The sequence below is a fragment of the Carettochelys insculpta genome, chromosome 1, assembly GCF_033958435.1.
Source record: "Carettochelys insculpta isolate YL-2023 chromosome 1, ASM3395843v1, whole genome shotgun sequence".
Classification (NCBI taxonomy): Eukaryota; Metazoa; Chordata; order Testudines; family Carettochelyidae; genus Carettochelys; species Carettochelys insculpta.
This window is the reverse complement of record NC_134137.1, coordinates 372,517,157-373,093,872: the sequence shown is the minus strand read 5'-3', so window position 1 is coordinate 373,093,872 and position 576,716 is coordinate 372,517,157. Positions and strand designations below refer to the sequence as shown.

The 576,716-nt window shown below is 47.3% G+C and overlaps 2 protein-coding genes across 3 annotated transcripts; one reads left to right on the top strand and one right to left on the bottom strand.

Moving 5' to 3' along the window:
- The first annotated feature begins 177,603 nt into the window (after nt 1-177,603).
- PODXL (podocalyxin like) lies at nt 177,604-273,017 on the top strand. Its single transcript, XM_074975708.1, has 8 exons — nt 177,604-178,067; nt 232,873-233,532; nt 235,680-235,921; nt 237,463-237,534; nt 257,780-257,927; nt 261,313-261,374; nt 261,822-261,989; nt 265,302-273,017. Exons 1-8 carry the CDS (start codon nt 178,025-178,027, stop codon nt 265,494-265,496), a joined length of 1,590 nt encoding a protein of 529 aa, XP_074831809.1. The 5' UTR covers nt 177,604-178,024; the 3' UTR covers nt 265,497-273,017.
- Nucleotides 273,018-273,173: 156 nt separating this feature from the next.
- MKLN1 (muskelin 1) lies at nt 273,174-420,468 on the bottom strand. Of its 2 annotated transcripts, XM_074975684.1 has the most exons (17): nt 420,405-420,468; nt 404,261-404,403; nt 402,779-402,867; nt 394,439-394,548; nt 390,160-390,352; nt 383,350-383,427; nt 382,499-382,564; nt 371,057-371,169; nt 342,662-342,874; nt 339,228-339,449; nt 337,602-337,731; nt 313,951-314,098; nt 312,693-312,807; nt 308,722-308,861; nt 294,736-294,838; nt 288,529-288,583; nt 273,174-285,349 (listed from the first exon to the last, which is right to left on the bottom strand). In XM_074975684.1, the coding sequence occupies exons 2-17, from the start codon at nt 404,293-404,295 to the stop codon at nt 285,228-285,230; spliced, it is 1,932 nt and encodes a 643-aa protein (XP_074831785.1). In that variant the 5' UTR covers nt 404,296-404,403; nt 420,405-420,468; the 3' UTR covers nt 273,174-285,227. The 2 variants fall into 2 exon arrangements, with proteins under 2 accessions (XP_074831785.1, XP_074831795.1); XM_074975694.1 differs by lacking the exons at nt 402,779-402,867; nt 404,261-404,403; nt 420,405-420,468 and having other exon boundaries at nt 390,160-390,355; nt 394,439-394,545.
- Nucleotides 420,469-576,716: the final 156,248 nt, after the last annotated feature.

The following is a 576,716-nucleotide window of genomic DNA, read 5'->3' as shown; positions in this document are numbered from 1 at the left end:
CCCAGGAACTGTCACAAAGCAGAGAGCCCTGAAAAAACCTGCAGCCTGGCAGGGGAAAACGGGACTGGGTATTTATGAGGAAGAAAATCTGTCTCGTGCCCTATCTGGCCAAAGATGTCTGCTCTTGAGGACTCAACCCCTTCTTTGCTCTGCTCAGAGGAGCCTGTGTCAGGTCAGCATGCTCTGTGCCAAATGGATGCCTTTTATGTTGTACGTACAGATCTAGGGGTGGAGACGGATTCTCCTTACGATGTTAAGTATCAGAGAGGCAGCCGTGTTAGTCTGTAGCTTTGAGAAAAAAAAGAAGTCTTGTGGCACCTTATAGACTAACAGATATTCTGGAGCATAAGCTTTTGTGGGCAAAGACCCGCTTCATCAGATGCCTCGACTCGGCGCACGCAGACAGAATGATTTCAACACCTATACACTGATCTTCAAACACACACACCCCTGCCTCTGCCCCACCCCAGTGCTTCTTTCCTGGAGAGCAAAGACATCTGTATCGTCCAAGCAGGACAGGAAACAGGCCCGAGGTTCACAAGCGAAAAGAAGGCAACCAACACCAAGGCTGGTTGAGAAGCATTTATTTGAGGCAATCAGCACTCAGCACCCCAAAGTAAATTTCCCAGATCTATATGGCAAGAAGCATCAATCTCACATCCCTTCAATATCTGGGGACCCCAGAATGAGTGCGGATGGCCCCAAGGAAGTTGCGTGGCACTGGCGCCTGGGTCCAGTGGAGAAGTGTGGTTTTTATAGGTTCCCGAACTTGCTGAGTCATGATGATAGAACTGTTCATTCAATTACTACGCGGGATTTCCCCTGAGCTGTTCATGTGCTGCATAAGTTACATATGGGGCATTGTTCACATGCACAGGGCAGCAAGGCTGCTCTCCCTGGGTCACAACATCGTAAGGAGAACAGCAAGAAGTCTTGTGGCACCTTATAGACTAACAGATATTTTGGAGCATAAGCTTTCGTGGGCCTTTGCCCACAAAAGCTTATGCTCCAAAATATCTGTTAGTCTATAAGGTGCCACAAGACTTCTTGTTGTTCTCGAAGCTACAGACTAACATGGCTACCTCTCTGATACTTAACATCATGAGGAAACTCCGTCTCCACCCCTAGATCTGCGTGTACAATATTCTTCTGCTTTGGTCCCTTACAACATCTCCCTACCTTCATGCGCAACCTGAGGCCATTTAGCACCAGAGGAGAGAGTTGGGGCAGGGCTGCAGGGGAAGTTTTATTTTCTGGGATGGCTTAAGGACCCCAGTAACCCTCAGGTGTCATTCTCCTTTGAGGAATGGGAAGTAGAATCAGGAAGGCAAAGCGGTTGCTGGATCAGATGTGCCCTCAATAGCTTTGCTGCTGGCACAGGGGGGTTGGCGGTGTCTCCGTGGGAAGCACTCTTCCTTTTAGCCCATCCTGACCCACTGTTGTAGCACAGAACTAAGAAAGACCTCAGGGAGACAGGGAGGCAATGAGCTCTGGTGTTTTTTATGTCCAGGCATAGAACCAGAGAAGCACCAACATGATGGACACAGTCAACAGCAGTTGAACTACTGAAGTCTAGGAAATCCCCAGAGGATGCAACCAGCTACTGCCTCAACTCTCTCTTCTCAACCACCAGCCCGCTCATGGAACAGGTGCTGCTTTCCGATATTATTGAAGAGCTCCTCCCAGCAGAGCAGGCAGGGCTTTGCCTGAAGAACTGCCGAGTCCAAGTAGCTTCACTTACTGGCCACCCCGAGGCAGGATTCCAACATGCGTCGGAGGCAGGGCTCTCCCTTGCTGATCCATCCTTGGTGTTCCTCCTCCTCTAAACCTCCTGCATAACTCCCTGACGGCAAACAACCTGTCTCTTGGCAGCAATGACCGGGAACAGCTGCTTTAAAGGTACACCTTACATACACCAGCAAATCTGAACTCAAGCATCCCGCAGGGCTCCATTCCGGCCCTCGTACTTTTTAATTTGTACACCAGGGATCTGTCAACAGCAGAGTCAAGAAAATTCATGTGTGTGGACAGGGGCAACTGGTTAGGAAGGACATGGGGGGCAGGGGGTGACTCCTCCGCATGCCACTTGGGGGAGGGCAGGGAAAACACCCCTCTGCCCCCAGGCATTCCTGCTGATGTGGGGGCAAAGGAGGCAGTTGCTGTGGGAACTGGCATTTCAAAAGGCCCTGGAGCTCCAGCCACCACCACTACTACTTTGGCAGTGGAGTTCCAGGCCCCTCTGAAGTGCCGTGGCAGCACTGCTGGCCCGCTGTGTGTGGCTGTAAGGGAGTGAGGGGGCCTGAGCTGTGGTCTGGGTGGCTCTGAGGGCTGAATTCTGCCCTTGGCCCTGCCCCTTCCCTAGCTATTGGCACCGCTGCCCCAGGACCTGCTCTTGCCCTGTCTCTTTCTGCCCCCTCCACCCCTGCTGTGTAGGGGGTTGAGCGCTCCCCTCACTCACCAGCAGCACTGGGGGGGAGCAGAACAACATGGCTCCCCAGCGTTTTCCCAGCTGCCGGGCCCAGCTCTCGGGGGATGGGCAGGACCACCCCCTGCACTCACAACACAGCGAGAATCAGTGGAGCAGAGCTGCATTGCTTCACTTCCTCACACTGCACTGCTGGGTGGGGCGGGGGCTAACCATGCTGCAGGTGCCAGGTCCCCCACTAGTTCCTTGGGCCATCCACAGGCTCTGGCCCCTTACCTCTCCCACCTGCAGCATTTGGGAGGCACGGGGGCCCCTCAGATGCTCCTCTCTATGCGTCACCTCATGACCTGTCCCTACCTGTTCAACATGTAAGCCTCCATGCTATCAGCTGCACCCTAACCTGAGATCTTAGCACCATGGCTGATTAGTTACGACTCTGGAAAGTTAGGCCTAATCTGAAGAAAAAACACCTGGTAACTGCTTGCCATCTGAACCATAAAATGGCTCATTCCAAACTTGTTGCACAGCTCTGCAGTGGGAGCAGTAGCTACAAGACTAAACTACTGTAACTCAGCATTACGCTGGACTGGAGTTTGACCTTTTGACAACACCCGCAGGACACCTGCGATAAGGTCAGGTCCCGTGTTGTGCTTAGCAAAAAACTACCTCAGAACCTCATGGAGCTCCCGGTTGCAGACCCTGTGAACTTCAGTAATGGCTTTGGAACATTCTGTGGCGGAATATGGTGCACCCCTGTGGTCTCACAGCCGTCACACTAAACTCCTTAACATTCAGCTTGCTAATGCCATGCCCGTAGAATCAGGCATGCTCAAACCGACTCCAGTCAACTGGCTTCTGGTCCTATCTCACATCCAGCCTGCACCAATTAGAAGAGCTGCTTAGATATCTTGCTTTCTCAGCCACGCATATGCAAGGATCCTGCATCACCATGACCTGCAGAACCCATCAAAGATTAAATCTCACAACCCTCTATAGAACCACGTCAAGACTGTTGTGTTCAACTTCAACGCTGAGGCTCAGTGGAGAGATGAACGAGTATGTCAACAGCTCCAAACAGCTCATCATTGACCTACTGAGGAACCAGCAGGTTTTGGTTTCTGCCGGAAAGCCGGGTGCAGATTAAATCCCATCAGGACATCTCAAGGGCAGAGAGGAAGGTAAGAGGATGTGCCCTGATGCACAGCTCCAGCAAGAGCTGGTTGAGCTGCAGCAAAAGCTGGCAAGGAGCTATTTAGAGAGTCAGCAGGGACCCAGGTTGCAGTGACTTTCACCCTGCTCGTGACAAACATATGGAAAATGAGGCAAACCCCTGTATGTGACTGCGGTCACCAGGCACAAGTGATAGTGTGCATCATAACTGAATGTCCTGTCCCCTTCATTTTTTTGCCAGGGCCCTGAAAGACCTTCATCAGCTCACTCTTGTGACAATGTGCTGGCTCTCAAATCTGGACATATAGGCTATGTCTACACTAGAGAGCTTTGTCCACAAAACTGGGGTTTTCTGGACAAAACTCATGTAGCATCTACACACAAAATGCATTTTGTCAACAGTTTGTCAACAAAACTTGGCATTTCCACCGACAGTGTTCTGTCTCTCCGAGAAGAGGAATAATGCCTTTGTCTATAGCTTTTTGTCAACAAAAAAGCCGTGTAGATGCCCCGTGGGGCCCTCTGTTGACAGACAGGGCTTCCAGTTCACCGGGCAGCCCTGTTTGCTGAGCTTCCGGTTGGCCGTTCTGTCGAGAGAGGGCCAGGCAGCGTGGCTGCTATCTGTCAACAGTGCAGATTGCTCTTTCGACCCACTTTTGTGTGTGGATATGATCTGTCGACAGAAGCTTTGCTGGAAGATCTCTTCCGACAGTAACTTCTGTTGACAGATCCCTCTAGTGTAGATATAGCCATATTGTAGGTGTTGCTGCCTATCTAAGGCATAAGAAAGATGAAGAAGCAGCACAGTGCTAGGGATCCTGTCATCACATGCAGAGAAATTCCAACAGCAAAGCTTGGCGGGGGCTCTGGGTCAGCCCCTCAGAAAAAGAGGGGCATTTTACAAAATCCACATCTTGGGCAGGTTGAAGCTGGGGGCTGTTCACACCTGGGTCTTCAATGTGAGTTGCATGTTATCCTACTGAGCCAAAGATATAAACAGTGACATTCAAACTAACACTCTTCAGAGTTTATGGAAAGTTAGACTAATTCTCTTTTTCCCTCTTGGCTCATGCTGGGATGTTTAGGAGGGAAACAGCATGGGCCCTAAAGCCTAGGGTGGGTCATACGGTCCTCCTTCCAGAAGAGAGGTACCAGATGGAGACCATATATCCAGGACGTGAGCCAGAGAGGCCAAAGAAAGCAACAAAGCTGGAGACTACCCAGACTAAGGGTAGTCCACGGTGGTGAGACCCAAGCACAGAATCCAGACGAGTGTCCAGGAGGAGGCACTCAACCTGGAGTTGCGCCTTCCCTCCCTTCCCCTCCTTCCCTCCCCTACTCTTTACACAAAAGCAGAGGCACAAATGGGCCATGACTAGGGCTACATTTGGTGCGTTTCCCATGGAAGCAGTGCCAGGAAATACTAAATAATGCTGATACCTTTCCTTCTTGCAGTTCTAGCTCAGTTGTATGGGCTCATAAGGATTAATGACCAGCTTCCCTGCTGGTGCAAGTCACCACAGCACCACGGAAGTCAACAGAGTCGTGCCCATTTATACCAGACGAGGGACTGTCCCTAGAAATTCGTGGAGCTCATTCACCCACCCTATTGCCAGCCCCTCCCTCTGCCAGGCCAGTTGCGCCTGACAATATATACGCAAGTTCTGGGCCAAATACTGGTTTGGCATGGTCTGACGGCCACCATTTTAGCTGACTCTGGGATTGGACTGAGGATGTCCAGAGCTAATAAGCCAGGCTTTCTAATCTGTAATGCACTCACTGCCTTTATGAGCCAGACAGACAGAGGGCCACATAACACACCCTGGTCAGTGGATTATGATGTGCTCATTAGAAAACCCGCCGAAAGCCCAGGGAGCTTGAGTGGAATTTTTCCTTCCCTGTTCTGACTCCCTGTAGGAGACTCTTAAGGAAGGGTGTGGAAGGGGGAGGTGGGCCAGAGCGCCAGAACATGGCTTTACGCTGGCAGCAACACGTGCAGCCCTCCTACCAAGCCATGTCTGCATTCACACAGCTGAACTGTGCCTGGGCCCTGCTCCTGACAGCCCTTGGCAGGAAGGATGACTGTTTGCACCGCAGACAAAGCAAACAGCTTCAGGTGGCAGCCCTAGGGCCCCCCCTGCTATGGCCTGTGCCAGGCCTCCTTTGTGAATCCACTGTCCAGCACCGGCCTGTCTGCTGCCTTCACGCAAGCACTAAGCAGCTGCTCCAAAACCAAGTGCGCTCAGTGTCCGTTGTTCCACTGATGTCAATGGGCATTGCATCAGGTGTTAAACCTTCAAGGCAGCGAATCCGCCCTGGGGTGGGGAGTTCAGCTGGATTTCTTTTGCCCCTCCAGCTCCAATCTTGCATTCTCTTTCCCATTGCTGAGTCTCAGCCGAGACGGACCCTCTACAACCAGAAGCCACCAGGTGCGTTTGACTGTGAGCCTCCAAACTCCAGCCTTGCCCTGGCCTGCCCCAGGCAATAGCTTTAACTGCAGCCATTAGTCTCTGTTCTCCCTCTCTCCAGGTCCCTGCTCTCCCCAGAATGCGCCTTATCTAAATCTGGTGACCAAACAAATTAAAACTAATGAGGCCATTAGGGTCACATTAACATGGGATAGCTCCTGAAAACAGATTACTACCAGTCTGGACAGGCAATGTGCTGCTTACTGCTGATAGGGGCTCATTTCCAAACCATCTCTGGGAGAAATGAATCAAATGAGCCCTAACAAGGGAAGATGGTATCTAATCTATGAAGGGAAAGAGCCAGGCTTCCTCCTCTCCAGGCTTGTTTTGTTTTATTTTTTTATAAACATCGTTTTCCCCCATGAAACCAGGGCATATGGCTGGCTCTACAACGCCGAAATGGCTCAGCAACATACAAGGATGTTTTTCCGTTGGCTAATGCTTGGGAACAGACACCAGAAGACCAGGATTCAATTTCCAGCCCAGCTACCAGCGTCTTCTGTGACTTGGGGCAAACAGACAGAAGAGGTGCTTATCTACCTGGGTACTGAGAAAACAATGAGGAGACATGTAGCACCTAAGAGATGAATAATGGATTTATTCGTGAAGAAGCTTTTGAGGGTAAAACCCACTGGAGTGAAAATGAAAAGGCAGATCTGTATGTACGAAAATGACTGCCACAAAAAGTTGCTATCCATTGTACAGGAGGGCGATCGGGCGGGTGATTGTGGCCATCAGTGGAGGGCAATGAAAATGATTAAAAGGCTGGAGCACGTGACCTATGAGGAGAGGAGAGGCTGAGAGATTTGGGCTTATTTAGTTTGCAGAAGAAGAGAGTGAGTGGCAATTTAATAGCAGCCTTCAGCTTCCTGAGAGAGAACTCTGAAGCAGACAGAGAGAGACTGTTCTCAGTGGTGACAGATGGCAAAACAAGCAGCAATGGCCTGAAGTTACAGAGGGAGAGGTGTAGGATGGATATGAGAAAAACTATGTCACCAGGAGGGTGGCAAAGCACTGGAATGTGTTACCTAGAGACGTGGTGAAACCTCCATCCCTAGAGGTTTTTAAGTCCCGGCTTGACAAAGTCCTGGCTGGGATGATTTAGTTGGGGCTTATTCTGCTTTGGGCAGGGGGCTGGACTCAATGACCTCCTGAGGTCTCTTCCAGCCCTAGAAGTCTATGATTCTAGGATTTAGTGTAGTTAATTTTCTGCTGAGGCAACTTCCTCTCAATAGACTTTCATGTCTCCCCATCTGCTCCACCAAATGGCCGTAATGACCTTGACTGATCTCCCTCATTTACAATGGAGAGTCATGGACAGAAATTCAGGGTATTTCTACACTATGGGGAAGATCAACCTGGTCAGGATTGATCTCCCAGAATTCAATCTCATGCACCTGGTAGAGATGCGCTAAATCGAACTATCTGGGGTCAGCAGTCGACCCCTGTATTGCTCGATATTTCTCCCTTTGAATTCCCTCTGAGTAGGCAGCCGGGTGAGTCAATTGCAGATAAGTCTAGTCTGGCTAGAGCTGTGTATTTGCAGTTGAATTACTTTCCCTAATGCACACCAAGCCTTGGCCTCAGGCTCTGGTGAGACGGGGCTTGCGTCCAGGGAGAGGAGAGAAGATGGAATGCTAGCCCTCCCGACAACGGGTCCACACTGGGCCAGCTGGAGTTAGTATGAGCCCTCCTGAGCCTTTCCCCGTGGTCTCAGGGCTTACATTCTCCTAGAGCATTTCCCCGAGCCCTCTAGGCCTCTCCCCCAGTGCTAGAGCCACTCCGGATAGTTGGAAATATTTCCCGGTGCTCTGCTCCAGACAGCTCCGGCCGCAGTGAAGCCCTGGATGTATCATCCTGGTTCCATTAGCAAAGGCGGAAGTAAGCCGGCGAGCCCCACTGTGGCACCCTGGCAAGAGAGTGGCTGGCTGGAGCCGCACGGTGGCTGCACTCCCAGCCCCACGCTCTTCCCACACCCACAATCCCCTTCCTGAGCGCCCCCCCACGGCTCCCTCCCTGCCCTGAGCCCTCCCTACTTCTCAACCCCCTGCCTGAGTCCTGCACAGCTCCCCCACAGCCCCACCTCCTGCCCGGAGCTCCCCCACCCCAACCCCTCCCCCATGCCACACTTCCATTTCTTGCAGGTACTGCTGTACCACAGCGCCCACCAGGCCCTGGCCTGAAGCCCCTCTCACACCCCCATCCCTAGGGTGGGTTGCAATATGGCAGCACCTGCCAGAAATTGAGGCAAATGTCAGCTACTTTCACCCCTGCTTCACTGGGCTGTTTTTTCTGGAGCAGCTCTGTGCTCGCTCCTCTCTTCGCAAGCTGCTTGCTTCCCTTCCCCCCTTCAGCTTGGTTGTTGCCTCACTGCTCCTTCTTGGCTGCACACAAACTCTGCGGCTGCTGCATCACCGGCTCAGCGCTCAGCATTCTGCTCATGCCCTGCCGGAGCCGATCCCTTGCTGAGGCAGCAGGAGGAGAGAGGAACAAATCTCCCTGCATATTCAGGGTCCCGACCTGAGCAAAGCAGTGCCCTGGGTTCAGCTCCTTCTGCCAGTACAATCCCCGCCCTTGTAACCCCCAGTAAGAGTGCTGGACCCGTCAGGAGATACAACCTCTAGCAACAGTGCCCCCCAGTTCTCACAGCCTAGGCCGGGGGTTCCCAACCTTTCCAGGAGCACGGCACACTTCAGCCAGACCAACAACTTCCTGGCACACCCCCTTTTTTCAGCTCAGTCGGTTGCTCCTGAACCTCACACCTACTTACCTTTACTACGGTTCCGATCTCACCTGGGAGGTTTGTACAACAAGCGAAACAAGGCTCAAATGCACAAACGTTTCAAAGCCGCCGCAGAAAACACCGACTTCAGCCAGTCGAAAACAGGCGGCCAAGGGAACGCGCGCCGTGCTAGAGGTGTTCAGCAGTTACTCGATTACTCATGGGGAGAGGAGAGGCCGCTCCAGAGAACAGGCTCCCCTCCGCGCCAGCCTCTTGGAACCAGGATGCAGCACTTGAACCACACTTGGGCAGGTCTCCCAGAACAAGTGTGCTGCCATATTCTGGTTGTAAATCACTGGCCTGGGCACTTACCTTCCTTTGGCCCTGGTTTGCTGCCTTTGCTTGGCTCTGCCTGTGCTGGGTACCAGGGTGTTTCCCTGCCCCCCCGCCCCCCGCCGACAAGGGAGGCTGACTGGGGCATAGCTCAGTGCTGCTCCCTGGGTGTTAGTGAGCTGACACTAGAACACAGGTCATTTCCTACGCTGCCGCCTGCCTCAGCACCATCAGCTGTGGCATGAGTTCCCTGCTTAACCTCTGCTTGCTGGCACCTGCGCATGACTCACACGCAGGGTGCAAGGGTCCAGCTGTTGTGCATAGGACAGAGAAGTGCCTGGCCTGGACCCTTGATTAACCTCCCCTTGCAAGACAGAGGAGCTAGTGTCTTGGGTAGGCCCAAGGGGAGAGACATGGGATCCCAGAGAGCCTCATCAGGACCCTGGAGTCGGTCAGGAAGTCTGGGGCTGGCAAGGCACCCAAGAGAGGCTGAAGCCGGGAGAGGAAGAGAATTGATACCCAGCGATGTGATATCTGCCTGGGACTTTGTCGCCCAGTGAAACTAAGGAACAGTTGCAGGGCTACTGTAGGAAGCAATGGCCCTTTTCTGGTGGAAGGTGTCCCCTTTGTTCTCATCCTGCCCCGCTGTGTGCCTGGGACAAAGCCACAAGCAGGAAAGTAGGGTGCTGGGGGAGCTGGGATCAGGGGACATGGCCATGGGAGTCTGGAGCAGAGAAGGGTGTCATGGGGCAGGTGGTGCTGGGGGGTGCCCTAGAGAAGGAAAGTAGCTGGAGAACAACAGGGGTGAAGATGGAAGATATAGAAGAGAGTCCGGGAGCTAAACCACTGGAGATGCCCCCACAACATCCTCCACGGTCAAGTGCATCTGCACCCAGGGTAAATCAGCCCTCCCCCGGGGATCCTTGGTAGGCCTTAGTGCCGAAGCACAAACAGGCATAGGGAAACCCCCCCACCTCTGACCAGTTCCACTGGTCAGAACATCACACCCATCCTGTCAGACATGGACCCGCCCACAGCAACCCCTCATTCCTGGCCTCCAGGTTTGGTTACTGCAGCTCATTGTGCCTTGGATTGAAGCCACTGAAAATGCTTCCAGTGGGACAGGATGGAGCAGCTGGGCTGCTTCACAACACAGGCCTTTGCAAACATAGCACCCCAGGGCTCTGTTCTCTTCACCAGCTCCCCAGGTACAAAAATCCCTGTTCAGGTCTCTCTGGTATTCAAAGGCCTGTATGGGACTAGCTCTGTCTACCTGAGAAATCACCTCCCATGACAACTATATTCCAGTGGAACAACAAGACTAATCTGTGGGGGAAGGCTGGCAAGAGCAGGAGACAGAACCTTCACGTCGGCTGGGTGTAGGTGTGGAACTCACTGCCACAGGAGATAAGAATCACCCAGCAGAGCAATTCTCTGATTTTTGCTTTGCCTTGGTAAGTCCTTTATGCAGACGCACCACAGCTAAACAGATAGGAGCTGTCCAAAAGATTGTCTTCAGCCACAGCTTAAGTTACAGTAAAGCGTGCTCATTGTTCTGCTTATCCAGAGAACAGCGTCAAGCTCGACAGATTACCAAAGCGAGCATGGCAAGGCCTTGCCTAGACTGTAGATTTGCCCCATTCTCAACCACTGGTGCCCAAATATTGGCTTTGCCTGTTGTCAAGGCTGACCCCTAATCTAACACTCTGAGTACAGAAGGTGGGAGCCAGGAAAAGACCTTAAAAACTCCTTGCCTCCAGAAGGCTTCTACTTAAAAGCGTCCTAAAGTTACGCATACCCTGATCTTGGGGGGTAGCAGCCACCACCCAAGTGAGAAACCCCCACATTTAAAGCCAAAGAAGACATACTTGGGATGTCTCCCTGTGGGATAATCCCAGGCTCTCAACCCCTCTTTAGGAGAGAGCTTGAAACCAAGGAGAAGAAATTAAGCTGCAGTCTGAGAGCTGACCTTTCAGTCGTAGGCCTGCATAGACACAGACCCTTCTCTAGGACACAGGAATGCAATCATTGCTTTGAAAATGTTTTATTAACAAAACAAAAGATAAAGTATATACATAAAGGGATAAAGCACACTTGGTTGCTGGGTGTTACAAAGCAACTTTAAAAAAAGGCAGATAAAAGCACAGAGAATTACTTCCTTGGGATTCAGTTTAGAAGCTACAGTATGCGGGAGGAGGTGGGTTGTAATACTTAAAGAAAAGATCCAAACCGAAAATACATTTAAAACCATTTTTATCTCATATGCCAGATGAGACAGAGGTGAGTCGCAGAGGATGCTGGGAGGCTGCGCTACTTTTCCATTTTCTAAATGATGTAACAACTTAAGCGGGAGAAATTTTTACATCGTGTTCCTCAACGTTTCAACTGTGTAAGTGTGAAACAATTTATATCAGAGCAACTTCTGTGGAGAACTGACTGCGTATGGTAGAGCAGGGTTTTTTCAGCCAGCATGCATATAATTAGCAGTCTAGAGCTGAAACATACTAGGCATCTCGGAGAGAAATTCTGCATGCTCTTTCCTCAGCAGCCTCTCCCCGGTGGAATAAGGAGATAGACTCACAAGCTATCGTAGTGTTGCATTCTCCCTTGAGACTGGCCTGAACCGCAGCAACAACTTCCTACTTGTTCCCAGGGAATGGCGTTCTCCTGCAGCTGAGCTGAATAAATAACTGCGCTTTGGGATCCTGTTTCATCCCTACCCCTTGCTTTCCACACTGTATGAAAAGCAAATGATAGACTCACGCTTTGTCCCTCCACCTGCGAATCTCAAGGCCCCGCGCCAGGAATGTGTCTGACGAGGCAGGACCTATTGGACGGGTAGGTTGGCAGCAGGAGAGGGGCCAGAAGATCAAGGCTCCCATCTTGCCCCACTAACGCAGAATGTCATGTAAGGAACAATGAGGCTCTTCCAGCCATCGGACTGCAGCAGTCTCAGTGGTGGGAAAAATTTCGCCCATCCCTCCCCAACCTCGTCCAACATCCTTCCCACTGGTGGGGTCTGTGTGTCGTTCATAAGCTCTGAGGAGCTAGGGAACCTCCGAATTCTGGGCCTGCACTGCCCCAGGGCAGCAGCTCTGAGCAGGGTGCAGAGAAAGGTTGGGCACATGAAGGGGGCGTTTAGATTGCTGGACTTAAGAACCAGAGAGGGAGAGGACACTGCCCAAAAAGCAGGGCTGACAGCTACTGCCGGCTCTGGGGCAAGGTAGGAGGGGACCCAGCTCTGTGCCTCCAGAAGAGGTGGGGCCAAGGGTGGAAGGGGCAGGGTCTAGGGCAGTTAGCCCCTTGCTCCCACACACACCAGAGCCTCACAAAGCACCAGAATAGCACTTCCGTGACACCTCAAATGGTGAGCCACTGGCAGCAGCCGCTTTGAAAGGCCAGAGCCCAGGGCACATGCCTCCTTTGCCCCTTTCCCACAGCAGCAGAGCTGTACCTAACCCTCTTGGCATGGGACTTTTAGCCAGGGTTTGTTTATGAACCCCATTTGGGGTGTCTTCCCAAATTAATGCCAAGTTACTTCCCTCCCTTTTATTAAAAGCTAATGTGTGGAGATATGCATCTTAGAGGAGCAGAAGGGACCTTGGGAGGTCATTGAGTCCACTCCCCTACCCTCTTGGCAGGGCAAAGCACCCTTTCCCCATTTTTTTTCCATTTGCACCAGATCCCTAAATGGCCCCCTTAAGGGACTGAATGCACAATGCTGGGTTTAAGCGGCCAATACTCAAACCACTGAGCTACCCCCTCCCCCACCAAGCCTTCTTTTCTAGGCTCAGGCTCTGCTGCCAAGCAAGGAACCATTGCCTTTCCAACATACCCAGGAGTGAGGTGTGAACTTCCCATGTTACTGGGTGGGAGCAGGAGCCAATTCTCTGTTGGATGGATGAAGAGGAACCCCCAGGTATTGAAGCAGCCCTGGCTACGGCTCACTCCCCCAGCAGAAGGGTTACATCTGCACATCCCTCACTAGTCAGGGTGATGGCGCAGAAAAAGACCAGAAAAACCATGCGTTACATTTACAAAAATTCAAATGACGTCTCACTCGTTTTGTGGCGCCTTATGTTGTTTTCATGTGTTGCCATTTTTTATGTTTATTACAGTGAGGGGTCTCCGAAGCTGGAAGGAGCCTGGGCTCCCTGGCCCTCTGAGAGAGTCTGGGCGTATTGCACACTTGGCCTCCTGTATCTCAAAGCTACTTTGCTGGGGCTGTCTAACACCTGTGCAGGGCTGGTGCCAAGTTTGCCTGGGAGCTCCCCAAGACACCCTCACCTCCTCGTCCTTCCCCTTCCATGCAGCTACCGTCGAGCGAGCTGCCACCGCACCTGTATTTGCTAATCAGTTTGCAGAGAGCTCAGTAATTGCCCACAAGAAAACACGGGTGCAGATGTGACAGCGCGCCCGGCAAAAGCACTAAATGAGATTCTTGTTTTCCAAACAGAACCCGAGCTTTAATTACAGCCTCGCCGAGTGCTTATTAAAACCTGATTTCTCCCATTGTTTTCCAGCCCTGTGCCAAATGACGCTGCATGGTTTGCTGCCTAGCTCTATAGTGTTCATAAGAAGAACCAATGTGGGAAATTACAAACGTGGCTTGTACCCAACCAGTATCTGGTCCCCTTATTTTAATTCCTCCCATGAATAGCGGCATTGGAGGTTTATTCCTCTGCTCCTCTTGCCCGTTTTGATTAATCCTCCAACACTGAGGGAAGGCAACGCAAAAGGGTGGGTGGTTTGCAGTGGGGCCGACAGGCACTGCAGACCCTGGGGAAAAGTGGGAGTGGTGCATGGGCATCATTTGGGGGCAAGGAGAGCAGTGGCCCCCTTCCCCCCCAAGAGCCCTGCCACTGCAGGACATTGGCTCCTGGCTCCCCTGTACACAGGAGTATGAGGAATACTCTTCTTTATGCATCTCTGGCTCTGCTGTTTTTGTGAGGCTCCTCCCACCCCACCTGCCCCCAGCCACACTGATTGAAAGGCTGATGCATTCTTCTGTCTCCTCCCCTCTCCGCTTTCTTTCCCCCTCCCCCGGTCTTTGCCCTATCACCCAGGAACGCTTCCCTCTAAGAGCCACACAGCTAAAGGAGGGCCACCTGCTGGGATTTTTCCCTGCTGTCGTGAAATGAACCAACTGTTGCACCACAAACATTGCTTAAATCACACTTAAAAGTTTCCTATTTTTCCCAAATCTCCAATTTTGGGGGGAATGAGAGTACCCCCAGCTGAGGCATCTATTCTTCCAGTTAGTTCCACTTTGCATATCTCTGGGAGATTCTTTCCTTTATAGTGGGCTGGGTCAGATTGCCAGGTAGGGCCCAGACTGTTACACACAAATGATTCCTCAGCAGGACAGCATAGGCCCTTCTGAATTCTAAGGACTTTTGCCAGAACACTTGCTCCTGGTTACTGTGCAGAAACAATGAATCCTTGCCCTGAGCAGCCGGCCATTTTATATCTGTGTCTGTCCTGCACTACCAACAGCAGCACAGAGGCGTATCTGGCAGATGTCACAGCAGGGCTGGGAGCTTCTGCAGCACTTTTTCCCAATTCCTTGAGACAAGCCGTGGAGTGATGGGAAGAGAAGGAGTCTCAGAAGATGACTGTTGCTGATTTCACCGTGATCTGCCCTCATCCTCAGAGGTTGCTATATTGCAAAGACAGGGAGGAGCAAGCCCCCCTTGTGATACCCATCGACCCTGGGCTGCTCAGGCAGGGAAAGAGGCTGCTGCCCCATGCCCATTCACATTAGCCCAGCTTCAGATGTTTCACCGCTTCACTACAAGAACATCAGAGCTAGATCCCCAGGGATCTTCCCCTGCTGTCAAGAAACAAACATGAGCTGTCACACTGCACACATGGCTTAAATTAGACTGAAAACGTTCCCTTTTCCCCCGACTCTCCAATTTCTGGAAGGGTGGCCATCTATTCTTCCGGATAGTTCCTCCTGTCTGTGAGAATCTTTCCTTTCACTACAATGGTCTTTGGCCAGGTTCCCAGGTAGGGTCCATACAGACAAATGTTGATTCCACAGCGAAGTTGCTAATGCATATTTTAAGTCTAGGACTTTTCCCCAGAACATCTTTTAAGGGGCTGCTGGTCTTTTGCATGTGCAAATAAAAGCAGCCAGCTGTTTTACAGCCCTGTCTGCTATGCTGTATGCCTTCTTTTGCTTCCAACTGGTAAGTAATCCTAGCTCCTGTTTACTGACGCTTTAATATTTCTGAGGGTGGCAGAATCACACAAACTTGAGTGCCTTCAGCGTATTTCATGGAGTTCATGTTTATACTCTCAAATCCTTGGAGCAACACATTTGGAATCTCCTTCCAATCCTTGGTATTTATTCATAATTATTTGCATAAACCACTCACTCGCTGCACATAAATAAACCCAAGCCAAGATCTGGCTGACAAAATTTGTTTGCTGTAGAGCTATGCTGCTAACATCCATCGTTTAATTATACTCTTGATAGTGGTTCTTTTAAACAGGAAGGGGCAATAAAGAAATTGTTTACATACATAGATTGGGATACTGTGAAGCGATTTTTTTTAAGGTGACTGTGGACTGTTGATTCAGTAGAAATCTGGAGATTCTATTTTTGCTGGGTTTGCTTTCTCTCCTCTCTGGTATTTTCTTTTTTCAGAATCATGTAGCATTTGTCCTCTTTTTTTTAACTAAGCCAGAGTAGAAGGAAGTCCAGTAATTTCTAAGCTTTCTGATGTAATTGAAAAAAAAGAAGAAGAAGAAGAAAATAAAGCAAAATCAGTTACCCACTGTTTTATTTTTCTTTATGGTGGCTTGATGGTTTTGTTTCATTAATGGCACAAGTACTCACTGTCTCATTGAAAGGTACTGCAGTGCTGACTTAAAAATTTAATGCAAATATAGCAATGAAATACCATCCACATTCTTCTTATTATCTTGTTTTAATTGGTATTTATTAACTTTTTTCTTTATAGAAGAATAAAGCACACTGTTCCCGCCAGTTGATTTCAAAGTTATCAGCTGCAAAAACACGAGGCGATTTCAGGTTCCTCAGTAGCCCCGAGAATGGAATCATGGGTAAACCTGCCCCCCCACCACAAAAAAATCTGACGTGGCATCCCTTCCCCTCTGGTGGGATCCAGTGTGTCTCCTCAGGCACTGACTGAGCAGAGCAGTGCAGAGAGGCCAGGCTGGCAGCGTATGGCACGGCAGGCTCCGGTGAGCGAGAGCTTCGAGAGAAGTAAAGGGGTACTGGAGAAGACAGTGCTTCTCCCAGCAATTCAGCCTGAAAATTAATCAGGCCCCAGTGGGGCCAACAGCCATCATGGGGCAAGGCGGGAGGTGACCCAGCTCTGTGCCCCCCAGAAGGAGCAAGGCCAAGGGCAGAGGGGGCTGGGCCTAGGGCAGTCAGCCCTTGGCACTGCCCCCCACCCCGGTAGAGCCATTCAGAGCAGCACAGCCACAGCATTTCAAACGGGCCCAGAGTTCCAGCCACTAGCCAAGTAGCAGCATTACTGGCCAAAGCTCCAGACCTCTTTAAAATGCCGGCCCTGGGGCAACTGCCAGGCCCTGGGGCAACTCCTTGCCCCCTGCCCCCACCATCAGCGGGCCTACCGGCCCCCCTCCCACCAGCTAAAAACAAAGGGATATTGAGTGAAATCTCTGGTTTCCTCCCAGTGACCATTGAGAGTGAGCTGGGAAGGGAACGTCCTCTGCCAACGTGCAGCACAGAGAGGGTTCCCAGCCTGGCTTGAATCAGCACGAATAGGAGCAACCCTTCGATGCCTTTTCTTCGAGCATTTGTGAATCTCTTTTCTGATGGAAGAGACCAGGCTATGTGATAATAGTGTCTCACTTTTAGATAGCACCGTACACCACGAGAGCTCAAAGCACCCTACAGAGGAGGCCAGTATCATTAACACCAGCTGACAGGTGGGGAAACTGAGGCAGGGAGCATTGGTGTGACTTGCCCAAGGTTACCCAGGAGGAGCACAATGCTGGGGATAAAACCCACCACTGCAGCGTCCCAGTCAAGTACCCTGCCTCCCATGTTGCTCTGCCTCTAAAATCCTCCCCCCCATTGCTAGGACCAGGACAGGGAGCCAGCTGCTGAGCCAGCATCCCATCTGGTTCTTGCGAGGATGACCTCTGAAGATTGAAACACCTTTTTCTCCTTGACCTACCCCACCTATGGGCTCTCTGCTGAGACTCTGGCCAGAGGTCCCAATGAGTGCTGGCTGCCCAGGTGGCTTTGTGAAGATGATACCTGGCGCATTACTAACCAAGCCAACAACCCTATTCACAGGGGTCTTCAAACTGATGCCAGCTTCTCCTTCAGCTACGCCCCACAGGGACTGTGTTTGAAACAGGAGCACGGCCTTACAAGCCCCTGAGGCCCCTCGCCAGGCCCCCTCGGCCATCTCCTCAAACAGAAACTCAGGGCTCAAAAGCGGAGCGTTCACTGGAGCTTCCAGAGACTGGAGGCCTGAGGCGCTGAGGGGTTAGGAAGAGTTCAGTTGAAGCTGTGATGGTCCAGAGGCTCCAAAGGTTACAGTGCTTTCCGGAAGCCCTGGATTCAGTTCTCTGCTGCTCCATCGACTTCTTGGGTGGCCTTGGACCTGTCATTTACCTTTCTGGGGCTTCAGCTCCCCTCTGTAAGTGCGGACACTGGCCTTGCCCTCGCCTGGTGTTCTGAGAATAAAGCCATCGTGCAATGCTGGCTTCTATGGGGACAGGGACACATAAGTACCCTCGATAGAAAGATTCTTTCCCCTCCTAAGGTGGCCTCCAGAATCCACTCAAGGGAGGCGCTTTGCTCATGCAAAGGCAGTCAGAGCTCACCTTCGTTTCCAGGCCCTGACCCCACCTCTCCGTGGAAAGAGAACGTCCTCCGTGCCGTGGAGAGTTCGCCAGCACTCGGCAACCAGGAAGAGGGTTGGAAAAATGCGGATTTTTGCTCACATGTGAACTGTGAACCCATCTGGCCACTGTCGTGTCAGCGAGGCGTTCCAGTGGCTGGGGACCCCTTGCTGGGCCTCACAACAATGCTGCTGAAGTCACACTCCAATGAGCAGTGCTCCAAGTTCCTATGTACCAACAGAGGGCACTGTTTATAGCCCATCCCTGCCTACGCAGATACGCAGTTGCAAATATTTTTAATTCGGACTCTCCTGACAAATGCCTTCCAAGGAATATTGGGTTTGTTTGTGGTTCCCACCTCTGGCACGCCATGAGCTCTTTGGGGCAGGCATCATCTTGTTGTTCTGTGTTTGTACAGCACCTAGCACCAGGAAGTCCTGCACCACCTTCCCAGGACCCTCTCTGGGTTCTACCCCATTCTGTGCTATTACCTTGCTGTACCATCTTCTCCCCCCAGCCCCCGCTGCCAAGTTGCCACTCTGCTCTGCACCAATGCAACACGGCCAGACTGCTGTGGGGGTCTAAACTCTTCTATGTGTCTCTTGCTCACGACACTAGCTTGTAACGAGGGCACTGGGCAGGCTCCCCATGCTCAGCGAGGTTCATTTCAGAACTGTGTTTGCTTTCCACCAGCAGTTAAGCAGTAGCGTGTTAATCAGATGTTTTCCCCCCAGTTTAAATCCTGCTATCAAGATCCCCATAGGTTTCACAAACACTGGGCATGCACACATATATTAGGCCTATCTCTGCCTCCATCTCGGAGGAAGCAGACTGCTTCTAAGCTCCCCTGAAGCCCGCTGGGGTTTCAGTGCCGATTCCATCTACCTCCAGCATAATCCCTGCTTGTAATTACAAATATCCTGTGCACAGGAGCTGGGACTTGAGCACGGAGCTCTTCACACAGCGCACTGCCCCGCAAGCGCTCCGTTGGCTGCACTTCACTGCCAGCTCAGTTTCACCTGCCTGTTTGGCCAAGGAACAGTGCATTGAGATTCCTGCTTGGCAACCTCCCCGTACACAGCGGTTTTGGGGTTTTTTTTCTTCCCTGTCAGATGTACAGAGTGCTGGTTGCACTGAGCACATTACCGGTGAGCAAGAGCTGGAAAAGTGAATCTTTGCAGGTATGTCCAGAGCTCCGGCCACCTGTAGACGAGTGTTTCTTCAACTGTATTTGTTATAATCATGAGGGTTAGCCAGCAGCCTGGGAGTAAAAGGATTAACCCCACCTTAGCCAGGTGGGGTTGGCCTCTAGGAACGTAGGTAAGAATTGAATTTTGGCTTCTCCCTCTTTTGTTCTCTGTTGTTTCTTCTTCTTTCCAGCCATGAGGGAGAGAGACACAGAATATCTCCCTCCAAGAACAGGCCCTCCAATCTTCTGTAAGTAGGGTAAAGTTTAGATAAGTCGGGGCTTTATTGTTTTATGGTTTGGGAAGTGGGGTCTGATGTCTGTGCACTTTTTAGAAATGTTCTTTTACTCTCCTTGGAACTAAGTTCTAGGCCCATGGTGGAGACTCCCCATGTGTTTTACTTTGTGACTCTTCCATCTAGTCGTGAGGCTTGCAACACAAATATTGTTGTAATAATAAAAGTTCTCTCTTTTTCTATTTATTAACCTGGTATCGGTTAATGTTTGTGTCCTGGTTTTTACTTTTGGGGCTAAAATTTCCCAGGTCGTCTCTCCCTGGTTTCCTTATTATTACTTGGGTGGTGGCAGCGAATTTTATCCCCAAAATCTAAGGTATTTAGGATTTTGGGGGGGAAGTTTATACCAAAACCTGGTAAATAAGGTTTTGGAGGTACTTTTGCTGGCCCCCACTTCTGCATTTATCTTGCTAAAGTAGGGAAGGAGCCATGACATGGTGGCCGTGGTGTTCCATGAACAATTTGCAGGTGTGCGGTGCGCGTTCTGAAAAATACACTGATAGTGTGCATTTTCTGTTATTAAACGCAGATACAATGCTACTTCTCCATTGCTCCGATACCTGATTAAATTCCTTCATTTTGGTTTTGCGGTATATGTTGCTGTTTGTTTGTTTGCTTGTTCGTTAGGTTTGGTTTTGTTTTGTTTTTTTTAAGTCTGACAACCATTTTATTTTCTGAAGAAAATTTTCACAGATGTTCTTCATAAACAAGTATTATTCTTTGGTGTTCCGTGGTCTCAAAAAGTTTCAGAAATGCTGGTCTAGAGTATGCAGAAGATTGACCCAGTCATGGTTGATCTGTAGCTTAACTTTGTGCACCTGGTAGGGACACACAAAATGAAACTGTCTGGGGTTGGCAGTTGATCCCTCTGCTCCTCGCACTCATGAAGAGTCAGGAAGGTCAATGGGAGGACAGCCAGGAAATCTATTGCTGTAGATAGAATTGAGTATCTACAATCAACTTACCGGCCTAGTGTAGGCCCGCCCTCCACGAACCCACCAAAAGGTGGGGAAGGCAGCCCTGGCTGAGCCTCAGTCTGAAATCACAGTGCCTCATCCACACTCTGGCTCAGTCCTCCAGTGGCAGAGAACAAGGCTGCTCTTCAGTCTGCCTGGGCCTTGGAGCAGTTCAACAGGAAAACTGCTGCCTTGACTTTGCGTTGCCAGTGGGAGGGGATCTAAGCTCAGGGAGAACACACAGAGAAGGAGCCACCTTCCATCCACAATATCCCCTCTTCCATTCTATGGCTCCTTCTTGTCCTCCTGGTGCCAGCTGCCCCACATCAGAGATGGGATTGGGATTTGTAGCTGAACCTCCTGCCTCAGCACCAGCAGCAGCCTGGACCCAGTGTCAGATCTGGCTGCTGAACTGCAAGGGGAGGGCACGAAGTTTAAACTGGTGTGGTGGAGAAGGACAGTGCCGTGATGGTGCCCAGATGGAGGACTTGGCTATACGGTGAGTGTGTAGCAGGGATCAGAATCCATCTTACACTCAGGCCCACCAATGGGCACCCTGATGCCTGGTGATTCTAAAGGACTTGGGGTCCCCAGCTGCTGTGGCAGTACCTGGAGCCCCAGACTATATCGCCACTGTGGGCTGCTCGTTAGGGAGGATGGCATGCTCCAGGCAGTACTGAGGGCTGGCTCCTCTGGCCCCGTCCCTTCCAGCTGAGGCTCCACCCCTTCCAGGAGTGCGCAGCAAGCCTTCCCTACCTTGCTTAGAGGCCTGGCATGGCTTCCAGCTCCCCTGCTTGCGCTAGCTTTTCACATGGCCTCTGCTGCTGTGCGTTAAGGTCCCCTAAGATGCTTTGCGCACTAGAGACCTTCCAGTTCACAGCAGTAGGCCCACATGGACATGTGTCACATGGCAGACTAGTGCCAGGTTGATTTAAACCCCAGTTTGCTGTAGGCTGTCTGTACAACTAAAACTCCTGCCCTCTGAGCTTCAGCTCCCATCGCTGCCCGGGGGCTAATGCATTGCCTCACCTGACAGAGGCGCTATGCGTATAACACCATTAAAAACTGTGCAGTGCTACCATGCAGGGGGCCATGTAGTTACCATACACAAGCAGCAGGTGGGACAGTGGGAGCTTTCAAGGTGTGGAGATGCCAGAATCACCAGGCTGCTGGGGTCAAGTGCGTGGATTTCTTCCTCGCCTACCACTGATAGTCAACTCACAGAGCAAACTGGTGTGTGCGGTGATGCTGGCAGAGCAGGTGGCATCTCAGGCCAAAGTCCCACTGTGCCACCTGAACATGGAAAAACACACAGCTGGAACCTGTCTGGTTCTCCTGTGCATTAGCAGAGGTGTTAGGACAATAGGAATATGTTAAGTGCTTAGACTGCATTGAATGCTTGTGAGTTGCTGACCCCATTAATCTCATTTACAACTTCTCCATCCTGTCTTGTAAGGAATATTTCGGCATTTGTATTGCAGGCTCCTGTGACTCTACCTCACCAGACAGGAGACGGAGAATAGGTCATGTGAAATGCTGGTCTTCAACAGATGGTGTTATGTTCTATCCAACAAGGAAGGCCAGAGGATAGTAGACAAATTAAAGTGTGGAACATTAAAGAGAACAAAAGACTGTTATTCTGCTGTCCACCACCCACAAAGGTTAGTCATGCAACTGAATTCTTACCAATTGCTGAATTTGCAGCTCAGAGCACACAGAGTGGGGGATATGGGGGAAGGAATAAATCCCTCTAACAAAAGGAAAGTATCTCTGTGCTGCTGGGATTCTGATGTGGGGGGGGGCAAGATTTCTAGGCATAAGCAAGGGATCCCCAGCGGCTTAGCCTGGGTTAGCCCCAAAGGACATATTGAGTTTGCTTATCATAGAAGCACCCATTACCTTTTGAAATTTCTGAGTGTAATTAATTTGGGTGCACAGCAGGGTCTCAGCATTCGTGAGGGTTCTGTCTTCACAAAAGCTGATTTTTCGCAAATATGGGGAGGGTGCCCCAGGCCCTGGGGGAAGCAGCGGATGCTGGAGTTCCTGCCTGGGGCCCTGGGGGAAGTGGTGGCTGGCAGGCCTTAAGTTTGTGAATCCTGAGACCCTACTGTATATGTTTATCTCATTTCATCTTAACTACATTTACACGACAGTGATCTGTTGGCAGAAGATTTCCCAACAAAACTTCTGTTGACAGAGTGCGGCCACACACAAAAGCCAATGGGAAGAGCGCTCTGATCTGTTGAGAGAGCGGCCGGACTGCCCAACCGCTCTCTCAACAAAACAGGCACCTGGAAGCACGGCAGACAGGGCTGCCCATTGTCCGAGATTCCCTGTCTGTTGAGAGGAGGCCACGCAGAGTGTTCACACATCCTTTTTGTCGACAGAACCTGTCAACAGCAGCATTATGCCTCATGACTGACAGGCAGAACGCTGCTGGCGAAAGCGCCGAATTTTGTCGACAAATTTGACAAAATGCCATTTGTGTGTGGACATTCCACCAGTTTTGTTGACAAAACCAGAGTTTTGTCAGCAACAATTGCTCATGTAACTGTAGCCCTTGTAAATATCTCTCGTTTCTTTGTCCTATATAATAAATCTGTATTTAGTTTATTACAGGCTTGCCTTCAAGCTTTGTCTTTGGCAAGAGATCTAAGGTGCAATTGACCTGGGGTAAGTAACTAGTCCTTCGGGTTTGGGAGAAACCTGAATATTGCTGTGAATATTATGGTGTGAGGGATCATAGATCAGTCTCACCAAAGTACCCCAGGGGACTGTCTGTGACCCCATGTTTAGGCAGTTACAGGGCCAGAAGAGTTTACACTTGATAATTGGTTGGTGGAATTGAAGGATAAGACTAACAGCCAATTTGCAGATTGTGTCCTGGTGGTGGAATCTCCATCCGTAGAAGTTTTTAAGTCCTGGCTTGACACATTCCTGGCTGGGATGATTTAGTTGGGGCCGATCCTGCTTTAGGCAGGGAGCTGGACTCAATGACCTCCTGAGGTCCCTTCCAGCCCTAGGATTCTATGATTCTTGTCTGCACTCACATTGGCACTCATGCTCTTGAGCCACTGCCAAAGAGATTGACAAGTGTTTGCAGGGGAGATCTCTTTCCCTGGGTAAGGGAACTGGATGCATGATCAGCATGGACCTGGGTAATCCAGGGAGGGGATCAGTGCCCCTGAAATCCTAGACCAGACAGGACAATCTAACTACCACTTGGTTGAGCTCTCATCCCACAGCGGACCCTCCATAGTGCTCCCCAGCAGCCAGCACCACTGCAGACCTTTACCACCACCCTCTAAACACAGCCTCACCCCACAGCACCTATGATTCTCTGCGGGTGGGTGGGTGGGTGGGTGTGTGCACCACGGCCTCATAGAATCCTAGGGCTGGAAGGGACCTCAGGAGGTCATCTAGTCCAGCCCTCTGCTTCAAGCAGGGTCAATCCCAAGTAAGTCATCCCAGCCAGGACCTTGTCAAGCCAGGAATTAAAAATCTCGAGGGATGGAGAATCCACCACCTCTCTAGGCAACGCATTCCAGTGCTTCACCACCCTCCTGGTGAAGTAGTTTTTCCTAATATCCAACCTACTCCTCTCCTTCTGTAACTTCAGACCTTTTCTCCTTGTTCTGCCATCTGACACCACTGAGAACACTTTCTCTCCTTCCTCTTTAGAGCTCCCCTTCAGGAAGTTGAAGACTGCTAGTAAATCACTCCTAAGTCTTTTCTTCTGTAAACTAAACAAGGCCAAATCCCTCAGCTTCTCCTCATAGGTCATGTGCTCCAGTCCCTCAATCATTTTTATTGCCCTCTGCTGAACCTGCTCCAGCACATGCACTTCCTTTTTATACTGGGGGACCCAAAACTGGACACAATATTCCAGATGTAGCCTCACCAGTACCGAATAGAGGGGAACAACCACTTCTCTCTATCTGCTCAAAATGCTCCTCCTAATGCACCCTAGTATGCCATTAGCCTTCTTGGCCACAAGGGCACACTGTTTACTCATATCCAGCCTTTCATTCACCATAACCCCTAGGTCCCTTTCCGTCGTACTGCTGTTGAACCAGTTGGTCCCCAGCCTATAACAATGTTTGGGATTCTTCCATCCCCAGTGCAGGACTCTACACTTCTCCTTGTTGAATTCCTCCTGCAGGAAATGAGGGGATCTGCTGATGTTACAGAAGCAGGACCCTTCCCTTCTTGAGCAGCAGGTAGAGGGCAGGAGCACACTAAGTAATCTGCGTGAAAGCTTCCCTGAGCAGCCAGTAACCCCTTCTTCCTTCCCTGCTCCCCAGTTCTCCATCCACCCTTCCTCACACCCCTTCCTTCACACTTGTCATTGCACAGTAACTTACTAACATCCCTCCTAGGACCCATTTTAAAAAGATATGTAGGAAGAAAGTGCACAATTGCATATTAAGTGTATAAGCTGTATCATCTCTTGAATTAAGTTGAATTTCATCTTGAGGTCTAAATCAGAAGGAAGCCTGGGGGGCTGGAGGGTAGAGAATTTGCAAGCTGCCATACAGTTTATAACGCCCATTAATTTCATGGCCTGCTGAGGACAGGCTGACTACAGATCTCCCTGACCACATCTACACTAGAGAATTCGTCAACAAAACCCCCATTTGGTTGACAAAACTCACGGAGAGTCCACACTACAAATGAGTCCTGGTGACATACTGTTGATACAACTTGTGATTTTTGTCAACAATATTCTGCCTCTCACCCAGGAGGCAGAACGCCTTTCTTGACAGACTGTCGACAAAAAAGCCATGGGGACCCTCTGGGGGGCCCCTCTGTCAACAGACAGGGCTTCCAGGTCACCAGGCGGCCCAGTCTGCTGTGCTTCCAGTCGATCATTCTGTCGAGAGTGCAGCTGGGCAGTCCAGCCGCTCTCTGTCAACAGAGCGAATTGACAGAGCAACCCACTTTCACATGTGGCCGCAATCTGTTGCCAGAAATTTGGTGGGAGATCTCTTCTGACAGCAACTTCTGTCAACAGATCGCTCTAGTGTAGACGTAGCCCCTCTGCACTCAGGGATCACCAGCAACGCCCTTTCCTTTGATGGAGCCTTTCACTGCTGTTACAATGCTAGAGATAGGGAGGCTCCAAAGAAGTGCTGGAAGATGTTCTAATGGTTAGGCTGCTACCTTGGGCTGCGACAGAACCGAATTCAGCTCCTGTGTTCCTACAACCATCTTGTGTGACCCTAGGTAAGTAGCTTCTCCTGCCCATTTGGAAGACGAGATTATGACAGTAAAGCTTCTCCGGCTGTGTCTGCATGGCAGGGTTTTTTGGGAATAATTTATTTCAATGTTCCAATGTCAAAATAAGTAATTTCTGAAAGAGCGTCCACACAGGAAGAGCATTTCAAACCTGAATGTTCACGCTAGAGAGCCCAGCTTTGAAATAAGACCAGTGATGGGCTGACAATGAAGTCAGAATTACCTCTGCTTACCACACACTGAGTCAATTTCGAAACTGAAAGGTGGGGAGGGGCTGGCGGCAGTTGTTGGTTTTGGTGGAGTTACTATTTGGGGGTAAATGCCCTGTTATTCCAGAGTGACAAACTTTGCAATGTGGATGCAAGGAGGTTTCTTTTCTGGAAAAAAAGGGATTTTTTCACAAATGAAAAAAACAAACAAACAAAAAAAAACCACGGTGTAGACAAGCCCTTCCTCAGCAAGGTGCTGATGTTGGGTACGAACTGGAGCTAGAAGAACACTTACAAGGCCATAATGTGCACTTATCTTACGCTACGCAAGGGGGAAAGCTGCAGTCTCTGCATTTTCATAGCCACTTTCCATGGGAAAAAACTTTGCAATTTAACCACGGGGTGCTGCTGAGCTCAGTGGTGCCGTCTATCAGCTTCCTAAAAATCCCTTTTCATTTGGCCAAGTTACCCTGTCAAAAATCACTGCTTCTTACCTGCCATTTGCACACCCCAGCTCCACTTTGGCAGCCTGCTAAAGACCCCCAGCTAGCCCCGGCTCTGCATGTTTCTCACATTCCACTACCTGTTTTGGCACATCCCCTAGAGTTCAGCTGGAGGCCCTAACCCAGCTGGGGCTCTCTCAGCACTGCTGTGATATAGACAGTGCTCACTGCGGTCTCCCAGGCATATGCTTCACCCCAGTGTAACCCCTTTCACTCAGATCTAGTTACTCCTGATTTACACAGGCACACACATCAGAACAGAAGCAGCCTCACACCCTTATTTCCCCAAAACCAGTTTCCGGTGCGGCCAAGTCATTGAAGTTTAGGGACTTAAGGAATTTCTGTGGTCTTCACAGTGCCTGAAAAGTGTCTTGCATGCATCAGTGACTTAAGTCTCCATGCACCCTTGTGGATGAGTGAATATTATTGTGCCCAGGGGGTAATAAGACATGCTCAGATTAAGGGCCTGATTTGCAGAGCTGAGGAGCATATGCAGCTGCCAGGGTATTCAGCGCCTCAGAAGACAAAACCTTGCACAACCTGTCAGAATCCACACTGCCCTTCTGTGCTGAGAACCCTCATGTCCTGGCGCCACCTTGAGACCATGTGTCTACCATTAGACAGAGCAAGGGTAGCTCCCACCAGGCATCTCTCCCAGGGGTTTAAGATGAAGGAAATCTGCGGAAGAAGTTCAGAACCTCGCAATTCACCTTCCTGGAGCCCTTCCACTCTGGTTTTGGCTGCATTTTCTGAGCCTTGAGCCTCAGACAAGCAGCCTGGGGCATTGAGTTACAGCTGGGATGCTTTGCTAAGCCAGATGCACACACACCAAGACAGGAGAAAGCATGTCGGCTCAGTGGTTTGAGCATTGGCCCTATGGTTGTGAGTTCAGTCCTGGAGGGGCCATTTAGGGATCTGGGGCATATAGATTAAAAAAATTCTGCCAGGGATGGTGATACGTCCTCCTGTGAGTGCAGGGGGCCGGACTTACTGACCTCTGAAGACCACTTACAGCTCTGTGAGATAGGTGTCACACACCTGAATGGTCAGGCTGTTACTGCAGCTCAGGATGCTGCAGGAAAAAAAGATCCTGACAGGGGCACTAACCTCTGCCCTCGGGAGGGTAAATTCAGCCTGAACTCACAAGTGCAAATACAGGCTGTGCTCTCAGCCTAGCAGCTATCTGTATCCACACCACACAGCAAGCCATGAGCTGATGAGTGTGCCAGGGGAGTGGTGCTGCAGGCTTAGAAGGGTGTTGGCTTCTGTTTTTGTTCCTGAAGGAGGCCACATGGTCTGGTGGCTAAACCACCCACTGAGGAGCTGGGTTCTAGAATCATAGAACACTAGAACTGGAAGGGATCTTGAGAGGTCATCAGGTCCAGTCCCCTGCCCTCACTGCAGGACCAAGCACCATCCAGACCATCCCTGACAGATGTCTATCTAACCCGCTCTTAAATATCTTTGGTGATGGAGATTCCACAATCTCCCCAGGCAATTTATTCCAGTGTTTAATCACCCTGACAATTAGGAAGTTTTTCTTGATGTCCTACCTAAACCTCCCTTGCTGCAGTTTAAGCCCATTGCTCCTTGTCCTATCCTCAGCGGCCAAGAAGAACAAATTTTCTCCCTCCTCCTTGTCACCCTCTTTGAGGTACTTGAGCACTGCTATCATGTCCCCCTTCAGTCTTCTCTCTTCTAAACTAAACAAGCCCAGTTCTTTCAGTCTTCCCTCATAGCTCATGTTCTCTCGACTTTTAATCCTTCTTGTTCTTCTCTGGCCCTTCTCCAATTTCTCCGCATCTTGCTTGAAATATGGTGCCCAGAACTGGACACAATATTCCAAGTGAGGCCTAATCAGTGCAGAGTAGAGAGGAAGAATGACTTCTCTTGTCTTGCTCACAACACACCTGTTAATGCATCCCAGAATCATGTTCACTTTTTTTGCAAGAGCATCACACTGTTCACTCACATTTAGCTTGTGGGTCACTAGGAACTCTAGAACCCTTTCTGCAGTACTCCTTCCTAGACAGTCACTTTCCGTTCTGTATGTGCAAAACTTATTGGTCCTTCCTAGGTGGAGTACTTTGCATTTGTCCTTATTAAAGTCCTTATTCTAGCCCCATCTGTGCTGCACAACCTTGGCCAAATCAATGTCTCATGCTGCAGCTCAGTTTATCTACTCACACTTTGTCTGGCTCATCTGCCTTGATTGGAACCTCTCCTGAGCTGGGACTTTCTTCCACTACATGGCTATGGAGTGCCCATGGCAGTGGGTTCCTGATCTCAGTGGAGGTCTCTACATGGGACCACAGTACAGATAATAAGTGGCTGAGCAGAGGGTGGGAAAGAATAGAACTGCAGGGCATAGGATCATAAGGCTGGAAGGGACCTCAGGAGGTCATCGAGTCCAGCCCCCTGCTTCAAGCAGGATCAAAACCACAGTGAGCTGTCAGATCTATATTGTAAAGGAAGCTGCAACGGTAAATGATGTTGAATGTCAGTTGGTGGAGCTGCATAGTGGGGGATGAGGGACAGGCTTGGATGGCATCTGAGCCCAGGTGGAGCAGATAATCCCTCCTGTCCTTAAGTCAGGGCCATAGCCATGCACGGCTGCTGGGAAAAGTGAGCATGCCCACTACTCTGGCTTTCTGCCCAGAGGCCCCCGGACTAGCAGGACTAGCTAGACCCATGGTGTCCAGCACGCCAGCCACTAGCCACTCACAGCCTCAGAGCTGATGGATGACTTCTGCTAACCTGGCCACCAGAGAGAGAGTTTTCACCAGTTGGTGGAATATGTTACAGTCTAGAGGTTCCTGAGCCGACACCTCACAGCACCTCTGACAGGTCTGTTAGATAGTTAGAACCCTCCTTAGGACTCAGGTAAGGTGGCCATACCGGCACACTGGGGTGTCTTGATTGCATCAGCCTCTCAGCTTGTAACCCAGAAACATGCCCAGAAATTCAGCAACAGAAAGTGCACCACAGTGACCCAGGAGGCAAAACCCACCTGGGACACAAATCCATCCCAGAAGTTGGCCTCACCCACATGTAACCCTTACACCAACACATGGGCTTTCTTCTTTTAAATAACTAAAACAAAATAAAAGGGCACACCATGTTAATTTGTTGCATTTTTTCCTTATGTTACAGTAGCCCCAAAAGGCCCCAGTTTCAGTGTTGCCTGTAAGCTGAGCACTTGGGTGGCCATCCAGGAGAGATTCAGGTGCCGCCCAGCTGATTAACAGAGCACCCACAGCTGGAAGCGCATGTTTTTATTGGTTGTGCACATCCATGCATGCCTTGGTGCATGTAACAAAATTTATTACACACACGGATGGAAACAGTTAGAGGAAACCCTGAGGGCTGAGGTAAGGTGGAGATACCACATGGCTGTGCATAAGGCCCAGCAAGCTGGGGTCTTCTGATTACACCAGCCTCTCCACTTGTAACCACATGCCCAGATATTCAGCAATAGAAATTTGGTTGACTGAATGTGGCTAGTTGGCTTGAGCAATAAATATATTCTCAGAATAATGTAGCTGGTTCACTTCAGAACTAGTTAGACACCAAGGGTGTAGACCCCTAGGGGTCTGAGAAGATATCACTGGGGGTCCGTCAAAAAAAATAAAAGAGAAACAAAAATGATCATAGAAGATAAGTTTTGAATAAATTGCAAGTTAAAATTAATTACTATTTTTAAATTAAATATCTTCCAATAAAGTTATTAATTGCTGTCCAGAAATCTGTGCTGAGGTTTTCTTCTTCATGTAATGAAGTATAGCGGCTAGAATTGGCGTTGGTGGAGGTCTGTGATGGTTTGAGGCAGTACCCATGAATGGTTTGGGGGGTGACTGGGTGTCTGCACTACTGAAAAGCTTGGGAACCATCTCTTACAGGTGTTTGCCAAACCTGCTCATAAAGGTTTCCAATGGCAGAGACTCCCTGACTTCCATCTCGCAACGAGGCTGACAGCTCTCTCCACATTGATCGGAAGGTGTGTTTGCGTCTCATTTCTCTTTGTTGGAGACTCTTGCAGGGTTTGAAAAGAAACAACACACTCAGTGGCATTTTCGTCAAAGTCCAGCTTGTATTCATTGCTTTTCACAAGGAATTGGATTTTCAGATTCACAGGCGCAAAAGGTCAGGGAGAACAGGCTAACAGCATTTAATATGCATTCCAGAGGGAACCAAAACCTATAACAATTGGAAATGAATTTTCATGCCACCTTTCTTTCCAAAACCCAGATCAAAACATCTCTCTCTGCTCTCAATGAATTGGCATCTGTTCTTTGTTGTCCGATCTGAAAGGTATTAAAGGCCCCTGCTAGCATCATGACTAAGTCAACACCTGCAGCACTGACTGCTGACACACAGCACTGGAAGTGATACAAAGGGAGTGTCCTGCCTTTTGTTCTGCCTCAAAATAACAGCATCCACAGAGATCATTGTTCTAACATGCTGCCTCTTTTGCATGGAGGCTGCTGCTGCCTGTTAGGGGGTTGTGAGTGAAGAGAACTTGAGGTAACTCTCAACACAGGTACCAAACACTCTGTAGCAAAAGGGTTGCTAGCTAGTGCAGAAGACCCAGAAGAAAAAGCCCTAGTGTCCCTTATGTCCTCAGAGTATTCATCACGATCATTCCTAGTAATGACTCTCAGCTGGTGTGGGGCCTCTTGAGGCCCTAAGCAGTAGGCAGATCAAGGCTACGTCTACACGTGAAGCCAACATCGAAATAGCTTATTTCGATGTAGCAACATCGAAATAGGCTATTTTGATGAATAACGTCTACACGTCCTCCAGGGCTGGCAACATCGATGTTCAACTTCGACATTGCGTGGCACCACATCGAAATAGGCGCTGCGAGGGAACGTCTACACGCCAAAGTAGCACACATCGAAATAAGGGTGCCAGGCACAGCTGCAGACAGGGTCACAGGGCGGACTCAACAGCAAGCCGTTCCCTTAAAGGGCCCCTCCCAGACACAGTTGCACTAAACAACACAAGATACACAGAGCCGACAACTGGTTGCAGACCCTGTGCATGCAGCATGGATCCCCAGCTGCCGCAGCAGCAGCCAGAAGCCCTGGGCTAAGGGCTGCTGCCCACGGTGACCATAGAGCCCCGCAGGGGCTGGAGAGAGAGCATCTCTCAACCCCCCAGCTGATGGCCGCCATGGAGGACCCGGCAATTTCGACGTTGCGGGACGCGGATCGTCTACACGGTCCCTACTTCGACGTTGAACGTCGAAGTAGGGCGTTATTCCGATCCCCTCATGAGGTTAGTGACTTCGACGTCTCGCCGCCTAACGTCGAAGTTAACTTCGAAATAGTGCCTGACGTGTGTAGCTGCGACGGGCGCTATTTCGAAGTTAGTGCCGCTACTTCAAAGTAGCGTGCACGTGTAGACACAGCTCAAGTGGGGGAGAAAGGTGGCTCTGCCCACAAAGCCAAGTACCACCCCCAGTCTTAGAGTTTGATGGATGCCTTCTGCTAACCTGACCACCAGAGAGAGTTTTCACCAGTTGGTGGAATATGTTACAGTCTAGAGGTTCCAGAGCCAACACCTCACAGCACCTCTGGCAGATCTGTTAGATAGTTAGAACCCTCCTTAGGACTCAGGTAAGGTGGCCATACCAGCATGCTGGGGTGTCTTGATTGCATCAGCCTCTCTGCTTGTAACCCAGAAACGTGCCCAGAAATTCAGCAATAGAAATTGCACCATGGTGACCCAGAAGGCAAAACCCACCTGAGACACAAATCCGTCCCAGAAGTTGGCCGCACCCACGTGTAACCCTTACACCAGCACATGGGCTTTCTTCTTTTAAATAAGTAAACCAAAGTTGATTTGTTGCATTTTTACTTGTGTTATAGTAGTCCCCAAAAGCCCCGGTTTCAGTGTTCTCTGTAAGCTGAGTGCTTGGCTGGCTGCCCAGGAAAGATTCAGATATCGCCCAGGTGATTAGCAGAGCACCCACAGCTGGCAGCACGTGTTTTTCTTGGTGGTGCACATCCATGCATGCCTCAGAGCAGGTAACAAAATTTATTCCACACATGGATGGAAAAACATTATGGGGAACCCTGCTCACTGTTTTAGGACTTTTTGTCTCCACCCCTTGTGGGTGAATTTTCTCTGGCTGATGGAGCCATTGTTAACTATTTGTACTCTGGCAGCATGGAGAGGTGCAATAGGGGATCATTGTGTCTGGTAGTGTGTACGGAGCAGTGGGCAGATTTTTCCAGGGCAGCTGCCTCAGAAAAGAAATTATCCTGGGCAGTGTTCCCTGGAAGCTCAGAAGAGATTCCAATGCCACCCAGCTGATTAGCAGAGCGTCCGCAACTAGGCATTGCGGTGGTGCACATTCGCACATGCCTCGGTGCTCAGAACTGCATTTATTCCGCACATGGATGTGTAGCCCAAGGACCGGCACATTTCCGGCCCCGCCCAGGGAACTGCAAGTTGTGGACTACAAACTGCAACATGCTGGGAGGACTCCCTAGTTCCTGCCAGGATGTCCACCTTGCCCCCAGCAGGGTCTCAGCAGAGACTGAGCTGGGAGCAGCGTGCAGGCTGCAGGCAAAGGAGTGGGGCTGCTGAACTGTGATCCTGCTTTGTGATTTTCTACTGAATAAAGCCTGTTCCTGGTGGTTTGTCTGAGTGGGTCTGGTCTGAGGTACACACACATTAACACACAACGCAGAGCACACCAAGGAGTCTCAGGCCAGTCTCCCAAGTTATGCAAGAAATGGCAAGGCTTCCCCTATTCTGATTAACCTCACACTGGGCTAGTGGACAGGAGGGGTTACAGATGGAAAAACTGATCCTGAGAAAACCAGAACAGGTGGCAGCTCTGCGTGAGGCTGGCCCCTCAGGAGGAGACACACAAGGGACATGACTAGCTCAAGCTCATGCAGTGACAGGCCCAAAAATAGAACCCATGAGGCCCAGATCCCCACCCAATGCCCTGTCCCTGGAGCACCCCACCAGCCCTCCCTGGCAGGCAGACATTGCACCCACCATAGTCTCGAGAGACCTGAGGATGAGGTGGATTCTCATGTGCTGGATAACAAAGTGGGGTGGCTGCCTTATCTCGCATGAACAGGGCTCATGCCTCTGGGGGGATGTTTCTTGGGGCGGGTGAAGGGGGAGATTACTGGCTGTGGAGACAGATCCAAACAGGGTTGCTAAAGGAGCCCAACAGCAAAGGTAAAACAATGGACAGGAGCAGAATTCCCCTAGCAAACGCACTAGCCAGGTTCTTCGCCATGAAAAATCCCTGCCCTAGTGACATAAGTGCTTTGCCAAGGCCGAGAAGAGACAGCTACAGCATGGACTCCTTACGGGACCCCAGGACTAGGAAAAGGTGGGGTTGCCAGCGAGCGCCAGCACCAGCTAAACGGACTGGGGGGTCGGCGGGAGATGACAGAGAAAGCACGCTGCTGGCCGGAGAGTCTATTTATCCCAGCCAGGATGGGGGCTAGCAGGGCTGAGGGGAACTCCCACTTTCTGGCGAGGAAAGGGTGAGGTGTAAGGATGCCCCAAGCATGCAGGCCTATGCTTGGTTTTCCCTTTGATCGTGGGGAGGAATAAAAACAGCTGTTTGCCCTCACCTCGCTGGTCCCGGGCCTCTGGAATGAACGGGCACCTGGGCCGATCAGGTTACCACTGTAGGGAGCCTGTGGGGGGGGCTGCACCCCAGGAGTCCTGTCCCCATGTGGTTGGCCTGCAGGGCCCACCCAAGGGAGGAGTGAGAGGGGATCCACAGCTCAGTTCACCCAGTAGCTGTGACCACCAGGACATCAGCCTCTATTGCCTTTTGAACCTCACATTAACTCCTTGGTGAGTGTATGTTTACCTGCTTTAGCCTTGTAAATAACTCACCCTTTTCTTCTTAGTTAATAACTCTTTAGTTAATTTATTATAAGCTTGGCCAGAGCTGGCCTGCCCATAGGACCATGCCTCAGGCACTGTGCTGTGGGGACCCTGCAGAAACCACCTCGGTTGTCCTATGAAGGTGACCTGCAGGGCCCAAGTGACCCAGGGGATAATCTGGGGGGCCTGGCACAGAGCAGCAGCAGGGGTCAGACCCACTCCCCACAGCACACACACACTCTCACTACAGCAGCAGGAGCTAGAGAGACCCTGCAGCCTGCACCACTCCCCTGCCCATCTCCCAGTGCACTGGGCTCTGCCGCCCTGCCGTGATCAGCAGAAGGCCACCCTGGCCCCTGAGCAGCAGGCTGGTGTGGGGGTTACTTATGGGTCACCATAGTGGGGAGGGGCGGAGCAGGCTCGCGGGTGTGGGGGGGGGAGGGTCACTCTGGCTCCCGCTGCTGTAGTGAGTGCGGGGAGCTGACCCCTGCTGGCCACCGTATCAGGCCTCCCGTTAATCTCCCGGCTCGCATTGCTTGGGGGAGGGGGCTTTGGGGAAAAGGAGGAGGGAACAGACCAAGGTGGGATGGGGATGGGGCAGGACTTGGGTGAAATGGGGACAAGTGGGGGTGGGGCAGAGATAGGGCCTGCTGCGGTGGAGGGGGCGGCGTGCCCCAGTTTCCATGCCTGGAGCACTGGAGAAGGGTTCCCCCGAGCCCCACACTCCCCTAGGGACTGCTCAGGGATTGGCTACAATCATCGTATTTGATATAGGACAGTGGTTTCTCAACCTCTGATCCACTACCCCTAGGTTAGCAGTTTTCAACCAGTGTGCCATGGCGCACTGGTGTGCCGTGAGAACTATCCAAGTGTGCTGTGAAATTTTATCAATTTCCCTTTGCTGTGGCTCTTTGCAGGGCCAAGGCTGGGGGAAATTGATGACCTGGCAGGTCCCCATTCATGCCAGGAGGCAAGGAGAAGGGAGGCCCTGAGATGTGGTTTGAAAGTCACATCCTGGCTCCAAGGGGGAGGTGGATTTGAAACATGAATGTGTTTGCTCTTTGTTTAGCTTGTTGTATGCACTATTCTGTTGCAAACCTCTCTAGTAACCCTGTAACCATAGGAAACATAAGTAAATGTGATGCTTATGAGTACTTGATTCAGCTGAAAAAAGTGGGCGTGCCGTGGAATTGTTTGTCTCATTAAAGCGTGCCTGTTACTGAAAAGGGTGGGAACCACGGTCCACGGCAACAGACTGAGATTTCCAAAAGGAGCTACATCCGCATTTTAAAATTTTTAGGGTCTGCAAATGACAGAAGCTTGAAAATGATGACCGAAGGGGCAATTGACCTGGGGTCAGCAACTGGTCCTGGGGAACTAATCTGCATACTGTGATTTTTGGTGTCAGGGACCATCTCTGGCAAAGGCAGGCTTGTCTGTGTGGTCAGGTAGCTTGGAACACGCCAGGGAATGGCCGTGAGTGCAGGGAAGCTCATTTCTGTGCTTGAGAAGTTCCTGCTTGAGACTTGAGTGATGAAATCAAACCACAGAATTCACAACCCATTTGGGGTTCATGTCCTGCTTCTCCTCAGACATTCTCCTGAGTCACTGCAGACAGCTTGAGACAGCCCGGTCCTACCGGTCATCTCTTTGTCTGTAGCTCTCACGGCTAGGGTCAGTAGCATTCACCCTCAGTGCACAGAGGGGAAACTGAGGCACGGGTGGGGCTTTAGTTTGCTCAGGACCCAGGTGTCTGGAATCCCAATGCAGTGCCCTATTCACATGGCCATTGTACCTCCTTCCCTTGATGCTCTCAGCTCTCTGGGCCAGAAAAGCTCAGTAGTGGAAAACCGTGCATCACCAATACCACCCCTTTGCCAAGACCGCAACTCCTGTTCTGAGCCGGCATAAACAGACATATGAAATCACAGAGGAGCTTCCAAGACCCATTAATATTTAAAGAGCTCATGGGGAAAACAGTGATTTAAACTGCTTTGCAGCCACCCACCCTATCCAATCACGCGGCTTTGCGTCGCTTTCATCGGAGCAAAAAAATGAACAGGTGAGAACAGCTTTCCTGACGCACTAATAATAGCATGGCAGACAGCACTGGCCCCTGGGGCGTGAATAGACATGTGGAGTCAGGGCCTCGTGGGGAAATAAAGCCAAAGTATTATTTGCAAGGCTCCGCAAGGCCATCGGAATTTTAATCCTCTTTTTAAATGTTCCCCCACATGTCGGACCTGCCTCCCAAAACAGGGATCTGAAGAGGCCAGACTGAAATGGATTGGACCTGGGGTGTGCAGACCACCAGTCTTGGGAGTGGTGGTGAAATTCACAGGACTTACTCCAAGTGGCTGCCTTTCAAACTCTCTCTGAATGAAGAAGATACATTCCTCAGCGCCCATGAAGTAGTTGCTGGCTTAGCCAATACAATTATTTGTGCCTCGGTTTCCCCATCTATAATGTGGATAATCCTTACCTCCTTTGATTGGTCTGAGCCCCCAGGTAAGCTGCAGAGCTCCTTCTCTCGCCACCCATGAACAGAGTCAGAGGGGAAATTCCCACAGGTTACAATCAATTCCACCTCCACTGCTTTTACCCCCTCAAAGGCACGCTGGGAAACCTGACCAAATCAGCCTCTCTAACAGGCTCTGAGATCCTTGTCTGATCAGCGGCTAAGAGGGCAAAGTATTTGTGGAGGTGGCAGATCTCCATAGGGCAGGCTGGGACATACCTTCACCACTCCTCTGTGAGCAGGAGCACACAAAGGCCTATGTCTACACAGCAACGTTATTTTGAAATGACAGCCCTTAATGCAAATCATTTCAAACTAGCGGATGGTTTCCTTCAAAACTGGCAAACCTCACTCCATGAGGAACAGCAGTTATTTTGAACGCAAAAAGGATGCATACAAGAAATGGAAACGTAGACAGTTGAAGAAGGAGGAGTATAAAACATACGGCTGGAGAATGCTGGAGAGTAATCAGAAAAGTGAAAGCACAATTGGAACTGTAGCTGGCAAGGGATGTGAAGAGTAACAAGAAAGGTTTCTACAGGCATGTTAGCAAGAAATGGGTTATCAGAGAAGGTGTGGGGCCGTTACTGGATGAGGGAGGTAACCTAGTGACACTTGATGTAGAAAAAGCTAAGTACTCAATGCTTTTTTTGCCTCGGTCTTCACAGACAAAGTCAACTTCCACATGACGGTCCTAGACGATGCAGTATAGGAAGATGGAGGGCAGCCATCTGTGGGGAAGGAACAAGTTCTCAGCTACCTAGAAAAGCTAGATGTACACAAATCCATGGGTCTGGATTTAATGCACCCAAGAGTACTGAGGGAATTGGCAGAAGTCATTGCTGAACCTTTGGCCATTATCTTTGAAGACTCAGAGATCGTCCACGAGTTTACTTACCTTGGGTCCACCATCACCAACACCCTGTCGCTGGAGTCTGAGCTAAACAGGAGGATTGGAAAAGCAGCCACAATTCTGTTCAGACTTAGCAAGAGAGTGTGGAACAGCAACAAGCTGTACACTCACACCAAAATGCAAGTCTACAGAGCCTGCATCCTCAGCACCCTCCTCTACGGCAGTGAGTCTTGGACCTTGTACGCCCACCAGGAAAACAGGCTGAATGTCTCCCACTTGTGCTGCCTCAGGCACCCTTCTTGGGATATCATGGAAGAACAGTGTGCCCAACAACACCGTCCTCGAGCAAGCTGGAATTCCAACCATGCATACCCTCCTCAGGCAGCGGCGGCTCTGCTGGCTTGACCACATCCACAGGATGAATGATGGAAGGATCCCAAAAGACATCCTGTATGACGAGCTAGCCTCTGGCAAAAGACCTCCCAGACGCCCCCAGTTGCGCTACAAAGACATCTGTAAGAGGGACCTCAAGGAGGTAGACATCGAACCAGATAGCTGGGAGGAGCTGGCAGACGACCGCAGCAGCTGGAAGCAGGAACTACACAAGGGCCTTCAGAAGGGCGAGATGAAGATCAGACAGCTGGCAGAGGAGAAGCAAGCCCATAGAAAGGACAGCAAGGACCTGCCAGACACCCACTACTTATGCAGTAGATGTAGCAAGAACTATCACTCTCGTGTGGGCCTCCACAGTCACAGTCAACACTGCAAATGACGATCTTAAATGGAGTTACAAAGGGCGTGATCCATAGTCTGCGCAGACTGAATGATGCCTTGGAACTAGTGCCCATCTTTAAAAAAGGAAAGAAGGACAATCCAGGGAACTGTAAGCCAGTCAGCCTTACCTCAATCTCTGGGAAAATAATGGAGGGAATCCTCAAGGAATCCATTTTGGAGCACTTGGAAGAGGGGAAAGTGATCAAAAATGGCCAACATGGATTCACCAGGGGCAAGTCCTGCCTGACTAATCTGCTGAGCTTCTATGATGCGGTAACAAGCTCTGTGGACATGGGGAAGTCAGTAGGTGTGATATACCTTGACTTCAGCAAGGCTTTTGATACGGTCTCCCACAACATTCTTGTCCATAATTTAAGGAAATATGGATTGGATCCTTGGACTATAAGATGGATAGAAAGCTGGCTTGATGGTCGGGCCCAACGGGTAGTGGTCAATGGCTCAATATCTGGATGGTGGTCTGTTTCAAGTGAAGTGCCGCAAGGCTTGGTTCTGGGACCTGTGTTATTCAACATCTTTATTAATGACCTGGATGAGGGACTGGATTGCACCCTCAGCAAGTTTGCAGATGACACAAAACTAGGGGGAGAGGTAGATTCATTGGAGAGTAGAGAGAGAATCCAGAGGGACCTGGGTAAATTGGAGGACTGGGCCAAAAGAAGTCTGATGAGGTTCAACAAGGAGAAGTGTAGAGTCCTGCACCTGGGGTGGAAGAATCCCAAGCATTGTTAAAGGCTGGAGACCGACTGGCTCAGCAGCAGTACAGCGGAAAGGGACCTAGGGGTTATGGTGAATGAAAGGCTGGATATGAGTAAACGGTGTGCACTTGTAGCAAAGAAGGCTAACGGCATACTAGGGTGCATTAGGAGGAGAATTTCGAGCAGATCTAAAGAAGTAGTTATTCCCCTCTGTTCGGCACTGGTGAGGCCACATCTGGAATACTGTGTCCAGTTTTGGGCCCCCCACTATAAAAAGGATGTGGATTTGCTGGAGCAGGTTCAGCGGATGGCAACAAAAATGATTTAGGGGCTGGAGCACAAGACCAATGAGGAGAGGCTGAGGGATTTGGCCTTGTTTAGTTTATAGAAGAGAAGACTTAGGGGTGATTTAGTAGCAGCCTTCAATTTACTGAAGGGAAGCTCCAAAGAGGAGGGTAAGAAACTGTTCTCAGTGGTGTCAGATGGCAGAACAAGGAGTCATGGTCTGAAGTTGAAGAGGGAGAGGTGTACGTTAGATATTAGGAAAAACTACTTCACCAGGCAGGAGGTGAAGCATTGGAATGCATCACCTAGAGAGGTGGCAGATTCTCCATCCCTTGAGGTTTTTATGTCCTGGCTTGACAAGGTCCTGGCTGGGATGACTTGGTGGGGGTTGACCCTGCCTGAAGCAGGGGGCTGGACTAGATGACCTCCTGAGGTCCCTTCCAGCCCTAGGATTCTGTGATTCTGTGAAATAGAAGTTTCAGAATAGGGACTGTGTAGACACGGAATAGGGGTTATTTTGAACTACATTATTCGGCTGTGGCCACACAAGCCTCTCCTTTCAGTAGGGCTATGGTAATGTGACACTTTGGAATATGCAAATGAGGCTTTGCCAGGAATATGCAGTGCCTCATTAGCATAATGGAGGCCACGCACACTTTGAAACTGTGCTTTGAAATGTCCCAAAACCAGATGGGAAGAAAGGGCTTTCGAAATCTGGGCCATTTCGAAAGGTCCCCGGCTACATGGGTGGCATGCATTTGAAACCAGCAGTTTTAAAGGATATTGCATATTCATGGTAGTGCCTCATTAGCATATTCCAAAGTGCCACATTATCATAGCCCTTCCAAAAGTGCCACCCCCGACTCATGCATCTGATGAAGTGGGTCCTTGCCCACGAAAGCTTACGCTCCAAAATATCTGTTAGTCTATAAGGTGCCACAAGACTTCTTGTTCTCACTTACCATGGGAGTGGCTAAATTTCCTGTGGTCCCATAAAGTTTGTTTCCAGCCACCAGACCTGGCTTTCAGTGTCCTGTGCTGTTCTTTAGTTGTAAGAAGCATGGGGCAGAGACACCAGAAGAAGCCCTGTTCTTTTGGACAGTGCGCCAAGATCCTTAATGCCCTCGCAGTAGCTGAGCTGTGGGAGTTAATGGTAGGGAACTCAGTGTCTCTCTAAGGAAGAGGATGGGGTGAAGTGACTCAGCTGGGACCTGAGCCTTTGGATTGTAAGGAGATGAAGTGTTCCATTAAGCCCTCCACAGCATAGTAGATCCAGCATGCCCAAGCTCATGGGTGGAGGTTGCAATGGGCCAGGTGCTGGCTTCTTAATGCCCTTTTTGTCTTCATGACCAGAGAGTGCCAAACACAGGGCTGAATGTGATCTTGACAATCATCTGCCCATTTCCCTTCTGCCTAGCGGCCTGATATCGAGATCCACCCTGATACATGCAGACAGCTGGCTGGATTCAGAGCTGACATTCCCTAAAGTCCAGGGATGTTTGGTTCATGCTCCATCCTCTTGCCATATGGTTGCAGGAACAAGAGCCCAATGACTTCTAAGTGAGATGTCTTGTGGCATAAATATGTTACTAATCAGCAATGGACTGTGCCCAAGTCCTAGCAAAACCACAGCAATCAATATTGCCTAGTTGAGAGACATACATGGGGCTGTCCTAGCACCCCGCTCTGTCCTGAAATGTAAAGGCCCCACGGCAGGTTAGTGCACTAACCTGGCTTCCGCTGCGTAGTTGGCTGGGATCAAACATGGGTCTTCAGCAGCCTCACCAGCTACAGGAGAAGACTTAACTGTATGTAGTTGCTGGGACCAGCCCCAAGAAGGACGGTCACACCTCTCAGGGTCATACAGGAACCCTCCCCACTGGCATTTTAGCAGCTCCAGATAGTTGAAGGTACAGTGGTCTTATTCAAGACAACTGGCCCAGAACAAGCAGGTAGTACACTACTAGCCAGTTCCTCTCTGCAGTAGTGACTCCTCACTATTGCAGAGGGGAATATCTTATTGCCTCTGCGTAAATCTGTGGTAGGCCCACATCTTGAATACTGCATACATATGTGGTTGCCTCATCTCAAAAAAGATATATTGGCATTGGAAAAGGTTCAGAAAAGGGCAACAACACGATTAGGGGTTTGGAATGGGTGCTGTATGACGAGAGATTAAAATGAATGGGACTTTCAGCTTGGAAAAGAGGTGACTAAAGAGGGAGATGACAGAGGTCTGTAAAATAAGGACTGGTATGGAGAAAGCGAATAAGGAAAGCTACTTACTTCTTCCCATAACATAAGAACTAGAGGTCACCAAATGAAATTAATGGGTAGCAGGTTTAAAACTAACAAAAGGGAGTTTTTCTTCACATGACGCATGTTAGGCCTGTGGAACTCCTGGCCAGAGGGATGTTGTGAAGAGCAGGATTTTAACAGGGTTTGAAAAAGAACTAGATAAATTCATGGAGGTTGGGTCCATCAATGGCTATTAGCCATGATGGGTAGGAATGATGTCCCTGGACTCTTTCAGAGGTTGGAAATGGATGTCAGGAGAGGGATCACTTGATGATTACCTGTTCTGTTCTCTCCCTCTGGGGCATCTGGCACTGGCCACTGTTGGCAGACGGGATACTGGGCCAGATGGACCTTTGGTCTGACCCAATAGGGCCATTCCTATGTTCGTATGCCTGTACAGCTCAGCCAGGTTCACACCCATTACTGAGGCATTAAAGAAAGAGGGAGTCCTCTGCAGGACAGAAAGGGAGAGTTAGGTTTCCCAATCCATCCAGCTCAGCCTCTGCTGGATGTTCCCTCCAGTATGCGCCCAGTGCTCAGCCTGGCCCAGGTTTGAATTGCTCCAGTGATGGGCATTGCACAAGCCAGTCCACTTCAGCATCAGGAAATGTTTCCTGGACTCAACTTTGCTTTCCTCAGCATCACATCTCTGATCCAAGCTATGCATCCCTGAACCATCCCTCTTCCCCACTCAAAGGCTGGTCTGTGGCTAGGCTTGCAGGAGAGAAGGGCAGAGCTCAGCCCACATGACTGTACAGGGGACTCTCTCGAGGCTGCCGGAGGCAAAACTGATCCATAAAGTTCTTCCTTGCTCTTAGGCTGAGCCTACTTCAACACCTCAGGACTCCCCAGCTCCTGGGGTGGAGCCAGCCAGCAGCCTTGCATCACCAACCAGGTCCAGCCAAGTTCTTGTCACTGTTTGGGTCCCTACCATATCACAAACATGCTTCCAAATTGGGTCAACCCCTCCTCTGCCTGCTCTGTGGCCTCTGCATTCATAGGCCAGTGCTGCAGTGACTTTATGACCATGTCACACTGTAAGCTCCATGCCCCATTAGGTCCCTGCTGTTCCCCTGGGACTTTTCCAATTATTACTGGTCTCCTGGCATCTCACAGCCTTCATCAGACTGCTCTGGGGCTTACTACACTTTGGCTGCATATTTGTAGACTGAAGCTCATTTGTAGTAATTCCTGTCCCAGGAATTAATTCTCTAGTCCCACTAGATCTGGTTTGTTTTCCCCTCTGTCCTCCTGGGAGTTGGCAGCTTCCTCCAGCAATGCAATTCACTTTTAGGATCACTGTTGGACTGAAACACAGCATTCAAAACTGACACCAACAAGGACCCTTGATCACACTGGTAATTACACCCCAAGTAGTTGCGGTGACATAGATAGTTATTCTACCATTCCTACATCTCTGGCATCTTACATCATGTTACTTCAGAGGCTGGATGGTTCTGTGGTTGAGGCATTGGACTGGAAGTCAGGAGATCTGAGTTAAATTAAATCCCTATCCGTGCCACAGACTCTCCATATGACTTTGGACAAGCCCCTGAATCTCTGCATCTTTGCAGACGAGACCAAGCTGTTTGGGGTTGCAAGTGCTTTGGAGGATAGGATCAGAATTCAAAATGATCTGGACAAACTGGAGAAATGGTCTGAGGAAAATAGGATGAAGTTCAATAAGGACAAATGCAAAGTGCTGCACTTAGGGAGGAACAATCAGTTTCACACATATGAAGTGGGAAGGGACTCTGTAGGAAGGAATACTGCAGAAAAGGATCTGGGGGTCGTAATGGCCCACAAGCTAAGTCTGAGTCGACAGCATGACACTGTTGGAAAAAAGAAAAGCAAACATGATTCTGGGATGCATTAGCAGGAGTGCTGTGAGCAGGACATGAGAAGTCTTTCTTTTGCTCTACTCTGCACCGAAGAGACCTCAGTTGGAGTACTGTGTCCAGTTCCGGGCACCATATTCTAGAAAAGATGTGGAGAAATTGAAGAGGGTCAAGAGAAGAGCAACTAGAATGAGTAAATGTCTAGGAAGAAGAGAGAGGAGATGAAAGAAATTGAGTTTGTTTAGTTTGGAAAAGAGAAGGTTGGGAGGGGACGTGATGGGAGCTTTCTGGTATCTAAAACTGTGTTACAAAGAAGGAGGGATCAGAAATTATTCTCCTTGGCCTCTGATGACAGAACAAGAAGCAATGGGCTTAAACTGCAGCGTGGGAGGTTTAGGTTGGACATTAGGAAAAATTTCTTGTCGGGGTGGTTAATTTCTGGAATAAATTGCCAAGGATGATGGTAGGGAGACAGGTAAGTGCATTTAGACAGACACCTGCCAGGGATGGTCCAAAAGATGGTGCTTGGTCCTGCTGAAAGGACAAGGGACTGGACTTGGTGACCTCTTGAGGTTCCTTCCAGCTCTATTGTTCTATGATTCTGTCACTTAATGGGAGATCGCAACACCCCCTTTCTCTAAGCCTCTGCCTGTCTTATTGATTTCGACTGTAACTCTTTCGTTGGGGAATGCCTGTTACTCTCGCCTTGTGCACAGCTAGCAGAGCCAGGCTCTCTCTCGGATGGGGCCCTTAGGAAATACTCCAGTACAACTTAGTAGTAATAAACATTGAAATGTGCAGAACGTATGTTTAAGGGAATAGCTTCACCCATCATCAAAAAGCAGCCACCTCTGGAGGGGAACGTGGCAGCTCTTCAACACGTTAAAAACAATCCAACCTGACCATTCGTGACAGGAAGCGGAGAATACCGTAGCCGTTGGAAACAACAGGCAGGTAGGGAACACTATTACTCACACTGGACAATGGCCAGGGCTCGAATCCCTAAGCTCTGCCTGCCAGGAAGGTGCCTACAGAGCGCTCATACTTTTGCATGGTTCCCTAGACTTTCCATCCCCCAAGAAAATAGCCCCCTGGGGATGCCAGCTATCACTGCCACTCCCCACCCCCCACTTTTCTCTCCCCTCTCACCCTAGGTTGGCTTGCATAGGGCACACTGGGTCCAAATTGATTCCCTCTGCAGGCTTGCTGAAGAAGGAAGCCATGCAAAGCGGATGTCACCAGGCCCATCCCCCGCTCCATCCATATGCACCCTCTCTGCGCTAAAGGCCCCCTCCAGCAGCATTGGGGCCATGGTAGCTGCTTCCCCTCCTATCTCAGAGGGTGTGACACTAGTGCAGCCTTTCCAATACCACTCCGTGTAGTTCTGAGTGACTCACCCAAGCTCCTGGACCATGAACAGGGGGCTTTGAACCTCACACTCTGTTCCCTGCTACGCCGTGCAGCTGCTGTTCCCTTTGAGGAGGCATCAACACTGGTCCTTTCCCCTGCCCTCCTTCTGCAGCTTCCTGCGTCCTCTAGGGCGGGATCCTCAGACAGAGCCCTTCGCACCGCTGCTTTGGGGGGAGCATAGCCCCACCTCAGGGAGAGGGAGAGGGAGAGGCATTGCCTCTGTGGTGTAACACCAGCTAAGAGGCCAGGCTCCACAGGGAGGCTCTGATCTCATCCACTTGAGGCACAGGTGAGACCAGGGAGGATGAAATACAAGACAAGCAACAGTTTCTTTCTTGCTGGATTCTTTTCCCCGAGCCCTGAGGAGAAGCTGAGACATGGACTGAATACGAAGCATCCTGTGCCACTCTCTGTATTCTGCCAGCAAAGGCAGCTCCTGCTCTCGCCGATACTGCAGGGAACTGTTTCAAAGGGATGGATCAGGGACACAGTGCCCCTGAGGCCAGAGGATGGGGTCGAGAGGCTATGCTCCCCACTCGCCAGCCCAGGCCGGTAATGAGATCTCAGTGTGCACTGGGGGAGGCGAGAGTTGGAAAGAATGGTCTTGTGGTTAATGTGGAAAGCCAAGACTCGGAGCAGCGGTCTCTCTCATTTTTGATTCCATGGGTGGAACAAATTTTGTGATGTGCACCAATGCATATGTGAATGTGCACCACCAATAGAAACACACGCTGCTGGCTGTGGGCACTCTGCCAATCAGCTGGGCAGCCTCTGAATCTCTCCTGCGCAGCTGTCCAAGTGCTCAGCTTAAAGGGAACACTGCTTGGGAGATTCCCCAGGCACTTGTCCTGGCTCTGCCACTGACTTTCCGGGGGACCGAGGCCAAATCCCTCAACCCTCATCTCCACTTCCCCTCTCAAAAACCAACCCATCTTTCTGAGGTGTCAGCACTGAGCAGGGCCTGAGGTTTGTCGAGTGCCCTCCTGCAAAGGAGCTGGGGCCTGTGATGGGGCCTCCCTCCATGGAGAATCCCTGTTTCCTGAGGATTAATGCTCCCATATTTCATTCTCTCCCCCGAGCACGGCCTGGCTGCTGGACACATCTGTCACTGAGCTAAGCTACCAGCTGCAAGGAGAAGAACCGAAGCTCTGGGAGCGAAACTTCTGCCCATTTCAACGAGACCAATGTGGGTCAGAACAAGGCTCAGCAGTGGCTCTGTGACTCTTTCTGGGAGCTTTACCTCGCTAATGCTAGTGCCCAGTGCAGGATGGCCCTGAGTGAAATCACCCTGTGTCATTCACACCCTCCGGGGCATGGAGAATGCAGGGTTCAGAGCCCACGGGAGGCTTATGAAGTAATCCGTGATGGAGACTGACCCAGAGAAGTCCAGACAGGCTGCACGCGTCTATGCACAAGCCTGCGGATGGGAGCCACTTCTGCTCACTCTTGTCTATTACCAGCAGAGGCCAGATTGGGCTTTCCGCTATTTTGTGCCTCATTCAGTTCAGTCACCCCTGCCCTGGTTTCTAGCAACCTTGGTTTGCTTGCTTTAAGATCCTGGAGGGTCTTAGGTGTCCCAGCAGATTTCTGAGCTCCCACAGGAGAAAGGTGCAACCAACCTTCAGTCTTAGATAAAACATAACACAGCGGGTGGGGACGCCACACCATAGCCCCATTCAGGATCCCAAAGGCTTGGACCTAGAGGGGTGGATGTGGTTCTGGGTGGATTACCAGCCTCCAGTGAGACTGGACCCGTCACCCATGAGCTCCTTGAAACCAAACAGGATTCCTTGACCTTCATCGGCAGTCTCAGGAGCAAGAGGACAAGCCTGGAAAAGAATTCATAGGTTTTAAGGGCAGCAGGGACCCCTCGGAGGACCCGGTCTGAGCTCCTGCTTTACCCAGGCCAGAACCCAGAGGTGATGTTATTGGATGTTGACTGGAACAAGGGTGGATTCGAGTTCTCTAAGCCCCACCCTATTCGTGTGTGGGTGAGCCCTGCCTCACTGGAACCAACCTGCAAGTGCATGTGTACTCCCCAATTAAAAAACAAACACGATGTGTTCTGCTTCAAGGAGACAGCAGCTGCCACAGGCTGATGGCTGCCGCTCCCTTCTGGAGAGAAAGAAGGCCAGCTTCCCGCAGGGGGGTGACTCCCAGGAGTCCACTTCCTCTGAGAAGCAGTCTGGGAACAGCCCCAAGTGAGAGTCCCCTTACACGGACTCCCATCTCTTCGCAACTCCCTCCTTTTCTTTCCCACCATTTTCCTCCTCTGGGAGGAAAAAGAGCCCCACCCAACAGGGCAGATCCTATATCCAAACAAAATGGCAATGACAGCTAATTACCGTATTGATCCCCCTTTAAATGAGGTCTCAGTTTAAGCAAGGAAAGCAAGTTTATTGCAAGAGGTCTTCGCGAGCTCGGTGTATATGTAACTGCCCACAGGCAGGCTTGAAAGTGGGAGTCACTAATAGTCATGCTTACAATAGATTAGTTAATAAATAAATGAAGATGCAGAGCTTTACCGCTTGGGTGGCGGTTTGTAGCCTTAGCTGGTCTTTCGTTAACCCACAGGTGGCCTGGCGTTGAGCAAACTCCCGGCTGCAGGGGGAGGAAGGGTGGGGCTGAGCTCCTGCCTTGCAAGCCGATGAAAGTAGGCTCATGGGCCCCTCTCCAGGGTTTGCTGACCCCTGCTCTACATGTGAGCTCAAAGCCAGCTGGCTCTCAGCTCAGGCGGTGCAGGTGACTCTCTCTCCATATAAGCGGTCCAGGTGCCAGTACAGGGGAGAGTGAACCACACCTAGGCGTGTGGGTTGCATATAACTGCTCATGAGGCAGATTCCGTCATGCTCTTGGTTAGGTTGGGCCAGTGATTAGTTAACCTCACTCTCCACAAGGCAGACCTTATTGCCAGCCACTTGTTCCCAGCCGCTGGCTCTCGTGACCTTTGCTTGTTGGATTTAAGGACCTTTTCAGGGTCCATGATCCGGTTACCTTGTCTCGGGTAAGCTGCTCAGCCCAACCTCAGTGACAGCCAACGGCCCTCTGGACTCTAGCTGTGATCCCTCCCTAGCAGGGTGGGGTACCCAGGCCAGGGTTGGGGCAGAGGGAGGAAGACAGACACACTGCATCTTTTCCGTGCCTAGCAAGAGGGTTTCACGCCGCGGGGCCTGTCAGTCAGCAGCTCTTGATGTGCATCAGTGGGGAGCGAGCTGGACAAGCTTTGCCTGCAGTCTGTCCTGTCAAAGCAGTTCTGAGGGGAGGTGGGAATCTCCTCTTGCCCATCGGGGAGACTCTGGTCTATGCCCCAGAGTGGGCTTCACAGCAGCAGCAATCCAGGCTTGTCAGGTCAGCTCCTGCCTGCACGTAGGTGCCGCACGTTACTAAGCCACTCAAAAAGCCTTGGACCCACCCCCCAGCCCTAGTGTCCCTACTCTGCCATCCAGCCTCACAAAATGTGCCCAAGCTGCTCTCTGCCACTCTGCCCGTCATGGTCCATTTCAGCCAAACCAAACGTCAGGCCGATCTCATAAGAACATAAGAACATAAGAACGGCCATACTGGGTCAGACCAAAGGTCCATCAAGCCCAGCATCCCATCTGCCGACGGTGGCCAATGCCAGGTGCCCCAGAGAAGGAGAACAGAAGACAATGATCAAGTGATTTATCTCCTGCCATCCATCTCCTGCCCTTGTTATGAAGGCTAGGGCACCATACTTTATCCCTGGCTAATAGCCATTTATGGACCTAACCTGCAAAAATTTATCAAGCTCTTTTTTAAACCCTAATAGAGTCCTGGCCTTCACAGCCTCCTCAGGCAAGGAGTTCCACAGGTTGACTGTGCGCTGTGTGAAAAAAAATTTCCTTCTATTAGTTTTGAACCTACTACCCATCAATTTCATTTGGTGTCCCCTAGTTCTTGTATTATGGGAAAAGGTAAATAATTTTTCTATATTCACTTTCTCCACACCATTCATGATTTTATATACCTCTATCATATCGCCCCTCAATCGCCTTTTTTCCAAACTGAAAAGTCCCAGTCTCTCTAGCCTCTCCCCATATGGGACCCTTTCCAAGCCCCTAATCATCTTAGTTGCCCTTTTCTGAACCTTTTCTAATGCCAATATATCTTTTTTGAGGTGAGGAGACCACATCTGCACGCAGTACTCAAGATGTGGGCGTACCATAGTTTTATATAGGGGAAGTATGATATCTTTTGTCTTATTATCGATCCCTTTTTTAATAATTCCTAACATCCTATTTGCCTTACTAACTGCCGCTGCACACTGCGTGGATGTCTTCAGAGAACTATCCACTATAACTCCAAGATCCGTTTCCTGATCTGTCGTAGCTAAATTTGACCCCATCATGTAGTACGTGTAATTTGGGTTATTTTTTCCAACATGCATTACCTTACACTTACCCACATTAAATTTCATTTGCCATTTTGCTGCCCAATCACTCAGTTTGCTGAGATCTTTTTGTAGTTCTTCACAATCCCTTTTGCTTTTGACTGTCCTGAACAACTTGGTGTCATCTGCAAACTTTGCCACCTCACTGCTTACCTCATTTTCTAGATCATTGATGAACAAGTTGAACAGGATCGGTCCCAGGACTGAGCCCTGGGGAACACCACTAGTTACCCCCCTCCATTGTGAAAATTTACCATTTATTCCAACCCTTTGTTTTCTGTCTTTTAACCAATTCCCGATCCATGAAAGGACCTTTCCTCCTATCCCATGACCACCTAATTTACATAAAAGCCTTTGGTGTGGGACCGTGTCAAAGGCTTTCTGGAAATCTAGGTATATTATGTCCACTGGGTGCCCCTTGTCCGCATGTTTATTAACCCCTTCAAAGAATTCTAATAGATTAGACAGACACGACTTCCCTCTGCAGAAACCATGCTGCCTTTTGCCCAACAATTTGTGCTCTTCTATGTGCCTTGCAATTTTACTCTTTACTAGTGTTTCTACTGTATCTGGTTATCCCAGCAATAAACCCTGTGGAATCCAGGCAAGTCCTAAGGGCTTTCTCCCTTCTGACCCAACACCCAGCTCTTAGCTTCATATTTCACAGCAGATTTTTCTCCAAATGCTCTATTTCCCTTTGTACATAAAATATTGGATGCTGGTTTCTCCCCAGCCAGAGATCAAGTGATCTGTGTATGATTTGATTGAACTACTGCCCTCTTTTGCAAACTTATTTTGGGCATCGCCAGCAGGCAGAGAGCCTGCATCTGCTCTCAAACAGCTCTTTCCTCTGGCCGGCTGCAGGATCCTCACCCAGCTGCATTAGCCTTATATTCACATCTTTGTGTTCTTTTCCAGTGCAGCTGTCGGTTAATGTTCCAAAAAGGACAACTAAAATGATGCGGGGTTTGGAATGGGTCCCATATGAGGAGAGGTTAAAGAGACTGGGGCTTTTCAGTTTAGAAAAGAGGAGCCTGAGGTGGGATATGATAGAGGTATATAAAATCACGAGCGGTGTGGAGAGTAACAGAGAGGAAGCTGTGCTAGTCTATACACTATCAAAACAAAAAGCAGTCAAGTAGCGCTTTAAAGACTAGCAAAATAGTTTATTAGGCGAGCTTTCATGGGACGGACCCACTTCTTCAGACCATAGCCAGACCAGAACAGACTCAATATTTAAGGCACAGAGAACCAAAAACAGTAAGCAAGGAGGACAAATCAGAAAAAGATAATTAAGGTGAGCAAATCAGAGAGTGGAGGGGTGGGGGAAAGGTCAAGAATTAGATTGAGCCAAGTATGGTGTGGATAGGGTGAATAAAGGAAGGTTATTTACTTGTTCCCATAATACAAGAACTAGAGGACACCAAGGTCGTGTCTACACTAGCCAAAAACTTCAAAATGCCCATGCAAATGGCCATTTTGAAGTTTACTAATGAAGCACTGAAAAACATATTCAGCGCTTCATTAGCATGCGGGTGGCCGCCACACAGCTCGTCTCGACGGGGCTCCTTTTTGAAAGGACACCGGCTACTTCAAAGTCCCTTTATTGGGAATCAGGAGACTTCGAAGTAGGCGGGGTCCTTTCGAAAAGGAGCCCCGTCGGGACGAGCCGCGCGGCAGCGAGGTGCGTCAATTTCGAAGCGCCACGGTCGCCCGCATGCTAATGAAGCACTGAATATGCATTTCAGCTCTTCATTAGTAAACTTCGAAATGGCCATTTGCTTGGCCATTTCAAAGTTTGGGACTAGTGTAGACACGGCCTAAGAGAGTTCAAGGAAGGGCTAGACAAATTAATTGAGGTTAGGTCCAAAAAAGGCTGTTAGCCAGGGGGTAGGAATAGTGTTTGTCAGAGGCTGGCGGTGGATGGCAGGAGACGAGTTGCTTGATCATTGTCTTCGGTCCATGCCCCCGGGGGCATCTGGCACCAGCCAGTCGGCAGACGGGATACTGGGCTAGATGGCCCTTTGGTCTGACCCAGCAATGGCCATTCTTATGTTAACATTCTATCCCCGTTTATCTCAGTGACCCACTCCCACGCTCAAGCACTGCCTCCCGGTAGAGGAACTGCGGCTAAAAACTCGCAATCTGCTGCGGCGACCTCAGTGTGGAGCGCATTGCTCTGCATCCACAGAGCAGCGACTTGGGAAAGAAAAGGCTGTGTAGATCCAGGCCTTAAGTGTAAGAGCGAAGGAGTGGAGAAGCTCTGTTCTCATGCAGCAGAGGGCACAGGTGCTCCCACATTGTCACCCCGCTCTCTGGGGCAGCATTCCCTGTACACGAAGAACTAGAGCAGCTGCCCTGGGAGAGACTCAGGTGCTGCCCAGCTGCTTAGCATAGCACCCACGGCCACCCCCAGTGGACGGCATGTGTCTATTGGTGGTGCGCGTGCCTCGGTGCACATTACAAATTTTTTTCTGCACCTGGGTGGAAAAAATTAGAGGGAGCACTGCTCTGGGGTTGGGAAGGGTATGTCTTTCTTTGGGAGGCTGGAGGGTGCTCAGCCTCCTCTAGAAACAAGGCTGTGTACTAACATGGAGAGTTGTCGAATGCTCAGCACCTGCCCCTCCAGTGCAACCGAGTCCATGTTGCTTCCACAGTCAGTGGACAGGACTCTTAACAATAACTGCTGAGTCTGCCGCGGCATCCCACTGCCCTTTGCTGAGCTGGGAACGACACAAAATCTGTTCTCTGGAGGCCCTGAAGATGCATAACAAACCGAAATCAGGTCAGTCTCTTGCACGGTTGCAAAAATGCACGGCAGCAGGCGGGAATGCCAGGACACGTGCTCCAAGCAGCTGAGCGGAAAAGACCTTTGCCTGCAAAACGTCAGGGTAAGAAACTCTGATCTGTCCCACGGGGCGATGTAAATACCGAGTGGCACGCATGCTTCACAGGAGCAACTCTCCGGACCGAACCCTGCTGAAACTTCAGGCCTGCTGCCAGCTCCCTTTGCCAGACCTCCCCTGCCTTTGTGGGAGGAGCTCAGGGCTTCTCATCACAAGTGATGGGCTCTTGGCTCTTAGCTGTACTTCTTGGGATGCCCCCTAGCCCTCCTCCATTCCGTTCCCCTCCCGCCATGCCAGGTGCTGGGTCAACCGGCCAGCACCTCTGTCCAGCCTCTTCTTGTCCCAGGGCTCGGCACGTGCCCTGCCTTGCCCTGGTCTGGTGCAGCTCCTTCTTGGGAACTTCAGTCCCTCCCTAACATTGGCCTTTGCACACACTTACAACAAGGGTGACTTTCATGAGAGCACCAGCCCTGAATGGCAGACAGGTGTCAGTGCCCAGAGGGACATATTCAGGAGCAACAGAAACTTTCTAAAAGTGGGGGAAGCCACCAGCACCTGCACTGCGGCCCCAGCCTCCTGCCTTACTCCTTCTCTCCAAGCCCTGTCTGTTCCCCTGAGACTCCGCCTTCACACCATCCCGCTTTCCTTAGGCCACACCCCTTTCTCCAACATCTTTCTCCCATGCCACCTCTTTCCCCAAGAGTCCATCCCTGTTTGCTCCTCACAGACCCCTCCCCCTGCTCATCCCTAGGGCCAGTAAAAGTGGGAGGCCTGTGCCCTTTTAAAAAGGATAGGGCAATGGCCCTCTTCCCCCCACCCCACCCTGGCAGCCTGGTCACATGTCCCTCACAGCAGCATCCATGAGTGATGCTTGTAAAATTCTCTTGCGTGGGCTTGTTCTCTCTCCACTCCTGTCAGCAGCTGCTAAAACTGGCTCCCTTTCCACATCATGATCAATGAACAACCCCTTTTGACGGCCAGCCCCCATCTCGAGCTGTGCTTTCGACGTGCAGCTCCCTTTGAACATACGTGGGGAGCTGTGGATGGAAAGCACTTCACGTAAGTGTCACTGGCTACTTTTACAAGCAGTGGTAAATCCAAAGCTTGCCATGGTTAACCAGCCCTGGAGTGAATTACATCCATGCAACAGAAGGAAGTTGTTCTTCATGCAGCGCATGTTAGGCCTGTGGAACTCCTGGCCAGAGGGGGTTGTAAAGACCAAGAGTTTAACAGGGTTCAACAAAGAACTAGATAAATTCAAGGCAGGTAGGTCCATCAGTGGATATTAGCCAGGATGGGTAGGAATGGTGTCCCTGGCCTCTGTTTGCCAGTGGTTGGAAATGGATGTCAGGAGGGGCATCACTTGAGTGATTACCTGTTCTGTTCAGTTCCTCTGGGGCATCAGGCGTTGGCCTCTGTCAGGAGACAGGATACTGGGCTAGACGGACCTTTGATCTGACCCAGTGGAGCTGTTCTTATGAGTAGTGAGGAAGGACTTAGGGTGCACCACAGAAGGGAGCTGGCTTCTCACCTCTGGCTTCTGAACTACTCTTGTGCCCCTGTGAAGTGAGTTTGGTGGTCTCACCCTGTGTGTCTACAACAGAAGACAATGGGCTTGGCTCAGTTGAGTGTACCTGGCTGTCTCTTCCCTGGAGTGGCAGAAGCTGTCAAGTTAGACCACTGCTGTAATAGAGGAGCTGCCTGGGAGCCCAGGAATGGCATAGCAAGAAGGGTCGCAGCTCAGGATTCAGCTCCACTGAGAGAGCCAGGTGGGCAGTGAAGGACTGGGATACCCCCTGGTGCTGCAGGTTAGGAGTCAGGACATTGGCAGAGCTGTGTTTGCAGAGTACCAGGGTCTAGCCAGGTCTTTTAATTCCCAAACTCACTCAGATGTTATGTAATTGAGTAATCTCCAAAAAAAAGTCTTGTTGGAAAATTATGATTGGGTAGCACAATCCAGGAGGCCTTCAGACCTTCTTGTCTTTCACTCCTGCAGCCCCATTGGCAATAGTTAAATGGGTTTGACCCCATGGGTCCCCATGGATTGTGCTCATCTTGCAGGCCAAAGGGAGGCCTTATTGGGGTGTATCCCAGGTAAATCAGATTGGTTTTTTTTAATTTTTTGTATTATAGGGACACCCAACAGCCCCAGACAAAACCAGGGCTCTGTTGTGCAAGGGGATGTCCAGGTACATGCAATGAGAGGCAGCTGCTGCTCCAAAGAGCATACAGTCCATGCAGACAAATGGTGGGACGGAAGCAGAGGAAGAGACTTGCTCAAGGCCCTGCAGCCGGTCAGTGGCAGAACTGGAAACAGAAGCCAGATCTCCTGAGTCCCAGCCTGCAGCCTGTCGGCTGGAGTCAAGGGGCTGGACCAACCATCTGCCCCTGCATCAGCTGCAGACGCACAGGCATCAGTTCTGCTCTGGGACCATGGCCTCATGGATGAGGAGGCCCTCCAAGACGACAGCAACTGCAGCGTGGGATGCTGCCACCCCCCATCTAAACCAGTAGGCCCCCACTAATACTGTAAAAGACAACCGGGGCCTTGCACCTTCCCCTCCCCACCAAGCTCTGGTGGAGTCTGAGTCGGAGGACAGCACAGACACCGCAAGCTCACTCTCTGCCCCACACCCCCCCAGTTTCCTCCTCTCTCACATCCCTCCAGCGGCAGGGGGACGGAGAGGCCAGGCTGGCGGGCCTGGGGAGGATGGACAAGTGGCTGGCCAGAGCCGAAGCTCTTCAGGAGAAGGGCACATTTCTTGGCTGTGAGCTGCCAGGGTTGCTTGTCTCAGTGCGTCGCTGCCACCTTGAGCTCAGCAGGAGCGACCGCAGGCGGACAAGGAGGCTCCAGAGCAGTGGTGCCGAGGAATCTCCTTGGAAACACGCTGCTCAGAGCAGCTCCTCTTCTGGGCCACCCCATTGCAGGCTCTGATGCGCTCTGGGGACCAGGGCTCCCTCTCATTTCTTCCATCCACAGGCAGCATAAATTGCATTCTGAGCACTGAGGCGTGTGCGGACGTGCACCACTGTGGAAGCACCTGCCTCGGCGCACAGCAGCGGGTGGCACCTGAGTCTCACCTGGACAGCCGTCTAAGCGCTCAGCTCACGGCAAACACGGCTGGGGACCATCCCTTTCAAGCCGTTCCATTTCGAATGCAGACAGGGAGAGAACAAAGGAAGGACTGCTGCCTTCTTTTAGCCCTGAAGGCACGGAGAGAGCTGGGGAAGCTGGGTAGTGCACCAGGGCCCTGGCTCAGCTAGTGCAAGAATATGCCCAATTGTGCATTTCACACCACACCATCCTGACTAGCTTTAAATGGCCCACTTGCCTCCCTTGGGAGTCTAGTCCAGATCCTGCTAGATTTCCGGGTCAGGATGGTTTGCCTGCTGTTCAGACCACATGATACCTCTTCACACCCAGGCAGAACAATCCTGCTCCATCCTGGGGCTCAAATGCTTGCAAAGGGTTCTCCTACTCCCACCCCGTTAGTCATGGCCCTGCAGTGCTTAGCTCTTTAGCCCTCCCTTCAGCCCATTAATTGTCTCAGCATCTCTTCTCCAGCCTCCTTCCAGTTTGTCAATAGCTCTCCTGGAACGAGGTGCTCAGAAGAGAATACAGCGTGCCAGGGCCAGAAATGGGCTGATCACTCGGGACATCAATGGGAAGGGGATCCCAATGTTGGCAAACTTGGGATCAGCCCTACAGAGGAGGAATAACGATGCCCCCAGTGAGGGAATAGGAATGAGTTGGGGTCCTCTCGTTGCTTCTTTAACATATAAAAGGCTGAGAAAGGGTTTTGTTTGATTTTCATGGTGGTGTCACAGGATTGATGCACTCCCTCCCTGCTTGGCAAGGGGAGGGCAGATTTATGCTCCCCTAGGTCCTGCTGTCATGTCCTGGACACCACAGCCTTGAATCATTTTCTGCAGTCTGCCTTTATGGCAGTGCAGCCTAGTGGTTAGAGTCAGTAACAGCAACCCTTTCCTTTGGGACTGAATGGCTTAAAGGCTAGAGTCAGTAACAGTGGCTGCCCCCTTCAGAACAGCATGGCCCAATGGCCAGCATCAACCACTACAGCCATCGCCTTCAGGGCAGGATTGCCCAATAGCTAGAGGCAATCCCAGCAGCTCTCTCTCTCTCAGGGCAGCAGGGCCAAATGACCAGAGTCAATTACCCTGGCCCTCTTCCCTGGGAGCCAGCCTAACACCCTAACCCCAGAGAGCTGGCTTACCACCAGATCAGCAGGGAACCCAACCACAGCACACTGACTCCCTTGGGTGGGAAGTACAGTCCCTCACCCTCTCTGTGTCACTTCTTCTCCTGTGTCTTGAGGCTGCCATCCATGGGCCATTAAAGTCACTAAGGCTACATCTACATGTGAAGCCAACATCGAAATAGCTTATTTCGATGTAGCAACATCGAAATAGGCTATTTCGATGAATAACGTCTACACGTCCTCCAGGGCTGGCAACGTCGACGTTCAACTTCGACGTTGCGCGGCACCACATCGAAATAGGCGCTGCGAGGGTACGTCTACACGCCAAAGTAGCACACATCGAAATAAGGGTGCCAGGCACAGCTGCAGACAGGGTCACAGGGCGGACTCAACAGCAAGCCGCTCCCTTAAAGGGCCCCTCCCAGACACAGTTGCACTAAACAACACAAGATACACAGAGCCGACAACTGGTTGCAGACCCTGTGCATGCAGCATGGATCCCCAGCTGCCGCAGCAGCAGCCAGAAGCCCTGGGCTAAGGGCTGCTGCCCACGGTGACCATAGAGCCCCGCAGGGGCTGGAGAGAGAGCATCTCTCAACCCCCCAGCTGATGGCCGCCATGGAGGACCCAGCAATTTCGATGTTGCGGGACGCAGATCGTCTACACGGTCCCTACTTCGTCGTTCAACGTCGAAGTAGGGCGCTATTCCGATCCCCTCATGCGGTTAGCGACTTCGATGTCTCGCTGCCTAACGTCGAAGTTAACTTCGAAATAGCGCCCGACGCGTGTAGCCGCGACGGGCGCTATTTCAAAGTTAGTGCCGCTACTTCGAAGTAGCGTGCACGTGTAGACACAGCTTAAGTTCCCCTCTGACAGGGATTCTCCAGGTCCCCTTGGGTACAGGGTTTTGTGAGCATGCAGGGCTTCCCAGCCCAGGCATCAGCAGTTCATCTGCAGGAGTCTCTGACACAGGCTCTTCCTCTCCAGCCATCCACTCCAAATGAGCTGAGCTACTCCCTTTTATATCAGGTTCTCAGCTGGAGCATGCCCAGCAGGGTCTGTGGGCGTGGCCTCCTCAGCCCAAAGCATGGGATTAGCTCAGTACCAGTGGAGGGCTGATCTGCCCCATCCCTAAGGGTTTTGTCCTTTTTTTGTTGTTGTTTGTTTGTTTGAATCCTTAGAAATAACAGGATGGTGCAGACTGTTCTTCCCGGGTTTAGGAATGATTCCTCTAGAAGACCCACGGCTTTGAACCCAGCATTTTCCTTAATGGAAGGGGCCAGGATGTTGAATTTTTAAGAGAGGAGCTTTCCCTCCTAAGGGCTTGGCAGGCAGTTTGAATTCAATAGGTGTTAAACAAAAACAAAAAATGAAGGCTGACTGAAAATCCTTTCACTCTTCACCACAGAATGTGCACCTCTTTCCATCCTTTGGCCAAAGGGTGGATATAAACTGATGTGTTGGGAGAAGCCGGAGTCACAGCAGCAGTGTCTTATGGTGTGTTTGGGGAGGGTCACGGGGGGGCTGTATTAGGCTATAGCAAAGCAGGAAAGACCAAAACACCCTCTGAGAGCAAATTTCAGATAAACCTGAACCCAACCTGAGGAAATATTGTTTTCCTCAGCCAGCCAATTTTCACCCTCGCTCGCTCTTTAATAGAAAGCATTCCATCTGTGTCTAGGAGGAGAGGTTTTATTGCAACAATGATTATTTCTGTCTTGCTTGTGTTCTTTCCCATCCAACAAAACACTATCCACAAATGAAAGGGGTGAAAGAAAAAAAAAATAGAAAAAAGCTCTGGATGCCCACGAGCAATGAGAAGGAGGCACTGAAAAGTTTGTCAGCTTAAAGCCCACATCATCCTGAATTGCTGGCTAATTAGGACTCCCCAGTTGAGGCTACGCTAGGTGCTGTACTTTGTGTAGGGAAAGGTGGCCTTGTGACTGGCGCTATGTCTACACCAGCCCAGAAGATTGACCCGCTCAGGGTCGAGCTTCCGGGGTTTGATTTCGCGCATCTGGTAGGGACATGTGAAATCAACCAATCAGGGGTCAGCAGTCAACTCCTGTACTCCTTGTTGTTGCAAGGAGTAAGGGAGGTTAATGGAAGAAACTCTCCCGTCGACCTTCCTTAGTGAGGATGGCCAGGTAAGTCCATTGCAGATATGTTCATTCTAGCTATTGGATTGCTGTAGCAGTGTAACTGGAATTGCGTACAGTATCCGTAATTGACTTACTTTCCCTAGTGCAGACATAGCCTAAGATAACTCAGAAGAACCTGGAGGTTCTATCCCTTCCTCTGCCACAGCCTCCCTCTGCTGTGACCTTGGTCAGGTCACATAGCCTCTTTTGTTCCCCATCTGTAAAATGGGGATATTCCTCAAACGCTCTGTCTGCCTCTTCAATGTAGAGCATAAACTCTGGAATCTTTACCGAGCCCAGCCCTATGGGGCCCTGATCTTCGCTGTGGCCATTAAGGACGGCTGCAGTATAAATAATAAGAACTCTAAACAGAGAGGGTGATGCTCATGAGAGAGTTTACATCCCCCTGCTCCAGAAGCAACGTCCCTTGCTCTGTAAACTTAAAGGAGAATCTCTCATTAGTGTGAGAACTGTAAGGACAGTACAATGTGGCTGTGCAGCTCATCCGCCCCAGCAGATGTAAGTGGCACACATGCCGTCCCTGCTGGTTATGGTCTACGGCATCCTTTAGTAGCTCTTCAAAAACAGCTGCTACTGCTAACAAAATTACTAATTTATCTGCAGCGCTACAGCTCACACCATTCGTGCTGTAGGTCCCTGTTCAGTTTCAAGCAGGAGTTTGTCTTACGCATACATAACACCTGGTCCAGTCCATGTTGTACTTGATTTTGCTTCAGTACAGCTTTACAAACCGGAGGAAAGATTTAAAGAGCTAAGTACACACACATTTTGACTAAGGAAGAATCGGGGGCAGGGGCACAATTTGTCAGAATCGGCTAGGGATGAATTTCTACGAGGAACTGATAATATTTACCAAATCAGCCCTCATGCTCCTCTCCTGCAAACTAAATAAGCCCAAATCCCTCAGCTTCTCCTTGTAGGTCATGGGCTCCAGCACTCTGATAATTTTCATTGCCCTCTGCTGACCCTTTCCAGTGCATCCATGGCCTTTCTATTCTGGGAGGTCCAAAACTGGATGCAATACTCCAGATGTGGCCTCACCAGTGCCAAGGAGAAGGGAATAGTAACTTCTCTAGATCTGCTGGAAATGCTCCTCCTAATGCACCCCAATATGCCACTAACCTTCTTGGCTGCAAGGGAGGGTTCTAAAGAGGATGCAGAGAGGCTGTTCTTAGTAGTGACGGATGGCAGAATAAGGAGCAATGGTCTCAAGTTACAGCAGGGAACATCTAGATTGGATATTAGGAAAAACTATTTCACTAGGAGGGCGGTGAAGCACTGGAATGTGTTACCTAGACAGGTGGTGGAATCTCCATCCCTAGAGGTCTGTACCTGCAAGTCCTTGCTTCTCAAGGTCCCTTCCAACCCTACATTTCCATGGGTCTCTGTATTTATACAGCACCTTTGCTTAGAGAAGCTCCCATGCCCTGGTGGTGAGTGAATTATTCCAGCCTAGCGAGACAGGCGCACACTTTTCACAACTATTAAGCAAGCCATCAAATCTCCACCAAGAGCTTCTCCAACCCAGGAGTGGGTCAAGATTGGGAAGGCACAAGGATAGCTTCATCCCCTGGGCTGCAAATTCTGTTCTGTGTCCCACTGAGGGGCAGCACTTCACCTCTCCTACCATCTAGCGGCTTGGTATTATTCCCATTTTACAAATGGGGAAAGTGAGGCATAGGCAGGCCACAAAACACCGACTCGGTGGCAGCATTCGAAAAAAGACCCTGGAGTTTCAACTAGCAGCACCCCACTCTAACCGCTAGCCAGTGCTGCTCCTACATCTGTGCCTCTGACTCCCATGATGCTACTTCTCTTGTCCTAGCTAAATAAATAAAAGTTAGGAGAGCAGCTAAAACATTTCTCTCATCATTGGCTATCTCGATGCTTCCTGAGGACTGAAAAGCCTAGAAAGAAGCAGGGCTTTTTAACTGTGTGGGGATGGCACTGACAAATTAGCTAGTTGTCTCTTGCTCTTGGTTTTGCTGCTATTTTTTCTCTGGAAGAAAAGGCGGTGCCAGAGGACAGCTTCCGAGCTACGCAACGGGGAAGTTGCTTGTAAAAGCATCAGCAGCCGGCATGCTAGAAACCTTTCTATTTGCCAAGAAGAAGGACAAAGTTAAGAGACTGGAGAGCCAGTGATGTATGCAGCCCAAGCTTCAGATCAAGCAACAGCCTAAAATGTGCAGTCAGGCAGAGGCTGCAATGAAATGTCATTGTGGGCTGCAAATGAAAAATTATCAAAGGATAAAATGAAACACCATCAAAATCAAGTGTCCTATGGTTTGTTGGTTTTATTCTAATTCCGAGCCATTTAGGTTTCACCTCCAGCGCTGTACCAGCTCCCCCGTGAGACAGCTGTCTTTGCCGTACCGCAGCTGAGTCCGCACTCTGGCTTTTGTACTCTTCTTTTCTTTAATTCAACTTTCATGCTGGCTAACTGGGGCCAGCTTAACAAAGTGAAACTTTCTCATTGCTAATGACAGTTCCTGGACCTTCTGCACCAGCTTCTGTCCAAATGCCTGAAAGTCAGTGGTGTATTTTATAATCACAAGGCATAGTGATGATTGTCTTAGAGTAACTGTACAAAAAGTCCACCCGAGAGGGAGCATAACAATGCACTTTGTGGTAATGTACTGTAACCCGTTAATACAACGTGAGTTGGTAGGTGCTGGTACAGATACACTCCCTCTCAGAGGGGTCCTCTTTTTCAAAAGGTCAGGTATGCTTACCCTAGATGATCTGGTTTGACAGTCAGTGCAGCCTGTGACATGCAATTGCATCCTTTGTCTAGCCTAGGGGTGTGCTGGCACTAGAGCAAACTTCTCTGCTGACAGACATCCGGTCTTGAGGGAAAGCTCTTGGGTGATGGAGAATCAGCCATATCCAGAGCTGTCTCATCCATAGAACAAATGGGGCAGCCTCCCTAAGCCCCCCACTTTTGGGGGCCTCACAGCAGCCACCCCCATTGTCCTACAGATAGGAGGGATGGAGACTTACCTTGGACCTAGGGTTGGGTGGCAGAGGCATTAGGAGTCACCTTCCCTCCCCATGCCGGCAATGGGAGCAGCCATGCCACACCACCCTCCCAGCTCACTGTACCGCATGTCTCTGCGGTGGCAGGAAGTTCTGTGGGCGCAGCATGCTGAGCAGGCAACATAACACAGCAGGACAGAGCAAGCTGCTACTCCCACAGCCCCATTGTGTAACTGCCCACAGCAGGCTCAAACCTGGGCCCTCTAGAACTTAGTGCAGGTGCCTCTCCAGCTTGAGCTAAGGGCCAGGTGGCTCTCAGCTTAGACTGCAGAGGACACTTATTCCTTCTCTGTGAAGTGGTCTCAGTACCACTGCATGGGAGAGTGAACCCCACGCAGGTGTGTGGGTTACATGTGCTGAGTGTGGCGGGGAGGAGGTGACCCTGGTGCCGCTGCTGCACAACCCTTGGCCCCAGGGAATTCCCGGGCCCCAATGCCTGGGGACATAGGATAAGGGGGCAGGTGTGGGATGGAGCCTGCAGTTGGGGGGAGGTTGCATTGGGCCCCACACCCGGGGCGCCGGTTGTGGGGTTGCTCCTGGCCCTGCCCCTCTTGGAACAGCCCTGATCACATCCCTTAGTAAGTTGTTCCAATGGTTAATCATTCTCGTGGTTAAAGATGGACACCTTATTTCCAGTCTGCACTTGTCTTGATTTGGATCCCAGTCCCTGGATCTTGTCAGGCCTTTGTCTGTTAGGTTACAGAGCACTGTCCTCTCAGGAATCTCTTCCCCACAGAGACAATGACCTAGCTGCCTCTGAAACATTTATGTGATAAACTAAATAGATTGAGCTGACTGGATTTCCCACTGTGTCCTGGATCATTCTTACACCACTTACAAGTATTACTAATGAATCTTCCCACCAGCCCTGCGATAGGAAGTGTGAGACATGTAATAGACAGACACTGAAGTGACATGCCTAGGTCTCTGGAGAAGTCAGCGGCAGTGAACCCAGTTCTCCAAGCTCCTGCCTCTGCTGTCTGCTTGCAATCAGAGCTGTGTTTTGCACATTAGGACTGCTAGTCCGGGTGCATGACATACCCCCCGCCCTTCTGGTGGGCTGTGAGCAGCCATTGCTGACTTTCAGATATAGAGGAAGGATAAGTACAGGGTCCCTAGAGCCTCTCTGCCACTCCCCTCCAAGTTGCACAGAGGCCCTGGCTGTACTTTGGAAGAGGAGTAGAGCCAGCACACTGCTCGCAGGGATGGAGGGGTGTGTGCGATGGGGTATGATCGTCCCCAGTGCGCTGATCATGCCACTGACACCTGTCTTATTGTTCTCTGGAGTGCTCCACCACCCTGTCCTGCTGGGCCAGATCCTCTAGCCTCCCCCAGACAAGGCACAGAATTAGGGTTACCACCCCTTCTCCAAAAAAAGCAGTGCAGACACGGACCCACTTCAGCTCTGGGAAGGTGCAGTTCTAGAGCACAGCACCCAGGAAACCTACCCCTGTGTACTTGGTGTGTGGGCATTGTTGTTACATGCTTTATATATTGAGTCTGTTCCAATAAGGCTGTGATCTGAAGAAGTGGGTCTGTACCATGAAATCTCACCACGTAATAAATCATTTTTAGTCCTTTAAGTGCTATGTACTGCTCTTTTGTTTTGATAGAATACAGACCAACACGGCTGCCTCTCTGTCACAATTATTTACACTGGGCTTGATCATAAACAAAAGAGTTTTTCATTAAGCATAAATAGTAGAATGTAAGTGGGTATAAGTGAAAACAGACTGGTCAAAGTAAGTTACTGAATTAAAATGAAAGAAAACCCATAGCTAGTCCTATCTTCACAAGGAAACATCTCACATCTGGATTCTGACCGTAAATGGCTGCTCTCATGCCAGTTAAAATCTTCAAACAAGAGCTGTTCTTTTTCTCTGATTTGGGTCAGCAGCCTTCTTTGTTTCCTCTTAGGATGTGTCAAGCAGATTCTAAGGCAGGCTGAAGACAAAAATGATAGCTTCCCATTGCTTAAACAGACTTTCCTATAGGGCAGGAAATCTTCATTCTGTAGCCACCACACCCCTTCTTCCCATGGAAAAACACTGGATCAAAACGGCTTTCCCTACCAAATGATATAGTCACGTCTTTCTAGCACCAACCACCTTTTAGAATTACAGGACAGACAAGGCTGTTTGCAAGTCACTAAGTTGATCACTTAGTCATTTGGATTCCATAGTGGGACACACCAGTACTGGCTGTCACTAGCACCTTTAAAACCACAAGCAGACTTACATTTCATATGCCTAACACCACATTGCAGAATGATACGTGCCACAACATAAAATATGTGGATCCATACGATTGAAACATTAAAATTGATAGATTACATGAGGTATATTGTCCAAACATCTCAGATTTATGCATATCTATATTCATAAGCCAATTTTCATAAAGCACAGGAGTAAATCACAGTAGGAAGGAGCTGATGCTGAGCTGCTGCTTTCTCCTTCCTCCAGCACCACAGCCTGGCTAGTTTCTGCTCCACCCCTTGAAGCAAAGGGAAAGAGTGGGCAAGTGGGGCAAAGAGCAGCTATGGACTTTCTGGACCCAGATGTGCCATGGAACAGCAGTGGAGCCTTGCAGGGTGAGCTAGCTACAGTATCTGTGAGAGTGTGGCAGAGGACCCCACTGACAGCAGCTCTGCTCTTCCCTGGCAGCTTGTCCTCTCTCCCCTCTGAGAACTGGTGGATTTAATACACAGACTCCTGAGACATGGGTGCTACAGTGAAAACTGCTGTGATTGGTCAGTTACACCCCAACATTCTACAAAACCCAGGTGTTCCACGTTGAGGCCTCGGGTCACAAGTTTGGGCGGCTGGTGCCACAGGTGATTAGGTGGGAAAGCTGAGAAGTGACAGCATCTAGCTAACAGGGAATTGATTCTTCGAGGCAGTGGGCTTCTGCTGCTCCTGTTTTCTTCCCCCACCCTCCAGCCCCACTCCATTTCCCACTCTCCAGCCTCCACACTGTGGTTTGCAAAATTCTAACATTTCCTGGCAGCAATTGCTTTACCTGTGGCCCACAGGGCCTGCTGATCTGCTACTTCAGCAATCAGGAAAGCTGCATCCCCTTGCAGGGATGATTAATAGCGAGTGAGGCTGGAGGTGGCCCCAGTCCAACACAGCAAGAATGGGATGGATACAGATGAATTCTCAGTGACTAACCCAGAAAGAAGAGCTATTATGCAGAACCGTTGGCAGAAGCCATCTGTCCCTAAGACTTGGCTACTCGGCATTACTGGCTGCCATCTTGTCTATGGAGTACCATTCTAGGTCTCTAAGTACCAAGAGGTTTTAACAAATACAGGGAATTTAAAGAGTAACAAAAAAAATGATGAGCAAGCTTGAGTTACTAGGTTAGAATGAAGGATTAAAAGAATGCCTTAATTTACTTCTGACTTGGCTACCCAATGGATAAATTTCCTCTGTCGTATGGGATGCTAACTGGACAGAGGAAATACCTTACACACTTGAGAATACGAGACGGTGGTGCTCAGAAGAGCTAAGGGTCAGCTTCAAAGACAAACAAAAGTTAATGACGGATAAAGAAGACCTCAAAGATTTGCCAAAAGACTGAGGAGAGGATTTGGGGTTCAAGCCTGGTCTACCCTGGGAAACCAGTAGCATTATATGGGATTTGGAATGGAAATACAGGATCAAGGGTTTTTCCACTGTTTTTTCCACTCCAAATCCCAACAGGTGAAGTGGAATTTACCCCCAAAAGCTCATGACACAATAAATTGGTTAGCCTCTCAAGTGCTGCAGGAATGCTTGTTGTTTGTGATGTTACAGACTAACACTGCTATGCCTCTGGGAATCAGTAGCATTATGACATCACAAATGTCCTAAATAACAAATCACAGTCCTTTTCTGTCAGGCGCTTAAGGGCAGAAATAGCTACAAGGAGAGGCAAGTAGACTTCCACACAACTGTGGTTCCAGCATTGTCACTGTTGTTCACCATAGACCATACCCTGCCTAGAAATCTGTTCTCCACCCAGAGACATCATGGCCACATCCACACAAGAATCCCTTGTCGACAGAAGTCACTGTTGGAAGGGATTTCCTGGAAAATCTCCTGTTGACAGACTGCATCTATACACAAAAGCGGATTGAAAGAGCAATCCGCTTTGTCGACAAAGAGCAGCCAGGCTGCCCAGCCCTCTCTCAATGGAACGTCTGACTGGAAGCTCTGCAAACAGGGCTGCCCAGTGAACCAGAAGTCTCCTCTGTCGACAAAACGCTGTCGACAGAGGCCCTGTACCCAAACAGGGAGCCTTGTAACTCTGCCAGGTGAAGAGCTGGGTTTTGTCAATAAAATTCCGACATCTGATGAAGCGGGTCTTTGCCCATGAAAGCTCATTCTCCAAAATATCTGTTAGTCTATAAGGTGCCACAGGACTTCTTGTTGTTCTCAAAATCCCGACAGAGTGCTTTAGCCATGTAGAGGCTCCACAGGTTTTGTTGACAAAAGCCCAGTTCTGTCGGCAGAAGGTGCCAGTGTAGACATGGCTCAAGTGGCTAAATAGCAACTGTAAGAAAACATATCATTGCAGTTGGAAGCCAGACCATGACTGCTGCAGAGCTAAGAAGGGATTTTTATGAAGACTGCTTAAAACTCTTTTGTGGTTGTTTTATGCTGTATTGGCAGGCCATGTTGGTACCTGTATATTAGAGACAAGAGGTGGTGGAGGCAATGTCTTTTTAATGAACCAGTTTCTGTTGGTGAGAGAGAAAAGCTTTTTGAGTTACACTGAGCTCTTCTTCCATTTTCTTATGTGATCTCATTGAATCTAGTTGCAACCTACAGATTATTTATTTCCATCATTCACAACAGAAAAGACATGCTCGCTTTCTCACCTTTTGTATGAATGGTGCAGATGTCAAAGAGAAATCAATGTTTACAGTGTTTCATGGGGCTTGGCTTTTCTACACACCAATAGCCGGGGCTTTGCCAAGACAAACTCTTTGTATACTATGCAGTGGTTATTCTGATGCTACTGCACGCATGAGAACCCTGGACAACATACAAGCGTCATTTGAAGGCACTTCAACAATATCATCAACGCTGCCTCAGAAGAATCCGAAATATCTCTTGGGAGATGTGGCAGGGCCTCCAGCCCCACACCTTTTCTGAGAACTTACACGTGGCCTTCAGTGGCCTAGTCCATATCCCAGTCAGGCCATAGCGGCCTCGTCAACATCACCCATCAGGCTGCAGCAGCCTTGTCAATAGCAACAGTGAAGTCTCAGCAGGCCTAATCAACAGCCCGCCGGACCCCAGTAGCCTAGTCTGTAGTAATAGTCAGGCTTTGACAGCCCAGTCTGTATCCCCTCAGTCAGGCCTCAGTGGGCTAGTCAGTACAGTAGACCCTCGACTTACACCGAGGTTTAATTCTTGCACAGCCCCACGTATGCCTGGGAGTGGTAGGCAGCCCAGAGGCGGCTGCCAGCTCCCCGCCACCCCGAGCCACGTTAAACCGAGATACGCGCAAATTGAGCTTGCGTATCTCGGGGTTCCACTGTATTCCCCCCGTCAGGCCTCAGCGGCCTAGTCAGTAATAGGAGGCCAATCAGCCTAATCGAGCATGGCAGGTCAGTACTCCCCCTTCCTTGGAGTTACATGGGTGGGGGTAAGGGAGCTCTGGCCCTCCCTCTCCACCGGGCTCCAGCCCAGGGCCCCGTCAGTGGTGGGCGTGTCTCCCCAGCCACCAGCTCAGCGGGCATTCCCGCCACAACACGCTGAGCTCTCGAGATGCCTCCCAGTTCCCTGCCCTAGTCTCCTTCCTACCCTGTTCCGGGTGAGACACGCTGTCCCAGCTCCGGCTGCTCCTCTTCAAGATGCTGCTGCTCCACCTCTGGCTGGTGCTGCTCCCAAGTTATGGCACGAGCGCCTTCTCCCCTGGTGGCCAGCCCCAACTGACTGGCTTCAATGGCCTTTATGCTCAGGCTGTGGTTGGAGAATGCCCAGCAGGGCTGCAGGGGAGGGGTCTTTTCTACTCCACAAGCCTGGCCCCCACCACCCTGCCTACTGCGGGGTTGGTACACCCTGTCAGAGGAAGATAGGCGCATCAACACGAGCATCCAGGAAGAGTCTCACATGACCAGCACTGAAGTCATTATCATTCACTAACAACTTTGGTGGACTGATCAAGTGGTTTGGATGTGTGATCAGAGCCTCCCAAAATAGATTCTGCTTTCCAAATTGAAGGAAGGACAGAGGAGAGCAGTAATCCCTGAGGAGGTGGCAAAATTTGAGGGGTCCTGCCACAGTGCAGAGGAGGAGAGGTGGAGAAGAAGAAAAGAGCATCAAAAACAGACCTGGGCCTCCTCAACAGCTACCAACACCTGCCCCTTCTGTGATAAGATCTGCGGCTCCAGAATTGGGCTGATCAGCCATCGATGGACTCACAAAATAGGAGGATGACATGAAGACGTCCTACATGTTATCAAGTAACCGCCAAGAGAAGAGACAGGCTCTTTCAGTCTAAAATTATTTTTCACTTTGGATTCAGGAAGGGAGCAAAGAAAACAAAAGAGAGGGCCCAGTGTGTGAGACAGGCTGTAGCAATTCTGAAAACAAAATCACCACCACCCTGACAGTCATATTAGATCTTTAAAGTTGGCAGTACATAGCAAATGAGAGCATCACAGCTTTATAGCTGTGCACACATGGCAACGAAAAGGATGAGGTAAACAAGGAAGAGTTTAGAAGGAATAATGGAAAGTATTTCCAAACAGTGGAACTGGTTAGACTAGGGAACAGTGTCTCAAAAGAATGGATGGACACGGAGACATATTGTCATGAGTAGATGCAGCAAGTGAAATGATGATCTAGTGCGGTGGTTCCCGACCATTTCACTAGTGTGGACTCCCAGTAATCCCCCCAAACCATTCGCGGACCCCCCCAGTTCTAGCTGCTATGTACACTTCATTGAATGAAAAAGGAAAAACATGGATTTTTGGACAGCAAATAACAATATTATGGGAAGATATTTAATTTAAAAATAATTGGTCATTGCTTGGCAATTTACTTAAAACTTATTTTCTATGATCCTTTTTATTTATCTTTTATTTTTTCACGGCCCCCCTGCAAGAACCTCCTGGACCACCAGGGGTCCACAGACCCCAGGCTGGGAACCACTGGTTTAGTGTCACTGTAGATGGGGTCTCTGCTCTGTCCTAGGTCAAATAGTCACATAATGAAGTTCTGCAGATTACACTACACCAGAGACTGGGTCAGACCATTAGTCCTTCAAGTCCTGTGACCTGCCTGTGGCACAGAATAACCCTTCCCAATTCAGAGAGAAGCAAAAAAATTCCAAGGCACATGGCAACCTGTGCAAAGCTGCTTGAGCCTGAGCCCTGCACCATTCAATTATCCTGGTCACCAGCGTAACTGGCACAGCAGCTACACTCCTGGAATCAGTGGTGAAAGCCCTGGCTCAGAAATGAAGCTCATGGGGCCATTGTCTCCCCTCTGGCCATGCCAACTGAGGCAGCTGGGAGAAGAGAGAAAGGGCTCGTGTTCCCTTCCAGCCATGGATTCCCCCTGTCCTTTGATGATCTACCAGCTGGAACTTCCTGCTGACCCTGCCAATGCTGGTGTGCGACTGCACAGCACCTACGGACGGCATCACGTTATCTATCTCTGTGGCTGTGCCCAGGAACTGAATCACGGGACGTTCTGGTTCTGTGGGGAATTGCAAAGGGGTCTTCTCAGTGCAGAGCAGAAAGCAGGCACCCAGCCTCTGGTCTGTTCCCAACAGCGCCCACGTCTCCTAGCCAGTGGTCTGGAATCCAGGACCGCAGCTCCACCAATCCTGCCGAGGGCTCCTGCTGGGAGCCCATTCCATCCTATAGCGCTGTCCTGCAGGGAACTTTCACCAGCACCACGCTAGCTCCCACTATTTGTGGGTTTCTACTGCCCTCCACTGGTTAATTGCAGCAGTGCAGAATGGACCGTACCAGTTTTTCCACTTTGGGTCTGTACCTCTGAAGTCTCTCCTGTCAGAGGCCAAGAGCTGGTCTCTACTCCTGGCCTGGAGCATCCCTGTCTGCTCCTGTCCTAGCCCCTCATACAGCTGCTCCCTGTATGGTTTCATTCGGCCATTGATCCTGCACAGGAACCATTCCTGGTGTGTCTGCTACCGTCAAACACTGTCCAGGAGCCAGGAAGAGTGGTCGAGCAGGTGATGAGCTGTGTTAGGGTGGGAATGTGACCTCAGGGGCTGTACCAGTTGCTAGCCAGAGAAAGGCACAAAACCAGAATTCTCCACTGTCACCTGGAGCCACTTCTGACCTGTCACTGTGCCTCATTTTCCCCGCATGTGAAATGAGCCTATCGCCATAACACCCAGAGGCACTAGTTGGGATCAGAGGCCCTTTTTGCTAAGCACCATATGTATAAATGCCATGCAAGCCCCACACCCAGTCTGGGAGATGCTTTGAGAGGCTGAGATAAAATGCAAAGAGCCATTCTTTAAGGCTGGCTGAGGATGGCTGTCTCCACTTGCAGCTCTCCAGCTAATGCTCCATGGCTGCTGCACACAAGACCCTTGGGTATTTATTAATACACATCCCTTACCCTGCCTCTAGCACAAGGAGAGAATAAATCCTTGATTGTAGTATCCCTGATACTGGCCTCAAATTGGCAGGTCCAGCCACGTTTTCTCTGGCCAAGCATTGAAACGCTTGGGGTTTTGATTCCCAGATGCCTTTGCACTGCAAGGTGTAGGTGGCAGGGGGTGGGGAAGGAAATTGGATGAGAAACCACAGAGGTGCTTTTTGATCCAAATGAAGGCTTCAGAGGCGGAGATAGAAGGAAAAATCATAGAATCACAGAATCCTAGGGCTGGAAGGGACCTCAGGAGGTCATCTAGTCTAGCCCCCTGCCCACCGCAGGATCAACCCCCACTAAGTCATCCCAGCCAGGACTATGTTGTTTCCCTTCTTTCTTGCATGTGAATTAAGGCCTGGGTTATACCTCTTCTGGGCAGTTCCCCTCACCTCTGCCAATGGTCTCCCAGTAACTGCAGCACCACCCGCCTAGCCCCCCACACAGCTCCATATGACTGTGGTTTCAGTGACGGGTCCCAGCTGATCTCCCTGTGTTTGTGAGACTTGCGCACGGCACTTTCCCAAGCACAGCGCATGTTTTGATTCAGATTTAATAGGGCAATTATTGAAAGTGAGTAAAACAGTGATTAGATACGATTGAGGCTCACAATGGCATTCCTGGCACTGCAGTCGACATTGGCACGGACTGTTGCTGTTGGCCCAGGGCCAAGGAGTCAGACCTGTACTGAAAGCAAAAGATGCCCTCGTCCCTATCCCAAGGAGCGTACAGTTTGGACAGGTAAAACTGTTCAGGCCCATAATGCACCTGGATGATCCATCCTCAGAGCAGAGCAGGCACTTTGCGCAGTGGTGTGTAGTGGCTTCACAGAAGGAGCGGTGTGGGCAGCTGGCCCATGACTGGCGTTGGGGGGGGCTCAGGGCATAGGAGGCAACGTGGGAGGAGATACAAGGACAACCCTGCAAGCAGGGTACGCACGGAGTTGCAAGCAGAGGAAAGGGGTGTGGAAGGAAATGGGTGCAGAGGTGAGGATGGGGTGGACTTGTCCACAGGCCTGAAGTTGAGGACCAGGAAGGCAAACTTGGGGAAGAAGAGGAGGGAGTTTTGGCCAGTGGGATGGAAGGGACAGGCTGGGTTCTGGGTTCCTGAGCAAGCTCGCCAGCAGCTGTCTCCAGAGACACTGGTGGTCTGCCTTCTTCTGGACAAAGGCAAGTACCGTGGTGTAGACCCTCCTGCCAGACTTCTCCACCTCATTCATTTTTGTCAACAGTGCCACCCAGCCACACAGATGCAGTGGAGTTAGTGGGACCTCACTGCAACAGCTTTCGCTGCCCATCTCGAAAATCACCATCAGCCCCGGCTCGGACCTCTGTGCTTTAGATATTGAGTCTGTTCTGGTAAGGCTACAATCTGAAGTGGGTCTGTCCCACGAAAGCTCATCGCCTAATAAATTATTTTGTTAGTCTTTAAAATGCTACACGACTGTTGGTGTGTTTTGACAGAATACAGACTAACACGGCCACCTCTCTGTCATTCTTCCACCCCAGAGCACTTGCCTGAGATCCTGCCTCTCCCCATCCTGTCAGCCATCTTCACAAAGCCCCTGAGAATCAGACAGGGCCCAGCCGAGGGTGAGGTACATGTGGCACCCAGCTCTGCATCCCTTCATGTCAGACGACCTGCACCAGCCGAGGCCAGCGCCTGCTTGAAGAACAGTCCAGGAATGCTGAGGCACAGAAGGATGGAAGCCGGTGAGTGAACACTGCAGCTCTCTCCTTATCGCTGGCATCACTCTCTAGGGATGCCACCCTCACTCCGATCTCTAAGACAACCTGCCGTCCCGATTGCAGTAACTCTCCATATCTAGGCTCACCCCTCATTCCGGCTCCCTCCCGCGCAACCCCTCCCTCTGTGTCCTCTATACTCACATCTGCTGCCCCCTCCCTCACTGGGCAGCGGGTTTTGCTGTTATTGTTGTTGCTTTTGGTGCTGCTCCCCTGCCCTGGTCACCAGATGGACAGCAGCAAAGAACATACAAAATGAACACAAGGGCAAACTAACCGCCAATATTAAAGGCCAGGTTACAGGTCACCTGCCCCTGGCTCGATGCTTTGCAGAGTTCCTGCCCCTCTCACCAGATCTAAATATTAGACTGGAAATATTGACTCCTTAACTGGAGGCTCCAGCTGACTTCGTAAGTGAAAACTTTGCTGGCTGGTTGAAGCACCGGAAGAGTAATGCAGCCAAGAGGTCTGCCCTACAGGAACGGGATTTTCCCCATTCTGAACGATATCTTTAGTCACATGCTAAGGCTGTGAGGGGACTCCTGATCCAGAGCTGAGGGGGCCCAGCTTCAAGAGTCAAGGGGAGAAACACCCTGACCCCATGGGCTGCGGTCCCAGTGGGGAGGGGTTGTTGCTACGCTCTGTCCCTGCCCTGACCATCCCTGAGCCCCACACCTAGGAGCTGTTTACCTGGCGCTCCAGGTAAGTGCTTCACCCTCATGATGTCCTCCCTTCCTTTCCCTCCAACCAAACACCACACACACCTGGGCCCCCTTCACTTCCCTCCACATCTGCCAGTGTCCTCCCCTCCCACCGCCAAGTCTGCACCTCCACCCCCACCCCAGAGCCTGCACCCTAGACTATCTCCTGTACCCAAACTCCCAGAGCCTGCACCCCTCCCTCACCCATACTGTCTCCCAGAACCTGAGGACTGGGAGTATTCTGGGCACCACCAACATTTCTGCAACCCCTGGCTGCGTGGTGGCTGGCAAAAGGAGCTCAGCATGAGGCCAGTAAGACATGAAGCTACCATAGCACCTGTAATGCAATGACAAACTGTACTCTACTGTTCCGCCACTAGGTGACACTGCGTGTTAAACACATTATTTCTGGCAGCCTTGGCCCCAGGGGCAGAGCATTAAAGGAATTTGAGGAACACGAGTAGCGTGTATAAGCAAGCGCTGTCACCCGGCCTCATCTAGTCCAGGAGTATGGGACGGCACTGAGCTTGCAGGCAGGTGGTCACATTCAGGGAAGGGGTGGAAAAAGACCTGAGCTTCTCCTGCTTGCATTGGTGCCTGGGGCTCGTTCTGGCCCAAAGCGGGCTTGAAATTAGTCAAGTGCTGCATCTAGTCAGGAGATTTGGGTGCTAACCTGGGCCCTATCACAATCTCCTTATGGGCTCTGGCAATGTCCCCCAACCATCCTGTGCCTTGAGAACTTGTGCTGGATAACCGTACTCAGAGAGTAGTTATTAATGGTTCTCAGTCCTGCTGGAAAGGTATAACAAGTGAGGTTCCGCAGGGGTCTGTATTGGAATCAGTTCTGTTCAATATCTTCATCAACAATTTAGATATTGGCATAGACAATACACTTATTAAGTATGCAGATGATACAAAGCTAGGAGGGGTTGCAACTGCTTTGGAGGATAGGGTCAAAATTCAAAATGATCTGGACAAATTGGAGAAATGATCTGAAGTAAACAGGATGAAGTTTAATAAAGACAAATGCAAAGTGCTCCACTTAGGAAGGAACAATCAGTTTCACACATACAGAATGGGAAGTGACTGTCTAGGACGGAGTATGGCAGAAGGGGATCTAGAGGTTATAGTGAACCACAAGTTAAATATGAGTTAACAGTGTGATGCTATTGCAAAAAAAGCAAAGATGATTCTGGGATGCAATAACAGGTGTGTAGTGAACAAGACATGAGAAGTCATTCTCCTGCTCTACTCTGCACTTGTTCGGCCTCAGTTTGGAGTATTGTGTCCAGTTCTGGGTGCCGCATTTCAAGAAAGATGGGGAGAAATTGGAAAGGATCCAGAGAAGAGCAACAAGGATGATCAAATGTCTAGAGAACATGACTTATGAAGAAAGGCTGAAAGAACTGAGCTTGTTTAGTTTGGAAAAAGGAAGATTAAGGGGGGACATGATAGCGGTTCTCAGGTATCTAAAAAGGTGTCATAAAGAGGAGGGAGAAAACTTGTTCTCCTTGGCCTCTGAGGATAGAACAAGAGGCAATGGGCTTAAACTGCAGCAAGGGAGGTTTAGGCTGCACATTAGGAAAAAGTTCCTAACTGTCAAGGTGGTCAAACACTGGAATAAATTGCCTACGGAGGTTGTGGAATCTCCATCTCTGGAGATATTTAAGAACAGGTTAGATAAATGTCTATCAGGGATGGTCTAGATAGTGCTTGGTCCTGCCATGAGGGCAGGGGGCTGGAGTCAATGACCTCTCAAGGTCCCTTCCAGTCCTAGCATTCTATGATTCTGTGATTCTTCGATTCATCAATGCCGTTTTGAAATCCTCCTGGAAATGTTTCATTTCCCTAATTCAGTTGAGTTCCAACAAGTTATAGTGTCAAATTTAGAAAACTGAATTCCTCCATGAAAGGGATTTGGATTTGGCTTCAAAGGCAAATCTGGCTGAAGACCCCATCAATTCTCCCTTCCTCATAACTTTCATCCATAATGCTCAAGCCTGCAAATTCAAAATGGCCCAGGGCAAATACCAGTGGACAATGGAAGGAGTTGTTTCACGTAATAACCATTAGAGGGTGGAACCTCCCACTGCTCTGCATTGAAGCCTTCCCCTCCAGACACACCAGGACAGGTTTCTTGTGTAATAGGCTCTTACAGGCCTGTTAGCAGTGGCATTGTTCTCATAGGTGTTCTGACCAGGAATGTTGCACACTAAAGGAACACGCTAGGCACTCCCTCTAGTTCAGCAGCTCCCAAACTGTGGATGCATCCCCCCATGGGAGGGTAGGGGAATATCTAGGTGTACACCAGGGCATAGGGCCGGCCCTGTGATGGGATCCCCAGCCAGCCCCACTCTGGCTTCAGCCCACCTCTGGCCTCGCTTCCAGCTCTTGGCCCCAGCTATGGCCCGAGCTCCCTGGATGCAGCTTGCCTCTCCCCTCCCGGCTTTCAGCCTCCAGTCCCAACCTGGGGGACAGGGACACTTTCTATTACTGGCAAGGGAGGGCACAAGGGGAAACGTTTGGGCCCCACCACTCTAGTTTCCCTGAAGCTGTAAGGCCTGTTGGATTATGAAGAGGGTGAGTAAAGTACTCCTGGAGCCATCGACTCTTGAGATGCTCTCAAGATACCAGGAAAATTTAAAATTCCAGGCACCAGCCTCTCAAAAGACCACTGATAAATACTCCTGAATGGACTGTCACACTTCTGCCATGTTACAGGTCTCAGCTGCATGTGCCCCCGTGTCTCCCCTAGGTGAATCAGCAGCAGCATCAAACCTGAGCCCTTGGGATAGTAACGCATGAGCTCTGAGCGCTGCTAGTTAAGGCTACTGTGCTATCACCACCCTCTAGAGAGGCCACCTGCTGTGAGATGCTCAGTGGGGGTGGGCTACACATCCGGCTGTTTCCAGCTTGCTCTTTGCTCACCTGTATCGACCTTCAGGTCAGAGGTGCTGGGACGAGGAGGGGTGCTGCACGCCTGGCTAGAAGGGGTTTCCATCACCTATGGCATTTACAGTTTGCTTCAGTGGTTCTCAGCAGCCCCACTGTACACACTCTTCCAGTGCCTCTGCTTCGCGGTCATTAAAAAAACAAACCGGTGAATGAAAAAGTAATAAAACAAGCTGGAAAGCGTCTCTGCGGAACCTCTACATCCAGCCCTGCCCCACCTCCAGGGCGCATCTCCCGGTTCCCATGTTTGTCAGGCTGTCCCTTCACAGGGAGCATCTTTGAATTATAAGCCGCAAACATATCTCTACCTGAACTCTCCTGTTCAGCCTGGATCCTGCAAGCTGTCCCCTGTGATGTTCAGTTGTCTTCACGGAGGCTCCGAATGGGTCCGGGGCTCAGGCAACATGGAACACTTTTCAGGATCAGTGGGCTGGAATGCACAAAGAAACAAGGCTGCTGAGGCTGTATCTACACTAAGGAAAGCAAATCAATTGCAGATATGTAATTCTAGCTCCATAAATTGCGTAGCTCGAATCAATGTATGTGCAATCGACTTACCTGGCTGTCCTCAGTGAAGTTTACCTCCCTTACTCCTTCCCTCTCACAAGCAGTTCAGGGGTCATTGTCGACCCCAATAGGTCGATTTTGCATGTCCCTACCACAGGCATGAAATTGAACCCTGTAAGATCAATCCTGAGCAGGTCAATCTTCCAGGCAAGTGTAGGCATAGCCTCAGTTTCCCTTTCAGGCCACTACACTTCATGGTTTTGGGGCATAAGACCCAGCCATGCTGGGTCAGACCATGGTCCATCTAGCCCCGTGGCCCTATCTTCTGAGAATAGCCAGTGCCAGATGCTTCAGAAGAAGTGCACAGAACAGGGCAATTATCTAACGATCCATCACATCATCCAGCCCCGGTTTCTGTTGTCCAGTCCCAGTGACGCAACCTTTGTGCTTCGGGGTTCCCAGGACTGCAGAGGAACATTTAAATTTTGAAAAATCATAAAAGCGTCCCAAGTTTTATTAGTTTTCATAAAATCCTTCCTAAGGAGAAGAAACTCAACTTTTGGGTCCAACATCTCCATGGCGTGTTTCCAGAGAGGTTGGTGGGATTGCAAGACTCAGCCCTATGAATGTGTCTAGTTGCTGAAATAACTCTTCATTTACTTACCTAGGATGGATAGGGTCAGAGTTTCAACAACTCAGCATCCACAATCCAGGCTCGATTTTCAGAAAAACATTACTGCCACTGACAGGCTTAAGCACGGGGTCTTTCAAACTGCTCAGCACCCCGCCTACGCCCTCTGGAAAATGGCCACTTAGCCTGGTACCTAAATGTGAGCTGAGCTTATATGAAAATTTAGCCTCAATATGTGGAGCTGAGCATTTCTGAGAATTCCAGGGCTTTGTGTTTGGTGTCCGCATGGGCAGCCTTGGTGTCATTTAAACATTCTTGATGCAAATTGGAAGCAATGAAGAATTAGGCTTCAGCTTTAATGTGCTAAGCAAAATAAACAGAACAAAAATGAGTGACCTGTAGATCAAAATGGGATGTGGGCATCTTCTGTACTAGGGAGAAAGGGACCTGACCACTGTCAGCACCATTGCAGGATTCAAAACCTGCAAACCCACTATATAAGCAGAAGAATGGTCCCACTATTGTGGGGAACTAGCCTCACTTCTACACAATCCCAGTGAAAAGGGCTACTGAAAAGATCTGAACCCTTACTCACACTTCCTTTAACCCATAGACCTGTCTGGCCTTGAGGGTTCCCTTTCCACTCTCCTGTGTGGCAGAGTCCTCTGGGCCCAGGATTCCTAGGGGGCTCAACCCCTAACCTTGATGTGGCCCCCTATGACAGAGGCTAGGGTGTCCCCATTCCAGGATGCTCTCCCCACACTGGATGCTCTCCTGACCCAGTGACCGTTGCATACGGTTCAAAACAAATGCAATTGATCAGACAGCAAACATTTTCTTAAAAAAAAAAAGGGGGAAAGGGGAAAGGAAACACATCACCTCACCCTGTGGCAGGGGAACTTGAAAACAACAGTTGCTATTATGTCAGGGCTAATCTGTTCCTCACACTTCCCAGGCCCTGCTGCGCTGCAGGTCTGACAGTTTTGCTGGTGGTGGCCACAAGCCTTCAGGGTCTAGGTGACAGGAGGACCTTCACAGCACCCCCTCACCCGTAACAGGGTTACAATCCCCCTCCAGGTCCCAGCCTATGACGACCCTTGGCTGGTGGCATCTCTCTACACTGGGCCCTCTGCCCAGGGTCCCAGTTTCACTTTCCTCAGCTGCTCACTGCTCCAGATTGCTCCAGCCCCAGCTCTGCTCTTTCTCAGCACTGCTGCTGTTCTGTCTCCAGCTCCCTGGGCTGCTTCTCTGGCCCCTCTGGCTCTGTGTGCTGCAGCCCTGCTCCCAGCTCTGCCCCGGCACTGATCTACTCCCTGGGCCACTTCTCCAGCTTTTGTTGCTACAGCTGTGGTCCCTGGACTACTTCTGTGGCTCTCTCTGGCTGGCTCTGTTCTGCTTCTCAGCTCAGCTCATGCACATATTGTCTCCTTCACTTGACCCCTACTCAGTCTGAGCCAGGCAATTCCAGCTCACCTGAAGGACAAGCCCTCCGCCCTCTGACCCCCTCATTAGCCCCCAGGCATTGTCAATCAGTCTGACCTGGAGCATTGGACCTTTGGTCCTGGGGACTGTCACCCTCAGGGTCCTGATTTCCCATCCACCCATCCCCTTCCTTTTGGCAAAAAGCCCCACTGAGTTTCAGTTAGGGGCCAGCAGTGCCCCTGAATATAACTGCTCTCTGGATTAAGCTACATACCCGCCCACAGAGAAAAGGCACGCAGCTAGAACCCCTGTAGATGGCTAATGGGGCAAAAGAAAAATTGGTGATTTATTTGTTTATGGGGGTAGGTCATCATTGCCAGGCACATGACATAGAAAATTAAATCTGTACTAAAAGTAAAGCATCCTCATCCTGTAGGGCCAGAGTTAGCTCTGGGAATGTCACATCAACACCAATATTCCACATGAAGATGGACTGCAAACAATCAGGAATACCATCCCTGGCATTACCACAGCAAATCTGGTGGCTGACCTAGGTAACTTTGTTCTCACCCACAATTATTTCCAATTTGGGGACAATTTACACCTCCAAATTAGCGGCACTGCTGTGGGCACTTGCATGGCCCCACAATTTGCTCACATTTTTATGGCTGAATTAGAACAATGATTCCTTAGCTCTCATCCTGTTTATGCCTCCTTTACCTATGCTACATCAATGACATCTTTATCAGTTGGACCCACAGTAAAGAGACTCCGGAAGAATTCCACAGAGATTTTAACAACTTGCACCCCACCATCAATTCAGCTTTGACTATTCCACAGGAGAAATACATTACCTGGATATCATAGTACAAGTCACTGATGTCCACAACAGCACCACTCTCTACCAGAAACCCACTGACTGCTACGTTTCCCTACATGCCTCTAGCTTCCATCCAGCACATATCACACAATCCATCGTTTATAGTCAAGCCCTTAGATACAATTGCATCTGCTCTGATCTTACTGATAGAGACTGAAAACTACAAGACCTCTACCAAGCATTCATAAAACTTAATTACCCACCAGGAGAAGAAAAAAAACAAATTGACAGAGCCAGACGAATACCCAGAAACCAGCTACTTCAATATGTGCCCTAGAAGATCAATAACAGAACACCGCTTATTATCTATAGCCCCCAACCCAAACCTCTGCAAAGCATTTTTAAAAAACTACAACCTATTCTGGATCATGATGCTACACTCCAGAAGGCCCTGTGTGACACGCTTGTCCTATCCTATAGACAACCTCCTAACCTAAGAAAGATTCTCATCAGCAGTCACAGGCTGCACCACAGTAATACTAATCTTGGAATTTTTCCTTGCAACAAACCCCACTGCCAACTTTGTCCACATATTTATTCTGGGGATACCATCACTGGACCTAACCATGTTAGTTACAAAATCAAAAGCACATTTTTGTGCACTTCCAACAACATTATATATGCTATTACGTGGCAACAATGCCCTGCCACTATGTACATTGGACAGACTGAGCAAAACCTTTGCCAAAGAATAAATGGACACAGAGCAGACAATAAGAAACTCAATACACATGAGCCAGTCAGTGAACACTTCAGTGGAGTGGTCTATTCTGTTAAAGATCTGAGAAATTTGTGTCCTGAAGCAAAAAGAACTTAAAAACAGATTAGAGGGAGAAACTTCTGAATTGGAATTCATATTCAATTTTGACACATTAACGTGTGGTGTGAACAGAGATATCAATTACCTCACGCATTGCAAAGACCGCTTCCCTTCCTTTGATGCTCCTAATTGTCTCAGGCAGGACAATCAACATCCTCATCCACTTGTGTCAATATTTATTGCATTTTTTTTTTGTCCTCTGTACTTATGGATGTCAGTCGGTACTGGAAATGAGATTGATCTCATGAAGTGGGTCTGTCCCACGAAAGCTCAGCACCGAATAAATTATTTTGTTAGTCTTCTAAAGTGCCACATTTCTGCTGTTTTGTTTTGTTGGAGTACAGACTAACATGGCTACCTCTCTTTTACTACAAGATCAAGACAATCTCTGTTATCTGTTATCTTTATTGGTCTGTCAGGAGATAGTGATGGAAGGATCTGGAGGCTGGAGTGGAAGGCACTTAACTGGAAATGTAGGTTCTTCCTTTGATTCACTATGTGACCCTGAGAGACACCTGACCTCTTGGGGCCTCTGCTTAACCATCTAGTGCGGATAAAATAAGCAGAGTTTTACATCAAGATTTATCAGCGCCAGAGGCACATGTCTGTGGCTTTTGTTTAGCGCTGCAAGAGTAAATGACACCTTTAGTCACATTGCTCCTTATATGCCTGGAAAGCACTTAAAATCCTACAGCCCTAAGTAAGAGAAGGGACCACAAGGGTCATCTAACCTAACCCCCTGCCATGATACAGGATTTGTTGTTCTAATAAACCACCCAAGCCAGATGGAAACTACCACATGGTAGGGTCTACAGCCTACAGTAATAAACGCATATGATTTTAAGAAGAGCAACATTCCATTCATTTAAAAGTGTTTGTTAAGTTTTGCTAAGTTTAAATTGCAGCAAGGGAGGTTTAGGTTGGAGATTAAGAGAAACTTCTGAATTGTCAGGGTAGTTAAGCACTGGAATAAAATGCCTAGGGAGGTTGTGGAATTTCCATCCCTGGATATTTTTAAATGCAGGTTAGACTAACCCCTGTCAGGGGTGCTTTAAGCCAAGGGTAAGCAACACCCCCCCAGCATGGGTGCCAAGAGTGACACACAAGCAATTTTTTATCCTCATAAGAGGTGGAAGCTCAGCCCTACCCTTCCTCCTTCATGTAGCCGGGAGCTTGCTCAAAGCCAGACCAGCCGTGGGTTAACTAGTGCTACCACCCACCACCTAAATAGTAAAGCTCTGCATCTTCATTTATTTGGTGATGAAGCTGTTGTAAGTAGGACTATTGGTGATTTTAAAAAGCATCACTGGCACTCGGACCATACATAGATCTCAAAAGACCAAATTTCAACACTCGGTCTCGGAAAGATTGCTGAGCCATGGTCTAGATAATATTTAATCTTGTCATGAATCCAGGAGACAGGACTAGATAACCTCTTGAGGTACCATCCAGTCCTGCAATTCTATGGAATAAAAATATTTTTCCCAAGGGACAGTAAAACCCTGACATTGTGGTGTCAGCGTATATGTTATTGGAGACAGTCTTCATCAGAAATATCTGAGTATTTTTGTCACATCCAGAAGTTTCAAAAGTTTTTCTTTTCCTTACGGAAATGAAGCGCCCTGATTTTCATTCATGCCAGCTCAGCCTCCAGGATTAGAAGTGGGACCTGGAGGCTGCAGGATCCAGCCCTATTATTCCAAAGAGAAGATAAAAATTAGAGGCACAGGAAAGATTTACTCCTCAGCCAGGCAGGCAGCAGAGATGTGTACAATCAGACCAGATGATGTTTTTCTGATCTCTTTGGGTGCATTGCACAAAATAATCACCTTGCACGATCGGCATAATAATAAGGTGGCATAAAAAGTGAGCCAGGGAGACAGAGGATCGTCTGAACCAGTCAGCCCTACTGCAAACTACACTTCTGGGGAAAAGATTTTCTCCCTGAATGAATTTGCTGGTTGCGGTGTTCAAAGCCACTTAGCAATTGGAAGTGAACAGGGACTATCCAGAGTACATTTAATATTAAACTAACTCAAGGGGGCACCAGAGCTGGTGTGAAAGGTGTGATGAGCAGGAATTTGTTTTTTAAAAAAAACTTACTTTGTGCTTTGTTTCTTTTCTTTCTTTCAGATAAAATCTGCAGCCGCCCTGCGCCTGGAATATAAAAGTACTTTATGGAATGGAATGTGACTTTATACAGTGAATGCCACATCCGAGTTGTCCCAAAACCCTTTAATTTAGTGCATTCGTGGCAGAAATTATGTGTTCTCTTCTATCCTCAAAGGCTGTGTCTACACAACAAAAATAGCTTCGAAGTTGCTTACTTCAAAGTACAACTTTCAAGTAAGCAACTTCAAAGATGAGCATCCACACACTTCCTACCTCGAAGTTAAACTTCAAAGTAGGGCACTACTCCATTCCCAGGAATGGAATAAGGACTTCAAAGTTGGGCTCCCTACTTCGAAGTAAGGGAAAAAAATGTGTGTAGACTCTCTGCTGGCTACTTTGAAGTAGTGCCTAACTTGGAAGTTAGTTCCTGGTGTAGACGAACCCAAAGGGATCACATCTCCATTAAGCCTCACAACAATGTTGTAAAGCCGGGTTGATTATATCTGTTTCCCAGGTGGACAAACAGAGGCACAGTTAAGTTGAGTGGCTTGTTCCAGGTCACGGAGCACTGGTCTAGAACTAGAACCCAGGAGTCCTGATTCGTCCAACCACCCGACTTGTCATCTCCCAACTTCTGAGCAGAGCTTGTCCTTTTTTGACGCTACTGGGTTTTTGTTTAACAGTCATTGGCATCTTTGTTCCAAAGTGCCTGAGTGTGGAGGAATCATGATGAGACCATGCTGTGTTCACGCCTGTGTTAAGCATCCTTGGGAGGGGGACATGGGAGGCTGAGGGAAAATTAGAGCAGTCCATAGGCCTTGACCACTTCCTAAAATCTCATGAGTGGTCTCTCCCTGCACTGGCCTCCCATCAGAAATTATTGTCCATCCCTCTGCTTGGTGGACTGAGGCCTCTAGGGCTGCGCCTATATGAACAGAGCTTTGCCAGGCCAACCCACACAATTCCCAGCGTGCCACACACTGACTCAGGCCTAAACTCCCTTTTGGCCCTGTCAGAGCACCTAGAGCAGCGGTGTCCAATAGGAATTGAAAGAGCGCCACACTTGTGGATGTTATCCTCCTATAGCCACCACAGGCCCCTCCCCCATAGCCAGGCTCACCCAGCCCCACCCCCCTTAATAAATGCCCTTCCCAACCCCCCCACTCTAAATTAATGCCGCAACTCACCAGAGCTGCCAGGGCTGGAGGAGCAGCTGGGGCTCCAGTCACCAGGGCCACCAGAGGGGTTAGGGCCACTAGAGCGGATGCAGCAGCCAGAGCTACTGGGGTCACTGGCCCAGGGCTGCGAGAGCTGCCATGCACTTTTCCCATCAGAGACGGGGTACAGGTGTGGGTGGGCAGCCCTTGCAGGGGAGGGGTAACTCAGCAGTTTGAGCCTTAGCCTGCTAAGCCCCAGGTTGTGAATTCAATCCTCAAGGGGGCTGCTTAAGAATCTGGGGCAAATAGATTTTTAAAAAAAACTCTCAAGGATGGTGATAGGTCCTGCCGTGAGGGCAGGAGACGAGACCCAATGACCTCCCAAAGTCTCTTCCAGCTCTATGAGATGTGTCTATCTCCACAGTATAAGCTCTACTATAGGGAGAACTGCATTTAAAGGCTCCAAGAGCCAGAACCACACCTAGAGTTTTCAGTGTTGCCAGCTGGTGATCTTTGGTGTGATATATCACACCCCAGCCTCTGGCATCATGGCAACAGTGAAGACAGAGCTTTCATTCATAAAAGTACAGTTCTAGCTCTTACAGTTGCTGACAAGATGCTGGGAGGGTTGCCCAGATGCACCCCACCAGCTCAGCAACAAAATCTAATATTTTAGGGGGATTTTTATGTAAAAATATCTTTTGGTTTTAAGCCAATCTCATGATGGTTTGAACCCCAACTCAGGAGGTTTGAATGCTCGGAACTGGTCACATTGTTAGAGGCTGCCAACCTCCACCCCAGAGGTGGCTGCATTACAGCTGCAGAGAAAATGAGTCCTGTTCCTCAAGCATGTATATAATGACTGCTCGCACCTGCTGCACCTAAAGGGGCAAGACTCCCTGTGCGGTTTGCCACTTGCTCCAGTCAGCTGGGTTCACCTCTGTCCGAGTTTTCCCCTTGCACCACCAGTCACTGTGAAATAATCATCAAGGTCAAGTGCCGCAGCTCTGCTGCTGAAGAGGAATTACATACACACACACACAAGCAGGAGAATGCAGCACAAACAGTTGTAAGTGGCCCTTCCATAAATGATCGGCATTCCCCTCTCAAAGCTCTGCAGAGGCAGGGCGGGGGGGGCAGGAAGCTCCAACCATTAGGCACTTGAGTCAGGCCTTCCTGACATCCCTTAGCGGGGGCTTGTTTCTTTGTGGGAGCCTTGCAAAGCAAGCTGCTTGGATGAGGGGAATTTGTCAACAGTCCCGGAGGTTTCATTTACCAGCCTCCAGTCAAACAGATTTTACAGGGGAAAGTCAGAGACATGGCCTGTGGGCGGCAGTGAAACAGGCATCCCTAGAGTTAACGGCAACCGGTGCCAGCGTGGTCCCCTTTGTGGTGCAGTGAGTTCTGTCAGGGCCGAATTAGCCTTGAGTCTCAACAGGCAAGGATGGGAACAGGCTGCTGGAAGTGGACAGGACAACTTTCCCCAGAGCAGATACACTATCACTCCATCGAATGGGGAGCCAGCCCCTGGGGAAGCTGCTGCTGGACTTTGTGAGACATTTGGGGAAAGTGATGCTGCTGCGGGGAAGAAAGGATCCCTGGACCACCTCTCCCTGTCCACTCGACTGTGGGAAGACCCACCAGGATGTGATCTGAAGACAAACCCCTAAAGCAACCAGTGTTCTTTTTCATAATAACCAATGTTCTAATTTTTTTCACCTGTGTGTGGAATACATTTTGTTATGTGCACCGAGGCATGTGTGAATGTGCACCAACTTTCAAAACACATGCTGCCAGCTGTGGCTATCTGCTAATCAACTGGGCAGCCCTCCATCCTCTCTTGGATGGCTGCTGTGCCAGGCTGCACTCAGGCACTGACGGTAGAGAGCTGGCACTTTTAAAAAGAAAGGAGGGGTTCAGAGCGAAGGACGGACGGACAGACATGTCCCCTGTGGAATTCACAGGGTGGAGCTCGTGTTGCATAGCTCAGCGAGATTCTTCTGAACCCTCAGCCGGAGAAGGAAATGAGCTGGTCGGATATATCCTGGGGGTAGCTTGTCTAGCAGCAGGGCTGAGGCAGATAGACTCACTGCTTTGCTGGCTGCTGGGTCCTGGTACAAGTCTGCGGCGCTGCGTAGCCAGAGACGAGGGAGCTTAGGGAAGAGTAAAGGGTTTGGCAAAAATGAAACAAAAAAAGTGCTCAGCTTGCAAGGAAACACTGATCACCCTGGCCTGCCCCCACTATGCAGTCAAGGAAGGCAGGGGACTCCTTGGCCAGTTGCTACAGCCACCTACTCTTTCTTCCCCCAGGCCTGTGGGTGGGGTTGGAAGACACAACCCCCCGCATCCTTCAGGAGCAGAGGGGTGTGTAGGTGTGGTGGGGTGTTGCCTTTCCATCAGCCCAGCAGGGGGTTCCGTGGGATGGGGGTGGGGGAGCAAAGCTCGTTGTGGAGGGGCACACTGCCACTGTTCTCGTCAGGGTGACGGCGCCCCCCACAGCCCTCTGCTCCGATGTCAAGGGCCGACGTGCCCCTCTTTCTAAACTAGACTCCAGCCCCGTGGAAGGCCAGGCCAGCTGAGCCCCAGCCGTTGTGTGTGCCTAGGCTCTGCTCTTGGGACCACAGCAGGGCCTGGGTCCCACCTCAGTCCAGCCCTGGTGCCTGTCCCAGGATGGAGGTTGAACCAGGATTTCCTGGGCCTGTCTCTTCCCCTTATGGCACTAACTGGCTGGTACACAGGGGAGCCAGTTCGTCCGTTACCGCAGCAATGACTGAACCCTGGAGAGTCAGAGAACAAGCCAAACATTAAGCTGCTTCTGGGGTACCAAAGGACTGTCAGGGGATGGAGGATGCTTGTCGGCTTACAGAACAGACAGGGAATAAGCAGATATCTTGTCAGTGATTGGCTGTCTTCTCTTATGCCCGGAAGACCTCTCTGTCACATCCACTTGGCCAGCCGACTGCTTGTGGGGAGTAAAACTGGTTCCCTGCACAACTGTGCTGGCTAGAAGAGCCCATTGTTAGTTACTCTCCCACACAGTCTGGGTCCTGGTGGAGCTGGTGCTGCCATTCTGCATTCCCCCCACACCACGAGCCACTCTCTGCGGCATTGCTTTGCTCCTGAATGGATGCGTGGAGGGAGCTCTAGTCTGTAAATACATGCCCTTCCCCTCTCTATTTATGGAGAAACCTGTCTGCAAGGACAAAATTGCACATCTTCAACACGAATGTGAAGAGTGTGCTCTTGCATGGATGTGAGACCTGGCGTACTAAAAAGTCTTCAAATCACACGATGCAGACGTTCACAAACAGATGCCTGAGGTAGGTCCTTCACATCCCATGGCAAGACTTGGTCACAAATGAGGAACAGAGCAGAGCAAGAACCACTTGATGTTCAACTCAAGAGAAGAAAGTGGGGATGGCCAGGCCACACCCTCAGAAAACCATCATCCAGCACAGTCCGTCAAGCTCGCACCTGGACCCCACAAGGTAAATGTAAAAGAGGAAAACCTCAGACAACGTGGAGAAGATCTCCTGAGATTGAAGGACAACAACTGGGGTGCTCCTGGGGTCAGCTGGAAGTTTTGGCCCAAGACAGAGTGAAGTGGAGGAGACATGAAGATCACCTATGCTCCACTCAGTGTACAAGGGGTTTTAAGTCAGGTTAAGTCTATAAGAATCTACCTACCTCCTGAAACACTTCCTCCCTGCTCCACATCCCTGCCACACACTCTTACAGGGAAGGGGCCTTGGAAATCATAGGGTAGATGACTGTGCAGACTGGGGGGTCATGGCCCCCCACTGTCACCTGAGAACTGTGCACCTGGCTTGCGACAGCCTTGTAATTCCACACGACTACAGCGGGGAAACGGGCCTGGTTGTCGGCCCTGGAAAACAAGTCCCATTTGGCTCACACAGGAGACGAGGAGATGCCCCATCACTATCAGACAGTAGGGTACCCCTCTCCAAAGGTGAAAGGGAGTGTGCACCCCGGGGTGATGCACTGGGAAGAGACTGGCCAGCTGAGGATGCTGCTGGCTGCTGCTCAGCCAGGTGACAGCTCTGGTGCTCAAGCAGCCGGGAAGGGCAGTCCCAGGTGCCCTCCATGCTCGGGCGTCTGAGCAGTGTGGTCCCCACTGCTCCAGGAATCCAGCGGCGTGGCTGGGCCAGCACAGTCCCCCATTGTCACCCAGTGTTCAGGCGGCCAGGCAAGAGCAGTTCCCTGCCGCCCCAGGAACTGGGCAGGGTGGCGACACTCCCAGCCCTGAGCTTCTCCCACACGTCCCTAGCTCCCTGCCTGCAGCCCCTGCACACATCCCAGTTCCCTGCCCTGAGCCCCACAATCCCCTGCCCTGACTCCTTCACCCAGCACTCTCCACACCCCCGCCCTGAGCCCTCCCATTCCCCACTGTTGCCTCGACTCCTGCATACCCCACACTGAGCCCCCCACAGCCCTGATCCTGCACCTCCCCCAACAACCCACAGCCCTGATCCTGCACTTCCCCGATAGCCCTGATCCTGCACCGCCCCTGATAGCCCTGATCCTGCACCTCCCCCAACAACCCACAGCCCTGATCCTGCACTTCCCCGATAGCCCTGATCCTGCACCTCCCCCAACAACCCACAGCCCTGATCCTGCTCTTCCCCCGATAGCTCCGATCCTGCATCTCCCCCAACAACCCACAGCCCTGATCCTGCACCTCCCCTGACAACCCGCAGCCCTGATCCTGCACCTCCCCCGACAACCCGCAGCCCTGATCCTGCACCTCCCCCCACAGCTGAAGTTACTTTCACTCCTGCCTCTCTGGGAGGAATCCAGGACACTCCGTGCCTTTGCCACCCTAGTCTGCTCAGACTGTGACCCCAGTGCCTGGGCTACCACCATAGGCCCTGAGAGCCACTTTTGGAAGTGGGATATGACATGGGACCCTTGCTCCTCTTGCAGGTATGTCTGGGATTCCTTTGTGAGCCCAGTAGTGTCTGAGCATGACACGACCTGATTTATCCTCATGGCACCCTTGTGAGCGAGGGCAGTGTTTTTAGTGTAAGTCACTCAGCTTCAAGCGCAGCCGGGAACTGAGGCCCAGGGGAACTAAGTGACTTGCCCAGGGTCACACAGGAAGCCTGTAGCGAAGCAGAGAATTTAACCCATGCCTTTCCAAGCCCTAGTGCCCCAATTAAAGGGGCTGCTCCGAGTCATTCTACTTCCGCAAAAACTACTCTCATGTTCGAGGCCTGAATGGAAAAAAACAAACAAACAAACAGTGAAACAGCAAAACTGTGAACTCATTAATCACTGACATACAAAACCACACCATGGCGGTCTTCATTTGCAGATAAGCACAAAGTTTGGCAGGAAAGAGATTAAGTTTTTCCAGGGCACCTCCCAGTTGATAGTCCCCTCAGCAACAGGACTCTTGAATGTAAACAACAGCGCATGCCCCTGCTTGCTCCAAAAGGGAAAGACAAACCAGAGAGGGTTTTGTAATTTGTTCTTGCTGGTGATTGAATTGTTAACCAAAAAGACTAACAAAAAACAACAGCAGCAGCAGCAGCAAAACCCCTTCCATGAAATTCCAGACAGGTGGAAAAGCTCCAGTAGGTCGCTGCAGCCGTGTCTGTTATGAGCCGGGTTGTTCCCATGTGTGTGTTTGCTAGTGCTTTGGCCAGGGCAAAGCTGCTGGAACGCCTGCGCTACCCGTGGGAAAGGAACCCGTGTGTCATCGGAGCTGACAGTTCTCACCAAAAACCAAGTATCAAGACTACGCAGTGTTACCATTGTGAGATCAGGGACATTATGCTTCCTGCTTCAGGGCTTAGCCAATCTCAAACTGTTCATACTCACAACAGACCCATATGGGAGCCGATTTCCGCACTTCTGCCTGCTGTGGGGCTCTTGCACCTTCCTCTAAAGCTGCTGGCATTGGCCACTGCCAGAGACAGGACACTGGGCTAGATGGACTGTGAGTCTGAGCCAGGCAGGCCCTGTCTATGAGCCTTCGCATCCCTCACAGATGGACTAGGACAATGCAACCCAAGGCAGACCTAATGAGAAATTCCCTTTTCCCACATACACACCCAAATACAAACAGAATCTCAGCCAAAGATGCTTTTGCCTGGTTGCGCAGCTGCTGAGCTTCCAGTCTCCAACCTGGCAAAGAGTGGATGCCAAGGGTCCCTCTCATTTTTTTCCATCCATGTGCAGAATAATTTTTATTATGGGCACCACCAATCAAAACGCACACTGTCAGCTGTGGGTGCTCTGTGAATCAGCTGGGCGGTATTTGAATCTCTCCAAGCACGCCAGCCATTCCTAATCATGGGTGACAAGTGAGGAGGCACAAAGAAGGTACATGCCCCCCATACACCATGTGGGAAGGAGCAAGAGGGAGATTTGAACCTAGGACCACTAGAACATCAGGCAGGCACCTCTCCAGCCTGAGCTAAAGTCCAGCTTCTTCTCAGCTTAGGCTGTAGAGGACACTTATTGCTTCCCTCTGACATGGTCTCAGTGCCACTACATGGGACAGTGAACCACACGCAGGTGTGTGGGTTACACTAGCAGATGGCAAGAGGGCCAGTGGGAGGCCTGGTGCCTGCAGCAGGCGTCAGACACACACAGTCCTCTGCACTCCCCGGCAGTGGGAGCTGTGTGGGTTGGGGGAGGGGCAACACATTTCTGGAGGGAGGGGCGGGACTTCCCCTGCATGCACCAGCGGGAAGCGGAGCGACGTGGCTGGGGGAGGCGGAGCCACGTTGAACCTCTTGCGCCGCCACTACTGGCGAGCAAAGGGGGACGTCCCCCTGCTACCAGTGCTGGACCCCTCAACCCCCAGTCTCCTGGGCTGCATTGTTCAAGTGGGGGACGAGTGGGGATAAAGGCAGAACAAGGGTGAAGCAGGGACGAGAAGAGGATAGAACAGAGGTGGAGGCAGGGCCCGGGACAGAGAAGGGTTGTCACAGCCCTTCCCCAGGCTGAGGGAGGATGACCTGGCCAGTGCCCCCTTTCACCCCTCTTCACCAGTCACCCCCGTTCCCAATCACCTTTCCCAGCCCTCTGGCCAAAGTTCGTTAGAGAGGCTGGGCAGCACTTGGAATGCTACAGAGGCACCGTGCTGCCAGGCAGACACGCCCTATGGGCATACACCCAGGGGAGGGGCTCTCCCACCAGCTCAGGGGATCCGCCGCCCTGGGAGGAGAATAAATGTTCCCTTCATAGAATCACAGCATCCTAGGACTGGAAGAGACCTCAGGAGGTCATCAAGTCCCAAACCCCTGCTCAAAGCTGGACCAACCCTTAACGACATCATCCCAGCTGAGCTGCTTCAAGCCGGGACTTAAAAACCACTAGGGACGGAGATTCCACCACCTCTCTCGGTAACGCATTCAAGGGCTTCACCACCCTCCTAGTGACATAGTTTTTCCTAATATCCAACCTGCACCTCCCCCTCTGTAACTAGAGACCATTGCTCCTTGTTCTGTTATCTGCCACCGCTGAGAACAGCCTCTCTCCATCCCCTTCAGAGCCCTCCTTCAGAAGGCGAAGGCTGCTATCAAATCCCCCCTCCCCCTTCTCTGCTGCAGACACGGACCTAGTGCTCTCTGTAGCAGGGGCTAGGTCAGCTTAACTGTGTCACTCAGAGGTGTGGATTTCTCACAACACAATTCACCGCCTAGCTGGTGTGTAGTTTTGTTGTGCACACCAGGCCTGAGCTCTGTTCAAGGGGGAAAAGGGAAGAGGGGGAGTTCCTGTGGTGATCTAAGACTGATGAGATTTAGAGCCTGGTTCCCTTCAAAGGACTCTTTCAGACAAGGACAGGAAGGGAGCTGAGTGCGCCAGACCAGATGCCTGGGGCAGTACATTGAAGGAGGTCTGGGCTGTGCTGGAGGCAGACTGTGGTTCACAGCACCACCTGCGGCTCATCAGCCTCAGTTGAGGGATCCCCCCAGCCCAGCAGCAGACAGATGGCTCTCTTCAGTCCTCTGACCCCGTTTAATCTGTCCTGATCGGGCGCTGTAATCTCACAGCCATTATAATCCCAAAGAGGAAGCTGGGTTGTTTCCTCAGCACCCCCCGCCCCAGCTTCCTTTCTAGGGAGGAGGGACTCGACACCCGGGACTCAGCCCTCACCTCTCCCCGACAGCAAGGCCCCATGTCTTAACCCCAGCTCTGCCCCCTTTTGGAGCTTGTGAGGGCCATGCCTAGCCCCTCCAAGAGGGGGCGCTCTTGCTCAGTACCTAGCGCCATTGGCTGCAATGGGAGAGGAAGAATTTGGTTCATAAACCGCTGTTCCACCTGAAATCCAGGTAGCCAAACAGCTACTCCACCCCAGACAATGCCCCCACTCTAACCCTTCCGCCAAGCTCCCACCGTGCTCTGCCTCTTTCCTCCCCATCCCTTCCCCTGCTCCTCCCCCTAACCAGGGAGGAGCCACTCAGCAAGGCTGCCAGCAGGAAGTGCTTGGGTGTGGTGGGGGGAGGCATTGACCTACAGAGCTTCCAGTGGGTGCTGAGCACCCGTTATTTTTTCCATTGGTGATCCAGCTCCAGCGGCCCACAGAGTTGTTGCCTATGTGCAAATTCCCTTCCTGTTGCTTTGCAATTATATTGGCTCTTCTGGTTTTCTGGGGCTGTCCCGTGGGGTGTACTTGCCCACCCCGGAGCAGAAGGGGAGGCAGCACTTTTGGCAGTAGCAGCCGCGACCTCTCAGCCCTGCTGGGCACGCTCCAATTGCTGCCACTTCACAAAAGGGAGGAACGTAGCTCGGTCTGGGGTGACCGCCGGTGTTCCCTCTAATTCGTTCCATCAGTGTGCAGGATAAATTTTCTGTGCGCCAAGGCACGTGTGGATAGGCACCACCAGTAGAAACACACGCTGCCGGCTGTGGGTGCTCTGCTAACACGCTGGGTGGCACCTAAATCTCTCCTGGTGGCCACCCAAGCATTCATCTTACAGGGAGCAATAGAGACCGCCCAAGAGAAAGGACACACCTTCTTGGTGCCAGCTGAGCAGCAGCCGTTATCCCAGACTGTGGGAAGAGGGGATGCTGAGGGCCAGACACGTACCCAGCTACCTTTGGGAAGCCCCGGGAAGATTGCTGCCTGAGGAGCCAAGAGACCGCAAGGGCACACCAGCGTCAACTACCAGAGCTGCATTACGAAGTAGCCCAGAGGGTGACGAGCCAGTGGCCCTGCTAATGGATTCCCTGTGAAGTTAGTGGCAAACTCACTCACTGCTGCTGGGACCTACTGGAGCAGAGAGGCCACAGATCCCCCTATCCTGGCCATTGCCCCCTCAGAGGGGTGGCCCTCCAAACTCCATCCTATTGACTCTAACCATTAGTTTGCTCTTCCCTGAAGCCAAGGAGAGCTCTGTAGACTCTGACCTTTAAGCCAGGCTTCCCTGAAGTCCCAGGGAGCCCTAGTCTACAAACAGAGGAATCTACAAACCAAAATGGCAGTCCCCCATGTCTGACCTCCATTTATCCCTGTTCTAGGGCTGACTCAGACGTTAGAAAGGAGGGTTCTCCATTCATGAGCAGGTACCTCATCTCTTAGTTAGTTCCAGACCCTGGAATAGTCTGTCTCCTAATTTCTTCTCTTGAGCCACCCCTTTTATTCATCCTGTCTTCTTCCTTCTCCATCACCTGGCACAAAAGGGTTCTCCTTGACCAAGGTCCTGCTTCCGTTCAACCTCCTGTATCCAAAGTCCTCTCTGACGTTTCAGTTTCATCTGTTGGCTCATTCCTCTCCCCTGAGGGACATCCACTCCTGCCATCCAAACGGCAGCAGGTGGGTCAGGGAGTGGTGGGAACGCCAATCATAGAATCATAGAACAATAGAGCTGGAAGAGACCGAAAAAAGCCATCCAGTCCAGCCCCCTGCTCTAGGCAGGACCAAACCCATCAGATCAGCCCAGCCAAGGCTTTGTCAAGGTGAGACTTAAACACCTCCAGGGATGGAGACTCCGCTGCTCCCCTGGGTAGAACATCCCAATGCTTCACCACCCTCCTTGTGAAAAAGTTTTTCCTAATGTTCAACCTGGACTTTCCCAACCGCAACTTGAGACCATTGTTCTGTGTTCTGCCATCCGTGACCACTGTGAACAGCCTCTCTCCAGCCTCTTTGCAACCTCCCTTCAGTAAGTTGAAGGCTGTTATCAAGTCCCCCTCAGTCTTCCCTTTGCAGACTAAACAGTCCCAATTCCCTCAACCTTTCTTCACAAGTCATATGCTCCAGCCCCCTAATTATTTTGGTCGCCCTCCGCTGGACCCTCTCCAGTGTATCCACATCCTTCCTATAATTGGGGGCCCAGAACTGGACACAGTACTCCAGATGCGGCTTCACCAAAGCCAAACAAAGAGGAGCAATCACTTCTTTGGGTCTACTGGCGACACTCTTGATGCAACCTAATATGCCATTAGCCTTCTTGGCTACAATGGCACATTGTTGACTCATGTCCAGCTTCTCGTTCACTACCACTCCCAGGTCCTTTTCTGCAGAACTACTGCTGAGCCAGTCGGACCCCAGCCTGTAACAATGCTTGGGATTCTTCCGGCCCAAGTGCAGGACTCTGCACTTGTCCTTATTGAACCTCATCAGATTTCTTGCAGCCCAGTCTTCCAATTTGTCTAAGTCTCTCTGGAAGACAGAGGTGGAGCAGCCCTCAGGTGTTTATTATGACTACTGCCCTCTCCAGTCCCATTTCCTCACATATTCTAGGGGTGCTTAAGATTTCCCAAGTCTTTCTTCCTTCTGTGGGAGTCTAGAGTCTCCTGAACTCAGCAAGCCCAGCAAACGTGTCCAGTACTACCTGTCTCTTGCACTCCGTCTCCCAGAACTCCTGGGAGGCACTTCCTCTTGTGATGCTGCCCCTCTCAGACTGAGTGAGATGAGCCTGCATCTTATGGCGCCCCAGCCTCCTCCCACTTCCAGCATGATTTGCGGAAAGGATATTAGGAACCAGGTGCGACAGTAAGAACCAGGGTTTCCCCCCAAGGGCTAGCAGAGTGAGAAAAATTACCAGGTGGGGACAAGGCTGTTCAGAAACAGGCCAATTTTCTAAAGCCCACTACTTGGTAAATCCCACCTCTCGAAGAACATGGGTTTTTTTTCCTTACTTTCCCTGTGTGGCGGTCCTCTCTGTCCCAGCAGACACCCCTCACTTCCAGCAAGCAGTGGGGTACCTTTAAAACTTTGTTCAGTTGGACTAAAGTTGCCATAATTGCCCTTTCAAAAAAGAGGATACCCCAGGGAGGGAGTGTATCTGTATCAGTGTCTACCAACTCACATTTATTAATGGATTATAATATAAATAGTACAGGCTGAACCTCTGTAACCTGGAACTCTCTCATCCAGCAACATGCATAATCTGGCATGACTTTAGTTAGCTGGAGGAGCATTTATCATGGATGCAAGTTTCCTGTGGTCCCGTAAAGTTTGTTTACAGCCACCAGTCCTGGCTCTGTGTCCTGTGCTGTTAGTTAGCTGCAATTTACCCTTAAATGTCTTCTAAGAGTCCAGTAAGCAGAGGAAGTGTTGGTAATGTGCTAGACTACATTAACCTACCATCGTTTGGCAAGTTCTCTCCTTCAGCAACAATCAGGTCCCCAGGGTGCCAGATCAGAGATGGTCAGCCTGTAGGTTGGTAGGTACTGCTACAGATATATTCCCACTCAAGCGTGTCCTCTCTTTTGAAAGTTCAAATATGGGAACCCTAGTTGGCCAGGATTAATGTGTCTTGATGTCACGGACTCAGGGAGATGTCCTAGCCTTGCATCCTGCCCCCCAGGGGTAAGCCCGGGTCTGTGCTCTTCCCTGCATCTGCCAGAATTACAAGGCTGCTTTATACTGCTCTCACTGCACATACAAGAGGGGTTTAACGCCCGTAGGCACGTGTTCATACCGCCCTGGGCGTCGCTGTGCTAGCAGCACTGTGGGGTGAGCAGGTGGGTAGAAGTTACTGCAGGAGGTGGTGTTGGGCTGTCACTGAGTGGGGCTCACCAGGAGGGTGCTGTGCTGCTGGAGAATTGATTAATGTCATCTGGAGTCATTCCTTTCAGCCACCCTTCATTGCCCCATGAGAGTTAGCCTAGCCGGTGTGCTTATCTTGCTCTCCTGAACTGCAGCTGTGCGGTGCGGCTGTGTGCCAGGAGCGCTGGACCCCAGAGGTGGCTGCATGGAGGTGGTAGGGGAAGTGCTTGCTGGCTCTGGGACCCATGGGGCTGTCACTGAGCACGCTCAGGAGAGACTCACGCTGCCCCTCACAGAAGGGCTTGAGCCTGTTTCTGCCCCAGGAGGTGTCCTGCCCCCACTTCCCCTCTGCCGGGCAGCCCTGTTCACAAACCCCAGAGCTCAGGCTGGGCCACTCCCCTGCACACTGCCTCTTGTCTCTGTGGGCTGCAGCCTGACGGTGCTCTCAGGAATGCAGTAAATAAAACAGGAGGAGATCGGGACCTTCTGTAACAGGCTGCACCAGGCTGGGAGCCTAAGTAATGGGCTCAGCAGCTCATACATCACGGCAGCCCCTGAAGGGTTCCAAGCGGCGCTCAGAGAGTGCAGCAGGTTTTCCTCTGGGATGAATAAAGAGGGAGCTTAAAAGGGCCTTGCAGTTGCACCAGGGCATGCCAGGGCGGCACCTCCCAGCATGGCAGTTCAGAGCCCCAGCACCTCTGGCCTCGCCACATCAGCTATGACAGAAAAAATCTCCTTGAGTCCCAGCACCAGTTTCCTTACAGGTAAAGCACCGGAGCCCTGGGATGTCGGCAGCACGCAGGTTAACATGAGGCAGGAGCGGCCGCTGCTTTCACAGATGCCTTCGCCGAAGAGCTGCAAATCCAGGTGGTCCAGAGACGAGGGCAGGGCAAACCTCGCTGCTTCACAAGTGGGTGACTTCAAAAGTCTCACTTGTTGCAGGCTGGTTTTGAACACAGACCCCTGCCGGATTTGAGTGATGTAGAGACACAGCAGCACCAGGCCCTTTGGGCAAGGACAAAGCCTCTCCCCTGCAGGCCCAGTCTTTGATGGGACACAGCAAGGGGAAACTCCCTAGAAATAGTTATTTGGTTCCTCTTCCATTGGAGTCCAGACTGATCCCTGCAACGGCACGGCATTCAGGGCCTCGGTGTTATTGGAGATGCCTTTATCTCTTTTAGGTGAAATGTGACGATCTGGATGAGAGTCCGTGGCGTTCTTCTCAAGGGGAACACCGTTAGGGCTTGTCTACACTTCACAAGAGAGTGGCGCTCCAGAGCTTGATCTCCTGAGGATCGGTTTAGCGGGTCTAGCAGGGCTGCGCTAAATCGACCTGGTACTCCACAGGGACTGAGGGAAATCGATGGGAGAGTTTATCCTGTGAACCTCCCACTGTGCGGGCACCACAGAAATTTGGCTTAAGGTGCATCAGCTCCAGCTACGTTATCAATGCAGTGGCAGCCGCATCTCTTCAGTTGACTCTCTACCTAAGTGTACCTGCCCGTACATTTCATTTCTTTTCCAAATGCCCAAAAGGGCACGGACAGATTTTCAATTAGGCATAGTAGCCACCCCACTAAAAGTGCCAGCATTCTAGGGATGCCTACAAGCTAGAAGTGGGTTAAAAGTTTCATTTTTATAGAAAACACAAAAGTCAGCTGTAAGTGGGGGGCAGAAGGGGCAGTGAAGACAATGTATGTAGGGGCACATAAGGTATAAATCTGGCCCTGCGAAAGGGCTGCAGTTACCTACCTAAAATCTCCACACAGTATCAGCTGAATTTGCTCTCCTATAAAAGAGCATGTGTGGCTTTGAACTTCTTTTTTTTAAACTGTTGTGTAGCATTGCTACATGTTAAACACTTGCTGAGTTACACCCCACAGGTTGTTGCATTTTAGTAAGTGGTGACACAATCCTCACATTTATTGGTCAAAGCTAGAACCTGTAACCTCAAGCTCCTTTGCATTTCAGGGAGAAAGGATTTGATTCCTCTCGTCTATACCTACCTTTGCAGTGTTTGTTCTTGGTTGTAGCCAAAGGGGCCTGTTTTCTGGGTCTAGCTGAGATGCAGATAAAACCTCAAAGAATGGCTGATCCTATGGGCTTTCCATTTTCTTAGGTGGTAGAAACATTACAAGGAAACTGATTTCATAAAAATCATCATCATCAACAACCGTGGGCTCAGCACCCATTGGTGTCCGATGCCTCCCTCACTATTTCCTTCCATCTTTCCCTATCCAGTGCAGAGTGGCTTAGTTTCTGTAGACTAGCTCCTCACCAATCTACTGTATCATCTATACATTCTCTTTGGGGTCTGCCTCTCCTATTCGAACCATCCATTATGCCAAATAATGACTTTTCATTTCTTGTTCATTCTGAAGATATGCCCATATAGCACTAACTTCCATTGTATAACCTTCTGCAGTAGGTTCTCTTTTGGCTGTATCTTCCTATATAATTCCTCACTGGTGACCTTCTGCATCCATCCTATTCTTAGGATCTTTCTGTAATCACTCCTCTTGAATGCCAATATCCTTCTCTTCGAATCTTTCATTCTTACTCATGTCTCACATCCGTACAACATGCTCCTGAATACACACATTTTCAAGATGCTCAGCTTCCTTCCTCAGCTAATTGCTTTGCTTTTCCAGATCTTAACTATTGCCTTCAAACTCGCTCTTGCTTTCGCTATTCTAGTAGCTATTTGTTTCTTACAGTCTAGATCATATGTCATGTTGCTCCCCAGACACGTGAACTTTCTCATGAAAATCCAGTCCTTTAAATGTGAAATCTCATGAAAACAGCTTGCAAGATTTAGGGACAGTAGAACCAATCTCATACCCAGTCCCTGAAACCTACTGTAAGCTGGATCTGAAAACCCTTCCTTTTGTCCCATCTCCAATATTCATACATATAACTTTCAATAAGTTATATTTGTTGGAAATTAGGAAAATCCCTCCCACTATCGATAAAGCATTTTGGATCCTTTAGGATTAAAAAGCTCCATCTATGTCCAATCAGTCTTAGAGACAACTCCATTCATGAAATCTGAGATGAATCTCCAATCACCACCAGCAGTGTCTTCTGTACCACACACAGGTTACCTTGTGCTGTTAAGTCGAGACTGCAGTCTTCTGTCTACAGAGCGCGCTTCCATGAGGAAGAAGGCCCATGTGGATGGGCCGAATGTCAGAAAAGTCTCTCCCAACTGAACTGTCAGCAAAAGGTACACAAGTTGAGGTACACAGTTTGCGTATCTTTTGCCAGCAGTTCCCCTCAGTCTAAACACAGCCTTTTTCTCTTTCCCAGGGAATAGGGTCTGAGCTTGCTGTGCTGAAGGTGGGCTGTAGCTGACTCACCATGGAAGCAAAAGACCATCTTTTGGATACAGGGAGCATGCTCAGACACTAGGATGATGAAGGCCATTTAAGTTGCTGACTGGCTGGATGGATAGACAGATGGAGAAGTGAACCAAATTGTCTGCCACAGCTTTCAGTGGATTGTGTTGGAGCTGTCAGTGTCTTGGAAGACCTGAGACACACATTACTGAAGGAGCCATGAGCTGGACTTTCAGACATGTCCCCATGAAAGGCAAATATTGCTGAAGAAATCAGTCCCCTGAGGTATAATGAGCTGCAGAGCTTCTCAAATCTGATACAGGTTAAACCTCTCTAATCCGGCACTCTCTCTCACTCGCTTACTCTCTTGTCCAGCAACATTGATAATCCCACATGATTTTAGTTAGCCAGACAACCAGTTATCATGGGTGTGGCCGAGTTTCCCGTGGGCCCATAACGTTTGTTTCCAGCCATCCGTCCTGGCTCTCAGTGTTCTGTGGTGTCATTTAGTTGTAATTTACCCCAAATGTCTTCTAAGAGACCAGTAAACAGTGGAAGTGTTGGTAATGCTGCTAGACAATATTGACCTCCCATGATCTGGCAAATTCTCTCATCCAGCACCATTCAGGTCCCAAGGGTGCCAGATTTGAGAGGCTGCACGTGTGCTAACAGGCAAGTGTTGAAACGGGAGCTTGGAAAACCACCCCTCTTCAGACTTGCCTGTCTCATGTGTTGACGTGCTGGCAGCAGGGGACAAACAGAATTGCTGAGCTCCTGGGCAAAGTGTGGGGGGGGACAATGCTACACTCCCAGAAGGGGTGGGACCTCGGGCAAAATGGGTGGAGCTTGGATTAGCCTCCTACCATCTGCCCTACAGCGCCGTGTGCTCCAGTGGCAATTTAAAGGGGGTGGGCCTCCTGTCTGGGAGGCCCAGGCCCTTTCAAATCACTGAGCCCCAGGGTAACTGTCCCCTCTCCCCCACCCCCACCTGCCGTCGGCAGGCCTGGCTGGAAGTGTAGGCATGTCAGGGCGTTGTTTCAGACGTGATTGATGGTTCCTCCAACCTCTGGTAGCAAAGACTTGGATCAGATTGTTCCATGTGGTTTATCAGGTCATCCTGCCCAGACCTTGCTGGCCCTCCCGGCAGGGCAGGGCCGACATGTTCCTTTCAGGATATGCTTTGTCCAGTCTTGTAAACAACTCCAGCCGTGGTGCTTCCTTCACCTTCCCTCATCAGCTACGTCAAGGTATTTATAATAGGCCTCAAACTGGCTCCGAGCCCCCTAGCCTAACCTCTCACTTGGGTATTTATATTCATCAAAGAATTGCAGCTAGTCCTCCTATCTCTGCCTTAGTCATCATTTGGCTGGGCTTTACACGCTCCGTTCTCGGACATGTTTCCTCTTCAGTCTCTCCCTTCAGGAGGGTTGTCTTTTTACCCGGCTTGTGCCTCTCTTGTTTATCTTGGATCTTAGCACAGGTTTCCGATCCCAGGGAAGAAGATTTTACACAGCCAGCTGTGAACCTGGGAGCCTCCCACCCTTTCAACAAGTGCCTGGCCAGCATACTACAAAGGGGTGACTGCTATGTTCAAAGGGGAGTGCAGTGACACAGGAGGGTATTAAGCAATTGGATTGGACAGCTCAGTGCTTGGAACATTGGCCTGCTAAACCCAGGGTTGTGAGCCCAATCCTTGAAGGGGCTACCCAGGTTCTGGGGCAAAATAGATGGGGGTGGGGGAATGGTGCTTGCTCCTGCTAAGAGTGCAGAGAGCTGGCCTAGATGACCTCCTCAGGTCCCTGCCAGCTCTAGGAGATACATATTCCCATATATTTTATTATTGTCCATCCAGATGAGCGATTTACTCAGGCCAGATTATTGCTATTCAAATTGCAGTACAGGTTGAACATCTCTCGTCTGGCGCCCTCGGGACCTGATCCGTGCTGGACGAGAGGATTTGGCAGACAAAGGGAGGTCAATATTTTCTAGCACATTACCAACAGTCCCACTGCTTACTGGGCTCTTAGAAGACATTTAGGGGCACATTACAGCTAAATAACAGTCCAGAACGTTGAGAGCCAGGACTGGTGGCTGGAAACAAACTTTATGACCGCAGCAAACTTGACCACACCCGGGGTAAGTGGTTGTCCGGCTAACTAAAATCATGCCAGAGTATGGAGTTTGCCACACAAGAGAGTTCTGGATTAGAGAGGTGCAACACAAACCTTCCTCAGTGCTTTCTAAGTGGCTGCTCCTTGGAACGGTTTGTATATTGCTCCTTGCTGTGAGCCCACACAGCAAATTCTGGCACTTTGAAAGCTGCTGTGGCAAAAAAAGGCCAATGGATCAATGAGCCTGACTTTGCTTCTCCTTTACACTGGGGTAAATCTGGAGTAACTCCCTACAAGTCAGTGGAATTATTCCAGGGAGAGGCACCTCAGTCCCACTTCATGGGCAGAGTTTGAGGGTGGTTCACGGGGGGACTGACACGGGGGCTGTGTTGGAGTCATCTGCCTTTGAAACCTCCGTACAAATCCAGCCTGTGCAGTAGTGACCAAATCTCAGCACCAGCTGGGGCTTCATGACCTCCGTGATCTCAGTCTTGTTCGTGATGGACTCGTGTCCACATCACAGTGCTAGTGCCAATGTCTCCCTGGCATTAGCATCTCAGTTGACAGGCCCAGGAGGGAGTGGTCCACGGGCTCTGAAACATGCTGAGCGGGCCTCCGGAGGGGGTACGTTCACTGCTGCTGCCCAGGCTGTACCTGTTGTGGGAAGAGACATACCACTTCCAGAGCTGGCGATCCAGAGCTTGACATGTGTTCCGGTATAGTATAAAACAAAACCATGACAACTGCTTTGAATCATCACTGTAGTAATCAGATGCACAGATGAAGGCCTGGTCTACGCCATTTGCTTAGCTAGAATCGACATATCGGGGTCAATTTTCTTCCCTGGTGTAGCTCGGACCTCTTTGGGCTAGCGTCCGTGTCCCTTACTCTAGGCGTCACTGTGGAGTACCAGGGTCGACGGCTAAGCCCAGAGAGATCGATTTTGCTGTGTCTGCACACACTCACAGCAAAGTCGATCCCCAGAAGATTGATTGCAGCACGCTGACCCCCTGGTGAGGATAGACGTACCCAAAGAGCTAGACTCTTGGGGGCAGCGGAATGCAACGGCTAGGGACATACGCTCACACGCCAGAGATCTGCAATTAACTCTTGTCTTCCACTGAACTGCTGCATGACTGGGCGTAAGCTACTTTGTCCTGCTGTCTGTGTCCCCTCCCTACCTTTTCACGTTCAGTTTATAAACACCTAAGGCTGCCTCTTATTACAGGTTAAAGACAAACAAAATAATTTATTGGGTGAGCTTTCGCGGGACAGACCCACTTCTTCAGACCACAGCCAGACCAGAACAGACCATGGCTATGGTCTGAAGAAGTGGGTCTGTCCCACGAAAGCTCATCACTTAATAAATTATTTTGTTAGTCTTTAAAGTGCTACTGGACTGCTTTTTTGTTTTGATAGTATATAGACTAGCACGGCTCCCTCTCTGTTACAATTCTTACTACACGTGTGTGTGCAATATCTAGGCCTCTAGGAATTAATGTAATATAAATAACAATGCATGTGCAATTCCTGGTGTGGTCACACAGAAACTGTTTCCTCCGTAAATGACCCCAAAAATAACCAGCTGGGAAATTAAAACAATCATTGGCTCAGTAGGGGGTTAAAATGATACATTCCCTCCAGCTAAGTCTGGGTTTCTTGCTATTCTACCGCCTTTTACAGTTGAATTGCTGTTCAGTTAATTAATTATTTTCCCTCCACAATACTGAGGAATTTTTTTTTTCATGCACACCTAAAAATTCAATTTGAAAAGCCCCATATACAACGTAATGGGACATAGTAAAATTCCAGTTATGTCAGGAATTTAACCGTAAGCTCTGGTTCCTGGCACCTAGTCTGTTCTGCTTCCCAGCTCTGATCTACCTCCCCCAGCTGATAACTGCACTTGTGATTCTGCCCAGCCATGTTCATTCAATTATTCTGACACTGTCTTTTGTCTCCGACATGCTCTAGGCAGAGCACATACCAATCAAAGCTGCCATGTACTACAGAGCCCTTGATTTGCAGTCTGACTAGCTTCTCAGGCCTATGCCGTGTCATTTGGGTTTCAAAAGGAGGATTGCATCAAGGGGCAGTTTGAAGAAGTACTTGAAAATTCAGGTGCTTCTGTAACTTTGCACCTCTTGGCTCACCCAATAACAGGCTTCAAATCTCAAGGTCAGTTATTTCTACACCACTTCACCCACTTCCACCCAGGTCCAGAAAGTGGAAGAATTTCCAGCTCAGTTGGTAGCGCACCAGACTTGTAAACCAGGGGTTTGGTCCTTGCTGGGGCTTCAACTGTATTTCATAACAGCTTTGAAGTTCCTGGCTGCAGGTTAGATAAACATCTGTCAAGGATGCTGTAGGTGGTGCTAGATTATTCTGGTAGAGGGGTCTGGGCGTCTCTTCCTGTCCTTTATATCCCACCACGAGGGTAGTGAAGCACTGGAATGGGTTACCTAGAGAGGTAGTGGAGTCTCCATCCTTAGAGGTTTTAAAAGTCCTGGCTGGGATGATTTAGTTAAGGTTGATCCTGCTTTAGGCAGGGGACTGGACTCGATGACCTCCTGAGGTCCCTTGCAGCCCTAGGAGTCTATGATTCCAAGTGTGGGAGAAATGTGAAAACCGGAGTTAAAATGAACCCGTGACTTGGAATGTAAGTTTTAAGGCCTGAAGGAACCTGTGGTAACCTCAGCCTCCATAATGAAAGCCAGTGAAGTTCACCCAGTGATCACTGGATCCAGTCTGCAACCTCTGGTGGAACTAGATTGTATCTTTGCAGGAAAACATCCCCTTGGGCTGACAGTGGCAAACAAGAATTTCAGGATTAGTGTCTAAACAGCCTTGAGTATACCGGATTCTTTGGCTACGTTTTCTCGTTGTCAGTCCCACTGGTGCAGCTCCACCTTTGGTATCTTTGGGGCAGCATTCCCTGTAAGCTGAGTGCTTGGAAGGCCGCCCAGGAGAAATTTCGGTGGTGCCCAGCTGATTAGGCAGAGCACCCACAGGGGGTAGCATGTATCTCTATTGGTGGTGCGCATCCACACCTGCCTTGGTGCACATAACAACATTTATTCTGCCCATGGATGGGAAAAATAGAGGGAACGCTGTCCTGGTGGGAGCGTCAGTGTAGATATTCTCACATGCCCAGTAAAATGCCTACAATCGTCCCCTACTCTAGGGCAATGAGGAGAAAACTTGGCACAGGGACCCCATCATTTCCTGGTGGCTTGCTGGGGACAGTGATGTCCAAAAACAGGGCTGAGGCTGGGTTTCATCATAGCTTTCCGCAGTGAGGCTGTAGCACAGCTGGGGACGGGCCTCCCTGGCCAGGCAGACAAGGTAGCAGCATGGAAGACGCAGCATAGTGACGGAGGTTTAGGGTAACCATCCAAGCATGGACCCTGGGGTTTGGCTGGACTTACAGAGCTAGCATGAGTCCTCTACCCACACTCCCGGTCCAGCAGTAGGGTAGAGATCCTTACTATGCCTGGAGGGTACTGAGCCATTACCAACTCCTCCAGCGCACATGTGACTTGGGAGGATACCTGTGAAGTGCCGAGGGCAGCAGTTTTTGTTTTTGCAGCTGGCTATCTTTAGACGCCTTTAATAAATCAAGAGAATTAAAGTGTGCCTCCCTCCAGCCTGCTCAGAGGTGTTTAACCCCAGAAGACTATGGGAGGAGAAGGAAGCCTGTAAGCCAAACAGCCTGAAAAATGGTCTCATGAGCAACTAATGCTTTAGGGATCTCTGCGCTTCTCCTCCAGCCCCACAAAACTGACATCAGCGTTCGGCCAGAGAGAGATGTAAAGCTGCAGGCGAAGGGCTGGATGTGAGCTGGTCTTTACCCCGACTAGTTCAATTAGAAGTGCTTGAGTCTCCTAGTCTCAGGGTTGTAGGTTTAATCCTTATGCTGGATGGTTCCCTTTCAGCCTGCATGTTCTCGTCCTACACGGCAGTTCCCTCCGTTTTCACTGAGACCCTGGTCTTTGGCAGGAAACTTCTCTGCACTCCTATACCATCCTCAGCAGCACCATCGTATTTGAGCCTCTTTGTGTCATGCATTGGGCAGTGTGACTAACATCCATCACGTGTGGCTCTCTTTCTCCCTCGTCCTCTCCTTGGAGGGAGACTTGTGTGTGACAGGGAAGGTTTTGCTCTAACTGGGGTTCCTGGAGGTGGGGGAGGTTAAATGCCCACACTGCTCTGCATTTGTGGCTGGCGGGAAATGTTCCCTCCAATTTTTTTCCATCCATCTGTGCAGACGTGCACCACCAGTTGAAACACCTGTTCCCAGCAGCAGCCGTCCTGCTAAGCAGCTGGGTGGCACCTGAATCTCCCAGGTGGCTGGCCAAGCACTCAGCTTACAGGGAACACTGCTGGCAGATATCCACAGCCTGTTGAGTGTCAGAGGGGCAGCCGAGTCAGTCTGTGTCTTCAGTCAACAGGCTACGTCCCTACGGGCATCTGAGCATCTTGCCGTTCTCCCAGCACCCGTGAGAGGCAGTGTTGGACTACCCTGGTTTTCTTCTGAGGAAGAACTGAGGGAGAGGATAAATTGTGGAACTTGCCCAAGCTCCCAGGAGAAGCCAGTGGCAGAGCCAGAACTCACATCCCTCTTGCAGGGCAGCTCCCTCTCCACTGACTCAGGCTGCCCTCCATAATAAAGCTAAGTGTGGGCTGCACTGCACCTTTCTGGCTCAGGCGTGTGAAAAAGCATGTCCCCCCACAAGTTGCAGTGCTGCAAAGGGCCAGTGGAAACCAGGCTACAGTGTTGAGAGCCAGAGGAGGGCAGTGTGAGGGTTCCAGGGGGCACACTGGCTATGTACCTTTGCCCCCCACCTCCCTGCATGTGCCCTGACCCCCCCGACCCCATTGCTCTGCTTCCAGTGAGCGCCAGGGCTGTCCACCTCCCTCTCCCGGAGCAGCGCAGCCTAAGAACAGCAGGAGCTAGGAACCTCACACCGCTCTCAGGCTGCGCTGCTCTGGGGGAGAGGTGGGATCACCTCCACACTCGCCAGACACAGCTTGGCACCAATGGTAAGTGCGGGGCTGACAAGGGGGGAGTGCCTGTGAGCCCCTATGCACCCCCCGTGCATCACCTCTGCTGGGGACCACGCTCCCAGAGCTGCACTTTAAAGTGTAGACATAGCTAAAGCAAGTGCAGCCAACCCCAGAGGGGCCATTGCCAGGGACACCAGGACTTTGGCACTGGAAGCATCAGCCTCTCGAGGCAGGACGAACATAGAATCATAGAATCCTCAGGCTGGAAGGGACCTCAGGAGGTCATCTAGTCCAGCCCCCTGCCCAAAGCAGGAACAACTCCCACTAAGTCATCCCAGCCAGGGCTTTGTCAAGCCAGGATTTAAAAATCTCTAGGGATGGCGATTCCACCACCTCTCTCAGCAATGCATTCCTAGGGCGACCATACCTCCTTGTCCCAAATGTGGGATGGGGAGAAATGTGGGGTCAGCTAATTGCTCCATCAACACACGGGGAGCCAGGAAGAAAGTGGCAGCCGCTGATGCTCCCCTGGCTTCCCAAAGGTTCAGGGAAGTGGAGCACCAACCTACGCTGTCTTTGGAGGGCCACCTGCTGGCTTCCTTCCTGTGGCTGGAAAGCACATAAGCTCTCCTCGTGCTCCCCAGCCAGCAGCTGCGCCTGCACACACTACTGAGGGAAACGTCAGCCAGCGGGGGGCTAAGCAGGGAGCAATTAGCCCCTTTTAAAAAATGTCAGGATGCCTTTCTAGCACCCGAAATACCAGGCTGTCCCACCCAACACAGGACAGATGGTCACCTTAAGTACTGCAGTGCTTCACTACCTTCCTAGGGAAATAGTTTTTCCTGACATCCAACCTAGGCCTCCCATTTTGTAACTTGAGACCATTGCTCCTTGTTCTGCCATCCCTCACTACTGAGAACAGCCTCTCTGCATCCTCTTTAGAGCCCCGCTTCAGAAAGCTGAAGGCTGCTATCAAATCGCCCCACCCTCTTCTCTTCTGCAAACTGCATAACCCCAGATCCTTCAGCCTCTCCTCGTAGGTCATGTGCTCCAGCCCCCTAATCTTTTTTGTTGCCCTCCAATGGACCCCCTCCAATCATCCACATCTTTTCTGCACTGGGGGGGTCCAGAACTAGCTAGCAAATGTAACAACTCAGAGCACCTTATAACAGCCAAGCAGCAGAGGGGAACAGAAGACAAAGATTCTCCAATGCAGAAAAAAGGCAAAACAACTTCTCTTTTCCAAACCCTTTCCCAGCCCTGGGTTTTCCTTTGCAAGTCTCCTTTGAAGGCCAGCTATTGGTCATGCTTCCATCAGCAGACAATAGGCCGTTAGAAGAAGGAAATTGGCCAGGCTTAGAAGTACATTTCAAAGGGATCTGTGGCGACAGAAGCCAAGCGCCTGAGCAGATAAGACCAGGTCTATCCTTTCAGAGGCAGAACTGTGTCAAGGGGTGTGACCTGTTTACCAGTCAAAGCTCCAGGCTGGACACAGTTTTAGCAGTACAGGCACATTCATAGCAGGGTCGTTTATTCCCCTGCCCAGAAAGGAAGGAGCTGTACCTCCACAAGCATTTTTATGGCAACAGAACATCATCCAGACTGGTGAGGTTATGTGTGGCCAATCTCAGAGTCCGCACATTAGCTGGACTTTTAATTCGATGATCAACCCTAAATGGATACGTAGCAGGACAATGGGTATTACAGAAAACCGTAAGACAGACAGTGTGCCTGGGCAACTGGGCAGAGCCTTTTCACAGAGCCGCAGAAAATGGAATGCTTTCTCTGGCTGGGACCCTACTGAAGTGACTCAGCAATCACAAGACTGAGGCATCTGTTATTTGCAAAGGGTACCAACAGTGTCGCCTGTAAGCTGAGTGCTTGAGCGGCAGCCCAGGAGAGAGTCAGGTGCCACCCAGCTGATTAGCAGAGTGCCCACAGCGGGCAGCATGTGGTTATCTGGGTGGTGCCCATCTGCACTTGCCTTGACACATGTAACAAAATTTATTCTTACCCTGGATTAAAAAAAAAGAGAGGGCGCACGGGGTGTCAGACCTGGAGGCAGGAGAGCACTTACCCAGGAGAAGGAGAACGTCTGTGTTGCATTCCAAATGTTATCATTTGCAGCTCGTCAGACACATTATGTCTCTCAAAGCACTGGAAGAGAGGCTGACTCTGCACTGTAGGCATGCCCCACGCTGTGCTCGCTAAACTCCGAGGCTACGGTTACAAGACAGCGCTCTGTCCATGGAAGTCACTGTCGGAAGAGATTTCCTGACAACACTTCTCTCAACAGAGTGCAGTCAGCCACAAAAGCCAATTGGGAGCACGCTCTGCTCTGTCAACAGGGCGGCCAGACTGCCCAGCTGCTCTCTCAACAAAACAGGCACCCAGAAGCACAGCAGACAGGGCTGCCTATTGTTCTGGATGCCCTGTCTGAGGAGAGAAGACCTCCCCAGATCATCCACACAGCTTTCTGTTGACAGAAACTGTTGACGGCAGCGTTACGCCTCATGGCGGAGAGGCAGAACGCAGCTGGCAAGAGTGCTGAGGTTTGACAACAAACTGTCGACAAAACACATTTTGTATGAACGTTCCACCAGTTTTGTCAACAAAACCAGGGCTTTATTGGCAAAACTCACTGGTGTCACCATAGCCCCAGAGTCCTGTGTCGTCAGGAACTGGAGAAAACCTCCCCTGTGGTCCTTCCAGAGCCATGGTCAGGAACACTCTTGGTTTCTGATGGGAAACTCGAGACCACAGCTTTGAACCTGGATTTTGAACACCCAGAATTTGGCACCAGTCAGATCCAGGCTGTTAGTTGAGGCCCCACTCTGTGAGGAATAAAGCAGTGGCTGTGTCTGCACTGCAGCGACCTGTCGATGGAAGTCACTGTCGGAAGAGATCTGCCGACCAAACTTCTATTGACAGATCACGGCCACACACAAAAGCGGACAGCTCTGTCAACGGAGAGTGGTCAGACTGCCTGGCTGCTCTCTCAACAGAATGGCCAACCGGAAGCACAGCAGATAGGGCTGCCCGGTGACCCAGAAGTGCTGTCTATCAGAGCATCCACCACACTTTGGTCGACAGCTTCTCTTGAGAAAGGTGTTCTACCCCACAAGCTACATCTACTCTAGAGAGTTTTGTCGACACAACTCCCGGCACGCCCACGCTGATGACACATTCTGTCTATATACTGTCAACAGAACTTGGCATTTTTGTCAACAGCCTTCTGCCTCACCCCCTACCCTGAGGCAGAAATCCTTTCTCAACAGAATCTGTTGACAAAAAAGCCCTGCAAATTCTCCCCGGGGGCCTCTGTCAACAGACAGGGCTTCCAGGACTCTGGGCAGTCCTGTCTGCTGTGTTTGCAGTTGGCTGTTCTGTTGAGGGAGCATCTTGACAGTCCAGCCGCACTCCATCGACAGAGTGATCTGCTTCTGTGTGTGGCCATGATCTGTCAACAGAAGTTTTGTTGGGAGACTTCTTCCGACTGTAACTTCTGTCAACAGATCACTGCAGTGTAGACGTAGCTATGGGGGAGAGGCAGAAGGCTGTCAAAAAGAGCACCCAGGATCTCCAGTAACAGATATCATCTTTCTCTCCAAACGCAAGAAAATGGACATTGGATCCAAGGAACAGCCAGTATCTCTAGTGCAGATGTAGCTTGTATGAATAGATATTATTGCCCCATGTATTTATGCTGATGATGTGCATAAATAAAATCCTTTAGAAAACTGCTATGGGACTAGTGAGTATTTCTGTCTTTAATCCTGCTGGGTATGTGTACTGCAGAGTTCCTGGAAAACTTCGCTGTGAACCAAGTAGGGTTGGTCTCATCCTTGTCCCGTGATTCCTTGGTACAGATTCTAATGTGACTTTTGATGTCTTTTTGACTTGAAGCTTCAAACCTAATTAAATGAAAGAATTTTTAAACAACAGCTGGCTTCCTTTCAGCCTTTACAGCGGACTCTCTAATGAATCTTCTGTTAACAGGAGGTGAACAAAGTCCACAACAGCTGCTTGAAATCACCATAATTAAAAAAAAAAAAATCTTCCCTGTAAGCAGATAGCTGTGGTCATTCAAAAGGTTAATTTCAACCTAAACTCCCAGAAACCTTCCTGAGAGCAAAGATTAAAGATGAAGTCGTAATGTACACATATGCCAGCTAAGCTAGGATTTCTATTTGCCTTTCTTTTGTTAAAGGTTATGCAAACAATGCCACTTTACCGCAAAGTTGTGCCCCAATAAACTGTTCTGTCTGCAGCATAACACACGTTTACAATAGCAAACTCCCACTTCCCTTCCAACCAGCTGCAAAGAATGATGGAGTTAAAGGAAAATGGTAAATATTGGGAACTGAAAGTGTCCCTCATGGGACAGGCTACTGTGCTAGCTACTCAAGGACTAGCCCAGTGGTTCCCAAACTTTTTGGCATCATGCCCCCCTTTTTGATTTTTCAGAAACCCTCACACCCCCCACCTTTTCTTTACCATCATCCAACCCCTCTATTAACAAAAAATTCAATTCGTAATTTAAAAGAAACACAAAAACTTGATATTAAAATGTTATTTAAAATTAAAAACGAGCACAAGCAGTTTTTCTTGGTCCCTTGCGTGTCCCTGGTGCAGCCCCAGTTGGCCAGCTGCCTGAGCCCCGTGCCAGCCGCCAGAGCTGCCCGTGCCAGCCACCCACCCTCCTCAGACCTGCACTTCCAGAGGCACCCACCTGAGTCCCGCACCACTGGGAACAGCCACCTGCCTGCCCACCAGACGCTAGAGCCAGCTGTCTCTCCCAGCCGTGGGCCAGCCACCCGAGCCGTCCACCCAAGCCCCACACTGCCCAGGCCAGATGCCAGCCCTAGCCACCCAAGGCCCATGTTTCTGGGGCCAGCTGCCAGCCCGAGCCACCTAACCCTTCGATGCCAGGGCGCGCCACCCAAGCCCTGTGAGTCCTGCAAGCTAGCCAGCAGCCTGAGCCCCTCATGCCACTCACCCAAGCCCCTACCATCCCACAAAGCCAGACACCACCAGCCCCCCACTCTTGCCCCATCCTTATCCCTCTTACCTGTCTCAGGCACCCCCAGCCCCACATCTAACCCCATCCTCCTCCTCCCATCCCAGCCCATACTCACTCACCTTTACATGTGTGTCTTCGTGAGCTGCCTGCTTTTTATAGCGGCTTCACCACGTCACCCACATAAAATGGCAGGGGCTGAGAGCCAGAACCAAAAGGTGGGGGGAATAATGGGGTGGCTGGGTTGCCTCATGCCCCCTCCCGGAACTTCTTCATGCCCCCCTAGTTTGGGAAACTGTGGACTGGAGGGATGAATGTGATATCACAACATATAGAGAAGAGGAGACTGTAGTCTTACAATGGAAATGCTGGAAAATGTGTGGATTGAGTTCTTTGAAAGACTGAACACAACAGGAATTGTTAGAACTACTTGAAGCGGAGTGGATTCGCTTCCCCAAAGTTTGGATGACTATTGTTCGACATGATTTTCGAATGGGGTTTACTTCCTCTGCCGTTTTACTAAGAGTTTTGGCTAGAGCAGGCTGGAAAATGATTCGGTGATTCCTCATGAAAAATGCAGCAAAACCCAATGTTTGTAGGTTTTTCCCAGAGTCCAAAAAGTTTCTCTTTCTGTAATTTTTTCAACAAAAACCTCACACATTTTGCAGGAAAACAGGTTTGTTTTTTTCATGTAAATGTTAATTTCTTCCAGAAATAGCCTTTTCCCATTCATGGGAAATTTGCATAGAAAATTTTTGAGCAGCGTGTGGTATGAGTGAGAGTGCTCAAGAGCCTCATGCACGCACCTGTCGCTTTCCTCCCTGAGGATGTGAGATCCATGCAAATGTCAACAAAACACATGATGAGTCCTAACACCACTGTGGCCAGCAGAGATTCTCCAAGTGGCAAGCCTTCCGCTTTTGCAGCAGAGAAGGCCTTGAATCCTACCTTTGTTCATGGTCACCCAGCCCGAAGCAGGCAGTGTGAAGTACACCCTGTAGAACTCAGCTGGACCAACTGAGCTTCAACTGGATTTGAACCCATGAATCCCCTATGGTTTTCTAATTGCAATTTAGCTCACCACTGCCTCTTCGGTAAAGAAAACCTATTGGTTATACACCAAGTGATTCAGGCTGGCAGAAAACTTTTTACAAAGAGCTGCTAAATCTTCCTGGATTGCAAAAACAAAAGACTTGGGTCAAAGAACTCTCTAGAGTCAGTTGCAGCCAGACAAAGGAGGTGTGTGGTCATGCATAGAAATGTCTAATAGCCGGCAGCAAGGAATGCTCCGTTCCTGGCTTCTGGCTCTACAGAAACTGTGCAGACTCCACTGGTGAGTTACCCACCCTGGACAGTAACAGAGAGCTGGCCATGTTAGTCTGTACTCCAGCAAAACAGAGCAGCAGAAACGGAGCACTTTAATGTCTAACAAAATGATTATCTAAGCTCCCTCTACCAACGCTTTCAGTGTCTACGCTGCAAAGTTATTTTGGAATAATGGCCGCGATTGCGAGATAACTTTGCGAGCGTCTACACGACGCCACTGCTATGTCGACATAGCAGGCGGCTTATTTCGAATTTGGTAAATGTCATTCTATGAGGAACAGCGCCTGTTTCAAAATAGGCGCCGTGTAGTCGGGGTATAGATGCTATTTCGAAATAAGCTATTGCAGAATAGTTTATTCCAAGATGATTCTGCTGTGCAGACACAGGATTTCAGATTCCAGCCCCTGGGAGCAGTGTTTTTTGTTATGCACCAAGGCAGGTGCAGATGTGCCCCACCAACAAAAATCCACGCTGCTGGCCATGGGCACTCTGCTAAGCAGCACCTGACTCTCTCCTGGGCGGCCGCCCAAGTGCTCAGCTGACAGAGAACACTGGTCTGCACTCATCTGGGAAAACCCACACCGTCTATGGCAAGACAGATGAAGTTGGTGGGCATTGGCTGTCTCCCTTCCACTGCTTTAGGGGATATGTGATGACGGGTGTCGCCCGTCTGTTGGAGTTCATGGCAGTCAGTTTCTGATCCCCCTTTAAGGCCTTGGTCCTAATTTTGAAACCCATGAATGGATCCACCCAGCCACAGAAACCTCTTGGACAGGTGTACAGGACCGAGTGAGATCTAAACTGGGGTCTGATTATTTCTCCTTTAAGAAATCTTCACCCTTTAACAGCAGTGTAAAGGGGACGGGGGGCAGTGTTCCCTGTCAGCTGAGCACTTGGGCATCTGCCCGGGAGAGATTCAGGTGCTGCCCAGCTGATAAGCAGAGCACCCACAGCCAGCAGTGTGTGTTTCTACTGGCGGTGCACATCAGCACAGGCCTGGGATCACAGAACAAAGTTTATTCCACCCGAGGCTGGGAGAAAAATTAAGGAGAACATTGCTGGTGGATAGGGTTCAGCACAGAGGAAACATGCTGCATACACAGTATGGAAGCAGGGGAAGGAACCCGCTATAGTAGGGAACTTCCCCGGCTTCTCTGTTGCCCTGCTGGAATCGCTAGTGAAAGGATCTGAGTGCCCACCCCAGCTCCCTGTACCTGGAAACTTGTCTGAGCTAGAGTGCTCCACTTCCATTCTTCCATGGGCCAGAAATCCTCAGAACCCTAACAAAGCTGGGCCCAGGATTCCTGGGAGACTCAACCCGCAGTCTTGTTGTAATCACATAGGAGGAGGTAGATGGGATCCCCCCCTCTGGAGCTCTCTCTTGCTCTCAGACGCTTCCCTCACGCACTGACCACTGCATTAAACCAGAGACTGTTTATTAAGTAGCAACTCTAGGAACACAAAGGACAAATGGAAGTGCTAAAGGAGCAAGGAGCTCTGCCCTGTGGGCACAGGGGCATAACAAACAGCTGTCTCTGGGATGTAAAGAAAGTTCACAGCCTGATCCTCCAGCCTCCCAGGCGTCTTTCCCAGGACCTGGCTGCCCTGTGGTGATACTGCTGGTAAGACGCCTGCTCTGGTAGTGACCAAACACCCTCATGGGGTGAGCTGAAGGTGTGAAGTCTGCCTCATTCTGCAAACAGTATGGGCTCCCAGAGAGGTGTGAGCTGCTGACGTTCATCCCTGCGGAGTGTTAACTCTGAGGCCTAAAAGGCAGTAGTTTAAACATCAGTGATTTTGCTTCGGAAATGCACCCGCGAGAGGGACAACTGAATTCTAAAGCTTTGCACAAATCTCCTGTGAATGGCATCTTATGTTGGCCCCTTGGTACATAAGCTTTGATGACTGATCTGCATGGGCTGATCTCACCGTTACACTTGGCCACTGCACTCAGAACAGGATGGGAAAAGATTAGAGGGAAGACTGGATACTAGGGGTCCATATCTCATCAAAGCCTCTGTGATGTGACCATCGCCTTTTGGTCGCTCTGCTACCATGGAGCGGGTGTTCCAGAAAACCCCTGTGTCTGTTCTTCTGGGCTTTGTTGTCCGTGCAGCAAACCCCAGCATTTCCCAGCAAGGGAATAGCCCAGGATGCTGTACAGAACGTTTGTCCTCTCGCGAGCAATAAATGTGAGCGCTAGTATGTGTCTGTTCTGCCAGAGACACCGCCGGACAGGGGGGCAAAACAGCAAAGAGCCCATCGAGGAGGTAATTTGGCATCTCCATGAAAGTAAATTATCTACCCAGCGCTTGGCTCTGTCTGTTATCTGACCGCAGACCAGACAGAGCAGTATCTGTTGCCCTCTAAGGTCACTCCGCTCCACAGCGGGGGTGGGGGGGCAGCATTCGCACCATCAGTTCTGCACAGCCAGACCCATGTGATGCCAGGAGCATGGACTACCAGACGTCCCTGTAGCTATCACAGCCTCTGGAGAGAAGTGATGGCTCCCTGTGCCCTGCTCTACTCTGGAGCGTAGACAAGGACAGTCAAAGCCAAGAGTCAGAGCAACCTCCACTTGGCTACAGAACACAGCCAGAAGCATGAGTTTCTATGGCGGTGCATATCTGCACACGCCTAGGGGCACATAATAAAATGTATTCCACTCAGGGATGGAGAAAATGAGAGGAACACTGGTCTGGGCAGCAGATTCTGTCCTGAGAGCAGCTGCAGAAGAAAGTGGGGCGGGAGGAGGGGAGAAGCTGTTCAGAGTCTGGCATAGCCCTGACTACCTGTTAATCTTGTGAAGCCGCTTTCAGCTTGCTCTGGGGATTAGTTCAGGGTGGCTGTTTTACAGAGCACAGGGCTCTGATAAGTAGTTTAAAAATTATATGGAAAAGGGGAAGAGCAAGCCTGCTGATGGGGGGAAGGTAGAACTGCCCTGGGGCCCAGAGGTCCCCACCACCACTTCAGCTACTGTAGCCAGAGCCCCAGGCCCTTTAAATTGCCACTGGAGCAGCACGTGGCACACTTGAGGTGACGCTAGGACTGGGAGAGTGCCGCACAGCGCAGCCCAGGAGCCGCTGAAGCTGGCTGTCTAGCTCCGCCCCTTTCTGCCAGAGGCCACGCCCCTTCCAGGAGCGCAGGGTCGGTGCAACAGCCACACCTTGTCCAGGGGCCTGGTGAGTCTGTCAGCTCTCCTGGGGGGAAGAAAGATGGGAGAGGGAGAGAGGGCGGAAGGAAAGATGGGGTAGGGGCGGTCTCCCGGTTCAGGGTTTGGACAGAATCCAGCCCAGAGGTCTCCTGGGCAGGACTGGAGCTGCAGATAATCACAGCAGGATCTAATTTCCCAGCTGTACTGAGCTGTAGTCCAGATCACAAAAAAGCTGAGCTCCTACAGGTACTCAGCCCCTTCCAGGCCCCTGGCCGAACTCAAAGCAGAATGTGCCTTTCTTTTCTCCACCACTACTTCCCGGGGCCCCAGCCCGCCCCGACCCTGTAATTTATGCTCCTCCCTCCCATTGACATGGGCGAGATTCCACCTCTCAACATGGTTCCACCATGTACCAGCTCCCCTGATAAGTGAGGGGCAGGCGGAGCTTGCCTCAGCTCACTGGCATGCAGGTAATTTGCTGCCCTTCCCCACCCCCCCCGGGCACATTCCTTCCTCAGGCCTGATCTCACAAGCTCAAGGCGGAAGTGCGCTTGCCTATGCGTATGGAAGAGCCACATGGACAACAGATGGAAGAGCCACGCGGACAGACCGATGACACTGTGTGTATATACAGATCTAGAACACTGTTCTATATAGTCAGTGGGAGCCTGAACCCTTAAAATCTCCCATTGCCTGCACGTAGAGTTGTGTGTCCCTACCAGGTATCACTGGCTATTGATTGATATTATATAGTGCCGGAAGGCTCCATTCCAGCCTCAGGGCCCCACCGAGTAGTCCCCATACACACACGCTCGCAGCAAAAAGACCATTCTCTTTGTCCGTGCGCTGTATGTACTAGGTCACTTTCAATAAGATCTTTGCCCTTTTCTCCAAATGACTCCTTTGTTGGCTGGTCCATTCAGCCAGATGAGGGCTCTGTTGTAATTTAAAACACAATAGGCCTCCAAGAGTGATTCACAAACTAAGGGAGATGAGGCCCAATTTCCTGATCTCAATTACACTGTGAGTCAAATTCTCTGCTGGCAGAACGACACTGACTTCAGCAAGGGTTGCATCAGCAGAGTCTGTGGACTCCTGTGGAGTCTCTGGTCTCCAATCTTTACAATAATCTAAAAGTACATTTATACTTTACCGTTCTTGGAGATTGCTTTAGTCTGTCTTCAAACCAGCACAGCCCAGACAGGAGCAGCTTAAATGGATTTCACCTGAGTAGTAAGAAGCACCACCTGGATAGATAGGTATAGTGACAAAAAGCAAAATTTCACTATTTCACTTCTCAGGGACACTATTCTTAATATAACTCCCATGTTCTGATTTTGCGACAAGTCCAGAACTCCCGCTGCCCTAACTGGGAAAGCCACCTGTGCAGCGAAAGCAAACGATCAGTGCCAAGATTCTCAGAATAATTCACGCTGAGGATCTGAAGGTGGGATTTTTCTTTGCATCTTAATTTCTAAAAGAAGCCCAAGTCAGTTAAGAGTCCACAAAATATTTTATATTGATGGCTAAAGAAAGTGGTGAAAGATTTAGATGGGTCAGGGTGGGTCAACATAAATAAATACATTACATCCCTTATTCAGCAAGGGGTGTGAGCCTGGGTTTAAGTTTATTCACTTCAGTGGAATTAGTGCACATGCTTGAGTGTTTCCTGAATTTGGGGAGACTTAACCTCCTCAAGCCTCCTCTCCCCAACACCTGTGATCCATCCCAGGTCATCCGCCGAAGCCCATGAAAGTTTATGCTCCAAAATATCTGTTAGTCTATACGGTGCCACAGGACTTCCTGCTGTTTTTAAAGATACAGACTCACACGGCTACCTCTCTGATAACTAGAACGGTGTTTCCCAAACTTCAAACAGTTGCATACCCCCTTCGGGACTTCGGCTTTCTCAGTGTCCTCTCTCTCCCAGTGCTGTCTCAGTGTTTATCTCCTAATTTTAAGTTATTTACTGCCTCATATCCCTTGAAATCCTTTCAGGTGCAACCAGTGGTACACGTACACACCACATTTTGTGAAACACTGATCTAGACCCAACTTCTGGCAGTTGGATGATTGGGGACACACAGAGCATGGGGTTGCACCCCAAAACATCTACGCTAATAGCCTTCGATGGACCTGTCCTTCACAAACTCATCAAATTCTTTTTTTTAACCCAGTTGTACCACTGGCCTTCACCATATCCCTTAACAACAAGGTGTCTCAAAACAAACCAGCAGCCATGTAGCACTTTAAAGACTAACAAAATAATTTATTAGGGGATGAACTTTCGTGGGACAGACCCACTTCTTCAGTACTTCCTTTTGTTTGTGTTACTCCTGTTGCCTGTTAATGTCACAGCTGGCCCCTAGTTCTCCTGTTGTGTGATGAGATAAATAACACTTCTCCATTCACTTTCTCCACACCAGTCATTATTTTATAGACCTCTTGCTTATCCACCCTCCATTATCTCTTCTAAGCAGGACAGTCCCTGCCTTTTGAATCTCTCCTCAGAGGGAAGTTGTTCCATACCCCACATCATTCTTGTTGCCTTTTGCCGGACCTTTTCCAAGGTTATTACATCTTTTTCTATGGTGCAACCAGAACTGCACATGAGATGTGGGTGTATCATGGATCTATAAGGTGGCATCACAATATTTCCTGTTTTATTAACTATGGTTCCTAACATTCTGTTTGCTTTTTCTGAGTGGATGTTTTCAGAGAATTATCGACAATGACTCCAAGATCACTTTCTTTAATGGCAAGTAGCCAATTTGAATTCTATCATTTTGTATGTACACTTGGGGGCATTTTTCCAACGTGCATTATTTTGGTCCCAGTACAGACTCCTGGGGGACACCACCAGTTACTTGTCTCCATTTATTTCTGCCCTTTGTTCGCTGTCTTTTAACCAAAATCAGAGAGGGATATCAGAGTTAGTCTGTATCTTCAAAAACAACAAGAAGTCCTGTGACACTTGATAGACTAACAGATATTTTGGAGCTTAAGCTTTCGTGGGCAAAGAGCCACTTCGTCTTTTAACCAGTGACTGATCCGTGAAAGGATCTTCCCTCTTATCCCATGGCAGCCTAATTTGTATAACAGCCGTTGGTGTAGGACTTTATCTAGCGCTTTCTAAAAGTTCAAGTACACAGTATCCACCCTTTGCCCCACCCCCAGTCCATATACTCATGGACATGTTCAAACAGTTCTAATGGCTCAGTGAGGTATGGCTTCCCTTTCCAAAAGCCGTGTCAAGAGGACATATAGGCTACGTCTACACGTGCAGCCAACATCGAAATAGTCTATTTCGATGAATAACGTCTACACGTCCTCCAGGGCCAGCAACGTCGATGTTCAACTTCGACGTTGCTCAGCCCAACATCGAAATAGGCGCAGCGAGGGAACGTCTACACATCAAAGTAGCACACATCGAAATAGGGATGCCAGGCACAGCTGCAGACAGGGTCACAGGGCGGACTCAACAGCCAGCCGCTCCCTTAAAGGGCCCCTCCCAGACACAGTTGCACTAAACAACACAAGATAAACAGAGCTGACAACTGGTTGCAGACCCTGTGCCTGCAGCATAGATCCCCAGCTGCCGCAGAAGCAGCCAGAAGCCCTGGGCTAAGGGCTGCTGCCCACGGTGACCATAGAGCCCCGCACGGGCTGGAGAGAGAGCATCTCTCAACCCCCCAGCTGATGGCCGCCATGGAGGACCCAGCAATTTCGACGTTGCGGGACACGGATCGTCTACACGGTCCCTACTTCGACGTTGAACGTCGAAGTAGGGCACTATTCCTATCTCCTCATGAGGTTAGCGACTTCGACGTCTCGCCACCTAACGTCGAAGTTGGTGCCGCTACTTCGAAGTAGCGTGCACGTGTAGACGCAGCTATAGGTGGCCCCAAAAAGCAAGCAGTCCTGGAGCACCTTAAAGACTAACAAACTTATTTCTTAGGTCAGTGTTTCCCAACCAGGGGTATGTGTGCCCTGGGTAGTACACTGAGGTCTTCCAGAGGGTGCATCAACTCATCTAGATATTGGCCTAGTTTTGCAACAGGCTACACAAAAACACTGGTAAAGTCAGTACAATCTAAAAGTTCATTCAGACACTGACTTGTTTCTACTGCTTCATATGCCTTATGCTGAAATGTAAATATGATATTTCTATTCCAATTCGTTTATTTGATAATAAGATGGTAGAAAATCAGCAAGTTTTCAGTAGTCGTCACCTGTGATATTTTGGCATGTTGTTGTAAGTAGTTTTTATGTGAGGGGTAACTTGGTGGTATGCAAAAGAACTCTGACTCCTGAGAAGGATGCTGTAATCTGGACAGGCTGAATGGCGCTTGTTTCAAGACCACAGATTACCTTAGGACCCGGTTTCTCAACTGGTGGTATGTGTTCCCTGAGGGGTATGCGAGAGCAGTCTGGGGCGACTTATAATTTTCGAAAGGGTACTTTGTAAAACAAGCTGAGAAACACTGCATTAGGTAGTGCACTTACATCAGTAAGACCCACTTCTTCAGATTTCCAGACATCTCATCACCTAGTAAACAAACCTGCTAGTCTTTAAGGGGCTACGTTAGAGGACTGCTTGCTTTTTGTGATGCTACAGACTAACACAGCTGCCCCTATAGGCAGCCATTGACAAGAAGTAAAAGAACCGATATTACAGAAGTAGTGTGTGCTCTGCAATGAATAATCCTCCCAAGGTTCTGTGGGAAAGCAGCAGGGTTATGATTGGTTGGTCATTTGGAGATTAGCTTTCACGCTGTCCAGTTATGTCCCCTTGGCCTGCAATCTTGCATGGTCCTCTAAGTGAAGCAGGGCAGGCCATCGCCCTGAGAATGATTTAATAGCAGTGCTCTTCCAGTGAGACCTGTTTCCCAGCATGCGATTAGGTGCTGCAGGGAGGATTATCAGAGACACTGAAACAGTGAGGACCTATTTCTGGTGCACGACAGCATCCAGATGCTTAATCCAAGTAATTCGGAAGTTCCCCTGTTCTCCGTGGAGAAGTCGTAGAAGACACAATGGGGCTTTTCACAGGAGCAGGTTGTTAATTCAATATCCCACTCAGACTCAACGGTGGGTCCCCTCGATTCAGAGAAGCATTTCAGCACATGCCTGACATTAAGCATGTCCTTGAGTCCCACTGAAGCCAATAGAACTTAGCCACTTTTCTCAAATATTTTCCTGAACTGAGCCCCAGAAGAGTCCATCCTGCCACCCGAAACATCCTTCTGCAATTTCATTTGGCTACAGGAGTCCTCTCCACTAACATATTGGGGTGCATTAGGAGAAGCATTTCCAGCAGATCTAGAGAAGTTATTATTCCCCTCCACTCAGCACTGGTAAGGCCACATGTGGAGTATTGCATCCAGTTCTGACCTCCTCCTACCCACCAGTATAGAAAGGATGTAGACACATTGCAGCAGGTTCAGCAGAGGGAACAAAAATGTTTATAGGGCTGGAGCACATGACCTGTGAGGAGAGGCTGAGGGATTTGGGGTTATTTAGTTTACAGAAGAGAAGAGTGAGGAGCAATTTGATAGCAGCCTTCAACTTCCTGAAAGGAGGCTCCAAAGAGGATGGAGAGAGGCTGTTCTTAGTGGTGATGGATGGCAGAACAAGAAGCAATGGTCTCTAGTTACAGAGGGAGAGGTGTAGGTTGGATATTAGGAAAAACTATTTCACCAGGAGGGTGGTGAAGCACTGGAATGCATTGCCTAGAAAGGTGGTGGAATCTCCATCCCTAGAGGTTTTTAAGTCCCAGCTTGACAAAGCCCTGGCTGGGATGATTTAATTGGGGTTGGCCCTGCTTTGGGCCCGGGGCTGGACTAGATGACCTCTTGAGGTCCCTGCGAGCCCTAGGATTCTATGTTTTGCTTTTTGTCCTAAGCTCTCAACTTAATGCCACTGTGCATTCCAGCTTAGGAGCTTCTGCTTCTGTGTTTCCTGTATGTCCCACAGCCACAGGCTTGGGACCGAAAGGCACTGAGTAGATACAGGTGGTGCACTTTTTAGTAACTCTTATCCAGAAAGGCGGGATGAATAAATACATTCTGCAAATGGCCGCTGTGCTCCATGTTCCCCATTTGCTGGCTGGCAATCAGAGCTGCTGCTGCAGCTTTCAGCAAAAAGCCTTTGCAGTGGAATGCAATAACCTGCTCATAGTGCCGGCTCACACGCTGTGCTGCTGGCGGCTGGCCCTGGCACAAGGCAGGCTGGGTAGTGCCAGGCAATCAGCACAGCAAGGAGGCTCCATTAGCCAATAAGTAAGACTTCAAGCTCTGCTGTCAAGCCCTATGTCCCCCAGCTAGAGTGACTATTCCCAGCCATACCTAGGCAGGAGAGCAGGTTCTGCCCTCCCCAGCACAACCCCTCTCTCTCTCCACCCAGGAGGGAAGCTGCCACAGATTGTAGGATTAGTCTTAGCAATCACTTGCTCTGCACATGCCGACTCTGTGCAGTTGCAGTCCTTTGGGGAGAGGGACTTCCCAGCAGGCAGCCTGACTGCCCCCTCCATCCAGTGGCCCCATGTGTTCCCCCACAGCTTGAAAAATGAACTTCACGGGCCAAGCGCCTTCCATTTGTACAACCGTAAGCTGAGCCTGATGAAACCCTCCTGAACACCTGCCACAGAGCAGCATCCCCTCCCTATTCCTCCATCGCCCACATGACCACAACACGTGGCTGATCTGTAACACCTCTCAGTTCTAGAGCGCCAAACTGTGCACCCTTATCACCTTTGCTGAGAGTTTTCTAAACATGGTTTATAACCCAGCGGCAGCTGAGACCCAGCCTCAAGGGTCAGCCTTTATACATTTAAACGTTGCTTATGCATCCGCAGAGAAACCTGCGGTAATTAGCTTTAAAAACTTTTTCGACCTGAAGACACTTTCCAAGTCACTTGTTTCGATTCATTTCCGCTCGACCCAAGATTTTGTCTGCAAAGTGTTTCATTATCTTCTCTATTACTTTCTCAGTGTCCAGCTGCTCTTGAAAGGGGACATGAGCGTCTGATGAAAAGTGCTGCGAAATGAAATCTTGGTTTTAGCTGAGATTAATCTCTGGAAGTTACTTGCAACAAGAGCTCTGCACAACATGACCCCTCCTGCCAGAAACGGACGGGAGCTGAGTGTTCTTAAATACTCCCTAATTATGCAGAAAGCTCTGTCAGGGAGAGAGGAATGCATTTTGCTGCTCTACCATATTGAAATTATGCCCCAGCACTGTGTGGGATGCATTTTAGCTGCCTTTTAAATGAGAGGTGAAACCAAGATGTGACCAAGGAACATTTGAGGACCCCTAGCCAGGCACTGCAAGAGTAAAAATTTCAACCCCCCTGGGCTTTTGTTGCATCTACTTGTCTATAGCTGTATACTCAGATCCAAAGTGCTTTGGGGAAGGGATCAGTTACTATATGTTTGTACAGCACCGGGCGCAATGGGGCCGAGGCCTGTAGGTCTTACCATCAAACAAAGAAACAGAGTCTCAGACTAATTCTAAAAAGGACAAGGCCTTTCTGCCTGCCTGATCCGCCACTGCTGTGCAGTGTTGCTAGACATGTTTAAACAGCCAACGTCTTCCACCCCAGAAGTAGCTATATGGTGGTGATGGTGGTGGTGGTTAGGACTGGATAAACCATTTGCAACAGATGAGTTCATCCATGAAATCCACCTCTTTTTCTCTTTGCAGCTGGTCCAATTGGCTGCAATTTTTCTTGAACAGGTTGTTTGACCAGGCCTGGGACTCCTACATGCTCCTATGGTTCAGGCAAATAAGACTACAGGTATTTGCTGGAATAGTTTCTTTGACTCATTTCCTGCCCTGTCACATTCTTGTGCCCATCCGCTTGCAGCTAGTCAGTATCCAGCCCTGGACACTTCGGCTTGTTTGCCAGGGCCTGCACATCACAGCGTACCCTTTCGGCTACTTCAGTCGGCTGAAAGTGGTTCTCGCAGTCAGGAGTCCCGTGCAAATACCACAGACTGTGAATCTGAAATGTGCTTTCCATGAATAGTGTCTAACAACCCTTTCCACCAATATTTACGCCCGTTTGCAACCATAACCGAGGAAATTAAGCTGCGCCCAGCAACGGTGAACAAGTGTTACAAGACATCCTGGACAATGTTTCATAGCCTTTGCCCAGTGCTGCTGTCACACCTCCCTGTCTGCTGGTCTTTCTAAGGCCCTCTGGGCTGCATCGAGCCCAAAGGCGCTGTTATGAATGTGAGAGGTTATCCTGTTTACCGCAGGGAGACTGGAAAAACAATCCTCTTTGCAATAATTCACCTCCTCAGCCCAAGGTGACCTGCAGTTCATAGATGCTCTGAGACTAGAGCTCCTGATGTGTATTAGGCTCATTATACATTACAATCAGAGCCGACAAAGAGAGCTGTAACGGCAGGATGAGTCACCAAAGCAAAGGCAGATGATTAAAGCACAGGTGCATGGATCTCACCCTTTGGCTCTTCGGCCTGTTTGATATGGTTGTGATCTCCTACAAGGATCTGCCTCTCTTAGGTTGCAAACACCCTGGGGTCACCCTCCAGGGACAATATTTTCCTCCTTCTCTGTGTACTACCCAGAGGTACTGAGACCTCATCTGGGGTGAGTGAAGTCTCTGCTCTACAGCCCTGGCTTGCAGCTAGTTGGTCTTTACCTCCTGTGGTAGAGTGCAGGGGCTTTAGTTCCTATGCTTGTAGGTTCTACCCCTGGGGCTGGCAACCCAGGCCTGTTGGTGTTACATGTGCTTAGAGTTAGGCCCTGCCAAAAGCCAGCACTGAGTGGCTTGGCTGCTCCATGGAGCTCAGTGTCTCTCTTAGACTTGCTGACAAGTGTTGGGGATTCACCAATGTTTTCTCAAAGGCCAGAGCAAGCTAAGCCACCCCTGACCCAACCCATATTCTGCCCCCAGACCTGGTGTAACCCACACACCTACTGGATGTGGGTCACTGTTCCATGTAGTAACACCTAGACCACTTAGGCAGAGAAAGAATGAGTCTCCACTGCAGCTGTGTCTGGACATCAGCTGGCTTTCAGATCAGACTGTAACAGCTAGTGCACTAAGCTCCTGAGGTCCCAGGTTCAAGTCTGCCTCTGGGTGGTTACGGGTTGGGGGGTTGTCTGGGATTTCAGTTGGGTCTCTGAAGCTCAGGCTGTACTTCTTAGCTAGCTACCACACCTAGGTGTGATGCATTGGCACCTAGACCACCCGCCTAGAGAAAGAATGAATCCCCCCTGCCATCTGAGCTGAGAGCTGTCAAACTGTAGAGGCTCCTGCACTGAGCTCCAGAGGTTTCAGGTTCCCAGTCCCCCTCTGGGTGGTTACACCTCCACCCTGAAGCTGCTGGGGACTCAGGCCCACAGGCAGTGACAGTGGCCAAGGGTGGTGCTCAGGACAGCAAAGGGTGAGAGGAAGTTTCCAGCTTTCAGGACAGCTTCGGTGGGGAGGTGGTTGACCCTGCAGCTCTGCTCTGCTGTGGGAGAGGTGACTGGGGCAGGCCACCAGGTAGGGAGGAGCAACCAGCACAGCTGGGGCTTCTCCAGCTGGGGTGGGATAGGACCTCAGGACTGAAGAGGAGGTTCACCTGATGGCCTGCACCCAGCCTCAGTTAAAGGTGGATGAATCATCTTGTCCGTATCGTCTGGTTCTTTCTTTCCCACTTCCTGGAGTATCCCTGATTGCAGCTCAGCCAGCGAGCACTTACTTGCTGCTCAGGTGTGCTTCAGGCACAGGGTGGACAGATGGTCATCAGCTGTGTCTGCAGGTTCCTCTGCCCGGGGACATTCAGGAGAGTTAAAATAAATCAACCTGCAGTGTGAGGCAAAATGCATTATGTAAACCCTGTGGGGATGCTCTCATTCACAGCTTGTCTACACGGGGGTTTGGTATGGTTTGGTTTTTTGCAGAAAACCCCCTTTTTTCTGCGAAAAAAATAACCTTGTGTCCACACTGGAAAGTTTGTCATTCTGGAATAACAGGGCATTTACCTCAAAATAGTGACTCTACCAAAACAAATGACTTTCACCGACCTCCCACACCCCCGCCCTTTTCAAGTCCAAAATTGACTCAATGTGTAATAAGCAGCAGTAACTCTGATTTAACTGGCCTCCAGGGAGGCATCCTGCCACGGCTCTTATTTTGAAATTGGGCTCACAAGTGTGAATGCTCCATTTCGAACTGCTCATGCTGTGTGAACGCTCTTTTCAGAAACAACTTATGGAGAAGTTAGAGCATCAAAATAAGTTATTTCTGGAAAAACTCTGCGGCCTAGACATAGCCTGAAACATGAAGCAGCTTCATTTGCTTCCACCGGTGCAGGAACTAGGGGTGCGGGGGGATGGGGGGACTACAGAACCCCCTGGTGTGAAGGAGTTTCTGTTATATGCAAGGTTTACAGTGAGGTTCAATGGCTGTGAGTAGCCCCTGCTGTGCTCATTGTTCTAGTGCCTTTGTTTGCTTCAGCTTAATTCCCTGTAACTTCCTCCCTTCAGCTAACTTTCTGGAGTATCCCTTGAGCCAAGACTGAGGCTATGTCTACACCAAGCACAGTAAGTCAAGTGCAGACATGCAGTGCTAGCTCTGGCAGTTGCATAGCCAGAACCGACCTATCTGTGCTCAGCCACCTAGCTGTCCATACAGAGCAAGGTCAATGGGAGAGTTTCTACCATCGACCTCCCTTACTCTAGGCATCTCGCGAGGAGTACAGGGGTTGTCTGTCCCCTGAAAGGTCGATCATGTGCATCACCACTAGATGCATGAAATCAGGGTTGATCTGGGTTCGCAGAGACGTAGCTTGAGAGAGGTGAAGCTCTGAATGTCTGTAGCACAGCACTAACAAGCTGCTAGATGCATTGACCTGGACGGAAGGTAAGGTGGATCCCTGGGGAGCACCATGTTGCATTGTAAGGAGCAATCTCCCCATATCACCTTCAGGAATGCTCAGCCAGGAGAGGGGACTGTCTCAAAAGGCAGCGCCGTCTCCGTCTGGTTCTTTATACCCCTCCCTGCCCTATTACCCAAGCACCTCTGGCGCATTCATATATTTACCCACCATCCCGGGGTTTCCCATGTTGCAGGTGGAGAACTCAGGGTAAGTGGCATGAGGTGACTGGGGCAAGCAACCAGGTGGGGAGGGGCAACCAGCACAGCTGGGGCTCCTCCAGCTGGGGTGGGGTGGCATGGGGAGGGGTGGAATTGGACCTCAGGACTGAAGGGAAGGTTCACCCACTGCCCAGGATGGCCCATACCCAGCCTCAGTTAAAGGTGGACAAACCGTCTTGACCATATCTTCTGAGCACCAGGCCAGCCCCGTAGCCATTAGACCTGCCTCCTGTTGCCATCATAACCACCGTGGGAGCAGAGGGCTGGACACCTCCTGAAAGGTCTCTAACTATATCATGTGATGAAACGGGTCTTTGCCCACGAAAGCTTATGCTCCAAAATATCTGTTAGTCTATAAGGTGCGGCAGGACTTCTCGTTTTTGAAGACGCCGACTAACTTGGTTACCCCTCTGATACATATCATCACAGACTAGGATGAACTCATCTACATGCTCCCACTGCCATTTCTGTCCCATCACCAGTTCTGTGACCACATTAATAGGATCCAATAAACCTGAGGCAGGCAGGTACTTGGAGCAGAATCGCTCCAGTCTGGTCTGTGATCATCCCCAGACATAGGAAGCTGTTGGAAGGGTTCCCTGTAAGCTGAGGATTTGGGTGGCCTCCCAAGAGAAGTTCAGGCGTTGCCCAGCTGAACAGCAGAGCACCCACAACTGCCCACAATGGTCATCGTTTGTTTCTATTGGTTGTGCACACCCGCACATGCATTGGTGTACCTAACAAAATTTATTCCACGCATGGGTGGAAAAAATTAGTGTGGTGAGCAAAGTGTTGGGGGTGGGGTCCTCTCAAAGGGACATGAAATTTCTTAAGTTGGGGTGCAGCACGGTCATCTGCTGAGTCTCAGGCTCATCCATTGCATTAAAAAGGTTGAAATACATTACTGGTTTTATGTCTGTGTGGTCACATTTATATGCAATTAATGAAGTTTTTACATTCTACAGATTTATTTTCTAACATGCTGAAAGGCTTTCTTTTCCCTTTTTTTAATTTTTCATTTTTTTTTCTGAACATAACCGACGTTTCTGTCGGTTTGGATTACACTAAACTGTTGTGGGGTTTGGTGGCTGCTAATTGCCGGCACCCAAAGCGGAGCCGGATATAAAGAGTTTGCTCACCCATGAATTAGAGCAAACGCTGGCTGTCAGTACCTAGGTGATTATTTGAGCATAGGACACCTCATGCTGCATATACATCTCTGCATTAATCATTTAGTCTCTCCTTATAGAGCCTTCATTTTCACATAACTTTGTTTTAAGTCCTTTTATACATGGAGATAGACCTCTCAGAGGCGGTGTCTACACGATCCAAAAACTTTGAAATGGCCATGCAAATGGCCATTTCGAAGTTTACTAAAGAAGCACTGAAATGCATATTCAGCGCCTCATTAGCATGCGGGCGGCCGCAGCACTTCGAAATTGACGCAGCTCACCACCGCGCGGCTCGTCCAGACGCGGCTCCTTTTCAAAAGGACCCCGCCTACTTCGAAGTTCCCTCATTCCTATCTGCTCAAAGGAATAAGGGGACTTTGAAGTAGGCAGGTCCTTTCAAAAAGGAGCCCTGTCTGGATGAGCCGAGTGGCGGCGAGCTGTGTCAATTTCAAAGTGCTACAGCGCCCGCATGCTAATGAAGCGCTGAATACGTATTTCAGTGCTTCATTAGTAAACTTCAAAATGCATGTTTTGAAGTTTTTGGCTAGTGTAGACATAGCTGTAGAGCTAGAAAGGATGTCAGGAGGTCATTGAGTCTAGTCCCCTGCCCTATCTCAAGGAGGGCTTTTTTTTTTTTTAATTAAAATTTGCCCTTGACTCGTAAATGGCCTCCTTGAGGATTGAATTAACAACCTTAGAGCTAATAGGCCAAGGATCAAACCACTGAGCTATCCCTCCCCAAAAAACAGCGAGCAAGCCCTCTTTTACATGGAAACTTTTTATAACTTTGTGTGAAGTCTTTTGTATGAAGTAAGGTAAAGAAAATATCTTTATACCAGACTAGATGTCTCTCCTTTGACTTAATTGATTGCCCTGTTGAGTGACTGAGGTGTGACTGGATAGTGCATGGAAGGCAACCATCACAAGTAACCCTTGCAATGGTTGGAGAGAGGATGGAAGCCAGATCCAAGAACAATAAGACCTGTGAAGTGGGCTCATGAAAAGAAGACTGGACATATGGAGGGCTTGGAGTCAGCAGCAAGTGCCTGTTTTGGTGGCCCCCTCTTTGAAGTGGTGACAGGTATCAGAGAACAACAAGAAGTCTTGTGGCACCTTATCGAAAGCTTATGCTCCAAAACAGCTGTTAGTCTATAAGGTGCCACAAGACTTCTTGTTCTCGAAGTATCGGAGGGGCGGCCGAGTTAGTCTGTATCTGCAAACCAACAAGAAGTCCTGTGGCACCTAAGAGACTAACAGCTATTTTGGAGCATAAGCTTTCCTGGTGACAAGACCCGCTTTGCCCACGAAAGCTTATGCTCCAAAAAATCTGTTAGGCTCTAAGGTGCCGCAGGACTTCTTGTGGTCTTCAAAGTGGAGCAGCATTAAGCCAACACCCAGAAGAAGGCGCCACAGATTCTGCATGTTGGTGAACTAATGCATGACTAATTCCTGTAGATCTGCATGAGAGAGAAGCTGCTATAAAACTCATGCATCTGATGAAGCGGGTCTTTGCCCACGAAAGCTTATGCTCCAAAATATCTGTTAGTCTATAAGGTGCTGCAGGACTTCTTGTTGTTCTCGAAGATACAGACTAACACGGCTGCCTCTCTGATACTATAAAACTATGGCATCTTTCAGGGGGCCCTAGGTCTCATCTTGTCAACATTGGAGTACTGATCCAGACAGCAGCAACCCTGCTCCCCTCTCTCCCCATCAAACTCACCTGAACAATGAAGTTAAGGGGAACAACTAGTTGGTAGCAACCATGAGACTGAGTCTGCTCATGTGTGTGAGTGAGTGCATGAGTGTAATATAGGCATATGATAAAGTTGTGATTGATATATGTATTACCCATAACGGTGGCATTTTGCCCGATCCCCCTGCATTAGATCCTGCATTATTCTTTTCAGTACAACAACCCCTTCTTCAAGAGAAGTCAGCATCACCCTCACTCCCCAGAGGAGAAGTGAGCCAGATCTGTACCTCCAGTTCGCCCTCCCAGGCAAGTAGGACATGGATCCAGAGAACAAGTGTTCCAATGGGCTCCCTTCCCCTTTCCCTGGGGCTCTCCCCATTACATGTAAGCTGCTCCAGGGCCAGAGGCTCTTGGCAAGTGTTTGGTGGTGACTTGCCTGCTGTTTGTCCAGCCTCGGCAGCCCCCCGCCAACAGCAATGGAAACTGCAAATAACTGGCTGGAGCGTGTGGATTTCGTTATCGGGAGCAGAATAGGAAACACCTTGAGCTATGGGAATTGAATTCAGCCTGTTGGTTTGACACCACGCCAGCCCCAGAGGCATTGATTCCCATCCCACACTCGAAACAAATACAAACAGATGCTGTTTTCCACCCTAACGGCACAGCCCATTAGAACGCCTATGCAGATAAACCTGTAGCACAGCTGGCAGGGCTGGCTCACCTTCCCCGAGCTGCTAGAAACACGCTTAGCACTTCTGCAGCCTTTTGAAACCCACAGCTCGGAACGTTTTGCAAGCGGGAGGTTTATACCTGTTTTACAGGCAGGGAAACTGAGGCACCAGCCAGTGACTTGGGCAAAGTGAATCAGAGCCCACCTGATTCCCAGCACTGTGTTCAGTTTATGGCAGTCCTGGGGACTGCAAAGCATGACCATGGCTGCCAAAGCACCGCTCCCATTGGAGTGTGACAGCCAATCCCATGTGTGCGCTCCCCACCAGGGGGTTTCAAGACACTGGTTTTGTTGGTGGCAGTGAGGGAATGACTAGGTCAGTCTCCGATTAGCCTGATCCTTTTTCTCCCATTCTCAGCTTAGGTTCCCCTCTTCAAAGGGTAGGTCTACGCCAGGGGTGAAAGTCACTTAACGTTTCTAACAGGTACGGTCCTATTGCTACGCCGGTCCTTGCCGGCTCTTTAAATAGCTCCCTGATGGTTTTTGCTGCAGCTCAGACAGCTCTTGCCCCCTAACTTTCACCTCTGATCTACATTTGTGCTTGGTCTACAACACTTTTGTTGTTCCTGGGCGCTCAAGCCCCGACCTCCTGCCTCCCCGACGAAGTGTTGCCGCAGCCAGCATCAGTGTGAACGCATGCTTCCTGCCAACAAGCGAAGCCCCGCCCCAGAATCAGGGGTGGAAGTATTTTGTGCACAAAGCTGCTGACAACTAACGTTCACGCCAGCTGGTTTCTAGCAGCAAGGCTGTGCTGAGGTATCCTTGCCGCTAAAGGCCACCTAGCATAGACACAACCCTAAGGCTATGTTTATAGAGCACCATTATTTCTGCATAAACTCTTCCGGAAGACATTTTGTGGAATAGCTTATTGCAAAATAGCGCAGCTACCCACAAAATGCGTTTCAAAATAGTGCTCACTTATTTCACAATAGAGCATCCCCAGAGGCACTGAGACCTCATTTGAGGTGAGTGAAGTCTCTGCTCTACAGCCTCCCCTGAAAACTAGCTGGCCTCTAGCTCATGTGGTAGAGTGCAGGGCTTTAGACCCTCTGATTGCAGGTTCTGTACCTGTTGCTGACAACCTGGGTCTGTTGGTGTTACACACACAACAGAGCATATTTTGGGTTGGAGCCCTGGAAGCACTGTAACTTATTTCACAATGGCTGCGTCTACACGTGCACGCTACTTCGAAGTAGCGGCAGTAACTTCGAAATAGCGCCCGTCACGTCTACACGTGTTGGGCGCTATTTCGAAGTTGAAATCGACGTTAGGCGGCGAGACGTCGAAGTCGCTAACCCCATGAGCGGATGGGAATAGCGCCCTACTTCGACGTTCAACATCGAAGTAGGGACGTGTAGACGATCCGCGTCCCGCAACATCGAAATAGCGGGGTCCTCCATGGCGGCCATCAGCTGGGGGGTTAAGAGATACTCTCTCTCCAGCCCTTGCGGGGCTCTGTGGTCACCGTGGGCAGCAGCCCTTAGCCCAGGGCTTCTGGCTGCTGCTGCTGCAGCTGGGGGTCCGTGCTGCATATACAGGGTCTGCAACTAGTTGTTGGCTGTGTGTATCTTGCACTGTTTAATGAAAGTGTGTCTGGGAGGGGCCCTTTAAGGGAGCGACTTGCTGTTGAGTCCGCCCCGTGACCCTGTCTGCAGCTGTGCCTGGCTCCCTTATTTCGATGTGTGCTACTTTGGCGTGTAGACGTTCCCTCGCTGTGCCTATTTCGATGTTGGGCTGAGCAACGTCGAAGTTGAACATCGACGTTGCCAGCCCTGGAGGACGTGTAGACGTTATTCATCGAAATAGCCTATTTCGATGTCGCAACATCGAAATAAACTATTTCGAAGTTGGGTGCACGTGTAGACGTAGCCAATAGCCCCTATTCCCTATCTACACAGCCCCTATTCTGAAATAGCTATATCAGCCTAGAACAACAAGAAGCCCTGTGGCACCTTATAGACTAACAGATATCGGAGCACAAGCTTTCGTGGGCGAAGACCCGTGTTGCATCTGATGAAGTGGGTCTTCGCCCACGAAAGCTTATGCTCCAAAATATCTGTTAGGCTATAAGGTGCCACAGGACTTCTTGTTGTGCTTGAAGATACAGACAACATACCTATGGCTACGTCTACACATGCACCCAACTTCGAAATAGCTTATTTCGATGTTGCGACATCGAAATAGGCTATTTCAATGAATAACGTCTACACGTCCTCCAGGGCTGGCAACGTCGATGTTCAACTTCGACGTTGCTCAGCCCAACATCGAAATAGGCACAGCGAGGGAACGTCTACACGGCAAAGTAGCACACATCGAAATAAGGGAGCCAGGCACAGCTGCAGACAGGGTCACGGGGCGGACTCAACAGCAAGTCGCTCCCTTAAAGGGCCCCTCCCAGACACACTTTCATTAAACAGTGCAAGATACACAGAGCCAACAACTAGTTGCAGACCCTGTATATGCAGCACGGACCCCCAGCTGCAGCAGCAGCAGCCAGAAGCCCTGGGCTAAGGGCTGCTGCCCACGGTGACCACAGAGCCCCGCAAGGGCTGGAGAGAGAGTATCTCTCAACCCCCCAGCTGATGGCCGCCATGGAGGACCCCGCTATTTCGATGTTGCGGGACGCGGATCGTCTACACGTCCCTACTTCGATGTTGAACGTCGAAGTAGGGCGTTATTCCCATCCCCTCATGGGGTTAGCGACTTCGACGTCTCGCCGCCTAACGTCGATTTCAACTTCGAAATAGCGCCCGACGCGTGTAGACGTGACGGGCGCTATTTCGAAGTTAGTGCCGCTACTTCGAAGTAGCGTGCACGTGTAGACGCAGCTTCTGTGATATATACCAGACTAGGCACTATTCCTTCTAGAATGAGGTTTGCCAAAGTCAAGATAAACTGCCCACTATTTTGAAATATTAGTTGCATTGTGGAGACGCTCGCAAAGTTATTTCAGTAGAGCAGACTTTATTCCGAAATGCCTTTGCTGTGTAGACATTACCCTGAGAGCCCTGGGCTGTGTCTCTGAGCTCTACTGCGATCTGCATTACAAATTATCCTTTCATCCAAGCCCTGTCCTTCTCTGGAGAACTGGCCACTTGCCTCAAGCTCCGAAGCAAGGGGGAGAATGGATTTTTCCATCCAAAACACTCCGCCTGCGATTGCTTTGATTTCCACTCAGCCTCTGTGTCCCATTTCCCTCCCCAGTGTTTTCATATTCTCGCAGGAAAACATTTATAATGGAGCAGAGTAACAGCCCAGAGAATAACACGCATGCCAATGAGCCTGCAGTCAGCAGCTTCTCTTCCACAAGTGGCCAATAATCACGGAGGAGAAGGTCTGAGTGGTGGACTGACTCCAATTAGGGAGTGGAATGAAAGGCTGAAGGACTTTTCATGCTAAGCAACAGGCAGAAATTCAGGAACAAACTGACTGCAGCTGAAAGGAACAAAAGGCCCTGAAGGAGTCTTAGATCTGAGCTATGCTCACTCCTTTCATCAGGACTCAGTGCTCGGCCAATGTGTCCATCAGAGGTAGCTGCCTCCACATTAGTATTCTGCTCCCCCAGTGCTAACAGCGGGCGTGGGCCGGTTGGTGAGAGGGAAGCTGGATTGAAGAAGCCACTTGGAAATTCTTTGGATTTTTCTGCCTTTGTTTCTGGGCACTGAACTGAACAGAGATGCAAGCTGCTGAGATTTCACGAGACAAAGGTTCCCTCTGCCCTACCAGCACAGAAAGGGAATTAATCGGGACTTCTAGCAACGGGGCCTTTTCACTCCCTTCGTTCAATTGTTTTGAAAATGAGCTGGAATTGCTCTTTCTGATGAGGAGACAGACACTCGGCTCTGTCTGGCCTATGCAGTTTTTAAAACTTGACTTCCCATTAATCCATGAAACACCCTAGAAGCTAGAGATGGAACAGGCCACCCAGTCTAGCTCCCTGCAACCAGCAGAGACCTGAGCTCTCTAGTTAGTACCTTGTCCAGTTTCATTTTTAAGTCCCATATGCGGGGGGCTTTTTCTGCTGCTCTTTGGAGATTATTCCACAGTTCATTCACATGCCACTTTATTTCAGTTATGTGACAAAGGGAGGAAATCGCATGACGTGGATTTTTCCATGGGAAGGGATGAAAATTTGTTACTCTTCTCTCTTACTACAATCACACTTCCAGGTGTGATCTCTGCCCCGATTCAAGAGTGCTGTGGAACAGTGAGGGCAGCCTCCAGGTTGCCAAAAGGATGTAGCTTGTAGAGCTGGGCTCTATCTCCTGCTCTGCCACTGACTCACTGACCTTGGGCAATTCACTTTGCTTCAGCCCACTTATAAAATGTGGCTCATAACATTCACCTATCCCACGTGGGACTGCGGGGTTCATGAACTGTTTCCAGAACCTTTGGATGGAAACGTGAAGTGGGATTGTCTGCCAGTGATTCCAGGCCTGTGTTAGAAAGCTGTAAATAGGGACAGATGAATCAGGAAAAGAGGGGCAGTGCAAAAAGTGGCAACTTTTCTGATAAATATAGCAACAGTTACGCTCACCCAGATGCAATCGCCATGATCAATGGCCCCATCCATGTGTGGAATAAATTTTGTCATGTACACCGAGGCATGTACACATGTGCCCCACAAACAGAAACACACGCTGCCGGCTGTGGGAGCTCTGCTGATCAGCTGGATGGCACCTAAATCTCTCCTGGGTGGCCGCCCAAGAGCTCAACTTACAGGAAACATTAGCTGTGATCTATGTGACCTTGAGTGTTCGTCTAGAGAGGAAGGGAGATAGCAGAGAAGAGCTGATGCAGAATGAAACTTGTTTTTCTCTTACTGTTTTGGTGCCCCATTTCCATCTTCCTGCCCCCACAAGTGATCTCTATCCCTGATCAAGAAAGACACAACTGCTTTCCAGGTTAATGCTCCAAAATATTACAGCAACACCATAGGGAAACGTTTTCAAAAGTTACCTAGGAGCCAAAGACCCATTTTCAAAAGTGGCTCTACCTTTTAAGGGCTAGTCTGCTTTATTCAATCCCATGAGCAATGTAAGCGAAGCCAACAAGAACTCCTGTGACACCTTTTAGACTAACAGATATTTTGGAGCATAAGCTTTCATGGGCAAAGACCCACTTCATTAGATGCATGAGTGGAGGGGGGGCAGGGTTCAGAGGAGGATTTAAAGAGTGAGTCTCAGTAAAGGGGAGGGCCAGAGTTTCTGCCCCAAAATATGTTAGTCTATAAGGTGCCACAGGACTTCTGGTTGTTTTGAAGGTACAGACTAACTCGGCTACCTCTCTGATAAGTGAAGCCAACAGCAGCTGCAGTGTAGACATAGAATCATAAAATCATAGAACAGTAGAACTAGAAGGGACCTCAAGAGGCCATTGAGTCCAGTCCCCTGCCCTCTTGGCAGGACCAAACACCACCTAGACCATCCCCAATAGGTGTCTTTCTAACCTGTTCTTAAATATCTCCAGTGGTGGAGATTCCACAGCTTCCCTAGGTAACATTCCAGTGTTTGACCACCCTGGCAGATGGGAAGTTTTTCCTAATGTCTAATCTAAACCATGCCTAGTAAGACATGGCGTAAGTCTTATTGAAAGTCCATGCAATTTAGGCTTCTAAGTAGTGTTCCCTGTAAGCTGAATGCTTGGGCGCCTGCCCAAGAGAGATTCAGCTGCTGCCCATATGATTGACAGAGCAACAACAGCCACCCACATCCAACACTGTGTGTTTCTATTGGTGGTGCACATAACAAAATTTATTCCACACGTGGATTGAAAAAAAAATAAAGGGAATAGTGATTCTAAGTGCCGGTGGTCAAGGTTTTCAAAAGTGATGTGTGAGCAGGAGTGCCTTGCATTGAGAGGGACCTCTTCAGGGCCTGACTTTCAGAGAGTGGTCACTCAGCATTTTGAAATATCAGGGCTCTTATGATGTCTGAGGCGTCAGCCTGCTACTGAAATCTCAGCCTGCCTCCCTTTTGAAAATGGCACTGCAGAGACAGGGTTTCAGAAGCACAGTGGGAAGTTAGTCTGAGGCTGCGTCTACACTACGAGATAAATTTGAATTTAATTCACTTAGCTCAACTTTATCATGTGACTGTCTTCACGGTAAAGACCATCAGCTTGATTTTGGGTGCACTAATCGCGAGATTACAGAATCGTAGTTACCTGACGGGTATAGTGTAAAGCTCGAATTCAGAAGTTCAATTAAAAGCCAGTGTGGCAGCGCCACATCTTAAAATCGAATTTATTCGCCTCCAGAGGTGTTCCAAATGGGTCCCATAATGCCCCTCTCACTGCTGCGCTCTGGCCACTGCTCTCCAGTAACAGGAAGGGCCTGATTTTCCAAGGGGGAGCAGCAAGCCTTTAGCTATGGGCCCATGTTACTCTATGACAGTCTGAGAAATGGCTTCTTTCTTTCTATGCTGTTAGCAAGTTGCATGCATCTACCCATCCAAATAGCCCCTGCAAGGAGTTTGCAACTCTCTGTACGCTTGCTATTTTTTTCTGTGCTGCGTGGCGCCAGCCCCTGCCCCGCCATACCACGTGTCAACAAGGCTGTGCTGGGGATGGTACTTGCATAACATGCCAAGAAACTTTCCAGTGGTTTGCATTTGTGTGCAAACCCCGCTTCCCTCCACCGCAGGTGCCACACAGTCTGGGTCTTTCCCGCGCTCAGGCACATCGCGTGGGTAGCCCCCAACCCAACCCAATGAAAGGATGTGCTGCCATTCAGTGCTGGCAATGCTGCTAGGCATGAGGGAAAGAGAGGGCTTTGCTGCTGCCATGGGGAAGTCTCCCCTGGTGGTTAAGATCCTGGCGGCTTGGGGGAAGGGACGGCTCAACTGGTCATCCAGCGACACCCCCTTCTTTGGCCCATACCTCACCTTGCTGCTGCTGCTGGGGAAAAGTCTCCCCCCAACGGCTAAGGGGCTTGCTGCCGAGGGGAGGAGAATATTACAACTGGTCACCCAGAGACACACCCCACCTCCACAATTGTCCATACATGTTTCTGCTGCCGCCTGGGAAAACCAATAATTTTTTTTTCTGTGATGACGGGAGGTGGGATGGATGGCCAGTTGAGAATACAGTCTTTGCACAGAAGCCTTATAGTGCGCTGGAAAGCCAAAAACCATTTCCATTCACAATAACTTTTGGGGAAACCAAAAATTAGTTCTTTCTTCCTACATTCTTCTCCCTGCATTATTTTCAGGGATCACATCTCAACAATGATGGGTGGTGGGATGGACGGCCAGTTGAGAATACAGTCGCTGCACCCACATTAGCAATGTAAAGTGTGAGAAACCAGAAATTCTTTCTTGTAATTTTTAGTGTCTTCTGCATTATTTCCAATGGAGCGACATATTTTCAGGGATCGGGAGGGGAACGATGAAAATGCAATGCGGGAAGATGATGTCAAGACCAGCGAGCATACCCAGAATGCTACAGGGTTGAGGGAACTGTAGGATAGCTTCCCACAATGCACTAATGCAACAGTCAATGTTAGCCAATGTGTGCTTGGCAGCAATGACTCAGCTTCGTGGGGAGCATGGTATAAAGTGAGGATGATCAAAATCAAACCTATAAATTCCAAAATTAGAAAATTGATACAAATAAATTTGATTTATCTCATAGTGTAGACACAGCCTCAGAGGGGTAATGGTGTTATTCTGTAACATCACAAACAGCAAGCAGTCCCGGGCTGTGTCTACACGTGCCCCAAACTTCGAAATGGCCATGCAAATGGCCATTTCGAAGTTTACTAATGAAGCGCTGAAATGCATATTCAGCGCTTCATTAGCATGCGGGCGGCAGCCGCGCTTCGAAATTGACGCTCCTTGCCACCGCGCGGCGCGTCCAGACGGGGCTCCTTTTCGAAAGGATGCTGCCTACTTCAAAGTCCCCTTATTCCCAGGAGCTCATGGGAATAAGGGGACTTCGAAGTAGGCGGCGTCCTTTCGAAAAGGAGCCCCGTCTGGACGCGCCGCGCGGCGGCAAGGAGCGTCAATTTCGAAGCGCGGCTGCCGCCCGCATGCTAATGAAGCGCTGAATATGCATTTCAGCGCTTCATTAGTAAACTTCGAAATGGCCATTTGCATGGCCATTTCGAAGTTTGGGGCACGTGTAGACACAGCCCCGTAGTACCTCAGGCTACGTCTAATACCTAAGTATTCCAAAATAGGTACTCCATGTCTTTGCAAGGCATCTGTTATTTCGAAATATTTCTCTTAAATAATGGGCATGTCATTTCAGCATCCCTGTACTCCTCATGGCTGGAATAGTGCATTGTTTTGACATTTGGAGATGTTTAGTCAGAGCCAAATGCTGAAATAGCCTATTACGACCTACACTCGATATAGGCTACGCAAATTGCATCGCTTATTTTGAGTTTAGGCTGTTGCGCAGACATAGCCTCAGAGACTACCAAATTTATTACAGCATGAGTTTTTGTGCTTTTCGGATGAAGGAAGTGGGTTTTAACATGGATTTTACCCAGGGAAGCCCATGACCTAATCAACTTGTTAGTCTCCAAGGTCTTAGAAGTTAGGTCTTTAAATTAATCTGCTTTTTGTAGGAGCTGATGCTGGGGGCTTAGTTATTGTGGTGGTGGCATGTGGCTTTAAGCCTAAAATCTTGCCAGCTGACAACCTGGTCTGTTGTTTTGGTACACGATTGTTGTTTTTTCTGGGGGAGGCTCCTGTTGTTGGCTCTGGGAGAATTATTTATTTTGGATCTGGATCACAAAATCATGGTGTGGGCTAACTGCTAGTCAGCCCAAATCTAAAATGCTGCTTTTCCTCCTACTGCTCCCAACTCTCCGCTTCCTCGTTTTCTGCTTTGCAAGTTGAATTCTTCACCCAAGAGTAACAGAGGGGTAGCTGTGTTAGTCTGTACTCCAACAACAACAACAACAAAAAGCAGAAATGTAGCACTTTAAAGACGAACAAAATGATTTATTTGGTGATGAGCTTTCATGGGACAGACCCATCTCTTCAGATCAATCTCATTTCCAGTACAGACTGACATCTGTAAGTACAAAGGACCAAAAAAACTGCAATAAAAACTGACTAATCAAATTGGACTGAAGGAGGGGGATCAGGGGATGGGGGATGTTAAGTGTCCTACCTGAGATAATTACATGCATCAAAGGAAGGGAAACAATCCTTGTAATGTGTGAGGTAATTGATGTCTCTGTTCATACCACCTGTTAATGTGCTGAATTTGAATATGAATTCCAATTCACAACTTTCTGACTGTAATCTGTTTTTAAATTCTCTTTGTCCTAGGACACAAATTCTCAGGTTTTTAGCAGCATGGCCCACTCCACTGAAGTGTTCACTGACCAGCTTATGTGTATTGAGATTCCTGATGTCCGCTCTGTGTCCATTTATTCTTTGGCACAGGTTTTGGCCACTCTGTCTAATGTGCATTGTATAGGGGCATTGTTGGCACATAATGGCATATGTAATGTTGGTCAAAATGCACGAGAATGTGCCCTTCATCTTGTAACTAACATGGTTAGATCCAGTGATGGTATCCAAGAGTTTATTCATTGTGATCGTTACTTATTATGGGGGTTAGAGCTTTTTTGCTGTTTGGCAAGTCAGCTGGGAACAAACCCCAGATTTCCTCCACAGGGATTTGTCATTCAGGAGCCTGAGAATCAATATTCCCAGACAACTTGCAGGCTACCAAGCTGATCCACAGGCAGTTTGCTTTGCCTGTTTTACAGATGTTCTTCTAAATGGACCTGAATAGGTCCCCTCACAGGATGCAACAATACAATAAGAATTTCCTTCTAGCTACAGAAATTTGAGAAAGGACTTGTAAGCAGGTGTCTTTCTCGTCCTGCTCCTGCTGCAGCACAACATGCAGGACCTGGTCCAATTTATTCCCCTTTTCCTGGAATTTCCCTGTATTGTTAACTTCAACAAGAGAAAAAACATAATCCTCATCTTGAGTGTTCTCCTGAGACAGGGCGTTCCCGGCCAGGACCTCTCTGCTACTGCTCCCAGTTCCCTTTGGCTCAGGCAGAGATTCAATACTTTTAATACTGCTGGACACACAAAAATAACTGCATTTCTGTACAATCTCCATGCACCTTGGTAGCAGGTTCAGTCAGCAAAAAGCTCTGTGTCTTTATGCCATGTGCTAGAACTTGTGCCCTTGTTACGTGTAAGAATTATTGTCCGGGTTGCATGGTAAAAAGACACATCTTTTGTATAAAAACAACAGAGACAAACATCTACAAGACCTTTACCAAGCTTTCCTCAAACTACAATACCCACCTAAGGAAGTGAAGAAACAGATTAACAGAGCCGACGGGTACCCAGAAGTCGCCTGCTACAAGACAGGTCCAACAAGGAAAACAAGAGAACACCACTGGCCATCACATACAACCCCCAGCTAAATCCTCTCCAACACATCATCAGGGATCTGCAACCCCTCCTGGACAATGATCCCTCACTCTCACAGACCTTGGGAGGTAGGCCTGTCCTCACCTACAGACAGACCCCGAGTGCGCCAACCTGCAATAAATTCTCAACAGCAACACAGTAACTCTAAACCTGGAACCAATCCCTGTAACAAACCTCGCTGCCAACTCTGCTCGCATATCTACACCAGTGATATCATCACATGACCTAACATCAACCATACCATCAGGGGCTCCTTTACCTGCACATCTACTAACATAACATATGCCATCATGTGCCAGCAATGCCCCACTGCAAGTTACATTGGCCAAACTGGACAGTCTCTGCATAAAAGAATAAATAGACACAAAACAGACATCAGGAACTGTAATATACCAAAACCTGTAGGAGAGCACTTCAGTTTCCCTGGACACTTAGTTACAGATTTAAAAGTAGCAGTCCTACAACAAAAAAATTTTCAAAAATAAAATGGAGAGAGAAATCTCTGAACTGCAATTCAGTTGCAAATTTGACTCCATCAACCAAGGATTAAACAGAGACTGGGAGTGGCTGGCCCCTTAAAAACCAGTTTCTCTGCTCTGGATGTTCACACCTCCACATTAGAATCTGACAATGGGCCACATTCCCCCTGACTGATCTGCCTTTTTTTTTATCCTCTCGTGATGTATACTACCGATAATGGGCCATTTCCACCCTGACTGAATAGACCTTGTCAGCTCTGGCCCTCCCCTTTACTGGAACCCCCCCTTTTAAATACGCCTCTGAACCCCACCCCCACTCATGCATCTGATGAAGTGGGTCTTACCTACGAAAGCTTCTGCTCCAAAATACCTGTTAGTCTATAAGGTGCCACAAGATTTCTTGTGGTTCTAGTAAATGTTGCTACAGGTTGGACCTCTCTAATCCGGAACTCTCTCATCTGGCAGCATCTGTAATCCGGCCTAATTTTAGTTAGCCAGGCAACCACTTATCGGGCGTGTGGCCAAGTTTCCCACAGTCCCGTGAAGTTTGTTTCCAGCCACCAGTCCTGGCTCTCAGTGTTCTGTGCTGTTATTTGGCTGTAGTTCACCTCTAAATGTCTTCTCGGAGACCACTAAGCAGTGGAAGTGTTGGTAATGTGCTAGACAATATTGAAGTCCCGTGCTCCAGCAAAATTCTCTCGTTCAGCACCGGTCAGGTCCCAAGGGTGCCAGATGAAAGAGGTTCAGCTTGTAGTGATGTAAACAGGTAGATGGTATGGGTAGCCTTCAGAGACAGAACATTATGTTGTAAGTCCACGTTTAGTACATGGGCACCAGTGTAATTACAGAGAACTAATTATTCAGGCACACCGTAAGTGTCATATGAGCACAGGTAATGACAACAGACATATAACTACAGTGTAGCTGCTATGCAGTCAATGTGCCTTATGTGAAATATATGGAACAGAATGAAGTTTTGGGTAACCCCCCGCCCCTTCCAAGTCCCAAGGAATAGTTTGAGGAAAACTGCAAAATCTCAGAGGGGTCATTGACCCCAGTCCTAAATCACACACAATGATCTGAAAGCTTCAGCTTTGTCTGCCTTGTCTTTGAGGCACAGACTGTCTCCTACGACGTGTCTGTAACCACATACCTATGTGTGGTTAACTCTCTCAGGGGCTGGGTCTCCATGACGCTGCCCCCAGCGCCGCTGCTGGCACAGCTATGCAAAATGAGCTTCTCAGGATTGCACATGGCGTGTCATTTGCATACTCCTGAACCTCATTACCATAGCCCCACGAGAGTTCGGTGTCGTCAGAAGAGGTTGCCGGCATTGTAGAGGCTATGTGGACGTGCCTCTGCCGGCTAAATACCCCTTCTGTCACCAGTCCCTTACGCCCCCTTCTGCTGATGCCAAACTCTCGCGGGGCTATGGTAACGAGCGTCAGGCGTATGCAAATGACACTCTGGTTGCAATCCCCAGAAGCTCATTTTGCATAGCTCTGTTGGCAGCGGCGCTGGGGGGAGCGTTGTGCAGACACAGCCTTGGAGTGGTACCTAGACCACCTCACAGAGAAAGAATAAGTGTCCTCTACAGCCTAAGCTGAGAGCCAGCTGGCCTTTAGCTCAAGCTGTAGAGGTTCCTCCACTAGGTTCCAGGTTCCAGTCTGCCTGGTGGGCAGTTACATGTCCCTGTGGCACGGTGGTTCCTTGTCTCAGCCTAGGACCTATGGAAATACCAGTAATAAATGCTCACCATTATGAGTGCTAATAATGCTTTTTCATCATTAATTAATTAAGCACTTGGTCCTTTCCATTCTAACTGGAGGAAAACAAGACTGTCTGCCCCACATTCAGGAGTCCAACGTTTCTGCTGTTTTGTTTTGTTGGAGTACAGACTAACACGGTGACCTCTCTGTTACTATTCCCCATAGTAGTCAGAATCCAGCCCTGTAAGTCTATAGCAAATGTCAAGAGAACAGGCATTCCTGCAAGACCTCCTGTTGCCAGCAGGCTGGGATTGCCTTGGAAAGAGCCTCTCTTCTGAGACTGCATCACTTCCCTTTGTGGCTTTAGTCAGAAGCAGAAAATGAGGCTGCAGCCTTGTTCCCGCCTTCCCCCCAAATGGAAAAGAGCAGAAAAATAAAATCTTCCAAACGTCATGAACCTGGAACCAGTTTGACTTAGGTTCTATTAAAGCCAGAGTTGAAGGTTTGAACCAATCTCTTATTGAACCCAATTTGTTATGAGCAACAGTCTGGAAAATCACGTCTTTTTCCCAGTTTTGGCTCCTTACAGGCTAATAGAGTTATTTGTTTATATCAAGCAGTAGAGATCTGTGAAATGGAAATTATGCTGCTTCCCCTCCTCTGCAAGCAATGTGAGATCTACCGATGAAAAGCAGAGTTTTTATTACATTTCTCTCCTCTCCAGCTCCTGATCTTTGGAACTTCTTCCCTGTGGCCCTCAGCAGTAAAGATATGTTCACTTTCAGTATATTATTCACTCACTAGATGTCTCTGGCTACGTCTACACGTGAAGCCTACATCAAAGCAGCCTATTTCGATGAATAACGTCTACACGTCCTCCAGGGCTGGCAACGTCGATGTTCAACATCGATGTTGCACAGCACCACATCAAAATAGGCGCTGCGAGGGAACGTCTACACGCCACAGTAGCACACATCGAAATAAGGGTGCCAGGCACAGCTGCAGACAGGGTCACAGGGCGGACTCAACAGCAAGCCGCTCCCTTAAAGGGCCCCTCCCAGACACACTTGCACTAAACAGCACAAGATACACAGAGCCGACAACGAGTTGCAGACCCTGTGCATGCAGCATGAATCCCCCGCTGCAGCAGCAGCAGCCAGAAGCCCTGGGCTAAGGGCTGCTGCACACGGTGACCATAGAGCCCCACACGGGCTGGAGAGACAGCGTCTCTCAACCCCCCAGCTGATGGCTGCCATGGAGGACCCCACAATTTCGACGTTGCGGGACGCGGATCGTCTACACGGTCCCTACTTCGACGTTGAACGTCGAAGTAGGGCGCTATTCCGATCCCCTCATGAGGTTAGCGACTTCGACGTCTCACCGCCTAACGTCGAAGTTAACTTCGAAATAGCGCCTGACGCGTGTAGCCGCGACGGGTACTATTTCGAAGTTAGTGCCGCTACTTCGAAGTAGCGTGCACGTGTAGACACAGCTTCTATGTGCTATATAGAGGTCCAGGCAGTATGCTGCCCCTGGTAAACAAGGGAGACAGAGTTGGAACTCACACTGTGTGGACGCTTGTTTCTTTGTTTCTGTAGATGCAGCTGATTTCTTTACTATATGCTTCTTGTTGAAGATGAGCTGTGAAGATGACATCTGCCTTCTGAGGTCTCTATCTCTTCACAAATCCTATATAAAAATCTGTCTTTTCCCCCCTGGACTCAGCCTTTTTCTATAACTTGCTCTTATTATCACCCGATAGATATCTGTCATGAACTACTCATTGTTGTAAAGTTGTCTCATGTCCAGTTTGCACATAGGCCGTCGCACAGGGTGATGCCAAGTCACAATACTTTGGCTCGTTGCTGTCCCATGAAGGGCAGATCTGAGTAAGGACACTGCAGAGCCATGCTACCCCATGTGAAAGCTGAGCAGGGATGCACCATCCGGGGAGAAGGTAGCGTCCATCTCCTTTCAAGGTCAGTCAGCTTTGCAGATGGCTGGGGGGAGAGCGGTGGAGGGAGAAAGCGCATGGTCCCAGTTCCTCCCAAGGAAATATTATCCCTGCACTGGGCACAACAAGGGTTGTATCCTGCAAGGGATCTTTGTACCTCTGTCCAACCCACCTCTGACAGCGGGAACCCTAACAGACTTCCACAGAGGGCACTCACTAAGCTTGCTTGGACCAATGTCCTAACAATGCAAAAAAGGCTGGTTCCAAAGCCATGGGCCCCAGCAGGCTTTGGATTCAGCCCAGAGTCTGTTTTCAGATGTGCTTCACAGACTGTTTCCGCTCCTTTGTTCAGAGGCTCTTGTGAGAGAGACAGGAGCCCAGAAATGTAAGAACATCCATTCTGGGTCAGACCAGGTGTCCCTCTAGCCCAAGAGCCTGTCTTCCAACTGCAGCAGGTGCCAGGTTCATTCAGAAAGAATGAACTTGTAAAGTCAATGGACCTGGATTATCAACAGGTGAGCTAGAACCTGGGCCCTTTGGAACCAAAGCCACAAGCTTCCGTCTACAGCATGACTTAGCCCCCAGCTGGTGCTCAGCTCAGGCTGCAAAGTAGACTTCACTCTCCCTTTCTCAGTGGTCTCGGTACTGATCGGTTACACACAGAACCTATAATCGTCAAGTGATCCATCCTCCGTCACCCACAGCCAGGCTCCGTCAACCCTACAGCTCCCTTTCGAAATGGAGCATCTGCACAGGCAAACGGAGAGCGAAGGTCTGACCTGCCCATTCGAAAGGCCCCACCGCACTTTTGAAAGAGAGCGTCCACACATCCCAGGGCACCCTTTCAAAAGTACAGGGCCCAGAAGCACTGCGGGCAGGTCACATGGTGGTCAGGCCCTGCCAGGGCCCTCGCCAGCTGCCCCTTTAAAGGCGCCCCTCGCACCCCCAGGAGCCTCGGCCTGCACACACTGAGGTCTGACTAGCTGTCCCCAACAGGCAGGTGGAGGAGGCACCCTGGGCTTGCCTATGGACCCCGATCAGCTCCACACACCCCCACACATGGAGACCTTGGCCAGAATGCTGTCCATAGTGCTGGCCTCAGAGCTACTGAGGCTCTGGGTGGCTACCCTGGTGGCCATCCTCCTGGAGTCCATCCTCAGGGAGCGATGCCGCCCACCCGGTCCCCCCAGGCCATCCGCCGCTTGTGGGGCCCCGACAAGCAGCGACTGGTGGGACCGGCTGGTGCTGGAGGACTGGGACGACAACCGGTGGCTGCAGAACTTCTGGATGACCAAGGCGACATTACTGGAGCTGTGCCACTGGCTCGCTCCTGCCCTCCGGCACCAGGACACCCACATGAGGTCAGTGCTCCTGCTCCAGAAAAGGGTGGCCAGCGCCCTGTGGAAACTGGCCACCCCGGAGAGTCACCGATACATAAGCCACCAGTTCGGGGTGGGCAGGGCCACCGTTGGGGACGTCCTGAATGATGTAAGCCATTCCCAGGTCACACCACCACCACATGTGGGGGGCGGTCTGTGGCATGGGACACCAGCAGGAACTGGGGGAGACGGTTCCTGCCAGGGACAGGGAGGGGACGGGGATGGGTGGGCATGCAGGGGGCAAGGAGATGGTGCCCCGGGGGGGCATGACCCATAATGGATGGGGTGGGCACAGGGCAGCGGGGACAGGGACAGGCAGACACATTGCTCCCCACCCCACACCCATGAGCACATTCTCCTCCAATGCCCTGCAGGTCAGCCAGGTCATCAGCACAGCCCTCCTGCAGCAGCTGATCCACGCGAGGGACCTGGGAGTGGCTCGCGAGGGGCAGCAGCTGGGGCCAGGTGGCCAGTCTTGGCCCGGGTCAGGGCATCCAAGGTGGCCACCACCCAGTCCCCAACCAGCCGCTCCACGGCGAGCCACTCATGCAGCATGCCCCTGAGGTCCTGTAGGGCTGCAGTGTGGGCAGAATCCCCACCCCCCTCCTCCTCCTCCTCTCCAGCCTGGTGACACCAGCCGACGGTCCGGCAGTGGCCCCCTGCTGTCCCAGGTTGGGGTCCTGGCCGATCCCCCTTGCCCCTGGAGGCCAGACTCCCTGGGTGGCTGTGGACGGGGCTCATCTATCTGCTGGAGCTGTGGAGACAGAAGGGGAGAGAGGACTGGGCCATTAGTCCAGTGCAATTGTTCTCGTGTCCCCTCCATCCCCTCGTCTCCCCTTCTCATCCCGGGGTTCCTGCAATGTCCATATACTGGGGTTGCCTGCATGGGTGGCATGGGTGAGGGCTCCCACCCTATCCCTCCATGGCCACACGGCCTCTGGTGCTGTCCCATTTGCAAGCTGCTGAGTGCTGTGGGGCGTGGCCATCCAGGTTCCATGTGCACTGGGGCCGGCGGCCATGTGGGTGGGCTGTGGCCACCCCAGGTAGGACCGAGCGCCCCCCTCCCCGCCCGAGGCCACAGAGTGACCGGCAGGCACAACACCTACCTGTGGGTCCCTCCAGGAACTGGGGCAAGGCAGAGGTGGAGGGGGCAGAGCTGGATGGGACATTGATAACAAGGGCCCCCTTGCTTGAGCCCTCATTACCGCTTATGGTGTCCAGTCAGAGTACCTTCCATGGGCGCCTGGTTCTGGCCACCGGTCCCGGGTCTTGGAATGCTATCGTACAACGGCGGGAAGGTCTGAAGTCAGGCCAGGAGAAAGAAATCAGAAAGTTGACAAGTAGTTGGAGAGTCCCCAAAGAGAACATCCTGACAAGCAGATAGTAAGCCCCCAAAGAGAACAGCTGGGGCTAGTAGCTGGAAGCCCCCCAAAGAGAACATCTTGGTTGTACAACATCAGAGGGTCCCAGGGGAGGTTCAGAAAAAGACCAAGGACAGAGGAAATCTTGTAACATGTTCTGACAGGCCGGGAGGATAGAAAGCCCAAATTAGGTAACAAACGCTTTAATTGGCCAGGTATTGAACCCCCAAGTAAGAAACAGTATAAAAGGTGATTTAGCAGGAATAAGGGGGTGGGCTCCTGGACACAAGGCGGAGGCTAGCAACTTCCAGTCCAGACAGCAGACCCCGGCCTGATCACCCGGACGTCACCACCACGAAAGGTCCCAACCAAGCCGTATTTCTGACTTGAAGGGCCGCTGTAACTAGTTATTGGTGAGATGTGGGAGCATTGGATGTTATTGGTAAGTCACATGTAATTATATATAGTTATATGTAACCTAGTATTTAGCTTATGCCAAATAAATAACTCTATATATATATATATAACAAGTGTTAAGTAATTGTAGTTACAAATAAATGAATAAATCACTATTGGTAAATACCACTAGCTGGTCTAGCTGGGTCTGTATAGAGAATTATTGGGACTTAGAACAGCCACAGGGCATTGTAGTGTTCACAATCGGAGTGTTATTGTTCCTGGTACTCATAATACTGTGGAAACCTAGGTTTTAAAGTGAATACACTAAATCACATATTGCTGCTACACTATATCAGGCTGCTATAAAGGTGGGGTGGTTGGTCCTGGGCCACCCGACTCCCCCCGCTGTATCACACCCCACGCGCACCCACGGGACCCGGAGTAGGTCGGCACATCGTCATGGCGTCACTGACAGGAGGTCAAGGGTCTTATCCCTTGGGACGTGGATGCGCGTGGGGTGTCATACAGCGGGGGGAGTCGGGTGGCCCAGGACCAACCACCCCACCTTTATAGCAGCCTGATATAGTGTAGCAGCAATATGTGATTTAGTGTATTCACTTTAAAACCTAGGTTTCCACAGTATTATGAGTACCAGGAACAATAACACTCCGATTGTGAACACTACAATGCCCTGTGGCTGTTCTAAGTCCCAATAATTCTCTATACAGACCCAGCTAGACCAGCTAGTGGTATTTACCAATAGTGATTTATTCATTTATTTGTAACTACAATTACTTAACACTTGTTATATATATATATATAGAGTTATTTATTTGGCATAAGCTAAATACTAGGTTACATATAACTATATATAATTACATGTGACTTACCAATAACACCCAATGCTCCCACATCTCACCAATAACTAGTTACAGCGGCCCTTCAAGTCAGAAATACGGCTTGGTTGGGACCTTTCGTGGTGGTGACGTCCGGGTGATCAGGCCGGGGTCTGCTGTCTGGACTGGAAGTTGCTAGCCTCCGCCTTGTGTCCAGGAGCCCACCCCCTTATTCCTGCTAAATCACCTTTTATACTGTTTCTTACTTGGGGGTTCGATACCTGGCCAATTAAAGCGTTTGTTACCTAATTTGGGCTTTCTATCCTCCCGGCCTGTCAGAACATGTTACAAGATTTCCTCTGTCCTTGGTCTTTTTCTGAACCTCCCCTGGGACCCTCTGATGTTGTACAACCAAGATGTTCTCTTTGGGGGGCTTCCAGCTACTAGCCCCAGCTGTTCTCTTTGGGGGCTTACTATCTGCTTGTCAGGATGTTCTCTTTGGGGACTCTCCAACTACTTGTCAACTTTCTGATTTCTTTCTCCTGGCCTGACTTCAGACCTTCCCGCCGTTGTATGATAGCATTCCAAGATGGAGTGTATGGTCATTCTGCCTTGCGAGTGAGGCCCGGCCACCAGGTGCTCGTGCTCCCACACCGGGCAGTCCTTGCCCTCCGTTGCGGTCTCTGGCTCGGTCTCCGGCTCAACTGTGTAGAGCACGACGGCCGGGGTCCTGCTTCCTTGGGCAGGAGGAGGCGGTCCAATTCTTTAAAGTAGGGGCAGCTGGTGGGTGCTGCCCCCAACTGTCTGGTCACATCCTGGGCCTTGCAGTCATCCTGCCTCAGTTCTTTCACTTTCGAGCGGATCAGGTCGAGGATGCACGTAGGGTGGCTCCAGCTGATGAGGCCCTGAGACAGCCACTCCAATGCTGCAGTGTTGTGGTGCTGGACCCCCATTTGATGGAGGCCCTCCCCATCCTCCCATAGGGAGAGGCGGATGCTCAGCCTCCATTCAGAAGGGGGCCCAGCACTTTGGGGCCTGGCTCACCTCATGGGAGGGCTCCCAGTCTCCGTGGGGGGGCCCTGGAGTGGGTGTGGGTCTGACTGGCAAGCCATGGGGCCAGGGAGGGCAGTGGGTTGTCTGGAGCATCATGGCTGGCAGCAGGCTGTACAGCAACCTGGACTCCCTGCTGCCTGCATGCTCTCAGCTTCCCGCCTGGGGGTTTGTGAGAGCCTGCATCTTTAAATGCAGCCGGAACCATAGAGCTCTGCTTGTGCTGGGAGCGGCACTGCCGCCTGCCAGCTGATCGGCGCCATGGAGGACTCCCTCTTTTGAAAGAGCCGTCCACGGAGAGTCTACACTTGCTCTCATTAGCAATAGTCTTTCAAAAGGGGGCACTCTTCCCACCACGGAAACAGAGGACCCACTTCGATAGAACGGCCCCGTTCTCTCGAAGTTAATTTGGAACGATCTCAGTTTGTGTGTAGACACGCCGCAGGGAATTTCAAAGGACAGCCTGCTTTCCACGTTACTTTCAAATGTACTACCTAGGGTAGACACAGCCCCAGTGCCTGGCAAAAAGAGTCTAGGGATATTCAAAGCAGAGTGTTGCATTTCTCACCACCTTGGTTAATAGTCACTGATGGACCTGTCCTCCAGGAGCTTGTCTAGCTCTTTTTTTAACCCTGTTATAATCTGGCCTTCACAACATCCCCCGGCAAGGAATTCCTCAGGATGACTGTGTGTTGTGTGAAGAATTACTGCCTTGCGGTTGTTTTAAACCTGCTGCCCATTAATTTCATCAGGTGACCCCTAGTTCTTGTGTTGTGAGGAGTAAGTAACACTTTCTTATCTACTTTCTCCACACCCATCAAGACTTTCTAGACCTCTGTCATATCCCCTCTTAGTCATCTCTTTTCCAAGCTCAAAAGTCCAATTCTTTTTAACCTCTACTCAAATGCAGAAGCCAAAATTCAAATGCCTGATGCTGCTGGGACTCAGTGATTCCCCTGAAGTTGCTCTTGATTTAAGCCAGCACTGGGTAGCAGAAAGTAGAATCAGGTCAGTAAAGAACAAGGCAAAATAAGTCACCGGATGGGCATGCTGATTAGGAGTGGTTAGAAGAAAGTGGTACCTTGAAGTGATTGGCAGGGGATGGCCCTTGTCCTACAAGACATTTTTCTCTGCCAGTGAGTCTTTAGAACTGGGTCTACCCTATAAAGTTTTGTCAACAAAACTCATGGAGTGTCCACACCCAGAATGTACTCTGTCAAGAAACTGTTAACAGAACCGCAGCAGTTTTCTCAGGAGAGTTCCGTCGCTCCTGTACAAGGCCGAACTTGTCTGTCGACAAGATCAGCTGACAAAACTATCGTGTAGATGCTCTGGGGGTCCCTCTGTCGACAGACAGGTCTTCCTGATTCACTGGGCAGCCCTGTTTGCAGAGCTTCCGGTGGGCCATTCTGTTGAGACAGCTGGGCAGTCTGGCTGCTGCCTGTCAACAGAGCAGATTGCTCTTTCGAGCTGTTTTTGTGTGTAGACGCAATCTCTGACAGAGGTTTTGTCGGAAGATCTCTTCCAACAACTTCTGTCAACAGATCGCTGTAGTGAAGACGCAGCCTAGGGGTATGTCTACACTACAGAGTTATTCTGGAATTATTTATTCCAGAGTTATTATTCCAAAATAATATAGTCCAGAATAACACATCCACGCTACGGGGAACCCCCAAAATAAGCAACAGTTATCTTGAAAGCGTCCACACACAATAGATACTATTTCAGATAAGAGTGTTTCTGGGGCCTCTAATCCAAAATAGGCTATATCTACACAGCAATGTTATTTTGCAATAAACTATTCTGGATTAGTTTATTTCAGAATAGCTACCAATTTCAGAAAAGGCACTATTCCTAGTAGAATGAGGTTTAAAGAATTAGAAATAAGCTGTCCACTATTTCAAAATTATTTCAAAATAGCAGTTTTGCTGCGTAGATGCTTGCAAAATTATTTTGGAATAGTGGCTGTTATTCCAAAATAATTTTGCTGTGTAGACACAACCTAGGGGAACAGAAGTGGTGTGGTGTCAGTGTAACAGCCCCCAGGCAGACTGGAGCCTGGGACCTTTGTGCAGGCACTGCTATAGTTTGAGCTAAAAGCCAGAAGCTCATTCTTTCAAAGACACTGGTGTCTTTGGCTCACAGATCTTTCTTCTGTTCAGATGGAGGTAAGCAGGATCTGAAGTCCCCCACAATGCTTTTGAGTGTTAGAGACAGAGGGTGGGCTTTGATTTGCCCTGGAATTCAAATCTCCCATCCTCTGAGTGTCCCTTTCCTCTGTTTGTCAGAAGCTGGGAGAGGGAGACCGAGGATGGATCACTCAGTGACTGCCTCCACGGCTCGCTCCCTCTGGGGAACCTGGCATTGGCCGCTGTTGGAAGACAGGATACTGGACTAAATGGACCATTCATTTGACCCAGTATGGCCATTCTCATGATCACACACCCACCCACACACATATACACACACACATTGTTCTATCTGTCCCACGAAAGCTCACCTAATAAATTATTTTGTTAGTCTTTAAAGTGCTACTTGACTGCTTTTTTGTTTTGATACTTTGTTCTAGGGATAGAGAAGATGTCAGCCCTCAGCTCCGGTAGGATGCAGCTGCAAACACAAGAGACAGAGAGAGGAAAGATAATAGCCAAAGACTGGAAACAGGAAATAATCATAAATAATTTAAAAATAGCAAGAATTAATTAACAATATGTGGCCCATTCACATTCCCTTTCATCTCTTTTATCCAACCCTGGTTTCCCATTTGCATCTCTCCTGGAGTCAGTGCAGCTGCATGAAGGCAGACTGTGCTTCTGGCTAGTGAGGCAAACTCATACCAAGTGAAAGAAAGCGCTTTGCTCTCAGCTGAAATGCAGCCACTTCTGGTGTGGAACTCAGTCACAGCTTAGCAACACAGCACTATACATGAGTTCAGTGAGGCAGAATACTCTAACCTCGTGAAACTGTCACAGGAATTGATGTAGCATGATATGGTTATGCTATGTCCCCTTTTAGTCTCGAGAGACGGCGGTTAGCAGTGATGGTGAGGATGTGTGGGCATTGTTTGAGTTGCAGCTTCTCTCGTGGCTTATCCATCCAATACTGGAGTTGCACAGTCGATTGCAATAACTGCTTGCCAGTCTCTTTCCAAATTCTTGAGTCTGCGAGTTTTTCCTTCTAAGATAAAGTTCTTTTGCGTGACTTGCACAGATACTATTGAAGGATGATGTGCCCTGTCGTAGCAATCGTCAGCAGGTATTTTGATAAGATGTAGATTCCCAGGATTTTGGATCGATGATGAATTTTTCATGGTGTTTTTGCATGTAATCTTGAATCTTAGCATTGGTCGTCCTCATGTTCTCAACTCACATAACAGTTCACTGAAGAGGATTTCTTCAGGAAGACGTTCGTCACCCATTCTTCTCACATGACCAAGCCGTGGTAGTCTTCTGCTGTTGAGGATCACTATGAGGCTGGGTGTGCCAAACCTTGACAGGACATCTACATTTGAAATTTTATCATGCGAGATGATATTCATAATTCTGCTGGGGTAGCGAAGATGGAAGCAGTTCAATTTTTCCTCCTGGTTCAAGTAGGTGGTCCATGCCTCAGAACCATATATCAGGAGACTCAATACACATGCCTGATAGATTAGTATCTTTGTTTTCACTGTCATCTTAGGATTGTTCCATACTCATTTCATAAGTCTGCCAAAAATAGCAGCTGCCTGCCTGATACTGTTGTTCAGTTCTTCATCCATGGATAAGTTTGTGGTGACAGTAGATCCAAGGTAACAGAATTGTTGAACCACATCTAATGGGCTGTTATCCAGAATGACACTGGGTTGCCGAGGTGTGCCTTGAGTGAATACAACGGTTTTCTTCATACTTATATAAAAAAAAACAACTTACAGGCTCTGGATAGAGAAACCATCAGTGACTGTAGCGTGTCTTCATTATGAGCGACAACAGCTGCATCATCTGTGAAGAGGAGTTCCCTGATGAGGACTTTCTTGACCTTAGTTTTGGCCTTGAGCCTTGCCAGGTTGAAGAGAGAGCCATCTAATCTTGTGTGGAGAAATGTATCGCTGTGCGAGTTTTGAAATGCGCAATTTAGTAGTATTGAGAAGAATATGCTGAAGAGGGTAGGGGCAAGAACGAACCCTTGTTTGACTCCACTGTTCATTGCAAACAGTTCCAATGTAGATCCATCATTTTGAACTGTTGCTTTCATGTTTTCGTGAAAGGATGTTATGAGCTTGAGTAGGGTCAGTGGGCAGCCAATCTTGGTTACTACTCTGTATAGTCCTGTCTATTGACTGTATCAAACACCTTCGTTAAGTCCACAAATGCTACGAATAACAGCTTTCCTCGTTCTCTGCATTTTCCCTGTAGTTGTCAGAGCAAATCATGTCCATTGTTGACCTGCCAGTTCTGAAGCCACATTGTGTTTCTGGATAGACTCGATCTGCGAGTTTTTGCAGGCCTTGGAGAATGACACAGGCAAATGCTTTGCCTGTGATGCTCAGTAAAGAGGTGCCTCTGTAGTTGTTGCAGTCACCCTTGTCACCTTTGTGTTTACAGAGAGTGATGATGTTTGCATCCTTTCTCTCACGTGGGACATCTCCTGCTCTCCAACATTTAACAGAGGAAGGGGAAGAGCACAGCCTTGTTTGCCTTCAGGACTTCAGCTGGAATCCTGTTGTTTCCTGGTGCTTTTCCGTTGGAGAGAGCATCAAGAGCTCGAGAAAGTTCCTCCTCCGTAGGCTCTGCCTCTAGCTCAGACAGTTCTGGAAGAGTTGGCATGAGGCTGTCAAGTTCAGGTTGTATTGAACGCTTGTGGGAATAAAGACTGGAGCAGTGTTCCACCCATCTGGACATCTGCAGCTTTTTGTCTGTGATCACCTGTCCATTTAAATGCTTCAGTGGGGCAACTTTGGTAATGTTTGGTCTGAGTGCATCATACATGGTTTTCAGGTTGCCCAAATCAGATGCCTTTTGAATATTAGAACATAGATTGGCCTGATACTTGTCCACACACCACCTGGATTCTCTCTGAAGAATAGATCTTGTGTGTTGAAGTTGATCTCTTGTGCTTTGAGATGGGTTGTTTATGTTGTTCAGATGCGCCTTGTTATTTTTCTTCAAGAAGAGGCCTGAGAACGTCAGCATTTTCATCAATCCAGTCTTTGTTAGATCATTTACATGTTCCAAAAGTAGATTTGGCACATTTGTATATTGCATCTCTCAGCAAGGGCTATGTTTCATCAGCAATTTGCTGGTCAGAATTGCATTCCATTTTGGGAATGAGATAATCTGTGAAGACAGAGCATTTCAGTGCATGTCTGGTATTGAGGGTATGGATTTTTGGCTTATTGCATTCCTTTGTCTTATAGAGTTTCTTTGGGACAATTTTCACTCTTCTGATAATCGAGTGATCAGTGTCACAATCTGCGCTGTGGTACATGCATGTAAATTTGACGGCATTGAGATGTTTCCCGTGTATCAGTACAAGGTCAAGTTGATACCAGTGACCAGGTCTGGGGTGGCGCCATGAAACCCTGTGACACTCTTTCAGGTTAAAGAACATATTAGTGATGCAGAGCTGATTCTGAGAACTGAATTTGAGAAGTCTTTGACCATTTTTATCCATTTTCTTAATACCGTGATGACCGAGGGAGATGGGCCAGGACTGATGGTTGTGTCCAACTCTAGCATGGAAGTTGCCAAGGATGTACAGTTGTTCTCCAGTTGGAAAGGAGTCAATAGCTTTCTGAAGATTATAATAAAAGTGCTCCTTGTCTTCAGCACACAATACCAACACGGGTGCATAAGCACTGATGATATTGACATATCCTGACTTGGTGCAGAGCTTCAGGGATATAATACATTCTGATTCAGCTGTGAGTGTATTGATAGATTTCAGCAGATTGTTCCAAACAGCAAATCCAGCTCCACAGAGGCTGTGTTCCTCTGAACTCAAGCCCTTCCAGCAAAAATGTGTAGTTGGTTTCTTTCACTGACCCAACATCTGCCAGCCTGGTTTCTTGGAGGGCAGTAATGTCAATGTTCTATTTGCATAGCTGTTGATCTATGACTGCTGTTTTGCATATTGAGTCCATGTTTGCAAGGTCATGGGCAGATTCAAGTCCCAGACACATGGTCCACGCATTCCAGCTATCAAGCCAGAGGCAAGTTGATTTATTATTTCCTTTTTTGGCAGGTACGTCATTTACATCTACTTTTCAATTTTTGGTCTATCCCCATGCACCCAATGAGGAAGACAGATGTGGTGGGTCAGCACCTTATTGGCCGGGGGCTGCCTGGCTTGAGGGGGGTGGTAGCTGACCCGTGGAGTGCGATGACTCTTCGCACTGATGAAAGTGACCTGTGGCGTCCTGCTCTTCGCCAGTTGAAGAGGGCTTACAACTCGTAACTGCCACTTCCCATGTTGTTTCCACGCTACCAGCAAGGATGGAGTGTCCTTTCCATTTGGCACCCTCTTACACGCTGCACTGCCTGGGCTAGAGTTTGGAACAAGTGTGTTACCCAAGCAGCGCCATCCTCCTCTCGGTTGCCCCGGTTGAATCCAAAGAAAAGACAGAAGTCAGTACGTTTGGAACTGAGGTGACTGCAAGGAGATCCTGAAAAGCAGGTTTGATGACTCCTCCCTGCTAACTGCCTTAGGGTCTCCACTCTGGATTTTCTGTCTGGGTTTACTGCCATAGCCTTTGGATCCCTCAAACCTACCCACGAGGTGGTGGGGAATTTTCTGACGGGGTTATCTTCCCTGGGGTGATATAAGCAGTCACGCTGAGGGTGGAAGCCAGCTGGGGGAAGCCACGGGGAGGCCGTGTCCCCCCCCGACGCCGGGTGACCACTGCCTGCTTCCCCCCGTATGTCAAAATCACATAAAGCCTGGGTTTATTGTACTTCATTCTATCCATTCAAAAAATCCAAAGGACTGCCTACTAATGTCAACTGGTGACGAGAGAAGTTAGGAAGCGTGGTTGAGTCCCAGTGGAGTAGCTGAAAGCTAGGAGGCTACCAGTTAAGTAACAGATGTTAGGCATTACAAACAGCTCTTTTCTCAGCAGCTGGATAGAGGTAACAGGCCTCATGAATAAACATTTGCATGTAAGATGGTCACTCAAGCCATGATTACGAGTTTGGGGTTTAAAGCAATCCTCAGTGATTGAATTATATTTTACCAAGGATCATTCAAATATGTATACATGATATGTAATCTGTCTACACATGGCCCCCTCATTCTGCATGAGGTGAGGGTCTGGGATACTTGGGTCCCTGGATTATTTTGGATAATCCAATTGGCATATGAACCATGATGTAGCATAAAGGTTATTATTATAATAGAATTTGGCCTTGGTGCTGTTTCACTAGCAAAGAGTGAAACCAAAGTCAGGCTAAGGTGAACTAGTGAAACTTCATTAAAACTTATGGACCAATCTTTTGAAGAGACTGACTTCTAACTCCACCCTTTTCCTGTTCCATGTGCCCCATCAAAAAGAGGTCCTCCAGGAACATAGTTTCCCTGACTCATTAAAAGCAAACTGGGGGTGCCCAGAGCCCCGCACTGGGTCCCTTCATCCAGAGGGTGCTAGCAAATACCCAAGTTGCTGTCTTGTCATTACCACAAATTCAGTTGGTTACAGTGGCTTTACAGAGCCTCCTACACACTCAGCTCATCTTTCATTGGAAACGATGGTTCAGTTCCTACTGGTATTCAGTTTTTGTCTTCCGGCCTCCCTGCTAGCAGCGCTCTTTGACTACCTGTAGCTGGATAGCCTTTTCCAGAGCCTTCATCCGAAGAAGTGAGTCATAACACAGTCATGAGGGCATAACCTTTTGTGAGATAAGTCTTTAAGGTGCCATCAGACTCCTGGCCATTTTTGCTGAAACAGACTAACAAGGCTACCTCTGAAACCTTCCACAGCCTTCTGGATTCCCATCAGCTTCACTATGTTGTGACATCCTGGTCTCCTTCCCCCTGTTTGTGGGTGCCCCTATTCAGGGTGTCAGCTAGCACTAGGAAATATCCCAAACAGTATCTTAGGCATACACAGCACACATGGTTGCACTGGGCACCACTACATTTGGGCACCAGGGCAATTGTTATGGTTTGTAAGATCCACAGATTAGAGTCGCATGAGGTTCCAGCCAATTTTCTGTTCAGCACGACATAAGACCTGACTTTATTTCAGGTGTTCTCGAGGTGTCCTCAAAATGTCAGACAATATACTTTGGATTAGCTTCATGAAGCAGGGCAGACAGCCACAGGCCACAGGGCAAAGTGGGAGGGGGGCCTGCCTCCATGCCCTGGGAAGGGGCGGGGCCAAGGGTGGAAGGGGCGGGGCCTAGGGCAGTCAGATCTTAGTGCTGCCCAGCCCATAGCACTGAGGTCCCCTCTTCATGGTACTTCAAAAGGGCTCGAAGCTGTGGCCAATTTGAAATGCCAGTACTCTATGCAACTCCCTCCAGTTGGCCGGCCTGGCTTCATGGCTGACACTCTTACCATAGAACTGCAAGTCAAGTTCGGTATTTGCTATGTCTTGGCCCCAGCTCCTTTCCATCTATGAACTGTGGATATACCAGTGATGGAGTCAAGGAAATTTGTGTCTAGACAGATTCATGGGCCACCTCCCTGATGTGTGATAAACCCAACAGAAAGAGACTCCACGGCCCCAGAAACTGCCCACCTGACATAGGAATAGGTGGGAGGGAACCAAATGACCTTCAATTAATTTTAGAATTTTTTTGCTCATTGCTTGAGAGCCCTGGCTGCAATCTCCTCGGAGCTTGAAGAGGGGGCCTTGCTGTGATTGTCTGGCAGGGAGTATGGTCTGATCATGTTATTGCTGGAAAGACATAGATGGTGAGATTTTTCCACTCCAAATACCAGAGCTGTAAGCTATCTTTTCTCTTTGGGCACAGGCCTGAAGATGGGGGCAGGAAAGGGGCCTGGCATTTCAAAGGGGTCCAGAGCTCCTGACCACTGCCCCATCACAGTAGCAGAAGCAGCAGCCAGAGCCCAGGAGCCAGGCCCTTTCGATATAAGAACATAAAAACATAAGAATGGCCATACTGGGTCAGACCAAAGGTCCATCCAGCCCAGCATCCCATCTGCCGACGGTGGCCAATGCCAGGTGCCCCAGAGAAGGAGAACAGAAGACAATGATCAAGTGATTTATCTCCTGCCATCCATCTCCTGCCCTTGTTCTGAAGGCTAGGGCACCATACTTTATCCCTGGCTAATAGCCATTTATGGACCTAACCTGCAAAAATTTATCAAGCTCTTTTTTAAACCCTAATAGAGTCCTGGCCTTCACAGCCTCCTTGGGCAAGGAGTTCCACAGGTTGACTGTGCGCTGTGTGAAGAAAAATTTCCTTTTATTAGTTTTGAACCTACTACCCATCAATTTCATTTGGTGTCCCCTAGTTCTTGTATTATGGGAAAAGGTAAATAATTTTTCTATATTCACTTTCTCCACACCATTCATGATTTTATATACCTCTATCATATCGCCCCTCAATCGCCTCTTTTCCAGACTGAAAAGCCGCAGAAGTGTTATTCTGCCACTCCTCATGGCTTCTATTGGCTGGCAGGGGGTGGGGACAGCACCTAGCTCCAGGTGGCTGAAAGGGGTGACTGCTCTTGGCCCCGCCCCTTGTGCCTGAGGCTCCACCCCTTCCAGAAGTGTAGAGCTGGCCCCCTTGATGGCAGTCAGAGCAGAAAGTGCAAGGACTGACTAGGACAAGGCTTGAATGACCTCCAGGGAGGAGCCAAGTACCTTGAGGATGTGCTGTGACAGGCACTGGCACTGCTGTATACGGGTGTGTCCACACAGCAAAGTTATTTCAGAATTATTACACATACACATCTACACAATGCACCTGCTATTTTGAAATAATTTTGAAATAGCAAACGGCTTATTCTGAAATTGGTAAACCTCCGTCCACGAGGAATAGCACCGCTTACAAAATAGGGATTTCAAAACAGGGGCTGTGTAGACAGGGAAGAGGGGCTACTTCGAAACAGCTTATTCTGGAATAATTCTGCTCTATAGACATCGTATTTCGGATTAGAGCCCCTGGAAGCACTGCTCTGTTGTGGGTAGACACGCTATTTCAGAGTAAGTTTTGCTTATTTGGGGGCTTTTCTGTAGTGTAAACACATTATTCTGGACTAGCTTATTTTGGGATAATAACCCTGAAATAAGCTATTCGAGAATGACTTTGCGTGTAGATACCCTACATGCCCTGTCGGCAAACACTGGACTTGACTCTCCACACCAATCCCATCTGGCCCCTTTTCCCAATCATTTCAAAATGCATTATTTTCTCTCGTGCCTTACAATAATCCGACCCAGCCAGGAGATTCCTTTTCTTTTCTAGGTCGTGTAAGCGGCTAGTGAGACTGTCTCAGTGAAGCATTTTGTGTTACTGTGTATTAAAAATGCCACATAAAAGCAAAATGGGCTGCAGTTTGCACTTATCTTTAGTGGGCTGAAAGGATTAAAGGGTCTCTTCAGCCACTGAACGCGACATGCAAGTCTCATTAATGCCGACCAGTGTGACGCACTTCCACTAACTGTAGGATTGTTCCCCATATTAATCTTTACTAACAGGAGTGGGAAGGGGTTGGAAGCACTTTTCATTGCAAAGGTACTTCCATTAGCAATTCCTTTCCCATCTGGCTTTTATGTGTTTCCTTAAATATAGGGCATTTCAACACACAATACAGACCCCGCTAACAAAATAAGGAAGGGAATAAACAGCAGAGTTTGTATACAAGAGCTTCCAATTCATGGACTAATAATAATTTGCCTTTCTGCAGAGCTCCAAACACTTTACAGACATTCATGAATTATTTCTCGTTAACTTCCCTGTGCAGGAGGGTACAGGTTGAACCACTCTCACCCAGAACTCTCTCATCTTCCAACACCCGTCATCTGGCATGATTTTAGTTAGCAGGATGACCACTGATCATGGATGTGATGAAGCTTCCCCTGGTTCCATAAAGTTTGTTCCCAGCCACCGGTCCTGGCTCTCAGTGTACTGTGCCGCTATATAGCTGTAATTTACACCTAAATGTCTTCTGAGAGCCCAGTAAGCAGTGGAAGTGTTGGTAATGCGCTAAACAATATTGACCTCCCAAGGTCAGGCAAATTCTCTCATGTGACTCTGGTCAGGTCCCAACAGTGCCAGACTAGAGAGATTCAACCTGTGCTACGATCTCCATTTTACAGATAGGGAAACTGAGGCACAGTGAGGCAGGGTGTGGGCAATCCACTAGCTTGAGGTCTCAGAGTTGCTCAATACCAGGACTAGAAATATGACTTAGGTCCCTTGACTCCTTGTCCTGTGTTTTGAACACTGGATTATCCTTCCTATATCAACATTAAATTTGTTTCCTGAGCATTACCAAGACTGCTAGCACAAAGGCCATTCATCTGATAGGAAGTGGACTCCATATTCTTTCTTATGCCCCTCCAAAAATGTCAAATTCAGCCTGTTTGGCAGCATATCACTTGAGGTGGGATCTCCAAAAGTGCTCAGCCCCTATGCATTTTACCTTTCACTTCAATGGGAAGTTAGGTGGGATTTGCAAAAGCCTCTATTGGTACAAATGGAAGGCAACAAATATTTTCTTTTTTTAGCAGACAAGAGAGATTGATGAATCACTGACAGCCTGTCTTCTTTCACCAGCCTCGTTTGACCACTGTAGCTGGGCATCATGGAAGAAGTGAATCCTGAAAAGGACAGGGTTGCGGCTGTGCAAACTGATTTAGGGAGGCTATTCCCGACACTAGAGACAACTATGGGAGACAGTTGGTAGTGAAACAGAAGACAGAGACTGCTACCATCTATTCACTTCCTCTGGGGCACCCGGCCTTAGCCACTGTCGGCAAACAGGATACTGGGCTAGATGGACCTTTGATCTGACCCAGTATGGCTGTTCTTATGTTCTTATGAGAGCAGCTGGCATATCAGAATGAGGCAAGTTAAGATACTGCAGCCAAACTGTGAAGAACATTAAGACTAAAAACCAGAAGCCAGGGACTGCTGCTGCTAGTGGGGTGTCCTTATACTGAGGCCCCAGAAGAAACATTGTGCATCTAAGGCAATGGAGGCAAGTGTCTCTGACACAAGCAAGGCAATAAGTGAAGAACATGGGTTCAGTTACACCTCATTTGAATGACTTAATGGAGTATGAAGCTGGAGATGTCGGCAGCAGACAGGAGGATGGCGCAGAGGTTCAAGATACATTAACAGGTGTGTTGTGAACAAGATGTGAGAAGTCATTCTTCCGCTCTACTCTATGCTGATTAGGCCTCAGTTGGAGTGTTGTGTCCAGCTCCGGGTGCTGCATTTCAAGAAAGATGTAGAGAAATTGGAAAGGGTCCAGAAAAGAGCAACAAGAATGATCAAAGGTCTAAAGAACATAACCTATGAAGAAAGGCTGAAAGAATTGGGCTTGTTTAGTTTGGAAAAAAGAAGATTAAGAGGGGACATGATAGCGGTTTTCAAGTATCTAAAAGGGTGTCATGAGGAGGGAGAAAACTTGTTCTTCTTGGCCTCTGAGGATAGAACAAGAAAAAATGGGCTTAAAGTGCAGCAAAGGAGGTTTAGGTTGGACATTAGGAAAAAGTTCCTAACTGTCAGGGTGGCCAAACAGTGGAATAAATTGCCAAGGGAGGCTGTGGAATCTCCATCTCTGGAGATATTGTCCATGTCTACACTAGCCAAAAACTTCGAAATTGCCACACAAATGGCCATTTCGAAGTTTACTAATGAAGCGCTGAAATACATATTCAGCACCTCATTAGCATGCTCATAGGAATAAGGGGACTTTGAAGTAGCTGGGGTCCTTTCTAAAAGGAGCCCTGTCTGGACGAGCTGCGCGGCAGCCAGCCACATCAATTTCAAAGTGCCATGGCTGCCCCCATGCTAATGAGGCACTGAATATGTATTTCAGCGCTTCATTAGTAAACTTCAAAATGGCCATTTGCATGGCCATTTCGAAGTTTTTGGCTAGTGTAGACGTAGCCATTTAAGAACAGGTTAGATTGATGTCTATCAGGGATGGTCTAGACAGTACTTGGTCTTGCCATGAGGGTAGGGGGCTGGAGTCGATGACCTCTCAAGGTCCCTTCCAGTCCTCGCATTCTATGATTCTATGCAAGAACCTCATTCTTCTCCAGCCTGTATTTACTGTTATTGGTATGAGAGTATCATCGAAGTAGCCAACACCCCATTGTAACTGTGAGCAGTTTGGGGCAGGGACTGTCTTTGGTTGGGTTCACACAGTGCCTAATACGGTGGGGTCCTGGTCTGCGACCGCAACTCCGAAGCACTCCCACAGCACAAATAATAACAACTCATAACTGTCCGCAGAGTACTCCTAAAGTGCAGCTCCTCCCCGACAGCCTGGTTCTCTCACCCTGCCCCCCTGCTGTCTGACCCCCTCCCCCACACTGCGCCAACCTTCCCGCCACGCCGTGCGGGACAGTGCCCTCAGTGGGGTTGTGAAGCCAGAACACCCTTTGGTGCAGTTCTGGCTTCACTCCAGCAGTGAAAAAGCACTTGGTGCCACACAGACACAGGCTGCCAGACTGTCCTTGCCCTAAAGACTTCACAGCCTTTGCTGACTGTAACCCAGATAAGGGTAGAACAGGAAACAGAATGGGAAGTGACTGGCCCAAGGTTACAAAGGAGACGCCAGGTGTCCTGATTACCATGCTCGAGCTCTACCCATTGGACCACGTTGCCTCTCACGCTTTCACAAAGTTCAGTTTCAGCCAAGTTATCGATGGATTTTCATATGAGGACTACAAAAAAGCCACAAGTCTCTCACTCCGTGCCGTAGTCTTCAAGCGACCGAGCTCAGCTCTGGTCACTCAATGCGCCTTGTTATACTAGTGCAATGTGGTTAATGGAGAGTGAAATTGGAGAAGAATGTGGGACGTTTTTGCCTTTTCTCTCTAAAACAAATAGCGAATTCCTCTGGGTGGCTGCAGGAATTAAACAATGACCTGTTCCGCCAGAGTTTAAGGTGTTGCTGTGGCAACTTCCAGGCTGCTTGTGGGCAAATCCTAGTCAAAGAGGGGAAGGGGAGGGAGGGAAATAGCATTGAAACAAGTGTGGCTAAGGAGCCCTGAGAGCAGTGTTTCCCCAGCTGGGTGGATTTATGTTTGCTCAGAGTAGAGCTACCCATCTCTTTTCATTTCAGTCCAAAAGACCCAATCCGAAGTCCATTGAACTCAATAGGGATCCTTCTATTGAATTCAATGATTTTGGGATCAGGCCCAGACGGCCTGGCTCAGCTGGTGGGGGTGCCACTGGTCCCTTCCTCAGCAATGGGGGAGGGGTAATGAAAAGCCCTGCCAGCCAGTCAGTCTCTGCAGTAGCCACTGGGAGCCTTGAACTGGAGCCTTTGTGATGGGAATTACATAATTTGTCCAACCCATGTGACTTTCCACAGGCAGCGGTTTTGCAAAAGAGTTGTCTATTTTGTCGCACCAGTGAAAGAGACATGCAGAGACATGCAGGCCTCCTTCAACGGCTATTTTTAATAGCTGAAAATGTGTCGAGCCACCCGCCTGCCCTTCTTAAGGGACTGCTTGTTTATTGTTCTAACACTTTTCTCTCTTCTCTCACCATTTTTGGCATTATGCAAATGTTGGTTAGCTCTTTTGAAAGGGATGTAACTGTCACTGGGCAGCCACAGGGTTTGCATGGCAAAGGCTAAGTAGAATGCCCCTATTCAGCTCTACCAATGCAGTGGAAGGCTAACCTTCAACATCCCTACTAGTCCAATGGTAATTGGTTACTTTCTGTCCAGGTCCGAATGTCTTGGGCAAGGTATAGTCCAGATCCAGACTCCAGAAAATCACTTTCCACAATGCAATAACAACAATCATGGAATCATAGGCCTGGAAGGAACCTGGAGAGGTCATCTAGTCCAGTCCCCTGCAATACCAGCAGGGCTTAGGCTACATCTACACTTATTGTAGAAGATCAACTGCTCCAGGTCGATCTTCCAAGATGCCTTTTTGCACATGTGCAAAAAGGGGCATTCCAGGGTCAACGTTGACTCCAGAACTCCTCGTGATCTATGAGGATTAAAGAAGGTTGATGGGACGAGCTCTCCCATCAACCTTCTGTCGTGAAGACAGGCACGGAAGTTGACGACTACAAAATTGATTTCTGGTAGGAAATTGGCGTACCAAAAATTGTGTAGCCACCGTCGACCTTCAAGTAAAGTGTAGACATAACCTAAGTATTACCTATACCAGGGGTGAGCCAACTTTACATTGGGCTCCACATTTCATCCCTGCAATTAGCAGCACCCCCCCTCCGCCAACCTGTCTAACGTAATCCACACCAACAGAAATTTTGGTTATGTTTATATGAAAGGGAAAAAACCTTTCACCCTATGTAAAAAAATAGGTATAACATTCTGTCAAAGAGTTCTGCCGGCAGAAGTGTAGTATCGACACTTCTGTCAGCAGAAAGGGCCTGCAGTTCACCGGGCAGCCCTGTTCGCAGAGTTTCCAATAAGTCATTCTGTCAAGAGGGCAGGGCAGTCTGGCTGCTCTTTGTCAACAGAGCAAATTGTGCCGTCAATCTACTTTTGTGTGTAGATGCGCTCTGTTAACAGCGCTTCTGTTGACAAATGCTTCCAGTGTGGATGTAGCCTAACTGATTTCCACATGTTAATAAGATGGATGAACCTGAGACCCAGCGGACAATCGTGCTCCACCTCACCCTGACAAAATTTCATGCTTTCCCTTGGGACCCACCCACACTTTACACACCCCGATGGAGACCATCATAGGCAGATGTTTGTCTAAAATGCTGTTAAAAACCTCCAGTAACAGAGATTCCACAACTTCCCTAGACAAGTTGTTTCAGCGCTTAACCATCATGACCCTTTGGAGGTTTTTCCTGATGTCCAACCTAAACCTCCCATGTCACACTTTAAGCCCATCGCATCTTGTCCTGTACTCAGAGGTTACGGAGAACAATTTTCCTCCATTCTTCTTGTAGCAACCTTTTACATACTCAACAATTGTTATTGTGTCCCCTTTCAGTCTTCTTTTCACCAGATTAAACAAGTACTTTTTTTTTCCCAGTTTTTGAATGCAGGGGACTGGGAATTGAAGACCTCTTGAGGTCTTTTCAACTGTAGTATTCTAGGATTCGATGACCCTCCAGCCGCAGGTCCTGTCTTCTAAATCAGTTTTTCTTACACTATTTTCCATGGAACACTGGTGTTTTGTGAACAACTCACAGGTGTGCTGTCAGCGTTTGATACTTTTTTGATGTCATTCACTGATGATCTCTATTTTCTCTTATTAGGACCAGATACAATGTTACTACTTCATTGCTATGATGCCTGATTAAATTCCTTCCTTTTGTTTTTTCTGTATATGTTGCTTTTTGGTTTTGGGGGGCTTTGAAGAGCATTTTCTTAGGGGTTCTGCATAAAAAACGTTATTGTTTGGTGTTCCATGGTCCCAAAAGGTTTAATAAAGACAGTTTAAGGTTGTAAATTGTTTTAGTTGCTCTTCTCTGGACTTTTTCCAATTTGCCCACTGATCTCTGAAGTGTGGCAACCAAAGCTGGACACAATTCTCCAGCTGAGGCCTAATCCATGCAGAGTAGAGAAGTACTTCCTGTGTCTTGCTTACAACACTCCTACTAATGCATCCCAGAATAATGTTTGCTTTTTTGCAAGTGTTACACCATTGACTCATACTTAGCTTGTGATCAGCTATGACCCTCCCCCCAACCCCGCCCGCAATGCACACACACACCCCTGCTTACAGTACTCCTTTTTAGCCCACCATTTTCCCATTTTGCATATCTGCCACTGATTGTTCCTTCCTCACAGGAGACCTTTGCCTGTCTCCTTACTGAGTTTCATCTGTTTTACTTCAGACGTCCTTTCACATTCTATTTATTTCTCCACTGTGTCCAGGTCATTCTGAATTTTAATTCTGTCCTCCAAAGCACACACAGCCTCTCACAGTTTGGCATTAATGGCAAATCCTGTATCTCTCTATGACATCTAGACATTATATATTAGACATGATCTGAACCTTGGGGGGGGACATTTTTTGAGCCAGGGGCTATTGACACACAGAAAAGTCAGTCAGGGGGCCACACAACTGAGAAGCAAAGCAAAACAAAGCAAAATAAAACACGCACCCATCACGCACCAGCCCCAGAACTTAGGGGGGCCAGAGCTGGTAAATTTTGTGGCCCCTCTAGATTCTGGGGTGAAGCCAAAATTGAGGCGTTTTCGTGTGGGAGGGGGCTGACAGGCCCCCCGTGTAGACAAGCCACAGGCAAGCAAACCACTGCACTTTGGAAGTGCCGCAGCCGGCAGCATGCTAATGAGGTGCTGAATATTCATTTCAGCAGCTCATTAGTATTCTTCGATTTGGCCATGAGCATGGCCATTTCGACGTTTTTCGGAAGTGTAGATGTAGCCCCGTTGGTTTCAAGCTGTCTCCTACAGGAGGGTTAAGAGCCTGAGTTTACCCCACGGGGACATCCTAGTCCATCTTCTTAGGTTCTAGAGAGGGGTTTTCTCACTTGGACGGTAGCAGCCACCTCTCAAGGCCAGGGAATCTGTGACCTTGGGAAACTTTTAAGCAGAAACCTATAGAGGCAAAGTAATTTTAAAGTCTCTTGCAGGCCCCACCATCTGCACTCAAAGTGCAAGAGTGGGGAACAGCCCTGACAGGAGAGGAGAAGGAGGGGAAGTGGCAGCACACGGAGCTGCTTCCTGCCTCAGCCAGGCAAAGCCCGTGGTCCAGATCCAGCCCTGGTTTGCCTGCCTCCAGCCCATGAGGCTTGGGACACCCCCACACCAAACCCCACAGCAGGCTGGATGCTGGGGAGGGGAGCCTCAGGAGGCAGATCCAGGCAAGCCACAGGCCAGATCTGGACCATGGGCCAGGGGTTCCTTACCCCTGGTTTAAATAATTGATGCAGATATTGAACAGAACCTTGTAATGATAATAAGTAAATAAAAAGGATTTGCCTCAACAGCTAGATTTGGCCCACCTATAGATGGTACCTGCAGACTAGTCCAGTTTTGCATTTCCAAACTCTGTGCCAGCACCTTTGAACTCTGACGTGCAGCAGCTTCTGCTGTGCCAGTTCTTACCTACCTACCACATCTGTGCTAGCTTTGAACCAGTCTGACCTCTAACAATCCCTGCTTTTCCCCTGGATTTCCTGCAGGCTGTCCAGGTTTGCCAGGGCCCCTGAGTCCTCAGTTGCTTTTGCCATCGATTTAATTTAGTCCAGTCAAAAGTCTAGTTGTTCACTGATGCGGAGGAAAAACTCCAGGCTGGAATCTGCACATGGCCAAAGTTTCTTCTGCTGTGTGGTTTGTGTGTGTGACAGGGTTATTATTGCTATTCATATTAGTAATTCCAAACCTTTTTACTAGTGTGGACTAACAAATTACCCCCCGAAATTGTTCACAGACCTCTAGCAGCCCCCTAAAAAACCGTTCACAGACCCCTCCCAAAGCCAATAATAGCCACTGTGTACATTTCATTAAATGAAAAAGGAAACTGCACCAGAGATTTTTGGACAGCAATTAACAACATTATTGGAAGATATTTAATTTAAAAATAATAATTGATCTTAACTTTGCAATTTATTTAAAATGTATTTTCTATGATCAGTTCTATTTATCTTTCATTTTTTTCATAGACCCCTGGCAATACTCTCGTGGACCCCCAGGTGTTCACGGGCCCCATGTTGGGAACCACTAATTTATAGGACTGGTACTTAGAGGCCTAAAAGACCGGAAACATGGCTACCTTATCAAGCTTCCAAAGAAAGGCAACCTGAAGGAATGCAAGAACTGGAGGGGCATCATATTACTGTCTATTCCAGGAAAAGTGTTCAATCGGGTTCTCTTGGAGAGAGTGAAGACAGAAATTGATAGACAGCTCAGGGAAACACAGGCCGGCTTCCAAAGCGAGAGATCCTGTGCTGACCGAATAGCTGCTCTCAGTGTGATCATAGAACAGTCCCTCAAGTGGAACTCCTGCCTGTACACAACCTTCATGGACTATGAAAAAGCCTTTGACGCCATTGATAGGAACACTTTGTGGAAAGTGTTGCAACACCGCGGCATCCCATCCAAAATTATTAACTTGATCTGCTCAATGTACGAACCCTCGACGTGCCAGGTTGTTCACAATGGTGTTTCGACAGAATCCTTCAGTGTACTGTTGGGCGTGTGACCAGGGTGCCTATTGTCACCTTTCCTGTTCTTGATAACAATGAACTGGATTGTGAGCAGGACAACAGACGGCCACCAATGGGGCATTCAGTGGACACTTTTCAAACAGCTGGAGGACATTGATTTTGCTGATGATGTCACCTTCCTTTCACACAAACATGAATGCATGGAAGAAAAGGTCAACGGTAGACAAAACCGCCCCAGTGCCTGGGCGGAGCATTAACAAGGGAAAGACCAAGACAGTGAGGATCAATCAGTCCTACACCACCACCATCACCCTGGGAGGGGATGTCCTAGAAGATGTAGAGCAGTTCACCTACCTGGGTAGTACTATGGGCAGAGATGGAGGAATGGATGATGATATCAATGCCGGGATAGGGAAAGCAACAGCTGCATTCAAACTCTTTGTCCTATATGGAGTTCCCAAGTAATGTCTGTGAAGATGAAACTGAGGATCTTCAGCACAAATGTGAAGAATGTGCTCTTGTATGGATGCGAGACCTGGTGTACTAAAAAGTCTTCAAGTCACAAGCTACAGACATTCATAAACAGATGCCTGAGGCACATTTTTCATGTCCAACGGCAAGACTTGACCATAAATGAGGAGCTTTGAAACAGAGCAGGACAAGAACCACTTGGAGTTCAAATCAAGAGACGGAAGTGGGGCTGGCTAGACCACACTCTCAGCAAACCATCATCCAGCACACAAAAGGTTGAACAATAGAAGTACTGTTGTGCCCATTGTAAATGTGGAGAGCTGAGACTCTGGCTTTGTCTGTATTCGACGTTTAAAGTGCCAGCGCAGCAGCAGAGGTGGGAATGAACTGTAGGTAAATCACACCCCTGGGGGAGGAGCAGCTAACAGCTAACAGCGCTGGGAGCCTGTTTACACTGGGGCTTTACAGCGCTATCACTTTCTGCGCTGGGGCGGGGTGTTTTTTCACACCTCCGAGTGAGACAGCCATGGTGCAGCCAAGTGGCAGTGCACACAAGCCCTTGGTGAGATTCAGGGACCTGGAGTCTGTGACAGAGCTGGGAACCGAACCCAGATTTCTTATGTTTCATTTTGATGTCCGAAAACCATCCGTCCTATTATTATTTCTTCTTCGTTAGTGCGCCCCCAGGCTTCCCTGCGGGGGGTGGGGGCAGACAAGTTCCATGGGCCCCCAGGCAAGGGGTGGTGGAGGGGTGGCTCTGCTCTGCAGAAGGAGAGGGGCAGGGCGCATCCACCTCTCAGCACGGCCACACTGCAGTGCTGCCCCCGCCCCGCAGCGCCGTGCAGAGTACACAGCGCAGTATTCCACTGGCAATTTAAAGGGCCCAGGGCTCTGGCTGCCGCTGCTGCTGCAGTAGTAGTGGTAGCAGCTGGGAGCCCTGGGCCTGCTCCCCCTGACTATCAGCAAGGGGCTTTTGTTTCATCACTGCTGGGACTGCTTCATGAAACAGTTCCCACTGACAAGGCATTGTTTATTTCAGGCTATGGCAGCCGTTTCTGATGCTGCGTGAGAAGCGTCTTATACCCAAATCTCCTGACTCACAGTCCTACGCGCGGATTACTATCCAAAAACCACCTCCCGAAATTCCACCTTCCGACTCTCAGTTCCTCCGACTTCACTAAATTTCCCTTTTTTGAGACTCTGTTTGGAAGGCTCCCTTCCAGACATCTGCTCTTGTCCTTGGGGTCATCGACTGACCAGCCAGCCACCAGGCTGTAGGTGTGTTTGCCTTTTGCTGGGATCTCTTTAGTTTCCTATAAGAGCCTGTGGTTATCTTGGCCCCGATGGTGACCTGTGTTCTTCATTCTGTGACTCATCCCGTAGGCTGCAGGTTGGTGCCCTTCAGCTCATCTTCCTGCCTTAATCCTGCGTTTGCATTCCAAACATTATTACATTGGGCCCTATTGCCCAAGTAAGATAGGTGATGACATGTAATAAAATCAGATTACTGGGAACCTGGGACAGACAGCTAAATTCTCCAAGCCTGGATCCCAGCCCAAACTCAGGCGCTAGAGCTTCTGGGATGTGCAGGTTTCTCTCACTAGCCAAGTCCATGGAAATAAACACTGTGATGGTTTTGCCAATGTCAGTCAAATTACATGGCACATCTGAACACAGCCCTAAGTGAATTATGTAGGACAGAGGAGATACAGCTCTCTTTGCTCAGGCAGGATTGTTTGCTACATTCTATTTTCCAGCACTTTGTGCCATCTAGTTTTTAATGTCTGAAGTAATGAGGCTCCCACCACAAGACTATTAAGATCTAATAGATTTCAGTGTTAAGAAGTTTTGCCTAAAATGCAACCACCATTCCTCTCTTTCTAATTTTGAGCCCCATCACTCCTTCTTATATACCATTGAATCGCTGTATAATGCCTCATTTCCTATTCCCGTCCTGCAATCTTTACCTAAATATCTAGCACACAGAGGCATGGTTTGCCAAGAAAACTCCGTGTATGCACAGCTCCGTGTGTGTGTGTGTGTAGCGTTGCCAACCTCAAGCATTAAAAACGATGAGATTGTCCTTAAAAGCATGAGCTTGAACAAAACAGGCAGGGACTGGCTACCAAAAGAGCAAGAAGAGACATTTTCTTTAATTCAGTAGAAACTCAATAATTCAAGAGCTGCAATGCATGTGAATAGGAGACAGTCTTTAATAAATAACATCAAAACACACTTTTTGTAACCTGTTTTAAGAACAGCGCACATGGAGTGATTTGTAATGTGATACAGGGTTATTGCAGGATGTTCACAAACTTTTTACATATTCTATTTCCTCACAATTTACATGTGTGTTTGTACCACTGTCTTCCTGACTTTCACTCCCAAACCCACTTTAATTAAGCCAATTTTACTTCACGTTTAATTTCAGCTTTCTTAAAATGCGTGTTGCCCTTCCCAGAAGGAATGCTGCAAGCTTCCTTATCCTTTTCAAAATCAAGTTTTATCAGCAACACGATCAAAACCAAATACCATATCATATCCCCCAATGCACTGCACATATTAAAGGGAGAGTTATCCAGAGTTTCAAGACCACATATCATTTGCTATTCAGATATGAGTTGGGTGCATTGTTGGGCTTTTAGGTGTTCACTGTTCATTGAAAATAATCAGGAGATTTTTTTTTAACTTTGCAATTATAGCATCAGGAGCCACAAAGAAATCCTTAAAGAGCTGCATGTGACTCTGGAACTGCAGGTTGCAGACCCATGAACTAGGGTCCTTTTTTCAGTTTATCTCCACAACCATAAAATCTAGAAACTTACTTAAAAATAAATAAAAAGTAGCAGCAGTTAGATGGGATTGTTATGAATACTCTATCCTTGTATCATTTTTGTCAACATTTACAGGATTGAGTCTCTGATTGGTATTGTCACCTATAGACATCATTTATAGTGACTATGGATGTTACTAACTGGGCTAAAAGCATTATCCTATCCTCAGGTGATCAAATCATGGTCTCTCAGATGAGTTGGTCTTGATAAACTACTGAATGAGGATCAGTGGTCTCAAGTTGCAGCGGAGGAGGGTTGGATATTAAGAAAAGCACAGGAATAAGTTACCTAGGGAGGTGGTGGAATCTCCATCCCTAGCAGTTTCTAAGTCCTGGCTTGGCACAGCCCCAACTGGGAGGATTTAGTTGGGGTTGATCCTGGGCCAGAAACGTGGTTTGCAACCTGTGGTCCCTGGATCCCTGGGGTCTGCAGACCAAGTCTGAGAGGTCCAAAAGGAGTCCGTGCCTTTCTGCCAAATCTTTCAGGGGTCTGCAAACAAGAAAAGGTTGAAACCATTGATCTGGGGCCAGACCGGCCAATGGGGGGGCGGCAAAGGGGACATACGAGATCCAGGTATGGCGGTAACTGATCTAAACCTGTGTCTGGAGGTGGTGATGGAGTAGATGAAGTCTAATAAGCTGAAGTTGAATGCAGATAAGACTGAGGTCCTGTGGATCGAGAGACCACGTGTTCAGGAATGTGGCATGTTCCCTGTTTAGACGGGGTTGCTCTTCCCCTGAAAGAACATGTACACAGCTTGGGAGTCCTCCTGGACCCTTTTTAACATGTAGAAATCAAATTCCTTCAGTGGCTAGCAGTGCTTTTGGGCAGCTTCAGCTAATCCACCAGCTATGACCCTTCATGACCAAGCATGACTTGGCCGCAGTGGTCCATGCTCTCATCATATCTCACTGGGATTATTGTAATGCACTCTATGTGGGGCTGCCTTTAAAGAGTCTCTGGAAACTTCAGCTGGTCCAGAATGCAGCTGCCTGACTTTTAACTAACACTCATTATGCAGAGCATATTATGCCAGTGCTCTGGCAGCTGCACTGGCTTTCGGTGTGTTTCTGGGCACAATTTAAGGTATTGGTTGTGACTTATAAAGCCCTAAATGGGTTGGGGCCATGGTATTTAAAGGACCATCTTTTCCCATATGAACCCACCTGGGGATTGAGGACAGCTGGTGAGGCTCTGCTTACTGTTCCCCCACTTAAGGAGATAAGATTAACATCAACACAGAGCAGGAACTTCTCTGCCTGCGCTCCCAGGCTGTGGAATTCTCTTCCCCAGGATATTCACACGGCACCAACATTAGCATTGTTTCTGTGCCCAGTTAAAGCCACCCTTTTTACTCAGGCTTTTACTGGTGTTTGAGTGTGTGTGTGTGATCCTTCTTTTGAGAAGGTTTAGTATGTTTTATGTCCTTTTGGAGTTTTGTGTTTTTAAATCTTTTTATATATGTTTATATTTTTTTAAAAATTGTATAAGCTGCCTCAAATATTCAAAATAGAGAAGCGGGGTAAAAATATTTTAAATAAATAAAATAAATAATTTGCTCTGGGGCCCAGTGAGACAAAAGGGCCCAGGGCTCCTGGCCACTGCTCCTGCAGCAGCAGGGGTGATAGCAGGAATCCTGGGCTCTTTAAATGGCTGCTGGAGAGCCATGTGGTGCACTCTGGGTAGTGTTTGGAGCTGGCGGGGTGCGTGCTGCAGTCTGGATGGTGCTGAGGGCTGGGCTGTCCCCAGCCCTGCCTCTTTCACCAAAGGCCCTGCTTCTTCTGGGGATGGGGAGCAGCTCCCCCAAGACACACACCCATCTTGCCCAGTGGCCTGGCAAGGCTGTTGGCCTCACTGTCGGGGACATAACTACCAGACTTTGCTGTGCTAACGTGTCCTGCTGCAGGTTGAAATGAAAGCAAACCTCCCTCAGGGAGGACAAGACTTCCTCTCAGCACAGTACCCCCTAGGGCAGAGGTGGAAAAATGATGGCCAGCAGGCCACATGTGGCCGATCAGTTGATTTAATCTGGCCCTTGAGCTCCTGCTGGGGAGTGGAGGTCTGGGGCTTGCACTGGTCCATGGATCCCAGGGCTCCCCAAAGCAGGGGGCATGTCCCCCACCCACTCCTGTGTGTAGGGGCAGCCAGGGGGCTCCATACACCACTCCCACCCCATGCACGGTCACTGCAGCAATCATTGGCTAGGAATCACTGGAGCTGCAGGAGTGGCTCCCTGGAAGAACCTACCTCCGGGCAGCAAAAGCCTAGCACCAGAGCTGCCTGGGTGGGGGAAGCACACCCAGTGTCCTTGAACCCGGGGGATATCCCCCAGCAGCACCGACTTTGGAGGATGAACCGCACCAGCACCCCCTGACCCTCCTTTCTGAAAGAAGTCTTGGGTGCCAGGAGAAGCCCCCAACTCCAGCCCCCAGCAGGGGAAAATCCCTAGTGGTCCCCATCCCCACCTGCATTCACTAGCAAGGAAAGTCCTCCTAGCTGCCCTCAACCCAGCCCCCAGCAGAAGCCATGGAGATCTGGGAAAGCCCCAGTTCCCTGACCCCGGGCATGTACATGGAATGTGGGGGGACCTGAGTAGAACTGGTGTTCCCTGGGCACGGGGAAGAAAGGGGTGTGGGCAGGGTTGCAGGCAGAAAGGGTGGGAAGGAGCCCAGCAAACTTTAATCTGCCTCTTCTACCACGGGTCTCAGAAATTCACCTCCCAGAGAGGCAGGAACTAAGTTGCAAGAAGACTTTTCCCATCATCCTAGAGCTGTCTCTCCTGGGCGTTGTCATCTTAACTACACCAGCTGGGGAAGTGTTCCCTGTAAGCTGATCACTTGGGCTGCCACCCTGGAGAGATTCAGATGCTGCACAGCCTGTTAGCAGAGTGCCCACAGTTGGGTGGTGCACACCCAATGCATGCCTTAGGGCATATAACAAAATTTATTCCACCCATGGATGGAGAAATGTAGAGGGAATACTGGAAAGGAGTGTGGATTTTTCCCACCCTGCATCCTGTAGTTAAGTCCACCTAATTTTCTAGTGGTGACCAGCTCCCTGGTTGCAAAGGAATTCCAAAGATCTTCTGCAAGAGTAACATTATTAATATCAAAACAAAAAATATATACTAGCCTGGCTATCTTTCTGTTATTATTAATATCTTGGTTCTCAAGCAGTAAATGTTTAATTTCCATGTAGAGACAGGCAAAAAGCAGACCATAAGGTATGCATAGGCAATAAGCGAGTATATGTTAAAACAGGAAAACTTTTTAGGAAAAGAAATCTCTTTTGAGCAGTGGTCCCAAACTGGGAAAAACTTGCAACCATCTTATTATTATTTATTAAAATGGGACAATTGAGATTCGAAATAAGGGTTACATAAAATGACAGTAAGTAACTATTGGAACAACTTGTCCAGGGTTGAGGAGGCTTCTCCGTCACTGACAATTTAAAATCACTGTTGGAGTTTTCTCTAAAATATCTGTGGTAGCTCAAACAGGAATTGTTTTGGAAAAAGTTGGCTCTATGGTCCATGTTATGCAAGAGGTTAGATTAGATGATCACAGTGGTTCTTTCTGGCCTTGCAGTCAATGAAGTGATGAAGGACTCGTTATTGATTTGAATGGCAGTAGCATCTAAGAGCCTCAGGGTCAGGACCTAATTGTGACAGGGGCTGTACAAACACAGAACAAAGAAAACAGTCTCTGCCCCCAAAGTATTTACAATCTAACTATCTGATTCTATGAATAGAAGAATACTGCAGGGTGATGCTTCATTGTCTCTTCATATTAAAATAAACAAATTCTCAAACCTTAGGCTATCTAGCACTGGCTGATTTTTTGGACATCTGTCCTTAATTTAACCTTTGAAGCCACCAAATCCAAATTATCATTGGACGCATAAGGGATATGTCTGGGCTTCACAGAGAAAAGGGACCATTCAGTGGAAATGTCTAAGTTCATTTCTAGTCTCCTGTGAGCACCAAGTTACTCCTTTGCTAAATATTACATAAAAACCATCCAGCAGCACCACATGAAGCCAACACAGACTTATGGCTTTTTTTTTACATATTGTTTATTTTAGATCAATAAAAATGTGTGTTTAAAAATGTCCAAATCCAAGTTGTTTAGGAAAGTGATATTTGCAGATGCAATTTGGGGGCAGGGAGTTTGATCAAGAGGAAGACGGGCATGAAAAACAGGGACACTTTTCTTTCAGGAGGGTACAGTTATATATGAGACAAAGCCTCTTATGCTGGAACAGTGCCAAAATGATAAGAACATCTGTCCACCCTAGATGGATCAGTGCTCTAAAAAAAAGCCTCCAGGTCTAGGAATAGCATTTTGGGTGCTTCCGAGTGTCTCACTGTGCCAGGGCCATGTGGTTTGGGTTATCCTTAGAAGTACTGTGTGATTTACCTTTGCTCAAAGCTGTTGCTCATTTCAACTAGGCGGACTTTTGCACAAAGCGGGATGGAGGCTGTCTCCGGACCTCAGTTAATGGACACTTCAACATGCACATTATTTTTGTTATTTGCACTGCAAGTAGCACCCAGAAATATCTGCATTGCCTTTGAGGAAGATTGCTGCCAGTGTCTACAAGAGGCACGCGAACGACGTCACAGAGCACCAGCAATGCACAACCCACTGATTGCGAACTTCCCATGCACGATCTGCTGCAAAATGTGCACCTCTAGAATTGGCTTATACAGTCACCAGAGGGCACACCATGAGACCAATAACAGACGATCTGCACAGATTTGTCATCATCGGATCGATGGACTACCGTTCTTATTATTAGCACTCAGGACCCTGACACAGGACCCCTCCCTCCCCCTTCGCACAGACACAGAAATAAAAGTTCCTGCCACAGGGAGCTTGCAGGCTAAATCCTATTGTGGGTATAATTCAATCTGCAGCTGTGACCCTACATAAAATTTGATTAGGTTTTTCATAGCATTTCAGCCGTTCAATGTGGAACCAACCCCAGCCCTCATATATCAGAGAGGTAGTCGAGTTAGTCTGTATCTTCAAAAACAACAAGAAGTCCTGCAGCACCTTACAGACTAACAGCCACTTTGCAGCATAAGCTTTTGCGGCCAAAGACCCCCTTCGAGCCCCCATAGTCCCTCTGTGCCTTTTATACCACTATCAAAGGAAAAACAACAAATCCTTTGGCACTTCATAGATTAACAGGTTTTTTGGACCACAAGCTTTCCTGGGCAAAGACCCACTTTGTTAGCTGCATTGCAATGAAGTGGGTCTTTGCCCAGGAAAGCTCAGGCTCCAAAAATATCTGTCTGTAAGGTGCCACAGGAATTCCCCTTGTTTTTGCAGATACGGACTACCAGGGCGACCCCTGTGATACTTGTTACCAAAGGAAAGTGAACAGTGGGGCAAGGGGAGGATTAAAAGAGCCTTGCGCCTCCTGCATCCCTCCTGCCTCCTCCCCACCGCACCCATGCGAACTGGGGAGAAAGAACAGAAACCAGCCTCCAAAATTCAGCGAGTGGGAGGGTGGAACTTGCAACCGACAGGCCGCCGCTGTGGCCAATCACGGCCGCGCTGGGAGCCAGCCATTCAGGAAGCGGGGTTAGGCGAAGCCGACCAATCGCTCTCCCCTGGCTCCGCCGCACGGGAGTAGTGAGAGGTGCCCAGGCTGGGAGCCCGCAGGGCTACCTCGGGCAGCGGCGGCCGCAGCAGCATTGCACAAAGGCGGCGGCGGAGCGCGCCTGGGCGCCGGCAGGGGGAGCCGCAGAGCCGCGGGGCAGGGAGGGGAGCAGAGCCGCGCCGGAGCGCCGGGCGCAGGGGCAGCCGAGGTGCCCGGAGCCAGGCTCCGCGCCCGGGGCGAGGCACCAGCGAAGCCCCCAAGGCTCGTGCAAAGCGGGGCGCGGCGAGGCGAGCCGAGCCGCGCTGCAGAGGACTGAACGCCCAGCAGCTCTCGGGGACGGCGCCCAGCCCAGCCCCGGCTCCGCGGGCGGCGGGCGCTTGTGACACCGCCCGGGCCCCGGGAGCGCACCTCGAGGAGCCAGCCCCGTGGCCGCGGGGCTGGGGGAGACCTTCGCTCGGAGATCCCGCCAGGCACCATGCGCAGCCCGCTCCTGCTGCTCGTCCTGCTGTGCTGCGAGGGTAAGTGCCGCTCATAACGTGCCCCTTCCTCGGGGGGCAACGGGGTCCGGCCAGCAACCGGCGGGGGCGGGGGGATCCCCAACAGCAGCTGAGTGCTGGGGCTAACTGCAGGGATGGGGCCCTCCCCTCCAGAGGGGAGCCAGGCTGAGACCCAGCAACTCATTGCACAGATGCCACCAAAGGGTGGTTGCTGATGCAAGCCAGAGCTGAACCAGCAGCCTGGTGGCGAAAGGGGTCTCCCGGCACATTGGCGAGCCTCTGAACCCGGCTTCCTGGGGCAGAAACTAGCTTGTGTTTTCGCAGACCATAGCACCCCGAGCGGGTAGGCACCATGGGCCCAGGGCAGCCAAGGGGGAGTGAAGGGCAGGGTGCACCCCAGGTGCAGAGGGGCGTCTTTGATCTCTTCCCTGGGAGCAAAGCAAGTGGAAATGGAGGAACAAGCAAGGGATGTTTCTTGTCCTGAAGCCGGAGAAGCTGTTGCCGTGCACTGCGCATCCGGCAGACACGCCTGGTTTTGCTGAGTTTGAAGTGGAGATGGCCCAGCTAGACAAAAGGATGAACACAGGGGAGCCTGTCTGCGTAGTAATACCGGGCAGCTATCGAGAGCTCTCCATCCCAGGGGAATCCAAAGCACTTTACGCCCTTACTCCGTAATTGTTACAGGCATCAATTTACCCCATGCTGAAATGCAGCCCTCTCCAGGGTGGAATGGAACAGCTGTTTAACAGCCCAGCCCAGCACCTTAGAGGAGGAAATAAAGGAACTCCTGATTGGGATCATGCACCCCTTCCAGTTCATACTGGTACCACTCCCCTGCTTTGGCTGGAATTGTTATTTTAATTTCTATTGCAGTATGCCTGCAGCTGCCAACCAACACAGACCCCGCTGTGTTAGGTGTGGTACAAACACAGCTCTGGTACCCACTACAATCTCCTTATAATTGCCTGGTCCAAGGCTGTGGAAAATCCACACCGCTGGGTGATGCAGTGATACCAGCTGAACTCCTGGTGTAGGCAGTGCTGCGTAGATGGGAGCGCCTCTCCTGTCCACATAGCTACTGCCTTTCTGGGAAGTGGAGTACCTACACCCATGGGAGAGAAGATCTAAGTGTTAGAGCTTCACTCTTTGCAGCCCTGTAACAGACAAGCCCTGAGAGACAATCCCTGTCCTGCAGAGTTTACAGTGTAAATGGAAAAAGACAGATAGTAGGGGAAACAGGAAAAGCAACTTAACCATAGGTCACAGCCAGTTGGTGGCAGAGCCAGAAATAGACCTACTGACTCCCTGTGTGTTGTTAGAGGTACAGCACCTGTTTGCTTACTCAGACTTAAACTGGTGTGGAAAGAGTTGGAATCAGGACACCTGCACAAGAGAATTTGGAGAGAGGAATTAATAATCCAGACTTGGGTTCATCCAGGACTTTGGCTTTATTAGCCAGATTCTTGTGACAATTTCTGTAGGATCTTTCCTGGCTCCAAGCCACCCAGACCTCGGCTGTACCTCTCATCTGAAGGGTGTGTTTAAATGCACTCCTAGCATGAACTATTTTAAAAGAAAAATACTCGGAAGGAGAGTTCCTCTCTTTGTTGTACATGAAAGGAAGGGTGAGGGTTGGGAAGGATTGGAATATTTCTTGACGTTAAGAGGGAGAAAGGAGGGAGAAAAAAGTTAGGCCAGTCCTGTGCTAGTTGATGCCTAGCAATGAACTCTCTGCCCATCCAAGCGCTTTCTCTCGCTGCTGAAAGAGCCTTGATTTTTATGTTGAAGAAACTATCCTGAGTTAAAAGGGCAGTGACAGTCTACCTCAGGCAGAGGTCTTGAGCTTAGCAGGTTTAAACTCCTACTAAAACTAAAGTGTCTTGTCTTCACTGTGTTTTTACCTCAGAATAGTTCCTGCTTTTAGCAGTTACCTCCTGGTTAAAAAGAACATATTTTTTTTCCCACAGTGAAGACAAATCCTGAGATTACAGGTGCGGGGACATCGGGCTGGCACAACTGTGGATAGAGCCATTGTGAAATTAATTTCTCTTGTTGCTTAAACTCTGATCTCAGTGACACTGGTGTAAATCAGGAGTAATTTCACTGAAGTCAGTGCGGTTGTTTGCATTTTACACCAGACGGATCCTAGCCCAGTAATGTCTTGGAAGATGTACCCCCCACTCACCCGGACCAGGTTTTTGAGTCAAATCCCTTTTGAGCTGTAGGAAGAGGTTAGATTTAGGGCCATGCTTTGGGCAGATGAGTGGGTGAAGAGGTATTCTGGTGACCCTGCTGTGTGATCTATCAAGTGATTTCTTTTGGGCTCCTTATCCACTTTTGTATAACGGTGTCTCCTTCCCAAAGCTACTGCTGCTGTGGTTTGAAATAAGTTGGCTCCCGATACTTTTATACTTGTGTAGACAGGCATTTTTAAAGGGCCAGATTGGGCCTCCCGTATATTGTCTTCAGTTTGCCCAGTGGATTACACCATTTCATGCTAGCTGAGGATCTGGCCCATTTTGCCACGCAGTAGAATCTTGGCCTTATGAGCGCCTCGTGCATGGAGGTGGTTTGTAACTCAGAAATGTTCCTAACTCCCAACCTGGTGTTACGGTTCTTTCAAAAGTTTACAGCTGAGCATTGGTTTAATACAGCTTTGAAACTTGGCCATGCAGAAATAAAATCCTGCTTCCAACCCCCTTCATTTAAATGCAACAAGCACAGAAAGGCTCCTTGCCTTGTCAGATCCCTTTCATGTTGTAGTAGTTTATGTTTAAAACAGTACTGTCTGGTATTTGTGTGCGCTGCTTGCTTGCATGTTTTTGGTTCCACATGAGGTGTGTGGTCGACAGAGCAGTTTGTAAGTCTGAGGTTTTACTGCATTTAACTGCCTGAGCAAAAACCTTAAGGATCAAGGACATCAGGGTTCCTCGTAATTTTTTCCACCTATGTGTAGAATCAGTTTTATTATGTGCGCCGAGACACATGAGATGTGCACCAACACTGGAAACACATGCTGCCAGTTGTGGGTGGCGGTGGGCACTCTGTTAATCAGCTGAGTGGCATTTGACTCTCTCCTGAGTTCTCCCAGGTGCACAGCGTACAGGGGACACTGACCTCAACAGCAAGGAGCAGGTCTATTTCAGAATGTTTGCAGGGCACTTATTAGATTTTTACATTTTGTTAGGCTATACGGGGGTTCAGTTGGGAGTAGAAATTTGACTCCTGAATTTTGAGGGTGGATAAAAAGAACAAAAGCCCCAAATAATCTTTAGCTCAAATGGCAAGACCTGCTGTTCCCTAGATGCCAGCTGTATGCCTAATCTAAAGCCATCACAGTCCCATAATTTTGAGTTTGGGTCTCTAAAACACCTTCCGTCCCAGAGCGACAACAATTCCAAAGTAGCCAAGGGTTGGTTTGGTCTCAGGGTCTGTGCTTGAACTGCCAACACTGAGTAATCTTGCTTTTTATTCAGATGTCCATTATGGCTTCATAAGGAGAGGGGCGAGGCCACCTGGGTTCTCCTTGCGAGGCTGGGAGGGGATTGTGGTCAAGGCAGGTGTAGCTCAGGGGTAGGGCTACACTAGGAGGGAGAGGTATATTTTTAGCTCACTAGCAGGCAGGTGTTAAGTAACACATTCAGTCAGAGGTTGTCAAACTGTAGTCCATCTATGCATCACCCGTGGTACAGGAGCTCCCTTCAGGCGGGCCACGGCTAGTTTCCTCTAAGGCTCGCACCCGGGTGGCCATACGTGGAAAGAAGAGCTGCTCACCTAATTAATGGCACGCAGGCATGGCTCCACTGATTAGGTGCCTAGCCCCTCACATATAAGGTGGGCTTATGAGTGGATACATGAGGTGCTGGGCTTGTAGGGGGGCAGTAGAAGGTAGCTGGGAGATGGCAGTGGGGTGAGAAGAGGCAATGGGAGGAATTTAGGGTGTGCTGTATTTCCGTGTCTAGAGAAAATGGCATCGACTTTTCCTGAGTGCAGGGCTGCAGCTGCTTGGGGGTGAATGGTCCTTTTTCCCAGCCTCATCCCTGCAGCTCCTGTGGCTGGGGGAGAGAGACCCCTATTGATATTAAAATATGAGTTATGTGCTTTTGTTTATAGAACAAAAACTTTAACAATTATTATTAACGGCTTTTTAGTATAGCATTTGCACTCAAAGCGCTTTGCAATAGTTAGCTAACGGAACAAACATTTGGGAAAAACGTTAAGCGGTCCACCGAAACCCTCAGCAATTCTCATGTGGGTCTGTGTGTTGTACTTGAAAGAATAATGCAGGATCTTTTGCAGGAAGAGAAGGCAAGTGCTGCATATATTGGTAATGCATTTATCAGTCATGACTTTATCATATGCATATGATTTATTACACTCATGCATTCACTCACACACACAAGCGCACTCCGTCTTACTGTCATTACTGACTGTTTGCTCCCCTTAACTTCACTGATCAGGTGAGTTAGCTGGGGAAGGGGTGGAGCTGGGCTTCTGCCAATCTGGGTCAGTTGACAAGATGAGACTTGGGGTCCCCCTGCAAGATGTCCTTGCAGTCAAGAGATCGATTACCCCCCCGCAAGAGGAGGGGGGTGAGCCCACCCCCAACCTTGGAAATCCTGCTGATCTTGAGGTTGCAAGAGATGTGGTTTTCCTTTCATACACATGCATAAGAATTACTCATGCATTAGTTCATGCATATGCAGAATCTGTGGCACCTTCTTCTGGGTGTTGTCTTAATGCTGCCCCTCTTCAAAAAGAGTGTTTCTAAAACAGATATTGGTGGCTGTCCATATGTCCAGTCTTATTTTAGTGAGCCAGCTGCATAGGTCATTACTCTTGGATCTGGCTTCCATCCCCTCTCCAACCATTGCAACTGTCGCATGGGGGTACTTGCCTTTCAAGCCTTTCCACCCACACCTCCGTCACTCAACAGGGCAATCAATTACGTCAAAGGGGAGAGATCTCATCTGGTAGGCAGACATTTTTGTTACCTTAACACCAAAATTGTAAAAAGTCTCTAAGTAAGATGAAAATAGAGAGATACACAACAAAAGGCTTACTACAAAGTTGCATGAAAATGAAGATTGTATCTAGAGAGACTTGTATGAAGATGATCTAACTCATCTGAAAATGATTAATACAGAGATGTATATGCATTGTAAAATGATTAATAGAGAGATGTAAAGTTTGAGAACCACTCTCTGAAATCTTAGCGTGGACAAGGCAGGCTGGGGAGGTGAACGTTCTGGGAGTTGAGACTCCGGCATTCTGTCCCCAGCGTCACCTTCGGCAAGTTCCTGAAATGATGCCATGCAGCTGATCCCCCAAATAGTGAAATGGATACAGGAATGGTGCCTCCCCTACCAGACCTATTTAGAGGCTTAATTAATGAATTGCAAAGCGCCTGGACACCGTGGAAGAAAGGATCCATGAGTCTCCGAGTCTATTATCTGCAGCAGTGCAACATTGTGGCTTATTTTTAATTCCAGAGGGGTTCTTTGAAGTATTATTGTTACTGTTATTTCTGCCAGCAGCTGAAGCAAGACTGCTGCAGTGTTCTTAACATTGCATGAGCTTGGCACCTGGCTGGAAGCTCTGGTACAGCTTTGGGGCTCTCGCCCCTTCGGTGGTGGCATAAACTCAGTGGGGCTTGTGTGCATGGGGTTTGTGGCAAGCAGAGGATGTTTTTTTGGGTTAGTCAGATCTCTTAGGCCTGAAATCCATGCAAGATTACAGTCACAGTATTGATATCCTGCAAGAGCCGGGGAGTGAGACCCCCTCCAACCTTGGACATCCTGCTGCTCTTGAGACCTGCAGGAGGCTTGGTACTGGGGAGTTACTTCCCAGGGGTGCTCCCTTTCCCTGTGTCAGTGTGGATCCTTTGAGAGGGACCCACTGTATGTGCACGGAGGGAGATGGGGGCATATGGGCACAAGGGCACTGCACAGAAGATAATAGTGAGGGGATTCAGCACTATCTACTCTGGGGGGGACCCCTGTGGGCATGAGGGGAGATGTGTGGGGAGAATTGGTGCCTCAGCGCCCCACTGATTTGGGTCAGAGGGACATCTGTGGGATTGGGAAGAAGGAGGCTGCTGGCTGTACACCCTCTGGCTGGCTCCTGCAGGGCTCAGCCCCCTCTGGTGTGAGCGTGGACCCCATCCTTCTGAGGCACTCCAACAATTTGGCTGCTGTTCTGTTTGCCTGCAGCAGCTCTGAATTTGGCTCCTCGCCCCACGAAGAGCCTCTGTCCCTGGCCAGGTGCTGTCCAGTGTCCCAGGTTGTCTGCTTATGCTGTCAGTTTGCTCCTATGTCATCTGGTGAGGGGGAACTGCAGCTGCATGCAGAGCTTGACTGGGCTCTGACAGAGCAGGAGATGCTGAGGCAGGCTGTGAGCTCCATCTCCCATGGGACACCCTTTAGCACTCAGGGCAGCGGAGGTAAGTGCTGCCCTGTCAGGGCCAGCTCTGATCCTGGAGGGCTCTGGGGGCAAGGTGCCAGCCAGCCAATTCAGCTAATGATAATAAATGGAGACATGCATCGTGCAGAGCTTGAAGGGACCTGAGGAGGTCATGGAGTCCCTGCCCTCTTGGCATTCCCAAGCACCATCCTTAGTGTTTCTTTTTGGAAGATTTGCCCCAGGTCCCTAAGGGGGCCCCTCAGGGACTGAGCTACCAGGGCTGGGTTTAGCAACCTAATGATCAAGCCACTGAGCTATTCTTCTTCCTCCCACCCTCCCTGAGGTCATTCAAATGGCCTCACTAGCATGTGGTGCTGCCCTCTGCTGGATGGACTTGGTATGGTCCAGCTACAGGTCCAGCTACAGCTTCTGCGTCAAATAGACCTCGGTTGTGCTTCTGGCACAGGAGAACCTGGGTTCTGTCTTTGTGCCCATGTGCCTTACCGCTCCTAACCTCGCTCTGTTTTACCTTCCAGCTGGTTCTTTCTCAGACTACTCTCATCTCCTGAGCTGAGTACTTGCATACCACTCCCTTTCTTGCTGTGAACTTCAGTCTCCGTGACCGGGCGGGAGGGGGTTGATTGCATGGGGCAATCAAAACGGCTCTGTTGGGTGTCCTAGGCTCTAGACTGCTCGGAGCTAATGACATACAGGGCTGCAAAGTCCTCCAACATATCTGACTGTCTCGCATGCTGCTCAAGGCTAAGTTCAGGTCAGCCAAACTCCAAACATCCTGGGACAGTGAACAATTTGAAGGAAGCAGGGAACAGATCCCGTCAAGATACAGACTCTGAGTATGCATGTGTAAATGTCTGGCGCCATCTCATTCTGCTCATTTGTTTGGAACCCTGATGACTTTTTTCCTTGGCCTTGACATTTTTTTTTTCTAAGAACCTATTTATACCTGTTGCTGCCCTAGGTAACATCTTCCATAATTAGCCACTTTTCCGTCCCAAGATATTCTTTCCAAATTTCTGCAGTACCTACTTTTTCCTTCGAGAAGAGTCCATGACCCAACCCTCTTGTTATTTTCTTTGACAGGGATGCAGATAGCTCTGGGGCTTCTATTGTTTCCATCCTCCTTCTTGTGAATCCTGTGCGTCCCACAGCAGTTGTCGCTTAGTCTCCTGTTTGCTACAGAATGGTGCCCTTGTTTGTTTAGCTTCATTGAATTGCTAAGGTCCTGGGGTACCTAAGTCACTTAGGTTTTCCTTCCCTGACTGCAGCTGTGTAATAGGCATGTTACAGAATCTTGTGACGTAGTGATAACCTGGACTGGTGCTTTACACACAGGCAAGACTAAACTGTGTTATAACTGTGCCCTGAGGCAACAAATTAGGCTCTACAGATGGGCTCTTATTGTAATAATCACAGTCACCAGCTGCTTCAGGTTATTTTTCTGGTTTCTCTTGTGATGTTCTTTGCAATAACTTAATGTCATAGAGAAGGTAAATTAGGCCATCATCATCATCATCATCCCTGTTACCCCTTTATCCTAATGCAATAACAAGAGGCCACTCAAAGATCTTGAAAGGCAAGAAATTTGACAATGGTAAGATATGGTACTTTAACACACTGCTTGACAACTTGTGGAATTCATTCCCAAGGGAGTCCATTGGTCCATTAAAGGAGAAGACAGTGGTATTGAAACAGCATAAGAACAGCCATACTAGGGCAGAGCAACAGTCAGCCTAGCCCAGTGTCCTGTCTTCTGACAGTGGCCAATGCCAGGTGCCCCAGAGGGAGTGAACAAAACAGGTGATCATCAAGTGATCCTTCCCCTGTCGCCCCTTCCCAGCTTCTGGCAGACAGAGGCAAAGAACATGATCCCCACCCATCCTGAGTAATAGCCTTGGATGGACCTAGTGACAGAGCGGTTGCCCTGTTAGTCTGCACTCCAACGAAACAAAGCAGCAGAAATGCAGCACTTTAAAGAATAACAAAATGATTTATTTGATGATGAGCTTTCGTGGGACAGAGCCACTTCTTCAGATCAATCTCATTTCCAATACAGACTGACATTTACAAGTATAGAGGACAAAAAAAGAAAAAGAAAAATTAACCTGTTGGGCACATTCACAGTTCCGTTAGTTAGGATAACAATGTGGAGGGATCACACTGCATCTGGTTTTAGGGCATAAGCCAATCTCTCACTGTGGGGATTCAAAACAAAAAGCAGTCAAGTAGCACTTTAAAGACTAGCAAAATAGTTTATTAGGTGAGCTTTCGTGGGACAGACCCACTTCTTCAGACCATAGCCAGACGAGAACAGACTCAATATTTAAGGCTCAGAGAACCAAAACTAGTAAGCAAGGAGGACAAATCAGAAAAAGATAATCAAGGTGAGCAAATCAGAGAGTGGAGGGGTCTGGGGGAAGGTCAACAATTAGATTGAGCCAAGTATGCAGACGAGCCCCTGTAGTGACCCAGAAAGTTCCCATCACGATTTAAACCATGTGTTAATGTGCCGAATTTGAATATAAAAGCCAGCTCGGCTGTTTCCCTTTCCAGAACGGTGCGATAATTCGTTTTCAGTAACACACATACCTTTAGGTCATTGACAGAATGCCCCATTCCATTAAAATGTTGACTAACTGGTTTGTGGATCTGGAGTGTTTTGATGTCTGTTTTGTGCCCATTAACCCTTTGTCTAAGGGAGTTAGAAGTCTGTCAAATATACAAAGCATCTGGGCATTGTTGGCACATGATGGCATATATGATGTTAGTAGAGGAGCACGAGAAAGTGCCCGTGATTCTGTGAGTAACCTGGTGAGGTCCAGTGATGGTAGTTCCAGAGAAGATATGTGGACAAAACTGGCAGTGGGCTTTGTTGCAGGGAAAGGTTCCAGGACTGGTATTCCTGGGGTATAGACTGTGGCTGTTAGTGAGGATCCTCATGAGGTTGGGAGGTTGTCTGTAGGAGAGAACAGGCATGTCACCCAGGGCCTTCTGGAGTGTGGCATCCTGATTAAGGATAGGTTGTAGGTCTTTAATAATTCATTGCAGTGGTCTGAGTTGGGGGCTGTAGGTGATGACCAGTGGTGTTCTGTTCTTGGCTTTTTTGGGCCGATCTTGGAGTAGCTGGTCTCTGGGTATTCGTCTGGCCCTGTCGATTTGTTTTTTTACTTCTCCTGGTGGGTAATTCAGGTTTATGAATATTTGGTAAAGTTCTTGTCGTTTTTGGTCTCTGTCAGTTGGATCAGAGCAAATGCGATTGTGTCTAAGAGCTTGCCTGTAAACAATGGATCTAGTCATGTGTGCAGGATGGAAGCTAGAAGGGTGTAGGTAAGTATAGCGATCAGTAGGTTTTTGGTACAGTGTGGTACTGATCAGGCCATCCTTGATTAGTACTGTAGTGTCCAGGAAATGTATCTCTTGCATGTATTAATCGAGGCATAAGTTGATGGTGGGGTGTAGATTGTTAAAGTCTCTGTGGAATTCTTCTAGAGCCTCTGTACCGTGTGTGGGGATTCAGAAGAACTTTTCCAAATTCTAATAACAACAGGAGAGACCTGTGGCACCTTATAGACTAACAGGTATTTTGGAGCAGAAGCTTTCAAGGACAAAGACCCACTTCATCAAATGCATGAGTAGAGTGGGGGGTTCCAGAGGAGAGTTTAAAGTGAGAGTCTCAGTCAAGGGGAGGGCCAGATTTGACAAGGTCTGTTCACTCAGGGAGGATGTGGCCCATTATCAGCAGTTAATGTGGAGTTGTGAACATCAGGAGAGGAGAAATCAGGTCAGTTCAGTAAGGGGGGATGTGGCCCATTATCAGGAGCTAATGTGGAGATGTGAACATCAAGAGTGGAGCAACTGCTTTTGTAATGGGCTGACCACTCCCAGTCTCTGTTCAGTCCTTGGTTGATGGTGTCAAATTTGCAAATAGATTGCAGCTCTGCAGTTTCTTGTTGGAGTTTATTTTTGAAGTTTGTTTTTGTTGTTGTTGTAGGATGGCTACTTTTAAATCTGTTACTGAATGTCCAGGGAGATTGAAGTGTTCTCCTACAGGTTTTTGTATGTTACCGTTCCTAATGTCTGTAGAGAGTGTCCAGTTTGGGCAATGTAAATTGCAGTGGGGCATTGCTGGCACGTGATGGCATATATTATATTAGTAGATGTGCAGGTGTGAAAGAGCCCCTGAGGGTATGGTTGATGTTAGGTCATGTGATGATATCACTGGTGTAGATATGTGAGCAGAGTTGGCAGTGAGGTTTGTCGCAGGGCTTGGTTCCAGGTTTAGAGTTACTGTGTCGTGGTCTATAGTCGCTGGTGAGAATTTGTTTGAGGTTGGCCAGCTGTCTGTAGGTGACGACAGGCCTGCCTCCCAAGGTCTGTGGGAGTGAAGGATCATTGTCCGGGAGGGGTTGTAGATCACTAATGATGCACTGGAGAGGCTTTAGTTGGGGGCTGTATGTGATGGCCAGTGGTGTTCTCTAGTTTTGCTTGTTGGGCCTGTCTTGTAGCAGGTGGCTTCTGGGTACAGGTCTGGCTCTGTCAATCTGTTTCTTCACTTCCTTAAATGGGTATTGTACTTTCAGGAAAGCTTGGTAAAAGTCTTGGAGATGTTTGTCTCTGTCTGAGGGATTGGAGCAAATGTGGTTGTATGTTAGTGCCTGGCTGTATACAATGGATTGTGTAGTGTGCTCTGGCTGGAAGCTGGAGGCGTGTTGATAAGCATAGCGGTCTGTGGGTTTTCAGTATAGGGTGGTATTTATGTGACCATCACTTATTTGCACAGTAGTGTCCAGGAAGTGGATCTCTTGCGTGGACTGGTCCAGACTGAGGTTGATGGTGGGGTGGAAACTGTTGAAATCGCGGTGGAACTCTTCAAGAGCCTCTTTCCCATGGGTCCAGATGATGAAGATGTCATCAGTGTAGCACAGGTAGAGGAGGGGCGCAAGGGGACGAGAGCGGAGGAAGCGTTGTTCCAGATCAGCCATAAAAATGTTGGCATAGTGTGGGGCCATGCGGTGCCCATGGCAGTGCCACTGATTTGAAGGGATTTCTCCACTGCATTTTTGCCTGTAGCCAAGTACAGGGGCTTCAGCTGGAGCTGATTTGCACTCTCATTTTGTTGTTATTTCCTCCCCGGCATCTTTGCCTGTTTTTTTGCCTCAAATTTATTTTCTCTTGAAGCTAACTCTTCATGGTCATTCACATACAAGAGCTTGGACCCTTGTGTGGCTGCTTCCTGGCACCTGCCCAACACCCCTCCTTACTTTTCAATAACTGCCCCGTCTGCTATTGTTGAGATTTTCTCCTTATATTTCTAAGGGCATTAAGTGCTTGTGAGAGTTGCTGGTGTGACAGCTGAGAGATCAACACTCTGTTTAGCCAAAGAATGGGCAGTCAAAGGCTTAACTTCCATTCTTTTGCCCTGTCAACGTGCCTCATCTTTGACCTGGAGGGACCATTCAGATGGGTGATCTGGTCACACTCCCCTGGCTCGCTGCTTGTTCTGACATATTGTGCAGTTTTGTCATTTTATTTATTTACTGGCTGTTCTGCACCTTTAATTCTTTAGGGTGTCCCTGGAGGAAGCAGACATTTTGTGGTTGGTTTCAGTGCAGACTGGTGCAGAAGAGATACTGTGTTATTGCTTGCTCCAGCAGAGACTTTACTTTTGTTCTTTCTTGCTTTGTTTTTTTTTCCCGCTCTTCATGTAATATCAAATTCTATGGCTGTTCTTTGCACACAGAGAATGAAAACTCTCTTAGAGGCTTTCGAGAGGGATGGCCAAAGTATATTGTTATTGGTGATGGGAGGGTTGTGGTGTGGACACTTCTGCACAACAAACATTGTGTATACCTCCAAGAATGATCTGATGGTTACCAGTATTTTTCCCTCCTGACCTAGGCTAAAGTTGAACTAGTCACCCAGAATTGCTACAGTTAAATCCTTGAGCTACCTAGTCCACATGGTGTGATTGTTTCCTGTCCCTACATTTACACAGCAGTTAAAAATGGGTGGCTGGCCTGCACTAGCTGCCTTAGGCTCCAGCTAATGGCTGTTTAATTGCGGTATTGATGTTTAAGACAGAGCTCTAGGAATCTGTGAAGTGGGAGAGTCCCAGAGGCTGGAGGTCTGGGTTGTAATCAACCAGCCCCATAGCCTAGGTCAGCTAGCATGGGCCAGCCATGGGTTTTAATTGCAGTGTAGACAATTCGTCAGGTACTCAGGCAGACTGGAGCCTGATCTGAGAGGTGCTGAGGTCCTGTTGCTCCCACTGAAGTCAATGGGATTTGATGGTATCTCTACCGTATGTCAATCATGAGCTTAATTGGAAATCCCTCTCCTTTTCCCTTTGCTAAATATAATGTTGTGACTTCCTTCAGTTCTTCTGCCATGAGAGAAAGTTTTCTTATTTCTCTTCCTGCTTCCTTCATTGTTCTGAGATGCAATTCATCTGCACCTGGGGCTCTGTCAACTTTTAATAGTTCTAATTGCATAATTATCCACTTCACTGCTGTGCAAAAACCTCTTAGTGTTTCCCTCTGCCCTCCAGGAACATGTGTCCCTGCCTGGTGGGAAATTCTCACTATTCTAGCTGTTGTACTAGCCCCATAGCACGCTCACATTACGGCACATCCACCTGCTTTTTCACGTTTTAAGATGAAGTGTTTTGGGCCTGGTCTGTGTCCGAAGATGAATTGTTTTGCTAGGCTGGAGTAAAAATGGATTAGCCCTTTCTGAGGATGGGGAAAAAATGGATTTTTCCATCGTCTTAAAAAAATTCCTGGGATCACCACTAAGGCTTAAGAGGCAATATAGTTTAGTGGGAAGAGCAGTGGCCTGGCATTCAAGAAATGTGAGTTTTAATCTTAGCCTGGCTGCTGACCTGCACTGTTCCTTTGGGTGAATTATGTCCCTTCCGAGTGGTTCTGTTCCTCTCCCACCTTGTGTCTGCTTTGTCTATTTAGTTTGTAAACTCTTTGAAGCAGGGTAGATAGTCTCAGAGGGGTGTAGCTTCGCAAAAACACAAGCAGTCTTGTATGCAGCACCTCAAAGACTTTCGCTCATTACCTAATAAATAAAATTGTTACTCTTTAAGGTGCTCCAGAACTGCTTGGTTTCTTTTTTCTTCTTTGAAGCAGGGATTGTCTCTCACTGTGTGTTCAGTGCCTAGCGCAATGGGGTCCTGATCTCGGTTGGAGCGATGTAAACATTGTTTAAAGAACATAAAACAACCATACTGGGTCAGACCATAGGTCCATCAAGCCCAGTGTCCTGTCTTCTGACAGTGGCCAATGCCAGGTGCTCCAGAGGAAATGAACAGAAAATTTAAATAGTGCAAAAATGTTGTTTAAACCATTAATGCAGGGGTGAGCAAACTTATTATATCAGGCCTCACTTTTCGTCCCTGCAATGAGCAGGGCCCCTGCAACCTGTCTTATGTAATCCAAACTGATGGAAATTTGGTTATGTTTATATGGGAAAAAAAAATCCTTTTGACACGTGTAAGAAAATAAGCCTCTAGAATGTAAAAGCTTTCTGAATTGGTAAGTGAATGTAAATACATGGACATACACCAGTTGCAGATTTCAACCTTTTCAATGAGATGGATGAGCCTCAGACCCAGCAGCTGATTGAGCTGTAAATATGTGGTGATCTTCATCTCAGAACTGGATGGGACCTTGGGAGGTCATTGAGTTCAATCCCCTGTCCTCTTAGGCAGGGCCAAGCACCATTCCCCCTGCTTTTTTTAATCTTTTAAATCTATTTTGCCCTGGACCCCTAAATGGGCCCCTGAGGGACTGAGCTCACAACCCTGGCTTTAGCAGGCCCGTGCACAAACTTCTGAGCTATCCATGCCCCCCCCCCTCATGAAGTTGCACACCTCCTACTTTGAGAACAACGAAAAGTCTTTTAGCACCTTATAGACTAACAGATATTTAGAGCATAAGTTTTCATGGGCAAAGACCCGCTTCATCAGATGCATGAGTGGGGGGGGTAGTTTCAGAGGGGTATTTAAAGAGTGGGGTCCCAGTAAGAGGGAGGGCCAGAGCTGACAAGGTCTATTCAGCAAGGTGGAAATGGCCCAGTATCAACAGTACTTATCAAAAGAGGAAAAAACAAGTCAAATCAGAGAGGGGGATGTGAGCCATTATCAGGGTCTAATGGGGAGCTATCAACACCCAAAGGAGAGAAACTGTCTTTGTAAGTAGTAACAGAGAGTGGGGCGGCTCACAGCTTACAAAGACAGTTTCTCTGCTTTGGGTGTTGATAGCTCCCCATTAGGTGCTGACAATGGATCACATCCCCCTGTATGATCTGACTTGTTTTTCCCTCTTTTGATAAGTACTGTTGATACTGGGCCATTTCTACCTTGCTGAATAGATCTTGTCAGCTCTGGCCCTCCCTCTTACTGGGACCCCACTCTTTAAATACCCCTCTGAAACCCCACCCCCCCATGCATCTGATGAAGCGGGTCCTTGCCCACAAAAGCTTATGCTCCAAAATATGTTAGTCTATAAGGTGCCACAAGACTTTTTGTTGTTCTCAAAGCTTCAGACTAACACAGCTACCTCTCTGATACCTCCTACTCTGTGCACCCTTGAATTAAAATGCAGTGTGGCTATATTTAGGTTCAGTGGGCCAACACAGAGGCTAGGGGAGATTGTGTTGTCATCAAACAGCCCCTCAGCCTAGGTCAGCTGGCATGGGCCAGCCCTGGTCCAGTTCAGAGTGAAGAAGCAGGCCAGAGGAATTGCACCATGGCAGACCAGTGGCATTTGAACTGGCCCCGACACTGCAGTGAGGGGCTCTGGTGTTGTCTGACTCTAGAGTGCTTAATCTCCTTTCAAATGATGCTATTTTTTGATGGAATAATGCAAAGCCCAGAGTTCCAGCTCCTGCCAGCAACAGCAAAGCACTGAGCTGTCTTCCGCGCAGCACCAAATGCAAATGGAATTGGGAATGAAGAGCAGTGAAAGAAAAAGGCCAGTAATTAAAGAAACGTGGGGCACTGTGCCCCCTCAGCACTGTGAGAGAGTCTATTATTTATTGGTTAATATTTATTAAACACACTTTTAAGGTGCTTTTCACCACTGTCACAGGTGCACTTGGACTCAAGCCGAGGACCTTGGTACAGGAGCATCTGCAATTTGTGCTAACTGCCAGCCAGCTCTCAGTTCAGGCTGTAGAAAAGGCTCATTCTTTCCCTATGTAAGTGGTCTAGGTGCCACGCCACAGGACAGTGAACCACCCCTCTAGGAGTGTGGGTTACACAGTCGTTCCCAGTGTAGGCAGAGCTCGTCATCCACAGGGAAGTAGTTCTGGCCTTCCTCCCCTGCAGGGTGAGTTCTGCTGACTAATGCTGAGTTTCTGTAGAAGAGTTGCGCCCTTCCAACACAGTTTTTAATGGGATGGGGCACGACTGTAGCTTTCCTGCCTCTTGCCCTTCAGAGACTTCTACTACAAGGCCCATTTTCCAAGTGGAGATGGGATCCCAGCCCAGAACATCTGCACAGGACTGCACCCTTTTAAGGTGGCCCCTCTGGGCTGTGCTGGCTGAATGGGAGCTGCTGCTCTGAGATGCAGGGTGAGAGGTGCTCACTGAGATAAACTAGCTAGGAGACTTAGTGAGGGCTGTGCCGCTGAGGCCCAAGCACTTGATTGGGACTCAGCCTGAGGTGAGCAAAGCCCCAGGTTGTGTGTTGCAGAGGGCTTACATCGCTTAGGGCAGGGGCAAAGTTGAACTCAATAATGCAACTCCAGCTACACGAATAGCATAGCTGGAGTCGAGCTAAATTAGTTCAATTTGCCCTGTTGAAAATCTCCCGTCGATGCACTGCTTCCAGGGAGCGCGGGGCCAGTCACCCCCTTCCCTTGGAGCGGTGCAGCCTCCAAGCTCGTGCTGCTCTCAGGCTGCACCACTCCAGAGGCGGGTAGAACAGCCCCTTCATTTCCAGAAAGCAGCGGGGGGAGACGAGTGCAACACAGGGGATGTGCATGTAGCTCCCTGTACGCCCCCCACGTGTCGCCTGTTCCCGTCGACTTCCTTTACGCCTTGCGACCCCCTGTAATACCAGGGTAGGCAGGACGGTGGGCAGTGATCAATTTAGGGCATCCCTCCGAGACCCACTAAATCAATCCCCGAGAGATCGATCTCCGGAGTTCGATCTGCCGGTAAGTGTAGACAATCCCTTCGTCGGTGAGCTGTCACATGCCGACGCTGCTGGAACTTCCATGTGGCCAGTGCTGGGTATAGAACCTTTTACAGTGTGGGATTGACAAGAGTGTGAATTGTGGTGGCTAGGGCCCCAACTGACAAGAGCAGGGAGCAATTCTTGGCCAGGTATAAAAGGACTGAAGCTGTTACGGGGCATCCAGGGGACATCAAGGCATCCAGGGGACATCAAGGCATCCAAGGGACCTTGGGGCTGACCGACACCATCAGTTGAAAGGGAGTTTATGGACAGTCAGAACCTCTAAGTCAGGGTTTCCCAGCCTATGGGTCGGGACCCAAACATGGTGGCGATTACATTTCAAAAGCGTGGCTGGCTGGGCTGGGCGGCTCCACAGGTGGCTATTAAGAAGCCATTCACACTCCTGAAGTGGTTCTCAATTTCTTAATTGGACTATCAGCTGTCAGGCAGTTAAGCCAATCAATTACATTGAGACTATTTCAGCGGCAGGGCAGAGAACAGCATGCCTGAGGAGCAGCGCCCAGCTCAAGTAAGGTGGGGTCCTGAGTCTGAGGTTGGGAGGGAGGGCAGAGCTGATCAGCTCCCCTGGCTTCTAGCCTCTATCAGAGATGGGGTCCCTGCAGACCCCAGCAGGGTTCCCGCACCTGGCACTGCTGGCAAGGCTCTGTGCCCCAGCTGTCTTCCATCTGCAGGGGTCAGGGTTCCCCCCACACCTGGGTGACTGGCACAGCTGGCTGGAGCACCATGCCCCAGCTGGCTTCCAGCTGCGGGGGTCCCTGTGCCTCCCCAAGCTCCCTCCAGCCTGTGAGTGAATCCTGGCCCCTGAGTGTGACTCCCCTAGCCCCCCTTCAGCCCCTGAGTGTGACTTCCCCAGCCCCTGAATGAGACACCTTTAGCCTCCTTCAGCCCCTGGGTGACTCCTAGCCCAAGTGTGACTCCCCTAGTCCCCTCTAGACCCCTCCAGCTGATGAGTGTGACTCCCTTAGCCCCCTATAGCCCCTGAGTGACTCCTAACCCCTGTGTGACACCCCAGTCCCCTCTAGCCACCTCCAGCCCCAGAGTGTGACTCACCAAGCCCCTGGTTGTAGAGTTTAAGCTGTGTGGGAGCAGTTTGGGGATGAGTGTCTTTCCACCACCACAGCTCTGACTAACTATAGTAAATGTAGTGTTATTAATGTATTTCCCCTTTTCTATGAAATAACTATTGTGAATATATAAACATGAGGGGGCACAATTCTATATAATTTTATATTCTTGCCTCAGGTGCAAAATTAGCTAGTTACGGCTCTGCTCTCCCCCGTCCCCCGCCCCCCGCCTTTTTGAACTGCCTTGGGTCACCAAGTCATCTTGAATTGTCAAAATGGGTCCCCGTCTGGAAAAGGTTAGGAACTGCTGCTCTGAGTAGATTTCCCTGGCTACCTAAGTGTGGCTGCTTTATAGTGCATGATTATTATTTCTTTGTATTGCAATACAGGTTGGACCTCTCTAAGCCAGACCTCACTCGTTCAGCAACATCCGTCATCCGGCACGATTTTAGTGAGCTGAACGACTGCTTATCGTGGCTGTGGCCAAGTTTCCCTTGGTCCCATAAACTTTGTTTCCAGCCACCAGTCCTGGCTGTCAGTGTTCTGTGCTGTTATTTACCTGTAATTTACCCCAAGTGTCTTCTAGAAGCCCAATAAGCAGTGGAAGTGTCGGTAATATGCTACACTATATTGACCTCCCATGATCTGGCAAATTCTCTTGTCTGGCACCAGTCAGGTCCTGAGGGTGCCAGAGAAGAGGTTCAACCTGTACTACCTAGCACTCCCCCTCCGGGCATGGGGCACCCTTCTGCCAAGTGCTGTCCCATCAGATAAACCACAGACATGACACAGCTCGGTACAGCCGTGAGCCAAGAGAGTGCCAGTTATGGGTTGCCGATGCTGGTGACAGTACTTCAGGGTGCAGAGAGGAGGCAAATGATTATAAAAAATGCTCTCTGTGCTGCATACTGTAAAGCACTACACTCGAACCTCGAAAGAGGTGCTTTTATTCTCAAGAACAGGAATATCTGCTTCTGGAGGCGCCACCATAGTAAAGCATCTGTGAGAAGAGAAGAGAACAGGCTGTAGTTCTAAGTGATCTCACTTCATTCCCTTAGCTTGCAATTTGGCTGTCAGTGCCTATCAATTTGCGTGTAATTAACCTCCAAAAGGAGAAGGACTCTCTGGATAATTCCAGCCCTCTGCTACTTTTGGTAGGTGGGTTTGACTTTCTCCTCACCGAGATGGAATTTCCACCGACTTCCTAGGAAGTTTGTTTATTACAGCTTAAGTGACATTGGAATTGGGCCTGTATCTTATGTACATCACTTTTGTGTTGGGAATAGTTGTTTCATTAAAGGAGAACATGTGCCCTCTATTCGTGCCAGCTCTCCTGATTTTCTTGTGTCACGGGTTTTAATGTTTTTTTTCTTAAAGCCCCAGATGCTGGAATCATGGTAGTGTGGGAGAACCACAATTTTCACTTCAAATATAGTAAGTTTCTCTCCCTCCTGTTTGCAGAAAAATGCTTGAAAATGTGAGGCAAAGGTGCCCTAGCATCTGAAAAAAAAATAAGAAGGCAAATAAAAAGAACTCCATACTTATTATTAAAAAAAAAAAAAAATCACATGATTTCCAAGCCAACCTCATGATTTGTGTATGCCTATATTTGGCAATACTGCATCCAGTGCTTCCCAATGGCTGGCTTTTTCCCTTTTTCCCTGCAAACCTTGTAAATTAATTGCTTCATCAAGTATAATAATGCAGGCAAGCCCCATTGTTATTGTCCTGGAGCAGAAAAAGAACAATTGACCTAGAGAGCCTCACAAAGGTACTGAGTGTGTATAAAAGCCATAGGTGTTGCAGTTGTGTGTCTAATTTGTAGGGATGGTTGCTGATATTGCATGCCAAGGAAAACTCAGATTGTGTTTTGGGAAGTGACTGTGTGGGTGATTCAGAAAGCAACAGTCCTGCGTGAGGAATGCAAGGTAGTTTACAAGGTTAGTGAATTGGTCCTTGTATCATGCCCGTGCATAAATAAGAATTATTGACCCCGTTTTACAGAGAGGCAAACAAAGGCATGGAGAGGGCACATACATATTGGCATCCTTTCATCTACCAGAGCTGCTGGGAGTCGAAGCCTATGAGGTAGCTGGTTTGGAATATCTAGTGTGGCTGAATAGATTATGAACCACATAAAATCCCAGAGGGAGTGAGAGGCAGGAGTAGAATGTAAAACAGCTGGCTTTCTGCCCCCTGCTCTAATCACAGAACCCCACTCCCCGCCCAGTGAACTAATCAGAATGTTTTCTTCTGAATGCCCCCCTCTCACTGGCTGCTTCCTTTAATATGCGTTGGTTCATTTGTATGAAACACTCCGGAAAATACACTGCATTTGGGTCCCCTGGCACAAATCATGGCTGACCCCGAAAGAAGTCAGAATAGTGAACTCATTGCATAGCCTTAGTCAAATCACTCAACATTTCCGGACCAATCAGAGTAAGCTTTTGTGTCTCGGTTTCCCAAGATGTGAAGGCGGGATCAGAATGCTTGTTCACTTTTTCCTGGTGGCACCAGAGAGATTAGGTTTGTATTGTGCTCTGACTGTGTGAACAGCAGAGCGTTAATCAAAGAATCACAGAATCATAGAACACTAGGACTGGAAGGGACCTTGAGAGGTCATCGATTCCAGCCCCCTGCCCTCATGGCAGGACCAAGCACTGTCTAGACCATCCTTGATAGACATTTATCTAACCTGTTCTTAAATATCTCCAGAGATGGAGATTCCACAGTCTCCCTAGGCAATTTATTCCAGTGTTTGACCACCCTGACAGTTAGGAACTTTTTCCTAATGTCCAACCTAAACCTCCCTTGCTGCAGTTTCAGTCCATTGCTTCTTGTTCTATCCTCAGAGGCCAAGAAGAACAAGTTTTCTCCCTCCTCCTTATCAGACTCTTTTAGATACCTGAAAACCACTATCATGTCTCCCCTCAATCTTCTCTTTTCCAAACTAAACAATCTACTTGTCCCTGTCCTCAGTGAGCTGTTGTTAATGTGCCCGAGTTTTCTTGTTCCTCGGTGAGTTGGTGCACACTTGAGAAAAGGGAGATAGACCAACTGTAGAAAGCAGCGTGGACCAGGTTTTCAGGGTCTCCACTGCTTCTGCTTATTGACAGAGGTGGCAAAGTGGGTGAAGAATTTTACCCATCTGAGTTAATACCGTGTTACTTCTACAGCAAGGTCTATGCTAGACATTAAAGTCGATTGTAGATACATAATTCTAGCTACAGCAGTTGCAAAGCTAGAATTGACTTATCTGCAATCTACTTACCTAGCCTTCCTCACCGAGGGAGGTTGACGGGAGAAACCTCTTCTCCTGTCGACCTCCCTTACTCCTTGCCGAATTGAGGAGTACAGGGATTGACTGCCTACCTCAGAGAGTTAGATTTCCCACATCCCCACTGGGCGGGTAAAATCAGCCCACAGAAGAGCGACCCTGACTGGGTAGTGAAGCCATACAGTGTAAGTGGGGGTGCACTGGTGTCAGTGGGGGTGCAAGGCAGTGGAGAATTGGACATTTTGAAGCGTGCCTGATTCTCCGCTCATTTACATGGGTGTGAACTGGGAGTGAGTTAATGAAGTTTGTAGAATTACATCGTGCTGAGTGACGAGCACTGAAAGACCCTAAAACTTTCCCTCGCTTCAGTGAGAGTCAACTCCTACTCAGATGGTAGAATTACATCAGTTTAAAAATTTTGTGCACGTGTAACTCACCTTGAGAGCCGTGAGGCTGTCTTATATTTTGAAATGCAGTGACCAGGCCTTTAACATTAATAATCAAGGGCCAAACGCTGCCTCCCAAGTTGATATCATTGGGTTAAGCAGATGAAGGGACTTGGCTGAAAGTTATTAGCAAGGTTTGTCCTTTCCACATTGTTCAGAGGCATAGCCAGTTTGTGCAGAAGGTATTACCACAATGTAGCAGCCAGGCCATTTATCAGGGGACTGTTTTAAGCAGCTTCTCCTATACAGGGCTCGTGTATTAGTTGATGAAGTTCCTGGTTTCTACTGAGCAGAAAGAAGCCTTCAAAATATGCACCGTACCAGCCGATGTCCCCGGCATTGCTGGACTCATTAACGGAAGTAATTTTTAGAGAATATATGAAAAAATGCACCAGCGGCTTTCAAGGTTGGTATTTTTCAATACTGAAGAAAGATGAAGGCTGGCGTGAGGGTTCAGGGCGAGGAGAGGCAGCAGGATGGGGGCTTGGGGCAGGGGATGGGTGTTCAGAAGTTAGGGCCGGGTCTCAGATCTGGGGGGTGGGGGGTACTGGGGCCCCCTGTGGCGGTGAGAGTGACACTACCGTGGTGGCAGCTCCTCCCAGGGGCAGGGCTGTGCTCCCCATCCAGCGACTCCTCCTGGGAGGGAGGGATCTGGGGCTGTGCTTGTCAGGTGGGGACTGGGGCTCGGTGGGCTGCCTCAGCCTCCAGCTGCCCCAGCTGGCCCTGCACTGGTCTGTGGGGGGTGACGCTTTGGGGACTACCCCCAGCATCCAGCAGCCTCCTCCATCCTGCCCCCTGTTCGTGGGCACTCCAGGGGCTGTCCCCACCCCCAGCAGCCCCTGTGGTCTGTAGGCTCTCTGGCAGGCATAAGTCTCTGGGGGCTGCCCTTCCCTCCTGCAGACCTTCCTGTAGGCTGTGGAAGAAGGGGCGAGCTTCTAGAGGCTGCCCCCAGTGGCCCCCATTTGGTCTACAAGCTGGATGGGGGCAAAGGCCCTCAGAGCTGCCCCAGGCTCCAGCAGGCTCCCCCCCAACCCCCAACAGCCTGCAGGCTGTCAGAGGAACAGGTTCTGGGGTCCATCAGTCCTTCTGTGACCTGCAGGCAGGCTGGGGACACAGTTCTTTGTGTCAGGCAAGGTGGGTGTGGCCAACTTGCCTGTGGTCCCATAAAGTTTGTTTACAGCCACCAGTCCTGGCTCTCAGTGTGCTGTGCTGTCCTTTAGCCGTAATTTATCCTAAATGTCTGCTAAGAGCCGAATAAGCAGTGGAAGTGTTGATAATGTGCTAGACAATATTGAACTCCTGTTATCCGGCAAATTCTCTTGTTCGGTGCCGGTCAGGTCCTGAGGGTGCTGGACTAGAGAGGTCCAACCTGTACTTCTCTGGGTTGCTGCGAGACTCAGTTAACATTGGTACAGTGTGATGGAAGCATCCGATAGAAGGGGCTTTGGTTATTTTGCTGTGCATGTGTGGTGCTCAAGGCACCGAATGACTCAAGCAGAATAGGACTGGAAGAAAACCTGGGAGAAAGAGTACCTGACGTCCTGTTTTGCGTGAGCTCTGCAAGAAGGAATCTCACCCTGCCCGATGACCCGAATTATTGTTCCGAACTTTCTCGTCTGCACATACTGTGTGCTCCTAACTGTGAGGAGTTAATGTGAGCCCACGCTGCAGTGACTAATGAAGGTGGCTGGCAGCAAACAAAGACAGACAGTGCAGGATGTGTGTTTGTAAAGTATGACTTGTACTGCCCTGCCCGCCTCTGTGACAGCTCCTGACAGGAGAATCTCAGGATCATTGTCTAGTCACCGTGCCACGAAGGTGCGGGGGAGAGACCTGCGTCATCTGAACCAGCGATGAACCATCCTTTGATCGAAAACTCTGTGGAATCTAATAAAACGTAGACATTCTGAAGTCCTGCTGTAGCACATTACAGAAAACGCTCCCCCCCGCTTTGGAATGCTTTGGGATGGTTCAAAAAGTCCCCCCGGAGAGATCTCCATCTCTCCATACAATTGTATAGGCTGGTCAAAGTGACTTCTGTAGAACCCAGCGAAAAGGCTGTATTATCTCACTTGTTTCCCCATTAACGGAATTGTATTGGCCAGACTGGGAACCTGGTTCGTTTGTAGTAAAGGGGTCAGAATCTGACCTTCTGGGACCGTTCCATAAAGCCCTATCCCGTTTTTTCCCCATAACAATGATCTTGTCCTATCCCGCATGCTAAGCATATGCCTAATAGTTTGGTAAGTGGGTGAGATTTTGCGACAGTGACAGTTGATTTGGTACAGCATCAACCCAGAGTCAAAATCCAGAGCCCTCCCTAGGTGACTAGAGAGGATCTTCGGGCCCCTAGAATATGAAGAAATTACAGCTGACTCTCATTAAAGCTAGGGAAAGCTTTTGCTCGTCACTCAGTGGCCAAATGCCCTGGATCTGTAGATGGTCTCGTGTGTGGGTGGGATGATATTTAAAAAGGAGGGATTTTCCAGATCTACCTTAGATTGCCAGGGCTATGGAGGAGGAGAATTCAAGCACAGTCTTATGCCTTCCATAAAGACCCAGCTTCCCATGCTGTGTAGCATTGTATGACACCAAGGTAGTCCTGTGGTCATGGATTAGTCCCAATATATTTTAAATCCTCTTTCCTGCTAAGATCCGAGTTGAGGCAATCAAACATCAATCAGTCTACCAACAGGTAGAGGATATGACAAATGCCTAAGCAGACAAAAGCGGGGTTCTGCCCCTGATACTTGCTACATTGTCTGCTGACAGAGGGCAAATGGAGAACCCTGAACTCAGGTCTTGGCAGGGAGCCAAAAGGGCAAATGACCTTCAGCTAAATTGATTTAAAATGTGGTGTGTCAAACTGTGACCACATAGGGGCTTCATATCACTGTGGGAATAAAATTCAGATATTGCTACACCAAAAAGCTCAGGCTCTGTCATTTGAGCTAAAGGAGAATCTCCATCAGCTGTGAACATTATAGGGCCTAGGATGCAAAGCTGGATAATCCTGAGTCCATTCAGTAGAGGGCAGTGGTGTGCACGTTGAATGCGTGATTACAGAAAAGGAGCAGGTCAGCAGTTCACAGTTTTTGTTGCAAAGAAATGGAGCTGCTGCATACTGAATTGATGTCTGGCTGCCAGCGTGTGGGCTGAGAGGAGGTCAGGTCTGAGTCCACGGTCCAGCGCACCCCGAGGAGAGATGTGTACCTCTGTCCTGCCGGAGCAGGCTAAGGAGGGTGTCACACCGCTGCTGTTCTGTATCCATTGAGGACAGGCTTGGGCTGTGTGACCCTGGCCATACCTTGCCCACCAGGAGAGACCTGTCCTGGGATCTGCTACACATCTCAGGTCAAGAGTATGCAGCCCACCAGCAGGGCTGGACTCAGAGGTGAAGTGTAGGGGACACACAAGAGGTCACATGCACACCTCCCCCCCGTATCAAGGGCCCAGTTCCCCCCAAACTGGCATGGCCTGAGAGCAGTGTGAGCTGCTTAGCTGGTGCTGCCCTCAGCCTGCGCCACTCCAGGGGGTGGGGAGGGGCACAACTGCCCCACACCCAGTGAAAGCAGTGTGGGGGTGGAGCAGGGGGCGGAGCTTGGCAGAGCAGGGGTGGGGCATGGCTGGGGAGGAGGTGGGGCAGAGGCACATGGCCAGGGCCCCCCTGGGATCCCTGCACCGGTTGCCTCTGATTGGCCTCATGTATTCCTCCCATACTGGCATGGCATGGCAAACTCCTACTGTCATGCAGCCCTTGAAGGAGAGCCTGGCATGTCCCATGTGGCCCCTGCCCTGCCTGCCCTTTGTGTGGCTTTAAGTCGGTAATACAGGCCACAAGGCCACTTCACATTGTTTCTAAAGAAGCAAAACAAAGCCCAAGGCCTGCGTGAGGCCCTCCCTTCCCCCGCAGCTGTGTTCGGAGGCACTCCCCACCCTCCCGCCTCCAGCCCAGCCAAAGAATGGTTTCTCTTGGAGCCTGGCCTCTAAAATGCTGCTGTTTAGCACCCCAGTCAGGGATCATTAAGTAGCCTGTCTCAGTGCATCTGTCTTGGGCTCTTCACCATGGGAGGCACCTTTCAATGGAAGCAATGTCATTATGGAGTCAAACAGAATTGTGTACTTCTCCTCCCTGTAATTACAGGAGCAGTATCGTACAGCCTTGCTGGTGCTGGAAGACATTATGGCAATTGCATTGGCACAGGATCCCAGCCTTCTGCCTCAGGCCAGGTCACATCAACCCCTTATCTAAGTCATTGCAGCTTGGCCAAGCCATTCAGATCTTCCCCCTTTGTGTTAGCCACAAAGAGATGGGGATACACATCTCACAGAGCTGGAAGGGACCTCCTAAGGTCATCCAATCCAGTCCCCCTGCCCTCTTGGCAAGGCCAAGTATTGTCCCTTCCCTCCAACCTATTTCGCTCCAGATCCCTAAACAGCCCCCTTGAGTATTGAGCTCACAGCCCTGAGTTTAGCAAGCCAATGCTCAAACCACCGAGCTATCCCTCCCCCTCAGCTTTTGCTGTTGCTGCAGCTGCAGCACCCACTTCTGGTTACTTCACATCCGGGTTCCTCTAACTTTTTTCCATCCAGGCACAGAATAAATTTTGTTGTGTGCACCGAGGCGTGCGTTCATGTGCTCTACCATTAGAAACACACGCTGCCGGCTGTGGGTATGCTGCCAATCAGCTGGGTGGAATTTGAGTCTCTCCTGGGCGAACAGGGAACGCTGGTTCACAGGCCAGCTCCTGCAGGCCTTACTCCAGTTTTGTACTCAGGCAAAGCTCCCATTTTGAAGCTTCCTAGATGGGTGAGCTCCCGATGGGAGTGTTGCCTGAGTAAGGGTTTCAAGGTTTGGCACATGGTCTCCCATCCCACACCAGTGCCCCATGGCAGTGCTGGTCTGCACAGCTCACAGGAAGAGGGGGTCCCAGCTCCATGATTTGAGGATCTCTAAGGGCTGATTGGCCTATGCTCCGCCCCTTCCACCCAGCCCTTCCAGCGGCATGGAGCTGGGACCACGTCCCACCTAGCCCTGGGGCCTGCTGTGGCTGCCAGCCCCGCTGGGCGTGACTGTGTCTGATTTCATAGCCAGGGTCAAGGCTGGTCACCACATGGATTGGAAACCTGGAAGGAAATCTTGGCCTATTCAGGAAATGGTGCGGATGATTAAAGTGATGACATCACTAGAGAACCAGTGCCCCTGCATGCTGCAGAGGGGACTGCGTGCTGCTGAAATGTTCTCTTTCAGACAGGACGTAAAACCCACACCCTGGCTGTTTGTAATCGTTACAAATCTCGTGGCGCTTTCTGCACGAGAAGGAACGTTGGTTTTGCTCCAATTGCAAATCAGTTGCACCTCGTCATCGTCTTCTCTTTCCTAAACTGTTAAACCGCAGCTATGCTCTGCCTCAGGTGCCTGCATTTCACTAACGCCTGTGAACACATCTTCTGGAGGATGGGCACTATAAAAGGCTCACAGGTTATTTCTTTGATTTGCTGGTTTTGCTCTCGGTGCCTTTAAAAGTAGCGTCACAGTTACCGTTGCTTTCACTCATGTTGTCACTTTCAGTAGCATTCTTACACAGGTACAGTGAGTAATAATCACAGCTGTAAAAAAACCAAGAAACCAAAGTCTCTGTCATCAGACTTGCAACCCAGAAGCTGGCAGGTCCTTGAGCATGCCAGCTACTTAGAAATAGCTCTGGAACAGCCATGCAAAAAGAATGCCAGCTATTTGCTTTTTGTTTGTGTTAGAGCAGATGAGAAGCAATAGGATTTCAGCCCTCTGTTTTGTGTTTCCTGTGATTGCTTTCTCTGTTTGCTGGTCCCCTTTGCATGCAGGATGGGACAATGCCAATCCGATTAGGAAGGGGGCTCTTGAATAAGGGCTTGCAGCATTACAATGGCATAAGCTGATTTCTTCTTGAGCATGCTTACGGGTCTATGCGCTCGGAAGAGTCTGAGTACTGGGTCCAGCTGGTCTTTTTAGAGGGGGTTCAGCTCAGAAGCAATCCTTGGGCACCGTTTTCCCTGTCTTGGCACAGAAGCTCAGCCCCCTAAGATCATGAGAGATCTGTGGCAGGAATATTCCCCTTAGCAGCAGCTGTGGGAGTGCAAAGCTTCGCAAGTGAATTTATCTGAAGGCCATTTCTGATGTCATTTTTATTCTTTCATTCCCATCCTGCAGTCTGACCTTTTGGTGATCACCATGGTGGGGAGAGGAGTTCCGGGCTTTCAGAAACATCTGTGTGGCTTGAACAGATGAGCACGTGCCCTGTCAAACCACCTCCCTGGACAAAACGCCAATGTCTGCAGTGCATTCCATCTGAGGAGTTCCCAGGCCTGGTCTACACCAGACCTGAAAGTCGATTTCCGATACACAGTTCTAGCTATGGCAATTGTGTAGCTAGAATCGACGTACCGGAAATCGACTTATTTGACCGTCTTCGCTAAGGAAGGTCGACGGGAACATTTCTCCCATCAATCTCCCTTACTCTTTGTGATAGCGAGGAGTAGAGAGGTTAACTGCCGACCCCAGACAGATTGATTTTGTGCATCTTTACCAGATGCATGAAATCGAACTCCAGAAGATCGACTGGGGTCGATTTTCACAGAAGCATAGACAAGCCCAAAGTGCTGAATATCACAAAATGTATTCTCCCAACCCTGCTGTGAGGCAGGATGAGGCATAATAAGGCTCTGATTTGTGGTTTTAACTGACAACCACCAATAAAACAACTGTTATTTAAAAAAATTAAATCATTGTTGATCCAATAAGCCCTGGAAGAGCACCAGAAAGGGGGCACTTGTAGCTTCACAGAGCAGTACTATGGACTATGGGGATGTGATTTCTAAAGCACACTTCACATGTTGTCTAGTAACTGGTCTGTGTGGACCCTGCTGGTACATTCTGAAGGTTCCTGAGTGTGCTTGAGCATTGCACAGTTTGAAACCATTCAAGTGCACTAGGGATTGTGACAAAGAGATTACTCATTACGATAGTCTATACTGTAAAGAATAATTTATATGCATATATTACTCATTGTCTTATTTATATAGAGAGCTCCAAAAATCCCTGATTTTTGGGCATCTGTGTAAAACTTAAGATCGCTGTTCCTGGGGCTATTCTGGGCCAAAAAAATTAAAATTATATATGCAACAATATATTTAAAAATTTAAAAATTCTGTGTATTTTATTTATCAAAATAACATAGTATACTCCTGCCGGTTTCAGTTACTTGGGTAATTTACTGAAAAACTACAATACGGTGGATTGAGAACGGGCGTGTAACAGTAATGTGGCTAGGTTTGGCCCTTTGTTTCGAGTTATTAGTCAACAACTATAAGCAGCCATATGTTCATTGCCACATCTTTGGCGACTGACAAGCAAGTGAAAGCTGGGGAGTCAAACTCACCATTTGCATGGGTTACTGACCATCTCCAGAAAGGTCAACAACAAACTCTTCACAGAGCACGGTTTGATAGGAAATTATTTCAGTGCAAAAGTTAGATCTGTTCTAATCACTACCCTTTATAAGGGCATACTGTCCAGTACACTACTCCAGTAATGGAAAGGCACCTTAGTACTTTTACGCCTGTTTTATATGTTCGGAGGAATTCAGAAAGACAATGGAAACAATTCACTAAGCAGGCAGGCTGCTGCATTCTGCTCTTCCTGAAGAGACAGAATATGGCTGGGATGATCTCATGGGTTTGGTCCTGCTTAGGGCAGGGGGCTGGACTTGGTGGCTTTTTTAGGTCTCTTCCAGCTCTATTGTTGTATGTTGCTACGATTCTATGATCCTCCAAAACACACAAAAGCCCTATCCTGCCATGCCGAGCCAAGCATGCTGCAATAGGGAGTGAGTGGACAGAGCGATAAGTTTGAGAGGCGTAGCCATGCTAGTCTGTATCCACAAAACAACAAGAAGTCCTGCAGCATCTTATAGACTAACAGATTTATTGGAGTGCAAGTTTCGTGGCAAAGACCCGCTTCATCAGATGAATTTAATGGACAGAGTGTCTGTCTGTCTGTCTGTCTGTCTGTGTGTCTCTCTCTCTCTCTCTCTCTCTCTCTCTCACACACACACACACACACACACACACACACACACACACACACAATGGCACAGCCCCAGCAGTTTACATCTGTGTTGGCCTCTCTGGGTTCCTGAACCAACCTGGCAGGGAGGGGTGCATGGGAAGCTGCAAGAGCCATCTTTGCTTCTCCGTCAGGAGTAATTTTTCTGTGGGAAGCAAAAAGAAAATCTGCAGGAGACAGGACTTCTGCACCTGCCCAGGGACCGAGGATTTCCCCCAGGAGTAGATGGCTAAAAATAAGCCCTGAAAAATGAAATGAATAAACCCCCCGGAAAGATTCCCTGGATATTACTAGCTCTGTTGTATAGATGAGGAAATGGAAGCACAGTGCATGGGAAGTACCTGAGATCACGGAGGAAGTTTTTGGGACAGAATTCACATCTCCAGCTCTGGTTTAGGGCCGTCCTGTCCCGGTAAAGACGAGGGTACATTTAACAACAGCAACAGAGATTCTTGGGTCACACACACACACAATGGCTGGTCCCGGGCACAGCCAAGGTACCCTGCCACTGTAATTCAACTCTGAGCCCTGCACAGCATCACCAATGCACCATGCTCTCACCTAGCAGTACGCTATGTTATTCCAGCGGTAGGCCCTGGGGCAGCCTGGTCGCCATCTGGCAGCCCTCCCGTCACTGCTACTCCAGCCGAGCGTTCCCTCGGGAAGGATGCAGCCATACTGTGCCCGCCTTTCACTGTCGTGCTGATCGCTGAGAACTGGGCGGCATCGTCCCGGGAGTGGAATTGTACAGATACTTTTTTAAAGCCCAACCCCCTGTGGCTGTGAGCCATGGCCAGGTTCGTGAGCCAGCACCGGAGAGGGAGCTGGGTGTAGAGCTGGCAAACCATCCAACATCTCTGAAAGAAAGATGGAGATAGTTAACCTGGGTGAGGCGGGGGCGCCTTGTTGATTCCCCACCTCCCTCCTTTGTCCTCTTTGTCCCTCCCCCCCATAACATTCCTGCCACGGCCCCATATCAGAGTGAGAAGGGGAGGACTCTCGAAGGCTGGGTGTTCTGGTGGTGATCTTACTCACCTTTGGAGAAAGCTCCAGAGTTGCCTTGGGTGGCTGAGGGCCTGCCTCTCAGCTCCCCTCACACTGCATTGTTCTTAGCCTCCCTTAATTCACCCTTCTGCCTTACCTCTGTGCTCCGGGGACACCCCTCAGCTGCCCCTGCCCCTGCCCCACCCAAAGAGACTGTCTGGATACTCCGACTTTGCCAGGCCGCCTGTCCAGGTGAGGTGTTCATGTCTTTGCTGCCTGGCTTGAGCCCCTGCGAACTACATCCTGCCCATTGCCACTAGATCTTCATTTATATTGGGTGGTGGGCAGGGTTCCCACTCACTTTTTTTTCCATCCATGTGTGGAATAATTTTGTCACGTGCACCGAGGCATGCATGGATGCGCACCACCAGTAGAAACACATGCTGCCAGCTGTGGGTGGTCTGCTGATCAGCTGGGTGGCCGCAGAATCTCTCTTGAGTGTTTGCCCAAGTGCTCAGATTACAGGGAACGCCTGTGGAAGGATGCTCCCCCTCTCCCCCAATCTTCCATGAAGGTTAGAGTGTCTCAGAGCAAAACCACATTATTAAAATCCGGCTTCTTCCCAGGCACGCACCTGCACCAGACCGGGGGTGCTGGAATCCCTCAGGAGCCATGGTGCCTGGAGTCTGCCCCAACAGCTGAGTTCAGTTACCCCATCCCTGGCCTTCTAGGAGTGCAGGATCTTGCATATTTCGTTCCTCTGATGACTCAGGCTGGAAGAGTGATGCTGTTCAGGGGCAAAATGCAGCAGTGGAGTCTTATTTTAGGCTCATCTCCCTTGTCAGGGCCACAGCCAATTGAATAATTAAAGAATGGCTCGTTCCTGGGTAGATGAGTCAACATTTTTGTTAGGCCATTATTCTGGCCCATTCATAGGCAGAGAATTAATTAACGGATTGTTGCCTCTTCCGCACTATCCCTAACCCACACTAAGACCCTCACAGTCTATAGGCAGCAGATCAAGCAGATGAGTCAGGAAGGAACTTACCCACAACCATACCTTTGGGTTGTCTCAGCTGGAAGCGCCCCTCTGCATCTCTTATAGGAGAGGCAAAAGGAGTCGACTGGCGGAGGCTGTTCAGATCATGAAACCTCGTGAGCTCCTGGGTTTAAAAACACACACACACACACACACACACACACACACACACACACACACACACACACTGCCACTGATTTTCAGTATGACCTTGGGTGTGTCATCTAACATCTAGCACTTACCCAGCTTTGTAAAGTGCTGTGAGATTCTGGGATGAAAGGTGCTTTATGGGTAAAATGGGATAAATGATGCTGACCTTTTTAAATCGCCTTGAAAGCCAGTAATGAAAAGCATTACAAGAGAGCTGGGGATGATTATAATGTATGTATTGTACAGTAAAGCTGCCCTAAAGGACACCCAAGGTATTCCCAGAGTCAATAAGTACAATTCTAAGACACATGTATAGGACCTCACCTCTGCTAAACTCCCAGTTTTTACAGGTCCCTGAAGTGATTTCTTAAAACAGGTTTCACTCTGCACATTGCTATTGCTGCTCAGGTCTGGCTGAGCGTGAATGTGCTGGCTCTGTGGTTAGCAAGGCTGCTGTCCGCAGCCCGAGGCACCGCAGCAGCTTTTCTGCTGGGTGTACAGATCAAGGAAGGGGAGGAATTATTTGGAAGGGAAGGATCTGCCAAAATGCACTAGCTTCCTGTCCCAGTTCCCAAGTGAACTACCTCCCCCGACCTCTTTGTGGCCTCCTGAAGGGCACTGGATTTAGGTCTTGGTCTTCTTGCTGCCCACTTCTTGGGGCAAAGATTGTGGCCTCTTCTCAAGGTACTAAACTCCCATATCTGCCTGTCTTCCAAAGCCCCTCAGTTCTCCCCCCATCCCTGTAGATCCCATCTAGATCACCATCTGCTCAGTACCTACCACCAATGCAGCCTCCCCCTGCCCCTGCAGCCCCCACCTCTCTCATACATCCCTTCCAGCCTCACCTCTGCACCTCTTAGGGTTCTTCAACCTCCCTCTGCTTGCCGGGGAGCAAGCTGCAGTGGGGTCCCCTCTTCCACTTCCCGGGCTGGCAGAAGAAGCCGTGGAGCTAACAGGAGCTGCCCAAGAACTCAGGCTGACAAGGGCAGCCCTGGTCTTCCAGGGGCTGGTACTGATAATGGGAGCCTGGAAACTGAAAGAGGAAGCCCTGTCCTTTGGGTTGGAGTGAAAGCAGCTGAGAAAAGAACTCCAGCCATTGGAGAGTTCTGTCCTTGAGTCAGTTTTCCTAGTGCTTTGAAATTGCATCTCTTGAGTCACTTGCAAGAGTTGGCAGATCTGCAAAAGGTGTCTCAGGGCGAACCCTGGGGCATCTCTTGCTTCAGTTTAGGGTGCCTGGACCTGCAAGAGCACAGCCAGCAAAGAGATAAAAAATTCTCTTAGCACCTGGTTTTAGCTTTTATCTCAAGGCCAGGCTTACGCTGCCACTCACTTTGGTATAATTTACATCCCCCCAGGGATAAGTAATAGCTATGTCTGCACCAGCGGTTAGCAACCTTTCCGAGGCAGAGTGCCGACCCTGGACCTGTTGACTTCTATGTATGGTCCAAGTGCTGGTGATGCTTTTTAAAGTCACTGGTAGTCCTACTTACAACAGCTTCATTAATAAAGAAATGGAGATGCAGAGCTTTACCAGTTAGGTGGTGGTTGGTAGCATTAGCTGGTCTTTCGTTAACCCACAGGCGGCCTGGCTTTGAGCAACCTCCCTTCTACAGGGGGTGGAGAGGTGGGGCTGAGCTCCTGCCCCTGTGCCAGTGAAAATCAGCCGTGACCCTCGTGCCGGGGTTGCTACGGATCTGACAGCGACACTGTTGTGTTGCGCAACTGCTGTTTGCCAGCAGGACAGAGCTCTCCTGCCAGCCTAATTGAGCCACGGCTAACAAGCCACAGTAGCTATCTTGTCAGGAGAGGCTCTCCTGCTGGCATAGCACTGTGCGTCCCAGCACTTTGCCAGTGAAATTTCTGTCGGTTGGAGGGGGGGTGTTTTTTCGCACCCCTGCTGACTAAATTATTACCGACAAAAGTGCAGCGTAGGCAAAGTGGAACCCAAGTATCTTGAATCTTGATCCTCCTGAGCGGGCATCAGGCGCAACTCGTCTATCTACGTGTGCAAGTTCGGCGCACCCGTTTTCACAGTTGTAACGCACGATGTACACATTGCTTTGTGGTACAGATGGCAGGCGTCGGGCAGGGATTCAAGAGGCAAGGGAGTGAGGCAGTATCATTTTTTGGATTAGCTTCTCTTCTTCAGGTCTGGGAAAGGTACAGGCTGAACCTCTGAGATCCGGGACACTCTGGTCTGGCTACTGGACCAAGGATGTTGCTGGACCAGAGAGCTCCAGGGGCTGGGAGTGGGGACCAGCTGGGAGACCAGTGGCCAGGAGCTGGCAGCGGGGGGGTGTGGTTGATGGGGAGCCACAGCTGGGCCAGCAGTGGGGAGCCAATGGCCAGAATCCCTGTTGGATTAGCAGACCACTAACTGCGGCTGGTGGCCAGGAGGGGCCAGTGGCCTAGAGGGGAACCCAAGAATGGGGGCCGGTGGCCAGCGGGGAAGCACTGACCTCCCCTTGTCCAGTAAACTCCCTGGCTCAGGACTGCTCAGGTCCCAAGGGTTCCATATTAGGGACGTCCCACCTGTACTTCAAGTATCAGAGCTAAGTAGTCGGTGGAACAGCTTGTTTACCATATATAGCATGTGTTCTAAGACAGTGGCCCTCGACCTTGCAAGACAGCCTGGCCCCTTTCAAGAGTCAGATTTGTCTTGTGTAGTCTCAAGTTTCACCTCATTCAAACTACTTGCTTACACGATCAGACCTAAAAATAAAAAGAGTGTCACAGCGCACACTTATCGACAAATTGCTGACAGCCTCGTTTTTACCTATACTTACCAAATGAATCAATTGGAATATAAATGATTGTGCTTCCCTTTCAGTGTATATAGAGCAGTATAAATAAGTCATTGTGTGAAGTTTTAGTTTGCACTGACTTCACCAGGGCTTTTATGTAGCCTGTTGTAAAATTAGAAGACTAGGCTAGCAGAGTTGATGTACCCCTGGAACACAAAACAACAAAGCAGCCGTGTAGCACTTTAAAGACTAATACGATAATCTATTAGGTGATGAGCTTTTGTGGGACAGTCCCACTTCTCAGGGGTGTGCATACCCCTGGCTGAGAACTGTGGTTCTGAGAGACCATTCGAGTGCCTGTTAACGCCTATGCCGTCAGAGAGCTCACACTCTTGAGCCATGCAGTTACACCGACCTTATCTCTAGTGTAGACAGTGCTATGTCAATGGAAAGGCTACCGCGTCCCCTGGAGGTGGATTAATTACACCAAAGGGGGACAATCTCCTATTGGTATAGTAGTGTCTTCACTGAAGAGTTAAGGTGGAACAGTTGCAGCGGTGGAAAAGTAGCTGTGCCCTCTCTTCAAACCATGATTTTTCACGTCTGGCAGTTCTGAAGTTGAATACTTGGAGGACAAGCCTGGGATTAAGGCAGGCTGCAACATACAATACATTTTTATAAGATTGATGCCTCTTGGGAGAAAACTAACCTGGAGGTGAGCCGGTTTGAACACCATCTCTGAGTTCTTAGCGAATGCCCACCAGTCTTGGCCGGAACTGACAGTGGTTTTCCAGTATCACACATGTACCAGAGGTAAGAATTCTGCACCGACAGCATCTTGGGTATCGTTGGGCGCATCTCAAGAAGCGGGTCTTTGCCCACGAAAGCTTATGTGCTAATAAATCTGTTAGTCTGTAAGGTGCCACGGGACTTCGTATTGCTTTTGCAGATACAGACGAACACAGCTACCCCTCTGATAGTTGGTGCAGTTGTTTCTTACTCCAGGTCTCATCCACCTCGAACGGCCAAGACTGGGTGTGTTATGCAAACAAGCAGGGAGAACAGAAGCTTTTCTCAAACCAAACACTGGTCCAAGATTCCTTTTCTCAGAAATGAGCCAAAAGGGATTTCCTATTCCTGGAATATCTACTCTGCCACCAGAGTTAAATAATGGAGCTATTATGAATTGGCCAACAATAGAAGTGGATCTGATTATGCAGATTTAAAGCGAGATGGTCACTGGAGCCATTCATTGGGAGGGGACTTTTGTGCCAGTCTTTAAATAGTTTTGAATGCGGGGAGGGTGGCTAGTGTGTCCTTCCCTTCCTACGCTCTTCCCCACCGAAAGAACGGTACTAACTCTCCTGCCAAGCCAACCGCGTCCTGTCAGGCCCTGAATGTTCAGCGTCATCACCTTTAAATATACAGCTATCGGAACGGACCGGGTACAGCCCACTGTGAGGGAGTGGTGGGTGGGAGGATTAAAAAGTGGGACCCTAAATAGCTTCAGCAGACAAAAGACGGCACGGAAACGTACAGCCCTTCTTGAGACACTAACAGGAAACCTCCAGGCTTCTGGCTGAGTAACCCCCAGCTACAAAGGGTCCTTAAACAATGCGACTGTAGCATAGGGCCCGATCCTGTGGATCCAAGCAGGCAAAGCTCCCATTGCTGGTTGGCTGCAGGATCAGGCATAGTAGCTTACATGTATGCAGAATACGTCCCATTCTAGCATATCTCCTAGAGCTTCTTAATGTGCCCTGAGTGAAAGCTATGTGAAGAGACCCCAGCAAACACAGGTAGCCTGGTGGAGCTGAATTGAACTCAGAATTCAACAACCTTTGAGAGCCTTTGAGGCACTTGGAAATTATCACTAAGCACAGAGAGGCCTATCTGACATACTCCCCACGAGATGGGTCACAATATGTTTATTTACTAATCCCGGAACCCAGCACAGAAATGCAGCTGCCTCTGGGGTAGAACGCAGCAGCTCTTTAACCATGCACAGCAGCTCCACATAACAGGGCAGAGCAGGAAGTGAATTGTTCTGTATCCAGTTGGAACAAGAGGAGGTTAAAGTAAAGACACAGGCATTAGAATTTTGGCCACGACACCAGAGATCCTGCCTCTTTGTCATAGGACTTCCTTAGTCTTGTGCAAGTGCCGTGGAGTATTAATGACCAGAGACGGTTGGTTTGCTTTTTCGCTCTAAAAGGTCGTCTTGGCCTGAGGACGCTCGGCCTCAGGACCTCAGGGAACTGAGCGCCCTCTCCTGAATTGCCCAACCCACTTCCTGCAGGCCCTGAGTCAGCACAGGCAGAGGTGAGAAATCAAGTCAGGACTACTGGCCAGGCAAGCCCTGCCGTGGGGCAGGGGCGCCAGAACAGGGGCCAGCGTGGTGGCTGGGAGGTGACAAGGGGCCATCTCTTTCTCGCTTTCTGAAAGTGGATGGGTCTGGCCCTTCCAGGTTTTCCCTGGGGCCCAGCCCCCCCCCCCATTTCTCTCCCGCAGACGTGCCTAGACTGGGTGCTGGAGCTAGGCCGTGGTGAGAGCTGGGTGGGCCACAGGTTCTGGCTTCCAAATATCCCTGGGGATGCTGTACCCAGCTCAGCGCCGAAGCCCCACGGCCACTCTGCTATTCCCCCAAGGCTCTCACCTCACCCCGTCCGCTGCAGCTGTGCCCTGCCCCATCTCATCCCCCTCCTCTGCTCCCCAGCTCCTCTCGCCTGCTGCCAAACGGCACATGGCCGGTGGGCGGGAGGCGTTGGTGGAGAAGCAGAGGAGCAGAGTGGCAGGACCTGCCATTCAGCTGATGGGGGATGGGAGCCGAGGACTCGCTGTGTTTTTTCTATGAGCACTCCGGCCCTGGAGTCAGTGCTTCTGGGGCAGGTGCTATAGGGAGCCACAGACCCACCATCTGCTCGGGGGCAGGCGGGGAGAGGGGGACGGACCACGGGCTCCTGGGCTGCCCTTGGGCCTCCCCAACCTGGGCAGCTGGAGAGGCTCCGGCTCCCTAGCCCGACTCTAGCTTCTGCATTGTCTGTGAGATGGGACCTGTGGGGGAGAGATTGGGTATTGGTGGGGCCTCGCGGCCCCCCACTTTTAGGATGAATCCATTGCCCCTTCTATGGGGAGCAGGCGACGAGAGCCCTTTCTGTCCCTAGATTAAGGCTGGGGAAAGCACAGCCCAGCCTGTGTAATATGCAGAAGAGCAAAGCTAACTTGAAATCTCCCATTGGGCCGGGCCCTCGGCTGGCGTAAACCACCATAGGCTCATTGATGTCAATGCACTGCGCCCACTAACGTCCGCCAAGCATCCGGCTGTCGTTCCGTACAGGTGCACCGTGAAGACGGTGGAGACCCATGTGAGAACATGAGGGGGACCAGCCTAACCCATCAGCTAAAATAGAATCAGCCAGCGGGTGTGCTGGCATAACGGGTGGGACAGCATGAGCCGGGCATGACAGCATCATCCGTCAGAGGCCCGGCGCGTGTTGCTGTGGGCTGCTTATCTGGCCATCTCCTGTAAGACGCTTTTCCTCTTGCACACACACACGCCCTCTTCTGCCCCTGCAGTCTGCATGTTAATCTTGAGTTGCACCTGCGTAGTCGCTTGTAGCAGGGCGGAACAAGGCAGGGGGGAGACAGTCCCTGGGTGACAAAGCACTACAAATGTACCCTGCTTTGTTGCCCACCCCTGCCCCCGTCCTGCTGAGGGTGGACGTGCAACTTACCTCAACACCGAAGTCCCTGCTGAATTCTGACGTGACACATCAACAGGAGTTAACTTGCCTATTCCACTGGCTTGAACGGCACTGCAGGTTCTGATGTCTCGTGTGTGACATGGTTAGAAAAAGGGACTGGCTGGAGCCGGGGGAACAGTTCCTGCCCCCAAAGCTCTGGGCTGAGGCGATACCAAGGGCCAGGCCTGGCTGCAGAGTTAACATAGACATGCTCTATTTGCAGGGCTGGTTAGCTCAGTTTGAGCATTGGCTTGCTGACCCCCCGCTTGCAAGTTCAATCCCTTGCCAGGGCCGTTTAGGGATCTGGAACACAGAATTTAAAGGAATGGGAGGATGATGCTCAGTCCTGCCAAAAGGGCAGGGAGCTGGACTCCATGACTTCCTGCAGTCCCATGCAGCTCTATGAGGTACATATCTCCATATATCACAACATCTGGGTGTCATTCCATGCCAGGACTGGCTAATCTCAGCAATGTTCTCAATCCCCTTTTGTTTTTCTCTGTGTTTGCACGATAGGGCATTGGTGCGCTCCCCTCACGTACACGCTGTAACCCCTGAGCCGGGCGCTGTCGTTTCTGCCTCAGCGACTGCGGTAGTGCTGGAGATCAGCTCTACTTGGGGCCAGGCCTCATACAAACCTGTGGTGGCGCCACCCTCCACTCCCCATCACGGTACGGCTTGGATATCAGCCACATGGGTGCTGGGTGCCAGACAGAATGCTTCCTGGGGCACGTGAGCTTTCCTGTGCCATTGTTTTCCAGGGCTGGCTCGAAACAAAGAAGTCCATTCGGTGAGAAATGCTGAGTGTGTGGGTCAGACCTCCTGAAACGTTTCACAAAAAGAGAGGGGGACAGACTCATTGCCCCACCTGCCCAACCAGTAAGCTAGTGACTGGAGCGCTTACCTGGGAGGTGGGTTCACCTCCTCGGTCTACCGGAGGAAGTCGAAGATGGGTCTCAGGCTCAGAGGCGACTGAGCATTTGGGTGAAAGGGGCACCCAGCCAGGCGCTCCTGCCCTACCCCTCCTTCTCCTGCCCCTGCCCTGTCCATGCACCACCCAGCTCTTCCTGCGGAAGCACCATGCCACTTCCAGTATCTGTGGGGCAGCCCCACCCCCTGCACCACCACCGCTCTCATCAGAAGCAGCGCTGACAGTGAGTGCAGGGAGGGCGATGGGGTGGGGGGGTTACATGTGACCCCCCCCCACCCCGTGCAACCCCCCTACCTGTTGCCTATGCTCATGCTGAGCAGAAATTCCATCTCAGGTTCCAGTTCCCTTTGTTTATTGTCTCTATTGTTCCCTCATCTCACAGATGAGCTGTTAAGCAGAGGTGAGGGGCGTTAAAATGGTTTACTGGTTAAACGCTAGGGTTTAACTGGTTAACCGTTTCATGTAGGGCCTGCCACCTGGCCTGCCACAGCCATGAGCGCCTATCGTGGCCACGAGGTTCGGCTGCCCAGCCTGCTTGCTCCTCCGTGGTGGCTGAGGTTGATCCAACCCGATGCAGTTGGTCACCAGCAAAGACTGGTTAACCAGTTAACATAATGGCATACCTTACGTTTAACTGGTGTCTTAACATCCGGAGCAGAGTTCCCCTCTGCCTTTCCTCAGTGACTGCTGTCCAGAGTCCAGGATGACTTTTGGAAGGGAATCATCTCTCACTCCAGTGCCTTCATCTCCTCCGTCCCTCTTGGTCTAACACCTAGGTCGTTGGGAGCGTCAGGTTGCTGGATTTGCTTCCATGATCTCACCTCCGCAATGGCCATTAAAGTTGGGCAGAGACAGTGTCTCTAGCCTCTGTTTGAGGCTGAGAGTGGGCAGCAGGGCAGGGATCGTTTGTTGACTGCCCATTCTGCTCATTGCCTCTGGGGACACCTTTTGTCGGAAGACAAGGGCACTGGGCTAGATGGACCTTGAGCCTGACCCAGTAGGGCTGTTCTTATGACAAGGGACTGGCTTGCAAGGGTGGGATGGACATGTGAGCTCTCCATCAGACCGAGACCACCAGCTTGTTCGGACACAGGGTAGCAGCGTGGCCTGAGCATGGGAGCCAGGAACTCCACAGGGTTGGTTGTGTGTGGAGCTGGGCAACTCCGATTCAGAGTCGTTGAGCTTCCCTCTGTGTCCTATGGGGATGAGAGGTCCTCTCTCAGGGATGCTGGGTGACCTGATGCACTTACGTTCATGTGGCACCTTGACCTCATGAGGCACTGTGCAAGGGCTAGCTCTATTGATTGACCCCCAAAGCACTTATCAGACAGCAGGGACTTTTGGCTACCCCCAGGCTCAGCTGCATTCAGGTCACTGACCCAGAGTTTAAAGCCCATCACCGGTTCCCCAGGCCTGACGCTGCTGCAGAAGTAACAGCCTTTATGCCTTCAGCTGGACGTCCTGCTCCTCACACCAGCTCTGGGTGACTTCCCCTGTGGGAGGCGCAGTCTTAGCTTCCAGCGTCCCCGTCACATACTCTGCTTAGGGTGGCAACAGGTCCGACCAGCTGGTCCGATGACAAGTACATAGGGGCAAGTAGTGCAGCTGTGGGAAGGGCAGTAAAAGCTAAGCTGTGTCCTAGGACCCAGAAACGAAGTTCCCTATAAGCTGCATGGCTGCACAACTCTGTTGAGCACTGTGCAGGGGTTGTGGGAGGCTACACCAGGACAGGAGCTGCCTGAAGCAACTGCAGAAGGGCCAACCTGCTCCCAGCAGCCACTTAGCCTGCCCTGCTTGCTGCGGCTTGGACCGCTGGGGCCCAGATGCTGCCTGCCTGGGCAGCCCACCACAGCCCCAGCCCCAATTCTTCCACAGCCTGGGCTTCCCGGCTCCAATTCTGGGCTGGCCTGTCCCTGACCTTGCTGCAGTGGCCTACCCTCCATCCTGCCAAGGACTGAATCCCAGGTCAGGGCTGGGGGATGCTAAGGGGTAATGTGATGGGAGGATGCCTGGATGTGGCCCTGTAGATAATTACAGGATGTCTGGGTCCTATACCCAGCATTACTTCCATGTGCATTCTACATGTTAGTGGCATAGGGGCAAAAAATCAGTAGTCTCCTCTGCAAAAACAGGGACGGAAGAGTTCTTCATGTGATTGCTAAGTGGGACTCACAGCCCTGCACCATTCTGCATCTCCACCCCCCTGCCATTTAGGACATTCTTGTAAAGCTTCCATGACACAGCGTTTCGGGTTCTGAGTTGGTCTGGCTGCCCCTACTCCAGCCCAGCACCATTCCCGGGCTGCTAAATGAACCTGTGAAGGACCCCGCTCACCCAGAATAAAAATCCGGTCTACCTAAGGCTGCCTTGCTCAGGAAATGAGAGAGGAACTGCTGGACAGGAAAAGCAGGGAATGCAGGCCAGCAAAACCAGCTGCTGACTGCTCCAGTAGCAGTGCCGTAGACACAAGAGCCCCAAGTTTGAAATCTTTCTGAGAGCTTGACATTTTAGGGGGGCTGCCCCACATAACCAGAGCGGTGCCAGCCTCATAATTTCACGGAGTCTTGAGGCCATTTGGGGCTGTACCAGAGGAGTGGGTACGTGTACACCTGGGGGGGGACATCAAGTCGTACCTCTTTAGGGAAACTCTCCACTGTCCCACTGCTGTCTCAAAAGCCAAAGCAGCTGGGGCAGAAGGCTGGGTCCAACAGAGTTCCATGAAGGTGAGTGAGTGGACGGTCTGGCTTGGAAAATGTACTGGGTATTGGCGTTTTCCTGTCCCCAGTGTGTAACTAGCTTGATGAGATGGGGAAATGCAGGGCTGTACCCACCTACAAGTGTCACCTGCATGCTTTTTGTCCTTTCCCTGTAGTCAGGCTCCCGCTTCTATGTACTTCACCTGCTTGCCGAAGGACATTTACAACTCACGTGGCAAGGAGAGTCCAAGGCTGGGTTTGTACAACAAATGCCTCTTCTGCCCTGTGCTATCCCAGAGTGCTTTATACAACCAGAGTCATTGGCAGAGCTCAGACCACGGAAGCAAATCCTGATGTTGGTTTTCCAGCAGTGCAGAGGACCCACTGCGCTTAGGGCTGTACAAACACCCAGCATGGGTGTGTCTACACTTGCATTCCTCTTTTGAAAGCAGTTTGCAAATGAGGTAAATCAAAAATGCAAATGGTGTTAATTTGCATATTTGTGATCTCATTTGCATATTCTAATTTCAAACAAACTTCTTTCGAAGGAATAAAGCCAGTGTGGACGCTGCTCTTTTGAAAGTAAACCCCATCTTCGAAAGAATCCTTCTTCCCGTTAAATAAAGAGAAGAAGGATTCTTTTGAAGATGGTTACTTTCAAAAGCATAGCACCTACACTTGATTTCTTCTTTCAAAAGAAGCTCTTTCAAAATTAGAATATGCAAACCACGTGCCAAATATGCAAATATATCCCTCATTTGCATTTTTGATGTACCTAATTTGCACACATCTTTCAAAAGAGGAATGCAAGTGTGGACACAGCCTATGAGACAGTCCCTCCTTCCCAAGAGCTGGCAGTGCAAATGGGCAAGTCAGACACAGGGGATGAGGACAGGTGATTAGCCCCATTTTGCAGGTGGAGACTGAGGCACTGGAAGACAAAATGACTTTCCTAAGCTCACACTAGGAGTCAGCATTCCCTGTAAGCAGAGTGCTTGGGCAGCCAGCCAGGAGAGATTGAAATGTAGCCCAGATGACTAGCAGAGTGCCCACAGCTGGCAGCATTTGTTTCTATGGGTGGTGTGCACCTGCACTTGAGTGGGTGCATTGGACAAACTTTATTCCACATGTAGTACCCAGAGGAACTGAGACCTCATCTGGGGTGAGCGAAGTCTCTGCTCTACAGCCTCCAGTGGGAGCCCCCTGGCCTTTAGCTCACGTGGTAGAGTGCAGCGCCTTAGACCCTGTGCTTACAAGTTCTATACCTGGGGCTGTTGGCGTTACATGCGCATGGATGGAAAAAGATTAATAGGACTGTTTGTAGCCAGGCTGAGAACTCAACCCTTCTGAGTGGCTGTTTAGGGCTTTAAACCACCAGACCATCCTCCTGGTGCTTCCCTCCTCTTATTCCAGGTGCAGATTGCTTGAGGAGGGCTGGCCAGAGGGTGAGTGGCCCTCCGTGTGATTGTGAGCGGTGCTGGTTTAAATCGTTCCCCTGGCAGCCTGGAGCACCTATCAACCTCCGGGGTCCTGCCCCCGGGGACTTTCGGGGTGCTGTGATGGGCGACAGTCCTTGCAGCTAGTGCCCATTGAAATCCAGCTCATGGAGAGCCATTACTGGGCTCTGTCATGGGTGGAGGGTGAAGCTGCCACATGCGGAGCTGAGCTTCCCAGCCCATGTCTTCTGCCTGTGGCCCAGAGGAGACGAGTGGGGATGTCCGGGGGGTCACATGTTCCCCTAGCATCACACCCCCTCCTGGCAGCACCGCGTGGCTACTGGTGAGTGCAGGGAGCATTCCCCTCCCGCCAGAGTAGCGCAGTCCAAGAGCTTCATGAGCTTTCTAGCTCTTTGTGCTCTCCGACCGCGCCACTCTAAGGGAGGCGGGGGCCTGCTACTGTGCTCACCAGAAGTGGTGCAGTGCTTCTACAGAAAGAGGTGGGCAGGGGTGGAGCAGGGAGAGGGGGTGGAGCAAGTCTGGGGAGAGGGCGGGGCATGGGTAAAGCAGGGGTGGAGGAGTGAGGTATGGGTGAGAGATGGGGCTAGAGCATGGGAGGGGCAGGGGCATATGGCTGGTGCGCCCCCCTGAAATTCCCACACTGGTCTCCTCTGCTGTGCCCCAGGCTCTGCCCACCCTCTGCCCCAGGCCCGGCTCCCACTCAGCCTAAGCCCCACCCCCTCCCCAGTCTCCCTCTTCTCTTCCCGTCCACTCTCTGCTCTCCCCCCACAGCCAGATCCCTGAGCCTGAGTGAAGCAAAAGAAATTAAAAAAAAAAAAAAAAAAACGGCAAAAATCCCCCCTCGTCTGCATTTTCTTCTAAAACAAATGGAGCACGTTCTCTACTGCGTGCCAGAGGATGAAAACTGAACATGCAGATGGCACCTAATGGAAAGCACTAAATTTGGGAATACAAACAAGGTCTGACACAGATTTCTGATATACCCTGAAGTTTGCAGAGATTTATTTGGAAAAGCTTTGTAGCAAAGGGCAAGTCAGTTGTGCTGCTAGATGCAGCATTTTATGGAACACATGATGCAGCTCTTCTGTTTTACATTTTCTTGATCAGTATTAATTACTAAGCTGATTTTATATTTTAAATGTACTGTTTAAGCCATCATTAAGTAAACATTGCAGATAACTCACTGATATTATTTTAAAATAATCAGTCACAGAGGTTGAGACTGTTTTTCACAATGTTTGTTGCTTTTAGAAAAAGGGAACACTCGTTTCTTTTCTATGGTCTCCGTAACAATAAATGTGGGTCTGAAATTTTACCTACTGTGTTTCCACAGATTCTAGGCAGAACAAAAGATTTTCTATTTCACTAAGGGTCTCTTAAAACTAGTTTCTCAAATACTTAGAAGTGAAGAAAAGGGAATTATCTAGAAGAAATGGGGGGTTATTCCTTTCAGGGTAGTGCAAATGAAAGGAGAAAGATTAAATTTACAGAGATAGACAGAAGACTTTTTAGAAGCCTGATATTTTTGTACTATAGTAATTAAGATTGAAGCGTGTATTTTAGGTAAGGGGAGTCTTGTGAAGGATTTATTTAAACCCTATATATCTGAAGATCAAAGCATTTAAAGCTACAGATACACATCTCATAGAGCTGGAAGGGACCTCAGGAGGTCATTAAGTCTAGTCCCCACTACAGCCAAGCACCCTCTTTTTTTTTTTAAATCTGTTTGCCCCAGATCCCTAAATGGTCCCTCAAGGATTGAGCTCACAACCCTGGGTTTAGCAGGCCACGGCTCAAACCACCAAGCTATCCCTCCTTTTTTTTTCCTTTGTTTGCTTTTTTTTTTAAATAATGAATACTCACATTGTGAATAAGCAAGGATTGTTTAGTGATGTGATTTTTTTTTAAATCTCCAGCAACACTCTAGTGCTTCCCAATTTTATTTGGCCATGGAGCCCTTTAAAACTCAGAATTTTGCAGAATCCCTAATAACAGTCTTATCTATGGCTTAACTCCTCTCAGCCCCAAACCACCCCGTCACCCCCAGGATTAACCCACTTCAGCCCAAACCAGCCCATGGGACTAATCCATCCACCCAAAGAGGCCCCCAGTCTAACTCTGCTGAACCTACCTTAGCCACCGCTGATGTTCCGACTCTAGTCCCAGGGGGTCTGATTTCATTGGCCACCATATGGCAGCATGAGAGGCCAGTCGCAGCCAATGAAAGGCGAGGACGATGCAGCAACCACAGGACCCATCTGGCTGCTCTTCTGGATAGCCATTGGCTCCCCTTGCCCCATCCTCATTGCGCACACGCCAGCGACTTTGCCAGCGAGGGGCTCTGTGTGGTTCCCTGACCTGCCGCTGCTGAAATAATGGACCTAACTTCAGTTGGTTTAACGGCCAGATCCTGCCCGCTGTTAAACCAAATTATTTTAAAGCAAATTTTAAGCTAAGACCCTGTTGACTACCATGTTTCTGGGTAAAGATTAAAGGATTTATCAGTAAATGGAGAAACTGATTGTGTATACACGTTGGGTTGGCAAAAGCCTGTTAAATGACTCCATTACCATTTGATTGTCTCTTTATATCAATGTTCTGGAAATAAGTCTGACACGAAGGAAGGCTTTTTCACTTTTAAGCGACTAGATTGAGGACTTACCAGGCAGCAGGTGGTGGTGGGAGCCTGTAGGAAGGGCCAGAACAGGGCTTGGAGTTGAGCACTAAGACCCAGCAGGAAGCTATGCCTTCCCTTGCTTCTTACAGCCAGGGCCCATACTCTCCAGCTGAACTGGGGTGATAAGAACAGGAACCTTCAGGATCTGATGAATGCCCTGCCTGTATCTCTCCCTTGATTCAGACAGTCAGGACTTATCAGGTGGGACCTTCTGAGCAACAAGCTTTGGACAGGGTGTATACCGGCTCCCCGGCATGTACCTATCTGCTAGTAGAGATGACACAGCTTGTTTTATTGCCTTGATCACTCTGCACCACTCAGGCGCTACCATTAGGCAGCTCCAACTGAACAGCCAGCTTCATATTCATGCAAGAGGCAGACGAGACCCCCCTACAGCGAGCAAGCTGCATTGCACTGAATCTGAATCCTCGCCTGGTAGTTCCCTTCCCAGAGAGGTTGTACTTCCAGGTGTCAGCACGTGTCTTTAATACTGTACAAGGCAGTACCTGAACTCACACATTACTGTCTGTAAAGTGCTTGGGGGTTGCTGTGTGCTGCCAAGTGTCAGCGTTTGGAGGACGTTGCAGGCTCTGTTAGGGGTGGAAGGGAAGAGGGGACCAGTCATTGGCTCTGACTTCCTCCAGGCCTAAGGGGCGCTCATCCCCCCTGCTCTGCCCTAGCCCTCCACTTCCTGCCTCCACTCTGCCCCAGGCCTCTCCCCTTCCCTCAGGCTTTCATCCTTGACTCATCTTTTCCCCCATCCCCACCCGGAGTGTCTCCCATCCCTGCACCTCTCTCTGTCACCCAGACCTCTCTGCACATAGCCAATCCTGACTGGGAACGGCAAGGAGTTAATCGGCAGAGGCTGCCGGCAAGAGGGAGTCTCGGCAGGGGAAGGTGTGGGGAACAGGAAGATAATTTTTTCTCCTGGGATGCTCCAGTTCCACAGCACCCATGGAGTCGGTTCACTCTCCATGGTCCAGCCACCCCTCCAGCACCTCTTGCGAGAGTACCAGCACTGGGGTTGGTACTGACTGATGCCAGTTAGTAAGTGGGTTATTGTCCTGGGCACACCTGCTTTCCTGTGGGCCTCGCGGGTTATTGTCTGCGCTGGAACACCACTGGCGCAGAGCTGTGCTATTCAGACCTTGGCGGTTCAGGAGTCCAATTAGCTACCCACATTACCTCCAAGAACCCTAGTAGTGACGTCATTTAGTATGGATGGATTCATCTCCCAGCCGAGTGACTCACCAAGGATGATTATTTTATCAATTACAATTAGTTAACGACACGGTAAAAGCACTCTGACTGGTTAATAATCAAATCACACTGTCTTAAAGCCATGTGCCCGAGTCTCATTGAGAGTATCACTGGCTTACAGCGTGGCTAATATAATTACGGTGACCAGCGTGCTAGCTGGTCAGTAGGGGAAGCTGTACCGGGAATGCCAACTTTCTGCAAGTGCACTCATCCTGCCGTCCTGCCCTCATGTGATCTCGAAGGACCTCTCTAATCCACCACCCTCCGGACCTGACCAGTGCCAGATGAAAGAATTTGCTGGACCACAGGTCAATATTGTCTAGCGCATTACCAACACTTCCACTGCTTATTGGGCTCTAAGCAGGCATTTAGGGGTACATTGCAGCTAAATGACAGCACAGAATGCTGATATCCAGGACAGGTGCCTGTAAACAAACGTTATGGGACCCTGGGAAATCGGGCCACATCCCTGGTGAGTGGTTGTGCAGCTAATTAAAATCATGCTGGATTACGGAGGTTGCCAGCTGACAGAGTGCTGGATTAGAGAGGTTCAAGCTGTAGCCTGGGCTGTATTAGTTAGCAGATGGAGCAGAACCTTGTCCCGGAGCCTTGACCATGTTCCAGCCTGAGTGTCTGTGTTCTAATTCCCCTCCCAATTTCAACAGGCGATAATGTTCTTCTCGGCATACTGGCCCAGCGGCTGCTGGCCAGTGGCAGAGGCCTTGGCTCTCTCACTAGCTCTTGGAAAGCACTTTGGGATCTGGCAGGAGGAAGGAGAAAGAACTGAAGACTTTTGTCTCCCCGCTCCCCTTCCTAGGCCACGCTCCTTCCCATCGCAACGCTGAGGTACTCAGATCCCGTCTGCCCTCTAAGGAGGTCAACTCTTTGCCCTTATTTCAGCAGGAAAGGCTGCAAAGAGGGAAACGGACATTTCCAAAGGCGTTTTCAACCCCTGTTTGTCACTTCCCCTCCCAGTCACTGTGCGGCCATGTGCCCCTTGGTTTCCCTTCAGGTCTCCAGAGAAGCAGGGGCTCTGGGCCAGCAGGGTTGGGAGCAGGACTCTGCCTGCTTGCTAGGCTAAGTGGGGTGTGGTGCCTACAACTTCCTAGGTTATTCTTCTGTGTTTCCTTCCCCCACTATTAATAGACCTGGAGCCAATCTGAGCTGTTTTGACGAGGAGGTCCGGGCTGAGGGGAGTTACAGAGATAGGAAACAAAAGGGCCTGGGCTGGGAATGAACCTAACAGCAGAAGCTGTGAGGAGGACGGAGCGGCTTTTGATGGCTCTGGGGGAGGAATGGGAGGGACGTTCCTTCGTCTGGTGTTTGGTTCAGGTGTGTTTTAATTCTTTTTCTGCACCCGTAGCCATGTGCCCTCTCTTCTCTTCCCATGCCTGGAGCCATATGCCCTCTGCTTCCCGTGCCCAGAGCCTCATACCCTCCTCTTCCCGTGCCCAGAGCCACATACCCTCCTCTTCCCATGCCCAGAGCCGTATACCCTCTGCTTCCCGTGCCCAGAGCCGCATACCCTCCTCTTCCCGTGCCCAGAGCCTCATACCCTCCTCTTCCCGTGCCCAGAGCCGCATACCCTCCTCTTCCCATGCCCAGAGCCGCATACCCTCCTCTTCCCGTGCCCAGAGCCTCATACCCTCCTCTTCCCGTGCCCAGAGCCGCATACCCTCCTCTTCCCATGCCCAGAGCCGCATACCCTCCTCTTCCCGTGCCCAGAGCCTCATACCCTCCTCTTCCCGTGCCCAGAGCCGCATACCCTCCTCTTCCCATGCCCAGAGCCGCATACCCTCCTCTTCCCATGCCCAGAGCCACATACCCTCCTCTTCCCGTGCCTGGAGCCATGTGCCCTCTGCTTTCTGGGCCTGTCTCTTCCCACGCCTGGAGCCATGCGCTCGCCTTTTCCCATGCCCAGAGCCATGCACTCTTCTTTTCCCCTGCCTGGAGCTGCACACCCTCCTTGCCCCCCACCTGGAGCAGGTCCTCCATTGCCCAGCCCCTCGGATAGTCACTTACACGGCCACCAAGTACAATCAAACCAGACGGGAGTTATTCCCACTTTTCCCTTTCATGGGGGATTCCACAGTGTCCCTGAAGTGTGGAGGGGATAAAAACATTTGTTCTGGTAAAAAAATGTATGTATTCCACTTGCTTGGTAATTGTCAATAGAGAATAAGGGTATTACTGTGTAAGGTTGGATCATTTCGTTTTTATGCAGTGTTGTTAAAGGGACACCGTCAAGAACCAGCTCAAAATGGTAATGAGAAGAAGCTGACAAACAGCAGAGCAATGGGTTGATATTGCAAAAAATTCTACACCCCCACAACCCAAATGCGTTGCTATCCAAACATCACATGTTTACAAGAACTTACAAGCTTTCAACAAGACGCAGGGCAATAGAGACTGAGGCTCTGCCATCCCTAGGGATTGAACCTGGCACTTTCCACAGTCTAACCACAGGCCCAGCTCATGCATACACCTCTTGCTAGTAGTCAGTGTGAGATCTACCCACACTTGGGCTTCCCCCGAGAAAGACAAAGGATCTCCTGCGCTCTCTGGCATGATCATGTGATGCTCTTAGTCAAGGGGCCTGTCCCTCCCAGACTCTTCAACCACAAACTGCTGCGTGTTTGACTTTTAACTTGTTTTTTCAAAGCCTCCCGTGCACCACGCCTTCGCGGTCCAGCTTCGGAGTTTATCCAGCTCTGGCTGAGTGCCATGAGTATTCTGCCAGTGAGAAACTGGGGACTAGTGGGATATCCCTTAGTTTTCCCTGGCATCTTATAATCCAGGCTGGGCTGAGGGGGTGCAGGATTTGGGGCAACAGCCTCTATCCCCCCATCCCCGTGCCCCAGGCCATCTTGGGGCCCAAGGTAACCCCCACCCTGGGACCACAGGCCTGCTCCACCCCCCCGCCTTGTTCCCTTCCCCTTTCCCCCAGGCAAGGGGGCCTGGGGATTTCTTGGGCCTGAGGGCTAGGCCCAGTGCAGGCACCAGGGTCGTCTCTCCTGCCCCCTGCACTCACCAAGCGGGTGGTGGGAGCAGCAGCCTGTTCCAACCTGCTGCGTGGCTCTCCCCTCCCAGCTGCCTCCCCACGCCCTCCGACACCTTGCTTCTCTGCAGGCAACGGTAGCCACAGGGGCGCTTTGTGGTCTGGCAGGACAGCACGGTGCAGCCAAGCAGAGCAGGCTGCAGCTCTCGTTACCCCCTTGGTGAGTAATGGGGTCAGAGGAGGTGACCCCCACTGCCCAACCCTCGGCCCCAGGTAACCCCCCATCTCTCCCATCCATAGGGCAGTTGGGGCAGCTGCCATGGGCCTCCCAAAAGCTCAGGACCTGGGGCGGCTGCCCCCATTCATCCCATGGCCAGGGCGGCTCTGCAGCCGGGAGATGGAAGTCCAATGAATGCAGCGTAATGAAGTTCGCCCTGATGCTACCACCCCGGAACGGGGCGAGGCAGGTCGTTCTCCGCCTGCCCAGAAAGAGGCTTAGGGCAGCGCGACCCCAGTGGAAACCACAGGAGAACTTTCTCCCTCCTCTGACAGTCGGGAAGAGTCTGTCCCTGGGGAGGTGATGGGAAGAAGTTAGCACCGTGCGCCTGCAAAAATATAGTCTCCCCCTTAGCTTGCGGTGAGCCCGGCGCCCTGAGGGCTCACGTGGTCTCTGACAGGGTGAGGGACAATAGAATCTATTTATTTGTTCCCCGAGTCTGTAAAAGCTGCGCTCGTTGCTCTGGAGGGGGGCCGGGGAGGGACACGTGGCAGACGGGGAGAGTGCTGAGGCAGGAAGGTGCCTCCCCCAGCAGTGCCCAAGGTCGGTGTAACCCGATAGCCTGGTCGCGGAGCAGAGCTTGAGAGCCGCTCACTTGCCCCCTCTGGGCAGCAGGGTAACTTTCTCCAGTAGGTGGGTGGCAAAAAGGGAAGCAGAGCGAATGTGAGGATGGACGCGGTGGCTTCCTACCCAGGCCAGGGCTTGGCCACCAGTGGGTCTCTGTAGCCCAGGTGTAGTCGGAGTTGCACTCCTCTGGCACTGTGAGAGTTAGACCCAGTGTGCTAATCGGGCAGCACCTGGAGGGTGTGTCAGCTGTGATGCGGGGAGACGGGTTTGGGGGTTTCATGGATTTCCTCTCCCCTGGAAGCTTAGCAGGCTGAGCTGGGAACTCAGCCCAGGCCTTAAGCCTTGAAAAACAGACTGAGCATGAGAAGGATGGATGCCTTGGGGAGTGGGGCTTTTACTGGCAGGGAGACCCAAGCCAGTGAACTTCCCGGGGGGCAGGGGGGAGGTGGGCCTGTGTGTAAAGCTGATTGGCTGAGAGGGTTGTCTGTCAAGTAGCGCGCTAAGGGCGGGACTTCCTTTCTCTACATATGAAACACCCTGGCTTCCAGCTGGGGCAGAGTTGGTCGGGGTGTGATACTTGGGGCATCTGCTCCAAAACTGCCTTTTGGAAAAGTCAAGCAGGCCCAGAGATAAGTTGTCCTTGGACAGGGGTTAGCCAGAGGCCAGGGCTGAGTTGAGCTCCACCAGAGGTTTAAAAAAATACCACCCTGTCTTCAGATCAACTTTGCAGAGCAGGGAGTTAAGCAGGGGCTACCCTTGACTGCATCACAGGGTTGGGCTGAAACAATGGCCTTTCGTCAGGTCTGAGGGTCTCACATAACAGGTGCTTCTTAGGCAGATCATTCAGGCCAGGGGCTCCAGGTGGGCAGGAGATCTCGGTCTCCTTTCTCTGGGTCTCTTGTGCCTTTTGATACCAGCTGCAGCTAAATAAACAAATAAATAATAAAAAGGGAGTGTTATTCTGTTGCTTTCGCTCCAACCTGTGTCCCTCTTCAGCCTACTCTCCTGGTCTGAGGGAGCTTGGCTCCATAGGATCGTAGAATCATAGAATACTAGGGCTGGAAGGGACCTTGAGAGGCCACTGAGTCCAGCCCCCTGCCCCAATGGCAGACCAAGTACTGTCTAAACCATCTGTCTCCAGCGATGGAGATTCCACAACCTCCCTTGGCAATTTATTCCACTGTTTGACCACCCTGACAGTTAGGAACTTTTTCCTAATGTCCAGCCTAAACCTCCCTTGCTGCAGTTTCAGTCCATTGCCTCTTGTTCTATCCTCAGAGGCCAAAAAGAACAAGTTTTCTCCCTCCTCCTTATGACACCCTTTTAAATACCTGAAAACCGCTATCATGTCCCCCCTCAATCTTCTTTTTTCCAAACTAAACAAGCCCAATTCTTTCAGCCTTTCTTCATAGGTCACATTCTCTAGACCTTTAATCATTCTTGTCGCTCTTTTCTGGACCCTTTCTAATTTCTCCACATCTTTCTTGAACTGCGGTGCCCAGAACTGGACACAATACTCTAGCTGAGGCCTAACCAGCACAGAGTAGAGCGAAAGGATACCTTCTTGTGTCTTGTTCCACAACACACCTGTTAATGCATCCTAGAATCATGTTTGCTTTTTTTGCAACAGCATCACACTGTTGACTCATATTTAGTTTGTGGTCCACTATAACCCCTAGATCCCTTTCTGCTGTAATCATTCCTAGACAGTCTCTCCCCATTCTGTATGTGTGAAACTGATTGTTCCTTCCCAAGTGGAGCACTTTGCATTTGTCCTTATTAGACTTCATCCTGTTTATCTCAGACCATTTCTCCAATTTATCTAGATCATTTTGAATTATGACCCTATCCTCCAAAGCAGTTGCAACCGCTCCCAGGTTGGTATCATTTGCATACATAATAAGCGTACTTTCTATGCCAATATCTAAATCGTTGATGAAGATATTGAACAGAACTGGTCCTAAAACAGACCCCTGCAGAACCCCACTTGTTATACTTTTCCAACAGGATTGAGAACCATTAAGAACTACTCTCTGAGTACAGTTATCCAGCCAGTTATACACCCACCTTATAGTAGCCTCATCTAAATTGCATTTGCCTAGTTTTTTGATAAAAATATCATGTGAGACCATATCAAATACTTTACTAAAGTCTATATATACCACATCTACTGCTTTCCCCCTATCCACAAGGCTCGTTATCCTATCAAAGAAAGCTATCAGATTGGTTTGACATGATTTGTTCTTTACAAATCCATGCTGGATGTTCCCTATCACTTTACCACCTTCCAAGTGCTTGCAGATGATTTATTTAATGATCTGTTTTATTATCTTCCCTGGCACAGAAGTTAAGCTGACTGGCCTGTAGTTTCCTGGGTTAATCTTATTCCCCTTTTTATAGATGGGCACTATATTTGCCCTTTTCCAGTCTTCTGGAATCTCTCCTGTCTCCCATGATTTTCCAGAGATGATAGATAAAGGCTCAGATATCTCCTCTATCAGCTGTTGAGTATTCTAAGATGCATTTCATCAGGCCCTGGTGACTTGCAGACATCTAATTTTTCTAAGTGATTTTTAACTTGTTCTTTTTTTTTATTTCAACTTCTAACCCTACCCCTTTCCCACAAGCATTCACTGTTTTGGGCATTCCTTCATCAGACTTCTCAGCGAAGACCAAAACAAAGAAGTCATTAAGCATCTCTGCCATTTCCAAGTTCCCTGTTACTGTTTCTCCCTCCTCACTGAGCAGTGGCCCTACCCTGTCCCTGGTCTTCCTCTTGTTTCTAATATATTTATAAAAAGCCTTCTTGTTTCCCTTTGTGCCTGTAGCTAGTTTGAGCTCATTTTGTGCCTTAGCCTTTCTAATCTTGCTCCTGCATTCTTGTGTTGTTTGCCTATATTCACCCTTTGTAATATGTCCTTGTTTCCATTTTTTATGTGATTCCTTTGTTATTTTGAGATCATGCAAGATCTCCTGGTTAAGCCAAGGTGGTCTTTTGCCATATTTTCTATCTTTCCTACACAGCAGGATAGTTTGCTTTTGAGCCCTTAATAATGTCCCTTTGAAAAACTGCCAACTCTCCTCAGCGGTTTTTCCCCTGAGTTTTGCTTCCCATGGGACCTTACCTACCAGCTGTCTGAGTTTACCAAAATTTGCCCTCCTGAAATCCGTTACCTCTATTTTGCTGTTTTCCCTTCTTCCCTTCCTTAGAATTGTGAACTCTATGATTTCCTGGATGGGCAGGGGAGTTAGAACAGCAGCTCTCGCCCAGGCAGGAAAAGTCTTGGGCTGCAGATTTTTTGTGGCTGAGAATTAATTAATGGAAGCTCCCTCTGTGGAGGAGCCTGTGAGGGGGTGGAAGGAATGAAATCACTGCACCTGGAGGTGACATTGACACAGGCTGCCTGGGATCCAGGTGGACATCTCGTAGTGCCTGGCTCAGTCAGCAACCACAGCTTTGGGGGAAATCAGATCCTAAAATTATTATTATTATTATTACAGCAATACGTAGAGTCCCCCAGGGGAGGCCAGAACTCATTGTGCTAGGCACTTCACATACAGATAATGTCCCAGCTGGGAGGAGGAACAGCAGTGGTACAGGAAGTGGAAGTGACTTGCCCAAGGACATTCGCTCAGCAGTGGGCAGGGGCTGGTCTCCCACCGTTAGCTATTTACCGGAGTGTCAGTTGGGGACTTGTTGCATGTGAAGAGGGGCAGGCAGGATGGAGCCAGGCGACCTTTCCTCTGCTTCTGTAACCATGTGATCCTTTGTGTTTTTTAGGAGATGTCACCTCCGAGGAAAGCCAAACCACCCTGAGCGATATGAAAAACCCTGCCCCCACTACCAGCCTGCCCCCCACCAATGCCTCCACTACCAGCCTGCCCTCCACCAAAGCTGACACGTTACCCTCCACTTCCGCTAGCATCACTCCTGGTGCCTTGCCTACCTCCAGCGCCGCTGGTGGGGTGCCTGGTACCAGAACCCCATCTCCCACTGTGGCTGACATCTCACCCAACAGCAGCAATATGCCCCCTACTGGAACCACCTCGCTTCCTCCTGGTGCCCCATCGCCTCCTTCTGGTACCCCATCGCCTCCTTCTGGTACTCCATCACCTCATGTTTCTATCACCCCGCTCCCTTCTCACACTCCATCCCCAGCTCACACCAGCACTTCACCTACTACAGGTAGGGCTACCTCTGAGGTCACAGTGGTGGTGACCACCACCAGCAGCCCTACAAGTCTCCACAGTGTTGCTGCTTCCAGCTCCACAGCCACTACTGTCCTCAGTGTCCTCAGCTCCACACCTACACCTGCCACCCCCACCGTCAGTGTGGCCACCCCTGCAACCGTCCTCCCCAGAGCCACCCCTGCTGCTGGCACCCCTGATTCTGCAGCCACGTCTCCATCTCAGAAGCCCAAAACAACAGAAAACATGACAGGTATGAGCAGGGTTGTGTCTGGTTTTGTGGGGCTGCTGGCGGGGGGAAGCCAGGCTCACTTTGCAGTGGAAAATGGGTTGTGAAGCTTTTCTAATCTAGGTTAGATCATAGGTTCGTATGGAGCTCAGGTGGGCCATAGTGTTCATGAATCCACCTAGTGGCTCACAGTCTGGTTGCCAGGAGACGGGGCCTTATCACACAGTCCACCCTAGCAACTGGCCTCCTTGTTGGCAGCCTCAGCAGAAGAGGCTCAGGACCAAATGGAGCAGCGAGGCCAAAACCTTTTCTTGTCCCTAGCGGGGCCCTACGCATGCCTGTTTGAAAATTTAGCTGGTAGGCCAAGGAGGCCAGCTTCATGGGTGAGAAAAGCAGAGACTGAGGGGGGACATGATAGAGGCATATAAAATTATGACAGGTGTGGAGAGGGTGAATAAGGAGAAGTTATTTAGTTGTGCCCATAATACAAGAACTAGGGGACACCAAATGAATAATGGGTAGCAGGTTTAAAACTAATAAAAGAAAGTTCTTCTTCACTCAGCTCATCGTTAACCTGTGGAACTCCTTGCCAGAGGAGACTATGAAGGCTGGGACTATAACAGACTTTAAGAAAGAGCTAGATAAATTCATGGAGGTTAGGTGCATAAAAGGCTATTAGCCAAGGGTAGGAATGGTGTCCCTGGCCTCTGATTGTCAAAGGCTGGAGATGGATGGCAGGAGACAAATCGCTTGATTATTGTCTTCGGTCCACCCCCTCTGGGGCACCTGGCATCGGCAGACAGGCTACTGCTCTGGGTGGACCTTTGGTCTGACTCAGTATGGCCGTTCTTATGTTCTTATGAGTCAGATGCAGGAATGAAAAGCTCAGTGTACGGGAGATAGGTAGGATAGGGGTGGGCCTGAAGGGCCCTGCAAATGAAGTCAAACAATTTGACAAGGTGGACAAGGAGGAGGCATCAGAGAGCCTCCCAGAAAGGGACGATGTGGTCAACACACCAGGATAGGATGGTGCTTGTTGCAGAATACTGTTTGTCAAGGTCAGAAAGGATGACGTTGCTCTTATCGAGATGAGAGATTATGAGAGTTTTAGTTGTGCAGAGGGATAGACAAAGCTGCCTCTTCCAGAGGTTCTCCGGAAAGAATCAGCAAATTCTAGGCGTAGGCTGGCCATGAGGATGCAGACACAGATCTGAATCAAGGAGGATGCCCAGGTTCCAGGCCTGTGATCAAGAGAGGACGTTACAAAGAGATTTTCCTGGCAGTGGGGGGCAGGTGTTTGAGTTCTCTTAGCCCATTTGCACTTGAGCTGAAGGCTAGACATCCACCTGGTGTCAGAGAGGCTGGCTGAGATTTGAGTTGGAATTGAACCAGCCAGAGCAGGAGTAGAGAGGGAGAGCTATGAGTCATCAGCACAGAGAGGGTAGGTGAATTTGTGTTTACAGGAGAAATTACCCAGGGGTAAGCTATAGAGGGAGACGAGAAGGGGACCAAAGATGGACCCTTGTGGAAGAAATACTTGTGATCCTTCAGGAAGTGATATGCATGGGCAGCGTTCCCTCTGATTTTTTTCCATCAAAGGGCAGAATAAATTTTATTATGGGCACCGAATCATGTTCAGGTGTGCACCACCAATAGAAGTACATGCTGCCGGCCGTGGCTGGCTGTAAGCATTCTGCTGTTCACCTGGGCAGCACGCTCCTGGGTGGCTGCCCAAGCATTCAGCTTACAGGGACCTCTGTCCATGGGAGGTATTAGCTGACACCCTCACCCATCTCAGCTTCCCTCTAATCCCTCCAAGCGTGGGTGGCATAAATCAGGAGCCCTCAGGCCGCGGAGGGGGGAGTTTTCATCTCAAGGAAACGTAACAATCCCACAGCAAGATTTTACGTAACATTTTTCTAGCCTCTTTCCCTCTCCTCCCTGCACACCAGCCCTGTTCTTTTTTTAAATCAACACCACTAAAGAAATTCCTGGACATAAATGTCAAGATTCAGGTCGGGCTGTCAATAAATGTCTGGTAAACATTAGGAGGGGAGCCTTCCCGGGCAATTCACTGTTCATTCCTCCTCGTGATGCTTGTCCGCGTGTCACCTTCTTATGGGGCTTCGGTATAATTTATCGGTCTTGTTTGTTTGTGTTTTGATGTGTAGTACCAGGCTCAAGTTCTCCGACAGAAAAGGAGCAGTCCACCCAGAGCGGACAGCAGTCAATAAAGCCCGAGGCTACTAAGGACAGTTCTACCAAACCTGGGGTGACTGTGATTACCACCACACGACAGTCTGATGATGTACGACAAACATCCTCCTCAAGACCTGAAACTGTGGTCTCCATTACAGCCAGCACACCTCTGAGCCGCGATGTTCCACCTCCTCAGCCTCTGCCCCACAACCAGGTAATGCCTGAACCAGCAGGAGAGAAGCTCAGTCCTCTTGGGCATCTTTGTTTACATTATGCGGTGGCAATCGAGCCACCAGCCATCAATTTATCGTGTCTGCTGAGACATGATAAATTGATCTCCGAGTGTGCTTCCGTTAATGTTGGTACTCCACCAAAATGAGAAGAGTGTTGCTAAGAGAAGGTGTTGATAAGAGGGCGGCCCCCACTGACCTTAACGCACACAAGACGTCACAGTGGTTAAGTCAACTTCAGCTGTGCTATTTGCATAGCTATAGTAGATCAGCAGCACAGGGTGGTATAGACAAGTCTAAGAGTATCACGCTTTATGGCACTGGAACATGCCATGTTCAGTAGGTGAGATCAGGTCTGTCTCTGGTGGCTGGACCATGGAAAAGACACAAGTCCTACTACTGCTGTGGACAAGTTAGAGATGTAGGCAGCCAAAACCTGTGTTACCCCTATTAGTGACTTGCTCTGGAGTTTGAGTCCTGGCTCAGGCGCAGAGGCAGGAACATGAGCATGGAGGCCATGTTTAAGGCAAACAAATAGATGCTGAGGGAGTCCTGGTATCTGTGGGGTTCAAGCAGGAGTTTTGAGGATTGAAGTGCACTCAAAACTGGGACTTAGGTTTCTAAATCTGGGGTTCAGGCACCCTGCAGTGTTGTGACGCCAGCCCTGAATGACTTGGGGATGTATTTGATTGTGACGGCTTTGGACTGAAGCCACGTCTGGTCTTTCGACTTACTCTGTAAATTGCGCATGCTATAAACAGCCGCAGAAGTTAGATGATGAGCTAAGACACAAACTGCTTCAGGCACAGAAGAGGGGACCACGGCCCAGGAAGCAGGGGGAGGGAACCATATCTGGGGCATTGTTTTCATTATGGATGTGTGCACATTATGTCAGACTCCCATGTATTACGTGACAGTCTGTGACTCCGGAACACGCGAATGAGACCCTGATCTCCCCTTCTGACCTCTTGCCCTAAGTCCACCTTGGCGCATGCACTAGTAAATACACATCTGACAACAGCTTCCTGGTTAGAACTACCCAGCTGGTAAGGACACATAGATATAAAGGGTTGGGAGCAGAGGTGGGAAAAGTACCCTCAAAGTTACTTGAGTAAAAGTGCAGCAGCTTTCATTTCTGGACACTCGAGTACAATCAGGATGTGACATGAGTGTGTGCGTACTTTTACTCAAGTAGCTTTTCAGAGGGACACCAGTAACTTGTACCTAAGAACATTCCCCTCACCAACACAGCAGTTAATTTCACTCCCATAACTTTTGGGGTACTTTTTCCATCTCTGGCTGGGGGATAGGGATTCTGGAAACCTGTCAGGACTTTCCCATCCCTGCCTCGTGAGTTATATTCATGGATTCTAAGGCAGAAAGGACCATCCCATCAGACCTGCCTAACACAGGCTATAGCATGGATTAGAGCGTTTGCAACCCTGTGGCTCTGATCAAGCTGCAGCAGCAGTGACTGGGTGTCCCTCCACCATGCAGAAATCACTTGATTTGTTTTCCCCCACAGGTTGTGTGTGAAGCCCAGAGTCCGTCCAATGAACCGAAAGTCTTTCTAATGCTGAATGAGACCAGACCCTGCGTGAGTACCCTCCTTTATATACAACACTCCTTTGTCCTTGGCTACAATGTTACCCACACCAAATTCACTGTCACTCACATACGCTGGGAGCAACCACCCTTACATGTTCCTAGGACTCAGGCATAACCCCCTCCGTATAAGCACCCTCCCCATTGCTGGGGATCAGGCATAATCTTACACTCTTGTGAGTTTGCAGATCTTGTAACAGTGAAAGAGCCTTGACCAGTAATATCCTCCTTAACGTCTGTTTAAACAATCATCAACAAACAGAATACACACATGAAGAGTACTCATACAATTGCTTACTACTCCTCGTATTGCCTTGATTGCCATTCAGGATTGGGTCCATCTGGAAGGGACTCCAGTTTCTGCACAATGTCATTGGCTCAGAGATAAGGTCTAGCAGCTCTAATCTTGGTTCTGCGACCTGGAGTTCGTTCCCAAAGAACTTCCTTTTGGACCCCAGTTCATATAGGCCATGTCTACACGTGCACGCTACTTCGAAGTAGCGGCGCCAACTTCGAAATAGCGCCCGTCACGGCTACACGTGTTGGGCGCTATTTCGAAGTTGAAATCGACGTTAGGCGGCGAGATGTCGAAGTCGCTAACCCCATGAGGGGATGGGAATAGCGCCCTACTTCGGAGTTGAACATCGAAGTAGGGCATGTGTAGACGATCCGCATCCCGCAACATCGAAATAGCGGGGTCCGCCATGGCGGCCATCAGCTGAGGGGTTGAGAGACGCTCTCTCTCCAGCCCCTGTGGGGCTCTATTGTCACCGTGTGCAGCAGCCCTTAGCCCAGGGCTTCTGGCTGCTGCTGCTGCAGCTGGGGATCCATGCTGCATGCACAGGGTCTGCAACCAGTTGTCGGCTCTGTGGATCTTGTATTGTTTAGTGCAACTGTGTCTGGGAGGGGCCCTTTAAGGGAGCGGCTTGCTGTTGAGTCCGTCCTGTGACCCTGTCTGCAGCTGTTCCTGGCACCCTTATTTCGATGTGTGCTACTTTGGCGTGTAGACGTTCCCTCGCAGCGCCTATTTCGATGTGGTGCTGCCCAACGTCGAAGTTGAACGTCGACGTTGCCAGCCCTGGAGGACGTGTAGACGTTAGTCAAAGAAATAGACTATTTCAATGTCGCTACATCGTTTCGATGTAGCGTGCACGTGTAGACGTACCCTTAGTGAAACTTGAGTCCTGCTTAGCTACACCTTAGCCAGTCATTTTACTAAAATTGTACTAACCAATCCTAACCTAACTTAAACCCTTGTACTCTGGGTGGAGTCATCTACAAGTCTCCTCCACTTCACTCTGTCTCAGGACAAAACTTCTGGGAGTAACCCATGTTTAACCAAGTGTCCACGTTGTCTGAGGTCTTCCTCTTCTATGGTTTCCTTGTGGGTTCCATGTGAGAGCTTGATGGATTCTGCTGAATGGGGGTTTTCTGAGAGTGTGGCCTGGCCATCCCCACTTTCTTCTCTCGATTTGAACCTCAAGTGGTTCTTGTCCTGCTCTGTTCCCAAGCTCCTCATTTGTGACCAACTCTTGTCATTTGAAATCCTAACCTACTGAAACAGGATTATCTAACCAGTCAGACCCCCCACCTTACTTGATGTACACCTAGTAAAATTAATTACATAGTTCACAATAGCAATTAAAAAGCTGGACAGAGATCATACAGGCAAGCAAGGGGGAATGGGCACCGCAACAATAGAGCAATAAAGAAATGAGGGGTTCACAGCCCCAGCTATCGATGTGTAGTTTTTTGTCAGGCAGAACCCTATCGCACGAAGCTGTCTTTAGCCATTGGGAGATTTGTTTCTTTATCAAGTTACATTGGGTGCCCTGAGGCTGGGTTCTCCTTCTGTACACCTTGGTATCACACCACTGTAATGTAATTTAGATACAATGTGAGGCTGTGACTTTTGGCTTCTCACTCAGTGGCTGCGACTTTATCAGTCTGCCTGCAGACAAAGGCCGTAGGCTTTAGGCTACATGGGAAAAGACCTTATTCTCACACTTACAACAGCAGCAACTTCCCTGCAATCATGCTGCAGCTGTCAGCTCCCAGATCTCAAAGCACTTGACAAGCTATAGGCGCAGGAATGATTTCAACAGCTACCAAAATACGATTACTTCGTTCAGGGATGGAAAATAACAACTGAAGTACGAAACAGGGTACATCTGCACTTACCAGGAGATCGACCCGCTCAGAGTCAATATTCTGGAGTTTGATTTCGCACATCTAGTGGGACGCGTGAAATTCAACTACCTGTGATCGACAGTCAACCCCTGTACACCTCATTCTCACGAGGAGAAAGGCGGTCGATGGGAGAGTGTCTCCTCTCAATCTCCCTCAGTGAGGACGGCCAGATAAGTCGATCATAGATATATCAATTCCATCTACACCGTTGCCATAGCTGGAATTGCATATCTAGGAATGACTTTAAGGTCTAGTGTAGACCTGCCCCAAGTAAGCCCAGAGACCTGAAACTGCTGCAGGAGTTACAGATGCGCTATAGTTCCCGAGTAGGAAGATGGCCAAAAAACAAGCAGTAACCATCCCAAGTTAGTTGGGAAAAGTTCAGATGCAGTTTTAAAGACCAGGGTAAAATCCTACCTCCATGAAAGTCCATTGGAGTTTTGCCACTAACTTGCCTGGCACCAGAACGTCCTGTCAGAAGTGGCCCTGATTCTGGATTTATATCTCATCGATGAGATGAAACTTCCAGGTGCAAACTGCCCTCCAACCACATGTTGGGGTGCTTGCTCAATACAGAGTAATCAGCAGTCACTGCTGAGCCGCCAGCACCATTCAGCACAGCGCTAAGTGGCTTCTTGGTTGTTTTTTTAATATCTCCCATCCAAATATTAGCACAGACGGACCTTGTTTATTGCATGAGACCTAAGAATATCACAGCAGAAGCTAACCTGTCTGCTTACTTGCCATGCAACAAATGACTGTTACAATCCCTGCAATCCGACGCTTGCTGTGTAATAGTCAAAATGCCCTCTTAGACCAAGGGGCCAGGCGCAGTTACAATCCTGTACCTCTCAGGACTAGCCAAAAGTGCCTCACAGCTCTGGAAAACTACCATTGCAGCTACAAGTTTCATTTCCCTCTATGGTGGGCTGTAAGAGTGGACACACGTCACATCTTTCTGATCACCCTCTTGTCTGCCTGCCTCCCCTTCACTGCTGACATGATTTTAACAGCCAATTTCTGTGAGGTAGATGCCCCCATTCTCTTCTTGCTTCCATGGAGGAGGATCAGGGGCAATTCCCCTGAGGGGAGGGGAGTTACCACTGTAAAACTGCTATAGGTAAATGGGTAAGCCAGCATTTAGCTCTTCTGCCAGGAGCACTTGGAATCTTTCTGAATGTGGCCCTCACCGCAGCTCATGGAGCCCTCACTTCTCATTCACCGTCACAGCAGCCTTGTGGCTACCACGACAGAGGCTTGTCTCGGAAAGGGATTTAGTTGCCTGTTGTTTCGGCTGTCTGTAAGGTGGCGTAGCACCTTGGAAAAGAGGAGGAGCCAGCGTTGTGCGATCAGCCAGCTTGCCACAGTACGCTAGCAGCTGCTTCGTGTTTGTGGAGCCGGTTCAGAGTTGCTCTAGAACGGTCTAAAGCTCTGGGTTCTAAATACTGAGTCAGAGGGAGGGAGGACTGCTGGGTCTTTTTCGTGGCTCTGCTTGTGTGGCCTCAGAGGGGCCAGTTAAACTTCCCTTGTGTCTGTGGAAGACAGGGAGACACAGTCACTGAAAGTCTGTAAAGCGCACTGAGGCCCTTCCATGAGAGTCCGTTGTGTGGTTTTTTTCATACTGATCACGGCAGTTCTAATGCTAACAAGCTCCCTCCTTATTTCTCAGCCTGTCGGCCCCTGTCCATCACCATCTCCTCTGTGTGTGTGTTTGTCTGTGTGTGTCTGTGTGTGTGCACGCACATGTGCGCTTTATTTGACAGGTGAAGATGTTCCCTCCTGGATCCAGCTTGCCCCCCACCCCCGGGGGATGGAGCTTACAGGGACTCAGAAGTAGTTTTGAAGCACCATCGATTCCCTTTCTGACCATGCCGGCTTCCAAACATGCCTCACGGAGGCCCTGAAAATGGCAGGGACTCTGGGAGTGGTAGCCATGCACATTGCTGAGAGGCCAGGCCTCTGAGTCACTTCTGGCCTCTTAATAATATAAAGGCTGGCCAGCTGCCCCTTGAAAGCACTCTGGTGAGGTTGGCACCAGCTTGGACCTAGATCACAGCCTGGTACGCAAGATCTGTGTTGGGAAATGACTCACTGCTGCCACCAGCTGGTCGTCAGTCACCACTTCTTTTTCTTGCTGCTACATAACTGTACAGTAGGCAGTCCGTCGTGTCCGACGATGACGTCTTGAGCTTGCACAGGCTCATCGGTTGTGGACTCGCATGTGGCTGAGGAGTCCAAGCTTTGACCGGCCTGGGCGTTCACAGTGGGGAGCAAGGGAATTGTCCTGGCTCTGTTGGTGCAGCGGCTGGTGTTGCTTTCTTCTTCTCACGAGCATCAATGAGGCGTATGCGTTGCTGCTCTTCAAAGTTGTCATATGCATGTTGTACGAGAGCACGCCAGCCTGTCCGGTCTTTTGCATGCTGCTCTAGCTGACCTGGTTTTAAACAAGCATGAGCAATGTTGGCCTTCATGCAGTCTTTATTCCTCTTGCGAGGCCTGCCTTGATTCCTTTTGCCCTGGGAGAGTTCACCGTAGAGGAGTTGCTTAGGGATTCTTGACTCCTCCATTCGTATGACGTGTCCTGTCCAGCTTCAGCACAAACGCGAAGTGTGCAGGCAAGACCTGGTGTACTAACCAGTCTTCAAATCACAAGCTCCGGACATTCATAACCAGATGCCTGAGGCACATCCTTCACATCTAATGGCAAGACTTGGTCACAAATGAGGAGCTTTGGAACAGAGCAGGACAAGAAGTAATTGACACTGAAATCAAGAGAAGAAAGTGGGGATGGCTGGACCACACTCTCAGCAAACCATCTTCCAGCAGAGTCCATCAAGATCTCATGTGGAATCTGCAAGGAAAACGTGACAGAGGAAGACCTGATAGGACATGAAGATTTACTGAGACTGAAGGATAACAACCGGGGTACTCCTGGAGCCAGCTAGAAGTTTTGTCCCAGGACAGAGTGAAGTGGAGGAGACTTGTAGATGACCTACACTCCACTCAGTGTACAAGGGTTTAAAGAAGACTTGGAGGAAAATGAGCTGCTTAAAGGGACACTGTCAGACTAAAAACCTCATCTGTGTCTTCATCTGTGTCACAACTAATGCCTCGATGACTTAATTGCTTAGGGTTGGGCATTAATATGGACAAAACATCCCCAGTTGCATTAGACATGCTTAAAAATAACAACACGTGCCTGGGAGGGATAAACTCTCATGCTTCAGGGTATAAACCAACCACTCCATGAGGAGGTCAGGAGGAAACTTCCCCCATGGACAAGTTAGTTCGGAATTACCCATTTTGAGGTATTTTGTACCTTCCTCTGAAGCAAATTGTATTGGCCGCTGTTAGAGTCAGGACTCCACATTGGATGGACTTCAGGGCCAATCCAGTCTGGTTCTCCCTATATTCCTCTTTACTTTTCCCTACTGGTCCCTTTCCCTTGGCCCGGGGGATGAAGACACACCAGCTTGTTCTGCTGGTGTTTCAAGTTGGTTTCACTTCCATGTTGTCAGTCAGGAGCGCTAGACAGATTTATAACCGGCAGGGGGCAGTTTAACACAGGAACATATGAATTGCCAGACTTGATCAGTCTGTGCCTCAGTCTACCCCAGGATCCTGTCTCAGGCGCTTCAGTGGAAAGTGTAAGGACTCTGCTGTAGGCAGGTGTGGGAGAATCTGGTCCCGTTCTGATCTCTATTAAATTGCTAAATCTGTTCCTTGAAGCCACACCACATATAACCCCTAGATTTCAATGGCCTCGTGCACATATTAATTTATGAAAACGTTTCTCCCGCCTTTTATTTACAAACCCTGAAATTTGCTCCCAAACTGGCTATCGCTTATTTTAATCTTGTTTGTCTAACACACTGGCTGTAGCGTGGGGTTCTCTTTGCTCTGCAGCAGGCCCTGGCGACTGTAAATGCCTGTTGTTTTGCACAGCTCAAGGAGTGAGTTCCTCCCATCGCCTGAATGGCAGAGTTTGTGTGTTGGGTGCTGACAGTCCCAAAGGTGGACCCTGCGGAGAACCTGCTGTATTTGTTACAAAATTACACCCCAAAGGGGGTCATGAACACCCAACAACAACCTCAGATGTTCAGAAAGGCTGTGAGTAGAGGACATATACTACACTGACTTGGTGTGTGTGACTGTGACTGTAACAGTCTGCTACTCACAGCTAACGGGGCTTAGCACCAGGGATGTGTGCTTAGTGCTGAAGGCTTTGTACTGGGTCTTGTCGTGATGGTGGTGTCTAGGCAGCCAGAGTTCCTAACAGTGGCACCACTCAAAGGCAGAGATGGGTTTTGTTTACATGTGGAAGAAAACCCCCATGAAATGCCCCTTTGTGCTGATATGAGCCTCTTTGAGTCCCCCGCAACCACTCTCCAGCTCATTTTCTGCATAGGGCAGTCAGCATGTGAACCTCATGGCTTGGCATCAATCACATCTCGGGTGTGTTTATGGGAGCTGCACTATCACATCTTCTGGCAGGCTAGTCAGGAAGTCTGCAGCTTTGATTTCTTTAGGCCATCCTAATTATCTGGAATGTGCTACACCGCGTGCTAATTAAATATTTAAACAGCTGCAGAACTAGTATGATTGTGCATCCCATCAGTATTAAACGGTTCCTGCCTCGCCAGTGCCTGAGGCACCTCCCGTCACCTTCCTTTACCTCACTCAGATGGGGACTCCTGAAAATCGGAACAATTTTTATGTCTTCTAAGCTAAGCAGATAATCGAGAACCTGCAGTTTCTGCTTCCCCTCTGTCCCTCACAGTTTGGCAAATGAGTTTCTGGCCAGACCTTGGCGGTCAGGGGAGAGAGTCTCACACCCTTCGTAACATGAGGGAAAGCAGCAAACTGAGTGCTACCAAAGGGGGAACTTAAGTTCTACGATTGATTCAAATCTGTATTACAGGCCCCAACCCAGATTGTCTTGTATGGCATATGCCAGTGGTTTTCAACTAGTGTGCCATGGCACTCTGGTGTGCTTTGAGAACTGCTTAAATGTGCCATGAAATTTCCTCAATTTCCCCGAGCTGTGGCTTTTTGTAGAGCTGCCATAGGGGGAAATTGATGACCCCTTGCTGGCTGGGGCTCAAGCAGCAAGGCTGCCTGAGTCCCAGCCGGTGTGAGGTTCATTAACTTTCCCCCTGCCGTGGTTCTTTGCAGAGCCACCCTCAGGGGAAACACCGACCTTGTAGGACCCAGTTCATGCTAGGAGGCAGCTGAAATGCTGCTTCCCAGCTCAGATGAGCTGGCAAGGAGCCCGCCCCTTCTCCCTGCCATTGGAGTTGGGACATGGTTTAAATGCCACATCCTGGCTCCAAGTGGCTGGCGGGCATGGGAACCTGCTTTTAGTGATTACTTGTTCATGCAACATCCCCAGCGTGGTGTTGAGCAGATTTTGAAAATGCACCTGCACTCGCTGTCTGAGATGGTGTATTCTGTGGTGGATTTGGAACATGAATGCATTTGATCCTTGCCTCGCTTGCTGTGTGCGCCGTCGTGCTGCAAACCTCTCTTGTAAGACTGTAACCGCAGTAAACGTGACATCTATCAGCAATCGATTCAGCTGAAAAAAGTGGGTGGAATTGTTTGTCCCAGTGAAGTGTGCCGTGTTACTGAAGGGGTTGGGAAGTGCTGGTGTAGATATTATACATGCACCAAGGGAGAGACAAGTAGAGTCTGTGATTTATCTAGACAAGCCAGACAAAGGGTAGAAGAGGAAAGCTGTCACACAAATGTGCAGACCCAGATCGTTAAAGGTATTTAGGTACCGCTCGGGTGCACGCCTGTTGAAATGCATTAGGTGCCTGGATGCTCTTGAGGATAAGTCACTCGACTTAGCAGCAGAGGCAGGATTAGAAAGGTCACCTCATTCCCAGTGCTGGACTCTGTCCCTCAGCTTTGGCCACCTGAGGCCAGGTCTACACTAGACTTTAAAGTCAATCGTAGAGACGCGATTCCAGCTACGGCAGTTGCATCGCTGGAATCAGCATATTTACAATCGACCTATCAGTCCGTCCTCCCTTAGTCCTTGTGAGATTGAGGAGCACAGTGGTGGACTGTTGAGCCCTGATCGTTTCATCTCGTGCGTCCCCACTAGGCATGCAAAAATCGACCCCCTGACCTGGTCGATCTTCGTCTGCTTTGCCTTGACCTGAGCGAAGGACGTGGCCATGCGGTCTGGGGACAGGGTTGGAAGCCACGAAGGCCTGAAGTCTAATTAGTGAAGTCTTGTTAGATTAGTGTGTGTGAATGGCAGCAAAGTTCTTTGAAGATGGGGAGCTCCCACAGAAGACTTGGTGGTTCACCCTTTCCTTGCACCTTCCATTGATGGCTGTCTGAGCCCTCTGCCTCAATGCACCCTGGGTAATCCAGTCAGTATCGATCTCCTGATTTTAAAGATGGGAAACTGAGGCACGGGGAGGTGCCCTGCCGAAGGCAGTGCAAGCTCGTGGTGGAACCAGAAAGAGAAGATATTCTGACTGCTGGTCAGAGCTTCTAACCACAAGAGCATCCTAATGTAAAAGCACACACTATGGCTCTCTGCCAGGCAGTTCTCTTACCTGGGACTGCTGCTCTCTCAGCCCCATTCTAGCCCATCTCTTCGCGGCTCTCGCGCCAGACAACACATCTGCACTGTGTGGCTGCCGTTCAGAGGCTCTCAAGGAGCACTACAGACTGAGGCACAGAAAGCTGTAAGCAGCTTGCCTGCGTTCCAGGTTCCAGCGACAAGCTGAGTCCCACGTCCCTGTCTCCTGTGCTGGCCTCCCCATCTGTCCAGCGGCAACGGAGCTCATTCTAAGCTGAGATGCTCTCGGTCAGTTATGTCAGTCCTGCATTAAGCACTGGGATGTCATTTAGGGCTCGTTCTCAGTACTCCTCGCCCCAGGGGGATATGTGTGTGCGCAGTGGAGTGGCTTCTTTCGTTAGGGTCCTCTCGGCGGGACTGGGCATTTGTAATGTGTATGGCCACTCTGTGCTCGTATTAGAGGGGGCTGGGCAGGGAAGTTCCCCTGGCACTTGGAGTGGAGGGTACTGAAGTTGGTGACCAGTCTGTGGAACTCCTGGCCAGAGGATGAGCTGAAGACCTGGACTTTAACAGGGTTCAAAAAAGAACTAGAAAGAAGAAATTAGTGGAGGTTCGGTCCATCAATGGCTGTTAGCCAGGATGGGCAAGAATGATGTCCCTGGCGTTTGTTTGTCGGAGGCTGGGAATGGGTGACGGGAGGGGTCACTTGATGATTACATGTTCTGTTCATTTCTCTGGGACACCTGGCACTTGCCACTGTCGGAAGACAGGCATGGGGCTAGTTGGACCTTCGTTCTGAGCCAGTATGGCCGTTTCTATGTTTTTATGCCTTAGTTCTTGGGGGGGTTCATTCCCTCGTCCTACCCCGGCCCCTGAGAAAGCTCTGTCTCCTGCATAGCCCCGGCGTTGTACCAACATCAAGGTGGCCACCTCTCTAGTCCGTCTCTTGCATTGCTCATTGCTCACAGTCTCATGCCACAAATGTCATTGCAACCTCCCAGCATGATGGCGCTGAGGCAGTCCTGACGGGGGCATCGGAGGCCCTTTAGTGGGCGCTTCTAGGCTGGGGAGAAGCCAAGACAGCCCAGGTGGTGGCTGCACTTCAGCAACATCTTACAACTGAGGAGCTCAGAATGGCTGAGAGAGGAGAGTTAATGGAGCCTCGTGACACAATCCTGCCCTGCATTGTGATTCTGTCCGGACACCCTGCTGAGCAGCTTTGGCTGAGAGACCTGGGCACAGTGCTGCTGATTCCCCAGGGGGCAGGGTATGTTAAGTGAGATCTAAACCCTGGCCCCACCGTGGGGTTAGGTGCTGGGCTGCAGCAGGGGCTGTCTTGCTGGTGACCCACCTATTTATAAGGCTTGGTGGTTTTGGTGCGGGTCTCAACTCTGGAGCAGGGTTCCCTGTAAGCCAAGCACTTGGACAGCCACCCAGGAGAGATTCAGGTGCTGCCCAGCTATTAGCAGAGTGCCCAGAGCCAGCAATGTGGGTTTCTGTGCCTTCATGCACACATCAAAATTTATTCTGCCCACAGGTGGAAAAAATCAGAGGGAGCCCTGCTCTAGAGTCCCAGCGAACTTCCAGCTCAGGGGACCACACGAGGGATTTAGAGAAGGTGAATGTTGTTCCAGCTGGCTAGACGATTCGGCTGTTTCTCTGCTGTCACTTTGAACTGTTCCATTAGTGAACTACTGCCCACCCCACCCAGAGCTGGCTGCATTTTAGTGACTAGCAAAGTGAGCCAGACTCCTTCTTTTTCCTGCTTCTGCAGAGTCATTTTTTGGCCCCGTTAACATTGGTAAAAGACTTTTGGTGTCGAAAGAGCGGAGCCCAAATCCACTGAGTCCCAGTTCAGTGCTGTTCTCCTGATCCCTAGACTCAGCCCTCAGGCCTTGCCTGACAGCCGCTTGGCTGCAGGAAGAATTTTTAGAGGGCAAGCCCCTTGCTCAGTGGAATGTCCCCAGCATGAGGCTGGTTTCCGTGGGCAGGGCAACCCGCTGCTGGGCCTCGGAGAAGCACCCCCTCATTCATCTCATGGCTTTGTTTTGTTGTCGAACAGCCTGGGACAACTTGTCTCCCTGGCCACCAGAAAAGGAAAGGATCAGGGCTGGGAGGACAGGCCTTTGCTTCCTGGAGATCTGGGCAGCAGCGACTGACATGGGAAGTGGCATTCACGTGGGGTCGGGCGAATGCGAGCTGGCTGTTCTGTAAGTGCTGCCTCGGTGCCTGGATTTTCCCACATCAGCCGTACCACGGGCTGAGCGGAGTTCCTTGGCAGAGCCGGGGAGTGGCGGAGCTGGGGAAATCTCTGTTCTCTCGCCCTGTCCATCTGTTTCGGGCGGTTTGTTGATTCAAGTGCTGTTACCTCATTTGGGGATGTTAGTTTTAGATTCTCTAGTGTGGGAACCAGATTAGCTCAGCCCATCAGGCCCTGTCAACTCCAGCCAAAGAATGTGAAGTGCTCTGAGGGGTGGAGAGGCATCAGAGCCGATGGAAACCATGGGGGACCCGCAGGTTCAGGAAGCTGGGAATGAGGAACAGAGATGTTTGCCTCCGAGGGCAGCAGGCCCACACAGCCTGGGACAGGCATGACTGGAAGTTGGCTGAGATAGTTCTATGAGGACCTGTCAGAAGTGAGCCTGGGGCTTTCTACCAGAGAGGCCAGTCATTGGAGAGGCAGCTATGACAGAGTGGACCATTGAGGTAGGACCATCCTCCTGCCCACCCAGGCATCCACTCCAGAGCATGGCAACACCTGAATGGTGTGTGGCTACTTCGGCCTCCTGGTCGATCTGTCCTGTCCCACAGCGTCCTGAGGTTTCGTTGTCAGACACCGGGCGCTGGCTAGGACAGCCAACCATCAAAGTAGGAGAGGGCAGTCACGTTCCTGTGACTGGAACCAGTCCCTCATCAGCACTAAGTTCCTTGGCTGGCATCAGCTGACCCCAGCAACTGCATCTGGGAGCATTGGATGTTGTCTGACGTTCCGTGCACAACATCCCCGCGGGGTCCCTCGGTTTGCCTGTGAGCCGCACGCCCTTCCCTGTTCCTCACGCTTTGCTCTCCGTTTTTAAAGTTCAGCTCCGGAGGCCGTGTCTTCGTCTCTCCGCTGGAGAGGCCCACGCCGTCCATCGCTCTGGGAAGTCCCACCCCTCATCCCAGGAGTTAGCCAGGCCAGCGCCCATCTCCAGCGCTAAGTCACATTGGCGCTCACTCCTTTTGCCTCACGGTTCTCCGAAGGACCCACTAAGGCCTCGGTGGGAATTTCCCAGCCCAAACCTGGTGAAGCAGGCGCCAGCCCATCAGGAAGCCATCCCCAGCGGCATGGAGGTTCTTTTCAAAGACTGAATCGTGGGGGGGGGCGGTTGGTCAATATTTAAATTTTTGACCTCCCCCTGCCCCACCCCGATGTGTGTCACTGAGGCCGTTAGTGCCGCCCACGCCCCCAAATTTACAGGGTAAAGGGAGCTGTCCCCCATTTCAGGCGCTCTCACCCCAGCATCTGCCCAGCCCCCACTCCGCAATTATTCTGCCCCCAACCTCCAAATCAATCCTCTGCCACCCAGTCCCCACAGCAATCCTAGTGCACCCCATCAGGTCTCCCCCACCTCAGTTCAGCCCCTTCATGCCCTGCCATTTCTGCAGCCCCCATGACTTCAGCATCTCCTCAGCTTTTCTGCCCCAGTCCCTGACCCAGCAGTGCATCCCACCCCGGCCTCCCTCCTCCAGCGCCATGGCTGCTTCTCCTGGGGTCTTTATCCCTCTCCCAGGTGTGGCGGGGGGGGGGGGGCTGCAGTGAGCCCCTCCTCCTTCCAACTTAGGGGGTTCCTGGGGCAGTTCACCCTGCCTGTCCCTTCCCAGGTGAGTGCTGCAGGGAGGGGGAGGAGGCAGCAGCACCCTCCTGTCCTGGCTGCTGGTGGGATGGGGACAAGCTGAGCTTCCAGGGTCTGCAGAGCCTGCCTTGCAGGGCGGGGAGAGACCTCCGGCTGCAGCAGCTCTGGGGTGTGGCTAGAGGTCGGAGTCTCTTGCCTCGGTGGAAGCCCAGCTCCAGCCCCCACCAAACTCCAGCCACTCGCAAGAAGAGGTGGCAGTTTGGCAAACATGGCGGTGCCCAGGATGCCCCTTGCCCACGTCACCCGGCCCAACAGCTCTGCACCCCCGGCAGCACCCGCTGAGGCTGGCTGAGAGAGTGGGGGTGGGGGACGGGTGTGGGTTGTAGGAGGGAGTTGGGTGCTGGGGGCAGTCTCTGGGCTGGAGCAGGAGAGTGTGGGGGTAGCAGAGGGGCAGGTTGCAGGAGGGAGTTTGTATGCAGACAGGGGGTGGGGGGGAAGTGGGGGGGGTGCAGCTGGGGCATGGGGTGCAGACTCTGGGAGGAAATGGGGGTGCAGGTGGGGGTGGGGTGCAGACTCTGGGAGGGAATGGGGGGCTGCAGGTGGGGATGGGGTGCAGACTCTGGGAGGAAATGGGGGGTGCAGGTGGGGGTGGGGTGCAGACTCTGGGAGGAATGGGGGGTGCAGCTGGGGCATGGGGTGCAGACTCTGGGAGGAAATGGGGGGTGCAGGTGGGGGTGGGGTGCAGACTGGGAGGAAATGGGGGTGCAGGTGAGGGGGGGTGCAGACTCTGGGAGGAATGGGGGGTGCAGCTGGGGCATGGGGTGCAGACTCGTGGGGGTGGGGTGCAGACTCTGGGAGGGAATGGTGGGGATGGGGTACAGACTGGGAGGAAATGGGGGTGCAGGTGAGGGGGGTGCAGACTCTGGGAGGAATGGGGGGGTGCAGGTGGGGGTGGGATGCAGACTCTGGGAGGGAATGGTGGGGATGGGGTGCAGACTGGGAGGAAATGGGGGTGCAGGTCGGGGTGGGGTGCAGACTGGGAGGAATGGGGGGGTGCAGGTCGGGGTGGGGTGCAGACTCTGGGAGGAATGGGGGGGTGCAGGTGGGGGTGGGGTGCAGACTCTGGGAGGGAATGGTGGGGATGGGGTGCAGACTCTGGGAGGAAATGGGGGTGCAGGTCGGGGTGGGGTGCAGACTGGGAGGAATGGGGGGGTGCAGGTGGGGGTGGGGTGCAGACTCTGGGAGGGAATGGGGGGGTGCAGGTGGGGATGGGGTGCAGACTCTGGGAGGGAATGGGGGTGCAGGTCGGGGTGGGGTGCAGACTGGGAGGAATGGGGGGGTGCAGGTCGGGGTGGGGTGCAGACTCTGGGAGGAATGGGGTGCAGGTCAGGGTGGGATGCAGACTGGGGGTGCAGGTCGGGGTGGGGTGAGATGGAGGCACTGGGTGGAATTGTGAGGGCTGGGGGTTCAGACTCTGGGCACCACCAGACGGTTTGCACACCTAGGTGCCTGTGAAAGTCTCGAAGTGGCTGGAGGGTGCCTAGGTCTGCGCAGGGCTCCAGCCTGGATGCTCTGAGCCTGCCTCAGGCCTGGTCCCCGTCATAGCCCATGGCAGCAGGCGCCTGAGGCAGGCACGGCTCTGCCCGCCCGTACGCTGCTGGTGCCTGCTTTGCTCTCGTCCCTCAGCCAGGGACCAGGCCTTGGCGTCTCTCTCTGCAGCACCAGGTTCCTCAGTCCATTCACCTGAACGTGCCGGCGCATGGCCGGAGCGATTGAACCGATCCCTTCGAACACGGGGCCTGCGAGGGTTTAGGGCCTCATGGGAGCCAGCGCCCAGCAGGCTGACGCTCCTCGGCCAGTCCCAGCACCGCACCGGGGCCAGCGCTTGTCCCACGTGTCACTGAGCCGCCATCGACACGCCACTGACGTTACATAGCGCGGCCAATACCGGCGAGTCCTGGCTGCTTACTTGGCCTCAGGTGCTTGGCTCAGGCCTCTCACCTCGTAGCCGAGCACCTCATGGGCTTTGGCGGGTCTCTCCTCCCAACAGGCCGGGGAGCTGCCGCAGAGCTGGGAGCCCCATGGCAGAGCTGTGGGGCTGAGGCCCAGCGCCACTGAGGAGAAGCCTGTGGAAAGCACCAGTGGGACTGAACTGCCTCCTTCTCCCTGGCTTTCTGTGAGCATTACGGTGCCTGATGGGTGTCTTTGGAAAACCTGCCCAAGGAGCCTGCAGCCGAACAGGACTTGAAACCAGAATTCCTATGTCCCAAGCTAGCTCAGCAGCAGCCCTGGGACTAGGCTCTGGTAATGCCAGGTGGGAGGGACAGCCAGTGCTAACTCCCCCACTACCACCACCTGAGCATAAGCAGCCCAGGGGCCAGAGCTGTTTGCAGGGGGAGGCAGCGGCAGATGACCAGGGCCCGCAATGAGCTCTTGTCACTCTGGGTGTCGCTAGCCAACGTCAGGGCCCCGGGAGGCCCCGGCCTCTGCTGTGCTGGGTTCACGCCCCGCTCATGCCTTGTCCGCTCTCAGGAAAGGGGCCCAGTGTTCCTGTGTGTGCTGTGCCTGGCCTCCCCGTGGCATGCCCAGGAACAAGACGTGGCCCCACCGGGGCTTAGCAGGCCCCTGGGGACGCCAGTGTGCGTCTGTTAGCAACACGTGGCGAGAGCCGGAGCAAAGGACCGGCGCCGCCAGAGCCTGCCCTGGGCCTGGGGGGGTCGGAGGAAGGTGAGGAACTGGCCAGTGGAAAGCGAAAGGGTAGGCACAGGGCTCGTGGAGCTGTGGCCAAGGGTTCTCATTCCTGCTGGGGCCTAACAATGCAGACGACCTCCCCATGCCAGCGGCTGGGAGATGTCCCTTCCGCCGGAGCATGTGCATCCTGTCACCGCCTGAGCTGCTGCCCAAATATTTAGACAAGAGGGGGGCGAGGTTGTTCCTTGGGAGGTCAGGTCCCCTGGGCAGATGCAGCGGCCAGGAACAAAGCAGCTGAGCTGCTGGTGGCTGCCAGCCCAGGGGCGTAGCAAAGACCCAGCTTGTGTCATCAAAGGAAGGGGCCGAGGACTCAGGCGAAGGTACCGTGGTTCCCAGGCCGGTGCTGGCTGGCAAGGCACAGCTCCTAGCCCAGGAGTTTAACGGAGGCCAAGGCTGAAGGGAATTACCTAAGAGGTGAGGGGTCAGGGGGCTTAGATCCCCAGGGCTCACACTGGCTGCCCCAGCCCCACCTGGCTGTCCCGTGTGCCAGGCCCCAGCAGCAGCGAGACAGCGCTTCCCCGCCCGTCTGCCCACGGAGGCTGTGTGCGGCGGTAGCTTCGGGATGGCAGGGCCCCATTGTGCCGGTTGCCATATGAACCAAGAGCAGATGGAGGGGTCCTACCCCAGAGAGCTGTGGTAATAGACAGCGGATGGAGACAGGCAGCCGGGCGAGAGAGCAGCCGGATGAACGAACTGGCTTAGTGAAATGAACTGCAGTCGCAGCCCAGCAGGGCCAGACCAGCATTCATGCTTCGCTCCCCAGGTCAGCCTGGCCCTGCACCCTTCTGGGAGCACCTGGGCACCCCCTGCTCCCCTGGGCTCTGCTCCCCAGCTCAGCCCGGCCCTGCACCCTTCTGGGAGCACCTGGGCACCCCCTGCTCCCCTGGGCTCTGCTCCCCAGCTCAGCCCGGCCCTGCACCCTTCTGGGAGCACCTGGGCACCCCCTGCTCCCCTGGGCTCTGCTCCCCAGCTCAGCCCGGCCCTGCACCCTTCTGGGAGCACCTGGGCACCCCCTGCTCCCCTGGGCTCTGCTCCCCAAAGTCCCCGCACCCACGTGCCCCCCTCCCAGCTGCACACAGCCTGAGCTAGATCCTCTCTGAAGGGGCCGGCGCCTGCTCAGGGTTCCTGGGCAGGTGACGGGGCCGTGCAGGGCAGAGCATGCACGTGGTGGTGCCAGGGGGGTTGGCATGGTGCTGTTCGGGGTCCCAGGACTGGCAGAAAGAAGCTGCAGTGTAAAACTGCCTCTCTCTCTCTCTCTCTCTCTCTCTCTCTCTCTCTCTCTCTCTGTGTGTGTGTGTGTGTGTGAGAGAGAGAGAGAGCGAGAGAGAATGTCCATCCTGCCTGGCACAGCTGCGTACCAGTTATCTGTGCCTCAGGTGGGGGCTGAGCAGGGCTGCTCCCCCACCCCACCCCAGTGCTCTTAGTACAGCGTCCATCCAGCCTGCTCTCCTACTGGGCCCTGTTTAAACTGCTCCACCCTCCCTCCTGCTCACCCTGGCTACGTCTACACGTGCACCCAACTTCGAAATAGCTTATTTCGATGTGGCGACATCGAAATAGTCTATTTCGATGAATAACGTCTACACGTCCTCCAGGGCTGGCAACGTCGATGTTCAACTTCGACGTTGCTCAGCCCAACATCGAAATAGGCACAGCGAGGGAACGTCTACACGCCAAAGTAGCACACATCGAAATAAGGGAGCCAGGCACAGCTGCAGACAGGGTCACGGGGCGGACTCAACAGCAAGTTGCTCCCTTAAAGGGCCCCTCCCAGACACACTTTCATTAAACAGTGCAAGATACACAGAGCCAACAACTAGTTGCAGACCCTGTATATGCAGCACGGACCCCCAGCTGCAGCAGCAGCAGCCAGAAGCCCTGGGCTAAGGGCTGCTGCCCACGGTGACCACAGAGCCCCGCAAGGGCTGGAGAGAGAGTATCTCTCAACCCCCCAGCTGATGGCCGCCATGGAGGACCCCGCTATTTCGATGTTGCGGGACGCGGATCGGCTACACGTCCCTACTTCGATGTTGAACGTCGAAGTAGGGCGCTATTCCCATCCCCTCATGGGGTTAGCGACTTCGACGTCTCGCCGCCTAACGTCGATTTCAACTTCGAAATAGCGCCCAACACGTGTAGACGTGACGGGCGCTATTTCGAAGTTACTGCCGCTACTTCGAAGTAGCGTGCACGTGTAGACGCAGCCCCTGTGCCCTGGCCCAGGTCAGCCTTAGAGGTTAAAACCTCTGCCGCTTGCCTTGCCAGCTGCTCCCGCCCCCCGGGGAGTTGCTTTTCTTGTAACGCCAAAAGCTGCAGCCCTCAGGTAAGGCCGGCAGTGCCCCGGGGAAAATCACAGCCAAGTGGATTTGGCTTGGCTCAAAGGAGCGACTTTGCAACTCTTCCTGGCCTTGGTGCTGAGCCGCAAGGCAGAGGAGAAGTGGGCGTGGGGAGAGGGAGGTGGAGCCCACAGCCAGGACAGATGCTCACGGGTCCCCTGCGTGGTGCAGCCTGTGCCAGTGGGGCATCCGGGCTCGGTGGAGAACAGGTCCCAGGCGAGGCAGCACCAGCTGCTGAAGAAGCTGGAGCTCAGTGCTGGGGTGAAGAGGCGGGAACCTCAGGGCGAGTGGTCCCATGTATACGTGGGAAGGGGGGACGTCGGTGGGGGGTCATGGCCACTTTGGAGAAGCTGGACGTGGTGGCTGGAAAGGGAGGTGATACAGGGACACCACTTCTGGGCCTGGCGTTACCTCCTGTTGCCCATGTGCAGGAGGCTCGGCAAAATGTGGGGGTGCTCCCCAGTGCCCCCCCGCCTCTGCACCCTCTCCTGTGGCCTCCACCAGCCTTGGCTTCACCTCAGGCTAGCAGTTGGCATGGCCCAGAGCCCTGCAAATCAGGCACCTGTGCTACCCCCGCCCTCCCACTGGCTGCTTGCGGAAATCCCAGCTGCCCTCTGCCGCCCGAAGACCCCACGGGCCTGTTTTTAACTGTAAATCCCTCTCCTGTAACCCGCACCACATGTGGCGCGAGCCGAAAAACGGGTTATTTACGATGGACCCCAGCGGCCTCTGGAACCCACACCGGGGTTGGGGGGATGGAAGCAAGTGGCTACAAGCCAAAACACAAGCCTAAAACCGTGCCATGGGGCTACACCCTTTCCTAGCTGAGAGCGGCGGCTTTTCCCAGCCTGGCCTTGAGTGCCACATGGGCTTTTGCGGAGCTGGCTGGCGTCACAGGGACCAGGCGCCAGCTTTCCACAAGGCAGAACTGCTCCCCAAGGTGATTCCTCGGTGAAAGGATGGGGAGACATGTCTCCTCTCCCCAACTGAAGGAGTCTTTTGTCTTTACTCCCAGCCAAGGCCATTCCCTGCCAGCTAGAATGCAACGTTTCACCCCCACGTGGTTTCCATTGTTTGGCGGTTTGCTCTTCATGGTCGTGGGGTGGCACGGGGACAACCGATAGCACCCTGCACAATCCGGCCAGCTAAGCAGAAGGGGCGGGTGACAGTGCCCTCTGCCCAGCTACATTAACTTTGATGCCATGGCCATAGCATGTGCTTTCAATAGCCAGCCCTTAGTCATCTGCGTATCTCCAGCTCCCCATGACCACTCCCACTGTCTCTTTTATGAGCAAATACCCTGCCGGACAAGTTTGGTGTAGAGCAGGAGGCTGCAACCTGCAGCTCCAGAGCCACATGTGGCTCTTTAAGGACTTGTGGGTGGCTCCCGACACCATCATTGCAAAGCAAAACAAAAGAACCCTCCCCTGATTATTTCCCATGAGTGGTGAACCTCTAAAAGCCCAAAAACGAACAACGGATCCCTAAATAGCAACTGCGGTGCTCTCGAACCATCGGCTCGCTCCCCTTGCGTCCTCCAGAGAGAGAGAGGGTTCGGGAGTGAAAGTCGGGAAGACAGGGCTACAAACACATGCGTAAAGTGCGAGGAAATAGAAAATGTAAGAAGTCTGAGAATGTCCTGCAGCTAACGGCTCATATTACAAATCAGAGCGTGTGCGCTGGTCTTAAACGAGGGGTTGTGGTTTGATGTTGTGTGTTAAGGGCCATCTCATATTCACATGCATTGTGGCTCTTGAGTTATTGAGCTTTTTAACCTGTTGGAAACAATGGCTCTTCTTGTTCTTTTGATTGCAGCCCCCTGGTGAAGTGAGTTTGTCAGGTCCGAGCAGGGCGGGTGTTTGCAAAGAACAGGGCGCTCCTGGTCAAGGGGTTGTGCTGGCCTAAGTCCCTTTATAGGCAGCAACACCCTCGCCAGCCTGGAAACTGCTGCCTCCATTTTAGCTTCTCCCTTGCAAGCCGCCCCACCATAGTCCTTGGGGCAGCTGGCTTAGCCTTCGGGCTCTAGGCTGGGGTGTGGGAGACCTGGGCTGCTTCCTTGCTGGGCCGCAGCCTTCCCATATGACTGTGGCCCAGTCGTTGAGCCGCACTGTGCTGCATGTCCATCCGTGCAATGGGTGTACTAGCACTGCCCTACCGCACCGGGCTGCTGTGAGGTTAAAGCCGGCAACACTGGGGCAGAGAAATGCATTGACAACTGGGAGAGGCACCGCTACGCCAGCTGGGGAGGCGTGTAAGCACCCAAGCGCGATCAAGTAAATCTGGCCATGCCTCCATGGCACAGTCACCGTAGCAACGCCTCCAGCCCGACTTGGCGGTACCACCTCTGAGGACAAGCGGGTTGGTCACATGTTCTCGCATCCCCCTCCCACAATGGGGCCAGGTCATTCCTGAGGCTGGTGTGGAGCTGGGATGTACGCACCTGCCCCCTCCCCAGCATGCGCGGCGCACTGCGGTGCTGGGTGGGCGGTGACCTGGGGCGCTGGAGGCAGGCAGACCCGGAGCGGGAGCTGCTGTAGATGGCAGGGGCGCTGGCCGGCTGACGTGTGCTTTCTGTCGCTGCAGGCCAGCCCGGTGAACGAGTCCCTGCACAACATTCTGTGCAAAGCCATGAAGGCGGAGTTCAACCCGCAGCGCGACGTCTGCACCGTGCGCCTGGCCGTCGCTGGGCCCCCCTCCGGCCGGATCGCTGTGCTCGACGTTTCGATGCAATGTGAGCCCGTGCGATGACTTTGCGAGACGGGGAGGAAGGGGAGGGGTATCACTGCTAAAGCCCTGTTGGCCCCGTGGTGTGAGGGGGCCCCAAAGGGACATGGAGGAATGTCTAGTGGAGCCTGGGCTAACCCCACTGGGGAGGTGGTGCTAACAAGGCCCCCTCTACCGCCACTTCCATTCTGGTCCGGGCTCCGGATGCTAGTTCCACCCCCAGCCGCAGCCCTGCTCCAGCCCCCAGCTCACCCTCTCGGCCCCCTGCCCCCCCAGCCCAGCAGCGATGCCACTCCCAGCCCAGGGAGTGCAGATACAGGCTGTTACCGGCTGGGCAAGAGGAAAGGTTTGGCCACTGCTGTTGGCTTCGTCAGGACACACAGAAGCAGCCCGGTGGAAATCCTGGCACTGTGGAATCAGCCTGCCCAGGGACTGTCCATCATGGGCTGTTTGGGGCCCTTGGTCCGGCTGTTGCCCTTTGGGCTGTGACAGACACACGCCAGCCCGGCAGGCTGCACAGGTGCCAAACGGGGCTGCCAGCTGGCTGAGGGGAGCCAGCTCAGCTGCCACTAAGGTCACAGCACGTGAGGAAGTATCACAAGGGCCTGACCGGGGGCAAAGTGGGCAGTCGCTCTGGGGCCCAGCAATTTAAAAGCAGCGGCAGCAGGGCCCTTTAAATTGCCTCAGCAGCCCTGTCTGGCACAGTCCAGGCAGCACTGGGGGTGGCTGCAGGCGGCATGGCAGGCTGAATGAGGGAGGCGCAGCCACACTCTGGTTGGCACTGGGGGCTGGCCGGGGGTGGTACATTATGGGCCGGGCGTGGCTGAGGGCTGGCTGGAGGCGGTGCACTATGGTTCTGGCGGTGCTGAGGGCTGGCCAGGGGTGGCGCGTTATGGACCAGGCGGTGCTGAGGGCTGGTCAGGGGTGGCACGTTATGGACCAGGCGGTGCTGAGGGCTGGCCAGGGGCGGCGCGTTGTGGGCCGGGCGGTACTGAGGGCTGGCCAGGGTGGCGCACTATGGTTCAGGTGGTGCAGTTGGCTGACTGCCCCTAGCTCCACCCCTCCATCCAAGGGCCCAGTCCTCCTGAGTGCCCAGAGCCACCCCCACACCCCCACATTGCCTAGGGCCCGGAGACGGCTGTGGCCAGCTCAGCTCAGAATTGCAGCCGGGCACCGACCTGTCCCTCCAGGGGCCCTGGTTCAGTCCAGTTCAGGTGTCAGTCTGTGGCAAGCCCTGGTAGGTTTGTCTTGGCAGCAGGTGCTTCCATGGTTGATGTGCCCTGAGGACCAGCTTCCCTTAGGCCTCCACAGAGGAGCAGGCGGGGTTTGACCTGGGCCTGGACATGACCGTCCTGCACATCTCCTTAGGGCCAGGAGCTGACAGCCACAGCTTTCGTTAGCAGGACAAGCCAGGACTCTCCTACGTCCGGGCAGAAGCAGACGCCAGCTGCCTGGGATCTGCTGCAGCTGGTCCTCTACTGGGGCTCTCGCCCTTTCTCTTGGAGTGACCGGAGTGGGGCTTTGCTCACAGCCGAGGCCGGCAGCCCCTGCCTCACTGTTTAGTGCCCTGCTTGCAGGGGACGGGTGGGGAGGAGACAGAGGGTCAGAGCACTGCATGGTGCTCCTCCATCCACCAGCATGAGCGGCTGGTACCAGCCCTGGCCGCAGCTGATGCCGCAGAGCGCTCCGCTAGCGACTTCCCCCAGTGCCCCAGGCTGCTCGGCTGCCTCACCTACAGCCCCAGGTGGCAGGAGGCTTCCGTGCACACTGCTTGGCAGAGGCCGTTCCCCTGCCCCTCGGGCTGCAGGGAACAATGCCTTCCCTTCAGGGCGCCACCAGGGGCAGGCCCGGCAAACGACGCGTGCTCTGGGAGCTGCTGGAGTCAGCCGCCACCCTGCCCATCCCGCCTGCTCCAGCACTGCATCCATTGCAGTCAGCTCAAAGAGCACGCTGTGCTTACCAGCCCTCCTGTGCCTGGGGTGCGCAGGCCTCCCCCGGCCCTGCAGTAAACAGCCCGTAAGCCAAGGCCGCCGGCAGGGCCAGGTGCGGGTGATCACTTGTAGGGTAGATCCCCCCCCTCCTCCGGCCCCCAGCCCCGGTGAGTCAAGTATGTGCTTAGATTGTTGTGTGAAACACTGGGTGCTTATGAGACTAGAAACGGAGCCCCAAAAGCCGATCTCACGCCAGGTTGAATCTCTCTAGTCCGACACCCTTGGGACCTGACTGGTGGTGAACAAGAGCATTTGCCAGCCCCCTGGGAGGTCATGTTGTCGACCACGTTACTAACACTTCCACTGCTTACTGGGCTCTTAGAAGGCATTGAGGGGTGAATTACAGCTGAATAACAGCACAGAACACTGAGAGCCAGGACTGGTAACAAACTTTATGGGGCCATAGTTAAAACAGATGGAGATATGCATCTGTAGAACTGGAAGGGACCTCAGCCGGTAATTGACTCCAGTCCAGCCCCCTACCCTCTTGGCAGTGACTAAGCACTCTCCCTCCCCCCATTTGACCTCTGTCCCTAAATGGCCCCCTCACAGGCAGAGCTCACAACCCTGGGTTTAGCAAGCCAATGCTCAAACCACTGAGCTATCCCTCCCTCACCAATTGGCCATGCCCATGATAATGGGTTGTCCAGCTAGCTAAAATCACACTGCATTGCAGCTGTGACCGTATGAAAGAGCGCTGGCCTGGAGAGGTTCAGCCTGTAGTGCAGACAGCCCTGGCTCCCAGTCCCAGGGCTTTTTCTGCTCACCCTGCGGCCCTAACCCACTGCCCAAACAGGCTGCAGCACGCACTGCAGGAGCCAGTGGGGTACTGCCTCCCCCCATCAGCTGTACCACGAGGCTTGCCCCAGCTCTCACTTCCCTTCTTGTAATGCTCTGCCCCACTTGCGTCACAGCCCCCAGGCAGCGGCTGGGCAGGCTGTGGCAGCCTTCCCCCAGCTGGGGCTCTGGCACCACAATCCCCCTGTCCAAATGTTCCCTTGACTGCACGTGCTTTGGGCCTGCAATGTCACGCCAGTGAAAGGTCTTTGAATTACAGCCCTGGGCTCCAGCACATGGAGGAGCCAGGCAGCAAACAAAGCACAGCAAGCCGCATGAGTGCCTTAAACCCACATACCCCACAGCCACAGCTGGGCAGAGTCTCTGCAACAGCCTCAGGCGCTGAGGAAGGATGACTGGGGTCTCGTGGCTAGCGCGGGCCAGGTACTGCCATTCCTTCACTGCATGGCCTGGGCCCAGCCACCCCGGTTCCTCACGTGCAAGGAGGCGGCGGCCTGTAGCAGGCCGAGGTGCGCTGCCAAGGGCCCGGCGCGCTGTGTGGGGCAGCCCCTCAGAGCACAGAGGTGGAGCCGCCCCTCACCACCCACTCCTTTCTCCCCACAGCCCACGCGCTGCCCGAGGAGCTGTTTGAACGGCTGGGGCCGCAGAAAGACGAGCTGCAGAAGGTAAGTCTCCGTGCGCCCCCCGCCCCCCGACAATCCATACCCTGTTCTTTGGGTGGAGACTCCAGGGCCAGCCGGGGAGGTGACAGCTGGAGCTCTGGGACCAGAGGGCAATGGGGTTCTAACAGGCCTGTGACTAAGAGCAGCTAGTTCCCCAGGTGCCTGGACTGGCCGGGGATCGCAACATGGGCATGGTGGCTCACTCAGGCTTTCTGCTGTCCTCCTTCCCCTCTGCGCAGGCTGCGTGGAGCCCCAGCGGGCGGCGGCGTCTCTCGGTTGCGTACATCCAGCTGAACGGGGCACAGGCCATGCCAGGCAGCACCCAGGCACTGGGCTGCTCGCTGTGCAATGGAAGGGGGACTGCGGGGGCGTGTAGGGGCAGGCAGCCAGTCAACGCAGGCGTGTGCGGGGAGCTGGATTTGCCCTCACACCCTTCCCTTCCCGTGTCAGCTTGGCATCAGCAATGTCACCTACACCGACAAGCACCTGGCGACGGAGACGAAGGACCGGTACAGCACGCCCTTGGTCATCACCATCGTATGCATGGCCAGCGCCCTGCTGCTCATCGCGGCCATCTACGGCTGCTGTCACCAGCGGCTCTCCCGTAGGAAGGATCAGGTAACCAGCCCCCAGCCTCCATGCACCCGCCTGGGCTTCCTGTTACATCCCCAGCACCCTCCAGGGGAGGGGCATTGTGTTCAATACATCAGCAGGCAGGAGGCACAACAGAGGGATGGCAGGGGGCAGCGACCCCCCTGGCAGGGTGCTGTGCCCTCATGAGGACTGGGTGACTGCTACAACCAGACGCACAGTCCCAGGCTCGGACCACGGGCCGCTGGCCTGAATTCTGTGGGGATGGGCGTGGGCTCACAGAATGAAGATCAGCTCGGTCAGCATGGCTGGGTTGGAAGGCTAGATAGGCAGAAGTTCCCTCGCTGTCTTCTCTCCCCCCCATGCTTCCCCACATTCCATTAGCAAGTCTGAATTTTTTTGCCATGGAAACTGAATTTGGATGCAAATCACTTTTTGTTGAGCTCAGAAACCACAGTTGGGGACTCAGGCTGTTAGCAATGAAACTCTGATTCCCTGCAAGAAAAACAGACTTAGGGGGACACAAATTTTGGTTAGCCCAAGCAGGTTTTGGTATTTCGGGTGGTCTTTTTTTTTTTTTTTTTTTTTTTTTTTTAAAACTTCTCCTGAAGTTTTTCAGAGGGGAGAGCCCCACCCACAAGGACTTGATTTCTTTCACAAAAAATTTGGGGGTTTAAAATTTACTGTGAAAAAATAAAATGGCATTTTTCAAGCGGCTGTAACACGGACTCTGCCCTCCAGAAATCAGGCAGAAGCCAGCCGCAGGGAAAGTTATGGAACAATCTGCTCCTTACACAGTTTCTTACCCTCTGGTGCTTTTAAGTCTGGCTTCAAGCCCCCCAGCCTGCATTCAATCCATCTAGCATCTCATCATAGAGGTAACTGCAGAAGTTACATGGCTGAAAAACCTTTGGGGCCCGAGCCTGGAGTGGCTCCTGGCAAGCCGAGGCGAGAGTCAGTTTTGCACAGAGCTGTTGAGTTTAGCAAGGGCTCATCTGACAGCACGGCTTACGTGTCTCCTGTTCACATCCCTGTGAATGGCCCTGGGATTAGCAGGCTGGTTGGAACGTTGTTGCCAAAGGCTCCCTGCAGATCTAAATATGGGCTAAGACCTGGACTGATGTGTCTCCCCCACTAGTGCTGCTGGAGAGTCAGTGCAGCTCGCTGCTGTAGGAAATGCAGCTGTGAGTTGCACACAGAGCTGATGTCCACAGGGGGGCACAGGGGCTACATGCTTCAGAGCTCCCGTGGGGAGATTTGAAGCAGCAGCAGCAGCAGCAATTTAACCAGTTGCTTAAGCACAGCTAGGAAAATCCCTTTGCAGAGACCGATCTCTTAAATTAACCGATAACGGCAAAATGTGGGGCCAAGCTTGTGAGGCTGGCTGGAGAATCTGTCTAATGAGCCAAAAGACCCCAAAGTACCAGTCGCTGATCCTGAGATTTACACGCAGTTTGCCTCCAAAGGTGAAGGCATTGGACAGCATCATATGTAAGAACCCTATGACAGGGCAAAAACCACCGGAGGGAGGGATTTGTCAAAGAATTATCAATGGCTGTAGATGATGATCACTCAGGACTGGGCTACCCTGAAAAGTGATTTCAGCTCAGCTGTGTCCCTTTGGGGTGTGAAAAATCCACAGGGGGAAGCCGGCTTAAGCCGTAGTGTAGACAACACTAGGTTGACAGAAGAATTCTTTCACCAACCTATCTGCCTGCTCCTGGGGAGGCAGCTTAACAACAGGGAGGGGTGAGGAGGGGCGAGGAGGGGCAGGTGCCTTCCCAGCACTGTAGCCAGGGTCTGGGCTCTAGCCCAGGGTTGTGTTGCAGTGTTTTATGTATAGAGGTAGCCTCAGTTTCCAAACCAGTTTGGAGAGAGGAACAAGATACATGGAAGCTGTCTTGCATTGACCTGATCACATTGTGTCGACCAGGCCTAAGAGAGCCAGAGTCTGACAAAAAAAACCAAAACCCACAAAACAGTAAGCTGCTGTTGCTTTCTTCCTCTCACAACTATCAATGAGGTGTAAGTGTCGCTGCTCTTCAAAGTTGTCATACACACCTTGTATGAGAGCACGCCAGCCTGTCCGGTCTTTTGCATGCTGCTCTAGCTGATCTGGTTTTAAACCAGCATGAGCAATGGTGGCCTTCACGCAGTTTCTCTCTCGTGCGAGGCTGCCTTGATTCCTTTTGCCCTGGGGAAAATTTTTTGGAAATTGTGGAAAATTTGTATTTAATAGAAAAAGGGAAATGCCTTAATAACAACACTACATTTATTACAGTTAATTTTCATTGTTGTAGTTGAACTGAGTTGTGGTGGGGGAAAGTCCCTCCCCCCTAAACCGCTCCCCCATGCTTTCCCTGCTTAAACCCCACACTCGGGGACTTGGAGGGGGAAGAGGTCACACAGAGCCTGGCAGGGGGAGAGACAAAAAAATGAAAACTGACAAATCAGCTACACAGAACAGAAGAGGGGACAAAATGAGGAAGGGTGGAGGAGGGGGTCAAAAATTATTTACTGCAGGAGTCTATTAAGTAGCTTGCCTGGGGTGGCGCTGAATGTCAAAGGTGGAGAAGCTGTCTTTGTAAATGCCTAAGGGCTTCTCTCTCAGTAGAGCTGCTGAATATGGCAACATTGAGGGGCTGCAAGTGGCTTCTTTAAAGAGCCACATGCAGCTCCAAGGTGCTGGTGACCCTTAACAAATCTAATTGGGACCCATCCCAGGCCTAGGATGTGTGGCCTGGGCCCAGTTTTCCCTGTAAGTTGAGCACTTGGACAGCCACCCCGGTCACTAGCAGAGAGCCCATAGCGGGGCTCAGTGTGCTGCATGTGTTTCTAGTGGTGGTGCGCATGGGCACAGGCCTTGGTGCACCAACCAAAATTTATTCTGCCCCAGATGGAACAAAGAGAGGGCACTGGCATGTCTACAAACTGGGAGGCACTTACCTGGGTGGCTTCCAGCCACCAGCTGTACAGGACCCTAAGGCAGGCTTCCTGCCTGCCACAGCCCCAGGTAGCTCAGAACTGCTGCCTGCTCTGTGGGCAGGGTTAAAGGCTGCTGGATGCTTTCTACAGAGCCCTGCCACTGGACCTTGGTCGTGACCACAGCACACCTGCCTAATTCAGCCCAGGCCCCTCTCTCGCCATGACTGATGGTGCATCTCCCCTGATCCACCACAGCCCTTGGCTGTTCGATGCGTCTGCGAGGTGCCTGTGCCATGGGGACAGATGCTCTGGGGAAGATATTGGCCCTTGAGAAGTGCTGTAGGTTCAGCTGTGAACCCACCACACTAAGTCTCACTTCCGTTTTGTGGTGTTTGTAATTTGTCCCCACTCCAGCAACGCCTGACAGAAGAGCTACAGACTATGGAGAATGGTTACCATGATAACCCCACCCTAGAGGTGATGGAGACCCCTTCGGAGATGCAGGAGAAGAAGGTGAACCTGAACGGGGAGCTGGGAGACAGCTGGATTGTTCCCATGGACAGCCTCCTGAAAGAGGAGCTGGAGGAAGAGGAGGACACACATTTATAAGAGAGACAAAACTCTACCAAGCAAAACAAAAAACAACCCCAAACTGATTAGAGCCGCAAGTGCTGTCGCATGGAGCATGATGTGGAGCAGGGAGACACAAAGGTGCCTGAACAGGAGGCGTTTTCTCTGGCCTAAATGTTGCTCAATCAAAACATCTCCTAGACCTGCTTGTATTTCTGCTTCTTTAGAGGGAGTGGGCCGGTCTTTAAGCCTTGGCCAGAGGAGACGGGAAAGTTCTGCTTCTAGCAATCACAAAAGAGAAGAGCAGAGGGCCTGGTGCAGGGCTTTTCCATACTGGGACCCCCTCCGTCTAACTGGGATCAAAAAGGGAAAAGTGGTCATGACCCCCTCCCCTCACTGGGCTCCAGACCCTGGCTACAGAGCATCAGATGCCTCTGGAAGCTAATGGGATACTCCAGAACTGGGGTTGGCTGCGTAGCGGCTGTGTGGCTGCGAAGGGTGCCACGGGGGATGAAAGGGATAGAGGCAAAGGGACAGTGATTTACTGTCATGAGATTTTCCCAGCTCTTTGCCTTGCTGTCATGCACACTGCCTGCTGCCAAGGCAGGGTCGGCCCTTACAGGCCCTGGCGAGCCTCCGGGGCTTATCTGTTCTTTTTCCATTACTGATCCCTGGGAGAATGAGGATCCTCCTCTTCCTCCCAGCTCCCTTCTCCTGTAACCCCCGCAGCTCATCTCCTGCAGCTCAATAGCCAAACTTGCAGGGGTTGTCCCTCCCACCAAACGAGGGGGCAGTGCCACCAAGTCGTGAGAGAACAGAGGGAGGTGGGCAGGCGGTTAGGGGTCCAGTCTGTGTTACCTCAAAGATGTTGCTCAGGTGGTCTGTGCTTTTGTTTTCCCCATTTGTAGCGTGCAAAGAAGTTTGCAGATGTGCCAGTTATTAACCTACAGGAGATAAGGAAAAGAGCAGCTTGCAGGGAGGGGCAAGGTTAAGGCTCCGGGATAGGCTTCTGCTGGGTTTCACCAGCTACTGGAGGTAGACGTTGCCTTCTCAAGCCTTTAAACTTCCCCAGTTTCAGACACCACTGTCCCTCTATACACCAAATAAAGCAGAGTTGTTGAATTCTGAGCTGGGATTGTGCCTATAAACAGGCCAAGCAGGAGGTACCTGCATGGCCTCAACTATTCAAGTAAAATTCCCCAAGGCTGTGTTTTTAGGGAGGGGTCCAGTAGGGGCCTGCCGGAAGTCTGCATTTGAAGCAGGCCTTTTTCAGCAGTGCAGCCACTGACAAAGTTGGTTGCTCAAAATTCATCTTGAAGTTTCTCACTGACTTATCAGAGGGGAACTCTCAAGACAGGTATTGAGCACCCAGCATTGTCCCCAGCTGGCTGAAGGGCAGGAAATGCTGCCTTGGTTGTCCAGCAGGAAGCAGACTCAGGAATGCGGTTCTAACTTTGCACGAATGTAGGAGGAGAGATTTGACCTCAGTGGGAAAGGCAAGGGCTGGTACTGGCTGGAAACATCCATGACATTGCGGCCGTTAATCCGAAATAGAGGGAATGCTCCTTACACCTCTGCAAATCTGTACCATGCAGGAGAACAGAGCAGCCCCCTCTCTGCTCACCTGGTAGCATCACACATGCTCTTGGGGTTGGGGAGGGAGGAAGCAAAGTCACAGCTGCAGCTTGCAGAGCAACTCCAGGCAGTAAGAGAGCCAGAAAAAGAGCAACAGGCATTTCTAGGAAGATTCAGACCATTCCTCTGTCCCATGGTGGGCAGCAATCACGCCCCTCTTCAGAGAAGCACTGCGAGTTTACTGTAAGGACGTCTGTGTTTCACTGCTGAGGATCGGTCAGAAACACTGCCAAGGGCCCCAAAATAGGACTAGAAGGAAACAGACCAAGGCTGCTTTATGGACTATAATGGACTGCTGAAATACACAACAGCAATTCTCCTTGTATTGCAAGCAGAGAAATGCATCCGTTCAGGCCCAGTGGAACTGGGAACCTAAAATCAGTGCCAAAATTAGAGCTGGTCTGAGTGAAGGTCCCTTCCTAGTCCCACGCCCGGTAGGATTTTGTGCACTGGGTTAATCTGAAAGCACAGCCAAACAGCAAAGGAAAAGAAAACCCAGCAATCAGGCTAAACAAGAGCTGGCTTTGGCAGAGGGGGAGCTCTGCCATTGTCATATCTGGATCCAGTTGGGACTGGTCAGGTTCTGCCAACTTGCACACCCAGTAGAAAAATCAACCAGATCTCCAAAGCAGGAAGATGCATGGAGATTGCAGAAGAAGCACCACTTTGGTTGAATGTTTAATACAACGTGACAAGAACTCCAAACCGCAATGCCTCAGACACATGCAGATGTAGGAGAGATTCTTAAAAGTTAATGGAAGAGCTAAGACAAGCCCCACCTGGATGGTGTTCCCACCTGGGTGCAGCCTGTTCCATCGTGTCTGTAACTGGTTTTACCTCTCAAACGAGGCCGATACCATTGGTACATTTGAATTAGTGTTTTTTCTTAAAAAGGCTGTGTGCTTGCCACCGGGTGGTGCTGTGACTTCTACTTCAGTGGCAATCCTGGGGCTGGATTTTGACCTTTGGACCTTTTCCTTAAAAAGCCGCATTGTTCTGTGGACTTTCCCATGATTTAGCCACAAAGGGGCCAAAGATAGGGCCATTTCACAACACCTGCTTGACAGCACAGCAGCTAAATTACTTTAGGAAGGTCACCACCACTTCACACAAGCCAGCCGGGTTCAGTGAAGGCATGGACAATCCACCGAGGAGTAAAGTAGGGTGGGTGCCCTCGAGCATGGTCAAAGTGTAATAGCAGGAATGAACAGAAGTGCAGAGACTACATCTCCCAGCATGCACTGGTTCTTTGATCAACACCATCCACTCACTCCAAGCAAAAAGTGCAGGGACCTGTAGCCTGGGTCGATTGCATCTCAATGTTACAGAGAAGGGTGGCTGCACTTCCTCCTGCCCTGCCTAGGCTGCTGGTTCCTCTGTTTAGCAGCTCCCACGACATCAGTAAGCACATCTGAGGGAACGTGCGCAGGCCTCCATGTAGTGCAGTACAGGTTGAACGTCTGATTGTTGCTGAACCAGAGACTTTGCCGTACCAGCAGGAGGTCAATATTTTCTAGCACATTACCAACATTTCCACAGCAGACTGGGCTCTTAGAAGACATTTAGGCATAAATTACAGCTAAAGAACCATAGAACACAGAGCCAGGACTGGTGGCTGGAAACAAACTTCATGAACCAACGGGAAACCTGGCAACACCCATAAGTGGACATCTTGTTAGCTAAAATCATGCTGGGCCACAGATGTAGCTGGAGCAGAGGAAGCCAGACTAGAGAGATTCAACCTGTACTGCAGAGCTGAAAGGACAGCTAAGGAATCACATACACTCGCTAGTGCTTTGGGGCCAGTCTACCTGTATGTAACATATAAACCAATGTGTTAGTGAGCTTTTGCAGCAGAAAAGGACCACTTAAGCAAAAGCCCCTTTCTCACGTAGCCACCTTAGTCATGAAGCAGCCTGGAGGTCACTGGAAGTAGTGATTTGGATTGCTGCAGCGGGGCCTCTAAACCAGTGTGAGCTTAGAGAGGTATCACCAAAGGGCTAGCTACAGCCAGTAGCACTCAAATTCCCAGGTCACTGTTGCTGCGAGCAAATAGCACAGTCCAGCTGGACACCACAGAGCAGTGTATAAAAGTGATGCCATCACCAAAGTGCTGCCCTGGTGACAGTGGATAGAAGCAAAAGGAGCAGGGCCCTTTGCTTGAAAGCAGTAGCCAAGTCAAGCTGCTGTACCTGTTTAGCCACTAGTGGGGGCATTAGTTTATTAGTATGAAATGCACCAGGATTGCCGGAAAGAGCAACATTTAACTACAGAGGTGCGATGGGGCTGGAACAGCGGAGTTCAGGTTTCTGAGACGTATTTAAAAGGCTGATCTAGGGGTGAGCTTGCAAGGGGTGTTTGTCCCCTGCCCTGTAAGTCAGCCACCCCAGGGCTGCTACATCCACAGGTGCTAACCGGAGCAAGTTAGGAATTTCTTCCCCATGCAGATTTATCTATCAAGTCTCTTGCCAGCACAGTCTTACAGTTAAGAGCCTGTGAAAAGAATCACCATAAACAAGAAGATGAAGTCTGATAAAAGGCACACGAAACAGGGTATTTCTTCATCTGAAATGCAGCGAGGACCCAATCCTGCCCTACGATTCACACTGTCAGACCCTCATGCCCACCTGGTAGCACACTGAAGCCAGGGAAGCTTGACTTGGGCAGGCAGGGGACCCTTGTGTAGGGCTGTTTCAGAGTGTGTGCCGACTCTGGGTTCAGAAGGGCTGGTTAAAGCAAACGGCTTGTGCCTACCCGAGAACTTCAGGGAGCCTTTACAGAATCACACCAAGGTCCCACCATTGAATCTCTCTCTCGATTTCAGTGAGGCTCCAAAAAGCTAGGTATATTTTTTAAAAAGTTTTCATGGTGCAAAATCTAAGATGATTACTTCCTCTCCCTCTCCTCTTGAAAGGGACTTGATCCACCTTAAACAAACAGCATCACACCTCTGACCCAAAGTACTGTCCTCTCTGCTGCCTCAGGGACCATCTGGTTCCTCTTCTGTAACAAAAAGCAACTAGAGAATGACTTTTCTTTTTGATTTGTTCACTTAGTTCATAGTCAGGTTCAGTAGCCCTCTATACCCACCCTCACTTGTTTGGGTGGGTCTTTAACACGGTAGCAGCAGAAACATTTTAAAAGATAGGAACTAGGGTGTGAAACCGCAACATTTGACAGAAGTCACACGGACAGGTGGAGTAGTAACAGGTTACTTTAACCTTCATAGGCTCAAGTGGACAGTGTCCCTTTAACTTAGTCATCATTGTTGTGAACCCAAAGCATTACATGCTGGAGCAAGAGATGCAGAAGACAAAAGTATCCTTTCATTCAAAGGCAGTGTGCCCTTAGGACAGGGTATTCCACTAGGAGTCTGAGACCTAGGTTCTAGCCCTGGCTCTGAAATCTTGGGCAAAACACGGCAGGCTGGACCTTAAAAAGTGTTTGGACACCTAACACCCTTGGCTTCAGTTACCAGTGGGGACTTGTCAACAAGAAAGTCCCATGGGATGTGCCAGTGCAGCACCCTTACCCCCTCCCGAGGCACATATACCATTTAGGGATTCATCAAATCTGCACATGGCCTGCGCTAAGAGCCAGGCAGCTTTCAGCTCATGCAGCAGCAGCTCAAACACTGAGCTTCAGAGGTCCTAGGCATGCTGATTCATTTCCATGTGCTGATGCCCAGGCTCTGTCAGCATTACACCTACATACCTTTCAGATCTGGTCCTTAACCTCCATGCCCTCAAACAATACAGTTTCCAGACACAGCCCCAAAGCATAATTTTCAAAAGCAAAAGGCAATGAAGCAGCTTTATTGTGACTGACAGCCATCAAACCCAAGGCCCTTAAGGGTCTGATGCATACAAACTACAGGAAAATGTTACCCAAGACCCTTATCTGTGATTGGAGGGGAATATTTCCTGCCTTTTGTAAAGGGGGGGGTGCGTGTGTGCGTGCGTGCGTGCGTGCGTGCGTGCGTGCGCGCACAGATTTAGGGATGAAAAGGGCTGTGCACTGGCTGTTGCGCACGTCCATGGCCAGACAAAGAATAGCAGGTGTGTGGGCACCCCCTCTCCCCCGACACACCGTCCCTCTGGAATGATGAAAAAGCCAGACTGAGTCCCAGCTGTTGATCGTTTGAGGCAGAGGGAGGGATCCCAACCAAGACAGTATCGGAACAAGGATTTGCTATTCTCTCATGTGAATAACCCTGCCCACTTCACTCCTGCCCTGAAAGGCTCAAAAATGTTTACCTGTGTATTTTAACATGTAACTTTTACCGTTAGTGGCACAGCAACATCCGTAGCACCCTGGGCATATTTGTGCACTGCTTGAGGGACAGTTACTTGGGGGTAGAGAATAGCAGCTAAGGTGAAGAGCTCAATGTTTTACAAGCAACCTCTGCAGGCCAGCACATTGGACCCAGATTTGGGGGATGACAATCTGATCCAACCTAAAGAGACGAATATTCCAGGCAAGAGCTCATCCCGAGACACAGCAAAGTAAGATGTCGGTAGGGCCTGGAAGATACCTGCCACGTTCCAGGATGAAGCATGATGCCTAAGTCAGACCAATATTGTCCAAGCGACCATCTTCAAAGCGCACTGGTGCATTAAACAAGCAGCTTTTTTTTTCCGTATTCAAACAGGCACAGCCTGCTGTCAAGAGCTACAAAACCTTAAGAAGCTGGCCTCAGCATTTCCAGTAACTTTCAGCACCATGTTGATTGACAATTGCTTCGAAGGACACCTCACCCTTTTGGGAGCTTATACGCCTGCCTTGTTACATAAGCTTGAGAGGCTCTGCTTGGCTTATGCCAGGAAATCTCTTCTTGCAGGATATTAGCATAAAGGCCTCAACTCAGAAAAGTATCCCTATTCAATAACTACTACTCTGTGTCTTCTCAGCCCATGCTCACCACAGAGAAGCCGAGTGCCTTTTCCATGTGACTAACACAGTCACTGTCTCTCACCGCAGGGGGAAATCATGTGGTGTGTTTTTTGTTTTGTTTGTTATATATATGTGTAGCTGTCTATGTTTAAGGAGGCAAGGTCAAAGAAAAGCACCTTGCTCTCCGAGCAGAAGGTGGTTCTCAGCTTTAAGCGCATGCTTAATTCCTATTGAAATCAATTAAGTATATACTTAACTGCTTTGCAGAATTGGGTCCAGAGATCTGATGTCACAGATGCGCTGTGGACCTACATAGGGTTCTGCCAGACTGTGAAATTGCAGGTCTTATTCAGAGCAAACAAACGTCTGAATGGGAACTGTGAAATTTATTTATTGCTCCAAACAGGTATCTTTAAACCACTAGAATGTTAAAAACTAGATTTTTTCTTCTTCCCATTTTTAAAAAAAGAAAGATTTCCTATGAAGAATGGGAAGTGATGCAAACAGACTATGTTCTTCAAAGTCCACCAGGAAGTAAGAACTAGAAAAAAAATGCAACTGTGAGCATCTTTGGCCTTAAAACTTCATAGTATAAATGTAGCCATAATTGTGTGTTAGACCAAAAAAATTAAAACTCCTCCCCAGAACAACAGCTTTAACATAAAGACGCACTATACAAATAGAGATTTTCCTTTTTACATTTTGATAAGACTAAAGTTCTTGCAAAACTACTTTCAGAACCATAGAAAGAAACTGTAAATAACACATTTTATGCTCATTGTAAATGTGCCACGTGACAGTAGGTTTATATTACTAAAGCCACAGCAAGACTGGGGGAGGGGAAATACATGTTCAAAGAGGCAATTTTGTTGCTGAACGTTTCACATGTGCACAAGACAGCCATCTTGAGTGCTGTGTGGTGGCATCTTGCACAGGGACAGGAGTCTGATTTACACTGGAAGTTACTGAGCAACTGGATTGTAGAGATTATAATTCTTGCATTTTCCTACAAAATATATTTTGAAGACACCACGTATTTGTCCATAAAAATTCTGTGTACACAATGGGGCTATTTTTTCCCCTTGGTTGGGACAAGGAGGGGGACTACTTGCATTAAAGGGACATTGTCACAAATTAAACAAACTGCAAGTCTGTTGCCAGCATTTACGGCGTTGAGTTAGACGTCCCTGACACAAGGCCCACTGAGCGCGAGAGGCACATGGTCCTGGCCATCCTGGAAATCGCCTTCCAGGCTGGAGCTTTCTCCAGCAGTGTCTTCTCCCCATCCTGCCTTGCTCCGAGGCCCTGCTCACTCCCAGATCTGCAGTTTCTTCCTTGTGGCTGGACTTTCCAGCCAGATCACCAAAGGCCCCACCATCCCTCCTTCTGGGGATTTCAAAGGCCAGAGCCCCAACCCCCTGCCCTTCCCCAGCTGGCATCTCTGCTCTTCCAGCCCTCCTGTTAAGGCTTTGGAGCTTACACCACTCTGCCAGGCACTGCAGTCTCATAGCAGGTCTAGCCTTGTTGCATCCACGCTCCCCTCCCCGCACTCCAGCCGAGGAGCAGGGTTGAGGGCTCACTCCACCCATTGTCCAGTGCTGCATCCAGGAAGCAGGGTTCAAACTGGCACTTGGACTCCCTTCCCAGGCTGAAGTGTGGTGCTATGAATGGAGCAAGCTAAGCTCCCCATGCACACAGATCCCTCTTTCCAGGGGCAAAGCTGGGGCACCCTGGCCAGCCTGTCCTTCCCCAACAAGGCTGATCGGAGAGGGAGGGGCCCAATCCCTGCTGCCTCCAACCCATCACTGCACTCCCACTCACACACCATCAGTGCCCAACCAAGAGTCCCCTTCGGACACCACCACTGAGTCACCCCCTGTGTGGTCCTACCCCTTGCTGCTGTTTCCTTGAGCCTTCTTCCTACTATCTGAGCTCCCTGGCCTCCCACTCTTTCCATGCAGGGATCAACTGCAGCCTACTTCCCTGAAACCCTTCCCAGCAACAGCCTCCACCTGCAGCCAGATACTTTGCTTTCCACAGAGCCCACTTCTTCCTCTAATTAAGGCTTTCCTCCCAGTGTTCAATGTACCAGGTTAATTGGTCCATCTGGTCTCCATGAACTCCTCCTTACCCAGTGAGGGGTAGACACCTCTTCACAACCCCTCTAAAATGTCAAAGTCAAACCCACAATGATTGCATGGGAATCTGCAAGACAAAATAGGGATGGGAGTTACAGAAAACCAAGAACTCAATGATGGTGAAGAATAAGCTACGGGGAGAAAATTTTTTACTTTATTTTAAACAAATAAAATATCTTCACCTAGAAGAGTAATTCTACAAATAAACAGCCAAATCCTCACAGGGGTCTCAGTGTAATTCCATCATAGTCACAGGAGATTTAAGAAAATAAGGGCCATACTGGGTTAAATCAAAGGTCCATCTAGCCCAATGTCCTGTCTTCTGACAGGGGCCAATGTCAGGTGCCCCAGAAGGAATGAACGGAACAGGGAATCAAGTGATCCATCCCCATCACCTGTTTCTAGCTTTTGTCAAATGCCAGCTAGGGACACCATCCCTACCCATCCTGGCTAATCCATCCACTGACCTATCCTTCACGGACCTATCTAGCTCTTTTTGAATTCTTAATGTCTTGGCCTTCACCCTATCACCTGGCAAAGAGTTCCACAGGCTGACTGTGCATGGAGTGAAGAAATACCTCTGTGTGTTGGTTTGAAAGCTGCTGCCAACTGTTTGGTGACCTCCCACCTCTTCTTTAGCACATCCTGCAAACTGCTGCTCCCTAGGAAATGGCACACCGGGGTTTAAGTCCCAAGGTACCTTGGGCAAGATGTTTCTCTCTCCTCCCACCAGTCTTCTGCTGGTATAACAGCATGGATATCAGCAGAGTTACTCCTCAATTACATAGGTAACAGAGGAGAATCAGGTCTGCCACACGACCTACACTTTGCATTTTTACCCCTTACATTTTACCACATTCTATCCTATCCATGCATGTTCCCTCTCACTTAGGCTCTGACTGTATATAACCTCCAAATACGAAAGTTGTGATAGTTAAGAATCAGGTCTGTCGCACATGTACACAGCTAAACACTGATTTCCGTACTCAAGATACCCTTTCAGTTTTGTTTGTGGCATAAAAGGGAAGGCAAGACAGACTCTTTTTGCAGTATCCTGTAATGTACGTTCAATACCTACCAAAAGTCACAAATTCCACGTGAACCCTTCAAAAGGTGCTTAAGAGACTTTCACTTGATAGGAGGAAATAATAATGGAATGAACACAGTAGCCAAAATATCACATCCTGTTGGTGTGTGTGTGTGTATATATATTTTAATTAAGAAAAATGAACAAAATACATTCTTTCCATATGTACATTACATACAGCGGAATTCTACATCTGTCATTGTTCACCAGCTCACCCATTCATTTATTCACAGAGCAGCACTTACGTATGTAACAACCCAGGAATCATAATGTTGCCAACGGGCAGAGATGGGAGATTGAAAAGAAAATCCGAACAGCTGAGGTGCCGGGGCAGGAAAAGGTGACCGATGCAGATGGACATTTCTGTCAGTATTTCAGAGCATTCATTATTAACACAGTGTGTGCCCTAAAAGCTCTGTCAATTCTGTATGAGTTTCAGTGTAGACCTCTACCTGCTCATGAAAATGTCACTGCAGGTCACAGGATGTGTCTCTGCAGGAGCCCCAGTGATTCAAATGTTCTCCTGTAACTCACAGTACAGATCTCCTACCACGGGTTTTGAAGGTAAGGCAAATGATCAGTGACTATCCACCTAAAGGGACAACTGTCCACAAGTATACTTAGGTCTATCTAGAAACACAACTAGGCACCGTGTCAGAGATCAAACAGAAGTGCCAAATTCTCGACTGGGGAAGTTCCGATTTCAAAGCACCATATGGGGGACAGCTTTTGGTGGCTTACTGTGGGTGGCGAGTAAGGGAGGAAGTGGATGCCAAAGGTTCAGAATATCACATGACACTGGGTCTAGAGAATAAGCAGACATTCTACTTCAAAGACGACTACAATAGTCAAACATACATTCTCTATGTGCAGGCACAACTCCTGTAAGCGTTAATGGGAACAGTGGGAAAGTGAGAGTTAATCCCCTATCCAGATTACCATGACCACAAATAATCAAATCAGTTGCACAAGAACCAACAACTCAGGATAGTGGAAGATAAGAGGCCCTATGCCCAAAAGCTCCAAGGGAAAAGACTGGGGTGAGCACCATTAAGTCTTGGCAGTCACTGTCCAAGGTACTGTAAATAACTACAACCTTTCTACATAGGGGACTTGGTGCATCTGTCCCATCATAGTTGAGTGTGTGGAGCTTTTAACTGCACCCATTGAAACCCAGTGAACCTAGAGATAAAGAGTTTGCTTTACTTATTTTAAGAAGGGGGGAGGGGGCGTTTACGAAGACTCAACCCACGTCAGACATCCAAGTTGACATGTGTAAAATCCATCTGATATAATCACATGCGAAAATCACTGGAATACAATCTTTCAATATCCCAAAGTGAACTAGAAAGTCTAAGTTAACCAACTGAATACCCAGCCATCAGCCCATTGATTGAAAGCCAGACACTGCAAACAATGCACAGAACTCTTACTAGCTTCACCCTGAACTCTGCAGGAACAGTTTGCAAGATTAAGCCCTTCATCCAGAGCACAGCTCGGTAGCTGTCCGGAGAATGACATGGGAAGTAAACACGGTGCTCACCCTCTCTGCAGGGGGGCCACCTCAAGATAGAAACCTTCAACGGAGAGGAACAGAAGGGAAGACATTAAGCTTTCAGTGCTATTTTATCTTTAAAAATAAACTGGTAAATAGAAAGAATCAAGGACAGCTACAGGGTGAAAAGGGACTGTTTCCAAAAACAGCTTCTTACCCCACACAGCTGCTCCCTGTGCTTCACTGAGTCTTACATGTAGTTTATCCCAAGCAAATTAATGAATTTCGTTTGCTCCTGCAGCAGAGCCAACACTGCTTTGAGAAGATGTGTCTACATGAGCAAGTTCTTTTGAAAAATATTTTTCGAAAGGGGCTCTTTCGAAACATGCAGCAAAGCGTTGACACAAAGTGTTCTTTCAAAATTAAATCAAAAGAATGTGGCGCTCCTTTCAAAAGCACTCTTCCTCTCTGTTTCAGGAACAGCGCCTTCTTTTGAAAGCTTCTTTAAAATGAAAACACATGTAGACACTCCGTGGCCCCTTTTTTCGAAAGCAAAGTCATTATGGCACCTGATTTTTCAGCCCCTGGCCCGTTCTTTCAAAAGAGCAGGGGCAGTGTGGCTGCTCTCTTTCGAAAGAGCAGATTGCTCTTTTGATCCACTTTTTTGTATGTGGACGCACTCTTTCGAAAGAAGTTCTTTTGGAAGAGATCTTCTGGAAGGACTTCTTTTGAAAGATCTCTGTAGGGTAGACAGCAAGGCGGCTACTCTCCAGTCTCATGCAGCAGCACAGCTCACAACAAACCATAGCAAGAACAGCTGGTGTTTAGAACCCAGAGCCTCTGCAGTTAGAAGTCTTCCCCCTCCCTCCCCATACACTGAGCACAGTTTTAGAGCTGAAGAGGAACACCTTTTAAAAAAAATCACTTGTTTTAGAATAAACTTTTCCCAAATGATTTCGAAGATCCCCTTGTACTCTAAGACACGACTCCTTAAGAAAGGGCAGCTTTAACATCCCAGAGTGGGTCAAAACAAAAAAGCAGTCCAGTAGCACTTTAAAGACTAACAAAATAAGTTATTTTGTTAATCTTTGAAGTGCTACTGGATTGCTTTTTTGTTTTGATAGTATATAGACTAACAGTGTATTCTCTGTCACTTTCCAGAGTGGGTCAGTATTTGAACGAAGCGTGCACCAATTGATTCGATGCCTTAGATAACGCTGTATTAGGTAATTGTCAAAGGAATTTTTAAACTCAACCTTGAGAATTCTGCAATTTAATATCTATAAAACTTGGAATGGTGTAGGTGTGTCTGTGGGAGCTGAGGTTTTAGTGCAGACCTCTTCTATTTTCAGTTGATAGTAATTCACCTAAGTTAGTTCACTTTAAAAGAATTAAATAGAAGGAACCTTACAAAAGCTTCTAGTTGGATCTCCCGAGCTTCCAGTTGCAAGATGTATTTCCCAGGTCCTACTCTTCATCTTTCAAGAGGGCCACTTCTGGTTTGCTTGATTATTCTGCATTACCTCTGGTATGTCTGAGCACATTCTAAACAGATTTGCTGCTCTGTGCAGTTGAGCACAGCAAGCAGAAAAGTGTAGTCTAACATTACACATCAATTTAATGCTCTTGTGTGGAGAAAAGGCAGCAAAGCTTGCCTGAAGTGCAGTCCTGACATTTGGAAGATGCTGCTCTTGCACTTTCCATTGTAAAAAGGGGCCAGGCAGAGAATCTACAAGGAATTGGAACAGTGGAAAGACACACCCTTCACTAATGACAACAATTGGTAGTGGAAAGGGAGGAGAAAGGTTTTAAAATCTTTGCAGGTGGCAGAGCCCAGCTAATAAAGCAGTTTCAGGCCCACCCTCCCTCTTACCCCAGCTCTATTTCTTTCCCCATTTGCAGCAAGGAAGCAGGGCAAAGATGACTGCAATTTCCATTAAGCCCTGAAAGCCGATAAGCAAGTGTTCTGACTATTAATAGCTACACTACACAAATGGAAGGTTCTCCCTCCTGTCAAACCCTAAATCCATTCTTTAGCTTGTTAACTTCAGACCAAGACTCCCGTCACCCTGCTTCTGCAGAGGAGCCAGCATAGTGCTGGTGCACTATAAAATCACGAGCCATTCATGGAATGATAGCTTATTACAGTATGGGGCCTCTGGGGCCTGATCTGCATGTGGGTGGTTTGGAGGGGTGTGAAAAGCCAGCTCTCTCCAGCAGAGACTCCGAAAAAAAAAGCTTTTGCTGTGGGATACGCATCTCATAGAACTGGAAGACACCTTGGGAGGCTGAGCCCAGTGCCCTGCCCTCTTGGCCGGGCCAAGCACCATCCCTGACTTTTTTTTTTTTTTTAAATTTGTCCCAGAGCCCTAAATTGCCCCCTTAAGGATTGAGCTCTCAATCCTGGGCTTAGCAGGCCAATGCTCAAACCACTGAGCATGATTTCCTGTCCTTTGTTCTTGGGCCAGCAGACCTCGGAGGAATTTGATATAGAGCCATGTCAGGAATTCCCATGTCCCAACACAATATAGTAGAGAACTCCATCTCTTTTCCAGGACATCCCTCATGGCAACAGAGCTGGCTTTTTGGGGGTTAAGAACAAGGAAACAGCAGCTGGGATTTTATTGGCAAAATGTGCAAATAAAGGGTCACTGAAGAATGAATTATTTTAAATCCCTTACTTGTATTATTAAGTTTACCTCAAAACAGCCAAGGAATTTTAACTACCTATTTTGCTCTTATATCCTGACATCTTTGCCCACTATAGTCAGCTCCCTGGACAATAAAATTGGACTTGGCCATTGAATATGAACTTTCACATATCAATTAGCAAATTCACTTTCTGTTTCTTCTGTGCTAATGCAATGGGTGTTTCTCATGCTGCTTGTGTAGTCGAGAAAAATTCAGACAAAATCCCTTTTCGTTAAAATTCCACTGAAAGTGCAATATTAGGATTTGGACATTGCTCATAACACAGTAGCTTTATTTTATGCAGAAAGTTTTTGACTGCATCCCTTTAAATTACTGTAACCTGAGCAAATTACATATGTAGGTTATTCCCTTACACCAAGCCACCTGCTCTAACAGTCCTTTGCCAACCTCTAATCCCAACTCTTTCAGGTCACACTAAAAGACGCTGCATTTTTCAACTCTGCAAAATTCTACTTGTCCAGTCTTCAGGGACATACTGCATGCCCATGCTAGGCAGTTTCATGACAACTGTGCTGACCCCAGGAGCTGCAAGTGGTGTTAGAAGCTCTCCAGCTGACATGATGCTGTCCACAACAGTGCTTAGGTCACTAGCTTATAAAAGTTGGGGATGGCTTCTCTTGTGACGTAACTTCTACCAACTCAAGCTGTATTGTACACATAGCCTGTCAGTTACCAATGAGTGGAATTTAGTGATGTTTATTCTGAATGTCTTTATTGCCTGTATGGTACTCTAACCCAGCTGATAGCAGGCTATGGCAAGTTTATAACTTCCTCTCATACTCCCCATCTCACAAGAGAAATAACTATTGAAGAAAAAGATATTGTGAAGTCAGACATACAACCTACTACATTGTGTATATAGGATTCATTGTGGGCAACGTTACACTTCCCAATTTTGTTCCTAGAAGAAAGAGGTGAAAAAAGGAAACAGTATACTATTTCCATTTCGTACAGCCACTGGTTTTATAACATTTTTATGCACTGGATTACAGATCTTCCTAGCTTCTGGGAAAGAGAAAGGAAAAGCACTCAATGTAAGGGATGTGACCGTAATCTCCCATATGGCAAGAACTGATTTACTGCACTTCATTCTTAGTAACAGAGCCATGCAAATGTAAAGCTGAGTTACCCTTTGCTCACCAGTTTTCACATGACTGAGGTCTCTGGCAAGGAAGATGGCTTCCTCCAGCAACTCCATGCTCAGGGAAAAGAATGCCTCAACTGGATGCCATTTCTGAGTCACAGTCAAAAAAACTGTTCTCAAAGAAAGAAATCAGCGCAGAGTCTTTTCTGAAGTATGTGATCAAGGCTGATCTAGCTAAAGCCTGATCTCCAGGGTCTGTTGGTAAACTCTTTGCAACTGTCTGCACAAACAGATTTTTCAAAACAAATGCTTCAACCTGACTTTGAAAACAATTCCATAGGCAGTAGCTGTGGCCTCACTCGTAAGTTCACCTACAGTTTACACACACAAAATCATAGCAACCCAACACATCAGTATTTAAAATTTCTACCATTCCCATCTAAACGTTACATATAGTGGATATTGCGCGTGGGGGAGGGGAGGGGAGGCAGAACAAGCATGTCTTCTGACTCCAAGGAACGACAACTCTTCACTACGATCAGCAAGAAAAAAACGTGTTTGGATTCTGACCAACTATACATCAAACATGGTCTCAGCAAGAGTCAGGGAGTTTAAACAATTACCAACCTGCAGATAGACAGCTCACCACTGTAGGAACATTGCCACAGACCCCTCACCACAGATAAGTTAAACGTAATGCTGACCAGTTCAATTTCTTAAGAAAAAATTAAGCAAAAGAGCTTCCTTTTGTCTCTTGTATTTATATGCCTTATGCAAAACACATTTCAGCATGTTACACTGATGCTTTTACCCAAAAATAGCATTTCTGAAAGAATCCAAGAGCACACAATACACATGGACATCTATGGATTTCTGCCTTCTGATCCACTAGCAAGTGGCATGACACAGATTGTTTCCACTCCCACAAGTTCATGACCCATGTCTATGGAAACAATCAAACGGATTCAGTTTTGACAATCTGCTGCAGAGAAAGGGTCTTGTTTACTGTGGAACATTTATGCATAGCTTCTCAGGAACATTAACTTTGGGGAATACCTAAAACAATCTTTGTGTAAGCAAAACCTTACTACTGAACACTGTGGCCAGGACAAGCAGTGAAGACATTAGCTTAGTTTGCCTCAGACTCTTACTGGCTAGAAGCACTTGGAATTGCAGGCATTTAAACTGTTACTTCTGATTCCTCATATTGTTGGTATAAAGCTTTTCCCCCCACCCATAAAAATGCCTAAAAATAAACTAGATATGTGTTCAAACAGTTTTGGTTTTACAGACTTCAACTGGCAGAAACTGTTCACTTATGCTAATGGAGCACTCATTTTAGAATACTCAATTTACATTTCCATGTAATGAAGTGGCCTACAGATGCAATGTTGATAATATGTGATAATACATTTACAAGGTAGAGATCATGTACACAACACGTTCTTTCATGTGCTCCACACTAGGAAGCAGGCTGTGTGTTGAAGTGTTTGAGGCACTATTTAATCAGCAGGATCAGGAACCAAGATGGCACGGATGAAAGCATGTGTTTACACTTATCCCATGAGTGCCCTGTTCCACAATGTCATTTCCAAAACAACAAAGTGGACCTCTTCTGTTTGACCTTTTGTATTTCCATAATGCTTGGTGCGAGTAAGTTCCTGGAATGACACTCACAGCTTCAGACCATGTATAATATAGTCCCAAAATCTAATATCACAACAGAACTTTAATAAGCTGTTACAGGAATTTCTATACATTCTCAGAAAACTGAGCAATAAGGTTTTTATATTATCTCTTTGCATGAGCTATACAGGAGATGCAGTGTATACTATGGCAAAGCACCAAACATTTAATTATGATTACAAATCCTAAAATGGCAAGGAACTAGTGGATACACTTTAGCAAATCCATAAGAAAATACTTTGGATAACCCTATCTGGCCACAGGGTGCCTCTATTGCTCCACAACTACACAGCTGCAAATGCATTTGTGGTGTCAGGCTGTACATCAAGCACTTGTTTAAAAGGACAGGAGCTGTGGAAATGGCAGCTGGTTAATTACCAGCTGGAAGCAATAAAGTGCCCACTGAGTGGTGTGTGTATTGGGGGCAAGAATTAGCAAAAAAACTCTGTGTACACAGCAGAGGTGTGTTAACAGTTAACATTCTTCAAGTACTCCCATGAGCTTGGATTAAGAGCCTGGATTGTCAGGTCACTGGGGACCAAGAACTAAGATAGCAGATATAACATTCTGCACTTGCAGGGTTCCACAACTTCCCCACCTGCCCCAAGCAGAGAGTAGACTTGAGCCCATGACTCAACATTTGCTGCTATGTGCCTTGCCTATGTACAACAGAGAAAATTTTAAAATTGTGACATTTTCCCCCAGCAAAATCTCTCTCACACACACACACGCACGCATCCCCTAGCCAATTAATCACAGCTTGATCTCCAAGATATGCTTCTCAATGAGGTTGCAACCTCAGTACATTTGGTGCTTGAATTAGATCTTTACTACATCTACTCTTGCTGCTATTAATTATCATTGTTTCACTTTGGTTCAACTTTATTTAAGTAAAAGGTAACATACAAAATACCACCACAAGTCAGAGAGATGAAAATTAGAAGAGCAAATGCTTGGGGTAAGCGGCTTAGACAGATTTTAGGAAAAAAAGAAAGGAAACAAACCCCAAGAATCACCTGCCTGAAAGTTGTGAGCAACTTTGTTTCTGTGAACAGAAGGCATAGTCATACTTCCAAGATAAACACCACAGAGCACTGTAAACCTCAGGACTCGAGGATTGCAAAATTTAGTTACAGGACAGCAGTGCTATGGCACAATGTTAATGGAAGCCACAAACTGTAGTTGTCTCTAGTTTAGCAATACTCAGGTTCTTATCCACATGGTATAGAACATCTTTACCTAGTGAAGAACCAGGAGGTTAAAACATGCACTAAAAGGAGTGGCATGGCACTCTGTCATGTCACTGGAAAAATGTCTTCTTTTGAAACATTTAATCAGATATTTGCTAAACTGTGTATTCCACTGAATTTTGGATTTGCTACTTCTTACCAAACAGTAAATTGGTAGTAATTTAAAATCTTGTATCTATAACCTTTTCAAGAAAAAAGTCAATTCTCATCACTTGTTTTTTTTTTAAAGCAAATCCAGCTTCTAATGTACTGTTAATTTCTGGGTGTTTAACATCTTAATAAGATAATTAAAATTTTTTCTTCATTATTTCCAAACCACTGAAACAGTACAAATACAACAATCAGTGGAAGAAAGGGGCTAAGTGAAAGCACAAAGATATTAGAATATGAAAAAATATTCTTCCCGGTCATTTCTTTTAATTTAAAAAGTCCAATCTATCATCCCTGCATAAACAAACCTTCCAGTAAGTTCAGTGGAAATTATTCACCTGCAGGAAATTCATGATTCATGTCCGATGGGCTGTTGGCTCTCTAGACATGAATCTTCGCAGTCGTTATATAATTTATCAATTCGTTTGAGCTGCATGCTTTGTGGCACTGGATATAAGTATATGCTTACGTGAGGTGCATGTATCCTTCATTATAATTTACAAACAGTGCAGCTGAAAAATTTACGTCTACTTAAAGAACATTTTCTACAAGGGAGGAAAAAGTCCACTTTCCGGACATACTTATTCAACTTATTTTAATAGATCCAGGCTTTAAATGAGGGGAGAGGCCTTTGTGCACAGAAGAACTCGAAGATGCACTTAAATGAGCTGCGCTACATAGAACAAAGACAAAAACCAAACTGTTGAGAACAATCCTCATTAAATTTCACATTCGCACGCAAATATATGCGCAGAGCCAACATAAATCAAGACGTGCTGCTTTGGAAAACTGCATCAAGGCTGAAGTGCTGTAGGGGTACAGCATGTGCATGGGGGATGTGGAAGACCCAATTCTGTAGAAACCTACAAAGACTTGCCAAGTGTGTTATGAAGCCAGCACAGGATAGGCACAGACAACACCATCCTTGAAGAAATGCTTGTATTAGCACCTCCTGCACTCTGATTTCAAAGATTCTGTTTTTTTCTGAGGTTCAAACTTGACTACCAGCTTTAAATAGAAGGCTTCAGAGAATGGAAGCCAGGCGTTTACAGTAGCACCAGCTAAATATTTATGTTCTCACACTATAACAAATCCAGTTACACGCTAGTGTTAGTCTGAGACTAAAAAAGAGGGTGATGAATTTAAGACATATCCTCCTTCACACTGTACATGACAATTACAAGACTCAAGTCAATAAAGACACACATTACCTTCACATACAGCAGCACCCTGCTGCCAAGCTACACAACTGCTGTAAATAAAGCCAGCAGGGCAAAACACATCATGACTAGTTACAATAAAGCAAGGGGCATTTAAATTAAAGCTAAGCCATCTTCAGTTTCAAGGAGCGTGAAAAATCTCAGCATTTCCCTTATAAGCAAAAAGGATGACTGCATGATTTTTCTTCTTCTTACATTTGCTAACTTAACTCAAAATCAGAAAATATATATATGTCAGTTACATTTTATTGCCTAATTCAACAAGGGAAAAACCCCCTCAGGTATTCATTACACAAGTATAAAGCCCCTATCAAAGATCACTATATTACTGCACACAGCAGTCAATGCAGTAAAAAAAAAATTAAAATACTGAAAATGGATGCTTTTTCCCCCTCTTCCATATGTGCAGCAGTTTTTCTGTCACAGTGTGATGAGGTCTACCAGGTTGCCTTTGGGAGGAGTCATGTTGTCAGGAAAGAAATTTACTAACGTATCAAAGAGCTGAGTTCTTTGCGCGTACGTATGGTCAACATCTGAAAATCCTGGGAGAGGGAACATGACAAGAAAAAAAAAAGTCAAATTTGAAACACAAAACAATTAAACAATGAAACATGCCAAGTATCTGCATTCCTTTAAAAACATACCACCCCCAATTCTCTCCCCACCCCTTTTCTGAAATGCACATCACTGCATTGTCTGCAACGTAAAGTCCTTCCCAACTGCGCTTAACACATCAGTGCTCACAGTCCAGGCTATTTATTGAACACTAGTATCCAAAGCCACTCCTCTATCTATCCATTGTACATAAGCCAAACCAGCTGGGAGTCAGTCTATCACAAGCTCAAGCGAACAACAGCCAAGGGAAATTGAGTTATATTTACTGGTAGCTCCTCTCTGATTTCTGAGATTCAAATCACGGTCATCCCAAAGGGGTAACTTTTCAATCATAATTATTCTTGTTACATGAATTCAGACTTATCACATTGACTGAAACAAGGGGGATATGCCTTGAAAAAATATATGCCACAAGAAAGGTTTAACATATCCACACTGTTACAATATGAATATTAATCCTGCATGAACCAATAAAAGAAAAATATCATTGTGTATTTCCGTAATGCAAAAAATACCAGAATACCATGTTATCCAATTAATAAATAAGACAGTTTAGACACGTTATACTAAAGCTGTGCTTTTTTTAAGCTGAAATATTTTATATGAACAGGGGAAAAGCATCTAAGATAATTTAAATATTCAGTTTCTTTAAAACCACACACACTCTATGGGAAATCTAGCTCTGTGGGTCGCACACAGTGAGAATGTTATAGCAGCTAATTCATTGGCACCACTACCACAGAGGCTAATCTACCTTGTTACATGAGAAGAGGGTTGGGGAACTCCCCAACCTGTGGTCCAGATGCAGACAATGGCTTGTCCGGATCCAGACCCAGAGGCTTGGGGCTCCCCTCCACACCATCCAGACAGCTGCAGGGTGGAGGGTTTAGAGCCAGCCGCTTCATGGGCCAGATCAGGCAAGCCAAGGCCAAATCCGGACTGTGGGCTCTGCTGGGAGTCAAAGGGACAGGAAGCATCACCGGGCTCTGCTGCTGCTCATTGCTGTTTCCACAGCCAGGGAAAGGGAGCAGCAGCAGCCTTTGCAGAATTGCCAGAAGGCTTCACATAGCTGCTCTGATTGGCTGGAATGTAGGTGGGGCGGGGGTGTACACAGAGCCATAAGCATCCTGGAGTGCTGCACCCATCCACAACTCCCACACCCAGCAGCCATGCAGAACTCCACTCCCACCACCACCCTGACTCTCCCTCCCAGACCCACTACCCTTCTCCGGCACCCCCTTCCCACGCAGATTCTCCACCCTTAACCTGTTCCTACAACCACACACTGGCCCAGATCACCCATCCACAACTCACTCCTGCACCCTCCCCTCCACCCAGATACCACAGGCCTGGCCCCCTACAATCTAGGATCTCATCTATGAAGGGTTTGTTTTTTTTTTAATTTATCAGAGGAGTAGTTGAGTTAATCTGTATCTTCATAAACAAGAAGTCCTGGGGCAACTTATAGACTGACATATTTTGGAGCATAAGCTTTCGTGGGTAAACCCCCACTTCATTTTTCACTTGTGTGGCCCCTGACTGATTTGTCCAAGGGCGAGTAGTTCCTGACCCAAAAAATGGTTCCTCACCCCTCCCAACTTCTGCATTAGAACATCCAAATTGGAAACTTAACCTCTTGGATCAACACATCTTTATTTAAAAACACCCACTGAACTGTGTATTTTTCCCCACCCTATTAAATTCCAGAGGCTTCAAATTTTCGGCTAACGCCCAAATTTTCAATGCTCATGTTGTATGAGCCCACAGTAAAGCACAGGGTTATACAAATGAAAGCTAAGTAATATCTTCAACCCCATACAAAATTTATAGCCCACTGGGGCCATTTTTAGGGCCATAGGTTAAAAATTGGTAAATTCCACATTTTCAGTGATTTAAAGCTGAACTACCACAGCCTTGTATCTGTGGGGTTGTGACCCAAAAGAAGATTGGGTTGTGTGTCTCAAACCTGCTGCAGGGGGGGTCTTATGTCTGTGTTGTCTTCAGAACTGGACTCTGCACATCTTTCTGCAGCCACAGGAGATTTCAAGAAGTAAAACTGGGTCTGATCTCCCCTGTGCTACCAGCAGCAGCCCAGTTAGGTGCTCCTCGTTGCTAGTTCTGGCTGGCTTGGGAGGACAGTACTTGCTCTCTCTCTGCACAGTTGCTGAAAACTCAGCACCTCTTGCCCCACACTTAGCTGCTGAAACTACTGCTTCCCAGTCCCAGCAGCTATGCAGGAGAAGGACAAATCCAGTCCCTCCACTGCCCAGGCAAAACTAGAAAGTCCCCTCTGATAGGAGCACTCCTAGGAAAAAGGAAATATCAGATTTCATGGGGGAAGGGCTTATTTCACAGTCCTGAAATTGGTGTGCTCTATTCATAGGTCAATCTCCAGATTATCAAATATCTTGTTACTTGATGTTAGGGGGAATTAATTACGGTTTTGGATTTCTTGTTCTTGTAAGTTTACACGATTGTTATATTTATTATTCTTGCTATTCCACCCAAAGAGCCAGTTTTGCAAAGAACAAACAACTAAACTGCTCTAGGAACAGCACACTGTTTTCACAGCAAACAGAAATCTGTAACCATGCTGCTGGATTCCAAAAAGATGTGACAAGTTCCTTTCTTTTGACCAAGGCTTCTACTTAGCTGGGCGATGGGGCAGCTGCAAAATGATCCACTCAGACCTGAACCTGAAACCACCAAGGACCACTGTTTTAAAAATGGGCTTGAGGCAATAAACACTACTAAATAGAATGGTTCCTTCTCTAAAGGCACTCTCAGGAGAAGAGATGAGCGAGGTAATATCTTTTATTGATCTTTTAGTACCTGAAGAAGAGCTCAGAGTAAGCTTGAAAGCTTTGTCTCTCAATAGTTGATCCAATAAAAGATATGTCATTCATCTTGTCTAATATCCTGGGACTAACATGGCTACAACAGAGCATAAAGACTTCACCCATTCAGAATGTGAAAGGATTAATACGCTTTGTGGCTTACACCTGTTTCACCACAACAGCAGTGGCAGAAATCTTATCACAGTAATAAACATGGCTACACATGGTGGTCTTCACATAATTCATCTCTAATTCACTATAATACTCACCCAGAGTGGTGAAATCTGACCCAGACTTGAACAGCGCTGAAGCAAGAAGCTGAAACTGTGGAAAAAACCAGAACCAAGCAAATTAGCCAGAGACCTACATAAGACAAAAAAGCTTCTTAAAAAAACTAATGGCATTAAAGCTGACCTGTGCTGTATTTTCCTAGCACAGGAATGTTCTTTCAGATGTATAGTGCTGTCGTAACAGAGGTTGGCAGACTCAGATTTTACAACTGGATTTTTGAAAAAAATTAACGGTATAAAATTTGCATGTGCCAATCCCTCCTTTTCCTTTCTGTTCTATATTAATTCACTGTTTTTCCATTTTGGAACAGCCCCTTCTTAAGAATGAGTGCTCATTGTAATATTGCCTCAGCTGAGCAACCAAGGAGACAGCTAAGAATGCCAACTAGCACTGAATGAAAGAGATGGTTGATGTACAGAAGGAACTGGACTACAACCACAAGTTTTGTTCACAGGTCAAGCAACCTTTAAGGGTTACAAACTTCTGCTCACTACTAGCCTGGGTCTGATCATCCATACCCCAATGCAAACCACCATCCATTCAGTCCCACAAGCGGGAGGCTTTTCATTAGAAGATGCTCAAGCTGGGAGCTTGACACTCAAAAGAGAGAATGCAGTAAGAATACCTTCAGGGAGGCGACATCCATCTTTCATGTCTACCCTTCAGGTATGAAGAGCAAGCCCCACTTCACCACACCCGTAGTCACCAATTAGTAGAGCCACACAAAACTGAGTCATTAGTGTTTCCACATAGAGTTAGTCAGTTCCTTCAAACCCTTAAATCGTTTCTGTTGACCTTCTTCCTGTTTGTCTGAACCCCTCTGGGATGGAGATTTGCAGATTCCAAAGAAAGGGTAAGGTATAAACCTACATACCACAGAACTGAATCACCCCTTAATCTTTGTGGGCTTGCAGGGCTAATGGTAAGATCCACTGCCACTGCAAAAAGCCATTTATGAAGTCTTGATTCTGGCCCTGATTCAGCAAGGTACTTATCATTTGTATTATCTTAGGACCTAGCTCATGACCCCCAATCCACCTGTGCTACACTGCACGAGCAGAACAAAGACATGCTTTGTCCTAACAAACTTAAAATTTAAGTACAGGTTGAACTGCTCTCATCTGGCACCCTCAGGACCTGACCAGTGCCAGATAAGAGAATTTTCTGGATGACAGGAGATCAATATTTTCTAGCACATTACCAACACCTCCACTGCTTACTGGGCTCTCAGAAGATATTTCGGGTAAATTACAGCTAAGTAACAGCAAAAACACTGAGAACCATGACTAGTAGCTGGAAACAAAACTTTATGGGACCACAGGAAACTTGGTCAGACCCATGATAAGTGGTTGTCTGGCTAATTAAAGTCATGATGGATTACGGAATTTACCAGATGAGAGAATTCTGGATTAGAGGGGTCCAACCTGTAAAAGGATCTGGCTCTTCCCCAGTGCACCCTCCCTGCTAAAATTTAAATGCAGGGCGGCAGGAGATGGGGAAGAGCCTAGTCACCACAGCAGTGCAAACTGAGCCAGCCTGTGTGCTGGCTCAGCCTTTTAAATGCAGAGCGGTGGGGTGGTTTGCTAAGTAACAAATTTTGGCAACTATCAGATTACTATTACCTCATGGCCCATTCCTTGTCATGGTGAGGTGGCTTGTGTCTCAAGGACCCAGAGAGCTATGCCAGCAGGAGCTACAGCGCCTGGAAGGATCACTCAAAATGGACAGGTCAAAGGGTACAGACAAATTTGGATCACTTCTCCCAGTGTTAAAAATGGGTTGGCTTAGGGTTAACAACCAAATCCATAAAAAACAAAACAAGTTACAGAAATATCTGCAAAGAAACCTACAGCCACACAAGTCTTAGGTGGAGGTGACAATCTGCTAGGATGGAGTATGAAGCATGGCAGGAAAAGCCGAAAGGATGACTCTCTCACCCATTACAGCCATCTAGTTTGGTACATGGAATGTTTGGAGGGGAGACAGCATAGACTGCAGCAGAGATGAGACAGTACAAGCTTCCAGTTTGGGGCTTGTGTGAGGCAAGATGGACACAATCTGGGCAGCTACGCCTAGCAACACGTGACGTTTTAAAAAAAGGAAATTACTCTACCTAAACCAGGATATTTTTTCTGCAAAACTTTCCCTCGGTGCAATCTTTTACAGCAGTCCTTACAAACCTCTGAAATTTGTCATTCACAATGTGAACACCACAAACAGTTCCACTAATATTAGGGGCCAATCCAATCAGCTTACTGCTTTACAAATTTGACCAGTGAATGTGCGGGAGACAAAGCAGAGTTGGGGAAAGTAAAGGAGAGAAGAAAGCAGTAAGAGAAGATTTGAAGAAAATCAAAACATAGGAGTCCTACTATGCTGAGCTACAGTCAAACTGCTATGAAATAGACAACATCTCTGTCATAACTGACATCTGTGCAAGGAAACACAATGAAGCTTTTACTTCAATTTTGATCTAAAAGATGGAATCAGTGCTGAAAAGAGCACACAAGAGCCACTGGGAGATATAGTGCCAGTGCAAGAAGCCAACCAAGCGAAATAACTGGAAGGGAAATTTATGTCTTGAAGAAATACACCCAATCAGTATCAGCGAAGCGTGGGGCACAAGCCATCTGAATAACAGCTCTGTTTTGATAAAATAAACCTGTGAGAATTGAAACTATTTGAAAAGAAGAGATTGTGAAGGAAAAAGTTGCAAAAGATTCAGGCTAAATAGTAACTGTTAATCCAGCAAAGAAAAGCGAGAAGAATGTTTAAAAAACAAACATTAGGCCCGCAGAGGGAAACAGTATTGTGAAATTACAAACTATTATCCTGAAAAGCCAGAGAGAGTGGCTTAGGGCCAAATACATCGGAAATGAAACCCTTCTGTGGAATCACAAGTTTACATGGTAGCCTGATCAATTCAAACATTTAACCCTTGCAAAGTAAATAAATTGAACACTATGCGGATACTGTGCAAGTATCTTGCACAGACTTAATGGAAGATTCTGGGATCCTCTATGCACTATATGAAATTCAATTCATATACTTTTCAGGTTGAAAAACAGCAAGACTTTCAAGTCATTTTTCTTGCTATTCCTATCCCAAATGAGAAGAGAGACATGAAGGTAGCTAGTCTGAATGAATTTAAGGGTGAAACTCACGGTTTCGGCACATATCGAGATAGTTACCGAGAGGTAACCATGCAAGTCTGTATCTTCACAAAACAAAAAAGTAGTCATGTAGCACTTTAATAAGGTATCATTTATGAAATCCAGCAACCTAATCTTAGCCTGTCAATTACGAAAAATGATTTGCACATACAATGAATAATTTCCTGACACCAGCAATTTATTTTCGAAAGTCCTTTCATGACACAACCCCCAGCACTATATTGTAACAACCCCACAAAAACAAAGCTTATAGAGACTATACTCTGACAATTTCTATTGGATTAGATCAATTACATAATTTACCCAGTATGCTAAGGGACTCTGAGCCAGAGACTCACAAGTTCTTACCACAGCTTTGATACTGACTTGACATAGGAAGTAAGGCAAGACTGAGTCCAATTCTTGTCTCTTACCAGCTTTATAACTGTAAACTATTCACTGACTTTAGTGGACCTGCTTCTGATTTGCACCAAAGCAAGTAAAGACACATTAACCAGTTAAAATGGGGTATCTGCGACAGAGTGATATGGGTTATATGTTTGTGCAGCACTTTAGTACTTCAGACGCAGAAGCAAAACTCAAAAGCAAAATCCCAAACTTCAGAACTTTGGTACATTATCTAGAGCTGCTACTAGACTTCCTTAATCCCTTTTGTACGACAACACATGTAAAGGAGAGAGGCTGTCTGAAACTATCAATTCTTGGGAACTTACTCCTTCATTTGTGCTATGGGAACAAACTTACTCCTGGGAAAAACCAAATATGTACACTATAAAATGTCATAATGCCATTGAAAATCCTTAGTGATCAACATACATAAAAAACAAATACATATTCTGAAGAAGAGCTAAGTCTTTCCTTTCAGGATTATTTAAACATTTACTAATCAAATGAGAACACAGTCTGAAATCACCACTTCCTGGGAACAGATCTGATGTCGGAATTTCCTTTTACATTACCTTAACACAACAGCAGCAGCACCCCCTTTATTGGGTACAATTTAATGAACTTTCCCTGGCAAAGAAAATCAAACACCTGTGCCATTCCATAGAGTTTCTATTTTATTAAAACCTTCAAACACAAGACAACATATCAGAACTAAACAGGTGCTTCCTGCACACCATTTTTGGTGTCTGACCTCTAACTTTGTTCTCTCACACAATCATTTCCGATTTGGGGACAATTTATACCTCCAGATTAGTGGAACTGCTATGGGCACCCGCATGGCCCCACAATATGCTAATATATTTATGGCTGACCTGGAACATCGATTCCTCAGCTCTCGTCCCCTATTACCCCTCCTCTACTTAAGATACATTGATGACATCTTTATGATTTGGACCCATGGCACAGAGACTCTAGAAGAATTCCACAGAGACAATCTACACCCCACCATCAACTTATGCCTTGATTACAACATGCAAGAGACACATTTCCTGGACACTACAGTACTAATCAAGGATGGCCTGATCAGTACCACACTGTACCGAAAACCTACTGATCGCTATACTTACCTAGACCCTTCTAGTTTCCATCCTGCACACAACTAGATCTATTGTTTACAGTCAAGCTCTTAGGTACAATCGCATTTGCTCTGATCCAACTGACAGAGACCAAAAACTACAAGATCTTTACCAAATATTCATAAACCTGAATTACCCACCAGGAGAAGTAAAAAACAAATCGACAGGGCCAGATGAATACCCAGAGACCAGCTACTCCAAGATCGGCCCAAAAAAGCCAAGAACGGAACACCACTGGTCATCACCTACAGCCCCCAACTCAGACCACTGCAACAAATTATTAAAGACTTACAACCTATCCTTAATCAGGATGCCACATTCCAGAAGGCCCTGGGTGACATGCCTGTTCTCTCCTACAGACAACCTCCCAACCTCATGAGAATCCTCACTAAACAGCCACAGTCTATACCCCAGGAATACCAGTCCTGGAACCTTTCCCTGCAACAAAGCCCGCTGCCAGCTTTGTCCACATATCTTCTCTGGAACTACCATCACTGGACCTCACCAGGTTACTCACAGAATCACGGGCACTTTCTCACGCTCCTCTACTATGATCATATATGCCATCATGTGCCAACAATGCCCAGATGCTTTGTATATTGGACAGACTTCTAAACTCCCTTAGACAAAGGGTCAGTGGGCACAAAACAGACATCAAAACACTCCAGATCCACAAACCAGTTAGTCAACATTTTAATGGAATGGGGCATTCTATTAATGACCTACAGGTATGTGTGTTACTGAAAAAGAACTTTCGCACCGTTCTTCAAAGGGAAGCAGCTGAGCTGGTTTTTATATTCAAATTCGGCACATTAACATGGTTTAAACTGGGACGGGAACTTTGAGTCACTATAGGGGCTCGTCTGCATACTTGGCTTAATCTAATTCTTGACCTCCCCCCTCTACTCCTCCACTCTCTGATTTGCTCACCTTGATTATCTTTTTCTGATTTGTCCTCCTTGCTTACTGTTTTTAGTTCTCTGTGCCTTACATATTGAGTCTGTTCTGGTCTGGCTATGGTCTGAAGAAGTGGGTCTGTCCCATGAAAGCTCACCTAATAAACTCTTCTGCTAGTCTTTAAAGTGCTACTTGACTGCTTTTTGTTTTTGATAGTGTATAGACTAGCACAGCTTCCTCTCTGTTACCCTTTTTGTGCAGTTAGCTATTTTGGTCTGGGGTGTGGTTTGTTTGTAAATCAAAGTAGTTACACTCATACATCCCTTATTGTAGATGGAGTTAGACTGGTATAAAGGTGCCTTATACTGGCGTAGCTATTTTCACATATGAGCAATTAGCTATACTAATATAAGAACCTTCACCAGCATAACTACAGCCACACAAGGGAGTTGTACCTCTAAACATTCTGCGACAGTTAAAGAAACAATGCATATGCAGACAAGGCCTAAGAGAAACTGAAGAAGTTCTAGAAGTGCCACAGTATGAACTTTCACTCGTTACACTGAAAACAGCATGTAGTTTTCATCCTTACCTCTTTTGTCTCCTCAGGGTCAGAATGATCCACAGTTACATACAAGTCGTTCTGTAAATATTTCAGTGCATTGAGGGGGTCAGTTTGGGCCTTTTCTTCAAACCTGTACAGTGGGAAGAGACAAGCAACTTGCATGTGATGAGAATATACGCAAAACAAGCGCACATTTAATTTAGCTTGAACTTAGTTACCAAATTCACCCCTAACTTTTCACACATGTAAATTCAATTCTTGAGCAACAGCTGATTAAAGCACAACAAGGTGCATGACTCAGCCACCTCCTGATAACAGGGAACAGATAGGGTTGCCAAGTGTTCAGTTTCCAGTGAATGCCCGGTTTAAAAAAAAAAAAGGGGGGGGTGGGCAGTGCAGCAGGTCTCAGGCATGGTCTCCAACTGCAGTGGCTCTGCACAAGCTTCCAGAAGCAGTAGCAGCATGTCCCATTTTTGGCTATTAAAACCAGGTGCAGCCAGAGTCTCTGCATGGTGCCCCCACCCCAAACGCCTGCTCTGTGGCTCCCATTGACTGGAAACCACATGTGGATGAGGCTATGCACACAGGCTAGCAGCACAAGCTGGAGAGCAGACATGCCACACTTCTGGCAGCTGCTTGAGGTGAGCCCCCCATATTCTATCCCCCACCCCCGCCCTGATCTCCTTCCTACTCAGAAACCCTTAGTCCCAGCCCAGAGATCTCTGACAGCTCAAACCTTCTCATTCCCAGCACCACCCAGAATTTGCAATCCTAGATGAAGATCCAGAGCCCTCAACCCCTGCCTCCACACACACACGCACCAAATCACCGGAGCCACATCAGTGAAAATGAATGAGGCAGAGGGGAGCAAGCAACAGAGTGAGGAGAGATGAAATGAGTAGAGGCAGGGCAAAGGTGATTGGGCTTGTGCATGTAAAAAGTTGGCAAACCAAGGCTCAGAAGCAACATTCTATGGTGCTCAGGGGAAATCAAAGCCAGTGACTGGTCACTTTGCTAAAACCATAAAGTATCTCCCAGCTATTTGTAAAGCACTCTGTACTAAAATATCAGGTAAATAAGCGTGGTATGTCCATTTCAGATAGCTGCAGTGAGGCATAAGGAAGTAAGGTAACTTGTCCAAAGATCAGAATCAGCAACAGAACCCAAATTCCTTACACCCATTACCTACAATCAAGGCACAGAACGTCCACAACCTGATCTCACTTCCTTTAAAAAAATGGCACGTTTCCTTCCAAAAATATTCCCTGAAGAATGAATACAAGGGCTGTAAATGTCTTAAAATTATGATTTCAGACGCCCACCAAACTAGGGAACAGCCACAGGACTGAGTTGATTTAACCCAAATACAAGCAAATGGATATGATATACACTGTCAATTTCAAATACCTTAAGGCCTAAACTTACTATTATTATTAAAATAAAAGTATTGAAAGCAGCACATTTGCTGTCAGGGTTTAAGGGGGAAAAACAGGGAAGATGCCTTTTTACAGCTGAGGCCACTGACCCACAGGGCGGGTGGCGGGGGGGAAGGGAGGGAGGAAGTACTCAGAGGCCACACCCACAAGCAACACCACCACGAGCTGGAAACTCACAAGCCATAGGTTCTCCACCACTGTTTTAAAGAAAGTTAAACTACTGGACTGATGGAAGCCACTGGCTAAGCACATGAAACCAGAGAGTTTCCTGAAGTGTTAAACTTGCTTTTAACAACCACTAGCCTCTTCTGCAAGTAGAGAGATATTTTTATTTCACTGTATTCAGTTCAATTACTGGTATCAGAGAGGTAGCCGTGTTAGTCTGTAGCTTCGAGAACAACAAGAAGTCTTGTGGCACCTTATAGACTAACAGATATTTTGGAGCATATGCTTTCGTGGGCAAAGGCCGGCTTCATCATCGTGGCACCTTCATCACCTTATGCAGTAATGACGGTTCTCCGAGATGCGTACCTGTGGGTGCTCTGCTCATGTGTCAGCATGTCCCAGCACTAGGCATCAGAATGCTTTTAGAGAAGAGCCCCCCCACCAGGCCATGTGTGCACACCGGCCGCCCCGAGCCACCGCTGCTCTGAGAAGTGCAGACAGCACAGCCCTCCCCTCTTACTTTTCTAGCTGATGTTCCTATAGACTCCAAGCAGAGGGGAAGACGGGAGGATCATGGAGCACCTGCAGGGACACATCTCAGAGAACCATTGTTCTTACACAAGGTGAATAACTTCCTCTTGTCCTTTGAGTGTCACCTGCTGGTGTCCCACTCAGGTGACTGCATAGCAGTACCTGTTTGGTGGAGGCAGGTATTGAAATCTTACCTGGACAGAGGCGAGATCGCATCTGCCAAAACAATGCTGTGAAAGACAAAATCACATCTGCCAAAACGTAATGCTGTGCGAACGCCTGGTCTCACGACCACGTGACCACCATACAGTTGTCAACTAAGGGCACTTAATTCAGGAAGGTTGGCATGGCACCTACTGCCCATGTGGAGTGAGCCCTGATAGTCTGTGGTGGTTGTTTGCCTCTGAGTTGGTATGCAGTGTGTATGGAACCTGCAATCCACGTGGATAGGTATTGTGGGGAAAGATCTGTTCCTGCAGAAGGCCCCAACCATGCCACAAAGAGTCTGTTCAATTTTCTGGCTGCTCTAGTTCTCTCAAGATAGAACACGACTACCTGCCTTGCCTCAATGAGAAGTAATATAGCCTTCCTGGAGGAGGCATGCAGTTTAGGGAAATAAGCAGGTAAATGGATTACCACGTAAACAAACCAATCAATCAGTTATAACTTTCGGGAGAGACTTTGGATGGAGCCTGAGTATCACTTTGCCTCTATTGTAAGTGGTAACCGAAGGGTCAGCCACGAGGGCCGCAATTTCTGCTATCTTGTTTGTATGCCATCTTGTATTCCATCTTCATAGACAGGTACTGAGGTGGCGTAGTGGCTAGTGGCTCAAAGGCTGGCCTCGTCAGTGTATCTAGGAAAGTTTTACTTTTCTTTGCTACCTTTACTTTGCTTGTTTACAAACTTCTGTTTGTATGTTTTGCTGGGAGTCCCCTCTTATCAGGCAGTTATCCGAATATGAGATGATGCATACTTTCTGCTTGGGCAGATAAGCTGCCACTACTGCCAGTACCTCGGAGAATACCCTCGGAGCAGTAGAGAGGCCAAAGTACAGTACAGTACCTTGTACTGTAAGTGTTGTCCACTCACCATACATCTGAGGTATTTCATGTATGCGTACTGGATGGCCATATGGAAATAAGCACCCTAAAGATCAAGAGTCACCAGCCAGTGTGGTACTGTGGCTGTGAACTCTTTACCTTGCCATGCAGAGGGATAGGCACGCATGCTGACGGGGTCAAGCATGGGGCTTTGTTAGACCTGTTAATTTGCCAGCAATGTGACGGTTTTAGATTTTTGAGCCGCATTAGTCTTAGGTTTGCTCAGTTGTTTGGGCACTGAAGCCAGGTTTTGTGATCTCTAGGCATGTCAGGTGATAGCAGCCCTGGCAAGCTCTTGTCTTGAGCCCTCCCAAGGAACAGGCTTGAAGTTGTGGAGTGGCCTTCTGTGGGGTAAGGGGGATTCCCTGTTAGCATCTACATTTACACTCAGATTGTTTAGAGGTTGCAAAGCTCACAGGTGGAACAGCAGAAGCTGCGTTATCTAACATCTGTACGTATGCATGTATGGTATAAGCAGGATGCATAGAAAAAACGCAAATTAATGAGTGAAACACTTGGGCCGTGTCTACACTAGCCCCAAATTTTGAAATGGCCACGCAAATGGCCATTTCGAAGTTTACTAATGAAGCACTGAAATGCATATTCAGCGCTTCATTAGCATGCGGACAGCTGCAGCGCTTTGAAACTGACGCGGCTCACCCCGACAGGGCTCCTTTTCGAAAGGACCCTGCCTGCTTCGAAGTCCCCTTATTCCCATCTGCTCATGGGAGTAAGGGGACTTCGAACCAGGCGGGGTCCTTTCGAAAAGGAGCCCCGTCGGGACGAGCCACGCGGCAGTGAGTTGCGTCAATTTCGAAGCGCCGCGGCCGCCCGCGTGCTAATGAAGCGCTGAATATGCATTTCAGCGCTTCATTAGTAAACTTCGAAATGGCCATTTGTGTGGCCATTTCGAAGTTTGGGGCTAGTGTAGACATGGCCTTGAAGTGAAATAGCTGCTTTACTGTGTATGTTTTTTATTTTGTTTCCATTTTGCATAGGGACCTGAATGCCCAGCGCACGAAGGGTGGGCTGTGGAGTTTTTCAGGGAGTGCAAGGAAGTATCTGTGGACTCCGCAAGCATTTCGGACCTTTGCATGGGAGGTCTTTTGCCCTTTGGAAACCAGAAACTTGCAGCCATGAGATTCTCATAACCACTTCCACTGCTAGGGAATGTGCAGCGGTGTCAGCAGACTCAATGGAGGCCTGTAGGGATGTCCTCACTATAAATGAGCCCTCATTAGTATTGGTTGTAAATTGCTCTTATGATCCAGAATGCATTCAATAAAGGTAGATTTTTGTTCAAATATATGGCACGTATATTTTGCCAGAAATGCTGTATAATTTGATATACATAGCTGGAGGAAAGCAGAGGAGAAGACCTTTCTACCCATGCTATCAAGTCACTTCCACTCCTTATTAGGAGAGTGGATTTAGTTAAAATCTGTTTATCCCTTTGGCTGGCAGCAGCAGCAACGAGGGTATTAGGAGGAGTGTGTGAAAGAGGAACTCAGCACCCAGCAAGGCAACATGTTTTCTGTCTGCCTTGCTGCCCTGTGGCAAAATGGTGGCTGGTGTTGTCACACGTGTAGCCGTATCGACAAGGACAATGCCAGTTTTACCGATAGCATGGCATGGAGTATGCTGGTGAGTTTATGTTGGGTATTGGGTTACAACGTTTGTGGAATCTCTAGCGTGTCAGCCACCCTTTTAAAAGGATATTGGGATAATAGGAAGTCATCACCTGTCGGGGAAGGTGATGGTAGCAGCGTATCCTCAGAGGAAGAGAGCTGCACTTGAGTGTGATGAATCATAGGAGGAACTGGTCTGATTCAGTTCAATCTTCAGACACATCCAAAGATGTATCTGAAGTGAACCTCAAAAAGGGCCGAGCAGCATGCTGATGTTACTGCTGCTTGTGTGTTCTGAGAGGCACCCAGGGATTCCAGTAGGGCCAGATGAGAGGAATGGACTTAACAGATAGTTACCACTGGCCAGGGAGCCAGAGTCATCAGTGATCATGGCTGACATGTCCTTTTGATAGGGGAACGACACCTAGGTGAGGCAGTGTCCATTAGAGACATTGCCTCCTCCTCACTGGATAGGGACCATGTTGAGGGGTGTCATGTTTGAGGGATACAGTCTGGCCAGTGATGGAAAGGCATCAGTACCAAACACAAAGTGGAAGGTACTGTGGTTGACCTTAACTGGTCCCAGAAGGTAAAAGGGTACGAGTGAGGCACAGGCAGCAGGCACTACAGCGGCTGCGCACACTCACCTTGTCATGCAGTGGGATAAGCACACATGGTGATGGGGTCAAGCATGAGGCACTGTTTGACCTGCTAGTTTTGCCAGTGGCAGAGTGCGGTGCCTGTGCCCATGGCTTTAGATTTTTGAGCTGCACTTGGCTTAGGTTTGCCCGCTTGTTTGGGTCTTACAACCTGGTCTTGACACTCTCAAGGTGTGGTAGGAGACGGCAGCCCCAGAAAGTTTTTGTCTGGAGCTCCACTGGGGAACAGAGCCAGCTTGGTATCACCTCTCTTGGGTGAGGGGGATTGCCTGTTAACATCTGCATTCACTCTCTGAGGTGATTTAGAGAATGCAGAGGTTGCAATCGGAGTAGCAGCAGCTGCTTTATCTGACACTGCTGTAGGAATAATGCAGACTGGATGCAGAGAAACAGAGGTGGTAAGTGCTGAGGTGAAATAACTGTTGTGCTGTGTAAACAGACAAAAACAGGGCTCACTCGAGAACACCCCATGTGTTCAGCAACTTCCCCCCCCCGGCCAGCCCCCTTCAGGCAAACCAAAGACTAGTCTGGTAAAGATAGGCAGGCGAGAGCAGTAAAGTGTATGCTGCAGCAGCTATAAGCCTGAAGTGAACAGGAGGGTGGGGATTGAGGGGCCAGTCTGAGGTGGTCTCCTCAGGTAAAAAAGAAAACGAAAAATGACATTAAAAAAACTTGTGTACAGCACTGCTCGGCTCTGGAGTAGCAGGCAGTGAGTTGTGCAACAGCCCAGTGGTCAGCCACTGTAGGCTCGGGCTTTCCAGAATGCTTACGCATGCTGGCCAGGTCCCTGGACCCTTGGGAAGGAGGCGCAAACCGCCCTGGTAAGTGCTTGTCCAGAGCCCCAGCAGGAGAAGGAAGCTGGCTTAGGTGTCAGGGATCGCCCTTTACTGATTCGAAGGGAATTCCCTGTTAGCTGCTGAATGTGCTCTCCTCTGTTTGAAAGAGAGCAGGCAGTAGGCACTGCCCTGCTGTGCATCTCCACTGGTGATAGTGGCAGCGGGGTGGGGGTTGGTGGGGTGTGACCAGGATCTGATGCTGGTCTGAGTGAGCACTTGAGAGAAAAACAGTGACAAAAACCACCCCCAGGCTCTCCTAGCCCCAACTGTCAGTCACAAGTGACTAAACAGTGCTGCGCTTGGCAGGCAACACAAACAGAGAGAGAACGCTTGTCTGAGGCACAGTTGGTCGTCTTGGGGAAAAAACCCTGCATTTGAGAGGAGAAACCTGCTGTACTATGTAAAATGCTGAGACAAAATAGGGCTCACTTAAAACAGCCTTTGAGCTCAGTGACCCTCCCTTCAGGAGAATAAAAAGGCCCCAGCCTGGTAAAATAGGCAGGCAAGAGTGGTAAAATATGTGCAGCAGGAGCTGCTATAAGCGCAAGATAAAACACAGAGCAGGGGAGGAGAAGGGGTTGAGGGGACGGGCATGAAGCAGTCCCCCAAGGTTAAAAAGAAAACAATGGCTGAAAGGAATGGGGGATTTCCGTAGGTGCTGCGCCTTACGTAGTGCTTTTCTGTGTTGTGGTGCCGGTTGTTCCAGCACAGAGGTAGAGCTGGTAGGAGTTGCTGGTGGAGGCATATGTAGCTTTTCTGAAGCTGACACCTCAATAGCGCCAACTGACGTGGCTCACTTGGTCTCTGCCTCAGTTCTTCGTTTAGAGCCATGACCCCATCCACTCCACGTGCTGCGTTTGCACACTGGCTGTCTTGAACTGCTGCCACCACTCTGGGGAGTGTGCATGTGGCACAGCCCTCCTCCGTTCCCTTGTCTCCTATCTTCCATCTCTTATGAAAATAACTCAACAAAAAGTAGAGCCAATTAAAAAAAGACCCCCCTCCTCCAACCAACCTAACACAGCTGGGATCTGGAGCAGAAGCAATGCCTCTTGTCCCGTTGTTCCCTCATGCATTTGCTGTACTGCAGAAGCAATCCTGAAATACCACAGACCATTGGTAAACCTGTCCTTAATATATCACTTGCCCTTAGCCTCAAGGCATGAGTCTGAACAAAAACATGGGGTGGAGAAGAGAGGCAACTGCATAGGGGCATGACATTTCAAAAGGGGCACAGAGCTCCCGGCCACCTCTTCTGAGGGCTAGTGCTCATTGTGCTCCAGATGGCAGTAAGAGCTGACTGCCCTTTGTCCTGCTCCTTCCTGGTTGTGAGTTCAATCCGTGAGGGGACCATTTAGGGATCTGGGGCAAATAGAGTTAAAAAAAGTGGAGGGATGCTTGGCCCTGCCAAGAGGGCAGGGGACTGGACTTGACTTCTTGAGGTCCCTTCCAGTTCTTTGAGATGTGTAGCTCCATATTATTATATATATAAAATAAATTTACACCCCTTCTGGGGACATGAAGCTGGTTGCCCCCACATCTTGCTCCCAGGCCCATGCTGGTTATCAGCCCTACTGCCTTTAATGAAGGTGAAATAACCATCAAGCTGTACTATTATTAGGACTGGTGGGGAACAAGGAGTGTACTTTTCTCCATATGATGTATTAGCATCCTCTTGAAACAAGAGCTTCAAGACTCACTCTAGAACAGAGAGCTTATGATATGCCTCTTATGTCCCAAACAGAGACACACAGAAAACACGAGGTCAGAAACCAGAACTATACCAAATTCAGACATTTTGTAATGCAGTGTCCCACCAAGAGTTCATATTATTGTGTGTTAGTGTGTCTGTTAACAGCCAAACCAACTTGTTCCAGTTTTTGCTTTACTGGACAGCAGCAAAGAGACAGTTTCTCAGAGAAAAATGAAGGATCTGCAACTTTACAGACTTTCTGTAAGTGGTTTCATTTCAGGAAGTTTTTAGTTTTCTCCCTTGCTACCATCCTTCACAGGGTATATTTCACAATTGAGACACCCCTGCCTTGTTAACAGAGCCTTGCAAGAAATATGTTCCTAGTTAAAAGGAGCAGTGGTCAGAATTAACTCCCTCTGCAACCATTACCAAGAAGTGTTGAATCATTGGCCATCCAAGGCTTCAGCACAGCTTGACAATACAGCAAAACTCCTATCTACACTACCAAATAGAATGGTGTTGGGGGTAACCATAATTCTAATTCATGATTCTAAGAAATAGTGAAAGGGATAACAGCAACATAGACAACGGATTTCAGGAAAGCAAATTTTGGAGAACTCAGAGCTGGTAGGTAAGGTCCCATGGGAAGCAAGATTAGGAAAAAAAAAAAAAAAAAAACTGAAGAGAGCTGGCAGTTTTTCAAAGGGACATTATTAAGGGCCCAAAAGCAAGCCATACCTCTGCATAGGAAAGATACAAAACATGGTACAAGAACACTTTGGCTTAGCCAGGAGATCTTGCACGATCTCAAAAATCAAAAAGGAGTCATAAAAAGTGGAAATTAGGAGAAATTACAAAAGATGCATATAAGCAAACAATACTTGTATGCAACGGCAAGATTAGAGAGGCCAAGGCACAGAACGAACTCAAACTAGCTAGAGACATAAAGGGTAACTAGAAGTCATTCTATAAATATAATAGATGCAAGAGGAAGACCAAGGACAGAGTAGGACCACTACTCAGTGAGGAGGGAGAAACATTATCAAGAAAATTGGAAATGGCAGAGGTGCTTGACGACTTTGTTTCGGCCTTCAAGAAGGCCGATGCAAAAATGCCTAACGTAATGCATGCTAGTGGGACGAAGGTAGGTTTAGAGAATAAAATACATAAAGAACAAGTTAAAGATTACTTAGAAAAAATGCCTTCGAGTCACCAGGGACTGATGAAATTTATCCTAGAATACTTAAGGAGCTGATAGAAGAGGTTTCTGAGCCTTTAGCTATCATCTTTGAAAAGTCCTGGAAGTCGGGAGAGATTCCAGAAGTCTGGAAAAGGGCAAACATAGTGCCCATCTACTAAAAGGGAATAAAGAACCACTAAGGAAACTACAGACCAGTCAGTTTAATTTCTGTGTTGGGAAAGATAAGGGAGCAAATAATTAAGGAATTCATCTGCAAATATCTGGAAGAAAATAAGGTAACAGCCAGCAAGGATTTGTAAATATAATATCATGCCAGACAAATCTGATTGCTTTTTTTGAAAAGGGAGAAGCAGTGGATGTGGTATACCTAGACTTTAGTAAGGCGTTTGTCCTGGTCTCACATGATCTTCTTATCAATAAGCTAAGCAAATACAACTCAGATGGGGCCACTATAAGGTGAGTACATAACTGGCTGGATTACTGTTCTCAGGAGAGTAGTTATTAATGGTTCACAGTCACGCTGGAAGGACTTAAGTGGTATTCCACAGTGACCTGTTTTGGGACTGGTTCTATTCCATATCTTCATCAACAATTTAGATATTGGCATACAGAGTACACTTATTAAGTTTGCAGATGATACCAAACTGGGAGGGGTTGCAACCACTTTGAAGGATAGGCTCATAATTCAAAATGATCTGGACAAACTGGGGAAATGGTCTGAGGTGAACAGCATGAAGTTTAACAAAGGCAAAAGCAAAGTACTCCACTTCGGAAGAATCAATCAACTTCATTCATACAGAATGGGAAGCGACTGTCTAGGAAGGAGTACTGCAGAAAGGGATTTAGGGGTCATAGTGGACCACAAGCTAAATATGAGTCAACAGATGCTGTTGCAAAAAAAAAAAAAAAAAAACACACATGATTCTGGGATGCATTAACAGGAGTATTGTGAGCAAGACACAAGAAGTCATTCTTCCGCTTTACTCAGCGCTCATTAGACCTCAGTTGGAGTACTGTGTCCAGTTCTGGGCACCACACTTCAAGAAAGAGGTGGAGAAATTGGAGAAGGGCCAGAGAAGAGCAACAGGAATGATTAAAGGTCTAGAGAACATGAGCTATGAGGAAAGACTGAAAGAACTGGGCTTTAATTCGGAAAAGAGAAGACTTAGAGGGGACATGATAGCAGTTTTCAAGTGCCTTAAGGAGGAGGAAGAAAAATTGTTCTCCTTGGCCTCTGAGGATAGGACAAGGAGCAATGGGCTTAAACTGCAGCAAGGGAGGTGTAGATTAGACATTAGGAAAAGCTTCCTAATGTCAGGGTGATTAAACACTGGAATAAGTTACCTACGGAGGCTGTGGAATCTCCATCACTGGAGATATTTAAGAAAGGTTAGAGAGACGCTTATTGTACATGGTCTAGGTGGTGTTTGGTCCTGCTGTGAGGGTAGGGAACTGGACTCTATGACCTCTCGAGGTCCCTTCCAGTTCTAGTGTTCTGTGATTCTATAATGTAACAAGCTTAATGCAAACCAAAGAACGTCCTGTAATTCAATCTTCTAACTAAACCCACCCACTTCCCTCTGCCTCCTGCCCCCACACTAACATGACATTTATTTATCACACTGTTTGGTCTGCTTTGTGTTCTGTACCTTCCCTCACTGTGTCTATTTAGATTGTAAGCTCTTTGGAGGCAGGGACTTCTTGTTTTGTATAGTTTCCTAAACCCAGTGAGTCCCTGTCCATAACTAGTGTTCTTAGGCACTACAGTAATATAAATAATGATATTTCTATGTTTTTCAAGTTTGCTAAATTTACCTTGACAATAAGTTAGAGGTTGCCTTAGGCTTCCTCTAAGGCTGTTTTAATTCCTCTAATGCTGTTTTAAATTTTAGCTTCACTCCATTGCCATTTTATAGGCCAGAATATGTCAGAATAAAGCGGAATAGCCAAGTGATTGCCACTCAGCAAGTTCTATACACCTAGCATATCCACTCATTTGTAAAAACACTCCAAATGCCAAACCAATCAATAGCCCCCTAGATGTTATTTCAATGGTTAAAGCATTTTTGTTGTTAAATAATTGAGCCCTATTTCTCATCTGAATTTGTCTAGCTTCAGTCTCCCTTTTTCTGCTATAAAAGAGCTATCTACTATCAGAAATCTCTTCTGCACATAAATATTTGTAGATCTTCATCTACTTTCTTAACCTTTTTCTCTGATTAACTAGATTGAGCTTCCCAAGCCTCTCTTTGATGTGGCTTGCTTACAATGCCAGACCTCTGACCACTAACATCTTTTCAACCGACAGAAGAGATTCTCCAATTGATGTAGGTAATCCACTTCCTGAAAAGGCAGTATCTGGGTCAATGTAAGACTTCCTTCATTGAACCAGTGCTACTAATGCTGGGGGTTAGGTTGCTATAGCTACACCTCTCAGGGTTCCGCTTTTTCTACACCTGAGACTGATGTAAGTTCCAAGTAAACACCAACTCTGAGTTTCCCAAGATTGGTTTTATTCCCTCCGCCCACCCCCACCTCCCTAGTTTCAAATTTCTCTCTCTCAGTTACTAGGTGTTTAGAGTCAGCTTTGTATAAATGTGTAGCATGACAAGTGCTCCTCCCTGCCTGATTGTTTTCTCACACTGCTTTGAGAGGATGTAGTTGCACCCTTGTTACAATTAAGCTCCACATGCACGCATTTCCAACCATAACCCACACAGACATTTCCCCAACAACCTCAAGTTTTCCGAAAAGACCCTGACACATGCACAATAACGTTCTATACAACCAGAGAATGAAGGGCTGATTCAGAGACTCAGATCCCGTTCTTTCCCTGACATGCCTGGACCCTGATTATCACAAATCTTTCCCCATTTCTACTTTATATTGCCCAATTTATACATTCAAGGATTGCCTATAATTCCTAACTAAAGCATCACGTAGAGCTCATGTTCAATCAGCTATAAGTATCCACACCTGCAAGGCATTTTCACTGATTACTTATGAACTTGTATTAAAACCTGTTATTCAAATACTTTCACCTCATAAAATGATACAGAATTCTTTGTACAAATTGAACCTCTCTAGTCTAGCACCAGACAAGGGAATTTGCCAAACCATGGGAAGTCAATATTGCCTAGTGGTATTACCAAGATTTCCACTGCTTGCTGGGCTCTTAGAAGACATTGAGGGGTAAATTACAGCTAAACAACAGCACAAAACCCTGAGAGCTAGGACTGGTGGCTATAAACAAACTTTAAGGGAGCACAGGAAACTTGGCCCCACCATGCTAATCTGGCTAACCAAAATCATGCCAGACTACAGGTACTGCTAGGTAAGTGTGCACAGGATTAGAAAGGCTCAGCCTGTACAACTGGCCATCCCCTCATAATAAGAGATTGTTGGGGGTCGTAGCTTATTTGCTAACTTTACCAGCAGTGATTTATATTTTTTTCTAGATAACTGATAAAGCTACATCACTGCATCAACAAAAGATCCACAGATGGCCTCCATAAAAACACTCCCATAGAATGCTTTCCCATTTATGATTACTTTTTGATATAGTTAACCACTTCTGAATTGAATTATATATGCAATATTGATTTTATGCAGCACCAATTCTTTTAAAAAAAGATCAGAATTGCAAGTGGGACTAAGACAAACGTCTTACGAAAGTTTATGCATATTATGTGTATCATACTACCGTTATCTTTATCTACCAATCTTGTAATTTTACCATAAAACAATATCAAGTTTCTTTGTTCTGACCCATTTCCATAAAGCTGTCTGAATTACATTAATGATGATTAATTAATGTAATCCCTATTATTTATACTTGAGGGAGAGCTTTGAACATCAAGTTTTGAAAAATGACTAGATGAGACACTTCATGCAAGTCACTTAATCAGTTTACTTCATAAAGGTCTGACGGATTAATCAATGTTTATGTAGTGATATGAAATGCAGACTAACACCAGCTTTTTAATACCTACAATATAAGCACTTCTTGGCCAATGCGACTGACTTATGAAAAGGCAAATAGTAACATCATCAGTTCATACATCTAGCTATGCTGTACATAATAAGCGGTTCTCACCTAAAACACTTACACATTTACCATATGATGACTAAAAATAGAAGGAAGCTAAAAGGATCTCTGCACTAGCTTTTCACATTTAATGCCATGAGCCCAATTTTCAAATGCTGCCGCTACAAATGCCATATGCAAAGATGCTTAAATATGTAAACAGGTTTGCAAGGGTCAGCTATGCACACAAGCTAAATGACTTTGTCCAAAGTGCCATCTTCTAGGTCCACAGGAGTCTGAATAAACACTTGCATGCGAACCAATGAGGGGATAAAATTTCAGCTGTGCAGGGGAATTCGGACATGTGGTTTCATTAACATCACTGGAGCACAAAACTGCCTTCTAGAACCCTGCTTCAGCAACATCACCGATCTCTTTATGAGGCAAAAAGAAATTATTTTGCAAAGCAGCAAGATAAAAAGCGAACCCATAAACCATTTTCAGAGATTCTCCCACAAAACTACCCAGGAGCTCCATGAATGTTCAGTATACCATTCTGTAGATCTTGAAAAAAATACACAAGTAAAAAAATAACTAGGAAACTTATGACCCTTCACATAAGAAAGGCAATGCCATACCTACAAAAATAATGGAAGAATATTAAATTCCCCAAAAAGCTTTTTGAAAGGCTGTGAATTTAATTATCTCAAAAGAAGCCATCTTAGCTATGATACCTGTGTTTTCTTATGAGGTATTTGCAGTGTCTCAGCAGGTATTCCTTAGAAGGCCGACAGAGCTTCAGAGACCAGAAGTCATCCAGTCTCATCTTCGGAGAACAGGATTTGCCAGGATTTCCTCCAAACAAATAATGAACCTATGTAGGTCAGAGATAGTTTTAAGTTAAATATCTGCATGTCTATTAAAACACTGTACACTTGGCAAGTTGTCTCTCTGAAGAGGTTATTCTACTATATCAGGGGTCAGCAACCTGCAGTTCTTTAAGGAGCCAACTGTGGCTCCAAGCGCTGCCGCCGCTGACTGTGCTCCTGCAGCTCTGGAGGATGCTGCCACTTAAACAAAAAAAACTCAATTTCAATTAAACTGAATTGAGCTTTTTTTGTTCAAGCAGCAGCAGCCTCTGGGCAGTCAGCCGTGGCACGGAGCCCTGCAGAAGTCAGCCAGCAGGGCAAGGGGCCCCGGAGGAGAAAGTCGGGGGAAGGCTGCAGGAGCGCTGTGGGGAGGGGCAGCTGAGCCTGCTGGAGCTACGCAAAAGAGAAGGTGGTAAGGGAAGCAGCAGCCATGGAGCAGCAGCAGCAGCCCATGGAGCTCCGCTCTGAGGCAGGTTAAACGTGGAGTTGAGGGGGCAGTTTGGGGCTGACAGAGGTTAAACCTGAAGATGGGGGGAAGGTTTCAGGCTGATACGCATTAAACCTGGGATTATGGAATGGGGGTAAAGCTTGGGGCTAGAGAGGCAAATTTGGGGCTGAGGTGGATAAAGCCTGGAGATGGAGGTAACAGCTTTCTAACTGGTACAAATCACTGTGCACACTGTTCTTAAAATAGGGGTGACAAAGTACAGTTTGACTTTTTTCCCCTAACACTCCCCCCGAGCCGTAATGCATGTGAATACAAGTCCTTATGTGCACACGCACTTACACACACAAAGGACTCGTATTCACATGCATTACAGCTCTTGAAGTATCGATTTTGTAAATTAATTTGAAAAAATGGCTGTGCTCACTATTTCAGCTGCAGACCCCAGTAGTATATAAACAGATGTTTTAAATAAAACTAGTTCATGTTACGACTAGGCTTGCTTTGATCTACTGATGCTGCTGATCAACAAATTGATGAATAGTAAGTCTCTTCAAGCTTATTGTCTAGCATGGAGAAAAACATTTAAGTCTGTGCTATCAAGGGCAGTATGTGCCTTTGTCTTTGTATGTGTAAGATGATACTTGGGAAGGGATCTTTAATATCCATAAATAGTAACTTTTAAAAAATATTTTTTAGATTACTGCCTCTATTGAAGACAAAAGCCCATATTATTGCAAATAGCACTTCAAAGTTAATATGATGGTGGATATGTGGTAGTAACAGCAGAAATTTAACCTTTTATCACCGCAAAACACATTTTGCTCATTAGGCTTTTCTGACACTGCAACTCAGAAAGACTTCTGGCATAAATGACCTCTCAACAGTGACAGATTGCCAATACACACTTCGTTGTTGACCTCCAAGAGACTGTTCCTGAAGTAGACAAACATTATCTGACAGAGGCAAAACACCAACATTTGCAAGGTCAAATTAAAACACAGCTATCATAGGGCCTAGGGTTCCTGAAGTCAAATGACACCTGGCTACAAAGAAAGCCCTGAAAACATAACTTTTTGGGTGGTACTTCTGAGTGCCATTCTTCATTACCATCATCAACCACCATGGGTTCAGTGCCATTTGATGTCTGATGCCTCCCTGACTATTTCCTTATCCAGTGAGGAGTGGCTTAGTTTCTGTAGACTAACTCTGCACTAATCTATCCATACCCTGAGGTCAGCCTCTCCTATTAGAGCCAACCAGTAGTACGAATACCAGGGTCCTGACTTTTCGCTCATCCTTCATTCTGCAGATATGCCCGAATCTGCTGCATACCCTTCTGCAGTAGGTTCTCTTTCAGCTGTGTCTTCCTATATAAATTCCTCTTTGGTGATTTTCTGCATCCAATCTAGTCTCAGAATCTTTTTAAAAACAACTCCTCTTGAACGCCAATATCCTCTCTGAAGCTTTCATTACCACCTACATCTCACATCCATACAACATGCTGCTGAATACACATTTTAAGATGCTCAGCTTCATTCCTAAGCTATTTGCTTTGCTTTTCCAGATTTTATCCACTTTCAAACTTACTCTTGCTTTCACTATTCTAGTTGCTCTCTCCTTCTAGATTACACATCACATTACCGCCCAGATATGTGAACTTCTCTACATTCTCTAGTTTGACCCCTTCTACACTGATGTTCCTTCTTATTTCCTTATCTCCAAATACTATTGTCTTCATTTTACTGATGTTCATAATCAGTCGGTACTGCTCCCTTTCCTCATCTAGCATCTGCACCGTTCTCGCTAGCTTCTCTTCAGCTTCCTCAATAATAACTATACCATCCATGCACTGATATCCCTTCTACCTCCTTCCTTGATTTTGTCCATCATTCTTCTCTAGGTGCATGAAGAAGATAATCAGCAATATCAGATCTCTGTCTTGTACCTCTAGTCATTCTAAACCAACGTCCCAACTCTGCATGTTCTCACTGCTGCCTCCACATTGCTGCTGATACCCTTCAAAACCGTATCAGTCTGCTATACCACCCGTGCAACTCCATCACCACCCATGTCACTTTCTGATATACACTGTCAAATGCCTTCTGAAAAACGGACGAAGCAATTGTAGATGTTCTTGTTCTTTCATCAAATGCTGTGGGTGACTGGAAAGTTAGAGCTGCTTTGACAGGAGATGGAGATACAATGCGATACACTTGGACTGGCTGAGAAGCGTTGCAGTTGCAAAGTCATCTGGAGATGCAAAAGTTTCTCCTCCGCCATATATTTTTTCCCCAAAATTGCCTCTGTTAGAGTCTATAGTGAGACTCTAGAGATGTCATTTGACCTGAGACTACTGAAAACATGCAACTTCAGAAGCAGCCACACAGAATGGTTTCTCAGGCAGAGTGAATTCAAGTTAAGAGCCAGTGGCACTTAGAATTTTACTCCAAGTCTTGTTTTGCTTGTGAAATGTACTATATGTTTATACTGTACTCTAGAGGTGTGACTGAAGCATCATTAGACACACACTAGCTTTAACCAAGCTAGCATGGGTAAAAACAGCAGCATCAGCTTTAATGCAGACTAACATACTCTGTGCGCTTGAACGGCTACACTGAAGCTGGCAATTCTGCGCTTCCACTGATGTTCCTATCCATGCTGCAGCTGAGTTCAGGATTACAGTACACACCTATTATTGAATGACAACAGTTAATTTTACTTCTCCAGTTGTTATTCTGCACAAAGGTGTTTTGAATGGCAAGTTTCCCCTGCACAAGAAACATTTATTCATCCTAGATTAATAAAAGGTTTTAATGTTTGGAGAATTTGAATTACATGCCCAAAAGCTGCCTGTCTGAATGCCATTCGCTGGGAGCCCACAAGATGGGTATGTGAAACAAAAAAAGATTGCCACTACCCTCATTTGTGTTATGCAATTGACTGACAGCTTAATTCAGACAGGATGTACTGCTGCCTATGGCCTGAGCAGATCAGTAAGGCATGCTACTTGCATGGACTTCACCTCAGTGGGTTTCACCTGTGTTTTAAACATGAGAATGGTTGTGAGCTAACCTCACTACAGAACTTTATAGGCTGCATTTGTCCCATAGGCTGCTCTTTGGCTGCTTCTAGTTTAGCACTATCATGCTTATTAACAAAGAAACGAACAGTTCAGTAAGTTGTCTGTAGAACTGATTCACTAGCACATGCAAATTTTCCCACTACCCATAGAGCCAAACTCTATTAGATGAAGCTGAAGTGCACTACACCATCTCACAGCATCACCAGGATCTGCTTTATCACAAGCAACACACAGACTATTTTAGAGCTTCAGTCAGGACAGCTAACTACAAATTAAATCTAGCACTTTGAAGATACACATCCATACCTTGTGCAACTCATCATACACCAGCTGATGGGCAAACCTTGGACAGGGCTCCTCTTCCTGAAGGCTTTTACTTGGATTATCTTTTGCTGCTTGATCATTCTTATAGACACAAGACCTGGAACACAATATCAAACAAACATTCTCCCACTAACAAATCAGCATTAGCTACAGACAAAACAAGCAGTAACAGAGAAGGTTCCACGGCCATAGGTGGTGGATGCATGAATGTGGGTAGTAGATTAAATGTCATTGTGTGCAAGGAAGTAAAGTGGGGGACAATTATCTCAATTCTCCATAACTTGTTCTCTCCTACTGTTATGAGAGGCAGCCTCAAGCATTCTTGGAAAACTGTCCTCAACCTCTAGACACAATGTGCCAAGCTACACTCCTCTGAGGCACTTCCAAAGCTTATGGAAAAAACAGCCACATGGCATCAACTCTTTTAGGAAAGCAAGACGACTGATGGATTTGGTATAAACTTCTTAATATTATGCATAATCCAATCCAATCCAATCACTGTGGCACTACTGGGAACTTAACAAGCAATGAGGCGGCAAATGGGGAGTGGAGAAAAGAGGAAAATAAGGCTTCCTGAACCCAGTCATGTAAATGGTATCAGATGAGAGAAAAATATTTATAATGCAAATAAATGAGCAGGTAAAAAGATCACACTCCTGCAAATTTCTTCAATAAGATGATTTGTTTCTTTTTACTCATTAGTCTAGCTGAATAGAAGTTTTCCATGATGCTTCTGTGATGACAGCCATGGGCAATCACAACAGTACCAATATGGAAAAGTCCAGTAAAGACTCAACGCTCATCTGTGTAACCTCCTGATTTTCTTCTGGCAGCTTTTTGGTAGGTCTCTGGGTCCCTAACATAAGGCAGCATGGCTGTTCCAGGGAGTAGGTGGTCTTATTTTTATTAGTTTCAGTTTGGCTCACCTAATCCCAAATAAGTGTACTATATAGAAAATTCTTAACTTCTTCCTTTTGAACCATAGTGTTGTTAAAACTAGTTATCAACCTTACTTCAGGTTTGGTTAACGTACGAAACACAACCACTTCTAAAAGGGTAAGCACACCAGAATATATTTGAATTATGTATGCTAAAATATTACTCAATAAGTAAATGGCTAATTTGAAACTGCTAAAACATGTTAAATTACCATCCCACAAAAACATACAATTGAATAACCTTCCTAATTTGGAAAAATTAGGAACAACCGCAGCTTAATTTCAGAGAAGCCTTTACTTACCAACTGTTCCTCACAATGTCATAAATCCAGAAAGAGTTCCTAACATTTTCTTCCCGTTTCTCTTTATCTTTACTGAGGCCAGACAACACGTGGATTTCATTCAGTTCTGGATCAATGGTGGCTCTCTGAGTGAACCCTGTCATAGGAACTGTATAGTGAGAGAAAGTAAATGTTACATCTTAAATAGAGCCATGGAGAATGATAAGGAGAAAGGAGAACTTAAGGAATTTGATATATTATATAAAAGGAAATTTAACCCACATGCACAGAGTCTGCTTGTAAGGAATGCTTTATTTAGCTTGTCTGGTATTCCTTATTGAAGCAGAGAATGCTCTTCTCTCATGTCCTGTACACTGCAGGCACTAAGGCAACTGTTTGATTTTGATGAAATTTAATAGGGCGCTTTTTCTTAAAAATCAAGAAGAGGCTAAGTGTTTAAAAAAACACAAAACACAAATACATCAGTTGAAGATCAAGGTGTGATTTTAAACACACCAGTTAAATCAGTACAAAAGATTTATTGGTTTAAACCAGGCTTGTTTCACTTTTGTTTAAATCCGTTAGCAACAGATTTAAGATCGAGTTAAATGAGTGCACCAAGCCAGGGGTTTACAATAGTTTGTAAGTTACAGATGCTATGTTTCAGCAAGTAAGGTACAAGACACTAACTGGATGTTTTCTTGCTTTAAAGTGGTTGTGGGGTGAGTGTTCCCTTTAAGCAATTCTCTTTGTGAATATTATCTTGCTATTAAAGAGCTTACACAGAAGATCCGTGCAGACACTGCCCCACCCCCACTACTGTATATACCAGCAAATAATTTTAGAGACATCCAAAACACGTATAAAAGTCAATCAACATTTGCAGAGTTTGTATCTTCATAACGAAGAGATGAAGCTTAAGCTGTGAAGGCCATATGTATTAGCAAAGGAGCCTTGAAAACTAAAAATGAGTAGCAAGGACCTCAAAAGTACATATCAAAGGACTAGAAAGTATAGCAGTCCCTTTACAATATTCACAGATTCCAAGGCCAGAGAGGACCACTGTGATTATTAAGTGTGACATGACAAGTCATGGAACTCTCCCATAACAATTCTAGAGCACAGAGTTTAGAAAAACAATTATATGTTACTGCATCATAATTGTAAAAATCCTACTTACACCTCTTGATTTATTTTCTTACATTTAATGCTTGCCATCCAAAAACATTTAAATCATTTTAAGATAGCACAAAATAGAGACAGCTGAAAATAATCCATGTTTTATGGTTCACCATAACACAGGTGGTCTCCTAAGGAACCAAAGATACAATTCATTTTTCCTGAGTCCTGGACCTTTACTACAAGAGCATCCTATACAGCAAATAGCACTTGTTTATGAAAGATCACCTGTGTTTGTGTCATTGAATCCTAAAGCCAAATTTGTAGCTGTATCCCCATTTTAGAGTGTGGCCAAGCATGGAGCCACTGCCCATCACCTGCATTAGTGGAAGCGACCTCAAATTCTGATGACCCCCACCAACCAAGGGATGGGGTGGGTCACAAAGGGGCAACTGCTGTAAGGTACAGAGCTCCTGACCACTACTGTGGCAGCAGAAGTCCCGGAACCCTTTAAATCAATCCCAGAGCACTGCTCTGTGCACTCAATGGGGCATTAAGGGCTAGCAGAGAGGGGCAGGGATGTGCTCCAGGTGGCCTTGAGAGTTGGCTGGCCGGATGGCCATGGTCCCAGCTCTTCCAACCAAGGCCCCACACCTTCCAGGGGCACAGAGCAAGCCCCACCACACACTGCCCAAAGATCTGTGGAAGCCGTGCGTACGCCCTGATTCAGTTCTACTTCCTGTTGTAGCAGCACTTATCTTGCATAATCTTAGGCTTACCTCATCTAACAAATGGAGACATATAACAACTGAAGCCTTACTTAAGTGGTAAGGTCAGACATGCAAACAGACTAGTAACAGGTCAGAAGAGGCAACACTTGAACTCACGGTCTCATGACTCACAGCCTAATGTAGCATCCTTCAGTCTATGTAGACTATGGATCGCGCCCTTCGTAGTTCTGTTTGGCATCCTCATTTGCAGTGTCAGCTGTGACTGAAGACCCACACGAGAGTGACAGTCCTTGCTGCATCTGTTGCATATGTAATGGGTGTCTGGCAGCTTCTTGCTGTGCTTTCTGTGGGCTCGCTTCTCCTTTGCTAGCTGTCTGATCCTCAACTCGCCCTTCTGAAGGCCCTTGTATGGTTCCTGCCTCCATCTGCTGTGATTGTCTGCCAGCTCCTCCCAGCTGTCTGGCTTGATGACTACTTCCCTGAGGTCTCTCTTGCAAACATCCTTGTAGCACAGCTGGGGGCATCCGGGAGGTCTTTTGCCTGAGGCTAGCTTGCCATAAAGGATGTCTTTTGGGATCCTTCCATCATTCATCCTGTGGACGTGGCCAAGCCAGCGGAGCCGATGCTACCTGAGGAGGGTGTGCATAGTTGGGATTCCAGCTTGCTCAAGGACGGTAGTGTTGGAGACTTTGTCCCTCCATAATATTCCAAGGATGCACCTGAGGCAGCGCAAATGGAAGACATTCAGCCTCTTTTCCTGGAGGACATACAGGGTCCAAGTCTCGCTGCCGTAAAGGAGGGTGCTGAGGATGCAGGCTCTGTAGACTTGCATTTTGGTGTGAGTGTACAGCTTGTTGTTATTCCACATTCTCTCGCTGAGTCTGGACAGAGTTGTGGCCGCTTTACCAATCCTCCTATTTAGCTCAGTGTCCAACGACAGGGTGTCAGTGATGGTGGACCAGAGGTAAACGAACTCGTGGACGACCTCTAAACATATAGTTGTCAGTGCTGATTGATGGAGAAACAGCAACGTCCTGAGCAAGTATATTTGTCTTCTTTAGGCTCATGGAGAGCCCAAAGTCCTTGCATGCTTTGGAGAACCGATCCAGCAGCTTCTGAAGCTGGTCTTCTGTGTGTGACACGACAGCAGTGTCATTTGCAAACAGCATCTCTCTGATGAGGACTTCCCGCACCTTAGATTTAGCTTTCAGCCTTGCAAGATTAAACAGTTTCCCGTCAGATCTTGTGTGCAAAAAGATGCCCTCTGTTGAAGATCCGCTGTGCCAACAACTACTGGCTCGAGCTATGCAGCAACATCCAGACCAGTGCTGACTTCGGTAACCTCAGGGGAATGTACGAGAGCATCAAGAAGGCATTAGGACCCACCCCGAACAAGATGGCACCTCTGAAATCCAAATCTGGTGAAGTCATCACTGACAAAGCCAAACAGATGGAGCACTGGGTCGAGCACCACTGCGAGCTGTACTTACGTGAGAACATTGTGGTGGACTCAGCCCTCGATGCCGTCGAACTCTTACCAGTAATGGAAGAACTGGACCAGGAACCAACTGTGGATGAACTGAAGAAAGCCATCGACAACACTGCAGTAGGAAAGGCCCTGGGCCAGGATGGTATACCACCAGAGGTAATCAAGTGTGCCACGGACACTCTCCTGGAACCCCTACATGAGCTACTGTGCCTGTGCTGGAGAGAGGGAGAGGTTCCACAGGACATGCGTGATGCTAACAATTACCGTGGAATCTCCCTCCTAAGCATCACTGGTAAACTGTTCGCTTGCGTCATCCTTGGCAGACTCCAGAAGATTGCTGAGAGGGTGTATCCTGAATCACAGTGCAGATTCTGTGCAGAGAGATCTACCGTTGACATGGTCTTCTCTCTGAGGCAGCTGCAGGAGAAATGCAGGGAGCAGAGGAAGCCACTCTATATTGCCTTCATCAACCTCACCAAGGCCTTCAACTTGGTCAGCAGGGATGGACTGTTCAAACTGCTCCACAAGATACGATGTTTGCCACAGTTACTCAAGATGATCCAGTCTTTCCACGAAGACATGAGAGGAACCGTCCAATACGATGGCACATTATCGAATGCTTTCAGCATCAGGAGCGGCATCAAACAAGGATGTGTCCTTGCTCCGACACTGCTTGGGATCTTCTTCGCACAGCCTAATGTGCTTTGGCTTAAACTACAGGAGGGGAAGTCAATAGGCAGACTGCTGGCCAAATCTGGACAGCCAGATGCTTTAAAATGGAGCTCAAAAATCCTTGTTTACTTTCTATCATTTCCTCCGAGACCCGGATTAGCTCTTCACTAAGAAATTTAGACCCTGTCAAAAACTAACAGATTACCCCTGAACTACATGGTACTGAAAGGAAGTTGTCTTTTTTGCACTAAGAAAAATTGTGGCATAAGCTTCAAGTTCTTCCTCTCTGTTCTACCATCAGATTTAAAAATATTGAAGATTCCTGGGGATTTCATTGCATGTAGTTCCCTGAAACAGCGTCATCAAATTAGCAGTTTGGCAGTCCTGTTTGTTGTGTAATTCTTATTTCCTGTTTCCCCAGGAGACCATCCTTTCAAATGTACGCATGACCACCACGTGATTTTTGTTTATTAATTCTGTTTGTCTCATTTTTCTTTCTGGGTCACTTTACAGAGGCTGGTGAAGGTTGCTGGCTCTTCGTCAAGTTGCTTGGCAGAACTCAAGATACATATTGCAAATTCTCCCTCCAACTAAACTATAAAACTGCACATACAATCTTCTTCTCCCTTGGGCAGAAATTCCTGTGCTACCTTCCTTCTTACATTTTAAAAGCCTGATTGCAACAGATTTACTTCACCGTTTTCACATGCTGCATCAGAAAAGTATTGATTTCTCTACACAAAGACAAAAAATCCTTTTATTACATCTCATTCAAATCTAATCAGATAAAAGCTCAGATGTATGTAACATACAACAGTCATACTCCAACAGGCACAACCCACCAGTGAAACTGCACATGCAACCACCACTCAACATTCTTTCCAGGGTTATTATGCTCCCCAGTTACTTCTGTTTTGCAGAGTGGAAAGACAAAGTCCTCGCAGATGTTTAATCTAGTCTCTCTACTCCCTCCTGTAGTTTTTGTCTCATTTCCATGTCAAGTCTATGAATAAAAGATTGTCTCTAACTAGTAGCAATGCAGATTTGAGTTCTGGCTTATGCATCATCATTAGTGAGAAGGAGAATGTGGTCAGATATGTTATCTATGCAACACTATTACCCTTTGCCTTGCAACTGAGGGGAAAAATCATCACAAATAGCCTCTACCTCACTCACTGCATTTGCCCTGAATCTGTAGGACTACTCAAAATAAAGAACAAGTATAAAAGAAGACTTGTTTGTAGAGAGGTAGAGTCAGTAAATTGTGATGGGGAGGGTAGATATGTTAAAGTATCTTAATACGATGGGTTTTTTTTAAGGGCTTATATAGGTGGATTTTCCCTTAAAAGACCCCAGTTATGGTTGCTTACAATTTGTGGGTCTGTGTGATCATACTAAGAGAATGAGAAAAACAAGGTCTCAAACAGTATTGACCCATAGTGTCCCATTAGCCAGAGTGTTGTGTATGAAGCATACTACACAAAGGCATTGTATTTAAATGAGGAAGACAATCTTTGAGGAAAGACCAAAGGAAACATGAAGGTTAGTGGCAAAGATAATGAAAGAAAGGCATTAAGACCAGATAAGATATACTCCAGATAAAATTCCAGGGTTCACCTAGAATGCACATCAAAGATTAATTGAATTCACTCAACACTTCCCCCTTCTCCCCCCGCCCCGGCCCTGCTCAAAAACATCTGAATCATTCTAGAGCTCTACTATAGCTAGCCGTTCCAAAGGCGAGGCCATCTCATCAACAAAATATCTGAAGTAGATATCCCATGTCTTTCACTGTGTTGCCAAAAGGTGGACAAAAATATTCAAAATGGAGGGACTTTGTAAATGTACTGGAGGTAAGCTGTTCACCATATAAAAGAGAAGTTACTCACCGTAGTAACGATAGTTCTTCGAAATGTGTCCCCGTGGGTGCTCCACGATAGGCGTCGGGCTCGCCCCGGCGCCGCAGATTGGATCTTTCCAGCAGTTTCTGCCGAACCGCGCATGTGCCGGCGCGCGCCGCTCCCCTGCGCGTTCCCGGCCACTTGCACGATCCAGTCCCCGCCAGTTCCTTGACCAACCGCCTCGGATGTTCCTGAAAAACACCAAACAGAGATCCGAAGTGGGGAGGATGGGCGGGTGGTGGAGCACCCACAGGGACATCTCTCGAAGAACCATCGTTACTACGGTAAGTAACTTCTCTTTCTTCCTCGAGCGTCCCTGTGGGTGCTCCACGATAGGCGACTACCCAGCAGTAACCCCAGAAAGGAGGTGGGTAATCAGTTTATGTGCAGCTTGCCCCCGAAAGGACCGCTGTCGAGAGGCGGGTATCCTCTTGGAATACCCAGTGTAGGGCACAATGCTTGGTGAAGGTGTCATAGGATGACCAGGTCGCCGCTCTGCAGATGTCTTTTAGCACGATGCCCTTGAAAAAGGCTGTTGATGCCACCACCGCCCGGGTGGAATGAGCCCTAGGCAGGGCCAGTAAAGGAGTCTTTCGAAGTTCGTAGCACATTTTTATGCAGGCCACAATGTGCTTCGAGATTCTCTGCGAAGAGACACCCTCTCCTTTTGACCTGGGAGCGAGAAAGACTAAGAGTCTGTCCGTTTTCCAGAAGGACTTAGTTCTGTCTATGCAGAAGGCCAACGCCCTCCTCACGTCCAGGAGGTGTAGGCGTGCCTCCTTGCTGGAGCTATGAGGCTTCGGGTAAAACGAGCGTAAAACTATAGGTTCGTTAAGATGGAACTCTGAAGAAACTTTTGGAACAAAGGCTGGGTGCAGCCGTAAGGTTACCGCCTCCTTTGAGAATACCGTGCAGGGCGGCGTTGCCATAACTGCTGCAAGCTCACTCACCCTGCGAGCTGACATGATTGCAAGAAGGAAGGTTGTCTTTATCGTAAGGAGACGGAGGGAAACCATGGTTAAGGGTTCAAAGGGTGGTCCCGTTAGCGCGCTGAGTACCAGGTCCAAGCTCCACGATGGTGGAAGCGGTTTCCGAGGGGGGTACAGGTTTACCAGCCCCTTCAGGAACCTGGTAGCAATAGGATGGGCAAACACCGTGGGCCCTTCCTCTTCATGCCAAAAACCGATATAGCGGCGAGATGGACCTTCAACGAGGAGAGGGAGAGCCCGCCTCTCTTGAGGTCCAGTAAGTATTCTAGTATGACAGGTATAGGCACTTCAAGGGGATCTAACTGCTTGGTGGAACACCATGCAGTGAAATCGAGTCCATTTCTGTTTGTAGGTCGTCCTGGTGGAGATCCTTCGGCTACTTTCCAGGACTTCTTGTACTCCCTCCGTACATGTACTTTCTAGGGAGCTGAGCCATGGATTAACCATGCCTGTAGGCGCAGGCCTCGGGGGTATGGATGCACTATGGACCCCTGGGCCTGAGTGAGCAGGTCCGGCGCTACCGGAAGGGGAAGCGGTGGACGACCCGACATGCGGAGAAGCAAGGGGAACCACTGCTGTCGATCCCATGTGGGGACCACTAGGATCATGCGGGCTCTCTCCCTCCTGGCTTTCTGCAGGACCTTGTGGATGAGCACCGTGGGGGGGAACGCGTAAAGCAGTGGGCCCTTCCACGAAATCGCGAACGCGTCCCCCAAGGACCCCCGCCCCAGTCCTGCCCTGGAGCAGTATTAGGGGCACTTCTTGTTGTGCTGAGTGGCAGACAGGTCTATCTGGGGAAACCCCATGCATGAAAAATCGGTCGTAGCAGATCGGAGCGGATGTGCCACTCATGTGTGAGTGCAAAGTGCCTGCTCAGCTGGTCTGCCTTCACGTTGTGAGCGCCTGGTAAGTACGAGGCTTTCAACGTTATATTGTTGGTGATGCACCAGTTCCACAGCCAGACTGCTTCCGCACATAGGGCACGGGATCGAGCTCCGCCTTGTCGATTTTTATAAAACATGGTGGAGATATTGTCTGTATTGATCCCGACTACCTTGCCTTGTATGTGGTCTTGAAAGTGTTTGCAGGCGTTGAACACCGCTCTGAGCTCCAGTATATTTATATGCAGTGACTGTTCTGTAGGGGACCACAGTCCTTGCGTCACCTTTTCGCCAATATGTGCTCCCCACCCTATGTGGGAGGCGTCGGTGGTGAGAAAAATAGAGATTTGTGGTTGGTGAAAGGGTACCCCGTTAGCATGTTGTTGGGGTCTACCCACCATTGCAGGGATCTGCGCACCTCTGTCGTGGGCGACACCACCCTGCGGACAGTATGGGATGCCGGCTTGTAAACGCTCGCCAGCCAACGTTGTAGGTTGCGCATATGCAATCTGGCGTTCTGTACCACAAATGTTGCGGCTGCCATGTGGCCGAGCAGCTGCAAGCACATTAAAACCGGCACCGTGGGGCTGTATGTAACAACTTGTACCAGGGAACCGATGGCGCGAAAGCGAGCGTCGGGTAGATAAACCCTTGCTGTGATAGAATTTATGCGTGCCCCTATGAACTCTATGTCCTGTGTGGGGTCAATCTTTGACTTCGCAAGGTTGATGACCAGGGCCAGCGAAGAAAACATATTTGCTGGTACGCGTATCATGCGTAGTACCTCCGCCTTCGAGGCCCCTTTCAGTAGGCAGTCGTCCAGATATGGCAATATAAATACCCCTTGTCTGTGCAGGTAGGCTGACACCACTGCCAGGGTCTTGGTAAAGACTCTGGGGGCCGAGGAGAGGCCGAACGGCAGAACCTTGTATTGGAAATGTTCTTTGCCGACCATAAACTGGAGAAAACGTCTGTGAGCCAGTTGGATAGTCATATGAAAATATGCATCTTGTAAGTCGAGGGCTGCAAACCAATCTCCATCATCTAGTGCCGTGAGTATAGAGGCGACTGATCATCCGAAAGCGTTGTTTGCGCAAGTACCGGTTGAGGCCTCGAAAATCTAAGATGGGCCTCCCGCCTCCTGTTTTCTTCTCTGTGAGGAAGTATCGTGAATAAAACCCTTTCCCCTGGAGTCGCTCCGGCACTCTTTCCACCGCCCCTATAAGCATCAGGTGGTCCACCTCGTGCTTGAGTTTCGCCTCGTGGGAGGCATCCCTGAGATGAGGCCTGGGCGGAGATCTTGGCGGTGGGAACGACTGAAAGGGGATCACGTAACCCATGGCTATGATCTCTAGTACCCACTTGTCTGTGGTGATCTTTTGCCATTGTGAGTGGAACGGTCAGAGGTGATGATGGAACATTAATTGTGGATGACATTGCGCGATGGTAGTAATAGTGCAGCCCTTGACCTGTCCATCAAACTTGTTGCCTTTGGGCCTTCCCCGAGGATGCACAGCCTTGTTGGGAACATCACCTAGGAGTTCTATACTGTTGTTGCTGTTGATGCCGCCCTTGGTCGTAGCCCCATTGGTACTGAGCATGCCGAGGTTGGTACGGGTATCGTCTTTGTTGAGGGTAATACTTTTTCTCTCTGTATGGAGGGGTGTGAATACCCAGGGTTCTGAGTGTGGCTCTTGAGTCTTTACTGGAATGAAGGACCAAATCAGTTGACTCTGCAAACAACTTCTGCGTGTCGAAAGGGAGATCGACAATTTCTGCCTGCAGATCCCTCGGGATACCCGATGTCTGGAGCCAGGATTCCCTGCGCATGACCACTGCCGTAGCCGTTGAGCGTGCCGCCGGTCCGCTACGTCCAGGACGATCTGGACTCCCGTCCTTGAAGCTGCATAGCCCTCTTGCACGACGGCCTTCAGCACCAGCTTCTTATCTTCTGGAAGTGACTCCATGAGAGAAGTAAGCCTGGAGTAATTGTCGAAATTGTGGTTCGCTAGATGTGCTGCATAATTAGCCACACTCAGCAGCAGGGTGGACGAGGAGTATACCTTTCTGCCAAATAGCTCTAGCTTCTTGGCACCTCTATCCGTTCCCCCAGCTTTGTACTGGGAAGTCTTCGATCTCTGCCGAGACGATTCTACCACCAGAGAATTTGGTTGTGGGTGACTAAACAGGAACTCCATGCCCTTCGCCGGGACGAAATATTTCTTATCTGCCCTCTTGTTTATAGGTGGAGCGGAAGCCAGGGTCTGCCATACGGTAGTAGCAGACTCCATGATTGCTTCATCAAGCGGGATAGCGATTTTGGATGAGGCCGGAGGCCTCAGGTTTGTGAGGAGCTTGTGGTGCTTCTCCTGCACCTCTGCTGTTTGGATGCCTTGCGTGAAAGCCACCCTTTTAAACAGCTCCTGAAACTGTTTGAGGTCGTCCGGGGGGGCAACATCCCCGGGGGCCGTAGCCTCGTCGGGGGAGGACAAGGAGGAACGACTAGGGTAGACCTCCCTTGAACTCTCAAGGTCCTGCTGCTGGTGGTACACCCTCTCACTGGAGGCTTGCAAGGGAAAATCTCGGGGTTCCAAAATCAGCTCCCCTTGAGACAGCTGTGTTTCCGTCCCCGTCCGTGAGTGCCTGCGGGTGTACTGGGCGGTCGAGGGGGACCTGCCCCTGGGTGTATGCCTGTGGTGTCTATGCCCAGCGTGATAAGGACGACTGTGGCAGCACGGGCATGGTTCCTGGGATGGAGACCTGGCCCACTCTTGAGGTGCATACCCCCGATGTCTGGGGGAGCAAGATCGTCTGGATGACTGAGACAATGGTGAAACTGGTTTGTGGTAGTACTCCAGAGGGTCAAATCCCAGAAAAGGCGAGGGTGGCCCGAGCCATGGTGACGCTGGTTGGAGGAACGGAGTAGGAGGCTCTGGGTAGGCTGGGAGAGACCCACGTCTCCTGGTTGGTGTACGCAGCATAAGGGGAGGACTTGTTGAGAGCAGCCCTGTCCAGAGAAGGGCTGCGGTGCCGGGTTTTCGCTGCTGCCTTTCCCCTCCCCTGCGGGGCTGGCTCTGCCCCTCCCCGTGCCGGGGATCTCGGCCCCGCTGTCGGCACCGCACTTGGCACGCTCATCTGTGGTGCCGCGCGGGTGGTCTCCTCCGGTGCCTGCAGGCTACGTGCCTGTTGGCCCTGCACCGTTGGTGCCGCAGGGGTCTGTGCTGCCGGTTCTGGCACTTGCCTGGCCGCCGCTCTGAATGCACGAGCCGGCTGCTTAGTAATCGGAGGCTCAGCCTCTGCCACGTGCACTGCTGTGCTGCCGCTTGCTTGTGACTGTGGCTGGGGGCTGTGTGCTATGCCCGTCCCGCTCGCTGTGACCGCCGGCAGGGATCAGGCTGGAGAGAGCTTCCTCCGTTTCTGCACTGAGGGGGTGAGGGACACCGCCTTCCTTTTATGGAGCCCTGTGGGTCCCTCCGGTTGAGGCCTCTCCGGCACGTCTGGCTGGAGGGCCTTATCAAACAGCAGCATTTTCAGCCGCATTTCTCTATCCTTTCTGGCTCTGGCCATGAGCTTTGCATAGAAGGAGCATTTCTGGGTGATGTGTGATTCCCCCAGGCACCTAATACATTGACTGTGCCCATCAGAGGCCGGCATAGCTTCGCGGCACAACTCACACTTCTTGAATCCTGAAGAGGACATTGCGGTGACTCTTTGAGCTGTTAATAGGGTACTTAGCACCTTCTTTGTGCCTGTTCCCCTCTCAAGGACTCCAGCCTGCCGCAGCAGGAGGCCTACAGGCCCTCACGTCCCCGGGTTGCCTCCGCTCCTCCTTCTCGTTACTAAGACTTTCTACTTTTTTTTAATTTATTTGTTTGTTTGTTTTATATATATATATATATATATATATATATATATATATATATATATATATATAAAAATAAAAATGTATTTTTTTTTTTTGCAATAAAGAAACAAAAACAATTTAACTAAGAACTCTGAAAAGAAACTCTAAAACTCTGGAAAAACTCTAAATACGCTGACTCTGGCCGCAGCCTGAGCAGATTCTGTCTGCAGCCGATGGTGGTTAAGAAGGAACTGGCGGGGACCGGATCGCACACGTGGCCGGGAGCGCGCAAGGGAGCGGTGCACGCCGGTGTGTGCGCGGTCCAGCAGAAACTGCTGGAAAGATCCGATCTGCGGCGCCAGGGCGAGCCCGACACCTATCGTAGAGCACCCACAGGGACACTCGAGGAAGAATTAGTGGTTTAACATGGAAAAAGAAATGGAACAGATCCATCACACATAAGAACGGCCGTTACTTGGTCAGACCAAAGGTCCATCTAGCTCAGCATCCCGTCTGCCAACAGTGGCCAGTGCCAGGTGCCCCAGAAGGGGTGGACTGAAGACAATGACCAAGCAACTTATCTCCTGCCATCCATCTCCAGCCTCTGACAAACACCATTCCTACCCCCTAGCTAATAGCCTTTTATGGACCTAACCTCTATGAATTTATCTAGCTCTTCTTTGAGATCTTATAGTCCTAGCCTTCACAGCATCTTCTGAACAGGAGTTCCGCAGGTTGACTGTGAGCTGTGTGAAAAAGAACTCTTTTATTAGTTTTCAACCTGCTACCCGTTAATTTCATTTGGTGTCCTCTAGTTCTTATATTATAGGAACAAAGTAAATAACTTTTCTTTATTCACCCTCCCCACACCACTTATGATTTTATATACCTCTAGAATATGGCCCCTCAGTCTCCTCTTCTCTAAACTGAAGAGTCCCAGTCTCTTTAACCTCTCCTCCTATGGGACCCGTTCCAAACTAGAACCTCACACACTTTTACCATACACACAAGCTGTACTGCTTCAAATCACTCAGCTTGATAAATAGAAGTTATTAAACATACATGTTTGTGTTGAATCAAGGCCTTTTTACTCAATCTTTTACAATTGAAGAGAATGAAAATATAGAAATAGTATTACAACAGAATACAAAAAGGTTTTGGAAGACAGATTGACCAAGTTCCTGAAAACAAAAATGGTACAATAGCATTGGAAGTAGCATATTCTACCTGAAAGATGTTGGGGAGAGTAATATTTCTGCCTAGCAAACATTAAAACCTTTATAGGTTTTTACCACGTTTGATGCCTATTCATGAGCATGAAAGCATTTAAATAACTACCTACTTACTTAAACCCTTGTACTCCGAGTGGAGCATAAGTCATCTACAAGCCTCCTCTGCTTCATTCTGTCTTGGTCCAAAACTTCTAACTGATTACAGGAGTACATCAGTAGTTGTCCTTCAACCTCAGCAGATCCTCTCCACGCTGTCTGAGGTTCTCCTCATTTGCATTTTCCTTGCAGGTTTGACAGCTTGATGGATTGTGCTGGATTTGCTGAGAGCGTGGCCTAGTCACCCCAGCTTTTGTCTCTTGATTTGACCATCAAGGGGTTCTTGTCCTGCTCTGTTCCAAAGCTCGTTTGTGACCAAGTCTTGCCATTTGATATAATAGATGTACCTCTGGTATCTGTTTATGAATGTATGTAGCTTGGGACTTGAAGAGTTAAAGTACTCCAGATCTTATATCCATGCAAGAGCACACACTTCGGATTTGTGTTGAGGATCCACACTGTCATCTTCACAGATATTTGGGAACTCCATATGGGACGAAGAGTTCTGAATGCAGCTGTCATTTTCCCTATTCTGGCATTCTCTTTCTCTCTTCCTCTCCCTCTGCCCATAATACTCCCCAAACCAGTGAACTGCTCCATATCTTCAGAGTCAACCCCTCCCAGTGTAATGGTGTCACTGCAGGACAGGTTAATCTTCACCGTCTTGGTCTTTCCCATGTTAATGCTCAGTCCAGTCACTGAGGCAGTTTTGTCTAGTGTTATGACCTTTTCTTCCATGCATTCACATCAGTGTGAAAGGAGAGTGACACCAGCAAAATAATATCCTCTAGCTCTCTGAGAAGCACACACTGAATGCCCTGTTGATGGGCACCTGTTATCCTGCTCATAATCCAATCCATTGTGATCAAGAACAGGAAAGGTGACCACAGGCACCCTTGTCGCACTCAACAGTACGCAGAAGGATTCTGTCAAGATACCATGGTGAACAACTTGGCATGTCGAAGGTTCTTATGTTGAATGAATCAGGTAAATAATTTTGGATGGGATGCCACAATGTTTCTAAAAGGTGTGTCTATCAATGCTGTCAAAGGCTTTTCCAAAGTATATGAAGGTTATGTGCAGGGTGGAGTTCCACTCAGCTGCTATTTGGCCAGTACAGGATCTCTTGCTTTGGAAACAGGCCTATTCTTCCCTGAGCTATCAATTTCTGTCTTCATCCTCTCCAAGAGAAACCTATTAAACACTTTTCTTGGACTAGACAGTAATGTGATGCCCCTCCAGTTCTTGCATTCCTTCAGGTTGCCTCTCTCTGGAAGCTTGATAAGGTAGACATGTTTCCAGTCTTGTGGGCTGGGGGAGGGGTCTCAGCGTCCCAAACATATTATACATCATGCTGACTGACGTCTCACTACCTGCCTTGACTGCTTCTGTGGGAATGCTGTCTGGACCAAGTGTTTTTCTGCTTTTCAGATGGCAACAGCTTTTTTGAGTTCTTCTTTTGTAGGACTGTTGCTGTTAATTTGCAGAGGTATATTTGCGGGTGCTAACTTGGGAGGTTCCATGTGAGCAGGGTGGTTCAATGACTCTTCAAAGTGTTCCTTCCATCTACTGAACTACTCACTTATGTTTGTTAGCACACGCCTCTCCTTATCCTATAGTGACTGACCCACTGTACACTGCGACCCAGCTAGCTTCCTGGGATGTCATAGTTCTAGTTTCTCCATCTTGCCGCTTGTTCTGCTTGTTGTGCAAGGTTCTCCACAAAGTTTTTCTTGTCTTGTTTTATGGCTTTTTAATCTCTGACGACTTCTTAATACGGTCCGAGCTTCAACCTTGGCTGCTCTTGTTTTGTTGACTACAGCTTTTCTGTCCTTTTTTCCCCTTCACTGTTCTAGGAGTTTCTGCTGCAATCTATTCTTTGTGATGCTTTGTCCTCTTTCCTAATGTTTTATTGGAGGTCTCTTTTCAGGCTGTTTTGGTGTGTTCCCAAATTTGTTCCACAGTAGCATCTTTTGGGATGATGTTTACCAGAAGTGCATATCTGTTGGACAGCTCCATTTGGAAACTGTCTTGTCTCTCTATCCTTCAGCTGCTCCATGTTGAATCTTAATCTGGCTTGGCTGCTTTTGTGGTGCACCTCTTGATCTTGAACTCGAGTTTTATCATATCCAAATGGTGGTCTAAACCTACATCTGCTCCTCTTCTAATGCAGACATCCTGAATTGATCTTCTGAAAGAAATTATATGGATGTGATCAATCCAGTTTTCTGATGGGTGGGCTGATGAAACACAAGTGACCTCATGGATTCTTTTGTGTGGAAAAACCATTACCAGCTATCACCAATCTGTTGAAGGAACATCCCATATCTTCCCATCTATTCTGTCTATACCTGTTGATACTGTAAAGAATCATCCAGCATACATAGCTTCGCTACCAGATGTGTGGCTTCAGAAAGACAACATACACTGAGCGACGGATTCAGAGAGAACTCATACCACCTTGACAAAACACCTGGCGTGCACTTTTATCATTAACATGCCCCTGTGAAACATTGTCGGAAGGACAGCCATAAATGCTTGGTGCTCACTTACTCTTCGAGTCAACATGACAATTATAATTGCCATCTTCAGAGTGAGATGAAGACAAGACATTCTGAAATGGGTTCAAAAAAGAATCACCACAAGTCTTAAGAAGATAATGCTTAAATCCCAGGCAGAGACAGGTTTTCTGATCTGTTAATCAATACGTAGCAGACCCTTGAGGACCTTCATTATCAGAGGGGAAAGACTGAGCACAATTGCACTGGCAGATTGGAACACTCAAAGCTGTGGGGTAAACCATAGGTGAAGTTCAGTGAACGGTGAAAGTTTTAGATGCACCAAGTCACCAAGGAGCTTTAGTACTACAAAGGAGCCTGCAAAGTATTTGGGCCATGTTGGACACCCACTAGAGACAACTACAGGTTGAACCTCTCTCATCCACCACCCTAGGGACCTGACCAGTGCAGAATGAGAGAATTAGCCAAACCACAGAAGGTCAATATTGTCTAGCAGCATTATTAACACTTCCACAGCTTGCTAGGCTCTTAGAAAACATATGGGGTAAATTACAGCTAAATAACTGCACAGAAAACAGAGCTAGGACTGGGGCTGCAAAACTTTATGGGACCACGGGAAACTTGTCCACACTTATATAAGGGGTCGTCCAATTAACTAAAATCACATCAGATTATAGATGTTGCCAGACAGACAGAGTGCTGGACTAGAGAGGTTCATTTCATTCCATGAAAAAAAATTTTTTTCCTGGTACAAAGCAGGGACAGTCACCAAAATAATCTTCTGAACTTACCCAGAACATTCCCTGCCCATGGTACTTAACCAACCAACATCCAATCTGTCAAGTGCAGGGCCTTTAGATCAGGATGGATTACCTTACCACAGCACTGAAAGAATCAGGCCCAGATAGTCCTTAACACTTAGCATTATCCTTTGTGACAAGATCTGTTACAGGAACTACAGAACATTTATGTGAATTCCCATGACTTCATGAACCAAGTCAGATGGCCAAACTTGCCCCTGAGGTTTTTGATTAGAATTTTTGTCTTCTTACGTTCTTGGCTTCTTGACGCCATTCCAGTTCTGCAAGGATGTGATGTGGCATCAAGACCTTTCAGTCCACCCAGTGATTTACAGTGAAGACTGACTTGAGTCAGAGTTAGAAGGGTTGAAGGTGAGGTAGGGCAAGTGACATGTACATACATATTACAGTTTGGCTTAACATTCCAAGACAAGCCTGTACTCTGGTAACTGGACTTGATTTTATCTCTAGTAATCCAACTGCAAGGACAGCAACCTATTTGGCAAGTATACGTTCTCTGACCTGGAGCCAATCATAACTCCCATTAACTTTCACTTGTCATTGGATGACTTCTCTTTTTGTAGGAGACTCAATTGCCCAAAGAGAGAGAGGAAAACTTAGGCTTGTTGAAGGCTCCTGCTGGAATCTGCCCCAATGAGCCCATCAATTTAAGGTTAGACCTGGATGCCCCATCTCCTCAGGTACACCACCACCAGGCACATTTTGCAAAACCTCTCAGGCTAACGGAGCGTCCAGATGGAAACAACTTTTACTGGGAGTCATTTGGCAGGAGAGTAAATCTCAAGTACCCTCTGAGGGCCAGGGGATGGCCACTTTGAAGTATGCCTCCTGCAAGCGGAGAATCACAAATCAGCTTTAAAATATCTGCCGAAATGGAGAAAATCCGTACCACGCTGAATCTCTGGTAGGATATGTATTTATTAATTCTCCTCAAGTATGAGACAGGATGAAAACTCCCCCTTCTGCAGGAGAAGAAACTTATTCCCATGTATTCCTGAAGTACCAGCTCTACGGCTCTAAAGTGCGGCAACGGGGTGAGTTTTCACAACAGGCTCTCAAGAAGGGACCCCAAAGAGGGCTAGAGAAGCAGGTAGGATAGAGTAAGTGTGAAAAGGAAGCCAATGGCAGCGATGTGTAATTCAATTTTCTGTTGTAAGACCAGACCAAGGCCAGTGGAAAGGGACATGTCAATACCAAGCTTCTGATGCAACATTAAAATCCCATATTCCAGTCAAATGTTCTGCCTCTGATGGTGTGGGGTGAATGACTGAGGGCAAAGGGAGTATCCTGATGTAGTAGCCCCCCCGCCCCCTCCTCAGCAGGAACCTGGTCATCTACTCTAGGAGTAGGATTTAGTCTTTGGGAATGACTGACCATTACAGTGCTCCACAGGAGCCTGTGTATATATCCCAGAGGACTATAGCCCTTCAGTTCCTTCCTGCTATCCTAGGATTTTGGACAGGAAGGGGGATTATTCTCCATCTAAAATAGCAGCTGGACCCAGTGAAACACCATTCTAATGCCCTCCCCTTTGAGGAAGTGCACGCCTCACCACCGTTTGGGACCTGTTTTCACTGCCATGAAGCAGGGATTCCTCTCCCTCACTATTAGAGGACTCCCATTCCAAGCAAGATATGAATGGCACTGGGCTGGCCAATTTCAGCCTAGCCAGTACCACACAGCATGCTCCTTTGACCATACTGGAGAACCAGCATCATATATGTGCAAGGGCAAATTCTCCTCCTTTCCCTCACTGAAGAGGAAGATATCCTGCTCCCCAGCAGCATCAACAGAAAGGCCACTAACTCAGAGGGCCAACAAATCCAGCTCTGACTGAAGGAACTGTCATAGCCCCCACATTATGCAGTGGCCAACTTTAAGACTTTCTAGAACCTCCTGTCAAAGATCACAGGGATCCTGCCATTGAAACCTCAGTAATCTACAACAGGTCTTGTAAATTCTTTGGTAGACTGATCTTAGAGAGCTCAGCTAGGAGCTCCCTTCCACTCAACAAGAGCTTTCTCAAGCTCGTGAGGGGGTTGTGGGAGCCCATAGCCACTTTGACCTTTGCATCTAAGCAAGAGGAAAATAGCCTGCTGCTTCCAAAGCACTTCTGTGACTTTGGTGCACACCCAGATCCTGGGTTTCTCATGGTGTTGGCAACCCAAGAACAGTTCAAGTCCAAAAATGCAGCCCCAAGCAAAAGAATCCAAAAAAATTGGACCTCTTAAGCAGTAAAGTATATTCCTCCACCTGGTCACAATTCTATGCTACGAATCACCAGGTTGTTCACACAGTGCATCTTCCTCACCTAGAGGAGAAGGTATCTAGTTCTTCTGTTGAGGCAATACTCAAATCTGACAGGATCATCTACTGGAGCAGGGGTCACTGGTGACACTAGCACCAGACCAAAAGCACCTTGCATCTCAGGGGATGACCAACTTGTCTCCTCCAATTTTGGAGATGTAAGGAGTTTGGAGACTTTGTCTTTAGAAAAGTGGGATGGAGGCCTCCTTGTGGGGTAGTTCCATGAAGCACTTGAAACAAACACCGCTCCATCCGGCCTTTCCTCTTGAAGCTGCCCTTTGGTGTTAGGGAACCAACTCTGTCAAGTTTAGTGCCAAGGTAACTTGAGCCATTGTAGAGGAGTCATTCAGAGCACAAGAGAACAGGATTCCCACATCAGTTTTCTGTTGTCTATCTCCACGACAGCCTGAAGCAGCTGAGAACTGCCACTGAAGAGGAAGTCCAGCTTTGTCCCTTTAGCCCATAGCCGCTGGGAACAAGCTCATTTGCTCTACACGGACAGTGCATGTGCAGTATGGGCACCACAATGAGCTGAGAGAGGCTCAAGCACATTCCATGTCTGAAATCTGAAGATTGTAGCTGCTCAAACTTACGAAGTCTCTACAGATCATGTTTGAAGGATGCATTTTCAAAGGGTTTATAACTTGGCCATATTAGGACAGCATTTCCTGGGGACAAAAAAAAAAGCACATCCTTGACAAACCACCTTTTCACAAATCTCAAGTCCCTGCTCCAAAGCACAGGGATTCTAGAGCAGTGGTTCTTAATTTATTTACTATATGGGGGTTGCATCCAACGTTGTACTACAGCTGTATGCTGATTAGGCCACAAACAGCACATGGACTGCACAATGGGAACCATGGAGCTTCTCAAACAAATGGGGACTGGATTTTTTTTTCCCCCTAAGCTTCATTCTACAATACACCTAGACCAGTTGGTTTACATTTCCAGCTTCTCTCTCTCACACACTCACCCTTTCCTCAGACTGAGGCAAACACTCGAAATGGAAGATTTCATGGTCAGAAAGTTAAAATTTGGCAAAATTACAAGTTACTGAAAACAGGATGTTGAAATGAGACATGTTGAGCAACCTTACTAACAGCTGTCAGCCCCTCCTGCCTCTTAGATACACTAACACAAAATTCTCTCCAAATATTGGACAATGAAACAAAAAACTTTCTGGGACCTCTGACTTCTGCAGTGGCTGGTGCGGTTCCTGCCAATGAGAGCTGCTGACCTGGCACATGGAGTGGGAGCAGCATTCAGAAGTGCCTAGCTGCACCTCCACCTAGGCCCTGAGCGACATGTCAAGGCTTCTGAGATGCTTTGCTGAGCCAAGCAGGGAACTTGCCAGCCCACTACACAAAACCCCTATCCCTGCCAGAAGAAGCAGAAGTCGCAGTCTGTGGGCCACCAGCCAGACTCCTATCCCAGCACCCACTGTGCCACCCAACTAAACCCCACCTCCCTAGGGCACCCAAGGTTGAGTCAGGAGTTAATAATACAAGTCAAAGACAGGTCACAGGCTGTGACTTTTTGTTGACTGACTGTGACCTGTCTGTGACTTTTACTAAGGGTACCCATGACTAAAACAGGCCTTACTCATTATCCACAAAATCTAACAGTTGTGACGACAAATACCACAGTTCTGACTACACTGTATCAAAGGGCTTTCCAAAAATCCCAAAATATGTTTACAACAGGAACATAAGAATTACATATTCAACTCACCCCATTGTTTAAAATAAGCCACCAGATGCGTACTGGGCTAATAATACAATTGAATTGTAAGACTTTCTGATCTGATCCTACAGTTGAATGCCAGAAGCAAAACCAAAGCACACTGCATTGACTCTTAACATGTAAAACAAGCATCCTTAGCCACATTTAAAGGGATGACTCAAATTTATGGTACAGTGACCTGTCACCAAATTATATTTGCTAAACCAGTGCCTCATTATTAAACACGTCCAAAAGAGCTCCAATCCGGACTTGCTTTCTTCCACCAAAATAATTTGACGGCATCTGTGGTTTTGAATATAACAGACTTTTCTTCTGTTCTTATTAAAAGCTAACCATTCTAACATATCCTTTCACAAACAAGGGTAATGTTCAAAGTTGTTTATTTACTCTCTCAGACATGAGGACATCAAACTGGAAATCTATTCATGAATGACTTCTAATGAATCATTTAGACACAGTCTGCTATTCAACGTTAAAGGAGCTGATTGGAGGGGAGAAGAGGGCTAATAATTATGCTCATTTGTCTGACTAACTGAAACGTGCAATTAATATACTTGGCCAGAGAAATGTAGCTTGTTGTGCTCACTAGTCATAAATGAAGTCTGGTTTCTGATATATGAACTCATCGCAGGTGTTCATTAAACAGCCCTCCCATCTCCCCCCCAAATGTTTCACATTTAGATTTTCAAAACTGCAGTTCCCCTCAATAATTGGAGTGAAACAATACCCTTTATTAGTCTCCTTTTAACCTTTCAGCAAGGGTTTTGGTTGTTATTTGAGTGAAGAGCAAGCATTTAAATAAAATTGTGAGCATAATGCAACTGGTTCTTCCTCAGGAACACAGTGAAGAGATTAAAAAAAACCTCATTAACTTTCATCATTTATTCAGAGATTTATTCTATCTTTAAACAACTAAGCAGAGGTGGAAGAAGTACCCCAAAAAGTTACGTGAGTAAAAGTGCAGCAGGCGGCTGGTGACATGAAGGGGATGTACTTGAGTACTAGTCACTGGTGTCTCCCTGGAAAACTACTTGAGTAAACGTGCATATGTGCATGCGCACCATACCTTTAATTGTGTTCAAGTATCCAGAAGTGAAAGCAGCTGAACTTTTACACAAGTAATTTTCTGGGTACTTTCCCCACCTTTGCATTATATGCACGTGAGCAGACAACTTACGAGAGCTCACACATGACACCACCGGTAGTGGCCTTTTAAAAAAAAAAAATGATCAACATGAGGGAGTGAAGTTGTTTTTAAATGAAAGTGATTTATTTCCCAAGATTTACATAAACAAACTGAGGGTACAACTTGCCACTTGCTTAAATTAGACTCAAATATACACAATATCCTCACTGAAATGTAATAACAGCAGAACAAGACAACTTCCCTGATGAGAGCTGGAAGCGATGGGGTCTTTCACAATTAAACAGGCACTACCTCCAGCGAGTTAAGGTCTCTCTTTTACTTGGCAACAGAGCTAAAACTGGGGTGCATATACCTGAACACAGTTTGGGTACACAGAGAAAATTTCTCCATTCATAAACAGGGAAATGTACATCAGAAATTTTATAACTATGGTAAAGGGGAAAGTATCAGACTGAAGATACAATGTAATCATTTGTTCCGATTCCGCTCTAATCATTCTTGCACAGCTTCTTTTGTCCATGGATATTAAACAGAGAAGGTGAGTGATACAGTATCTATTACTGAACCAATTTCTTTGGGTCTTCTTCCAAAGCAGAGCTCTCCATAAACCTGTCTCACAAACAAAAGTTGGTCCACAAAAAGATGTTGCATCATCCTCTCTCTCTAAATCATTCTTGGCATTTTTGAAAGCACCTGTCAACAACATGGCTTTCCTGACGAGGTTTTAGAACCCAAAGAATTCCCTTTGTACACAATAACGAAGAGGATGGCTACACGTCACATGAGCCAGTCAAACTGGAACTCTAGCATTTCTCTGTCAATGTCAAAGGAAGGAAGGAAGCCCTACACATGAAATCTTACTAAAAAGGTGCTAACAAGGTAGAACCGGGCCAATGCAAAATTCACGGAGGCCAAAGGAAGCTTTTACGTTAACATCAGTGGGCAGGAATACAGTAAATGCTTAGAGTATGGAATGCCAATTTATGCCTCACCTGCACCTCAGAAGAAATCCTGATAAAGGCCTTCATTTCCTTTTGCCTAGACAACTGCAACTCCCCTCACCACTGCACAGCCTCCCTACAACTCCTTTCTCCACACTGTAAAATATTTGCTACCTGTCTTTCAACAGAAAAAAAAAAAGACAGCATCAAGCGATCCATTCTCTCAATTCCACTAGCTTCCCATCTGTTCCGGGGATCAGTTCAAAACTGTTCATTCTCCTTTGCAAATTCTACATGGACTTAACCAGGCCTAATTTACTAACCTGTTCTCTACTCCTTTAGTCCCTTAATTTCCTTTAGCATAAAATTTTTCACCCTCTTACACAACCTAGCTACTACTGTATGGATTGTGCCATCTGGAATACCTTCTTTCTACCTCTGCCTCATCAATTCTTCATCTCATTTCACATCTTGGCTGACTTTACACATCACTCAAATAATGAGCTGGAACAGAAACTCGGTATTTTGGAATATTTTCTGGATTGGTTTAAGGAACAAACTACAAGTAGGACTTCTGTTTCCATTATTTGCCAGAAAGTCATGAAGTATTTTAGAAAATGCTTAACAGAAAGATTACATTTTTATAGGCTGGAAGGTGATGAGCAGTGATCATATGATAGGGAAATAAGATAAGCCACATGGCTAGAAGACCATCAAGATTATGGTAAATGATAAAGTAACACGCTGTGATTTACTTGGGAACAAGTATCAGAGAGGTAGCCGTGTTAGTCTGTATCTCTGAGAGCAACAAGAAGTCCTGTGGCACTGTACAGATTAAGGTATTTTGGAGCATAAGATTTTGTGGGCAAAGACCTGATTAAGTGGATCTGATGAAGCGGGTCTTTGCCCATGAAAGCTTATGCTCCAAAATACCTGTTACTCTATAAGGTGCCACAGGACTTCTTGTTGTTCTGTGATTTACCTTGTAAGCCATAAAACTAGTACTAGTGAAGATGCCAAACTGACAGCTATGGAGAATGAAATCTGTCATTTATTTAACAAAACAGGTACAGAGCGTGCAATAGAGTGCAAGTTCTGGTTTGATGTCATTATTAACAAATCATTGTGATCCAGCAGGACCACAGCCACTAGCTTGCATTGTTGAGGTCTTGCCTGCTGATATATGCCCTGAATTTTTCATCTACACCAATAAGAAGAAATTATCCAGTGAAGCTCTTACCCATCCCTGAATCTTTCTTGGTGCCATCTGATATGATATCCACATGATCGCCGTCAACATCATAACTGAAGAAATCATTCAAATATGTCTTTGATCTCTGGCCACCAAATACATATAAGCAGCGATTTTTCTGGAGTGGAAGGAAAACAGAAGCTTAACTTTTGAACTGTGCTCAAGAAATCAAGTTCTTAGCTAACCAGCTCTCAGTGAACCTTTGCAGACATCAATGAACATGAAAACAAGCAATAGTTCAGGCACATTTTTAGTTGGAGAAGGAGAAGTATTTACATCAGTTTGCGTTTTGACATATGGCAAATGTACAGAGACATTAAAATTGTTCATATTTTTGGTTCCGGCTTACTTTGGCAAAATAGTTTGCTCTTAAAACACTCACAGAGAAAACCCTTCAAACATACTATGTTCATAGAACAACTGATCTTTCAGGATTTTGTTATGGTTTGATGACCTGGATAAACCATGAAGACATATGCTTAAATAGGTTTTATGAAACTATAACCCTAAAGCCAGAAGGGACACCATCACTAGACCATTATTTTTAACACTATACCCCTTATTGAGCCCAACTGCTTTAGTTAAACTAAAGCATTTCAGTCCTCAGGCAACGAGGCTGTGCCACAGACAGAAAACACAAGACCACAGTTTCATGAGTGACCAGGGTCCTGTAATGGTAGAGAACTACATGGGGAGACATGCCCAAATGATCCTAGAAGGCAATTCCCAACATTGCAGGGTAGGGATGGGGAAACATATGGCCCCCTGTGAAGGTAATTCATCACTGGAACAATTTACCAGAGGTTGTGGCATACTGTCCAAATTTAGCAATTTTTCAATCATGGCTGGAATATTTTTCTTAAAGATAGCTTTCATTCAATCAGGGATTAATTAATGGAAATTCTCTGGATTCTATTATACAGGAGGTCAATCTAGATGGTCACCGTACTCCCTTCTGGCCCTGGAATTTATAAAGTAACCACATTTTCAAGAGTATTCAGCACCTGGCAGTGCCTTTCAAGAACAGAAGCTGAGGGGTACTGAACACTCTTGTCAATGGGATCCTTTCTTTCTGTCTCAACACTCAAAAACATGGATACACCTGCAAGTCATCACCCATTTCTCTGAATACATCTATCAAGCCAATGAATCCCAAAATGCTTTACAAATTCTTAACAAGGATCACTTGAGACTCCACTGAGATGAGGGAATACAACAGTTTAATAGCAGACCACCACCACCACGCACAGTTCAGATGATTATCATTTCAAACTAAATCACAAGGTAAATTTTGAAGTACAGTAGAATCTCAACATTTGCAAGGGTTCCATGTTGAGAACCCTTATGAATGCTGAATTTCACGATTATGGCTCCCACCTAGAGCCTGGATACCGATGCTCCTGCCCAGGGCCCCAGAGGAAGCAGCGGCTGCCAGCACTCCTGCCCTGGGCTCCACAGAAGCAGCCTCTCAGCAGCTCACAAATAATTGAGTTTGCAAACTTTAAGGTCACATTACAAACACTCTCTCCTACAAACAGGCTAATGCAAAAGTTAAACAAAAATTAACCCCTGAAACCCAGGGACTGGGGCTTAAAATCCAAAGTGAACACTTACCGAATGGAATAGCATGCAGTGACCTATTCTGGACTGGATGTCCTCAGGTCCAGCATTACATGAATCCTCTCTTAACAGTTTCCACATCTGACATTGACAGTCAAAAGCAAACAATCCACTAAATTGAGGTTCACTGGCTCTGCTGTCATCTACACTGCCATTACACGTCAAAATCCTACCTCCAAACGTATAGATCATGTGTTTTTCTGAATCCATACACATCTAGAGGAAGCAAGAGATACATGTTTAAGTAGTCTTGATTTGTTTAATTCAATTTAAGATTTCATATCAGTCAGTAAAAAAAAAACCCTTAGCTCATTGAAGTATCTGGTAGAAGAGTGATATTCAGCATGAATTAACAAGAGCACATCTTCCTTCCTTAATCCACAATAAAAGAAGCAATTTACAGCTAATTCTACGTGTAATACAGATACAGTGTACAGAGATTAATGGTCCCCAGTTGACAAGCTGCAGTCTGTGTAGCCTGGGCAACCACAGGCTGTACTTTGGTCACCTTTGAGTAGTCAGTGTTGTCAAAACCATACGTACAAGATTATAAATGAAGACTGTGGTTTACCCTTTACTTTACTGCTTGTAATAATGTCTGTCAAAATGAATATAAAAAGATACCACCTAATAATGGCAAGGCAGGCAAGATTGCTGATGACTGGCCAAGGACTGTGCACACAGCTAGGATTAAAATGGCCTACGACTTTTGTTACTCAATGCTCAGCTCTGCCCTATTCTTCTTCCAGTCTATTCCACTTGTTATTTCTAAAAGCAGGAGCTTGACCTTTTAAAGGTCTCTACAGTTGTGTCTCAACTGCTGAGAAATATCAGCAAAAAACATACAAATGCAGTGCACAATTTGTGCATCTCTTGCTGACAGTTCCATCAGGAGAGACTTTCTCTGATATTTGGCCCGTTCACATGGAGCCAAACATCAGGAAAAGAAAAATCCTCTGCCAAGACATCCTTTCTTCCTCGTGGAAAGAGAGCACCTTTGAGTAGTGGAACGAGGAAGACAGGAAAGTCAGCTGAACACTCCCAACACAGCACACTTCTGCCGAGCAACCTCCGGTCTCCCAACAGAAGCCTGCCGTCTAGACATAGCCTAGGTGTTGTGACAAAACAGACATTAAGGAATATGTACTGTTACTAAACCATCTCTAAAGCCTGAAACAATTTTACAGAACCCCAAAACGTGCCACTCAGTACAAATAAAACAGTGTAGTCCCTGTGTCCGAAAGCATCATTTCAGACAACAACAGCGAATGGGGTTACAGAAAAGTAGGGCAAGCAGGAGACAAAGGGAAGGAGGACAGACGGAATTACATTAGGTAGCTCTTCAGCACAGGATAGGTCATAACTTGATGGAAAAAAACAATTTGTGTATTATCAGAAAAATAAATGTTCATCCTTTGTAGAGGATGCTAGAGCCAGGGTTTAAGATTGGTAGATGCACCCAGGAATGATGTTCTTTACAGTCAGGAGAGGCGGAAAGAAAATGTGTAAGAGAAACAGACAAATGGGGCATCAATGCTGGCCTTGTTGGCTAACCCAATAATTTTGTCCTTTCCCTACCAAGTGTCACTGTTTCCCTCATCCTTCCTATCTAAGGGGAAAAAGCAACACTGGTTGGCTTTTGTTCCACTGAGGTACATAGCAGAATTAATACTGGTCAGTAGGAACATTTATATAACTTTGGGAACTCTACAAAAAGTTACAAGGGGTTTGAACTGGTAAGTTTGGGGATTGCCATGGAAAAAGGAAGCTCTCTTGTCATTTCTTGGCCTTGTAATATTGACCCCATCTGCTTAATAAAAGGCAGCAACAAAGAATTAATTCAAGTTTAATTGGAATTCGCCAAGACATAGAAATCCAAAGAAAATTGGCAGCCAATTCCGTATTGAGTTCCTATACCTATGAAGTGTATATAGGTGTGTGTACACACACACACACACACACACAATTCTTTTTAAATAAAGGTAAGCCAAATTTTGACCAAAATCCAAACCCTTTTTCCAATATCTGCATTGTCTCTTGCAAGATGCCGACAGTAACACCCCACGCAGACAATATCTAGGTGGTTCTACAGTTCCAGGGGAGAGCGATCACTACTCCCCGACGACATGTCACTGTGCAAGCCTAGCGTTCCCAGACACAGCTGCATTCTCTCTTACGTTTATAGGAGATTAAAAGATCCAAATAAACTTTACTTTCTTGAAAAAATAAATGGTACTTTTTTACATTGTACGGTTAACATTGTTTATTAGGCACAAGCTTTTTAAAAATACATCATGTGCATTTCTCCCAATATATTTTTAGTGGGGAAGTGTCTGCACCAGGTAACCGAATTCTAGCAATGGGCTATGGCAGGGGTCGGCAACACGTAGCAAGCGTATTACTGTTGGCACGTCAGCCCATTTTTAAATCGCATGTGTCTGGAGATCAGACCAGCCCTCATACAGCACAGAAGGCGGGCCCAGAGCCCCCTATATGGCACAGGGCTGGGACCCAGAGAGCCCTTCTAGAGCCTCCGCCATGGTGCAAGGCTGGGACCCTCAGTCACAGAGCTCTGCAGAACCCACCGCTGGTGGTTTCTCTCCCCTTCCCACCATGGACTGGGGTGGGTTCTGGTCAGGAAGGTGGGTGCAGGAGCAAGCTGGCGGGGGACAGTCTGGATGGGAGGAAGAGTACAGAAATGGGCTGGGGTTAGGGGATCTGGGTGGGAGGTAAGGTGCAGCAGAGGGTGGGGGTTCAGGAGCAGGCTGGAGGGGACATCTGGGTGGGAGGGAGCATGCAGGAACAGGCTGAGGTCTGGGCAGAAGCAGGGTGGGTGAGGGAGGGTGGATGGCAGAAGGGGATGTAGGAGCAGGCTGTGCTGGTCTGGGCAGGAGGAAGGGGAAGAAGCTGGCTGGGTGAAGGGGGGGGTGCCTCTCTCCCTGCAGCATTGTTGCTAGCCCCTCCCCTGCAGCTGGTGGTGGCTCTGTGCCCCTGGCTAGTGGGGCTACTCGCCCATTTCCACCGGGGCTCCCGGCACAGGACCACCAGCAGTTCCACTTCCAGTCTGTGGGGCTGGCTGCCAGACCGGCAGAGACCAGACAAGTTGCTGAACCACGGAGTCCGGGATCAGAGATGCCGAACCTGTATTAAAATCCGACATTTTTAGATATTTTTAAAAACCCAGCCACACAGAAATTTAAAGACCAAAACAGCAGATCTCTGCATCTTTATTTATTACCGAGGCTGTTGTAAATAAGACTATTAGTGAGTTTAGAAAGTATTACTGGCACTTGGACCATACACAGAGGTCAAACTTTGGCACTTCACCTTGGAAAGGCTGCTGACCTCTCAGCTATGTCAAGAAAGGTTTTAAGCAAAGCCTGGAAAGGTTAAAAAAAGTGCATTCAATGCTTATCTCTGCACCTGACCTGATGATCAAACACCAGCTTGGGACCTCCATCTGCTGCAGTGTCTTCACTTAGCAACATCCACGTGTTTGTGTCTATATCATATCGGTAGAAATCACTTTTCAGAGATTTGCTGTTCCTCACAGAGGAATCCAGGTAACGGCCCAGTGTGTAGATTTGCCTTCGCTGAATATCGATGCACATCTTGTGACAAGATCTGGCACTAGGACCATTCTATTAAAAAGTGAAATTAGAGAACATTTTAATAGGCACAATATATTTATTATTGCCCCAGATATTTTCACAGCCACCTCAAGTAGTTATTTAATTATACAGCCTTATAATTTGCTTTGGAGAATACATAAAATCCTGTATTTCCCTCCCCGGTGATATTCCCAACAGCATGGGTACACGCCTGTGCATACACTCCAAAAGGTCCAGTTTGCTTTAGAAAAGCAACGACATCATCACGCAATATGTCTTTTCCACTTAACTTATTACCTGCATCATCATCATCATCATCCACCAAGGGCTCATTGCCTGTTGGTGTCCGATGCCTCCCTGACTATTTCCTTCCACCTTTCTGCGTCCAGCGCCAAGTGGCTTAGTTTCTGTAGACTAGCTCTGCACCAACCTACTACACCTTCTACCCATTCTCTGTGGGGTCTGCCTCTCCTACTCAAACCATCCATTATGCTGAACACCATGATCTTGATTTTTCATTCGTCGTTCATTCTGCAGATAATGCCAGAACAGATGTAACTTCCATTGCATAACTTTCTGCAGTAGGTTTTCTTTCAGCTGTATGTTCCTATGTAAACTCCTCACTGGTAACCCTCTGCATCCATCCTATTCTCAGGATCTTTCTGCAACAACTCCCCTTGAATGCGCCAATATCCTTCCCTTTGAAACTTTCACTATCACCCATGTCTCACATCCATCAACATGCTGGTGAATATAAACATTTTCAAGACACGCAGTTTTGTTCCTAAACTAATCACTTTACTTATCCAGATCTTATGAATCGCCTTCAAACTCACTCTTACTTTCACTATTCTAGGTCCCTATTTCTGTCTTACAGCCTAGGTCATACCTTACGTTGCCTCCCAGATACATGAACTTGACCTGCAATCTTTTCGTAAGTTTCCTAAAAGGTGTCACAATACCCAGGGCATGTGAAACCTACTCATGCTATTGTGACAGGAGCTGATACACTCAACAGTCAAGTTTAAATACCATAGCCTACAAATATCTACATGGGAAGATGTAAGAACAGAGGGCTCCTTAAATAGGAAGGACATGACAGAATCCAATGACGAAGCTGAAATGAAACAATCTGAAAATCAGGTACCAATTGTTAAGAGTATAGGTACTTAACCAAATGGGACAACCTACCAAGAGATATGGTAGTTCCACCATAGCTAAGTGTTTAAAATCAAGGACAGCCATCTTTCTAGAAGACATTCTCCATTTTAACACCAAATGACTCATCTTGAAGTCACATCCCAATTCCTATCCAAGAGATCAGAGAATTACAATGGTCCCTTTCCCTATTAAAAAGGAACAAAAACTAAACAAGGACATTCTGCTAATTCATCGGCTTCCAGGTACAAAGGGCTTCCCAGAGAAGCCCAAAGAAATTTTTGAAGCAAATTAACATTCATCTTTGATCTGCTAGCAGACAGCTCCACTCCCCCGCCCCGCCATAGATACTTTCCAGATAGACACACACACACACACACACACACACACACACACACAGACACGGTTGGTTACACCCTGGACTACATCTGGTTGCACAAAATAGAACTATCTTCCTTATACAGGTAAGACGGCTTAGAGAACCAATTCCCTACTGCAAGACAAAAAACTACTGGTTCTAAAATTCACAGAAAAATGATCCAACCAAGAAGGCAGAACACAAACCTGAATTTGCAAGATACAATAACCAACAGTTATATTCTGGATTGAATCAAAAACAAAATTAAAAACAGAAGAAGCAGCCATTCTGCTTCCAAAGAGCATGAGCCATAAAAGGGATGCCATAGTCTATTCTACAGCACACATAAAAGTAAGGTCAAAACAAAAAGCAGATAAAAGTAAGGTGTGTTTGTATCTGGTTGTCAGAAACTCAAAACGTGCCAAGCCTCCTTCACAGTTTCATGTATTTTACTATTCAGATAAGGTTTTTTTTACAAGAAGAAAGTATACACCCTGGAAGGCAGAAAAAGGCCTAACAGTTTCTTTGATCTTAATCTTGGTACGTTGTTGCAAGAGATGCAAAGCAACAGGAAGTGATATGAAAACTTTCTGCTTTTGCCAGCCATTTTAGGTGTTTGGTGGAGCACAAGGAAGAGTTCTTTAAGTGATTTTAGCTTTCTGACAAAAAGAAACCAAAAAAACACTGAAAAATAGAGCTGGACAGCATGCTTAGTACTAGAACTGAACAGTACAAAAACCAGGCAGTGAGAAATTCAAATGACTCAATGAAAATGAGCGTCAGGAGCCAGGAAGGATAGTCGAGTGTTAATCAGGAAAACCTAGACCAGAAACCTGTATGAGAAGTGGAAAAAACCCAAGTTAAAATAAAGATTGGGGTGCTTTACTTTTTAGTAGTGTGACAGGATTAAAGTGAGACAGAATGTTTCTATTCTTTTTCTAAATTTCAATAAACCTTTCTTTACACAGAAAAATCCTCTATTCCACATGATTTGTGTGTTATGTAAATCTTCCCGTACTAAAATAATCAGTTACACAAGAAATTATGCACCTCCGTTTTAACAAAAGCCAATTAGTGAATTGCTCAGAGGAGGAATTATGACACTTGACATAGCCAGCAGAGTAAGTACAATTAGTTCATTACATACAAAATTTTAGAAAAATTTTAAGACCAAGCACAATCATACAATATCAGGACAAAAATATTACAGGCTGAACCTCTCTACTCCAGAACTCTCTAATCCAGCAAACTCTGTAATCTCGCATGATTTTAGTTAGCCAGGTAGCAATTTATCATGGGTGTGACCAAGTTTCCTGTGGTTCCATAAAGTTTGTTTCCAGCCAACTGTCCTGCCTCTGTGTTCTGTGCTGTTCTTTAGCTGTAATTTACATTTAAATATCTTCAAGAGCCCAAGCAGTGGAAGAGTTGGTAATGTGATAGAAAATATTGATTTCCTGCCATTCAGCAAATTCTCTCATCCAGCATGGGTCAGGTTCCAAGGGTGCCAGAAGAGAGAAATTCAAACTGTACTAAAGTTACTGCTGAAGCCTTAGCATACAATGTGAAATTGCTTCAATATATTTTGGAGATAAACAATGACCACAAAATTGATGCATTTCCTCAATCAAGAGGCTTAATGTTAGTGTTTTCAAAGGCAAAAGTTCAAATTATGTAAGAAAAGGAATACATGTACTGCAAGCACCATTCCCTATTGCCATAAACTGGACAAAGCAGGTGATCCCTAAGGGCTCACCAAAGAAACCACGAGCTACTGAAAGGAATCGTGAAGAGACAAGCCAGAAGAGTCATATCTTTGGGCAGACTTCTAAGTGAGTGAATGTGTAAGATACAGAATATACAGAAGTATCAGCACTGAGACCAGGGCCTAGGCACTTGGACAGAAGATAGCACCCTCTCCTAAGAGCTAGGAGACAGAAGATGTGTGTGCCAAGAGAAGGCCAACAGACCTCAAGACTGGAGCAGTGACTGGGTTCAGTTAAGAATCCAGAGATTAACACCACCTACCAAACCACCACAGGATCTTCATAACAGTCTAGCACTGCAGTGTCCAATACATTCATCACTCACCACATGTGGCCAACGGGACACTGGTGTGTCAATTCTGGCTCTGGAGCTGCATTCGACTCTTGGAGGCTTTAAAAGGAGCTGCTCCTAGAGCCACATGCAAGTGCCGCCTGCCTGCACGCGTGTCCTACCCTGGTGAGAGAAGTGTGTGGTGGTTCCAGCAACCCCAGACGACACTCTGGTGGCTCCAGCTGCTCCTCCAGCCCCAGCCACTCCCCAGGCGCTCCAGTGAGTTGCCAATATTAATTTAGAGAGGGTGGCTGCGGATGCCTGGCTCTGGAAGACGGAGAGGGAATCTATTCAGAGGGGAGACTGAGGGAGCCAGACTTTGGGTGAGGGCAAGAGAATTTATTGGAAGGGGGCTGTGGCAAATACAGAAGCAATCTTCCAGTTCCTATTGAACACCACTGGTCTAGCAAGTCCTGAGAGGAGCAGCTCAGAAGGGACTTGTGACAAGCCTTACAATAAAATTTCATCAGTACACCTGTGACATGCAGCAAGGTTCACTGCTTTCCTACCATAGCTCAAATGTGCTCATCACATCCTTTCTCTGGCCATATTTCTTAATCCTCTTCCCTCACCACACTCTTCCCCAAGACAAGAATGGGAAAAGTGCAGAAAGAACCAGTACTAATAGGGAGGATGGAAAAGAAATTCATGACAGCTTGATTATATAGGAGAAAACCAATGACAACTGTAACTTCCAGAACAATGACATTTATACTGAAGGGAGAGTTTTTCAATTAAACACTGAGTTTTTAATACTTCATCTGCTCACAAGCAGGCCATCCCTGCATCAGAAAACAGAAAGCCCATCTATGAACACATTTATGCAGTTGTGACACTTATGGATGCTCTTTGGCAAGGGAACAGAAGAACCTTTTCTGCTTAGTCAAACAACCCATTTAGATGGAATGGATATTTTATGGATCCTTCATTTGTTATGTCATTGCCCTTGCAAGTGAAGTTCTTTTTATAGGGAACCTAATGGTCTGAGTGCCATTTGTTTTGATTTGATGGCTTTTGAGGTGTAGGCCGAGCATATTTCAAAAATTCATGCAGTAATTTAAACAAGCAAGACAACGAATAATGTTAGGTAAATGAATGCTGACACAGTGGGAGAGTCCCAGCTGCAAAAGTTTACAGTCTAGAGCAGTGTTCCCTCTAATATTTCCATCCATGTGTGGAATAAGTTTTCTTATGTGCACCAAGGCATGTGTAGATGTGTCCCGCCAGTGGAAACACACTGCCAGCTGTGACTGGCATTTCAATCTTTCCTGGACAACTGGACAAGTCTTCAGCTTATAGGGAACACAAGCCTAAAGGGACAAGACACTACAAGTATTTATCCTCATTTTATAAACGGTGAGCTGAGAGCACCGGGAGAGTAGGTGATTTGCCCATGTTCACAAAAAGACAGAGCAAGGAACAACCTCAGATTTTCTCATTTTGAGATTACTGCTTTGCCCATAAGATCATCCATCCTCTCCAGTGATAATACTTCTGAGATGTGCAAATAAATCCTAACCAATTGATATCTTAAAGTATCAAAAACTCTTGGAAGTGGTACCAAGGATAAAGGAGTCGGTTCACTTCTGAGAACTACACACCATAGGAACGCTACAAACCATGTAAATATTGGACAAAAATGGACAGTAGTAACATTTTATTTCAATCATCCAAACGTTATATCAAGGTAAAGGCACAATAATCCTTCAGGTCTCATAATACAGAATTTTTGTTCAAATACTAATTACATGTGTTGAATTAGCAGCTTCTGGAGATCAATTTCCCCTTTATGTTTCTAGATAACATCCTCAAGGGCAGTAAATTGCCCCAGATTGGTCCCCAACAATATTTAACCTCTATCCTCAAGGGTACACTTCCAGGGAAAGGAACTGTTTTCTACAGCTTATTCCATCTTTTCTAATACACGCGTTGCCCACCAGAAGAGTGCTTAATCTGTAGTTTATTCAAAAACAATCTGTGCATGCATGAAAACGTTAACTGCATTGACAAAAGGTACATGGAACCCACTAGAAGCTTATAGTCAGCGAGTCTGCCACTTATTGGTAGTGATGCAAACTGCTGCTTTAAAATGGCTTTAAACAATGGTGTTTATTTTGAAACTGAAATTAGAGCGGAAAGGTCTAAACCTGAAGTTGCTTGAGAGTTACTATATTCTGCAACATACATCCTTGAGATATGACCACACTTCACTGGGGGACACAAGATCCAGTTATGAAGAAAAATATGCAGATACACTGGACAAAAGATCATGAATAAGACAGAGCAACATACAATTAAATGAATAATGAGCCTGTGGGCAGTTGAGAATGTTCATCCAAAGAAGTCCACTTCACAAAGCTACAATGGTAGGCCTGTTGTCTAGACAAAGAGGACAGCGAAACAGCTTGTTATGGAGAGAGTGACCTGACTGAATTCAAACTGGGAATGAGTTTGCTGATTCCAGAAGTTTTTAAAAAGCTCAACTCATTTATTAAGTAACAAGAGAGGATGAGAGACTGTAGATGATATGAATTTCCTTTTTAGGAAGAGATAAATATGGAGAGAGGGCTACAGAACCAGATTTTACCAGAGCCTTGACTGGTCCAAATTCCATGAGTCAGTCAATGTCAGAAGACGGCTAGACCCCCTTGAGATTATGCTCTCACTTGAACCTTGGAAGATTCACTAAAAGCTACAAACCCAATTTACTGAATAGTTATTACTTGTCACAGACACACTTCGTGCAGTGCACATCTACTGACAGAAGGAAATTTTACATTTACCTTCTCAATCTTTGGATGGAGAAACAGTAAACTTACAACCAAAAATACATACTACATTCTTTGGAAACAGATTTTTCTGTGGAAGACAGCAAGCAAGGCAAATCTTGATTAGGGTCTATTCGTGAGCCTCCCCCCTCAAAACAGAAGTGTCAAAAAAAAGAGCATCTCTACTGTAAGGAGTGTGGAACAACAACAAGCTGCACACTCACACCAAAATGCAAGTCTACAGAGCCTGCATCCTCAGCACCCTCCTTTACAGCAGCAAGACTTGGACCCTGTACGCCCGCCAGGAAAAGAGGCTGAACGTCTTCCACTGACGCTGCCTCAGGCACATCCTTGTAATATTGTGGAAGGACAGTGTCCAACACTACCATCCTTGAGCAAGCTGGAATCCCATCTATGCACACCCTCCTCAGGCAAGGGCAGCTCCGCTGGCTTGGCCACATCCACAGGATGAATGACGGAAGGATCCCAAAAGACATCCTGTATGGAGCGCTAGCCTCTGGCAAAAGACCTCCCAGACACCCCCAGCTGCGCTACAAGGATGTTTGCAAGAGAGAGACCTCAGGGAAGCAGACATCAAGCCAGACAGCTGGGAGGAGCTGGCAGACAATCGCAGCAGATGGAGGCAGGAACTATACAAGGGCCTTCAGAAGGGCGATTTGAGGATCAGACAGCTAGCAAAGGAGAAGCGAGCCCACAGAAAGCACAGCAAGGACCTGCCAGACACCCATTACATATGCAACAGATGCAGCAAGGACTGTCACTCTCGTGTGGGTCTTCACAGTCCCAGCCGACGCTGCAAATGAGGATGCCAAACGGAACTACGAAGGGAGCATTCCATAGTCTACATAGACTGAAGGATGCTACTACAGATCTGGAGGACAAAGCATGGGACTAAGATTTTCTGATCCTGGCTCTGCTACCAGTACAGTCTGGGGTCTTGAGAAAAATTTAAGTCTTGTGGATGGGTAAGCAAACAAAAGGTGTTGACAGCTAACTCCTCCCTTTCCAGCACTCTGGCTGTTCAAAGCAATAGTCAATTAGCAGTAAAGGGCATATCATACATTAAATATATCCTCTATCTAGATTTATAATAGCCTAAATGTTACTGTCTGTGGCAAGGGTCAAAACTGAGATGACTATTTCATAATTATGCCTTTGTTAAACTAACAGTTTGTAATTTACACATGCAAACTTTTAAAAAAAAAAAAGACTGTCTACGCTAGCCTGGCCCCCGGCTCCTCGAAAGGGAGATGCTAATGAGGCTCTGCAGAGACATAGCCTTAGTGACTTTCAGTCTACAAACAAATTACCAAAGTCAGCTTCAGGAACTTTTCTCATTTTTCTTCCAAGACTTAAATTTCCAACTAAGGAACAGTAAAGACATCCAAATAAATTATGTGACAAGGACAAACAACTGTTCAATAGATGCTGTTGCAGCCATCTTCATCTCAGGATATACTAGATACAAGGTGGGTGAGAACTTTTTACTGAACCAAATTCTTTCGGCAAAATGACACTCAACTCTCAGGGCTCCCTTCAGGTCAAGGACGAGCATGCTGAATGCCTTTCCCATAGCTGAACAAGAGCTCTATGGAGTTCAAAAGCTTGTGTCCCACCAACAAAAGTTGATCAATAAAATATGCACTCTCACTCACTTGGTCTCTCATATATGCACTTTCTGATTATTCTAATCCCTTTCCTCTAAGAGGAGGAGCAAAGAGGAAGAACTGCATGGTTTCCCCTCAAATGGTCTTAATGGATTTCGGAAAGGATTAATCTTTCCCAGCTCTAGATTTAAGAATCAGTTATTCCCTGAACAAGGCTTTGGTCTTAACGTACAACTCCACTTAAATATTCCATCAAACAGTCAGATTTTAAAAAGTGTTATTACAAAAAACCCAGCGAGAATAATTTTCTTGGTCGATCAACTACCTGAACCCATTTCGTTCTGGACCAATTAGTGTTAGAGGAAAAATTTAATACAGTAGGGTCTCAAAATTCATGAACTTACTGTTCATGAATTCAATTATTCATGAGCGGCCACTTCCCCCGGGGCCTCAGACAGGAGTGCCAGCAGCTGCCGCTGTCCCCGGGGCTCTGAGCCCCCTGTATTTGTGAAATTCAACATTCGCTAAAGAGAGATCCTACTGTATTCTATGAGTCTCCAGCTAACGCTGCTGTTTTCAGATATTTGCACACATGCAAAAGCTGCTTTTTTGGTAGAATCTCTACATCTTTTTCCTGAGACATTCTTTTCATATAAGAGCTCTTACTGAACTTTTTCCATATATATTAGAAGTCTAGAAATGCTAAATTAACATTAGATATTTTGCCCGTGAATCAAGAACCCTTCAAGTCCAAAGTCTCCAACAGTGACCGATGCCACAGACTCTGAGGAATACCCAAAACAGCACACAAAATGCAGTGCCATGTTGAAGCATAGTATATTTTAATGAAAAATTTTCTGACTATGCTATACCACATTATAAAATGCAGTTAAGACAATTTAACTTGCAAGCATAGACATCTATTCCTAAGGGCTAACATTTGAAATATGTTCAAAAGTTGAGGTATTTTTGCTCTGGAGCATCATAGTGGGCATTAATTCTCCAAAATAACTTGCTGATATACAAAAAAGTGATTGTAACGACTCTTAAGGATTACAGTCTGCTCAAATTAACATCTATGCCAAATAAACGTCTGCTGTGTCCACGGTGACACATACCATGAATCTTAGTGTATGTAATTTCTAAATTTTAGAAGCCTTCTCACCCCAGGATTCTACGATTGAGGGAATTCTGCAGTAAAAATCAAAAGAAATTGCAAAATTCTTCATATTTTTCAGAATAATGCAATATAATCATACTATCAAATATTTTGGTAACTTATTTCAAAATAAGTGTCAGCAAGTTTATCTATAGCAGACAATGAAAGACTGAGGAAATATTTTTCACAAATACACTCCTTACTAGACTTATAAACACAGTAAACCCCCAAGTTACATAAGGGTTGCATTCCTTGCAACATCTGTGTAACTCAAATTTCACATAAGTCAGGGGAAGGGGAGCCCTCCCTCCCCCCCCCCCCTCCTTCCTCACCTCTGGGATCCTGGAGCCAGACACAGCAGCCTCTGGTCAATTTTCTGACTCCCCACTGCTTGTGGGAGCTAGGAAACAGACCAGGCACCGCTGCACCTGGCTCCCCAGTCCCTTGTCCTCTAAGCTGCTGGGACTGAGGGGCTTCCCCTCTATGCCTCCCTCTTCCCCCTTCCCTCATTCTCCAAGTCCCCAAGAGATCACTTTCCCATCTTCCATGTGCTTCTCTGGGGGGTTCAGAGAAGGAGGGAGGTGGCAGGGTGAAGCCCCTCTGCCCCAAGAAGCAGGGTGCCAGGAAAAGCAGCGGCTGGTCAGTTTCCCAGCTCCCCGTTGCTGCGCCTGGCTCCCAGGAGCTGAGGGGCTTCCACCCCATCCCCTCGGGTTCCCCCAGCAGCGCAGTGAAAGAAACAGCCCCACGGCTTCCCCTAGCTGGGGGAAGCAGACAGCTGGAGCCCGGGATTTCAACACTCATTAATATGATTAACACACATGTTGAACTCACATAAAGCAGAGGTTTACTGTGCAGAATTTTGCATAATTCATTTAAACTACAATATCAAACCATATTTCCTGCCTGCCCTGCACCCTCAGTGGCTATGGGAATGTTGGAGTAATGGACAGAGCCCTGCAATGCATCTGCGGATCATTTTTGCTGATGAGATGTGGATACAGTTTGTATGCGTGTATGGCTCCAGTAGTGAAGGAGCTGAGGGAGAGGAAAGGAGCTGGGGAGTGAACCCGGAGGGTGGTTGGGTGTTCATGAGAGAATACAAAAGTTTTTTCTGGAGGTCAGGGAGGGATTGTTAGAGAACCTCCCCAAAGCAGGCTCCAGCTGACCCCCAGTCTCTCCCTTTCAGCTAGGCACATCTGTCCTGTTCCCATACCCGTGTTCTTATCTCCTCCAAACACACCCATTCTTCCATCCCCATGTGTGTCTGTACCCCACTCACTCAACACTGTGGACCTGCAACGCCTCCCCATTCCCACACATCCTTGTGTCCTGTCAGCCAATCCATGAGCCCAATCTGTGTGTCCATGCACCCGTCCATGTTTCTATGCCTTTTCTCAGCCACCACCTTCCCCCATGTAGCTGTGAATCCCCCTTTCCCCCATCCTCATGTACCCCGTGCCCTCATTCTGCCCCATCTTTCCCAATGGGGCCCAGCACCCTGTACGTCCACTCCCATTTAGCCCCGCCCTAGTCTGTACCCCCGATAGCCTTTAACACCCATTTGAGACTCCCCCGCCCAGCAGTCCCATACGACCCACCGTGTCCACCCCCGACTTCCCAACCTGGCCCTGCCAATCTACTACAGGAAGGCAGCATCTTCTCTCCCCTTTCACCAGATGGAGCTGTTCTCACCAAGAAGCCACTGTTCTTTTAGCACAACAGTGGCCAATGCTAAGCAAAAGGCAGAACTGCAACAACTCAAGGGGAGGGATAACTCAATGGTTAGAACTGGCCCTGTAAACTCAGGGTTGAGAGTTCAAGGGTCTTGGCAGGTTAGATTTTTACAAAAAAGTCTGCCAGGGATGGTGATAGGCCTGGGCTTTATGACTTAACAAGGTCACTTCCAATTCACAATTTTTTTAATTTAATAAAAAACATCCACCCAAAGTATTTTCCATAGAACTTGTGACACATGAATTATGCACACACAGTTAAACAAAATACTGAGGACATGACATCACTGCTCAAATCAAACCAGGGGTTCTCACACTTCATTGCACTGTGACTACCACATTCTGACAAAAGTTATTTCACAACACCAGAAGAGAAGCCAAAGCCCAAGCCCCAGCGCTCTGGGCTGGAGGACCAAAGCTGAAGCTCTCGGGCCTGAGCCCCAGGCAGGGGGCCTGCCAACTAAGCCCATGATTTCCAATACATTCCCCACTCCCCACGTGATGAATGGGACATTGCAGTGTGGTGACTGGCTCTAAGAGCCGCTTGCGGCTCCGCCAAGCTGCACACGTGGGTGCTGTCCACCCACTCCATGCACAGTGGGAGAAGCACATAGCAGTGGTGGCTCGGGCCTCAGCGTGGCGCCTGCTGGCGTGGCCGTAGCTCTGGTGAGTCATTGCATTCAGTTTGCATAGGGCGCTGGGGGGGGTTGGGGTGCCTGGCTCTGGGGAAGGGGTAAAGGGAAGGCATTGTTAGCATGGAGGGGGTGGGCACAGCACAGCTGTGGCCAACACAGGACAAAAGCCATAAGTGTGACAATCCTTCAAATTATTATTGGACACCAACTTAAGTATAGCTTACTATGCTACCCTGAGCTGAAACCTATGAGCTCTGGCTTCAGCCCTGGTCAAAGGGGCTTGGGTTTCAGCCCTGTGCCCCAGCAAGTCTAAGCCAGTTTGGGGACCCCATTTAAAGGGGTCACAACCCACTTTGGGAACTGCTGGATTAGATGAAAGACACAAAATTCCTACTAAGGTCATCTCATTCCATCTTCCAGAATGGATTGTTATACGAAAATATGCATCCTGGGGAGAGAGGGCCTCACACCAATCCCCTCTTTTGAAGGCTAGGATTATGGTGCCTAGAGCATGCTCATCTTCATTCATTGTATTTTGACAACTTCCACGATATGGAGGCATCTCTGAAGATCAGACATGGATTTCAGACTTGGAGTGAAGATTAGGCAATTGGACCCTAAGCTTGTTTCATGGACCTGCCATTTCATCTTGCATTTGAGACCAGGGCTCATCCTTCCAGTTGAAGCAAAAGGCTTGTTTTGATGGTACGCCCTCAAGAAATTAATGGAGCCTGAAACACCCCAGGCAGCTATGGAAAAAACAGCCCACTTCCTCAGTGCATCCATAGGATGCCTATAACACTCTTGTGCATCACTCATAGGCCGTGTCTACACGAGCCCCACACTTCGAAATGGCCACGCAAATGGCCATTTCGAAGTTTACTAATGAAGCGCTGAAATGCATATTCAGCGCTTCATTAGCATGCAGGCGGCCGCGGCACTTCGAAATTGACACGCCTCACCGCCGCGCATCTCGTCCTCACGGGGCTCCTTTTCGAAAGGACCTAGCCTACTTCGAAGTCCCCATGATAGGAATAAGGGGACTTCGAAGTAGGCAGGGTCCTTTCGAAAAGGAGCCCCGTCAGGGTGCCGCGGCCGCCCGCATGCTAATGAAGTGCTGAATATGCATTTCAGCACTTCATTAGCAAACTTCGAAATGGCCATTTGTGTGGCCATTTCGAAGTGTGGGGCTAGTGCAGACGTAGCCATAGGGTGCCATCTTAGCTAGTTTCATTGACACAGGCTTCCCCGATTTACAGGTGATCAGCAACAAACAAAGATAGCTAGAACACTGAAAATGGAAGTCTCGTACCAAGACTGATCAGTTGCAGCATAAAGACTTTGATCTCCCATAACATGGCTGTGTTGCAAGCAAACAGAAAAATCAGTTCCTCTGTAGCAGTATTTGTGAAACAGACAGCACATTTGTTTCGGGAGACAATCTCCAGGTGATCTGACTACCCAGCATTGAGCGCACACTGATTTTACAGATCAGTCTGTTTCTGTGACAGGACAGCAAGGTCCTGAGGGAACAAGGCCAAGCCTTCTCTTCTCCAGAGTTTCAACCAGTGATGCTCCATGAGACACTAGAGTGTTGGAAGAACTTCATCCCACCACCTGTACCTTTGGATCCAAGTCCTTCTTGGACAGTTAAGGTCAGTGGGGAAGCACTGGCCTTTACTAGTGCAGATTTTCAATGCCTCTCCAAAAGAGGGTAAGTTGCTTGCTGTTTTGAAGGCAAGATCTTGCTTCAAGTAACTGTTGCTTGAATTTGACAATCTCATCATCTTTTCTGGGTCAGACTGTGAAATAACAGCTGGCTATGACAGAGACTGCATTGACTAATGATGTCCTGGCAATGCACAATGATTTCCATTGCTGGTATTAAATCTAAGAGCAGTTTTCACTACTATTCATCATGAGGTGTTGTCAATCCACCTGTAGACTCTAAGGGGCTGATGTTCAACAGCTTACTTTTTTCCCCCCTCAAAGAGAGCTCAAGCTGCACTTATAGGCAACTGTTCTTTCACCCAGAGCTCTTAAGCATGCGGTGCCACAGGGTCCCATTCTGTCACCTCTCCTGTTCAATGCATCAGAGGTGTCCAACAGAAATTCAGAGATCGCCACACTTGTCAATGTCATCTTTCCATATTCACCAGTTTATGTTATACAAAATGTTAGAGCCAGGCACTCCCAGCCCCCCTCTAAATAAATGCCATTGTCCCCCACACACTAACTGAATACCCTCCCCCAGACCCAGGCACCCCAATGGCCCCTATTCTAATTTAATGCTGGCAACTCACCAGAGCTGCAAGAGCTGCCAGCAGGGGCACCACACACTTCTCCCACCAAGTGGTGGGGCATGTACAAAGAGCAGGCAGACAGCACTCCCTGAGTCCAGCTCTCCGGAGCAACATTTAAAGGCTCCTACAGCCGCAGGTTGGCCACCCCCATATTTGCCACACCACAGTTTTCTATTTGCTGCATGTCTAGTGGCAAACGTATTGGACACACCTGGTCTATAAGGCCAGCAGAAAGTTTAGTAAGCAGGCACAGGGTCAGGTGGTTTGAATAAACTGATATCTAATTATACATCTCTCTCTCACCCAACGTCAATTTAGGTAACAGTTCAGCAACTCAGACTATGTCTAACTGACACTAAGGGGTAGAGTACAGTGAGCTGGCTGCCACTCAAAGACAGAGGTGATGAGGGCCTGTTGGGAGAATAAGCTGGAGGAGGTAACATTATCCACCATGGACTGAAAGAGTACACCTTCCATTGGTTAAGAAATTTTTTACAAATTAGGGGTGATACTGGCAGTTCCTGGTGGTATTGGACAATGGTGTCACAGCAGTCCATCAGCTTTTTACCATCTGTATCAAGCAAGGAGGCAGCAACTTCTTCTTTCACATATGGACCCTGCCACCACTATAAGTGGTTTTACTGCCTCAAGCTTCATCTACTGGAATAAACCACAAGGGGGGGGGGGGCTACAATTTAAGCCATTTGGAGATTGAAGATGCAGAATCCAGCAGCTCACTTACACAGAAGTGGGGGCATCTTGCTGGAAAAACAATGGATGGGGCTGTACTGGCTGCTGTGGCAGATCACAGACTGAAGCTGACAGGTGCCTGAGGGAGGGGGAATATTTTGGGTGATGGAGGAAGCCTTTTTGTTCCCCCTGTAAGTTCACAGAGGGTGCAGTACTGCAGGCTGGATACGCAGCTGGGGTTCATCAGGAGTCAGACAGCATCAGACCATAATAAATGCACCTGTGACCAGTGAAGGCCTCCAGGCTCTCTATAAAAGGTTTTCCACAGGCTGCAGGAAGGAAGGGATGCAGTGGTCAGAGAGGAGGAGGCTGGGAGATGACCAGACCTGACCTGACCCAAGCACAGCCAGTTGCCCCAGCAACACAGTACAGGGGAAAGACCCCAAGGATGCACTGATGGGTGAAGAGGCCCAGGGAAAGGGAGTGACCATGGGGCAGCACAAAAATCCCCACTAGCTCCCTCCTTCCCTAGGGCTCCTGGGCTGGAGTCCAGGGCAGTGGGTGGGACTGGACTCCCCCCACCACCTCCCCTGGTAGGGCTGGCCAGCTGGGGCAGAGCTGGAGTAGCTCAAGGCTGGCAGAGAGGGACCTGCTCCACCCCAAATTCAGACTGGCCAATGATGAAAATGGCTTGGTAAAGGGAGACCATTGCCTTTGGGAAGTCCCAGGGCAATGAAAGGGCCCTCTCAGTCTGAGGCACACAAGGAGCTGCCCAGAGTGCAGAACCCTTCAGGGACAGTCAAGGGGTCCATCACACTGCCCACTGAATGGGAGCTGAAGATCTTGGTTATGAGTCTCAAAGTCTTATATGGCCTGGGATGGATTCTCCCACATCATACTGCCACAGCTATTGTCAGCATGGATGCTCTAGATACATCCTCTCCATTGTACAAGGAGGGAAGAGGAGTCAGGGCAAGAGCTGGCAGGATGTTTCTCTGTGATGACTCAGATTCTGGAACTTGCTCTGTCTGAAACAGCCCCAGCCTGGCAACTTTCCAAGTACACTACAAAATGCTTTTGGCAGTCTTTAAAGAAGGTTGAGAGTACATTTTCTAGATGAAAAGTAGCTAGATGGCCAATATCAACGGCCATTATTGGGTCAGACCAAAGGTCCATTGAGCCCAGCATCCCATCTGCCAACAGTGGCCAGTGCCAGGTGCCCCAGAGAGGGTGGAGCGAAGACAATGATCAAGCGACTTCTCTCCTGCCATCCATCTCCATCCTCTGACAAACACAGGCCAGGGACACCATTCCTACCCCCGGCTAATAGCCTTTTATGGACCTAACTGCTATGAATTTATCTCACTTTTCTTTGAACTCTTATAGTCCTAGCCTTCACAGCCTCCTCTGGACAGGGGATCCACAGGTTGACTGTGCGCTGTGTGAAAAAGAACTTCCTTTTATTAGTTTTAAACGTACTACTCACTACTACTTCTGAAGTGGGCGTGTCCCACGAAAGCTCACCTAATAATTATTCTGCTCATCTTTAAAGTGCTACTTGACTGCTTTTTGTTTTGATAGTGGGTCTGTCCCACAAAAGCTCACCTCAAATTATTTTGCTAGTCTTTAAAATGGGACTTGACTGCTTTTTGTTTTGATAGTGTATAGACTGGCATGGCTCCCTCTCTGTTACTGTTTAATGATTAACTTAACATGCTTACACCTTTGGACAGGCATCAGTTTGAAATATAAAACTAAAATAAATCAAATAATCTTCAAGTTTAATTGTATATATTCCTAAAAAAAGTGATTAGAAATGTCAGATCCCTAGTCTGGCTCCAAAATCCCGCAGTTTAGAATCTAAAAATGGCAGGTGACCAGAAGAATCGAGATCACTTGTTTCATAAAAGCATAAATGATCTGCTCAGAGAGGCTACCAAGAACATTTCAGTTCAGTGTCTCTCTTTTTTCACTAGCTCTCAATGGAACCTAAGGTAAAATTCAAGGTTTCAGTTGTCATCTTGAAAGCACTAATGTACAAGTTACCCTCAAACATGACCATGCCCTTCCTTCCACAACAAATACACTGCACCTGAACAATGCTACCAAGCACAGAAACTACAGAAGTTAAACATTTAATGGATGCATAAAATGACCAGAATAGTTCAAGATAGGCTATATGTCCTCAAGAGCTGAAAAAATTCACACATGTAAATACACAAGACAAAGTAGGGCAAGAATGCAGGAGAGGAAAGGTCTGGGGAATAACTAAATAATGACAGGCGATATGCAATGATGGGTAGAAAGGAGGCACATGGTACTTCACACTTTTTTAAAATATGTACTTTGCTTGTGTAACTCAGTACAAATCTAGGATCTTGTGAATGTGTGTTGTACAGATTGCAAAGATGTGAAGAACAGTGAAATTACAGAGCAAGTCAGCACAATGTTGGGATTAGGATTCAGGAGTTCCTGGCTCCCAACATTACATTCAAGCCTCTTGGCTATGTTAGCTTTTACAGTGTCTAACCAAATCACATGCTTGTCATGGAACATTCATGGATTAAGTCCTACTAAACACACTGGAGTTCTTTCAAAACCTAAAAGCCTGGAGGAAAATGTGATGATCTTTCAAGCAGCATTTGCTATACAGAGATTCCAACAAACTTAAGTAACTGAACTGGCTGGATCTTTACTGCTTCTCTAACCACAAACTGATTACAATCCTCTTACTACAAAATGATACCCCTTCCTGCCAGCAAGGTCACAAGCTATTTTGAAGCTGTATTTTCAAACTGAAGTACATTTTAGCAAATTAATGCAGTATGTATGTACAGCACCAAATATCAATGGCTCCTCCTTTTTCCCAAATTGGACTTTCTATTAATTACAGTGAGATTTGACAAAAATGAAATCCATGCAACTTTACTTGTTCCGTGAGCCCAACGCAAAGCCTCCACTAGTGAGAAGAAATGCAAAGACCATGTGAAACTTTACAGATCTGAAAGCTGTTCTGGAGATTTTCCCCTTGATGGGCAAAAAGCATTTTTTGGTCTGGTTGATTTCTGTTAGTCTTCACCTTGTGTTAGAGGCCACCTGGGATAAGAAATTTGCCTTCACAGAACAAGGAAAATTGCCTTTGACACCTATCACTACTCAGAACTAGTGCCTCTCAATTATAAAGTTAACATTCCAATAAATTCTCCTCCAGCAGAAATTGGAAAAACCTGTTCCCCTCTTAAACTGTCTAAAATACCCAGTTGACTATGTTATAGAACACTTTCAAAAGAAATTCAAGGGCTTTCAGGATTGAACTGGGAAGCATTTAAAGCCTTTCTGGGAAGGAGTTTCAGTTTACTGCACAATCTTTAAGATACAGAGAACAGCTAAGTGATCTTGCAAACAAGATCAAACAACTAGATTGTATGGTGAATCATCAGGAGCATAAGTTTTAAAATACATCGATAATAATCTCTGTTAAAAGATGAGCTCTTCAGAGTGACAACTTCACGTGATAACTTACGTGATCATGTACATTCTATGCCAGCTGAGAATGCAACCTTATGCCAAACACATCATAGACTGAGCCCCCTCTGTGTAGAGAACTGGCTCCCTTCCAAGATCTCCCAAGGTCAAGGTTCAGGACCCTTCATCGGATGACATATTTAAGTATTCTCTGTGAAGCTGCTGGAGATATCCTCCACTTAAACATGGAGAATACTTATTTCAGACATTTGGAGTTTTAATGTTATTATGCAGTTATCACTATCAGAAGTGGGACATGTGCCAGGTGTTGAAGAGCAGTGGAGTGGAAGTGACTAGCTCTAGAACTTTGGGACCAGGAGTAGCAGGGAGGAGCTTTTCTTCAATGTTGGGGGTTTAGAAAGCTTCATGAAAACATGGAGGGATTAACAGAAATTACATCAGGGCTTACAAATAATAAAATTAGGGCAATAATAAAATTTAGCCCTAATCTTGCAAAAAGTTACATGTATGAGTAACTCAAACATGTAAAAGATATTCATGTGCATGATTGCAGAATACAGACCTACACAGTCAACTCTTTGTGGCAGTGTCCATCTGTCCCTATGTTTGTATGACACCTAACACAAACAGGCCCTCAATATTAATTGATGTATTTGTTTGCAAACTGCAAAAATAGCAATACCTGACTCAAATCATTTATTTAGATTTAAAGACTACAAAAGTTCCTATATACATTTAATGTATTCCAACAGTTTGAAACTCACAATCACCTTAAATAACTAATTTAACATGCTTGAAAAAAAGAGAAGAGCTAACGTTTGCAACGAGTTATTTCCGCATATACTGTGAACAATGCAAGTCTGAGCTTTGCGACCAGGTGCTTGAGAACAGGGTGAGTGCTAACAGGAGGGAGTTTTGAGAGGCTCTCCTGAGGGGGAGAAGGAAGGAGCAAACTAAAGCACCTTTGGGTAAGTGGCTGCTTGTGTTTGGGGGTTCTGGGCGTGTGTGTGTGTGTGTGTGTGTGTGTGTGCGCGTGCGTGTGCGCGCACGCGCGCGCGCGCGCTGAGCAGTTGTTTGAAAGGCCGTGTGCTCAGGCAGGCAGTTGGAAGCTGAGAGTCTTGATTAGGTTTGAATTTAAACACCGTGTGCTCATTGGCTGAGCTGTAGGCAGAGGGAGGAGCTATCAGGGAGGCCGAGCACTTAAACCCCGCTAGTAAGCGACCAGGGAGCTTTGCAACCGGGTGCTTGCGAACAGGGTGAGTGCTAACAGGAGGGAGTTTTGAGAGGGGAGTTTAGAGGGAGCCAGTGACTTCTATTGCCCTTAAACTTAAATCCTTTATAACAACCTCTATCTGAAACATTTAATTAAACCCTCATGTATAATTAGAGTAGGAAATGGAGGCAGAAGCCCAACAGCACAGTGGGGGCTATCCTGTTTATTGTGTCGAGTGCAGTATGTATGACTACCTACCCTGTGGGCGGGTGGCGTATGTGTGCGCTCGATGCAAGGAACTCCTGGCCCTCAGAGACCGAGTGCATGCTTTGGAGGCCAGGGTGGCTGAACTGGAGGAGCTAAGGAAGGCAGAGGTGTTTGTTGATGAGACTTTCCGGGACACAGTAGGGCTGTCCCACCTCCAATCTGACAGTCCTGATGCTGTTACGGAGGATGAAAGGCTCAGGGAAGGAGAGCAGTCAATGGGAGCAGAGGGAAACCATCCCATAGTTGGGACCCTCCTTCCAGAGGGTACTATGGTATCCTCTTGCTCCGAGGATACTTCTCCGGGGGAGGGAGCACCAGCTGTTAGGAAGAAGCAGGTTTTAGTAGTGGGGGATTCGATCATTAGAAATATAGATAGTTGGGTTTGTGATGACCGGGAGAACCATATGGTGACTTGCCTGCCTGGTGCGAAGGTTGCGGATCTCTCGAGGCATCTAGACAGACTTATGGGCAGTGCTGGGGAGGAGCTGGTGGTCGTGGTACATGTCGGTACCAATGACATAGGGAAGGGTAGAAGAGATGTTCTGGAGGCCAAATTTGAGTTACTAGGAAAGAGACTGAAATCCAGAACATCTATGGTGGCATTCTCTGAAATGCTTCCAGTTCCACACGCAGGGCCAGATAGACAGGCAGAACTTCAGAGTCTCAATGCATGGATGAGACGATGGTGTAGGGAAGAGGGGTTTAGATTTATTAGGAAATGGGGACACTGTTGGGGTAGGGGGAGCCTATACAGGAATGATGGGCTCCACCTAAATCAAGGTGGATCCAGACTGCTGGCATTAAACATTAAAAAGGTCGTAGAGCAGTTTTTAAACTAAGAGGTGGGGGAAAGCCGATTGGTGCGGGGGAGCACCTGGATCGGACGGAGACTTCTCTTACACGAGGCTCCATACATAGGGATGCCCTAGAAATTAGTCAGATAGGGAACATGGGAAATAATATATGGGCAAGATCAGATGTGAAACAATCGCATATAAAAAAATCCAAGGCGTCTGTGAAAAGCGGACATATAAATAGTGGTAGTTTTTTAAAGTGCTTTTACACAAATTCTCAGAGTCTGTCTAATAAGATGGGTGAAGTGGAGTACCTCATATCAAAGGAGGAAGTTGACATAATAGGCATCACAGAAACATGGTGGAATGAGGACAATCAGTGGGACGCTATCATACCAGGATATAAATTATATCGGAAAGACAGAACAGGTCATGCGGGTGGCGGAGTGGTACTATATGTGAAGGATAATATAGAATCAAATGAAAAAAATCCTAAAAGGAATCAAAATGTTCCATAGAATCATTATGGATAACAATTCATTCCTCTAATATGAATATGGCTTTAGGAATATATTACCGACCACCTAACCAGGACAGTGATAGTGATGCTGAAATGTTAAGGGAGATTAAAGAGGCTATCACAATAAAAAACACAGTAATAATAGGAGATTTCAATTATCCCCATATTGATTGGGTACATGTCACCTCAGGACGGGATTCAGAGATTACATTTCTTGATGCCTTAAATGACTGCTTCTTGGAGCAGCTAGTACAGGAACCCACAAGGGGAGAGTCAATTCTCGATCTAGTCCTGACTGGAATGCAGGATCTGGTCCAAGAGGTAACTGTTACTGGACCGCTTGGAAATAGTGACCACAATATAATAACTTTTAATATTCCTGTGTTGGGAAGAACACCGCAGCGGTCAAACACTCTGGCATTTAATTTCAAAAAGGGGAATTACACTAAAATGAGGAAGCTAGTTAAACAGAAACTAAAAGGTAGAGTAACTAAACTAAAATCCCTGGAAGCTGCATGGAAACTGTTTAAAGACACCATACTAGAGGCCCAACTTAAATGTATACCCCAAATAAAAAAACACAGTAAGAGACCTAACAAAGAACCACCATGGCTTAACAGCCATGTTAAAAAGGCAGAGAGAGAGAAAAGGGCAGCTTTTAAAAAGTGGAAGTCAAATCCTAGTGAGGAAAATAGAAAGGAACATGAACACTCCCAAATTAAGTGTCATAATGTAGTAAGAAAAGCCAAAAAAGATTTTGAGGAACAGCTAGCCAAAAATTCAAAAAATGATAGTAGAATGTTTTTTAAATACATTAGAAGCAGGAAGCCCGCTAAAAAAGCAGTGGGGCCCTTGGACGATAAAGATATAAAAGGAGCGATCAAGGAAGACAGTGCCATTGCGGAGCGATTAAATGATTTCTTTGCTTCAGTCTTCACGGCTGAGGATGTTACAGAGGTTCCTAAATCTGAGCCAGCCTTTTTAGGTGACAAATCCTAGGAACTCTCCCAGATTGAAGTGACATTAGAGGAGGTTTTGGAGTTAATTGATAAGCTGAATAGTAACAAGTCTCCAGGACCAGACGGTATTTACCCAAGGGTTCTGGAAGAACTCAAATGTGAAATTGCGGAGTTATTAACAGTGGTTTGTAACCTATCCTTTAAATCCGCTTCGGTACCCAATGACTGGAAGATGGCCAATGTAACGCCAATATTTAAAAAAGGCTCTAGAGGAGACCCTGGCAATTATAGACCAATAAGTCTAACATCAGTACCAGGCAAATTAGTAGAAACAATAGTAAAGAATAAAATTGCAAGGCACGTAGAAGAGCACGAACTGTTGGGCAAAAGTCAGCATGGTTTCTGCAGAGGGAAGTTGTGTCTAACTAATCTATTAGAATTCTTTGAAGGGGTTAATAAACATGCGGACAAGGGGCACCCAGTGGACATAATACACCTAGACTTCCAGAAAGCCTTTGACACAGTCCCACACCAAAAGCTTTTATGTAAATTAGGCGGTCATGGGATAGGAGGAAAGGTCCTTTCATGGATCGGGAATTGGTTAAAAGACAGAAAACAAAAAGAGTGAGAATAAATTGGAAATTTTCACAATGGAGGGGGGTAATTAGTGGTGTTCCCCAGGGGTCAGTCCTGGGACCGACCCTGTTCAACCTGTTCATCAGTGATCTAGAAAATGAAGTAAGCAGTGAGGTGGCAAAGTTTGCAGATGACACCAAGTTGTTCAGGACAGTCAAAACCAAAAGGGATTGTGAAGAACTACAAAAAGATCTCAGCAAACTGAGTGATTGGGCAGCAAAATGGCAAAGGAAATTTAATGTGGGTAAGTGTAAGGTAATGCACGTTGGAAAAAATAACCCAAATTACACAGACAACATGATGGGGTCAAATTTAGCTACGACCGATCAGGAAAGGGATCTTGGAGGTATAGTGGATAGTTCTCTGAAGACATCCACGCAGTGTGCAGCGGCAGTTAGTAAAGCAAATAGGATGTTAGGAATTATTAAAAAAGGGATCGATAATAAGACAAAAGATATCATACTTCCCCTATATGAAACTATGGTATGCCCACATCTTGAGTAGTGTGTGCAGATGTGGTCTCCTCACCTCAAAAAAGATATATTGGCATTAGAAAAGGTTCAGAAAAGGGCGACTAAGATGATCTGGGGTTTGGAACGGGTCCCATATGGCGAGAGGCTAGAGAGACTGGGACTTTTCAGTTTGGAAAAGAGGCGATTGAGGGGCGATATGATAGAGGTATATAAAATCATGAATGGTGTGGAGAAAGTGAATATAGAAAAATTATTTACCTTCTCCCATAATACAAGAACTAGGGGACACCAAATGAAATTGATGGGTAGGAGGTTCAAAACTAATAAAAGGAAATTTTTCTTCACACAACGCACAGTCAACCTGTGGAACTCCTTGCCGGAGGAGGCTGTGAAGGCCAGGACTCTGTTAGGGTTTAAAAAAGAGCTCGATAAATTTTTGCAGGTTAGGTCCATAAATGGCTATTACCCAGGGGTAAAGTATGGTACCCTAGCCTTCAGTACAAGGGCAGGAGATGGATGGCAGGAGATAAATCACTTGATCATTGTCTTCTGTTCTCCTTCTCTGGGGCACCTGGCACTGGCCACTGTCGGCAGACGGGATACTGGGCTGGATGGACCTTTGGTCTGACCCAGTATGGCCATTCTTATGTTCTTATGTTGAACTTTCACAAATAAACGTCTGCTGTGTCCACGGTGACACATACCATGAATCTTAGTGTATGTAATTTCTTAATTTTAGAACACACATGGATCTTTTAGCACAAAAGGGCTGTATCTACACTGGAACAAAACTTCGAAATGGCCATTTCGAAGATTACTAATAAGGTGCTGAAATACATATTCAGAGCCTCATTAGCATGCTGCCGGCCACAGCTCTTCAAAATTGCTGCTTTTCACTGTCGCGCATCTCGTCCAGACAGGGGTCCTTTTTGAAAGGACCCCGCCAGCTTCGAAATCCCCTTATTCTTATCAGCCTATTCTCATGCTTAAAGTTAGGCATGTCCCTAAATACCTTGCTAAATGAGGGCCCTGGTAAAGAAAGATGCTCTTATGCTTAAGGCACTACGCAAGGAGTCCAGAGATCTGGGTTCAGTTCCTCACTCTGCTGCAAACTTCCTACACAATCCTCAGTAAGTCACTTAATTCCTCTGTGTTTCAGTTCTCAGTCTTTTGATAGTACACTGCATCCTCCTCTTACCCTTCTTCTGCCTTGTCTATCAAGATTGTTAAAATCCGAAGTTTACAACATTCTTTGTGACTGTACAGCACCTGAGAGTGCAGCTCCGATCTCATTTTGGGTCCCTAGGTGCTACTGCAATATAAATAGATTATTGCATGAATTATGGTACTATTGATAAATATAAAGCAAACTATCATGGTTCTCAGTTTGCTGATTTACTTAGCAGAGCCACTAGGCTACCAAAATCTTCAATGTTCCAATTCAGTTGAGGCTTTGAGATTTGTGAGAAGAAAAGATGTATGAACTTTAGATAATGATCAACTTACAACGGCAGTCTTTCATGTCCCTATCCAATGAGCCAAAACTTTCCTCCTCTAATTACTTTCATTAAATTCACATAGGACCTCTTCCAGAAAAACTAAACAAATCTGATATTTGACAGTTATTCTTCACAGTGCCAATTTCTAACAAATGCAAAAACAAGAAAAGTTTCGTGCTTATCAATTGGTAGTAAAACTAGAGACCAAGCAATACACCAATATTTCATGCAAGAATTAACAGATATTGAGTAAATGAGAACATGACAGATGTAATAACATAAGCTCTAAGATTCATATTTTCAAAGTTGTCTAAAGGATTTGGGAATCACATTTCCATTAAAAAAATCTCAATCTAAACTGCATTAATGTTAAGCATTGTAGGGCTTCCAATTATACTGTCAATAGCGTACACTGCCTACAAACACTTCACACTGTTCAACATAAAGCCCATTCTTTAAATTAATGCATTTTTCCTCACAAGAAAACATGTTTGTGAAGTTACCATACATACAAAAAAAGCCTGGTATGGGGGAGAGGGGAAAAAAACAGAGGGAATGGGTACTGTGTTCAGGTTGTGGTTTGTGGCTCTCTGAAGATGAAGGGATCCATCCCACATGGTGCTCTGAAAGTGGGAAGATGGACCAATGGGATCATGCATGGTGGGAAGGGGAGAAGGAGTTCAGTCCTGCACATTCCGAAACACTTCGGCTGCTCTGGAAACAGCTTGGTTGTCTACTCCCCAAATACCATGCACAATATCATCTGCTGCTGCTGTGTGGGCCTAACTATTCAAAACATTCGTGTTCTATTTTTGGCACACTTCCCAAATTCTGCTGACAGTACCAGCTATAAAAAAGAATTTCCAACAGTTTATAAAGATCAGCTAAACATGACTGGCATTTTATAGGACAAGGAAAAGCGATTTCTCTAGTCTGATAGGCTCTTACTAATAAATGTCAAAAGACTACTGCAAACAGTTGAGACAATATAACTTTTTAAATCAAAGAACAATCTTTCATAATGGAAGTGCTAGGCAACTTGTAAATATATGGACCACTATCATCTCCCCTAAGGCTACACCTCTGTCACAGAACTGGTTTACTTTGTACTTCCCCTAAGATTACATTGACTAAATGGGATATGTTTATTGCTTTCTGCTCTTATTTTAGCATTACAGGTTACTTAGTGTGAATGTTCAAGTATCCATACTTCTCTACTTGCAAGAGCTCTGTCATCAAGTGTATGTCTAGTGACGGAAAACAAAGACAAAACCATTTGTTTTAAGAAGCAGGATGACCTTCTGAAATTGCTCCTTTCCTGTAGGCTTACCACCCACTATATGTAAATGGAGCTTGCATTGGTTTGATTCTACCATGCTTAATCTACACAGGATACCAGTGAATCACTGCAACTTTCAACCTGTCTATCCCAGACAGGAATATCTCAATTGAACAGTCTAACATCAAGAAGTACTCATAATTCTTAATATACTACTAATACATTTTACAGATTTAATCACCAGTGTGTCACAGACTTTCATAAAACACCTCACTTAACAAATGTCTGTAATACTGTAAAATCACATACAATTCATTTACATTGTTTATCACCTGATGTTTAGACTGTTTTTATAGCCCAGATAAGAAAACAGGTGTTACAGGAAGATGTCCAAAATTGCAGAAACTTTCATTTTACACTCATCCCTCGCTATACGAACACAACTGGTTCCCAACTTTCTGCTTGTAGGTAAAAAAACTCATAAGGACGACATTAAATTACCATTAAAATACATGTAGAAATCTCTGATTGGTTCCAAGTGCTTGGAGTCACAGCAGGTGGCGCTGCTTTTGAAAGGTAAGTAAACCTAGGGTTGGGAGGGTGTTAAAAGGCTGGGGGCAGTTTGGGGCCACGAGCAGAGGGAAGTTAAAACCTACAGGCAGCTCAGGAGGAGGTGGTGGTGGCTTGTTCCTTCAGGCTGCAGTAGAGGTATCGGGGGGCAAAGGGGTGCAGCGGGCCGGGGGGAGAGGGGGTTGAGGGGGATAGGGTGGGTGTTGGGAGCAGGCTGGGAAAAAATGCTGGAACTGGGCGGGGGCGAGGGGCATGCAGGAAGTTGCCATGGGAGGTGTTGGATCCAGGCCGGACAGGGCTGTGGGGGGAGTTGCCACAGGAGGAGTGTTGGGAGAGGGATGGACGGGGCTGGGATCTCCTTCTCCCCCCCCCTCAGTGCCGGTAACTGGTCATGAAGCTAACTAAAATCATGCCCAATTATGGAATTTGTCGGACTAGAGAGTCCCAGATTAGAAAGGTTCAACCTGTATTAATAGTGCACAATAAGCTATATCGATGTTAACCAAAAGTACAATATATTTTACCTACATTTGTAGGTATAGTATATAAAATGTGAATTTTCAAATTTTTTTGAAATTGAGGATAGTGTCACTTGAGTATATTATTGCCTCTTTATAATATACATAGCACCATACTACTTAGTTTCAGCACTAAAGGGTTAGGTTTTTGATTTCTTCAGGGAGGTTGAGATACTAGTGTTAAATGCTGCTAAAATCCAAAAATGCTCATCAGCTTTCAATACTAGAGTCATGGCTGAGTACAGTACCAGGTTTTCACATTTATCTATGTTACATTGCATCTGCATTCCTGGAAAGACACCAACACTCAGAACAGGTGCATTGCTCATGCTCCCTAGTGACAGTCATTCCCCTTCTCTAAACCAGGCTCTCCCAATTTTTTTTTGGCCATAGAACACTTAAAACTCAGAAGAATTTTGCGGCACTCCATCTCCAGGCTTTACTCATCTCATCCCTCAGCCCCTAAACTCCCCCCATCCCTCCATCCACAGGCTTAGCCCCTCAGTCAGCCAGCACCCAGGATTAAGCCCTCTATGACACTGGCTGGGGAGCCTATGCTGGGCAGCCACATGCATCCAGCAGAAGGAAGGCTGGCATGGAGATGTTCTGCTAGTGGTGGTGAGCTGAGCCACGCCCACCAGAGGGGTGTGGCCATTTGAATTTAGTGGGTTGAGTGAGGGGCTCTCTGAAGCTTCCTGCCCTGCCACTGCTGAAATAATAGAACTAAATTCAGTTAGTTTAACAGGCAGATCCCTTTAACAACTACAACTGATATTCAACAGGGATACTATCCTGAACACCCTTCCGCTCCCCCCACGTTATCAAAAACAAGCTGCCCTCAGACAAGGACATACCAGCTCAAAATGGGAGCAGACCTGCACAACACTGCTTTCAAAACATAAGCCTGGAAGCTCAAATTCGTAACTTCTAAGCTACTAAAAATCACGGTCGTAATAAAGGTCTTGGATTTATAGCTTACTACAACAATCTGTAGGCCACCAACCCCCATTTTTGTCCCATGACTAAAGAAGCATTAAAACAGGCCACACCATGTACCGTGAACAGTCCCTTAGAATTTATGCTAACTATTTACACTAAATTATCTGTTAAATTTTTTATTTAGCTGTGACAATACTTTTCCAAGCCTGGACCACTGCTTGAAAACCCGTCTCTTCACCAAAAAAAGTTGGTCCAATAAAAGATATTACTTCACCCACCTTGTTTGTCTTGTGGGTTATTCTGCTTGTTGACAAATGAAACAACCTCTTCCTTCCTCTACTCTGAAAGGTTTTTGGTTGAATGTAAAATAGTGGCTTCTCAATCTCAACCAGCATTTCAAAAGTCACGCTGAACTTCAATATGTTAATCTTAATACAAGCAATACTCTAAAATATTACAGAAGCATGAAGAGTTTTGTAATAAACAGATGACGCACTTAGATACTAGGAATATGAATGTTTGGAGGAACATACCTCTTTTTCTGTGTCTCTAGAGATACAGGTCCACTGGTTTTCCTTCACACTGTATGCCCAGAAGTCAGCCAGATCTTGAGTTCCATCCCAGCCACCGAACAAATAAACAGTTTCTATAAAAATGGAACATACATGCCTTTTAAACACAAGGACAGTTAATCTGAATGACTTTAAGAGTCAGGACCTTAAACATATCTATGATTTATCTACCATGGAAAAAAAAAAAAACAGCAAGCAATCAATTTCTGAGTGGACATGGAAACTAGCACTAATTTCAAGTCAGTTCCTTTCTAAATGCAATTCTGTCTCAGATGTTAATTGAATGAGCAACATGAAGGAGGTGGTTTATCTAGTAATTTAGATTTTCAGAAAGGCTTCATACAGCCTCTTACTCAACAGGATTGTGGGATTTTTGTATGGGATGTGATGCAGGCTACAAACTAGAACCTAAGATTAGGTTCTATTCCAAGCTCTGGCAAACTTGCTATTTGACAATGACTCAGTTTACAAATATTCTAGCTTAGTCTGTCCTTCCTAAAACAGATACACATCTCTTATCAGTGAGATAATTAGTTTACAAAATGCTCTGAGTTCCCTTAACAAGCCACGAAAGGCACACAAACAAGTTAGTAGCAAAGTCAGAAAATTCCATGACTTCAAATTCCAAAACCATCCCTCCAGAGCTTAACTCTCAAGAGTTAATGTCAGAGTTAGAGGCATATAAAAACCACTATCCTCACCAACCAATTATGCCCAATAAAATGGCTCCAACAGGTATCCTAGCCAGTCATGCCCAGAAATAACCAAACAAAGTTTCTGCATGTGAGAGGCACAGACTCCCTGCACAAAGGAAAAGTGAAAAAAAACTTCTGTGCTCTGGGAGTAAGAAGAGTAGGAAGCAGCTAGTGTACCAGCCTTGTAGCTTTGAAGTCACAGATCTTCTTAAAAGAAAATTTTTAATATCAAAAAGCAATCTTACTGAACTGGAGCTCAAATTTACTCTTCTCAAAATTTAAGAGTATTTCTAAGGGGAGCAGCTTTCAAAACTCAATCTTCACTTAAAGTACTTTTCTTAACAAATTATTCAGTAGTGTACAAAAACTGTCTGCCAACTTCCAGTCCAGTAGCAATTAAGCAGCCCAGATGAAAATGATATAGAATTTAAATAGCTATTGACCCTTGTCTGCAATTGTGCTAGTGGGCACCACCATGAAAAGGTTATCCTGGTTCATTAACTTTAATTACCCTTCCTCTTGGGCTCAGGGCTCCCAATGTTCCCTGCAAAGAGCAAGTCTCTTTGTGCACATAAATTCTCACAGTTCACAAAACCCACATTACCACAACGGTTTCATTGATAGCCGAAGAAAATAAAAGATTTGGCACAGACCACATATCCTATTGGGTCTCTGCCAAAACATTATGCTTGCTCATGAAGGTTTTGTTGGACCAGTAGAAGTTTAATAGCAAACCTGAATAAATCTAATGAAAGCTAAACCTTTTTAGCTACCTTTAAAAAAGCTGGTAAAATGAATAATCTCTCAAGTGTTTGAAAGGAGTGAACTAGCTTCATGGAGTAAATGCCAACTAAGTACATTAGTGCTTACAAGTTGCAAATGAAGAGAAACATACACAATGCCAAATTTGCATTTAATCTTACTGCTAACTACATTCCACCTCAATGATAAAGGCTCCATCAATACCCAGTCCAGAATGACTAAGACTCCTTCTCTTTCTACTGGCTCTTTAGCAGTTGTATAAGATAAAGCCAACATTTTATTTATGGTATTGCCAGCATATAATTTTTGTACTCTAATTTATTACTTAAAAAAAAGACTGACACTGATGTCTCCAAACACGAATTTATCTGCTGCCAAGAAACTCATGGTTACTTGGGTTTTTTTTTTAAATGGTTTCAACAAATGTTTGCAACTAATTTTCCATGGTTAAAATAAAACCTATTACTATCCTCCTCCATAAATCCAAAGGAGCTCAATTTTGCAGTAAGTTTTTTACTTCCTAAGCCTCCTTCTAGACATGTGCTCTAGTCCAACATCAAATTGGGTACCTGTGACATCCCCATACAACCATGCTTACCATTGAGTTACGAACTTCTGTTACACTCAGTTTCTGCCATACAATGAACAGGAGATGAATGCAACAACAAAATATTTCCAGTACTGAAGTGTATTAACAGTTGGTAAATTATATTGCATTGGCTGTTCAGAGCAATCACAGTATCTTTTTCCCTAACCACACAAACTTATAGCTACTGGTCCTGTGACTGCAGTGAAAATTCTTCTGTAGGATCCAAGTCTCTTGACAGGGGAGAAGTATGGTGAATGCATTTGCAGTACTTTGAGGGCGATACTGATCCTCAGTCTTGGCTTTGGCAACATGCTTATGGGTACAGAGGCTCCATTTTGAAACTTCCTATTTATTTTCAGAAAACAGAATACTGCTATTCCCCATTTTAAGCAAATGGACTAGGCAAGCTACGCCAAGGAAACAATCAAGTTTCAATTCTAATTGACACTTCTAATATTAAATTGACTAGATTACCAAATCATCAAAAGTTCATATTTGTAGTAAAGTACAAAAGTTGAGAGGAAGCCTCGCATGCAGCCATTAAAGTGAAGCATTCAATCTCACAATGACTTGAGACAGGGGGAGAAAAACAAACTGATCCATTCCCTGTGGTGCTGTTCTAACAATACCACTTACAAGATGGAAATAGAGAAGCAGGTGGTGGCAAATCTCCTTTTCACTCAATTCTTCAGACACTTAGATACAACTGAGAGTCAGGCAGCGTTATTTTTAGTGCCACAGTAGCACCCAAAACGTGCTAGACACTGCACAGACTACAATCTAAAAAGACTAAAAACAAATGCGGGAGAAAGGGATAAACAATAAGACCATGTCCCTAATAGGCCAACGTGGCTCTCTTCCTTTCTTCTATCACAACAACCTACCTTTCCCAAAAGTGCAAGCGTCTCTGTCCAACACTGTGAAACCTAGAACTGGCTAGCAATTTCTCTCCAAGCTTCCCTTTCTCAGAAGAACATTTGGTAACCTCCCATCACCTTCCACACGACAAAGCAGATTTATCTTCACAGACCTCATGCATTTTATGCTTTGCAGTAATTTTCATCTCACTATTAGTCTGTACAAAAGATTACATTCCTCATTTGAAGCGTAAATTGAGGGTAATGTAACAATCTCCCTCTAAGAGGACTGGATAAAATTTTCAGAAGTAATGAATTCACATAGAAATCTAAATGACCGAAGCATTCCTCAAAATTTTACCACTCACATGCAGTGTAATTTAATAATCGCACTAGTATATTAGGAGGGACAGATCAAATTAAGACTGGACTAGACTTGTCACAACATTGTAAGGAGGTACCCTTGCTCTTTCATTAAATTGCTAACTCACAAGAGCTATAAGATGGTTCCCCAAGAAGTTTAAACTAGCTAAATTCTACTGCAACGAAGAGTAAATCACTAGGTTCACTCATACATTATAAAGATACCAATGAAGTGGTACTTTTTCTCCCAATTCTCTTCACATGCTTCCCAACTCTTCAATATGGTAGTCTCACATAAGATACACATGGTAAATACTTGGATAACTGGAGAAGGGGAAGATCATTTAATTGCATTAGTTGTGTTACTGTAATGCAACCAAATGAAATGCAAAACTGGTGCTTCTTCCAATACCTCTGAGGATCTCTCATGCTCCCTGTTCCCCTCAACCAAGTAAACTTTCACCTTAGTCTTAGCTTTCAAGCAAGTGTCTTGAGACAGAAGCACTTAAGTAAAAGCAGCATTTTCTCTTCTTCCTTTCAACTTAAGCCCCTTCTACTTCCACTGTCCCTACTCCACTGTTGGGGTCATCCTCTATTTTTCCTGTAATTCCTTTGTTCGAATCTGTCTCACTATATCTCTGGGGCATTGCCCATGTATACTGCTACCTTGACACCATCTCTGGTGAAACCTTTAACTCGGCCTCCATCTGTAGTTATGCGACTATTGGAACTGCCTTTCCATTGACCATCCCACAGCTAAGCTATCTAGAAACAGTGCAAGTTGCCTGCCTTCTCTCATAAAATTGTGAGCCTTTCTGGACTCCATGGCTTTGCTTCATGAGGAACAACAGTGGGTGGCGTCCATTTTCAAAGAGGGCAGGTCTTTGCTCATCTGCTTCACCATAAAGAAGGAGCTTTCACTCATTACAACACTGGGGGGGAAGGAAGGTTATCATTAATTCAAAGTGTATACCCTGTGCAAGATATTTCAGTGAGCCATACATGTGTGATGTTTGAAGGGTCAAAAATAGTGACAGGCAGCTCCATTTCTAAAAGGACACTTTAATTTTAATCTTCTAAACTAATTAATGACTTTACCTGTAAATTGGAGCAATCATTCTGAACTCAAGAAGCAAGTAGAAAGTACTGTAATTTGGGGGACTATACAATATATGCTTTATATATAAAATGACTGACAAGGCTGCTTTTAGAGAAAAAGCCCTCAGTCTTAACTAAGGGACTGCACGGAATGCTCTCCTAACAAAATATGCATTGTATTCCTGTCAAAGACAAGCTGTTATTTCTTAAACCTATGTTTGGCATCATGACATAGAGTCACAAAATTCTTGCTTTTCTAAGAAGATGGTGTTGCTATGCTGCACCTGCCTTTCATTTCTTCAATAAAAAGCCAAAGAAAAACCATGATGAAGGCCATTTTGATTAAATTACTAGCAGTAGTTGTCTGAATCCTCTTACAAAATGCTTCAAGGCAATGACTCTGCTACTTGCAGTTCTGTTCAGCTGAGAATGTAGCACTGAAATCGAAGCCTTAACTTCCCTGTTTGGGTATTTTGTCAGAAAACCACATAAGAAAGTTGTCTTATTGAAGTAGGTGGTATACTTACCCGGAATGTCCTCAGGTGTTGATCCATGTTTACCTATATTAGAGTGTCTTCTAAATGCAGCCATAGCTCCCTTCCCCTGAAAGGTGCACAAAACTGTCCTGCCTTCCATATAAAGTTATGGAAATATAGATCCATCTCTCTCACCATGCCCCTGCCCCCACCCCCGCCCCCCCCCTCCCCCCACACATGCCATATTCTGTTTTACCTGAATATGTATCCATGAAGTTATTCTCCCTAATGTAAGTCAGGTATGACTTAATTACTATACTTCTATATAGATCTATACAGAGTGACTGCTGTAGTGTTCTGTATTTGACTGAAATACTGTGATCCTGAAGTGATATCTCACTTTAACATTACAGTTACATTAAGTCAGGAAAACATTATGTATTAGAGCAACAGATTATATTCTTTGGATAAAGAATTGGGGTGCCTGTCCCCTCCACCATGCACTAATTACATTAACAAAAACAAAGAGCAGTATTACACAAAATGCATAGAGTAATTTTAGCCTCCAACTTCACTCAAAGTAGCATTAGAGCAGTCGAACTATTTTAAAAACACTTTAGTATCACCTGATTATTTTATCTGGTAGCCAACAGAGTCTCTAGTTAATATAGCAATGTATTTATCCCCCCCATCTCTACCCAAAAAAACAGGTCTATTCCCAGAAATACTTGTAAGAGGGCAGAGTTAGTGCTGACTTGTCTAGCATGACTAAATTGTTAGAAACAACATACCATCATCATAGTTGTCCCAACAGGGTCACATAAGCTTGGTATTCTACTTTATGCATGCAGACAGTGACATCTTTCATTTTTGCTGGCTCATTTTATTGGAAACTAAGCAAGAGCAATAACTGCACATAAGCTACAAAATACACAGTTGAAAGCAGCATATCAGGCATGGGCCTCAGGGAACTGGGGTACATTCCTGACTGAATTACTGAGAGAGATGAAGCAAGACACTACCACCTGTAAAAACTGAAGTAGTGAAGGCTTTGGAGAAGAATGGCACTCTCTGAAAGACACTTGGATCCCGTGATGAGTATTAAGTGCAAGCTATTATTCACTCTCATCCTTAACACATGTGACTACAGTTCAGCAAGGCTGGGTCTACACGTGTCCCTTCCTTTTGAAAGGGGCATGTTAATGAGCAGGTTCGAAAGATGCTAATGAGGTGCTGCAGCAAATATGTAGCACCTCATTAGCATAATAGCAGCCGTGGCAATTTGAAAGTGCAGCTTTTCGAATTGCACGCTGCCCGTGGAGACAAGACTTTCCGAAAGGGACCCCTCCCCCCAGTTTTCGAAAGCCCTCCTTCCGATCACAGATCAGAAGAAGGGCTCTCAAAAACTGGGGGGGGGGGGGTCCTTTCGGAAAGTCTCATCTCCATGGGCGGCGTGTGATTCAAACATTAGTCATGCTTGAGGGTACCAGAGGGACACCTGGTATTGGCCACTGTCAGAAGACTGGATACTGGGGTACATGGACCTTTGGTCTGACCCAGTACTCCTATTTTCTTACCCTGAAATACTGGCTTCAGTTTGGAAAAGAACACCCCAAACCAATGCCAATTCTGACAGATTCAATACACGGGCCCAGGAGAAAATCTTGAGCAGACATTAGAATCAGCAGGTTTTACAACAGGAAGAGTATCAGGAAACTTCCTGGCCTTCTCATGAGCCAAATTCAATATCAGAAATACCCAGAGCTTCCTCATGAACAAAATAACTACCACATACAACATATTGACTTTGCAGGCCCTTATGCAAAGCTGAATACAACCTCCCAAGAAGCCTACTTGGAAGCTTTTCTCCAAAGCTGTAAGAATGATTCAAAGTTAACATGTTACTAGAAGGCATAAAACTTGAGGGGAGAGGGGGACTGGAGGTAAAATGACTAAAAGAATGAGAGGAAGCCTAGTTCTCCCCGAAAACAAGCTACATGTGTTTGATTTAGTGAGTCACTTGCTAACCAGTTTAAGAACCTAGACCATCAGAATAATCTCATAGGTCAAAAACTGAGCTAGTCAGCTTGCTGAGTAAGGGATGAAGGGTCACACTTACGAAAGCACTGACTCCAAAAATGTTTGATATATTTCATGTCCAAACACATATTCCTCTCATTGGTATCTGCATCACTCCTGCTGCTCTGAAATAAGAGCTCCATCTTGATAACCACATTATATAGCCATGAGAGTGCACTTCGCAGCCTGCCTTTCACATGGCAGTACTTCTGTCAACAATCTTTAACATGGCAATTTTATCCTCATGGATCTCTGACTCTTCTGCTCCTTTCCAGGAAGAATGTTTGAGAGCCTCATACAAATGGAGTAATTCCTCTCTGGGGCAATAAATTACATATTGGATGACCAGAAGATCTAGAACTTTATTAAATAAGGAAACCATATTAAAAAAACTCTGTCCTCATGTTTATGCACCTCAACTTCCTACCGCCTTCAACTCCCCCATCCATATACCCACAATCCAACATAGCCACTCTCCACTCCCTCAAATTTTCAATAGCCATCCCACGTTCCTCCTTGCCCAAAGGGTGTCACACTGCAGCTAGGGATAAGATTTGCAGCTTGCACAGGCATGCCCAGATTAGCTTCAATCTAGTTAGATTGCTAAAAGTAGCGAGGATGCAGCAGTAGCAGGCAACACCAGTGACTACCTACCTAGAGGCGTAAGTTAGGCTGGTGCAGCCTACACAGCTGTATTTAGCTAGCCATCTTAAAACCAGTTCACACAGGCCTAAAAAAAGGCTACAAATTGCACCGAGCTGCAGTACAGCTATACCCAAATGCTCCACACTCCTCCCTTTCTCCACACTAACTGCAAGTCGCCTTGACTACATTGAATTCATCATGTTGATTACCTGGGAAGGGTTAGAAACCATTTTTTGTTAGGAGTATTTAAAAATCAGGAGCTGATGGCCATATGAAGACTGCTGATTGGTAACAGAGAGGTTAATTGGAAATTGGAGATAGATTGATAGGTAATAAAATACACTACTGGGATATGTAACAGGGAGGTAACCATGTTAGTCTGTACTCCAACAAAACAAAAAACAGCAGAAATGTGGCTCTTCATAGACTAACAAAATGATTTATTTGGTGATCAGCTTTCACAGGACCGACCCATTTCTTCAGATCAGTCTCATTTCCAATATAGACTGACATTTATGAGTACAGAGGACCAAAAAAAATTTGCAATAAAAACTGACAAATCAAGTACATAGGACTGAAGTAGGTGGCAGAGGAATGGAGGATATTAAGTGCCCCGCCTGAGATAACTACAAGCATCAAAGGAAGGCAAGCAGTCCTCATAATGCATGAGGTAATTGACGACTCTGCCCTTACATCACAGTAAACTAATCCTGGAACTTTTCCTTTCAACAAACCCTGCTGCCAACATTGTCCACATATTTACTCTGGAGATACCGTCACTGAACCTAACCATGTGAGTTACAAGATCAAAAGCACATTCTCATGCACTTCCAGCAACATTCTATGAGCCATTATGTGGCAACAATGCCCTGCCACTATTTACACTGGCCAGACTGGGCAAGACCTTCACTGAAGAATAAATGGACACAGAGTAGACATCAGGAATCTCAATAAACATAAGCTAGTCAGTGAACACATCAATGGCATGGACCATTCTGTTAAAGACCTGAGTATCTGTGTCCTAGAACAAAGAATTCAAAAACCGATTACAGCAAGAAAGTTGTGAATTGGAATTCATATTCAAGTTCAACACATTAACATGTGGTCTGAACAGAGACAATTACCTCACGCATTACAAGGACGGCTTCCCTTCCTTTGATGCTCATAATTCTCTCAGGCAGGACACTTAAAACTGAAGTAGGTAGTAGAGGGATGGGGGTTATGTACTTGATTTGTCAGTTTTTACCTGCATTTTTTTTTCTCCTCTGTACTTAAGTCAGTCTGTATTGGAAATGAGATTGATCTGAAGAAGTGGGTCTGTCCTACAGCAGCTCAGTGAGTAAGTCATTGTTAGTCTTTAAAGCGCTACATTTCTGCTGTTTTGTTTTATTGGGATATGGTCAATCAAAACCCTGATCATCCTACTTGTAATCCCCCCTTTCCTCTACCCTTTGATGGAATATACATTCTTTGGGGAACAGACCATTACCCTTCTTGTGTGTTTATAGGTAGCCTACTTTTTTTCTCCATACAAAGCAGCTACAAGATCAAGATTTGTAAATTTATTGCAGTTAGCCAGTCACAGTGCAAATCAGAAGCCGTCAGACAGACTTCAAGGAACTATATAAATAACTAGTAGTAATTTATGGGTATATGATTACAAGGCATAACTTGGAATTCTCACCCAAACTTAATGGAATTCTTGAGCTCTTGAGTATTATCAGAAACACACACCCAAAACAACCAAAACCAGTCTGAAGGGTAGAAGTTTGTTTTTAACTAAAATATTTTGGCTGCATAAGTCCTGATGAAATTCAGAGAAACAGAATAAACAGGGAGCTAATTAATGAGAAAATGCCATGTAAAATTTGCAACAACAGGAGTCATTGATGTAAAAGAAAGAAAGATCTAAAAAAGCTTGTAGGTAGGGATAAAACAAGAATATTCATCAGTCTGAGAAGTAAGCCCAAGTATCTGCCTACCTTAGAATCATAGGATTGGAGGAGATCTCAGGAGGTCATCAAGTCCAACCCCTGCTCAAAGCAGGCCCAATCCAGACTAAAACATCCCAGTCAACGTGGGACTTAAAAACCTCGAGCGATGGAGATTCCACCCCCTTTCTAGGTAGCCTGCTCCAGTGCTTCACGACCCTCCTGGTGAAACAGTTTTTCCTACTACCCAACCTAGACCTCTGCCCGCTGTAACTTGAAACCATTGTTCCTCATTCTGCCATCTGTCAACATCCTCTCTGGAATTCTCTTTCAAGTAGCTGAAGGCTGCTACCAAATCCCACCTCACTCTTCTCTTCTGTAGACTAAACAAGCCCAAATCTATCCGTCTCTCCTCATAAGTCACATGCTCCAGCTAACCTAATCATTTATGTTGCCCTCCACTGGACTCTCTCCAACACACCCATCTCCTTCTTCTAATGGGTGCCCCAGAACCGGACACACTATTTCAGATGTTGCCTCATCAGGGTCGAATAAAGGGGAATAATCATTTACCTAGATCTGCTGGCAATGCTCCTACCCATGCAGCCCAATACACTGTTAGCCTTCTTGGGTACAAAGGCATATAGTAGACTCATATCCAGCTTCTCATCCACTGTAAAGCTCAAGTTGTTTTCTGCAGACCTACTGCTTAGTCAATCCCCCAGCTGGTAGCAGTTTTTTGGAATTCTTATGTCCTAAGTACAGGACTCTTCATTTCCCCTTATTAATCAGCTACATAGGATTGAAGGAGGGGAGACAAAAGGGGGAAGAAAATTACTTACGGCAAGTGTCTTTCACTGTGTTCCTTTCCCCACCTCCTTCTGTCCTATGTAGTGGATTCATCAGTTTTTATTTTTTTCTTATCTTTATTAAATTCTCGTTGTGTGATTATCAGAATTTCCAGATCTGAAGTGGGACTGTCCCACAAAAGCTCATCACCTAATAATTATTTTATTAATCTTTAAAGTGTCACAGGACTGCTTTTTTGTTCTGTGAAGATACAGACTAACACAGCTCTCTCTCTGTAGGAATCAAGGGCCAAACACAGCTACACTACTAGTAGCAAAGAGGTTTGTGGATTTTCTCAAGCACTCATCACTCCCATTCTCAAACTACTGTATTGCAGCTTCTATAAATTACCTAAGTAATTGAAACCTGCATGATTATATTGTTATTAAAATTAGCAGAAATTTAAAATGTTCACAGAATTTTTACTTTTTGGAGTAGAACTCCTCCAGGAGTAAAGACTTCTGAGAAAAAGCGGGGTAGAGTCCTGAGATACAAAATTTGTATCCACAGCTGCAAAGGTGAGCCACAGATATCTGTGTCCAATACCCATCAACATAAAAGTAGTTATCTGTGACCAATCATTACACATGCCCCTCCACCTCCCAAAAGGATTGGTGTCGTTTTAAGATGCCCAATCCCCTCTCTCAGGGAAAAGCCCTACTTTTTAATCAGAAGGTTCCTAGGTTATCAATGGGGACAAGCAACACTTTGGTAGCAAAGGCAGAGATGCTTCCTGCCTTCAGACCTGCAGCAAGTAGGGAGAAAGGGCACCTGTAAAACACGCTCCCCCAACCTAACATCAGATCAGCTACAGAAGAAATAATCAAATTTAGCAGACTGAAATCTGGAAACATGCTCCTTTAAGGGAAAGTGTCACGACTGAGTTCAGATGCACGAAGAGCAGAGTTTTCTCCCAATACTAATAGGTGTGGAAAAAAGTAGTATACAAAGGAACAAGATGTGCTTGCATATTTATAGCTGAGCTGGTATTAGATAAACATAATTAAGTCCCAAAATAAACGACAAAGCCTTCTTCTTAAAGAATGAATAACCATTCACCTGTCTGTACATCAATGACCATCTGATGGCCTCCTCTCATTCCTGGTCTGCTGTCCTCTCCATCACCTTTTTAAAAATAAAAGGAAGATTTTCTATTATACATCATTTTTAAAAATATAATTGCATTCTTGCCATATATGCTGAGTGGAAGCAACACAAATCTAATAGCCCACAGTTCTTCAAACATTCAAAACATGCACAGCAATTATCTGGAGAACACCATGTTCTCACTCAGGGAAACCAACATGTTTTTTGGTTTGTTTTTTCTTCTTCTATTACCCAATTTCTTTGTGTTTATCTTCCAGGGAGAAGTTATTGTTATACGCAAGCCAGTGAATACAATGCTCTCTAGCAGTACAGGGACCCACTTGCAAGAGGACACAATAATCCCTGAATGCGAACACACATCCTCAGATCCATAAAAACTGCAACTGAGGAGCTTAAACCAACCTTTGCAGCCCCCAACAAGCACCAGGACCAGCCAAAGGCTACATTATGCCAAGAACTGAACCCCACTGCTCTCAGAGCTGCTGGGAGACAAGTAAGCTGGAACAGCCCCTTAAATGCTATTCTACCAACCCAGAAAAGCCAACCTGGAGAAACTTTTGATTTAATGCTATTGTTTTGTGAAGGGTTCCTTACTAAACTGTACATTCACATACTTTTAATGTCTAAAAATATATTACAACAGTGAAAAGTAAAAGACAGCAGCTGCACATGTAAAAAGCAGAATTAAGCTGTCCTATAACCTGCTTTTATGTCACCTTTCAATCACTGCATGCATAAAGTATGATAGTGGCAATTACTAACGAATGGATAATTTTAAGAAGTGTTTACATTTAAATGCTTACCTTTGGTAGTTTTCGGGATAATCTGACCCCAGCGTGGTTTGTATTCCTGCTGACTGATGTACTGATTGAACAAGCCATCTGCAAAACACAAAAAACCCAACTTATTGCTGCATGTAAAGTTTGTACTAACATTATGTTGTAGCAAAAACTTCAGGTTAAATAAAATGCTCTGACCCAAACTTAACTGCTACTCTAGAGCTCTCTTCAAACAAATATATGCATGTCAATTACTAATGTTTTCATAAATGAGACCTTATATACGTTGATAAAATAAAGAGTAAATATTAGTCACTATCAACCATGAATCAACCTAGCCTGATGGCCATGCGATGACAGTTATCCATAACTCTCCAGCATGACATGTTTTAATTAAGCAAGAAGTGGCAAATGCTTATAAATTCAGCCAGTTTAGCTCCTATTGAGCTGAAATTAGGTCAGATGGTGTCTCCAGAGCTTATATAAGAAACAAAAAGAAAAAGCAAAATGTTCAAATGCTGGGGAAAAAAAAACACAGGCATTTCATTAAAACAAAAAGGAATAAACTAGTGTTAAAGCCATCTCTTTTCCCAATTTACCATGGAAGGATGGATTTCATGGAGCTTTTTTAGTAGGGAAGAGCAAGGAACTGGGTTTGCGGGTGCCCTGATAAAAAGCAGGTTTTTTTTTTTTAAATGTTTTTAATTATTAACATGGCTATCTATTATGCCCCTGAACCACAGGATGCAGCTTACAAACTCCACAAAATTTGCCCACCTCTACTCATTTAGTGTGGAGACACCAGTTCTTTCTTTGTATTTTTTTTTTCTTTATGTGGGGTTTACCCCACCCCAATACGTTATCATCCTCGGAGCTTTGAGATAAAAGGAATGTAATGTTTATTTTTCCCTATTCAGGAGCCCAGGCAAGTGGAGGTAAGGCAGGGACTTCAAGTTACTTACTTAGCTGACATGTAGAAATGTAGCACTTTAAAGACTAACAACATGATTTCATTCAGTGATGAGCATTCATGGGACAGACCCCCTTCATCAGATCAATCTACTTCCTAAGAGTACAGATGCAAATTGTATTGCATTTCCCAAGATGCCTTTAAAGAAAAGCTCTTAGTTAGGTCTCCACTGTATATTCTTAATTTTTTTTCTTATCTTAATTTGTTAGGAGCAAGGTCCCGGTATGAACGCTTCCCAGTAAGAGGCTGAGTGTTGCCAGGTTCTGAAGTCTGGTGTCCTCAAACACCACCACATTTACAAGCTCAACCAAGAGTTATGTTGGTCAGTCTTAGCTATAAAAAAAACTTCCAAAAATATTCAGCTTTTGACTCTCTCCAAAGAGCAAACACATACTGTGCATGCATTATTAGACGCTCGTAGAATTACACATTAACAGAATCAGATTTTACAGAATGTTAGGATGGCTTGGGCTTCAGGAAAGGAGCTAAAAACAGCAAGCAACCTCTTTGGCAGTTAAGACAATTGGGAGCACAGAACAAGAGGATTAATTGCACCATGCCACCTGAAAAGGGTGGTTTAACCTCTCTCAGTCTCAATATCCCACTGGCTGCATTTGTCAAGACAACACTACTCCCCTGCTGTGAGCCTTCAGCTTCTTTTAATGCTGCTGCTTTTCTTCCATGGGACACTGGTTTGGAGATATTCCAACTCTCTTCCCAGAAATGTTTGTCAGCTGGGAGGAATTCCACATTCAATCTACAAGCATTATAAATCAGCAGAGGCTTGCTTTGTAAGTTGAATTGCTCAGTAGCGGTTTGGCACGTAGGCAGAAGGGGGTCTAGGCAGATCTCCTACTGGGTCACTGATCTATTCTAGTACCTTGCTTGCAGTTGTCAGCAGGTAAGCTTACCTGATAAACATATATATAAAGACAGACAACACACTTCATAATCGCTGTGAAGGCTCAGACATATGGCCAGATTAGGTTTTTATCAGCTGTTTCCAGTGAAACAACAGTAGTCCAGAACTATATTTTCAACTCCATTACAGAAAATTCTACAAGTACTTAATAGTTTAAAAGGAAAAGCAGTTTCCAGAGCCTGAGACACCTTTCACATGGGTGTATCATTGTCCATGTTAACTCTGCAATTATGTCCTAAGAAGGGATATTCATTAATGCCTTCACACCAACACTGATACATTTTGCATATAGTAACATCCAACTCCTAGAGATCACAGGTTAATCAATCAGGAGGCAGATCCTCACCACCACTAACCATCGTGTCTTAAGACGAAAAGGGGTCATCGTACAATTTACTAATATTAGATCAGACGTTCTCAAACTGTGGCTGGCAAACTCCATTCAGGTGGTCCTTGGAAAGTTCCCTCTCAGGTGCATGCCTGGATGGCTGCACACATGAGAATGAGGGGCAGCCCGAATAAAAGTAAGGCTGAAGGTATGATTCCACTAATCAGGTGCCTAGACCCTGGAGAGAAGACACATGTAAGGTGAGGTGAAGTCCCTTGGGGGTAGGGGAGTGTGGACAAACAGTAGGTGGGAGGGGCCAGTAGGGGAAGAAGAGGGAGTGGGGAATTTGGGATGTGCAGGGTTGCAGCAATCAGAGAAAGATGCTACCTTCTCCAGCTTCAGGGCTGCAGCTGCCAAGGAGAGATGGCTAAAGTTCTGTGGCAAGGGACAGGCCGCTCCCCAACCTTTCCCAGCCACTGTGGGGGTTTCCACAGCAGGGGAGAGACCAGCAGTAATATTAAGATTATTTGTGGGCTTTTATTTGTAGAACAAAGTTTTTTTTGTATAGCACTTTGGATAATAGAGCTTTGTAATAGTTATCTAAAGGTTCAAACAATATTTGGAAAGATAAGTGATCCGCCAACAAGCTCAGCAATTTTCAAGTGGTCCTTTCAGCTCCACACTCAAAAGTTTGGAAACCACTGTATTTGAGACTGTCGGCCAGATGAAGGTTCTGTAGAACGATTCTACAGACTAACCAAATCAATGGTTAGTTTTATCCCTCAAAACTGCAGTGTGAATTTTTCTGGAAGTTCCAGACAATCATTTCTTTCTAATATAGCCTCAGCACTTAGAGCATGGTAAGCAAATGTGACAAAACTTCTGGCTAACAACTTAGTGGCTCATTTGTCAGCAGATGACCAGACATCAAATATTGGCATGAAAAACAGCCAGATGAAGCACCTCGTTGAAAAAAGTGCAACTGGAACACTAATGGTAGCTTGCAAACAGAAATCTAATCTGTTTGTATTTTTTGCAATAGTTTCACACATTTCCATTAAGTAATTTCAATTCTGAATTTGCTGTACAGGAACATCAACTCGGCTTGTCTGTCAGAATGTAGGCTGTCTGGAAGTTACAGGAATGAATCCAAATGTGAGATATTTAAACAATGTCTGAGAATGGATATGTGGGGAACCTTTTATTTTTGACAGAAAGACAACCAGCCACCAGGGTTTCAGTATACTATTTTTCTGAGCATAATGCACATGAGGAAGTCCTAAGAATCTTAGCGAATGAGTGATTTGCTTCCAAAGCGTTCTCAAAAACACTATCCAGTGAGGTAAGGCAAATGGAATTAGTGTTCAGCACTAACAATGCAATAAAAACTACTTCTGCTTCCACTAATATACATTCTCATCCGTGCAGACCCATTCTTCCCATCAAATATGGTAATAGCCAGTGTTCCTGGTAAGCTTGTACATTCAAGAGATTCCAGTGCTGCCCCGCTGATTAGCAGAATCCCCATGGCTAGGTTTTGTGTTTCTATTGGTGTTTCACATTCACACATGCCTTGGTGCACATAAATTTATTCCCTCATTTTTCTATCCACGTGTGGAACATCCGTGGCAGCCTGCAAAAGGTATGAAGTCTCACATTTTTAAACCTAGCACAGCAAATATTAACCCCAACCCCCACCCTTTAAGTTATTTTGTGCTAAACTAACTGTCTGCCATCCCCATTAAAGATGATGGAGAGATTAGGGATCTTAAGGTTCATGGCACCATGAGGTTCATGTGCCCAGACTTAGGCTATGTAATGCCCAGGAAAGTTCAGGGTATCTGTAGGCCTTGAAAGGTAACTGGGCATTTGTGTAAGTGTTTTTCTTTAAATGTACATTTGTACAGCTTTGTAGGTATACTCTCCCCTGGCGGTCACTCAATAACAAGTAGGACGTCTTCGAGTCACCTTCCCCTATCTGTGAGTTGATGGCTGACCAGCCCGATTCTGGAGCCACAGATCTTAGCATAGAAGAGACAGGTATTGATAGCTGTTGGAGAAGCATTGGGACATTTCTGATGCTCTTTTCTTCTTTGCCTCTTCTCATCTGCGCTGCCACAGGACCTCTCAAATTGCACCACCCCTCACAGATAACTGCTCTCCACTGAGGACAGTCTTGGGAAAGGTTCTCTGAAGCATCAACACCGATCCTGCACTTTCCATGTGTGCCTTCAGCATGTCTTTGTATCACTTCCTCTGGCCCCCAACGCTCCTCCATCCTTCCTGCAACTCAGAAAACAACTGTATACAAAGAGCTCTCTCTTGGCATAGATATCCCAGTTCTTCAAGACCCTTTGACTCAGATGGGCAAAAGCAGAGCTTGCACAGCTCAGATGACACTGGATTTCTGATTCAATGTTGACTTTAGTGGAAAATTGACTTCCAAGATATGGGAAATGCTCCACCTTTTCCAGCAGTTAACCTCGAGCTCAGTGGCCAATGGTGTCCAATGCCTCCCTCATTACTTCCTTCCATCATTCCTTGTCCAGTGAGAAGAGGCTTAGCTTCTGTAGACTAGCGCCATATCAATCTATATCATCTACCCATTCTCTGTGAGTGTCCGTCTCTCCAATTTGAGCCATCCATTCTGCTGAATACCAGGGTCGTGACTTGTTGCTCGTCATTCATTCTGCTGATATGCCCGAATAGCTGTAGCTTGCATTGTATGACCTTCCGCAGCAATTTTCTGGTGACTTCTATAGAAGGTACATGAGACTGACCTGTTACCAAAGGTTAGTGGAGCACCTTGGTCTTTTTGATGTTCAGAGTGAGGCCGAGATTATCATACGCTTTGGCAAAGGCGGCAAAGAAGAGCATCAAAGACTACCATGCCCCTCTAATAGCTACCAACACATGCCCCGCCTGTGATAAGATCTGCAGCTTCAGAATCAGGCTGATCAGCTGTCAATGGACTTACAAATAGGAGGAAGACATGAATACACCCTACCCATTATCAACTGACCACCAAGATACCTGCCTAAGTGGGAAAACACTAACAATTTTCAAGCATTTGTTCACACAAGCAAAAGTAGTCATGCACTTCCCAGAAAAAGCACAATCTAGAAGGCTGGAGAAAACGCAGCAGTTGCAGAGGAGTGGAAAATAGCACAGCAAACTCCCACATGGGAAACAGGACATGCTATTTAATATACTATGTTTTTTAAAAGGAACCACAAACTAGAAGTCTATGTTTAGTTACACTTCTTTTTAACACCTACTGTATTCCAGGAACCAATCATTACTTTGATAAAAATTGCATTATGAATGTTGCCAGCAGGTGCACACTCGTCCTTCTGGAACTTGTCTTTATTAGCAGCTATTACAAAGCAGGAGAATTTAACACAGAAGAACATAACACTTGGCAGGACTTGCCAGCAAGCCTGACAACCACCATGGGCCCCAGAGCAAAATGAGGCAGGGAATGGGGCAGCTCCATGCCCCTGGAAAAGGCAGGACCAAGGGTGGAACGGGAAAAACAAAAAGGTGGTCAGCCCTTAGCACCACCCAGACTGTGACACTGGACATCCCCACCCCAACCCCACAACTGCACAGAGCGGTGCTGCCAAAGTACTTCAAAGGAGGCCGGAGCTCCATCTGCTGCCAGGCACTGGTGCAACTGTCCCCTTTTCCCCACTTGTGTCTATGGATTTGGGACTTGCCATTATGCCACCGTAACTCCACTTCAGTCAAAGGAGTTACCTAAAGATTCTCTTTTCTTCATGCCAGTCTAAGTTTCACCAGACAGAGCAAAATACCGAGACTCAGAAATTGCTGGAGTTGTAACCAAGGCTGTGTTCCAAGCTTACTGTGTAGGCCAAAACAACTTCAACTCTGCTACGCAAGCTTCCTCTGCAGTCTAGTTAAGGATCTAAATAAGGGCTCACCTTTACAATAGAACCAGTCTGTGATCTTCTCCAAAAGCAAGAGCCTTTCTGCCACTTCCACCTCAGTATCTTCTCGTAAGCCTTGTAATAGGAGGCAATTTATTGTCCCTATACCTATTCACAAAGTGTTTGCCATCATTTCAAATCTCTCCTGAAGTATTATTTCTGCTGTACTAACTAGTTGGATTTTAAAAAAAGATATCAATGCAGAAATACCATCGTTAACTAGTGAGTCTCACTGAAATACTGTCCCTCCCTTACGCTACTTCGCCTCTCATCTGGGCTGTGTTTTTTTATTAAAAAAAGTATTAGCTTCCCTTGTAGTGTTATGTCTGACTTTAGGTTGTCAGCTGTAAGAGCCACCAACCTTGCCTACATGTGTTCCTACAAGCACCTTTTAATCACTTGGGGAGCTTCAAAGTAATAGTAAGAAAAATGGAAAAATACTAGTAAGTCTGGTCAACCTTTCCAACTTTTCTCCTAATTAATTAGGAGAGCATAGTTATGCGTCCAGTAAAAGTTTACATGGCATCATGATTCAAACACTAAACAGCTCTCCTTACTTAACCCAAAACAAAAAGCTATCAATACAGCTATGTATATTTTAATGTAATTCATGGAAAGTTGTAAACAGGCTTTCTAGCCAAGATACTGCTATGGATTCACTTACCATTTACAGCTTTTTCTATCAATTCTTCACAAGCATCAAAGTCTCCTTTCAGTACTAGTTTGTCATGCAAATCTGTCAACATTGGATGCTCTAGTGCAATCTTGGTTTTCTTCTGCAGTGATTCAAAAGCTTCAGTGTAGTTGTGCTGACGAAAATGCTTTAGACATAGACGAATGGCTTCCTGTTCACGGTACTACTGGAACACAAGAAAACCTATAAGAAGGGTAGATTTGCCTAGTTGGTACTGGCAGGAATTTCTCATCAATTTGTTGGGGTGACAGTGAAGTAGGTGGTCTCATACATATTGTATACATTAACTGTTCATAGCCTACAAAGCTAAATGTAATGCACTTTCCATGACATCTACCTTTCAAGAGATTAGACAGAACTTTGTCTTATTTCTTTAAGATTTATTTTTTTTTTTTTAAATATATTTGCAAGATGTGACCGGACACTTTACCACAGTGTCAAATCTTTAAAATAACTGCCATTCTCTTTTTAATCTCGTTGTTCCTGCTGTTGCTGAATTCTAAATGAAAATGGAGCGGTGGGGAGAAAACCCTTCACTCCCAAAGTTATGTAAGCATGATGCAATCAAATTATATAACAAAATACTTTAGAACAGTAAGTAGGTCGCAGCATCTCTAAGAAGGTCACAGCATCTCTAAGAGAAGGAGCATAAGAAAAAGAGTACTAAAGAGCCATGTATTACCCTCCCGCCGCCGCCACACACACACACACTATTGATGACCATCACCATTATTTGAAAACAAAGGCATGTGAACCCAGAGCCTCCAAAGCCCAGCTGTCTTCCTCACCTGTAACTGGCATACATGCCAAAACTAGCACTGCAGATTATTTCCTCACAGAAACATACTGTATATCCCACCCCTCACTACATCAGTACTTCCCACCTGCCACCCAACTAACAGCGAAGGATTTGGATACTTGGGTCTGGAGGAGATCCATTCAAGTACAGTACCCAAAACTCAAAAAATCATACAGCTGCTAAAAAAGCTGTCAGAGAGGGGGAAAGATATCTTCATCAGCTTTAAGTATGCTAATAGAAATAATCAGATGGAAGGAATTTAGAGGGACATTTTGCGAAGTGTGCAAGCAACTTAGTACATCTACTTTCAATGGAACTCTGCGCCCATCTCTCTGATGAGATTACAAGTTTGGTTGTCAGGTATCTGTCTTAATACCATACCACATTCTGATTAAGAAACCTAGAATACAAAATTAACATTAACATGAAGTGGATTAAAAGCTGGTTAATAAACATGTCTCAAAATATAACTGTAAACAAGGGATCATAAAAAATAGGTGAATATCTGGTGGGATCCTGTTGGGAATATTTCTTGTCCTTATGCTATTTAACATCAATTGGAAGAAAACAAAATCAGTGAGAAAGTTTGCAGATGACACAAAGTGGAGAATTACTTTAAAAAAAAGGGAAGAACACAAATCTCTGATTAAGTACAATACGTCTCTTGTAGCAAGCAGGGCACAAGCAAACAATGCATGTTTCCATATAGCTAACATACACCCATACACCACACTTACAAAATGGGAGAGACTGTCCTGGGAAGCAATGGCACTCTTAAAACAAAACAAAAAACAAAAAACAAAAACACACACAGCTGACCATGAGCTCCCAGTCTGATGCTGTGGCTGAAAAACCTAATGAAATCCCTGGATGCATAAACAAGGAGACCTCAAGTAGAAGTAGAGTGGTTATTTTACACTGTGTCTAGTTCTGATGCCCACATTTTAAGATGGATTTGATAAATCAGAGGATGAAAAAAAAAGCCATGAGAACAACAGGATTGGAGAATATGCTGTACAGTGAAAGGCTTAAGGCAATCAGTCGCTTTAGCTTAAAGAGAAGGTAAGGAGTGATTTGATCATATAAGTGCATTCATGGAGAATAAATAGTTAATAATGGGCTGTTCAATCAAGCACAGAAAGTTGTAACTTGTCCAATGGCTGGAAGTCAAAATCAGATCAATTCAGATTACAAATAAGGTGTTTATTTTTATTTAAACTCAGAGCAATTAACCACTGGAACGACTTCCTAATTATCACAATGGGTGCTCCATTACTGATTAAAAAAAAAAAACAACCCACCACTAACTGGAATTAAAGATGTGCTTTTGCTCAAAACTATAGTAATCCAATAATTATTTTGATGAAGTCCTGTGGGCAGAGAATTATACAGGTCAAACGAGATTGCAACTCCTCCTGCTTGAGATCTATGAAAAAAAGCATGCAAGTCCTTGTGAATATCCTGCTCTGATCTTTACAATTAAGACTTATTGCTAGCTTTATCAAACTTGATTTAGGCTTTTTCCATTCACTTAAGATTTCACCTTTTGCCTCTTAAAATATAGATACCAAGTATTGGCAATTTTATTTTTTAAGTAAATTTTAAGCAGGAAAAGTCAGTTTTTGTATTTTAATATATATATTCAAAATGCCTGAAGTCAGATGACTTTTGACAAACTTTTTGAAAACTTAAGGGCTATCACAGTCCTGTCCATCTTCCACCATCATTAAGTAAACCTTTGGTCACATAAGTGGGAAGAAAAAATACCTACTATAGGTATGAAACCAGTTATTCCTAATCCAAAATTATTTACAGTCATCTGTGAACTGGTAGTTATTTGAACATGTGGAGATGAATGTTACCTGTGACTTCAAAAATCAGCTACCAGCACGTAAGTGAAAGTGACTAAGTTGTGCGCTAACAAAAAATACAGAACACTGACAGGAATATGCAAATAAAGCTACGAAATCAGCTTATTAGTATAACTGAATGTATGAGAAACCAATATAGACCCATTTTGGTATATAGAACAGGGTTTAGAACTTTAAAAAAGTGTTCACTTGTACATTTAAAAAAAAAAAAAAAGACAAAAAACCTAGTTGTTTAGATGAAGCCTTTATAGACAAGTCCTAAATTACTGAAGTAATGGAAGAATACCTACCCAATAATAAAAAATGCAGACTTGAGCCCAACAAATTCCCTCATTTAGTCATAACTTCATTTTAACTCTGGTGTAATTCCACTAAGGATATTAATAAATTTGATTTATTTAGCCCATAAAGTCTGAAATTAGCATGGAGTGCTAATTTTGATAATATTTACAATGAGCTGCCCCATAAGCAAAACTGTTTATTGTAAAAGACTACGCTGACATCCAGCACAGCTTTTATTGTTAAAAACTGAGGTATTACACAGTGTATTGTCTCTCACTGTTCATCTTCTTAGACTGCAAGATCTTTTATATGTGGAGAGTAAACACATTTTCACTGGTCCAGCATTAGCACAACAGAGCCCCATTCCTGGCTGGGAGTCAAGTACTATCAGTAAGGCCCTGTTTCACATGCGATATTGCAGAATCCACAATTTCTGTAATATTAAGCTTTGATTGCAATTCTGACACCCCTGAATTATCCATAGCAGAAAACTGCAAAAATAAAGGATATTACTTCAAATAAGATGTCCACTATTACTTCACTGCAATTTTCCACAGCTTGTCTGCAACTCAGGTGCTTTTTTTTTTTGGACAATCAGCCAAAAATCCAAGTACAGCCTTAATCATTTATATAAAACTTAAGGCTAATTTGTCTGTTGAAGTTCAAGTAGACAAACCAGACTATAGCTGCAGGCTTGATTTTAATCAACTTTGCATAATTAGCCGAATGGGATAGGAAGGAAAAAATCTCGTTAAATGGTCCACTGCAGCTGAACTAGAAGTTTAAGTACTATCTAATGTGTTCTACTATTCACTAGCAAATGCAGGAATGAGAACTGGAAACAGTCAAGCAAAAGCAATCCAGGAAAATGCTCTGATGGTGATGAAAATAGTTAATTGAACTAGAATTTTGAAGAGGAGTTTAGAATGGAATGTTATAAAAACTGAGAGTCCATAAAAGCAACAGGGTTTAAGGCTGACCTATCAAATTCATGTAAAGTGTATTATAAAGGAAGCAATGCAACATTCAGAGTTCAAGAACCAGCGACAGGAAGAATTACAAATGAAAGGGGAGGAGGAAAAAGCTGCATGGATTCCTATAGGATTGACCATTATCAACCGCCATTTCAGAAGAGAGGAGGACTGTGCGCACAGGTGCATTCACACACTTTGCTGATGTTTTCCATATAAATTACCCTCATACACAAAAGATGTCAAACTATCAAAGCCCACCATACTGACCAAAGACAAAAAAAAGTGCACCACTCTGAAAGCAGTCATTTAAAGTGTAGGCCTACCTTGCTGTACCAATTGAGGCAGGGTTGGACCACATCTGGATCATCAATGCCATTAAGTTCAACATACCAAATACTAAAATTGAAGCTGGGTCCCCATGATAACAATGGAACTGGAGAGGAAGAGGGTGGGGCGAAAAAGCAGAGCACATATAGGTCAAATACTTGTTAGCTTATTGATCAAATCTATAAGATTTATTTCAAAAGAATGCACTTTTAGACCAATAAGAATAATAACCACCACAGTAAGAACAATGGGATTCCATTTGGATGCCTTCCTACTCAAGCTTCTGGACTATGGACTCACTTTAATGGAAGCATTTTAATAAAAGGGACTGAGGTCCATCCAATCATTTGGCAGTAACATGAGACTTAGCTGTTCATTCCACCACTACTACAAGCCTGAACCAAGAACTTTGCAACTGTTGTATGTATTTGGTTCTTTTAACCATTTTCAACTCTTCCCCTTTGATTCCTTATTTTGTAAATAAACCTTCAGAAATGAGATACTAAAGGATTGCCAACAGCATGATTTAGGGTGAAATCTACATTATTTATTGAACTAAGTGTGTGGCTGGTCCCTTGGAATAAGAAGAATCCAACTGGGGTTAACGGTTTTAGTCACCACTCATTCCTATAAGCAGGGTTTTTGGTGGCCATACAAAGGAACTGGAGCATCTGAGGGAACTGCTTTTATGACTTCTTGTTACCCAGTGTGGTGAAACAGAAGTTCTCTTTTTGGCTGGTTTGATGTACATTATAAATGGAGGACCTAGTTCATCCTGGATTGGATACTCTCAGTAGAGTCCCATGAAGGAACACCTCTCACACATACCTATAGAAAATGTGAAGCACTACACACACAGTTATGGAACATCAAAAAATACACTGCTCAATTTTAGAAGTATAGTAAAATAGACTTGGGGCCCAAACTAATTTGACCAGGGTGGGGAATACCCAGCCCGCAGTCTGGACCTTGTCTGGATCCAGACCCTGAGGCTCAGAGCTCCCCTCCACAGAAGCCAGCCCACAGGAGGTGGAGGGGAGGGTTCAGAGCCCAGAACCTCACAGGCCAGATCAAGCAAGTTGCATTCTGGATATAGACCATGGGCTCTGCTGGGAGGGGGTGGGGGGGAATGCTGGGGGAGAAGAGAATGTGTTTACTTCTCACTATAACTCACTTCTCCAAACAATTTGTCTACAGGTCAGTGGCCCCAGACCTGCAAAAGTTCCCTGCTCTCATATTTCATAGATATCCCTTTAAAAGTGAAAAAAGCTATTGAAATGTTACACTTCAGAAAAGAAAAATGACATGTTCTTAGGAACAGCAAAGGATGCCAAAATTCAGTGCAAAATTTGAACAGCAGGTCTGTAGGCAGATCTAATATGAATGAAGTGTAGTGCTGTAGAGCTACAGCATTTAGTTCCATTAACTATACAGAACCCAAGAAAGGACTGCACTGAAGTTGTAGCATAGATGTGAAACTTTGGAAAGATTCAAAAGTACAGAAGACTATCTCTGCTGAACTGTACTAGTGAGTAAATATATTTCATCAGTTTCCAGTCTCACTCACCAGCAACCACTACTAACATTCCTCTCCAGATCAGAAATGGATTTAACCCAAGAGCCTGCACAGCAATCTTTCAAATGCTCTCACATACAGATTTGCATTTAGAAGTGTTAAAATAGTTTAATATAATTGTTTTCATTTAGTTCCTTCTCTACAAGAAACAGCATTGACCCTTCATCCCATAATTTTATAGGCTATAAAACAAAAAAACAATAAGCCCCAATAGCACTTAACTTTTAGGTCACTGCAGCTCACAAACAGTATGGAAGCAGACAGTGGGGGGGAAGGGGACAGAAGTCAAGAGACATGAAGGCCTGTAAATGCTCTAAATGGTGTACTATTCAGCATCCTCTCCACTAAGCAAGGCAGATTAAGAACATACCTCCCCTGCCCATCATCCTTGAACTAGTTATCCATCCAGTTACAAGGCATTAGTTATTTGTTAAATTATTAAGGAGCTTTGGCCATTTATCTCAACAGTTGCCCTCTGTCTCATGCTGAGCCATTAACAGACCTGGAATGGAACTTCTCAATGGTGAGCCCAAACTGTGGAGCTAGCTTCAAACAAAGGTTAAATATCCCAGGTTTAACACCTGCCTGATGGGGGGCACAACTTCCCTTTACACTGGCGTTTTAAGGGAACAGCAAGTTCCCAATCCCACTCTGTTTTACCTGGGGTTGCAGTCAGAGCTATGAAGTAGAGCATAAGGATCAAAAGTTAAATCCCTTTCAGGGACATTCTTATTTATGTACATGATAAGATATTAGGGTGGCAGGAACTGCTGAAATATAACCACCACAAGAATGTAAGACTACCAGCAGTTCAATAATCTCATTAAACATTCAGTAAGGTCTTACATTTGTTCACATAAACAGAACTGATGAACAGTGGTGTTCTCACCAGCAGAGCTCTATCATGCAGGATCATTCTATTTCACAAGTATTTAAAAATCATTAACATTAAAACCAATTATATAACATATGGAAAGGACAGATGATAGATGCCTTGAAGGAGCTAGAGTCCAAGAAAGTCTCAAATATTTTAAAGTTGCTCCAAAAGATGAGGGAGGAGAGGAAAGAAAAGGATGAATTAAACAGCAGGAGAACCTGCTTTTAATCATAATATATAGGGAGGGTATTTTGAGGTTCTTTTCCCATCACTCTAAACACATCTCCTCTGTCTTGAATCTCTCCACTGGTTCCCACTCCTCTATGTAAAAGACAAGGTTCTCATCTTCACTTTCACAGCTCCTAGAGAGAGCAGCACAGCATTTCAGACAAATGAAGTGTTACATTGTTGGGGTAGCAACCATTTAAATTAGTCATGACATAAGGAGAGACAGACGGTGGGATGCAGTGTGAAAGTGGTGAGATTCACACAAAATAAGGTCAATAGGTAACCATGTTTTAGTTATGTACTGAGCTGGTTCTCTTAAAATTTATTGTATTTGCAATTTTGTGTAAGAGCTTGTAGCAGGGTTTGAAGAGGGACTTGCAGGAGGAGGTGGTGATTACCCATGCCCCATCTAAGATCTTTTCCCAACATTTCCCTTTGTCACCATCAATCCCAGGACTTCATACCTAATCTGTATGGCCATCCAGGCCTGTCATATCTTCACAATATTTGAGAAATAGTCCCGTAAAAAGGAAGTTCAGAATTTGTTCTGCAAAGGTATTCTCACTGCATTGGCTGTACCTTACTATGAGCATGTTCTATACTGACTTGTGCTGGGGATTCACATCCCTTTGGGGGAAAGATTTAGAGGTCTTTAGCTCATTGTACTCAGAGAGGGAGCCATGTTATTCTGTATCTTGACAAAACAAAGTAATCATACAGCACTTTATTAGGTGATAAGCTTTTGTGGGGCAGACCCACTTCTTCAGATCTGGAAAAAGAAGTGCGTCTGCCCCACAAAAAGCTCATCACCTAATAATTGTTTGGTCATCTTTCAAGTGCTACATGACTGCTTTTTTGTTTCAGCTCATGGTAGAAAGCTTCATGAACACCTCGACCTAAAGATGCTCAGAATATTTTGTTTTAAGTACTACAGCAACCAGTACTGGACATGTAAACTGTTGAGAGCAGCTGAATCACTGCTATGCTAACAAAAAACTGGTGCAGACCAGAAATCAATATACTTTTAACAAGATCAAAAGCAGCAAAGATAAAACATACAGGATATTATTAACTGGCACTAAAATGCTTTTGTTTTCATAAAATGATGTAAAAAACAGGCCTACTTTGGAAGCGTGTGATACAGGATGGATATAAAACCATCACCCAAAATATTATGACTGGGGAAAAAAGCAAACGAATCCTGGAGTTCATCTATTTCAAATGTGTATCTACAATTCCTACAATGTCCTCAACTCTGTACCTCTGCAGGCAGACATTATGCTACATACACAGACACATGCTAGACGATGTAAGTTACACAACATTGCAGTAAACTTATGGACAAAGACTAACCAGAGATGCAAAAGTAAAGCAAATATAGATCTACTCCATTATACCAAAGCTTAAGGCACCAAGCAGACTGATTAACTCGTGCCAGTGATTTGATATATCAGACACACCTCTTTGTAAGTTCTCTAACCATAATCTCCAAAACACCCTCCCACATCCTCAATAGGGAACTTTGCCCAAATAAAACTTTCTGAAATTAGGAAAGGGAAAAGGGCCATAAATGAAAGCGTTGAGATAAAGCATCAAACATAAGTTTTCTATTGACGCGTCATGCCCGAGTAAACTCCTTCCCTAACCCTTGCCCAGTCTTTCAATGAACAACCAGAAAAATATTTTCATTATAAAGGTTAAATATGACCCACTGCTTGATTGCACAGCCTATAAAGTCTGACCAAATAGGATAAGTGTGGCCTGACTCTAAAAAATCATTTTTTAAAGTTAACTTTTTATTCAACAGATCAAGAAATTAAAGGTACTATAAAAAGGAGCTTAGAATGAAAGTCCTATTTCATTCAGTGTAGAAACGTAACAAATTAAGATTCTCTATGGCCCTGTCTACACTACCACCCTCCTTCGAAGGAAGGATGGTAACTAGGGTGTTGGGAGTTTACTAAGGAATTGAGCTGCATACGCAGCACTTCATTAAGCAAATCCCACCCTCCCCCCCCGCCCCCCCAGCAACTTTGCAGTTTTAAACTTCGAAGTTTAAAACTGCGAAGTTGCCCGGGGGGGGGGGGGGGGGTGAGAATCTGCTTAATGAAGTGCTGCATATACAGCTCACTTCCTTAGTGAACTCCCAACACCCTAATTACCATCCTTCCTTTGAAGGAGGGTGGTAGTGTGGACAAGCCCTATTTGTAAAGAATCCGCTCCACCAATAAATGAATGAACTGCAATAGACAAGGCTGCTCTCATCCTAAAGACATCTAGCTATGCCCTTCTACTCACTAGTAGTACAGTAAGTAGCTGTCTGGTGCACAAAACAATCGCACTCTTTTCCTCTCCTTAGTATCTTCTACTCAAACAGACCAAAGCTAACTATACTTCGCTTTTGCCTGCTGCTTCAGCTTTTAAGTCCATGACAGTATTGACTCATTCTTCCAGATTACCAAGTCACTTTTTCTTCAGCCATGACCTCTCTTGTGCCACAGTTCACAAAATAAACCACAAGCGGCTGGGTTGCTCCTTAAACACTAGTAAATTTATTAGGTAATGGGCTTTTGTGGTTAAGACCCACTTCATATGAAGTTTGTACGATGAAGTGAGTCTTAACCACAAAAACTCATTACCTAATAAAGTTGTTTGTCTCAGCGGGGTAGCCGTGTTAGTCTGCAGCTTTACAAAATAAATCCCAAGCAGTCTTGTAGCACTTTTTAAAGACTACTTCACAGTTCATTCACTCCCCAAGTCCACACAGACATCATTTATATCATTGTTGTGTATCACTAACCTAGTGAAGAACTGAAAAGCTGAGGATTGCTGCTCCAGATATAAAATGCTGACTGTTAAAAACACCACCACTCTCTTCAGAAAAGCTCTCACCACTTCCTGGTACCAAAGATAGACCTTAAAGCTCCTTGACTGGCATGTCCTACACCCATGGGAATTCTGTACCAAAAATTAAAAATTCTTCATTCCATATTTTAAAATGCTGCAAAATTCTTCATATTTTGTCAAAATGAACTAGCATGATCATACTGTGCTAATTATTTTGTCAATTTATTTCAAAGCATGTCAGCAAGCTTGTCTAACAATAGAGATGATTAAAAAAATACCAGAATCTTTTTTTCCTGACAAATAGATTCCCCACTATGCACATAGCACCGAACTTGGAGTAACTAGTTAAATTATAATACAGAAATGAACTTTCTGCACCCATCAGAAGCAGTGCAAAGGCTTGAGGGAGTCAAGAGTAACAGAGAAGCTGAGGAAGAGGAAGGAGCCTGGAGTGAACCTGCAGGGCTGGTAGGTGTGGGTACAAGAATTATGGAACAAGGTGGGTTTTGGTTTTGGTTTCTTTTTTTTTTCTTGATAGGGGCGGGGGGGGGGGTGTTCAGAAGATTTCCCCACACAGACCCAACCCTCTCCCATTCATCACTCAAGCATATCTACCACCCTTCCCCACAGGAGGGTCTGCAGCTTCCTTCCTCATTTTCAGATGTGCATGAAGCCCTCCTCCCCTGTTCTCCACAGGTAAGACACAGTTCTCCTAACCTGACTCCACAGGTAAGACACAGTAATGAACTTCTACTACTTGGGGAATTCTATTCCACTGTGCACGCACAGAATTCTTTTCTCACCTAAAAATGTCTTCACAAGAAGTGCTGCAGTTCAGCCTTTTGTTCATACTGTTGGCTGTTCTGGCACCACAGTGGCTTCTGGTGAGTGAAAAATGGAACTACAGCAATTAGGCAGGATATATCTTCTGTGGAGCACGTGATTTTCACATGTGCACAGTGGCATAGGATTTCCCAAGGAGTGATGTTCAAATAATCCTACACCTGATCTATGAAAAAATGCTAAGAATAAATATTCACTTCTTGTCTTCCAAACACTTCATTCTGGTGCATGTGTAAATTAGTAAGTACACATACTCCACTCAACTTTTAGATATTTATAACCTACCAAGTAAGTTTCCTTCAAACTGCCGGAAAACACAAAATCAAAATTAGCTTATGTCAGGTATGCATTTTTAAAAACAACCATTGTAAATATGATTTTAAAAACCACACAGTTGAATGATTCTGAATGACAAAAAACTAATTTAATGCCCCAGTAGCTCAATAAATCACTCGAGGTTTTTCCTATATTCCCCCACCCCACCTCAGTTTGCATCACAACATATGAAAAGGAATACTAGAATGTAATATTTTTATCCTGTAACAAAGTAGGTAAGCCTCAGCATGTTTTAAAGACTGCACAAATCTAGTGATGCTCAAAATATTTTACACACAGGACGACTATCCGTCCCGTATCTGCGACACCAAAAAGGCAGCCCCACTTATTTTTTAAGAGAGATTAACTGTCCCATATTTGGGCCCTACCCTGCTAACCTTTTCCGCCAGCAGCTGGTGCAGCTGCTGGCCAGAGAGCCCTAGGTCACTTCGCTGAGGCTCCTGGAAAGCACCAGCAGCTGCTGCTTCCCCAGGGCTTGTGGAGGGCCAGTGGCTGCCATCTCCCTCCCAGATCCCCAGGGCTTGGTGGAGCCAGGAGGAGCCTTCCCTCCCCCCCATATCTATACATAATACTGAATTTGTGATGCTTTAACTTGCTCTTCTGTCACTACATTTCTTGGAGATAATTTCTGCAGATTATACGGCCAAGAAGAAAATGGGACAAAAAAGGTGCAGTAAACTTTTATGGTCACTAGGACTTCTGGTTATCAAGCAAATGACATTTAAAGTCCTGGGCCTATGCTTTCATGTCCCTGGATGTGAGCACACAATAGAGAGAACACATTCATAAAACTCTAGAGCAGAGGTATGAGTGACAGAAGGATTCCAAGAGGAGCCCCATTCACTCAGTTTCAGCCAAGTGTGGGTGAACAAGCTAATCCAACCTCAAGACATATAATTCATATACTGTAAGTTACGTTAGAAAACTGTCATCCCTGCTCTTTTCTGCAACCATGTTTTTGCTCTTTTCTTTTCAAAAAGGTCACAACAGCAAAGTAAGCATCTGTCCTGAGGGTAGCGCTACAGCACAACAGAAGACCTGCGGCACAGCAATGGCTGACCTCCAGCCACCCTTATTTGGCTCACAGAACTATAAAATTGCTATTTAAACATTTGGGCTCAAGCTGGAACCTGGATTCTGAGACTCCATGAGAGGAATGATTCCCAGAGCCCAAGCTCCAGCCTCAGCCCAAATGTCTACACAGCAATTTTATAGACCCACAACCCAAACAAGCCCTGTGAGCTTGAGGCAACTGACCTAGGCTCAGACTCATTGTCATGAGGTTTTTAAGCAATGGAGTAGGCATACCCTGATGTATCAGATAGAAGGCTCCCTACTGCTAGTCATAGGAGCATAGTAAGCCACTTCCCCAACCACATTACTTGGCTACATAATGACATTTCCTGAAGCTTGCATTCTACTTTGTTTGCAGGCCATAGGACTTAAAATATTAATCTATTACTCCTTGGTTATAATGCTTCACTGTGCTTTAACCTAACCAATCTAAAAGATCATGAAATGGAACAGCTATTTTGGATATTTTGCCTAAGTACAGCATACTCACAAGTGCCAAGTTTGGCACAAGTATAGGATTATTTTCTACTCAGAATGCTGAAAAAATGCATTTACCTATCTTAATGAATCGACAGGGGAACATCTGTTCATCAATTTTATGCTTCAAGGTGAATGTTTCTTTGTTATAATCATTCTTTAAGCCACTGTGGAAAAAATAAATAAAGTTACTAAATTTTACGTTGTATTTTAGAACTAATTGGTATATGCAACCTATGTCAATGTCTGAAATGCGATAGTTTCATTTTACTACTTATGAATAAGTACGCGTGCTGGACCAGTTTCTAGACTAATATCTGCCACTTTACTGCTGAAGGAAGTGGCACATCTAGCGACAAGTAGGAAATATGGTTCCCATTTACAAGCCTACCTCACAGGATCACTGAAAGAATTGATTTTCAACCGAAAAAACTACTACACAAAATTGCGTATCATTTTTGAAAAGGCTGGAATTAATTCTTGACAAACTGAGAAGTCAAATGTTTTAATTATGACAAACACTAAAAGAACTCAATTATACCAGTTTACTACTACTATATTAACTGAAACCTTCCCTCTCCCCATAAAATTGCCCCCCAATTTAAGTACTACGCAATAGCAATTCAAAATGACTAAACCAGGGAAGCTCACATTTTACATGGTCCCATAGGATATCTATGCTAGGTTCTTCAAGTCATACGGTTTCATTTGGTAAGGCAGCACTAGTGTGACACTGATCAGGACAGTACAGATTACTTCAACAAACTAGCAACATACTCCCTTCACTGGGCTTTCCTGTTGCTGGCATCTAACTAGCATTAACTCTTGCTTTATGCTCTGAGCTAAAAATACAGCAAGTGAGCTAAACATCAATCCCTTTCATTTAGGATGCAAGATATGAGCTAGGTGGGCTTCTCAAATTTACACTAATTGTTACTCTAAAACCTATGGTAAGTCTAAAACTGGCCATGAGCTGCCTTCCAAAAAAAATACCTACTACTGGACTACCAAATCAAGTCATTTTAGACAAAGGAAAGAAAAATTCATATTATACTCTACCATGTAACAGATCAATCAGTATGAAGGCAGGTAAAGCAGCTAAGGACTTCAGTCCTTTACTGTTACAGAGAGTTGTTGTACATATGCAAGCAAGAACACTTATTGTTCATCTCCTAAAGAGCAACTAAAAGCTTTCCACAAGTGAGACTAAAATCTAGGGTAGAGTCTCACGTATGCAGGAAAAAGGAATCTCAGCCCACAAATGTTGCACTCTGACTCTTCAAAACCTCCAGAAGTTCACTTTCCACAAATCCTCTGTGGTTACAATGAGGTAGAGGCGGTTTCCCAGGCCTAATTTTTGGAATATGCACTCCCTGGCCTGACCAGACCACCTCTATTATCTGCCCAGAGGCTGTATGTGGGGCCACAGGAGGCACCACTGGGAGCCCTTATGCACTGTGAACCAAGTGCGCTTTGGGAGAAAAGAGGGGAGGGAGGATGAACGTTTTGGTCCAGCCTTTGATTTAGGATGATTTATGCGTTACTGAGATCACCCCTTACCTGGACAATAGATCTGTCATGTTTTCTTCATTCATCCCACCAAAGACTTTAAATTTCTTTAAATTGCAGACATGAGTCTTCTCGTATTTGCCAAAGGTGATACTTTGGACTATGGCAGGTCTTTCGAGTTTCAGAATCAAATACTGTGGAAAGAGGGGGAAAAAATGAGAATGAAATTGAGTACTAAAATAAAGGCTGAGAAGGGCATACCTAAAAAGGAAGAAAATTAAAGGCTTTACATTCTGTTTGGTAGCAGAGGCTGGAGGACAATAATTAACAGCAGTACTCCACGTGTTGTTCCTGCCCGCGAATAAGATTAAACAAAGGAACATGTGGGCTTCACAAGACTTCAGAAGGTACCTTGTGGTATGGCCAGGCACTAGATAACAGATTCAGCAATGCACTAATGCTTGAACTGAAGTTTAACTCTGGAGTACATTCTGTTGATTCAATCTCTCCTAGATGCTAACATACAATTTCTATTAAATACATCAGGTCAGAGACTACCTGGTCCCAGAGAGCAAAATGAGCCCCTAAAAGCTTGGTTCATAAGCAACAGGTAAATCAATTGCCTGAGAATCATATCAATATACAGAGCTCTTCCTAGTCCAAAAGGAAACCAAGAAGAAGAGTTTGTCTCATGAGGATCTCCTTTCAACTACTCCCTGTGCACATAGAGACATCTGTGCAACAATTGAAAGGGGTTGGCATACTTCACATTTCTGGCGCTATCAAGCACCTTAACCAGCAATGCCTGAGGGAAAAGACTCCTGCTTCTTAAGTGCCTCTGACCAGAGATGATCCTAGGGAACAGTCTGGTTGGGCATCAAGAAACAGGGCACTTTCATTTTTTACTCTGTTGTATAACATGAACAAAAAGAAACTACTTCTGACAGGATGAGAAAGGGTTTCATCCCCAACAAAAGAACAATCCAGAACATACTCCTCCATGGTAGATGTCTGTTCTACTCCCTACATTCACAACAGGTAGATCTACAGTAAGACTCTGGCACACACAAGTGAAAAGAGGTTGAAAAAAGTATGCAATAAAGCATGATGCACACCACCTTCCCTTTGATTTGTCACGAAAACCTTAATAGATGCTACTGTATTGACCATGGGTGTCCAACCTTTTGGCTTGCCTTGGCCGCACTGAGTGAAGAGGAATTGTCTTGGGCCGCATATAAAATATATAATATAGTTAATGTATAGAAATCACATAATAATGTGAAAGTTTACGATCTTGTGGGGTCGCATAACTAGCTGTCCAGGGCTGCATGCAGCCCGCGGGCTGGATACACCTGGTATAGACAGATATGTACAATAGTCTGGACACCATTCCACTGCAAACTACATGGAGGGCCTAGTTCAATCTTTAAATGCTGCTGCACATTCAAGCATGACTACCATTTTAAGCTTACCTATTTTGATAGCGACAGGTTCCACAGAATTCAAATACAAATGACTGCTTTCAAAAGTCTTATTTATCTACAAAAACAGGTACAGAACAGAAAGCAGCCATGTAAACTTTGTTGAAGCTGCGCTGCCAACGTGCCTCAAATTTGACCTAGAATTACAATTTCCTGAATGATGGGACAAATTGTTCTCCACAACAACGTCAGAAAGATCAATCTTTGAATTGAGGATTTACAGCAGGAGAACTATCACCTCTAACTAGAAACTGGACTGGACCAAAAAGTCACATTGCACCACAGGCTGTAAAACTGAATGTAAGCCAACATGTTGAGGGCAGGAACAGGCCCTTGGTACATGCTTACACAGCACCAAGCACAACGATTTCAGTAGGAGACTAAGTGCTACTGTAAAGACACACAGGCTCATGATTAGACAAACTAATGAAGCCATATTTCAAGCCATAATAATCAAAGGCTACAGATAAGCAGAGTAAGAAAGGAACAGTTTAAAGATAGTGTCTAAATTGTCACATCACATCTCAAACTTTTGAATCTGACCAATCATCATTAAACAATTAAGTCCCAATTCAATCCACAATTTCCATTACTGAAAATTTAAATAGCTAAAAGTTAGAAAAAGTTCTTTAAATCCATAAGTTTACCCCCATTATAAAAAATAAAACTGAACGCCGCCAAGCTTAACCACATAACCATTGCTATGATAGTAAATTTTTAAAAACACATCTATGCACTGTGTCACAATATGGACTAGGCACTGGTAGGGATTACTACAAAGCATCTGATTAATACATAATGGGAGAATCTTTAAACAGATTTTAGTTGTTTGTAAATAACAGCATTAAAAGAGAAAACTAAGAAAATTCAATCTTCAAATTAACAATTTAGGAGATAAGCCAACACTTTGCAGATAGCCACTTACAAGCAAGGTGAGAACATGATGCTTTCCCAGTAGTTCTCTGCAAAGCCACATTTCAAACACAAAAGTCTCTCTAGCCAACAGTACATTTTAGGTTACATCAATGTGCCTCTCTATCAGAATACCCAAAAGAACTTCACAAGCCCCGTAAATTTAGCAGCACTGAACTCCAAAACAAAGAAGGGGATGGAGAGCGGCTCTTGACATAAGACATCAGCACAAATCCCAAGTGACCTTATAGTATGAGATTTTTCAAAAAGAATAACAGTTACACCTTAAACAGTTTTACCTCAGAGTTGCAGGACTGGAATTGACCATACCACAATTTGAACCTGTGGTTCCAAGAAATTTAGAATTCCACATCAGATACTTCTGTTATTTACATACAGGCTCTAGCAAATAGGAATGCCATTTTTTCAGAAGAGGCTAGCTCACACGTAGCCTACGGTTAAATGATGTAGTTGGGGGTGAGGTAGAGTTGTTCGGTTGGGTTTTTTTAATCCAAAAAAAAGAGAAAACACACTGGGGAGAAGACTGATGTTTTGACTAAAATCTGGCTCTGCACACAGGAAGGGTATCTTGGCTGACAGATATCTAGAAATGAGGTGTAATAGTTATTGAACACACAAGCGTTTTAGAAACCATGCAGCATTTTAATTGAGAATGTCCAGTCTTGCAGCTTCCACATGCTCACCAAAGAGAGCTTACAGGGTGAAAGTTGAAACTTGGAGCTGGGAGACACCCTTGTGGTCTTTGTGGTGACACAGGAGCAAGAAATGCATCTGCTGCAAAGGCTGTATTCCAATACCACTAGGCCAGGACAGTCCTAGATTTCAGGTGCCAGGAAGGCATCCCAATTTATTTTAACAAGAGGGCTAATTATCCTGTATTCATACCCCCTGCTGAGCTGCCTCTCACCCAAGTCAGCACAGCCACAGCCGCTAGCTGGAAAGCATGTAGAACATGTATTCAACGGCCATGTGTACAGACAAACAGCAAGAGAAGGAGCCAGCAGGGGCTGTGCCACAGATTAGTAAGGCAGGGTATGTTTGGGCAGGGGAGGGGGTTGTGTGTGTCCCCCAGCTCTTTTTAAGATTTTAATGGGATCTGGTACCCCACGCAGTCACCTATCCAGCCAGGGAGACACATTGTACCAAGGCAGGGCCACAGCCCTGTTCCCTGCTCCCCACAGCTTAAGGAAGCCAAGAGCCTCACCCGCAGGGCTGCAGCCCCATTCCCAGCACCCAGAAGTGTGGGACAAGCCAGGGAGGTCCCCCGCAGGGTGACAGTGCTGTTCCCAGCACCCTGTCACGTAGGTCACCTGGCAAACCCTCCTACCTCTGCAGGGCAACCGCCCCTGCAACCAGGGAGCTCCCCTGTGGGGCAGCAGTTCCGTGTCAGCCCCGGGGTGATGAGGGAGCCACACATGCTTGGCAGCCATAGCCAGGGAGTCATCTATCCCAGATTGTCCTGTATTTGGCCCAGTGAAATATGGTCACCGTAGAAACATGCGCACATTCCCCTTCTTGTATGAAGAGGAGATGGTCAGCTATTAGTGCAAAGACTGAAATTGCTGCTGATTATGACAATCCGTTTTGCTGAGGAGGTTGTGGTGTTTGGAAGGGAAATGAGGCTCCTATTTTCCTTTGGCTCTGGAACGATTCAAGCGATCTCTCTCGATCTCTCTCACACACACACACACACACACGACTGAGCCTGAAGAAAATCTGAGCGCGCGGAGCGGGAAGTTATATATGCTCCATTGAAACCTTGAAATGAAGTATGTGTAAAGCTTTTTTTGTTTAAACAGGAAGTACCAACAGATTCAGCACAGGTATATTTTTATTAAATCAGTTATTCAAAAGTAATCCAAATGTTTAACATAAGAACATAAGGACAGTCATACTGGGTTAGACCAAAGATCCATGTACTCCAGTATCCTGTATTCCAACAGTGGCCAATGCCAGGTGCCCCAGAGGGAATGAACAGAATAGGTAATCATCAAATGATCCATCCTGTTGCCCACTCCCAGCTTCCAACAAACAGAGGCTAGGGATACTTGTTTGTGTTTCTATAAAATGTTCATTCACTTAAGAAAATGATATAGTGCTCTCCTTGAAGCTGACAGCTGTTAGTATTACCCAAATTCAGGGGCTTAAGCTATAAGTGTGAGATTTAACTCTGGTTAATAATTCTTTTTTAGAGGTCTTGAAACTGCAGAATCTTTGGCCTGATCTTCAGGAGAAAGATACACTCCTTTTTTCCCCCTGTACCTCATTTTACCAGAGTTATATATATTACCCTCGCAACCACTAGTCAGTCACACAGAGATCAACTAAAAAAAAAATTGATAGTAACCCTGTGTCTACACATGCCCCTTTCTTTTGAAAGGGGCATGTTAATGAGCGGGTTCAAAAGATGCTAATGAGGCACTCCAATGAATATGCAATGCCTCATTAGCATGATGGCAGCAGCAATTCGAAAGTGCAGCTTTTCGAATCGCACGCCACCCGTGGAGACAGGACCCCCCCCCCCCCCAGTTTTCAAAAGCCCTTCTTCCGATCATCAGATAGGATGAAGGGCTTTCGAAAACTGGGGGGGGTGGTCCTTTCGGAAGGTCCCGTCTCCGCAGGCGGCATGTGATTCGAAAAGCTGCACTTTCGAATCGCCATGGCTGCCATCATGCTAATGAGATGCTGCATATTCATTGCAGCACCTCATTAGCATCTTTCGAACCCACTCATTAACATGCCCCTTTTGAAAGGAAGGTGCTCACGTAGACGCAGCCTAACTGTCATAACAGTACCGGAACTCTTTTGAAGATGGACCATGCCACATGTTGAATGGGCATGTATAATGCACACATTTGAACATATATTTAAAAGCTGCTACACGACAGGAGCACAAATATCAGGTCAAGCTTTAGGAATATGCCAAAAAAATTGATATAGTCATTCTGCAGGGACACCATCTTTTGAAATATAATGTACTGAAAAATAGAACTGATTACTGTTTTTGGTTCTCTATGCCTTAAATATTGAATCTGTTCTGGTATGGCTATGGTCTGAAGAAGTGGGTCTGTCCCACAAAAGCTCACCTAATAAATTATTTTGTTAGTCTTTAAAGTGCTACTTGACTGCTTTTTTGTTTTGATAGTATATAGACTAGCATGGCTCCCTCTCTGTTACTATCCATCTTAGGAAGGTGTGCTGTTTGTTTTTGGGGTGGGGGGGGTGTCATTTTAAATAAAAATAAGGTTGGAGTATTTCTGCTCTGTACTAGCACATGCTGATTTTGCCAGAGCCAATAAGCTAGATCAGAGATCAAGTCTTATTTACCCAGCATTCCTGCAATTTGGCTGACAACATATTCGGCTAATTTTTCCATCATTAACAATTTCAGTTCACAAACAAACAGCCATCATGGTTTCACCTTGCAGGTAAATGCATCCATTACCATGAGGTACTGTATATATTAAACAGATTTGTTTCTCTTTAAGTCAAGCATAGTCACTATGGACAGTTCACTACATTAAAGGCCTACAGCAGGGGTCAGCAACCCCCAGCACTGGTGCCAAGAGTGGCACACAAGCTGATTTTCATCAGCACATAAGGTGGGAGCTCAGCCCTGCCCCTCCTCCTTCATACAGTCAGAAGTTTGCTCAAAGCCATGCCACCTGTGGATTACCAAAAGACCAGCTAATGTTACCATCCATCACTTGAATGGTAGAGCTCTGAATCTTTATGAATGAAGCTGTTGTAAGAAGGCTTGTTAGCGACTTTAAAGAGGATGCACTCTGACCCAATGTAGGAGGTCAAAAATTGACACTGTCTGGGAAAGGTAACTGACCCCTGGCCTACACTTTTCAGAACAAGGATTATATCTAAACATGTGCTTTTATGTATTAATTGTCATCAACCACCACAGGAATCTATACTGTTGTATGTATATTGTAGTAAATCAGAACATAACCACTGATGTCAAGATTCTCCTTTATAAAATGTCAGTCTGGCCTCTAATGCTATTACTTATGTTTCCCTTGTAAACCTAAAATTAGTATGAAAATAGAGAATGTCAGCTTCCGTCTGAAGGTGTTTATTATCAAAAAAGCAGCAGTCGTGTAACACTTTAAAGACTAACAAAATAATTTATTAGGTGATGAGATTTTGTGGGACAGAACCACTTCGCTCATCACCTGCTAAATTATTTTGTTAGTCTTTAAAGTGCTACATGACTACTATTTTGTTAGAATAAGACTAACAGGACTAGCTCTCTGGTACTATTCAATATGCAAGGTTTATTATTGCACATGTGATTGCTGGGTCATTCTATTTCAAGAGTGCATCCAGAAAGTATCCAGTTTAACAAACAGCTGTAGTGTATTTCCCTTCACTGGCACTCATTCATAATCAAGTCATGGCCTTGAAGGCCACAAGAGTCATCTAACTCTACCATAACCACATAGCTGGAAAACCCATCTACTAAATATAACACAAGGGTTAGTATTTCAGTTGCATGTTGATGGTTTAGACTTCCACTTTCAATTTCTTTTTCAATGAATAACCTTACAAACATCTTATTGCACCCATCAAAAGGCACTTCAGTTTCCTCAGCTACTCTGCATATCAGATTCCATGCAGGTTCTTGATTATGCCCATGATACATACTTTTCAAATTACGTTTATTTTGAACAATTCCTTTTTTCTAACAAGGAAGAAGAGACGGTATTTTTAATTCAACATATGGAATGACTAAGTGGTGAAGATTCATTGAGCAGACTTTTTAGTCTCTGAAATCAGCAGAACCAGTCCTCCAACGTGGCATTAGGAAACCAATTCTGAAGGTGCAGTGCAGTCATTCTGAGCTGACTAACCTCACTGATCAGGACTGGAGCTAGGCATACAATGGACTTATGGGTACACTGGCAATTTTGAAAACAAAATAATTTGGGGGCAGACATTCTGACTTGCTGAAAAGTTTATATATTACCAAAACAGTAACATTTCAGCGATATGGAAGCTAATGTTTTATTTAGACTTTTAAGCATTTTTGATAAGCAGCAAGTACAGGATTCACAAAAGAGCTGGTAGAGGAGTAAGTGGTGTCTGCCTTATAAGCTTCAGGCCTGCAGTTCAAGGCCTCATCTGGGATATAGAAGGCCCGAGTTCAATTGCCCACTCCCACTATATGGAAAAAGGCCTTGAAGCTGGAGCTCTCCCTCCCCACTTGCAGGAGAATGCCCTAACCACTAGGATACCCTACATGTGGCTCTCAGTCACAGTTCCTGAGGCTGCTCTGCTTTCTACAGAAGAATACATAGCATAGTTGTAGCCATATTGGTTGGGGGATATTAGAGACACAAGGTGTGTGAGGTAATATCTTTCACTGGAACAACTTCCATTCACCCGAACACTTCAAAGTCAATGAATCACCTTTGGACACTGGAAGGAGTTTGGCATTATTATACATCATTGTTCCCTGTGAGCCGAGTGCTTGCGCAGCTGCCCAGGAGAGATTCAGGTGCCGGCCAGCTGACTAGAGCAGAATATATTGTGTTATGTGCACCACCAATAGAAAACACATGCTGCCCACTGTGGCTGTGGGCCCTCTGCTAAATCATCTGAGTGGCACCTGAATCTCTTCTGGGCAGCCCTCAAGTGCTCGGCTTACAAGGAACACTGCCCCTTACTACTGTAATATCTGAGCACTTACATAAAATACATTTAGGAATTTCCTCTCCCCAGATCATCATAGGCATTGCTGGTAGCATTCTGTTAAAGTCACCCAACAGTTTCATTAGAAGTCATGGTTGTCAATTGCTTATAAACTTAACCATCTGAGCTAAAGTTTTCTGTGCCAGCTGTCTGCCTCATGCTGACAACTTCAGAAAATTTCAACCTAAATGGCCATTTCTGACAATGAGGCTGGTGAAAAATTAGTTATTTCAAAAATCCTAACAAGCTTTTCTTTGAAAAGGTAGCGTGTCCCCATGTTGTGAAGACTTCAAAGTTTAGCTTAAGTCAAGGATGTGCTTTTTGCCATCCCTGTAAACAGCCACTCAGTAGATACTCTGATTTTAAATATCTAAATTTCCTTAAATTCTGTTTGCACTGAGCAGCAATCTCCCTGCAATTGATAGGGAACTGCAGACCACACAAAGTCCAAGGGCATGAACTAAAATCAGCAAGTGTATCATTCCTGTACTCTCAATGTCCACCTTGCTGGCCCTGCATAGTAAACTGCTGCATTTAAATGCAAAGGAGACAAAAGTCAAATTTATAGTGGGAGTAGATTGCGACAAGCCTGTTTGTGAGGGACACAGAAACTGACTTGAAAAGGGACAGAACAGATGGAATTGTGAGGCAGAAGGAGAGAATTATATAGACTACATCTACATTGCCAACTGACTGACAAAAGCTGTCATTCAGAGGTACTAACCCCTTCTCTGCTCTCCCCCCCCCAAAAAGGTTTGTCCTGACAAGTGATAGTGTAAACAGCACTTTGTCAATTGAAGCACTTTCTGGCTGGGAAAGCAAATGCCAGTCATGGGTGTTAGGGGTATTTTAACATCAGCTACACTGCTCCACTTTTAGCAACACAGCTATGCCACCTCATGTGGTGTGGCACAGATAAACCTTAGACTCAGTGGAACAGTGGGGAAGCAGATGACAAAGGATGAATCTGATAAGAAGGTGGGGCACACAGGAAGAGAAGTGGGACTGGCTGGGGAAAGATATGGGTGCACACACAGATCAAATGAACTGCCCGGGCAAAGACTGGTTGCCAGTGATGGTGGGGAACATGGGCAAGAGACTGATTGGGTGAAGTTTTTGGTGGAGGAAGATATAGAGAATATACAGGCAAAAGGGAGCTGAAATTGCCTGAGCAAGAGGACTAAGACAGTGATGAGAATAGTGAGATGCAAAATCCTGAGCAGTACAACTAGAACCTAATGTACAATGAAGCATGAATGAGAAGCCTGAGGAGTAGAGACTAGGAATGGTCAGATGAGAAAAAATGAGAATGGGAGAGGAAGAAAGAATCACTCAGATGTAATACATTGAAGAGTCCGTGCTGATTTGAACACTCTTCTCACAAGGCTCTGGAATGGAACACAAAAGAGCCCCAGATTTCCCCATTCCTCTGCTCTCAAAAAATCTCCCCGGAACCCCTAGCAATGCATGCCATTTCTGTATATGTTAGTCCACATGTCCATGCAGTTACTCCTTTAGCTTCAGGAGCACAGGTCTGTGGGAGGGGGCTGATGGTTCCAGTGCTTTTGACCTACATAAATAGCAATATGATGCTACAATGAATTTACACACAAAAACATATGGAAATGTTGTATAAAGCCTCCATTCAGTCCGGTACAATGCAAATGTTAAGTCTTAATTTTTTTACAAGCTTTGTTTTATAGCAGTCGCTTGTTATATATCTAAATTTAATGCCTTGAATGCAGATACAGTAGGGTCACAACATTTGTGAGAGTTCGGTGTTGAGAGGAACAAAGCTAAATTTTCCCAGGGCCAAACCATCTCAATCTTTCTCCCTCTCTCACATATCAACCCTCCTCACACCTTGTATAAATGGACATTGATACATGAAGGGGTATCCGGACTAATAACAAACTAAGCAAAAAGTTTAAATTGACTTCATGGGGGTGGGCACAGAAAAGTTCACTAACTGATCTAACTATTGTTTAACAAAAAGAAAGCAGAGAAAAAGATTTTTCAAGTCTGTTCCTGCCCTCAATCAGCCATCCCTCTATACTACCTGTTAGCTCTCAATAGGGCAGTCCCTTTATTAAGCTAAGAGGAAAAAATGACACTACATTCTTATTAACCATATTAAGCTTAACAAATGGGGTTTTTTTTATTACTCAGATGGATTCCAATTTGACCCTATGGTTTAAAAAATGAGAACTAATATTTTAAGTGACAGTTATGGGAAAACTCTCAAACATTAGGAGGCTAAATGTTCATTTACTAATGTCAGCTCTGAACACAGAAGCGAGAATATAACTTCTAATTACCTTTCACAATGAGAGTAAGTGACATGCTAAGTTAAGCATGCTGAAGGATGTGAGCTATAAAGACCAAAAGGGGTAAAGCCAAGATGAAAGGACCTTAATTACAAACAGTTTTTGACCCCAAGCTACAATAGAGACACGAGTCTTCAGCTCCAGAGAATTAAGCCAAACAATCTTGGAAAGAGAAGATGAAAGCTCTCAATGTAACATTTCCTTACTATTTGATACTACAAAGAATAAGCATGCTGCCTGGCAGGGAAGCTGTAAAAACAAGGGGAAAAACAGAAGATTATTTGGTAGCAAGGAAGTTATTTTCCAATCTCTATCATTATTCTGTGACATTCAAGGCTGGATTAAAACTGCTTAGAAGTAGGGAACAAAGTAAATTTCTTCTGTGTTTAAAAAACCAACAGGTTTGTGCTGTACCAGATTGAGAAAACAAGTAGTTTTAAACCGACTAAGCAGATGTACTATGGGAGCCAGAGGAAGGCATCAGAACACAGACAACCAAATAGGTAAGAGTTAGTGTTTCCAAAACCAGAACAATTGCTCACAACATAGCAGCTTGGTCGCGCATGTTCTTAAAAAGCAATCCTGAGCAGACACCTTGACACACTAGATATAAAAGGAGCCATTCTTCAAGATTGCAGAATGGCTCTGCAAAGATCAGTTTTGGATATCTGTACACATAGTGAAATGTTTTCTGAGCTCCCAAAACCTTTCGGTGGGGAAGATTGGTTGTAGATGAATTTTTGTGCCAATGGAAATCTTTGGAAGTACTATTGAAGAAAGGCTCTGGGCTTGTAAACTTGATGATCGAAGACAGAATATTCACACTGGATAACTTCCCTGCTATAGAATACTGTCAGTTGTGCTTATTTGTTAGCTTTCAGACAAAGAGCACAGTTATCTCTTCAGCCAAGCATTTGACCCACACAGTCTGTCTTGCAGCATTTTCTCTTTTGATTCATCTTCTGATGTTTTAGTTGTGGATATGTGGTGGGTTACTATTGCTGCCCATTACAAACATTTATAACTCTGGCTGGTGAGACAAGAGAGTAGATAAATAGATTAATCTAAAAGCAAATGAAAACCAGAGAAAGGATAGAGAAATTGTCATCCAGTGAAATAAAAGTAAAAGGAAATTTGTCCTAAGTCTTTCTTGTTGCCCAGATCAGGAAAAAGTTAACCAACCAGCCTGGAATACAAAGTAAACCGATGCAGACAACAGCATCTTAGCATCATAAGTAAGGTTAAGATTGTCGGTCATTTTAATTAGAATCAGATATGTCATGGGCAACAAACAAAAATTCACAGAAGCCCATGGCCTACCCCTGATACTCACTAAAATTACCTGACAAAATACTGGGGGCGGGGGGAAAGCAATCAAATTTCCCTACTATCGAACAAAATTAGTGAGCTTGAAGACTGATAAAAAGGAACAGTCTTTACCCATATTATTAGCCTAAGAGATAAGCAGGATAGTAGATTTTGCCGACATTCAAATCTATTTAACAGAAGAGCTCTCATTTACTGAAGAAAAATCCGAACATTTTGAAAGAAAAAACAATAGGATGAACAGATTTTACTTCTCTCAGAAGCTCCAGAAACCAACATACCATGGTGGAAAGAAATCTACCATAGCTCTTCACATTGTTGAGGAGATGGGTCTGCATGGCTGATTCCCACCTAGCAGGAGGAATAGCTCAGTGGTTTGAGCACCAGCCTGCTTAAACCCAGGGTTGTGAGCTCAATCCTGGAGGAGGTTACCTAGGAGTCTAGGGCAAACAGATTAAAAAAAATAATTATAAGGGATGGTTCTTGGCCCGGCCAAAAGGGCAGAGGACTGGACTGGACGACCTTCCAAGGTCCTTCCAGCTCTATGAGATGTGTATCTCCATTAGCTCAACAACAATAGAAACTGAATCACCTTTAGCATGAAATGAATAAAAAAGTACCTGCCAAATTCACTTGGGATAACATGACTGATGGGTCAAGGCCCTTCAGACAGTTATGTGATGCACCAAGACCACACTTAGCCGGCTTCCCCTGACAACCTGAGCACCCTATAACCTTGTCTTATTTAGCAAGTCCTACTATCTTCATGAATAGTGACAGAGAGATAGTGTGTTAGTCTGTATTGTATCAAATCAACAAAGCAGTCAAGTACACTTCAAAAGAACAAAATAATTTGTTAGGGGATGAGCTTTCATGGGACAGACCCACTTCTTCAGATCTGAAGTGGGTCTATCCCATGAAAGCTCATCCCCTAGTAAGTTATTTTGCTAGTCTTTCAAGTGCTACTTGACTGCTTTTTTGTTTTGCTATTTTATGGCAATCTAGGGACAGGGCCACGCCCAACAAGCAACACAGGCCAAGACCTTTTCTTAGCACTCTGGGAGCTGAATGCTAGATACATCCACTTTATGCTGTAGTGAGATCTGTAGAGACTCCCTGCCCCGCATCTCCATGTAATGTGTATTTACACTAGGTTTATTAACAAACAAAAGGGATTTTATGAAGTATAAATAGGTAGGATTTAAGTGGTCTTAACAAACAGTACACAGAAAAAGGTTAAGCAGCAAAACACAACAGAACTTCCCAGCTAAATACACTACAGAAACTACATATAATCTCACTCTAAACATTGTTCTAAACCACGGTTTCCAAAACTGGGGAGCATGCCCCGAGGGGGGTGAAGAAATTCCAGGGAGGCATGAGACAACCCAGCCCTCCCAGTCATTCCCCCACCCAAAGAAAAAGCTGTCCTTTCCTTCTGGCTCTCAGCCCCTGCCATTTTATGTGGACAACCCAGAGCAACCACTATAAAAAGCAGACAGGCAGCGAACACCCACGTGGAGCTAGCATCCCCTGGGATGCTACCATGAAGGGAAAAGGAGTCCAGGAAAACTGGCAGTATTTTATAGAAGCCCTATTGAAGGCACAGAAGAAACCACCCTGATGCGCAGCAAGAGAAGTAAATATGGTAGGAGACCAGACTGGCTTTCCGGGTGAAATCCTTGGAAAACAGGCACAAAAAGGGAGCTTACAAAAAGTGGAAACTTGGACACATGTCTAGGGAGGGATTTAAATGTATAGCTCAAAAATGCAGGGCAGTTATCAGGAAGGCAAAAGCACAATTGGAACTGCAACTCGTGAGGAATGTGAAGGATAACGAGAAAAGTTTCTACAGGCATGTTACCAAGAAGGTGGTGATCAGAGAGGGTGTGGGGCCCCTGCTGGATTAGGGAGTTAACCCAGTGACAGATTATGCAGGGAGAGGTGAAGTACTTATGCTCTCTTTGCCTCTGTCTTCACGCACAAGGACAGCTCTCAGACTAACGCGATAAGTGATGCACTGTGAGATGAGGGTGGACAGCCTTTGGTGGGGAAAGAACAGGTTAGGAGCTATCTAAAGAAGCTAGATGTACATAAATTTATGGGCCTGGACCTAATTTATCTGAGGGTTCTGAGGGAGTTGGCGTATATCATTGATGAGCCCTTGGCCATTATCTTTGAAAAGTCATGGAGATCAGGAGAGCTCCCGTATGATTGGAAGACGACAAATGCAATGCCCATCTTTAAAAAAGGGAATAAGGATGATCCAGGGAACTATAGGCTGGTCAGTCTTACATCAGTCCCTGGAAAAAAAAAACAGAGGGGCTCCTCAAGGAAGTCATTTTGCGGCACCTTGGAGGAGGGAAAACTGATCAGGAATAGTCAGCATGGATTCATGAAGGGCAAGTCATGCCTGACCAATCTGATTAGTTTCTGATTAGATGAGATAACTGGCTCTGTGGATTTTGGGGGGGGGGGGAGGGGAAATCAATGGATATGATTTATCTTGACTTTAGCAAAGCTTTGGATATTGGTCTCCCACAATATTCTTGTCAGCAAAGTTAAAGGCATGTGGATTGGATAAATGGACGATAAGATGGACAGAAAGCCTGCTAGAAGCTCAGGCCCAGTGGGTAGCGATCAATGGCTCGATGGCGGGATGGCAGTCAGTTTCTAGTCAAGTGCCCCAAAGCTCGGTTCCGGGTCCAGTTGTGTTCAACATATTTATCAGTGACCTGGGTGAGGGATTGGATTGCACCCTCAGCAAGTTCGCAGATGACACTAAGCTAGGGGGAGAGGTAGATATGCTGCAGGGTAGGGATAGGGTCCAGAGTGACTTAGACAAATTGGAAGATCGGGCTGCAAGAAATCTGATGAGGTTCAATAACGACAAGTGCAGAGTCCTGCACTTGGGCAGGAAGAATCTCAAGCATTGTTACAGGCTGGGCTCCGACTGGCTCGGTAGTAGTTCTGCAGAAAAGGACCTGGGAGTTGTAGTGGACGAGAAGCTGGACACGAGTCAACAGTGTCCATTGTAGCCAAGAAGGCTAAATGGCATATTAGGTTGCATCAAGAGGAGCATTGCCAGTAGATCCAGAGAAGTGATTATTCCTTTTTATTCGGCTTTGTTAGAGGAAGGATGTGGACACACTGGAGAGGGTTCAGCGGAGGGCGACCAAAATAATTAGAAGGCTGGAGCTTATGACCTATGAAGAAAGGTTGAGGGAATTAGGTCTGTTTAGTCTGCAGAAGAGAAGACTGAGGGGGGATTTGATAACAACCTTCAACTTACTGAAGGGAGGTTGCAAAGAGGCTGTTCACAGTGGTCACAGATGGCAGAACACGAAACAATGGTCTCAAGTTGCAGTTGGATAAGTCCAGATTGAACATTAGGAAAAACGTTTCACTAGGCGGGGGGTGGAGCATTGGAATGGTCTACCTCGGGAAGCAGTGGAGTCTCCATCCCTGGACGTGTTTAAGACTCGGCTCGACAGAGCCCTGGCTGGGCTGATCTGATGGGGTTTGGTCCTGCCTTGGGCAGGGGGCTGGACTTGATGGCTTTTTAGGTCTCTTCCAGCTCTATTGTTCTATGATTCCTCTGAGGCTTACAGGAAAAGTCTATTCACAGATCATTGTCCTGAGCATTGGGGCCAATGAGTTCCTCGATTACTACTAATGGCCCACTCTTATGACTACATTAGTAACAGGTTTACACTTCATACAGTAAACCCCCAACTTACATGTGGTTGCCCAGAATGCAACCTATGTGTAAGTCGAATTTCACACAAGTCAGGGGATTCCAGGAAACTGACCAGCACTGCTACGCTTGTCAGTTTCCCAGCTCCTGGGAGGGGCAGGTTGCTGGGAATCAGGTGGCAGCCTGGCTCCTCTCTGCTTGCAGGAGTTGTGAAACTGACCAGAGATGCCTGGTTCCCAACTCCACGCCACTCATGACTGCAACTCGCTTTACTGAGAATAACGTGCAAGTCAAAATTGTGTAAGCCGGGGGTCTAATCTAGTCTTATCTTCTAATACAGAAACGATACATGCATACAAATGGGATAACTATAGCTAGGAGACTAAAACCTTTTTCAGACATCACAAAGCACATTCCAGTTGCATCATATTAATTTGCAAGTATATTTCTAAAAAGACTATGGAATGCTCCATCACAATGACATTCTGCCCCTAAAAGTAAACTGCTTTAAAAATCAAGGAGACAAACAAAACCTAGCCAGAACTGTGACTGAAAACATGAAAGATAATGTTTTAGATGTCTGACCACTGAGATCTATCAGTCAATACCAGCATCGTAACCCAGCTGTTTAGAGTAGTAGTCCAGATCCAATATAAATTGCAATTTAAAATTTGGAACTTTAAAAGCCACAGTAGGACTGAATACTAATGCAGAATTAAAATGCTCACCTGGGGAGGGTAGTTGCTTTCTGAAGACCACCTTGAAGACTGATCATTAGGCTTGTCAACCAAAATATTCCTGAAAAAATAAAAGCAAAAAGTTTACAATAATTGTTTTGTTTAAAAATTAGTAACAGAGAAAATACTTAACTGTAGGCAATAGCTCCTGTAGTTTGAACACATATATGGCCCTGTCAACACCACATTTATGAAGCTAAGTTGCTATGTAGTTCTTTTTCAATTTGCTGAATAACTGTTCAGTATAATCTCATTTTTAAAAGGTAACTCAAGCCCCTTGTACAGGGATTCCCAACCGATGAGTTGGGACCAAAACATGGGTCACAATTAGATATACCAAGGGTCACCAGCACCTCGGATCATGTGGCTCTTGAAGAAGCCACTTGCAGCTGCTTTATGCTGCCACATCCAGCAGTTCTAACAGAGCAGCAATTATGCATTACAAAGGCAGCCTCTCCATCTTTGATATTCAAAGCCATCCCAGGAGAGCCATTTAATAAACTAGCAGAAAGTAATTTTTGTCCCCGTCCATCCTTCTCTTTTGTCCCCCCTTCTGTTCTATGTAGCTGATTTGTCAGTTTTCATTTTTTGTCTGTCATATCCCGCTAGCCTCTGAGTGACCCTCCCAGCCCGAACGTGACCCCCCCGGTCCCTCCAGCCTCTGAGTGTGGGGTTTAAGCAGGTGAAGCAGTTTGGGGTGAGGGTCTTTCCCTCACCACAACTCAAATAAACTAAACTATAATAAACCTAGTATTATTAATGTATTTTCCCTTTTTCCTATGAAATAACTGCTGTGAATAAATGAACATGAGGGGGCACAATTTCACATTCTTGCCTCAAGCAAAAATTACCCAATTGTGGCACTCTTCCCTCCCCCCAAGATCCAAATTGCCTTGGGTCACCAAGTCTCCACAAATTGTCAAAATGGGTTGGGAAGAGGTTGGGAACCACAGCCCTAGTGCTTGTGGCTGTGAAACTAACTCACAATTACGACATAAAATAAAACAGTGAATTTACGTTTACTGAAGTCTTTACACAACTTGAAACCTTGGCTCAGAAAGGCATAAGCTGTCTCATTTACCTGAACAGGGTATAAATTTTAAAGCTTAATGAGATGTTAAGACAACTACTTCATTATCATTTAGTCAAAGGCTGGAGACAGATGACAGGAGACAAATCGCTTGATCATTTTAGCATAATCTAGCTAAAATATAGTTCTATTGGTTAGACATCCAGTATAGGACTTGAAAGCAATGGAGCTGATAACTTGCAAGTTTTGCTTGAGTAGAAATATTAGGAATTGATCTCACCTTCACTTGTCAACAGCTGTAGCTAACACACTGGACATGCAGAATTAAAATGCTTCACCTACATGGTCTTCCCATACATTAAAAGACACCATAGTGTTTTCTTTTGTAATTTAGCATTCTGAACTCCTTTGCCTCAAGAGAAAGGAATATGAATACATGATGGTAATAGGGACCAAGACCAAATTAGATGCCTAAACCTCATTGAACAGAATTCACCCTTCACTCAGGCTAGAAACCAGCTGAATTCTTTGACCTGGGAAGCACCTAGCAGACAAAGGGGAGCTTTGAAAAAGATTCATCATCTCTCCATCTGCCATGGAGGAGGAACTGTACATATGCTGGACTAGTTATTTAAAAAAAAAAAAAAATCAGAGAAGGGAGAGGTTATGCAAAAGCTTAAATGGAAATTGTGATAAATAGGAGAATTACTACCTTTTCTGAACATCCCATCTCTTACACCATGTCACAGCTGTTCCCCACACAGGCACTCAAGAGTGCAGAAGGTGGGGGCTGGCAAAAGACTCTAGGGAAAGGCAATGGAGGAGTCAAAGAGGAAACCCACTCCATGAGCAGTGCCAGCAGATCAAGGAACTGTGATCCAGCTTGTGCTCCTGATATTTTCAGCCACCCCAGGATAGACCAAATGGACTAAGTACTCCATTAGACACAGATGAAGCTCACCCAATCCCAGCCCAACCCTACCAGATATCTCCTTCAGTCAAAACCACGACAGAAAAAAAGGAGGAGATCAAGGACGTTAAATATGGGTATAATCCACCCGTCTGAGTGGACACAGGACTCTCCAGTGATCCTACATCCCAACCTCGATGGAGAACACTAACTCACACAAAAACCCATGTAATACCACCACCACAGCTGAGCTATCCAAAAAACTGGGGCATGCTCAGTTCATCTCCACCTCTGACTTAACTAAGGGGCACTGGCAAGTACCTCTGGATTAATCAGTCAAGGAAAGGTCAGCCTTCATTAAACCTGTAAGGCTGTATGAATAACCTTTTCCCTTTCATACTCTAATGTACCCGCAACTTTCCAAAGACTTGCAGCCAATCTGCAAATTGGATTTGATTTGGAGAACGAGCAATAGCCTATCTGGATGATTAAACCATATTCTGATTTGAGAGCAGATTGCCCAGAGCACCTCCAAATGGTTTTCCAGTGCATAAGGAGGCAAGGCTTACACTTAAGGCTGAAAAAACAGTCAAATATGCCTAAATGGAGTGACTTACCTGGAGCAGCTAGTGGGCCAGGCTACAGGCAAAAGTAGAGGCTCTACAGAATTGGCCTGTCCCCAAGTCAAAAAAAGAGATGTCTGCTCATTCCTAGGCTTGGCAGATTATTACAAGCAATTTGTACCACACTATAAATTAGATTGCCACTCGACTGACAGACCTGACAAGGAAGCAGTAACTAAATGCATTTAAGTTGCTCAAAAGCTGACATTCCCCAGTCCACTCATGTCAGACCCTGTAATAAAGGCCTCAGACTACGACAACCCTTTGTAAGTCACCATAGATGCGTCAGAGCATTGTGTGGGAGCAGTTCTGATGCAGACAGGACCACAGCAACAATTTCACTTGTCATGTTTCTCAGTAGGGAACTCTCCTAGAGGGGGAAGAGACAGATCTGCCTCCGAGAAGGAATATTACACCATTGGGTATACTCTGAAGAAGCTGTGCCCATGTTTTGGGGGATGGCATTTTCACTTGCAGACCGACAATGCTAAAATGGCTTCAGCCACAGATTATGTCTAGATTGCAGACTTCTATCAGGAGTCTGGAAGTCTCCTGACAGAAATCTGCCACTCCAGGAGCCTCCTGCCAACAACCCAGTAACCCTCATTCTACAAGGAAGAAAGGAGGTGTCGGCAGAGGGGGCGTTGTCCTGACATTTGCCCCCATGTAGACAGGCAAAATGTCAAGAAAGCCTCTCACAACAGAACTATCAGAAAGAGATACACATGCTTTGTACAATTCGTGTATCTTTTGCTGACAGATTTCTTCAATCCAGACATAGCCACAGAGATGAACAAGAAACTCCTTCTACGGAACTTAGCTCTCTGAGACTTTGATTTTTGAAATACAACACACTTGCTTCTAACACAGTGGCTGATGTACTTCCCATGAGATTTTTTTTCCCCAGACTCAGCTACTTAAAACCATCCCTGCAATCTGAGTCATTGTAACTCATGAATGGGGGGGGAGGGATCTCATCTTAGCTCTCTTCATGTAATCAGTAGTGACTTTAGTATACCCATGTATCTTATTAACTATGTTTTCTCCTGGGCCTTCAGGAAGAAACAGCCAGCGTGGACCAGTGTTCCCTCTAACCTGAGTATCTGGGTGGCCATCCAGGAGAAATACAGCTGCTGCCCAGCTGATTAGCAGAGCACCCAAAGCTACCAGCATGTATTTCAATTGGTGAGTAGTAACAGAGAGATAGTTGTGCTAGTCTACATACTATAAAATCAAAAAAGCAGTCCAATAGCACTTTAAAGACTAACAAAATAATTTATTAGTCTTATCACCTAAAAAAATTATTATAAAGCTCATCACCTAATAAATTATATTGTTAGTCTTTAAAATGCTACTGGACTGCTTTTCTATCGGTGGTGCACATAAAATTTATTCTGCTCATAGATGGAAAATGTTAAAAGGAACAGCGGTATGAACCAGCCCTAGACAAAGCTGCCCAGCCCCATCTGTGATTTGTGGGGCATGTGGTGAATGAGAAGGTAACTAACCTTTCCCGGACATCATTAAGGCAACATAAAAGATAAAAAAAACAGGTGCAACATTAACATTTCTATAATATCTCAATTGTTCAGATTGCTAAAGAGCACTACACCCAGGGCAATGAGTATACATTTCATTCACACCTTCGTTTATACAATAGACAAGATCTGATCATCTCTAAATCCTTACTGAAGCAGACACAATCTGCAAAAAATGGTGTTGTTACATGGTCAGTTCACGTCCCAGAGGAAGTAACATTTGATAAAAGGGATGAATGGGTCCCAAAGATCACTTTAACAGGAAATCAACTTTTTGCCGCTCTAAGTCAAAGATCCAGTTTCAGCAATTAAAGAGGATACTGTTCAATACTTTCAAACAAGTATAAAATGAAATCTTCTCTGGGAGGCAGGAAGTAGTATTTAAGAGTCAGCTGGCAAGTAGAACCACATCTGAAGGCGCTCAGAAGAAATCAAAAGCAACAAGAGAAATAAAAGCTTGAGAAGATCAATAAAGAATAAGTCCAAAAAGTTCAGCAATAATGGGAAAATGAAGTTCAGACATCACTGATAATGAGTCTTCTGGAATAAAGAGGACCTTTTCGGGAAGAAGGGGCCTCCAGAAGAAGGACTTCCTTCTGGACTACCCCCCAGGACCACGCTTCTACACGGCGTTTTGGAGTCTGGAGAACAGTCTTCCGGACTCCAACTCACATGATGTTATGCTAATGAGGTATGGGGAATTTGCACCCATGACTCATTAGCATCTTTTGCTCTGTGTATTAGCATGCCACTTCCAAAGGAAGTGGCCTATGTAGAAACAGCCAGACAAATGTCAGATGATAGTCTCAAAGAACTTCGAAATCTTTTGTAGTACCATCTCAAAAAAGATCCAGTTCTTATATCACCTGATAAACAGAAAGCTTTTGACAGAAAAAAAGTAGGATTTTCTGTTTAAAGCCCAAACCCATAAATTCCACTTCGTTAAATGAATAACTTCTCTTTGTATCAGCCATAAAACAGCTGAGTCAATGGGGTTACATTTTCTGTTTGAAAATTTGGAAACTATGTAGGGATGTTCATTTTTTCCTTTATTTTCTGCATTGGCTGTGGCATCTTCTGCACATGGGAAAAGTAATAGTGAGTTCGTCACAGGGATAAAACCTAACGAGACATCAGAAATTAGCGCCGTATTCTAATACTTTTAACTAAATGAAAAAAGTCCTGGCTTTAAAGCAATGTATGCCAAATCTGAAGAGTTAGTGCTCACTCTCCCTCTGCATATACACACACACAGGTCTACAAGATCACCCCTCCAGAAAACATTTCAGTACAAATGGACAAGTTCTATAACATGCCTCAGAATTCAAATCTAAAAACTGAGCAGCTGTAGAACTTCAAAAAAAAAATCAATATTTCAAATGGAAAAAAAGAGTTGAGCGCTGGGAAAATTACAGTTCCATTGTCAGGTAGAAAAGTCAGTCAAAATTATTATTTTTCCAGGAATATAATTCTGGTTTCAAAATTTTCCTACAACCCTCTGAGGACTGCAAAGAGCATTAGAACTTGTACAAAATGATAGAAAACCAAGTATGACTGGAAATTCTCTGTAAGCACACATTAACAAGTGAGCTAGCCTTTCCAATTATATCGTAATATCAAACCAGTCAACTCAAAGCAATAATGGTTTAGGTACGCTCTAATTCAGTAGTTCTTAAAGTATAGGTTGGGACCCTAAAGAGGGTCACAACACTGTTTTAGTTGGATCACCAGTAATGGCATCAGACTTGCTTGGGTCTGAGCTCCACCACCTACAGTGGAAGAGAGAACTTCAGCCCTAGGCAACAGGGTGGCAGGTCTCAAGCTTCCCTACACAAGGCAGCTGGGCTCAAGCGCAGGCTTTTGGTTCCCCCTTCCTGGGGTTGTATAGTAATTTTAGCTGTCCAGCGAGGGTCATGATGCAATGACATTTGAAAACCCCTGCTTCTAATCCACCCAAACACTTGGTCTTTAACCAACAAGAAAATTCTGGCAGTGTGTATACTGCTAGTTTTCCAGGATTAAATTTTTAAAAAAATACATCAGCCCACCTTGCCAAAGACAATTATTCCTCTGCTAAGGCTATGGCAAGCTTTGGAATAGAACTAAAGAAAAAAATATTCCTGTCCCAATGACATCCATTGTAAATCAGCCAAATTTCAACTCAAACCAAAAAGAACATTGAATTTTTATGACTGGGAGAGTTAAATAATACATACGTTTGGGAAGGTGTTCTAAGAATTGTATCTAACTTAGAACTCAAGAACTAAATTTTTAAATCAGAACACTCTTCCATTGTACCAGTATCTTCAAATCATCCACTGTCCAAAAAACTTATCTAGAAAAATTGTTTCATACAGAAAACCAGCTTTAGTATGAGCAATGGCTTCTGGTCCACTTGGAAATAATGTTATAATCCCACCCAAAAGAAGAAATGTCAATATATGACATTGGAGGAAAAGAATTTAGACATTGCCTCACAGGTGTGGGATTCAGTCTAGAAAAAGAGTACATCAGTCAGCAGCATGACAAAATTTCTTTAAGATGCTATTTGAATGGTCCCTCATGGCATGGGTTTAAATAGGTTAAGATTGAAAGGATAAAAATGTTAGAGAAATTATGTTAAAAAAATTTAAGTAGAGAAGGCAGATAGCTCCAACAGAAATTTATTGAAACAATTCATAACCAAACATTACAAATTGCTAGATTTTTTTTTCAGTCACATGATACTGGGTAATTTTACTGAGACTTTCTAGCAGAAATGATCACATACAAAAAAATTACTCCTCTCATCCACTACGAGCTCTAAAGACTACTCCTGGAATCTCAACAAAAATAAAAGGTCCAAAACAAGCAAAATGCAAACCGTGCCCTCCCCACACCAAAAAACCCAAGAGGTTGTTATGAAAAATTATCAATTATGCACCCAGAAAAATCAACACTTTTATATTTAGTTACCACTTATTCACTATAAAAGGTTATTCTCCTGCAAGAAAAAGTACACGTATAAGCAGTCAGTATCTCAATTTAATAAAAATCAGTACAGCGTTTCCTGAATGGGGTAAAGATGTTCCTCTGTATCATGAAAACATCCTGTTAAAGGGAAACTTGATATTGCTGAATAATGGTCCTTTGAAAAAAATGCTTAGTCATAATGATTATTTTGTTTGCTATTCATTTAGTAAAGATGTGTAAGGCTGTTAAAAAGTCCTAAACAGATAGTTTTAAAAGGAGTAACACCTTAAGAAAAACAGCAACCTCCTTCTAATCTCCCCATCTGTCAAAAGGATAACTTCCACATACTGCCCAAAATGGCATCCACGCATACCAGAAAACTGAAGGATGTGTAATTCCTATAATAGTCTAGTAACCCAATACTTTAACATTTGATATATTTTTTAATATTTGGTATACTTCTTTAGTAAATGAACCAGGATATCAAAAAGCCCTTTCTGCAAAGCAATAAGTAAAACTCTTCTGCAAACAATGATCTGTGTACTGGACAAAATGCATGATCACTCAGGAAACCACCAATTTGATTTTAAAACAGCACTTTAGTAAACTTGCCCTACGCCCATTTACTTTTTTGTCAAAGAGTGTTTGCAGTTTGTCCAATATACATGGTGTGTGGGCATTGCTGGCACATGATGGCATACATGATGCTGAGGAAGAGGAGAATGCACCCATGATTCTGTAATTAACATGGTTAGGTCCAGTGATAGTATCTCCAGAACAGATATGTGGACAATGACTCAAATTACAATCCTCCGAGACTGAACAGACCTCATCAACTCTGGCCCTCCCCTTGACCCAGACTCCCTCTTTAAACCCTCCTCTGAAACCACCCCCATGCATCTGACAAAGCGGGTCTTTGCCCATGAAAGCTTATGCTCCAAAATATTTGTTAGTCTATATGATGACACAGGACTTCTTGTTGCTGGGAATCCATTAACTCTAAACATTGGAGAGTAAAAGTAGTATTTTTAAAAATATTTTGTTTCAACAAGTTTGAAGTGCTGCTTAATATGAATTTTAAAACATTAACATTAGAAAAAAGTTTGTGCACTTTCATCCTTTCCCAACCCCTTGATATTTTCTGGCATTGTGACAATATCCAGCCTTGGGAAAGGACTGAAAAAACCAATAGGGTAACAGTATTTCACAAGCTTTTGCCACCATCCATATCATGAAACTTCCTATATAATGAAAAGTATGCCATTCCACTACAACAGAGTATTTTCAAAAACAATATTTTTTATTAGCTGAACTTCAACTTTAGTGATCAAAAATTTTCAGCACTCACAGGAAGCTGTAATACTTCAACCTGAATAGCGTTGCAAATAAATGTACTGTTGAAGTTATTTCAAAGTCAAGTTTACTGACTACTGTTATCATCTGCCTATCTAATGTTAACCTATTATTGCTCGATGGATTCAGGGCTTAGTCTCTCCAACAATGGCTAGACAAGCTTTCGCAGTCAAAAATAAAGAAATGCATCCAATACTCCCATTGAGTTATACTGGCTGCAATTATATAATAAAGAACATCATATGTATTTATTGTACACTATACAAACGTATGATGAACAAAAGGAATCCAAATCAATTAGAAGTGAAGTTTAAAGTTCACTGAATGGAGAGGTGATTGAGAAAAAGCCAAAATCAATATTTACCTTGAAGGACAAAATCTCGATAAAGTCATGAAACCAGTTTAGAGAGGTACAAGTGAAAGTTTCTTTTAAAACTAACATTCTAAAGAGAAAATGAAGGTAGAGAACTAGAAAGCAATGATACACACATGCTCTTTGACTGGCTTAGATGTAAGACTAAGTAAGAGGAAAAACCATGTTTGAGTATTACATATGAAAGAAAATAAGACCACAAGTAACCAGGAGCTGGAAATCCTTCACACATCTAAAGGTTTTGAACCCATACTTTCTAATATGGTCCCTAATTCAGTTGGCTGCTTTTCTTGCTGGGTAAACATGCCCTCTTTAAGAAAAAGATATTCCAATAAACTCTTAATCCTGGGGAAAAAAAGTTATTTATTAGTCTAACAGTCACTGGAACTACCAAACTGTATCATATTAAATGTATGAACTGGATCAGTAACTTGTTTCCAACAGCAATCCATAGGCTGTGGCCACACTTGGCCAAAATTTCAAAATGGTCATGCTAATGGCCAAATCGCAGGATACTAATGAGGCACTGAAATGAATATTCAGCGCCTTATTAGCACGCTGCCAGCTGTGGTGCTTCAGAAGTTCGGCTTTTGATCTTGCGTGACTGAGCTGAATATTTACTTCAGCACCTTATTCATATCTTGCAATTTGGCCATGTGAAATTTTGGTCAAGTGTGGCCACAGCCTCGGTGAAAAAGCACAAATACCTTTGCCAGTGAGAAAAAGTTTCTTCCTGACCTGGTTGCTTAGGGGCTGATTCTACATTGAAGTCTTAGGCTGTGTCTCCACTGAGTGCTAGTGCCAGCAGTTTGACGCAAATAAGAAGTCTCACAAATGCAAAACAGCGGCTCATTTGCATGAATAATGATCATATCATTGCAGATATCAAGCAGTGTAGACATAACTCTGCTGGCAAAAAACCCTTTGCTGGAAGTCCCTTATGCCTAATTATTTTTTTCCCCAGATGTAATGGGCTGCCAACAAAGGAGATTGTTGCTGGCAGAAGCACGGCTACACTACTTAATTTCTGCCATTATATGCAATTAACCATGTGAATATGCAAATATGCCACCATTTTGTATTTTTGAGATGGCTTATTTGCATCAAACTGCCAGCACTAGGCCTCAGTGTAGACACAACCTTAGGTTTTTGACTAACTGTTTACGTCCTCATTGTCCAGAAACTGAGCACTTTTATATTATTCACTGGATTTCAGAAAGGAACACACACAGGTTGAACCTCTCCAGTCCAGCACCTTCAGGACTTGTCCAATGCCCAACAAGGATGAACCTGGAATAGGACTGTTTCTCAATAAAGCTTACAGAAAAGAGAAAATGGAGAAATCTGGAGTAATCTCTACTTTGGCACAGCTAAATCAGTGTGTAAGATAAGACAAACTAGAAGAAAATGTTATTGGAAACCAAATTGACTGTAGCCCTTTTTAGATAAAATCACAGCAAATGATAAGAGCTTCTAGGGATGAAGGAAATACACATTTTGGAATTCCCATATTAAAAAAAGTACTAAAAAATAAATTGAAAACATCATGTTTTTCTACCTAATGGACTCTGCACACAGCACTGAACATGTATAGTAGAACCTCAGACTTACAAATTAAACAGTCAACCACACGGCTCATTTGGAACCAGAATTCCACAATCAGGAAGGACCAAAAACAAAAAAGGTAAATACAGTACAGTGTTAAACTAGTAAAAGATTGTAAGGGATTCGACAAGATAAAACTTTCTGTGATTGTTTCATCTAAGTTAAGATGGTTAAAAGTAGCATTTTTCTTCTGCAAAGTTTCAAAGGGCTATTAAGTCAACGTTAAGCAGCAAACTTTTGAAAGAACATACGTAACATCTTGTTCAGATTTATCAACCGTCTTTGCTCCTGAGGTATACATAACTCTGAAGTTCCACTTTCAGAGGGATGTGACTGCAATCTGATGACACTACCATTGCAGTCTAAAAGGAAATCTATGTTCCCCTAATTAATGAACTGGAACTATGTATGGAAAGCCCAAAATAAGCTTTTTGGAACCTAGTAAGCTTCCAGAATGAGAAAATGGCATGCCACCCCAGCCAGCTCAGAGTCAATGAAGCTCATTTTTAGCACTGACTTTTTTGAGGGAAACTTAGTAAGTTTGCCTGTTTTAAAAAAAAAAAAAAAAAAAAAAAAAAAAAAAAAAAGCATTCACACCTAAGAGTAGATACAAGACTGGTAGATAATAGCTGACTCCTGGAGAAATTCTGTTTTTTGACAAATATGCAGAATTTTTAGGCAACGCTTTGGGTATTTACATCAAAATACCTGTCAGCAAACACGGCTGTAACAATACAAAAAAGCCCAACAAACATTCAGAAAATGTTTCTTGACAGATTCCTTACAGAATCAGAACTTTGAGTAGTAATTCTTCTAAATAAGAATTCAGAACTGTATTTCCCATCCCCCTTTGAAGCAGTGAAAATCTTGGAGAAGTCAGGGATAACAGTGGAGCTGAGGGAGACTGAAGTAATTGGTGGGAAGGAGCCTGGGAGCGAACCTACAGGATAGTTGGGTACATGTAAAAGTAGTAAGAAAAAGGTTGTTTTTAACCGGGTTATTTTATGGTTGATGGAAGATTGTCAGGGAGTTGGGGAGCCTCCCCCACGCAGATTCTGGATAAACCTTAGCTTCTTCCAGTTAGTCCAGCACATCTGTCCCTGCACTCTCCTCTCCCACATCCTGTGTATCATTGCACCCCCAGAGACCCTGCACCTCCTTGCTCTCACATTCCCATGCCCTTTCAGCCCACCCCACCTCCATGGTCCTGAATCCCTATACCTATTTGCCCCCCTCCCACCCCAGTCTGTCTCCCCTACTAGCCCTTCTGAGTTCCATTCTATGCAACCCTGCAGCAGCTCCTTGTGCACTACTTTGTTGACCCTCCCCCACCCCATATTACGTGCCTCCTCAACTGCCCCAAAGCAGAGCACCACCTCCCTTTCAGCAGCTGGCTGATAGTATGAGTGAGCCACCTACCCTCTGCTCCAGTGCCCATAGAACCTTTGGTGGGTAAAAGGCTTAATTGCAGCAACTGACAATATATTTTCTGCGGCCAAAAAAAATCTGCAGGGAACACAAACTGTGCAGATGCACAGTGGTGCAAAATTCTCCAGGACCAAAACAATTCTGGACAATTTATATCTGTGTCTGAAGAATGTATATGCTCACGAAGTATAACAATACATCTTTGCTGATTCCCTTGATTAAAAACTAAGGAGGAACTGCCCAATCTTCTTCCTTTACAGAAAAATATACGGGCTTTTTAGGGGTGGAAAAAGGCATAACAAACCTGTCAGCATCATGAGACAGTCCTTTCTTCCCCCAGGGCTAAGCCTGCCATGTCTCTGGTGGAGTCAGTCTACAGTGACTCAGAACAAAAGATGAAAAGTCCAGTTGTCCTTCCTGTCTTGCAGGTCTCAAACTACTCCAGCGCCACAGAATGATGACTAAACTAGGTTCTCTTTGGAGGCTCAGACTGCTGTGTGCTAGAAAGACAACCCCCGTGGAATGCACTTACAGGACATTAAAAAGGTTCCTAAGCCCATGCCCTTCTTTCCACTTACTGCATTTAAACACACACCAAGTTTGGTGTACTACCTTAAAAAGAATTTTCAACAAATCCAGCTCCGATGTAGTGATCAAAGTCACCATAACCAAATTTTTGTTTCTGTGGTTTATACAAGATGAGTAAGTGGTCCTCAGTGCCATTTGCAACTCACAGGTATTTCAGCCTAAACTTTTGCGCGCTCTACCCTAGAAGTTCATATAGATGAACAAGATGAGGAAGCAGGTGAGGACTATGGAAGTGGACAATCAGGTGCTCATCAAAACTCTCTAGGACCACTGTTGTCCAATACGTTCGCCACTGGGGACTGTGTCATCAGACGGTAGCAAATAGCTGCACACATGGATTGCCCCTCCATGCACCCCCCCCCCATCACATGGTGGGACAAGTGTGTGGCAGCAGAGGCAGCCCCTGCAGCAGTTTCCTCAGCACAGTTCCTGTGGCCCCAGCCAGGAGACACCTGGCCCAGAGGCCCCGGCTCCAGTAGCAGCAGCTCTGGTGAATCGGATGGGCTGGGGGTTCCTGGCTTTGGAGAAGGAGAGCATTAATTTAGATCTGCGAGTGCCTAACTGTAGAGGAGTGGCAGGCATTGTTATGTGGGGCGGGGCTGTGGCAAATACAGAAGGACAACCGCAAGTGTGTCAATCCTTCAGTTCCTATTGGACACCACTGCTCTAGGAGCAGCCTAATGTAGTTGAAATAGACTGAGATTTCTTCATTTTATACTGCTAATCTCTGCCACATCGAAGGCAAGGCAAGAGAATCCTATTATTGACCTTCTCAAATCCTACAGAATGATCCAGCAATGAGTATATAAATATGTTCTAGGCTCAATTTTCCAGACAGCAGCCCATAACTTTTCCCATCAGCTACAGAGTCAATGAAGTAATTCCTGGATTCTTGACACCCTTGCTGCAGAACAGGAGTTCTGAATAGCAGTAGCAAAGTGTCCCCAACATCAGCAACTTCATGTGACTGCTTAGGAAACTCCAGAACATGAAAGAGCTGTCCCGCAAATTCAAGAAAGCATTTCCTTGCGTGGTATCATGAAGGCTCTCTAACCGCACAGAACCTAAACCTATTTATAAAACTCTAAATTCAGATTCTGCAATAACTAGTAATTTAGCAATCACAGTTTCCACACAAAAAAAGAAGTCCACAGATAAGTTGTCCCTTTTGTCACTGCCAACCAGGTGAATGGATTGCCAAGTACTGGCTGTATTTCCACCCTTTTGGTCCCATCCCCATACTGACAGAAAGCAATCCAAGTTATCTGAATGTTACCTATAAGTTCTTGTGCAATATTTGTGGAGAATACTGAGAATCATGTTAACAGTTTAAAAATTAAATGCCTGTGTCATGCGTGCTATGTTTTATCTACTTACCAGTTTAAGCTCACAACTGATTCAGCTACCCAGCAGTACTTAAAGGCTGTTCCTGGCAGGACTCTAGCCAGCCAAGAGGGAAAAGGATTTTGCATTTCCTAATTTTGTTTTACATTTAAAATCATGTTGAATACTGAAAGAGTCTAAACTATGGTTTAGTTAGTAGAGTCCACAAGAGACAGATGAAGAAACCCCCTCCCCATTAGTACTTCAATACTACCACGACAGCTGTAACAAGCATGGTTCTGCTCCCAATGGCTGGTCTAATACTTGGTTTTGGGAAACCAGCAACCTACACGAATTCTATCCATTAATGCAATAGTAAACAGCCTCCTAGCATGCCCCATTATAAGTCAAATAATTCAAATTTATGGCCTAAGCAGGACTGCTGTATGGTCTAACTGTGGACCCTAATATTTTTGTACCACAATATGTCCCATCTGCTTTTAAAACAAAGCAGAGTTTAAAAACCATGTCATGGTGTGTACACACTAACTGCATCATCTCCACTCCCAGAGAATTATTTTAAAATTTTGATCTTCCTTTTCATGCTGCTTCCATGTAACATTTCAAGTGTGGCAGAATTTCCTTTGCTGCAGGCTAGCGTAAGGACTGTCCCTTTGCCTTTACATTTGGTATCACATTTAAATTAGGTCTCCAGACATAGCAATAAGCGGTAAATCATCAAGTGAAGGTTTTTAGTGCATTTCCACCAGCGCCATTCTCAGCCCCACTACTCAATACTGATCAATGATCTGGAAGAAATCACTCTGCTAAAGTTGCATGTTTTTATAAAACAAAAACTACAAGCATAACTGTAAGGACTTGTGACAAATACAGAATAACCAAATTGCAAGTAATCTGGGCACATGAAAATGTGCCTTTTTAGTTAAATGCAAGTCCACACATCCACAAACATAAGTCTTATTTACAAGACAACAAAACAGCAGAAACATAGCACTTTAAAGACTAACAAAATGATTTATTCAGTGATGAGCTTTCCCATCACTGATTAAATCATTTTGTTAGTCTTTAAAGTGCTACATTTCTATTTTGTCGGAGCACAGACTAACACGGCTACCTCTCTGTTCATATTTACATGATCAGAGATTGCGTCCTGAAGAACAAAAACTCAGGCCTGGTCTACACTTGGGATCAAAGTCAATCCCAGATACATACTTCTGGCCACGCCATCTGCACAGCTAGAATTGATGCATCAGGATCAACTTTCTTCCCTGGAGTAGATCAGGCCTCTTTGGGCTTGTGTCGACATCCCTTACTCTAAGCATCAGTGTGGAGTACCAGGATCGACTTCTGAACCCAAAGAGATCGATTTTGCCTTGTCTTCACACACAAAACCAAAATCAATCGCCAGAAGATCAATCATGGCACATTGAGTCTCCAGGTAAGTACAGACATACCCACAATCAGACTTAAGTCAGCTTTGTAAATCACACCTACACAAGAACACCTGATGAGATGCCATGGCAGAGAGAACTAACAGGATGCCAGACTGTAAAAACAACTACTGAGTGGAAAGTTTGTATCTTTGTAAATTGCACTGGTGAGACCCATACTTGGACACTACATCTAATTCTACACTGACTTTTTTCTTAAATAAAAGCAAAAACTGCAAGACCTAGTCAAGTTTTGGAAAACAAGCTTTACAATGAGAGTTTAGTCTACATAGCAGAGCAAAGAGAAGACCTGGTCAACTCCCAGCACATACACAGAGATAGTATCTGTGACACTAAAGAAGTGGGTCTGCCCCACAAAAGCTCATCACCTCATAAAATAATTTGTTAGTCTTCAAAGTGCTATAAAACTGCTAGTTTCTTACAGGAATCTGGGCTAGTAAAGACATAACCTGATGCAATAGCTGAAGCAAAATAAATAAAAATGAGCAAAAAGTAAAACACTTTAAAAAAAAAAAAAAGAGAGTCAAGGTAATTAACCAATGAAAACAGAAAAGCTGAGACAACTCCACCAGGTAAAACTTAAGATTAAATGCCAGTCTCGAAAACATGCTCTAGTTCCACCAAAAGTCAATGGCCTTTGTCACGCAGGTAGCTGGACTTTTTACACAAAAATGTACTTTACAGAGAGCCATAATAGTCACCCAGACCTTGAAACCTATAAAGATTCACAACTGAACTGGTCCACAGTTGCGAACAGGAGGAACAAGTCTAGGTCAGCGGTTCCCAAACTGTGTTCCATGCGCCATGGCAAAGTGTTCCGCCACAGAAATTGAGTGCCGGTAGTTTCTTCCCCTCTCTCAGGGAAAAAAAAAAATGAGTTTTGGGATGGAATTTTCTCAATTTTACAATTTTCTTGATGTGACTATACAGTAGCCAGTTTTACAGGTATTTTGTTAGCGTCGGGTTTCCTTATTTCTTGAGTTGCGTTTACTGCACGATAATTTAACACAATGACTTCTTCCATTAGTAACGTTCCTCGCAGTTCGCGTGACGCTGCGTTCTGCAGAGCGCGCCGGGACATCTAAGTGTTCCACGACTGGAAAAGCTCGGGAACCGCTGGTCCAGGCCACAGCATCGTTAGGCTAATTGTAAAGTTTGTACATTGGCTGGTCCCCAGTTATCAGGCCTCTAACAACAGGTCACAGCCAGTGCACAGCCTCTGCGCTAGTCCCACTCCTGGCCATGTTCTCGCCCCTTTGCTACTACAGGACGTGGGGGCAACGGAACCGCACGCTGCCTCCCCGCAGCTCAGCCCTCACAGGCCATTTGAAACTCAAGTCCCTTCGGCCCGGGCAAGAGAAACCACCGAGTCCTGCCCCCGCTGCGGGGCTCGGCGCGCGCACTAAACAAACCCTACGGCCCCGCGGGAGGGGAGATGAAGGAAGAGGCCATGGGGGGGTGGGGTGGGGTGGGGTGGGGGGAGGCAGGCCCCGGCTGGGCGTCGGCTACGGGGGCCCCCGAACAAACGAGCCTGTTCCGCGCCCCCCGCCCCCCGCCTCCGCCTGACGGCTGGTTCGCCCCAGACCCGCAAAGCCCGGGCTTCCCTCAGCCCTCGAGAGCGGCTCGAAGCGCTCAGGGGCCCGGCTGAGAGCCGCTCCCCGCCGTCCCGCGGGCCAGCCCCGAGGCCCTGTCAGGAGAGGTCCCCGGCGCCCTGCGGAGCTCGGCCCAGGCCCAGAGCGCTGCGGCGGAGGCCTATCGGCCCCGGCGGCCACCCAGTCAGTCGGTCGGTCGCTCACTCACTCAGGCAGGTAAGTGGAGGAGAAGCTGCTCCAGCGGTGCAGGGTGTAGCCCAGAACCTGGCTCTCGGGCCCAACCAGCCCCGCAGGCCCCGCCGCCGCCGCCGCCGCCATCTTGTCAGCAGCAGCAGCAGCGGGGAGGGGGAGGGGCAGCCGCTCTTAAAGGGGCCGGCGCCCTCCCGAGCCAGAGGGAAGAGATGCTGCGGGAGACGGGCCGTCCGTCCGTCCGTCCTTGCCGAGGGACCGGCGGGCACCAGTGCAGGCAGGCCTTACAGAGAGGCCGACAAGGCACAGACAGACAGACCCGCTGCGGACAGACCGACAGGCAGAGATTGCAGCCACAATCCGACCAGCCATTGCAAAAAAAAAAAAAAGTGGGGAAGGGGGTCCAGACTCCGCAGACAGACAGACTGACTGTGGACAGACAGACAGACTGACTGTGGACAGACAGGCAGGCGGGCAGATTGCAGCCACAATTAGACCCCTTGCAGAAAGGGGTCGGAGGCTACAGACAGGCAGAGACTGCAACCCCAGTCCGACCACGCATTGCACCTATCGGAGGCAGTCTCTGCAGACAGATGGCAGCCACAAGCAGACCCGTGGCAGAACGGGCAGATGCTGCACGCGGGCAGACCCGGGTTGCAGGCAGTGCGGGCAGACATGGTGCAAGGCCCTGCAGCAGACCTGACAGCCAGACTCGCACATTGCAGAGGGGTAAACAGACTCAGATTACAGACATTGCAAGTAGCCCACAGTCTCATTGCAAACAAGCAGACTGACAGGCAAACACAGAGAAAACAACAAGGAGGCCTGTGGCACCTTATAGACTAACCGATAATTTGGAAAATATGGTTTTGTGGGCAAAGACCTGCTTCATCAGATGCAACATAGAGAAGTAGACCAGGCAGGCACTTCACTCAGTCTGGCCTTGCTGTCTGTCTGATGGGAGTCCTTCAATCTCTACGTTTTTATATTGTGCTGTGGCATCTAGGCACATCCAGGAAGAAGAGAGAATTGAACCTTTTTCCCGCAGTATGAACAAACAGACAGGCACAGGAAAAGGGCTCATAAACAGGTGCTGAAATCCAGGCTCAGTGGTTCTTGGCAGGCCAAGCTCTCTGTCTGCTCCGTCCTTGGGCTACAGTGTGGTGGTGTGTTTGCTACCGCCTCCAGCAATCAAGGGAGGACCTGCCGGGCACTGGGCAGCAAAGAGACAGATAAAAAATAAACTACACAAACAAAGCTTTGTCCCTTAGAATCATTTGTCATCTCCATCTCTTGCTGGTTTGTGGCTAGCGTGTGCCGTGTCATTTATTTCTCCCGATACCACAAACATTAGAGATGGAAAGTCCTGTTAGACAGTCAAGTCCATCTCCTGTTGGCATGCAGGACCGCAGTTGATAGCGTCTTATCTAAGACCTTTAGGACAGGATCCTTTTTGTTCAGTGTTTGTATAGCATGTAATGCAGTGGCATTCTGGTCCAAGATTGAGTCTCCAACACCCTATTGCAGTGCATTTAATATTTAAGAGTCCCACGTGATGCAGTTTCCACCATACCCCTTGGTAACCGATTACACAGCCTAGTGCACCTCAACATCAGAAAGATATTCAGCCTAACTTTCTTAATTTTATTTCATTCCTTTACCCACTTGTACTAAAATAAACAATTCCTGTCTTTCCCTAGTCATCACGTAGCCAAATAGGACACATGCCATTCTTTTTTTTCTTTGTTGAGAAGACAGTCCTTCCAGTGCCAAGGTCTTTTTTATTCATCTTCCCCAAATGCCATCCAGTTAGTCAATATTATTCAAAATAATTTATTATTTGTATTACCACTGTGCCCACGCTACTTACTCAGGGACCAAGATCCCAGCACTGTACCAACAGAATAAAAGGATAGTCCCTATTCCAAGGAGTTTATGATTCAGTCCACAGCCTTTCAGAGAAGATATTTTACCGCCCTGCTCAACAGCGACCTTTTCTTTGTGACAAAATCACCATGACAAATTCATAGCTAACTTGCTCGGTAACACCAACACTTTTTTGCAGGTTGCTCCCTTCCTTTTAATACCTGTATTTCAAATCCTTCTCCCACCAAGAGCTGAAGCTGGGCACACTGAGACTGGAAATAAGGCATACATTTTAACAGTGAGAATAATTAACCATTGAAAAAAAATTTACCAAGAGTTATGAAAGATTTTCCATCACTCTCAATTTTTAAATTGAGCTTGGATGTTTTTCAAAAAGATCTGCCCTAGGACTGATTTTGGAGAAGTTTGGCAGTTTGTACTATACAGGAGAGCAAACTAGATGATCACAGTAGTCCCCTCTGGCCTTGGAATCTATGAAAACATATTCATCTGCATGTTTCCAGTCTGAATTTAACTGCATTGTTTACTGAACTTCGGTACATTTCTTTAATCCACCTTTGTGTTATTTCTGAGCACCATGCTTCCTCACAGTTTAGTTATCAGCAGATTTTGAAAGAGTGCAGAATTAGGATTGCAGGATGCTCTGTAAGGTTAGAAGGGCATATTGGTACTACCTATCTAGGTATTTATATGACCCATGTCGCTGTTTCAGCACCTCACAATCATTAATGGATTTTATCCTTGTAACACCCCTGGGAGATAAGATCCCCATTTTTTCAGTCTCTTGAGCCCCAGTCCAGCATCCTATCCACTAGACCTTCTTTTCCACGTTGATTGTTATCATCCATTGCCAAATTTCCAGAATTGTCCTGGTTTCTCCAGTAATTAACAATTAATCTTTATTTAAAGATTATGTTATGTGATTAGACCTCCAGGAATACATCTAGCCAAAACCGGCAACCCTCTCCTCCATGTGCTGCAATATATTTCAAGTACATACCATGGGGAGGAGTATGTGGAGACAGAGAGAGTGAGAATTCATTCTTTCTTCCTCTTCCGGCTGAGACAGCAGCAGCCTCAGATGGTGGGCCTGAAGGACACCTTGCTCCTTGAGTAAATTCATTGGACATGTTGATGGAGACATTTGCAGAAGTTACTGTGGACTGCCTGATGGATCCTATGGCACTGTCACTTGATGTTTAGAGCCTTGTTTCTGTGATGCCCCAGTAAAAAGTTACTTTTTATGTGGGATTTGAAATGGTGAATTTAAAGACATTATCGAACTTATCCAAATAAATAAGACAATGCAACCTTGTTTAAGCATGGCTCTGACCAGGGTCATAGGCCACGGCAGTCAATTGTTTTTGTTGTAGTCAATTGTTACAGTCGATGCCCAGACTCCAGAGAAAGTAATACAGAAATAATAACAATAATGATAATAATCACTAAATAAAAAGATTTCTGAGTCCATTCAAAAGTATCTGGCATTTCAGATTTGGCTCATGGTCCGCCTATTGAATGCAAAACAGGAACTGTTGGATATGGAACACAAAATATGAGGATAACAAGGTTAGCTCAGTCAGCAAGGGTGAGGCTTACTACCAGTAGTTGATCTGGAGGTGTGAACACCAAGGGAGGGGAAGCTGCTTTTGTATTTAGTCAGCCATTCACAGTCTTTGTTTAAGCCTGAGCTGAGGGCATTGAATTTGCAGATGAATTGTACAAAAACCCATAGGAGAGCACTTCAATCTCCCGGGCCACACAGTAGCAAACTTAAAAGTAGCTATCCTACAGCAAAGAAATTTCAGGACCAGACTCCAAAGAGAAATTTCTGAGCTACAATTCATCTGCAAATTCGACACCCTCAGCTCAGGCTTAAACAAAGACTGCGAATGGCTGGCTAAATACAAAAGCAGCTTCCCCTCCCTTGGTGTTCACACCTCCAGATCAACTGCTGGTAGTAAGCCTCACCCTTGCTGACTGAGCTAACCTTGTTATCCCCACCCTTGCTCTGGCTTATTTATACCTGGCCCTGCAGATTGCCAAAACCAGCATCTGATGAAGTGAGTCTGTGCTCATGAAAGCTCATGCTCAAAACTTTTCTGTTAGTCTATAAGGTGCCACAGGACCCTTCGTTGCTGTTACAGATCCAGACTAACATGGCTACCCCTCCGATACTTGAAAATATGAGGGAGAAAGCACAGCCCCATGCACTCTGGCTGGGTGTCATGCCCACAGTTTTATGATTATGAATCCCACTTGTGGCATTTTCCCTAATTAATAGTCTGACTTCCTTCCTTTCAATGAAAGTTTTTCTACACTCAGGCACTGTGCTTGCAAGTGGGAAAGTATCGCCTCTCAGAGGCACCCACAGGTGGTATGTAATTTTTCCAGGTACTGGGTGGGGGCTTGAACCAGTTCTGTGTTGGATTGATGGAAAGGAACCCCTGGGCATAGAGTAAAGGCCAGAGGGAGCTGAATTTTGAGTTATGATTAACGTGCGTTAATGCGAGTTAAGCACAACCTAAAATCACACATTTTGAAGGTTTACTGTATGCACTCCATCCTCAGCCAGAGGCTGATGATCTCTGTTTTTTGATAGGCAAGAGCTGATTTTCATGGGGATCCAAGGAATGAGAATGTGTTGTAGGTGTGACATTTTGTAGATCAGAGGGACGGAGAAGTGGCTCATATTTTTTGGTCCACTGAGCCAATGGATTAGAGGCAGTTTTATGCTAATGTGGTATTGGTGCAGAAAGTAACAGAAGTACAGACAGGGAGAGGTTTATTAGTGGATTTATGCTATCTGAATGTGAAGCATCATTGTGCCACTTCTGTGACCCAGAGCATCAGAAGCTTAGGAAAGAGCTTTTTATAATGATTGCTCCTTTTTTATTGTTGGCTCAGTAGTTGTTTTATTAATGCGGGGGTGGAATTTTTGTTGTTTAGCTGCAGTGACTGACAGAGCAAAAAAATCCTACAGGTTGTGAGCTGATGAAACTTATAATTGGTGTGTGATTCCACTGACTTAATGTTTTGCAGCATTTTCATTTAAGGAATGAGAGGGCATTTACATTTTTGGAGGGGAAATAGGTAGTTATTGGACAGGGTGTATGGGAAAGCTATTTCCATGAATGGATGCTGCAGAATGCAGTCCGTAAAGTTTTCTTATCACTGTTTGGTCTACGGTGAATTCAGCGAGTACAGAACAGAAAACTTTGGCCATGGGTATTGTAAACTAAATACTGTACATGTTTATTTAATACAGCAGCAGCGTGTAGAAGGGCTGAAGGCATCTTTTATGGAACAGGAGACAGTTCGCAAGTTTGATGAATCCCAGATGAAATGGTGGGAACTTGCCCAGAGGAGCCTCATGACCTCCCTACCTTCCTTTTTATGACATCTATATACATCTGGTTACAAGCGTTATTTAGTACCGCAGAGCCATTTTGAGAGATCTTCATAGGCAACCACAAGCTGGGGAATGCATAGAAGTAAGGGTCATAGGAGATGAAGAAGGAAATGGTTCAGTACCGAAGGACACGGCCGGAATCAAATAAATGTGCAAAGTACTTCAAGACAAAAGGAAAATAGACTACAGCAGGAGCTGACAGGGTTATAGGATCCTAGTAATGGGCACGTCCACAGGGACCCTGTTGGCATGTTGAAGATAGTTCATGAATATTACAGTGAGACCTTTTGGGAAGAAACCATTCCTCATTTCCAGCAGCAGCACTTTTTGGGTAGCATCACGGATTTTCCAACATTGGTAGATGAGGAACAGGACTCACTTGTGAGGCCAACAAAAGAAAAATTGAGGCTCACGCCACTGTCTTGTTACTGCCCAAGGAAACTTCTCCAGGACTTGATGATGGTGATGATGTGAGGCCAACAGGTTCAAATTGAGGTTTGTGCCGCTGTCTTGTTACTGCACAAGGGAACTTCCCCAGGTGTCGATGATTTGACAGCAGAATTTTCTCAAAGGGTTACGGATTCTGCCCCCCTCCCCAGCCCTCCCAATGGGTCTCTCATGTGCTTTCTGTAATGACATACTCCTGAGGGCATTCTATGCCAAAAATTACAAATTCTATGCCAGAAAATTAAAATTTCTGCTCAAAGTACTTTAAAATTCTTCAAGTTATATTTTTCAGTAAATAAATGCAGAGGCTCCAGCATGGTGACAAGGAGCACTGGCTGCTAGCTGCACGAAGGTGGGAGATCACCCTGAATCCCCATCTCTCACCCCTCAGGACATCGGCTCCGTGATGAGGCCTCAAACAGCACAAGTCCTGGGCCTGCCCCAGAAACACCTGGTGCCCTGCCCCTCTGTGCCAAGTGCACCAGGGATGAGGCAGACAGGCTCAACCAGGCAGATCCAAGTGTGAAGGGGTTAGTGTGGGGGACCCAGGTGTAGCGTGAGAGCATTTTGTGTGGGACAATCTAGGTGCAAGCAGCTCAGTGGGGGGGTCTAAGTGCGGAGTGACCTGGATGAACAGAGGCTCATGGGGGTAGGGGCCTGTTCATGGTGCAGGGACCATGGGACTTCCCGTGGTTACGGGCTCAGCAGGAGATATCTGGGCATGAGGTTCCCAACAGGAGGTTTGGGTGCTAGGGGAGTGGGGCTTGTTGGGGTGGAGGTGAGTGTAGCTAGATGGGGTCAGTGATGTGGGAGTCTGAGTGTGGAGGCTTAAGGTGATGCAGGAGGTGCCGCTTGTCAGGATGCAAAGAGCTCAGTCATTGGGGGATCTGGCTGAAGGGGTAGGAAACTGAAGACAGAGGTTTGAGGTTCAGTGAGGCAGGGTTCAGGTATGAAGAGCTAGGGGAGTTCTGGGTGTATAGGGTGAGGATTGGCAGAGGTGTCTGGGAACAGGCAGTCTGGATGGACAGGAGTTGGGCAGATGTGAGAGTAGTTCCCTGTACAGTGACTCTTTGCCCCACAGCTGGAGGGGATGGTGAGGTTCCTGCCACTGGAGGAGGTTTCTGGGGGAGGGTCTGACACACCCCCAGCCACTCTTTGCAAGGGAAAAGAAAGCCCCTTTTTCTCCTGCTTCCATCTCAGCCTGGACTAGTGGCTGATCGCAGTGCAGGGCAGGAGCAACTAGCTGAGGTGTACACAGCCGTCTCCACCTCCACCAACTCCAGGTGCTTGAGCTGCTAGGAAGGGGTGCATCACCACTCTGGCAGCTTCCCTGTCAGAAAATATCATTTCTGGTGAGAAGGAAAGAAATCTGCATCAGTTCTGCACATGTGCAGTGGTGCAAAATTCCTCCAGGAGGATTGACTGGAGGCACATAGAGCTCTTTTATGAAGCCCTTTGTATTTCTGACCAAAAAAGAGGCTATTTGGAATATATCAGGAACTGTAGCCCTATTGCCCTTCTAATGCAGATTACTAAAAACTGACTTCAGTTCCAGCCAAGAGATTGAGGAAAACAGCAAGGAAATTACTATATCCTAGTCCGTCTGATGCCAGTAAAGGTCATACATTGGTAGACATGTTGTGTGGTTTGCAAGAAGTATTTGAAATTGAATGATGGGGAGAATGGCAGGGTTATGCTTTGAGCTTGGATCAGACCAAAGCTTTTGACAGAATGAACCTGCCTTAGTTAGGAATGGTCCTTCCTCAATATGGCATAGCCTCACAGCTTATTAACTGGCTGCAGCTTTTGTATGTTCAGGCATTAAGAATCTCTTTATCTCAATACAGATACTTTCTGGGGGACAGCAAGGTTGTCCCTTGAGTTCTTGGTTCTATTGTCTTTCTTTGGATCCTTTGCTGTAGACAGTCTCTGGTAACAGAGTATTCCTAGTCTTAAAAGGGTGGATTAAGAAGGAGAAGTATTTCACTCTGCCCATGACGATGTTGTCACAGTGCCCCTGGACAGGACAGAAGCTAGGAATATATTTTTAACACTTGACTTAATTAACCAACTGCAGCCGAAACAGTGACAAACGTGTAAAAGAGCAATGCTTTGGGGATGGGGATTAGAGGGTACTCTTTTGCTCTTCCAGGTTCGTTACAGATTGTGACAAGGCCTCCTGGGGCTATAGCAATATTCTGAGACTCATTTTCAGCAGTGAGTCAGTAGCTGAATTGAACTGGGAGAAGAGCTTTGCCTCCTGCTCAAGTAAGATGAATGAAACAGAAGAGATGGTTCATTAAAACATTCTTATTGCCCCTTTGCATTTATGTGGCATATAAGTGTCCTCCCGCTGGAATATTGTTGATTATTTTTTCAGATGCTCTGGGGGAATTAATATAACCTAATGAAGGGAGGCATAGTCTACCTGCCAGCTGAAGAAAGGGGGATGGGCATTGTTTTATATTTTTCAGAGTGTTTGCACAAGTGGGGCAGGGTACGGCCATTAATTTCCAATGTCACCGGAAAATGTTACAGGGGAGGAAATGGAGTAACTGGTGGAGAAAAGGAGATGCAGATCGCAAAACGGTATTTTCTCCTGCAATGACCCCACAGGCAGCCACTTACATGCAACTTGCTGCAAGATATATTTCCCATTGGCAAAGTCAAGCAACAGCATTCCTGCCTGGCAGCTTCCAGTTCCAGAGAGTGCTGTGCCAGAGTGGGTTTAAGGAACATTTTCAGAATACCATTTAGCATGACTGAATTGCCCAGAAGATTGGTTCAATGGGGCGTTATTGTAGTTTTGAAATAACAGTGTTCCCTTCTGGAACAAGGATATATGGTTGTGGAGATTTCATAGTGTGCTAGAGGTAACCTATGGAAGAAGCACATAGTATATAAAGATTGTCACTAGGAAGCATGCTCTGGTTCGGAGGAGACAAGAGAGCACCTTTTATTATTCTGTTCCTTTAGTGTCCACATTTGCAGTTAGTTGCCTTCAAAACCGAGAGTCCAGCTATTGTGTGGCCAGACTTACAGCAGCTGTGTTTTGGACTTTTCCAGACACCAGAGGACTCAGCATTGTGTTTCAATCAGGAAGGACTGACATTTGCCACTTTTGTTTTAATTTGAGACTCTGGCAGTTGTTAACAATGGTTTGAGAATACTTGTGGCACAGCCACTGGTCAACTTGTCTTCAGACACAGAGCAACATGCTTAAAAGTCTGGTTCAAGTTATTGGTGTGGTTATCTGGTCACTGGCCATAGTGGAGGAAAAAAGAATGAGCCTGATGGAACAGTGGAGGGCATGAAGACCTATGAAGTCTGATTGATCTTCATGTTTTCAGGCCAAAGAGTCTGGGGAGAAGAGGGCTTGGGTGGTTTCTTTCATAATCTGTGATTCTAATTGTGACAATAATTTGGGGCAGGGGGTTGTTCAGTAGTTTTATTTCAATAACTATGAACAACGGAAGAAGATATTAATTCTCCCGTAAACTGTTTTGTTTGGACACTAGTAGGCAAAGGTCATCTGAGTACAGTAAACAATTTACGTCAGTCTTATTTAATGCTGTGTTTGGGATGGATTGAGTAACGCTATCACTTTTAATTTGCTGATTGAATAATTTTCAACAGCTTGGAGGTTTAATTCCAGTCTTACTCCTCTTTCTTTTTGAAAGCATCTGTTTGCATGTGGTAGGGTTGCCAGTTTTGGTTGGGTGTATTCCTGGAGTTTTCATCGCATGATATAATCTTTAATCAAAGGCTAATCTTTAATTCCTGGGTACTCCAGGCCAATCCTGGAGGGTTGGCACCTATAATTTGTTGTTTGTTTTTATCCTGGAGTAGATGGGTTTGTATTTGGATCCATTACGTCATGTGTTTTGCCTACTATTCCATTTTACAATAATTTAAAGTAATAGCTCATAGTGCCACACTAAACTAAATGCTTTTAAAAATAGTCCAGGCAACACCGGAATAAATTGCCTAGGGAAGTTGTGCAATCTCTATCACTGAAGATATTTAAGAGAAGGTTATATAAACATCTATCAAGCATGAGCTAGATGGTGCCTGGTCCGGCTGTGAGCGGAGGGGACTGGACTTCAGTTTTCAAAATACAGGGGAAAAAAATAAAGAACTAGATAAATTCATGGCGCATAGGTTCATCAGTGGCTATTAGCCAGGATGGGCATGGAGGGTTCTCCTAGCCTGTTTTTCAGAGGCTGGAAATGGGTGACAGGGAATGAATCACTTGAAGATTATCTGTTCTGTTCACTCCCTCTGGGGCACCTGGCATTGTCCACTGTCGGAAGACAGGATACTGGGCTTGATGGACCTACGGTCTGACCCAGTAGGGCTGTTCTTATGTTTTTATGAGAGGTGACTAGTGGTGTCCCCAAGGATCTGTACAGGGATCAATCCTATTCAACATATTTATAAATGATGTGGTGAAAGGGGTAAACAGTGAGGTAACAAAATTTGTGATGACACAGGTTGAATCTCTCTAGTCTGGCAACATTCATAATCGGGCATGTATTTAGTTAGGTGGATGACCACTCATAATATGTGTGGCCAAGTTTCCTGTAGTCCCATAAAGTTTGTTTTCAGGCACCAGTTCTGGCTCTCAGTGTTCTCTGCTGTCATTTAGCTGTAATTTTCCCCTAAATGTCTTCTAAGAGCCCAGTAAGCAGTCAAAATGTTGGTAATGCTGCTAGACAATAATGATCAGTAAATTCTCTTGTTCAGCACTGGTCAGGTTCTGAGGGTGCTGAACTAGAGAGGCTCAACCTATACTAAAACTGCTCAAGATAGTTAAGAATAAAGCAGACTGTGAACAGCTTCAAAAGGATCTCAGAAAACTAGGTAGCTGATAACAAAATTGCAAATTAATTTTAATGTTGATAAATGCAAAGTAATGCACATTGGAAAAATAATCCCAACTATACGTATGAAATAATGGGGACTAATTTACCCATAATCACTGAAGAGCGAGATCTTGGAGTCATTGTGGAGAGTTCTCTGAAAATATCCACTCAAAAAGTGCTGCAGCAGTCAAAGTTGATTTTAAGGCAATTAACTCAATTTTACAATGTCACTGTGTTCACTGTAAACACAAGTAGGTCAATTTTCGGGAGCACTAAGGTCGATATTCTTATGCCAACCATGCAAGTTGGTGTAACTCCAACTTTGAATTTAAAAGGTCGAATTAGTGCTAGTGTGGAAACAATGTTAATTTAAATTGATTTTATTGGCCTCCAGAGCGGTCCCACAATGCCCCACAGTTGTCCATTCTGGCAGCTTCCATCTCTGCTGCACTCAGGTGTGCAGGAAGTAGGTAACAAGAAGCCCACAAATTTGAATTTGGCACCAGAAGGCCTGCATTCATTTTCTTTCTGACCAGTGTGGATAGCACACCTCAGCAGTGCACCTCAGGAACCATCCATCACATCACATCTATAGCCATCACATTGCATCTATGACCATCGCATTGCATCTGTAGCCATCTTCAGGCCATTGCGCCATCGTGAGTACCTAGGGTTCTGACCTGAGTTCTCAGGGTCACAGGAGAGCTCCGCCATGGTCCCACAACAAGATCCTGGATCTTCTTGCTGTTTGGGAGAGCAGTCAGTGGTGGACAGACTTCAAGTCTGCAAGCAAAATGCAGACATTTATGAAAAGATGATGAAAAGAATCACCAGAGGTTACTCCTGGAATGTTCAGCAATGCCAGGTGAAAGTAAAAGAACTCCAGCAGAGCTCTCATAAAATCTGGGAAGGCAATAGGTAATCTGGGTCATCTCCCAAGACATGTTGGTATTATGAACAGCTGGACTCCATTCTTGGTTGGGACCCAACCGTGGTCCCCAGTCGTAACTGGGGCTCTTCAGGAGGCCCTTCTCCAGAGTTCAGCGAGAGCCAAGAGGAGCTGAGCTAAGAGAGGGAGCAGGAGAAAGAGGCCAATGGAGAGAAGGATGGGGCAATCAGCACGGGCCCAATGAATCTGATGCTGCCAGCCCGGAGCTCTTCACCCTCGACCTCGAACTAGGAGTCTCTATGTCAACACCTGAACCTCTGGGTACTATCTGTTCTGGTGAGTATTTTTTTTCCTAGAATGCCACAAGTGGGTTGCAGATAGATTTAGGTATATGTTTTCTATGTGGAGCAAATTCTTTTAAACTGCTACAAGTGGGTTGCGAGTCAGGCATGGGGGACCTGTGCCCTCCGAACACCATGTTAATATTTCTGGAGATGGAGCACTTATCCTTTTTTGAGATCTCCAGAAAGGTCTCAGCCAGGTACTCTTGTATTTTTTGCATGAGGTTTTTGGGCATGCCTGACTTATTGTGTCTTCCACAATAGCACACTTTGCCATGCGAGGCAACCAGTAAGTAGTCTGGTGTGATGGCGTCACACAGCATTTTGGCAAATTTTCCAGGCTTGTGCTCACACAGAATGACCATATCTTCTTTTTCACTATCTGTTGTTTTTAAGAGTCTGATGTCTCCTTTGGCAATCTAAAGAACCATGGGAATTTAGATTAGATTTTTTCACACTGCTTCCTGCTCATTTAAATTTTCCAGGACTGCCCTGCTGCACCATGTGGCTGGCAGGTTCTCCATGTTCCCCCATCCACATAGCTGGCAGGCTCTCCTAGCCTTCTCCTCTTCCACCATTCTGTTGGCTTGATCAGGAGCCATCGAGAAACCTTTTCCCCGCACTTTTGCACTTAACAGGGATCAGTAGGCATCCTTCAGTCTGCACAGACTATGGATCGCACCCTTTAAAGTTTCAATTTAAGACTTCATTTACAGCGTCTATTGTGACTATAAAGACCCACACGAGAGTGACAGTCCTTGCTGCATCTCTTGCAGATGTAGTGGGTGTCTGGCAAGTCCTTACTGTGCTTTCTGTGTGCTTGCTTCTCCTCTGCTAGCTGTCTGATCTTCAACTCGCCCTTCTGAAGGCCCTTGTGTAACCCCTGCCTCCATCTGCCGCGGTCGTCTGCTAGTTCTGCCCAGTTGTCCAGCTCGATGTCTACCTCTCTGAGGTCTCTCTTGCAGACATCTTTGTAACGCAACTGGGGGCGTCCGGGGGGTCTTTTGCCAGAGACTAGCTCACCATACATGATGTCTTTTGGAATCCTTCCATCGTTCATCCTGTGGACGTAGCCAAGCCAGCGGAGCCAACGCTGCCTAAGGAGGGTGTGCATGGTTGGGATTCCAGCTTGCTCGAGGACGGCTGTGTTGGTAACTCTGTCCTTCCATGATATTCCAAGGATGCGCCTGAGGCAGCGCAAGTGGAAGACGTTCAGCCTCTTTTCCTGGCGGGCATACAGGGTCCAAGTCTTGCTGCCATAAAGGAGGGTGCTGAGGATGCAGGCTCTGTAGACTTGCATTTTGTTGTGAGTGTACAGCTTGTTGTTATTCCACACTCTCTTGCTGAGTCTGGACAGAGACAGAGATCACTCCCCACCCAACCTGCCATTTGGCAGGAACTGAACCCTTCTCCCGCACCCACCTGCCATGCAGCTGCCAGGTTCTGCAGACCCTGCTCCTGGATGCCAGCATGTCCAGCATGGGCTTTCTTTGCTTTAAATGGCCTTTTCCCCGTGCAGAATTGCAATCTGCAGTTTACATGGTTTTATTTTCAACCCTCGCCCACCATCCCTGGTGCCTTCTGAAACAGGCAATACCTTACCATGTCCACAATGAAATTGGTCTGGATAAGTAATAGTTTGTGCAATGCAGAGTTTGATTCATTGCCATCCTTAAGAAGACAAAAGTGGCCTTAGGAAAAAAAGTTGCAGCGATTGTCAAATGGAGACCCATTCATTATATGGGTAAGTGCTTTGTAAGAATTGTTTCTCAATTTTGACCTTCACTTTTCAGCAGGCATCTTCAATTTGGGAGACAAGGTTGCCATGACCAGAAAGCAGAAAAGATTGAAGCAGGACTATATCCTACAGCAGCTTGAGAGGGCTGACAACAGAGCCGCTGCTAGCCAAAGGTTCACAGAGAAGTGGTGGCAGAGGGTCCTTGGGTACAGGAAAGGGGACTTGGCAGAGCTCCTAATGACAGTCAGAGAGCAAATTGAGATCCTGCATTCCATCCTGGAACTGCAGAGGGACTCCCTATGCAGGATTCAGTATGCAGTCTCCACTCCCTGCTGCCCAGGCTCCTCGCAATATAGGTTGCCGACCCCATGTCATGGTCCCTGAAAACAGGGATGGTGGGCAAGGACAGTGTCCCACTCAACCCCCATGACTTCTCCCCACTTCAAAAGATTATTCCACCACCCTTGACATCTCTTCTTCTTGCTGCACCTTAACTCTCTCCTGCCCCCCAAAATATTATTTTTGTGAAAACCACAGTGCAATTTATTGTTTACATGGGATGGGGTACACATTCCTTGTGGGGTGTGGAGGGGGTATCACAATAGTTAAATGCAGCAGAATCATGTGGCTGCCTGTTCATTCATAAAGCTCCCTGATTGCCATTGCCTCTGCATGTGCATTGGTGAATGCCCTTGTGTGTGGCTGTGCATACGCTCTGCTCCTGGCATCTGCCTCTGCAACCCAGGTTGGCATGAAATTCTCCCACCTTGATTCACAAATGTTATGCAGAATACAACATGGTGCATCCACGAAGGGGACATTAGTTTAGGAAAGGTCCAAATGGGTCAAAAGGCACCTGAACCTGGCTTTTAACTGGCCAAAGGCACATTCCACCACCATTCTGCACTTGCTCCATCTGTAGTTGAAGTGCTCCTTGCTACGGTCCAGGGTGCCTGTGTAGGCTTCATGAAGCAAGGGAGCAGAGCGTAAGCAGGGTCACCCAGTATCACTGTCGGCATCTTCACATCCCCAATCTTGATTTTCTGGTCTGGAAGGAAAGACCCATCAGGAGCTTTCTGTACAGTCCTGAATTTCTAAAGATTTGCACATCATGCAACTTCCCTGACCATCCCATGTTGATGTTGATGAAACAACCTTTGTGTTCCACCAACACCTGTAAAACCATGGAGAAGTACCCCCTTTTGGTTTATGTATTCTGAGGCCAGGTGGTCCAGGGCCATGATGGGGATATGTGTTCCATCTATCGTCCCACCACAGTTAGGAAACCCCATGGCAACAAAGACATCCAATAGGTGCTGGACATTTCCCAGGTTCATGGTCTTCTGCATGAGACAGTGACAAATTGCATTGGCTACCTGCATCACCCTGACCCTCTCTCTGTTTCTGCCGAATTTATTTGCCACTGACTGGTAACTATCCAGCATTGCTAACTTCCACAGAGCAATTGCCACTCGCTTGTGAACAGTCAAAGCAGGTCTCATTCTGGTATCGCTGTGCTTCAGGGCAGGGGACAACAAATCATAGAGTTCCATGAAAGTGGCCTTGCTCATGTGAAATTCTGCACCCACAGCGGGTTGTCCCAGACCTCCAGACCAATGTGGTCTCACCAGTATGTGCTGGTTTTACGACTCCAGAAACATCACTCCACTGTAAACAATGTATCCAGGGCATCCAGCATTTCTAAGTTCCTGGTCTCCAGTTCTTCAGTTTCATTTCTACCTTCTTCCTCCACATCCATCATATCCTCCCACTGGCTTCAGCTAAACAAATACTCTGAGGCACTCCTGAAAGAGGCCATAACACACTGTGCAATGGCTAGAAGCAGTTTAGGATCCATGCTAGCGCTATGCAGGGGTGTGAGCCAGGAGCGTGAGCCAGGGGCAGGCTTTGGAAAATGGCTGGAAAAAACGGCACAAAGTTGGCCACTTGTTTTCACGTGGGGTGGGTGCTTTACCTTCTGGTGTATTCTTGCATTTTGGGATAATGACATCAGACACAGACAAGCACTTGTGGTGCATTTTTTCCCGTAAGTTAATGGTTCAAAAAAACTCAGAATGCAATGGGGCAAAGGCACTATGGGGCAGGCTCATGCAGTCAAATTTGGATAAGGCAATGCAGACATGGTAAGTCGACTTTCTGAACATTTATGGACAATTGACATTGATTTTATAAAATCGAGTGTTAAAAAGTTGACTTTATTAAATTTGAATTTATTTTGTAGTGTAGACATAGCCAAAGAATATCTTATAGCCTCTGTATAAATCCATGGTACACCCACACCTTGAATATCGTGTACAGATGTGGTCACCTCATGTCAAAAAGGATAGTAGCATTGGAAAAGGTTCAGAAAATGGCATCAAAATGATCAGCGATTTGGAATGGGTGTCATATGAACAGAGATTTTAAAAGACTGGGACTTTTCAGATTAGAAAACAGAAGACTAAGGGGGGATATGATAGAGGTCTGTAAAATCATAGCAGGCATGGAGAAAGTGAATACGGAAAAGATATTATTCCCATTACGTAAGAACTAGGAGTCACCAAATGACATTAATAGGGAGCAGGTCTAAAACAAACAAAAGGAAGTTTTTTTTTTTTCCACATGCTGCAGTCAATCTGTAGAACTCCTTGCCAGAGGATGTCTTGAAAACCAGGGCTTTATCAGAAGAGGGATCACTCAATGATTGCCTGTTCTGTTCACTCCCTCTGGGGTATCTGGCATCGACCACTGGTGGAAGACAGAATACTGGGCTAAATACATCTTTGGTCTGACCCAGTATGGCCATTCGTATATTCTTATAACTTCACAGCTACATCTACACTAGCACACTACGTCAAAGTAGCCTATTGATGTAAGAACATCAAAATAGGCTATTTTAAGGCGTATCGTCTACATATCCTCCAGGGCTGGTGCCATCAACGTTCAACATCGAAGTAGCGACAGAGAACGTCGAAAGGAGCCACCCTGGAAGGAAATGCAGAGCGTCCACACACACAAACACTCCCCGTCGAAATAAGGGGCCAGCAAAGCCCCAAGCCACTCCCTTAAAAGGCCCCTCCCAGACACACTCACCCTGCACACCACGAGATCCACAGAGCCGACAACCGGTTGCAGACCCTGTCCACGCAGCATGGACCACCAGCTGCAGCAGCAGCAGCAGCTGCCAGAAGCCCTGGGCTAAGGGCTGCTGCACACGGCGACCATAGAGCCCCGCAGGGGCTGGACAGAGCATCTCTCAACCCCTCAGCTGATGGCCGCCATGGAGGACCCCGCTATTTTGACATAGCAGGATGTGGATTGTCTACACACGCCCTATTTCGACACTGAATGTCGAGGTAGGGCGCTATTCCCATCTTCGGATAGGAATAGCAATATCGACATCTTACCACCTAACGTCGATTTCAACATTGAAATAACTCACGGCACGTGTAGACGCAACGCATACTATTTCGATGTTGTGCCAGCTACTTTGAAGTAGCCAGCTAGTGTAGATGCATCCGACGACCTTTCGAGGTCTCTTCCCATTCTAGTGTTCTATGATTCTATGATTTTTCTGGTGTGTAAGCAGGTGAAGGGGTCTGATAAACGAGTGAGTTCTTCCCTCCTGGACCAAGAAGCTTTGCTGCTACCTCTCAGGATAGGTCAGTGGAGCTTTTTACCATCAGTATAATCCAGTTAAGCTTCTGGATCCATGTTTCTTAATAATTTATGATCAGTGTAAAACAACTAATTTTTTTTTTCTTTCTGAGGAGTTGAATGAACTAGAGCACTGTTAGAGAAGAATAGGTAGGTCACTGATATATGTGTTGGAACAAGTTGGAAGTGAATCTGCCTCCTTCTTTTATTCCCCCTTTATTCTTAGAAGACGTGCTTGCATGTTATTTATTTTCATCCGGCAACTGATTGAATAGTGCATAGATTTAATTATGTCATATGTTTTGCCAACACTTCCGTTTGGCTGCAGTTAAAAGTTGAGTCTAAATTGCTAAAAGCAAATAACAAGATTATTTTAAGTCTATGAAACATGCAAATATCTATCATTTTGTTTCTGTTTGCATGTTTATTGATAAGCAACTGTGTTGTAAATCTGTGCTCTCTGGTCTGTGTTTTGGAAAAAAATCCAGTGCAACTCTCACATGTTATAATGTGTGTATAGTTAGGTAACATAGCACTTTTCTTCTGAACCTACAAAATAGCTATTGACGTTGCTGTTAGCACTAATACCTCTGTAGTTTTTAGATTGAGACCATCCTCATACACTGGAATGGAAGGACAACTCCTCTGACCATATCTGTCATGAAGAATGAGTTTAGATAGTTTTCTGACAGACCGCCAGATTTAAACATTGGCAAGTTTTCATCATTTTAGCTGACTTATTACCCAGACCACAAGGTATATCACAAGTAAGCACCCAGAGGCTTTTTGTGAAGTCCTGTGTAGTTAAGTTAGCGCTTCCTGGGTTTGGCAATTTTTAATGGATTTTTCTGGGAGAGGTTGTTTTAGAAGTCTTTGTTTTGGTGACACAGAGAAGGAGCTAAAGTTCCATCCAATCCTGAGAGATATAGATAGGGAAGGGGTTTAGGACTTCAACAAGGAAGTAATAGAGTACAACTCAGTTGCAGTAAAACACATCTATTTGGATTCTAGCCCCTGCCCAAATGTCAGCACTGCAATTTTATAGCTCTACAATCCCAGCTTTGCAAATCCAATGCCCAAGTCAGGTGACATAGGCCAGATATAGGTAGTTTATTGCAGTGTGGCGGTAGCTCTAAAGGCCTGTGAATGGAAAAAGAAGACAAGCTGGGAGACGAGCAGTGGCAAAAGAAACAGACATCTGAAGATGACTGGTTGAGAAACAGGCCTAGCCAGCTAGGCCACAAAGATGCCTGATTAGAACGTTAACTTTGTTTTAAGAAAATGAGTCAGTGGAGCAACAAAAGCCAATTTCAAACAAAAGTTCATTCCACTTCCCTGAAGGCTAAAGAATAATGACCAAGTTTTTTACCTTTGACTTTGGAGACCTAATGTGAGACATCGTAAAGAGGCCCGATTTCTTGGGAGAGGATTCTCTGCACTTTTAGTAAATCAAAGCAAACCATCTCAGCAGTATATGTTAGATAAAACCTTCCAGAGCTTCCTCAGTAATTCTGTTTCCAAGTTTAAGTTTGTGGCACGCCTGATGTTTCGATTTAGCTAATCTAAATTCCTAAACTGAAATCTGTTTACTTATTCAGTTACTATTTGAGAGTAGTACAAAGTTGACTGAACTATTTCTAACATATTGCCAATCCCAGAATAAGAGACACTGTCTCATAATTCAGAGTCTCGCTAACAAGTGTGTCACAGAAGCTCTTAGAGATGCCAAGTAATACTTGAGTGCTCTCAATGGGAAATTTGCAGTTAAAAGGTAAAACTCATGCAGTGCTCTGCTTTGAAGGCGAGAGCATCAGTGAGTCCCAGCAAGGCATTGCATGGCCACTCACAAGAAGGGACTGTCATCTAACTGTGGCAGTTAATCCTTGCAGCTGCAAAACAAAACAGCAGAAGGAGCTCCTTTGGCCAGTTGTCTGTTACTGGCTAGATTTGGCCCTGAGGTGTGAAGGAGACTGAATGCAGCAACTTGCTTATTGGGCCAACTTAACCTTGGCATTTTTGTCATTAATGCAGATGGCTCTACGGACAGTGCCGGACAATGGAAAATGGTTGTCATTAATGCAGATGGCTGTACGGACAGTGCCGGACAATGGAAAATCATTATTTGTCCACAGCATGGGCTGCCTGGAAGATTCCTGGGGTAGACAGTTTGGAGTCAGCAACTGACAGAAACTAGCACTTTGTTTCTATGGTGGCCATTGGACCACTTGTGGATCAGTCCAAAGTTTACTGAGTTTTGATGCTGAATATCCAATTTAATTGATCACTCAGAGTTAATTTATAGCGTATTGGGTGTTTGGTGACAGTAGTTTAGCTGGTATTGCCTTTGTAAGTTGTTTACATTCTTTATATTATGAGAGGAATATGTAATACATAGGACTAGGACAGCATTCCAGTAAATTGTTGTTGAACCTGGTGGAATATGCTGAGTTCTATGCTTAAAGAACCACCCGAACCCAAAGAGCATAGTGGGTATTTGTAGCCCAGACTATATATTTTCAGTAAGCCCAGTTATTTGAGCTCCACTGCATCTATGTGGCTTCTTCATATTATAATTGTTGCATAAAAAGCAAAAGACAAAACATTCAGCTAGTCCAGTACGTACTCTTATCACCAATAGAGGCTCATTCCAGATGTTCCAGCGGAAGGGGCAAGAAACCCCCAACAGGCTGACTCTGGAACAACCACCTGATAAAAGGAGTTTCTTCTTAAACCTGGTTACTAGATATTTTGCTCATGTCCTTCAGCATTGGGTGTCCTCTTGCTGGATATTAGAAGGAGATTTGCACCCTCTGATGATGATGAATGGGGAAGCTCTAGGGAGTGAGGCTATTTTTAAGCAGCACCAGATGGTTCCTTCGTGGTGGTTGTGTTCATATCAGGATGTGCGGAGAGTGGTGTATAAACAACTGTCAGAATTACAAGCCTTCGCTTTAAGAGTAAAGGATTTCCTGATCCTGCAGGTAGACTAGTGGGCTCTGTAGGGAGGCATGCAACTTGGACCTGTAGCAGCAAGTCTGCAAAGAACCAGCCTAGAGCAAGGTGGGTTAAGTTGTGCCTCTCACTCTTCGGAGGCAGTCTGCTTTGTCTCTGTTTTGGGTTCTTGTATGTTAGGGTTGTGAATTCTAAGAAACAAAGTAATTTCACGCTGCAACCTCCAAGAAAGAATATTTTATGTATTTATCTAACTTCTCTGTGTGAGTGCTGTAGGTTTGCAGAATTGTAGGACTGCAAGGGCCCTCGAGAGGTCATCTCATCCAATCTCCCACATGCATGGCTAGACTACATCGTATCTAGACCATCCCTGACAGGTGGTTGTCTAACCAGTGTATGCACTGGCCCCTCAGGCAGGGGATAGATCCATCATGCGTGAAAGCAAGACATGCCCTCTGCTGGTGATCTGAACACACTGCACCAACATCAGAATTCTTGAAATCCCCTGAGAGCTAGGGGATTTGACAGTGGTTTGTGTCTGCCCTTGTAAACATTTTGGCCTGAGTCATAAACTGGCTCATCTTGTGTGCCTGTTCTGAATTTCCACATGTAAAATGCATGTGAATATTTGGATGCAAAAATAAATTACATTAGAGTGCCAAATAGTGACAAGAACATTAGGAATATAAACAAACCCATGGCCTGCAGCCACTCCATCTTGGGTTGTGATCCAGCTATATCTCAAGAACCACTGAGCTGGTCAGCTGTTGGATTGGAGCCCTTCAGGGAAAATCTAGGCAGCTGATGCATTATATAGCATTCAGCCATCCTAGCAAGGACTGAACCAAGGATGTTTCCTGAAGCTGTAGTGGTAGAGATCCCATCTTTCAGTTGAGAAGTAACACCAAGATCTTTTAACTAAAGATCCCACGGCACTGTTCATAAAAGCAGAATATCCATCTATCAAGTCCTGTTGTCATGTGTGATTTTGGTAACTATACTCTGCCTCAGCAGATTACCTCTGAAAGAATCTTTTTGTGTCTTAAAAGATCAAAGAAGGGGACCCCTGGAAAAGAAAAGGACTCTTAGGAACTGGGGCTTCAGTACAGATAGGAGGAGCGGGCCAATTTGCCTAGAATGAATGCAGTTTGGAAATGTGCCTTCAAGAGGCCTTTCCTAGAGGAAAGATGCTATATTTAGACAAATTGAACCTCTCTAATCCAGAACTCTGGCTTCCAGCAACATCTGTAATCCAGCGTGATTTTAGTTACCTGGATGACTACTTATCATGGGTGTGGCCAAATTTCCTGTGGTTCCATAGTTTTCTTCCAGCCACAAGTCCTGGCTCTCAGTGTTCTGTGCTGTTGCTTAGCTGTCATTTACCCCTAAATGTTTTTTAAGAGCCCAGTAAGCAGTGACAGTGTTGGTAATGTGCTAGAAAATATTGACCTCCTACGGTCTGGCAAATTCTGTCATCCGGCACAGGTCAGGTCCCCAGGGTGTTGGACAAGAGAGGTTCAACCTGTATTCCTTTCTGAAGGTGTTGTGTAAGGGAATTCATACCAGGTGGCTAACAATGCAAAATAAGGGTAGATTTCACAGAAAATGCCTGACTAAGATTCGGGAAACACAACAGGAAGCTTGGTTACAAAAGCAGGCTAAGGAGACAATAGCTGAAACTCATTCTCTCTGGGAACTCTTGGTACTTTCAGTGAGAACAGACCACATGTAACTGCTTCTATTATCCCTCCCTCATCCCTTCCTCATTTCTGAGATAGATAGGAACTGATTGCACTTCCATTCTGATAACATGCTAAGCTGCTGAATACCTCATGTAGACCCAGATCCAGTTCTCCAGCCCACATCAGGAAACCACGTAACCATAGACTTATGTCCCACATGCTACACATTATAGGTTCAGAGACTGCGTTAAAGTCCTAAGTCACTGAAAGAGCTCACTAACAGGGACTCTGGGGAGGCTGAAAGTGCGCTTAAATTCAACCCTCTTTCTCAATATATGTCTTCACACTGGAAGTAGTGTGTTCAAACCAATTTCAAACTTCTTCCCTTTCAAAACATAGCGTTAAAAATGGATGCCAGTAACAGCCCTCTTTCACAGCCTCATGTCCACAAACCAATGGGCCTGTACACCATTGAGAGAGAATGACTTGGGATAAGAAAGTGGATGTTCGTGGTTAGAGCAGAGCTGAGCAAATGTTTTGGTCTGAGAGCCACATGGTGTGGCAGGGTGGGGCCAGGAGAGGGGAGGCAGGAGTAAAAACAGAGCGGAGACAGAGCTGACAATTAAAGTGGAGGCAGCTGAGGAGTAGGCTGCCCTAAATCAATTAGGACCAGCTGATCCTGCTCAGGGCTACTGTTATAAGCCCTTCTCCATGCAGGGTAAGGAGAAGGTGGTTAAGGAGAAGTAAAGAGACTTAAAGGAACACCGGAGCTGAGCTGAGCCTCAGCAACCTGGGGGGCCGGACTGCCCCAACCCAGGGGAGCCTGGAGCTCCACCAGAGACTTTGAGGAACTGGTCAGCTGGAGGAGCCAAACAAAGGAGGGGACTTGCTGCTACAGCTGCCACTACAGGAAGGGGGTTCTGGGGGAATCATCTGGGGGAAGTGGCCCAGGGAGAGGAGCTGCAGAGGTAAGGGTGAAAGGAGTCAGCCCTCACTGGTAGCAGCCACCCAGGGTCCCTGGGCTGGAACCTGAAATGAGTGGGTGGGGACTGGTTCCCCCCCCCCGCCCCGACTGCCCCCTCCCCCCAGCAAGTGTAAGGGAGCTTGTATGGTGGGGCCAGTGGACTAAACAGAGGACCTGGGGCCCAGGAATGAGACTGACTCTGCCACAATGGGGATTCAGAAATTGTATGGTGGGTAGAGTAGGGAAGGCTGGGGGAGGCTATGACTCCCTAAACAGCCAGGAATGGCCCAGCCCAGCATGTTGACTGCCCCCCACTAGGACTCCCACCACCTCACAGAACCACAGAGCTGGAAGGGACCTCAGGAGGTCATCTAGTCCAGCCCCCTGCTTCAAGCAGGATCAACCCCCACTAAGTCATCCCAACCAGGACCTTGTCCAGCTGGGACTTAAAAACCTCAAGGGATGGAGAATCCACCACCTCTCTAGGCAACGCATTCCAATGCTTCACCACCCGCCTGTTGAAGTAGTTTTTCCTAATATCTAACCTACACCTCTCCCTCTTCAACTTCAGACCATTGCTCCTTGTTCTGCCATCTGACACCACTGAGAACAGTTTCTCACCCTCCTTTTTAGAGCTCCCCTTCAAGAAGTTGAAGACTGCTATTAAATCACCCCTCCATCTTCTCTTCTGTAAACTAACAAGCCCAAATCCCTCAGCCTATCCTCATAGGTCCTGTGCTCCAGACCCTTAATCATTTTTGTTGCCCTTCGCTGAACCTGCTCCAGCAAATCCACATTCTTTTTATACTGGAGGGCCCAAAACTGGACACAATATTCCAGATGTGGCCTCACCAGTGCCGAATAAAGAGGAATAATTACTTCTCTAGATCTGCTCGAAATGCTTCTCCTAATGCACCCTAGTATGCCGTTAGCCTTCTTGGCTACAAGGGCACACCGTTTACTCATATCCAGCCTTTCATCCACCATAACCCCTAGGTCCCTTTCCATTGTACTGCTGCTGAGCCAGTCGGTCCCCAGCCTGTAACAATGTTTGGGATTCTTCCACCCCAGGTGCAGGACTCTACACTTCTCCTTATTGAACCACCTCAGATTTCTTTTGGCCCAGTCCTCCAATTTATCCAGGTCCCTCTAGATTCTCTCTCTACCCTCCAACAAATCTACCTCTCCCCCTAGTTTTGTGTCATTTGCAAACTTGCTGAGGGTGCAATTCAGTCCCTCATCCAGGTCATTAATAAAGATGTTGAATAACACCGGCCCCAGAACCAAGCCGTGCGGCACTCTGCTTGAAACAGATCACCATCTAGATATTGAGCCATTGACCACTACCCGTTGGGTCCGACCATCAAGCCAGCTTTCTATCCATCTGATAGTCCAAGGATCCAATCCATATTTCCTTAACTTATGGACAAGAATGTTGTGGGAGACCGTACCAAAAGCCGTGCTGAAGCCAAGGTATATCACATCCACCGACTTCCCCATGTCCACAGAGCTTGTTACCTCATCATGGAAGCTAATCAGATTAGTCTGGCAGGACTTGCACCTGGTGAATCCATGTTGGCTACTTTTGATCACTTTCCCCTCTTCCAAGTGCCCCAAAACGGATTCCTTGAGGATTCCCTCCATTATTTTCCCAGGGATTGAGGTAAGGCTGACTGGTCTATAGTTCCCTGGATTGTCCTTTTTTCCTTTTTTAAAGATGGGCACTACATTTGCCTTCTTCCAGTCATCTGGTATCTCCCCTGATCTCCAAGAGTCTTCAAGGATAATGGCCAAAGGTTCAGCAATGACCTCTGCCAATTCCCTCAGTACCCTGGAGTGCATTAAATCCAGACCCATGGACTTGTGCATATCTAGTTTTTCTAGATAGCTCAGAACTTGTTCCTTCCCCACAGATGGCTGCCCTCCACCTTCCCATACTGCATCATCCAGGACTGTCATGGGGCAGTTGACTTTGTCCGTGAAGACTGAGGCAAAAAAAACATTGAGTACTTCAGCTTTTCCTGCATCATCTGTCACTAGGTTACCTCCCTCGTCCAGTAATGGCCCCACACCTTCTCTGATAACCCATTTATTGTTCAAATGCCTGTAGAAACCCTTCTTGTTACTCTTCACATCCCTTGCCAGCTGCAGTTCCAACTGTGCTTTCGCTTTCCTGATTACTGCCTGGCATTCTCCAGCCGTATGTTTATACTCCTCCTTAGTCAACTGTCCACGTTTCCATTTCTTGTATGCATCCCTTTTGAATTTAAGCTGACTAAGGATTTCCATATTAAGCCAAGCTGGTTGCCTACCATGTTTGCTTTTCTTACTGTGCAGCGGGATTGTTTGTTCCTGTGCCTTCAGTAAGACTTCTATAAAATACTTCCAGTTCTCTTCAACTCTTTTCCCCTTCATCTTCATTTCCCAAGGGATCCTGCTTATCCGGTCTCTCAGGGAGTCAAAGTCTGCTCTTCTGAAATCAAGGGTCTGTATGTTACTGCTCGCCTTTCTTACTTTTGTCCGGATCCTGAAATCTACGATCTCATGGTTGCTGCAGCCCAGGTTCCCTCCCACTTCTATTTCTTCTACTAGTTCTTCCCTGTTTGTGAACAGCAGGTCAAGTTGCGCACGGCCCCTGGTTGGTTCCTTCAGCACTTGTATCTACCCAAACACTGGCCCCCATGACCCTTGCCTCCTATTCAATACCTGCTTTGCCTCTCCTTGGACCTCCCACTTCCTGTACACAAACACACACACACTGCTCCCTGTCTCCTGATCATGCCCAGAACTCCCTACCCATATCTAGGCCCTCCCACTCCACACCACCTGGAGTACTGAGGCAAATGATACAACAGCTGTGCCATACGGCTGGAGCTCGCTGCCTCCTGGAGCATCAGGGCCCAGATGCTGGGGAGCTGAGTCTGTGCAGGAGGGGGGAGAGAGTGAAGGGGCTGGGGGCTACCTTCCCTGGACAAGAGCTTGGGGGCCCAACAGTAGGATCCGGTTATCCAGATGTGACCTGTGGGCCATAGTTTGTCTCCCTCTAGTTTAAAGTATTCAGGTGGACATAACCTCCACTGAGGAAACGAAAATCTCTCTACAGTGCCTTTTTAAACAGCCAGGCAACATATCACCAGTGGTACCAGCAAGAGCAAGACAAAACAGTAAAAAAATATTAGTATTATCTGTCCTCCTTCCAGTTTACACGAGTCAGTGCATCTCATGGGAGTTGAAACTTCATATCACAGATACAGAACATCCCACTTCACAAATGATTGCTTTAAATGCTTTTCTCTTTAAATGCCAAGGACATGAGTAAGTTATGATTCTCCGTGTGTTATCCAAAGATGATGTTCAGGCAGTGCTTTTCTTTTTTTCTGTGGAAAAAAGGTGCCAGAACTCCCTGCAGCCCCAAACCACCCCCAGACTTAACTCCCTGCAGCCCCAAACCCTGCTCCCCCACCCCCAGGCTGAACCCCCTTGCAACCCCAAATGACTGTTAAACCAATTAAACTGAGTCCTCTTTCAGTGTGACAGGCAGGGAGCTGGAAGAGAGATGTAGCAGTGGGAGCTGCAAATGGCTCCTTAAAGAGCCACATGTGGCTCAGAGCTGCCCAGCGGCCTTCCAAAATAGCAGCACCAGAATAAAAGGTGCCAGAACGCCATTCCGTGGCATTCCAGTAGGAAAAAAAGCCCTAACATTAGGTAATTCAATGGTTGCTATAGTGCTATAATTACACGTGTATAAACTATATAATCACTGGAAGCTAGAGCGCTTTAGACATGTATCTGCCTAAATCTTTAGAGATTTTCTTTTATATGCCTTGCTTGTGCTCTGAAATGACTTATGTATTTGCTTCTTGTGCCCCCTGTGACATTGCCAAAATGTCTGATTTGGCTGGTATACAGACCAGCACGTTTCAGAAGGAATGTCCATAGCTCAGTTTTCTCAGCAGCTGGAGTCCTAGAAGGGTCTGAGCATTGGAGCTGTGAGTCTGCAGGTTGGCTGAAAAGAAGAGAGGTTGAGCAAGTGAGGGTAGCACTTGGAGAAATGGCCTAGAATCCAGAAACTCTTGAGCTCTAATCCTGAGTATGATACTGATGAAATCTATGGCTTTGCACAAGTCATGTAACTATTGCCCTATTATAAAATGGAGATAAATATTTAATTATGCATCTTGCAGGGTGGTAGTGAGGATAAATAGCTAATGTTTGTGTAATGCTTTTCTTCTTCAATGTGGTGTAATTACTGATGTCAGACTGCTAGCACAGGTTTCCTCGGAAGTGAGGAGCTTTGTAGGCCGTGTAAGGAGTTCCCACAAGACTAGCTTTGTCATTAGGTCTGATCTGACTATTTCAGATGTTTAGGTCCTCCTTCTGTTCAGTATTATCATCTAGTTTCTTGATTAAGAAGTGACTGAGGGAGTAAGTGATAACATACTACAAGTATTTGCAGGAGATAAAACCCCACCAAGGGTGAAACATTGTTTAAGATGGAAAAGACTAGCACTAAGGCCGCGTCTACACTATCCCCAAACTTCGAAATGGCCATGCAAATGGCCATTTCGAAGTTTACTAATGAAGCTCTGAAATACATATTCAGTGCCTCATTACCATGCGGGAATGAGAAAGGTAAAAAAAAAATCCTGAATAGCTACTGTATATTTCTCTGATTTCCAAACAAACATTTAAGCCCTCCTTAGTATTCACAATGCATTGCAGATCAGCACTCTTCCAAAACTGCCTTTGAAAATATCACGGCCTTTGCAAATTCTAATGCCTAATCAGCTGACTGAGCAAAATGTCTTCGCCATAACTCAGGTACAAAAGAATAAAAAGAGCAGTAACATTCTTCGGAGTTTTCCTTGTTTTGAGTTTGGGTGTGAGAGTGGGTGAGGGCTCCAGCTGGGTGTTGAGGCTCTGAGGTGGGCCAGGTGATGAGGAGTTTGGGAGGGGGCTCTTGGGTGGGGCAGGGGAGTAGGATGTGAGGGGTGAGGGTTCTATCTAGGAGTGCTGGCCCTGATGTGGGGCCAGGGATGAGGGAAGTGGGGTACAGGAGGAGGCTCAGGACTGGAGCAAAGGCTTGGGGTGCAAAAGAGTGTGGCATGCAGGCTCTGACCCTCAGGCACCTCACAGGAAGCAGTGACATATTCCTGCAGCTCTCAGACCCAGGCAAGGATTACACACACTGCCTCTGAGCACCACCTCCACAGCTCCCATTGGTCCAGAACTGCAGCCAATGGAAGCTGCAGAGAAGGAGACAGGGAAGGGCCTGGAGTCCCAAGCGCAGACTCCACAATTCCCAGGGGTTCAGAAGTGTGGCTAATGGGAGCTGCAGGAGTGGAGCTGGTGCCCAGGGGCAAAGTCTCTCTCGCCATTCCTGCATCTAGAAACCACAGGCAAAGGTTGCCACTTCCTCGGAGGTGCCTCAGGTGAGCACTGCCTGGAGCCTGCACCCAAAGCTCCTTTGGTGCCCCATTCTGCCTGCAGCCAGCCCAACTTTTAATGTCCCAGTCAACAGCGCTGACCAGAGCCGCAAGGTTCCTTTTCAGCTGGATGTTCTGGTCAAGAAAACAGGCCCCGGCAAGTGATAAGGCAGTGTAATTGTCCAGGTGAAGCCCCTGCACAGGCAGGGAACAGACAAAACTCTGAGATGAAGGTGAACTGGAAGGGGCTGTGTGGGAAGCGGCCCTAGGAACAGCAATAATTACTAAAGGAAGCAGCACATGCCTGATATTTGTAGGGTCTCTGGCTTGGAACCTGGCATAGTAGGTAGGCCAGATTCTGCCACAGAGGAAGTGTCCTAAGCCACAAGAAGAAGACACGTTTCATGCAGAAGTCTAAACACAGGACTGGAATTTAAAGGGCTCTAGAATGGGACTAAAGACTCAGCTGTTTAATGCTGTTATGCCCTGGAAGGGGACAACTTGGGAAGTGAGATGGCTGGAGAGCTGGGTCATTAAGAACCACTGATGACATAGTCTCCTGGGAGAAAGGCTTAGGGGCATTGCTCTTCAAGAGGGCAGGGACAGACTTGAAAATAGCCCATAAGAAGCTGAGCGCAACACCCAGAGACAGGGCTGCAGATACCAATCAGGGCACTGTGACAGGGCCTGTTGGACCTTTTGCCCCAGAAAGGGTTCATTCATGCACATAAATGACTTGATTTAGCCAAATCTGCTGAGGGCAACCACAGATGGGGGCACCACCTGCAGAGAGAGGCGGAGCGCTGGTTCACATCCAGCTGACAGGAGGCATTCAGGTGTTTGCCCTGTCTCAGTCATAAATTAGTTATTTCACAAGCTCTCCTTAACTAATAAGAAGGCAGACTACATGTAAACTAGTCTCAGCGCAATCAAGGGCTAGGTTATCATGGAATTAGTACCAGAGTTGTTCCCTGTTCAGTGACCAAAACTAAACTCATACCACATAACCAGTAAGAGAAAATGACTACGTATTTACATATTTTTTCATTTAACAGTAGCATTGCAGTTTCAGTTACATAACAGCAGTAAATTAATGCAAAACAGTCCCTAACATTTTGAGCTAAGTTTCTTCCACTCTTGAATCTTTGAAAATTTCATGGATTTTTAAACAAAGACATGGATTCTTTCAAATCTTTTTAAGTTGTTGGTTGTCAGGAAGGCATCTAATACTCTAATCGGAATAGTTAACTTGCTGGACTGAATGCAGTTGCAGAAGGCAAGAATAATTCTCAGACAATATTATTTCCTTGTTCGAATAAGTGAGCATCTGCTTCCATGCTCTATGGAATTCCTGCTTCCAAAGTAAGGCGAACTTATAATTACAGGTCACCAACACAATTAGTGTTGGCAGGCCTGTGTGCAGGAACTTCTGTGTATGGGGTGCATGTGCTTTTTTTTTGTAAATGTGGGCCACAATTTTTTAAATAAGTTCAAAGGAGTTTTTTTTTTTAAAGGAGTTCAAAATAGTTTTGCAATGAGTGTGCATAACAGAAGTTAATGACAAATTTGAGTGGAAACAGTGACTGGTAAAATAATTTTGTTATAACATACTAAAAATGGACACAGTAATAAAAGTTTTTATAAAAATTACCTTGTGGGATCTTGCTGTAATATTGTAAGTGAAAAACAACATTGCCTTGCTCCCGTCCCCTTTTCTATTGCTAGCATGCAAGGGCATGCTGGGAAATGTAGTCCCTTCTCTGTTACAGGGCCAGCTCTCTAGCCAGGAAACTGGCCAAGGAACTTTAGCTCCCAGGGTGCCTTAGATTTCCCCATCATGCCCTGCAGGTGCCTCCTGCACAACACAGAAGGAAGAAAAGGATAAAAAGAGGACAGAGGGAGTGGGACATACAGGCCTTCATGCTCAGGGTCTGATTGTCCCTATCTAGTTTTAACTTATTCTTTTTTTTACCTGAGGATCTACTTGCTTCCATTTACAGTCTTTGGTTTTATCCTCTAAAAGGATAACTGTCTTTCACGAGCTGCATATGGCTGCCCACTGTGGTTTGAGCTGATCAGGATGCTGCTGTTCTTTTCTTTTATTTGATTTTGAAATTTACCTTTTCAGTTAGCCATTCTTAGGAGGGCTGCAGACAGAGATTGCTGAAAACCTATGATATATTCCTTGCAGAATCTCAGTGGCAAGGCTGCAGGGCTTTGCAAATTTCATGGCTGTCCCATGGCAACTGTTTTCCTCATTGGTTCTCCCACTTTTAGGGCTGTGAGGTTTGGATAGGATAATCTCAGGGTATGTCTTCACAACCCAGAGGATAAGTACGGTCATGGTCAATCTTCCAGGGTTTGTTTTCGCATGCCTAGCGAGGATGTGCAACATTGAACTATCGGGGTCAACAGTTGACCCTTGTACTCCTCAATCTCAGGAGGAGTAAGGGAGGTCAACACGAAAATTTCTCCTGTTGATCTCCCTCAGTGAGGACAGCCAGGTTAATAGATTGTAGATAAGATGATTCCAGCTGTGCAATTTCTGTAGCTGTACTTGCATATCGACAATCAATTCTAAGGTCTACTATCAAAACAAAAAGCAGTCAAGTAGCAGTTTAAAGACGAGCCAAATAGTTTATTAGGTGATGAGCTTTCGTGGGACAGACCCACTTCTTCAGACCACAGCCAGACTCAATATTAAGGTTCTCTGTGCCTTAAATATTGAGTCTGTTCTGGTATGGCAATGGTCTGAAGTGGGTCTGTCCCACAAAAGCTCACCTAATAAATTATTTTGTCAGTCTTTAAAGTGCTACTTTACTACTTTTTTGTTTTGATCATATATAGACTAGCATGGCTTCCTCTCTGTTTCTAAAGTCTACGGCAGACCTGGCCACCGTGGTCACAATTCCACAGCCGGTTAAAACACCAGTTCTGTGGCTGAACAGTTTAGGAGGGCAATGATTAGCTGCTGACGTGAGCAGCTGAAAAAGATTCAGCCAATAACTAAGACTACTAAGACAAAGTCTCTTGTCTTAATTAATTAATTCTTCCTTCTGCCCTCACCACCCTGCATGGCAATTGCTTTGTTTACTGGCTGCATATCCATTGTACGTGGCTCACAAAGTAGATGGCCTCTAACAGTGAACCTCACAGGTGTGAGTTCTTTCTCTGAGAAAAACCTGTTTGTCAACTTTTCCTGAAATGCCTGGTTGAAAGACATTTTGTTCACATTTGCAGCACACAGTGTTTGCATGTTAATCATACATCACCCAAGACTATTACCCATGAATTTTCTGATCAGATATTACAAGACACCTTTAAATTAGTATAATGACACTCTGAGACTCACTGCTGTGTACCAGCCATAGTGGCACTGGGCTGTGCTTAGGGTCACAGTATGTTAATAGGTTTGCAGCATTGCCTGAGCTGAGGCTATCTGAGACTTCACATCAGTGAGGTTCGCTTTTGGAAGCCCCTCTCCCCGGGCCAGCCTCAGCAGGTTAAGACGAATTATTCTAGAGAAGTTCCCTGCTCAGAGCCACAGGAGAAGAGGATAAAGCTAAGAGTAAGGGTGGTGCAGACAGAGCTGATGCCAAAGAATCTTGACTTGTAACCCCCACCATGCCTACAGACTTCTGCCTGCACAGTTATGGTGATCTGGGGTGTGAACAGTGACCTGACTAGGGTAGCTACTGGCAAAAGTCCCTAGCAGTGTTCCCTCTATTTTTTCCCATCCATGCGTGCAATGAATATTATGTGCATCAATATGGAGTGTCACACATCACCTCTGTATTGGTTCACATAACAAAATTCGTATGCATAGGGCAGGGAAGCTCACAGTGTGCAAAGAGGCTCAGGGCTGGGGTTTGTGGAAGGTGGTGTGAGGGCTGTGCCTGAGGGTGCTAACTCTGGGGGAGTGAGGAAGGTGGGAGGGGCTAGGGGTGCAGGCTACTCAAGGACAACAATGGGGAGAGGACTCCCCACAGCTCCATGCAGCAGCATCTGTAGTGGGGCAAGGCAAAGGAACCTCTTCCTGCTACAGCCCCTCCGGGGCTCAGGCTGTGGAAGAAGCACCTCACCCAGTCACAGCAGGGACTGGGTTGAGCTGGGGCAGGGGGTGGGGAAGGGTGCCTCTCCTTTGGTGACAGCTGGGCTGGAGCAGCGAGAGGAGTGCCTCTTACTCAGCAGGTCTGTGTTGAGGCTGGGGAAGAGGTGCCTTTTACCCAACCATGGGAGATCCAGGGCTGGGCTGACAAGACCCTATTACCGATTGTTACATAGTTTTTAAATAAATACTAGAATAATTGTCAGGGGGTCATTTAACATTGACCCCCAATATGGAAGGAGGACCACTTCTTTCCCAATGGAGCAGAGACTCAGAGTTTAGTATTCGCTAGTGGTGAGAGTCAGTCACTGGAAATGTCCCATCTCAGCCGCTGGTATGCGCTGACTGAGCCCTGCGTTCCCCAGATGCTCTCTACGTAAGACAGCAGTAGGAGGTATTCACCTATGTAAAGGGTTTCACAATTTTTGAATGAGAGCTGATTGAGTCATTCACGAGGAAAGAATAAGCATCAACAATTACATTGTGGATCCCAAATGTCTCAGGCCCCACCATGATTCAAGCCCTATTTTGATAAAGGGGTGGTTTTAAGAGTAACCTCAGTAAAGGAAACTGAAAAAGGTTGGCTCTGTTGCCTTCCCCTGACTCTGGGAGGTGAACGTGACTGCTGGGAGGGCTTGAACTGCTCAGCTTCACAAGGAGCTGGCAAGAGGATATTCTGTTCTAATCTGTCCCTCTGCCCAGTGTGAGTCTGTGCTAAGTGTTGTGGTTTGATGACTCCACAATGGATGGCTTTGTGTAGGTGGAGCTGGCGTTAGGTTTTGTACAGCCCTACATTAACGAGGGCGGGCTGGGCCCAAGGCACATTCTGGTAAACCACACAGCATAGTTGAGTGAAGAGGCTAGCCAGCGAGGGGGATTGTGGGTGCTCGTCAGTGGTGTTTTGGGGTTTACCAGCTGGAAGGGGGGTTGGACCAGGGACCTAGAGGATTTCAGCAGGGGCTGAAAAAAGGCTTTTGTCACTGGGATAAGTTAAAAAGTATTTTAGCAGCTGGGGAGGGTGGGTGCAGGGTCCAAGGCAGTCAGCATATCTGGAAGGCTGTAGGTGATTGGCATCCCCATACTCATGTGGCCCTATGCAGCCACCCACATTGGACATATGACCAGGTACAGTGGTGGATGCAGGACAGCTGAGCTAAGGTTACCCACCACAGAGCATGTCCACAGAATCCCTTTTGTAATGGCACACTGGGGGAGGTGGGTAAAAAAGCCAGAGGAGGATTCACTCAGGCATCTGGATCTGAGCTGTCATCAGTGCAGCAGGGACAGAGGGTTATGAGCTGTCAGGGTGCTGGTTAATGGCAGCAGTCTAGGGGATGCTAATTTCTCGTACTTGCGTATGGCCAAAAGGACCTTATGTAAGTGAAGATGGAATGTGTATTTGCCGTGCTGCAGCCCTTCCACCCCGGCCCCCAGCCCTAAGCATGCGCCCTATAGCACAGTGGGGCAGGTAGCTGGCCCAGGAGCTAGATCTGTAACTTTACCCCAGAGGGGAGAGCCCTTAAATTCTTCACTGGCACATTATGGCCAGAATCCAACCCCTTTGCATTTCCCTGATGAAACAAATAGGCCCCCGTAGAACAGAATCTGGCCATAGACCATGTCCTGCCAGAACACGCCCTCATTAAGAAGCTAAACCACTGTCGTCTAAGGCCATAGTTTGTCACAAGACAGCTAAGAGTTGATTGTTGTTGTTTTTCTTCATCGGCTTCACTGCATGCCTGGGCACATGGCACTGTAATTAGAGTAGGAAGCTCAATAGAGCTCAGAAAGTGCTTGGCTCTCAGAGAATCCACTTATCACAAATGCTACGTAACTACCCCAGTCAGCAGTATGGCTTGTTTTCAGAGGCTGGAGTGATTTTCTTTAAATGTGCAATTAGTTGCTAATTCCAGTTTTTAAAAGGTTGTGGAAAAATTGGCACGGGTGCAGGAAAGAGCCACAAGAGTTATTTGAGGGCTGGTGAAAATTGCTTTACCATGGCGGAGAGGGTACAGCTGCATGGCAAAGACCTGCAGCACAGCCACTGCTAGTCTGCAACAGGTGACTGGGACTAGCAGGGCTTGGGCTGCAAGTAGACATTTTGGTGCAGGTTCTGGGAGGCTGTGATGGGGGGAGGGTTCCAGAACTGGGGAGTTCACCCCATCCTGAAAGTCCACACTGCAGTTTTATAACCCTACTGCACAAATCCATCTGATGATCCTTAAAGGCCTTGATCTGTTTAACTTATTGAAAAGAAGACAGAGGTGACTTGCTTTGTAGATAAGTACCTACCCTAGGAGAGAAACTGGGCATGAAATGGCTCTTTAGTCTCTCAGGCTATGTCTACATTAGCCCCGCCTTTCTAAAGGGGCATGCTAATGAGACACTGGCAGATGCTAATGAGGCGCTGACATGAATATGCAGTGCCTCATTAGCATAATGCCAGCTGTGACAATTTGAAAGTGCTGCTTTCGAGTCACATGCTGCCCGTGTAGATGGGGGGCCTTTTGAAAGGACCCCCCCAGTCTTCGAGAGCCCCTTATTCCTATTTGGTTTTAGTGTAGACATAGCCTCAGAGAACAAGAACGAATGGCTGGAAGTGAATCCAGAAAATTAGATTAGAAATTACTCATCCTTCACTATATGAGCACAATGGGTTCCCAAATTTCTGCTCGTAGGCGAAAACTCATAACAGTGACACTAAATTGCCATTAAAATACATGTAAAAGTCTCCAATTCATGCTTGTAACTTGACATAAACCAGTTGAGTTTAGGTACTTTTCTGATGTATTTGAATAGTTTGGCACCAGAAATAGGATGTAGTGTGTGTCCAACCTATGGGTCAGGACCCAAACATGGGTCCCATTAGAGTTGTTAAAGGTCACCAACTGGGCAGTTCCCAGCTGCATGTGGTTGTTAAAGAAGCCATTTGCAGTTTCTTAACACTGCAGCCTCAGGCAGATATCTGTCAATAGCAATGGGGGCTGCAGATGGCAGCTATCTCTATCACTAGGGATAGCAATTACCTATGCCTAGGTGCTGAAACCTTAACACTTAAGTTAATTTCTGGGAACAGGAGGGCTAGGGGAGCCTCCCAGCTTAGCAGCCCTGGTGGAGAGTCTGCGGGAGGAGGAGTGTCTAAGGCTGGGGCTGTTGAGGGATGCGCCGGGGGGGGGTGCGGTGTCTAAGACTGGGGGACGTTTGGGTCTTCAGGGAGAGTCTAATGCTGGCAGGTGTAAAGCTGGGGGCACTTTGTGGCTGTTAGGGGGCTCTAAGGCTGGGGGTGGTCTGTGGCTGCTGGGGGGTGTCTATGGCTGGATGCAGTTTGGGACCATGGGGCGCGGTTAAAGCCTGGCCAAGGGTGAGGTCTGCAGGGGGGTGGGGTCTCATACAGTAAACACTCGAGTTATCTAGGGGTTGTTCCTGCAACCCCTGCATAACTCGAATTTTCCCGAAAGGGGAGGGGAGCCAGGAACCACCATGGCTGGTCAGTTTCCTGGCTCCCAGAGTGGCAGGAGCTGGGAACCGGGGCAGGCTGATTCCAGTCTTCCCATGGCTTGCAGTGCTGGGAAAATGATCAACTCATGGCTGGTCAGTTTCACGTTCCTGCCATTGCAGGGGAGGGAACCAGGCTAAGAGCCTTCTCCCTCTCTCCCGCCAGCCGAAGGGCTGTCAGACAGCTGCATGTCTGAGGGAAGGGAGGGAGAAGGCTCCAGCCGCAGGCCTGAGGGTCTCCCCACCCCCAGCCAGGGACCCCGCTCATATAAGAGGGGGAAGTTCACTCATATAGTGAATAAAGGTAGGTATATATGTTTCTTGTTTTAGCGAGTACTCGTTAGTAAGTACTTGTTAAACAAGGGATGAGTGTATACACAAATTTTTCAGAGAGGGTGATTAACTGTGGAACAGCCAACAGGGAAGCAGTGGATTCTCTTCAAATCCAGCATGGATGCCTTGCTGGAAGATATGCTTTAGCCAAACACGAGTGCTGTGGCTACACTATCCCCTCCCTTTTGGAAGAGGCATGGAAATTATGATCTTTCAAAAATGCAACTGATGTGCTGACATGAATATTCAGTGCCTCATTTGTATAACGACAGCCACCTGGCCTGTCAAAAGTGCTGATTTCAAACTAAAATAGCCATATAGCTGGGGTTCCTTCAAAAGGTACCCCAGTTTCAAAGCACCCTTCTTCCCAAAAAAATTGGGAATTTTGGGGGGGAAGAAGGGTACTTCCAAAATCAGGGCTTCCTTTTGAGGGAACCCTGGCTACATGGCTGCTTGCATTTCGAAAGCAACCCCTTTGAAAGTGAGATCCTGCGGGAGTATGCTGATGAGGCATGAGATATTTAAATCCATACTTAATTAGCATTTTTGAACAGCAGTATTTACATGTCCCTTCCGAAGTGGGGGGACAGTATAGCCACAGCCACAATATGCATGGAAATAACACTCAGCTGTTTTGAAATAGAGCCTGTACACTGATTGGCTAGAACAGAACTCTGGGTGGGGCTGGAGGCTAAACTATTTTGAAACAGTCCCTATTCCCTGTCTCTACAGTTCCTATTCTGAAATATCTATTTCTGAATCGATGCTGTTCCTCACAGAATGAGGTTTACAAATTTGGAAATAAGCCATGAGCTTTTTTGAAATAATTTCTAAGCAGTGGTTTTGCTGTGTAGACTTTCATAAAGTTATTCCAGAATAGTCATTCTGAAAAAACTTTGCTGTGTAGACACACCCTGACTGTGCATAAATCACCTTTTGCCTCGTTTTCCACAGCTGTAAATGGGTAACAAAATAGGAATTCACAGGCATGCTGGGAGCCTTAACTAAGGCTTAACTAACTGATTTTTGCAGATGACAGGTGCTTTTTAGGTGCAAAATACTATTAAACACAATACACCATACCGTGCACTTATGTAACTGTACTTAGCACTTACATAACATTTGACATCTTAAATGCATGAACTAATTATATGCAGTCAAAGCAATTAACCAGCATAAATTCAAAAAACCATCTGACAATGACTGATCCTGGTGCTTTTGATTGATTTACAAAATTCTCCAAGAGCAAGAGCTACACAAGATGGATGGTGGAATTAAGCTTTCAAGAAAAACAAAGCCAAACATGAGTACATTAAAAGAAAATCAAATGGTGCACCCAAGCTGAAGGAGTTAATGGATGGAAGCAATGCATTACATTTTAGCATTACGAATGACCTACCATACCAAAACGGGGACTGTAGCTATAAAGCGTATTTACATACCCTTTCTTGACCTGTCTCTTTACTAATACATTGAAACACGTTAAGGAATTTTCATCTTCTCACTTAATGCAATTAAACGCATTACTTGTGACCACTAGTGTTGACATTAAAAAAATAAAATCACAGAGCTGTAGTGCTTAAAAGTGACGTTTAAATTTTACTTCCACGTTTCAGCAGAGCCGCTCAGCTTTTTTCAGTCACAGTGGGATATATTTTAAGATAGGGCGGCTTCAAGGGTGTTTTCTTTGTCTCTTAACATTAGACTATCTCTGTTTGCTTTTCTCAGGGGTAGTAGGAAGCACAGAACACATTTACACTGCAATTAGATCTCCCCAGCTGACTCAGAGATGGCTGGGGCTTGCACAGCTCAAGCTGAGGGGCTGTTAATTGCGGTGTAGACATTTGGGTTTAGGCTGGAGCCAAGGTTTTGGGATCCTTCAAGGTGGGAGGTACACAGACCTCAAGTTACAGCCCTAGCCCAGATGTCTACACTGTTATTAAACAGCCTCTTAGCCAGAACCCCAAGAGCCTGAAATGGGCAAGTTGCGGGTGTCTAATTGCAGTGTAGACAGACCCATAGAGACCATCAACTGGATGGAAACTCTGCCCTGCTTTTCTTCCCACCAGTGATTGCGACATGACTGCCAAAGAGGAAGTTTGTTTTGGAAGTGAGAAAACTAAAATGAGGTTTAATTCCAGAGGACCAATGAGGATAGCATCTGTGCAGCTGGCAGCACTGTGTTAGAGAACCAAGCCATCTTCCCCACTGCAGCATTCCTAGTAGATTTCCAAGCACTGGCAGATCTTCAGAAAGGCCAGCGTGAGACTAAGCCCAGTGAATATATTGCATTTCCTCTGTCTCTTCAACCCCATTCCTAGATTATGCTATCAGAGTTGCAAATAGCATTGCTGCTTAGTTCCAGACATGGGTCCTGATTCTAACCATCAAAGTAAATAGGAGCTTTTCTCCCTGACTTCACTGAGAGCAGCATCAAGCCCCCTGTCCCCCCAGTGGTTCGTATCTGAATTGTTTTCTCTGTACCCGACTTGGGCTCAGTTCCTGCACACATATGCCACATCTAGTCTACCAAGGTCTTTTCTGAACAACATGTGGAGTGTCTACCCACAAAATGTGCTCTTTTGATCCAAAAGTGAAAGAATGCGGCTCTTCTTCTGGAAGCCCTCTTCTGCTCCCGCATCAGGAAGAAAAGCTTTCGAAAAAAGCATGTGTAGACACTCCTCATAGTGCTGCATTTTTCAGTCCCTGGTCCATTCTTTTGAAACAGCAGGGGCTGCGTGGACACTCTCTAGTGAAAGAGCAGCTCGATCTTCCAATCTGCTTTTTTTGTGTGTGGACGCGCTCTTAAGAAAGATCTTCTGGAAGGCATCTTCCTTCCAGAAGCCCATCTTTTGAAAGAATACTGTAGTGTAGATGCAGCCATGTAGAACCCTAATCTGCCTATTGAGAACCAACTTCATGACCCCCATAAATAAACTCGTTGGAGATGGGGAGCATCATATCTGAATAGCACCAGGCAAATTCTGCATGCTAAATAAATACTACTGGATAAATAACCCTGGATGAGCAATACTAAAGGACACAACTACCGCTTGGTAATAGTCACTACAACATAATACAATTTAACAGTCCCGTGGCAGGGAAAACACCCCAGCAGCCCACCAAAGTGGCATTTCATATCAGAAAGGGAAACTGCACAAAAATGAGGTGATTAGTTAGACAGAAATTCAATGGTACAGAGCCTAAAGTGAAATCCCTGCAGCTTCAGGGAAACTTTTTAAAGACACCGTAATAGAGAATTCTACCATAAAGCCTCTGGGGGTTCCATGCCAGCCCCAAACCTGGATAGAGGAGGAGGGTTGGTCAGATGAGTGACAATGCACTGACTGTGAAACAACAATACAAATGAAATCTGATGCCCATTATAGCTATTCAAGCATATTTGCAGAATGAACGACGAACGAAAAATCAAGACCCTGGTATTCGGCATAATAGACAGTGCAAATTGGAGAGGCAGACCCCACAGAGAATGGGTTGATAATATGGTAGATTGGCACGGAGCTAGTCTATAGAAACTAAGCCACTGGACAGGGAAAGATGGAAGGAAATAGTGACAGAGGCATCAGACACCAACGGGTGCTGAGCCCATTGTTGCTGATGATGATAATAGAGGCTCAGTTTAAATGTATATCCCAAATTACAAAACATAGTAAAAAGGACCAAAGGAGTGCCACTCTGACTAAGAAACAAAGTAAAAGAAGCAGTTAGATGCAAAATAATCATTCTTTAAAGCATAGCAGTTAAAGCCTATTGAGAAAAATAGAAAGGAACATCAACTCTGGCAAATGAAGTGTAAAAATATGATTAGGAAAGCCAAAAAAGAATTTGCAGAATTTTTTGAGTCTTTGGCAAACTGTAACAGCAACAAGTTTTTAAGTACATCAAAAGCAGGAAGCCTGCTAAACAACTAGGGCCAGGGTGGGAGGGGATTGTCACTGGTCAATCAAAGTGCTAATGGAGCATTCAAGGATGACAAGGCCATTGTGGAGAAACTAAATGAATTTTTGCATTGGTCTTCAGAGCGGAGGATGTGAGGGGTATTCCCAAAATGAAGCCGTTCTTTAGAGCAGAGTTTGGAACAAACTGATAAATTAAACACTATGGCCGTGTCTACACTGGTGCAAATCTTCAAATTAGCCACTCTAATAGCCATTTCGAAGATTAGTAAAGAGGCGCTGAATTGAATATTCAGTGCCTCATTAGCATTAGGACACTTCCGGCCGCAGAGCTTCAAAAGCACCGCTTTCGAATGCCCACTGTGCAGTGCAGCTACACAGGTGTCCTTTTTAAAATGACCCTGCACATCTCAAAATCTCCGTATTCCTTTTGGGGTCATTTCGAAAAGGACCCCAGTGTAGCCAGGCCATGCCACGCCACCCCATGGGCATTCAAAAGCAGCACTTTCAAAGCGCCGCGGCTGGAAATGTCCTAATGCTAATGAGGTGCTGAATATTCAGTTCAGTGCCTCTTTAGTAATCTTTGAAATGGCCATTAGCATGGCTATTTCGAAGATTGTGCAAGTGTAGACACAGGCTATAAGTTACCAAGACCATGATATTCACTCAAGAGATCTGAAGGAACTCAAAATTGCAGAACTACTAAATTGTTAGCTTATAATTTAAACCATCTTCTCTGCGATATGACTGGAGGATAGCTAATGTGGTGCCAGTTTTCAAAAGGCTCTAGAGGCACAGGCCTGTACACCGGGGATGGGGCTGCAGGTGTGAGGGGTGTGTTCACCCCCTCCCCCACAGTGAGCTGCCTGCCCCTTCCCCATTCTACCCCTACCCCAATTCCCTGGCTCCTTCCCCCACCACTCTGGCTGGGGATTACCCGGGCAGGGGGCAAGCAGACAACAGGGAGCGACATGGGATCTCTTCCCAGCATCCCCCACAACACTCACCATGCAGTACTCTGCTGGGCCTTCCCAGTACTCTGTGGGCAGCCCCTTCTCCTGATCCCAGAAGATAATTTCTATAAAACCTTTTTTACTGTATTATGTCTAGGAGGGAGAAGGGGTAAGGTTTGGCTGGAGAGCTGGGGTAGGGAAGGCAGGTCCACTGTGCAGGAGGGTGATGGTCCACATTCACAAAAAAACACCCTGATACAGAAATTCTTGTGTAGAGGCCTGAGGCAAGTCTAGTGATTAAGCCTAACTTCAGTACTGGGCAAATTAACTGAAACCAGAAAAAAGAACAGGATTATCAGACACATTGATTAACATGTTTTGTTGGGGAACACTCAACGTGGCTTTTATAAAAAGAAATCATTTCTCATCAACCACTAGAATTTTCTGAGGGGGTCATCAGGTATGTCCAGGGTAATCAAGTGGGTATAGTGAAGTTAGATTTCCAGAAAGCTTTTGACAAGATACTCACCACATACTCTTATGCAAAGTGGGTTGTCATAGGATAAGAGGTTAAAGTGCTTATTGATCAGTATCTGGTTAAAAAGACAGGACACAAAGAGTAGGAATACGTGGCCAGTTCTTAGAATGGAGAGAGGTAATAGTGATGTCCCCCAAGCAAATATAGTGGGACCATTACTGTTCCATGTATTCATGAATGATCTAGTAAAGGTGGTGAAATCTGTGCATGATAACTATCTTGAGCAGTTTTGTAAGTCCAAAGCTAAGAGTTACAAAACTGTGTGACCGGGCAACAAAATGGCAGATCAAATTCTGTTTTGACAAAGTCTAAATTACCACCCAAGTTACCACCCAAGAAAGATCTTGAAATCATTGTGGATAGCTCTCTGAAAACATCCACTCATTATGCAGTGGCAGTCTAAAAAAGCTAACAGAATGCTAGGAATCATTAGGAATGGGATAGATAATGAGGGTCTGTGTGACAGGAGTAAAGAAATGAAGTACCTATTTTCCAAAAGAGAGAAATAAACCTGGCAACAACTGTCCCACATGTTATATCCATCTTACCAACAAAATAATGAAACAAGTATTATGAGACAATATAATTAAATGTTTAGGGCCAGTGTCTGATATCATTTAGGGTACATCTTTTCCAAGCGAAAGATCAATACTGCTGTGGTCAATCTTCCAGAGTTCAAGTTAGCATGTATGGTAGAGACAGGCTAAATCAAACTTACAGGGCACCCCCGTCAGGGTCACAACTACTGCTCTTCATGACAAGTAAGGAAAGTTGACTGGAGTGCTCACTCCCATCAACCTTCAGTAGTGGAGATGATGTGGCAGTGCAAATTAAATTACTCCAACTACAGAATTAACATAACGGGAGTTGCCTACTTTAATTCAACCACCTTTAGTGTAGATGTGACCTTACAGTATGACAAATGAGGAGTAACTTTGATGAGGTTAATGACTTACATTTCTCTAAGCTAGGGGTTGGAAACCTCCAGCCCCTTGCCTAATTTGATTCAGCCTACAGCAAGCCCCAGTAACCATCACTGAGTGTGGGTGATTTTTTTTTTTTGTCTTTTGTCGTGTCTTCTTCTTTGCTTCTCACTTGAGAGCAGACAAGTGAAGCTTTTGGTTGGTTGGTTTTGCTTCTCACTTTGGAGCAGATGCATGAAATTTGTTTGCTCTTTTACTTGTATGTGGGCACCCCAACTGATTTGTTTTGTGGTTAATGGCCCCAATCATAAAAAGGCTTTCCACCCCCACTCTAAACTACTGTGAGCCCAAAATCAGGCTACTAGAATGATGCACACAATTTTGTTAGGGAAATTTTTAGCGGGACGGAGTGGTTATTTGATAGAATGACAGAACTAGTTGGCAAAGGGAAAGCAGCAGATGTAATATTTGGATTTGGGTTATAGCGTTTGCTACTAGAATAGAATATATGGAGATACACATCTCATAGAGCTGGAACGGACCTCAGGAAGTCATTGAGCCCAGTCCTGTGACCTCTTGGCAGGACCAAGCACCATCCCTTTCTCCTCCCCCACACCATCTATTTTCCCCAGATCCCTAAATGGCCCCCTCAAGGATTGTTCTTACAATCCTGGTTTGAGCAGGCCAATGCTTAACCACTGAGCTAGCCCTCATGTTTCTCAGAAAATCTTACTTGAAAAAATAATTCAAACTGGCCTGGCATGACCACGCACACAGACTGGAAACTGGCTCAAAGACCCTTAGAATGGAATTAATGTTAAGTGGAAGACTGTCAAATCAAGCCTGAGGTATCTAATGAGGTCCAGCAGGAATCAAATTTAAGAATCAGGCTTTTTAAACATCCTAATTAATGATCTGGAGGAAGGATAAACAGCCCTGTAATTAAATTCATACATGATACTAAATTTGGGGAGGAAGATGCCACCCCTCATTCATTTATGGTCATTCCTGTTATGTGCTGTAACACAACCAATGCCATCAATGTGGAGCGTGAATGCTGGTCAGTGGCCTTGTGGTGTAAACAAGAACTCAGTCAATTCCCTGGCACTGCAGAAGTCTTGGGCACTGGTGAACCTTGGCCCCTCCTATTACTCTTGGGGAGATTCTGCACAACTGCATGCATGCAGAATTCATGCCCCCCGTGGATTTCTTTGATTCCCTGCAGAAAAATGACTTCCTGACAAGGAAGCGAAGTGACGCTGCAAAGGCAGTTGCTCACTCCTCCCTAGCAGTGCACGTACATTTTTTCAGGCACTGAGAGCAGCCAAAGGAGAAACAAATAATGTGTGTGTGTTTGTGCTGGCCGCACCCTTATTCACCCAATACCCGTGCATTTGACCCTCCCCAGATCCTTCTGCTGTGCCTCACCCCCTTCCCTTCACCCAGAACTACCCCAGCAAAGCCCCCCATGTGAACTGGCACCTTATTGTGCCTCTCCATCTGCATGTGGAGCCCCATACACACCCAGAATCCACATCAAGCCCTATCACTCTGGACCCAGCCTTCCCCAGCTCCACCCAATGGTTCCTAGGCCTTAGATGTTAATCTCAGCTGGACTGTGGGCGGGTGGAATGCATTTTCCCTTGCACACAGCAGCCAGGGCTAGGTCAAGTGCATCCTTGGAAACCTTCCCAGTTGTCCTTCTCCACTGCTTTCTGCCCCCGTCACTCCTCCTCCAACGGGGAAGGGTTCACTGTATGGAGAGCTGTTCACCCATTGCCCCCAATCCTTGTGCTTCTGTACCTCTCATTTCCAGATCTCCTTGCCAAGTCTCACACCCTCACACACACAGAGCACCCCCCCATGAGCCTGACCCTCTTGCATCCAGAACCTACACCAAGCCCCGAGCCTTGCACCCAGCCCACTGAGACCCCTGCACTCAAACCTACACTGACAAGCCCCACCTCTATGCCTCTGGACTGCCTTGACAAGCTTTCTACCTCTATACCATCACCCCCACCCCAACAATCTCCACTAGCACCCAGACCCTCCCACCGACTAATGTTCCCACCCATCCAGATTTCAGCTGGACAGCCTGGTTTTGGGCTTCTGTGGCTGAGTGTGATTTAGGGTTTTTGACCAGAAAGTCAATTTGGAAAAAGAGACCTGGCAGTGTCCAGTCAAATGTACTGACGGGCGCAGGGGAAAAAAGAGCCTGAAGCATGGGCCTGATGTAAGACCTGAGGCCTGAACCAAAGTCGGCAGGAGTTATGCAATGACTAACACTGCTGTAGGTGCCTGAAAAAATGTATGGGGTTGTCAAAACCAGATGTTTGCCTGTCAGTCAGCATTCGGGACAAGAACTTGGCACCAATATTGGTATCGCTGCTAAAACACACAGCACATGTAAACACGTTCCAGTGGGGCAGTATAAGGACACCCAACCTGAGTACATGATAAAATGCTTTGACAAAACTGATGAATGCCCCTATCATTTTGTCATCAGGAGTGAGAGTACAATGACAGGGTATGAATGGGAATATTTGCCTGTAATATCAGGAGGAAAGTACAAGGGGAGGTAACAAATATGTCATGAAACATGGAAGGTGATACTTAAGGTGTTATCCCAGATTGTTTACCTCAGTCCATAAAATACTGGGATACCTCATCTTAAATGCTTGTCCAGTCTAGGGGGCAGTGGAATCCCACCACTGGCTGAGCTGGACATGTGTGTTAGTGTACCTGTAACCTTTGAGCTGGGACACTAGGACTATGCTTCATTGACAATATACCTGGCCTGATGCCTTTGTCCCTTATCTGATTCTATGCTCTTTGGGGGTTCTCTTGCAGTCTGCTGTGCGGGCTTTCTGGGCAGAGATGGGGTGGGGCAGAGGGGGAGCGCACCCATGCAGAACACTGCATTGGTAACAACTGTCAACACTGATGCTACATCTGTCCACATCAGAACATCAAAAATCTGGGTACGGCAGTATGGGGGGAGGCACTGGGTTAGTTATCAGGGAGTACGAGCTGCCCAGCTGGAGAGGTTGAGGGAGAGGGGAGTAATCCAGTGAGTGATGGAGGTTGGTGGGAGAGGAGGAAGTGGCAAAGAGAGAAAGTTTGGGTGTTCACTTACAAGCAATTGGAAAGGTGGCAGCCCTACTATTGAACTCCCCACACCCAATCCCCTCTGCTGGGCCCTGGCCACCTTCATCTGCCCCCCTGCAAGAGTCCCATTGCCTCTTCACCTGGAACCTCTGCAGAAAAGCCCTGTACATCCAGGTCCCACACATACACCCAGACCCACACTGAGCTGCCCACACCCAGTTTGCCACACACAAAACCCTCTCGCCCCACAACTGGATTCTCCACACTAAGCTCTCCGTACTTGGATCCTGCTGGGCTGAGCCTGCCTGCCCATTCCCGCTGCATGTGGCACAGAGGGGCTGGACCCTGGGGTGTTTGTGGGGCAGCCATGGCCCTTGTGCTGCATCAGGATTAGGTGAAACCTCATAGCCAAATCATCGTCATTTGGAGGGAGTGGGGGTGTCTGCCATGTGCTCTCCACGGCTGTGCTGGAGCCTCCATATTTATTTGAGAAATAAAATTTGCAGAATTTTAAAATCTGATTCACAGAAGTCTTAATGTTTTGACACATAATTCCCTCAGGAGTGTTCCTATTTGCTGCCTGGGGGATATAATAGTCTGGTTTCCTGTGGGCCATAATGTTTTGATCTGGGTTTGGTTGTTGGGCTTAGTGTGTGAGAGATGGGTCGTGTTGGTGGCCTGGAATCTATAGGAAACCAGATGAAATGATCTCAGGATCCCTTTGGGCCTTAGGTACTATAAAACTCAGTGAAAATTTCAAGCTAAATAGCCCTTTTCAGGCCAAACACAGAGTGGAACATAGACTCAAACCTCTGTGTACTCCATCTCAATGTAAAAGGCCATTCCCCTGGGAAGGGCGATTACCTGACCAAGTTATTAAGTGATTAGGAAACCAATGTCCTCACATTGCAGGAGACTCACTTATCACCTACCAAGCAAGCACGGACATGTTGCATTCTAGAATACTACCAAGTTAATACCACTGAAAATACAAAATGGGAACAATCCTGAGACAAGCATTCTGGAACATCTGCTCTGGGGCTTGAACACTTTGATACCAGGATGGTGGTGGTCCAGGACTCTCTCTTAAGGGGACAGGTATCAGAGGGGTGGCTGTGTCAGCCTGTATCCACAAAAGCAATGAGTAATCCTCTGGCACCTTATAGACCAACAGATACATTGGAGCATAAGCTTTCATGGGCAAAGACCCATTTTGTCAGATGCATTGGAGTGGAAACTCCAGAGGCAGGTATAATATACAGGCACATGAAAAGAAGGGAGTACCGACTAAGAGGAAGGCCAGAGATAATGAGGTCAATTCAGTCACAGAGGATGTGACCCACTTCTAGCAGCTGATGTGGAGGTGTGAGCCCCAAGAGTGGAGAAACTGCTTTTGTAGTTGGCCAGCCATTCCCTGTCTTTGTTCAGTCCTAAATTGATGGTGTCAAATTTTCAAATAAATTGTAGCTCTGCAGTTTCTCTTTGGATCTCTTTTTGAAGTGTTTTTGCTGCAGGATGGCTACTTTTACATCTGCTACTTGTATGTAGTTTGGACAAAGTAAAAGAATAAATGGGCATAAATCAGATATCAGGATATCAAAAACCTGTAGGAGAGCACTTCAATCTCCCTGCGCACTCAGTAGCAAATTTACCAGCTACAAGGGGAGGTATTCCAACACTGAGTGAAACATCTCAAATTGCCAGTTGACATGTGCAAAATTCTGTTTAACTTTATTCCATGTCACTTTTTACTCCTCTAACTATACTCTTCACGTACTCTTGATCATTTTTACAGTTCTTACTAAACCCAATCTTTCTCCCACATTATTAAATCATTGTATATTTTAGAAGCTTCCTGGATATAGTTTGTCTCACTTGGCACAGTGAGTGCTAGTTAGGTCTGAATCGGTCACTAGAACTACGTGGGATGAAGCTCAGGTGCAGCTTCTTCTTCCTAGTCTTTAATATTTTACTACTTTTGTGAAACAGATTTCCAATACCCCTGCAATCCCACTGCTTCCATTATTTCATCACCAGATGCTAGCTCTTCTGAATGAAAGCACATTATCTATTGATTTCTCTAGTACCTATTCTCATTAATAATATTCCAGTCAGGATTGTAGTTTTATAAAACCCTTTTTACCCCAAGTTATTTGTTTAACTATACCCAGCAATGCTGTTCAGGAGAGAACTTGAAGAACATTATATGCAAATGACTTTTGCAGACTGAGCTTTGGTAATGACATTGGGTCTAATATTTTTACCCACCATTTAATCACTGGATGGACTATAGAGTCTCAGCCTCATCATATCATAATTCATTTCTTACGATTAGGGCAAACTGGCCTTTCACCTTGTCACATGACGGTGAATCACAGAAACATTCACAGTCTGCACTGAGGAAGGAACTTTATTAGAAAATGAAAATGGGGACTATTCCTGAAGCTACTTTCTCAGCTTCACTACATTAATTTATACCACCTAGCTCGACTGCCTGTCTTCTTGCTACAAATGTAAAGAAACAACACATGCATCCTCAGAACCTTATGACAGACCATTCAGCAAACAGCAAGACAAAGAAGTCTTGTATTAAAATATGTGCTCCTTCCTGACCCAGCCTCCAACAGTGGCCTGCCACATCAGCATGGATTAGATTGGTTATACAAGAACCATTCAAGGCTCTGGCTTGTTTATAGACCTCTCTGGCATGTCACAGGTTTACTGACCTTTCTGCTCACTGTCCTAGAGGTCTAAAGTAACATCCAAGAATCATCTGACTATCCCGAGAACCACATTCTGTCCTTGGTTGCACATAAAGGTTTCCTAAGGACAGTCAGGTGACCTCTGGGATAAAACAGTTCTCTGGGGCAGTCATGGGAGAGATTTCAGAAAGTACTGGCAGCTTCCTGTGTCAGGTTTTGTTTCTAAGCACACGAGAGAGATGTAAATTGCTACTAAGGCTATTTTCATAGTTCCAAACACAGATCAGTGGCACAAGTAAAGCAAGCTAGGAATGAAAAAAGGTGATGACCTAAATGGAGGAGAAAGGTGGCAGGAACAGGGAAGTAGAAGGGGGATCTGGTCTCACTCTTCCTTCACTCCATCTCAGCAGCTGTAAGTGAGGAGGAGGGGCCAGGGCGTGAGAAGAGAGAAGTGCCAGGATGGAGAGGCTAGAACGAGTCACATTATGTGCTCATAGTGCATCTTAGGTAACTGCCAATGCTATAACATTCGGAAGGGAGGGGTGCAGTATCTCGCACCCTCTCACTTATTTGGAACCAAAACACTCACACCAATCTACCAGGGAGTGTGGCTCTTATTTTGACCAGATTAGTGGGATTTTAGAGGCCCTCAGAGTTGATTGGTCAGGGGCAGCCTGAAATCACATGCCTTCTTCTTAGGGTTGCCACTTGTCTGGCATTGAACTGGACAGTCTGGGATTTGGACTTTCTGTCTGGTGAAAAAAAATCAAAGAATACCAGACACGTAAATGCCCGGTATTTTTGTGGAGGAAACTAGAACTCACCTGTTTTCTTCCAGATCCGTCCACTAAGTGTTTTGACCAACTGGCATGCAGAATGGGTCTCCTGCACAGTGCCATTAATCAGTTGGAAACCTGGTTGCCCCAACCTCAGGGTAGAACTATTGGCCCATGGCAAAGGCTGCTGTTCATTGTGTGCCCGCTGCCTTTTTTCTGCCAGTACCTGCGGGATATTGAGTGGGGGCAAGCCAGGCCGTCCAGCTAGGGACGCAGCCCAGAGTGGGGCAGGTGAGGCCAGCTCCTTGAGGGAGCAGCCACAGTGCATTGCAGCAGCGGGAGGCATATGTCATCCCTATTCCCCTGCGGCACAGCTGGGCAGGGGTGGGCACCGCCCTGGGGTAAGCGATCCAGAGGTCGAAGGAAGGGACTAAGTCCAAACAAGGGTAGCAGGTTCGGATCTCCTAGCTGCATCCTTGCTTCTGCTGCAGTGGTGCTTCCAAAGATGCTACAGGTCCATCGCTCACTGCTTCTCCCTTCATCCTGCCCGTAATAACACCACCACCCAGCCTTTCAGCAGCTCGCTGTCAAAGGAAGGCAGAAGCATGAGCCACATTTTACAGAAAGGGAAACTGAAGCACAGAACAGGGGCATTACTGAAAGCTGGTGAGTGCTAGTATAGAACCAGGTCTTCTGAGACCAGTTCAGGGTTAAGTCATTAGGTTATACTGCCTCAGTGTTTTGCTCCAATTAAGGTTGCCAGGTGTCCGGTATTGAACCAGACAGTCTGGGATTTGGGCTTTCTGGCCCGTTTAAAAAAATCAAAGAATACCAGACACGTAAATGTCCAGTATTTAAAAACAAAGCAGCAGATATGTAGCACTTTAAAGACTAACAAAATGATTTATTCAGTGATGAGCGTTCCTGGGACAGGCCCACTTCATCAGATCCTCTGGCAACCCTACTTCTCCTTCCGGCCAAAACACCCAGCAGTTCCCCTGCCCCATGCGCTGCACTGCAACAATGCATCAGTGAATGAGGAGGACGCAGCGTCTCAAGGAAAAACATGGGGTCTGCATGGGACAATCACTCATAAGAGGCTTGCCATTGAAACATGACTGGGTGCACACATACATTCCGTGGCCTTGTGAGGGAGACAGGTCCCTAGTTCAGTTACTAGCCTGTAGGAGGTTTGGGATGCATTTCCAATGAGCAGGAAAAGGAACATATGGGGCAAGCGCAGATCAGCCACGTGGAGAGAACTGTGGGGTTGTGTATCAGAGGGAGCTGCAGGCCGAGACAACAGCCTGAAAGTTGGCTCTGGACATCGTGTGGCTGGATACAGGGGAATCTTCCAGAGCAGGAGGCAGCCTAGAAAGAGATTCTCAGGACAGGAGCTCTGATGCAATAACCATACAAGACTCTACTCTTAAGGGGACAGTCGTCTGAGTTCGACTGTGGCAGGGGATTAGCTGGGGAGCCAGCCAGTGATGAGTCCAGGTGTTGAGCCCAAAGGGAAGGGACAGCTACATAGCAAAAGGGCAGCTGGAGTCCATCCACACCACACTGCAGGGCCTAAGTAGGGCAGGAGACAGGAAGCAAATGCTAGCTCTGATGGTAGAAGGACAATGCCCCCGTGGGACTGTGAAGCTGAAAGCAGCTGGGGGACCTGCCTTCAGATGCCTGGCAGACTAAGGGACTACAAGGTGTAATGCTGACAGACTCAGGTTGCTGGACCCAGGGATAGAACCTGTGAGCATAGGGGCTAAAGCCTGGCACTCTACCACATGAGCTAAAGGCCAGCTTGCAGGTTCTGTCCCTGGGGCCAGCAACCTGGGTCTGTCAGTGTCACAAAGGGATGCTCCAGTTGCTAGGTCTGAGGGGTCCTCATGGGACAGGGTGAACCATATCCCCTATATTGGGCTGCCCCTTACAGACCATGTTAGAAATTGCTGTATTTCTCTCCCTAACTGGCTCAGGAATTATACGGAGGGTATTTATGTGCTTCCCTTTCTCCCAGCCCTGGTATATAATCCTTTCCCTGGGAACCAGCCAGGGACTAGAGCCAATAGCATTTAGGTAGCTAAGTGACAACATTGCTTGCCTTTGAGTCATTACCTACCTAAGCAACTCCTTTAGGTGGGGCCAATTATAAATGCTTGATGACAGAATGCCACGGCTGCAGGGGATGGAAAAGTAGACATGTGCTGTGCTAGTGCCTTCACTCCACTTCCCTGGCACCACTAATCCGAACACAAACACAAGTCTCCCAAGCCCAGGGTGGCTCAGGAGGGAGAATCACAAATAAGCAAGCACTGGTTATACCAGTGACAATAGCACCTCCTCTTACACTGAGCCTGGATTGGAGGACAGGATTGGCTTTTACTTTCTTTAGCTTCCACCCATTCCCTCTACAGCCCGAGTCAAAATATATACAGCTATAGATGGGTTTTGTCCAAAGCCTTTGCCGGCCAAGTTCTTCCCTGAGTTACATTCCTGGCAATCGGAAAGAGGTGAGTATATAAAGTACTACAGTCTTGGTTCTGTATCAGGCATCAGCAATGTATCACCCTCCCCTTAATTATGACATTCATTCCCTCCATAGACTCTGCCTTCTGATATTCACTGCCGAAAAGTATCTTAAAATAGACAAGTTGGACAGGTGGACATTTTAATTCCCTGCCATTAAGCTAGTTTGACTACTTATCTCTGACTCCAGTAAAATGAAATGGACCCTTTGTTAGCCGAGTCAGGTGAGATGCCACTATGCCCTTGTATTAATATGAGATTTTAACTGCCAGAGCAGAGCCCACCAGTGACCAGGCTAAGAGCTGCTGAAAGGCAGCTAGGTTCTTTGTTTTTGTGTTCAGCTGGGCACAGTAACAGGAGGAGTCAGGTTACCACTTAATCAATTACTTTGTTTATTTATCTAACAAGTTAAGCTCTTACTGTTACAATGTTGCTTTATTTGTTACCTAGCCAGTTAAGCTCTTGTGGTTACAGTTGTTACAAGGTTTATACTTTGATTACAAATAGCTAGCATGCACTCTAGTTCATAGATCTATACTTGTTAAATGCACGCAAAAGAAATAAAAAGTAAAATACCTAGCAGGTCTTATCCTCACCCCTGTATTGCCAACGTGGCTTGGCCAGTTTCCCTCAATCCCTTGGGAAGAAGTCCTTTGTCCTTTTTTTCCAGGAGTCGAGCATCCTCGGGGACCTCGGGAGACCCTCACCCTCTTGTCCAGCAGGAAAGATGATTGGAGCTCGAATAGGGGGTCTGCCGGCCCCCTCTTTATACCCATTGGGTCACGTAGGCTTCTTCCTTGGTTTAATTGAATTAAACTATCTGATACTGGTTCTCGCAGGGAGTTCAAGGGTGTAGTTCACACCTGTGAGGTAGAGACAATTATGGGCATTTGTGTTTTAACCGGCCAGAGATTTTTCCTCCTCATGTCTGGGACCGTGTGGGCAAATCAACTAATGGTAATTAGCCAAGGGCAGTCTGAGGCCTGGCTATTAATTAGCCCACTGTTCTTAGCTTTGCTCCAGAGCTTCAAAGGCCGTGGCTAAGATAAGCCCGTCTGTGCTCTCAGGCATTTCAGGGCTGGGCTATTCCTTTTTAACCCTTTCGTGCTCTGAAGCACCGAGGGAAGGCAAGATGGAGTAGAGCAAAAGGGCGGGCTCTGTCTGACTACATCCTTTGAAAACACCAACCTCCAAGTCTGCAATATTACATCATGTTCTCCTGGAATTTGTACAGAAGTTACCTTTCAACTCATAGTCCGCACTTGCTTTACCTTTTGTCATCACCTTTTGTAATATCAAATGAATTACTGAGACACAGAGTCTCCATTGGATCCAGAGCCATGGTTCATGGCCAACAGTTCCATACTCTGCCGTGCACAAGTTGTTATATTCATCTTTGCATAGCACAGAAGTTGAAGATTGAGAAGACCTGATAACACATCATCCTATGAGTTGATCACTTCTTCCTGAAAATACAGAACTGTTCCATCTAGCATTTTTTCTAATGTTTTCTCAATCTGATTTTAAAAGTCCAAAACGATGGACCTTCCATCTTCTCCCCAAGGAGGTTCTTCTAATTGACCTTACTGTCGGAAAGTTTATCCTAGAACTCACCCACATTTATTTCTCTTTAAATTTCATCCATTTAATTATCTCCCCTTACACCAGTCTAACAATGTCCTCTCCTTTTTTGGTATTTACATCCTTCACATATTTATAGACTCAGATCTCCCCATGAATAGATACTTACTTCATTTATTGAATTTCCACCATCATTATTCTTGTGTTCTTTTCTGAATACCTCAGCTCCCAATTGTCCACAGCTTATTGGTAATGTGTCACCCTCACCCAGAAATAATGCTGTGGTCAGAGGTGTGGTTGAACTAGAGCTCCATGAAGACAGTCTCCTGTCATGTACTCTGTGAGGAGAGGACTCCAGATATGCAGCCCTAAACTCCATGGGACTTCCTTCCCTAGCCCCCTGCCATTGCAAATGCTTATCCATCATTACACCTCATTCTTCTCCAGCATTTTCAACTCACTGATTGACATTATGTTCCTCCAAGCTAAATCTCTTCTTCTTATTTTATGCCCATGTTTCTAATCTTTCTAGATCCCTTTCCATTATCCTTCTTATCTCACTGTTGCTTCCAAGTCCTCCCAGTTTAATATCATCTGGAGCTGAAGTATGTAGGAAGGGAATAGTGGCTAACATTCGTGAAGCTGAATGTGTATTCTTCAGTGCCAAGGGTTAAATGAGCCACAAGGCTAGTTAGTATGGTCTTAGGAAGTCTACCAATACATTATATTGGACAAACACCAGGACATAAGTCCAAGCATCGCTGATGTTAACTCAGGAAGACCCTTGATCATTATGTGTCCCTGCCAAGCACCTGTGGTGTTGTGTTGGCAATGGGAGACAGGTAAAAAATGCCCGTGTTGTGGTCTAGCACCAATTCATTTTCTTGTGGCTGATTTCAGATAGTATCTAATTAGTTTAACATCTAGCATGTACTTATCATGTCTCCATATCAGCATATTCAGTGAAGAGTTCATAAATCCAGTGTGCTCAAGAAGCCTTCTGTTCTGACAGAATAACAAACATTTCCACAAATGTGGTGATCCCCAGGTGGCCATGATTAATTATACCCATCTTGCAGTTTATTGGGGTTTCTCAGGTCAGTGGGAATTAATGTTGTAATTGGATTTCCAAGAAATGTATAGGTCAGCATAGCTTCTGATTGCCAGAAATTATAAGTCAGAAAATGAATCCTCTCTCTAGATGTGCAGGAAATAAAAGACCTGGGATCTGAAAAATTAGGGATAGAAAAGACCTGTTAGGTTTCCCATTCCACCTCCCAAGGATTGCTCCCTATCTTGTATTTCCCAGTCGAGCTGTAAAGGACTCAAAGAGAAGGAGCTTCCATCTGTTTTGTTGAGAAACCATTAACTGTCCAACTCTCACTGCCAGAGACAGCCTCTTTGTCAGATTCATTGTAGGACAGCCTAGAGCAGTGGTGGGCCTTTGTGGCCTGCAAAGCCCATGGCTGCCTCCTCCCCTCATGCACTTCTCATGCACTGGGGCAACAGAGCCCCATAGTTCCTACTCCTCTGACCTCCCAGCACTTTAGGAGCACCATGTACTGCCTGATTCACACTCTGTCTCTGCTCCTCCCCCTCCCTGCCAGAGCTGGGACAGCATGAATCAGCTGTTCGCAGCATTCCAGCTCTGGGAGAGAGGGGGAAGAGCAGGGATGGAGCACTCTTACAGTGCTGGAAGGGAGGGGGAGAAGCAGGTAAGCATGGGGCTCTGGTGTTTGACAGACAAGGGGACTGTGGGGCCAGAGGTGGATTCCCTCCTGCTGTGGCCCACTGAGGAAAAGGAAAACCACTCATGTGGTGCACTCAGGACTCATGGATGCTCATCACTGGCTTAGGTGCGGAAAAAAAAACCCTCCACATTTAAAAAATAAAAAAAAAATTTGTTGAAAGGACAGCAAAGTTCACCCAAAACAACAATCTCCCAAAGAAAAACAATACGCTGTCACTCAGGACAAATAAGCTGGAGGACGTGGGCTAAAAATAAATCATTCTGTGGTGATGTTTTAGTCATGGCTTATTCAGTAATCTTTCCTATGGTCAGTTTCTTTAAGAGGAGGGCTCTCCAGCCCTTCAGTTACAAGAGACACAAGTTACTGGAAGAAACTGTAGGCAGACTGAGAAATGGCGGGCTGCCAAGACAGAAGAATGTATCCATTGTGCTGCCTCACAATTTAGAAAGACAATGAGAGCTGCCAAACCTTAATAGTAAAAAATCACCAAGGTTTATAAATGATCTGGATGACAACAAGGAGATGGAATGTAAAAGCTCCCATGATCACGCAGGAGAGAAGGACATTTGGAAATGATTCATGCAGACGTGGAGAAGCAGATGGTCAGAAAGTGACGTTGCTCAGGATTTATCTTCTTAGAATGATTATTCTTTATTCCTCTTTATAGCTTGAGAAGCAGGAAAGTCATGTCACTCCTGGTAGGGCCTTAATACTCTTTCTTTCTCCAATCCCCTTTATTCTTGATTCCTTCCACCCAAAAATTATCAGTTCAGTTGCGAGAGCAAAATTCTCTTGAAGCCATGTGACAACATTTTCCTCTCTGTTTCTGAAGGTCAGTGCCTGAAGGGAGGGCAGAGAAACCGGACGTCAGATCCACTGTGTTGAACTAAGACGAGAATTTACACTACCTAGCTCTTGTTTGGCTGGGTTGGTAACAGAATATTAGCCCCTGCCACCTAAGTTCCCTCTAATCTTTTTCATTCATGTGAGGATTTTTTTTCCCATCCACATGCAGAATAAATTTTTATTGCAACGAGGCATGTGTGAGTGTGCACGACCAGTAGAAAAAAAACTAGCTGTGGGTTCTGCTGATCAGCTGGGCAGCATCTGAATCTCTCCTGAGTCGCCCCATGAGCACATAGCTTCCAGGGAACACTGCCTGCCAGAAAGAATTGCTGCCGAGTGCCCTGGTAGCTCTCAGAACACACACAAACATATGGAGGAACACACAGATATTTGTGTGCCTTGCATGTACAATACCCTAGTCTGACTTGCTGGATTACAGGTAACCTTGCTGCATGGCAGGGCAGCTCCAAGTTGAAAACAAACCCTCCTCCCATCTATTTTTACCGAAGGCCTGCAGATGGAGAGACACGCTATTGCAGCAGCAGTGAGGAAGGCTGCTATGCTGCAATCCAGAGCAAACCGAGGGAGAGGCGGGCTCTTCTGCTGCTAGGAAACAAGGCAGAGAGAGATCCAGCGGATAACCACGAGAGAGATTCAAAGTTCAGCTAATGAGCGAGATGAGTCACTGGCTCAATAAGACAAAGGCTAGAAAGGAAAGTAGAAAGCCTCCTTCAGAGGAGCCTTGCTAGCCAGGATGTTAAAATTGGAGCTGGGAGGCTGGAGGCGGTGTTACTCGGAGCACAGTGGAAATCACTGAGCCTTAAAACAGGGCAGGAGCAGAAGGGAGTGGGGTGAGACACATGAAACAGAGTTTGTGCTCTCCAGAGAGTGGCCAAGTAGACATTACCTGCTAGCGGGGCCTCTTGTGCCTTCCTGCCGAGTCTCATATGTCATCCCTGCGGTTCCTTGTGTCAAATGAGCAGGTTGTTCTTTTTTCATGCAAAGAGTACAGGTTGAACCTCTCTAGTCTGATGCTCTCTCATTCAGCAATATCCATCACCTGGCATGATTTTAGTTAAACAGACACAACTTATCAGGGGTGTGGCCAAGTTTCCTGTGGTCCCATAAAGTTTTTTCCAGCCCCCAGTCCTGGCTCTCTGTGTTCTGTGCTGTTATTTAGCTGTAAGTTACCCCTAAAGGGCTTCTAGGAGCCCATATTGAATAGTAACAGAGAGGTTGCCATGTTAGTCTGTACTCCAACAAAACAAAGCAGCAGAAATGTAGCACTTTAAAGACTAACAAAATGATTTATTTGGTGATGAGCTCTCGTGGGACAGACCCACTTTCTCAGACAGAAGATCTGTCCCACAAAAGCTCATCACCAAATAAATCATTTTGTTAGTCTTGAGAGTGCTACATTTCTGTTTCTAAAAGCCCATTAAGCAGTGGAAGTGTTGGTAGTGCTGCTAGACAATAGTGACCTCCTGTAATCCAGCAAATTCTCTCTTCCGGCACTGGTCAGGTCATGAGAGTGCCGGACTAGAGAGGTTCAACCTGTAGCTGTTCTTGCGCTGGGGCATGGAGCAGCAGGAAGGTATAGGAGTCTCCTCCCTCACCTTCCTACAGCAGCCTGAGTGGAAGGCCAGCTAGCACGTATGGTATTGCTCTGCTACCAAGGGTGTGGCCAGCCCCGTCCAGGGCCTGACCAGTTCCCATTAGAGCTGGCATCTGACAAGAGGCATGGGGCCAGAAGGCTTATGGGGGAGAAGAAGGAGGTGCAGTGAGCACTGGGCATTGCACTAAATCAAGTCCTCTGATCCCATCCGTGCTACCCGTGGCTGCAATGCTCAGGTAGGATCCCTTCGGCCAGCGTTTCCCAAACTTAAAGCATTTGCCTACCCCTTTCCGGACTCTGGCTTTCTCGGTGTACCCCCTCTCCCAATGCCATCCCAGTGCTTATCTCCTGATTTTTAGTAATTTATTTTCTGTCACGTACCCCTTGAAGTCCTTTTGCGTACCACCAGTGGTATGTGTACCACACCTTCAGAAACACTTCCCTAGGCCACTTCCACAGCTCCACTGAATGGTGCTCCAGAACACAATTCAGCCCTGAGCTTGCCAGTTCCTCAATGAAAGGTAAGGTGTTATTAAAGGAACATATGTCCATGTACAGGGGTCCTCGTTAGAAGCCCAGGTTGTGTTCCTAAATAATGCAACTTACAGTGAAACAACTTACAAAGGGGAATGAATATCCATAAGGAATAATGTAACCAGCTTGAGATATGTTCCCCACTCATACAGTTCACACACATGTGGTACATATAATGTATCTATAACCCACAAAAAATATTAAATAGAAATAAATAAATAGAATAAATAAATAGATAAATAATAAATAAATAATAAGGTAGATAAACACATAAATAAACAGAAAAAGATAACTCAGCTCCCCACCAGCTCCCTGCTTGTCCCTGCTGGCTTCCTGCTTGCTCCCCACCAGCTCCCCACAGCTCCCCGACGGTTGCCCATGACTTCAGGGCTCACTTCCAGAGCCCCTGCACTACAGCACCTGCCGCCCAGCCACAACAAAGCTCCTCTCTGTTCCTGGCTTTTGGTCCCTCGGACCCTGACTGACATAACTGCGGATCAGTGCGACTTATAATGAATCTGCTTTTCCTGAATTACTTAACAACATCTATGTGAAATGACTTATAGCGAAGTGACTTATAGCGAGGACCCCCTGTAGCACTTTTCATCCTGCAAGGCCCCCTAGCTGTGCAGCAGTCCCTCCCAGAGCTGGGCAAAGAGTGGCCTTTTTAATTTGCTGGCTATTCCAAATATATTGTGTAAAAAGTCATTTCAGGTCAAACCAAAAATGATTTTTTTTAAATTAAATGTTTAGTGAATTGCAAATGAGTCAAAATTATTTTGGTTTGATCCCCAAACAAAAAAGAGTTTATTTTTATTTGGGGCATTTTTGTTGTTTTTTTACATTCAAAATAGTTTTTTTTTTTTTAAATGAAATGTTTTAACTTTTTCTGATTTTTTTAATGTTTTCCCCAGGCTTAAAAGAACTGGCTAAAAATTGGCAGAAATTGACACAATGTTTCAGTGTCCCTGAATCTTTTTTTTTTTAAAACAAAACAAAACAAAACAAAACAAAAGCTTTAATCCCTTCTCCTGCCTCTGAAGCTGAGCCACCTCCTGGGTGCGGGGAGCCGGGGATGCAGCTGTTTAAGTGTGCGGAACAAAACAACACAATGCTTCATGGCAGGAAATGAGAGAGGAATGTATTCAGTCTGAAGTGCTGAGGAAATTTTAGGGTATATCTGAATTACGAAAGGTTCATCAATGGCTGTTCTCCAGGATGGGTAGGAAAGGCGTCACTAGCCTCTGTCAGAGGCTGGAAATGGGTGACAGGGGAGGGATCACTTGAAGATTCCCTGTTCTGCTCATTCCTCTGGGGCATCTGGCATTGGCCACTGTCGGAAGACAGGACACTGGGCTACATGACCACTTGGTCTGACCCAGTTATGGCCCTTCTTAGGTTGCTAATTGGAATCTGTCTAGGATTTTGTGGTTCACATCCTTGCTTTGGTGAAAGGTGTCATGGGACATAAGTGGAGAGGACCTCAGTTTTAGCATCAGAAACAGGGTTCAACAGCACTGCCTACCTCACAACAGAGTGATTTCCCTTCTGTTTGTTGGTCCTTTCTATTTAGATTTTAACCTCTTGGGGAATGAGGACTATGTCTTGTTTCTATAGCTCCCAGCAGAGTGGGGCTTTGATCAAGCCTGTTGCCCCTTAGGCTCCACAGCAATGCAAATGACAAAAATAGTAATGCATACATAATGAGTCCCTGGCACCAGTTCTCCAGAACCCTAGGTTTTCCCTATAGGTTTCTCAGGCTCAGAGCTGTTAAGCTAGTGACATCAGACAAGCTCACAGCCCCAGGTGATGTCTCTAACCTCCACGGCTAGACTCTTAAATGGATTTAATTTGTTGTTGTCTTTTCTTAGCCTTCAGGGGAGATCTAGTCACATGCTGGAAAGAGTTCCTGGAGGTTTGCCAAAGTGAGATTCCTATAGCTGGTAACGTGAGAAGCGCCGGATCACAGATGTTCAATAAACGGCAAAACTACAACTTGTACAGGTTGCTTATGGGGGGAGCATTTGCCAACTTCATGCATTTCCTTGCTAAATTCTTGCTGCTCAGCAGTGAGGAAGATAAACAGCCACAACAAACGTTAGATCCAGATCCACATTTCTCCCCAGTTCAAGGGTATTCAGAGCCAAGGTTCAGTCTAGACCATTAATAAACATTCCTAAAACATATATATTATGGTATCACCCAAATTCTTGAGTCTGGATTGGGACCATATTCGGTTTGATGCTTTATCAATAGATTAAGAAACAATCCCTGACCCTCCAGGGTTTACAGTCCAAAAGGCACAAACAGGCAAAAGTGCTGGGGGCATAGATGTATAAGCAAATGAATCTGGTGAGGCCTTGTTAGTTTTACAGAGAGAGAGAGAGGGAGAGAAAGAGAGAGTTAGCAGTGGTTTCTTTGCTTTTTGTGGATCCTTTATTACAGTCATAAAGATCAAGCCTAGATTTGGATCCAAGTTTCTCTCAGGTGTGAGGGTGCCCATCCCAGTAAGTCACAGCTAATGACTGGCTTTTGTAAGGTGGTTTCCAGCCGTGTCAAGGAACATAAACAAACTCTGTGAAGTGCAGTTAAAATCATCCACTATTTCACTTTCAAAAAGCATCATAACAAGCAAGGGACTGGTTTGCTTGTCCTCTGGATGTTCTGTAAGTGGGAAACAGCTGCTGGAGTAATTGCTTCTGGTAGACCAAGCTGTCTGTTTGCATCCAGCCCTGGCTGAGATCTTACTACAGGCATCTCTAAATTCTCTGTTGAATTCTCTCCGATCAGAGCAGAGATTTCACATGAACTGATAAACTGATGGGTTAGGATGAATTCCTTCCCTCTCAGAAAAAGGAGCAAAATATAGATGTGTGCACTGTGCTTTTTACAGAGTAGGTAATGGAGAGGGTGAGAAGGGAGAGAGAGGCATGGGGAGAGAATTGAAGAGGGAGGATGACATGGCAGTTGAAAGTGGTTGGAAAGTAGACAAGGTTGGGAGAACCAGCCTCTTCTTCACCTCCAATGTAATAGGAAAGTTCTTATCAAAGCAGAGGTTCTCAGACTCTGGGTCAGGACCCCAAAGTAGGTCACAACCCTGTTTTAATGGGATTGCTAGGGCTGGCTTAGACTTGCAGGAGCTGAAGCCCAAGCTCCACCCAATGGTGCCCTATCCCAGGTGGCCTTCCTCCTGGGCAGCAGGGCTAAGGTTACAGGCTGGAGCTGAAGCCCTTGGCTTTGACTTTCACAACCCTTCCCGGTGGAGCTCAGGCTTTGCATGCTCCCCATCTGGGCTGGTGGGGCTTGGGCAGGCTCACGCTTCAGTACTCCCACCTGTGGTCATGTGGCAATTTTTATTGTCAGAAGGTGGTCATAGTGCAATGAAGCCAGATGGCCCCTGTATTAGAAAAAAAGCTTTGGTGTTATGTATGTATATTTTGGTATGCATACTCCTGCCTCTTCACCTGGAAGAGTGGGTTGCATTAGTTATTGCATGTTTGTTCATCTGAGGCAGCCCCACACTTTTCATGTGTTTCTTCTAAAATTTCCTGGACAAAAGAAAGCATAAGCTTGAATATGGGAGCAGCATGGTCTCCCTCTGTGGATTAGGAATCAGACTGGCTCTCTGTTCCTGGCCCTGACTTTCTCTGCTGGGGTAGAACCACGTGGGTTCTCTGAGCTGTGCTTCACTTTCCCCAGCGGGAACAATCTTCACCTTTGTGAAGTGCAGCAAGACACGAGGGTGAAAGGCTTTTGTACACATACTCACACAGTGTTGCAGCTCACCAGAGACCATCCACAGATCAATCTCCTGGCACCATGCATGTGCACCACTTGGGAACTCTCTCTTAATTGATTTGACAAAGCCTATTAGGCTGGTCTGTGTCTCTATTTCGGCGATACCATCATTGCCCCTCTATTTCAAAAGGAAATAATCCACTTCCTGGATGGCTATGCTCATAGTTCATCACTATGAGGCTACGTCTACACGTGAAGCCTACATCGAAATAGCTTATTTCGATGTAGCAACATCGAAATAGGCTATTTCGATGAGTAACGTCTACACGTCCTCCAGGGCTCGCAACATCGATGTTCAACTTCGACGTTGCACAGCACCACATCAAAATAGGCGCTGCAAGGGAATGTCTACACGCCAAAGTAGCACACATCGAAATAAGGGTGCCAGGCACAGCTGCAGACAGGGTCACAGGGCGGACTCAACAGCAAGCCGCTCCCTTAAAGGGCCCCTCCCAGACACAGTTGCACTAAACAACACAAGATCCACAGAGCCGACAACTGGTTGCAGACCCTGTGCCTGCAGCATGGATCCCCAGCTGCCGCAGCAGCAGCCAGAAGCCCTGGGCTAAGGACTGCTGCCCACGGTGACCATAGATCCCCGCAGGGGCTGGAGAGAGAGCGTCTCTCAACCCCTCAGCTGATGGCCGCCATGGCGGACCCCGCTATTTCGAAGTTGCGGGACGCGCAATGACTACACGGTCCCTACTTCGACGTTGAACGTCGAAGTAGGGCGCTATTCCTATCCCCTCATGGGGTTAGCGACTTCGACGTCTCGCCGCCTAATGTCGAAGTTAACTTCGAAATAGCGCCCGACGCGTGTAGCCGTGATGGGCGCTATTTCAAAGTTAGTGCTGCTACTTCGAAGTAGCGTGCACGTGTAGACACGGCTTGAAGGTTCATGCAGAGGAAGGCAAGGTATAGTGCTTACAACATGTTCATACTCTGCAAAGAGCTTTACAGGCGTTAACGAAACACTTACCATTATTATTGCTATAATTAATCAAATTAACTCTGGTGCTGCTATTGTAATAAAGTTGTAAGGCTCACTAGTGGCCAGCCTCGCACTCATGCATGTTATTCTTACAAAAAAAAGTGCTCCATTTGCTCTCTAATGTCTGAGCAAAAGAGATAGGACTTATTTCAATTGAGATCTTTTGTGAAAAACAAAAAAGCCAATTTTACTCACTAAATGATATATAAATAAACTTTGGGGAATTCATACAAAATCCATCCTGAGCAGTTCTTGGGTAAGAATGGATTATGTGTGACAGATCTTTAAGATTAAAAAACGGTGATAGAAACTATATTACACAGAGATAAGTATCTGAGAGGTAGCCGAGTTAGTCTGTATCTTCAAAAACAACAAGAAGTCCTGTGGCACCTTATAGACTAACAGGTATTTTGGAGCATAATATCCAAAATATTGCTCCAAAACATCTGTTAGTCTGTAAGGTGCCACAGGACTTCTTGTTGTTTTTACACAGAGCTAGTCACTGGTAATACATTTCTCTGCATTATTATATCGCTGACATTCCGTTATGGAGCATGTGCTGATTCCAAGATATAAAGCCCTTTGTGTTTAGTGCTTAGAACAAAATCTCTGTACAAAAGGGCTCTTTAATGGCAAATTAAGGTAAAAGTTACCCATGGAATGGTCCATCTTGGTGTCAAGAATGACACCTTAAATTGCAGCAATGCACATCAGAGTAAATTATACAGCAAGTATAAGTTACATTTAATCATACGCCAGAAGATGGGGAACAATCATATCGGTCAAGGACAGCACATCCTTCATTTCAGTCTGCATACAGGACACTGAGGGCCAAATCCTGCTCCCATTTGCACACAAGCAGCTCTCACTGAAGGCAATGGAGATGGCTCAGATGCTAGTAAAAGCAGAACTCGACCAAGGAATGTTATTGTAGAGGCAAGGCCACGACTGAAAACTAACCAGTCCAAAGCCCTATGAAGTTGTGGTGGGGCCTCCCACCCTGCGCCTTTTCTGAGAGCTTACGCCCTGCACTGGCCACTCACTCAAAGTCCCCAGCAGCTTAATCCTCAGTCCAACCCCAGCCTCTGGGGTGGTCCAGCCCTGTGGCCCTGACAGTAACACCCTCTCCTAAGGCCACCAGGCTCAGCTGCCTAGTCATACATATGACAGTCCGCGCTCCCCCTTCCTTGGGGTCACAGGGGTGGAGATAAGGGAGTCCAGGCCCTCCATCTCCACCAGGACCCTGTCAGTAGTGGGCATGCCCCCAGCCACCAGCTCAGCGGGGAATCCTTCCAAACCACGCCGAGCTTGCTGGGCTGCATTCTGGCTCCCTACTCCCAGGCTACTTCCTACCCCAGCCTGGCTGCACAGAGTGCTGCCTGGGGCTCAAGCTGCTGCTCCCTCAGGCTTAAGCTTCTCCCTTGGGCACTGCTGCCTCAGGCTCAGGCTGCTGAATTAGGGTAGGAACTCCTCCCCTCCCACCCCCCCGGCCGGTGGCCAGCCCCAACTGGCTGGCTTCTCTGGCCTTTATACCAGGACCAGACGGCATTCACCCAAGGGTTCTGAAAGAACTCAAATGTGAAATTGCGGAGTTATTAACAGTGGTTTGTAACCTATCCTTTAAATCCACTTTGGTACCAAACGACTGGAAGACGGCCAATATAACGCCAATATTTAAAAAAGGCTCTAGAGGAGACCCTGGCAATTATAGACCGATAAGTTTAACATCAGTACCAGGCAAATTAGTAGAAACAATAGTAAAGAATAAAATTGCAAGGCACGTAGAAGAGCACGAATTGTTGGGCAAAAGTCAGCATGGTTTCTGCAGAGGGAAGTCGTGTCTAACTAATCTATTAGAATTCTTTGAAGGGGTTAATAAACATGCAGACAAGGGGCACCCAGTGGACATAATATACCTAGATTTCCAGAAAGCCTTTGACACGGTCCCACACCAAAGGCTTTTATGTAAATTAGGTGGTCATGGGATAGGAGGAAAGATCCTTTCATGGATCGGGAATTGGTTAAAAGACAGAAAACAAAGAGTGGGAATAAATGGTAAATTTTCACAATGGAGGAGGGTAACTAGTGGTGTTCCCCAGGGGTCAGTCCTGGGACCGATCCTGTTCAACTTGTTCATCAATGATCTAGAAAATGAGGTAAGCAGTGAGGTGGCAAAGTTTGCAGATGACACCAAGTTGTTCAGGACAGTCAAAACCAAAAGGGATTGTGAAGAACTACAAAAAGATCTCAGCAAACTGAGTGATTGGGCAGCAAAATGGCAAAGGAAATTTAATGTGGGTAAGTGTAAGGTAATGCATGTTGGAAAAAATAACCCAGATTACACGTACTACATGATGGGGTCAAATTTAGCTACGACAGATCAGGAAAGGGATCTTGGAGTTATAGTGGATAGTTCTCTGAAGACATCCACGCAGTGTGCAGCGGCAGTTAGTAAGGCAAATAGGATGTTAGGAATTATTAAAAAAGGGATCGATAATAAGACAAAAGATATCATACTTCCCCTATATAAAACTATGGTACGCCCACATCTTGAGTACTACGTGCAGATGTGGTCTCCTCACCTCAAAAAAGATATATTGGCATTAGAAAAGGTTCAGAAAAGGGCGACTAAGATGATTAGGGGCTTGGAACGGGTCCCATATGGGGAGAGGCTAGAGAGACTGGGACTTTTCAGTTTGGAAAAGAGGCGATTGAGGGGCGATATGATAGAGGTATATAAAATCATGAATGGTGTGGAGAAAGTGAATATAGAAAAATTATTTACCTTTTCCCATAATACAAGAACTAGGGGACACCAAATGAAATTGATGGGTAGTAGGTTCAAAACTAATAAAAGGAAATTTTTCTTCACACAGCGCACAGTCAACCTGTGGAACTCCTTGCCCGAGGAGGCTGTGAAGGCCAGGACTCTATTGGGGTTTAAAAAAGAGCTTGATAAATTTTTGCAGGTTAGGTCCATAAATGGCTATTAGCCAGGGATAAAGTATGGTGCCCTAGCCTTCATAACAAGGGCAGGAGATGGATGGCAGGAGATAAATCACTTGATCATTGTCTTCTGTTCTCCTTCTCTGGGGCACCTGGCATTGGCCACCATCGGCAGATGGGATGCTGGGCTGGATGGACCTTTGGTCTGACCCAGTATGGCCATTCTTATGTTCTTATGTTCTTATGACTGCAGCTGGAGCATGCCCAGCAGGGCTGTTGGGGGAGGGGCCTTCTCCACTCAGTAAGCCTGGCCCCCACCCGCCTGGCCAGTCCCGGGCTCACCCAGGTACACCTCATCACAAAAGTCGTTAGGAGTTTACTGATTTCACAAATTCAGTGAGAAGCCCTGTGGCACCTTTTGTGGTACCTGTTGATTTCGCTGGGTCTTGGATCAGACCCTGGTGCTTTGCAGTGAGAAGATGGACTGTGCCTTCTCTTCTAAAGCAAGAATAATAATATCGTTTTACCTTCCTGCATAGTACGAAACGGCCCAGAGAACCTACCAATGGTGCCTTGGATTTTGTATGACGTTCATACAGAGCCTCCCACTGAAGTGTCACAGTGAGGGCGTACAGCATCAAGCCTAGTATACATGCATCACTAGTGAAATTCAGGAGCCAGAATACAGGGTGCTCCACTGCAGTGGCCAGAGGGCACATTTTGACCCAGAACATCAGGACAATCCCCACTTACCTGGAAACCCCAACGTACATGGGCACTGGACAAGAACTTGGCCTTTCCAGCCTCCTCTGATAGTTCACTGCACAGTGTACCTAGCTAAGAAGAATAGAGGAGTGAGTCGGCTATATGGGAATCCAAACTTCTTCCATAAAGACCAGCAGTGACAAATCTGGTGATAAGTATCAGAGGGGTAGTTGACTTAGTCTGTATCTTCAAAAACAACAAGAAGTCCTGTGTCACCTTATAGACTAACAGATACTGTGGAGCATAAGCTTTCATGGGCAAAGACCCAGTTCATCAGATGCATCTGGTTGTTTTTAAATCTGGTGATATGGCCCCTTATTGTTAAAAACAACATTTTGCCTATTGCTGGTGTTTACCCTCCAAGGTGTAGATCTCAAAAGTGCATTTCAAAGGTGGGTAGGGTTAGGGTTAGTGGTCACAAACACTCTTTTGCAGCTAGGAAAACTCTGCTATGAAGGAAACTGTGCTTTTAAGAGAGGCTTTCTTCTGCTAGTCTGAGATGCATGTATTTAAAAACAAAACCAATGAAACTCCCACAAAAGTCAGTACAGCAAAGTCATCAAAGTATTTGCTGTGGGCAATGGGGTACTTGAAATTGTATGGCAGATGAAGGAAAAGGAGCACCAATCTGATGATAGTGATAGACTTCTCACTCTGGACATTTTTTAAAAGTACGTTATACACAGGTAGCTTCATTTCTCCATGATCTTCCTCACTCACCCCCAAAGTATGTTTTCATAGTTTCATGTCCAGACACAGGGGATACCACCAGATCACATTGATTCAAAATTCAGATTTCTAAAAACAAGGTTTTAGTCATGTAAATGTTAAAATGTTTCCATGAATTGTTTTAAAACCCAGTACTGCTTACCACTACTTAACCCTTGTACTCCGAGTGGGACTTAGGTCATCTACAAGTCTCCTCCACTTCACTCTGTCTTGGGACAAAACTTCTAGCTGACTCCAGGAGCAACCTTGTTGTTGTCTTTCAATCTCAGTAGATCTTTTCCACGTTGTCTTAAGTCTTCCTCTTTTGTGTTTTCCTTGTGGGTTCCATCTCAGAGCTTGATGGACTCTGCTGGATGATGGTTTTCTGAGAGTGCAGCCTAGCCATCCCCACTTTTTTTGAACATCCAGTGGTTCTTGTCCTGCTCTGTTCCAAAGCTCTTCATTTGTGATGAAGTCTTGCCATTGGATGCGAAGGGTGTGCCTCAGGCATCTGTTTATGAATGTCTGTAGCTTGTGATTTGAAGACTTTTTGGTACACCTGATCTTGCATCCATACAAGAGCACACTCTTCACATTTGTGTTGAAGATGCAGTTTCACCTTCATAGCTATTATTTGTGAGCTCCATATGGGATGGAGAGTCTTGAATGCAATCCAATGGATAACGGTATTTTAAAGTAAACAAATACTCCCCCTGTACTGTTTCCAACTTCCACACCAAGCCACTTAGCAAGTCAGCATCTGACAGTGAAACTGACAAGGAACTAATTATAACCCAAAATAGACCCGACCAATTGATTTGTAGGGGCTAAACAGAAAGATGGTGACAAGTCAATCTGACTTTAAAAACTTTTCCAGATCTAAGGTGCCATTAGTATGATGTCTGAGAGAATGGTGTTCATCAAAACCACAGGGCGTCTCTTTAAAAGCACTGCTTGGAATTAGAAATTATGCCGAGTCAGAAGAATATCCTCCTGGAATGAAAAATGTGCCTGCTTTAGGGCTGCACGGGATTGGGCCCAGACTGCCATGAAAACAAGAATTTCTGTTTCATTAAAAACAAAACTCCATAAGTTGAATGATGTTTACAAGGTACAAGTGCAGCTAAAGGTATGATCCAAATACAGAATTGGCTGTTACAGTTAAAAATCTTGTAAACTAATTCATCCTCTCCCAGTAACTGTGCTGAGTATGGGGGAGTACCAGCACATCAGAGGAAATTCAAAAAACCTGGGCCCCACAGGGCATTATAATCTTTAAGTATGTTTTTTTTAAATCAGTTATAAAGCTAGAATAATAGATGAGGCCTGAATTCTAAAGTACAGGATGAACCTCTCTGGTCTGGTACCCTTGGGACCTCACCAGTGCCAAACAAGAGAATGGTGAAGGACTACAGGAAGTCAATATGGTCTAGCAGCATTACCAACACTGTCACTGCTTACTGAGCTCTTAGAAGACATTTAGAGATAAATTAGAGCAAATAACAGCACAGAACACTGAGATCCAGGACTGGTGGCTATAAATTAACTTTATGGGACCACGGGAAACTTGGCCACATCCAAGATAAATGTCATCCAGATAACTACAATCATGCCGTATTACAGATGTTGCCAGAAGAGAGAGTGCCAGAGTAAAGAGGTTCAATGTGTAATCTAAAGGCTTATCCATAGCAAAAGCCTTACCTATATTGGCTTAATAAACTGAATAACCCTCCTCATGTGGATACAGAAATACCTACATAAATGTGGTTATAAACAGAATAGCTTATTGTCACATGAAAAGGAGGATAAGATATGCCATTTTCAGGCACCTTTATACCAGTATAATTGTGTCCACACCAGATGTTCTACACCTTGTAAGTATTTTAGTAAAAACAAACCTACCACCCACCTCACTTATCATTTGGTTGGGCCTGTGTAGAATCTCTGTACACATCAGGCCTAAAAGGATCAGTCACATCTGCAACCCCAACAAAAGCATTGCATTTGTCTATGTCCTTCTTAATCCCAGGTTAATCTGTTCCCACTACAGCACCAAAAAGCTTTTTAATTTTAAGAGCCTGAAATGCTGCAGAAATGTCCTGTTTCCTTTCTTCTGCTGGTCTGAGCTGCATGTATTTAAAAACAAACTCAGTGAAACTCCCACAAAAGTCAATACAGCAAAGTCATCAAAGCCATTTGCTGTGGACAACAGGGTGCTTAAAATTGTATCATACTAGATTCCTAACAGAGAAGTGCCCCAGGGCACAAAAGAAACTCATTAAAGCTTTGAATAAAATATGCTGCTAAATGCAAATGGCTTTCTGTTTTTAACAATCAGAATAAGACTGTAAAGGGACAAGAAGTAGGATGCAATACTGATTTACGAAGAGCATAACTAAACTGTTGGGGGTCAGATCCTGGCCCTGCTGAAGTCAGTGGGACTTTTGCCAAGGACTTTGATAGAGCTAGGATGTCACCCTGTAGAAATGGTTTTATTGTCCTCCTCTGAACCTTTCTGAATTCTAATACACCTGCAAGGAAACTGAGGCGCAAAGAGGCCAGCTGATTTGGCCAAGGTCACACAACATTTGGCACAGAACAAGGAACTCCATCTAAGTCTCAGGTAAGTACTATAACCACTGAATTATCCTTCCTCTGACTCAATAGTACACTGTTGTTGATACACAACTGTTATTTTATAAACTCCTGCATTCAATTCCAACCTGGAAATGGACTTCCTCTGACCTTGGGAAAGTCACCTAAATATTCTGTACCTGAGCTTTCCTCATTGTCAGGTGGATATACCATTTACTTCAGGCTTTTCTGTGGTACTGGTCACCTTGCAAGGCTGGTGTGATGATTAATTAACATTTCTGAAGAGCTTTGAAGAACAAACGTGCTAGACAGACCCCTAGGGTATGTATACATGGCACAGAAAGCTGTGGCAGTAAGTACTGGAGCCCAGATCTACAGACTTAGGGTTCCAGGAATCAAAATACAGAGCTAAAAATAGCCAGGTCCATATTCCATGTTGGGCTGGAGCATGAACTCTAAAATACAGGGGGAATGGTGGCTTTTGCCTGTGCACCCTTAATTTGGACCTCTTGGGAATATAAATTAGGATGCAGTTTGTAGTTACCCAATTACTCTCTTTTTTCCACAGGAACCCTGCCTCATTCAGGACACAGGATGGGCTGTGCTCACTTAATGAGTACGTTCTTTATATTTTATATTTTCTTCACCGTTCAGCGTGTGGGCTCAGGCCTTATGTGCAACAATGCTATTAAAACCCTGGATAGAATTGCTCATTTCCTCATAAGCTTTTCCATGGCATTTATCACTCCAGAATCGGAGTGCTTCACAAACTTTAAATTCATCTTCCCAGGAATGAAATGAAAAGGTGGTGATAACCCTACTCTACAGAAGGGTCATAAGGTGCAAAGAAATTAGAGCCAAAAGGTTTCTACTAATTTTGGGCGCTCCATTTCAAATACCTTCAGCCAGATCTTTCAGAGGGCTTGTGTTACAGAGCACTGATTATGTTCACAGCAGAGCTCCCGATGATTTCAGTTGCCGCGGTGAGTGCCCAGCACTTCTTCAAATTGGATCCCAAAATCTCAAGTCAGGTACTGGGAAAATGAGGATTGAGCAACTGTGTTCCTTTGGAAACTTTGGTTTAAGTGTCTTCCCAGCATCCCGGGGCATTCTGGGGCAGAAGCAGGGATAACACTCAATCTCCAGCATAGTATGCAACTGCCTTAACCGTAAGATCATCCTTTCACTTCCTGGAAGCCCCTGCCCCATTCAACACTCTCCTTCCAACAGGCAAAGTTCCCCTAGGCAGCATCCACTGATTCCTTAGGTGCTTTTGAGGAGCAGCAGATGCTATCTGTGGTTCTTTGTTCAGTGTCCCCCTTCCAGCTCCCTGATTTTAACCCTACAGAACCGCCAAGAGCCTCTGCAGGTCTGGGGTCAAGGTGGGAGGGGGACTTGGCGAGGAGGGAAGGGGAGGGGCCAAGGGCAGAAGGGAAGGGGCCTAGGGCTTTCAGCCCTCAGTGCTTCCAGGATCGTGGCACTGGCCTCTTCCCCCTCTCCCCCACAGCGCTCCCTGCCAGCTGTGTGCAGCCAGATCTGTGTGGCCATGGCAATTCAAAGAAGCATGGTGCTCCAGGCACTGCTACTGTGGCAGCAGCAGCTGGAGTTCCAGGCTCTCTTTAAAGGCCGGGCCTGGGAGCATCTGTACCCTTCCCTGCCCACCCCCAATCAGCAGGCCTGTCACTCTATGACCCTCACTCCTGCTCCTGGTTTCTCATTTGTTGCCCCCAGAATTCAGATGCGGCCAAGGTTCACTGGCCTCTCCTTCCAACCAAAGGGGAGGGCCTTAGGGGACTGAATTAAGACCACATGAAGAGGGTTTCCTGACCTTTTCCCCCCTAACTTTCGAGTGCATGACTGGGCAGCCTTAACGTTCTTTCAATGTAGTGATTTCTGCGTAATTAATATTTACGCTGCTGGGCGGTTGGAGTTGTGAGTCGATTCTCAGAGCATTTAAAGTATTACATTTAAAGAGAGAACAAAAATAAACATGATTATTATTAGTCAGTAGCAAACGTAACTGCGTCCCTGGTCCTCATAAAGTCCAAAATATTCTGAGAAAGACAGAGACAGAGAGAGAATTGCTGCATATGTGAAAAGCTAAAAGAGCTTCTGCTGTTGACATAGAGTGCAGAGTGAGGTTTCACATTAAGAGCAGGTGCTGATAAATACCCATCGGACCTAGTGCCTGTACTCTGGAATAGGTCTGGGGAAGTTTCTGGACTTGCCTGACAACATCAGTTGGAGTGACACATTCTTAACACCAGCCCTGTCTCTTTATGATGCTGCTCTGTTTGTTTTTCAAGTCTTTCCACTGTGACACAAGTAATTTCATTAGACTCTGTTTCTTCCAGGAACAAGCTGATGTGAAAGTGCAGCAATAGTGGTACCGTCAGCAAGCGCTTACTCACCGGGGGTGAGGTCAGGTTGCTATCGGTGGTGACACCGTTCCCTTTCCCTGAAGGCAGACCTCTCCTTCATCCTCTCACTCATGTTTTCCTGGCAGGCTCCCTGTTTCTGGGATACACTAATCTCCCAAATGGCATCACACAGACCTATCAACTGAAGCCGGAATGCCTCAGCCACAGTATTTAGTTTGATGAGTGTGGTGCTCTATTTACAGATGACACCTAACAAAACAGGCTGGAGATGATCTTTATGGTATCCTGACGCTCTGCCTATTCCACACTCAACCCCGCCCTGTCTCCTCCTTTACCTCTCTCGCTCTTCTGTCAGCAGTGTGCTGGGCTCTGTCTTGGGCCCTTTTCACTTTACACTTTACCCCTGCACTGCCTCATCTATTTATCCAACTTCTGTCACTGTCTCTGGGCCTTGTCTTGCAGCCCATCTTCAGATGCAGTTTGCAGAGACTCAGAGCCCCTGTGCTGCCATCTTCCTCACCCATTTGTGCTTTGGGGCTTTTACAAAGATGCAGGAGGTAGCTCAGAAGTTGACCAGCAGCACGACACTGGGAAGGACTGCAGGCTGGAGGCCAGCACGTGGTTCCTCGCTCTCAGGGCAGCACTAAGCTTTTCATGGTCCTTTTGCTCACTGTCACATTGGGACTACAGCAGTGGTGGGAAACCGGCAGCCCAGCAGGTGGCCCATCAGGGTTCTACATGTGGCCTACAAGACACTTTGTTTAGCATTGCTCACACAGGGCTACCAAATTCTGCTGGATTCTGCCCTCCTAGTCTTTTTTCCCACTGGTATTCCTAAAATGACACACTCATAAAGCCAAGGCAGGTGAAGTAAGGTGCACGCTGTTTGCACACTGACTGTGAGGGCCATGTGTTCCCTCTGTGCCCAATCCAAGCACCGCTATGCTTCTATCGGCACACCCTGCAGATTCTAGGTATGCAAGTGCAGTTGGCCAAATTACCCTATCCCAGGGGACCATCTTGGTTTTGGCAACCTTGCAGCCCACTGAGATGAAGGAGGCCAACTCTTGTGGTCCATTCACTAACCTAAGCTGCCCGTAACTGTACTGTGGAGACGGTGCATCCATTCCAGTACTCTATAATGGCTGCTTCTGGCTGGTACAAGGCACTGAATTTGCAATGGGGTTGCCTCACTGGGAGGGAGAGTCCGGGGTAGTAGGGGAGGGGAGGAAAAAAGAGAAAATGCAGAATGGCTGGAGGAATGAAGACGAACTACACCAACTCTGAGGAGGAACTCACCTCCTGGGGAACTGCTGAGATCTTACTTTGCACTTATCATTGGTGATTCTCCAAGTGCTTTAAGAAAGGCAACATCACGATCCTCAATTTTGATATGGGAAAAGCTGAGACAGAGATGAGGTGGCTTTGACAAGGCATGCGGCAGAGTCTCCTGCCTCCTAGTCCAGTACTTTTTACACTGGACCATGATGTCTAAAATAAGGTAAGAGAAGGGGGAAAACAAGCTATAGGTTGAACCTCTCTAGTCTGGCACTCTGTCATCTGGCAACATCTATAATTCGGCATGATTTTAGCTAGCCGGACAACCGCTTGTCATGGGTGTGGACAAGTTTCTTGCGGTCCCATAAAGTTTGTTTACAGCCACCAGTCCTGGCTATCACCATTCTGTGCTGCTATTTAGCTGTAATTTACCCCTAAATGTCTCCTAAGAGCCCAGCAAGCAGTGGAAGTGTTGGTAATGTGCTAGACAATATTGACCCCCTATGGTCTGGCAAATTCTCTCATTCAGCACGGTCAGGTCCTGAGAGTGCCAGACTAGAGAGGTTTGACCTGTATTTGTTTTCAGCTTTGCTACTCATGATTTTGTTGTGAGTTATTTGATGTCTTTCTTATAAGCTCCGGCTTCTTCAGCATGTGATTTTGTGAGATTCTCAGCTTTCATAAAAAAGTAAGTTTCCAGCCACAGGGTTGGGGGTGGGGTTGGGAGGGAGATTGAAAACATGCCCCCTAATGGCTCTGAAAGCAGGCAACAACAACAACAAAAATCCCAGTCTTTATTATTGCTTTTTAACATCTCAGGATTTTTCAGCCAATCTCATGATCCATTGACAACTGATTCCTGAATGCCTGGGGTTTGGAACACTGATCTCTGCAGCTTCCAGGCTGTTCCCCAAAACGTGGAAAACCCCTTGCGCAAACAATGCCATTGTTAGACTTGGCAAAACTCAAGCACAAAAATATGTTTGTTTTCATGAACAACCCACTGGGGAATTTCCTTGTTGATATAGGGCTTGGGATTTTTTTCTCTGAAAGCTATTTTGCTAGCTGCTAAGAATCTTTATAAGCCTGAAATTACTGAAATTGAGATTGTTATATCATCAGCTTCCAACACAGAAACAAATTCTGATTCATAGGATGGTAGAAATTGGAGCTGAACAGCAGGTAAACTACATCACCAAATGGATCCTTCCAGCTGGGTAAAATCAAGTAGCTTTAAATCCACCTTATTTCTGAACAGTGGCTGTTCCTTTAATAGGACGGCGCTGTTAACATTTGATCCTGTTGCCCACGGAAGGGCAATGTAAAATGACATGGATGGGGCAAATTGATTCTGCATTAATGAGATACTGCTGCGTGGCTGGATTACTTTTGACTAATACCAGGACTGAGGCTTAAGCGGGGAGTAGGCAGACAAGTGTGACAGATTGGGTCACAAAGATCACCTTGGGATTTGTCACTTTACGGGATAATAACACCACCAAGCCCGCCTACCTGCCCTCTGGGCCAGAATCTCTGGTCTCCCCTTGCAAAGGCACAGAGCTGTGGTAACAGCCTTCCAGCAGAGTAACACAGACAGAACAGTTCAGTTCTGAGAGGGCTCAGTCACAGGGACCTGACGCACTAAGGTTCACAGTTTCACTTAATCCCACTGTACTCTGTATAAAAGTTTTGCACAGAGAAAATTCATAATGTTTTCTCCCTTTATCGGTGAAATTGGCACAGCTGTTGTTTCCCTCCAAGGAACAATTATTTATGCAGATTGTAACTGGGGCAAGTCACCAGGGTTAATATCCCATCTTTGAATAAGTGATATGGAGTCTGTGGTGATACATAGGAGCTTGTGTGTTGGGTTTGTGACTCGCCCAGAAGAGAACACTTCCAGGGGCACAGTGCCCATCAATGCTGTGTTGAAGTACTGGCTTCATACAAATGCAGAAGGGATATCATCACCAGCTGAATCGGTACCACCTGTTCTACCATCATTCCCAGTGTTCCCTTAGCAGTTTTCCATCCTACCACTTATGCACCTCTGGCTTGAAGATCTTCTGCAATACTGAATCTGATCTCAGACCCAGACAGTATGGCAGTATGCCATTTAAGGACGGGAAGTTCTGATGTGGTTTATTGGTAGTTTTCTGTGCCAAACAGGGCAAGGCACTTGGAGTTGGCTGGCTGGACATGGTATTTTAATGTAGGCACATAGAATATACACCCAGGGAAGCTTATTAGTCCATCAGCAGAGCAATTATTGAATCATGGAATCCTAGGGCTGGAAGAGACCTCAGGCATTCATTGAGTCCAGCCCCCAGCCTAAAGCAACATCAACACTGACAGGGGCATGCTCAAAGCATTGGCCTTGTAAAATTCAAGTTGTGAGCTCAGTCCTCATGGAGGGTCTCTCATGGGTCTGGGGCAGGTTAGATTTTTTTTAAAAAATGTTCGGGATGGTAACAGATCCTGCTGTGAGTGTAGGGGACTGGACTGGATGACTTCTTTCAGTCCCTCCCAGTTCTATTCTGTGTGTGTGTGTATAAATCATCCCAGACAGGACCTTGCCAAGCCGGGACTTAATAACCTCTAGGGATGCAAATTCCACCACCCCTGTCTAGGTAACACATTCCAGTGCTTCACCACCCTCCTAGTGAAATAGGTTTTTCTTAATATCCAGTCTTGGCCTCCCCAATATAACTTGAGACCATTGCTCTTTGTTCGGCCATCCATCACCATCTCCCATTCAGGAGGTCTAAACATGGGTTCTGACCTCCCTGGGACATTGGAAGCCTGGATTACAGAAGATACATCAAGCTAATTTCTTCTCTGGGAAGGCTAGGAGCCCAGGTGTCATCTCCAAATCATCCTCCATTTAGCTAGCAAGGAGTACATCAATAGTTACGTGCATAACTGCACAGCTCAAAAGCTGCTCAGTGTTGCGCCTCGTAACTGCCAGCCAGTGCCACAACTCACCACTTTCATTCAAATATGGTGATTGCTGTCTTGCTGTCTGAGAACAGGTAAGACATCCTGCTCCCAATGCTCATCAGTGATTCAGCAGTTGCTGGGATTTTAGTAAAGCTCCTTATCTTTAGAACAAGAGCAACAACACAGCTGTCATAATCCAGCATGATTTTTGTTACCCAAACAACTGCTTGTCAGGGGTGTGGGGAAGTTTGCCATGGTCCTGTAGAGTTTGTTTACAGCCACCTGTCCTGGCTCTCAATGTTCTGTGCGGTTCTTTAGCTGTAATTTACCCCTCAATATCTTTTAAGAGCCTGGTGGAAGTGTTGGTAATGCTTCTCGACAATATTGACCTCCCATTTTCCAGCAAATTCTCTTGTTCAGCATCGGCCAGGTCCCAAGGGTACCAGACTAGAGAGGTTCAACCTGTATGACATCCATCAGAAGCTCCCTTCCCATGGGCTAGAAATAGGGCACAGAATCCTTTGCCCTGGTTTGTTGGTGCAAATGGAGTCACAGTCCAGGTAACAGTGACAAACAGCTGCTACAGTTGGACAACTCTTCAATGGCCTAAGAGGAAGAAAGTATCGGCCACCATCAAGTTACTAATGGTCTGATGTGTACATTGAAGAAATCACCATCATAACTATGAGTTGGCAGATTCATCAGTGGATGCTGGAGACTGAACTCTCCAGATGGACACTGAGGGTACTTGAGGGGACCCTGTTGGGCAAGTTTGTGCTGCATCTGCCTATATTGTTCCCGTTGGTGATTAGAAGACTTGGATTTCTAAGGCTGTCAAATCAGCACTGACCTTAGTCTAAAAAAAAAAGAAAACACCACCTCAGTTATTGTCCCTCCTCCCTGGTGTTGCTGGAGTGAAAGCCACTGGTAGGCAGAGTTCCAGAATGCACAATAATCTGGAACACCCCATTGATGGGAATGGAGTGGGGGTATAGAATTTGATTGGACAAATGTGGGAGTTGACAAGATGGGAATTTTGTCTTGTCAAGAATTCAGGTCACAGAGTGTAATCTCTATTGGGAGGCTGGGCTTGGGGTAGAGTGAAGCAAACTCTTAAATTGCAGCACGGTAACTCTCAAAGGTGCATGGATGTTGAATATCTATCAGGACACTGGTTTGTGTGTCTTCTTTTGGTGGTTAACATGTAAGGAATGTGCCAGCAGGAACTCAATGCTGCTGAAGGTTGGGAGGAATGTGTCTCCCAGAGATCATTTGCATGAGAATGCAAAGGTGTGCGTATGTGATACCTTGCAAACAAAGCCTGATGGGTAGCAAGGAAGCAGTGGGTTTTCATTTATTGTAAACACTTCCTTGTAAAATCACGATTTATGCTAACACTCAATATAAGAATTGTGAAACCTCACCAACGCTTGAAGTCATTGTGTGGGACAGGGCAGTCATCATAACTACATAAGACATGGATGGCACAGGGCTCCCCTGTTCTAAGGTATTGTAAAGTAGAAGTGGGGCGGGTATGGGGTGAACTAGCTAGCTGAGAACCTTGATCCTGCCTAAGTCTTGGTCATATAGCTATAAGCCTGGTTTGACTAGCTCTCCCCACCTGTTAAAAGATAGAGCTGGATGCTAGTGTTTGTATCTTGTATGAGACTCTACTGTGGTAGATGCTGTGAGCTGAAATCACAGGGTGGCAGCTAAGGTCGTTAAGAGCAGAAATTACAGGGTTTTGACTCAGGCCAAACCCACAGCATATGGCTGGTAGGAGGAGCAGTGACTGGCTGGTAGGATCAGCAGATGGATGGATGGATGGCATGACTGGTGGATGGCCAGTAGGAACAGCAGCAGACGGATGGTGTGACCAGAGGAGGGCCGATAGGAGCAGTGGCAGGCAAGTGGCAGACGGCCGGTAGAAGCAGCGGCAGACAGCCAGTGCGACCAGCAGCCGGCCGGTAGGAGCAGCAGACAGGCGGCATGACCGGTGGCTGGCCAGTAGGAGAGGCAGCAGATGGCTGGCACGACCGGTGGATGGCCAGTAGGGGGAGTGGCGGAAGGATGCTGCGACCGGAGGCCGGCTGGTAGGGGGAGCAGCGGCTGGCTGGCACGACCGGCAGACGGCCAGTGTGGCAGCTGGCCAGGAGCAAGCAGAATGCCGGATCAGCACAAAGGTGGCCTTGTCTCAGGTTCTGCGAGGGAATGCATCAGTGTGAGGTGTCAGGGCCCCTATGGACTGCACCAAGTTGTAAATGGGACATTTGAATTGGGGGTACAGAGAAAGTTGGATGTGTGGATTGCCTGTTTACAGTATTGGACTGGTGAGCCTGAGAGGCCAAGGACATTGCTCAATGCATTTGAGCCGGGACAGTTACTTGAAGATTGGTTATGAACTCTAGGTATTTTCCCAAGCTTATGCTAACTGACCTTTCTGCCTCTTTTAATAAAAGTGCTCTTCTACACTCAGACTCTGTGCTTGCGAGTGGGGAAGCATTGCCTCTCTGAGGCATCCAGGGGTGTGTGAATTTCCCAGGCTACTGGGTTGGGGCTTGAGGTGGTTCTGTGTGAGATGCATGAAAAGGAACCCCTAGCTGTTGAACCCAGCCCTGGTTGCTGCCAACTCCTCCCAGAAGAAGAGTTACAAACATATTGCATCTTCAGAGCAAAACAAAACCACATCCTTGTTGCACTTTAAAGACGAACAAAACACTTGATTAGGTGATGAGCTTTAGTGGGACAGACACACTTCTTCAGATCTAACATCTTCAGAGCACTTTGCACACATCCAAAGAGTATATAGTATAGTACTAGAATCATAGAATCCTAGGGCTGGAAAAGACCTCAGGAGGTCATTGAGTCCAAAGCAGGTCCAACCTCAACTAAATCATCCCAATGCTCCTGTGAGGCAAGTTATATTGGACTGAGAAACCTACGCACCTTTGAGGATCTGCAACAGAGGTGCAATTATTACCATTTTTATAGCTGGGAAAGCTGAAACAGAGGTTAGCAACAAGCTGAAAGCAATCAACGGAGATGGTATTAGAGAAAGGATTCAATCATAGAATTGTCAGGCTCTGGATCCTGTATTTAGACCAATAGTTCATATCTTCTCCCTTGCTTTTCAGTATTTCCTTCTTTGAGTTGCTCTTAATTTACACCATTTATTAAAAAGACATATTAGTTATTTGCTGTACTGTATAACTGGAAAACACATTTGCATCTCCTTGGTTTTTCCTGTTATATTGCATTGTACATCTTAAAAAATACCTCCCACCCCCAAAAAAAAATTAAATAAAAAGAACAATAACAAACTGCTACTTTTAAAACCAGACTGAACAAAGCCCTGGAGAATATACTGTGGTGAACAATCTTCTGCGGGCTGAGAGATGGTCTAGAAGTAACCTAAAAATAGAATTAAGTGACTAAGTCATAATGAATAACTTATTTTACAAATTTAGCTTCTAGCGCTGGTGAAACAAAGAACAAATTTCTTCCAGTGTGTTCATTGTTCAAAATTGTACAATTAAATGTTTTGCGGTTTTGTTGTTTTTATGCTCAATGTTTTACTGCAATTTTTTTTGAAACTACGAACCAATCGCTCTGACCCGTCATATTTGGGTGATTACTTACAATCGATCAGATAGGATCCCCTGCTGCTGTTGTTTCCTGACTGAATAAGCATACAAACACTTTCGGCCCTAATGCAAATCCCATTTTTTGCGACTGTTTATGTTCACAGGTTGAAATTCATTTTTCACAAATGCTTCTGCCCGTAAAGCTTGACTTGAACTAATAAAACTCTAAGTGAGTCACAAACAGGCCCACATACCAATGTAGCAAATTTGATTAAAGAGGCAAGTGAATGTATGTGGAAAGATGCTGTTGCTATTTGTCCAGCTTTATCTTACAGGCTTTCTCCAGATCTCACTCCCATGAGCTATTCATCTTATACCATATCAGATCTAACAGACAATCCTAATAAGGCTTATTCAGGCATAGAAGCATCATCAAATCGTTCCCAAAGTTTACTGCTTTGATAAAAACATGTATGTTGTCATAGCCCCCGCCTTCCCCTAGGTGCATTGTATGAGAATGAGAAACAGGCCAAACTGGAAAATTGTTTGTATTTTTGTTTAACACCTCCAGTCTACCCCATTAATCTGCAGAGGAACTTAGCCACCTGTAACAGGAGTTTCTCCTCGCCACAGGGTGACTCCTCCTGCTGCTTTCTCTGGGAGTTAATTCTTTCAGCCCAGTGCCTACTAAACAGTGGGGACAGGGGGAATTCAATCAGTATCTTAGATCATGGAATCACAGAAGTGGAAGGAACCTTGAGAGGTCACTGGGTCCAGTCCCCTGCCCTCACTGCAGGACAAAGCATCCTCTTGATCATCTCTGACAGGTGTTAGTCAAACCTGCTCTGAAAAATCTCCTGTGATGGAGGTTCCACAACCTTCCTAGGCAGTTTATTCCAGTGATTAACAAGCCTCTCTTGCGGCAATTTAAGCCCATTGCTTCTCGTCTCACCATAGCCGTGTCTACACGTGCACGCTACTTTGAAGTAGCGGCACTAACTTCGAAATAGCGCCCGTCACGGCTACACGTGTTGGACGCTATTTCGATGTTAACATCGACGTTAGGCGGCAAGACGTCGAAGTCGCTAACCCCATGAGGGGATGGGAATAGCGCCCTACTTCGACGTTGAACGTCGAAGTAGGGAACGTGTAGTCATTGCACGTCCCGCAACATCGAAATTGCGGGGTCCTCCATGGCGGCCATCAGCTGAGGGGTTGAGAGACGCTCTCTCTCCAGCCCCTGCGGGGATCTATGGTCACCGTGTGCAGCAGCCCTTAGCCCAGGGCTTCTGGCTGCTGCTGCTGCAGCTGGGGGTCCGTGCTGCATGCACAGGGTCTGCAACCAGTTCTCAGCTCTGTGTATCTTGTGTTGTTTAGTGCAACTGTGTCTGGGAGGGGCCCTTTAAGGGAGCGGCTTGCTGTTGAGTCCGCCCTGTGACCCTGTCTGCAGCTGTGCCTGGCACCCTTATTTCAATGTGTGCTACTTTGGCGTGTAGACGTTCCCTTGCAGGGCCTATTTCGATGTGGTGCTGCGCAACGTCGATGTTGAACATCGACGTTGCCAGCCCTGGAGGACGTGTAGACGTTATTCATCGAAATAGCCTATTTCGATGGCTCCACATCGAAATAGGCTACTTTGATGTAGGCTTCACGTGTAGACGTAGCTCATCAGAGGTTAAGGAGGAAAAAATGTACTCCCTTCTCCTCATAACAACCTTTTAGATACTTAAAGCTGTTATCATGTGCCCATTGTCTTCTCTTTGCCATATTAAACAAACTCAGTTCTTTCAGTCTTTTCTCATAGGTCATGTTTTCTAGCCCTTTAATCATTTTTATTGTTCTTCTCTGGACCTTCTCCAATTTGTCCATATTTTTCCTAAAATGTGGGGCCCAGAATTGGACACAATATTCCCGTTGGGACCTAATCAATTCGGAGTAAAGTAGAATTATTTTTCATGTCATGCTTACATTTCTGGTAAAACATCCCAGCATGGTGCTTGCATTTTTGCAACTGTGTCCTACAATTGACTCATATTTAATTTGTGGTCCATTGTGACCCCAGGGTCCCTTTCTGCAGTATTCCTTCCTAGGTAGTCAATTCCCATTTTGCATATGTGAAATGGATTTGCCCTTCCTATGTGTAGCAGTTTACATTTGTCCTTATTGAATTTCATCCTGTTTGTATCGTGGTAAACCCGGTGGTAGACCCTTACCTGGAAGCTTCCGGAGCCTTCTAGAAGGACAGTATACTGGGTCCTATTGGGGGAGGATCCATGGAGTGGGTGGGCGCAACCCCTGTCCTCCCTCCTCTGGGGGAAGATGGAGAACCCCTGCAGGGACCCAGTGCAGTCCTGGCCAGAAGAACTCGAGAATTACCTTCTGGAGGGCGGCCAGGAAACCCGGGGGTGGAACAAGTGTGCTGAGACGGTGCCAGAGCTTGGGCAGGACTAATTGATTAAGCACCCGTGCCCTCCCCCGTAGGGAGAGGCACTGGAGCAGCCCCGCCCACCTCTGCAACTGTTCAGCCACCCTGCCCTCTAAACCCTGCCAATTTTCTGGCGGAGAGGGATGCATGGCAGATAGGAAAACGCCCAGATAGGACAGCGGACCTGCGCTCCACCGAATGGCCTGAAGCGTGGGCGGGAGGCGGCCCCCCTGCCACCCAGCCCCAACCACCAGGCCAGAGCTCTTGACCCAGTTGACCCGGGCAGAGGAGGCCGCCGAGTAGATGGCTTGGCAGGCGTCCAACCGCACCAGGTCTCCCGGGTCCTGGACCATGAGGAGTACGTCATTGGCGTATGCCGACAGGACCAGCTGCAGCTCTGGCTCACGGAGCACCAACCCCGTCAACCTTCGCCAAAGGAGACAGAGGAAGGGCTCGATGGCCAGAGCGTAGAGCTGGCCTGACAGCGGGCAGCCCTGACAGCCCTTGCCCGAAGCTGACCAGCGCAGTCAGGGTCCAGTTGAGCTTGACCAGACACTCTGAGGCAGTGTACAGCACCTGGAGAAACCCGATGAAACAGGGTCTGAAGCCGAAGGCCCGCAGAGTGCCCAGGAGATACCCGTGGTCCACCCTGTCGAACGCCTTCTCCTGGTCCAAGGACAGGAGGGCGAACGACAGACCATTCCTACACCCGAGCTCCAAGAGATCCCGGACCAGATAGAGGTTATCGAAGATGGTATGGCCCGGGATGGTGTAGGTCTGGTCAGGGTGGACCACGTCCTGCAGCACAGACCCCAAGCAATGGGAGATGGCTTTGGCGATTTTCTTGTAGTCCATGTCGAGGAGCGAGATGGGACGCCAGTTCCAAAGGTTGCGGGGGTCCCCATTTTTGGGCAGCAGGGTGAGGACGGCCCACCTGCACGACAGGGGGAGGACCCCACTCTGCAAGGACTCGGCCCAGACGCTGAGCAGGTCTGGGCCGAGGACGTCCCAAAACGCGGTAGAACTCCAGGGTCAGCCCGTCCATGCTCGGGGATTTGTTGGTGGGCATGAGACAGAGGGCTTCCGAGAGCTCGGCCAGAGTGAGAGGAAGCTCCAGCTGGTCCCGGTCGCCTGTGCTGACCAAAGGGAGTTGGTCCCAAAGCACTCTGCAGGCATTGGCGTCGGTTGGATCAGGGGAGAAAAGGGTGGCGTAGAAGGTGCGAGCCCTCTCGCGCATCTCCGCTGGATCCGTAAGAGGGGTGCCATCCTCCGCGAGGAGGCAGAGGGTATATTTCTTGGCACCCCTCTTTTTCTCCAGGGCATAGAAGAAGCGGGCACCGCGGTCCATCTCCCGAAGGAGCTGGATCCGCGACCGCACAAAGGCCCCCTGCACCCAAAGGGTGTCGAGGGCCCTGAGCTCGTCCCGCTTCTTCCGGTACGTGCCGCAGAGGGGTGGATCCCCGAGGCTGGTGGCCAGGTGCCTCTCCAGCTCAAGAACCTCCCGCTCCAGCTGTCCTATCAATGCATCCCGCCGCCGGCTGGCCCCCCGGGTATAGTCGCGGCAGAAGAGCCGCGTGCGCACCTTTCCCAGATCCCACCACCGCTGCGCCGAGGGAAAGGCGCACCGTTGCCCACGCCAGGCCAGCCAGAACTCCCGGAAGGACACCACGAAGCCCACATCCCCCAGCAGGCTATTATTAAAATGCCAGTAGGCCGACCCCTGCTTCCCCGGTGAAAGGGAAGCCTTCACGGCCACCAGATGGTGGTCTGAGAAGGGGGCCGGCCGCACGCTGGAGGAGTGGGCTCGGGAAAGGTGTTGCCGAGTAATATAGATGCGGTCCAACCGGGAGTGCATAGATTTATGGCCCACCACTCGGACGTAGGTAAAGACAGTATCCTCATCCGGGTGGTGGCTGCGCCAGACGTGCACCAGGGAGCGATGGTTGATGAGCTCCCTGAGGATGTCCGCAGTGGCCTGGCACTGCTCAGTCCCCCTATGGTCCCGTTCCTCGAGGGTGCAATTGAAATTCCCACCGAGGACCAGGCACTCATGAGGATCGATGGAGTTGAGGAAGGCCACCTCCTGCCGGAAGAAGGATGTTCTCTCCGGGCCGGATGTCAGAGCGTAGACGTTGAGGAGGTGGAGAGGCAGCCCCTCTATCCGCACCCGGAGATACAGCAGGCAGCCTGGCACGACCTCGATGCTCCCCAGCACCTTGGGCTGCAGGTCTGGGGAGAACAGGGTCGCTACTCCAGCCCGATGGGCCGAGAGGTGACTAAGATGGACCCCGTCTCCCCACTCCAGCCGCCAACTGGCTTTGGCGGCCGGAGTAGCGTGGGTCTCCTGCAAGAATGTGACCAAGTACCCCCACTCCCGGAGGAAGGAGAGCACTCAGCACCTGCAGAGACCCGACCCGCAGCCCCTGGCATTTAATGAGGCAAAGATGATCAGCGCCATTTGGAGGCCTGGGAGGATCCTTGCCGGAGGGAGCACCGACGACCCCCGTGGGGCCAAGCAGCAAACCGTGACCGACGCCGAAGGTAATTAAGGCGTCACAGAAGCCACGGGCCCGTTGGTAGGCTGTGGCGTCCCTCCTCCCGGTCCCCTTGCCCTCTTTTAAAAGGGCCCTCACGGACTCTAGGATGGCGTGGAAGTCACCCCAGCGCTGGAGGGCGAGAGCGACCTTGTTCTTGGACCCGCAGACATCGTCCAAGAACTGGTGTATCTTGCCCACCAGCGCATGGGGTGCTGGGGTTTTGGGGTCCTGGGGATCCGTGAGCCCCGTTTTCTTGTGGGCCCTGCGGCTGGAAAAAAGGTCGAAGCGGGGAGTGGGGTCTAAGTTTGGGAGGGATGGGGGCAGCAGAGAGAGAGCAGCCCTGGAGGCGCTGGGAGTGGGTGGTACGGCAAAGGCCTCCCAGGCGATCACAGCCTCGGGGGCAGACGTGGGTGGACAAATGTTGAGGGGAGGGGCAGAGGGGGGAGGGTGGGGAGTATGAGGTTTGGAGGGGAAGGGTCTGAAGCGGGTGGAGGGGGAGCAGGGGGAGGAGGGAGGGGCGGGAGTGGCGGAAGAGGGGGAAGGGGAGGGCCTGGAGGAGGGAGGGTTACAGGTTTTTGGATGGGGCATTGATTGGAGAGGGGAGCAGGGGTGGGGGTACAGAGGGGAGCCAGGGTGGGAGTAGGGCCTGGGATGGGAGCGGAGGGGATCTCGGGAGGGGAAACTTCCACGGGTGGTGGAAGGGGAGTTGGGGTTAGGGGCAAGGTGCCCACGCACTCGGCAGTGGGCACTGATGGGGTGGCGGGAATGGTGGTAGGGTCTTCAGGTCCAGGAGGGGAGGGAGGGTATAATGGGAACACCAGTTCTCCTGGGGCATCCAGGGGCTGGCCAACTCCCGCCGGGAGGTCGTCCCCAATTGAGAGGGGGGCCGCACCCCGCGACATCCCGGAGCAGGGAAGGGGGGCAATTAAAGGGGTGCTAGTGGACAGGGAGAGGGGGAGCGAGGGGGGTGGGGAGTAGAGGGACAGCCCGCAGGCCTCCAATAGAAGGCTGTCCGTGTCAAGGGCCGCCGGGGTGAGACCCAGGACCTCGACCTCCTGCGAGAGGAGGGTGAGGCTGAGGCTTACCTCCTCCGGACGCTCCACAGAGGCAAGCTGGGCAGTGGCCGGAGGGGTGTCGGTGGAGGGCGAGGGGACGACGGAGGCAGTCTCTGTTTTTTGAGGCTCCGGCTCCGGGGCAGAAGCGGTGGTGTCCTTTATGGCCGCCGCAGTGACTCCGGCCACCCCCAGCAGACAGTCGGTGGGTGGGCTGGGGCTTGCGGCTCTTTTTGGTGCTTTGCAGGGCACACCCGCCCTGTCCTCCGACGGGGTGGGGTGCTGGGCACACGCACTTCCTTTCTTCCTTTTTCCCCCTACCAGCACCCAGTCCTCTGAGGATGGGGGCTGGGTGGCAGAGGAGGAAGGGCCAGGGGACTGAGGCAGCAAAGAGGGAGGGAGGAAAGCAGGGGACAGGACAGCAGGGGGAGGGGACGGCCCACCCTGTGGTGGGCCCTGGCCAGGTCCTGCCCCTGGCCCTGCCTCCCTCTCCTCCATGGGCCCGGCTCTTGTGCCCGCTTGGGCGCCAGCTCCTGCTTCTTCCTGCCCAGCACCATGCAGCCGGGCACCCTCTGACACCCGAGCAGCGATGGGTCCGTCCGGGACAAGAGGCGGAGGGCCTGTCGCGGTCGGGGCGCCGCCGGTCTCGTGGCTGGTGCCCCCCGGGTCGGAGGAGGTCCCAGGCTCCTCTTCGCGCCGGGCCAGGGGGGCAATCCCTCCGGACGTGCCCCGCTGCCCGGCACATAAATCACCAGGCCTCCCCCAGGGTGTAAAAGACCCAGTACTGGGCCCCTTGATAGGACACCAGTATAGCCCCCTCCTGGTCTACGCCGCCCTGTGCTGCCCCCAGCGACAGTTGTACCCGAGCCTGCTGGCGGAAAGAAAACACATGCTGAAAGGAGGGGTCCTTGCAGCCTAGGGGGAGGGGGGCTCAGGACTGACAAATGCCGGCCCAGGGTGGCAAGGAAAGGCAGAAGGGCGGAGTTGGGGAGGAAGGGCGGGATGGAAACACCACCCGCACGCTCAGGTCTTCCAGCAGCTCCAGGGGCATGTGCATGCCCCCAACCGCCAGGCCCCTCTCCACTGCCTCCTAAGCCAGGAAGAAGACAATCTTCCCAAACATCCGAGAGGCCGCCGCCACGGCCGTGGGCCCCACCACCCGTGCCAAAGCCTGCATGTAGGTTTCTACGTGGGGCAAGGCAGCCACCAGGAGGCAGCAGGCTCCACGCCTCCTGGTGAGCATGGGGAAGGTGCCGCGACCATCGGGGGTGGTAGTCCTGGCGGAGGCGGAAGGAGCAGGGTGCGAGGTGGCAGCTGCCGCCTGGACGTATGACCTGGGGGCCGAAGAATCGGAACCCCCAGGCGCGGTGGTGGGAACGGGGGGCAGGGAGAAGGGGGAGCTGCACCAGATGTTGCAGCAGCTGGGGTAAGAGCCCCCGCCATGGGAGGTTTGGCCTTCCGGGTGGGGCTCTTGCCTTTCTTTTTCCCCTGGCCTTTCCTACCCTTTTGGGGGGTTGGGTTCAGGGTGAGGTCACCGGAGAACGCTGCGGCGGGGGTGGCAGGAGCCCCAAAGCCTACGCCTGCACCCTCGGCCGACAAGATGGCAAGGACCCCGGCCACCCTGGACGAGGAAGCCGCCATTTCAGAGGTGGAAGGGGTGCCAGTGGAGGGAAGAGGGAGGGGGGCATCGCCAGATGGCCCCCCGGTGGTTGTAGAGGCCATGGTGAGGGGTGCAAGGGCGAGGGAATTTATTGGGGTGGGGCGCTTTAAGAAAGAGCGGGTGGGGGGAGGAGGAGAGGAGAAGGGAGGGAGGAAGTGGCTACCCCTCCCCCGCCGGCCAAGCTGAGGACCTGGTCACGTGGGGGTGGGGCAGGAGGCAAGAAGGAAGAAAGGGAGGTGCAAGGGGGCCACAACGCCCAGCACAGGGTGGTAAGCGGCTCCTGCAACTGCACTTGGGTGTGTGTGTGGGAGGGCATCCAATATTTGTAAGAGTGGGGAGGTGAGGGAGTGGAAGGGGAGGGGCTCAGGCACCTAACAGAAGAAGGGGGGGAGCGTGGGCACAAGGAAGGGGGGCAAGGTGGAAGGGTGGCAAAGCCAACCAAAGGAGAGAGGGGTTGGGGGAAGAGTGTGCCCACGGGTGCCCACCGCAGCCACTGCAGAGCCCCACAGGAGCAGGAAGGAGGAAGGGGCAGATGATAAGGGTGGGGCCCAGATGGAAAGGGCCCCTGCGGCAGCTGGGTGTGGAGGGGGCAGGGCTGTGAAGGAGGCAGTGGCTGCAGGGGTGGGGCAGGGACCACACCCTAACACCCCACCCCCAACTATGCAGCCGCCCCTCTGGAGCCCCAGTGGGGAGGGGCCCCACCCAAACTCACCACCCCAAGCCACTCCCCAGCAAGCTGTGGAGGGAAGCCCAGCCACCGCCCCAGAAAGCCCCTTACCTCCTCCGGAGCAGTGAGGATGCAGCGGCCAGTGGATGGAAAGGTGGGCCCAAGTAGAGGGCCAGCAGAGTCCCCCCCCAGAAGATGGAAGGAGGGGGGGTACCCCCCTCCCCACCAAGAGGCAGGGCAGCAGGAGTCCCCCCCTCACACCACCCACGCAGCAGGTCCAGAAGAAACTAGCTGGGAGGGGTGGGGTGGGGGGGAGAAGAAGGCAGCCTGCCTAAGGCAGGGAAGAGAAGCTGGCCCAGAAGGGGAGCCAAAAGACAGCACCAGGGGGGTCGGAAGCAGCCAAAGGCTGCCCACCCCCCAGCACCTCACCTCCCAACCGCGGGGCTCCCCAAATGGGATCCCTGCAGCAGCCCTGCAGCCTGGAGGACAGAGTGTTTCTGTTCCCTGTCTAGGCCCAGATCTTCGTTGGTCAGATAGGCCCTGCGCTCCCCATAAAAGGCTCCCCATCTGGTAGCAGGGGGAAGGTTTTGGGAGGAGCAGGACCAGGACCAGGACCAGGAGCACAGCGAAAAGGTACCACGGGGAAGTGGTGGGCGAAGTGGCCCAGGGTGAGGCTACCACTTTGGGGCAGGGGTAAAAGTCCTGCCAGTTGCCTCTTGTTCTCATAGGGACCCTGGTCTGGAGTCCAGGGTAGAGGGTGGGTCTGGACTCCCCCCAACCCTTCCCCCGAGGGATCACTTTACTGGAGCAGGTGCGGTCCTGCAAGGGGACTGGTATTATTCTCCCTGTACTGGTCCTGCCTGTGATGAGGATGGCTCGCTAAGCGGAGACCCCTGCCTTTGGAAGGGCCTGGGCAAAAGGGGGGCCTCCGTGAGTCTCTGAGGCAGCACAGATCCGCCAGGAAGCGCAGGGACCCACAGAGGCTGACAAGGGACTTTGTCACAGTATCAAACCATTTCTCTAGTTTGTCCATATAATTTTGAATTAAAATCCTATCGTCCAAAGCACTTAAAACCCCTCCCAGTTTGGTATCATCCACAAACTTTACAAGGATACTCTCTATCATTATACAAATCATTGATAGACATATTGAACAGAATCTAGCCCAGAATGAATTCCTGCAGAACTCCACTTCTTATGCAATTCTAGCATAATCTTGTCTAAGTAATTTTTAACTTGCTTTTTTCTAGTTCAGCTTCTGAACTTACCCATTTTCACTAGCATTCACCGTTAGGCATCCAATCACCACCAATCCTGTTGGTGAAAACTGAAACAAATGTCATTAAGCACCTCTGCCATTTCCACATTTTCTGTGATTGCTTTCCCTCTTCATATAGAAATAGGTTTCAGTAAATTTTAGTAAATTCCACCAAGTATCTGTGCTGTCTGTATACTATGAGGAGAGGCTGAGGGATTTGGGCTTGTTTAGTTTGCAGAAGAGAAGACTGGGGGTGATTTAATAGCAGTCTTCAACTTCCTGAAGGGGAGCTCTAAGGAGGATGGTAAGAAACTGTTCTCAGTGGTGTCAGATGGCAGAACAAGGAGCAATGGTCTGAAGTTAAAGAGGGAGAGGTGTAAGTTGGATATTAGGAAAAACTCCTTCACCAGGAGGGTGGTGAAGCACTGGAATGTGTTGCCTAGAGAAGTGGTAGATTCTCCATCCCTAGAGGTTTTTGAGTCCCAGCTTGACAGGATCCTGGCTGGGATGACTAAGTTCGGGTTGATCCTGCTTGAAGCAGGGGGCTGGACTAGATGACCTCCTGAGGTCTCTTCCAGCCCTATAATTCTAATGCGAGAAGTATGGCAAATAACCAGGAAGAATTAAAATGCTAATAAATAAACACAACTTTGACATAGCTGACATCACAGAGACTTGGTGGGATAATACACATGACTGGAATACTGGTATGGAAGGGTACAGCTTGCTCAGGAAATACAGCAGAATAAAGGGATGTGGTGCTTTATATATTAAAAATGTATACATGTTGGCTGAGGTTAAGATGGAAATAGAAGACAGACTTACTGAAAGTCACTGGGTAAGGATAAATAGAGTGAAAAACAAGGGTGATGTCATAGTATGGGTCCACTACAGACCACATAACCAAGAAGAAGAGGGTGGAAGAGGCTCTTTTTTTTTTTTTTTTAAACAACTAACAAAATCATCCAAAGCACAAGAGATGGTGGTGACTGAGGGACTTCAACTGCCCAGGCATTTGTTGGGAAAATAATGCAGCAGGGCACAGATTGTCCAACAACTTCTTGGAATGTATTGGAGACATTTTTATTTCAGAAGGCGAAGAAAACTGCTAGAGGAGAGGCTGTTCTAGGTTTGATTTGGACAAAAAGGGAAAAACTGGTTGAGAATTGAAACTGGAAGGCACCTTGGGTGCAAGTGATAATGAAATGGTAGAGTTCATAATTTGAAGGTATGGTAGGAAAGAGCAAAATAAAGACAATGAATTTCAAGAAGTCAGACTCTTTAGCAAACTCTGGGAGCTGGTACATGAGAGCCCATGGGAAGTGAGTTTCAGAGGAAAAACAGTTCAAAAGAGTTGGCAGTTTTTCAAAGAAACATTACTAAGGGTACAAAAGGAAACCATTCTGCTGCATTGGAAAGATAGGAAGAATGTCTAGAGACCATCTTGTCTTAACCAGGAGACCTTCTGTGATCTAAAAATAAATAAAGTCCTACAAAAGGTGGACACTAGATTAAATTACAAAGGATGAACACAAATAACAAATTCGTAGGGACAAAATTAGGAAGACCCAGGCACAAAATCAGATCAAACTAGCCATAGACATAAAGGTTAACCAAAACAAAAAAACAAACAAACAAAAACATTCTAAATACATTAAAATCAATAGGAAGACCAAGTACAGGTTAGGCTCATTACTCAATGGGGAGAGGGTGAAACAATATGAGAAAACGTGGAAATGGCAAATGTGCTTAATGACTTCATTATTTTTGTTTTCACCAAGAAACTTGATGGCAAATGGACAGTTAACACAGTGAATGGAAGTGAAAATGAGGTAGGATCAGAGGTTAAAATATAGTGAAAGAACACATTAAAAACTACTTAACCAAATTATATGACTTCACATCTCCAGGACTCGATGAAATGCAGCCTACAATACTCAAGGAGCTGACTGAGGACATATCTGAGCTACTACCAATTACCTTTGGAAGATGAGATTGACACTATATTTTCCCTTTTCCAGTCTTTTCCAGTCCTCTTTACCTCTGGAATCAATCTATAAAAAGGAAAATAAGGCCAACCCAAGGATTTACATACCAATCAGCTCAACATCTATACCCTGAAAGAATGGTGCCAACAATTAAGGAATCAGTTGGCAAGCATCAGGAAGATAATAAAGAGATAAGAAACAGTCAGCATGTCCTTGTCAAGGACAAATTTTGTCAGACCAACCTGATAGTTGACAGGTAGCAAGCCTTGCAATTGGGGGAAGTGTTAGATGTGGTATATCTAGACTTTTGTAAGGCTTTTGATACTGTCTAGCATGATCTTCTCATAAACAAACTAAGGAATTACAACTTAGATGAGGCCACTATAAGGTGGGCACAAAAGTGGTTAAAAAAACTGTTCCCAGACAGTACTTATTGATGGCTCACGTTCATACTGAAAGGGCATATTAAGTGAAGTCCTGCATGGATCAGTTCTGGGTCCTTTCTGTTCAATTTCCTTATCAGAGGTTTAGATAATGGAACAGAGATTACACTTACAAAGTTAGTGGATGAGACCAAGCTGGGAAAGGCTGCAAATGTTTTGGATGATAGGATTAAAATTCAAAATGATCTGGAAACACTGGAGAAATGTTCTGAAGTAAATAGGATGACATTCAATAAGGAAAAATGCAACATATTGCACTTAAAAAGTAACAATCAGTTGTCCACATACAAAGTGGGAAATGAATTCCTTAGAAGGAATATAGAAGAAAAGCAGCTGGGGGTCTGTGATGGGGCCTCCAGCCCTGTGCCTCTTCTAAGGGGATACACCTCATAAAGCAGCCTCTTGCCAGTAGTCCTCAGCGGCTTAATATGCAGTCCGGCCCAGCCTCTGGGGCGGCTGGGCCCAGTGGCCTAGTCATTCCCATGGTCAGGCCCAGCAGCCTAGTCTACACAGCTGTTCATGCTCTTCTCTTCCTTGGGGGCCTTGTGAGGAGTAGGGAGGCCCAGACCCACCCTCTCCACCAGGCCCCAGCCCAGGGCTCTGTTGGGGGTGGCCGTGCCCCAACTACTTGCTCAGTGGAGAATCCCTTCAAAACATGCTGAGCTCACTAGGCTGCCTTCCAGCTCCCTACCCCTGGCTGCTCCTGTCTGGATGCATCGAGTGCTGCTCAGGATCTAGTTGCTGTCCTCTGGGGCTGTAGCTCCTGAGTTAGGGTAGGAGCTCCTTCCCCCCGGTGGGCAGCCCCAACTACCCGGCTTCTTTGGCCTTTATACTAGGACAGCAGCTTGAGCATACCCAGCAGTGCTGTGAGGGAGAGGCCTTCTCCACCCAGTAAGCCTGTGCACCAACCCCCTCCCCCTCCACCACCACCGGCAGCCCATTCAGGGTCGGTACACCCCATCACAGGGTCATACTGGATGACAAGTTCAATATGAGTCAACACCGTAACACTATTGCAAAACAAGCAGGTGTTATTTTGGGGCGTATTAATGGTAGCGTTGTGAGAAAGACTCAAGAAGTAATTTTTCTGTTCTACTCCATGCTCATTCGGCCTCATTTGGAGTATTATGTCCAGTTCTGGGCACCACATTTCTAGAAAGATGTGGCCAAATTGGAAAAAGTCCAGAAAAGAGCAACAAAAATGATTAAAGCTCTAGAATACATGACCTATGAGAGAAGATTGAAACAAAAAGGGTTTGTTTAGTCTAGAAAAGAGAAGACTTGGAGGGAATGTGATTACAGTTTTCACGTTCTTAAAAGCTTGTTACAAGAAGGAGGGAGAATAATTAATCTCTGAGGATAGGACAAAAAGCAATGGATTTAAATTGCAGCAAGGGAGGTTTAGGTTGGACATTAGAAATTAACTTTCTTTCTGGGTGGTTAAGCACTGGAATAAATCATCTAGGGATGCTGGGGGATCTCCATCACTGGAGATTTTTAGCACTGGTTTAGAACTGTCACAGATAGGCTGGATAAAAAATAGTTTTGCCATGAATGCAGGACACTGGATTAGACAACCTCTCAAGGTCATTTTCAGCCTTACGATTCTTGAGGTTCCTCAACCTGTTGCATCAGGCCTCCTCCTATGCTCAGCTCTTGGACTTTATACCGGCCCCTCCTGATCCTCTCAGGCTGAGCTTCCTGTGTAATTAGTCCTTATTGTGTCCTGGCTTTTCCTCCAGGTGCAGACTGTGCAGTTAATTGGCCACGAGCCTCCTTAGCTCTTTTGGGCATTGTGTGGCATAGACACCCCATCACATAATATCTCCCTCGGTCCTTGGAGACAGAGATGTCTACAGTCTTGCATTTGCCAGAGCTCAGCCTGCAGGTCATCCCTTTCCTGTTTCATATCCACCACTCTGGGGAGCAGTCTGCTTTACTCCTAAGTACTCTCTTTGCTATAGTTGTAGGTCCCCTTTATCTTCTTACCAGGCCTGCTCAGCTGCTAGTGATTTCTCCCATAGCACCTTTACCAGCTCCATGGACTTCCTCCACCCCCTTTTCTCTCAGGGTCTGAGTTCACTTCACTTCAGTATTAGTTCCTTTGCCCATCTGGGCTTTCTCCATCCTAGTAATTTTATTTTCTTACCTCTTATTACTCACTCCTGTGTGCATAGGCTGATCATTTGTAAGGTCCATGGTCATCACTACCATTTCTACCATGCTGGTCTCCAGCATACTCCTGTCACTGGACACTCCCTCTATTTTTTCCTGTCTTGCTGGGGTCCATGGTACTCTCTTTGCTACAGCATGAGTCTAATGAGGGCAATGCCTTTTAATATTGTTGGCCTCCCAACACCCAGAACTAATCCTTTTCCTTGTCTTGCAAATAGGCCATGTTTTGGGCACCTCAAACATAGATCCCTCCAGTGGAATAGCCTTCTCACAATTCATATACATAGGGTGGCTATACTGCTGAAAGGGAAACACACAGGATTGGCCTGAGCCACTTGTCTGAGCTCCCCTCCATGGAACTGACCCAAGCCCACCTCCCAGCATGGGGCTGGGGACAGTCAAGGCTCAGGTGAGCAGTGACACCCAGGGCATCCCTTCCTTATGTGTCTTTGTCAACCACAGGCAAAACATGTCTCCCTTTCCTGTTCTCCCAAAAGGTTGGACTTAGGGGGGATTTCTTATTTCCTGCCTCCTGAGTAAGGCACCCCACACAGACAGGGGCACTCCTTTGTAGGTGTTCTCTTTGTATGCAGGCATAGTGCACCCTTGGCTGGGCTTCTGCTCTCCTGGTCCAGATATCTTCTTTCCAATTTCAGTCTCCGCAGCTTCTGCTAATTTCCTTTTCCAGGAACCCATATAAATACTGCTGCTGGTCAGCCAACTCCATTAGATATTTTTACAGATGTACCTTTGCTTCTTACTGTCATTGATGGCTAGACAGCACCAGCCTTAGTAGAACTTGGACCTATTCCTGTGGTTTGCCAGCCCCCTTCTGTGGGGGTGGCAATTCCAGTGTCCAGCTGAAGAGGATATAATTTATCTTTGCAAAAAAGACTTCCACATACTGCAACTCCACTACTCTTTCTTTTTTGTTTTCTGCTATGACCTTTTGCACTCCCCTTCTACCAGGTTGACCACCTTATATTGTCCATCATGGTCTCTTAAAGTCTGTGTTTATCAGGGACAACTGTCATGCACAGTCTTTCACTCTTCCCTTGTATGGTGGTGACCACCTACCCATGTTCTCCATCAATTTGTCATGGGGCCTCTATTCATCACTACATGGCTCCTCTTCCAGGCTCCTCTGGGGATTTTCACTTTCAACCCAATGCCCTGTCCTTTCATTTGCGCAGCCCATTGTCTCACTCTGTCTGCAGCTGACTTCTGCTCTCAGCTACTGGGGGTTTATACAGGCCCCTCCTGTTGCTCTCCATCTGAGCTTCCTCTTTAATCATAGGATCATAGAACAATAGAGCTGGAAGAGACCTATAAAGCCATCAAGTCCAGCCCCTTGCCCTCGGCAGGACCAAACCCATCAGATCAGCCCAGCCAGGGCTTTGTCAAGCTGAGACTTAAACACCTCAGGGATGGAGACTCCACTGCTCCCCTGGGTAGAGCATCCCAATGCTTCACCATCCTTCTAGTGAAAAAGTTTTTCCTAATGTTCAACCTGGACCTTCCCAACTGCAACTTGAGACCATTGTTCTGTGTTCTGCCATCCGTGACCACTGTGAACAGCCTCTCTCCAGCCTCTTTGCAACCTTCCTTCAGTATGTTGAAGGCTGTTATCCAGCCCCCCTCTTCAGTCTTCTCTTCTGCAGACTAAACAGTCCCAATTCCCTCAACCTTTCTTCATAGATTATATGCTCCGGCCCCCTAATTATTTTGGTCGCCCTCCACTGGACCCTCTCCAGTGTGTCCACATCCTTCCTCTAACTGGGGGCCCAGAACTGGACACTACTCCAGATGCTGCCTCGCCAAAGCCGAATAAAGAGGAGCAATCACTTCTCTGGATCTACTGGCAACGCTCTCTCTTGATGCAACCTAAAATGCCATTAGCCTTCTTGGCTTCAACAGCACACTGTTGACTCATGTCCAGTTTCTCATCCACTATAACTCCCAGGTCCTTTTCTGCAGAATTACTACCAAGCCAGTCGGACCCCAGCCTGTAACAACACTTGGGATTCTTCCGGCTCAAGTGTAGGGCTCTGCACTTGTCCTTATGGAACCTCATCAGATTTCTTGCAGCCCAGTCTCCAATTTGTCTAAGTCACTCTGGACCCTATCCCTACCCTGCAGCATATCTACCTCTCCCCCTAGCTTAATGTCATCTGCAAACTTGCTGAGGGTGCAATCCAGCCCCTCGTCCAGGTCATTGATAAATATGTTGAAAAGAACTGGACCAAGAACTGAACCTTGGGGCACTTGACTAGAAACCGACCGCCATCTCGACATCGAGCCGTTAATCACTACCCTCTGGGCCCGACCTTCTAGCCAGCTTTCTATCCATCTTACCGTCCATTTATCCAATCCACATGCCTTTAACTTGCTGACAAGAATATTGTGGGAGACCAATATCCAAAGCTTTGCTAAAGTCAAGATAAATCATATCCATTGATTTTCCCCTATCCACAGAGCCAGTTATGGCATCGTAGAAACTAATCAGATTGGTCAGGCATGACTTACCCTTAATGAATCCTTATTGTTTCCTGTCTCCTCTGGCTTGTGCAGCCTATGCAGTCACTTGGCAAACGTGGCCATCTAAACCCTTTGGGCCTTGTGTGGGATGACACCCCATGATAGCATGCAACAGCCACTCTGGAGGCCGAAGTTCAACAATTAGGTGAGACTAAGTTCACTAAAGATCCTGGAAGCCCCTAAATTCCCTAGTCTGCTACTGAGCATGTGCAAAACTGCCTGAGAACAGACCTCATCAGGTCCCTGCCTAAGCCCTAGAGGGACTCACCAGCAAAGCATTCCATTGCCCATCTTGCCTATGGGGCCCAGTCCTAAGCCATTTCACAGCATGGCTAACCTACAGATCAAGAAAACCCAGTAGAAGGGTCAATGGCTTCCTGTATACCCAACAGCACCATCAGGGCCCTCACCTGGGGTGTGGAAGACTTTGATTTGAATGCCTGTTACAGCTGATTTGGAGCAGATACTTAAACAGGCCTCTCTCACGTTACCGGGGAGAGCCCTAATCACTGGGACATTGGGTATTTTGGGGTGGGGAGTTCTCAGACTCTCCTTTTGAGGCTGTTCCACATAACTGGCTGACAGCCAACTCTCTGGGGCCTTGAACTTGACTCCATGGGTGCTCCAGGACTGGAGCACCCATAGTAGAGTTGCCAACTCTTGCTGACACTATTCCAAGGGATCTTTTTTCCCCCAGAATGATGTAATGTTGTTTTCTCAAAATACTGTATTAAAATCTCCAGGGCTGCGTTCAATACTCACGAGGAGACTGTGTCTGATTCTGCGAGGCTCCATGCCAATGCTAGAGGGTTGGAAATCCTGACCCACAGGGAAAAATTAGCAAGTGCCCAGCACCCATGCCTCACTCTGAACCCGCCACCCAGCACCTCTCGCCCATCAGCAGCCCTGCTGGTGTACTCCTCCCCCAGCCTGCATGCATCTCCTGCCTGCTGCAAAACAACTGTTTTACAGTATTCAGAGGTTCTGGGAGTGAGGGGGTGGCTTGAGGATGTGATGCACGCAGGGAGTGAGCAGAAAGATGTGGAGGCTGGAGGGCAGGGGTGGAATGGAGCTGGGACAGAGGTGGGAGTTGCTCACCCCCCTGCAATCCCCAGCTAGAGGAGAAGTTGGTGTCTGTGCTCTGAGAGGTCGGGATTAAGCTCTGCCTCTCTCCTCAGCATTTCCTATTGGCTCATCTAGGCAGCTCCCTGTTCAGCATGCTGTTTTTTGTGAACCCCATTCTTAGGAGCCTAACTCAGCCAGTGAGAGGGCACCTACACCCCAGGTGTTCTAACACCTGAATGTCTTTGTCCATCTGGCCTTCCCCAACCAGAGAGTTCAGCTGTGAGTTCCTTTTCAAGTGAAATCCTGAGTGTATTTGCACTAGACATGAATGGAAAGCAAAACCTGCGGTCATATCTGTGTAAGGAAAAGAAAATCTCTCCTCTGGACGCTCCTGAAACAGAGGGTAGGAAATGTGGGTGCTGATGCTCAGATTTGGCTGATAGCAGAGGTCAAGTTGAGCTGTATTCCATGTTTGTGCTTTGGATGAAGGGTTTTGATTTGGGCCCATCACGGCTGAATTTGGCTTGTCTCAAAGGGAGAGTGAATAGAGCAGACATCCCTGCAGCAGCCGCAGCAGTAGCTGCGTAATAATGATAAAAATAGATGTCACAAGTATACCATCAGTCTGCAGCAGCTTGTACAGGGCTCTTTGTACAGCCTCTTCCCTGCAGGACAATCAAAAACAAAAGCAAATCAACAGCGGCCACCAAGGTCCTGCTCCTGTTGAAGTTAATGGCTAAACTAGCTGCTGAAGTAAACTCAGCCTCTGCTGCCATCTCTAAGGCCTAGATTCAGGAATTTGTTCTGGGCTACATGGCTCCGTGAGTTCACTGAAGGGAACACTATGTGGGCCAAAGGGTCCACCTTGGTAAACAAGTCATAATAAAGAACTGTGAGAATTGTGAGTCTGGGCTCAGTTCCCATCTCTACCACGGGCAGGCTGCATGACCTCAAGCAAGTCATAGGCCTGCTGTGTGCCTCAGTTTTCCCGTCAGTAAAATTGGAATAATGATACCAGTGCTTTGTGATCTATTAATAAAAGCATTATTATATAAGCCACAGGTATTAATAATTATTATTCAGTTAGACTTGCATGATCCCCACATGGGTTGACTTCCCTGGGGAAAGATTCCATCTAACAAAGCCCCAAAATAGAGCCCCATCTCTCCTGTTACCACTGGTTGCCCACTGAGCAAAAACATCCTCCCAGTTTCTGATCATACTAAATAAAGGAGCCCTCTTGTAAGGCATCATTCTGTGTCTTTGCTCCTCTGGGTGCATTTGCTTAAGAATCTGACTGATGTATCATGAATGCAGTAGATGATTCCAGTGGGAATGGCTTTGAAGATCTCATTTAATTTTCACCGCTCATGAAGTGTGTTTTCTATGGGGGCTCTTTTGAAAGAGCCAGTGGAGCGCCTACGTACAAAAAGCATTCTTTTAAAAGTAAATTGAAAGAATGAGGTGCTCCTTTCGAAAGCACTCTTCCACTCCCATTTCAGGAAGAACTCCTTCTTTCGAAAGTTTCTTTCAAAAGAAAACATGTGTAGACTCTCCTCAGGGCCCTTGTTTTGAAAGAACAGTCCTCGTGGCTCCTGGTTTTTTGATCCCTGGCCCGTTCTTTCAGAAGAGCAGGGGCTGTGGGGGGACTCTCTTTGGAAAGAGCAGGTCACTCTTTTGATCTGCCTTTTTTGTGTGCAGACGCAGTCTTTTGAAAGGAGATCCTTTGGAAGAAATCTTCCAGAAGGTCTTCTTCCCAAAGATCTCTGTAGTGCAGACGTAGCCCTAGGGTTTGCATGAGTGAATTCAGCACAATGCGGATTCAAGTCAAGTCTGGCTTGCTAGTGTGATTGCTCACACTTCAGCGAGGCTCATCAGGGTGGTAAGACCTGAGTGCTAATCATGCACATGAGCCCTGGAGTGAAACCATACTCAAATAACAGTCTGTCACCTGCTCCAGGATCCAGTTGTCCATTTTCACGATACAAGACTGACTTCAGAAAGCAGGACATTTTGGAAGATTCGCCACATGAGTTCAGTTCTTTTCTATCCTCTACAGGCTTTTATACCATACCTCATCACTGTAGTATCTGGGCACCTTTCAGCCAAATATTAAGCACAACGACCAACATCTGTCACAGGTGGTCCATTCACTCTCGTCTTCTTGCCGGGGAAGGGGAGATGGACAATTGTGTGTCCCACCGAATGTGTTGTTTGGCAGGGGTTTAGTTGGTTCTTTTCCATGTATATGTCGCCATGTGTTTTCCCTTTGTAAACAGGCAGAAGCATTCCAGCTGATTATCTCTGAGGCCTACACAGAGTCTTTTGGCTCACTGGGTCCCAAGTCATTTGCCACTTTAGAGATCACTAACATGCACTGTGGACAAGCACACACACAAGCTAACAGGGAGCCCATGCAGATCCTTCATCGTACATTCAGGAAGCACAGTAGCTCTGCCGCCAGTACCTTTGCTGTCCGGTTCTCCTCCTCACTAGAAGCCTCTTTTCAGAACTGCTGATAAATCCCTTGTCTACTTTTTGTGACACCAAGATCTTTGTTTGTCTTCCAGCCAGGACTGCTGAAAACAAGACCAAAGGCTCATGTGATGGCGAATGGAAAGATTCAGGAGAGCTGTGCTGCCTGTTTGACTGGACGTAAATGCGCCCTCCTGGGTTCATTACACCAACAGCACCAAAAAGCTGCACCCATCCAAAGGTAAGAATCGCTGGCTGTTGGTAGCTTTTCATGTGTAGTTTTTTTGCTCTCCTTTGAAATATGACTTATGGCTATTGTCTAGCACAGGGGTCTGCAACTGACGGCTCTGGAGCTGCACGGGGTTCTTTAAGGACTTCTTTGTGGCTCCCAATGCTGTAATTGCAAAATAAAATTTAGAAAAAGATCTCCTGATTACCTTTGATAAACAACGAACATCTAAAAGCCCAACAATGAACAACTGATATCTAAATAGCAAACAATGTGATCTCGAAATGTTGGATAACTCCTCCTAGTGTCCTCCAGAGAGAGAGAGAGAAGGTTCAGGAGCGAAGGACAGGAAGACAGTGGTACAAACACACATGTAAAGTGTGAGGAACTAGAATATGTAACAAGTTTGTGAATATCCTGCAGTAAAGATGTATCGCATTACAAATCATTGTGTGTGTTCTGTTCTTATCTATTAAGGGCTGCCTCATAGTCACAGGCATTGCGGCCCTTAAAGTGAGTTTTGACCAAGTTCCAAAAAATATGGCTCTTTGTGTGATTTTTGGTTACCGACCCCTGGTCGAGCAGCAAAATGGTTCCTATTATCACGGTTGGTTGGAAGAAGCAGTGCAGGCATCTCACTCACCCCCATGTGTCCTTTCTCCAACTGTACCACCTTTCTTTTGGCTCTCCTATTTCCACCCTACTGCCGGGCATACAAACTGATATTTTAAAAAGTGAGTTGAAAAAAAAATCCCCTAAAACATTAAACAAAAACATGCCCCCGCCCTGACACCCCCCACACCCACCTGAATCATTAAAGCTGAGGAATGTACTAAAACTTTCCTTCATGGAAATTCCCTAGCAGTGCATGACAATTTCTCAGTGTCAGCAACTCTTCTGTTTTTCAAGGCTGCAAACAAAGAATGGAAATTTCCAATGACTGCATCAAAGGCTGCTGCACTTCTGACAGTCTGCTAAACCGGGGACATCGGCTCCTGTAGAACATCAAAGAGCGCAAGGCAGTGAGAGGGAAGATTTAATCGCTGATTCCTGGACAAAACACTGGTGTTTCACTTCCTTCTTGTGGAAGAGGAGAGAGTCTAATGGACGAAGCAGGAGGCTGAGATTCAGGATTCTTCGCTGTGTCTGAGAAGAACTCAGATGGATTGGAGAACGAAGACTTCAGGGTGCCAGCTGTGGTCACAACAGGGGTCAGTTACTACTGGCATGTGCACCCAGAGTAGCACACAAGCCAACTCTCATCAGCGAGCGAGGCAGGAGCTCGGTCTCGCACCTCTTCCCCCACGCAGCCGGCAGCTTGCTCAAAGCCAGGCCGCCTGCCGATTAAGAGAAGACCGGATAATGCTACAAACTGCCACCTAAATGGTAAAGCTCTGCGTCTTCATTTACTTATTAGTGAAGCTATCGTAAGTAGGACTGTAACCCTTCTGCCAGAAGGAGTCGGCAACAACCAGGGCTGGGTTCAATATCTAGGGGTTCCTTTTCATCCACCTCACATAGAACTGGCTCAAGCCCCCACCCAGTAGCCTGGGAAATTCACACACCCCTGGGTGCTTCAGAGAGGCAATGCTTCCTCACTCACAAGAACAGAGTCTGAGTGTAGAAAAGAAACTTTTCATGAAAGAGGCAGAAAAGTCATATGGCATAAGCTTGGGAATATACCACAGCCAGAGTTCATAACCAATCCTCAAGTAACTGTCCCAGCTCAAATGGCTTGAGCAGTGTCCTTTGCCTCTCAGGCTCACCAGTCCAATACTGTAAACAGCCAATCCACGCACCCAAACGTTCTCCACACCCCCACTTCAAATGCTCCACTTACAACTCAGTCCAGTCCATGCAGGCCCTGATATATTCCCTCATTGAACCTGAGGCAATGCCACCGTTGCACTGGTCCAGCATTCTGCTTGCTCCCTATCTACCACTCCTCCTACCAGCTGTCTGCCAGTTGCCTACTGCTGGCTTGTGGGTTTTATTCCAAGCAAAACTGCGGCTATATCCACACTAGCCCAAAACTTTGACATGACTATGCAAATGGCCATTTTGAAGTTTACTAAAGAAGCGCTGAAATACATATTCAGTGCCTCATTAGAATGCCGGCAGCTATGGCACTTTGAAATTGCTGCAGCTTGCTGCCGCACAGCCTGTCCAGACAGGGCTCCTTTTCCAAAGGACCCCAGCAACTTCAAAATCCCCTTATTCCTAATAGCAGATAGGAATGAGGGGATTTTGAAGTTGCCAGGGTCCTTTCAAAAAAGAGCCCTGTCTGGATGAGCTGTGTCAATTTCAAACCGCCACAGCTGCTGGCATTCTAATGAGGCACTGAATATGTATTTCAGTGCTTCATTAGTAAACTTCAAAATGGCTATTTGCATGGCCATTTTGAAGTTTTGGGCTAGTGTAGATCCGACCCCTCTGATTCTAATTCTCAGTAATCTCAGCTCATAGTAGCCTTCAGCTCTGGGCCCAGCCCAGTAATCAACATGGGCTCTTAGGCTGGGTCTACACGTGCCCCTTCCTTTTGAAAGGGGCATGTTAATGAGCAGATTTGAAAGATGCGAATGAGGCACTGCAATGAATATGCAGTGCCTCATTAGCATAATGGCAGCCACGGCGATTCGAAAGTGCGGCTTTTCAAATCGCCCACCGCCCATGGAGACAGGACCTTCCAAAAGGACCCCCCCCAATTTTGGAAAGCCCTTCTTCCGATCACCAGATAGATATGCAGCACCTTATTAGCATCTTTTGAACCTGCTCATTAACATGCCCCTTTCAAAAGGAAGGGGCATGTGTAGACCCAGCCTTTCAGAATAACTATAAACTCCTCTTTAGATCTTCCTTTGAGCACTGAGAGATATCAGTGAACAGATTCTAGACAGCCAATTCAATCACTATGCTTTTCCAAGGCTTTGAGGAGGGGGAGCCCTCTGTAATCCATATCTTACGCAGTAATGATGACTGCTCTGTACCCCCACAAAACTTCAAGCATTATTGAGGCTCCACAATTCTTACACTGGGTGATAGCATAAATCGTGTCTTTACAATAGCATGTTGTTTACAATAGACAAAACTTCCTTGCTTTGCCTGCTCCCATCAAGCTTTGTTTACAAGGCATTATATGTGCACACCTTTGTATTTTCCTGCAAATGAGCTCTGCAGGACACGTTCCCCAACTCCTTCAACATTATTGAGTGCCTGCTGGCACATTCCTTGCAGGATGTTTAGAGACTTTAAAAAGTGTCACCGGCACTTGGACTGTACATATAGGTCAAAAAGGTCAAATTTCTGCACTCCACCTCAGAAGGGTTACTGACCCCTGATCTAGAAGATAATACTTACTCCTGCCTCAGTGTAGGGGACTGGACTAAATGACCTATGGAGGCTTCCCTCAACATTCCTGCTAATTTTCTTAGCTATGTGCAGAATAAATTTTGTTACATTCACCAAGGCATGTGCAAATATGCACCACCAATAGACACATATGCTGCCAGCTAGGGCACTCTGCTCACCAGCTGAACAAGTGCTTGGCTAACTGGGATCACTGGCCCCCTCCTATCCTACATTTCTAAGATTCACTGACCTGGGTCTGCACAACCCTAGGACAAGTTATATGGGATCCATGGACTTTAGACTAATTGAGGAATGGGCACAGCTAAGTTCCACCTCACTGAACAACCTGTCTACCCCTGACACGTCCCCACCTCCCGCTTACACTGGGCTGTAGGTGTGTGAGGGAAATATGGCACATGGGGGAGATTGTGACACTTTTTCCACCAGGGTACTAGTGGAGCGTTCCTGTGTGCAGGGGGAATTCTTTTCTAGCTATCTCCAGACACTTTAAGGTCACCACCTGCCACTTCGCACAAAGCTGTCTTGCAGATGGCAGAGTCGCATCTCTACGTCCAGTTCCGCCGCTCATTTGCTACACAGTGCTGTGCAACTCATATAAAGCTTGTGTGCGTCAGTTTCCTCATCCGCAAGAGGGGGCTGGATGAGTGTGCCAACCAGGCAGTGTGCTGTGGGGCTGAATAGAGTCATGCTTGGAGAGTGGTTTGGCATTCTCTGCAGACAGGTGCAGCAAAGAAGCAGAACATAATGTTGTTACGGGGGGTAAGTTTCTTTGACGAGTCTTGGTTCTACATTGTGAGAAGCACACACGGTGATGCAGTTAATAGCTAGTTCATGGGACATGATGTAGACAGGGCAATTTAAATAACTACCATCAGTGGGGCTGACAGACACCGCAAGCCCTGGGGCTGGGTGGGGGGCAACTCCAAGGTCCCCAGAAGGGACAGAGCCAAGGGGAGAAGCGGGGGGCATAGGACAGTCAGTGCTTAGTGCCGCTCAGCCTGTGATGCTGGGGTACCCTCCCTCATCCTTCTAAGACATACAGAGCTGCAGAGCAGCAGTGCCATAGCAGTTCATAGGGGCCTGCAGGTCTGGCCACTGACATGGCCAAAACAGTAGTGGCAGTAGCCTGAGCTCTGGGCCCCTTTGAAATGCCCCCTCCTGGTCAACCGCCTCCTTTGCCCTCCTTGTCAGTGGGGGACAGGCATTCTGGAAAAGCTAAGATCCAGATTTGGATTGGATGTTTGCAGGCTGGGTCTTTATCTTCATTCCTAAATCTAACTCTGTGGCATTTCTGGAGTATCTCTCATGGTCGTATCTATTTTGGATTCTGGTACCTACACAATAGAGATCTGTAGTGTCTATTGCATGTTCTGATCCATTACAGAAATAGCAAGTCTGTGTGGATCTGGAACCAGGTCAGAATGTCACCAGACCCCGCAGACATCTCAACTGCTGGGATGAGCAATACCCTTCCCCACAACAATGTACCTTTAAACCTCTATGGTTCCTACACATGCCTAGCACATGTGGTGTACCTCATCCAGTGCATCAGATGCCATAACAGCCACTATTTGGATGAAACCAATCATTACACTCTCAAATGAACTCATGCAGGAGAAGGATAGAAGACAAAAACCCGGTATTACCTGTGGCCCTACTCTTTTCACCAGGTGATCACTCCATCACTGACCTCTCAGTCCTCATCCTTAGAGGAACCTCAGAGGGGTTTGGGCACTTCAGTTCCGAACTCTGCCAGATGCTGAGAACCCTGAACTCAACAGAGACACTGTATTTATGACCCATTACAACATTTTGTAGTACACCCTCCTGCCTGGTATCAGAGGGGCAGCTGTGTTCGGCTGTATCCACAAAAACAACGAGAAGTCCTGTGGAACCTTATAGGCTTACAGATTTATTGGAGAATAAACTTTCATGGGCAAAGACCCACTTTGTCAGATGCATGGAGTGGAGATAACAGAGGCAGGTCCTCCTGCCTGATAACACTTAATTACCCGCTTCATTTTAAGTGATCTCTTATAGCTTGTGTGAACTCCTTTTGTTTAACAATCTGACCCTCAACTGTCTGCTGCATTTTTAGTGGGCTCCTTATGCTTGACCAAACCAATCCAGAACCCCTTATGCCTGATAATCTGTTCCAACTTGCATTTAGCTCAGACACTCTGGTTACTTTCCCCAGAGCTGCAGAAGAGCTTGAAAGTTTCGACCAAATTCTATGGATACAAGGAACAAAAACCAACCAACCAAAAAAATTACCTCACATACCTTCTCTCTCTTTTAGGCTATGTCTCCACTAGGCAAAGTAAGTCAACTGCAGATATGCAAGTCTAGCTACAGCAATTGCATAGCTAGAATCGACTTATCTGTGCTCGGCTTACTTGGCTATCCTCACTGAAGAAGGTTGACGGGAAACTTTCTCCCGCCAACATCCCTTGCTCCTCAATGAGTAGAGAGGTCAACTGCAACCCCTGAGAGGTTGATTTTGTGCACCCCTACCAGATGCCCGGAATTGAACCCCGAAAGATTGACCCTGAGCAGGTATATCTTCCGGGCTAGTGTAGATGTAGCTCAAGTGTAAGACCAACATGGCTACAACAACAGTGCTAACAGCTTATAACAGTAATACATTGTATCGCCAGAGCCCCTTTCAGCCTCAAATCTCAAAACACTTTCAAATGAGGAGTCAGCTTCATCAGGCTCATTGCAGAAAGGAGAAAGTTAAAGCCAAGCAAGCTGAGCGAGTAAGTTGGTGGTCGAGGAGAGATTAGAATGTAGGTCTTCTGACAGCTTGTTCATACAACTCACAGCCCTGCCTTGCTTCCACACCAAGCTTGTTTACTAACTTGAGCTGTGAGTTTGCAGAGGGACCCCAGCTGCCAGTTTCCCTCCCTTAAGCCAAATATGCCGTATGTGCTTCTGAAACCAGCTCAAGCGCGTTAGGCTCCTTTCTGGACTTTGTAGTCCCGGGTGGCTGCTTCTCTGGTGGCCACCTCACTAAGCGCTCCACATGACTCACTCCATCTGCTTCACTGACACTCAGTCCAGGCTTATTCGGTGTGTCCCACTCCTTGGCAAGATCAGAGCTCGGCAGTCCTCACAGCTGCTCCGGCTCTGAGGACCCAAAAGGCCCGTCCGTGCATTATGTCCCTGACTCCTCTTGTATTTCCTTGCCAGCTGCTGCTGCAGAGAGCTCAGTGACGGCAGCCGTTTTGAAAGTACTTGGCAATGTCTCCATTTGCTGCAGTCAGGATCAAGGACACCGGCTGCACCAGCAGCGGACTTGTGGGTTTGCCGCCTTCGTTCTCTCTGAGATGTTCTTGGATTTGTTTCGGTGTGTGGGCTGTTTGGCCCCAGTCTGACTGATAGTCAAATGGTTTCTTGTAAGTGTTGCAGCACAGCAGGAGCAACTATATCATCTCCACATTGATCACAGGCTGATAAGGAATGACATTCTTCAGACTGTCTTGCCTCAGAAGGTATCTCCCTTGCAGGGAGACTCCCTGTCCTGAATCCTACAGGAAATGAATCCTGGAGAAGGACGAGGTGACCGCCACAAGCCAGCCTTGTGCTCTGTATCCGATCTCACAAACTAAGCGAGATAGAAGCTGCTTTGGATGGGAGACCTACAAAGAACAACTCAGGTATGCCAGGAAGAGGGGCCTATGAATCAGAGAGCGATGCTGCTCTCTCTTTGGCAGACTAGATCTACTGCTGTGCTCTACAGGAGGCACTAGCTGTAGGAAGGCCAGATGGTAGCAGGAGGAGAATGAGAAGATGTGGGATTTTCTTCCCTTAAGCAAGTCACTGCCCCCTTCTGTGTCTCGATTTTCTTCTTGGTAAAATTGGGTATTACAAACTTTGTTTGCAAACTGTTTTCGGAGCCTCAAGGAGAGGCATTAATGTTATTTTTGGAGATGCTAACAAACTGAGATCATGGGCTCAAAACATTAGGGGTCTTTCCTGGCCTTGCTATTTTTGATTTGATGTGATCTCTTTTGTGCCACAAATGTGCCTGTGGTCTATTGCCAAGTCAATTAAATTCTTTAGACATGGAAATGTCACAGGAACAGAAGCTGTCAGATAATACTTCCTTCATCCAATTGCCTGTCCAGATTGTAAACTCTTCAGGACAAGGACTGTCTTACTCTGGGTATGTACAGCACCTAGCGCAATGAGGCCATGATCTTTTTGTGGGGCCTTGTTTACTACTATAATACAGGTTGAACCTCTCTAGTCCAGCACCCTCAGGACCTGACTGGTTCTGAATGAGTGAATTTGCCAGACCACGAGAGGTTAGTATTGTCTAGCAGCATCACCAACACTTCCACTGCTTACTGGGCTCTTAGAAGACATTTAAAGGTAAATTACAGCTAAATAACAGCACAGAACACTGAGAGCCAGGACTGGTGGCTGGAAACTTTATGGGACCAAGGGCAACTTGGCCACACCCATGATAAGTGGTTGCCCAGCTAACTAAAATCATGCCGGATTGTGGATGTTGCTGGATAAGAGCATGTCAGATTAGAGAGATTCAACCTCTAGAAATAACTGGTAATAATAAATAAAAAAAGACCAGTGGGATCATTCTGAAGTCCCATCACTTATTTCATTCCTGCTATATGTCTTAACTTTCTTATTCTTGTACCTTAGCATACTTTTCAGCTTAACCTTACACTTCTTGTGCTACTTTGAGTTTACTGGGAAGCCTTAATGTACCTTCCTTGCTATCCTGCAATGCAGTCGGCTACTCTTTTTGGATTAAGCAGGAGGAGCGGTGCATAAAATGCCAAAGATTGCTCCTGTAATGCTCATAATTTATTGTGAGGGAATTTTTAATATGGGGCCCAAAAGATGATGCAACGTGATGCATCTTCTTGGTTCATTATGTCAAGTAGACAGAGGACTGCTGGCTAGGACAGGGACTAGGAGCCAGAAGTCAGATGAAATTCCACCCCATGTAAAACAATGGCAAATCTTCCTTTGACAAAATCTTCTTCTGACAACAGTGAGACCAGGTTTTCACACCAAAATCTATCGGTGACACTGGTTTGCGGGGTATCTCAAACCAAACCTTCTCGGTGTCTAATCTATAAAAGGGATACAAAAATATGTCAGTCTCCAAGGCTGAAATCTTCATCTTAAAGGGATAATATACACCAGAAGATTATCATTGTTCATTTTAATCTCCTGAATTGATGCCACCCCATAAAAGCGAATAACAGATGAACCCATTCCAAACCCATCCAACACATTCTGCCCCCACAGAGCTACTACTCCAAGCCTGGCATTCCTTCCCCACAGGATAAACTGAGGAGGTTAGAGAGAAGAGAGAGGTTCTGCATTTTTGGACTCTCTTAACCCATAGCGGGAGCTGTCCCTGGGGTGGGCTAACCATGGCTTTTGAGGGTCCAATCCTGGGTTTAAGAACACAGGAAGCACTTACTTTTCCTAAAGCTGCTGGAATGGGTTGTCTCTAAGCTGCCTCGCTAATGGCTTGTGAACCCACCCAAAAGGCTGAGTTGACCTGCACCTGGAAAGGCCTGGCCCATTTCCAAGTGGTTTCCCAGTGACTCCAAAACATGCTGATGTCATGGCTTGATCCAGACAGGTCCTTAGTACCTTCATGGTTCCCTCTCCCTCCTATTAAAATTAATGGACATCGCAGACACCCAGCAACATCTCTCAGACACAGGCCCTGTCCAGATGAGGGCACTATCCTAATAACAGCTTGCGCCAAAGTATTCCCAAATGAACAGCAGGCTAACATCTCTAGTTGAAGGGGGAGGCCAGAAATAGCCTCTTCAAAACGTGAACAAGGATGAACTGCTGACAGACGGTCCCTGTGAGGCAGAGACCTCAGAAGGGAGCAGAACTTGGCTCAGAGAGAAGAGTCTGCAGAAATGAACCAGATGTGCCTGAGGGCTCTCTACCTCATTGTCAATGTGCTGTGGCGTTAAGGAAGTGGAGCAAAGGAACAGAGGCTCTTGCATGGCTGGGTTTAGGCTTTGTGGGGCCCAAGGAAAAGAAGGATCCCAGAGTAGGTTTAGACTACACGGAAGATGGAGCTGGTCAGGGTTGATCTTTCGGAGCTGGATTTCATGCGCCTGGTAGAGATGTGTGAAATCGAACTATCTAGGGTTGACAGTTGACTCTTGCAGTCCTCAATATTGCAAGGCATAAGGGAGTTGGGCGAGAAAGTTTCTCCCATCCACCTCCCTCTGTGAGGATGGCCAGGTAAGTCTATTACAGATAAGTTGATTCTAGATATGCAATTGCCGCAGCTAGCGTTGTGTATCTGCAATCTATTTAGCTGCCTTGTGTAGGCCAAGCCCCAGATAGCCAGAAGAGAAATCAGGGAATGAGTTGACTCTTGATGCCAGAGAGGGCGACAGTCCTGGCCCATTTAGGCACAGGATTTACATCTGCTTTGGTGTCCTTATCCAACACCTTCTCTTGCATTTAAGGCTGGTTCTGCAAAAGCTCTCCATTAAATCAGGTAACACGCAAGTCCACTCTCTACCTGTCAGGTATTCTTAATTCAGAGGGAGTGATACCTAGTTTGAGACAAGAAACTGAGCTAACATTGCTGGAATCTGTTCTTAGCTCTGCAACTAACTTCTTCTGTGACCTTGGGCAGGTCATGTTTCCCTCTTTTTGCGTCCATCCACGCATCTGTAAAACATGGATATCCTTATTGCATTAGGCCCTAGACGCCCCTGCTAGGCGATGTACAGACACACAAGAAAGAGCTTCTCCCAGGATTTTGTACCTGTTTCGTAAAGGGGTTTTCTAAGCCATCATCAGTTAACAACTGCAAGGCACTTCAGATTCTTTCAGATAGAAAGTGCGAATGAGGGCCAAAACTTGTTGTTATCTTTGACTTTCATGGGTTAAAGTCAGATTCTTAATGTTATTTGAATTTAATTTTCCTGTCTTTAGGAAGATGGAAATGAATACTACCAGGAGTTTGTAGTTTTCAATATTATTAACAGCCAATCAAAGGTCATCCAGGCTTTTAGGAGTTCAGTGTCCAGGAATGATAGGAGAGGCCTAAATGAATGAATTGTTACTTGCATTCAAAGAATGTTTCCAATTATTCGTCATTGCACACAACAGCTAGCTGTTTTCGTTTACTGGAGCAGTAGTTGATTAGGAAAACAATATTGAATAAACTGCTGAGAAAGACTGTGTGTAATTCAACACATTTTTCTGACACAGCCCCAGTGTTACTTCATAATGATGCTGGCAAGTCAATAATAGGTACAGTAGAAATCAATTGGTCATAATGTTGCAAATGAGCCAGAAAGCACAAAAAGTCCTTTCGGCACAAGAAATAAATCGCTTTGTTCAAATAAGTAGCATTTATGACATGCTACGAAACTTCCAAAAGCAGGCATCCCAGCAAACAGGAAATGACACAGGCTGATAACCGCAGCTACCGGATAATAAATAGGCAATCTTTTCTTTCTATATTTCTTTAGCATCATAGTGGGGAAATATTAGAATCACAATTTAAACTACAGGATTAGAAGCTAAAGGCTGTTTATTGCCAAATGCAGCCAAATGGGAATATGGTTCAGTGCTCATAAGATGACGTGAGGGGAAAGCACTGGCCCTAGCTCTGTCACTGGATTCTGTATCCCCTGGAGGAGAAAATTCCTGTTCATCCAACATTCTTTTATATAATTTACTAAGGAATGATGATGACTTTTCAATCGTCTTTGGAATTTCCTGTAGAGTTCTATCGAACTTTCAAAAAACATATAGCAGGGTCCTGTTCACTATTAAATATGATGGGATTTTGCAGTATTTTCCAAAGACCCTCATTAATTTTCCAGAGACCTCTGCTTATTTCCTCCCTGTTGAATTCTAAGATTTTTTCTATAAAGGGATAACATTTGCATTTGTTTCTTAATTTGGGAGTCCATAGTCTGTTCTTTTCTAGTTCCTCTACTGCACCCATCACCAAAACATGGTCTAGCTGGTCTTCTGACAGCAGCCAGTACTAGATGTTTCTCTTAGGGAGCATGGGTCTTGAACCCTAGTTCACAGCAACCTGCTAATCAGTGTGGGAGTAGGTGCTGAACTGGGCATTGAGTGGGAAAATGGTACAGGGACTTGACTGGTCCACAACTTCTATTTAAACCCCATAGAGGAAGAGTAAGTTATCCTTGCATCTGAATTCACTCTGCTTTAGACTGCTCTCCCTTCAACACCTGCTTTTTCTGTGGACCTCTTGACTACTCAGCCCCAACCTGGCTGCCTTCTGACGCCTGGTTTGTTCTGTCTTGGACTCTAATCTCTTAGTAACATGACCCTGCCTGGCTCCTAACACCAGGCTGTTAGTTTTCCCATTTGCCAGCCTCAGAATGTGACCTTCAAGGATCTGATCAAGATTGACTTCTATCCACCTGATCTGCTCACTCACCTCAGACAGAATGAGCAGAACAAGTCAGATTCTGTCTGCTCCTCGCTTCTGGGGTTGGTGATTAAGGAGGTGGGTTTGAGTCCCTGACCACCCTGAGAAAGAGCCATTGGAGAAACTATTGTCTGTGAACTTATTTTTTTTTAACACAGTTACATTTTCCACCCTCACAACATCCCAGGCAATAAGTTCCATAAGTTGATCATGGTTTGCTGTCAAAATACTTCCTTTTGTGTGTGTTTAAACCTGCTGCCTATTAATTTCATGGGGTGATGCTCTAGTTTGTGTGATATGTGAAGGGATAAATAACATTTACCCATACATTTTCACCACGCTTTTCACAATTTTGTAGACCTCTCTCATAACTCCCCTTGGTTGTCTCTCTGCTAAGATGAACCAGCCCAGTTAGTGGTCTCTTGAATCTGTTCCATCTGTGTGTAGACTTTTTTTTCCATCCGGGTGGGGAATAAATTTTTATGTGCACTGAATCATGTGTGAATGTGCACCACCAATAGAAAGGAAAAACCTAGCTGTGGGCACTCTTCTAATCAGATGGGTGGCATTCGAATCACTCCGGAGCAGCTGCACAAGTGCATAGCTTACTGGGAACACTGGTCCCAGTCTTTCTAATCTCGCTCCACACAGAAGCTATTCTATACCCCTCATCATTTTTGTTGCCCTTTTCTGCACCTTTTCCAGCTGCAATATCTTTTTTGAGAAAGGGCAATCATACCTCCACACAGTATTCAAGGTGTGGGTGTACCAGGGATTTATATAGTGGCAACTGACAACATTTTTTAATGGTTTTATTATCTATTTCCTAATGGTTCCTAGCATTATATTCACTTTTTTGACAGTTGCTGCACATTGTGCAGATGTTTTCAGAGTATCATCTGCAATGGGCTCCAAGATCTTTTTCTTGAGTAGTAACAGCTAATTTAGGTGCCATAATTTTGTCTGTATATTTGGGATTATATATTCCAATGTGCCTTACTTGGCATTGATCAGCATTGAATGTTATCTGACGTTTTTGTCATCCAGTTTAATGAGATCCCATTGTAACTCTTCACAGTCAGCATCAGACCTATCTTCAATAGCTTTTTTTGCCTACACATTTTGCTATCTCACTGTTCAACCCATTTTCAAGATCATCTCTGGATATGTTACCGACTGACCGCAAAGAGTAGAGTGCAGGGCAGAGCCTGGGGCTGAACTGGGGGTTGAATAGCAAACACAATGGAAAATTGGCACCTGTAGCTCCAACCCTGGAGTTCACACCTATGCAAGGAGCCACATATTAACTTCTGAAGAGCCACATGCAGCTCCAGAGCCACAGGTTGGCCACCCCTGTCATAAGGCACTGGTCCTAGTATAGATCTTTGACAGACACTGCAGTTTGTTCGTCTCCACTGTAAAAACTGACTACTTATTCCTACCATAGTTTCCTATTTTTAGCTGGTTATTGATCCTGGACAGGGTCTTCCTTCTTACGCAATCACTACCTAGGTTGTGTAAGGGCTTGTGGAGAGGGACCTTGTCAAAGGCTTTCTGAAAGTCCACATATCCTACACCCACTGAGTAAACCTTGTCTTCATGCTATTGACACCTTCAAAGAATTCTAATAGGCTGGTGAGGTATGATTTCCTCTTACAAAAACTGTACTGATACCAGATGCCTCTCGGGCTACATCTAGACTAGAGGTTTTGGCAACAAAATGGCCATTTTGTTGACAGAACCTGGGGAGCGTCCAGATTCCCGAGAGTATTCTGTCAATGGTAAGTCAACAGAATGCAGCACTTGTCAGCAGCTGTACCCCACTCCCCATGAGGAAAAACAATTCTGTCAACAGAGATCTGTCAACAAAACATGGGTCTGGACGTTCAGGGGTTGGGGGGGCCTTCTGTCGACAGAAAAGGCCTCCAGGGTGCCCCAGGGGATACCCTGTCCACAGCAATCAGTGCTCTATGGTTCCTGCCTCCAGCCCCTCTTAAAGCCTCGGGGATCCTGGCAGAAATCTGAGAGCATGGAAGCAGCAAGGCTACAGACTGCCATCCCCCATGTCCTCCCAGCCACACCGCAGCTGAGAGCTCTGCAACTGGCTCAACAGCAGGCCCCCTGCAACCCTCCTGGGCCCTTGAGGGACCAGCAGGAGGGGTCCCAGGCCCCACCTCAGGGCTCAAAGAGGCAGGTCCCCTCCTGGACTGGGGCCAAGGTCCAGGCCCTGTTGGACCTGTGGGTGGAGAAGGAGACCTAGCAAGACCCCAAGGTGAAGCACCGCAACACCCCCATCTCTGCCTGGATGGCCTCCACCCTGGCAGAATGGAACCGCCACCCTGAACCATGAGGCAGGTCTGGGCGAAGGTAAAGGAGCTTCCCTAGGGCTACGCCAGGGCCTCGGACGCTGCCCGTTGCTCTGGGGCTGGACCCGCCATCTGTCCCATTAGCAGGAGCTGCATGAAATTGGGGGATGGGGGGAGGAGGACACCCCCCCCCATGCTGCAGTGTGGACACATTGCTCAGGCCCCGCCCCCTCCCACCACAGCCGAAGCACAATCAGCAGAAGGAGGGAGCCTCCAAGCCCCGCCAGAGCCAGAGCCAGAGCCAGACTTGGCACTGGAGAACAGCAGGAGCCTCTTCATTCTGCCGGAGTCGGTCCCTGCCAGCCAGGCCACCTCCTGGGCAACATCAATGCTGGGCAATGGTGCTTCTGGTGAGTATCCTGCTTGCCACACCCCGCCACGGTGCGAGCAGCGGCTGCAGATGGGGGGGGCTGCAAGCGTCGTGCGGCCAGCTCGGGCGAGACCTCATGCTGCAGTCCCAGTACGTGGAACCACGAACAAGGTAATATAAACCACCCGGACCCAGGAGACATCCCTCAGGCAGGAGCACCAGCCTGCTGCCAGCCTCATGGGAGGCCAGTGAGCCCCTGGCCCCGGGGCGTGCTCTGCCAGCACCTGCCACATCTGGAAGTGGGCTAGCGACACGGGTGCCAGCCTGGCCCCCCGACACACCAAGGAGTGCGACCCCCAACATGCAGGCATGCCCACAGGCAAGAGGCAGCACCCACTCCCACAGACAGCGCTGCAAGCCACACGTGTGTGCGGGGGGCGGGTGCCATGGCGGGCCAGGCTGCTCCTGGCTCACCCACCACCCATGAAGGGTCTCCTCAGTGGCCTGACTCCCCACTTATCCACTAGCCCGTCCAGTGGAGGTGGGACCCACAGTGGTCAGCCCAGTCCCAGAGGCACCGTGGAGCCCCCATTCAGCAGGGCCACTGTGCAGACCGCACGTGGCATCCCCGTTCCTTGCCCAAGAGCTGTTGTTTGCTGCTTAAGGCAAGGGGGCAAGGCCTTCGGGGCTACATTGCGTGAATGACTCACTGTCTCTCCTTATTTTCCTTACAGCTGGACCTACAGCATCTGAGGGCTGGGCCAGCCCCTCCTCACCACTAGGGTGAGCCTGCCCCACCCCAGCACCCAGGTGAGCCCACAGCTGGAGGGGCTGTTGCCATGCCCAGGAGGCCCTCCAGAGGGACCACAATGCTGTCATCTGGAGGATGACTAAGATCACGGAGCAGTGGGTGCAGGATGACAGGGAGTGGCAGTCGTGGGCCTGGAACCAGCTTATGTCCCACTTTAACGCCGCCACCGGCATCTGGCATGAAATAAGGGCTCAGCTGCCTTTGGCTGCCACCCCCTCCTCCCGTCTGCCCCAACTCCCCCCTGCCTCTGCTGTCCCCCTTGCCCTCCCCCTGCCACCCACCCCAAAGGAGTTCCAGGACCTGCTGCAGTGGCTAAGGGCCATGCCTGCTGACCCCAGCCCCCAGGTCCCTCAGCTCCCCAGGTCCCACCTGCCCACCCAGACCCTACCCCTCTGGCAGCTGTGCCATCCCTCGTGGAGGTAGATCTGCCTCAACACGGCAAGGAATGGGTGTCCGGGGGGCGTCCCTTTAAGGGCTCATTTCGCCACGGCTCCTGGAAGAAATGCTGACCTGTGACCCTGTTTGCTGCGGCTCTGGGTGGCCATTTTGTCAAGAGAGCGGCTGTGAAGTCTGGCCACTCTCTGTCAACAGAGGGGATCAAAAATGCGGTCTGCTTTGTGCTCTGTCCTCGATCTAGCGATGGTTTTGTTGGAAGACATCTTCCAACAAAAACGTCTGTCAACAACTCACTCTAATCTAGACATAGCCAGCGTGTCTGATGATTCAGTTCCTTACTTTCAGCCAGGTTGCCTGGTTCTGAAATTAGGCTTACCCGGCTGTAATTGCCAGGATCACCTTTGGATCCTTTTAAAAAAATCGGTATCCATAGTGTTTTCAGACCATTCGTATCATCCAGTACAATGAGCTGCATTTGTGTTTCTATGGAAATGCAACAATTGGAACAGGCTTTTTTATCATCAGATAGTGTCTATAAATGACTGATTTTAGCAAATTATTGCGCCAAGGACATTTTCCTGTGCAAAGAAATTATTAAAATTATATAACTAATTTGTATTTTTAAAAAAGCTGGTTAATAAAAAAATTGTAGAACAGGGAGACTCCCCCACACAAAAAAGAGGAAGTGACTCAAAACTAGCCTAGGGTCAAAAGTAAGGAAACAAAGACTCTTAGATTCAGCACAATGACTAAATTGACAACCACAACACAGTGACCAAAGTCAAGCGGGCCCCTAAATAAAAACAGAAGTGAGATGACAAGAAACAAAAAAAGCATTGTGACATGGTATTGTATGACAAGGCATTCTTTGAGCCTAATAGGAACTCGGTGGGAAATGGAAATGCAGTACTGGTGAAGACAATTGAAAGGTGCATATCACTAAGTTTTCAACAGAGGTTGTTGGTCAGGGCTTCTGAATATCAGGCCCCCCTATGGCGTCGCACTTAGACACTGAAGTGCCCTAAATCGGTACAGGTTGAAACTCCCTGGTCCAGCACATTAGGAACCTGACTGGTTCTGAATGAGGGAGTTGACCAGAACAGGGGAGATCAATTCCATTCTCCCTGCCTGGCTCCACTGCAGGCCCTAGCTGACAGCCCCTGGCTGCCTCCTCCCGCCCCCCGGACCTGGCCACCAGCCTCCAAGATGAGGTCTGCTTCCAGCTTTTGCCAGACAGTCAGCCCCACTGCCGCCCACCCCACTTGGGCTGCCAGCCCTGGCTGGGCTCCTGATTACTGCCCCCATTCACGTTGCCAGGCACACTGCTTCTCCACTGGCTCCATTTGGGTGCCTGCCCTACTACCACCAGCCCTGCTCAGACTGCCCTCCTTGTCTGGGCTCCTGGCCCCATTGCCACAGCCCCATCTGGGCTCCTGGCCTTTGGCTTTGCTGCCACCAGCCCCAATTCCCTGTTCTAGCAGGTTTCCCGTCTGCAGACCCTCCTGCCACCCAGCTGCCAGCTGTTGCGTCTCTCCGGTCCAGGATCTTGCATGGGGGCAGGACCAGAGATACTCAGGTTTAGAGGTTCAACCGGTAGTCACTTTTGAAAATGTAAGCCCTATACCAGGGTCAGCAACCCCCGGCACAGATGCCAAGAGCAGCACATGAGCTGATTTTCATCAGCATGCGAGGCGGCAGCTGAGCCTCACCCCTCCTCTCCCATGCAGCCGGGAGCTCGCTCAATGCCAGGCCGCCTGTGGATTAACAAAAGACCAGCTAATGCCACCCACCACCACCTATGTAGTAAAGCGCTGCATCTTAATTTATGAATGAAGCTGTTGTAAGTGAAACTATTAGTGACTTCAAAAAATATCACCGGCCCTTGGACTGTACTTAGAGGTCAAAAGGTCAAATTCTGGCACTCTGCCTGGAAAGGTTGCTGACCTCTGCCATATATTCTGGCACGTACAATGGAAGCTGGATGACAGGAAATCTAAGGGGAATTTGAAGAGCAAAAAGTAAGACGAGAGTAAATGTCAAAAAGTTCTTTAAATATATCAGAAACCGGAAACCTGTGTGCAAAACAGTGGCTTCCCTATACTGCCAAGAAATAAAGGAAGCGATTAAAGAAAGCATTCATCTTTACTGCAACATTTTCTTTGCATCAGTCTTTGTCACGGGGACGGGTGAGATATTTGCCTTGTGCCTTCTATGAGATACTGCCAGAGGTGGAACTAAAAACAAAGAAGGTGAGGGGTAAAAAATAATTGACACATGAAAGAACAAGAAGCTATTAGGGTTCTTCAGCACCCTTGGAGGTATGCTAACTCAATATGGCCGTGTCTACACTAGCCCCAAACTTCGAAATTGCCACGCAAATGGCCATTTCGAAGTTTACTAATAAAGCGCTGAAATGCATATTCAGCACCTCATTAGCATGCGGGCGGCCGTGGCGCTTCGAAATTGACGCGCCTCGCCGCTGTGCGGCTCATCCCAACAGGGCTCCTTTTCAAAAGGACCCTGCCTACTCATGAGCTCATGGGAGTAAGTAGCCAGGGTCCTTTCGAAAAGGAGCCCCGTTGGGACGAGCCGCGCGGCGGCGAGGCGCGTCAATTTCGAAGTGCCGCGGCCGCCCGCATGCTAATGAGGCGCTGAATATGCATTTCAGCGCTTCATTAGTAAACTTCGAAATGGCCATTTGCATGGCCATTTCGAAGTTTGGGGCTAGTGTAGACGTAGCCTATGAAAAGAATGAATGGCTAATGAGAGTGTGCAGTTTCTCATTAAAATCAGCTGCTTCCGAGAGGACTGGAGCAAAGTGCAGCAGGCGTAGAGTATCATGTGTAGTCCTGTTAATTTCCTGTAGTAGCCGTAAGTCTTACATCCAGTAGCAGTAGTAAGGCCTGATCTATACTAAGGGCTTGTCTTTACTATATGGTGACCCAGTTCAGCAATGGCTGATTTACTGTGTCTGCTTAGACATGAGGAAGCAGCCTCTGAGCGCTCTCCCATCTATTCCATCAGGATAGGAAGAGCAGGCAGAGTTGGCAGGAGAGCAACCCTGGTGACCTGACTGTATGGAAGGCACCGTGAGAAGTAATCGACTTCAGCTACACTATTAACACAGCTGAAGTTGCATAACTTAGGTTGACCAGGGTGCAGGGGGAAGGCATAGTGTACCCTGGACTAAAACTGCGTTTACACTAGAGAGTTTTGTCGACGAACCCCCAGTTTTGTTAACAAAACTTGTGGAGCGTTCACACTACAACGGCACTTGTTGACAGCCTCCTGCCTCTCCCCCACAAGGCAGAATGCCTTTCTGGACAGTATCTGTCAAGAAAAAAGCTGTGTGGACACTCTGGGGGGCCCTCTGTTGACAGACAGGGCTTCCGGGTCATTGGGCAGCCCTGTCTGCTGTGCTTCCGGTTGGCCATTCTGTCCCCAGCTTTGAGCTGAAGCACTGGAGGAAGAGGAGACCCCCTGGTGGCTAGGGTGAAACACTCCTACTGCATAGGGAGTGTGGACACCTTGTAGGTCAGGAGCCTTGCTCAATTTTAATTTAACTAGAGACAAGGGAGCATAGTGTCTTACCCACATGCATTCCACCATTTCTCCATTGCTACGCACAGGACCACAAGTCAAGAGCAGAAGGCAGAAGATAGAAGAGAAGAATTCCATCTGTTTGTGTGCCTGGAAGAGAGCGTCTAGGAGGCAGACTCCCCAGCTTTCCCCTTTCCTTCCTGAGGAACGGCTGTACTTACCTGCCACCTATACTTCACCTTGGACTGCGGTAAGAGTGACTTTGGGAAGGTGAGTTCAGGGGAAAACTCTGCTGTAGCTCCAGGGGTAACTTCACTCGCTTGTAAATAGTTCTGACAACTGGAAGTTTCATTTAGTTAATGCTTGTCTGTTAAATAAATCATTATTGTTTATCTTTTGTTTGTGAGGTGTCCAATCCGCATGGTGATAGAAACGTTAGGGGGTCCGGTCCTGTAAAAGCAGAAACCTTTTCTGCATGCTGTTCTCGGGTAACAAGGCAGTCCGGCAACTCTCTGTCAACAGATCAGATCAATCTGCTTTTGTGTGCGACTGCGATCTGTTGACAGAAGTTTCGTCAGAAGATAGCTTCCAACAGCAACTTCTGTCGACAGCTCACTGTAGCGTACACATAGCCTAAGATTTTACAGCGGTAAAGCTACCTCTCTTGGCGGTGTGAAAAGTATTTACCCCTGAGAGATGTAGCTATATTGACCTAACTGCTGTGTAGACAGTGCTAGGTTGATGGAAGAATTATTTCTTCTGTCTAGCTACTGTGTCTGAGGGAGATGGATTATCTACATGGACTGAGGGACCCCTACTGTCAGGGAATGTAGTGTCTACACTGAAGTGCTCCAGAAGCACAGCTGCAGCATTTTAACTGTAGGCACGGCTGAAGTGCTTCCAGGATTGGTCTCAAGCTTAGCAGTGCTGTGAGAAGGCATGTCCAAAGGAGCAAATGAACCCTCCCAAAAGGTTTTGCTGCGTATTGTTTTGTGCAGGCATGTTGCTAAATGTAAAGTAATGCACACTGGGGGAAAAAAACAGCTGTACATACAAAATGATGGGGACTAATTTAGCTTTAATAACTCAAGAAAGGGATCTTGGAGTCATTATCGATAGTTCTCTGGAAACAACCATTCAATGTGCAGCAGCCGTCAAAAAAGCAAACAGAATGTTAGGAGTCATTAAAAAATGGGATAGAGGACAGGACAAAGGAAATCTTATTGCCTCTATCAAAACAAAAAGCAGTCAAGTAGCACTTTAAAGACTAGCAAAATAGTTTATTAGGTGAGCTTTCGTGGGACAGACCCACTTCTTCAGACCATAGCCAGACCAGAACAGACTCAATATTTAAGGCACACAGTAAGCAAGGAGGACAAATCAGAAAAAGATAATCAAGGTGAGCAAATCAGAGAGTGGAGGGGTGAGGGGGAAGGTCAAGAATAAGATTGAGCCAAGTATGCAGACGAGCCCCTATAATGACTCAGAAAGCTCCCGTCACGATTTAAACCATGTGTTAATGTGCCGAATTTGAATATAAAAGCCAGCTCAGCTGCTTCCCTTTCCAGAACGGTGCGATAATTCTTCTTCAGTAACACACATACCTTTAGGTCATTGACAGAATGCCCCATTCCATTAAAATGTTGACTAACTGGTTTGTGGATCTGGAGTGTTTTGATGTCTGTTTTGTGCCCATTGACCCTTTGTCTAAGGGAGTTAGAAGTCTGTCAAATATACAAAGCATCTGGGCATTGTTGGCACATGATGGCATATATGATCATAGTAGAGGAGCATGAGAAAGTGCCCGTGATTCTGTGAGTAACCTGGTTAGGTCCAGTGATGGTATTTCCAGAGAAGATATGTGGACAAAGCTGGCAGTGGGCTTTGTTGCAGGGAAAGGTTCCAGGACTGGTGTTCCTGGGGTATAGACTGTGGCTGTTAGTGAGGATCCTCATGAGGTTGGGAGGTTGTCTGTAGGAGAGAACAAGCATATCACCCAGGGCCTTCTGGAGTGTAGCATCCTGATTAAGAGTAGGTTGTAGGTCTTTAATAATTCGTTGCACTGGTCTGAGTTGGGGGCTGTAGGTGATGACCAGTGGTGTTCTGTTCTTGGCTTTTCTGAGCCGATCTTGGAGTAGCTGGTCTCTGGGTATTCTTCTGGCCCTGTTGATTTGTTTCTTTACTTCTCTTGGTGGGTAATTCAGGTTTATGAATATTTGGTAAAGTTCTTGTAGTTTTTGGTCTCTGTCAGTTGGATCAGAGCAAATGCGATTGTACCTAAGAGCTTGACTGTAAACAATGGATCTAGTCACATGTGCAGGATGGAAACTAGAAGGGTGTAGATAAGCATAGCAATCAATAGGTTTTCGGTACAGTGTGGTACTGATCAGGCCATCCTTGATTAGTACTGTAGTGTCCAGGAAATAAATCTCTTGCATGTTGTAATCGAGGCATAAGTTGATGGTGGGGTGTAGATTGTTAAAGTCTCTGTGGAATTCTTCTAGAGCCTCTGTACCATGGGTCCAAATCATAAAGATGTCATCAATGTATCTTAAGTAGAGGAGTGGTAATAGGGGATGAGAGCTGAGGAATCGTTGTTCCAGGTCAGCCATAAATATATTAGCATATTGTGGGGCCATGCGGGTTCCCATAGCAGTTCCACTAATCTGGAGGTATAAATTGTCCCCAAAACGGAAATGATTGTGTGTGAGAACAAGTTACAGAGGTCAGACACCAGATTGGCTGTGGTGGCATCAGGGATGGTATTCCTGGTTGCTTGTAATCCGTCTTTATGTGGAATATCAGTGTACAGAGCCTCTACATCCATTGTGGCAAGGATGGCATTATCAGGAACTTTTCCGATGTTTTGTAATTTCCTCAGGAAGTCAGTGGTATCTCAGATATAGCTGGGAGCGTTGGTGGCATAGGTTTTGAGGAGGGAGTCCATGTAACTGGATAGTCCAGTGGTAAGGGTGCCAATACCTGAAATGAAAGGGCGTCCAGGGTTTCCAGGTTTGTGGATTTTGGGAAGTAAATAGAATAATCCAGGCTGCGGCTCAGATGGTGTGTCTGAGTGAATGAGGTCCCGAGTAGCAGCAGGGAGTTCTGTGTACGGATGTGGTTGGATGTGGTTGACTCATCTCAAAAACGATATATTGCCATTGGAAAAGGTTCAGAAAAGAGCAACAAAAGTGATGAGGGGATTGGAACAGGTGCCATATGAAGAAAAATGAAAAGGATTGGGACTTTGTGTCTTAGAATTGAGACTAAGCCAGGGGGACATGACAGAGGTCTATAAAATCACGACGGTTGTGGAAAAAGTGAATAAGGAAAAGCTATTTATTTGTTCCCATAACATAAGAACTAAGGGTCACCATATGGTGGATGGTGAGAGGTCCTGTTGTGAGTGCAGGGGACTGGACTCAATGACCTCTGAAGGTCCATCCCAGTTCTATGAGATAGAAGTTGTAGGTCTAGGTATATCTCCACATATTATTATTATTTGAAATTAATGGGTAGCAGGTTTAAAACTGAAAAGAGGATTTTTCCTTCACACAGTGCACAAAAGGCCTGTGGAACTCCTTGCCAGAGGAGGTTGCGCTGACCAGGTCTTCAACACGTTTCAAAAAAGAGCTAGATAAATGCATGGAGGTTTGGTCCATCAATGGCTGTTAGCCAGGGTGGGCAGGGTTGGTGTCCCTGGCCTCTGTTTGTCAGAGGCTGGAAATGGATGGTAGGGAAGGGATCACTTGCTGATTGTCTGTTCTGTTCACTTCCTTTGGGGCATCTGGCTTTGGCCACTGTTGGAAGACAGGACGCTGGGCAAGGTGGACCTTTGGTCTGAACCAGTGAGGCTGCTCTTATGTTCTTCTGTTTATGTATGGAAAGGTGCAACAGAAAAACCTGGGAAAGACCGGGAGAGAGACAGCCTAAAGGAGCAGCTGCAAGTATGGTGGCTGACCACAGAAGAAACCTAGCAAGAGGTTTGGATGAGAGTACAGACTGAAACACTGATCCTGGTGCTGGGAGTGATAGAACCTTTTTTGCTATTTGATTCCTTATTTTTTCACAGACACAGGATATTATCTAGCCTCTGTGAATAAACAAAATTGCATTCCAGAAATCACTGACTGTCCTCAGTATCACCCCCTAACTGACTACACCCGGAATTTGTAGTTCCATTTGAGTGAAGATGGCCCACAGTGGTGTCAGGCACAGTATTCAGTTTGCAGTGGCTACGTCTAAACTGCCGAGAACTGCTGGCAAAAGATACACAACTTGCACAAGCATTTGTGTATCTTTTGCCAACAGTCCTGTCAGGAGGGGCTCTTCTGACATTTGGCCCATCCACATGGGGCCAAATGTTGGAAAAACCCCTTCTGTTGAGACATCTCTTCTTCCTTGTGGAACGAGGTGCACAGGGATATCAACAGAACATTCCCAGCTGGCAGATCTCTTCCAACAGGTCTGCAGTCTGGCTGCACGCTCTGCCAACAGAAGTTTTTGTCAACAGAAGCCTGCAGTCTAGATATAGCCAGAAAGAGAAAGTGTGTGCTGCCATTGCTGTTGAATCACAATGGAGAAAACGATGGCAGTGCTTGCAGAAATCAAAGCTGGCCATAAGTAATTGAAATAAGACTTAAAACTGGAGCTAGAGCCTTCACAAAAGAATTTAAAAGAAGAGCTAAAGACTTAAAAGGAAATTCCAGAAAGGGCAGAGGCTTGACTCACAGGCAGAGGTCAAATTTCTATTGGAGCAACATCACAAAGTGCCCATAGAGCAGGGATTCCCAACGTATGAGTCAGGACCCAAACGTGGGTCACCACTAGATTTCCAAAGGGTCACTGGCTGGCTGGTTCTGAGCCTCATGTGGCTCTTTAAGGAGCCATTTACAGCTCCTGCTGCTGCTGCCACTCACTCCTTTGGCTCCCAGTCCTGGCCCTGCTGCGCTGAAATGAAAATTTTATTGGTTTAACAGCCAGCAGGAGGGATCCGGCCGTTAAACCAATTAAATTGAGTCCTATTTCAGTGCAGCAGGGCAGGGAACTGCCCATGCTGCAGGTGGTGGAAGGGAGTAGGAGGGCTTGAGGGAGCCACACAGAGGAGGTGGTGGCAGTGGCCCAGCAAAGGAGCAGCAGGGGGCAGCAGTGATGCTCGTATAACATAGATGGGAGGGTGTTTTGGGGCTGCAAGTGGTTTAAGCCTGGGGGCAGGAGGGCCAGTTTGGGGCTGCAAGAGGTTTGAGCCTGGAGATAAGGGCAAATTGAATTGTTTTCGGTCACAAAGTCTTACCGAATCGTCAAAATGGGTCACCGTCTTGAGAAGGCTGAGAACCGCTGTGGTTGGAGACCTCACCTGCAGAGCTCCCAGGCTGCAATAGAAAGCGAGATCAAAGAAGTGACCGGCAACCTGATGGCCATAACACAGAAGCTTTTCCATGAAATTATGAAGACTGTCAAGCTTTAGCCAACTTGAAACTTGTTAAGGGATGAGCTGCAGCAAGGACTTAGGGAGCTGAAAATGTATCTTTAGAAGGGAATCAAATGGTTGCGGACCACAGGGGAAGTCAACTGCCTAGGTGAGGACCAGAGCCAGCTGGAAGACTTGGGTAAGACTGGCTCCTTACAACAGTTTTCTGTCCTGTTTGTAACTCCCGCAGCACAGAGAGCTGGGGAACTGTGGAAACATCAAGCCAGAGGCAGAATCTATGGAGGAGCAGCCCCAGATTTTTATTTAGACCTGGGCAGTTGAACTACTGTAATGGGATGTTGGCTGCCAAGTGTGTAATAGGACTTTGATTCCTGTATAGGGATAATTAGGGTGACCACATTACCCTACGGTAAATATGGGACACCAGCCTCCAAGTAAGCAGGGCTGCTGTCCAATTTCAGGGCTACTCAGCAATGGGGGCTGCTTCCCCATGGTGAGGCAACAGGGATGTGTGCTTAGCAGCCTGCCAATGGGAAGGCACCAGGGACTGGGGGTCTGCAGTCTCCCATTGTGGGGAAAATGGAGGATGGGGCTTCACAAGCTCCTGGCAGGGAAATGCCAAGAGTAGTGATTTTGGAGCCTTCCAGCGGAGGGGTGATGGGGAAGGGAATGCAGAAGCCGCCCCATGGCAGGGATCCCTCTCAGCAGGGGCTGCAGCACCAGTGAATGGGGCAGCTGCCCCATGGAGAACCTTCCCCACAGTAGGAGTTCCTGAGGTGTGGGAAGCCAGGGAACAAGGCAGCTGCCCTGTGAAGGGACTCCCTGGCAGTAGGAGCTGCCTCCTCTAGGTGTGGGACACCAGGGAATGAGGGAGTCACCCCATGGTGGAGCTCGCCGGCAGCAGGGGCTGCTGCTGTGGGGTGCTGGGATAAGGACAGCTGCCTTATGGAGGAGCTTCCCTGCTGCCCTGAGGCACAGGGTGCCAGGGAACAGGGCAGCCACCCAGTGGAGAAGCTCCCTAGCAGCAGGGGCTACTGCCCAGAGACACCAGCCACTGGGGAGTAGAAGCCTGGGAAAACACAGGACAATTTGCCCATTTTCTTTAAAACGTCAGGACGCCTGTGAGACAGCTTAAATAAGAGACCGTCCTGGGAAAAACAGGATAGATTGTCACCGAAAGATAAATGACAGAGATTTAAACCTGTATCATTGAACCAGACATGCTAAACAGATAAGGAATATGTGGTACAAAACTGAACCATCTAACTTAGGGGTCAGCAACCAAAATAGAAAAAAGAGGAATTTCTTTTTTCCAAAGTTGGTAAAGGGGTCAATAATTCAAGAGCTGCAAGGCATGTGAATACGAGACAATAAATAACATCAAGCCATACTTTTTGTAACCCCTATTTTAAGAACGGTGCACGCACAAAGATGTGTAATTCCATCCGTGTTTACTGCAGGATGTTCACAAAAGTTTTACATACTCTATTTCCTCACACTTTACGTGAGTGTTTGTACCACTGTCTTCCTGACGTTCACGCCCAAAACTTTTCTCCCTCTGGAGGATGATAGGGGGAGGTATCTAATGTTTCGGGATCACATCGCGTTTGCTATTTAGAGAAGAGTTGTTCATTTTGGGGCTTTTAGATGTTCACCATTTCTCAATTTTGTTTGTTTTACTTTGCAAGTATAGCATCGGGAGCCACAAAGAAGTCCTTAAAGAGCCACATGCAGCTTCGGAAAGGCAGGTTTGCAGACCCCTGCCCTAACTGCTCTCAGATGGGGACAGAGATGGAGAGGACAAGAACACTCATTTGAAAACTGGATTGCTGGTATTTGAGCAAGACATCTGGGTGGCTGAAATAATGGATGAAATCACTGGTTTAAATTTCGTTATGGCTAACAAGAAATTCAGTCTATGGCAATTCCCTTGAAAGATATGGTGCAAGTTAGACATGTTGTTTATAGGAGGCTGGTTTGTAATGAAAACAATTGCTCCATCGGCAGGGCAGAAGTTACCATAACAGCCACATGCTGGGGCAACTCTCTAGCTAGGGAAGGCTGAGGAGTGGTTGCAACCTGGTTTTCAAGCCCAAGAGTCTTTGGAGATTCTCACCTGCTAAAGGTCTTGTGGAGCTGAAGCAAGAACTGACCCCAATTTTTTTGCAAACAGCAAATGATTGAAAAAAGAGGGAACCGTGTCTAAGAAATGTAAGTGGGTAAACACCGGTATAACGGAAAACTACAAAGGGGAAGAGATGAAGGTGAGGATGCTGAGTTTCTATTGTCCTTGGTCCGGTGCAATCCCATACACATGAATGGGAACAACAGAACGATCAAAGACAGTTTGGTTGTGTTTACTCTGCAGAGCTATTTCTTCTTTTTTTTAAATATGGAGATATACCTATCACATAGAACTGGATGGGACCTTGAGACGTAACCAAGTCTAGTCCCCTCTACTCACGGCAGGACCTATCACTATCCATGATGGATTTTTATTTTTTTAAAAGCTATTTGCTCCAGATCCCTAAATGTCTCCCCACTGCTCCAAGGATTGCGCTCACAACCATGGGTTTAGCAGGCCAGTGCTCTAGCCACCAAGCTAGCTCTCCCCCATCAAACCACTGAGCCATCCCTGAGGTATCTCAAAAGACTAATTCCACATCTAAGAGATGCACCCGGGTATTTTGAAATAGTTTTCGAAATACCGAGCCCCTCTCTTTTGGCCTCCCTCCACCCCTCGTTGCAGGAATAAGGCATGCCTCGACATAGCACAGTATTTTGAAATTTGGCACAAAACCCCCAAAGAGTCTATTTTGAAATTGGCTCAAAATAGGAAACACAGTTTGTGTAGTGCAAATTGCATCTCTTATTTTGAGGTAAGGGCCCAGCGTAAACCCAGCCATGCCAATTAAGAATCAGGAGTTGGTCTCCCAATCCAACAAAGATATAGGTTGTAAACTCATCCCTCGCTATATGAGCACAATTCATTCCCAACTTTCTGCTCATAGGCGAAAACTTGCGAGAGGGGGACTAAATTCCCATTAAAATACATATAAAAGTCTCTGAAGCCGCGTCTACACAAGCCGGCTACTTCGAAGTAGCCGTGCCAACTTCGAAATAGCGCCCGCCACGTCTACACGTGGCGAGCGGTATTTAGAAGTTGAAATCGACGTAAGGCGGCAAGTCGTCAAAGTCGCTATCCCCAACAGGAGATGGGAATAGCGCCCTACTTCGACGTTGAATGTCGAAGTAGGGCACGTGTAGACGATCCACGTCCCGCAACATCGAAATAGTGGGGTCCACCATGGTGGCCATCAGCTGAGGGGTTGAGAGACACTCTCTCCAGCCCCTGCGGGGCTCTATGGTCACTGTGTGCAGCAGCCCTTAGCCCAGGGCTTCTGGCTGCTGCTGCTGCAGCTGGGGATCCATGCTGCATGCACAGGGTCTGCAACCAGTTGTCGGCTCTGTGGATCTTGTGCTGTTTAGTGCAAGTGTGTCTGGGAGGGGCCCTTTAAGGGAGCGGCTAGCTGTTGCCCCGGAAGTGCTAGTCCACCCTGTGACCCTGTCTGCAGCTGTTCCTGGCACTCTTATTTTGATGTGGGCCGCTTTGGTGTGTAGACGCTCCCCTGCAGCACCTACTTCGATGTAGTGCTGCCCAACATCAATGTTGAATGTTGACGGCACCAGCCCTGGAGGACGTGTAGACGCTATTCATTGAAATAGCTTATTTCGATTTTGCTACATCGAAATGAGCTATTTCGATGTAGCATCCCCATGTAGACGTAGCTTGAGTTATTCCAGGTGCTCATAATTCAGCAAAGGAGTGGCAGCAGGTGGTGCTGCTTTTGAAAGGTAAGTGAACCTTGGGTTTGGGGAGGTTGCAGAGGGTTAAAGGCTGGGGGGCAGTTTGGGGCCAAGGGAGGGTAAAAAGCGGGCAGTGGGTTGGGTCCATGGGGCAGGCAGGGGAGTTAAGGCTGCGGTGGGTTGGGTCCATGGGCAGGCGGTGGGGGGGTTCACGCTACTGTAGGTTTGGTCCATGGGATGGGTGCGGGGGGGGGGCGGTTAAGGCTGTGGCAGGTCAGGGCTGTGAGGCCAGCAGGGTTTCAGTCTGCAGAGAGTTGGGTCTATGGGGTGGGGTTGGGGGGTGTCAGGCTGCAGCGGGTTGGATCTACAGGGTGGGAGGGGGTGTCAGGCTGCAGTGGATTGGGTCTACAGGGTGGGGGGGGTCACTTGTCTAGTGGACAAGGCAGGTATATGTGTCCCTTATTAGTGAGTACTCGTCAAGTAAAGTACTCATTTAACCAGGGATGAGTGTACTCACTGCTGCAGAGCAGCACACGTTTGAACTGGGGGAGACTGACCCATTAACCAGCCATGTCACTGGCTATCAGTAGGAAAAAGGGAAGCTGCACTTCCAGCTATTGCAGAAATGTAATGAGAAGGCAAAATTCAGCCCTTGAGGTAGCCGCTGCACCTCTGCCATTGCTCTGGCCAAAACAAAGGTTGGCAGGAACAGATTCTGTGTGGAGTGTTGAAAATTCAGTTCAGACAAGTTAGGAGACTCTTGTCCATTACCTCAAACAGACAATACCCTGAGTGCTGCAGAGGGTTCGGTCTGGTTTCCCATACTGGCTCTTAGAAGTGCGACTTGGCAACTGGAAGTGGAGCCAAAAGAACTGGGGGAGGGGTGTGGAAATTCCTTTCCCAGCAGGACCAGGGAGGTGGCAATTTATAGTGACAGCTTTTGGCTTATGCAAGGCACAGGTCATTTGGAGAGGTTAATGGAGAGGGTATTCCATAGATCAGGCCCACTGACGGGGTGGTGGAGCAAAGGGGGCAGTTGCACCGATGCCTGGCATTTCAAAAGGGCCTAGAGCTCCAGCTGCCACAGTTGGAGTGCCCAGCCCCACTGAAGGGTAGTTGGCTGGGAGCGGGGGCGGTGCTGAGGTCCAGGCAGCGCTGAAGGCTGAATGCCCTGGATCATGGGTGTCCAACCTTTTGGCTTGCCTGGGCCGCATTGAGTGAAGATAGTCTTGGGCCGCGTACAAAATATATAATATAGTTGATGTATATAGATTATATAATAATGTTAAAAGTTTACGATCTTGTGGGGCCGCATTACTAGCTGTCCAGGGCCGCATGCAGCCCGCGGGCCTCAGGTTGAACACGCCTGCCTTAGATCCTGTCCCTTCTGCCCTTGGTCTGGGACCTACAGCGGTTGTTGGCCCCACAGCATGGCCCTCTCAGCTTGTCTGTTGTACCCAGATGATAGTCTACTGCATGCTAAAATATTTGCTATTGGTGAGCGATAAGTTAAAGGCAGCCAGTTTGAAACCAACCCCAAAGAAATATGAGTTGTTCAAAATAGGTAATTTGTGCAATTAGTGGAAATTCCTTCCTCACTGAGAGAAAAAAAATAGGCTTTGCAGAGCAGCCCATCTGCCTAGATAGGGAGAGTTTTACAGGGCTCAGCAAGTTCATTTGTGTGTTTGTCAATATTGTATACTGACCATGTACCCCACACACCTAGGTTCACTGTCCCATGGTGTGGGACTTAAACCACATTCATAGCCAAATAAGCAGGCCAGCTGCCTTTTAGGTTGAACAGTAGAGGCGCCTGCACCAAGCTCCAGAGATCCTGGTTTGAGCCCAATTTTGACATTTACAACTGCATAGACTAGCTGAAATAGCAGAACCATTTCAGAGGCCAGCAGAGTGTGAGGTAGCATTTTCAGAATTGAAAAACTCTCCAGTGACAGCTCCTTGACTGAGCCATGTTTCAAACAGTAACAGAGAGGTCGCCGTGTTAGTCTGTACGCCGACAAAACAAAGCAGCAGAAATGTAGCGCTTTAAAGACTAACAAAATTATTTATTCGGTGATGAGCTTTTGGATCTGAAGAAGCGGGTCCCTCCCACGAAAGCTCATCACCAAATAAATCATTTCGTTAGTCTTTAAAGTGCTTCATTTCTGCTGCCCTGTTTCAAGCCTCTTTTCGTGTTGGACACAGATGCTAGAGCTTACTATGCAATGCGGGGGCAGTCTGGACATGAGCAACTTGAGAGAGTAGTAGCATATTATAGTAAAAGCCAGTGGTTACATCTGTAGAATGTTTTCATCTTTATTTGCATGTAAGGAAGTTTATTGTCAGGACACACCATTCTTCCCTGCCATGGTCCTTTAGACTGAGGAATACTGAAGGGTAACTTGACAAAAAGTTGTACAGATGCCAGATAAATGGTTCTTTAGATTCAGAACAGCTTGCCACATAAATTGCAGTGCCACAATTTCACAATCACACACAGTCCTGGCCATAGGCAAAGGGAGAAATACAGATTCCTTGTCCAGGCAGCCTTGTTGGGTCTGTAACTGGAAAGCCAGCCCCAAGCACGAGAGCAAGGACATAGCTGTCCAAGGACAAAGTGTTCTTCACTTGTAGTTCAGAGGAGGAACAATGGGGTTAGGTTGCAGACTTAGTAAATATTTATGAATGAGAGGATCCTGATATAAGGACAGAGTGTGAGTGAAAGAGTCAACTGGTGAGCACAATCATGCTGGGACATGGTGTCCCATCACAACACCCCAATAAAAGCTTGCCTTTAAAGATGAAATATTGTGTATAGATGGGTGAAGCCATCAGCTGATGGTAGTAACAGCAGCTGATTGTACCAAACACCTTGGCCGTGTCTACACGTGCCTTTCGAAGGGGGATGCTAATAAGCCACTTTGGCAGATGCTAATGAGGTGCTGCCATGAATATGAAGTGCCTCATTAGCATAATGGCAGCTGCGCACGTTTCAAAAGTGCCACTTTCAAAACGCATGCTTCTCTTGTCTACAGGCGCCTTTAGAAAGAACCCCTGGACTTTGAAATCCCCTGCTTCCCATTTGGTTTTGGGAAGATGGGGCTTTCAAAATCTTGGGGGTCCTTTCAAAAGGCCCGTGTCTACAACAGCAGCGTGCGATTTGATAGCGGCACTTTTGAAATGCACATGGCCACCATTATGCTAACAAGGCACTGCATATTCATGGCAGCACCTCATTAGCATCTGCTGAAGTGGCTCATTAGCATCCCCCTTTCGAAAGGCGGATGCTAGTGTAGCCACAGCCTTTGAAAAAAAAGGGCCCGAGGTCAGAGGTGGAAAGTAACTAAGTAGAAATAGTTTGTTACACGACCCGAGTACATTTTTTCTGCATTTGCACTTTACTCAAGTAATTTATTTTCATGAACCTTGTACATTTACTCAATTGTTTTTAAAGACAACATTGTACTTTCTCTCACCTGCTGTTTCCAAAAGCGCTTAGTTATTCACCGCTTTCATCAGCACCCTAGCAGTTGTGCAAGCCAGTATTTCAATCTGCTGAAGCACAGCTGCATGTATGATTATCCAATCACCATGCAGTGACTTTTTAAAAAAAAAAAAAACAACAAGCCCAATGACCCTGCCAAAAAAGAAGCCTTTTAACAGCTGCATCAACAACTTTTCATTCAAAAACAGCCTTTTAATAGCTGCATCAACATGTTTTCAGTCAAAAGCAGGATCTACGCAGATATTACCAGCCCTAGACCTCAGCCACCAGGGCTGCTGCCCAGGGGGATGTACTGAGGGCAGGGTGTATATGAACACTCTCATGTGACTTTACCTGAGGCCAGCCAGGTAGGTAGCTGGGGAAACCCAGCATCTCAGCCAAGGGTAGGGTGGACAGCGGCACTTACTCTGTCTCAGGTAATTCCTCTGCTCTGGTGGGAGCAGGAGCAAAGTAGCATTAGCAAGCCCAGGGCAGGGGCTCCCCATTCTCCCTGAGACAGAGGGCTCCCTGTAGAAGCCCTATGGCAAGATGGTAGGCCAAGCTGTGCTGGAAGGGGCTCAGCGTCTGGGTGGGCAGCTGAGTTTGGTGGGGATTGAAGTGTGTGTGTGTGTGTGTGTGTGTGTGTGTATACATATATATGTGTGTATATATACACACACACACATATATATAAATATATATATATGAAGAAGAATGTAACCCTATGATAACTTGGGTGCTTAATCATAGATTTCCATAGGATGGCTGCATTTTACGTCTTTTACTTGAGTACAGTTAAGATGTGACACCTCTGTACTTTTACCTCAGTAGGTTTCCAGAAGGGTACTTCGAGTTTTACTTAATTACATTTTTTCAAAGCAATTTCACTTTTACTCAAGTAACATTTTTGGGTACTTTCCCCACCACTGCCTGAGGCTGTCATGATCTGAAAGGAGCTGGAGCTTTGGGGGCATTGCACAAAACCTAGCCAAGCTAAGGGAGAATTTCTATTGGGTAAAATGCAGGCAGGATGCAGGAAACTGGTGCAGGAAATTACAAAGAAGGATTCCCCTAAAACAGGGTGAACCCCTTTGCAGCAGCATGTCAGGGGGCATTGCCATTGATGTTCTTGTCTAAAAGAGAGGCGGACAACCGATACTTGCTGGTAGCTATGGACAACTCCACAAAATAAAAAGAAATCTGCAAGGGATGGTGAGTGGCTGGCCTCAAATTTTCCCTAGGAAAGGCGTGAGCTCTTCAGGTTTAGATTGCAGGGTTGCTACACGTTACAAATAGTTCAAACCCATTTGTTCTTTTGGGGGAATTCCATACTGTATGGTTGGCTGTATGGTGTCAGGTCATCTGAGGAAAAGTTTAAAAGAGGGGACCTGGTCTGGTTTGATAGTTCCGAGAGGGAAAAGGACAGGAGCCCTAGCTAAACAAACCTTTGGAGATACCTTCTACATTACGGTGCTGACCCCACTAAACCTGATGTACACTTGGGTCTCAGGAATAAACCCAAGGTATCCATAAGGACCATCTAAGGTAGTGTAGAGAAAGCAGGATTTCAGCGTGGCTGCCCACCCATATCTGAGAATGTAGTTGTGGATGCTGAGACTGGGAAATCTGTTACAATGAGTCCCCCACTCAGGGTATGTCTACACCATGGAGCTTTTAGTGACATAGCTGTGTTGACACACCCATGTCATTGAAATCAGGCAGTGTAAACACTCTTTGTTGACAAAAATCTCTCCCCACACCTACAAGCAGCATTTGCTTTGTTGGCCAGAGAGCACACCAGCTGACAAAGCACTGTTTACACTAGCACTTGCTATGGCAAAGCTTTTGTCATTTGGGTTTTTTTAAAGCACCTGTGAACAACAAAACCTCTGTTGCTCAATTGCCAATGTGGACAAAGCCACCGTCCCTGCCCATTCCATTTGTCACAACCAGCAAAGGGCACAGAAACAACAGACATCTCAGAAACACATATGGCAACAATATCTCAGGAGAGAAGAGCCACAAAGACACTTGGGTGTGAATAACATTCTTTCTTGTTGGTGATGTGGACGGATGCAAGGCCGTTATGGGAACATAGTCGACCTTGTTTTGTTTGTAATCTGTTTTTTTGGTTTTTTTTTTTCATTTGGGGTGGGGATGTTGTGCATCACCAGTTTAGGTCTTGGTGAGGTCAATGGGTTCAGATGTTTCTTCTTGTCGCCTCACAATGCTTCCTGAACATTCACGTCTGTGCAAGCGTAACCCACACATCTAGGTGTGGTTCACTGGCCCATTGTCGTGGCATCTAGGTCCCTAAGGAGTGTTATTTACAGCCTCTGCTGAGAACTCTCTGACTCAGGCACCACGTTCCAGAGGTCCCAAGTTTGAGTCTGCCTGTGGGCAGTTACACAATTGCTCAGTCCTTGCACCTTGCCCAATCACTGACTGAGCATTTGTGCTCAGGTAGTTGACATTGCAGAAGATGCTCCACTTCGGAGGATTCTGCTGCTGTCTCAGATAGTGAGTCCCATGCTAGAGCACCACTTGTCCCAAGCCCCAGCCAAGTTGCATGTGGTGTCAGCTAAGACAATGACACGTACAGGGGGGCTGACAGAATTGCCAGCTCCTTGGCCAAGTGTCAGGGAAGGGAGGGGCTAGCTCCATGCTCCTGGAAGGGGTGGAGCCTAAGATGAAAGGGGCTAGGCTGAAACAAGCAATCATTTGTGTTAGCTGGACCCCCCCACCTGGGGGTCTGGTAACAATTTAAAGGGTCTGGGGCTCCAGCTGCTGCTGCTGTTGCTACTCTTTGAATTTCTGGACCTTTGGGGAGTTACCCTCTTCCCCCCAGTCTGTGGGCCTGGCCATGAAGTCCAGAACTGATCTGCACCAGGTGGTAGATGCATGTCTGGTGGGATCAAAAGGGCATAGATTACAAGGTGATTCTCTGCTTCTGTGAACAAGGGGACAGTTGCCCTTGGGCCCACCATTATATGATGGACGGGGCGGGTCCTAGTGCTGTGGTCCAGGTGGTGCTGGCAGCTGAATGCCTTTAACCCTACCTTGTCTGCTTTTGGCCATGCCCCTTTTGAGTCATGGAGCTGGGCCCCAGTCCCATCTTTCCCAGGGGCCTGTGGTGGCTGTCAGCACCACTGACTGTCATGACTTTATTTAACTCAACAACAAATGTCATGGATCTCTGTATCCCTTGCAGACTCTACTCTAGTAAATGTTGAACCTCTCTTATCCGGCACTCTCGAGTCCAGCAACATCCGCAATCTGGTATGATTTTAGTTAGCCAGATGACCACTTATCATGGGTGTGGCCAAGTTGCCCATGATCCCATAACGTTTGTTTACAGCCACCAGTCCTGGCTCAGGGTTCTAGGATGCTGTTTAGTTGTAATTTACTCCTAAATGTCTGCTAAGGGCCCAGTAAGCAGTGGAAGTATTGGTAATGTGCTAGACAATATTAACTTTCCTTAGTCCAGCACATTCTCTCATCTGGCCCCAGTCAGGTCCAGAGGGTGCCAGATGAGAGATGTTCAACCTGTAACAACTTCCCATCATATTGCAGGAGGATTAATAGCTGGGAGGATGTAGAAGCTATTGCTATGTATTGGACTAAGACATCCTGTATTATAGCAGCCAGAAGCATTAAGTGCAGGATCTACCTTCTTCACATGAGGGTATTATCCCTCACTTCACAGGCCCAGAAGCAACAGGGTCTAAACAAGCCATCAGCACTCTAGAAATAGTTCTTGGAGTCATTGGGATAATTCTCTGTAAACATCCACTCAGTGTTCACTGGTAGTAAAAAGAAAACTGGCAGTGTTAGAACCCATTAGGAAAGAGAAGATAATAAGACAGAAAATATCATAATGCCACTACATAAATCCATGCTAAGCCCAGAGCTTGAACAACACATGCATTTCTGGTTGCCCCATCTCAAAAAACCTACATTAGAAATGGGAAATGTACAGAGAATGTGAACGAGAAGGGGTACGGAATAGCTTGCATGTAAGGAAAGATTAAAATGACTGGCACTGTTTAGTTTAGAAACAAGATGATGGCATTGGGGTGGGGTGGAGGATATAGGTACAGAGAATGAAGAGTGTGAAGAAAGTCAATGCAAAAGCATTATTTACCCCTTTGCGTAGCAGAGAAGCCAGGGAGCTCCAGATTAAACCAAAAGACAGCAGGCTTAAGGCAAACATAAGGAAGTTCCTAACAGAATGCACAATCAGCCTGTGGAACTAAGAGTAAGCAAAATTAATGGATGCTAGATCCATCCTGGCAGTTAGCCAAGATGATCAGTGACACAACCCATTGCTTCGGTTGACCCTAAACCTCTGACTGTCAGAAGCTGATAGTAGATGACGGGGGACCAATCACTCAAAAATTGACCTGTTCTGTTCATTCTCTCTGAAACATCCCACATCGGCCCCTGCTGGAAGACAGGATGCCAGGCTAGATGAACCATTGGTCTGGCCCAGGATGGCCATTCTAATGAGTAATAAACTGTCAGCACTCTGGGTCACAGAATGGATAGATCCCAGTCGGATGTCACTGGCTTGTGGAGAATGTTGTTTTCTATCTTATTCTTGGCTTTAGTTTTGCTGACATGGGCTCTCAAGAAAAATGTATAGTCGAGCATAACACTGAGGTATGGGGGATTTGTAGAATGACAAGTGTTGTCCTAACCCAGCTGACAAGTTCACATGTGGCACCTTGATATTTTTGTAAAGATGGAATGCATGACCTACGTTTGTGCTGTGTGGTGTTGCATAGATCATTTGTATAAATAAAGCACCTTGTGCTCAGGTACCTGACTGGTCATAAGAACATAAGAATGGCCATACTGGGTCAGACCAAAGGTCCATCCAGCCCAGTATCCCGTCTGCCGACAGTGGCCAATGCCAGGTGCCCCAGAGAAGGAGAACAGAAGACAATGATCAAGTTATTTACCTCCTGCCATCCATCTCCTGCCCTTGTTCTGAAGGCTAGGGCACCATACTTTACCCCTGGCTAATAGCCATTTATGGACCTAACCTGCAAAAATTTATCGAGCTCTTTTTTAAACCCTAATAGAGTCCTGGCCTTCACAGCCTCCTCCGGCAAGGAGTTCCACAGGTTGACTGCGTTGTGTGAAGAAAAATTTCCTTTTATTAGTTTTGAACCTACTACCCATCAATTTCATTTGGTGTCCCCTAGTTCTTGTATTATGGGAAAAGGTAAATAATTTTTCTATATTCACTTTCTCCATACCATTCATGATTTTATATACCTCTATCATATCGCCCCCTCAATCGCCTCTTTATTTAAATGTTGACTAATTCATTTAAATGTTGAATAATATAGGTGCTAAGAAACTACCTTGTGGGAGACCATTTTTCCAGCATTGCTATTTGCTCTGTTTGTCACAGATGTTCGCAAGGACTCTTCTGTCTTCCAGCACGGTCTGGATTAGCTCCGTGAAGTTGCAGCTCTTCATTACTGCTGGTACCTTGGAAAGGACTCCATGAAGTTTGACTGAATTTTAGACAGCTGAGAGATCAACAAACATCACTCCCAAAATATCCTGATGCTGTAAGAGCGGGTGCAGTGGGCGGGGTGAACCTAGTCATGGATTGAGTTAACACCCATTGTGATTGCTAGATGTGAGCTCACCCTCCATTAACGTAGCTGTAAGCACAAGTGTCCGTCTAATACAAAAGGCTGTGTGTCTGAACCCACCCAGGAGCTCAGGCTGAACGTTGTTTTGAATGAGGTCTGTGTGCGTGCGTGCATGAGCACATTGTGTGTGTGAAGGCAAAACAAAACGAAAACCCTGGGGAAAAGAGAGAGACATCTGGGGGAGCAGCTAAAAGTATGGTAGCTAACCCTGCACAAAACCTGCAGAGAGGCTTCAGGGTCAAAGTTGCAGGCTACAAAGAGTATTCTCAATGCTGTGAGAAAAAGAAGCTGTTTCTGATATTTGTTTCCTGATATATTCAGAGACCTGAGTCTTGGTACATTCGTTGTGAATAACAAAACTGCATTTATTTTCACTATCAAGGTTAATGGTGACCAGAAATGTGACACAAATTATATTAACAATGGGGCAGGAACTGAAACCAACATAGGGAAAGAACAGATTAAGGAATATTTTAATAAGATGTAGTCAAGTTGGTAGGACCTGATGAAATTGATGCTATGATACTTAAGCAATATCAGAACTATTACCATTTATCCCAGAACACTCAAAGAGGTTGCATGAGATCCCAGAGGACTGGAGAAGGGCAAATATAGTTCTTATCTTTAAGAAGAAGGGGAACAAAGACCAGTTAGACTAACTTTGGTACCTGGAAAGATACTGGAACAAATTATTAAATAATTAATTTGTAAGCCAGCATGGATTTGTCAAGAGCAGATCTTGTTAAATCAACCTAATTTCCATTTTGGACAAGGCTACTGATCTAGGGAATAGGGAGAAGCAGTGGTTGTGACATATTCAGCCTTTTAGTAAGGTTTTTGGTGCAGTCCTACATGACATTCTTGTAAGTAAATTAGAGAAATGTGGCCTAGATGAAATTATAAGGTGGATGCATAACTCCGGAAAAATTGTACTCAAAGAACAATAATCAATGGTGTGCTGTCAGACTGGCAGGATGTATCCGGTGGAGTCCCATGGGGTCATTTCTGGGTCTGGTACTAGTTCATAATTTCATTAATGATTTGGATAATGGAATGGAGCGTATGCCTATAAAGTATGAGGCTGAAACCTATCTGGGAGGGGTTGCAAGCACTTTAGAGGGCAGAATTACAATTCAAAATGACCTTGACAAATTAAAGAATTGGTCTGAAATCAACAAGATAAAATTTAATAAAGACAAGGGCAAACTATTCCACTTAAGTAGGAAAAAAAATTGCA

Bases quoted from the DNA above. Each gene is read 5' to 3' on its own strand.
- PODXL (XM_074975708.1), top strand. From the start codon at position 178,025: ATGCGCAGCCCGCTCCTGCTGCTCGTCCTGCTGTGCTGCGAGG. The intron at 261,375-261,821 runs GTAAGTCTCCGT...TTCCCGTGTCAG, and splicing joins AGAAAGACGAGCTGCAGAAG to CTTGGCATCAGCAATGTCAC. The intron at 261,990-265,301 runs GTAACCAGCCCC...TCCCCACTCCAG, and splicing joins TCTCCCGTAGGAAGGATCAG to CAACGCCTGACAGAAGAGCT.
- MKLN1 (XM_074975684.1), bottom strand. From the start codon at position 404,295: ATGAATGAAGAAAACATGACAGATCTATTGTCCAG. The intron at 294,839-308,721 runs GTATCATAGCTA...CCCACTGTACAG, and splicing joins TACCTCATAAGAAAACACAG to GTTTGAAGAAAAGGCCCAAA. The intron at 285,350-288,528 runs GTGAGTATTATA...TCCCTCTCCCAG, and splicing joins GTCAGATTTCACCACTCTGG to GATTTTCAGATGTTGACCAT.